At 38.2% G+C, this 576716-nt stretch overlaps 16 protein-coding genes and 1 pseudogene across 39 annotated transcripts; 11 read left to right on the forward strand and 6 right to left on the reverse strand.

Annotated features, from left to right (window-relative positions):
* Positions 1–69148: 69148 nt before the first annotated feature.
* tfap2a (transcription factor AP-2 alpha) lies at positions 69149–77393 on the reverse strand. 2 transcript variants are annotated; one of them, XM_020925659.2, is made up of 7 exons: positions 77247–77393; positions 75693–76112; positions 74770–74821; positions 73353–73575; positions 72507–72625; positions 70915–71056; positions 69149–70248 (listed from the first exon to the last, which is right to left on the reverse strand). In XM_020925659.2, the coding sequence occupies exons 1-7, from the start codon at positions 77361–77363 to the stop codon at positions 69960–69962; spliced, it is 1362 nt and encodes a 453-aa protein (XP_020781318.1). In that variant the 5' UTR covers positions 77364–77393; the 3' UTR covers positions 69149–69959. The 2 variants fall into 2 exon arrangements, with proteins under 2 accessions (XP_020781318.1, XP_020781321.1); XM_020925662.2 differs by lacking the exon at positions 77247–77393 and adding an exon at positions 76460–76646.
* Positions 77394–81609: 4216 nt separating this feature from the next.
* On the forward strand, positions 81610–83046 carry tmem14ca (transmembrane protein 14Ca). 2 transcript variants are annotated; one of them, XM_020925743.2, is made up of 5 exons: positions 81610–81729; positions 82160–82244; positions 82549–82650; positions 82727–82814; positions 82891–83046. In XM_020925743.2, the coding sequence occupies exons 2-5, from the start codon at positions 82169–82171 to the stop codon at positions 82949–82951; spliced, it is 327 nt and encodes a 108-aa protein (XP_020781402.1). In that variant the 5' UTR covers positions 81610–81729; positions 82160–82168; the 3' UTR covers positions 82952–83046. The 2 variants fall into 2 exon arrangements, with proteins under 2 accessions (XP_020781402.1, XP_020781401.1); XM_020925742.2 differs by lacking the exon at positions 81610–81729 and adding an exon at positions 81790–82091.
* mak (male germ cell-associated kinase) lies at positions 83040–95844 on the reverse strand. Of its 8 annotated transcripts, XM_055151068.1 has the most exons (16): positions 95645–95844; positions 93983–94259; positions 92142–92196; positions 91906–92027; positions 91652–91731; positions 90422–90554; positions 90009–90180; positions 89216–89383; positions 88361–88600; positions 88096–88289; positions 87540–87679; positions 87310–87450; positions 84279–84398; positions 84029–84121; positions 83506–83662; positions 83040–83389 (listed from the first exon to the last, which is right to left on the reverse strand). In XM_055151068.1, exons 2-16 carry the CDS (start codon positions 94084–94086, stop codon positions 83371–83373), a joined length of 1938 nt encoding a protein of 645 aa, XP_055007043.1. In that variant the 5' UTR covers positions 94087–94259; positions 95645–95844; the 3' UTR covers positions 83040–83370. The 8 variants fall into 8 exon arrangements, with proteins under 8 accessions (XP_055007043.1, XP_055007045.1, XP_055007044.1 ...); XM_055151070.1 differs by lacking the exon at positions 84029–84121; XM_055151069.1 differs by having other exon boundaries at positions 83040–83662.
* A 281-nt stretch (positions 95845–96125) lies between these two features.
* On the forward strand, positions 96126–102382 carry plcxd2 (phosphatidylinositol-specific phospholipase C, X domain containing 2). Its single transcript, XM_020925667.2, has 8 exons — positions 96126–96539; positions 96617–96753; positions 96819–96938; positions 97370–97423; positions 97842–97997; positions 99504–99614; positions 99702–99832; positions 100430–102382. The coding sequence occupies exons 1-8, from the start codon at positions 96437–96439 to the stop codon at positions 100587–100589; spliced, it is 972 nt and encodes a 323-aa protein (XP_020781326.1). The 5' UTR covers positions 96126–96436; the 3' UTR covers positions 100590–102382.
* Positions 102383–105932: 3550 nt separating this feature from the next.
* phldb2b (pleckstrin homology-like domain, family B, member 2b) lies at positions 105933–148954 on the forward strand. Of its 4 annotated transcripts, XM_020925609.2 has the most exons (24): positions 105933–106077; positions 113079–113135; positions 113217–113340; positions 114945–115043; positions 115288–115371; positions 124684–124803; positions 129303–129487; positions 130102–131289; positions 134405–134776; positions 135065–135223; positions 135312–135449; positions 136294–136422; positions 136960–137115; positions 137201–137311; positions 137952–138026; positions 138589–138732; positions 139561–139704; positions 139795–139894; positions 140561–140708; positions 143062–143152; positions 143691–143837; positions 144735–144954; positions 146396–146481; positions 147396–148954. In XM_020925609.2, the coding sequence occupies exons 1-24, from the start codon at positions 106045–106047 to the stop codon at positions 147534–147536; spliced, it is 4251 nt and encodes a 1416-aa protein (XP_020781268.1). In that variant the 5' UTR covers positions 105933–106044; the 3' UTR covers positions 147537–148954. The 4 variants fall into 4 exon arrangements, with proteins under 4 accessions (XP_020781268.1, XP_055007084.1, XP_055007083.1 ...); XM_055151109.1 differs by lacking the exon at positions 138589–138732; XM_055151108.1 differs by lacking the exon at positions 136294–136422.
* Positions 148955–149506: 552 nt separating this feature from the next.
* LOC110161000 (TLC domain-containing protein 4-B-like) lies at positions 149507–159378 on the forward strand. 2 transcript variants are annotated; one of them, XM_055151038.1, is made up of 7 exons: positions 149507–149728; positions 152268–152437; positions 153129–153218; positions 153318–153376; positions 153512–153606; positions 156857–156930; positions 157005–159378. In XM_055151038.1, the coding sequence occupies exons 2-7, from the start codon at positions 152283–152285 to the stop codon at positions 157321–157323; spliced, it is 792 nt and encodes a 263-aa protein (XP_055007013.1). In that variant the 5' UTR covers positions 149507–149728; positions 152268–152282; the 3' UTR covers positions 157324–159378. The 2 variants fall into 2 exon arrangements, with proteins under 2 accessions (XP_055007013.1, XP_020781366.1); XM_020925707.2 differs by having other exon boundaries at positions 149508–149914.
* Positions 159379–161046: 1668 nt separating this feature from the next.
* bco1 (beta-carotene oxygenase 1) lies at positions 161047–164872 on the forward strand. 3 transcript variants are annotated; one of them, XM_055151190.1, is made up of 11 exons: positions 161047–161140; positions 161221–161349; positions 161438–161567; positions 161656–161803; positions 161872–162022; positions 162962–163188; positions 163274–163531; positions 163603–163708; positions 163784–163878; positions 164311–164422; positions 164509–164872. In XM_055151190.1, the coding sequence occupies exons 1-11, from the start codon at positions 161077–161079 to the stop codon at positions 164661–164663; spliced, it is 1575 nt and encodes a 524-aa protein (XP_055007165.1). In that variant the 5' UTR covers positions 161047–161076; the 3' UTR covers positions 164664–164872. The 3 variants fall into 3 exon arrangements, 2 of the variants coding, with proteins under 2 accessions (XP_055007165.1, XP_020781388.2); XM_020925729.2 differs by having other exon boundaries at positions 162986–163188; XR_008631860.1 differs by lacking the exon at positions 163784–163878 and having other exon boundaries at positions 162986–163188; positions 164509–164649.
* A 3585-nt stretch (positions 164873–168457) lies between these two features.
* On the forward strand, positions 168458–174820 carry zc2hc1a (zinc finger, C2HC-type containing 1A). 2 transcript variants are annotated; one of them, XM_020925715.2, is made up of 10 exons: positions 168465–168667; positions 169234–169307; positions 169520–169636; positions 169927–169953; positions 170605–170746; positions 170833–170972; positions 172976–173078; positions 173169–173241; positions 173322–173423; positions 173632–174820. In XM_020925715.2, exons 1-10 carry the CDS (start codon positions 168652–168654, stop codon positions 173765–173767), a joined length of 930 nt encoding a protein of 309 aa, XP_020781374.1. In that variant the 5' UTR covers positions 168465–168651; the 3' UTR covers positions 173768–174820. The 2 variants fall into 2 exon arrangements, with proteins under 2 accessions (XP_055006711.1, XP_020781374.1); XM_055150736.1 differs by lacking the exon at positions 169927–169953 and having other exon boundaries at positions 168458–168667.
* A 2348-nt stretch (positions 174821–177168) lies between these two features.
* On the forward strand, positions 177169–438011 carry ctnnd2a (catenin (cadherin-associated protein), delta 2a). 3 transcript variants are annotated; one of them, XM_055150733.1, is made up of 26 exons: positions 177169–177230; positions 182779–182951; positions 218050–218180; positions 257669–257781; positions 290238–290272; positions 291154–291258; positions 293991–294166; positions 298768–298822; positions 299877–300081; positions 300391–300505; positions 301447–301579; positions 304478–304651; positions 319191–319488; positions 352512–352644; positions 364373–364586; positions 376827–377013; positions 387840–387957; positions 390517–390699; positions 397327–397500; positions 399651–399801; positions 414160–414406; positions 416485–416569; positions 430201–430327; positions 434485–434616; positions 434950–435026; positions 435592–438011. In XM_055150733.1, the coding sequence occupies exons 3-26, from the start codon at positions 218052–218054 to the stop codon at positions 436015–436017; spliced, it is 3792 nt and encodes a 1263-aa protein (XP_055006708.1). In that variant the 5' UTR covers positions 177169–177230; positions 182779–182951; positions 218050–218051; the 3' UTR covers positions 436018–438011. The 3 variants fall into 3 exon arrangements, with proteins under 3 accessions (XP_055006708.1, XP_055006709.1, XP_055006710.1); XM_055150735.1 differs by lacking the exon at positions 177169–177230 and adding an exon at positions 177558–178943 and having other exon boundaries at positions 430201–430326; positions 434448–434616; positions 435700–438011; XM_055150734.1 differs by lacking the exon at positions 182779–182951 and having other exon boundaries at positions 177203–177230.
* On the forward strand, positions 318030–318147 carry LOC129408197 (5S ribosomal RNA; annotated as a pseudogene).
* A 10601-nt stretch (positions 438012–448612) lies between the features above and the next one.
* Positions 448613–461296, forward strand: dap (death-associated protein). Its single transcript, XM_020925612.2, has 4 exons — positions 448613–448841; positions 449708–449807; positions 455839–455881; positions 459938–461296. Exons 1-4 carry the CDS (start codon positions 448787–448789, stop codon positions 460055–460057), a joined length of 318 nt encoding a protein of 105 aa, XP_020781271.1. The 5' UTR covers positions 448613–448786; the 3' UTR covers positions 460058–461296.
* Positions 461297–468916: 7620 nt separating this feature from the next.
* On the reverse strand, positions 468917–484520 carry ankrd33ba (ankyrin repeat domain 33ba). The gene is made up of 6 exons (XM_020925526.2): positions 484089–484520; positions 473507–473636; positions 473226–473366; positions 472993–473134; positions 472240–472438; positions 468917–470173 (listed from the first exon to the last, which is right to left on the reverse strand). Exons 1-6 carry the CDS (start codon positions 484518–484520, stop codon positions 469634–469636), a joined length of 1584 nt encoding a protein of 527 aa, XP_020781185.1. The 3' UTR covers positions 468917–469633.
* Positions 484521–485852: 1332 nt separating this feature from the next.
* On the reverse strand, positions 485853–492816 carry ropn1l (rhophilin associated tail protein 1-like). 2 transcript variants are annotated; one of them, XM_055150803.1, is made up of 6 exons: positions 492672–492816; positions 492448–492580; positions 492165–492288; positions 491894–492055; positions 491321–491496; positions 485853–487403 (listed from the first exon to the last, which is right to left on the reverse strand). In XM_055150803.1, exons 2-6 carry the CDS (start codon positions 492576–492578, stop codon positions 487289–487291), a joined length of 708 nt encoding a protein of 235 aa, XP_055006778.1. In that variant the 5' UTR covers positions 492579–492580; positions 492672–492816; the 3' UTR covers positions 485853–487288. The 2 variants fall into 2 exon arrangements, with proteins under 2 accessions (XP_055006778.1, XP_055006777.1); XM_055150802.1 differs by having other exon boundaries at positions 492448–492816.
* Positions 492817–492951: 135 nt separating this feature from the next.
* nup58 (nucleoporin 58) lies at positions 492952–500299 on the reverse strand. 5 transcript variants are annotated; one of them, XM_020925605.2, is made up of 13 exons: positions 499866–500299; positions 499514–499620; positions 499028–499294; positions 498777–498942; positions 498645–498710; positions 498382–498556; positions 498228–498307; positions 498006–498124; positions 497839–497921; positions 497570–497771; positions 494853–494936; positions 494338–494433; positions 492952–494141 (listed from the first exon to the last, which is right to left on the reverse strand). In XM_020925605.2, exons 1-13 carry the CDS (start codon positions 499946–499948, stop codon positions 493975–493977), a joined length of 1695 nt encoding a protein of 564 aa, XP_020781264.2. In that variant the 5' UTR covers positions 499949–500299; the 3' UTR covers positions 492952–493974. The 5 variants fall into 5 exon arrangements, with proteins under 5 accessions (XP_020781264.2, XP_020781263.2, XP_055006774.1 ...); XM_020925604.2 differs by having other exon boundaries at positions 499469–499620; positions 499866–500297; XM_055150799.1 differs by lacking the exon at positions 494853–494936 and having other exon boundaries at positions 499469–499620; positions 499866–500297.
* A 70-nt stretch (positions 500300–500369) lies between these two features.
* mtmr6 (myotubularin related protein 6) lies at positions 500370–505916 on the forward strand. Its single transcript, XM_020925638.2, has 15 exons — positions 500370–500767; positions 502097–502225; positions 502351–502513; positions 502600–502757; positions 503078–503206; positions 503289–503423; positions 503499–503631; positions 503777–503886; positions 503983–504108; positions 504181–504230; positions 504303–504396; positions 504486–504592; positions 504703–504837; positions 504911–505037; positions 505293–505916. Exons 1-15 carry the CDS (start codon positions 500744–500746, stop codon positions 505638–505640), a joined length of 1968 nt encoding a protein of 655 aa, XP_020781297.1. The 5' UTR covers positions 500370–500743; the 3' UTR covers positions 505641–505916.
* A 4243-nt stretch (positions 505917–510159) lies between these two features.
* amer2 (APC membrane recruitment protein 2) lies at positions 510160–512877 on the forward strand. Its single transcript, XM_020925727.2, has one exon. The coding sequence runs from the start codon at positions 510236–510238 to the stop codon at positions 512267–512269; it is 2034 nt and encodes a 677-aa protein (XP_020781386.1). The 5' UTR covers positions 510160–510235; the 3' UTR covers positions 512270–512877.
* Positions 512878–524715: 11838 nt separating this feature from the next.
* On the reverse strand, positions 524716–527493 carry LOC110161009 (beta-1,4-galactosyltransferase 1-like). The gene is made up of 2 exons (XM_020925716.2): positions 527095–527493; positions 524716–525412 (listed from the first exon to the last, which is right to left on the reverse strand). The coding sequence occupies exons 1-2, from the start codon at positions 527434–527436 to the stop codon at positions 524744–524746; spliced, it is 1011 nt and encodes a 336-aa protein (XP_020781375.2). The 5' UTR covers positions 527437–527493; the 3' UTR covers positions 524716–524743.
* Between the last annotated feature and the right edge of the window lie 49223 nt (positions 527494–576716).

Genomic DNA, 576716 nt, shown 5'->3' on the forward strand with positions numbered 1-576716 from the left:
CTTAGAGGGAAGCATGAGAGAGGTTGGGAGGATGAGGGATGGGGGGAGAATCAGAGGGTGGAGGATGGGAGAGGAGAGGAAGGGAGGAAGGAAGGGAGAGGGGAGGGTAGGAGCACTATCAAACGGGGAACATCTGTGGCCACTGGGCTGTGGAGACCGGGGACAATGGTGGCCCCGGGGCAGCCGCAGAGCCCTGGCCTGTGCCGCCAAGGCTAGACACAGGCTACAGAGTCAACCACACACACAAACATACACACATACATATACTGAGGAGGAAGGAGAACAAGAGGAGAGGAAATATAGTCTTATAGTATACAACACAACCAAATGGCAATGTAGCAACTTATATCTAATAAAGTTTCCAGTGAGTTTATGTAAATTGTATTGTATCATTTTTTCTTAAACCACGTACAAATAAGTATGTTGACATCATTGGGATTCAATCAAGCCCATTACTGAGATGGTTTTAATTCGCAATATTCTTATGGAGCTCAAAAAATGTAAATGTTTAGAGTTTAAAGGCACGACAGAGACTAATAAGCTTTGTGGTAACTAATGAACGTGATTATTTTTTGTGGAAGAAAAACAAATTCTAACTCTGAATTTTGCTACATTTTTGTGGTTTATAAAGTTTCTGAAAAACAGCGGAAATTACATTCCTGATTCCCACAGCAAGCTTTCATTTTCCCCAAAAACGTCAATTGAAAAAATGAACAAGAAGCCCAGAGATGGGGCGGGACTGTTTTTTTCAATGGTTGTCTCTCATCCACAACAAGACACTAAACCTAAAAGAAATGTAGCTGAAAAAGGATCATTTTTCTCCTTGTTTGTCATTATTATTTTAAACAGCTCAGTTAGCCCCTCTATGCTCCTCTCCTGTCCCGATAATGCGTATACACAGAATCAGTGAGTCACTCGTGGCTATGGTACAATGAGCGCAGAGAGGTAAGTGATTCTCGATAAACTCCCCACTGAGACACATCAATGGAGTTTATTCGTACAAGCCGCGATGATAACAGCACTGGTACATAATAACACGGGGACGCATACACTGCACTCACAAACAGTCACACACCATTTGCATTACATATTTCACAGCTGCTGCCGCTCTCAATGGCCTCCCGTGTGTTTTTTGTGTGTTGACATGTGTGAAAAGTGCACATACACCGCAGCCTATCCGCTCCTACACTCAACCAGCTCCACCTTGTCATGTGTGGGATCCTGTGTGGAATATTCCAGTGCCCGATCATGTGAAATCTGACATTACAGGCAGAGGAGTGGACCCAGGTGCAAAGGGAGCAGGGGTGTGTAGGCGGATGGAGCTTCGTATCTCTCTCTGTCTCTCTCTCTTTCTCTCTCTCTTTCTCTCTTTCTCTCTGGTAGGTCCCCAGTGTGCACATAAATACAAACACACACCTGCCCAGCACTAGCACAAGCTGGACCTGTGCCATCACTGGTCTGTGTGTCCATAACATGTAACTGGATATTTTTACACTGGTAATTTATTCAAGGGTCTTTTTGCTCAGTGTGTTTCTAGTCAGTTATTTTCTAACTATTGTAATCATTTTGTTGTGTATAACTGATAGAATTGTATTTATTTATTTATTTATTGATGTGTCAGATGCTTTTACTGTAAGACTCAAGCATCATCATTTGTGACCATAGACTGTATATATAATTGGACATAGTCTAACGTACTTGGCACCACATTCCAAACAGGAAGTGAGCACAGGCATGTTTCTGGCTCCAATTCACTTTCTGTTGAAAAACTGTGGTCCCTCTCTCTGTAACTGCTTCTGTCACGGAAGCGGGCCTATGTTCCCTCAGCCCTGTGTTCGCTAATCAAGTTTTTTGTTTTTTTTTTCAAAATTAGACCCTATGTTCCCACATTTCCTTTATCATCAATTTGTATCAGAATTTATCCCCATTTCTCCCAATTGGTAGTTAATTACACCCAACCTATAATCCAGCAGCAGTTGACAACAGATGTAATTTAGAGGATCCTAAATTGAAATTACTCTGAATCATCCCTTTAAATTCAGTGTTCCCTGACTTAGAGTTTAATTTTGAGAAAAATCTTAGACATAAATAAAATCTTAGAAATAAGTTAACATAGGGCTGAGGGAACATAGGGCTGACCCCGCTGTCAGACTCATCATTTTGTTTTTAAAATGGTCCTATTAACCTGCTATACATGACCCTGGTGTTTTTATTTTGCTATTTGGCCTTTTTTCCACCCAAATTCTCCGCATAACGGCTAGCCTCATTGAGTTTCATCTGACTGGAGCCAAACGGTATGAGTGATGTCACACTCACTTAGCCCACAACAGAAATTAAATACTAAATGTCCAAACACCTGCATATCCTGTGACATTTTACTTGGGGACATATAGGCACATTTTAAATTGGTTTTCTATCTCTTCTTCAGTTGTTTTCATTACTTTAGTTTATCTTACAAATCTACAAGGAAAAAAGCATTCCCCATTGTCCAAACAGATGCACACTTTTGACTTACTTTGATGGTAATTTGGCATTAAACTGACACAGTCTTCTGAATACACCACCTGTCATCCAATCAGAGACAAGTCATTATCCAGATCTTGTATAAAACGGGCCGCAGCAGTTTTATGGTTCATGAGCTTTCAACTGTTCTCACGCTTCAAAAAGACTTTATTATCCCTCTGACAGTGATTCATTTGACTTTGGAGACTGTGACTTCTTTGTTTGCTCGTCCCTTTTTAAGTTTTAAATTTCAACTCTCATATCTTTAATTACACGCGCACGCACACACACCTAATCAGAGATGCACAAATATATGGACGCACACACCCTGAACCGTCATTCACAGAGTTGTTTTGACAAGTAAATCCTTCCTGTACCAACTGGCCTCCGGTTAGGAATAATCACAGACACAATGTGGGAAGGTAAACCACAGTGGCAGATGTAAAGGCTGAAATTCATAGCTGGTCAGTAAAGAATAAAATGTGAAACTTGAGTCAAATTAATTATTTTCCAATCAATCATTTGAGATAAAAGAAGAAAGGGGAGGGTGGTAATTTTAGTGTACAAAGAAATGGAAAAAGAGAGTATGTATTATTAACCTGTATGTGGGAGGGAATAAATGAGAGCCCTTAGGTATAGTTTTGAGTGAGTAAATAACATTAGATTTCTAATGACTGTATTCTGCAAAACCTAATTAAAAACATGCCTGAAATAGTGTTGTGTTTTGTTTCAATCCACTCCAGCTCCTTTGTGTTTTTGAAGTTCATACACCTTTACTAGCCTTTCTATGACTTTCACTGTGCAAAACTGTTTTTAGCTTCTTACAAACAATTTCACATTTCAGCAACACATGCGATCCTGGCACTGGTACAGTGGTGGAGTTAGCAATTTGGGGGCCCTAGGCAAACTTCAGGTTGGAGTCCTCACTATAATGTACCATTTTTGTTTTTTTTTGTTTTTTTTTAATATATTTATTGTCTGTTTTTCCCCATTGTTCTTGAGGCAATCACATCTCTATTTATTTGAATTATGATAGACTGGAAACTTGTCTTACTACTTAGGTTGCCTACTAGATAACCAGAACTGAAAGCAGTTTTATTCTTTTGCTAGTACAATTACGTTTTGGTTTAGATCCAGTACATATGATTATTATTATTATTTATTTATTTATTTATTTTATGATGATTGTTTAAAAGTAAACTCAGTTAGTGTCATACTAAGAGAAAATCAAATTGCTCTGAGGCCTCGGCCATTAGTGGTCGGGGGCCCCTCCAGGTTTGGGGAACCTAGGCAGCCGTCTATTTTTGCCTAATGGTAGCGCTGCCTCTGCACTGGTAGCTGTATGTAGACTTTTAATATTGTAAAACCATTGTCCATGGGTTTCAGAAAGATGCATAGCAGGACTGTTGTCTTAGCAAATGTGAATTTAACACAGAATAGTATCTTTTGAATAATTAAAAGTCCTCAAAATGGCACCTATAACAGAAAGTTGAAAACTATAAATACTACAGGAAATACCAAGTACCAAAAACTCTAATATACAAAGGACCTATATACAGGCCCAGTTGATTGACATGTGCCCAGTTCCATGTTAGTTTTGACTTCTTTCAGCATTAATCCAGCTCCCCTTTGAAAAAAGAAATGCTGTGATCCGCTTTCCATATGCTGTCATTCACTCACATGCGATTTGAAAAATAACAACAACTAAATGTCACTTTGGCGCTCTTTTCCTTGACATCTCATAATACACACCTCACCTGAGACTGACAGCCCGTGATGGATCGACTTTGCACATGCGGACACAAATATTGCACAAGTTTAGTAAGAGCCACTTGAATGAAATATAAAAAAAAAAAAAGGAAGTAGAGAGAGAAAGATTTGAGTGAGAGCGGGTTTGATATTTCTGTGGCTGTACACTTGTAAGCTCAAGCAGTTTCCTACCTTCGAGGGACAAGGTCTGTTAAGTAGCTCTCCAGTGCCCACAGTTTAGAAAGGGACCCAGGCAATACCGGACTAATTTAATCAAAGGTTACAGGCCCGGCATAGAAACACAATATTATGGCGATTGTACAGAAAGGGGAGGTGGGGGGATGTGTCATTTCGCCAGGCAAGGCTTAGACCAGCTACTTTATCTCAACACAGTGAAGGCGAAAGTCCCCAGCAGTCTTTAACTGTTGGCACTACTACATGCATTACCATTTTCGCTAGCGGGCCAGGGAGATATCACAGGGCTGGCTCTGGAACAGGATGACTGACTCCCATGGCTAATGTAAAGGTTGTGGTTTTGGACTCAATTCAATCAAACTTATTATATATCAATGTTTAAAGGTGCACTAACTTTTGAGACGGAGGGCCCACCATCTGCTTGATGTTCTTTCTTTGCCTACAATATGCCATAAAATGTAGCTCTCTTGAAGGAAATAGGACCAAGTTACAGGTCAGATCTGTGGAGAGGAGACCATGCTCAGAGTGTATGTTTTACAAAGCATTTTTGAGCAATAAAAACACATGTAATTGAATAAACGCAACATAGAGAAGTTTATACGGTCAGACTAAGACAAGTGAAGCATCTCCATGGAGACAAACACCAGGCTCTCTACCAGAAAAGTTACATAATGCACCTTTACCTTTCACATCTCCTTACGCTAAGTGATCAAAAAGCTATGTAAGGACAAAAGTACATGTAAAAGTATTTGTATTGTATTTGTTATTGCACAGTGAGTAGCAGTGTGAAGACTAGCAGCGTTCAGACAGATAGTGATCTGTTTAGCCAGACTCAGTGGCCGTGTCACTGTATAATAAACTGTCATAAGTGTCAGAGCAGCTCAGCCCTGGGGATGGGAGCTGTGTGGGTTTCTATTCGAAGCCACTTTGCACTGAAAACATTTAGACGTCACAATCAAACACCAATACCCAAATACACGCAACTATGACTCAGTTAATATGGCTTCTTCTTACTCTGTGCTGCTGCATTAGTTCAATTCAATTTATTATTGAAGAGCTAGAAAACAAAATAGCAATTATTTCACAGGGCTTCACAATATTATTGATTTAACCAGCGAAAACATACAATGAAATCAGTAATATGGCCCTAACTCAGTGTACTCTTTGAGCGAGTCCTAAGCATGAATAAATTGAGTTAAGTTTGCGTTTGGAAGGGCATCTGGAGTAAACAAATGCAGAATCATTATAAAGATATATAGATTGTGATGTTGTTTGCACTGGTAACTAGTGTTGTTTATTGTTGTTTATTTGGCCTTTTTTTCCTCTACATTTTGATTTCCAAAAGGAGTAGGCTGAAGCAATTGCTTATTAGCACCTACTCCCATAATCGCAGTACATTTAGGATGTTTATCTACAGATTTCTGACAGTATAACTCAAATATTACACCAATAAATCTCCTATCAAATATAATAACTGACAGTATGTATGTACACACTTTCCGTGACTAAACTGGACTCAGGTGATCAGTATACCAAGTGTAGAATATCACAGTACAATTAGAGATTATACATTTTTGCAGACTGGTTTCAATTATTTTCAATTATTTCTCTATAAATTCCAAACTGCGTAACTCTATCCAATACCAATTACCGACACTTAATCTGAAGACCTACTTTTATTCTCTGGCCACCTCTTTACCACCGCATGAGCCGTTATGTGCGGAGTTATTTAATTTTAAAGCTGAAGTATGTAACTTTTCTGGTAGTTTTTTTTGATGGAGATCTTATTGCTTTGCCTGCAATGTATATGCAAAGTATAGCATTAAAATGATCAATCTTAGAGACAAGCAGGAGACATCACCTAGCCAATTTACAGGTCTGTGAAGAGGCAACCCCACTTACTGTAAGAATGTATATTTTTTAATGTATTTTTGAGCAATTAAAACATCTATAGTTGAATAAATGCATCTTATATAAGTTTAATACCATATCATGTAACATTACAGGCAAAGTTATAGCATCTCCATGGATGGGGGATACACAGTACACCTTTAATTAGATTTTAATCATGTTATAGTTTTAACAATTTTTGCAATGCATTTTAATAATGCTTTTACTTTATTGTTATTATGTCTGTTTTACTCTCTTTTATTGTCTTCATTTGTCTTTGCTGGAAACTGTTTATGATAGAAATTATGTTATATAAATAAAGTGGATTGTATTGATACATGAAGCACTCTCTCTATCAAACTGTTGTCAGATGAAAAGCATACCAAGAGTGATAGAAAGACCATGGCGAGCGTGTACACCTCTACACTGCATCATGGGCCCATCTGATGACAACAAGCTCACAAATACATGTCTATAATGCAGGAGGGGTGACATGGGGGCAGGGTTGAGGGGGTTTTGTGTCCGGGCCCATGCCTATCAAAAAGAAATCAGCTCCCCAGCTCTCCGGGTGCAGAAAGGCGCATCTCGTCAGTTTTCCACACACCAAGATTGCTTTCACCTGCATTCCCCGGGGCAAGGCGAGAATACAGGGCTCCGAAACATAGGCCTGCCACTCACTCACATACATACATACACTCATGCATGGACACACACACACAACAGGCCTACACACGCTAACTTATTCTCTCTATCTTTCATGCCTGACTACAATGGAATCGTATTAACCGCTCCATGCATTCTCAAACATCGCGCATTACGTGAGGGGGACAATAGCCGGTGCAGAAAATCACAATTATAAGCGCATATGTTTAAAAGGGCTTTGTTCCAGTGTAGACTTGCATTGTGTGCATAGGCTTTTAGGGCACTGTGTGTGGACTAAAATCTGTATGTATACACAGTTACTTCATGGGGACCTACCTCTTATGAAGATTAAAATCAGGTCCACATCACGTAGATCCTTTATTATAAGATCAACAACATGATGAAGGTTTAGATTAAGGTAGTGACTATGTTCGATATTACATAAAATTTAATTCTTATCAGCCTTAAGCCACGTTAGAATACTGTTACCTCCTCCAAAACATACCCAGAGTTGTGTTTTGTTTCAGTCACACATTTTTGAGTAACCCTTTATAAGTCTGTTTACATCTTAATTAATAGCAAAATATAAAAAATATCAAAATATCAATATATCGTTTAATGTGATGATAAAGTATAGATATCGTGGTCTGCTGTATCAATATATTGCCAAGAGTACTTTTTGGCATATTTTACTAAATTATTTTGTCACAGCGCTACAGTTTTGTTGCTTAGAGTAAGGAAACTCTTTTATGCTGCATGTTTCACATATTCACTTTTTTGATTATTAAAATTGGTGTTTTTCATATTAACTTTGCACAGGAAGTGGTTTAACATAGACTTTTAATCACAGCCAGAATTTAGCCTTTATTTTTTACTGAACTGTATCAAATCGATTTGAAATATATCATATTTAATCAAAAGTGCACTGTATCGAGTTATGTATTGTATCAGCAATTTCTTAATGATACCCAGCCCTAATCTTCATGTTTAACTTTTGTTCAGTAGAAATGGGCGGTTCCAGGGCTGAAATAATCCAAATGATTCTAATGAAGGTGTATGGAGTCACTTCCTGTATTACCACATGACATCACAAGGTGGAACCAAGTGTTTTCTGTTTGATAGAATAACCTAAATATATAGGATTTGAGTGCTAAACATGTGTGAATGAAACAAAGCACAGCTCCAGGTATGTTTTTTTGACGAGAAAACATTATTACATAGATCAGAAAACAATGTAATGGGCCCTTTAAGGTTAGAATTAGAGTCCAGGAAATGAATGCAAGTCAATGTAATGTCCCTAAAAGTCATGGAAAAACGTGTGTATTTGTACATAAGCACAAACTTGTATGGACATCCAAGCAGTGTCTGTCAGTGAGTGGGAGAGAAGTCACAAAGCTCGAATTCGGTTGATCATCCAGGAGGTTGGAAAAATGATGTCAAAAAGGCAAATCTGTATTTACCGCCAGACAGGTATCCTTGACTTGACAGCTATACAGTCATTATCTGCCTGTCACGTGTCGCCCGGGGCAACCACCTACCTACGAAAGCCCACCGTTCCCATGCATCAGACGCAGCCCTATTAGCTTACCTGTTCCCCATTCAAAAGGCCATCGTCGACCAAAAAGACGCCAGGAGGACAAAACAAGGTGTCATATTTATGGATGTGTCAGCGAGGGCCCACAGTGAAAACCAGTGCACCCCTTGACAACTCCAATGAAGCCTTTCCCAGTCAAGAGAAATGATACCTTCAAAAAACCACTGGCAGATGAAACTAAAATCTCAGGTATAGTGGGAATAAGTGTAAAATAGTGCTCGTAAATCGCGCTGGGTATTCTCAAGGACCAATTAGGGGTAACTCAACCTGTTATAAGCTAAAGAGACAGGCAATATCAAATTTGGGATAATGGAGGAGGGAGACAGGCTCATGTTGGAGGGGGTGTCTTGGAGATTAGCTCAGAACTAAGGTGTTTTGAGGTGTGTTTGAATACAGGGAGGCTGACATCTGCCAGTGTATCCAGGTGCACAGTTCCCACTTTTGCACTGTGAGTAGAAAAGGGTAATTGCAGCTAATTAACTTATCCAATTGCAACTAAAGACCCAAGGAGTTATAATTGGCAGAGGTAATAAAGGTTTTTTTTAACTGGTAAAAAGGTCAAATTACTAAACAATTGTGTGAAGTGTTTTGTTTTGTGTGTGTTTTGTAGCTGGGAATATCTGTTGATAATTATCTTATTGTTTTGATTGATAGAATAAAAGTGTATGGGATTTTAAATATTATTTTTCATGGTTAAAAAAATCAGAGATAGTTCATTTCAGTATATGTGGACAATTTAATATGCAATAGACCTCTTTCACAACAGCTGGAAGTGCCGCGATGGGGGTAAATGCCACTTCTAGTTAATGTTTTTCTATGGCAAAAAATCTGTGGAAATGTCTTGTGCATTTTCCACCAGCTTCATAAATCTGCCTACCCCATCACCAAATCTTCATCCAACAAGGTCATGAAGGACATATTCTGTTCACGAAGAATTTATCCACAACTGTAAAGGTAAGAAGGCCGAAAACTTAAAGTCTAACAATGACAAGTAACTCATTAACTCTGACTGATTGTACAATTAAAATAAAAAATCTATTTCATGATGTAGATATTGGCAGAGATAGAGAGATTTGTCCATCTTAAATGCTAGACATGTAATCTGTAAACATCTGTAGCGTTCAAATTGCACAAATCTCTCTATCTATGCCAATATCTACATCATGAAATCGATTTTTATTTAGAATCAGTCTGAGTTAACAAGTTACTTATGTTTTATTCATGACCATAATGTTAGTTTTGTTCAGGAGTAGTTCACTAAAGTTAGTCGTTGTTCGCCTTTAAGTTTTCATCTTTCTTACCTTGATAGTTGTGGATAAATACTTCGTGGACAGAATATGTCTTTTGTGGACCTTGTTGGTTGAAGATTTGATGGGGCAGATTTATGAAGCTGGTGGAAAATACGCGTGACATTTCCACAGATATTTTGCCATAGAAAAGCATTAACCGGAAGTAATGTTTACCCTACATTGCGGGACTTCCGGCTGTTGTGTAAAAGGTCTATCCCAACTATTTACAACCAAACTCAACCTCACCTTTTATAATCTCAAAGGTACAGTATGTAACTTTGTGGAGGTGGCACTTGCATGTTTCCATGGACATTAAAGTTAAAACCACACTCCTGAACATTCTCCATGGATATAGATACGTTTACCACGTTCCTAATAGGAAGTGAACATGGGGGCACTTTCTGCTTCCATCGACTTTGTTTCCAATTGATTTTACGTTGGAAAATTGTCACCCCTCTCTTTGTAACTTCCTATTTTTTATGGACCTGGCTCCAAATTAACACAACTACAACAGCAATGAAAAAAAACAAACAAACAAGATGCTTTTATTTTTGTACTTTTTTTTTTGGCTAAAATGTTACGTACAAGTGTGGCTTTAAAATTGTATTCGATTCTAACATGTGACTCACAAGAATTTCCTATACCTTTTTCCACACAAGCCAGACATCACGATTTTTCACAAAACCATTGGCTATTGTTTGAGGAATTGTCTGTCAAAATCACAGATAACAACAAAAATATTAATCGTGATTTCATTTTTTCATTTTGCCGTTGACGTAGTTTTGCAGCCCCATCCACCATCCCCACCGCCACAAGCATCAGAGCCGGATCAATACCAATGAGCAGAGCAGAATTTATATCACCAACAAAGCCATAGATCTTAATCAGGAGAGAAAAGTTAGCCTGGGAGTGTTATTTCTCATGGTTTCTTCATGCACATTTGTTTTAGTAGTCTGTATTCTTTTATAAGCTGTATTGGTATCATTAGATTATGTCATGTGATCTTATTTGTAGGCATCTCTTGTTATCTCTTTTTGAGCCTGGTTCGTGGGAGAATGACAGGTGTCTGGGTCCAGCTCTGTGGCTTCTCTGGAAGACAAAGCAGCTGGTGAGGACCTCAGGCACAGACATGGATGTGTGGGGCATTGTGTGTTAGAGACATGGTAGGGAAACAAGGGAGACAATTGTAAAAATACAGCAAAATCAAGTTATTTCAATTCAATTTCTACTCCTAAAAGGTACGACGAGATGCATTGTGCTTTTTATCTGGCTGTTTATATCACAGTAGACTTAGACAAACTTTATTGATCCACAAGGAAAATTATTTGGATACAATAGCTTTACTTTTGCATTAAGTAATGCTGATTTCATAAAGATGGTCACATACTACAGTGGTAATGTATTAGCATGAAAGAAACTGTGAGAATGTTTCTCTTCTGTTTTGTCAATAATTGTGAATAATTGTTAAAGTTTCCTCCCAATATGCACACAAAATTATAATGAAAAATAAATAAATACTGCAACATCCCTATCTCAGAGAAAACACATAGAAAACCCATGCTGTTTTGTGACTTTGGACTTTGATTCGAACATAATATTTTTTTGAAATGGTAATAAAAAAAAATAATTTAAAAAAGACAGATAAATAAAATAAAACATCAATACAAAAAGTAGTAGTAATAATAATAATAATAATAATAATAATATAAAAATAAATAAAATAATTAACGAAAAGAAAAAAAAGAAAAAATATATTAATAAAATATTAAATTAATACCAAAATAAAATTGCAAAGTCTAATACAAATAAATAAATAAATAAATAAATAAATAAAAGTTAGACAAGGGAAAAAAAACACGTATGGCGTTTTGTATAAGCCTGATGCAACACAAATGCTCTCTAATGATTTGCTGAGCAGAAGCCATGAGCTGGAAAAAGATTAGTAACCAGACTGGATAGTAAGCATATTGTCTCATTGATTGTGTAATAAAGCTCCATCCAAACTCATTATGACTGATTTGTACTACAGATGCTGACACTACCCACTGGCATGTATCCAGCCACTTTATGCCCATGTTTTGTATCTTGCGATGTCAAGAAAATTAAACGTGTGTCCCATGTATTGGCTTATGTTATAATCAATATTCATAATAGCATTAATCAGACAGGACCCAGCTGTAGAGATTTTCTGTAGCACGGGGCTAAGTGTAACTCTGCTAGCTGAGTAATGGAGGACGTAGCATTGGTTGATATATGATGACAAAAACAAAATGGTTCTAAAGTTCAGGGTTTGTGCCTCCTGGTTGGTTTACTTTAGCGAGTTATCTGTCAATGTGATGAAGTTGCTTTCCAGAGGCTAAAGTCCAAAATATATGTCACGACTGCTGAAATCAAATGGTTGTGGCTATGTATGTCTATGGCTTGTGTCCACATATACATATCAATGAGGTGATAGACAGAAGAGGACAGGCACACTGGCCCATCGCCCTGACAGCTCACATCCCACTCAAAGCACAGATGCAGTTTTTCCCAAGCCCCAAGTCAATATATGGACACACGCACACACACACACACGCGCACACACACACACACACACACACACACACACACACACACGCACACACACACACGCACACATACATATACTTTCTCCATGCACTTATCAATAACCCCATGATTTATCTATCAGCATTATTATAAAGAGCTGATGTATTATCCTAGCCAGGCGGTAGCCACCTAGTGCCTCCGCTCAATTTCATTTCTCCCCAGCGAGTAGGTCAAGAATTGGAATACACTAGACAGTTTGCAAGAGTCTCAGAAGTTGTAGGCCAATCAGTGAAGAGCTGTGAAGCCATGACGTCAAACTCAAGCTCCTGTCTGGGTCCCTTTTGTGGTACAGCACAATAGTAAACAAAGCAGTCGAGATGGATGCTGACGAAGCCATACATTCTGTGTTGGCAACTGAGATCGAGGATTTAAAGCTGGAACAAAGAGAATGTTTGGTGAATTTTATCAAGGGGAAAAACGTTATTTCCCTTCTTCCTAGGGGATTTGGTGCATTACATATGTCACAGTCAAATAGCAGCGATTGGTTAAATAAAAAAGTACCCGCCTACCATCGAGCGAACAAATTCTAATGCCTCGAGGTCAGACGGTTTCCACGAAGTGAAAGCAGCTGATGAATCAGGATATTATTATCCAGCATCTTAGCTGAATGTGAGGAAATTCACATTTGATAAAATTAAACACAACTGTTCATAGCATATAAATTGAAAATAAAAGCAAACTAAAGGTGCACTGTGTAATTTTTCTGTTCAGAGGTATGACTTTCAATGCATCTGTTTGTATTTCTAAAATATACATTGAAAAGCATGCATTCTTACTATGTGCATGGTTGCCTCTCCACAGATGTTACGTGTAATTTTACATGATGTCACTCCATGAATATAGATGTTTAGAGCCCTATGTGGAACATCAGACAAAGTAATATCGTCATGGAGACACACAGGTGGCATACCCCCACCAGTAAAGTGACATTGTGCTTTAAGATAAGAGAGACTATTTTTTGTTTGCATCATTGATTTTTCTTTTTCTCTTTTGTACAACAATATCTTAATGAGAACTGAATGTTAATAGTGTTTTCAAATAATTAAATGTGCGACTAATAGTACATCTATAGAATGTACTTGAAGAGGGCACCATATTTCAGTAGCTCATGTGGCTAGGATAACCTTTGCTAATGCGTGGCTGTGTTTGTGCGTTTGAGCGACTGTGTATGCTTGTGTTAGTGTTGCGTGAGCTTGGCACCTGTTAGCGTTGCCAAATAATGTGCTCTGCTGAAATTTTAATCACCTGCAAGTGCAAAACAACAGCAATGCAATCAGAAGCTAATTAGCAGAGCAATTAACACCTCTCTGCCTCTGCCTTTCCTGTGCCAGAGCCTGCGCCTTCTCCCGCCTGTGATCGCAGGTTCTCTTTTCATTAGCATTTATGCTTTGATTGAATATGTTTTATTTATCAGTAAACATTTGTTTGTTGTTGTTATGGTGCCACCGTTAGCTCCCTGGGCTCCTGCCGCCTGTTGGTTTCCACTGATCAGCCATTCATTTACCACATACAACTGAGTGAGGCTTCATGAACCTTTGACACGTATTTTTCAGGTTCCTTTTACCACAATGGCTGATGGAGGCTATTTAAGGAGCTTTTCTGTAGATGTGTAGATTTTATAGCTTTACCTGTTCTTCTCTCAAACAGAAAATACTCTGTTCTACCTTGTGATGTTAATGCTGCACTGATCCATACACCTTCACTAGAATCATTTGGATAATTTCAGCCCTGGAATTTCCAATAAACAAACTACCACTTCATGACATCACAAGGTGGAACAGAGCATTTTGAACGTTTGAAACATAGACAAATAACACAAGATTACTTAAACATGTGTGAATGAAACAAAACACAACTCTATATCGGTATCTTTTGATGAGATGACAACATTCTAACATGATTTAAAGTTCACAAGACTCTAATTTGCATAATATATGACCTTTAATAGAAAAAGTAATTGATTCAATACTTAATTTTAGCAAACACTCATGGCTTAATGTTCTGCTGGAAAAGGTTTGAAAGTGAAACTTGAATAAACTGATAAATGAACTGTGTTGTTTAATGAAAAACAAGAAACTGTTGTTGCCCATAAAATAAAAGGTCAATGAAAAAGAAGTTTGCTTTGTAAACAACAATCGGTTGAGTAAGCAGTTGTCACATAAAATATGAATAATTACACTTTGATTGGCATTTGTGACAATTGATCAGTGACCCAAGTCCAGCATTGATTACTGTATTTTGACACCCTGTTAGTTTTCCTGTAAAACTGCACATTGGGCAATACTGTGGCTAATATGAAAACACACACACACACATATACACACATTTTTCATTTAATGTCACAATGCTTACAAAAGAAATAACAATACTGAGGTGTTTATTTGGAAGGACACACACATAAACCTATCACCACTCCGACAGAATATGTGCATGTTAACAGAAAGACATTTGTATTGAAGCGTGTGGGTTTAAGTGATGGCCAAGTGGCTGGGGTCACTGATGACTATTGACCATGTGACTGCTCAGTGGGCTGTGGATGTCATGAGAGACATAAGGATAGATTAGTTTGTCAGTGTCTGTGTGATGGGGCCTCCTGGGGTCCACTGCTGTGTGAGGGGGCTCATTGAGTTAGCCATTACAATGTCTGTCCAGGAAACCAATAAACTTCAGCTTGACAAACATTAACTTTTAGCAGGACGTCAAGCTAATTAGGGTGTAGCGGCATGTGTTTGTATAAAGTTTTAGGGGCATACAAAAATACATCTATTAGTCTTGGTTTAGTCCTTGTACTTCCTGGTGATAACGTGATATTGAAGCCACATCTGCCCTGGGGTTAACTCACAAAAGTAAAGCTGCGCAATTGACCCTTCCAACCACCAAATCACTCTCTCACATACAAAGCAAGGTCACTTCAGTGTCTTGTCTTAGGACCTGTTTACACAAGAACACCTGCGGGTAAAAAACAACAAAATATTTTATCGGAAGTGCCTTTTTATTTAGACGGGGCATTTTTGGTGCTTAAAAACGCACAAATCTGAAACCACCCTCCGGAGTGTAAAAGGTGAAAACGCGCCGCCGTAGCGTTTCCATCTACACTGCCCAAGACGCAAAACTCTGGTCAGATCTTCTCAAGTCGTGTACACGTTTACGTCACATACATCACCACGTAGAGTCACCACCTAGCCGCCTGGCATGCATACCCAATCGAATTCCACACACTTTTGCGTCACCATATGCACAAAGATTTCCTCCCAAAAATGCTTGTCTAAACACGGAATAAAAAGTGAAAACGCGACACAACTTTTGCGTCTTCTGTTCAGACCGTCATCATATAAACGTAAAGGCACAACAACAGTTTGCCACTCCTGCCCCACTGTAGCACCTGGTACAAGAATGGGCATTGACAAGGTGGCACAAAACTCACCTGTAACTTTAATGCCATAGAGTGGAGCATTCCAGACTGTGTATTATCAAGCAAGTTCTGGTGAAAGATTTTGTCCTTATTGAACGTAATGAATGTGTAATAACTGTCTACAACTCTTTAGACCAAGACGTAGAGAGAGGTCAATGCGTGCAGACCAGATGAGAAGTCCCTGCTCCTTTGGCTTCATTGAGTGTGTGAGTGTTTGAGTCCAGACCATGTAGAGATCCATTTATCTTTGCACATGTCAAATCAGGGACGCGACTTCGGTGGCATTCCAGTTGGGGGTATTTTGGGCGACTGAATGTGCCAGGGCGCCAAGGATCTAATTCGATTTCTACAGTTTTTGGGAGATGCCCAGATGACATCACTTGCCTCGTACAATGCGCCCTTCAGTCTTATCGCCGTGGGTCTGTCTCTGGAGTCCAACAGATAACTGATTGTGTTCCAAGAAGAAGATACTCAAGATCAATCATAACTTCAGAGATGAACTACTTAGACAGAGCATGTGTGAATAAAACAGCTGTGCTTTATAAGTCACTTCTCACACATTAATCAGAGACTTTGCCATTTCACGCTGAAGGATTTCTACTTATGTAACCTATGTAACCTGGCCTGGATTTTCAAGAATCTAAGTAAAATTCTATGGAAAGATGTAGGTGTGGTGACTTAACTTGAGTAATACAAAGTGCCACTGGAAAAGAGGCTTACAAAGATGCATGTATTAAGTTGAGAATGCTGCTGTTGTGTCATTAGGCAAGACACTTAACCCAAACACTTTCACTTCTAATGTCTGCGTATCTTACTAATATCACAATGAGCTTTGAAACTTTGTAGTCAGTGTAGCGAGATCTGAAGGTTGGTGGTTCGAATTCCGTTCCCAGCATTGACGCAGTTGGTAGAGCAGCCAGACACACTGGCCCACAGGTTGGTTCTCTCGGGTACATACGCTGTTGTTGTGTCCTTGGGCAAGACACTTAACCCAAACACTTTCACTTCTAATATCTGCGTACACTGTGAATGAATGTGTGAAGGAATGTGTGTGGTTACTTGAGGTAAAGTGCCAATTGAAGTAGAAAAGTACTATATAAATACAACCTTGTAGTGGTGACAAACAATATTGATCCACAAGGGAAATTATTTGGATAAAGTAACTCACGTACCACAATAAATGTAATAACAATGAGCAAATATATAAATGTAATGATAAATGGTAATAAATAATCATGAATTTAAAAAAAAAAATGTAATGAATTCAAAATAATAATGAATTCAAAATAAGTTATAACAATAGCAAAATAAGTAGCAACAATAACAAGAGACTATTGTCAATAAGGTAAAATTATATAAATGCATTTGGACAAGTAAAACATATAACTATAGTACTTCAAATACATATCTAATTTCTTAAGATTACCCCACCTCCAGTACCTTTCTACTGATTGAGTAATTTGATGTGTAGTATTTTTGAGAGTATAAAAATACAAATTGATTGAGATTTTGGAGATTCTCTATGTAATAAAAATGAGATGAAAACAGAGTAGTATTGCTATTAGAAGAACATGGTTGAGTTTCTCCCTCACAGATGGCCCTGTGAAGAGTCAACTGCTCCACAGATGGAGGGAGCAGGACTGAAATAGTAACACGCCATACAGTCATTTTTAAAACATAAATGAGCAGTGGGCTTCGTGCATAGTCTGCGTTGTGTGTTTACTCCGTCTAAAAGAAAGTGGATCGTTATAAAAAGATATGCTATTAAGTGAAATATTACGGCTCATATTGCAATCAGTAAAGTTATAATCTGCTTAATGACAAATTCATCTGACTCGCTCTCTGACGGAAGACTCAACACTCCAGGGACCTCATTTTGGTTTTTAATTTGGAGCATATTTGCACTGGGGAAATCATACTTTCTTATTTTCACGCCTACTGTAGACTTCCAGTTTACTAACAGCACATAAAAAGACTGTATTTTATCAGGAAACACTACCAGCAATTTTCTCACATGATCCACTTTAAACCAATGAGGAGAGGCCTTTCTAGTAAATGTGGCCATATGGTCTTGGATACTGGTCAGTTTTGCACAAGACTAACCCAGAACCCCAAAGGCTAAATAATATACCAATTATATATGTGTTTCTTACCAAAATAGGTCAAAATACCCCCAAAATCAAAATGGGGAGGACACTAATAAACTGTTTATCCTGTATACATTGTGCCACAGTTTTCTATGTAATTGCTTTATGTTGTTTCAAAAAATATTGTAAGATGGTTAATTTAAAGGTCCTATATTACACAAACTTGATTCATGTGAGCGTTAAGCCATGTTAAAATGTTGATACCTCCTCAACAACATACCTGAAGTTGTGTTTTGTTTCATTCAAACATTTGAGTAATGCTTTATTATTAGGCTTTCTACATCTCCAAAGGTCAAAATGCTCTGTTCCACCTTGTTTTTGCTCAGTAGAGATTGTCAATTCCAGGGCTCAAATTATCTATATGATTCTAGTGAAGCGAGGTGAAGTTTAAAAATACAGTGGAGCACTTGCTTTATTACCACATGACGTCACAAGCTTGAGCAATTTCTGTTTGAGAGAAGAACTCATCCAAAATATGCAGGATTTATGTGTTACACGTGTGAATGAAACACAGCACAACTCTAGGTATGATTTTGATAAAGATAAAGATGTAAAAAAAAAAAAAAAAAAGTAATATTCAAACATAAAATTGGCCTATTTAAATGGAAAAGAGTGATAATATTTATTTTGGGTCAACATTTTTGTTTTTACAGTGCAGATTAGACCCAGTGAGACTAACCACTCTGCCACACTGCGTCCATTTTAATTTCTCATTATAGCTTTTCTATTGTATTAGCTGAGTTATGCAAGTTTCTAAATCAATAGCAGGTAGCATGTGTCAAGTTAATGCCATTGCTCCTACCATGCTCTCTCCATTGGAAGTTGTTAATTAGTGGGTGAGTGGGTGGGGGTCTGCAGAGGAGAAGGAGGTGGGGAGGGTCCTACAGTGTTTTGCTGAGGAGGCAGCTTGTCCTCTCTCCTGTTTATAACATCATCAAAGTTCAGCCTCTGGGGGCCCGGGCTTCGTTAATAATGTAGGTGTGGTGAGCCCTGGTCTGGCCTTCTGCACCAGGGAATCCGCCACTACTGTTACTGTATTAAAATCAAACTCGATTTCAGTTCTCGTGGATACAGATTTTTAGCCTGATCCATCAGCCGGTTTCACGCTGTGGAAGCTTGATCTTGCAGCATTAGGATTCTTCGCTTTTTTATTTAACCAATCGCTGCTATTTGATCATGACATATGTAATGCATCAAATCCTGTGGGAAGAAGGGCAATAACATATTTCCCCTTGATAAAATTCACCAAATATTCTCTTTGTTCCGGCTTTAAATCCTTGATCTCGGGAACGGTTGCCAACACAGAATTATGGCTTTGTCTACATCCATCTCGAAGGGACCCAGGCAGGTGCTTGAGTTTGATGTCATGGCTTCACAGCTCTTCGCTGGTTGGCCGGTGCATGATCTACAACTTCCGGGGTTCTTGCAAACCGTCTAGTGTATTCTGATTCCTGACCTAGTTGCTGGAGAGAAGTTAAATTGAGCGGAGACAGATTCTGGTACCACAATCAGATACTGTACTTCAATGTCATTTTTAACAGAAAATATTATCATTTCTGGAGGATGGAGATTTTATTGCTTTTCCTTGAATGTCCCACATGGCAATAAACATATCTATATCCATGGAGACAAGGATGCAACATCATCAAGTAAGATCTGTGGAGGAGTGACCCTGCTTACACTGAACATCCAAGTGTGTTGAGCAAGAAAAACAACTGCAATTGAATACATGCAAGATCATTTTAATTTCATGAAGAAATAACATGAAGCAATAACATGTCCAGACAGAGCCTCCACCAGAAAGGTTATACAGTACATCTTTCTATTTATCTAATTATCTAATTCTGTTACTTTTGTTTGCCTACGTGATCAAACATCACTTCGGTGTCCTTGTGCATTTTCCTTTACACCAAAACAGTATGTATTTGTATATTTTCTATCTACATTTGAAATCCCTGTGTTGGCTGAACCTCATAGTATCCGGGTTGAGAAGCATTATTAAAGTTCCACTGCTCCGACATGGTGTTCAGGTAACTGCTTCACGCTCACATGCACTAAAGGGGGCTCCTGACCTTCTTACAGCCCACTTTAGCTCTCACTGAATTGATTGTGATATGGCTTTGGCAGAGCTGAGGCCGAGGGAGGGCACACAGCGAGGGGCCGCTCACAAATGGAATATTTCCTCAAACGCTGGATTTACGGCCTTTAGAGAAGTTAGCGCTGCATGGGGAGAGTGGGATTGGACTGTGTCAGTGAGTGAGAGGGACAGCAGCGCAGGTGAAGGGCGACAAAATGATGGAGATTGGAAATTGTGAAGTGGAAAAAGATTATATAGGAAGAAATAATCCAATAAATCCAGCAATTTTCCACTTATTATAATAACTCATAATATATTTTAGTTTTATTTACATTGATGGTAAAGGAAAATAGTTGGCTCACCACACAAACTTCACAAATAGTGGTCGTACAGGCAGTGGTAGTTTAAACAGACTAGTTGAAGTTTCTCACCTATTGCAAAAAACAATCCTCGGCATCTTTAAAAGCCCATATTACACTGTTTTCTGATTTGTTTCTGCATCACAAACATACCTGGCAGAGATGGAACCAAGTCGTTGTTATTCAAGTCTCAAGTAAGTGTCAAGTTTTTTACCTCAAGTCCGAGTCAAGTCCCAAGTTAAAGACAGGCAAGTCCAAGTCGAGAACCAAATTTTAATCATGGTATATTTATATATGAGTATTTATATAAGAGCTGTAGAAATGCATTTTTTTTCCTTTTTAAATTTCTTGACAAGACCTTAGTGTGAATCATTACCGTCAGAATCAAAGATGTAAAAGAGCTTAATAACAGTTATTTTGTCATGTAGTCTGCACTGAAATGGAAGGATAATGTTCTGTGCAGTTCCTTCTCTTTTACCGTATTGTACTTTATTTTAATGTAGTACATTAGAGTATCATAGTACTTCAGTTACATCTAAAAAAAAACAGAAGTGGGAGGGACATGTTCCAGTTTGTGCATGTAAAATTCAGATCCGCATTTATCAACTGTAAAGAGAAAAGTATTTTCTAAAAACATGTATTTCTTAGGAGAAGCATCAAGTCTTCTCAAGTCACGGTCCGAATCAAGTCCCAAGTCACTGACCTTCAAGTCCAAGTCTTAGTCCATTTTATCAAGTCAAGTCTCAAGTCCTAAAAATAGTGACCCAAGTCACGAAGAGTCAACACATAATATTGCATAATTCTATTTTTATATGCGGTTATCAGTACTTCTGCTTGTTTTGTACAGAACTTCAAATGTGTATCTTTTTTGGAACACGACTAACATTTCAGTTTAGATCTGTGTGATAAGTTGAACGAAATATTTACTTAGGCTGGAAGTGTCTTGTAACTTTCCCCAAAGGCAAACTCTCCCAAGTGATTTGTTTATGTTAGTGGCTTGTCTGTTGTTTTAGCGTCAGTTATCCCAAATTAACACCACTATAGCCCTTCTTTAAACACACATTACAATACGGCCTGTTTGCACTCCCAGCCAGCAACCAACATATTATGCCTTATATATACCAGGAAATTGTCAAAGTAAACACGACATATTTGCTACCCTGGGTATGTTTAGATATCCAATAAGACTGTCAAAATATAGGGCCCCACTAAATTCACTTTTTACTCACTCGCTCTATTTTGAAGCTTTAGATGGTGTCCTTCTAATGGGTTTTACAGTTATTTGGGAGATTATAGTTTGGGATTACTACCTGAGCAGGAGAGGCTAGGAAAGCTCCAGCAATGCCTTTGAAGTAGCACAGTGTAAACACAACCCTAGGCTACCACGCAAAGGAGGAGCTCAGGGTTTTGTTATTCTGAGCTGGGGCCCTTAATTGTAGGTGCTCCGGACAAAAGGAAAAGAAGTAACATTTTTTCTATAAGAGTGACAGGGGAGGGCTGAAGGAAAGGCCTGCATAATTGTGTAAACAAGAGGAGATGCCATGCTGGGGTCATTCAGGCACATCACAGGTAGGGTTGTGTCTCACCGGACAATGGTTTCAGAAAAGTAGAAGATATTATTAACCTTAAAGGACTAAAATTGTGTTATATTCTGATCTGTGTTATAATGTTGTTTCCTCTTTTCCTCATAAACATACCTGGAGTTGTGTTTTGTTTCTTTCACACATGTTTAACACAAAAATCCATCTTATTTATGTTTTCTCACAAACAGAAAACACGCTGTTCCACATTGTGAGGTCTTGCGGTAATACAGGAAGTGCTCCACTGTGCTTTTAAACTCTATTCACTTTCACTAGAATAATTTGGATAATTTCAGCTCTGGAATTGCCTAACTCTGCTGAACAAAAGATAAAAAGTATCAGTTAACTTGAAAGCTACCATTACATGATCTCACAAGGTGGAGCAGAGCATTTTGAGCTTTGGTGATGTAGACAGACTAATAAAGGGTTACTCAAACATCTGTAAATGAAACAAAACACATTTTGCGTAATATAGGACAAGAAACATGTAATTTTAATGACGGTTTACAGACCCACTACTACTTTTTTGTATTGTACACTTGACCTAGATAGAACTGATTCAAATAAAAATCCCTAAACTAGATGTTAGATAAAAAAATCTCAAACCAGTTTTTCAATATATCAGTATTATTGTGACAGTAGATGAAATTCTACAGTGATAAATGTAATAAATATAAAGTTACAGGTAGACTTTATTGCATTATCAAGAGAAAAGAGTCTTGATTCAGGTCCATGGTGATAGCTGTATTTTAGGTTGATGGGAAACCTACCCAGACACAAGAAGAGCACGTAAACTCTGCACAGAAAGGCCACACCCAGCCCAGTGTAAGGTGTATGAAATTTCCTCCTAAAATATTTCTATTACAGATTATACAGACTACTGCTTACTTGGAACCCAATGGGGAAAATGCAACATTACACAACATGGCTACATAGTGCTGTACTTTGGCATGGCAGTACAGATTAAATCATCCGAAACTAGCTACTGTAGAGGGAGCCATTACTAATTGAGTAAAAGAGTGAAAGTGCGCTCTGCTCCATGGCAATATTTAAAGTTGCACATGCACAGCCTAAGTAAGAGATGAGAGAGTCCCAGTTCACATTACGGACATGCAAATGGGCCTTTAATGTGTCCACCAGGCCTACTAAAAGCAAATACCTCCACTGGAGCTGAAGATAGGCTTTCCTCCTTCACACGGGCTGTTTAGTGCAATGAGCCTGCTTCCGATAAGGATTGTGCTAAATTGTAAGGATTTAAAGGACCCATGTTACACTATTTTCTGATCTACAGTATGTTATAATATTGTTTCCTCATCATAAACATACCCAGAGTTTTGTTTTGTTTTGTTTCATTCACACATGTTCTTCTCTCTTCTAACTTGAAAACAATCAGATCATGGTATCATTAGGTGGAACAGCGCATTATGTGATTTGGAGATGTAGACAGACTTATAATGTAGAATTACTCAAATATATTATAACTCAAATAAAATATAATATAATTACTTATCTTAAAGCTCACAAGAGTCAGTTTTGTGTAATATAGGACCTTTCAATTGTCATTATCTAGAAACTCTGAAATATAAGGAATCATTTTAGATTAATAGACATTTATGTCAGTCCAAAGTCTAGATAAATGGGGAAAAAATGTGTTTTAAGAGGGCATAAAATTATTGCACACTCACTCGGAAATCTGTGATTTGCTATTATACATGGGCACAGACTGTATACGGAAAGGTTTAATATGCATTGTTCCTGTCAAAATAAATCAATGACAAAAAACAACCATGTGGAAAAGCTTAAAAGTTACAAGATATAAGAGCAGCAGGTTTTTTTCTTTTTGCCAAAAACCCATTCATAAATGACATTTCTTGGGCAATGTTTGAAAACGCTTGGAAAACTACAACAGCATAAAACAGGTCAATTTTATTTATAGTATAATATGCATAAAACATAGACACTTGAAACTTGGAGCAATAAAAACCATCAAAACAGACGTTTTTCTACTCCACCATGCGGAAAAAGCTGATAAAGGAAAACCGAAAAGACAGAGTGTGTGACTGTTGTTGTCCCCATTATCTTTGTTCCCCACTCGCTATCTCGTCCTGTCAAAACTGAAAAGGCAAATCAATATTGTCATTCACAACTTCAGATTAAACTCTGTGCTTTTACTGCCTCCATGTTCCTTTTTAGGCCGTTTAATCTGCCGTAACAGTGACAAACGCATCCCAATCGATTGTTGGTGAGATCAGCGAATTAACAAGTGGAGTACATCTCTTTTTTATTCCCTTCTCTTTGCTGTTTTTTCCTCCAAAATGGGCAGGCAGTGGAGAAATGGAGCAAAACACATAAAACGACGTCTGCCATCAACAAACACAATAAAAGCCTGCTCTAGAAAAGTACTTTCTGAGGCGAGGAGAGGATTGCCGCGCAAATGTTTTCGCAATTTAAACTCCGTCGCCACAAACCACTAAATGCCCTTAAATAGTACGCTGCAGTTAAGGTTTTCGGCAGAGGGGTAGTTCCAGTGCTTTATGTGGGGCCAGACGCAGGAATCGCTTACAACCGAAAACGGAAGGGGTAGAATGCAAAGTATCCTAGCAGACAATTGACAATGTGGTTTTAATAGATGCTCATTGTCCTTCATGGCATCTGCAAAGAGGTAAACAAAAGTCAGTGCTGTCTCTTCTCCGCATGTAAGATCCATATGTGTTTACAATGGCTATACCCAAAATCTATTGTAATAGTAATACAAAGACAAGCTTCAAAGCACGGAGCATGATTAAGGCCATGATTGGGAAGTGGAAATGTATTGAAATCACATATTGTACTGCAGTAATGTAGGGATTGCTTCGTGTTTTTTGTTTTTGATGACACAACTTCTCTTGGTTCTTCTGGTTTGGGGTAGTGAGCAGAAAGAGTTCACTGGTTGATTAGTAAGACATTTTAAGCCTGATGTCCTTCCTGGTATATCTTCTATCAATTAGGCTTAAGACCAGAACAAAGAGAATCACTCGTGTGTATGGGAAAAGTTGTTTTTCCAGATAATTCTTCAGAGAACCTTTTTACCAAATCTTTTTCTGGGTTCGCAGTAAGGTCAATGGGCTGACTTTTACTTTAACAACGACCCTGGCTTGGAAAATGGTCTAAATGTACAGTGGCTTGTCAATTAAGCATTATAAATAGAATCTCTAGCTATAACTGGAATCATTTGTGCATTGTTGTCAAATATATAACTTTATTTTACAAACTCAGGGTCCAAATTGTACATACAAGGACAAACACTTACACTTATACTAAACCCACCAGCACACACACACACACATACCCACACATCTAAAAACAAAAACCTACATGTAATGATGATGTAAGGTCTGGTAGAATTAAAATACATAATATCTACAAATCACTATAGATTAATACCATTAGTACCAGATAGACTAGTACCATCCATCTATGCATTTTCTTCTGCTTATCCGGGGCCAGGTTGCAGGGGCAGCAGTCTAAGCAGGGACCCCCAGACTTCCTACAGCTCCTCTGGGGGGATCTCCAGCCGTTCCCAGGCCAGTCGAGAGACATTGTCCCTTCAACATGTCCTGGGTCTTCCCCGGGGCCTCCTCCCGGTGGGACATGCCCGGAACACCTCCTGAGGGAGGCGCCCAGGAGGCATCCGGAACAGATGCCCGAGCCACGTCAACTGGCTCCCCTCGACGTGGAGGAGCAGCGGCTCTACTCCGAGCTCCTCCCGTGTGACTGAGCTCCTCACCCTATCTCTAAGGGAGCGCCCAGTCACCCTGTGGAGGATTTCGAGCGCTTGTATCCACGATCTCGTCCTTTCGGTCACTACCCAGAGCTCATGACCATAGGTGAGAGTAGGAGCGTAGACTGACCAGTAAATCTTTACCACAAGAGGGAGCTGAGCTGAACCAGCCCTGACTAGTACCAAACATCTTAAAATAACTTAACATAACTTTTATGGTGGACAGTTTTCCACTTGCTAATTATTGCTAATTAATGTTATATTTGAAATGTCCATCAGTATGACACTAAACACATATCTTCATGTAGACAAGACAGAGATGGACAGATACATAAGTAATGCCCCACTGTGGAACTTTCCAGGCAAACCAATAACATCTCCATATAGAAGGGTGGATGGCAAATACACCATAAAAGTAGTTACTTGATGTAGCTTCTATGATTTTAGAGAGCATTTGTGATTGCAAGTGAGTCAGGTTAAGAGCATGTTCTAACCCCAATGGCAGAATTAGATGAAGAAAGGTCACGAGGCGGTTAGTCATTGTGGTTGTCTCCTCAGTCAAAATCCTATGTCTAGGCCTAAGACAGAGCATAATAGTTTGGGGATTCCAGCTTGAGACCTCTGGAGAGTGGACTTAAGATCCATTTTGGTCCTGAGAAAGGTTCCTGGGTCACCCACTGGTCACTGTGGATTTGAAGGTACCTCTGATGTCTGAGGTAGATTATGTGCCGGCTTTGGAGTGTCAAAATAGGGATGCTGATTTCAGGTGTGTACGGGAAAGGTCAGAGGTCACAGGTCGGATCAGCCTCGTCGCACACTCGAGAGCCACAGTAATGCTCCGGCCCCATCTGCTTTGCTTAGTGATCGAAAGAAGAAGAATGCACACAAATCCTACACTTCAGCACCATCCCAGTGTCTCCAAAAGCGAGTCAACACAGACAAGCCACAGAGAGAAGAGGGTGCATTTGGTCACTATATCCTGAGCAATCAATAAAAGGTTCCAGGGTAAGGCATTTATATTAAGACTTATTTAGCGTGGAAGGGGCCAGAGAGCCAGTTAAGTAGTCATTGCGATATGAAAAAAATAAGTATTATTTAGCGTTTTAGTGTTTCGGCCTATTTTTGGTAAATTGTCTGACTAAAATGACTCTCAACAAACTGAATCTGTTTCTGAAGCCTTTGGAGCAGAGACAAATGGCTTTTTGTGAACCTGAGGCTCTGGAGTTGGCCTCTGCTGTCTGATCTAATTTTAAGTGGGAGCTCTACACAAAGGAAAGTCCGATTTCAAATTCCACCTTTTAACTTAAAATGAGCGTTCTATCTACTCTGACCCAGTTAATCATATGTTTTTGTTCCTGAATAACTTCTGTAGACTTCATACATCATCACATTTTGTAGGGTTTGGTGCATTTTCAAGAATTATTTGAGCAGAAAACAATGTCCCTGTTCTAGTGTGGTCAATGGTTAGAACTTTATTCTAAGGGGACAATATAGTTAATAGTAACATTTAGTTTTCGATCTCAAATCTGCTTGTTTTCAGGTAAGTTTTTTATATATATATGTCTTTCACTAGTCATGTGAATGTAATGTAATGAATATGAATTTACATTTACCTGCCTGATAATGGTTCTTCTTCTGGCCTCCTGATCAGAGGTCACACATCAAAGCAGCCGATGATGATTGAATGAGAAATCCTCCCTCTCAGGAGCCTGTCCCAGCATGCACCTGGATTTAAACACTTAACTGGGATAAACAAAAGACTCTGGATTTGTTCTTGGGCACAAAGTCTCACATCGACAGCTCATTTAAGCACTCATGACGATTAAGGATTAAGGGATGGTGTAAACTAAGACCCAAAACATAGAACAAAACATTAAAGGTCCTATATTAAAATGGATTCTTGTGAGCTTTAAGGCATGTTATAATGCTGTCATGTCCTCAAAAACTTACCTGGAGTTGTGTTTTGTTTGAGTAATCCTTTATTATTAGTCTGTCTACATCTGCAAAATTCAGAATACTCTGTTCACCTTTTGATGCCATGAAGCGGTAATTCAGGTTAACACCTACCTTTTACCTTTTGTTTAGTAGAGATCTGCAATTCCAGGGCGGAAATCATCCCAATGATTCTAGTGAAAGTGTATTGTGTTTAAAAAAACAGTGGAGCACTTTCTGTTTGAGAGAAGAAGTAAGTCTAAATTTGCAGGGCTTGTGTGTTAAACATGTGAATGAAACAAAACACAACTCTACTGTAGATATGTTTTGATGAGAAAACAGCATTATAACATAAATCAGAAAACACCGCAATATGGCCCCTTTAGAAAGTTCTGGCATTTAGTGAACAATGTAAGTGTATAGATACAGTAAACCATATAATATCTACTTTAATAGCCTGTGGACATCACCAGAACTGCCCATTTGAACCATGCCCCGTGTACCGAACTGATTTCTGCTGAAGGGGAAGAGTCTTCACAAAGTCCAAGAAAGTAAAAAAAAAAAATCTGGTTTATGGTCACCTACATTTAACATTGAGTACACTTGTTTTTAGAGTCTCTTATAAAGGGTTTATTTTTTTTAAGTATGGTTTTTACAGGCCACTGTTGAGCTCCAAAACGTCCATGAGCATTTCTGACCTGATGACTTCAGTGGTTTTGTCTTTATCTTTAAAAAATGAATATGTGTAAATACTGTACATACTGTCTTCTTACTAACATCTGATCCACTGTTTTTGTTCAATTTTAAGTAACAAAAAAAAAAAAAAATTCTCTTATAATGGGTCAAATTACACACAATTATGTCTAAGGCCAAAAGTTAGGACTGGCAGAGACCCAAGTCAGCAGGGCTATGTTTGTTGGTGGACAAGAGCGTTTTTAGAGTAACTACTGGACTGTTGATGTGTACTAGTCTTACTTTGATATTGTGGAAAAATCCTTGTACTCTTCCTCCTGCAGAAAGTGCTACATGCGAGAAGATGCATGGGGTATGGGGAAATGAAACAATGACTGAACAATGGGACAGTCTGTGTTGTTATGTTGTGTTTTTGTTATTTTAAATATTAAAGGTCTGAAATGACATAAATTAACTCTTGTGAGCTTTAAGTCATGTTCTGATGTTGTTATCTAATCAAAAACATAATTGGAGTTGTGTTTTATTTCATTCACATCACATTTCATGAGTAATCTTTTATTCATTAGCCTGTCCACATCTTGAAAGCTCAAAATGCTCGGTTCCACCTTGTGATGTCATGAAGCAGTAGTTTTCAAGTTAACATCTATACCGTTTTGTTTAGTAGAGATTGGATCCTTTCAGCCCTGGAATCTATAGTGAAGGAGTATGGAGTATAAAAACACAGTGGAGCACTTCCTGTATTACCACATGACATCATAAGGTGGAACAGAGTGTTTTCTGTTTGAGAGAGCTCAGCCTAAATATGCATTTTTGATCAGAAAACAGCGCCATAATTAGGCCCTTTAAATAATCCTGATTTCAAAGCAGTAGTTGCCGCTGACACACGCAGGTTTAGGTGTGTCCTCTGTGAGATGGTGAGCTGTTTACGCTCCTGCATGCAGCTTATCAGATTTCAGGAGCTGGCCTCAGGCTCTGTAACACAAAAAGATAGATAGGCGTTCAGGCATGACCTTAGACACACATCACAGTAGATGGATGGAAGTCAGCCATGACTTCAGTAGGTAGGCCTTCTTTACAACTTTGATCCTAGAAAGTAATGTTAGGTGCCAATTTCTCTAACTGTATCATTGTTTAATTAAATCAGTCAGCCATGAAAAGGAGGTGGAGAACAATCAAAATGTAACCAAAACATTTCAGATAGTTTATAAAATACTGTCACTGCCGCCCATGCTTGAAGGTAAAACAGAAATATCTAAAGGTCCTATATTTCGCAAAACTGACTCTCTTAAGATAATGAGTTTTAGGCCGTGTTAGAATGCTGTTACCTCATCAAAAACATGCCTAGAGTTGTGTTTTGTTTCATTCACGCATGTTTGAGCAATCTGTTTTCATCACCAATGCCCAAAATGCTCTGTTCCACCTTGTGATGTCATGAAGTAATAGTTTTTTACCATTAGTTCAGAAGAGATTGGCAATTCCAGGGCTGAAATTATCCAAATGATTCTAGTGAAGGTGTATGGAGTTTAAAAACACAGTGGAGCCTGTCTTAAATATACAAGATTTGTCTGTTAAACAAAACACAACTCCACCACATTATAATATACTGCAGATCAGAAAACAGTCCTTAAAAATGTTACTACAGTACATGAGAGGTCAAATATTCAGCTGTGTTTTCTTGCCTGTTTCCTGTCTTGCTTTTAAGACTAAATATATGTAAATCCAGATAATGTCGCGTGTTCATGGCAGTTATTCTCGTGTGTTTTGCAGCAGAGCCAGGTGAGCCTAAGCTTCACCTGCTGATAACATCTGATTCTGCATGGACTCTGCCTGCAGCCCCTCAGGCCCTACCAGCGCTTATTTAAGTCTAATCATTTTAAGGCATCTTCTCTTTACCACCAACAGTAGGAGATAGATGGAGCAGGGAGAAAGACTGAGAGAGACCAGAGAGGAGAGATAAACAAAAGACCCAAATACTAGCCACATCCAGGACTACTTTGCATCTTTGTTGGATACTTCCCCAAAATCAGCTTCCTCAGAAAATGGTTGTGAGTCAGACAACAATATGATGATGGGATTTTCAGGGTTCAAAGGTCAAATAATGTAGGTGACAGCTTGGACTTTGAAGTTTCGCAGCAGGTTGTCTTCCACTTCTCCTGGTTTCCCATCATGCCTCGGGCTCTTCCCCTGTCAGTCCTTCCTACACTATATTTTTACACAACAGCAGCAACCTTTTCTATTGGATTTCCCTTTTCTAAAATCACTGGCTGGGTTGTATTGATTTTGATTTATGTATGTAGAGGGGAAATTTATTTTATTTTCCTTTTTTTCAATTTTGAAATTATATATAATGAAAACAAAAATAGACAAAAATATATATATTTAAAAAAAAAACTCCCACAACCCACCGCTCTCTCCAAACTCATCACACATGCAAAACTACACAATAAACACTGGGCAAACAAACATTAAAAGTGCATTATATAACTTTTTAGTTTGGGGTCCGTCACTTGCTTGTTTCTATAGATATGCCATTGCTCTGCCTGAAATGTTCCACAGTGTAACATTAAACAGCTCTACCTCACATTTATTCAATTACAGGTGGTTTTATAGCTCAAAAATACGTAGAAAAACAAGCATTCTGACTGTGAGCGGGGTCGCCTCTCCACAGATCTGACCTGTAACTCGGTCTGGTTTGGGCTCCATGAAGATAGGAAGGTTTAATGACATACTGTGAAACATTCCAGACAAAGCAATAGCATATCCATAAAGAAAAATATTTGACGGACCCTGCACCAGAAAAGTTTCACGGTGCATTTTTTTCTCCGTGTTTTAATCTTTCTTGAGTTTGAGTTTGTAAAAATACACATTTGTAAACTCTCGTTTTACTCATGTCAAAGTAGAATGTGCAAAATGTTCTTCTAATGGTGAATAAAACAGAGACTGCACGTACTTGAATATTTCCCATAACTATCAGATTTTTTACAGATAATTTTGCAAAGTATGATGTGTTCTATTTTCATCTGTTCCTCTGCTCCGTCTCCCACTCTCTCTTTGGGTGCTGAGTCTAGTGCTTATACCATCACCTCTTTTCATTACCCTGATGGAATAGCTGTATCCATGTCTACTTCCTCTGTGGTTACGCTGAAACTCTGGGGAGCTCCAATCTGAACAGTCTATCATTTACAGATATGTTTTGTACAAATGGACCGGGCTCACTGTGTTAACTGTGTTGATGCATTCTTCAGAACATCGTGAACTGCTGTTGGGGGGCGTGCATGTGTCTCAGTTCTCCGCCGTAGGCAAAGAAGTTCTTCCAGATTGTTTTCACTAAACAATCTATTTCTTACTCAAGTTGTAACACTCCCCAAAAGTGTTGTCGTGATGGTAGAATGTGACAGGGGTCTGGTGCTTGTTTCAATCACAGAGCACAGTGTCAGGAAAGACAGAAGAGAGGAGGAAAAGGTCACAAATGTAATCAAATATTCTCACTGTTGGTGGGGTAGTCTTAACTGTATTGTAGTAATAGTATTTGTGCATTACTACGTAATTAGAAGGAAAAGTAACTATTTCACTTAAAGCAAAAAAATATTGGATCTCTTTGCTTTATTCAGACACATCAAAACACACATTTACAAATTTACCAAATAATAATGAACATCATATATTATAACATATTTCATAAAACTTACAAACTGTGGTTGACATTGTCTATAGGAGTGCTACATTTATCACTGTATTCTGTAAGAAGCACAATTTCAAAAGTAGTAACATGAAGAAAAAGAAGTAGCTATACTGCAAGAAATAATCTACTGGTGCTTATTTATTTAATTTATGCTTTATTTTATTTAATGTGTTAATGTATATCGTGCCTACTCTGTGCTAGCCTGATTTATCAGCCGGTTTCACTTCGTAGAAACCGTCTGACCTCGCAGCATTAGGTTTCGTTCTCTTGACGGTAGGGGGGTACTTTTTTATTTAACCAATTGCTGCTAAATGGCCGTGACATATGTAATGCGCCGGAATGTTCAGTGGTGTCCAAGTAATTGCCTGCACAACAGCAAACAAAACAGAGAGTGAACATGTCTGTCAACGATCATTGTGGTTTCTGTGAGATGAACTTGCGAATTAAAGGTGCAATAAAAAATGTGAAGTGTGGATTTGACAAAGGAAGTCCAAAGGAGGATAGCGTATGCAGTCTGCTATCACAACTTGGGTCGGTTCAGGTCTTCGCTGATTGGCCGGTGTGCAGTCTACAACTTCTGGGCTCTTGCAAACTGTCTAGTGTATTCCGGTTCCTGACCTAGTCGCTGGAGAGAAATGAAATTGAGCGGAGGCACTAGCTGGCGAGAGCCTGGCTAACTCTGTGCATCACTTTGGAGACTTTGAGTTGGTGAAATGTGCTATACAAATAAAGTTGGACTGGATTGGATTGGAAATACTATACTACAGAAAGTATTTGTTACACCTAAATACTAAATACGATTACATTATAAACTTTCATTACAAATTTACCCACTGTATTTTTAACCTGAATGGTGTGTTACTTTTTTGTATGACTTTGGTTATATTGCTTTGAATCAAATGTTCAGTAATATGGCATTAAATGTTTAAATCTTGTATTTTCTACATTACAGGGGATTTCACTGCTATAGCAAAATAACTAGAAAAGGCATTTGCAGCAAAGCTATGATGAAATTTGAATGCAAGATATTATTGTTGAGTAAATGTACTTATAAATATACATGCCATGATTGTACTTTTTATCTTATACCAGAAAAAATACTGTAACTGTTAATTATATTCACAATTACGTTTGGCAATACATCTTACAGTGAACAGTGCGTAACCCTATAGCTCTGTTCCTGGAAACGCTGCCTTCTCCCATGATGTAATTTACTGCACAAACCCTCAGTTAGCCAGTTTACATTACTCACCCCCACATCACAGGACACTTTGATGCTAACCCAGCAGACCAGCATGTCTTTATCTGCTAACCATGCTAATTCCTCCCATTAGGCTACTGCGAGATGTATTTAGCTGTACTGTTGTGATAAAAGGATCTTTGACTTCCGAGTTTGGATGTGTGAGATAATTGACCCTCGGGGGACGTGGCGCTGGCGGTGGTGTTTTCGGTTCAGCGCTGGAGGCTGACAAGTTTTACCCTGGGGCAGTTCTGTGTTCACCTCTTTAGCTCCTCCAGCCCCCATCGCCGGAACATTAGTAACCATTTTGTCAAGGCTCTCTAGCAATCTGGAGTTGCATAAACTTGCCTGACCCTGGCTCGTCTCAAAGAGTGCTTCTCTCGCTACAAGTTAAGTTCACGGTGGACCCACTAATGGCTCCTCTCCTCTTTCTCTCTCTCCTGTTCATGCTGTGCTCTCGCTAATGGACAGATGGCATCCCATTGTTTACTGAGCCAAGGTACAATGCCTTATTGGCCATAGCAGCGGAAACTGGGCTAGCGTTTCTGCTTGACCCAGCTTAAATCTGCCACCAAAAAGGAGGAGGGGAAAGAAGACATGAAGAAAAAAAAAGCAAGGAGATATAGCCGAGTGTCTGACCAATAGAGATTGCAGACAATATGATTTCTGGCACGGCGTGTTCACCTCTGTGACCCTGGATTCTGTGTGAATTTCTCCCCCCTCCCTGTCGCTCCCGTCCACACCTCCACATAATCGAGTGAGCAGTGACAGCCATCATAGACACACAAACATAAACAATGGCACACACGCGGCCAGCCGGCAGCCTCCAGGGCGGAGGTGGTCTCTATGACGACGGGATCCAATCAGCTCTCAGCCAATCTGTAATGAGGGTTAATCAGGTGATCGATCAGAGGAACACCCTGTGGTTTTTACAGTGCAGGGTGGGGGATCACCTTCTAATATTAATGCATTCTAATATAAATGCATTGTTCTGTTGCTAATCACAACACTCAAAAGGGCTGCACAGTGTTTCTGAATATAAACAGAAACTTCAAACCATAATGGCAATACATGTGTTTATGTTGCAAGGTCATTTCAGGACATCATAAAAATTGTCAACATGATGAGGGAAATCTCTTGCCCAATGTAGTGTCCTTGGGCAAAACATAGTGTCTTATCCACAGACCACATTGTACAGTGAAAGATTAGGTAAGTGATCTGCACTTTTACTCGAATACCTGCAGGCAGCTGACACGCAAAGGTAATATATCACAGGCGCTTTAAGGACACAATTTTACAAGTTATAGAATTGATTTCATCTGGAAAATGGCACTTGTAGTTAAGGATTCACTAACTTTTTTGATCTAAAACGACATTTAGGTTTGCCTGGTGGTGTCACCTGGTTGTCTCCATGGGGAAAGATAAGCTTATTGATGTACTGTGGAACATTCTCGGCAAAGCAATAACATTATGGAGGCAAGCAGGTTACATGTTGCATTCTTAATCAGTGAAGTGCAGCTGATCAGTGATTATAATGCTGATAATATCAATGAATAGGAATGGAAATCACATCAAAATGTATGAGATTTACCAGTCGTATGGTTAAAACAGACCTCAGACTTATAATAACAAATAATATAGCATCAGTATAAAAGGATCTTCATGTGTGATAACTCCTCTAAATGCGCCCTCTCTGTAGGCACTGATTTAAACGTATGGAGCTCGTACATCACTGTGACTGACTGCTTCTGTTTCAGCCCCCTAAATCCTAAAGCCCTCCCCTCCTTTTAATCCCTCAGGGCCTGGGATCCGGGGAACTTTTAATTACCCTGCCCTCCTCTCCTCTCGGCTGGCGTCTGAACGGTCAACATGCTTCTCTCTTCTTACTGCGGCATCAGCGTTAGGAGACAATGTGAGCATGGAAGAGGACTGTTCTTAGGGGGTCCGGGCTGAGAGGGGTATCATTAGATAAGCCTGTTGGTTAATTAGGCCCGGGGACCCCCTCCTGGAGACAAGAATGGACATTCGCCGTTAGCCGTGGTATTTTTTATGGTGCTTTGCAGAGTCTGTGACAAGGTTGTTAGGCAGCATGGAGAGCATATGGTGGAAGGATGGACAGAGAGGAGGAAAAGTTGAAGATCGTAATAGAGGAGGAGCAGGGATGTTTCGCTCCAGCTGCTTGTTCGCTGCACAGGCCATAAGACGAGCCCCCCGAAGTGACAGAGGTGTTGAAAGAACTGATGACACTGCAAGATTCAATACATTTTAAGCATTTTGGCACTTATTGATTGATTTTAGAGTGAAACATTTGCAGTGTTGTCATAGCAATTAACAATTAAAAATAAAATATATCTTTGAATGGTGAAAAGTCAACAAAGCGTTGCCTATTTCCACAGAGAATAGAACGTTTCACCAAAAAGCCATACATACAACACTGCCAACTTTATGATTTAAACTAATTATATAAAATTGTTGAGTACAATAACATATTCTACTAAATAACAGTAATAAAAGTTACTGCATATATATATTATGGGGGGGTTGACAAAAAATACATTGAAAAGGTTGAAATGTTTGTTGTTATAATATATTGCAATCGAAGTATCAATTATTAACTTAAAATACATACACTTTTAATTGTTGGGCATCGCTTTCTCATCTTTTATGCAACAAAACAATATCTAGGTAAGTTTAAAAGACTTAAATTAAGAACATTTTGCTTCATTTGAGTCGATTAAGCTTGACAAGTAAAATTATCTTCCAATGGAATAAGTGTGTTTTTCTTAATTCAAGCAACATTAGATTTTCTTTCTTATTTTAAGTGTAAAAAGTTGTTGTTTTTTGTTATTTTAAGTGTAGCAAGATGTATTTTCATATTTTAAGTACAAAAAGTTTTATGACACAGGTAGATAATTTTCAAGTGAAATTTACTTAAATCATGATAAAACATTTTTAGTTGAAGTTTGTTTTTTGCAGTGTGAAATCTAAGATATTTACTGGTATTTCTAAATTTAGTGAGGGTTGTCCAAATGTGACCTACAGTGTATCAGATGACAGGTGTGAAAGGAAGAGTCCACAAGATCATGAGACCTAAATAATGCATTGGCTGCACTCAACACCAGTGAAGTGCTTGGACTTCCTCTGTTTGCATTGTATTATGTGGCTCTCATTTAGTATTTATATCATTGTGTGCTCTGGCTTTGTGCAGCCACTTCATAATACTCCACTTCTTTCCAATTAATCACAAAAGATTTGAGTTTTGCCTGCAGCGTTTCAGGGCTTACAACAAGCTCTCATACATCAAACACAACTTCTCCTTTATTTCTGTCCTTCTTTTTTACATCCTCTGCCATCACGTTTTCTGCTTTATAAGCCTGTGAGCCCTTGATCTCTCTTTATCACTCTTTCTTTGTCCTGGAGTTAAAGTGTACCACTCCCAGTCCGCAGTTTTACAGATTTTGCCCCATGTTGTGGCCACCTTTCTCTATGCCTCCTAACCATCTCTCCAGTCTAACTTCCCTCCCCTCCCTCCCCTCCTCCCTTCCTCTCCGCCCCCTCTCCCTCTCCTCGTGGTGGGGACTGGGCAGGCCGGGCCCCGGGGCAAGAGAACCAGCTAGTGCCCAGTTCTGTGTCGTGTGACTCGATATTTATAACTCAGGCCTCTTTTGAAACCCACTTTGCTTTTTTCATTCATCCCTCCCCCCATCCATGTGTTGTATCACTTGAACAACACAGATTTGATAACTGTAATATTTAATCATTTTCATACTGATATATAGAAGTTTATTTGAAATCACAGAATTTATTTAAACTTAAACACTTTGCAAAGTCATTTAGTTACTGATTCAAATGTACGACACAATGCAAAAACTAAACTTCACTTGACAAGTACAATATCTACCAATTGAACAAGACTTTTTGTACTTAAATTATGACAATACATCTTGCACTTAATAAAAGAAACACAATGTAATCTTAATTTAAGCCATTTTAATTTACCTGGATATCATTTTTTTCATTGCAACAACTAGTTTACAAAACCTTGACATTAAGCACCAAAAATGAAAAACATTTCTGAAATCATTTTGAGCAGTAATTCCAATATATTTTTGGCAGAGCTCTGTTTTACTCATAGTACTATTGAGTGGGCAGTGTTTTGGTGCATACAAGTATACTGTGTGTATGTGTGGTAGGATGACTCAACTGTCATTGATGCAGACAAGCAAAAACACAAGCCTGCTTCCATTGAAAGGGTTCCTAAAAATCAAGAGATAAACATGAAGGTTATAATATTTTGACTCCCAAACACTTTGTAAAATCAATAAATACATTGCATCACCATTTAATATTCAATTAATAACCAAGTAACTTCTTAATTGACTTTCTTTGCTGCGTAAAGTTACATGTTGTTTACAATAGAGGGGTAGAGTAGTCAAATAAATGCAGCTCAAGTTTTTAAAAGACAATTTAATATTTATTGGAAAAGTTAGACACACAAATACTGTTAACAAACTGAATATAACTTACCTTAACCCATCGTTTTGGCAGTCACTGATTTCTACAGATTTGTTAGCACCAAAAAGTGCTGTTGCTGAGAATAACTTTTGCACAAACTTCTCTGGACAAATACCCCAGAGGATTCCTTTGTAGTTTGTGCTGTTTGGAGTAAAATGTGTTGATGGGGGAGAAGTTTAAATGCACATATGGTCTAGTGTTGAGGAGGAAGACCATTGAGCAGAGAGATCGATGGAGGGGTCAGGACGTGTCAGCAGAGGTAACGCACACACAAGAATTGGATTGTTTTCTCTGTCTCTATTCGGACGTCTGCAGCCAAGTGGTCTGTGTTATGGTCTGAGAGGGCGCGCTGTTAGAAAAGACTTACAATATAGTGGGGGAATTGTACTAGGAAATGATAAAGAGATGATTAAAAGACAAATATTGAATGATAAAACATAAATGTACAAATGTTTTGGCTTATTCAGTGATTCTACTCCGCACTGAACTCCCCACATTTTAGAAAAAAATTCAAGAACCATCTACTTTAATATTCTTTTTTTCTCTATATCCTCCTGGGACTTGGAGAAAAAAAATTATTGCAATATATATATATTTTTTGTGATTTTCTATCAGTTTGGAGGTAAAACCTTAACATTTAGATTTTGTTAATTTTATTTTTATTTATAATTTGTAACATGCCGACTGTAATGGACGCCAGGGACATTTAGGTGATAAATCGATGTGAAGTTAACAACCTAACAACTTTTTTGATGACCAACATCTCTGACAAGCTTCTACAGTCACCTCAAAAAGTTTTTAGATTACCTTTATTTTATATATTTTATTATCATTATTATTATTATTTTTATCATAGCGTAGCCACAAACTAACTACTATTGAGCAGGGTGACCAGACGTCCTTATTTATTGAGGACAGTCCCAGTTTTGAGCCCTGTGTCCCCTGTCCTAACAGATTTATCCAAATCCAGTATTTGTTCCAATTTTACACAAGAAATCTCCCAGATGTCCTTATTTTTGACCGATCTGATCCCTGCCAACATTAAAGAGAGGCATAAAGTGTAATATATTTTGGTAAAATACAGAAAAGCTGCTTAAAAATGACCAAAACACAAAGAAAATGTGACTATACTGACTCACATGTTAGTCTTTTCTCACTCTTTTCACAATTTCATTATTACCAACCTCTCCAAACCTGGGGGTGTCCCAGTTTTTTATTTTGAAAATCTGGTCACCCTACTACTGAGTTAATTTTTTTTTATCCTGGATATATAATCCCCAGCCCTAGAGGAACCTAGTCCCCCCATTAAGAATCTGTTTCAAAACATCTAAAAGATAGACTGGTTAACTCAAAGTCCACTATAATGGACACAAATGAATGGGCCGGGTCTCAGGAGGATATGATTCACTGTTTTTATTTTTTATCTACTGTATTATTTATCTATTGACTGTTTTATAAAGCATCTTTGAGTATCCTGAAAAGCTCTATAAAGTGTATTATTATTATTTTTAGTAGTAGTAGTAGTAGTAGTATGTCAAAATGCACTGCCAAACTTATTATAAAACACGTCAGCAAAAAGATAATTATAACCTTGAGGTGCTAATCAATATGTATTTCACATTTCGGCAATATGCGTATTGCTATAGCAACCCCTGACCTATGCCATACCAATCATTTGCTAAATCAATTTCAGCCTAATTGCTTGTTGTAAGTAAATTGCAGATTTTGTTTTGCTGACAGAAGTCTAAGTCTCTCTCTTTTTTTTTAGAATCAGCTTTATTTATTAGGTTAATTACTTTGGTTAATTACATTGCTATTTTGGTGTGTTTAATTTGAAAATGTAGTAGGCATAAAACTCCGAATATGACTGGAGTGAGCGCTGTTAAAGGACTCATACTACTTTCTGATCTGTGTTATAATGTTGTTTCCTCATCACAGTCATACCTGGAGTTGTGTTTTGTTTCATTCACACATTTTTAACACACAAACCCTGAATATTTAGGCTGAGTTCTTCTCTCAAACAGAAAACAGAAAAAAAAAAAGTGTGAATGAAACAAAACAAAACACTACTCCAGGTATGTTTTTGATGAGGTAACAGCATTTTAACATGGCGTAAAGCTCACACAATCAGTTTTGTGTAATATAAAACCTTTAAAATGATTTTCTGATTTAAAATGAAAGCTGTAACTTATTATTTTCATAGTGTGAACATTTTGCTTAATTTTATCACAACAGTTAATTCTTGCTGTGAGTTGCCATTAATAGTCCATTAGCTGTTATTTCGGGATATTGGCCCCAACTGATAACTGTGGGAACGAAGCATGTGGTTTTCTATATTGGACAATGAGTTGCTTTGTCCATCTCACCTCCTCCTTCAGTCCTGGTGCTACTACATAGGGTCACTATTGTATTTAATAAAGTTACAGTGGTCCTAAGACGGCTGACTTTCTAAAGCTTCAGTATCAGTGTCAGTACAAAAGGCCATGAATTCTAATTTGCCATAACCAAGAAGCAAAAAGTGGCTATGTTGAATTGAGGCCAAAAAAGTCCACCGTGGCTGTATCGGCGCTGAAACTGAATTAGCATTTGAAAAACCTAACTGCATGGTGAATTTCAGATGTATTTAAAAAGAAAATTCTGTCTTTAGGGCAAATCAGTGACATGGCTAATGGGTTATTGAAAGAGCTGGCTCCAAACCGAGGTAATAATTCACTGGGGTTTTTATGAGCCCAGTCCTCACATGGCCCGTGTCATGCTTTTTAGGGTCAGGGCAAGGGGCAGCATGGAGGGGAGTCTGGGCCCTGACACTTATACAGTTCGCTATTATAGAACTCAGTGTGGTATTATGGCTGGATGTTGAAACCGTCATTTGGATTAATTGATGCTTTACAGTGACATTACTTTGGGGTGTTCTACATGTATCTCTAATGGTGGAATGTTTAGGAGTTACCATGGTGATCCAATGCAGGCATTAGCAAACACTGTCAGAAAAGTTTTATGATTGTCTGACACCTCAATAAAAAACACAAAATTTTAAGGAGCCTGTGATTAATTAGCCGGATTCCTCAGTCGGTTTCACTTCGTGGAAACCGTCTGACCTCACAGCATTAGGATTAGTTCGCTCAACGGTAGGCGGGTACTTTTTTTATTTAACCAGTCACAGCTATTTAGTCATGACGTATGTAATGCACCAAATCCTGGAGGAAGAAGAGCAATAACGTCTTTCCCCTTGATAAAATTCACCAAACATTCTCTTTGTTCCAGCTTTAAATCCTCGATCTCTGGAATCATTGTCAACACAGAATGTATGGCTTCGTCTACATCCATCTCGACCGCTTTGTTTACTGTTGTGCTGTACCACAAAAGGGATCCAATCATGGCTTCACAGCTCTTTGCTGATTGGTCGTTGCGTGGTCTACAACTTCCGGGGTTCTTGCAAATTGTCTTGTGTATTCCGATTCCTGACCTAGTCACTGGAGAGAAATGAAATTGAGCGGAGACACTAGGTGGCACCAGCCTGGACAATGCAAGCTTACAAGTGTTTTCAACAAAAATGATGAGTGTGTAACAGAAATAATGTAACTTTGTAGTGTGAGAAACTTGTTTACGCACACAAATCATCTCTGTTTTTATTTCCATCGCATTTCCTTGTGATCAGATTGTGTTAAAACAAAGCTCAGATTAAAGTCTAACAAAGTTTCATACACAGCAGGGATGTTGATGATATAAGCTGCAAAGTATCAATATAAAAGTGGGAAATTAAATAAAACTAATCATAAAAAAGAACACAACACAATTTCAACGCTTGCTGCAGCCTGTTTAACACTGGCAAATAAAGAACTTTACCTAAAAAATAAACTTAGTGAAGCGACAAGGACTGGAAGTTAAGTAATGATGTAATGAAATATTTTTCTTGAATAATGACTACTTTATCATACATTTTCTTGTTTTGTTTTGAATGTTTATGACCCTAAGACAGTTTCTTTTCTAACCACACTGTTATCTCACCCATGTCAAAGCCAGCACTGGGCCAGCTCTGAACTGATGGCATTTAGAGTTTCCCCAGAGCAGGCTGTGGTCTCCTGGTACTCTCATTCCCCCACCACAGCTCTCCCCGAGGGTGTCACCAGCGGAGTGTGTGGTGGCTGTATCTCCCCGGTGCAGGTGCAGGACTGTGACAGCTCAGTCCACAGGTAATAGTCAGGTGGAGCACCCATGGGACGACCAGCATCCAGCAGCACCCAAGGGAGCACGCACCAGGAGCAAAGCGGGGCGGATAGGTCACTCCGCAAGGGGGTTTCAAGTTAAGGTGAGTGGTCCCCTGTGACATGCCCGCTGCCACCATTCACTTTGCCTTATACATAAATAAAGATTTGCTTATTTGAGTTGTCTGAGTCCTAAGTGGCTAAAGATGCGGAGCAACATCTGCCAACAAACGGTAAAAGAGGTCAGGATCTGAAGTGTGTGATGAATGACTCCAGCAGGCTCCAGGTCCCACAAGCACTGCAGCCATGGAGCAAAATGTTCATGAATATTTGTGTGTGACCTGCTCTGTTGCAGATTGGGTAAAAGTTATGTAATGTTTAAAAATAAAGCAAAGTTTGAATGAATGAATGAATTTATTTTAATGCGAACTATGAAACAGAAGTCATGTTCCAAATAATGACATCGCAAGAGCAGTCACGATCAAAAAAATAGATATTATTATAGAACACGTGGATCATTTGGTCATTTGTTTTTCAAAATAAAAACAAAAATAAAAAACAAAAAAACAACTATTTTCTTCATTATTTCTCTCTAAAAGCAAAAGGAAAAAATGGATAACGATTCTTTTTTTTTTTTTTGCAGTTTTCGATTTTGTGTTTATCCATTTTTTCAATTCATTTAATGTCCATTTCCCGTTTACGTGACTTAAACTGCGATGCCAGACTTTTGCGCCGCATACAGACTGAACCAGTACTGAACCAGGACTAAATCAGGACTAAACCAGGTCTTAACCAGGTCTAAATCAGAAATGAACCAGGACTGAACAAGGTCTAAACCAGGACTAATCCAGGACTGAACTCGGTCTCGGTCTGGTTCTGGTCTCAGTCCTGATCACCCGACAGTCTATCTGAGCCCATCCTGACACTCAGTACTGGTTCATTTCTGGTTTAGACCTGGTTTATTCCTGTTTTAGTCCTGGTTTAGTCCTGCAAATGTCCAGCATCGCAGTTTAAGACAAGGAAAAGGGAAACGGCATTTAAAAATACATTTTAATACATATTATACATTTAAACATAAAATCGAAAACTGAAAAACAATTAATCATGATCTGTTTTTTCATTTTGGGTTTGGAGACAAATAATGAAGAAAACTGAAATTTAAAAAGTTATTTTTTCGTTTTCTTATTTTTGGTTTTATTTTGAAAAATGAATGAACGACTGATACACAGATTATTATATTATTATTATAAAGCCAGAGCTCCTAGTTTACAGGTCCAAAAAGGAGTGAGAAGTAGTAGAATTTATTTAATCCCATCCGGTTTACATCCCACCCAATTTGCATTTTTCATAATTCATCAATGTCATTTCTTTATATTTCTTCTTAAATGTTATAACACTTGAGTTTCAAGTCCAGACACAAGTCATTCCACATGTTTAAAACCACTCTCTTTTAAATATAAGCAAAGCCCTGGATCATGCAGAGGCCTGTGTGAGTGTTATTTGCATGTTCTCCTTGTGTCTGTGTAGTTTCATCTGGGTGCTTTGGTTTTCTCGCTGTCAAAACATACTGGTCAGACTGGACCACAGTAGCGGCGCCTCAGAACTAACCATCCAGCTGATCTATGTAACTGTGTCGTACTCGGATGTATAATGACAAATGCACTTTACCACATTAATTTAAAGGTGCACTGTGTAACATTTGTAGTGTAGGGTTCGCCACCTGTTTCTCTCCATGGAAATGTTATTCCTTTGTTTAGAATGTTTCACAATATAGATTAAACCTATCTATCACAAGGGAGACAGGGAGGTTACAGCACTACGCATTACAATTCAGATCTGTGGAGAGTCGATCCTATTCACAGAAGGAATTAATGCATTTTTGAGTAATTGAAATAATAGAAATAGAAAGACCCCTAATGAATAAAATATTGATGGATATATTTAATGTCATGGAACAATTGCATGTATAATGACTAGGGATTTAACAATAGCCAAAATAACGTGATATCGTATCGTCAAATGTCTCACAATAATATCATGGGCTGTCACAATATATTGAATTACAAGTTCCTTTGCTTAAATGCATTGTTTTATAGTAACAACAGTTTATAAACATAGGGAACTACATATCCCATGATTCATTTCAGTGCAAACAACATGAAGAGATATGATTTTTACTTGAATTCTTGGGATTATGACAGAAATAATTCACACCAAAATCTTGTCAAGGTATTGTAAAAGCAGAAACGGGTCCTATCTACAATTATATCAGCCTCTCCAAAATATCACAATAAATATTGCACTGTGAGATGCATATCGTGATAATATCGTACCGAGAAATGTGGATATTGTTACATCCTTAATAATGAAAAATAAAGAACCTAACCACCTAAAATTGAGTGCAGATGACTAATTATGAAGTGTTTTTTTCATACTTTCACATTCCTGCGGCAAATCACTATTTTTGCGTTAAAAATGTTAAAAATTGCATCACCATTGTCAAACCTGCCCTTATAGTGATTATATGGTAGTTGTGTATATGGCTCATACAGGTGGTGATTTGATAGCCACAGTCATGCTTTATAGCAGGTGTTTGCAGGCTCCTCAAAGCTCTCATGTGCCCCAACACGCTTACACTAAACTGACAGTAAGTGTGCATTCAAAGCACGGATCAAAGTGGATTTGCACGCATGTTCTTGAAGACTTTTTTCTTGCTAGACAGGCATATTTGGTATGGATGTTGAAGGGAGAGGGAGGGGAAGGAGCTATTATGCTGTCTGTTCCTGTAGCCGACCACAAAATTTGAGTCAGACAGTTTACTTGGTCATGGAAACATTCCTTCTCATGTGTCACAAGATTTCTTAAGCTCCACAATCTCCAAACGGTATTAAGAAAACTCTCCAACAAGACAAGACTAACAAGCCTCCCCATGCACAGACTGTTGGCCTTTATCACCCTCTTTAGTTTTTATGAAGGGAGGCCTATCTTTGGACCATCATTTGACATCATGTACACATTCCTGCTACCAGATGCTCCCTTGTGATATGCTGTGTGTGTTCCCCCCCTCGCAATGTGTCTCAATGGGCTGCTTTCTTCTCTGGCACCGTCAACACACAAACATATAGGCCATGTCAGCCACAGAGACGATTCAGCTGATGGAGAGCGCTGGCTGAGGGGGAAACAGCCACCACATGATAGCGGGTCCAGCCTCTTGCAGAAAACCACCTTTTGGTCCTGGAGGGAGGAACAGACAATGCTTTGTGGGAGTCTACGCGTCTATTAAAGCCACTGACGCCCAGCTGCTTAAGCACGTCAGCTCTACCATTGACCATTGTTCTGTGCATGCCTGCTTTGGTCACATCTCTTCCACCATAGGAGCCTGGTGATGATCAATGGGTGAGGGTCTGGGGCACCCCACAGGTCTCCGTACTGGGCCCACTCATCTTGTGACTGATGGCCTGTCTCTCTCCTCCCTCTCCACGCCCCTGGTCTGAAGGAGACGCTCATCCTGTCCCCTCAATTAAAGCCACACAGCAGGACAGGGGCCACTGCTTGTACAGGTCAAAGATGTAACCTCTCTTCTTTATTGGTCTGTGGAGGGTAGAGCAGCCTGAAATGCTTCCAGATAATTACTGGAAAACAACATATTTTGAAATATTTAGGTTCTGAATAATACACAAAAACAAAAATCTATCCCAATAAATGCACAATAAAACATTTTAAAATATACCAAAACATAGATAACAGATACACCTATATACAACTCCTATTTTTTTTTTTTTTTTTTTTGGTAAAAAAACATGGAAAATATTATGGTAAAAACACTTCTGCTCTGAGAAAGCACTGCATAGATTGTGTCCATTGTGTCTCAAATAAAGGAAAAAAAAGAAGTATAATATTATTAAGGTAAGATATGAAGCAAAAGTAAGCTGTTGACATATACGCATATACTTCTTGAATCAGTCCCTGGATAAATGCTCAAAATTTCTTTTAGCGTTCACACAGCTGAATCACTACATACTCGGAGTTGAGTCGTGTTGACCTCAAAATAGAAAAGCCAAGAAGGAAGACGCAAATTGTCCCGTGTTACAAGAGAAACAAAACAATTTGTATATATTTTCTTCTCTGTCCACATTTTATGACTGCATTTAAAAAGCTAATGTTTGTCATCTCATCTGTTTGGTGCAATTAAATTCAGCTTTTAGTGGCAATGCAGGAAGGCCAAGGCTGAAATGTCCATCAGAAGTGCAGGTGCACATATAGGAGACATGCTCAGTTAGATAGTGTGGTCATAAAGGCTGTATTAATGGTTTATGTACCCCACTGCAGCATTGTTAATGGCAAATGGCATTTACTTGGTACTGGCGAGGAAGCCCATTCAATCCACTGTATGGTTTATCTCTCATGTCAAGCGCTCAATAAAAAGCCCTCAGTAATATCAAAGCAGACTCGGCACAAAGGCTCTGCCCCTGGGCTAGCTTTAAACCTTTTCTTGTGTTTTCTGTGAAACAAAATGAATAGTTTATATTTTCAAAATCCGTCTGAAATTAATCAAATTTAATTCCTCTTTGCGCCGTGCCTAAGTACATGCACATGGACACAGAGAGACAAGGAAACAAAGCCATGTGCACACGGTGAAGCAAACCCTATTAAAATCATTTAAGGGTTCATTTCAAATCTTCTGTTGTGTGAATTAGCTCACGTCTGGACCAATGAGTGATTAAAAATATTAACACATTTGCATCTGTAATTTGTCTACAGGCTTAGGATCACTAGAAAACATGACCACTTCTTTTACTGGCTTCCAGGTGTCTGATATGCACTGCAGATAACTACTGAAGAGTCAAGACAGGAATGTACTCTGTACCAAAGAAAAACTCTGGTGATTCTAGTCATAATTATAAACTGTTCAACGTTACCATGTGCCTCAGAAATATGATGAATTAGGGTTGCTGCCGTAGTGATTTATCATTTAAAACTAAATATTATTTCTTTGGAAGTTTTGAAAATGTTTCCCTTTTGACTATTTAAACTGCAATTTGGACTCACTGTCTCACACGCTCTCGTTGAATGTTTTTTTTTTTTCTTTCTTTTTAAAGTCTTTTTCTTTGCTACATAATTCCATATATGTTTCATTTACTTCATACTTCATATATTTGATGTCTTCTAGGGCTGGGTATCATTAAAAAGTGATACAATACAAATATGATACATACCTCGATACATAGGCCACGATAAGATACATATCTCGATACAGTGAGCTTTCGATTCAATACTATATATTTCAAATCGATTCGATACAGTTCAATACAATAAAGGCTAAATCATGTATGTGATATTAAAAGTCTTTGTTACACCACTTTTTGTGCCAAGTTCATATGAAACAGAAACATTTTAATCATCAAAACAGTGAAAATGTCTAATGTGTCGCATAAAAATGTTTCCCTCCTCTAAACAAGCACCAAAACTGTAGCTCTGTAACAAAATAATTGAGTAAAATATACCAAAAAGTACTCTTGGCGATATATCCATACAGCAGTCCACGATATCGATACTGTATCATCACATTAAGCAATACGGTATATCGATATTTCAATATTTTTGCACACCCCTAATGTCTTCTGTATGAAAAAATGTACAAAGTAGTAAATAGAAAAAAACACTGAGTGAGAGGTTGTGTGCAAACTTTTGACTGGTTATGTATATTGTCCTTATAACGGCAGCTTGTCTTTAAAACTGTGCGTTTATTACCTCTGATGTCATCAAAGTGAGCCAGTACGCAGCACCTCGCCAGCTTCACAAGAACACTTAAGTAGATGCGGGTGGGGATAATGATGATGAAGGTTATCATAGAGTAATTACTGTGCATGGCGGATTCCACAGCTAAGACAGAGAGATGGAGAGGGGAACGAGGAAGAAGCAGAGAAGAGAGGGGGGGGGTGGGCTATAGGGGTGGCGGGGGGACCCATCTCCAAATGTGTCGCTTGATTGAAGTGTGTAAGGTTCTGAGCTAATTACATCCAGAACCGCAGCTACGAACAGATGCCACACTTGTGCATCAATAAATGCTTATAAGTTACTTATTTAGGGCTGCCTGCCATGCAAGGAAATGGCATGACTTAAAGCACAAGCGCCTCAGGGCTATTCCCCAGCTCTTTGTCTTGTCATCCTGCATCTTTTAAATCTATTCACCGCTTCAAAACAACACAGGGAGACAGCAGGCCAAGCAAAAAGAAAAAAAGAAATAGAAAAGAAAAAAGATACAAATATTCACAGTTTGCAGACAGTATTGTATTTGCTGTACGGGTTGTCTGTCTTCAAAATGCAGGATTTTGTCGAGGTACAGAAGTGATGGGAGCTTTGTTTTTAAGGCTAGATGCATGTTTGATGGAAGGCAGCTAGACTCTGAGTTTTAAGATAAATATGAAACAGTGATACATTAGCCTGTCAAGTCTGTGCTGTATTTTATTGCTCTGTTTGTGCGATAAACAATGTCATTCCTGCGCGTCAGATGTTTCCAAATTTGTGTTTAGTATTTTATAGCGGGTTCTGGAGAATGACATCTTGACATGTTATTATCCTTTCTGATCAGGAGGAACGGATCACAGACAGACAGGCTGCTTTGAAAATAAAACACTGGATTCTGCTACGAACCAGAGATTAAACCATTACTATGACAACAGGCAAATTTCATATGTTATTAGAAGTTAAAGATTAAAGGGCGCATGTTAAGCTATTTTCTGATCTATGTTATAATGTTGTTTCCTCATCAAAAACATACCTGGAGTAGTTTAGTTTTATTCACGCATGTTTAATACACAAATCCTGCATATTTAGGCTACATTTATATCATGACGGTCTGAACAGAAGACACAAAAGTGGCATCGCATCTTCACTTTTTATTCTGCATTTAGATGAGCGCTTTTGGGAAGAAATCTGCGTGCATATGGTAATGCAAAAGTGTGTGAAATTCGATGGGTATGCATGCCAGGTTTCTGTGTACTGTATGTATGTGGCGTAAACACGTACGTGACGTGAGCAAATCTGACCAGAGTTTTGCGTCTTGGCCAGTGTAGACGGAAACGCTACAGTGGAGTGTTTTCAACTTTTCCACTCTGGAGGGTGGTTTCAGATTTTTGTGTTTTTAAGCTCCAAAAACATCATCACCACCTAAACAAAAGGCACTTCCAATAAAATATTTTGTCGTTTTTCCTCGTAAGCGTTCTCTTGTAAACAGGCCCTTAGGCTGAGTTCTTCTCTCAAAGCACTCTGTTCCACCTTGTGATGTCATGTGGTAATACAGGAAGTGCTCCACTGTGTTTTGAAACTCCATGCACCTTCACTAGAATCATTTGGATAATTTCAGCCCTGGAGTCGATAGTCTCTACTGAACTAATGGTAAAGGGTAGCCGTTAACTTGAAAACTACTGCTTCATGACATCACAAAGTGGAAGAGCATTTGAGCTTTGGAGATCTAGAAGGGTTAGTCAAACATGTACGACAACAACGCATCTCTAGATATGCTTTTGAGAAGGTAAAAACATTCTAACATAACTTAAATCTCATAAGAATCAATTTTGTGTAATATAGGATTTGTAAAGCTTCAATGGAAAAAAAAAATTTAAATTGTTAAAAATTGTCAGCAAAGCAAAAGATAAATAAATAATAATACATGGCCCATTGCAGTTACTAATGTTAATTGTTGCATGATGTTTCTAGAATTTAGTTTGGAAAAGGACTCTGAGTAGCGTTCAAAACCCTGCAGTTATTGCACTCTTCATGAAAATGCACAGAGCTCGTATTTCCCTCATGAATACTCCAAATGCAACGTAAGAGGCTGTTTTGCAATTGATGATTGTCCCAAAGAATAATTAGACACTTGTGCATTTTTCATGAGATTAATTCATGTCTTTCTAATGTTCATTTTGTATTCTCGCACTGCATATATTCACCGCCAGATTAACATATTTGAAATATGTATGATCTTTAAGGAATTGGCCATATGCTGGGAGAGGCATGTGTACACTGCGTTTAACCATGTGAAAATCCAATACAAATGGCCTTGTTTGTTTGGTAAAATTTACTGTTGTATGTTTAGAATTGCCTCTTCTCTCATATAGGCTTGTCTCTTCTTGTTAATCATCGGCTGTGCAAATTCATGGGAGCATCTTGTGCCAAACTCACAGATGAGCACACACATAATAAAGCAGGAATGTAATGTTGTGTGCGCTGTCAGCTCTCTGCAAACTGTGAAGTTCATTAACCTTTATACGCATGCACAATTATGGGGGCCCTCTGTCATCCCTGTATCTCTGTATGCATAAACGTCCACAGATTTGCTTATAAACACGCTCTTTACATGATTTTCTGAAAGTCCTGTGTGGGCATAGATCGGTGGAAGCTGGCTAACTTTTCCATGACATCAGCGAATTGGTATTAACAGTCTTCACACATCGGCCTTGCCCTCTCCCCTTGCCACCCAAACACAAGGCCCGGTGCGTATGTTGTCGTTTTTATAAGGAGTCCAGTGGGCGAGTTGCCAGATCCCCTGCTTTACATTTGGTCCCAGGGCTAATTTATCACATCCACCGCTTTCCGTTGCAATCTAGCCATCTTATAAACAAGAGCTGAATGAAATGTGTAGCGCTCATAGTTTAAACATCATCAATTGAGTTTTCGTAATCAGCGCAGGACATTTACACAGCTCGCTATTAGTAATGAATTCAGGATGTACAGTCAAAAGCAACAAGATTTGGATTTTAATTAACAGTCTATTAAGGGTATGAAATGAAAAGCCGTTATACATGAACCACGAAACTGTCATATAGGCTAATTATACTTGAAGCAGCTGGAGTAGACTTTCTCACAGTTTGGAGAGTCTTTAAAAGGCTCAGTGTGAGCTGAAAAAATGTGATCCAAGGTGTCTGCTTTCCCCTCCAGGGCAAGAGGTAGAGAGAGAGAAAGAGGGAGGGAGAAAGGTAGAGAGAGTGAGGGACAGAGGGGGAGAAGGAAGGAGTGAGAGAGGGAAGAGTGGGTAGACAGTGAGAGAGAGGGGGAAAGAGAGAGAGCCAGAGTGGGAGGAAGAAGAATGAGAGAAAGAGACTTGGATATAAGAGAGGGAGAGCAGGAGAGGGAGGGGAAGGAAGGAGAGAAAGAGACATATATGTATAGAGAGAGGGAGGGAGAAAAAGAGAGGGAGAAAAGTAGAGAGAGTATGGGACAGAGGGGAAGAGAGGGAGAGAAGGAGGGAGACAGAGAGAAGAAGTGAGAGAGGGAAGAGTAGGAAGACAGAGAGAGAGGGGGGGGGAGAGAGGGGGGAGAAAGGGAGAGAGACGGAGTGGCAGGGAGAGAGGAATGAGAGAAAGAGACTTAGATATAAGAGAGGGAGGGAGAGCTGGAGAGGGAGGGAGTGAGAGAGAAAGAGGGAGGAGGGAGGGAGAAAAGTAGAGAGAGTGAGGGACAAAGGGGGAGCGAGATAAAGAAAGATGGGGAAGAGAAAGGGAAAAGAGAGAGAGAGAAGTGGGAGAGAGAGATGAAAGAGAGAAAGAGACAGAGATATAAGAGAGATGGAGGGAGGGTGAGGAAGGAGAGAAAGACACAAATAGAGATATAAGTGAGGCAGTAGAACAGTGTGGAGGAAGAGGAGGGAGGAGAGAGAGAGGGAGCAGGAGGGAGAGAAAGAAAGATGTGCCATATTTTAATGTCTTAAAATTACAGTTCAGTTTATAACTTGTTTGAGCAGAGACCAACAACTGCTGGAATACAGTGTGTAATATTGTAGTGCTTCCCAGGCTGTGCACAGAAATGTCACATCTGAAAATGAATGACTTTCGATGAACCAGAACAGAAACTAAACAAAAATAAAACAGAATACAGCCAAGTATAAACAAAACTGAGTCAGGACTAAACATGGATTAAATCAGGATTAAATCAAGAATGAACCGGACTAAACAACATCTAAATGAAGACCAGAAATATCAGCAAAGAACACAAAGCTCAGTATTTCTAAAAGCCAAGTAGACATATGGCAGAAGAGCCAGATCAGACATAATAATAATAATAATAATAATAATAATAATAATAATAATAATAATAATAATAATAATAATAATAATAACCATCATAATCATACTTTATTTAAAATTTCTGTGAGCCAAAGTTGTGTATCAGGATTGATCTTTGATGGTCTAGTTCAAAATATCAAAGAATAATAATAACACAATAAAAAAGTTGTAAAAAGTAAACAGTAAAAAGTATCACATATATCACCTGTGTACCACCAGTGATACCAGCACCTCTGTTTGAGAACCCATGACACTATACTGTATATGACTTTAGCACTGAACACAAAATTTGAGTATTTCTAATGATTGATCTAATTATGAGCCAGATCAGACAGAACTAAATTATTGTGCCATATACTGTAGGTCTCTAAATACTTAATACTACATAAAAATAAATAAATAAATAAAAAATAAACTTAATTGCAAATTTCTGTGAACAAAATTAGCAAATCAGGATTGAGTTTTGATGGACTGGCTCAAAATGTCAAAGAGTAACAATAATTAAAGCACCATAACTAGAATGCACAGTGTTATATCACTATGTACCACCAGTGATACCTGCACCTCTGTTTGAGAACCCCTGCCATTAAAGCCTATATATTTCTTAATGAATATAAATAATAATTAGCAGTGAACACAAAATTGAGTATTTCTAATAAATGATCTAATTAAATCAGATCTAAACCATTAGGCCAGATAAGACAGAATTCAATTATTGTGCCATATACTGTAGGTCTCTACATACTACATACAAAAATATATATATATATTATTGCAAATTTCTGTGAACAAAATTTGCATATTAGGATTGAGTTTTGATGGATTGGCTCAAAATGGAAGATTTTGCACCATAACTAGAATGTACTGTAAAAAAGTACCACTTATATCACCTGTGTACCACCAGTGATACCTGCACCTCTGTTTGAGAACCCCTGTCATTAAAGCCTATATGTGTCCAGCTGCAGCACCTCCTCCCCTCTATCGCTCTGATCTAATTTCCGACTCCTTTCCCCTTCTTCCTTTACCTTTCCTGCTGAAATTGATTTGTGCCTGTTTGGTTTGGCAGTAATAAGATCAACAGTGGGATCATGTTTCAATGGCATACTACTTTGAACCCCAGGCAAATGATTTGTCCAAACTTAATAATGGAAATACTTAGGATGTATTGGGAGATGTAAACAGTAGTTGTAATAAAACAGCGCCGGAAGCAAAGGGGAGGGCTCCTTTAAGTTGCACAGCGGTTCCACTTAGGCCCGTGCACACCTCGGGCTTTCCCTCAACGCTGTGAATAAAATGTTATCCCTATTTAGCCTCGGCGAAAAAGTCACCCAATAAAAAGCACTTAGCGACGGAGTGTGGCTTTGTTGTTGCCATGACGAAGTTTGACCAGTAATGACGAAGCTGTGGACAGAGCAGGAAACAGAACAAGGTTCACTACACACAACATTAGATTAGAGGCCACCAGTGCACAGATACACACATTGTTTAACTCCAGCTTTGAACTCTGGGAGATGATGCAACAATGCAAATTCACAGAGCCACATCTGTTTACAATGGGGCTCTGCATTATGTTGGACAGAGTAGTTACTGAGTGCCTCTTCAGTCCATAAAGCTCAAACAAATGATGGCGATGAGGTCTTGTTCTTTACTTTGTACCGGTGATTTGAATATTTAATCTTCCGTCCCTAACTTCTCTTAAAACTGTCTGCACAAAAGGTAATAATCTGACATAATTCCCAGTCCAATTATTTCGTTTATATAAGTGTAAAATAACATCACTGCTCAGTATGTTTTATTGAAGTGGTGAAGTGGTAAGTATAAAGATTCTGATTGTCTAATACCAAGAGACATATACAAAAGATGAAAAAAGTTTATAGATATGAGCCTTAAAAAAAAGAAAGAATGAAAGAAAGAAAGATCATACTATAGTCCGTCAGTGATGCGACAGATGGTTCTCATTGGAAAAGATCATATGCATTCAGAAGGGCAAAAATAGGAACTATTTGAGGGTGTTTTCATTTTGTAAAGATGTTATAAAGTAAGGAAATGTGGTTTGTCTGTTTTTTTGAGTGGCTATTGTGTGTGTGAGTGAGGAATTAGCATTTACTGACCACTGTGGCACTACTAGGAAAAATGTTTATGTGTCAAACTGATTGCTGAAAAGTTTAAAAGTTTTATGACTGTAGCAGTAGTAGTAGTAGTAGTGGTGGTGGCAGTTGAGAGTAGTACTGCAGCTAAAATCTGGTCTTCCTGAAGATGTAACAGGCTTCTACTTTGATAGTGATCCAGGTTCAAAACTGTTCTGTTTGACTGTGCGTGTGATTGAAAGGTTTTTATGCCGCACTCTTGTCTTTTCATGTTAACTTTAGGAGGATTATTTGTGATTTATGATTTGATTTGTTTGGATTGTGATTTGAATGTTTTTCTTATTCTGAATTACTATTCTGAATAACTTTGTCTACGGATTGTACTATATAAACAAAACTTGCCCTGCCTGCTGGTAGTAGTAGTTGGAGTAGTAATACCAGTAGTTGTTGTTGTAGCAGTACTAGTAGTGCTAGTTGTCATACTGTAAAAGTAACTATCCCTGCACATTTTCATATGACTATTTATAGCTCTTAACTCTATCACAATTGTCTATCTCATGTTATCTTTTAAAACTGCATGTATGTTTGTCAATGAAGTCTGTAGTAGTAGTAGTAGTAGTAGTAGTAGTAGTAGTAGCAGCAGCAGTAGTAGTGCAGGTTGTCATACTGTAAAAGCAAACCACTCTTTCATCTCATATTTTGACATGATTATTACTCTATCACAAATGTCCATCTTAAGTTATCTTTTATAATGACGTGTATGTTTCTCATTGATGCCTAAAGTACTAGTAGCAGTAGGAGCAGTAGTAGTAGTATTAGTTGTCATCCTGTAGAAGTAACAGCTGAAGTAACATATGTTGACCTGACTATTTATAAGTCTATAACAAATGTCCATCTTAAGCGATATTTTAAAAATGCATGAACGTTTTTTATTGAAGCATGTTGTAGCAGCAGCAGAAGCAGCAGCAGTAGTATTAATAGTACAAGTAGTAATAGTAGTAGTACTAGAGGCCGTAGTGCTGATTGCATGTACTCTATCACAGATGTCCATCTTAAGTTATCTTTTAAAAGTGAAAGTATGATTCTCACTAAAGCATGTAGTAGTAGTAGTAGTAGTAGTAGTAGTAGAAGAAGAAGAAATAGTAGTAGTAGAAGTAGTACTTAGAGGCCGTAGTGCTGGTTGTCTGTACTCACAAATGTCCATCTTAAGTTATCTTTTAAAACTGAAAGATTGAAGCATCTTCTAGCAGCAGTAGCAGCAGCAGCAGCAGTAGTAGTAGAAGTAGTAGTAGTAGTAGTAGAAGTAGTAGTAGAAGTAGTAATAGTAGTAGTAGTAGTAGTAGTAGTAGTAGTAGAAGTAGTAGTAGAAGTAGTAGTAGAAGTATCTATCCATCTTAAGTTATCTTTTAAACTGCATGTATGTTTCTTATTTAATCATGTTGTAACAGCAGCAGAAGCAGCAGCAGTAGTAGTAGTAGTAGTAGTAGTAGTAGTAGTAGCAGTAGTAGAGGTTGTAGTGCTGGTTGTCTGTACTCTATCACAAATGTCCATCTTAAGTTATCTTTTAGAAGTGCGTGTATGTTTCTCATTGGAGCCTGCAGGACTGTTGTTTACTGGTCATGCTCTCACACCTTGTCTGCATTGGCCCTCTTACATTCCTCAAACTCAATTAGATTAGTTTCACTCCACGCAGGATGGCAGAGTCTGCAGCCCTAAACTGAAAAAGTATCCATACAGGAAACCCCTCACATCCTCTCCCCACTTTCCCAGGGATAATACCACCTTCACTAATCAAGTCATCTCAGGTGCCCATATGAGAAGTACATTTAAACAGGCCAACAGCGAGCTGAAGAAACCAGAGACTCCAATCATCTACTCAACCACGCCATGTATTACGTTGGTCTTTTTATGCAATGTCTAGTGTTGGCTAGCTTTTTACATAATTTTGTAATATTTAAAGGATTGACAATTTTTTTATGTATTATTTGCAGCAGTATCGGTGTTCTTAAAGGTCATACATTTTGCAAAATTGACTCTTGAATCTTTAAACCATGTTATAATGTTGTTTCCTCATCAAAAACATACTTGGAGTTGTGTTTGAAATCCTTTATTATGTGTCTTTCTACATCTCTAAAGCTCCAAATGCGCTATTCCACTTTGTGATGTCATGAAGTGGTAGTTTTCAAGTTAACAGTTACCTTTTACATGAAACTTTCAACAAGAAAAACACCATACAGCTTTACTAGAATCATTTGGGTAATTTCAGCCCTGGAACTGCCAATCTTTGCCAAACAAAAGGTAAATGGTAGCTGTTAAATTGTTAACTTAACTACCACTTAATAACATCAAAACGTAACAGAGCAGTTTGAGTTTTGGAAATGTAGATGGACTAATAATATGTGTGAATGAAACAAAACACAACTCCAGACATGTTTCTGATGAGGTAACAACATTCTAACATGACTTGTAGCTCACAAGAGTCAATTTTGCGTAATATAGGACCTTTAACTGTTTCAAAATGTTGAGTTGAAGTTTTCCACATGAAGTCCTTGTGACCAGGCCACAGTGAGAGAGACTAAATGTGCATAATAGAGTCGGAAGGATATGGTCAGAGTTTGTCATTTTGCAGAATTTTGGACCTGAACATAGAAACCCAGCCAAGAACATCTACAAAGTGTTTCCTCTTTTGTCAATACTCTGTTTCTCCTCACACAAAGAAATCATTCAATCTCTCGTCACACATCGAACTAATTTAATCTATTCCTGTCTAAATCTAATTTGTTATCAGCTTTAGCTCTGCCACTGGTAATGAGTCAACTTGAGGCAAGTGAAAACAGAAAACACAACAGCGTATACTAAGGCAGAACTAGAACTGGAAAGTAATGAAGTAAAATTAGCAAAATACTGTACTTAAGTAAAATTCTAAGTATCTGTACTTTACTTCAGTGCATTCTACATTTACTTCACTGTACTTTCTACTCCACTACATTTTTTAACAGGACTGAAAAGTAAAAGTATTTTTTAATATAGTCTTAGTTCTGCTGAAAAGGCTGAGGGGTTTGTTTTTAATAATTTATTTCATAGTTTGAGTAAACAATATACTAAGAAATACTAATAAAAACAGACAGGAAAAAAAATATACAGTTTTTTATGAGCAAAATTCTGCACAAATGTTTATCAAAATCTCTTGAAGCTTTAATAGATCTGAAAATCTGCGCAAAATACTTTCACTTTTTACTCTTTAAGCACATTTTTACACAAGTACTTTAATACTTTTACTTAGGTTTTTTTTTTTTTTTTTTTAGCTCTGGTATCTGTACTTTTTACTTAAGTAACAGAACTGAATACATCTTACACCCTTGGGCATAACTTGATATACTCTTGCATACTGATAAGGAGAATGAATCCTATATTTACTTTGGGTCATGTGATGTAATCCATGTATTTACCAGGAGAAGTGTGAATGGGGTTTGGAGCAGGACTTGAGCCGGTGTGAGGGCGGACTCGTAAAACACCTGTTTGAGAGTGGGGCCTGAAAGCACCCGTTGTTAATAGGGAGTCATAAATCGCTCACTTCATTGTTCTGTCACCAACTGCATTTCTATGGGGGAGGTACAGGGAAAACTTTGTTCACTAGTGTGTTTCTGTTACCATTATTATTACATACATACATACTTACTTACATACATACATACATGCAACTATGACACATGACTGACACTCCATTACTCTGATGTTTTTAATTTTGCAAGAAGAAAAAATATAATCTAATATAATCCAAATCTTTTTGTTAGCCTTGTAACATAATAGCCTGTGTCATTTTCCAAGGTTTTTCAAAAAGATAGAAAGATAAACTGCTATCTCGATAAGATGATTGTAGCATTTTCAGTAGTTTTTTCATTTAATATATATGAGCAAGCTTTTTTATTCAAATGATCTCATAAACTTTAAGGCAATTATTTTATTTCTATGTGTTATTGGCTGAAGTGACTCTCCGTATTCTTAACTTTCACATATTTAATCCTGAATCTGGGCAAACATAGTTGGATTTTGTGAATATAAATGTTAGAGACGGAACAAGACAAAGTTTCAAGAGGACACAAGACACACGATTGAGTCCACAAGACGAAATTTTGACTTAATTTTAAAAAATAATAATAAAAATGGCCTAAAAGTTTTTCATTTATTGTATTTATTATATGTTATATCGTTGTCATTGCAGTATTTCTTTTATTAACTCCCGGGAAACAAATTTCACAAGATCGTATTCCCCCAATGTGCCCGATCTTGTGGCAGTTTCATCTTGCGAGATCTTGGCACAAAATCTTGTCCCATCTCGAATATCTTTTCAATATCGTGAAACAAAGACTTGAAAATGTTATTGCTACTCTAATTGGTAAGATACTGTTACTTTTTAGATAGGTCAAATAAAAGTATCTGAATATTTCCATTACTGCACTAGGAGATGTAATGAAGGAAAACTAAATATGAAAAGCTTTTATTCTTTAGTCTGGGGACATCAAGACCAGGTAAAAGCTTTATTATAGAAGTCCTGGCTATCTCAATGACAACCCAAAATAGCGCTGAACAAAAGAGAGGAGTCTGGAGATAGTTTCCGAAGAACAAAAAGGGCAAAGGGTGCAGACAAGTCCAGACGAGACAGAGGCCAACCCTTAGCTCCCCCTAGCCTCCTCAGCCCCTCGCCCTCACCCCTCGGAGCCCTCCTCACATTAGGCTGAATACTGTAACAAAGTGCACAAAGGCGGCTCACATGGTCCCATCACTCACCTGCAGAGAGGAGACACTGTACTCTTAGTAACCTTTTGTGTGGTCATGTGATACTGTGGATCACAACATAAACAATGTGCTGTTTAGTTGATTTTCGTTCATAAATTTACATTATTCAAGAAATTTAAGATATAAATTTATTTGTATGGAAGATGAGAATGTGATCACCATGTAATTTTACTATTAATAATAAACTTTTTGCCATACAGAAGATCAAGATATTACGCAAAATTGACTCTTGCAAGCTTTAAGCCATGTTATAATGTTGTTACCTCATCAAAAACAGACCTGGAGTTGTGTTTTGTTTCATTTACACATGTTTGAGTGACACTTGTCTACATCTCCAAAGCTATAAATGCTCTGTTCCATCTTGTGATGTCATGAAGCGATAGTTTTCAAGTTAGCAGCTACTTTTTACCTTTTATTCAATAGAGTTTGGCGATTCCAAGGCTGAAATTATCCAGATGATTCTAATGAAGGTGCTTAGAATTTAAAAACACAGTGGAGCACTTCCTGTATCACCACTCAATAACATCACAAAGTGTTTGAGAGAAGAACTCAGGATATATATGCAGGGTTTGTGTGTTAAACATGTGTGAATGAAACAAAACACAACTCTAGATATGTCTGTGATGAGGAAACATTATAACATAGATCAGAAAACAATTCAATAAGCGCCCTTTTAAAAGTCTTACAGTTTTAGTAGATTTGAGAAAATTTCTAAGCAAGACAAGTACTTCACAAAGTAGCATTAATCAGTTCTCATGGTTTCAAAAGAAGAGCGTAAAACAAAACAAATCAGCCTCATACTACCAAGTCTGTAAACACAAACAGCTGATCATTTCATGTTCTTTTTATGACCGAAAAAAGGCTGCCACGAGGACCAAAGCTGAGGAGAGAGGGGCCACGGCAGCTTTTCGCACATTCTCCACAGTCTAGTTAATGTCGGTAGGCTCTAATAAAAAGCCACCATGTGCCAATTGAGCGCCTACAATTAACAGATTAGAGTGATAAAGAGGTTGCATTGCTCCGAGGCACTTCTGGGTCCCGCCTCCACCCTCCGGACCCCCAGGGCAAGGTGCTGGGCAAAAGCAGGAGCAGCAGTGTGGAGACAGGAGAGGGGTGGAGGGGTGGAGGGGCTGTAGAGCTGATGAAGGGCCCAGATAATCTCCTCTCCCAACTCCAACCCCACCCCATCCTCTCCCAATCCCTAACACTGCGTGCCCCGGAGCACCTTTCACAAATACCTGCTCAATATTCCAGTTGGGGGTGTAGCCGAGGCAGGAGTAGAAAGGAGAGGTGGTGAAGGGGTGGTGTCGGGGAGGGCCAGAGTGCTGTGTCTGCAGAGAGGAGATACAAGGCGCAACAAAAAACGGTTTGAAACAAAAAGCGTAACATCTGCTAAAGCGATTCCGGGGTAAATATGTTTGACAATTATTGTTTACAGTGACAGTGGTAACAGTCTTCCCAAGCCCCAGCCATTGCGCTATTTGCACTGAAACAGATGGGCCCACAGCGATCCATTAGCAAACTGTCAAAGGCGTCATCCACAAACTTACTTTTATGTCTTTGCTTTGCTGCGATGTGACTGAACGCAGGCGTGATGATAATTATCTATTTGCCCAAAGAATAAATCAGATACCTACCGCTCCTTTACTTTGTTTTAATGTTCCAATGAGAATGCACATTATTATTGTATTATTGATGCTGTTACGCTCAATGCCGCACTTGAAAGAAAAGAAGATAACGATTTTCCATTGCGTCTTGTCTCTGTTTGTTTTTATTTCGCAAAGGATCCATCGGGGGCAACTTTTTATTGTGTTCATAAAATTATTCAACAATAGGAATTATTAACAACCTACCTTTATTTTCCCACACAACCTCGATAACAGCTACGCTATAATCATCTGTGAAAAATAAAAGCCTTGAATGAGTATGGATTTTGAATGCAACTGCAAAACTAAATTAAAATTTCCATGGACCTCAGCCAAGGCACTGGCTCTATCATGCAACGATAATGATGTTATGTCAATTAAACCACAAAGTTTTAAGGGCCATATTATACTACTTTCTGATCTATGTTGCAATGTTGTTTTCTCATTCCTGAAGTTGTGTTTTGTTTCATTCACACATGTTTAATACAAAAAGCCTGCATGTTTAGGCTGACTTGTTTCAAACAGAAAACACTGTTCCACCTTGTGATGTCATGTGGTAATGCAGAAAGTGCTCCACTGTGTTTTTAAACTCCATACACCTTCACTAGATTCATTTGTGTAATTTCAGTCATGGAATCGCCAATCTGAACCAAAGATAAAAGGTAGCTCTCATGATGAAAACTACCACTTCATGACATCATAAGGTGGAACTACTTAAACATGTGTGAATGAAACAAAACACAACTCCAGACATGTTTTTGATGAGGTAACAATGTTATAACTTAAAGCTCACAAGAGTCAATTTTGCGTAATATAGGACCTTTAAAGTCAAGTTATTGTCAGAAAAAGTACACAGTTCTTTAAAACGGTGATCTGGATCCACCCCAAAATAAATAATTTCTCTTTGGCATTTCACTGTCCCTTTTTGAATTTTTCATGTCATGACATCAAATATCCTCCAGGGGATGAAAATTGTGCTAAAAGTGAGTGAGCGCTCATCATCTAAAGGTGTTATCTACTGTTAACCTTGTCACCATCTTTCCATAGCAGTGTATCACTCTAAATACAATCAAATAATGTGTGGGGAATAATTAACCTCGGCGCCCCCCATTGCGTTTAATTGAGACCTATTAGAAGACTGTATGATTCCTTGATAAACAGTGAGGAGCAGACAGGGGCGAGTGCTGGTGGTGGCAGTGGTGGTGGGTGGAGGTTTGATTGGTAAGCAAGGAGCGAGAGCTATGCATACCGGGGGTAACCAACATTTAATTATCAATGAGGTTTTCGCAACACTTTAGAGAGGCCCGGGGCGTCGTTTCCCTCAGTAGTAGTAATGGGCTCGTTTTAATGGAACTTGTGTTAAACACGGAGCTGCCACTGCAAAGCCCTGGCGTTCAGCCCCAGCCCTTAGTTGTGGCTGCTTTAATTTAGGTGACTACTGAAAGAAGACGGCGCTCATTTGGGCTCCACACTATGAACGCAGGGCCAAGGACAGAGATAAAGAGGGATTCACATAGGCGCCATTTACATTTTTTCTCATTTGCATCTGCTTTGCAACTTCTTCAGAACAAGGGTTAGGAAAATGATTCATTTATTCAAGTTGCATGGAGAGGTTTATAACTAACTTTTCTTTGTGTGGCTGGGGAGACAGTCGGGCTGATGGAAAAGTTGCTGTAATGGGATTCCACTGATTTTAATAGCTTGTGGTTTTCAAAAGCATAAAAATAATAGCAATATTGCAATATAATAAATACACTCAATTGTCTCATAGGGAAATTCCTCAACTCATTGGTTTGTGGTGCAAGGTCTAGAAATGCATAATCTTTCTACCTGAAATTACTAAGCACCTTATTATAAAATGAGAATGAAAAGACTTCAACTGCACCTATCTGAAGTTATCCTTACAAAAATACTTCAGTGGTTGTCTGTAGGGTCAAATCTCATAAGTACCTAGGAAATTAGAAAACAAAAAAGAGCATGTATCTATAATTTGAACTATGCATCCTTGCAGTGCTTCCTGACTCATTCTTTTTGCAGCATCCTTTCATTATTTTAATATATTTGCATATATTATTTGATTTGTTTTGCTTGATTATTGTTTATTATAAATTTCTTAGAAGGGAGTGATGGAGGGATGTTTTTTTTTCATTTTCTTTTTCATATCTTCAGAATCTTCTGTGTCTTGTTACGTTCTTAAAATAAAATTATATCTAATATCATTGTCATAAGAGAAGACATCTTTCCTCCTCTTGTTCTTTGGTATTTATCCAACAGCTAACATGGAAATGCATGTGTAACCCCAGATTTGAAATGTATGTGCAGGGTCTTATGTATTGTCTTGGGTGTTGGCCTTCATCCTAGAGGCCTCAGGCTGCAGGCTCCTCTCCCACCAGAAGTCCCCCCGTCCTGGGACCAGATCCTGGGCTGAGCTGCTCCAGGCACCACCAGGCCCTGTGTCTGACCCACTTTTGGAGGGGTTCCTCTGCAGTCCCAGGTTGGTCCTTCATCAAGACTAGCTCCAGTAATCCGCCGTAGCATGTGCCAATCAAGTCCAATGCAATGACATACAATGACACTCAGCCCTCGTCCTCTGTCCTGTCCACACCGCCTGGACATCTCAAAGTCAAGAAAACATCCCACTGATTATGGCATTTCAGTGTCAACGGGCATGTCCGCTTTGGATGGGCTCCTCAGACTGACAAAGAAGAGACAGCATGTTTACCAGGTTTACAAAGTTATTGATGAAGGCTGAGTTTTTTAGCGCAGCTTTCGTTGCTCTGTCTCCAAAAATGTGATCAGAAATAATCAGATCTGTCCTGTCTCAATCTATTAAGTGCCGCTCCTGAATATTATAACATGCACAAAATATACCAACTGACAAAACAGGTAATCCAAGTCCACAATTGGAAATGATGGACCTTTGCTATGGTGCACGTGCTATGAAGCAGCAGTAAAAATGTTGAACTCTAAACATTTTATAGCTCAAAGATAAGTTTTTTCTTAATATATAATGCTACAAATCTGTCAAAATGTGTATATATTTTTTGTGAAGTTGTAGTATTATGGCCAGGATTTGGACAGCAGCACAAATTCATCATTATTATTTTATTTTTCTGGGCCCACTGCTGACCTCTCCTCAAACTGACGAGGCGATTTAAGCACCTCACACAAATGCTGTACATGTGACCATACATTACAGTTCAAGTTCAACATGTTCCGGACACTCACAAACACAAAGCTGTGAGAGAGGATAGTGAGGGAGCAGAACATCTGACAATCCACTGGCATGAAAGTGAGGCCCTCAAGCGAACAAATTCTGAGAGAAAATTACAGTTTTGCACATTTGTGTCAATATGCATGTCAAAAGGTAATGGGGAAATTGTTCTGCAATGTCAAGTCCTGTTGGCAGTATTTAGCCTGTGGTGAGATCAAAACCAGCTCTTCACAGGGTCTGAAAGGCCAGAGCAGCTCCTGAACTCCTTCAAACAGCACACTCCCCTTTCACCTAATAATGTGCTTGTTTATTGTGCAAGTCATTGTCAAGTGTTCACGCCAACTAAAAGGATTTATATGCTACTTTAAAATACAGCCACTGCTAATTTAGTTGTTATTTAGCTTTTTTATATTAAATGCAAGAAGGCTATATGAAAAATTGCTTCAACTTATCAGTAAAAAATTGCACAGCTAATTTCTATTTATGGTGTATTTTTTCCATGAATTTACAAAATGCAAAGGGATCTAAATTTGAATTATTATTATTTGTTTTTGTTTTTTTGTTTTTTTTTTCAGTGAGTGTATCCATTGTAAACACAATTGAAGTTTCGTGGTAGTTTTTTACTTTGTTAAATGTGAAATGCCAGAACAAACACTTGATTAGAGTGTCACAGAGTAAGAACAAAATAAAGAGTGTTTGAAGAGTCACTGGTTATAAACTTATCACATGCTCTGCCTCAAGTGAAGTGTGGCTCCTGACCTCTGTCACGTGTCACACAGATGCACTCCCAACTATTGTGAAACAAGCAAATGTGTTATTATTATTATTATTATTATTATTATTATTATTATTGTTATTATTATTGTTATTATTATTATTATTATTATTATTATTATTATTATTATTATTATTATTGTTGTTGTTGTTGTTGTTGTTGTTTCATTTAACGTCAGAAAGTAAGGTTTGGAGAGGGGGAGAAGTGGTAAAATAAATGCGTAAGGGAGGGGCTGTGTACCAATCGTTAAAGGGCCAAGCCACTGAGTTGATTAGGTTCGGGAGAGAAGCTGCTGCGCTTTCTGTGCGCACAGACACAGTCTAAGTCCTTTATCATGGGGAGGCACCGGCGTGGCCCCGAGCTATTGCTGGCCTCGAGCGAAGTACCAGAGAGAAGGGAGAAAAAAGCCGGAGAAAAGAGAGAGAGGGGGGGTCTATCATCAAACTTCATAATAACGCTTGGGGTTTGCCACAGCTGCGCAGTGACCCTTTTATTTTGCTGTGATGGAACAGATAGCTCACTATGAAATAGTGTGAAATTATCATGTCTATTAATTCAGTCAGACATCCACGGTTCTGCTGCACCCCGCCCCCACGTACCCACACCCCACTCTGTTTCATTTCTTATCCGAACAGAAATATGTGATTTCCTACAAATGCTCCATTTTACTAGAATGATTTTTTATTTTTTTTTATCATCTATTCATAGAAAATATGCTGTAGTTCCACATACTGTCTGGTTGTTATACAGGCTGAAACAACACATGGCCAACCTGACAACGTATGAATTTATTATTTATGTAATCAATAAAATGTATTATTATTATTGTTATTATTATTATTATTATTATTATTATTATTATTATTATTATTATTATTATTATTAATTATAATAATTAATAATAATAATAATAATAATAATAATAATAATAATAATAATAATTAATATATATTATACAGGTGTAGATTACAAGATCCCAGCAAAAGTCAGTTCGTTTTAGTCAGTGCTCACGAGACCGCCCTGCCAATAAATCCCACCAAAGTCACATAGTGTCAATATTAATGAAGGGTCTGCGCAGATATGATGTGCAGATATGATGTGCAGATATGATGTGCAGATATGAGGGCCTGACAGCGGCAGGACAACAGCACCAGGGGAAATTCAAAAGAGAAAAGAAATTCTAAAGGATGTGGCTGTGTGCTTATGAAGCGTGAGGCTCTGGTTTGATAAAAGCTCTCAGTTTGATACAGAAAGAGACTTGATTGAAATGGCGTGTGCCTGGCTGACGGGAGGCAGTGAGGGACAAAGCCTGTGCGAAGCCACGGCCACTCGAGCAATTATTCCTCCACGCTGCATTTGGATTAGTGCAATGGAAAGAAGCATATGTTTGGCCCGGGGCGACACTCCCCCCGGCTCACTGCAGAGGATGCAGAGAGAGGCAGGGAGAGACGGGGAATGACTAAAACTCCAATACCAACTGAGTCAAACCAGTGCAAGAGCAGTAAGAATGTTCCTTTTTCAAAATAACACTTTGTCCCGTTGCAGGACAGGCCTAAGGCGATAGCTTCAATTTTGGTCTGCTTCAGGTTATTATGGGCCTACAGCTAAAATGTATGTTTATTAAAATAAGATCAGTTACACAAAAAAACTTTTATAATGTTTAATAATTTTGTTTTCACTTTATTTTTTGAGTAAAACTAATCAGATATTGAAAGTTTAATATCAACCAATGTCATGGTTCTTGTGGCGCTCTGTACCTGCAGAGGCCTATCAGTGGATACAATGTTTATGCAAAGTCACTTAATGTTTTCTAATCGATTACCTAATGTCTGAAGTAATCAGGGGCTATTTGGCGGAGTATTTGACCTCTGTTGGCTTCTTAGCTCCGGCTTGCAGAGTGGCCAAGGGGCCCGTACAGGGTCAGCACTGGGCGGGGGGCCAAGACACAGAAAGCCCCAGTTGACAGCTGATGTCAGAGTTGAGGACAATTAGCCATTTTGCGCTTCACTGAAAACTTTTAAGTCCCATAATTCGATTGCACCAACAACCGTATCAAATGTCATTTCAGGAAACCTTGCCTCATGTCCAAATCAGTAAATATAATATGATAAGCAGCTCTAGCAATTAACGTTCAAAGACAAAACAAAACATGGCATTAGCAGCCATGATTCCTTCGAGTGTTCGTTTTAAAGTGCGCTCATTGACTAAGCCTGAATCTGAATGTTTAAAAGCGAAGTGAACTCACTTCCACTCATGCCAACAAACCAGCATTAGTGGAAACGCAGTGAACAGATCTGGGCCTTGTAGACTGCTGCCCTATATCTCCCCTTTCAGACAACAGGGCTGTGCCCTGCGCCTCTCTGCACTGTTGTGTTGGTGCTACGGGCTAATTAGGCCACGCAGACTTTCACCAGGCTATGATCTGAGCAGCATCAACCAAACCGCGTGTGACCACAAACATGACGCACATGTGTTGCGTAAACGAGCGTGGATTACGCACTGATTAAAAATGAAATATATAATACCCAACATAAGATCAATAAATACAATCATCAACAGGCAATCATGAAATTTAAAAAGTTTCACATTTTCGTGTGAAGACTGTTTTAGCCCTAGACCTGTCCAAATGGTCCAATAATTTATTTCCATTATCACCACGGCGATATGTGAGAACCTCACACCTAATTAGTCTGCTGGACTTGAATCAGCGGTAGGTCTGAGAAAATTATTGAGTAAGCTTCAAACCTGCAAAAATTACACCCATTTATGTAACTGTTACATTTTTACAATAAAATTAGCCTATATTTTAGCTGTTGAAACACGTAAATAAACAGAAGACAACTGGATTTTTAGCAACTCCAATACCATTATGCACTGATTCCGCCCTCTATTTGACTTATTAATACGCACCAGATATTCAGTATTGTCACAGAACACAACTATTTCTAATGCGTTCGTTTCACTCCCAGAATGCAATTCAAGCAACTCTCTGATACATTTATTAAACGACATTAGCATTAATGACACACGTGAGGGGCTTCCCTTTTGAATCCAGTTTTAATACGATTGTTTTGACTATTTATGCCCTTTCCCCATCCAGCTCGCATACAAATACAGCCGGAGCAGCCGGGTAGTCTCTCCCTTTATAAGTGAGCTATTGTGCCCGAGGACAGGATCCCACACACAATCTGAGGACTAGAGCCAACAAAAACAGGGGCCTGACAGACAATGCCTCGCTTCACCTGCTCCGGCACTGTGCATCGCAATTATGCCAAGGACATGTACAGTTAGGCTTCATTCACCCAACCTCCTGCGGGAGAAAACACAACACACAAGTGGCTTAGAATTAAAGCCTGAAAAATGATAATAATAAATATGGCTGCTGAGATTGGACAGATAAAGAGGATATGATGCTGTGTGAACGCGACTTCACTGTGAAATGAGGCAAACAAGAAGAAACAATATAATACCATGCGCTATGCATCCAAACTGACTAATCTAGATTGATGTATAGACCACCAATAGCCTACATGTTAAAATATGACGCAAGCCTCCGCTTGGCTGCTCAACACTCCAGAATAGACCAAAGAAAAGGCCAGCTGTCATTTTTGCAAGGGCCAGACAAAGAGCACCATTTGGAGAATATTCGTTATAAAGTCTAATGATTACACTCGGAATATACATAAACATCCACCAGAGTGAGAGATGATCGCTCATTGATTACACAGCGAGGCAAACAACACCACAAATATTTGATGCGTGTCTTTGAATAAGGATCCAAATATAGTCTGTAACAAGCAAACATTGCACACCAGGCCCATATACATCTCAGAGGGTTTTAGCTGGAGGGTGGCGCTGCGCACTTCAAACATGCATCTAACCATTGTTGTGAGCCATTTGGCCTGCATTGGATCCTGCGCTCTGAACTACGAAGTTTAAAGTAAGATTTTTTTTATTATACTTGAGGGAAACAATGAGTTCAGCTGCTTATTGCAAGGGGCAATTGTCAAGGGAGACTTAAACTCAATTACTGTAGCAGCTGAAAACGGGCAAAAATACAAGCACGACTAAAAAAGTTCAAGAAAACAGCGGCCAGTGAATAAAACATTAAATGATATGAATAAAATCGAGATGAAGCGTATCAAATATTTATTTTTTTCTGGGCAACAAAGGACTATAATACATTGACAGGCATGGGAACTATTGCCAGCACATGTGTCTATACAATACAGCTAAAACCGCCTCCAATTTCTGGACATTTTCGGACAGGACAAGATATCAGGTGGTCCCATGAAAAACGTGTTTCTTTTGAATCGAACATTTAAAAAAGACAACCATTTATTGCTTTTATGGTGCTTTCGAGGAGAGAACAAGAGGTGAATTCTGATTGGCACAACACAGAAGCTTGTATAAAAATAGAAACAAATAAAACTCTCGCGGGTGTCACTGACGTTTCAAATAAACTGGATGATATTCAGAGAGAGAGAGATAAGAGTGAAATTGAAGTTTTATTTCTGGTCAATTTGTTCACTTTGCTTCAATGTCGCCTCAACATGCTACAAGAGGGCTGAATTGAAATATATCCCAGAGAAATAAAAAAATACCCCAAAAACTTCAGTTTTTCTAAGAACCATAAAATCACATGAAGAACTAACCAAATAGTCAAAACCCACTAAAACAAGGAGGCACCAGATAAATAAAAAAGAACAGACGCACCATATTTACAATTCCCATTAAATTACACATAAATAAATATATACATACATGAACACTGATTCCCTTATATAACCGCGAATCGTGTTGAAATTCAAAAAAAAAGTTCAAGTTGGTCACTTGGAGGAGTACAACTGATGGAGATCTGTTGGAGAGTTCATATTTATTCACAATACTGATAAGAATTCATCCGTGTTCAGCTTTTTTCTTGCGTTGAGAGTTCGTGTCACAATCAGCAAATTGAGAAGTAAATGGGCTTGCAGGATTTCAGTCTTTGTAGCTCATAAAAATAAAGAGGGGAGAGTACATAAAAAAGTTCTCTCTGTGTGAGGCAACAACAAAATGTTTTCCTTCCTGGAGCTGTTCCTTTGCAGCGTTCTTTTTATTTTTTAATAAGAAGACGAGGATGGCCTCTTATGATTCCAAAGAAGTGGTGCGTAAAAAGGAAAGACGCAAAACAGGTCTGGAAGTGGCACGGTCAACTTTATCAATAGTATTTATATGGTATTTATAATATTTATATTGAATGGACGTGGGTGGGAACGGGAAAATTGAGCAGGTGGAAATGTGGGCCCTGGAAGCAGATGGTAGCGTCACTTTCTGTGCTTCTCGTCTTTGTCTCCGCCTTTAGTGCCGTTATCTGAGTGACTGTTGGGGTTGTTGTTGAGGTACATTTTGTCCATGGCTTTGATTGCCTCGGTAAGATAGTTCTGCAGCGCCGTGACTGCCGCACACAAGGCCGGCGTGCCGAAACCGTGTGAGATGAGACTGAAGTGGGTCAAGCAGCTCTGGATTCCCGGTTCGAGGATCGGCTGCGGCCGTGAGTTACCCAATGGCGAGCGGTCCTGCGACAACAGGTCTGTGAACTCTTTGCACACTTGCCTGGAGGCAGAGAGAAGCGCGTGTTAACAAACCAAGCATCAACCTTTTAGCACACACAGGCCTACAGTCAAATATATTTTTGTTACAGTTCATCCGTTTGACATATCGAGTAGGCTTTCAAATAAATAAGCCCGGTGCAATAAAACGTTTTGTACGCTAAGCTATCAGCCCACATGTAAAGGAGTATCTTTGAGTGCAAAAAGCACAAAGGAAGCGTGAAATAAATTGCTCCAATAAATGCACGCCGATCCTTTCGTGATTACTTGTTAGTTGCCATAGCTACCAAGAGTTTGATAAAATGGCGCGCCATCAATACTGAAAACAGGCCTGCACTTGCGCCTGTGTTAGGAATTCCGTGTTTCAGTTTGACGCGCAGTAAAAATAACCAATGGTAGCGTTGGAAGGGAACCAGCTATATGTCAGTGGCACTGAAATCACAGTCTAAACTAATTGCTGCTGGAAGAAAAAAAAAAATCTGCCAAGTGAAGGCATAATATCTCCACACATCCACAGCAAATGTAAAATTACTGTTCCAGTCTTTTACGAACGATATGGGCTTTTAAAAAAACAACAACTAAAAACGGTTCACATGGATGGCACTAAAAGTATCAAAACAACACTTGATTAATGTTATGTGACAATGTGAAATTTAATGATAGCACTTACTTTGTGGCCAATAGCATGTTTTTTCTTTGGACTTGTTCATTTGGATCGGAATGCTGACGGTTTACATATTCAGCTACTGCCTTGGCTGGAAACTCAGTCTCACAGACATAACCAAAGTCTCTGGCAAGATGCACGGCTTCGCCTAGGAAATAGAGAGAGGAATTGGTGATTATTCACTGCGCTTCACTCACATATTATGGATTTGATCTGATCTGTACAGAGCAATCAAACTACAATAACGCGGCTCTGACTGCATTCACACCGCAAGAAGAGGCAGCATAAATACGGAGTTTAAAATAGGCAAATATGAATCATAGACTGGACGTCCTGTTAAACACCGTGCCATTGATTACAATGCGTGCGCATTACAGAGGGTCCCACAGATCAAACAGGCATGGGTTGCCTACTCACTTTGAAAGGATTACACAAGATGTCGCATTCTTGAGACATACTAAGAGAATTACGCGACATTCCGCGTCTCTTCTCATTCTTCGTTTTTGGTTTTAATTTCCTGAAGCAGTTGAGTTTTTACTGCGGGGCTTCCTGCCCCAAAGCCTGCGCTCCGGAAGAACGCATGCGCCAATTAGCATCAAAGCTCGAGTCCAGTAAACTCGTTTCCATAAAAAGGAACGGATCATAAACAATGACAGTACTTAAGAAAACGCACTGTCCCTTCACTAACCAGCTGTCCTGACACAAATACGCACGTGCGCACACCCGCCCCCACGTGCCACCACCTCCTTATTACCTACAATCATACATTTCTCGCGGCTCATTACAATACACCACCAAATTTCTACGAAGCTCAATGAATATTGCATTTGGTCCTCCTGCAATAATGATTAACAAGGACCAATGAACCAGCGCGTGCTTTCACCTTTGGAAACCCACAGCACACCAAATACCACTGCACTGAATAGGCTAATCAGTTCAACTGCGAGCGGAATGGATTTATCCAGTCACGAAAAGGCATCTTTTCAGTGCACCATAATTGACTAATTTATTCTTTAATAGACTCAAAACATATAGCTCCAAATAGGTCAGTGCCATGCCATTTGCATGCAACAGAAAATCTTCAGCAAAAACCTAAGCAAGAGAAGCTATTAACGAAAGAATTAAGCCAACATTAAACCCCAGCCCTGTGCCGCCATATCCAGACTGTATTAATGTTAGAAACAATGCAGGGTTAATAAATCAATCGACTTCTCTTGCAAGAGGTGAAGCGGCTCAGCGGTGCCTAATAAACAAGCAATAATTAACTGGACTTCAACACAAATTCATCCAGTGGGTAAACTAGGCCAGGCGTGGACCTGCGCTCCTCAAAGCTAAGGCCAAACGCTGCAAAGCCACTAGCACCATTCTCTCTCCCAGCCTCGCTCTGGCTCTATCTATGTGTGTGTGTGTCTCTCACACATCCTTCATGCTTTATTACTTGCGAGGCAAAGTCGGTCCACATTACACGGATGAGCGCATATGCTGATTTCCAACACAGAGAAAGCGAGTGAGGGAGAGACAAGAGGAGCAGAGAAAGGAGGGGGCCTCATCAGATATCGCGGGAATAAAGAGAGTGAAAACGAGATTTGAAAACTTACCTTCTACGAGTGACGTCAGCAAGGTGACGTTAGCTGCCTTGCGTCTGCCCGCAGGTAAATTCAAGCCGATTTTATCCAGCTTCTCCCTCAAGGATCTCCCACCGTTTTTAGACTTGGCCCTGCAGACGACGAGACAAAGCAGAAAGACATTGTAGAGGCGTGTGCGTGGAGGAATGTCTGGATGCTACACAATTGTGAACAAAGAAAGGGTAGGATATTAAAGAGTCTGCTGCAAATTCCATAATTATCAATATGACCACCCTGCGTTAAACAATTGTATTTTTCAAGCTTTTTTTTTCGGATGTATTATTACTATTTTTATAATTATTATTAGTTGGATAACAAAATTTGCTCAGATGTGTTTGTTTTATTGCGTGTGAATTCAGATATTCTAACACGGATTATCACAAAGAATTATGTCTCTTTCATTCCCATTTTAAATACAGCTAAAGGAGAGGGAGCGTATTTGCCAGACAACTACAGTAGAAAATGAATAAATAAAGCCCTACTTAATAGGCAGCACTATTACAGGCTGCGTGTGTGCAGCACTTCACAAGACTGTTCACTGGAGACCAATGTTTTCACGCGTAATGCCTTCACTGGGCCTATAGAGCTGGCTTTGAAACTGACTAGGCCTACATTCATTTGAGATAGGAGGGAGAGGGAAGTTAATATGGAATTTAACAGACCCCTTCTGCTTTAAATGCAGGAGCTGGGTGTCATGGTTGGTCGATTTTAATTATTCTTGGTACAGAGCAGAGAGAGGGGAGAGGGGGGAGAAGCAGGCTGAGTACAAGAATGGAGCGTTGTATAAAAACGCAGGTAGATTGTGACATGGACACTCACCTCCTCAGCACCCCGCCCAGCAGCGAGGCGTTCAGGCACTCAGGCGGTGAGAGGCGTCTCTGCACTTCGGCCACCGTGACCTTGTACTTTGATGTGGAGCTGAGCAGAGACAAACGACCCGGAACCGAGCAAAAGACCTCATTGGGGTTTACTACCCCACCGAAAAGACCATCCTTATTGACTGGGATGGACACGTTGTTGTTCTTGGATAAAGACACTGGACCTGTAGTAAAATGGGGAGGGAAAGGAGGTCAGGGGAAAGAGGGATGGAATTGGGAGTCAGAGGAGAGAGAGAGAGACCGTGCTCAGTGAATTTCATGCAATGCAGAGCCTTAACTAAATGAGAAAGGGGATTTAGTCCCCGGATTTAGGAGTTCAACGTTACTTTAATACGTTCAATAAAGAGAGTTTTCAATAATAATAATAATAATAATAATAATAATAATAATAATAATAATAATAATAATAATAATAATAATATGTTGACATTAGCCTGCAGTCATTAAAATTATTCTCAACATTGCGCATGACGCTCCCATGCAATCAAAGATGCTCTCTTAAGTATTTGGACATATCCTTTTGAGAACAAGCGAAACAGCGGGTGAAATTTCAAGCCGGGAGGGGGCTCTGGCACAACTGGGCTTTACACGTTTTTTGGTGTGAGTGCAGTAACCGGAGACAAAGGCGACCGCGCGCCTTTGGATAGATCACTTGTGACATTAATGGCTCAGGGGAGCCTAATAGAGACAATAGGAGTTAAACGAACTCTAGAGATTACTAATATAAGAAGCCAATTATCAAGCTGATTTGCAGATGCAATTATTCAAAAAGGAAAAATGTTAAAACGGCAATAAAAGGGGGAAAAATCTGTAATTGTGTTATATAGTAAACCGTGGAACGAATAAACTCAAATGTTAGCAATGCCTGCCATATTCTGCTCCAATAACCTATTACACTGCTGAAAGGACACGAGCATGAACTGGATCCCCTCCGTTAATGTCACTATCACCGGCAGCTCCGAACAGGCCTGAGCCACCAGCTTCCATTTTAGATCCGAGCACCAGCCCGACTCCAGCTTCACAGCCGAAGAGCCGGCACATTATGTCCCTATTTAGGCCTGTATCTTTAATCATCCACACCACGGGCCTATACTACAAAACCCACCGCCTCACTCATCTCCCTGCTGCTTTCAAACGCTCTCAGTAAATTCCATCATCGCGAGGAAAAAGGGTTGCAGCCCGTTTGATGCACTTGGAAAGCATGTAATGAAAAATAGGCTACTGCGTATTAGGATCAGTCAGGCATTACCGCATTGCATCGAGCTCTCTGGAGCAGAATGGCGCATGGTGTGTATGTGCGCGTGCGTGTGTAGCCTAGTGGTGGAAATATGCATGATATCTCAGAGGAAATTGCTTACCTTTTTTAATTACAGTCTGGTCGGGAATGTGGATTCCTTGATCCTCAACGGCCTGAGACACAAAATGGACAATTTTAGCACAAAGCGTCAAAATATGTTTCTCACTTGTGTGGAACTGAGCGCTCCACATGGTGCTATAACAAAGAATCACACAATTAGCGGCTACAAGCAGCCAAACACACGGTTCCCGAGGCCCATACCTGTTATTATTTGTATTATGTTTTAGCAGGTTACACGGACAGATTCCTCAGACTTAAATAACGCAGCTGTGTCGTCCCATAATCCTGACCTCATTTTGTGTTAGATTGTCTTGGAAACTTGTAATCTATTGGTTAGTAATTAAGGCAGCGTAACCCAATAAAGCCTTATAAACTAATTAGAGAATTATTGTTTTTTATTCCCAATTTAAAATCACAAAATACACTGGAAAAGAAAAATATGTAATTTATTCATTTAGTCTATTTATTTTCAGAGAGTCAGTGCTGCGTTTTATTGCTTGCCGGTACAGAGCCACAATTCATATTGTTTCATTATGAGTGATTTCATAAAGACGAGGAGTTAAAACAAGACCTCAGATAGTAAAATTATATTTGGCATGATTTTAATGTCTGAACTACTGCACTATTACACAATAAATACAAACACAAGGTTTATATTAAAACGTGCGTAAAAGTGGTAAATACGCGCTTGTTGTAAATATATTATAATAGGCCCACTGTTATTAAAAAAATAAAATCACATAGACATATCTAATGTAATTTATGCCCATATTTATTTGAAACGTTGTCTGTCAAACTTATATAAAGCTGAATTACATTTTAGCAGAATTGATTACAACATTTTTTTATTCCAAAAATGTAACAGGAATAGCTTAGATTTCTTCCAGTACAATAAATTGTAAATTAAATCTATAGATTTCTTACCTGAACGTCTTCTAATGAGTGAGGTATTCCATGGATAGGGATAGAGTCCGAGAGTCCCGTGTCGATGCCGTGTCCGGACGGCAGCAGCACCTCCCTGCGATACTCCCGGCACAGTTGATGGGGCAAGCTTCGGTGCTGGTGCAGCAGGCCGCTTTCCTGACTCTGCCTCTGACCCGGCCAGCCCGGGTGCTGCGGCTGTGGTTGTGCGTGTAGCGAGTTGAGTGAGTAGGGGTCGTTGACATGTGAGTAAGGGTCCTGAGACTGCGGGTAGATAGGCTGGTAGGGTGGAGGGAAGTACGGAGGCTGGAAGTCCGAGTTGGGTGTGTGGGAGAGCGGAGGCGCGCTCGTGTACGGGCTCTGGCCCACGCCGCCCAGCTGAGGTAGCCTGGCTGTCCCATTGCTGGTGCCGTCATGACGATCCTAAGACGCACAGAATGGTATATTAGAAATGATTACCAGAAATAATTACAGCTTGTATAAAAAAATCTAAAAAGCGCTGGACTGGATGATGACTACGAAGGACTATATTATTTTGCAGTTAGGATTTTCCATTGGCTAAATGAAAGGCTTTTCATTTTTACAAATACATTTTTTTCTTGTTTAAAAAAATAGGCCCACAATAAAATAAATGAGCATCTCACAGTTTTACAATTAAAACACACCGAAGCGTGTGTTTTTAAGGAAACACAAATATTGCAAGCAGAATTCGTTTGTAGTAAAAACAGAACTTGTTAAGTGAATGACACACCAAGGCTTCACAAACTTACCATCGCGGAAAAACTGTGCACTAACATTTTACAGATTTTTGGTGCGTCTAAAGTAGGAAAGTTCACAACACACTTCTGCGTGTTTTAGGGAGACGGTGCAAGCGATGGGTATGCCCAACAGCAACAACGACCGGAATCTCCCACAAAAACAAAATATGTTTTCTTCTGCAAGATCGCGATGGCCCAGCGATCAGATGCGTGCCACAGCAGGACGATAATCCATTAGAAATGATAGATAAAATCCCCACTGCCCTTCATTTGGCGCTGAACAACGCAGGTTTTTCGGATTTTTGCCTCAAAAAGTTTCTCTCGGTCCCTCTGGCTTCTATCACAATGCAGCCGTCCTCTTGCTTGAGCTCATTATAGCAACAGAGCCGCTTCTTCGTCTCCCTCTCAGACTCCTAATCGGACGCACTCATGACTATTAATATTAGAGCAATACTAAATAATAACAAGAGGGGAGGAAAAAGACTGGTTCGGAAATCAGGCGTGAAGCGGAGGACGCAACTCAAGGCAGGAGTCTGCGCTTAAATGACGTCCATTGAAAGGAGGAATCAGTATATCTAATCAGAGCAGCGGAGAGGGAGAGAGAGAGACAAAAAAGAGGGACATTCACTCCCTGTCTGACGAATCAGGAGTGAGGAGGGAGGGAGGAGGGAGTAGAGAGGGAGGGGGCAGTTTAAAAGGGTCCCAGGGCCAAAGCGCAAAAAGTGAAAGAAATATATAGGAATAAAGGGAGGTGGACCAGAGACAAAAAGAAGGAGCAATGGAAGGAAACAATGTGCACCTCTGAGCCGGGTGAGCGTCCAGCACACGCCGCGACAGACTTTTCCACCATCGGCACGTTTCTAGCGCTCGTCCCTTTGTTTTCCACGTCAGAGTCCGACTGCGAGCTGTCTTCCATTGGGTCAGCGAGTCCCACAGATCGCTGTCTGCCTCCAAAGCCCCGTGTCGCACCTGCTAACTTTTAACTTTAACCCGGAAAGACGAAGCGAATAAAATTACGCAAAAATTAAGTACCTTTACGCGCGTCCAAATATGAAGAACCGTAATATCTTTCAAGGAATTCGTTCAATCCTTTTTAACAATTGGGACTTTACTCATAAATCTTCAAAACACAGGGCAGCACTTATGGCATTCCCTGCCGCGTTTCCTCGTACGGTTTCAAAAAACACGTCCGACTGGCTTCTCCACTCCCTGACTTTCTGTCAAAGTTAGCCCGTAACAACACGCAGAGCAGAGCACACAGAGCAGGCAGCAGTGACCTCCCAATACACACACTTTACACGCTCCTTTTGCAAGCATCAGGTAAAAAGAAAGGCTTTTAACCAAATGAATAAAGCAATTCATAGGATTATATTAATATAAAAATATTTAGCAGGGGAGAAAAAAAACACAAATCATTTTAATAAAAGTATGACACCAGCAAGACATATTTTTTGTGATTAAACAATTAATATTTGCTTTTAAATGAAGACAATATTTTACGGACATTATATTATATATATATATATATATATTATTATTATTATTATTATTATTATTATTATTATTATTATTATTATTAATAATAATAATAATAATAATTATTATAATAATAATAATAATTGATTGAGAATGTAATAATAATCACATTATAAGAAAAAAATAAGCTATATGGAGGAAGGACATTTATGCTACAGTCTAGTCTTAAACGATGTAAAACAATGAAACGATATATTTTAAAAATAATAATATTTGAAGTTGAATGTAATGAGCAAAATCGAAAAATTCATAAAGCACCCTTACCTCGCAATCTTCATATTTAATGTTATCAGTTAATTTCCAGAGCATTTTCATGGGTTGCAGAGGTGGCTATTGAGTAGAATATAGGTATCGCCTTATGGTCTTGTTTTCACTCAGTGGATTGTGGCTCCCGCTCAGAAAAACTACTTTTTATTGCAGCTGTGCAGCTCTCTGTCTGTCTGGCGCTCTGAGGTCTCCCTCTAATGGTGGAAGTTGAAGCAGGGCTGTGCAGTGTATAATACACACAGTGCACTGGGCCTCATTAGCATATCAACAGCCGTTTTGATTCTCCCATCTGCCTCTCCTGCGCCCAATGGACAGCGCACAGGTAAAAAAAAAAAAAAAAAAAAAAGTTTACGACACGCGCGTATTATTTCTACTGTTCACTCAGGTGTTTGTGTAAGGGGAGGGGTGTAGACATGCATGGTCCGAGCGCTCACCTGGGACTGTTTGGCGTTACAATAAATCTATAGGACTTTTTTGCAGATAAAACACGCCATGGTAAATATATTTTGACATAAATAACTTTAGAAATGTTTTATATTGAGCTGTACTTATGGTGCCATTCATTGCAGGCTACACAAATGTGAGGTTTTTGCCATCAAATTTTGAATAAATGTGATTCTTTCTGTGTGTGCCTTTTATGCAACTATAAACTCCACGAGACATTAACAAAAATTTTATTTCGATTTTGTTATGTTTTTGTTGTGTTTTATGCATAGCAGTTCAGAGTCTGATTTTGGTCAATTGCAGAGACTTGTGAATCCGTATGCAAATAATGTGTGAGTCGTTTTTTTGTTGTCAGTGTCACCTTTGATTTTTTTTAAGATGTTATTTTAATCCCAGTGAGAAGATGCCCTTTCTCTGTAAACGTCATGTTAAAAGTCTGGGTCATTTGGATCTACAGGTCCACAGCCCATAGACGCGCTTGGCTTTGGAGCATGGAGGGGGCAGTGTAAATGATTAACACAACAACATGGGCCTGATTCATGTGAATGAGCGGCTCGGGGAGCTGGCTCTGCTCTGTCGCCGACCCAGCTTTCACCTCAGCGGGTCGTGGGTCAGCAGACAGGTTGCCAACTATTTAAGGCGTTGGCTTAATTTTCCCCTTAAAACCTGTATTACCATTTCTGGTGGAGAGCCCCTCATTTTCTAAATGAGCTGTTGTTATTAATGAGTAGTGAACGATGAAACCAGCGGACAGTGACAGAGGGACTGCTTGGTGTTTGCTCGTGTGTTTTGGTAGAGTGAGTTTCATAAAAGGTACAGGCTAAAACAGGCGCAGTGATTTTACGCGCAAGCATGCCTCCCATAAAAAGTTAAAAACATGCCTCTTCTCCAAGTCCTCCTCAACAAACATGGAAAATATTGTTTATACATTAGCCTCAGAGAACATTTTATGTAAGCGACAATATCACAGTTTAGGGAGCAATCAAAGCAGAGTGCCAGGTCTGCATACGCATGAAACTTTAACTCCCTAAACAAAGAAAAAAATAAATACTATTTAAAAGAAATCATGTAAAAGCAAAATACACCACAGAAACTGTAGCTGCATTTAATGGGTAATAGAACATATTTTTGTTTGCATGTATTTGAAACAGACCCGAATGTGTTATAGACCTACATTTAAAGCCAACATGATGACAGCTTTCAAAGATTTTCTCTTTGTCATAAAAAGCACATACCTGCCATTCTCCCATTTTGCCCATAATTGACATTCTCTGTCCGACGCTGCTTTTGGAATCGCTTGTTTTATTATCCTCTGTGTTGATGAATAAATCTCATGGAGGTCTTCGATAGAAAAGTAAAAGCTTGACTTTTTTGCCTGGAGTAGAATTGTCTCACCTGGCCATAAAAGCGGTGGCGGCCACCTGGTGACGCATGCGCAATTCTGCGGGCGTGGACTGGGAGGAATAACTTATTATTTCCACTGACTAAAAATAAAGAGCGCAATTACAGAAAACTAAAAAAAAAGATAAACAGAAAACGTAATGTAACTTGGCCTGAGTCATTTTTAAGACCAAGGCTTGTTGCGTTAAGTCAATTCAGCGCACAGAAATGCAGTGAATGTAGTAGTAAAGTTAAACCATATGTTATTTACCGTAGGTTGTGCTGAAGAAGCTGCGGTCTGAGGATTGTATAAGTGGCCTAATGTAAGCACACAACTAAAATAAAGTAAGTCTGTGTTCTTAAAAATATTTCCTATTTAACACAGCAGCCTTCATTTGATGTACTTGAAACCCGCCTATTGTTTAACTTAAAACACACAACAGCGCACATCATGTGCAGCATAGGCCTCTATATTTGATCGGCCACCCGAAGAGAGACAGTCCAGTATAAGAGGAATAGGGTCAAAAAGATTAGTGGTTGCGCGCAGAGATTCTGATGATAAACCATATTATTCCAGCTGACTCATGCAGTAGGAAAAGCTCACAGCCATATATGAAATACTAATAACATGATTACTCTAAATAATAATATTGGTATTTAAATACTAGTATAACTGATATTCACAATGTACTATTTAACAAAGTAAGTTTTGTGCGGATTCAGTGCCAGTCAGAAGTGCCACCAGCGCCCTCCAACTTGTTGCCTATTCCACTTGAACTGCGTGGTCAAATCCAAAAGATTGCTTGCAGGGTTTTGAGACTATTGCAAATTCATATTGGGAGGATACATGGGTTGTGTTAGAGCGCCACGTAGCGTTACTTAATAGAAACACATTGAAGAATTTCATGCAACGTTGTTCTTGGAAGCTTCCTTCAACAAAATATCCTATTACAAAATTAATATATAAACCTAACTTAATTTGTTATTTTATGGAAATAAAATAAATTACAGCAAGCAAAATGAAGAAATAAAATATGAATAGACACACAAATAAAATAAAATAAATGAGCTTAGGAATAGGGTATTCATGTAGGCCTACTGTAGGGAGGAGTTTCTTGCCTATAATAGAGTTAATTTAGGGAGCATTCTACTTGCAAATATTATAACCAAATGAAATAATCTCTAACTTTAACCATGTACAATCCTGTGGCGCCATCCTGTGGTCATACATGTAACGACTATCACTCGGTGATTATTTTAGTAGACTATGATTTGAGAGAGAGCCTAAATGTCGAATAAAACATGACTATTCTGGGACTAAAGGCTAAAGAATTGATTTTAATTTTGAAGAATTGTTAATAGGAAAATGGATTTGGGAAAGGAAAAAAAATCTGCTTGGCTGCTTAGGTTCATAAACCATGATTATTTTGTTGCGGTCTGGTTTCCTTGTCCAGTGCAGGCCACTTCACATCTAGGGTGGTGAACATATTCTATGAATTAGATTATGTCCTCGTGTTAGATAAAGTAAGTATTTTACTACATATCCCATCAGCCACCACGCAGTGTCATAACACGTGTGCACCCATATTTTTCACCCGGTGGAGAACACGCTTCTGGAGATCCCGAAGGTCGTCGGAATAGCCACAAGAAGCAAGGTGATGAATCTTTTTGTTGAAATTATGCACATTTGATAAAATAGGGAAGTGTTAGTAGAAAGTCTGTATAGCCTCTTTCACATTTATGCCTTAGTTTGTTTGGTCTAATCCACTATATACATGACCATAGCGCACTGCCTCTGTACGTAAAGCTCCTGCTAATGCGTCAGTTGCTCTTATCTACCAAACCAGACGCTCGGTTATAACGCTCAAAATTGCCAAACACCCAGTAGCTGTTTTGATCTGATGGCGGAAGATTTGGGGCGATTATAATGTTTCCTTATTTGCTGGTTGCTCATTTAGTGTTGTTCAGTAGCTCTGTACCACAGACTACTCTGAGTCCTTTTTATAATACTACAACTGTGAGTATTTGACAGTTCCATTTGTTGATGTATTTATTCGTCTTAAATTGTGGTTTTGTCTCTTGCAGGTGTCCGACATGTCTGTGGATTGGGTTGGATATGGATACGCAGCTCTGATTGCCACTGGGGGTGTCGTGGGCTATGTGAAAGCAGGTAAGTGGAGAAATAAAGTAGTAATAAAAAAAAAAAAATATTATATAATATATATATATATTATATATATATATGTATATATATATATATATATATATATATATATATATATATATATATATATATATATATATATATATATACATACACATTGAAATTAATTGCTTATACAAGTCAAAGTAGATGGTCATTCCCAGTTGTTTTAGCATTTCTAAACACACTGATTTGCCTGGCTGCATAAAGTGATCTCTACTGTTTGGTCTGAAGGTGTCAAGTACAGCTGTTCATTTTCTATATTCTACAGGTAGCGTCCCCTCTCTGGGTGCTGGACTGCTCTTCGGAGGACTTGCTGGTTTGGGTGCTTACCAGATCTCCAATGACCCGAATAATATTTGGGTGTCACTCGGTAAGAAAAAGCTGAACTCAAATCTTTCTACTCCAAAAGGACATGGAATAAGACGTGGTTTTATTTGAACTTTTAGCTACTGCTGGGACATTATCAGGAGTCATGGGAAAGAGGTTTTACGCATCTAGAAAGCTGTTCCCCGCTGGTATAATGGCTGGAGCAAGGTAACTGTTTCTACTATTACAACCACTACCCACATTATTGTTATTCCTTGTTACTAAAATGTTGTAATTCTTGTAGTCTTCTGATGGTTGGAAAACTTGGCCTAACACTGCTGCAGAAACCAAACAAGTCTGTATAACGTCACACAGTATTTGTCTTTGTTTAAAATAGTTTTGTAAAATGTAAACATTTTATGTAAATAAAAAATACAAAATACAACGTTTATAAAAAACAGAGCTGTCTCATTTATTGCTTTTGTAAACTGAAAAATGTCAATGTATAAAATGTAATAAAACATTAATTTACCAGTTTAATAATACAAAGAACACATCCCTTTTAAAAAGTATAAAAAGTCATTGTGCTTGTATTTGTTGCTAAGCTAAAGGGAAGTATTTCTATATTACCATTTCTTAGGTGAATCTCCTATTTGACATTCATCGCATTAAATCAAGTTAAGCAATGAAAAAATAAATAGTTCCAACGTTGGCTTGTCCTTAAACCGAACCATAGTACAAGCTTACAGTACAGATCCAGTGCATGGCAATGTTCGATAAATCTTCAAATCGATGGAGCAAACCTAGTGAGAGTACAACAACTATTGCAAGTAAATAAAAGTACTACAATGTCAAAGATATGAAGTGCATTATTTAAAGAGTCCAGCTACAAGTATACAGCATATGTTCCCAACACTACCGATTGCCTCCATATTTGGACGTCCAGTCTATCCTCCCGTGCACCGGCTGTACTGCAGGGGCCCTGGGCAGGAGGTTTCCAGAGGTCTTCCCCAAAGCAGAGTAACTGCTCCCCTTCAGCTGAGTGCGCTCACTTCTCCTTTTCCAGTCTTCATAATCTAAAATAAAATACCACTGAGTTGAGCTACAGCTTGTTGAATAAAACATACTCCATTACAGATGCACTACAAGTTTCCTGGTGCCAACCACTTGCCTGTCTCCATGGAGATGTTTTGCTTTGTCTGGGATGTTCCACTATACAGCATTAAACTTGTAGACATTAAAAACTCCACTGACTGAATAAATACCGTATAGACAAGTTTAATGTCACGCTGTGGAACATACCAGCAAAGCAGTAACATCTCCATGGAGACAAGCAAGTGGTATACTGTCCACCAGAAGGTTACATAGTGCACTTTTAACTAATGGATAACAGAAATTTTAAAATGAAGGCCCCAAAATGAAACAGTAGATAGTTTATTTACCTTCATTGTTTTCCCCCAAAGGTGAGTTAGACAGATGCTTAGGTTTTGCAGATTTAGAATTTTCTTTTTTAAGATCAGAACAGGATAGGCTAGCTAGAAAAGAACAGAAAGAAAATGTTGATTTAGTATATAGGTTTTAGACTTATAATCAGGAGAAGGAAAAGAGGGCACAGTCTGAAAAAAAGCTTTTAGTTGGAGAGTTTGAATTGTTGTGTATTGAGGCAAATCAGTTAATACAATAGTGACTTACTCGAGTGCTGCCCAGCCAAAGGAGCGAGCTGTATCCTCTGTCCCACTGAGCCCACCTCTTTCTTTTGGAACGAAGGCATGTATCCAGCAGAGAGGTTGTACTTGGTGCTCACAAAATTGCCTTAAAACAGGTCAAAGTAGTGTTAGTTCAATACAAGGAGAAGTTTTGTTAGCTAAAATTGTGTTAGTCTTTTTCACTCATTTAGTCTCGTGTGAAGTGGGTCGTGCATATTCAAAAGCCTGACTGATTGATGTCATTGAGTGGTTTGCTCCGGCAGCAGTCGCAGATCGTTATCAGTTATCAGTGAAATGCTGTATTGTTACTATTATGTCAGTTAAGGTTGTTGCTCAGTTAAGCTTCTACTGAGTGGAGACACCTCTTTAGTTCACAATGTAAACTGTGTATTTGTTAGTGGGGGTCCTGCTGGGATGTTAGCTGGTGCTGTCATTCACATGTTAAGCGTTTGAGTGAAAAGCTTGTCACATCACACTGGTTGTTAGTTTTTCCTCCAGTCACCCTCCAGCTATTTGATGTTGCTTCAATGTTTGTATATTAAGTTGAAATGTTAGATAAAAATGAAAAGAAAGAAACGTTATTCAAACAAACAAATAGACACAAGAAAAAGACCATTTCCAAACTTCACTCTTCTGACAGATCTGCAATGGTTAATGTCTTCTTTATAAATGGTTTATTGTACTGACTGGTCACATTTTTAAATTAAAAACAATTCTTAATCTTAATTTTATTAACATAAACAAATCAAACTCCTATTAATCCCACAGTCCTATTTAATCCTCCAAAGATTGAATTTGCTCCAGCATGTTCTTACAGGCCAAGGACTGGCATTTGAGACTATTTAAAAAGCCAAAAGCTGATCATTCACAGTTAAAAATGATGGTTTTCAATTAAAATATTAAATTAAATTTGAAAACATAAAATTTATAAAAATGTGAAAAACACACAGCCAAGTTAGTGTTTGTTTAGATTCAGTAAATATGTTGGTTGTATATGGGTGTGTATGCAGTATTCGGCTGATAATAACTAATGTGATAATCACTACTACTACATTCATATTGATACTTTGCAGCTGATCATCAACATTCCTTGGGGGTGAAATGATAATTGTACGCACCGCTCTGTCTGAGGCCTGTTAGACTTTAATCTGATCTTTATTTTAACACAATCTGACCTGAAATAACAGTTTAAACTACAACTGAGTTGATTTGAGCTCCTAAACATGTCCCTCTCAAATAACATTAAAGTCAAAAGGTTTCAAAATCAAACTCCTAAACGGGACCGTGAAACTTTGTATTGATCACAGCCTTCTGAAGATGTGTTGTTTAAACCCATTTTGTATTTTTTCTTGAGATTTCAGGTGGTCTTAAAACTTATTTGGCTGTGTTTCCTAATGTTTGCATCTCTATGGTAACTGGTGATCATTCTGCCAATAAACATACATGTGGAACCCCCCAGCATGATGCCCCTGCAAAGTATCAACAGACAACAAAAACATCTATCTTTTCAATACCTTTGGATAGATCAATTTTCTCAAGTGCCTTTTCTTTGACAATAGTTTTCTCTTGTGGGCTTTCCATAGACTTACTCTCTTCTAGCAAAGGCAGCATGCAAAGAGGGAAATGAAAAACAGAAGTGATAAGCAAAAGGAAGAGCAAAAAATAAATAAGATAATGTAATAATTGGGTAAAGATATAATATAATATATTCCCCAAATGTATTCTTGTTTTCCACATCTGAAGGTCTTTTGTAGTCTTAAAACAAACATTAGTGGTTGCTCGGGGGTGGGACCAGTGAGCAGGGGGTACATTTAAGAGCCATTTAAGGAGCACTTGATCTTTTGCTGAAAGTCTGAATCTCATGAATAAAAAATGAAGATGGAGAGACAAGGTGAAAGAAAGAGACAGAAGGCTGGGGAATGATGCGGGCACAGTAGGGAGCGATATTGTGTGACTGTCTACATAACAAATGAATTATACAGGTCTCAGCTGCGCTCCTAAGTCGCAGACACATAGACTGGGTCCTAACTCTGGCCCTATTAATACTGATCAGCGCATTAGCGGCGCCATTAGCATTTAGAGTCTTTGAATCAGAGAGTGCAAGAAGTGTCACATTATATAACGTCAGGTGTCACGAGTCATTCAGCTCAATTTAAACATGTATTATTAATAAAGAGTCATCCAAGTCATTGTTATGGGCTGATTGGACAACTGACTAATATATATATTTCTATAGGAATGCAATAAGAATCAAAAGGTACATATTACATTTCTCTATTAATGTTTATAAGAAATAGGTCTATATTTGGTTAATAAACGGGTTACAGGTTCATTAAGTTCTTAATAATTGCTTATCATTTTAATTTGTTTTGTTGATGTCTGTATAGTATGACTGTGGATTTGAATGATAATAATAATTTAAAAACTACTTAATTAATTTTGGGTTATTGTATTAAGTTGTTTACTAAACCTGGATAAGTCTTAATAAATTATGTTTTCATAATGAATTGAATGAACTCTTTCTCCATGTTTTACTATGGCTAATTAGTACTGTAGTAGTTATTACTAGTAAGTGTTTTGTGGTCTACTGCTACCTCACAGACATAAACACAAGCCTTCCTGAAGCTACCTGGTTGGTAATGAAATGTCAGCTTCAAAAGTTGTCCAGTCCAAGTCCAGTTGGTTTTGTTTTTGATAATATCTTATTCCTGACTGTCTCAATACTTGCATCAGTTAAAATAGAGATGCCAAAAAAGGGTACAGAGCTAAATATTTCAAGCTGTTGTTTTCATTTTAATTAGTGTGATGGTTTCAATATACTGTGAAGTGAAAGCCATACTATACTACTGAAATACTTTAATATATTAATTTAAATATATATTTTAGTTAGTTGTACAGTAGTAATAACATATCTTACACGAAACAATTCCAACCAACTTTCTCTTCTGTTACCTTGTGTCCAGTAGTGAATGTGGACACCTCAGCTTAGTACTGCATCACTGTACATGAGTCTTTACCTGCGTTGGCTCTGGTGACAGATAATCCCCCTCCAATGGGTGCCAGCGGTTTATTTACAGTGTTTGATGAGTTCTCCCACAAGTCTCGCAAGGTCATAGATCCCAGCTCCTTATCTCCACTCTGGTTTTTACCAATGAGTCCTTACAGCAAAACAAGCATGGAAGAAATACATTAGATAAATAGTATTCAAATGTGTGATATAACAACACAGTTTTTAATGCTTTGTTACCAGGGAGATATCGTGACTGGTTGAGATAGTGTTGGCGTGCAGCAGATCCAGGAAGGTTGGGGTCAGTTTGGCTAACCTTAACATTGCTAGGTAGCTTGGTAACAGAGCTGAAGGAATACAAAGGTTTTTGATCCTTCATCCTAAAAAGATAACAGTCATCTTATTAATGTTTCTATGACATTTCCTTCTCTCAAACAAATACAATGTTTATTTTTGTAAAACATAACATGGATTTCTTGCTGTATGCTACAAGTGTATTAGACTGCAGTTTAATAGTTTTGATTACATGAACTACATGCAGAACTAAGCTATTCAGAAGTGATAAAAAGTGAAATATCAATGAGACAACTGCAATATAATATAAAAAAACATGTACTGGTAATTGTAAGAATGGAATAATTAAGAAAAAAAAATGTTTCTGTCCTTGCTCATGTTTCGACAGTTAAAAAACACACAAAAACAATTGTATTGTAACTGAATTAACATCCTTCATTGCAATTTACTGTTAATAGTTAGTGTTATTTAGTTAGATCGTGTTAACAGTTGTGTATCTTACTGCGTTTGGTGCTTAGTCTTCTCCTCCTCTGACTGTATTAGGCTGGGCTTTTTGGAGATGGAAGCTGCAGTTTCAGATACGTCAGACTCCCAGCTGTCGGACGTCTTGGCCACGGTTTGACCCCAGCGGCGGCGACCGTTTTTCACCATCCCAATCCCTCCAACTCCATTCTCACTGCCCAGAGAGCCAGCCTTCTGCAGAGAGATTCAATCAATACACAAATCACATATATAATAGTAACAAATGTGATAATAGGAACACTTACTGCTTGGTTAAGGTGTGTTGTGTTGTCAGTTTGTTGTACAGAGATGGGCTGAAGAGGTTGCTGATTCTGCTGTTTGATGTTTGATGGTGACTCTTTAGACCCAGAGGAGGACTGTTGGAGTTTTGGTTTGGGTTTAGGCTCTTGTGGCTGATTTGGAGCCTGAGGTCTGGCCTGGATCTTCTTCACCTCCTGACTTGAACCTAAAATTTGACCCACTTGAAAGTATGGATACCGCAAAGCCTAAAAACACCAAACATAATTACTTTGTTACTCTTTTTTAATGTACTTTGTGCAACTATGGGCTTTAGATAGGATACACTCAGGACATTGACAAGTCTCAGCACTGATTCATACTGATCCATCCATACAAACTCTAAATAACCGGAGTTACATATTTATTTGAAGGTTATATTTATATTGTACATTTATAACATGCTGCAAAAATATTTTGAAGAAACTTGTATAAACTCCTCTTGTCAAGATGGGAACAGCTCTCTGCATGTTGCATAAACAACACTCAATTAATAATTTAATGTAAACAAGTTTTACACATTTTATAAAATGTTAAATTTAGACCTACTTCCTGTCAGCATGAACACACATGGGAGACGAGAAAGCACTCCCATTAGAAGGATGTTCCCTAGTTATTCACTCATCTCTACATGGCATAAATTATGTCTAACAAGTCAATTCCCATGAGTGTTACTAATCTTTATACACGTCATACAGTGGGCTCAGTGGAAAACATTACGCAGAACAGGTCAGGTGAGGCCTTCATTTTGATCCAGTTATACTAGATGCCTAAATATCTGTATACTTTGAATATCCCTGGTTTTCCTACACATGTAAAACTACCTGTACAGCTGTGGGTCTCTTCTTGGGGTCCCATTGGAGCAGGTCTCTCATTAAAGTGATAGCTTCATTGCTGGCATTGGGGATTAGGGTCTTCAGATGGGTCGGTACACACTGGGGAAAGCGGAAGTTCATAGCGGTAGCCAGCTGGTATCCCTCTGGCCAGTCCCCCTAAATACAAAAAACAATATTGTTTACAGTCAGCCTTTTAGTGTTAGTTTTCAGATTCTAGACTGTGAAGATGTCATACTCCCTATTGATTACATTGTGTTTTGCAATGAAATAACCACAAGGTAAATTCACAATCTGATCGTTTCTATCAGTGATCGTTTCTATTAGTGACTAGACCTAAGAATTCATTGTAATACAACAAAAACATTTAACAATATTCATTTTAGTTGTCCCCATCTGTATTAATAAAAGCCAGTAAAATGCTGTGATGTCATCTGAAGTCCAGCAAAATGAGGTGAATATGTCTTAGCAAAAGTCTACAGCCCAGTACAGATTTATCTAAACTTTTGAATTGTAAGATTGCTGTGCACCATTAGAATTATATGACCCCTTCAGCGCACTTTGAGAACCCCTGTACGTAATGAAGAAACACAACACCATCTGGTCAGCATCAACTCAACGTCAACAATGAATTTGATGGTTATCTTTAATGCTTTTGTACAATACCTCATAAAACATTCAGAACTATTTGTAAGAACTTGCCCCTGTGGTATAGTTGGGTCTGTGAATTATTAAATGGTTGAACTAAGGTCAAGCAGCCCTTCCACCTTAAGACTCCTCTAACCTTTTTCACAGTGCCCAGGACTTGGCAGATCTTAAAAATTTCATCAACTTCACTGTTCCCAGGGAAGAGAGGTCGGAGAGTGTAGAGTTCGGCCATGATGCAGCCCACTGCCCACAGGTCGATGGGGGAGCTGTACATGGATGACCGCAGTAAGACCTCTGGAGCCCGGTACCTAGAGATAAATTAGAACAGATATTTAATAATAAAGTGTTATGGATTAGACTGAAGAATTAATCAAGACTATAGACAATATAGCAGTACAGCATTTAGTAAAAGCTAGTCATGTAACATAGGTATAATAATCAGTATGTACTGCATTAATGGAAGTGATTTACAATACTAATACTATTAGTTAAAACTAATTCAACTGAAGTGCACAGACTAGAACATTTAAGTTAAGAATATGAGCTTACCATCTTGTTGACACATAATCAGTGTATGGTGGTTTGGAACGGATTTCTCTGGCCAGTCCAAAGTCCGCTATTTTCACCAGTTCTGGGCCCATACAAAGCAGGTTCTCTGGCTTCATATCACGATGGAAGAATCCTGAAAAAGATTTAGATATTGAACATTGAATTGCATACTGCATTTAAATTGAACCTAAATCTGTATCACATAAAAGTTTTAGATAGGAGGTGACACACTTTCATACTCAAGTACTGACAATATCCTTTTGAAACTACGTTTGTTGTGCTTTTATATATTTCAACAAAACAGTAGTAAAAATATTTATACAAAACTACTCCAATTCTATGAGATAAGATGAGACACAAGATGGAGTTTGAATGAAAAGTTTGAATGAAAATGAGAAACATTTAGATCGTGTATATTAATTGAATCAATATAGTTCATTCCTAATTTTTTTTTTATTGATCACTGTTATAACAAAACCTATTCTTTATTAATTCCTAAAAGCAGTGGCTGCATCAAAATATTATTTTCATTACCAAATTGAGGGCCAACTGGTGTCCATTAAAAAAAAAAAAAAGTTATATAATACATAATTACAGTATATTCCACTGGGACAAGACATGACTTGAACATGCTGGATTTTGTGGTACCAGGTCTAGTTTCTTTCCCGTTAGCCGTGTACTTAACATAGTAATCACAATAGATACATATCACGATGAGCAAATACACAGCACAACACAAACACAAACACAAAACTACAAAAGGTTTTCCCAATACACCACATTATGACATTGTGACAGTGAAGCCCTTACCATGCTTGTGAACAAAAGCCAAGCCAGAAAGCACTTGAAACATGATGTTCCTAATTTCATTCTCAGAGAACATCTTACTCTCCCTGACAGCGAAAAGAGGCCAAGAGACAGGCAAAAGAGAAGAAACAAGAGAGAATAGAGAAAGATGTTAAAAAGAGGAGATAGTAATGATGGGTGGATGCCTGCAACTGCACAGATGAAATACAAATGGATGCTTAGACTGCAACGAATACTGTTTTAGATGAATTTAAGAAACATCCACGCATCTAAAGGATAAAGCTGAAAGTTAATGACTACAAGATTCTCATGCATTTTACATTTTTGGCACACACTGACACACAACATAAAATGAGTAGACTCTTGCAGTGTGACCATTTCCCATGCAATGACTATGCACGAAGAAAACACAACACTACCTACCATTTTTATGAATATATGATAAGCCTTGTAAAATTTGAAAGCTTATATTTCGTATCACTGATTCTGGAAACAATTTTCTTCTGTAAAATAAAACCAGTGCAGTGTCATACAATTTTGAATGCACATCATATACAAATAAACATATTGTAGATTATTTGCGTTTGTGAGGAAAATACCATTAAATACAGTTGAATTCATTCAACTGTTGTAATTACAGCCTGAGAATGTGATGCTGTAGACACTGGAGGTCTTACCGGTCCTTCATTAGCTGATAGAGGTTTTCTTTCATGTACTCAAACACAAAATACAGCTGGTCATTCTCTCGGATAACTTCTTTTAATTTCACAACATTGGCATGGTTCAGCTTCTTTAGAGACTACAAGAAACACATAGAAATAGTAAGAACGTGACACAAAAATATTTTTCAAACTATTTATTTATATAAGGTAAGGCATTAGCAAATCACATGCATGTTAACATCAACACTTACCTTCACCTCTCGTAAATTCATACACTCATCCCAAGAATAAAACTTTCTTTTCATCCTAGGATGCAAAAACAAAGATTTAAATTAAATGTGAAAGCTTGAGCAATTTCAATTTATGTATCCAAACATGAGGTTGCATCTCCTTCCAGGTTTACAAATAGTATTGTATGCATTTTGCACATTGATTTATAGGTTTGTCTTAATGACTCGAAGCTATTTATTATATTTGAAATTCAAATTCAATTAAAAAAGTATTAAGTTTATTGTTAATAAAATAAATAGATAGTTGTGTTTAATCCCATACAGTGGAACAGTTAAGAAGCTCATCAAAAAAGTTACATATTGTACCTTTAAGTACCTGTGAAGTGATCTGACTGGGGAGGCCTAAACACCCAGGATTATGTAAGAGTTACAGCTGGTGCCGATGGCAATCCTCAGTTTGGGCAGAGGCCAGTTACTGTCAGTCCTTCCACAGTGTCAGGAACCTGACCCAGCCCTCTACTTTCACTGCCTTTCACCGTCCACACTTGTATTGTCTTGCATGGTAACCAAATGATCCACACATCCACCCACATCCCCATTCATAATTAAAGTACGCTGCTGCCGTGCTGCTGAGACAACAGCATGCTGCCTAGTTTGTTTGCTTTGCATGGTGACGGAGGCAAAGTAAATATAGACGATAAAGGATCATATTGAAACTGATTTATGCCACTGACACAATAAACCTAAAGCAGGATTATCCCCCAAAAACTATTCTAAATCTACAATATTGTAAAAAAAAAAAAGCATGGGCTGCAATAAATAAATAGCAGAATTTAACACTTAAGTAGTTACTTTGCATCTGTAATGAGTCATAGAAGTTATGAATTCAACCTTTTACAGGTCAAATCTTATATAGCCAAAAAATAACCACAAATTTCATAATAGTGCAAAGAAAAAGTACTAAATATTGTCCCAAAAAAAGATTATACCATTTATCATATATTAAACAATAAGTCGAAGTATTTACTGTGACAGGTCTATATATGACAACTTCTTCAGTATTTAGTCTCTCACCATGCTGGGTTAACACAGTAAATAGAATCTAATTTGCATCTCTTGATAAAGTCAAATCCCTTGAAATATTAAAGTAGAAAAAGTTTTTTCTCATACATTTTAAAATTCTTCATTTTTATCTAATCATAAAACATTTTATTTATTACATGAGCCATGTGAGTCACTATATGATGCTTTCCCTGCTTCACTTTTCTGTCTGAAAAAGCTGTTCTAAACTGTGCTAGAGGTCAGATCACTATTTCAAGTGAATAATAGTGATGGGCCAAGAGATTTGTGAGAGCTAGGGACAAGTTAGATTTAAAGGTCCTGTATTATGCAGAATTGACTCCTAGGAGCTTTAAGTCATGTTAGAATGTTGATACCTCCAAAAAAAACATACCCGGTGTTTTGTTTCATTCACACATCTGAGTGAAAAGTGCTCTGTTCCACCTTGTGATGTCATGTTGTGATAGTTTTCAAGTTACCAAATGATTCTAGTGAAGGTGTATGTAATTTAAAAACACAGTGGAGTGTGTCCTGCATTACGCCATGACATCACAAGGTGGAACAGAGTGATTTCCGTTTGAAAGAAGAAGGACCCTAAATACGCAGAGGTTGTGTGTAAAACATGTGTGAATGAAACAAAACACAAGCCCAGGTATGTTTTTGATGAGGAACCAACATTATAACATCAGAAATAATGTAATATGGGCACTTTAAATGCCTTATATCTCACATTATGGTATTTGGTATCTATGGTATTTAACCACATTGCAGTGAATTCTAAATACTTATAAATTAGTCCTCACCTCTTGATGGCTACCAGTTCTCCAGATTCATTGCTTTTCCCCATCAGCACACTCCCATAGGTGCCGTCACCCAGCTGCTTCAGGGTGGTGTAGCGGTTCATCATCTCAAATCGATGTCAATACTCATTCCTTATGGCAAAAACTGCTCCCTTTGAGGTAAGGATTCTACGTTACACAGCTCACACTCTCACGTCTTGGCATTCAAAACAAAAGCTCCACTCTTAAAAGGCTTAAATGGTCCAGAATCCAGTGCATTTTTTTGGCTGCTCTTCAACACCTGTAACAAAAATGATACCGGTAAAGATCTCCGGGATAATTGACAGTGACCTATAGAGACAGCTTAAGTCTGTTGTTGATCCTGCCTGACTGAGAGGCTTAGGTGTGTGTGGCGCAGTAGTGGGACGCTCCTATGACCACCTGAGGGAGATGACAGCGTAGCCCTGAGCAGATTAGCCCAAAGGAGATGTAAATAGGATGTTATATCACTTGTTGCTTATTGGTACTAACCCTGCGTTTAAACTAGATTGTAAAGAGGCAACATTAAAAACAGATTTATGTTTGTTTCACTGTTTTAAAAATGTTTCCTGTCACTAACTGGGGAGGGAAAAGTATACCTCACCATAAAGAGCTGTGGTTTCTATTTTTCTCACTAATTATGCGCACTTTGAAGCCTAAATTACATGATCAAATACTTTAATGTATTCCTAGTAGCTGAATTCTGAATACCACCAAATGAAATGGAAAAACTGCACCAGAATACAATTACTCAAAATTAATATTCTGAATTCGTATTCCTGGTACATGCATTCACTTACTGCAGGTGGGTCACAGTCAAAATAATAGACACTGTTTTATGTTTCAGGGGTTGTTATTAGGGATCAGACATTTCATTATTTTCATGAAACAATCTCAAAGCAAGGGTCATTTCTAATCTCAACTATATATTTGATCAGAAATAGACTTAGATGTAGACAAACTATTGATCCACAAGGGACATTATTTGGACACAGTAGCTCACACATCACATTATATTATAACAACAAAGAGAAAACATATAAATGGTTATTATAAATTCTAATATCAAGAGACTGGTGTCAAATAAGGCATAATTATATAAATGTATATGTTACAAGTAAAAATAAATAGCCTGTTTTTTCCTGTAGTGCTTAAACATCTTCATTTGCCCATGCTACAAGAAAATCAAATAATTACTGAAGCAAAAGAAGGAACAAAAGACTGACCAAGCAAAGGAGGACTTGTCTGCTCTTAGCTCTCACATATGGCAGTCTGCTGGAGGGGATTGGAAGGTATTAAGACACACATCCGGGCCAAATGCACTTATCAAGATAATCAAGGGCAACTCTATTGTAAACACACGTGGATATTCACTTGTCAGATTTAACTGATTTGCAAAGAAAGAAGTGTTACAAAGAAATAAAGAAATACTGAGGTGAAAAGTAGGCCAACTCAAATCTTTATACAGGTAACAACTTCTGCCACAGTGTTGTAATTAAAAGGTAAATCATACGCACAGTCTAGTTTTTCTTTTGATTGTTATCCAGGAGAGGTTATATAATGTTTGTTGATTATGCAGTCGCAAGTTTTCAGTTTACTTGCTAAAATCAGTCGTGCACAGACTTATATCTCTGGGCTTCTACTCACCATTTACTGCGGTGGCTCCTCTTCATTTCGTTGTCTGAATTAGCTGAAAACAACTCATCTTCATCTTAAAATAAGTTAGATGTAGACTGTCTTTTGCTCCCTAGCTCCTCCGATGGGGTGTGTGAGTGTACGACCTTTCCCATGGAAACGAACACACAAGCGTGACAGCTGCTGCGCGTGCTGCCGCAATGCCTGCTGGGGTTTGTTGTTCCATATGTAGCTGTACAGTGTTTGCACCAAAAGAGGGGGCTGTTGGGCAAGAATGAGGTAAAATAAAAAATAAAAATACAAAACAACAAAAATACCTTTGTTCCTTGTTTCCTTTATAATAATCTATGTATTGGATTACAGAAGAGCAAACTAAAGAATTTTACAAAGATAGGCAAATTTAGGCTGCAGCGGTTCATAATTACGCAAATTCTTCCCTTGCCCTATATTTTTGCTCTCCACATGCGGCTCTTGGACTTGGTCACGGCCAGAGGAGGCGCGAACCTGACGCACGGACGCAACATGTCCCGGAGATGACCAGCAGAGTTCCTCTTTAAGAAGATTACCTCTCCAGTTAGAGGTTTTATGAACGAATGCCGGTAGGTGCTTGGAGCGTTGCACATGAATTAGACCGGTCAGAAACACGTTGTAACAAACAGTGAAATATTTATTGGATACAATATGTAGAAATAATCTACAGACCACATACAAGATGCATATGTCTATTAGAAATTATCCACCTGGAGCGCACGGTAATCTACGAGGGAATAGACTTTATTTCTGGTTTTACGCACAATTTGTGAAATGAAGACGAGACCGGCTGGGATAGGAGATGCCAGCGCAGACTGGATGGGATCTCTCCCTCCCAAACTCAGTGCTATGCCTCTCAAACACCTCGCTGTGCCAGGTGAGTCTGTCTTTGGATGTTTGGTTCAACACAGCTACATTTCAAATATTTAGCAATATTTTCTTTCTTTTTAAAAGGTTCCCATGATTCATTCACCTACTGGGTGGATGTCTCCGCTCCTGTTGGCCCAGATCAGAAGGTTTATGTCAAGTACCTGGCCACTATGTTCAGTGTAGTGGCCAAGAAGGTGATGGTGAAGTGGTCAATGACACAGGTAAGTCTGTTATCATTACTGGATCCAGTATCTCTTTCATGGTCCTAAAGTGTAAAGTGTTTCAGAACCTGACTTTTAGGGAGCAGCTGGATGCAGGAATTCGATATTTTGACCTGAGAGTGTCAGCCAAACCAGGAGAGCCAGGAAATGAGATATACTTCATCCATGGACTGTTTGGGCACAAGGTAAAAAAAATAAAAAATATCCCGCCATATATTTACTTCAGTTTTCTGTCTATTTTTATCTCAGTTTTATGTTATTGATGTTATGGATGTAAAACAAATAGTTTTTGTCTGGAATCAGACAAAAACAACTGTGTCGGTCATGAGTGAATCAAAGGTCAGTTCAGATGTAAACATCTGAGTCATACGTTTCCTGTTTGGGCCATAATTTCTCACAAAACGTAAACTAAAATCTTCAGAATCAGAATTTATTTGTCATTTCAGTACAAAAGTCCCACATCAATTCTGATTGTGAATCTGTTGAAATAATGTTGCAATGCAGTGGTTGCTAAATTATAGCAAGGTTGGTACATGGGTTCTGTTTGTTCAGCCTTGAAACTAAAGGATTCATGGTTAAATCTGGTAAACTAAACTCACTGTTCTCCTCCACATAGGTTAGAGATGGGCTTTTAGAAATCAACTCTTTCTTATCAAAACATACAAAGGAGGTAAGAAACATTGTCTGCATATAATAACACAATGTGTTTTTCTGATCTTATAATGTTGTTTCCTCATCAAAAACATACCTGGAGTTTTGTTTTGTTTCATTCACCCATTTAACACACAAATCCTACATATTTCGACTAGAGAGTTTTTCTCTCGAACAGCACTCTGTTCCACCTTGTGGTAATAGAGGAAGTGCTCCACTGTGTTTTTAAACTCCATAGACCTTCAGTAGAATCACTACAATAATTTGGATCATTTCAGACCTAAACATAGCTGTTAACTTGAAAACAATCGCTTCATGACATCACAAGGTGGAACAGAGCATTTTGAGCTAATAATTAAGGGTTACTCAAACATGTGTGAATGAAACAAAACACCATTGACTGGCTCGTTAAATGAAGAGTGTGTACTGTGGTTTAGGTTGTGTTCCTTGACTTCAATCACTACTATGCCATGAACGCAGAGCACCACGTGTACCTCATCAACATGCTGCAGCAGGTCTTTGGATCCCGTCTGTGTATAGACTGTGCTGTGGAGAGTGTCACACTGGACTTCCTCTGGGACAAGAAATACCAGGTAACGGATATGAAACTAACTGCACTCTATAATGTCTTTTTATCACAATAAAAACTAGATGTTTTAGTTGTAAATGAAATCTGGCTGAAGTCCCATTGCTTGCTTTGCACACTTCACTTGCACAGTCCCTTCATCACATCACAAGGTGAAACAGACCATTATGAGTTCATATTTAAAGATGTATCAAAGGTTTTCTTCTACTATTATCAGCAGTAGTTTAAAGTAAGTTTGGTGCTCAAGCAGATGCAGTAATGGCTTAACCTCTGTGGTGAAGTAATCCTTGCGGGTGACCCTCGTCCTCGGGAATTAGTGTCATCTCATTAGTTTGTCAATCTCATTTGTTTAATTTGCTTTTTTAAAATCCTTTAAACAAACACAATGCCTTTAGATTATTATTGTGACCACTGTCTTTGCCATCCTAAACTGTGGTTGTAATTTTTTTTCAATCACTTTGGCACTAAAGCCAAAATCTTCAGCATGAATTTGAAACTTGCCACTTAAAGAGCAAATGTACCCTGTCATGTTGGCTCAACATTTTATCTATTTTCAAGCTTTAACTATCATATCAAAAGAACAAAACTCTTTGCAGAACCTAAAACAGAGCAATCAACTATTGAAATACAGATTGCAATAGTTACACTGCACGTGCTATAGTCTGTGTACCTAAATATTGCACACTCTTACATCACTCTAAAGTCCATAGACCAAAGACACAAAGGACAAAACTGAACATCAACAATAATGACAATCTGAAAGAGATTTCATAGACAGACACAGAACCATTAGAAACACAATGTAGGATTTTTTAGTGCAAACCTGGGTGAACCAGTTTTCATTCAGAGACTTTGATGTCTAAGTCTGAGACAGTTTAGACACCAACCTGCTAAAAAGCACAGATTTTAACATTTTGCTTTTTTGTTACCAAATTGATTCTGCAAGATCTGACACATGTTTACAGCATTTACCTCACTTTAAAACCAATAGAAACACTGTGACACTGGTCCTACAGGTCTCTGACTCTCTCAAGCTTCACATCTGAAAGTATGGGAGCATTCTCCAGCCGGTGTCTGGATGAGGGTTAGATAAGTTTATACATTTTGCCTGAGTTTGTATCTGGACCACAAAGTAGTGCTAAAGAAATTGGGAAAAAATGTAAGTGGCAAGAGAAAAGTAGAGGTGATTTTAATGCTCATAGACAGCAGAGGGCAGCGATAATCTTTTATCCTAATGTAAGTGATCTAATACAAGGGTTTTGTCCTATCCTTTAGGATTATTATTTTTTTTTTTAATATGTGAATTTGGAAATGTATTGAGTATAATGTATATGTCATACTTATACCTGGTTAGCTAATGTACATTCAGTACATTTTTGTGGTGTTACCATTATTTCTGTTATTGATATTTAATGTATTATGTTCAAGAATTTATGTTCAAGAATTTACAATTCCCTGTTCCCCTGTCATTTTTGGTACAATGTGGTGACAACAAGCCCAATCTATTTTGTAGGTCATAGTGTTTTACCATCATCCATCAGGGCAGAGTGTCCCTGTTTTGTGGCCTGGAAACAAGATCCCCGCTCCCTGGGCAAACACCACCGAGCCCAACAAACTCATGCAGGTTACAAGTCAAAACCTCATCTAGTAAAAACTTAACATGAAAAAGTGACTAGTTTTGAATGTTTTTTTTTTTTTTTTTTTTTTTTAGTTCCTTGACACCACATTGAAGGAAAGGAAGAAGCAAGGATCCTTCCACGTGTCCCAGGCCATCCTCACTCCTCGGGTCAACACAGTGGCTAAAGGTCTCGTGTGGGGACTGCGTAACTACCTGGTTGAAAAGTGAGTCTTTATTTATGTGGTCTGTGGATACAAGATTCAAATACACAATGGAATTTTACATAATAGTAATTTCTTAGATGACAAACCTGTAATGTTTTACTTGACCTCATTTAAACCCAAAGAAAGACTTTTTCACAATATGTGTATTTATTATTTGCAAAGATGTTCAATTTGTTACAGTGTGATTATGTCTTTAATACTGATCAGCTTTCCTTTCAGACCAATACTAAAGTTGTACAAATATACTACTTTGGTTAGATACACAAGCTAACGTGGCAGATTTATTTGAACAAAACTTGAGGGCCCCAAAAGGAAATCCTAGCTTAGAAAGTCCATACTTATGGTTCTTGAGTGAAATGATGGATATAAAACTCATGGAAGGACGCAGTGGCGAGACAGGATTTGCCCTGATTCTGCACTTCCGAGGAAATGGGGTGGTTTATCAGCGCGGGGAAAACAACAGACTTCCTGGTTTTGTTCTACTCTCAGTTGAAATTTATTGTAAAATTCCAAGAAAAAATATAAAATGTGATATTAGCTTATCTGCACCAAATTCTTGCTCTAAATCCTTTGTTTGTGTGTTATATTGTCAAAAAGGAATCTACCCACCATCATGTCCTGGGTGGAAGCTCAGAAACCAGGAGTGGGCGGAGTCAACATCATCACTTCAGACTTTGTGGATCTCACAGACTTTGCCAACATTGTCATCAAACTGAATAACCTATTGTTATCGGACAAGGATCACAAGGCCAGATGACCCGGGCTCCTGCTCCTGCCAATATCTGACAGGAATGCAACGTTTTTTCTTGGAACATGTGACAAATAAACAGAGTACCGGTAACTGCAGGCTTAGGGGGAAGGTGGATGAAACTTTGAAGGTGAATTGCCCTAAAGTGAGTATCCAAGATTTCCAATGATACTCTCACTGTCCACTATAAGGTCCTATATCACATTTTCATGTTATCAGCTACCCTTTGCCTTCTGTGTAGTAGAGATAGGAAATTTCAGGGCTGAAACTGATTCTAGTGAAGGTGTATGGAGTTTAAAAACACAGTGGAGCACTTCCTATTTTGCTGCATGACATCTCAAGGTGGAACTGAGCAGTTTCTTTTTAAGAAAAAAACTAAGCCTATCCTATCCTATTCAGGATTTGTTTGTTAAAATGCTTTTGATGAGGTAACAACATTATAACCTAGATCAGAAAACAATGTAATATGGGACCTTTAAGCTATATAGACCAAATTGTCAACACATTTCTTTCCATCTTGTATTTTAGGTATTAAATATCTGCTCAATTAAAAGCTATTAAAAGGCAATTATGTGTAAGTGAGGATAAACTATCCACAACAAAAAAATAATATGTTGTACTGTTTTTGTTTTAAATGATCATTTCTATTGTTTTAAACATGCATTTGTAATTATACATGACAAAATGCTTTAATTTGAGTTATTATGTATATTGTATAAAATTATAAAATTGATATTTAAATCACACACCAAAAATGTCATATACATAAAAAATATAAAAGTGGCACAGCTGTTGCCATGGGACCAGTCTCTGTGACCTGTAATAAGAGGAAGAGGAAGAATCAATGTTCTTATTAAGCTTGGATAATAAAAGACATAAAAAAAGGTACAAGAAAATACAGCTCTTGTACTCCAACCTGAGCTTTTTATGATGTTGTTTTCACTGGTCTTTGTGAAAACAGAACCCCAGACTGCTCCAGCCCAAAGTGTGACAGAATTTATGACCTGACTATAAAGTTTCACTAAAAATGCAGACAATGTCACTATAGGGGGGTCAAGAAGAAAAGGTGCAGACAAAATATGTGTTGTGCTTTTTCCACTAGTGCTGTAAACCTGACAGAGCTGTGCATAAAGGATATATATTTACCCACTTCCATAGCTTTACTAGATAGGCAGGGGTAGAATGTCTCCAGTTAAATGCAGCTTACATGGGAAACTGCATACAATAACAAGACTATATGTGGCACCACACCACTGTAGGAAGTAATATGGCATTCCAAGCAGGGGTGGGTAATATTGACAATAATTATATACTTTTTTTTTTTTTCCATGATAAGTTTAATCATATTTTGCAATCCATAAGAAATGTGTGAAAGGTGCATTGCGTAACTTCTCTGGCAGGGGGTTCGGCACAAACTTGTTTCCACAAAGTTTAACAGAATGGCAATAAACTCATCTGTGTTGCATTTATCCAGTTACAGGTGTTTTACTGCTCAAAAATACTATGGAAATTTCTACATTTCTGTAGTGAGTAAGCTTGCCTCTCCACAGATATTACCTGTAACTTGGCTTGGAGGCATTGTGGGTTTGTCTCCGTAGAAATAGATAGGTTTAATGCCACACAGTGGGACCTCCTAGACAAAGAAATAACATTTAGATGAAGACAAGCAGGTGGCAGACCCTCCACCAGAAAGTTACTAAGTGCACCTTTAAAATGTGCATGTAAAAGTTTGGTTGATGCTCAAATATAGATCGAAAAAAGTGCATTGGAAATATCACAATATACCTCATTGTTTTGGGAGATTACGCTGCTTTTAAAAAAAAAAAAAAAAATGTTTCTTTCTTACATTTCTTTTACATTTTTTTTTATTATTTTCAAATTTAGCAAATCTTACAAAAAATAAATAAACAATGTTGATAGTGCCACATGGATAATATATTGCCTATCTCTATTTAAAGTACATCAGAACTAATGTACAGTATATTCTCCATGGGTTTGTATGAATGCTCTGTCTGTCTGGCCCACTGATTACTATGTGTCACATGGACAGAAGATGCGCTGCATTCTTGTGGTCAGAGTCAGTGCAGGACAGTACAAAAATAATAATATTGTCTACTGAGTCAGTATGTTCCAGCTAGATTCATTTAATCAAATTCAAACACCACTGACATGTTAAAAATCTAAAAGTTCAAGTCCACTTCTACATCACCATACTGGGATCAAACCAGGACTAAGTGTGAACACCGCCTTACTATGCACAGAATGTAGATGCATTGTTCTCAAATTCTGAACCATACTTTGTGAAACATATTCATTTCAGTTAGACCTAGAAATGCCGGCTGTTTTTTTGTTTTGTTTTTTTTTAAACTAATTTTAAAGGTTGGTTGGGGATGTCATTGCTCTGCCTGGAATGATTTACAGTATGGCATTAAACAGCTCTACCTTACATTTATTCAATTACAGGTGGTTTCATAACTTAAAAATATCTAGAAAAAAGAGGCATTCTGACTGTGAGTGGGGTTGCCTCTCCACAGATTCGACCTGTAACTTGGTCTGATTTGGTCTCCATGAAGATAGAAATGTTTAAACAAAGCAATAACATTTCCATGAAGAAAACATCTGATGAACCTTCAACCAGAAAAGTTACAGAATGCACCATTGAGTCAATGCGATAAGAAATATAAAATTGAGACATGATTTATGACAAAATATAAAGGAAAAATCCAGTCAAAGCTGTTTATGCAGTGAGAAATAGGATGTATAGACTTATCTGGACAGCTGCTTTCTCCACTGCTTTATTGCACATAACAGGAAAGAATATGTTTTGTTTTCTTATCAACTCTGGGGCCTACACTTTCTTCACTTGTGTGAAATAGTTGTGTCTGAGCCACATTGTTGACACGACGGAGGGTGGTTACCAGACTCAGATGCACATCGCGCGCACACACAGTTAGCAGGAGCAGAGGAACTTTAATTGTCTAGTAATTACACATACCACTGAAGGCAAGTGTGAGAGGACAGAGGAGCTGATAGAAAGCATTCCTCTGCTGTTTGGATTGGTCCTAACTCTGTGCTAACTGCATGTATCCCAGCTGGCTTCCCTGGTTTCAAAGGAGAAGGCTTCAACTCAAGTGTATCTGCCAGATATACAGCCCTGTGTGAAGTAGCGAGCATCAAAGTCCAAGAAACCAACAGATTTGCCTCACTGATTTTCATGACAGTTTTACTGCATTATGTCATTTTCAGTCATAGTAAAGTATGGTTTCCTTAGTGGATTTGTTACAGCTCTTAAATGGTGGCAGTGTAATATGGTTTTCATTATTATTTTATTAATTTGCCATTTTTTATCTTTTTATTTATTGGTATTTTTGCTCTTTTGATTTCACAACTTTTATTGTCTTAATTATGCACTATGCAACTTTTCGATTGGGGGTCTGTCACCTGCTTGGTTTTATGGATATATCATTGCTCTGCCTGGAATGTTCCACAGTATGACATTAAACAGCTCTGCCTTACTTTTATTAAATTATAGGTGGTTTTATAGCTCAGAAATACCTAGAAAAACAACATTCTGATTGTGTTGCTCCATTGTATTTTTTATCTGTACTGTATTGTTCAACAGTTTGGAGGCTGTTTTGTTTTTAAAATGTGCTATATAAATAGAGTGGATTGGATTGGATGGTAACTTCTTCCCTTCTGGACATTGGTACTCTTTTAACGGGCTACTTTTTCAATCAGTATTATGTTTTTCTTTCAATAGTATTAGCAGCAGTCGGTTTCCAAAGTCACACACTAAAGTATCATTAAGATATAAAGCCAGATGCCCTTCCAAACACAGCTTTCTTTGTGGGTTCAGCACTGCCCCAAAAAATACACTCAGTAGTGACCCCCTGAGGTGATATAAAACCATCTGTGTAAACAAAACATTGAAAAACCTTTTACAAAATGCTTACAAAGTGTCATTTACCATTAAGAAAAGATTTAAAACTCGTTCATTTAAATCACTTTAGTAAGCCATGACTAAGTACTATCAACAACACTTATACTAACTTAAATTCCTTCAAGATTAAGTCGTACCACTGAGTGAAATCTCCAAGCATCTCCGGGACTGTATGGAAAGTGTGGAATTCGGCTGGGAATGCCGTCTGTCGCACATGATGTCACGTTAATGTAAGCAGGAAAACCTTATGGTCTTCTCATGATCCACTGTAGCTCAAGGCCTTTTCTTCTCAAGTGCTTAGATAAAGTTTAACCTGTGCTTTGGACTTTTTGGACATGCTTAAGGTGAGAACTCATATTTCCACAAAGAGCCGGTCACCAGTGTGTATGGAATAAAACCATCTTTACTGAGTTATAAGGCACCTGAGCATGTGGGCAGGTTCAGAACTGATATTTTCTGATGTCCATCTTATGTTGTCATTTGGGATTTTCTTATCATAAATTTACTCCACCATTGTTTTGATTTTAAAGACAATGCATGAATCAGTGATGAATAAACTTGATTTCTAAATGGGGCATCCCCACGTGTCTCGATGGTGTCTTCAAAGTTGTACAAGACTGCACTTGCAGCAGAGATGTTTCAGATTGCGCACATAACTTAAGGGTTTTACTAAATTTGAGTGTCTTTGTAAATCATAAATAATCTGTAGCCAATTAGATTTAGATTTTGTAACATTTTGGGGAGTCTGTCCTTGCAATATTTCCAGCCAACCTTCAAAACCTCTAATTTTCTATGTTGTATACAATTACAAACCATTTTTATTGTCACATACATCACGCCACACTTGGCTGCATGCTATCATTTAGGCTTAGAAGGCTGTATCAAAGATGGGTATTTAACTGCTGTGGATTCATGGACCAGACACACTCACTTTCATGGAATTAGGTTCATCTGCTTCTGTTACGGAAGTCTGCTACCAAATGCAATTTTCATCTTGTTAAACTGAAACGTTTTCTGAGTGTTCTTCCGTTGTAGCCCATTCTTTTTGTCAATTCAAATAAGGTCAGTATATTTATACATACCTCCTATTCCATCATGTCTATTCCTCATATTAACTTGTAACCAGCTCAAAGTCAAAGACAGGCTAAAGTGACTCAATGAGGGAGAGAGAATAGGTCAAGTGTAGTTCTCCGTTAACACCTGCCCATTACGCTGGGTTGATTGTGCGAGAGCGCGCAGAGGTGACACCGGAGCCACACAAGGCGAGAATCCCTCCCCTTGTTTCTTCTCTTCCAGCTGTTGGTACATACCTCTGCTGGAGTCTCTGCTTTAACTGTTCACGTCCCCTATGTGAGTGAGGGGGGGATTAAAGAGTTCCTAAACATCCACTGGCTGCGCGTCGTGCGCTCTGGACGCGCGCACTATGGCCAAAATGTGATATTACCAAGTTTGGACATACGTAACGAGGAATTTTGAACGATTTTGTAAGTCGTGGATTTTTCGGGACAGTCACATTTCTGCATCATGACAGAAGTGGCCAAACCTTCATCATTATTGGTGAGTTTGCTCGAATTCGTTGCGGGAAAACTCATTATTATCTCAGTTTACATGCATATGGCAGATATTGGTAGACTGTTGTTATAGTTTAATGACTGTGATATCCAAACGTTTCTGAACTCACGTGTGAGCAATGTCAAGAGTCGTAGGCTAAATGAAAGCTTGGATATACACTAACGCCGTCTCAATATCTTGTTACTTGTGGCTTTGAATCTTTCTCCTAATTATTACGTTGGGTTTTGCCACTGGAGCATCTAACCACACAGCACACATATCTGACCTCACCCTGGCCACTTCTGTCAGCGCTAACAACTATGTCAATGGCCAAACATGACCCATTATTAAGTCCCATTAATGACTGTGGCTTAAGAGCACCAATATTAAACATATGATATCTTGCATTAGCTGTCACAAGCTCTCAAATTGCTGTAGAGCAAAATGTGTAGCCTGTAGCCATGATTTGGAAAGCATGACTCATGACTGGGGTAGGACTCAACATGCCAATACTGTAATAAGCTGCAGGTCTAATAGCAGCCTACACTGTATGGAAATCTGTTATCCACCTTTCAGCTTTCCTGGTCCAATTCTATGGGAAGCTTTCTCTCTCTATCTCCGCCTGTGAATTCCTGTGTCTGGAAATGTTTTCTATAATGTATTCCCCTTACGACGGACAAGACAAGATGGGAATGGATAAACTATTTTATGTTCAACTATTGGCGTATATGTACATTGTCACACATAATCAGATTTTTACTTCATTGTTAACTTTTTGATAGAGATTGATAGTGATTTGACTGTCCTACTTCACAAACCCACTTATTTTATCCTCAGCAATGACAGAAAGAGCATACTGATCTTACAATTGGAAGTTTTCACCACTTTAAATCTTAGCTATAGGGCTTTGATCCTCTGGTTTACTATCTCAAAGTGCATCGTAATCCTTCTCCCCTTAATATTGAGCGCATATAGTGTCTTTTAATGTGGTCTACAGATCCTCATTTCCACATGTACCCTTGTCTCTTGGTCATATCCTGCCCCTCGCAAAACCAAACATGGGCTGATCCCCCTCATATGGTGAGAGAAGGTAATCTGGGCTTTTCCACAGTCACACACACATACACACACACACTGCAGACAGCTATCTTTGGTTTCCTTTTCCTTTCTTTTTTATTTTTTCATCTTGAGTCAGCTGTGACAACAATAACGAGTTTTCCTGTATGGGGATCACATTGTTCTAAGGGACAGAAAGAGAAGAAATCAAGAAGGAAGAGATTCTCAGCAATGAAATCTTCAATTTGGTTAATGTTATAAAACTATTGTTGGCTATTGTTATGACTACAACTTGCTGCTATTTTTACTTACAGTTTATATCACAATAGAAAAAAGAATATAAATCAGAAACAACTTACTAAATATACTTAAGCAATATGTTTTTTCCAATAGAACATTCCTGGTTTGTATGAATACTGTGGCATTAAAATTTATTCAGATCATTTACTGAAGAAAATGCATTTCCATGATTAAAAGTATTTAGTTTCTTGTCCCCACTCCAAACTGTGAGGCAAAGTTTACATGCATAGGTGAATTATGGCAGTCCACAGCTGAGCGTACCTTATAATTGTCCTGTCAAACCAAACAGTAGAGCAGAGTATAGAGCAGGGGGAGGGGCGCAGTGACCACAGAGGGAGAGGGACAGAGAGAGGGACTCCATATTAAACAGCATCTCCGATACAATGGGGGCTTTGTCAGGTGGGACCAGGAATGTAAGGGGTGGGGAGGAGAGAGAGAGAGATGGAGAGAACAGAGAACATGTACATGCACTACAAATCCAAAAAGTACAATGTTTATTTTACACTGGTTGAATCATCATAGACTAATAGACAAAGCATTTGAGCAAAATGCCATATCAGAGGTTTATCATTTTAGGTGTGGAAGAACAGCTGACGTAAAACATGTATCAGTCTGCGCATCTTTTTGCATGATTTGAAGTTTTTGGAGCATTTCTGTTGCTCCATACATTGTTGCATCTATGATATTCCTCATTGACAAGAGATTAAACTTGATGCTCTGTACATTTTGTTCAAAGTTGTGTCCACATTGCAACACTGCACAAAGTGACTTTAAGATCCATTTAAGTGGAATTCTTTTAAGTGGAATGCTTTTTTATTCTAGGCATGATGAATGAAGTATGCAAGTGGTACTTATTACAAGGACCACTCTGAATACTAATACTAAAATACCAAAGGGATAGAATACTTATACTAAAATCGCAATCTATCCCATAAATAAACATGAAAGTTGGAAGGACTGCCGCATAAAAGTAAAAAGTGCAGATAGTGTGATAACATTAGATAAAGAGCAATAGATATATTGACTCTTCTTCTAGTTTAAGTCAACATGCTCTTTGTATATTCTCATTTCTCAGTCCAGATGTGGGGCAGAGGAGACCTTTAGGGCCACTCAGCTGTTCTACACATGGGATCAAAGAGTGGATTTGCTTTCTTGTGATGGAAAAATATGGTTTCTTGTGAAAATCATTTTACAATAAAGTCTTGAAGGGTAAAGTTCTGATATAAAACACCAGGGCCAGTGTTATTAAAAGTAGGTCAAAAAGCTGTTTGAGGAGGATACCACTTATATCATTTTTCTTTCACAATGCACCTTTAAAGCCTCCACTGTGTGTTCATTTAAAAGTACATTATGCAACTTTTTAGTGGCATGTCACCTGCGACCTATATATATATGCTTTTAGTGTATTTTTCTGTCTACAAACTTACATACTGTGTCTTAAAAGTTGAAGAAGTAATATATGAGCTACAATTTCTATTTAAGGCAATTTAACCCTTCATAGTAACCCCGATATTATTCATCCATCAATCTTAAAAGTCTATATATTCATGAACCTGACTATTCACATGTATTGCTCCAGGTGCATTTTTGTTTTGCTTGCATTTTTTTTTTTTTTCAAACCGAGTGGGACTGACACTCTCAAATTTACAACAACCAATTAGGTTTAAATATTGACACAAATTCTTCAGTGAGTGGTTGCTTCTCCAGTCTCTTGGCAGCTTCTTCTTGTAATATCCCACAATGCCTGGAGCTCAGATATTTCGTCTCTAACCGTATGCCTCTGGTGGTGGGCAGGTGGAGCACAGCAGGCCTGTCATAACCTTTTTACTCAAACCAGCTGCAGTTCAAGGCGAGGCAGACGAGACAAGAGAGAGAGCAGTGAGACTTTATTGAGAAAGCTATTTACGTTACAGACAGTGAAATAATTTGGTTTTAATTTTCAGACTGTGAGATCGGGGCTGGAGCCAGTATCCCTGATTATACAGTTTGAATAAATGGACACCCGTTTGTCTTAACAATTCATATTACAAGGTACAAAGTAGTTATCCTGCCAAAAAATCTGTAATAGAAATAACTTCATCCATTTTAAAGGGCCCATATTTCGCTTTTTTCTGATCTATGTTAAGTTTCTTCATCAAAAACATACCCAGAGTTGTGTTTTGTTTCATTCCTTGTGATGTCATGTGGTAATACACTGCTCCACTGTAAACCCCAGACTCATTCATTAGAATAATTTGGATAATTCCAGCACTGGAATTGACCATTTCTACTGAACTCACACAAGGTGGAAGAGAGCATTTTGAGCTTTGAAGATGTAGACAGACTAATAATAAAGGGTTACTTAAACTTGAATCAAACAAAACACAACTTCAGGTATGTTTTTGATGAGGTAGCAACATTGTAACATGGCTAAAAGCTCAAGAGAGTCAATTTTGCATAATATAGGATTATTTAAACATAAGGGCTGTAGAATGCAGTGTCATTTGTAACCCAGGAGTAAGTCTGTAGAGTTGAAAGCTCAAGTACCGCCATATTGCTGCAGGAAGAATCAACAAGGAACCTGCAACTTGCTCAAATTATTATACAGGCTATGTGTGCATCTTAACAGAATGTGGATCAGATATGGTCCCAACTATCTGATTTGGCTGTTTACTGTAATCTCTAATCAGTATCCTACATCAGGACTGGGGCAGCTGACACACTTCACTGCTCCACGAAATATAGAGCACAAACAGACCTGTCCAGACCTGCCCATTCTGAAGAGACTGGGGGCAACAGGAGGGAGGTACAGGGCAGACAGGGCAACAAGGAGTAACATGAGACTAAAGAAAATATTTGATGACTACACAGGCAAACTAGACTCATAATACGCCTCACTGAACTTATGATACTCAAGTCATATTTTAAGTAATTCTATTACTTAAATGAATTACTGGAATTTTGAAAGACAAATATTCAAATGATTCATCTAACCCTGCACAACAGTATTCATAAAACTAGCAGTATCTTACATCTGCAGTAATATAGTGGTACTAATAGTTATGGTAATTTTACTCTAAGTAGGTAGTCAGCATTTATGGGTTTCAGTCCCAAAAAATGCCATTGTTTCCAAGCAAGTAAAGCAAAATATTGTATCTTTTGAACTGTTTTGAAAAGCTAAACCCAAGTAGCTCACAAAGGGATTTCTAAATTATGTGCTGAATAACTAACATTTGATTAATTACCACAGTAAATCTCTCTTGGCTCTTATATATTCAGATTTTATTGTAACTACTGAAATGCTTTCTGGGATTTTCATTTTGTAAAGGTAGCTTGCCAGAGGAAAATGTTTGGAGACTGCTGGTGTGACTATTTGTAAAAGTAAAAACAGTAATCTTGATGTTTGACAAGTAAAATAACAAATGACTTTAGCTCCCAAATCTTGAACTGGATTTGAATAGGCCTACATCTTCCTCCTCAGGTTTACCTCACTTTGCTGTGTCTACACTGGCAACACAAAAGTCAGTGGAATGTGAGGTTATATGTGATAAGAGCAGAGGCCATGTGAGACTGTTTTGTGTGTGTTTTGCCCCTCGATGCGGGTTATAAAGGTCGTCTATGGTGTGTTAGTGTGAGGGGTATTTAAAGATCGGTGTGGGTGTCAGAGTGCCATAGGAAATGACCTCAAAAAGGAAGCAGCAGTGAATTAAAGGAAACAAACTGGATCTGGCCTTGATTTGTGTTTCCTCTTTTAGTGACTGGAGCAAAAGAGACAGCAGATCTTGTGGAAAATGGGATCCGAACAAATGATAGCGACTGACAATACTAGAAAATGTACTTTGTCACTATAATTTTCATACTACTTCAGAACTGAAGAAGCAACTTGGATTACACAGTTTTGACAAAGATTAATCATTCTAAAACTATACAGGAAAGGTCCAATTTCATCCTCTTAATTTGTTTTGCATACTCGCTCAAATGATTTCTTTTATTATTACTCTGGGTTTTTGGGGATCTTCCTGTATTTTTTATACAGATTTATGTCAGTTTGGTCCCTACGCCCTCCGCTGCGTCTCAAGCCCGACCAAACGTAATTGTGCAGTCAGATGTGTTTTTCCAGGGATGCATGTGAAATGAAGGAGCTCACTGGTCATCTCTCAATTACAAATCAAATCTTATTTATCTCACCTCAGATTAACAGAGTGTAGAGCTTCACTCGTTGATTCTACAGAAATCTGCAATGTTTTTCAATTCCCTGTGATATATATTTTTATTTGTTTTATTTTTTTTCAATAGGGTGAACCAAGTGTGTCCCTGTTTGGCTAATTCACCTGTCAATCACGCCCATTGAAAATAGGGAAATTCACTGGTGACTAGACCCACATCTTCATAAAAACTGAAGATTGTGTATTCTGGATTCCAGGCAAGCTCTGGGTATCTTTTTTTTTGACAACCCTATCCTAAAGCAAGGCTTATAAGTTATGAACACTATGCTTATTTTTTAACTTAATATATTTTTAGACAGTCCCAATGCATTTTTTATGTTTTCTTGTAATTAAGAAAAAAGGAGGGTTTTTTGCACCTCTGACTGAATGCACATCAAATCACTGCTGTGTTTCCATAATACATGGGGAGATGCTGGAAAGAGAGTAGGTGTTTAGACTAAATATTGGCTGAAGGTGCAAGAAGAAGTGGTTGGAGTGGTTTCCAACGTGTTGTAATCATCTGTGCTTTGGCGAGAAGCATTTCCAGGCTGTTTTTGTTCAAATTGAAGGTTAGAGCGAGGCAGTCCCTGGCACCAGATCTGAGTGTTTACATGGGCCACACCACTGTATTTTCCATTTAATCACACAATGTTTTCATGTCTCTTTGTAGTTGATAATTTCTTTCCGGTTGTACTGTACTTGAGTTTGGTACTATGATTTCCAGTGTTGCTGAGTTAAAGGCTAGATTTTTTTTTACTGCTAGAACTAATACAACTGCTACTTTTACTTGTATACTACTACTTTGACTACTACCATTGTTTTATTAAAGTATGAATGTGTTGTGTGTGCACATTGGTCATGGTCAGAGGGGTTGATGGCTCACATTGGCTGCATTGCTTCTGCCTGTCAGTACCAGGACAGCTGTGGCTCCAATAGTACCATACCAACAAGTGTGAAATAAATGAATAATGTATTGTGAAGCATCTTTGAGTCCAAAAAGTGTTATATAAATCTAAGGCATTATTATTATTGCAATGAGCTACCATTTCTAATACTTATTACAGCTCCTCTTCCACCAATGTTATTACTGCTAACACTTCTATCTACTACTTACTTCTACTTACTACTGTATCTACTACTAAATATTTCTTTTTACACAATATTTGTCTAGGTCTATTTTTTCAAAGATAGTCAGTTTTACTATGTTGCTCAAAAGTTTCGCTCACATGACAACATGCTGAATGATTGTACCAATATGCTGTCAGTAAAACTCAATTATACGTAATTGCTTGTTTTGATATTTTCATTACTTGGCATCTGGTTTGGTGTGGTACTTTCCAGTTGGAGCCTGTTCGCACAGATTTACCCTCTAATGTGGCAGCTGGGCAAGCAAAACAGCTGTTTTTGATGCTGTTTGTGGAATAACAAAAAAACTTAACTAAAACTGCCTGTTTTTTTTTACCATAGAACTCTGAGATGATGTTCCAACCAGAGTCAGACCAGATACATCAAGATGAACCAAAGGTAGGTTTCAAAATGACTCAACGTACCTCTATTGTGTTTAGTTTAAGTATAGAGTTTCCTTTTCCATTGTGTGTTGTCTAGTCGCCGCCCTTGGACTTGATTGACACTGGGAAAGGGTTAAAGGTCCAGACTGCCTCTCCTCATCTGGTCAGCCTGGGCAGTGGGAGGCTCAGTATTGCGATCACTGTGTTACCACTGAAGGAAGGTAAGGACTGCAGAAACATGGTACATAACATAACATGGGCTAATTCACATTATGCGTGAAATTATAGTTTTCACAATGATTAATGCAACTATCAGCTTAGTTACCATGTCCACAGTGGAAATGCACTTGAATACTTTTTCATGAATACATTTAAGTTGAGTCATTGATAAGGCCAGTGTTTACTTGTAGTTTTAAAGGGCCCGTGTTATAATCAAAAACATCCATGGAGTTGTGTTTTGTTTCATGCACACATGTTTAACACACAGATCCTGCATATTTAGTTCTTTTCTCAAACAGAAAACACTCCTTCCACCTTGTGATGTCATGTGGTAACAGAGGAAGTGCTGCACTCTGTTTTTAAACTCCATATACCTTCACCAGAATCATTTGACTAGAATGAAAATCTGTACTGAACAAAAAATAAAAGGTCACTGTAACTTTAAATTAACTTAAATGAAATCACAAGGTGGACGAAAGGATTGTGAGCTTGGGAGATGTAGATAGACTAATAATAAAGGGTTACTCAAACATGTGTGAATGAAACAAACCACAACTCTGGGTATGTTTTTGATGAGGGAACAACATTCTAACATGGTTTAAAGCTCACAAGTCAATTTTGTGCAATATAAAACCTTTAATCACTGGCAACATGGACAACTTTCCTACAATCGAAAGTTCTAAACTACTTTGACTTCACTTTGACACTTTTAATACCTGTGGATGATGTAATGGTGATTATAACAGTATTCTGTCATCATAGGTCCACAGGTGTCTTATTTCCGTTTTGCATAAAAACACTGCAGACAGCCACAGGTGCTGAAGCTTCATTACAAATTCCAGTATCCAGCCAACATATTTTAGCCCTGATTTAACACCACTGTCTGAGATTTAGAACCTACTTGTAAAACATATTTTGGACAAATTAGAACTATACTATCTCATGTAGATAAACACTTGAAATCTATCCTAAGTCCTAAATAGAGGATAGCTATGTCTTGTCTCACAAAGCTCCCATTATATTTTCAATAGGAAACAGGGCCACTTTGTTAGCACAGTTATTCAGTTCAAGTTGTAAATGTCAAAAACTGGCTAATAAATCAACTATGGTATGCTTTGAATTGGGAAATAATTGTATTTTAATCAATTTTATGCCATTTATAGGACACACTATCTGCTTGTTTTTTCCTTACTTTTAAGTTAATCTGAAAGTGTACATTGGAGGATCCTGTCATTACACACTTCAATTATTCAAAACACAAGATGCCAGTCAAGTAATAAATTGCATACTTTCACATTATTGTTCCTTTATCAGAATTCCACATAGTTTCCCAAATACTTCCCCTTTCCTCCGGCTGCCATGTCTCTCCATCTCAGTGAGGAATGTCGACAATGTGAACAGCCCATATCTGGAGATCCTTAATGTGTCTTTGAAGCTGGACAAGAATTAGCATTGACCTGGACTACCTCTGCAGTTCAAAAGCCTTTCACACTGTATTAAATTGGAATTGGTTTAACAGCCCCACTGGCATGTAAAGGTCAGTGAGGTCAGAAAGAAGCCCTATAACTTTAATCTATAAATGTTTTGTTTTTGTTTTGTTTTTCAGGCGTGACCCGTATAGGGCGAGATGATGCCCCCATTCCACAAGATATCACAATTGAAGGACCTGGCATTGAGGCAGAACACTGTCTTATCTTTAATGAAGGTAAATATAAGAAGCAAATTGTCTACATAATATTGCCATGGACTAAGGCTTTGAGATTAATTACATTCTGATTTCTTGAAACAACATCTGGATCCTTTTAATTGAGCGGTTCACAGTAGGAGGAAGAAACTTGGCAATTATTAAAAGTCTGTTTTAATAAGACTAAACTGAAAATGAAAATTGTGATTGACCAATGATGAAATATATTGATGACAGTATGACAGTACTTCTTTTATTTTACCAGGCGGAGTTGTGACATTAGACCCATGTGGCCACCTCTGCAGCCTGGACGGGGTGCAAGTCACTGTGCCAACACCACTCACACAGGGTAAGAATGTTGAACTCTTTTTTCCCCTGGCAAATCTTTATAATATAATGTTGCCTGTTAGAGGATCAGTGAGTCAGAAAAAAGGCTGAACAGTTTTAAGAGAGTGTTTTACTGTTATGTAGTTTAAACAGATAATATGATGTCAACAGTGGCAGAGTTAGCAATTTGGGGGCCCTAGGCAAACTTGAGTTTGGGGCCCTCACTATAATGCAGATTTTTAAAATTTCTATATGTATTTATTGTCTGTTTTTCCCCATTGTTCTCTATTTATTTGAAACATGGTGGATTGGAAACTTGTATTATTAGTTAGGAAGCCTACTAGAACTGAGTTTTTTTTTTGGGGGGGGGGGGGGGGGGGGGGGGGGGGGGGGGGGGGGGTTTGCTAGTACAATTAAATTTTTGTTTACATGCATTACATATGATTATTATTTTTCTTATGATTATTGTTTAATCATAAACTACTCTCATTTAATGTCATATTGAGAGAAAATCAAGTTGCTCTGAGGCGTCGGCCATCAGCAGCAGTGAGGGCAATTGGTTGGGGGCCCCTACAAGTTTGGGGGCCCTAGGCAGCAGCCTGCTTTTTGCCTAATGGTAGCGCCGCCTCTGGATGCCAACGTTGTTTGGTCTTGTTTTGTTTCCCTTTTTTACATCCTTCATTCATGCTTGGCCAAGTTCAAGCAAAGGCCTATTAAACACAAAGAGAGAATACTGGCTGAGGTTTAGCACACAAATGCTGGTGTTGAAATAGCACCCTCTGCTGGTGGATTTGATAAACGTACGCTTACTGGAATCTTTCAACCCTTTTTGCAGTGAGAGTGCCAGAAAGTACTAAGCAATTAGTTTGAGGTTTGGTAAAAATTGCATTGCTAAGGGCACATGTAATACAGATGACATGAAATGGCTGACGTTGTGTGATGGGAGAATTATCCAAGCTTAGTAAATCTTCTTGCAGAGACCATGTGTTTGTCTTTTTTGCACAACATATCGAAACTGTGTGTGTGTGTGTGTGTATTTCTGTATTTAATTTGTGTGTACTTGTGGTTTGGAGAGAGAGAGAGCTGGCTTACTTGTGAGTCACAGCTTCCATAAAGTGCAGAGCCTGCATCTAACAGTGTGTTGTGAAACTGGGGAAAACATTTGAGATACTGTAGCAGGGAGAATGGAGTTTTATCTGTTATTTGTCAATGTATTCTTATCTATGTTGACCTAACCGTTCAGGGGTCTGCCTCTTGTCCGCCAGTATTTATCTGCTTATCTGTTCCTAGTAATCCTCTGCCCTCTCTCCTCACACAGTTTTACTTTTTGGTACTTTCTTGACTCTAAACAAATATGTACTTTTTCTTAGGCTAGATTTCCTATTGACAAATATATTTAAATAGATTATTCCTCTCCATGGAGCCTGCTTTCTGTTTACACTTTGCTTCTTTTCATTGTGTACTACGTCCCTGGGTCATTTTGTGTTAACTATTGACAGGTTTATTTATCTTCCCACTGTGAGAAGCTGATTCAAATATTTGACATCATCTTGGTACGTCTCCACAGTGCCAATGAACTGTGAAAAGAAAAGAACTTCATAGAAACGGCTAAAAAAGGAGGGCTTAAAGTCATCTTAAAGAGCATTGGTTGGAACAATGTTGAAAAAGGGAGAGTGGGGATCTTGGAGTAATATCCAAATGGGCTGAGTCAAAACCACAAGTCCTTCATACACACACACACGCCCACCGTCAGCTCAGAATCTGGAGATCATTAGCTATGTTTAGGAAGTGATCTGTTCTGTATTTGGGACTTCGGAGTTTGGCCTGAAATCACATAATTTGAAAGTTGGACATCTTCTTGACCTGCGCAATAGTAATCAAAATATCTGTCATCACATGAAAGACAAGGAACAAGACATTCACTGAAAATGAATAATTAGGATGCTATATCTACCACATTTATTCAGATTAAATTGATATCAGATGAGTACACCATTTAAGTGGTAGTTAACCTCTCAGATGCACTTGTTGTTGTGATTAGCACTGATGTATTACATCACATTTTAACTCATGAAGTGTGAACCAGAAGTCCCTTGATCATCTCTCTGTTCACAAGTAGGAATTCCCAGTTCAAGCATTGTTCAAAGATTAACTAAATATGTGCCACTGTAACTACTACTTCTACTACTATTACTCCTGCTATACTACACTACACATATTACTGTTGTTATTACAACTTTGAAAACAAGGCCTACTGATGCAAATGTGTTTTGAATATACATTTCAAAAGGATGTGCCACTATTACTACCCCTACTATGTTACTATTAGAGTAGTACTACAACTTTCAAACTAGGCCTACTGATGCAAATGTAGTAACATCTTTTGCATTATGGAAAAGTCCTATAATCTATTTACAAATTACTGGTAATATGTTCATTTACGTAACTTGATCAAGTTTAGCCTATTTGAAACTCTACACAAGAGGACTGGTCTAATTTGTTCTCTAGTCTGAATGAATCTTTTGTTTTGGTTTGAAGTTCACACTGATGTAAATTAGCCTGCAAACCTCAAACTCTGACTGGGCACATTGACCAAGGTATATGCAAATCCACCAGCCAAACAAAACAGAGCTGCTCCAAGTCACTTTCCCTTTTACTCACTCAGCAAAAAATCTGCATTAACAAAAGACCTACACCTGGATGAAAGACTGTGGGAGACAGTATAGGGTTAAAATTTAATGTATTATGTATAAGCCTGCTACCTCAATACTTTTGTTTATATAATTTCTACCTTTAGCTTGTATCTCACAGAAAGGAGCAGGGAAGGTAAAGCAGACAAAGGGAAGACGAGGGGGCGTCTACCAAATACCTCACTGTCTATTAGCTTTGGCCACTACCAAATATAGAAACGCCAATCTAAAGTATTTCATTTGGCAAATTTGGGTGTTTCAATCAGATTTATTAATATACTTCTTTTACTGTGAAATAATTGTCAATCTAATTTAAAACCTCTTTGTGAAATACCAACGAGTGCCACAAGAGACACACCCCTCTCCTTTGGGAAATGGTACAGCCCGGGCTCGGAGCTGGCCACGGTAAATCAGTGAACTTTCTTCCGAGGCGCAGGGTAAACGGGGCAAGCAGGCAGGGCGTCCCGTCTCCCATCACTGAGAGGAGGAGGACAAGAAGGGAACAACGCAAATCTACCGGGAAAAACGCTGTAGATGTTACGAGAAACACGGCAACTCTAAAGGCGATCCACCGTCCTGACGCTCACTGAATGGGACACGGAAAGGTAGCTCATGCAACAATTGAAAAGGTAATTTTGATGCTGCATTGTCTGTGCATTTCTACTTTATGACATGGTATTAAAATAGTATAAGTCTAATGTTTGTATATGTGTTTATTGCGACTACAGCCAGTTGGTAACATTTCGCAATTGTGTTATTGTTATTTTGTTTCGTGGGATTTCATGAGTCCCCAGTGCAGTTTATACGCTTTTTTTCCCCTATGGCTCCATCAATAATGAAGGACAGGCTGTAATTGCTTTTAACCACAATGTGAATATACTTATCCTACAAGCCTTATTATTCAGTTTGATGATCATTTGCACATCAGCTGGTATTTTGAACAAAGCCCATGGTTAAACATATGCCTCTGCACAGGTGTTATAAATAAAAAGTGGCATTTTACACTATTTCTCTGTTATTGTGATGCTTAGGGCTCATCGCCAGTCACTGTATTGCTTAATCTCACTGCCAAGGTTTTCTGAAGTTTGCTTAGTGGTGGAAGAGGTAATCAATTTTATTAGTTAAGAAAAAGTACAGATACTGGAGCAAAAAAAAAACAAAAAACAAGTAAAAGTATCACACACAAAAAATAAAAGTAGTAAGATACCCATTTAAAAGTGTACTTAAAGAGTAAAAAGTTAAAATATTTGATTATAGATTATAGATTGAAACGTAGTGATTTTGATAAAGAATTTTGTTCAACAGAAACAATTGCCTTTTTCCTATTTGTTTATTTTTGTTTGCTCAAACTATGAACATGTTAAAAATAAATACTGCGCCTTTTCAGCAGGTTTCAAACAATAATTGAAAACACTTTCACTTTTATATCCTGTTCAAAAATATAATGGAGTAGAAAGTACAGATATATGCTCTCAAATTTAGTAAAGTATAAAGTATCCACTGTAAAATGTCTTAAAATAAAGCACAAATACCTAAAATGGTGTATAGTACTTAAGTACAGTATTGTACTTCTTTTACTTTGTTACATTCCACTGGGTTTGCTCTATCACAGTTACACATTGAGAGTGTTTTATGTAGGCCTACTGCATTTGATTATCATTTAGTTTTCATGGACACATTTTCTTTCTTCAGATCTTTGTTGTAGAAAGTCTTTTGCACATTTGGATGAAAGTGACCTGGGTGCTCCTCGGGGCCATAAATAATCAGGCAAGTTCACAGGCAGCCATGAGTCCATGCGACAAAGGAGCAGTCGCCTGTGGCTATAAAGACAGACACTGCTCCGCCACCTGACACCTGAAAGAAAAACCTACTTTGTTCATAAATGCATTGTGTTTTTTCTCTGCCTTAAGCGCTAATGTTTTTTACACTTAAAACATGCCAATGTGATTTATACTTTTATTTTTATATTTCCCTACATATTCGCTATATTTGTAGTCATGTGAGGAGAAGGGAGTCTAAACTGAGCGAGTGCCTAAACTAATTGCCAGAGGTCCCTTGAGACAGACCAGTGTTGTTTTATGATTTTGCTCCTGGACCCTTGATCCCCTGACGAGGTTTACTTGTGGTTTTCCGGCCAATTGAGTCCCATAGGAATGCATTTCTGTCTTTCTATGAATGAGGAAAAGTAAATGGCCTGACGTTTGTCTGTGGCACAACTCTAAAAATAAACATCAACATTTTTAGCATTCCTGAACTTAATTATAATGGAAAAGACTGGCATGCTTTACTCAGAGTATCTTATCAATTAGCACTGTAACAAAGTTTTGTACAAGACTGAGTGTGTGTCATGGGTTGTTGGTTTATTATTCATTCAAAGTTAATAGGTCTAATTTGTCACTTCATCCACTTACGTTGAAGTAGTTTAAGTTTCCCATCCCATAACATTGTGGTAAGTGTTCCTAGGTTTACTCCAATCTTTTACTGGGGACTGAAATTGGCTCCAGACCCTACACAGCTCCTACATCTGTCTCCTCAAAGCTCTTGAGGTCTGACTTTGTAGATCGCAAACTTTAAATTATCCTATAAATGTATACAGACTAATTTCAACTTTTGTACATTTTGGCGTTTACTATAACATGTGGATGACAGGGACACACTTCCAACATGGGAGGCAAATTGGGTTTATGGGTAAATAAGCAAACACGTGAAGCAGATTAGATGCTTTTTGTTGTGGATGGATTGTCTATTTATGTGTGAAGAGAGCATGTGTTTCTGTAGTTATTTCTGACAAATGTCTTAAATGTTGGCAGTGTGGAGCCTGTTAAGATTACAGTTTTGATTGGATTGGGGTGTTCTGCTTTTACCAGATGTTATTGGACCAAGTTATATCAAGTTTTATAAAGGCTATATAATAGTTGTAGTTTTATATATATAGTTCAAAATATATTTCTTTTTAAGTGGCATTTATGCGTTTGGGTTAAGGCTGCACTGTATATCGCAATCTAACTGAAACTGCAATTTGACAGCATTTTTAATATAATACAATATCCACAGCAGAGAACTAAATACTACGAAACTAAATATCCTGCCTTTTTATTGAAAAAACTTGTACTACAAGTTCATATTTCAGTCTTTCCTCAAATGTTAATGCTATTGGAGTTGCGTATAATGTGCACTATGAAAAGAATTGTACTTTTTGAACATATTCTGCAAATATAATCTGAATCGCAATAGAAAAATCACAATTAGATATTTTTTCCAGAATTGTGCAGCCCTACATGGATACTTTGCTTTGTGGCACTGATGTTAGATATTATAGATATGTTAGACTTAAATTAAATTAAACACGTTGAAAATAATGTTTGCGCATCAAACACTAGTGCTAATTTAATTCACAAACACTTTTATGGCCCTTTCCTTTTATGCTGAGGTAGGAGGAGAAAGGATTAGCGGGTTGTTATTTGTTAGCAAAGGAGTTAGGGACATTAAAACAGGCATCTCAGCAGTCTGGCTAGTAAATCACTAAATCAGGGCACAACACAATTTAACTGCGCTTTAAAGGTGGCACATGGCAGGGCTGGAGAGACTCGGAAATGAGATTTTTACAAGATCTGGCAATGTGCCCGGTGTGCCTGTGTGCGCGTGTGTTTACTGTTAAAATATCCAGCCTTACTGTGACTCAGAGACATTGTTGGGACATGCCTGTTAAAATCACAAATACAGTATTACTAATGACTATTAATGACAACATATCATTATCAGGCTTGTTTTGTCACAGGTCCAGACACGCTCCTCTTTTCTTCAACTTCCTTTTGATCTTTCTGTGTCATGGTGCCACTTTTTCATCGCAGTTGGACAAGATAGTGTTTACAAAAGTATATATTTGAAGGCTTCACACTCCAGCTGTGTAGACTAAACATTCATACATCGTTTGAATGTGTGTGTCAGTGTGTTCGAGTGTGTGTGTCTGTGTGTGTGTGTGTGTGGTGTTGGTTGGCTCTACCTCACCCCAGGTCTCTTTTGTGTGTTTAGAAATTACTGCTTTGAAGGTAAAAATCTGCTTGGACTGCACACATGGTAATCTCCAGTGATGTCTAGACAGGTATGACCTCTTTAAGGTGAACTATAGCTTTGCATTTGGGTTTGTTCGTGTTAAACGGACGATTTGGTTTGAGAGAGAAAATAAGAGAGAACGATGAATAATTTGAACTTTTTTTTTTCATTCACTCCATTTTTGGCATCTGTTTTCTCCAGAGCTGCAGGATTTTGGGGAAAATAACAGTTCAAGGACTTTGGTTAGATTTGCAGTTCAGTTCATGTTCAGTGTACATTTTAAACACAACGTCAAATGCTTTTCTCCATGAAGATGTTATTGCTTTGTCTGGAATATTTCATAGTTGGTATTAAATCTTTCTGTCTTCATGGAGACCAATCCAGACCAAGTTACAGGTCAAATCTGTGGAGAGGCGAGTTTAGAGGTTTATACATAAAAATAAAATATATCTTGTCATCATCAACATAAGACATTCTATTGCCTAAATAATTACCTCACCCTACCTTTGTGTTTTGAGAATATGAGCTGGTCAGTTGAAAGGTCCTACATCTACAAAGCTCAAAATGCTCCGTTCCAACTTGTGATGTCAGGAAGCGGTATTTTTTTAAATTAGCCCTTTAATGTTGATCTGATTCTATGTTATTAGGTTCTTTTTTTAGACCAAGAGTTTGTTTTCATACCTGACAGTTTCGATTGCTCACTAGCGCTCTTCGTCCGAGTGGTCACCTGATGTTTGCTGTGACATGTCCGGTCAGTTGATTTATACAGGTGCATCATGTGACCACTCTGAGGAAGAGCGCTAGTGAGCTGTCGAAACGGTCAGGTATGAAAACAAACTCTTGGTCTGAAAAAAGAACCTAATAGCATAAATTATCAGAAGACCAAATGAACCTCATTGGACTATTGATCTGATTCTAATTTATGACCTACTCTCTTCCACTAAAACTGTTTTTATGTGTGACTTAGGTCTAAGGAATTTGGTATAACTTTAACAGGACTATTACAGACTTTTCACACTTGTATGTGAACTGGGGAGTATTGTCATGCTTATCTGAATGGGAGAAGAAACACGTGCATAACAGTGACAGAGACTCTGCTCCTCCTTAGAATATGCATCATTGTATCCGTATTTATTTTTGCTCCTCTCTGCATTATGTCGGCCCTCCTGTGTGCGTGTGTCTCTCTCTCGGTCTCTACAGAAGTATTTGGACAGCTGTGGTTGGCTGTGTGTATTGCAGAGGTTGTGACCCTGACATCTTGTTTAATACCTGGCTCTCTCTCCTTAAATGATGGCCAGAGTAAACACTGTGGTCCCGGCATGGCTTTGACAAAATCACCACAAGCAGGCGTTTATGTGTGTGGCTTTACGGGCTTACATTCAAAACTGGACTAACTGTTTCTCTATTACACTTAAACTGTATTGTAAAAGCTCTACTCACTGTCAACACTTTCAGTAGTTTGGGTTGAGAATAGACTGTGCACGAATGAGAAAAAATTATCTTGAGATCCATGTGTTTACATTTCCATTTGCAGTAAAGGGTTCGCTTTGCTGAGTTACGTACTTTGAGAAGCTGTAGTTCCAAAAAGCAATGGTGATAAGAATATAAAATCAAATAAATAAAAAATGATAAGGCCAAAATTGTGAACTGACCTGTACAATTAGTTTATTTTGTCTTTAGTCAAAATCTTACCTTGTCTTTTTCACATAGACTGCATCTCATGTCTCATCTGTTGGAAATTGTATCCCATCCATATTATTAAACAGTGTCATTCATAATATTTGACAATCACATTGCCATGACTTTTTGTGTGCAGCTGTTTGTATTTTGTATCGGTTTAATGCCAAATGTGCTTCCTGAAATAACTCTCGACTTAGAAAGAATAGATGTGGGATGAGACATAAATCACAGTAGACAATGCGATAGGGAGGGTTCGATATGGACTTTTTTGAGCAGATAATGATCGGCCTACATCAAATAAAATATTAGCTGTCATGACAGTACAAATGCCAAAGTAGATATAGACAATAAGCAATAATATTGTAATCAAAACATAAAGCGAAATTATCCCCCAAAAAGTATTCAAAATGTACAATATTGTAAAAAATATGAGCTGCCATAAATAAATGACAGAATGCAACACTTAAGTACTAAGTTTGTATCTATAATGAGTCATAAAAGTTCAGATTTCAACCTTCTGCAGTTCAAATCGTATCATAATACAGAATAATAACCAAAAATTTCCAATCAGTACAAAGAGAAAGTCCCCTAAATAAAAACTGACTCCCAAAAGTTATGAAGTTGATGTATTTATCATGACAGGCCTAATCATCGAAATGCACTGAAGACAAACTAGGACTGACACATAGGCACACCTAGACTGGAACAGAAGAAGAAAATTGTACCAAATGTCTTCTAAACTTTCAATACTGGACCTGCTGTCGCCTATCCCTACAATACAAAACACAGTAATATAAAGGTTTTGTATCTTGAGTTCTGGTCCCATTCAAAGGCCAAATATATAAAGAATACATGGCTTATAAATCTCAATGATGAAGAGGAAGTTAAGTTTGTGTGTTTCTTTTTTGCAGGTTACTCGCTGTGTCTGGGCAAATCCTATTTCTTCCGGTTCAATCATCCTGAAGAGGCAACACGAATGAAAAGCATGCTTCCACAAAAGAGCCCCGTGTCAGCTTTGGCTTATAACACAGGTACACAAACCTTTGTCCGACCTCAGTGTGTCTTAACTCAGGTTTCTTTTCTTGGCTTCTCACACCATGCTTTATTTGTGCATTCCTCGTTTCTGGTCCACTGCCCATCCAAACACAAAAGTCTATACATTGTGTTTTCATTGTGAGTCCAATTAGTTTGCTCCATTGGTGTTGTAACTTGTTTTGCTCAAGAAGAATAATTGTCCATTTAATTTTATTAGGGCCTGTTGTTGAGCTTGTTTTTCTTGCCTTGAGTAACACTTAAAGGTTCTGTATTACACAAAAGGGATTCTTGTGATTCTCTGTTACCTCCTGAAAAACATATCTGGAGTTACGTTTTCTTTTATTCACACTCATTCACAAAACAGAATTCCATATATGTTTTTGATGAGGAAACGACATTATAACTTAGATCAGAAAATATCATAATATAGGTTTAGTAATGTTTTAATGAAATGGTTGAAAATGTATAACTTATGGCACAACTTATACCTTCTTTTTAGATAACATTTTCATACACTTTTATATTTTCTTTTGTGATAAAGTCTTGCAGCTGTAAGCCTATATTTTGGACATCCAATATTGATCATTGCGCTTATAGCATACATATGTGCTACCTCAAAGACACATAATCCATCTAGCTTTATAGAAATCTGATAATAGTACATAAAAAATAACCTTGACCTGGGAATTGGACATTGGGAGAGTGGAAATATTTTTTTTTATCTCTCTCATATGTCTTTCCGATACACCTTTACTGCTGCACACATGTGGGAGCTTAACGTGGGAGCACAGTGGAATGTTTGGGTTCTTCGTCATGGAGATACAGCTGGATTTCTGTCTCCATGGTGATTTATCATTCTGTCCCATAATCAGTGGGATCTCTGGCCTTTTGACTTTAAACTACAAAAATTAAACACAGTCTTTTAACACTATCATGTTCTTATGGTAATGTCTGTATGAGTAAGCAAAACTCCATGCATAATATACAGGATTAGAATTAACTAAAATGAATTAGAAAAAAAACGAATCAGAATCATGTATTTCAAATTCTATTTTTCTGTACGTGAACGTGACCTATTCAGTTACAACACAATTTACAACTCATATTTTAGTGTAGCACAGAAAAAAAACAAAACCTTCCTCACCACTACAAAGCTAGATGTACCCACGATAAATATAACATATTGAACAAGTCAATATAGTAATTATCATGTCAGGCAGATGACATTTTTGGAAAGTAATATCCAAACAGAAGTTGCACATTTTTTGCAAACAGAGAAGACCTTGACCTTTTGTGCCAGTTTTCATGTAATTACAGAGGTACTCCATAAACCAAGTCAAAACATCTGCAATATGACAGTTTGAAGACAGATTCTACCATAAGAGTTTGACCCGCCCTCCACCACAGATGGTGTAACAGAAAGAAAACTTATTGCATTTAAAGGTGATCTATGAAAGTCACATTGGTATATTATTACTTTGCCTGGAATGTTGTATGGCATAAGCGCCACAATCTTGCATTTGTTCAGATTTGTTCAGTTCAGGCATTTAATTCCAAAAAAATTAAATAAATACTTGACCTTGGCTTCATTTACCCGTCTCAATGGAGATATATGGGTTTTAATGCTGCGTTCATGTGGTCTTCGGGAACTTAGGAAAATGTTTTTCCGAGTTGAAAAATGCACATGACTGGAGCTCAAGTTGGAAAAACAACTTGGGAACTTGGGCCAAATACGTCTGCCCGTGTTCTGCACTTGACGTCACTGCTTTGTGGAGATGAACGGAAATCACCGCTTAGTTAGTTTAGAAAGCTAGTAGATTTTAAACACTGTTAATGAGCGGCTCTGTGATTTTAGTGATGGTGACGTCAATATCCCGACTTTCCGAGATAAAAGCATGTGAATAAATGAAGATGAAAAGACTAAAATGATTCAAAGTGAAAAAAACAACCTCATGAACGCAAACAAGTCAGAACCCTGACATCTCCTCTCAGAATCCCGAGTTCCCAAGGACCACATGAATGCAGCATAAGGCATACTTTGGAACATTCCAGGCAAAACAGGAACATCTCCATGGAGAAGGTTTCTGCCCCTCTGCTGAATCTCAGATAGGCCTAGTGCACTTTTAAATCACTAGTCCAGGTTAAACTAGGTCAAAACAAATACATGGCTAAACCAAGACTCACATTTGGATCATAGTTACTAATATTCACAACCTATTAATAACAAAAAGCAAAACAAAATCACAATTAAACCAAAATTACCAAAGCTACAGCATAAGCAGTTTCTTGCCATACCACAGAAATGCACTGCCCTCCTGAGACCTCCTTCCTGCCTCTCTCACACATTTGGTCCAGAAATGTTAAACTAAACTGCCAATGCCAAAGTCTTACCCCGCTGACTATAAAGTACACACCTAATGGGAGAACAGCCATACAAAACAAACCCGTCCAGGAGTTACAATAGAAGAGAGCTGGACCATGAGCATCGGTCTGCCCATGTATGGACATAAGCTGTGCGTATGTCTCTGCAGTGCTAGATCTTATGATGCCTTTGACTTTCTGCTCCATTCATTTCCACCATGTTTGGACTGTCACATAGATGATAACAAATGGCGTTCACTTATGGTCGCATTACTCCTAATTTCACAAGATTTCTGTATGTTCTGTTAAATTCCTTGGCACACCTTTGGATACATATGGGACTATACATCTTTGTGCTACTCCTGTTGTTATGTTTTAAGGGTAAGGCTTTGCTGTGTGGGTGTGTGAAGCCATAAAACACTGGGTGGTCTCTGCTTGTACAATGTAATAACGTCTTTTCCACATAAATCCACAAATGATTAAAGAAAGCTGCCCAGGTTTCCCCTCTATTGCTATTACCTTGTCTTTCTATTCCATCACCTTTTGTTTTGATCATTTTGCCCCAAAGTAGAGCGAGGTAGAAATATATGTTGGCTGATAGTAGCTTTCTTAAAAATAAGTTGAATGGACCGAAATGGACGTGGACTTGGTGGTTTTGAAGGCACTTAAAAGGAAAGAGGAAAGGGCGGGTGCCTTCTCTGGGATTTCAGGAATATTCTGTAGTTATGCTGTGGTTATTTTTAAAAATCTAAACTTAAGAAACTCAAACCAGATTAGAGTCAACCTATTTCTGTTGCATTACATAGGCAGATATGAACAAGAGATTTCATAAGTAGCATTCATAAGTAGAAAAGTACATTGTTTTATTAAGAGCTTTACTGCTGACTGAATGCGTTATTATGCCTCTTTGAATTAATATATACTCAACTGGTTTATGACAATGTAACCTTCATTGGTTTTACTTTCTAAAATTATAATCTCAAATGGAGGGTATTACTGAAGATTACTCTATGTAGCAATTAACTATTATTGAAGGAAATCTCCTAACTGAAAATCCACAAACATTGGGCTTTAGAATTTTTGGATTGGGATTGGGACCATAATCGTTTTAATCGGATGGCTTAAAGTTCAATCTTTTACAACAAGCATTGGTGAATAATACTTCCTGAGACCTTTTAAAATACTTTTTGCTTCAAGTGGATAGGTTCAGTGATTACAGATAACACAGTAAAAAGGCGAATTCTACTATAGAATGATGACCTGTCTTTAAATGGCCCATATTATGCTATTCTCTGATCTATGTTTTAATGTTGTTTCCTCATCAAAAACATGCCTGGAGAAAAAACAGAAAACTCTGTTCCACCTTGTAATGTCATATAATACAGGAAGAGCCCTACTGTGTTTTAAACTCCATACATCTTCACCAGAATCATTTGGAGGGTTTCAGCTCTGGAATCTTTATTAAACAAATGTAAAAAAGCAGCTGTTAACCTGAAAACAACCACAGCATGACCTCGCAAGGTAGAACAGAGCATTTTGTGCTTTGGAGATGTAGATTAGCTAATAATAAAGCATTACTCAATCATTTGTGAATAAAACAAAACACAACTCCAGGTATGTTTTGAGGAGGTAACAACATTCAAGCTTTGGCTAAAACTCACTCAATTTTGCATAATATAAGACCTTTAAGTAAGTAAGTTAGTATGTTTTTTATTTATATAGTGCTTTTCACAGATATATGTAACAAAGATGCTTTACAGATCTTGATTCATTCACTCTGTACCTGGAAGTAGTAAGCTACTATTGTAGCCACAGCTGTCCTGGGGCAGACTGACAGAAGCGAGGCTGCCAATCTGCGCCGTCGGCCCCTCCGACCACGACCATCACTCACGCACACAGCACATTCATACTAGGCAATGTGGGTGAAGTGTCTTGCCTAAGGACACAACTACAGTTTTTTTGAGACTGACACCCCCCTGTGGCACCTTCATTTTCCCAGCGGTCTCCCATCCAAGTACTAACCAGGCCCGGCCTTGCTTTAACCTCAATTTCAAAACAGGATCTATTTAAGTCATTATGTCACATGAACTCAACCTATTAATGTGTTAATTATTTCCCTTCTTCTCACCTACAGACTACCTGAAGTTCAGCAGTGACTACAGCCATGGCGTGGTGGGAGGGACCAACAGCGCCCGGGGCATGCGCTCGGCATCTGAACTCCGTGATCTGATGGACACACTTCAACGCAAGAAGATCGCCCTTGAAAATAGTCTCAGAGCAAATGGAAGTGCTAACCCCTCCTATTTCAGCGTCACACAGGTAACTGACACAACAAACATAAAGTAACAGTACCAAAAATCACAATTATCGTTTATTTTTCCTTTTGCATTTTCAGTGTTTAATGTCGATACTAAGAAAAATTATTCATAATACTGATATAACTGGTATTTTTTACACTAAATAATAGCAGTTTCTAGACCATGAGGACCATTCAAAATGCTTTCAGGAAAGGTTAAAATTTGTAAATTTTTTGTGTTTTTTTTTGTTTTGTTGTGATATCAGTATTTGACAGATAGAACAACAATTTTTGGGGGTCAATATTTATCGTGTATACATTTTGTTTGTACTAGTGGTTGTATTAGTGTGTGTGTGTTTTTTTGGGTTTTTTTGTTGCAAATAATAAGAGTTGAGCTGTATAAAGTCTGTGGCTCATTATAGATACATACAAACTAAAATACATTCAGCTATTTATTTATTGCAACTCGTGTTTTTTAAAGAAATATTAATAATACTTTTTGGATCGAATTCTAATTTATCGTTTTGTTTCAGTTGTATGTTCTGAGTATAGGCCAATTTTTGCCTATCACAAGATGGATCAATTTCTTCCCATTTTATACTGGAATAACTTTTTTTTTTTTTTTCTTGCTTCCCAGTCTCCGCCCACAACACCTATAACCACGCCTCCCTCATCCTCATCAGCCTATCAGGAGCAGGCCAGGCGGATCTATGGCTCTGACCGTCCACCCATTTCAATTAAAACCGTTACTTCTCTCTCCTCCGGGCGCCGATCTGACCCATCTTCATCAAGACCATCCAGCCGTAACCAAGACAACATCCTCCTTGGCGTGAGTGATGGTCGCAGACATTACAACCAAAATTCCTCACTGCTGTCAACTTGGAATGGAGGCGGGTCTTCAAATTCTGTTGCTGGGGGTGACACTCTCCTCCTCACCCTCCCTCCATCTTCTTCTCGTACCCCGTCTTCAGGAGGAGCAGTGAGCATGCCCTCCAGCCCTCGACTTGGAAGGCGTAGTTTTGGGAGTCAAGAGCCAACCACTACCACTCGAACCAGGAAGTACTCCGCTGGCTCCCTTAACAGTATGATGGCAGGAGGGCACAGCCGATCTTTGCCACGCCTTTGTCCCTCCCCTTCACCACGAGATAACAGCAATGGGATGTTGACACTATCTACCCTGCCAACACGGCGATCTGATACAACTGGAAGTTATAAACATAGCAGAGATCATTATAATAATAACGTCAATTCAAATCTAGACTTGAACCATAACTCCAGTCAACTGTCGTCAAGCAGGAATCAAAATCAGAGCACAATTTTGGGTGAAGGTGTTGTCTCCATTTCTCTCTCTGCTCCCAAGACAAGCACAAGCACGCCCACTTCACCGACGAATGCTCCCCCAGATGTGACTATCCCCTCCCGGGCTGGGGGCTCCAATTCTCCTCGTGTGGCCAAAAAGCTAAGCCTGACTTCCACAAGCTCCATAGGATCAACAAACTCTAGTCCTTCAGATCAAGAAAGAGGCGTCAGTAATGGAAATGATTCTGGTCTAGGTGAGAGGGACAGGCGCGGGGTTGGAACAGACTATACAAGTCCTGGTTTTGGGATAGGTGAGCGGAGAGCATCTTTTGGGAAGGCTGGGATAGAGTCGGGAATAGGGTTTGGAGAGAGGAGGCAGTCATTTGGAAAAGCAGGAATTGTACCTCCAGGTGGATTCAGAGAAAGAAGAGGAAGCATCAGCTCATTGAGTGGTAAAGAGGAACTGACCGATTATCACCAACGCCAAAAAGAGGAGAGGCTTCGAGAACAAGAGGTGGAAAGACTGGTGAGTTTTATTACTTCATATTAATATTGTACATCTCCGATTTCTTTTAGGTAAGAATTGTGTTTATGCACAATGTTTCTCCCAGTGTGAATAAATTATAGAAAAAATGGTAAAAAAAAAAAAAAATCCTTAGTTTTTCTCAAAATAAAAACACCTTTGCAATACAAAGTAAACATTCAAAACCAAAATGCGAGTATGTATATGTAACTTTTCTGATGACATGTCCACAACCTACTTGTCTCCATGTAAATATTATTGCTTCACTTGGAATGTTCTACAGTATACTATTTAGCTAATCTATTTTACTTTTATTCAGTTGCAGGTGGTTTGTTGTTGGAAAAAATATACATAAAACATAAATTAACTGTGTACAATATTTTCCTTATCAGGCCTGTATACAGTCTATGGTCAATACCAGTGTGTCCCAAACTTTTTTTCTGGGGACCCATTTTTTAAAAGTCACACACCTTTGTGACCCAAGTCAGTAGACATTGCTTGTAAATCACAAAATAACAGTGGAGTTGACCATTTTTGAACATTAATGAGGATATTTTATTGTTGACTGAGTAACTCAAGTTGACTCAAGTTGTTTCAGTCATTGAACCAGTAATAAAAAGGATCCATAAGGTGCCTATATGGACATTAAATGTAGCCCATTTCTTTTTCTTTTCAGCATTCATTGAACCACCAGTATTAAAAAATATTAAATAATAAAATAATTACAAAAAGATTAGAAATTATACAGAACATGTCTTAACATTTCAACATGTGTCAGAACTGTATATTGCAGACCCACCTGAGGGTCATGACCCAGTCTTTGGAAAACACTAGTCTAGACCAAGTTAAAGAAGTGGACTAAGGAAGTGTGACGTTACTCGTAGCGTTCATCAGTTAGATAAGTTTAATGCCACATTGTTGAACATTCAGGGTAAGAAAAGTTATTAGGTTATATTAAGCTGAGGATTCCCTGTCTTGATTTTAGCCTGCTGTTATCCTGCCATGCATACTCTCCCAGGGAGCTCAACACACGCACACATATGCGCATACTGAGGTTGACCACTAGACAGATGCCTCTGGACCATTGCCCAAACTAACAGAACTATTCTTAACTCTTTTGCTGAGTGTTTGTGTATGTGTGGTGTATGTGTGGTGTATGTTTATGTCAGTCATCTGGAGGTCCCTGCGGTTTGGTTCAGGCCAGTGAGGACCCGCACAGCCCTGGAGTCAGATGTGGGCTTGTGAAATAAGAAGATTAGAGAGTGCAGTCATAGCATAGCAGGTGGATAAACACAAGCATGGAGCACATATAATGACAAGTGGGCTTAAGTCCCTCCAGTCTTCACTTGACATATCTCTATGGTTCACACGGCCGTATAATAAATGTGGTCTAAGACTTGTGAGAAATATTTTCTGGACAATTTACAAACCAAACTTTATTTTATGCATGCCACTTGATACGGTTTATGCAGCAAGCCATCTGAATGATAGACGAGTAGTGTTAAATTTCATGATATAGCCTATGTACTTCCACTCAACGTAATTTAATCGGGTCAGAAATCATATTTATTAAATTCAAAGGTTCTATATTGCGCAATACTGACTCTTGTTAACTTTAAGCAACATTATAATGGTGTTACCTCATCAAAACATACCCAGAGTTGTGTTTTGTTTTATTCACACATGTTTGAGTAATCCTTTATTATTCTGTCTACATCTCCAATGCTCAAAATTCTTTGCTCCAGCTGTCATGAAGCAGGAGTTAACAGCTATTGTTTTAGTATTTTTATTTTATTTATTTTATCTACATATTCATTTTTGTTGAGGAAACAACATTATAACATAGATCAGAAAATAGTGTAACATGAGCACTTCAACACATTTGTTTTGTAGTTCCAGTGCTCAATGTATCTATTCTGGTGGAGGTTGTGTCACCTGCTTTTTTGGCATGAAGACCTTTTTCCTGAAACGTTCCACAGTATGGCATTAAACTACTGTTACTAGGTTACAAGTGTGTGTATTTTTCACCTTATAAGAACATGGTTTATTAAATGAGTGGAGTCCCTTCTCCAAAGATCTGACCTGCATCATCTTTTCATCTTCATGTAGTAGATGGATAAATGAAAAGCTATACTGTAGAAAATTCCAGACAAAGCCGTAACATTTCAATGAAGTTACACAGTGCATCTTTAAATTAGCCTATTATCTTATCTTACTAATTGGATGTTCACAGTTTCTGACATAAAATTGCACATGCAGATCGAAGACCCACTGTCCAGCTAAAGCTTACTGGTCATATTTAAAACGACTCTGCCCTCTAGTGGTGGAACAGAATAAGTGCAAATAAACCTGTACGCCAAATATTTCTCTTGCTGTTGGCTGTGTAGTTGACAGTGGATTACTATAAAAGCTCCAAATGGCGTGTGTCCATTAGAATAGAACAAGGTGATAAACCAACGATGTCCCCTTATCACATGCTATTAATGAACACTGCTGCTTTGAAGTTCAATCCCATATCATTATTTCAAAGTATTTTTATTTCTGGATTACATTGTGTGAATTATATATGCTAAGAATGGCTGTCCTGGGCCCCACACAGGGTTTCCTAGAGGCACGTTCATGTGAATGGTGTCAGGCTTTCTTGTTGTACTGTGCATACTTGTGACCACAGTTGACAGCTGTCCACCTTGTTATTAGCTCGCTGCCCGTCTCTCCTCTCTCTCTCTCTCTCCTCTCTCTTTCTCCTCTCTTTCGCACATAAGTCTGTATGGAGATCTGTTTCCTCCAGGCTGTCCCTTTCTCTTTTTTCACTGACACATTTGCATTTTGCCCTCCCTGTTTCTGGAGTGATGTATTCCACCCCTCTTTGGCCACAGCAGTTTAGTGGTGTAGGCAAAACAGTAGCAGTATGTTAGGACACTTTGCTGCATGCTCTGAGTGATTTGAACAGTTAAATATATTGTACATATTATATAAACAGAGGATAGAAGGGATGCTGCCTCAGGTAATTTCAAATATTTGTGGATTAAAATTTATATTTTGACTATTTTCTGTAAATTTCATGCAACCTTTCATAGTTTTTATTCAGTACATGTTTGTGTTTTTGTGGTTATTTTAGGAGAGACAGCGTTTGGAGACTATTTTGTCTCTGTGTACAGAGCTGGGCCGCTCTGACCGAGAAGAAAATGGAACAAGTCCCACTTCTGCTGTGGCCGACCTGCAAAAGATCAACCAGGAACTCGAAAAACTCCAACTCAACGATGATGACGATGATGCACCTTCAGTCTTCTCCGACTCTTCAGCTGTTAATGGAATTATGGGAAATGGTCACCTGACCTCACCTGGCTCAGAGAACGGTTTCTATGACGATGATGTCCCGGTACGTCAGCGGCACAGCAGCGGTACTCGGGACAATAGGGCAGAGTCTCCGGCTGTGAGTCTGCGTAGCTTTGCTCCCTCTCCATCACCACGTGGACAGAGGACCAGTGAGGTACAAAAACACTTTTAAAAAATTTTTATGGCATCCTTATAAGATGAATGAGTTTGGACATGACACCTGTTCTGTGTTTTGCTGTAAAAAGAAATACAGCATGTTAAAGTGCCACTAATATACATTTAAGAGTGTGTAAACCATAGTTGTGGGGGAACATGTTACTATTTAGAAGGGCAGCTGGCTTTTATATTTTTATGTGAACATATTTGCAGGTATCTTTGGAGACAGATTAATCAAATATATTAAAATATAGAGGTATATCTTTAAATTTGTCTTTGTTATCAGGGTCTGGACACTTTTCACCGGAGAGGACAGAATCAGCTTTCATCTGATGGAGAAGTCCGGCGCGTGGAAGAAGAAAGGATCCAAGTCCTGAATAACATGGAGGAGCTGGAGCAAAAGATAAAAGAGCTGGACAACCAAATTGAGGAGTCTGCCAGAGAGGTAAAGACTAAACCATCACATTAACGACAGCCTTTAATGGAATATGTTTTAGTAAAAGACCCTTAAATATGATGTGTGTTTATGAAAGGTGGAGGTGGAGCGAGCTCTTGTTGAGGCTGAACAAGAGTCTGAGGTAGCTGCTCTGCAACAGGAGAAAGACGCTCTTGAGTCACTCCACAACAAGATGGCCGAACTAGAGAACAAATCAAAACAAGAAAAAGACAAGGTATTTTGCATGCCATAATTACTGTAAGGACTTTTTTTTTGTTGGTGTCAAGCGTAACAACAAATGTCCTTATAAAATATGGTAAGTGTGTATGAGAAGGCCTCTCCTACATTTGTGGGTCATGTGACTCGAGGGTAGGTGCTAATCCTTCTCATACTGCCTCTAGTCCAAATATATATCTGCTAACACTGCCGTGGGTGTAGTGGTCACACACTGATCACATCTAACAAACACTGCAGTTGGACACCTGTGGATGTGCTCCAAGGGTCTGTAACAGAACAACATACTAAACAAAAGTGCTACTGAATACAAATATAGGTTTTATTTGCATTCAGTAGCACTGAATACACTGTACTACATATATTGGATATACTGGGATGCTGACATCTGTGTGTCAGCTTTACATATATGTAGAGCTATGCAGTAATATGCCAACTATAGTGTCTTTTGCTCCGTGCTGAATTAAGTGACGTAATGTAGGGGAAGGAAGTGCTTGTACAGATTTTGGCTGTCTATTATTTTCAAAGAGAATCCCTAACGTTTGTGCTAGTTAACCCTTTCTTAGCAACTCCAAATCTGTCCCTGTTGCTCTTTCATCTCCAACCAGCCTCCCTGTCTTTTTCATCTGAGAAAGGCGTGAGACCGTTAATGCTTACTCACAACCAATCAAACTATCAATCACATGTTCCCATTTAATGATCTGATCATTGTAGTGACTAACGATGACACCCGCTCCCACTAACCTGCCATCCTCTCTGTCTCTCGTGTGTGTCTGTCCCGGATGTACACACGCTGTGTACATGGTGTGTGCTTGTGTGCTTGTGTGCACGCCTGTGTGTGTCAGGCCTGTGAGTTGCTGCAGGCAGAAAGGGGCAGAGTAGAGAGGTTGGCTCAGATTGTGTGTGAGCAGCGCTCCCAACTGGACAGCTGCCCTGAAGCCACCAAGGAGCCCCTGCAGGAGCAGCTAGCCAGGGTCAGTACACATCCACACTCACAGGTCACAGTAACACCATATTGGTTCATATACATAAACATGAGAGCTTTGAACTTGCTTTCTCCTTCCTGAGCTCTGAACTCTGCATTAATTTAGATAATGTTTAAAATGTATTATTTGGTTTACTAACAGTTTCAGTTTGTCCTCTATTTTAAATATGAGAAAGAAGTGCATAAATGCATGTAAATGGACTCTGGGTTCACATAGCCACCTGCTTGTTTCAGAACAGAAGTAATGATAAACTGCATGTGGAAAATATGTGGGCTTTGAGCTTTTGACAAAACAAAGAACACCATGCTGCTGAGCTTTGTTTAGTTTGTTTTTGTGCCTCTGCCTTAATGGACTTCGTAAAGGTGTAAACTAACAAGATAATTTGGTAGCCTAATGTGCACTATAATGCATCACATGTTTCTGTATTGGCAAAATGTCTGGTGTGTGTGGGTCACTTTGATTGAATTGATTGCATAGATCTCCCATAATGCAGTTGTTGTATCATAATATGTAACTTTCTTTTAGGACTGTGAGGTGCTGGAAGCGGAGACAAAGCGTTTTGAGGACCTGGAGTTCCAGCAGCTGGAGACAGAGAGCCGCCAGGATGAGGAAAAGGAGCTACAAACTCAGGAGCTGCTTCGGGAAATTGCAGACTACCAACGGAGCACTGTCACTCGAAAGGTTTGAGACTAGTTAAACTATTTATGTAAAGAAATCACAGATAGGCAACAGTTTATGTGTAATTCTGATTTATTGTCTTCGTAAGGAACGACTGTTGACTTTGAAGAAACAAGCAGCACAGATCACACAGCAGGCTCAGAGAGAGAAGGAAAGCTTCCTTAAAGAGCGCACCAACCTAGAGGCAATGCTCCAGAGGGTATGTACTCAAAGTAGTTTCATTATTATACTAAAAAAATTTACTAACGGATTTACTGCTACCACATAACATATTTAAATCATCTTGTTTCCTTTTATTGTTTTGAAATGCTATATTTTCTGAAAAAACGTATTTACATCGTTTAGAAGTTTCATTTTAATTTTTGAGGCTCTTGAGTCCTCCCTCCCTTTGCTCCTTGAGCAAAATCACTCCCCCTTCAGAGCACTATTGCAATCTTCGTGTGTTCTGCTAATGAAGCTACTGCACATCGCTTCAGTTTTGTCAAGTTGTTGTGTACAGTTTTGTTTTGTGCTTTTGTATATTTATATGGAAGCCTACGGGTTGAACATTTGACAGAATCAGGCTAGTTACAAGTAAAGTTTGAATGGGCCCGGAAGAGATTGCTTGATTACTGAAACATGCATGGATTACATCTAAAACCTCTTCAGGCATGTTTTTGATGAGGGAACAATGTTATAACATGATAAAAACACAAAAAATACATTTTGCATCATACCAATATAGTATATTGGTAAGCTAATGCCTAATATTACATCTTCACACAGACCAAAAAATAATAAATCACTTTTTGGGGTTAGAGTTTCTTGGAATTAAAATGGATGTCCTTTTCTGTTTATAGGAAAAGGAAAATCTTGCTGTACTGGAAAGAAAGTATGCTGAGCTGACCGGTGGCAGAAACTTCACTTTGAGAGAGGTAAGCCTGAGGGACAGCTGTCAAACCGGAGTGAGCCTCCTCAATTCCTCCTTAAAGAGACAGATCTACGAATAGCATCTAATGGTTGGGCTTGGGTCTCCTTTCCCTGTCAGGACACTGTCTCTCTGACTGATGTGTGTCAGTCATTTACTGAAAACTGCCTTGACCCCAACCCCACCTCACCCCTCCCACATCCAGACAAGCTGTACAGCCTCACTACTCTCCTTTCCTCTCTTTATATTAAAAATGCCAAGGTAATTTTGTCCCTTTGCTGTGTCTGTCTGTCATGAAAACTTTTTTGTTGCAAGAATTTGTGTATGACTGTTTTACTAAATGACTGCAAACCTCACAATAAGAATCATTTAACCAAAATGGTGTAATTTTTGTTTTTACTTGATTGTGTAATGAGTTGTTGCTAACTAAACCTGCAGCGTTGCAAGCTAACACTAAAATCACAGCATTTCCAGGCACTTCTGTTGCAATAATGTGTTAAATAGACCCACTTGCTTCTTGCTATGCCTCACCCTTTCTGTCTAACCCATGTCCCCACGGCACTTTCCAGGGATATGTCACAGTCAGTGAACTCAATGAGCTTTACTCACAACTGGGGGGAGACCCTAAAGCCCCCGCTCCCTCCACTGACTGTCCTGATACCAAGGCTAACTCCTCCAGTGACGAGGAACCAAGCAAACCCATGGAGGAACAGGTGTGTGGAGAGCGATTCAAAATGATTGTTTTTCAGATAAAAATAAAGATAGGATGTACATTTTTAAAAAATGAAATCTGTGATACTGAGGGATTTTACTCTTTTTATAATGCATTCACAGCTTGAAGTTGTAGGTAGTTGTAGGTAGCAACATTTATTTATACAATAATTATAAGAAAGTTGTTGAAACAGAAACCAGAGGAGCTTGTATGTAACAAGGCATATGAGAGGCCACGTCTAATATAATAAGGTTATACAAATAGGATCATCTATATTTAATTCTCTCTTTTTAGTACTTATTTTGGAGATGGTGAAAAATCTCAGCTTCAATATCAGTTTCTGTGTAGTTGTTTAAATTTCTGATTTTACTTTTACTTATTTATTTAAATATTCTCATACACACAAACTCACACACATTGATTTATGCTCTTTAAATGTATCTCCTTTACTTCTTTTTCAACTTAAACTCTTTTAATCTCTTTCTTCTTTTCAAAGCTTTGTATTTCTTCTTCACCTGCCTACTATTCTACTTCTGACCCTCCTCCTCGCCCCCTCCCCAAAACGGTGTACTCTGTGCACTGGCCTGAAGTCATGGTGACTTATCGGGACCCCTCCCCCCTCCCCGACTCTCCCCCTCCTCCCCTCCCTGCCAAACAACACCATCACCGCCACAGGCAGGTAATGTGTGTGTGAGCAGTTAGCTTAGTTTAGTTGTCTTTCTTTATACAACCACCAGATGGCAGCAATGCCCCCTGTTATATGGGTCATCATTTAACTCAACAAAACAATGATTTAAAAATAAATTTTAAAAAATGTGTTTTTGTGCAGCATTTCCGTTTGCTGGAGGAGAGGAAAAGGTTTGATAAGGACAGTGGATCTCACCTTAGTGACACTTTACCCAGAAAGAAAACAACACCAGCTGTTACTCCCCAATTTACATGTGCAACCCTGGGGAGAAGCTTTCCCACTAAGGTAGATATGGGCCGTTATTTTCTAGTGTAAATCATGATCATTATTATTTCTTTTATGAAATGTTATATGATAAACCTAAATATTTTTCAGTCTCATCAGCCTTTGGTGCAGAGTACAAGTTGCGGCAGCATCTTACCCAGAATGCTCTCCTTATCCAGCAAAGAAAGTGACTCTCGCCGTCTGCACAAAGGTATAATAGATTCTCTAACTCTATAACTAACTGACCAATGTTGCTATCAAAATGGGCAAAAGAAGAAACATCCTTGTTCCAAGAAAAGGCACGTCCCTACACTAATTATTGCACATTCCATCACTATCTTCTTTCTCTAATGACAGTCCGTGTTGAACATCACGCCCCACACAATCCTAAGTACTTATACTACTAAAGTAACTCTTCATATGTCTGGAGTCTGTTAGTGGATAATTATATGTCTGTAATGTTGTGGTAATTTTATTCATGATTTATAAACTGGTAAAATGTTTTATGCGCTTTGGTCTCTAACTTCTCTTGCTCATTAGATGGGTGGGCTTAGTACACTGGGCAGATGCTATCAAGCTGTTTGTATAAAAGTGGATTCTTCCTGTCCATACACTGTCTCTCCGAAAACAGTTTGTCATATTGTTCATGCATAGAGTTTTTGAGACCACTGGAAAATCCGAAAATCTTAAACTTTGTATTATAGTCTTTTTTTCTCCTAATTGAGCATATTGGATTGATTTTCACTCTGGCGGGGCATAGTGACTTAAAAATCCAACCAAATGGACAGGATGTGCCAGGAGGTATACAATCCAGAAAAGCTCTGTTTACAAAAGAACGTTGTACTGAAGTCACCTCTGTTTCTTTTCATGTTTCTAGGTCAACCTGGCTCAAGAGCTGCTTCTCAGACAAATGTCTACCTCGATGGCTTTGGATATCGAGACCAGGCCTTTGACACAATGAGCGTGGATAGTACAGACTCAATAGAAACCAGCATCTCTGCTTGTTCTCCTGACAATGTATCCAGGTCAGTATGTTTACAGTGCAGGTGCAATGTTCACTACTATGTCTTTTTACTTTAGATTTTTCACTACAATTTATCAGTCTGGTTTTAATGGTGCACTATGTAACTTTTCAGTTCGGGGTCTGTCACGTTCTTGTTTCTATGAAAATCCATGGTATGACATTAAACAGATCTAGAAACACGGGCATTCTGACTGTGAGTGGGGTCGCCACTCCACAGATCTGACCTGTAACTTGGCCTTGTTTGGTCTCCATGATGGTAGAAAAGTTTAATACCATACTGTGAAATATTCTAAACAAAGCAATCACATCTCCATGGACAAAAGCAGGTGGTGCACCCTTCACCAGAAAAGTTACACAATGCACCTTTAAAATCAAAAGGATGGAAAAGAACATAGTTGTTTTAGTGTTTTAGTGCATTAAAAACTAATTGATTGAAGTGAGATTACAGTAATAAAATCCCATATTCAGTATCAGTATTACTTTCTGTATACTGAATCTGATTATTTGTGAGACAAACTAAAGCATGATTACATTTTGAATCTTGTATTCAGAGTCTAATCATCACTGTGGCAGCTGCTTATTTCACTATAATCATTTAAAGATGATTTGTGTAACTTTTCAGATAGCGATTCTGCCACCTGCTTGTCTCCATGGGGATGGTATTACTGAATCTACCATTCATTTAATTATGGGTGTTTTATTTGCTCAATGAACATGCACACCTATAGTTAATGGGCCATCCTTTGCACAAATCTGACTGGTATCTTGGTCTGGTGGCATCTCCTGCTTGTTTCCATGGAGATAATTAAGTTTAATAACATATGGTGACACATTCTGTTATTTCTATTATTTCTGTATGTTGTGATGTGTGAGCTACTGTGTCCAAATAATTTCCGTTGTGTATCAATATAGTTTGTTAAAGTCTAAGTCTGTTCCAAGCAAAGCAATTACATTGTCATGGAGACTAAGTTGCATAGTGCACCTTTTAATATAAGACATGCACTGCGCAGAACATACATGAAGTTAATTGAAAAGGCCTGTGGATAGCAGAGGTGTCCTTCCTTTCTTCCTTCCCTCCTCGTAGAGAACAGGATTTGTACTCTGGCTCCAGGAGGCTCTTGATTAGTGCTTTCAGGGTCAGGTTACGGAAGACGGAAAACTTGAAATGCCGAGAGTGTAGCCTCATTTTCTCCTCCTGAGGATATAAATCAAAAGCAAAGACACTAAAAATGACATACGGAGATTATAGTTGCAAAAGTATGTTTCTTGGATAGTCCTCTGATTTACGAATTTGTTGTTTGTGTAGTCAACATGAAGTTAAGCTTGCTAATTTGATATATAGACGGAAACACAATGCACATGTGTGTGTACTGGCTCAGCCCCTGCAGGATCCAGAGAGATTTGAATTGTGGAGGTACATTTGGGGGTCCGGTGCATGTCCCGACTCAAAACATGTGTGCGTTCTTTCATTCTTTTCTTTTTACGACTGTTACATGTGTCTTTTCTTCTCCCCCTTTTGCTTCTCTGAATGGTATGGTCTGCAGATAGATTTTAAGCCCGGGTTTCAAACTAGTTGCAGACAGACCTCTCTGCTTTGGTACTTGTCCTGGTATTTCTCTGATCTCAGAATGGCTACATTTGGATTGTGTTGCACAGGTTTAGAAAGGAGTGGAGAACATAATTGCAGGAGTTTGCCTTAGTTTGTGTAGTTGTTTAGTTAATATTTGTAATTAAGCTACTCTACAATGACAATGAGTGCGGTAACATTTCGTCATATAAGGTAGGGATTTGATATTTTGGTTGTTTTTTCTGTGAGTTTTCTGTAGCAGCTAATTATTATTAGCTTATAAAGTTATTGATATAATTGGTTATTATTGCATTTGATGCAGTGTAGGAGCTGTATTTTTTGAATACTACAAAAACATGGGAGAGCAGGAAACACTGTCTTCTGATTGGCTGTGCTGTTAATGATCTTATCATTTGTTCTTGTTCATTTTTTATTTCTGTGTCCCATATTTCTGGTTTGTTTGGACTGAGTTTAATGTGTACCATTCGTCTCAAAAATGCAGTGACACTATTAAACCAATCTGGATTCCTTTTTTCCTTTTTGGCTCCAGATGAAAAGATCTTTGTGTACGTTTTGTGCTAGTGCGCCTACATCTTTGTGTTAGCTGAAAAATGAACTGAAAAGTCAAGCAGCTATTGAAGAAAAAAATAGGAGGGCTAATTGTGAGACAAAGCAACGTCTTTAGAAGCTGGAAATAGACTGACAGTTCATTCATTGCCTTTGACTTTGAAAATTATCCATCTTCATGAGTAAATATTAACATGCTCTTTTGGGGTTTTTGATTCAGTGCCAGTACGTCAAACATGGCTAAACTGGAGGAGATGGAGCGAATGCTGAGAGAGGCACAAGCTGAAAAGAACCGTCTCCTGGAACACAAGGTACATACAAGATTCAAAGCGCAAAAGTCAATGAACATAACCCAGTGAGACTGTGCTTGTGTAAATTTTCTGGTGCAGATTCTGACACGTGCTCCTTTCCACTGATGTTTTTGTTTTTCCTGTGATGTTTCATAGCTAGGCATTAAACATATCTATCTTGCACCAAGACAAAGTTTACATGCACCTTTATAGTTATAGTGTTTTTTCTGCTCCCTGGTCATTATATCAAGTAATTGTTTAAATGTTACTAGCAACCAGGTTTACTTCATAGTTTCACTTAAATAGTTTATGAGCATATGTTAGATATGGTTAGTGGTTCTCAAACTCAGCTTCTAATTGACAAGGTGCTTCAATAAGATCAACTGGAAACCACTGCAGTATAAAAAACACTATAAATCAAGTTGGCAATATGTTTAACTGTAATGGTTAGTTAAATTTAAACTCTAAAAACTCTTACTATGTTAAACGCTTTCACATAATCAAATGAAAATGTGTAGTAACAAAGTGCAGTACAGTAATTACCTAATTTATCTAAAAGGAACGAGAAATGGAAATTCGGAAGCAGGCTCTGGATGAGGAGCGGAGGAGGAGGGAGGAGCTGGAGAAACGGCTCCAGGAGGAGACCAGTCGGCGACAGAAACTCATTGACCGCGAAGTGAAGCTCCGGGAGAAGCAGAGAGCACAGGTGAGAATATATTATAATAGATTTTCCACTAGAACGCACAGCTGGAAAGTTTGGACCAGTGTTGTACATGTCATATTTATTCATCAGCTAACCTTAGATGGCCCACGTCAAAGAAACAGGTTTAGGTAGTTTACATATATTAAGTCTTTCTTGGAAGAAGATATTGTTTTCACATGTTGCACTGCAAAAACTCTAATCTAGCCAAGTTACGATTACTTGAATTAAAGTGTCATCATTATTTGAGTAAATTTCACTTGTAAAGTAAAATGATCTACCAATCTCATCTCTTTTTTGTACTTAAAAGTGCATTGTGTAACTTTTCTGGTGGTCCGTTATTTCCCTGTTTCTATGGATATGTCATTACTCCGCTTGGAACGGTCCACAATATGACTTTAAACAGCTGTACATTATGTTTATTAAATTACAGGTGGTTCTATAGCTTAAAATACCTAGAAAAACAGGCATTCTGACTAGGTTGCCTCAGATTTGAACTATAATTTAGTCCAGTTTGGCCTCCATGATGATAGAAAGGTTAGATACCAAGAACATCTCCATGGAGACAAGCATTTGATGGACCCACCACCAGAAAAGTTGCACAGTGCACCTTTAAAATATTATAATACATACAAAAGATAAGAAAAACAGTAACTTGAAATAAGAAACAAAATCTGGTGTTGCTTGAATTAAGAAAAACACACTTATTCCATTGATATTGCTTTTTTTGTTGTGTGGATCTGTTTGTCTTCTGTATGGTTTTAATCACACTCCCCTGACAGTTCATCACATTTTAGATTTTCAAACTTGGCCGTAGAAGAAAGAATGCTATTTTTATATTGAAATGTACTTGTTTGAATAAATCACTCAAACATATTTTAAAAACAACTTTTCTCGTTCCAGTCTCGGCCTCTTACTCGGTACCTACCTGTGCGAAAGGATGACTTTGACCTGCGTTCACACATTGAGTCTGCAGGACACAATGCTGACACCTGCTTCCACTTGTCCCTCTCGGAGAAGACCTGTCGAGGATACCTGATCAAGATGGGGGGCAAGATCAAAACCTGGAAGAAACGCTGGTTTGTCTTTGACCGCAATCGCCGCACACTATCCTACTATTCAGGTAACATAGGATTACATATTACCATTACTATCTATTGACATGACCAGTCAAATTTTTAAAGTGCGTGTGACAGATTTTTATGATTGTCTCATTTTGACTTAATTTGGTGGGATTCTAACTATTGTAAATATAAATGACAGTTTTACACCAATCAAGTAGCAATTTGTGAAGAAAAGATGAAAATTTTGTTGAAAATTATAGGACGTAGAGAGTTCTGTTACATATTGACATCACACTAGGAGGAATTCTGTCCAAAAGTGTGACAAAATTTACACAGAAGAAACTTCTTTTTTTTTTTTTTCTGATACTTTAAACATTATTTCAATCAAAAGCTTTTCTTATATTTGTATTGGTGAGATAATAATTTCTGTGTGCATTAGAGGTAGGGATGGGCATTCGATGAAATTTTCTTAATCGATCGTTGGAAGAATTAACGATCGATTAATCATTAACGTTTTTATATTAAAATGATCATCATTATTATTACTATCTGCACTACTAATCTGCATAAATAAATTCAACTTTACAACATATAAACCGTACCGACTCTAGAGCCACATCAATCCGTTTGACATTATAATGTGTTTAATTCATTTTTGCGCAACTCTCACAGAAACAAAACTTAAAACTGCATCGCTAATTTGCATAAACTCAGCGAAGATAAAACTACAGCTCTTGTGTCGCTGATGCGGTCAATTTCTGTCGGATTAAAAGACATGATTCAGTGGAATACAGGTTAGTGTGACCATATTTGCGTTTGTCAAAACCAGGACACTGTATGGGGGGTGGGAGGTTGGGACTCGTCATCGACATTGCGCGACTCTCACCTGGCAAAGCTTTTTCCCACTGGACACCGAAACATATGTGCTGCTTTGTACACTGTGCACATGGACGCACACTTGTCCCGAACGCAACAGAAAGCGTGGAATTTCTTGTACAAATCATCGTTAAATACACATTTGTGCTTCGGTACGCTGCAGGCTGACCTACTGTTTGTGTCTCGCTCCTTCTGAGTGCAGAGAGCTACATGTACGGACCCCTGTTTGGTCACGCTACGCACAGCAACCTACATTCGGTTTGTCGATTAAAATTAACGTAATCGATGAAATTCTTAATGATCAATTATCGATTAATCGATTAATCATGCCCATCCCTAATTAGAGGAGAATTGCTAAGTAATAGTTATGTAATTCCCTAGTGTGATGCTACGATTTCCAACCAGGAAGTCAAATTTTGAAGCTAAAAAATTGCCATATTAAGAAAATGTGTGCATATCTTTGCAAGAATCTTAAATATACTGGTCTCAACTGTGTTTTAAATGAGTACTCTAATCTGTCATGGGCACTTTAAATGCACATTCTTAGTCTAATGTTTTGAGAGGTAATGTATATCTACTATTTAATTGCATTTAAGTTGTAACATACTTTTGTTGTATTTGCAGATAAACATGAAGCTAAGCTAAAGGGTGTCATTTACTTTCAAGCTATTGAAGAAGTTTATTATGACCACTTAAAGAATGCACATAAGGTGAGTTTGAAGTTTTGGAGTTTGATGTACATTCCTTTTCACAGCCTTTCTTCAGTTATAGTGTTCCTGTTATGGTTTCTGTCGGTGCTCCTTTGTCCAGACATTTTTCTGAAAAGTGACCAAAATAACCCTAAAGGAGCAGTATGCTTTGTTTTCCTTGTCCCAATGTAGATGAGACATATTGCCTGCATCAGTATTTTTTTTTCAAAATTAAGTACGTTGATGATATTTTGATGCTCTTTTTTAGAGCTTTTTTAGACTTTCACTTTTAGCTTTTAGTTTACAATATTTTCACAGGTTGGAGGAAGGAATACAACTACGCCTCATGTATGCACACATGTTTATACATAGATTATTATTACACCTCCGTTTAAAGGGCCCATATTACACTGTTTTCTGATCTATGTTATTATGTGGTTACTTTATCAAAAACAGACCTGGAGTTGTGTTTTATTTTATTCACACATGTTTAACACACAGTTCCTGCATATTTAGTTCTTCTCCCAAACTGAAAACACTCAGGAAGTGCAATACAGGAAGTTCTCCACTGTGTTTTTAAACCACATGCACTTTCACTAGAACCTTTTGGATAATTTCGGCCCTGGAATTTTCAGTCTCTACTGAACAAAAGGTAAAAGGTAGCTGTTGACTTAAACTACCACTTTGTGACATTTTGAGCTGTGGAGCTGTAGATTGACTTATAAAGTAGGATTACTCAAACATGTGTGAAGGCAACAAAACACAACAGCTATGTATTTTTTGATGAGGTAACAACAACAACTCCTGTGGCTTAAAGCTCACAGGAGTCAATTTTGTGTAATACAGGACTTTTATACTTCTAGCACTGTCTGTATCCATATTCAGAGCTATGCAAATATTCTTCTCTGATCATTTCCATTTGTCTTTTTCCATAGAGCCCAAACCCGTCCCTTACCTTCAGTGTAAAGACTCACGACAGAGTTTACTATATGGTGGCTCCTTCTCCTGAGGCCATGAGGATCTGGATGGACGTGATTGTTACAGGAGCAGAAGGCTACACACAGTTCATGGTCTAGAGAAGCGCTACTGAAGTACTGCAGAAGAAATATATAATTACTACTATTTAAAACATGATGACCAATGTAATGATGACTGCATTTTCAATAATAAGGAACTAGTAACTCAGTTGTGAAACACTGACTACTTCATCCATCTTGTAGAAATTATGATTTCATAATTTCATTCGAGGTATAGGGTTAGATTAATTTAAACAACTTGTGCCTTAAGGGTGTACAGATCATTTAAAGCAAGTATTATCCATTACTGTAAAAATATATATTCGTTTATTTCAAATAGTAACCATTTTTACAAGTTGTCTGTTTGATTAATCCTGTTTTCTCTTTTGTCCATATATGTGTCTGTGTAGGGCATAATTATCTGAATGGACATATTTTGTTTATAGATTAATCTGCTGCTTTACGTTGTGGTATTATACAACTTTTTACTTCATTTTAAAGGGGCACTGTCTAACTTTCTTTTGGGGTTGCGTCACCTGCTTGTTTCTATGGATATGTCATTGCTCTGCTTAGCTCTGTACCACAATATGACATTAAACATTTGCACCTTACATTTATTTAATTGCAGGTAGTTTTATGGCTCAAAACACCTACAAAAACAGGCTTTCTGAATGTGAGTCTCTCCACAGATCTGACTTGTAGTTTGGTCTGGTTTGGTCTTCATGAAGATAGAAAGGTTTAATGCCATACTGTGAAATATTCCGCACAAAGCAATAACCTCTCCAGCAAGAAAAGTATTTGATGGACCCTCCACCAGAAAAGTTACACAATGCGCCTTTAACTTCATGGTGCTAGCCTATCCAAAAACGTATGCTTCAAAAACTCCCGAGCTGTAATTGCTGTCACACTCAGCAGTGATTATGATTATAGGGTTGGAAGCAACAATATAACACTGCATTTCAATGAGCTACTTTGTCACATGTACACATTTCTTTTTCAGCTGAACATAGCACTATTCTTCACAGACTCTTTTTAAGATATGCAACTATGTAAAATACATAGGCATTATTATTGGTGTTATTAGAGACTGGACAAATGGTACACATACTTGGTATTTTGAGGTGCTACATTTCAATGCATTGCCTTTGCCGACACTAAATACTGCAAGAGTGCCTTAAATCGACTTGCAATCATTTCTTTGAAGCACAGTTACTTGCAGTACACTAAACTGTTGACCAAAGTTTTATATTTTTATGTACATTTTGTTATTTTATATCTGAGTATTACATTTGTTATTTGTATACATTTGAGATGAGATTCTAATGGGATTTTTCAAAAAAGGATGATGCAGTGAAATTTGGCTTTATTTTGTTGTATAGGCTATTCACACTTTATGCTGTCCATTCTGTATTTATGACTTAAGTAATGCATGTTTTTTATTTTATATAAATAAAATGTAGCTTATACTTTTTAAATTATGTTTGTGTCATGCTTTTACATCGAGAAATGCAATATTGAAGAATACAATATAAGGCCACCAGCATGACCTTATATAGCCGTCTATGATGGTTAGAAGACCCGGGGCACCACCAAGCGGCACAAGTTGGTCATTGGAATCGTGATTTTACCACACTACATAATTAAATGAATCACGGCCATTCAATAAACGTGTATTCAATGCATTTAATATTGTAAACAATTATAGCCGAGTTTGTTTATCTATACATTTTATCAAATAAAGACTACTCTGAGCATCAGCTGCAGAAAATTAACATCAGCAGATAAACAGGTATTCTCTAAATCTGCAGCTAAACATGTAAACAAATAGATCATCCCATTTGTTCAAAATCCTTTGTAAACGCTTGGGTCATAATGGTAGGAGTTCGTTGTGGTTCGGCTATTTATAGAAAATGGCTATTTTGGGCTAAACCAGCGCTTATGTTTGTTTCTCATGCGCCTGTATCTTTAAGGTTTCAGCTGTAATTTGATCGCTATGGAGCAGGGAGATGAGATGAGGGAGACGGCACCCACCTCCTCAAAATCAACACCCTCAACCCCTTTCCTCTCTCTCTCTCTACCTCTCTCTCTCCCTCCTCCCACCACCAATCATTTCTGTAATCGAGCGTCGAGCTGCATGATTTGACTTCGCTGCGCCTCTGCAATTACGCACGTTTTGGATAGATGGGAATGTCAGTAAACAACGCAGCGAAGGCTGACTCGGGCTCGTCTCTCCCTCTCATCCGCTACAAGTTGTGAGCATTTGTGTGTTTGGATGCGCTTGAGAGCGGGGAGAGAAGGCGATCTGTCTGTGTGTTGTTTATCAAAAATGACTCGAAATGGCTGTAGCCTCGGATCGGCGTTCACGACTGCACGAGCGACAAACGAAACCAGCTGAGATAGTGAAAGTGAATGCCCAGTCTTCTTAATGCAAGTCTTAGGTAAGCGAGAGGGTTGCTTTTTGTGCTGGTGGCTGACTGAGCATTTGCGAACAGGCCAGTGTTATTTGGTTGGTTTTGTTTCACCCGTTTCCTCCAAACAGGCGATAGCAGCTGGTTACAGACAGTGCGTTGCATCGGAAACTGATGCTGCCCAACGCGTGTTCAAATCCAGTTCTATCTGTCTGCTTAGTTGCACGGGCTACCATGTAATACATTGATGCACATAGGCTACATATAAGTTTTGCCATACGGGTGTCATTTCCTGGTCGCTCATAAAAGGACCACCCGTTTCTTACGCAAGCGCATCACCCCAGTTAACAGTTGTTGTACGCATAGGCCTATCAGATGGCATCAGAGGAACAACCTGGTATAGCTTGCTTCTCAGAACATAAACCAGAGTCTTGGCATGGCTTTCACTTGAAAATATATAGGCCTTCTGGGGGGAGGCCATATGGGGTAAGCTGCTGTCTAGTAATATAGCTTTAAGTAAGCCACTGGTCTCCTTTCATGAAACATTTATGATATTTACATTGAGGCTTCCTTTCCATTCATGTCATTATATCACCACCGTCAACTGAGTGCAGACAAATTCGGGTTTTTTAAATGTTTAATTTTATTTTAAGCTCCCTTTAAAACGGCAATGTTTACGATTTCTTGACCTTTAAACTGCAACTACTTGTCCTTGAGCATACATAGATCTGCTTGAGTCACGTAGCATGCAGGCAGCTTTTAAAGTTCTTTCAAATGCACTCAAACCACATGCTTGGCTGTATGAAGAGTTGTATGAAGCTAGTCTACACAGAGTTACTATGGGTCAAATTTAAATAGCTCTGCAGCTTTCATGCAACAGTTCGCTGGTCTGGATTCCCACACTGGCCAAAGCTGACCTCTGGCACTGTTATAACTTGGCTGCAGGCCTGTTTGCATGTCATATTGCTATTACTGGTTCAGGGGCGAGCTCTGTAGGCCAATCACCCCTTTTGGTACCTTGGACACAATTATCAACCAACTCAGTCACACCACTAAACTAAATAATATGTAGGATGAGCTTAGTGATGGGGCTTGGTGCAATTCAAAATGGGTTCAGTTAACGTTGCTCAGTCAAAGGCCTGTCACAATAACACATTTTGAAGTCCGATAGATTACTGAAATAATTATAGACGGCAAACGATAATATAGAAACTAATTTATGCACACAAACACTCAAAAGCAAATTTATACAACAAAAGCTATTCTAAATCTACAATATTATTTTAAAAACATGAGCTGTTATGTTGAAATCATTAATTCAATCTTCTATGGCTCAAATCTTATCATATAGCCAAAAAATATCCTAAAATTTACCAGTAGTGCAAAGACATTGTACACACGATGAATATTGACCCTAAAAAATATTTTTCCATCTGTATAGTTGACACAGTAACTATCGTGATTATAGTAATTAACAGAGAGTGACATTTTAGATGCACAGTATGCACTTACTAAAGTACCATGAAATTCCAATACAGTAAATACTAAATATGTACAATATTATATATACATTTTCATCTCATTAAGTCTCACACTGTTAATACTGTGTAAATACATATTGTGGGTGTCTAAAAGGATGTTGAAGTTTTAAGCTCATTAGTGTAAGCTTATCGTACACATTTGCCTGGAGGCATGTCCTGCTTTTCTCATGCTGAGCTGACTCTTCATGATGATTCCAGTAGTAACTAACTGACAGCTCCTTGTCCTTGTGTGAGCTGTCAGGACAAGAGCATGCTGTGCCCTTCCATGTCCGCTCCACCAAATGTATATAGAAGAGAGTAGCCTGTGTGTTAGTGTGAAATATTAGGATTTTGTATTGTAGTGTTTACAATACCCTAAATCAGTATTCTCAAACTGCGGTATGTGGGTTGCCTTTGGTGGTACATGGGGCCCTCTGAGTATGTCTTCTTTTAGGTTAATCATTATCTGAAGCTACCTTAGGGCTAGGTCATTTTAGACTAGACCTACTTTAAGCTTTATATATTTGTTTTTCTTTCATGATATCCAGATATTCTGCAATAATTACCAACAAGCATAAACTCAGAAATATCAAGCCAATGTATTGCTGTATACTAAGTATACCCAAGATTGGTCCAGTTCATTGACTGTGTGGTCCAGTTATAATTCTGAAGGGAGGTTTAGTGTAATGTTTCTGCAGCATGTTTTCTGTGGTTGAACATTTACGGGGCACTTTAGCAGCTGTACTTCTTCTAAAAGGTCGCCCAACACAAACAGAGCTTATGTTGCAATTGTCCCAGAGCTACAGTGTAATAGTTGGTTTGTCAATAAATAAAGTGTGTTTAAAGTCGTGTCTGTTTTACAGTGACGTTGGGTGGCCATGGACCCATTCAGCCAGCTCATCCTCACCATCTCGGTGACAAGTTTCTTCAGTTTCCAGTGGCTTTTCCACAAAGTCAGCCCCTGGATGTCTCTGCGCATCAGCCCAGGATTCATCAACCTCACTGACAAGCAGAAGGTGGAATGGAACTCAAGGTACCCTCTTAAGCCAGGCCCACATGCTTTTACAGCCAAGTGGGTTACAGAGCATCTCCTCAGGCTACAAGAAAAGCAGGCTTTACCGGTTTATGATGTCCACGGCTAATATTTCCTGTCACCTTCTTTTCTTCGTCAAAGTTGTATTTATTGTATAGAAATAAGCTTAGACTAGACAAACGTTACTGAACCACATGGGGAATTACTTGGACAAAAGTTTATTTAATTTATGGTGTCTGGCTGTTCATTGGGGTTCACTGCATTAATCAATAATTTTAAGAATTCATTCATATTCTCTTTATTGTGCTTTAGTGCACTTGTGAAATTGAAAGTGTGATTTATGAGCCCATGTAAAGTCATATTTAGTTGTGCTCCCGGTGCAGGCTCTGGCTTTACTTACAGTTGGTAGTGCTGCCTGACTGATGGCTAAGCATTGCTCAGTTCGTCTCAGGGCTCGGATGGCTGGCAGCGTGTGACCCTGCAGCAGTGTTTAATCTCTCAGTCTAATTGGTTTCAGTCTTTGTGTAGCTCTCACAGGCAATCTGCTCATTCAGAGAGCTCTCCAAATGCATTATTATATTTAGCCAACTCAACTGTGTTGTCACTTCTAATAAGGCACACTATTTATTCTTTAGTACTTTAGCTCTGCTCAAATGGAAACCTGCTGAGCACTGTCACTTGTGTGTTTCAGGACAGTGTCGACGTTCCATGCGTTGTTAGTCGGACTGTTCTGTCTCTACATTTTATTCTTTGATGATGCTGTCAATGAAGACCCAGTCTGGTGAGATTTAGATAATGTCACACAAACAATAAAACAATCATGTATTCAAATCAAGAACCAAAATGTGTATCTATATCTATATATCTATACCTTTTACAGGGGAGATCCTACATTAGTGAAGACTAATGTTGCCATTACAACTGGCTACCTCATTTCTGGTAAGGCATGCAGAGTTTTCTACCCCAAATGTCACGTTTCCATAATTGTAAAATGTGTGAAATCTAATTAACACATTTCTTTTGTTTTTTTCTGTGTATGTTTTTTTCTTTCTTTCTTTCTTTCTTTCTTTTCAGATCTGCTGCTAATATTTTACTATTGGAAGGCGATAGGCGACAAGTTTTTTGTAGTTCACCATCTGGCAGCATTGTATGCTTACTACTATGTACTGGTGAGTGCCCTATTGTCCAATAGCAATATGTGCAGGCAAGATGGGAAGGAGACAACCTAAAGTGAACAGCTTTGTCCTTAATGACATGTTTACATAACAGTTAGATGAATATTTGACATAACTTTCTAAAGCTAATGTTACTTTACCTTAGATCACTTTATACAGGTCAGGGTTAGCTTAGGACACACTACACATTTCAGGACATGGACAGTAATATAAAGTTGTGATGTTGCTGGATAAGATAACAACTGTTGTATTTCCAATATCACAAAGCCACTCTTCTTAATATAAGGTTGACTTTCATATTTTGATTGGATGAAGTTAACATCATAAATCAATTACACCCACGCCTCGTTTTGATAAAAAAAAATAAAAAATTTAAAAAAAGGGCAACCCAGCCATTTAAATCCTTGTTATTCCACTTATCAGTTTGTTCCATGTTCCTCTTTCTCAAACAAAGTCTTGTTTATTTGAATCACGAAACCTTCACATCTGCTGACCTAACATTTTTTCTGCTTTCCATATGTTGGTATAGCTGATGGTAGAATTTAAAACTTTAGATGGTGGAGGAAAGACTCATGCATCTAGGGCAGTGCTGCTGTTCACTTTTGGGTTTATCTTAAACCCTTCAGGTCAATGAAAATATATGCATAAATGAAGACAATGAATGACTTTGGTATTTTTTGCATGGAATGCTCAATGATGGTACTGGCTGACCCTCCCCTCCTCACTTTGCCCTACGGTTTCTGTGCTTTTATTAATTTGATAGTGGGCCCCTTTTGTTGTTGCTAATATGAAGTGAGCTGAACTTGTCCAAGCTATGGCAGCTGTGTGCATGAAGCACTGTTTGCAGACAGGGTTTTGTTTTGTGCATGATAACAACTCGTATTTAACCTACTCACTGATTCTTCTGCCTATCTTCAGTACCTTCTGCATTTCTGCTTTGTGCCAAGGCCTAGCTGTGCTAACTTCTGCTCCTGTCACACTGTTGACCAATGAAACAAATAAGTCTTATTGGACAAATGGAAAATTCATTCAGCATTTTAAAAAAAAAAAGAAAAAGTACTATTTGTGGCATATTGTCCACTTTAGCATTTATGTAATATAAAGCTATACAGCGTGCATTGTTCTTTCTCTCATTCAAAAAAGTAATAAGGCTACAAGTGCAATTAATACAATAGTTTATGCACTACTACTATCTACTATTTGTAAAATATGTAAAACATTTTGACATAAGTTGCACTGGAAAAATAAAAATCTGTATTTGCCATACTACAACCTGTTGGATGGATAGAGCAAGCACCTGTATGTACAAGAATGGTAAATGATAATAGGTTGGCCATACTGTTACTGGACACTCATGACTGTTTCTAAAAAGTAGTTCTGACCAAACAAAAATACAGTGTCATTTTCATTTAGTTTTGTACACAGTCAAATGTGTCATTTGTTGTCATAGTTTTAGTTAATGTGTCAACTGTGTTTATGTGGAAATGTTTGTGTTAACGTATAACTCCTGACCTCTTAATAAAAATGAGGCACACTTAACAATCTGCTAAAAACTGACATTAAGTTGTACATTGACTAATACTTGTATGTTAATTCTTAATATACATTGCAGATATTTCAACCACTAATGTCCATTGAAATGTATGTCTTTCTCTCTATGTGATTCTCAGTAACAATGTTTTGGAAACATTAGTTATGGCTTAATAGGCCTTTAATGCATGCTTATCAATGTATTAAGTGTGTTGCATTTTATGTGGCGGCATCTTTCTGTTCTAATAGATGTATATGTGTCCGTCTCTGTGTTCTCTGCTGATTTTAACATCAAAAGCCCCTTTCAAACCCCACATGCAAAAACTACCAACTACATGTTGGGCTGTATCACCCTTGTTCATGCAAAAACTACCAGAAGAGTTCGAGTCATTAAACAGTGTACGCATTGATTTAGATGGGGAGCGCTCTATTCCTTTCTTGTCTGCTGTTATTGCTGTTGTGTGGCACTGAGCAGATATGATGCCCAGTCACAGTATGGACTTACCAGTTCCTAGAGGTATTAGCATGGTAATGCTAGCTGGAAATATATGAGGTTTAACTTTGTTTGTTTCACATAGTAAGTATATATAATACATGACTTTGTTTCAGATCTAAAGGTAAGTACTGCTAAAGTGTATCACAGAAACATATTTAAAATTACTATAAACATGTAGGACATGTGTGTTTTGTTTCATCTCTACTGCCACTACCACGAGAGGGCGGCACTGAAAGCACTGAATGATTCTCTTCATATGAACAGAATCATTCAGTGCCTTCAGGACCACTCTTGGTGGTCATCTGGAATTCATAGAACTGTAGTTACATTTGTAACTTTTGTTATTCATTTTCAGCCTATTTCATTCATTCACCATTTACGTACATTATAATGATGCATAAAACATGGATTTCAGACTGGTAGTCTGTCTGTATTACACCACAATTTGCCTGTCCCAGTAATTTGGTTTTACCATCTTAATTTCATTTAATAACATCACTGTATAGACAGCTATGTCCTTGGCACAGGTCAAAACACATTTACATATATACATTTCTGCAATGTGCTTTTTAATACCACGATAGACAAAGATTTTGTTTTGGTAATTTGGAAAGATGTTAACCAATGCATGTAATGCAATGTGGTTTAAAATGACTTAAGCTGTCTGTTTCAGAGCTGCAATCATTAGTGATAAATTATACTTTGATATGTCTCTCATGCTTTAGTGTTTAGTTGCAGACTTATTTATTCACCATAAAACACATTTTTTGGTTCATTAGAGAAGGACAGTACTAAATAAACATTCTTTTGCTATTTATTGGATAAATGCATATCAGATGTTTAGATGAATGGTTAGGTCAAATGTCTGCTCTGTTTGTTGTTTTTCAACCTCCTGTTTGTTTGAGGATCCAAATACCACAGACGTCCTGTATCTAAAGCTAGGGCTTAAATACACAAACTGTAGGTCCTACTGTAGACCCATAAAAACTATTCCAATAGATTGTTGCAACATAGCAAAAAATTGGCTACTACAGCCTCCTGTTTTTCCCATTCTGAAGATATAATATTTTGTTTTGAATTGTTAATTGTGGTGCTAGATTTCCATCACTTTGAAAACCATGGATTATGTGGCGACATACAACTGACTGCATCAGGAGTTTTTATTATATTTGTCACTTTCATGTGTGGTCCTCTCCTGTGCTTACGTCAATATTTCAGGGTCAAGGGATGTTGCCTTATTTTGCTAACTTCCGCCTGTTAGCAGAATTCTCCACCCCTTGTGTTAACCAGCGGTATGTATCTGCACCCAGGATCTATGATTTAAATCATAAATACTTTGATGCCTGTTGCTAACTTTGTGTTTCAGTTGGTTCTTTGAGGTCCTAGGATATCCCAAGTCCTCTCGACCAAATATGGCAAATGGCGTTGCTATGGCAGTGGTCTTTTTCATGGTCCGTATCGCTGTCATCCCGGTGTACTACAGTCGTATGTACGCTGTGTATGGCACACAGGCCTATTACTTGGTGCCGTGGGGTGGGCGTGTGGCCTGGATTGGCTCCAGTATCTGTTTGGACATTATGAACGTCATGTGGATGCACAAAATAGCACGGGGCTGCTACAAGGTTCTCCGGTCAGCACGGAAAAATAAAGTAGATACATTGCAGGAAAATGGAAAATCGGATTAATAGAATGAGTTGAACTTAAGAATGTAAAAGGAGGATGAGGGAAGTCTCATACATGTATGTCACAAAGGACACAGTTTGACATGTATGTGAATGGACCACCAACCCGGCCACCCATAAGCCATGAAACAACCTCTTAGCAATACTCTGCATGGCCAGCTTGTTTCATGAGAACACTTAGCAGGAGGTTGTACACAGACTATGGACTAATTTACCCAGAACACACAAATTGTCAAAAAGTTTACGGTTCTTATTAGTGTTCCTTTTAATATATTTAGAGAAACTTTTAATGTCTGCTTTTCTAATGTCATCATGACTTGTCCATGTCCACAGGTGTGTGGGGGGCTTCCCAACACTCAATGGAGAACTTAATGTTGATGCAGCAATCACAGTGATCCTTGAAAAAGACTGGTTAGTGCCATGAAATACTTTTATTTTGTGGGATAATTTTGCCTTTTTTTTTTCCCAATTCAATTTTAAGCTTTGCATTAATTTATTACATGGTCTAAGTAGTGTGTTCCAGATTAGTGAGCTCCGTGAATATCACATTCAGGACAATGATAACTATAATATTTTATCTGAATCTTTTGTATGATTTTTGTCTTGCTGGGATCAAGGCATTCATACATTTATTTAACATGGAGATTTTAGACATTGCAATAATGTATTTTCCTAAAATCCTCCTATTGTGGAACTGAATGAGTTGTTAGTGCTAAGTAAATGGACCTCAACAATTCAGCACTTCGAAAATCCAGATGCAAATTTCTATTATCATTATTATTATTGATATATGAGAAGGTTTATGACAAATATGAATGAGAATTTTGTTTCCAGAACCTCGTGGTGGGCGGTCACAGTTGAGCTCTATTGAACTATGCCCAGTGTAATACACAAGAGACTCTACTCGCATACTAGCATTTTCTAAATGCAGACATCTGTTTTCAAAAATAGTAGAAGCAAGGAGAAAAGAGGGTACAGATTATTCCCTTCTTAAATTAAATATATTTTGCCAAAGTTTGGTTTTCACATACATTACAATAGCCCTCGTTACAATGTTAAACACAGCTGATTTCCCTAATTCATGCTGTACATGAACTGCTTTTGTGAAATGTTCTCAAGAAAAAAAAGGATTGCACATTTTCTTGACATGGTTTTTGCATATTGATTAGTTGCCTTTTTGACAGTGAATATTTTTGTCACTCCTGTTTCTGTGCTTTATCCACGGGCCTTTGCCTGTCCAATGTGATTATCTGTCATAGCCTTTGTTACTGACAGTTTAAAATGTATTAAGTGGATATTTACTGTTATATGGTTTTGCAATTTTACATGTTTGACGTATTTGTGCCAGTTTTAGTTTTTTATTATTATTTTGACCATAATTTTATACATCAGTGCCAACCTACCAGAATCTTGACTTAGCAGTTGTGCATAGATTACTACAGTATGCACGGTGTGGCACATTGGAAAAGCAGCTTTACTGTTTTTAAAAGGAATTCAATTTACATCAATATTTTACTTTGAAAGAAAGATAGGGTTCAAGGACACTAGGTTGTGCATGGTCAGTAAGGTCTTCTTCATGCGCCCTCTAACTGCATGTTGTATTGCATGAGATTGCACTGTAAAACAAACTAGCATATTTTTATGTTTACTGATGACTATGTCAATAATATGATGTAACCCACAAATGCTAATAATGATAATCAAGCAGATCTTAGTAGAATATACAGTACACAAATAATCATTGAAGGGAATACTTGAATACTAATCAGCACAGTTTAAACACAGTGGGCCGTGCAAATAGACACTCCTCCTCTGGCATCTTGTGCTCAGTTTCTGTCTATAATTTACTTACCCATTCAAAGTCAAACTAGTGATGCCTATAACAGACGCACGGCACTGATTGTGTTGAGTTTTTGTTTTGAATGTTGTACTGATGAGAGATGAACTGATAGATGCTCAGTGACATTCTATGAATGTATGAAAACAAGAAAATATGTGTCATTTACATTCTCACTTGTTTTAACAATAAAGATTGAAATATTGATGTTTTTATGATGACCGGTTTGTTTGTTTGTGTTTTTGTTTTTCTTTAGTGACAGTTTTGTAAAAATGAAAAGTAGGCCTGTGGTTTTGAACATCATAGCTAAGAATTTAGCTCACAGAATTAAACCCTTTAATTTCCTTACGTAATTTCAGCCATATATTGGCCTTCATTTTGAGCGCTAACGTTTAGAACGTTGACATTCACTGTATTGCACGGTAATAGCCACCAGGAGGCACAATTTCAAGACAAAAATAGTTGCAAAACAACAAGCATAATCTTATCGGTTAAATCACACAATAAAATAACGTGTAAACAATGCATTAAAAGCATAGATGCTTTATTGGCTTAACACTTGCATTTGAAGAGAAAACCTAGAAATGATGATTTTATGCGCGTGTACAATTAGGGTGTAGGTTTCTCTCTCTCTCTCTCTTGGTTCTACTGCGCAGCCATTTAGGCCCCTGACCCTCGTCCCACTCATTTAGAGAATAATCCTACTTTTTCATCAATGACACGTGAATTAAAGAGTGAGCTTTAGAAATATTTTTAATTAATATTTGTATACATATTTTTTTATATTTTTCACAAGACTTTTTTGAGTGTATTGAAAAAATAAAAATGCTGTCCGTTTACAAATAAGCAAAATAAGGCATTTATTACGGTGTTATTAGTTAGCTTTAACAGCTATGAACTTATCTTCCATGTCCCACCACACTGAACAACGTACATCCCAAGAGGTTATGAAAACACATAAACGCGTCTTATATAAACATTTTACCGAGAAAGAATACTTTAGGCTATTCCCCGAGATGACCACATACCGTTTGACCTGAAAATATGAGCAAAGTGCAGCATCATTATCAGGTCTGCATGTGCCTTATCTAAATCTTCACGGTCGCCTCTTCACAAGGAATATGGCAGGAGCTAGTTTGAATGGATAATGACTATAATTAGAAGTAATAAAATTGTGATTTAGTATGAGATTGATACGTAACTGCATAGCTTTTTAAAAGGGCGATCTTATCGAGACTTTGTGGACGTTTTATTTATTTATTTATTTATTTTATTTTATTTAGGAGGTTATTTTTCTTTTTTTAAACTCTTTTTGCGTGATGCAATGAAATTTGGACTTTAAAATCTAAACCTTGCTGTTTTCTTGGAATATAGGCTCTCACGCATGTTACGCACATGTAATCACATGTACGCCCACACTTAAAATGACATAATGGACTAACTGGTCCTTCAAGGACTGTAGTGGCCCCATCCCCCAGGGGACACATCTCCCTTCCCCCATATATCAACAGGTGGAGAGTTTTGGGGTCTTACTCCTTGTGTTAGGCAAGTAGGCTAATGGGTGATAACAGGCGTATAAAACACTTAAAGGTTAGTGTGATGTAACGACCAACCAGAAAGTGGGCTTCCGCACTATCATAACCCTCACCCTAAAGAAAAGTCCGACACAGATGTGCTTTATAAACCATCATGTGCACATAGCCAGATTGCACAGACGTGATGCATAACTTTTCTATGAAATAAGCTGGAAAATATAATTAAGAGGTTCACAGAACACAGAACACCCCCCACACAGATAAGATAATACAGTAGACATCCAACCCCCAAAGTAAGCCGCGGCTTTAAAGGGAGTGGTTTCGCTCGTGGCGGTCATTCGCCTGTTTACCCACACTGCTGTGTCGTCCTGCACTGTCAGCATCATGAGTGTAGATTTCTCCAAAAACGCAACTGAGAGCCCCGAGGCCAGCAAAACAGAAGTCAAAGGTAAGAGGAACACATAACATTAATGAAGGAAGCCAAAACCACGGTCAAATTAAACCTCAAGTTGTCTTCTCTTGACTCAGGGACCATTCCCAACTGGCTCCAAGGAACGCTGTTGCGCAATGGCCCCGGGATTTTCTCTGTGGGGGAAACCAGCTACGAACACTGGTTTGATGGGATGGCCCTCATGACAAGCTTCACTTTTAAAGACGGTACGTATTTTAGAGTTCAAAGATGATCGCGACATGATTGGATCAATTTTGGTAATTGCATTTTATATATAAACATTGAAATTTCCAGGTGAAGTGACCCACAGAAGCAGATTTCTTAGAAGTGACACGTACAAATCAAACATGGCTGAAAACAGAATAGTTGTGTCTGAAATGGGCACAATGGCTTATCCAGACCCCAGCAAAAACTTCATCTTCAAGTGAGTATAATAAATGATTTGCAATGTGAATATAACAAACCTATATTTGTTTACTTGTATTCATTCATGCTATGGTGTTATTTTTCAGAGCAATTACCTTTCTCAACCACACAGTGCCTGATTTCACTGACAATGGTGCTAGCAATTTTATCAAGTATGGAAATGAATACTTTGCTACCTCTGAAACCAATTACATTCGAATGATTGACCCTGTGACCCTGGAAACACAGGACAAGGTAATGCATGTGTCTTGTTAAAATAAAATATTAATAAAATGTTTTAATCGCCTACATTTGGTCAACAGGTGGATTACTTGAAATTCCTCCCAGTCAATGTGGTTTCATCCCATCCACACTATGACAAGGAAGGCAACACTTACAACATGGGCACATGTATAGCGGAGAAGGGCAAGACCAAGTATGTGGTGTTCAAAGTTCCACCTCATCCTGATAAAGGTACCTTATCCAGGTTTACTTGCTTCGAGTGATCTGTTTTCTCTTGTCAATTACTTGCAGTGCACTGGTTACAGCAACTATAACTAGATTACGTAATCAGAAGCTATCTAGGTTTACATGAGGAGGAGGTGTGGCACTGTTTCACTGTTGATTTAGTCAAGCAGTTGCCCTACTTCACCTATTACAACTACTAATGTGACCATGGTAATTTCCCAAGATAATCCAATAAATTGAACTTTCATGCAGTGGTGGAAGAAGTACTCAAATTTGTTACTTAAGTAAAATGACAGATACTAGTGCAAAAATATACTCAAGAAAAAGTCCAAGTATCACATGAAAATATCTACTTAAATAAAAGTATTAAAGTACCATTTAAAAATATACTTAAAGAGTAAAATGTGTGAAAAATCCGTCAGTCGTCCAAGTAGAATCCATGGCAAAGGAGAAATTCAATTTGCCAACTGGACAAAGTTTATTTGGTCAAATACATTTCGCAGCTCATCCAAGCTGCTTCTTCAGTTCTGGGGAAGAAGCCCCTTTGCCTTAAAGAGTAAAAAGTAAAGGTAATTTGCACAGATTTTGAGATCAAATAGAGCTTTAAATGTAGTGATTTTAATACAATTTGTGCTGAATTTTGATCAACAGAAACAGTTGAATCAATAGTTTTTTATAGATGTTTTTAATTGCATATGTTTGTTTGCCCAAATTATGAATGGGTTAAAAATAAACACTCAGGCTTTTCTGCAAAAACAGATATCTTCTCTAAGATTTGTTGAAGTAAAAAGTATCCCCTTGAAAATCTGCTCAAGTAAACTACAGTACCTACAATTTGTACTTAAGTACTGTACTTTACTACTTTTACTTCATTTTATTCCACTGCTGCTTTCAACATATGTGTAATAAATGTCTGTGTTTTAAATATTGCCATTTACTTGAAAGTAGCATCAAGTAATTTAATTGTAGGTGCACTAAAGAAAGCTGAGGTGGTCTGCACAGTCCCCTGTCGATCTCTCCTCACTCCGAGCTACTACCACAGCTTCGGCATGACAGATAACTACTTCATCTTCATCGAACAGCCTTTCAAACTGGACATCCTTAAAATGGCCACTGCTTACATGAGGGGAGTCAACTGGGCAAGCTGTCTGAAGTTTTTCCCTGATGAGAATGTATGTTTTTTGATGTTGTGAGTTGTGTGATAGTCAAAGAAGGATCAACAGCTTAAATGTTTGTATTTGATTATTATTTCCACAGACCCTTATCCATATAATCGACAGAAAAACTGGAAAAGAGGTAGAAACCAAATATTACACTGGAGCAATGGTTGTCTATCATCACGTGAATGCTTTTGAGGAAGATGGACACGTCATATTTGATGTGATTGCATACAAAGATAACAGCCTTTACAACATGTTCTACATGAGCAAGCTCAAGGAAGCTTCTGGCTTCCATGATGACACCTATGTACAACCAAACTACAGGAGATTTGTACTTCCCATCAGATCAGACAAGGTCAGTATCAAATGAGATGATTTCTACAAAGGCTATTGGTTTTTTTTTTCTAACTTGGACTGTGGGTGTAGGGTGTTGCCATCGGCGAGGATATGGTGGCACTAAAACATACGACTGCCAGTGCTGTGAAAGAAAAAGAGGGTAAACTCATGTGCCAGGCAGAGGTGCTGTGTGAAGGTAAAGTACTGTCTAACTAATGAGGAGAGGTTTATCATGTCATTTTCTGATCCTGGAACTAAATGTTTCATACAGGCTTTGAACTGCCACGAATTAATTACAACCTTAATGGAAAGAAACACCGTTATGTCTATGGTAGCATTGTGGATGATTCTGCTGTGTCAAAGCAGGTAAAACTTTGATGAACAATGATCATAGATTAGATGGATAGATTAAGTATATTCAATATGTCCTGGTATAGGTTTATAGGTGAATGGACTGTAAAATTAACCACATATGTGCAGAAACATAAAATTATTCCTCTATTTGAAAAATTAACTTTCATATTTGTTTTTAATTTTAATTATCTATATACTTGGATGGAATAGTTGATATTCTAATTTAACATATCTCTAAAGCAATATTTGTGGTATTACACCTTTTTCAGGAAATGATTCTCACCTAACATTCACCTTTAATGTCCAAATTTCAGTGAAAAAGTATATCTTCTAAGAGTATACTTCATGGTAACTTGTAGTTGCCTGTCTTGGAGTTGTGATAATGCTCTGGAAAAAAAAAGCACTAAAAAACTAAAGTAGTAATTCCTGTGTTTGTATTTACAGATTGGGAAGTTTGACACAGAAACCAGAGAGATGATTTACTGGAAAGAAGAGAACTGTTTTCCTTCAGAGCCTGTTTTTATCCCCAGACCAAGCGGAGAATCGGAAGATGATGGTGAGGCAACAGGCACACATAATATACAAATATCCCTGATCCAACTTCTCTCATCTCTTCTCTCTCTTGTTTTGTGCCATTTACAGGTGTTGTTGTAGTAGCAATAACCAACTCAAACCCCAGCCAGCCTTGTTTCATTGCAATTCTTGATGGAAAAACATTTAAAGAAGTGGCACGTGCAAATGTGAAAGGACAGCTGTACAGAGACGTGCATGGGTTTTTTATCCCGAAAACCAACTAACCCTAAATGTTTGTTTAGAGATTTGACTGAAGGAGGTTAAAAGTGTGGTTTTGTATAAAGCTGTTTAGAAAGAATGACGCAATATTATTGATAGTTTTACTGATTTGGTGACTTAAACATGTACATACTCCTGTTATATATGTTGTTTTACTACTGGAATGACTTTAAATGTAATTTTTGCTGATGCTTTTCATAAATGTTTCAAGGTATGTGGCGTGTGTACTGTGCTTAGTTTGACCACTAGATGGCGACAAAAATCAAGTGAATCGGTTGATAAATTATTTGTCCAAAGAATATTTTTCTGTCATTTTCGACTCAAATTAGTTACATGTTTTCTTTGCAGTGATTTTATATAAAAACAAGCAAGACAAAACATATCACTAGTTCACCAGTTTTATCAAACATATAAAAACAAAGTGCAAAGACTGACCACCTACAAAATATTTGACTTTCACTATAAAACAAAAATATTTCAAAAATAGGAGTGCAAGCATGCAGGGATATGCAAACCAAACACATTACTTGCACTTTATATAAAAATACAAAGGTCAACATACATATGTGCAAAAAGATATTTGTTCTGCCGTAATTTCAGACATTTGTCAGACTCAATCTAGACTCCATCAAATCAAATGTGTAGTTAACAAGTCATAGAACAATGTATTGCAATCTATTAAGAAAATATATTTATTGGAAACATCAAGTAACATATTTTAATACAATTACTAAAATTGTTTAGTGATTTAAAAATAATGTATTTTTTTAAGGTCAGGTGTATTTTATTTTCTTTGTCCACATTTTAAAGTGTTGCCACTTGCCAGAGCAGAATATGTCCAATGTGGAATGTTATGTTAAAGTGCATAGGAATACTACGCTCAGTTAGAGCTGAATTACCCTTTGAGACCTTCAGGCATGTCCTCATTGGATAGACGGGGCTTGGCTTAGACAATGACATTGTCATTATCCTGGTTAAATAAAGAATAAATAAAATAATATACTGTACCCACCAACTATCCAACAGCTTAAAAATTTCTGAGGACACTGGAGCATGCCCAACTGAAGTTGGGATAGTACGTTGGTTGCCATAGTGACAAGTTGCTGATGACTGGCAGGAGGAGTGCAGGATTTTGTGTAGTGTCTTTTAAGTCATTTAATTCAGATGAAACCTTTGGACTATTTAGGTCAAGCAGATGTGAACATTTGTTTAGCTGTTTCTGTTAGCTGCCCTGTTCTTGAGTTTCCTCTTCTTTAGACAGACAATCCTGGGTGCTTTCTTCTTCTTCCTCATCAGCTGACACATAAAGGGAAAGAGGGACAGTCTGAAGTTAACAGTGTGTGGCTAACATGATGCAAAGTATTTTATACTAACACACATTTCTAATAACCAAACTTGCATTAACCTATAATATCAGTGTTTATATGAGACCAATCTTAGAAGAAAAGCCTGAAGAAGTGATACATATTTCAAAAGCGTCGTCAGTTATTTATAGTTGAGAGTATGACAGGAGCTCCCTCACTTGACTTGTTAATGTTGAGCTGTGCGAGACTTCGGGACAGGTCTGTGGCTCCTTCCCCTGGTGCTTCAATTCCATGGATGGCATTCCTACGGCCAGACCGCCGAGAGGCCAAGAAGCCCTCATAGGACGCCTCCACATCCGTCATTGCAAAGACATCTCACCAGAGAAAAGCCTGGCAAAAGTACACAAAAATATTATCAGTATACATATATTATTTGAACAGGAGACCGCTTTTGTTGTGTCTTTATGCAAGACATTTCACCCACATTGCCTAGTATGAATAGGATGTGGCCCACAGTGCAGATTGGCTGCCTTATTTCAGTCAGTTTGCCCCAGGGCAGTTATGGCTACAAAGTATTGACAGAATGTGACCTATAGGGCAAGTATAGCTATGCATGCAACCCTGCTAATATATCTCAAAACCTAATCCTGAATTAATCTTTTTAATCTCATACACCTGCAACAACAATGAGTAAAGGCACCACAGGGAAGGATAAATTATGGTTTTCACAAAATGTTGCATCACATAACGCAGAGCACAATGAAAAAGGCTACAATTAGAGAAGACAAGAGAAGAGCAGTGTTTAAATATGACCCATGGGGAGGAGGCACAAAGGGAGCTGGCAGAGAATTAGGTTAAAGTGTTGTGTTGACATTCTGCTGTTCTGTTCCGGCCTGCTGAAAAATTCTTCTTCTACTCTCCTCTTCACTGCTGCAGTTTAAGGATGCTCACACTGAAATCTTGCTTTTACTCCTAAATTCCAGACATTCACTTTACCCCCCCCCTGTGCATTTTGCCATTTCAAGAGCAGTGAAAGCTGTAGCGTAATCAGCCAGATCTATTTTTGGATATGGCTTCTGTTATGATCTGAGCATGTTCCCACTTAGCTGTCATTCAGAATGGTGTCAAAATGAGCATGAACTTACATATGTCATGTCTACGCTACATGACAATACAAGCTGGATGGGGAAGAATACATTATTTTTGTTCTCTTGGTCTGTGGTTCTTAGACCAATAAATATGTAGAGTAGGAAATTGCCAATATTGGACCTGTACTCAGATTTCCTATAAAAAAAATAATGTTACCAATTTATTTATTTTTTACTTATTACATCTGTTTAGCTTGAGTTAAGATTATTTTTGGTCCTGGTTTAGTCACAACTTGGCCAAATTAATTTGAGTTATTCATGATTATTATGATTTTGATCAGTATTAATATGTTAGTTGTACTAGTACTTGAACTAGCAGCAGTAGTAGTAGTAGTAGTAGTAGTAATAGTAGTAGTAGTAGTAGTAGTATGCTGAAAATGCTGACAGGCGACACACATTTCATCAATAGCAGCCATATTCCGTACATATGTCCCGGTGACCTACATAAATGATACATTAATGTATTACGCCCAAATAGATGAGACATTGAAATATTTGCTCAGTTTCTAAAATTAAATTAAGCGGTACCTTTTAGGGTAAACAAGATCCGAAATTGTCAATCACATCCGCTTTAATTCCGTCTGGTTTCATCCACAGCTGGCAGAACCAAAATGATGAGCCATGGATCAAGTGCACGATAATAAAATGTATTTCCGGAAAAAAGGTTCTTTCAAAACAAAATAAATTAGAATGGGGCAACCACGGGGGCAACTCAAACACATAGCTATCTTACTATTATGATAATGGGAAATCTGTAGATCTATGCATAAAATAATGCCATTGGAGGAGGGAGTGAGAGAGAGAGAGAGAGAGAGAGAGAGAGAGAGAGAGATGAAAACAGGCATCTTCTGTGAGACCACACCATGGGGAACACAGAGGTTATTATTTAGTCAAAGGTCTGTTGTTGAAATGCTTCATTCAAAAACACACTTGTTCAATATGGTCAGCATGGTGCGTGAACTTAAGTGGCCCTTTTGGGCCAGAATAAGCGTTACAAGAAGAAAACAGAAAGCAGCGGTGCTCAGAACACTAAGTTTAATTAGACAGTGGCTAAAATTTAAAATGACACCGACTGTCGGTGTGAATTAACATTATTGTAATGTTAATTGCAGGAGTCTGCAAAAATGAATTTGGTGCCTCCCATAAGCCTCCTTTTGTCAAAAGGACGCAACTACACCAACAACATAAATACTTTTTTGAGGAATAACCAATCAGGTAAGGGGATGTTCCCACGTGAAGAAGCGTCAGTTGCCATTAGTAGCCAAAGAACAATTACGTCAAGATGGTAGAATGCAACTTTTTTTTTTTTTTTTTTAACAAAGTATACACTCAGGAGGTATAGTACACTATGTATCGCACAAGGTTTGTAATGCATGTCCAAATAACCACTATAAAGTAGAACATATTTACAAAACTGGGTAGTGAAATGTAGTGTTCTAAGGTGTAATGTTAGTTTTACAAAACCGGAAGTAAGAAGACTTTACTATCCTACCTCGGCGTTAGCCGGCTGAAACCGTGCACCAGACAACGGAAAATCAAGGATGGAAGAATTTGAAGGTAAAGATGTATCTTACGTTTTTATTCTTGCTGTATGAATCCCATGATCTAAGTACAGTTTGCGTATGCTTCCATCGTGTTTTTGGCTTCCTGGCTCTCCTTTCCTTCTCATGTTTTTTCTGCGACCTCTTTTTGTTTGTGATTTAGCGCGCTAGGTAACAGGGCCAAAGATGAAGCTAACTGTTTCTCTCTGGATCTTGGATGGGTGTGATACAGTACTTTAGCAGGAGTCGCTTATATTTGCATTTGGTTTATTCTGTCTACATCAGTCAGCATCTAACTATATAATTAATGAATAAATGAATGAAGGTGACGTTGGTCAATTCAGCACAAACCACATTCGAAACATGTGATGTGTAGCCAATTTCAAGTTGCTTATGTTTGTGAAATGGCATCCAACTGCATAATCAGATCATTATAGAGACTATATCAGTGTAGGTATTTATATTTATTTTATTTATATTTTGCACATTAAGTTACACTGAAGTAGACAAAAAACATTTACCAGTATGTTTTCAATATTCAGTTGTTTTTGTTTGTTTTGTTTTGTTTTGTTTTTCTTGCAGATGGAGCAATTCTTCCTGCTCAGGACCTGGTTCAATGCCACATTTGTAATAGAAGCTTTTTCCCTAAAGTGCTGGTAAATAGACAAGTTATAACTGATTAACAGTGTTTTCCACCATAATAGATAATAGAATGGTGTTCATATTGTAAATAAGAAAGTTTGTCCATATTAATCAGCTATGTGTTTTTATTATTAGCTCATCATTAACTATTAACAACACAGTATAAATAGTTGAGTTGTTTTCTCCTGTCCCATTTTCCTGCTGTGAAATGTTGTATCTCTTATAGGAAAAGCATGTAAAAATCTGTCAAAAAGCGGCGGCCAAACGTAGGAAAGTGTTTGACTCTAGCCGACAGAGAGCTGAAGGCACAGACATTCCCACACTCAAACCCCTCAAACCAAAGGTGAGACCAAAGCTTTGTGACACATGATCAGCTAAGATGCTTTACTTTTTATTGTACTTTACACAGTGTTATCATACACAGAACAGAGTATAGATCTAATGACAGAAACCTTAGTATAAGAGCTACGTAAGAACCTAGTCGTCTGTCAGGTGATCGATCTGGTGCAACAAATTAACCCTTTGTTGTCAAGTTATGTTACGACTTTAAGAAGGCTTTTTCAGCTTCAGTTAATCCAGTATTTTATGTTTGCAAATAATTTTGAATATAAACAACTTTTAATTGTATTTCAGTCACAAAGTTCATCTTCATCTGTGAAAGTAAGTTATTTGTTAATTATGTTAATAATACATGCTTACTAATGGCTTCTTATATAGTGATCCACAGAAAATTAAATACTTGATTGAGTAGAATGCTATTCTTTCTTTTTCTTTGACTTTCAGACAGAAGTCAATACTTTTTGCTTTGACTAATACTTACTAAATCGCTGACCCAGTAGCATTTCTGCAGTTGTTGTAAAATGTTCTGTTATGTTTCTTCATTTTCACATTGTCTTTATTTCACATGTAAAATATAAGAAAAAAAATTATAATAATGTGGTATTACCCCTATGTGTCAAGGTAATTTCTTGACATAAAGCTACTACTTGTTTTTGATACTCCCCACATAGCTTGTGTGAAAAAAACAAAAACATCCAGATAGTTCTTTGTGAGGAGAAAATACAGAAGAGAAATATCTGCTACTCCTCAGCCGAGCCTGAAACCAGAGACAAAGAGGAAACCCAACTGAAGCAGCTCATGTTTCTGAAGACACCGCCCACAGATCAGTGATCCAATTCTGTCAGATGTCATTAATTTATAGGCTGGTCCCATAAGAGTAACACACAAGTAAAACAATAAATAAAAAAAAAACATGTAATAACACTTTTTTTTTTTGCTTTTTAATGGCTGATGTGTTATGTATTTTTACAGGCCGAGCCTCCTAAAAAGCCCAACAACTGGCGCAAGAAACATGAGGACTTCATTGCTGCAATCAGGGCTGCGCGGGCTGTTTCTCAGGGCATGAAAGATGGTGATCCTTTACCCCCTCCTCCTCCTCCAAGTTATGACCCAGGTAAAAATGCATACGATGTTATTAAAATAATAGCAATATATGGCAATAATGTAAAATAATACATATCTTAATAATTTTATTTGTAGACTACATCCAGTGTCCTTACTGTCAGCGGCGGTTTAATGAAAATGCAGCAGACAGACACATTAAGTTTTGTCAAGAGCAGGCTGCCCGGATGGGTAATAAGACCAAAGCAGAAGTGAAGAAACCCCCTGCTCGGACACAGGTAAAACAACAATAATACATATATATAGGTAAACAATTTATTGCAATGTGTTAAATGACACTGCTCCAAAACTCTAAACCAGGGGTATCAAACTCAAACTCACAGAGGGCCAAAATTAAAAACTGGGACTAAGGTCGTTTTCACACCGCTAGTTCGATTATTTGGTCCACACCAGGCAATAAAATTGTTACTATGTAGCAAATACACTCCAGAGTGGTCCGCTTTCACACCGACAAACAAACCAAAATTGGTCTGATTGACGTGCCTCTGTTTCCCGGGAAAACAGCGATACCTCCAATTACCAATACCGATATTCCTGTTAATACCACGGGCCGTCCTCATCTCAAATTATCATCATGAACTCATAAAACAGCAACATGTAGAACTTTGTACAAACTCACCGCACATCAGCCGAGAGTTACAGTAACAGCAGGAGCCGAAAGTCCTCACAGTAGCGCACAGCTCCTCAGGACGTGGCTCGAGTCTGGTCCTTGGTCTTCTGTCGTCATACAAGTGCGTTGGTCAGATGGTCCGGAGGCTCTGTCCTCCATGTGCTGGTTCCAGACGGTGGCAAGCAAGACCAATGTGCAGTGGACTGGGTCCGAGCAGGTACATTCCGCCGTCTGCGCGTTGGTGGTGCGGGGAAAGTGAGAATGCGCTGTGGACTACAGGTCCGGACGGGCTGCTCTGGTCCTCCGCGCTTAAGAATTGCGGCTGGTTCCGAGGTGGTGCAAAGCATCTGGACAGAAGCGTGAGTCCAGTTTGATTTGTTATATGTCGTTCTGAGCGTCCATGCCCCGCGCATTTGGTTCTTCCGGGGAAAGCGCTACTCAGGTTGAGGCTTCTAACATCTCTCCCCGCTCCACGTCATCTGAGCCCGGCCTGAACCGGAGCTGCTCCTACTGGGTCAGGACTCTGGTTTGGATCTTGGCTGACTGTATTTCTCACAATGGGCTAAAAACAGGACATTTTGATGTTGCATCAATTGAATAGGCTATTGCCTATTGTCATGAAATTATTTGGTTAATTAATAGTCTATAATAACAAATGCTGGTTGGTACATGATCACGGGGAACACCTTGACCTCTCTGTGCGTGCAGGTCCTGAACAGGGGTACGCATTCATAATTCTGACTCAATCTGGAGCCACACATTCGCACATTGGTTCTTGCTCTGATCTTCGTGTATTACATTCTCTGTATTGGCCATGGTTGGTAAAATAATTCGGAATGAATGCGTCTGGACAACAATCTGTTACTGCGCTGGAGTCGCCAAAGGCGTATATTGCGTCATTTCAGGGAGAGGAGACGCGCATCCCCTCCCATGATGCATTTCGAATAGTCTGTTTGGACCTACTGGTTCTGGTTTGGACCAGAGTTCGCGTTCACACCAGAGGAACAGGATTCAAGCGAACCGAGACCACCTCTTTTTTGAGGTCTCGGTCCGCTTGATTTGGTCCGGGTCCGAGTCTGATTGACGCTTTCACACCAACGCAAACAAACCGAACTAACCACTTTTGGTTCGAATGGACCGTTTTTTGCGCACCAAATACTGTCGGTGTGAAAACACCCTAAGTCGTGGGTCAAACTAAATATTTATTGAAAAATTTCAGCAACATCTGCATGTTTTCTCTTCTTTCGAGATATGTAATGTTAAACCTTTTCTTATTAAAATAAATGTTTAATAATAGTTTTGCCTCAACATTGAATCCAGAACAAGCATAATATAAAATAATAACTATATTTTAAATAAATAATGTCTCTATAGCGTATCTGTAGCCAGCTGGCCAGCTCTAATACATATTTGATATGATCTTCTGGGCCAAATATAGTTATATTGCAGGCCAAATTTGGCCCCCGGGCATGAGTTTGATATGTCTGCTCTAAACAAAATCATCATATCAGTGTATATAAGATATTCCAGTTTTTCAAAGAGTTTGTAATTGATTTGGTGTTGACATTTTTATTGAAGAGAAATAGATTTATGTTACCTCACTTTGTTTAGTATAAGCCACCTGCTCCTGTAAAAAAGGCCGCACCTCCTGTTTCTACCATCCCCTCTGCCTCCTCTCGTTTACCACAAAGAGCAGGTTCAGGGCAGTCCACAGGTGAGGCTTTATGAATATTATCTATACATTTCATTTCTATATGCTGTGATATTTGTTTAGAGATTGTCTTCATCTTCTTTTATTTTTCAGGGACTCCCGGTAAGACATCTTCAGCGGGTGTAGTGAGAAGTAGTCCATCTGGCCTAACAAGCCCACCCTCTGGGTCAGTGTAAAATTGTGTATGCATTCACTTCATGAAACAATGCCTCCTTTCTATGAAATTTGATGTCATTCTTATTACAGTGTGGGCATGAAGCCGAGAGTCACAAGCTCTGGTTATGGCTCTGTAAGAAATGCATCTGGGGCTGGGGTCAACAAGAAGAAAGTGGACTCCTATATATCTAGGCAAGAAGCTTATAAAAAGCATACTCTTTACAATATTTAGGCTGACCTCTAGTGGAATCTTTTAAAATTGCAATTTTAACCCTGATAGGCACTTTACGCAGTAGAATCAGTGTTCTGTCTTCCAGTCAAAACACACATGCAGTACATTTACATTTACATTTTTTATTTGCCTAACTTATCCCCTGTATTTTTTTTTTTTTAATACCAGGAATGAGATTGATGGTGGTAATGACATCAGAAATGGAGGAATAAAGAGCAAGTTCTGTCATGAATGTGGAGCTAAGTATCCAGTCGAATCTGCCAAATTTTGCTGTGAGTGCGGTGTCCGGAGGATGTGTATCTAATAAAATCATTTACATTTCCAGTAGTAGGGAGTGGGAATGCTTTGGCTCATTTAATGAACACAACATATCTATGGCAAAATATCTAAAAACACTAAAAGTTCAATCTGAGAATCTAGTTTCACAGCAGAAGCAAGGTATACTAACTTTTATTTTAAAGTGTAATGTTATTTTAAATGGAAGGAAATCTATTACCTATTAGACCTATTAGACCTATTTAGGTACCACAAAGGTTACAACAATTGGTGCATTCAAAAGGGAGTGTCTCACAAGATGCACGAGTAGATAAGAAAATATTTTTGCATTAAACTCTTTACAGGCTGTATGCCTGAAATTCTTTCTCCTTATTAGAAATCAGTATCCCTCATAAGTGCAATATCAATGACTACTGAAAATGTGGTTTTGTTCTGGGAAATCCTCCCTCAATGGTCACTTTAATGCTATGGTTCGCCCCTTCACTACCAACATGTTTTTCCTAATGTAGCATTTTTAGAATTATTTCCTATTGTTTTATAATTTGATATGTTATTTATTTTCTTATTGCATTTCAAACAGTGACTGCATCTGGTTAAGCACTGCAGATTAAATTGTAATTTTATCAGATTTTGTATAAAGCCCAAACATACTTTTTTTTCCCATTTATAAAACTATTTCTGTTGGCAGTGTCAGTACAATGTGTGTTGTGTATCAACATACACTAAATATTTCATTATGTCTAATTAACCCAAGGACCACATTTGCTTTGTTTGTCTCGTTATATTTTCTACAGTATATTTAAAATGAGCTAATAAGTATGCTGATACTGGCCTGTTACTTTCATAATATTTGATAAAATGTTGTTAACCCATATTTTTCATTCCAGCATTTCACCACAGTTATTTAAATTTTTTTTATTCTGGTTCGTATGTAGTTGACCAGTCAATCATAAATGCAGTCTATAACATGTAAAAATGTCCCTGACTCTGCATTTATTTGCAATGCTGTAATGCTGTGCACCATGCTGTATGTTCTGCCATATATACATTACCAATAAACCCTGGAGACAGCTGTATAAAAGACTTGAGTGTTTGCTGTATTAGCTTACTATAATAATATAATATATTGCTATATTATTTTACATGTAGTTTTGTTTTAATGCATTTTATACACATTTAGCCTGATTTGTGTTTGCACATGTACCACTGGGTATTCCTGTACCTGTTGCATTTAGCTGGTGCCAAAGCACCAACTGAATGTGACAGGAATGCACCTTGGAGATCGTCTGAAGTTGAGCAAAACTCAGCCAACTGTGACAAAGTACGCTTTTAAGATATCAGTCATCGCAAATGCAAATCACTGTTCAGTTAAAACGATGTCTCAGGCCAAAGCAAAACTAGTTTTGCAAATATTTGGCTACACATTTGGATTCAAAGTGAAAGCAAAAGTGTTTAAAGCACCTTAAGAATAATAGCACCATGATATTTACAGCTGTTAGAAAGTTAATGGTATATAAGTTGCCTTTGTCACACAAATTGTCTGGTTAGCTTTATGCCAGTTGGCATTCACATATTAGAGTGTGCAGTGCTTCATATTTTTAGTATATTTGCCACAAACCTGGAAGAGAAATAACTCCTTGACAAGCTATCTTAAATGTAAAAAATGTTTGAGAATAACTCCATTATAATACATTGTAGCCTCAGAAAGTGGTGGAATCTGCAAGTCCATTGCAAATATCCTGTCAGGTTTGAGATAGTACAGTATTCAGCAGCTGGTAACACTCAACCAAGGAGGACATAAACACCTTGGCACGACACAGTTTTTTGTGCTCGTTATTTTCCCTCTTCTTTGTCTAAAAAAGTCAGAACAGCATATTATTAGAAAACACATTAGTTAGTATTCTGCGATATTGTGATCAGTCTATGTTTACAGCTGCCTTAACTCCGATTAGATGACTCAAGCTAGAAATATGAACCTGACTCATCAAAATCAAGGCTGGTCCAAACATTTTAAAGTACATTAGTTACATACATGAGCAAATCTAATGATGTAAATGAGTTTACTGTATATATACATAGGTATTGTGTATAATACCATAGTCAGTGAGAATTATAATGCTAACGGCCGTGCATTATTTTTTAATAACCACACAGTTCAATAACAGCTAATCACTGTTCTGTAACAAAGTTAAGTTTGGTGGGACCATGGTATATGCAAATTAAACAACTCTGAGTTTTAAGGCATGCTGCGAAGTAACACCACTACACATAGTGCGTTAAAACAATGCAACGCACTGCTCCTCGTGGTTTAATGTCTACTGAACATTATCTTGAACCATGACTTACTGGTCTATCCATACAACGGCAACCCACTGAGTACAACACAGAGTCGGTCAGCCATGACCACTGTGTAATGGTGGTGATGTTGTGATCTGTGTTGTTCATTTTGCAAGCGATGCTGAACAAAGTTGACACAATCTCTCTGCTCTGTGAGATAAAAAAACAAAACAAATTATTATCAAATCTTGACCAGTCAGTAGTAGGCCTAGTTGTTTCTTTGTAACTGAACTCTTACTTACAGTGTTTTCCGGAGAGCAGCGTTGTTTAAGTTTAAATTTTATATTATTGCAAGTTTGCGATGAACTGTTCAGGGAATTGTCAATATTATTCTCCTGAAAAACATACAATACTTTTTGAGGAAAAAATGCACAACCATGGATAAGCGACTGTGTAAAGTTTAAATCCCTAATACACAAACTGTCAGTTCACTGTGGGAAACACTGTTAGTGTTGACAGTGCTCAATGAATAAGGCATATTATAAGGATAGTTTCTACACGGTAAATGTAGGCTATAGCTTACTGGGTGATACAGAGAAAAAAATTTAAGTCTTACCACAAAGTTAAGTGTTCTTTGTATGAAGGGCACGTATTCGCGTGCTATATTTTGGGGGGACTTGGAACTGATGCAGGCCAGAGCTGTAAGAGGTAGAAGAAGAAGAATGCATACTCTGGGACACAGAAGAGGCTGAGGAGAGACAAAGATTACACGAGGTCACAAGAAGGAGGTTCAGTTCTGTAGCATTTAACAACAATAAATTTCAAACACATTTTCTGCAAAGTGTCAAGTGCATTCTTAGAAAAAAGATAAGGGCTACATTCCCCAACTGTTCCCAACTGGAAGTGAAATTTTAACACAATAAAAACCTATAAAAGACGACAAATAAAATCGTTTATTGTTTTGTTTTGATTTGCCCGTCACTGTGTAAATTAACAATAGAGGGATTCCTGATTGGAGGACGAGTACAGCCGTTCTTGTAAGCTTATGTGGTTCCTGTAAAATTGTACATATAATTTCGGTTTCCTTCTGACTCGCACATGGACGTTATTGTTACGGAATTCCCCCGAGTAGTAAAGCTTTAAAGCCACCAGCCCAGCGAAAAAGCCTCCAGACGCAAGAGAAGAGAAGACGGATGCGCGTGCTGCTCTCTCCGGTGAGTTGTGGCTACTTTCACCTGCTCTATAGTTTAAACCACATATACGACAGAGTTTATATTTATGTTAGCTTTGGTCACGGATCATAGTTGGTTTGATCTCCCTTCATTTGTGCGTCACGGGTCTACTCTGTTGGAGATACGTCTGCGCGCAGTCTTTACGTACCATTGGTCATTCTTCATTCATATTCGCCACAGAGTTGTGAAAAGGGTTGTGCGAAATTCTTCATTGCTGTTAAAATATGCCTGATATTTCGCAGTAAAAGATATAGTATCCTCTTCTCAATAATCCTGCAGTTTGAGCGCACAGAATACAGCACTGTCCCATGACCTGTGTTACTTCCGTCCCTACGCAAAGGTTTCATTTTGCTGTGATGAATTACTTAAACGTAGGCAGCTGTCATACAGAAAAGGACCACGTATTAACTCTTAACAGGTATTTATCTATTGCGCCATAATAACTGAACCCACCACTATTTGTAAAGCAATTCTCTGGAATTACTGTACTGCTTGGCAATAGGAGCCAGTCAGAATCACAATGTCCCATTATAGTTAACCCATACATCAGTTTTCCAGACTGTTTTATCCACTGTTCACTTCTTCTTCCCCTTTGCACTTTCACTGTTGGGCTCATTTAGCCTTCAGTCCCCTTTACCCAATATAAAATATTGGATTTTCTCCTTCTGTGACCTATGGCCTAGACTAAAGATTATGACCTGCATATTTTCAGTGGCATTTGTCTGTAGTTTGCTTGGCCTCCTGTTTTCCCAGAGAACAAGGTCCCTTCTGAAACAAGTGATATTCCTGATTTAAAATTGTAACAATAGAGGCTATACTGAACAATGATGTCCTCCCAAATCATCCAAAGGTTTTAAGGTCAGAGTAAACATCTATAGTGCATTGTGTGAGCCAGTCTTTCTGCACACTGACAAGGAGATTTTCAAGGTGTTCCTCTCTACAATTTTGTGCTTGGAATAAAAGATCCAGTTGCTCATTAAGCATTAACAGGAAATTCTAAATCATCGAAATAATGTAATTGTTATATAAATATAAAACTAGTTACATAATTTAAAGCTTGATAAGACCTATTAAGACACCTATAACAGGGCATGTACAGAATGTAGATTAAACCAAAAGTATGACAAGTTTAAGTAAGGCCTGAGTGAATGGGATGAATTGTATAAATGGCTTGGCAAAGATAAGATCTTTAGGTCTGTGCAGGTGCATGGAGGTTGGATTTCTGGCTACATAAACAACAAATCATATTGGATAACAATCTTCTCTGACACTTTTAGCCTTCAGATGTGCTTAGAACAAAGTCCAAATCAAAAGTGCTCTATGTAACACCTGGAGATTACATCTCCATGGAGATGTTACTGCTCAGCCTAGAATGTTCCACAGTATGGAAATTAATTGATCACCCTTGTATTTATTCAATTGCAAGTTTAATTAGTGCAGAAAAACAATTAAGGCAAAGCAATAACATCATATAAAGCTACACAGTGCACAGTGCTTAATCTGAAGTCTTTGTGAATCCGCAATTATACACATTTTGTGCCTTATATGAATGTTGTTACAAGTGTGAAACTGAGCTTGTCTTTCTGTATGTGTCACAGTCATGGGACCAGCAGTAATTAAAGACATCCATCAGATTGTGACAAGTGCTGAGAAGCATTGCATCGTGGGACGCGGTTCATGGGCATGGTAGTCATGGTAACAGCTGACAAACATACACATAAAAAGCAGTTGTTTCCTGGTGCATTGTGAATCACTTTGAAACTATGTGTGATATGGGCACAGACACAAGTGTTTTTGTCTCTGCCCTCTGTTTAAACATTATATTATTTGAAGTATTAGCTAAGTTTTATTGTATGCATGCTTGCACACTTTAAAGATTCATGCACACTGATGATTATTGATGTTTAGCAAATAAATAAATTAAATAGTTATGTTTCAGTTGCCATATTTGTTTAACTACATGAATTCTTGTAACATTAATAAATGAGTAAAAAATTGCGATATACATGTATTTACTGTCATGTTCACACTGAAATAGAGAACGGGTGTGACTTCGAAACAAATCCCCAGATAAATCTTACATAATGGGGAAATATGAACTCTATATTACGGTAAATTGTTTCGCAACATGTTATTATGAATGGGAAACTTGACTTGGCAAATAGCTTCCATGTATAGCCAGATAACTGCTGGCTTCATTCTCTGTGTAAGAGTCTGAGTGAACTAAAACGAGTAAATCTGTGCACCAGACTTAACAGTGTTTGAGAGGACTTGACAGAAAAGTGGAGATTGTTATAGCTGCTTCTTTATCACTGTAGATTCACTGCACTTCGGTGATAAACACATTATCAGAGCACTCTCCCTGTATACTCACCTGTAATCTCTTAAGGCTCTGTTAGAGACTGACTGAATGCTCAGACTCTTGGCACATTTAGAAAAATTAAAATTAAATTACACATTTAATATAAAGTATAATTTTTATGCACCAATGTATATGATTGGTTTAAAAGCTTCAGCTGTCTATGAGTAATATATCAGTAGCTGCTTACAAAAATATACAAAAAATAATAATAATTTAATAAAAAATGATTTGTATATCATTTATTTGACTTATTTATCCAGTGTGAGAAATCTCAGAGAAACTCATAACTTCAATATAAAACAAGAACTTCCTGTTTCATGGAACATTCATACCACTGAAATGAGTAAATGTTGTGCTGGCCAAAAAAGACAACTTTATGTAATCTCTTATGTAACTATTCATTTGGTGTGAATAGTGAAATCTGTGACCATTTAAGAAACATAGAAAGTGTAAGTAGTTATTTGTAAATGCAGGTTCAGTTAATTAAAAAAAACGACCCACAAAGAAGCTTTTACAATGAAAGCGTTCTAAGGGGCTGTCCTTTACCTCAATGTGGGATCTTAAAAGTTTGTTGCGCCCTCTAGTGTTGATTTTGTGATATGCAGTTACAAATTACCCTCAGAATCAATGCATACAAGAATAAATGCCATGTTGTAGTCTTATGTGTTATGTAAACCTGTGATATAACCTATACTCAGATATATTTTAAATAAACATTTATAAATAAATATTTTTATTGCAGTGATTTTATTTTATGTGACGGTATCAGCCAATTTAGCTCTTAAACTGTTAGACTTAGAGTTTGACAAACTACCGCAAAGGAAATTACTTGGACACAGTAGCTGACACATCATAATATATTATAATAACAAAGACTAAAAAATATGAATGGTAATAATAAATTCTAAATAAGTAGCAAAAAAGATAGCAAGAGACAGGTGTCAATAAGACATAATTATATAAATGTATATGCACACGTCAAAAAAAAAAAAAAAAAAAAAAAACTGCAAAAATGATATGATGATTGACAGGACACAGGCTTATCTGTTACATAAGGGTGAGTTGTTGTATAGTTGTATCTCTCACTGTTTGAGCAGAGCTGCTGGAGAAAGAGCTCCTTTGTCCCTCAGTAGTCTGGTGCAGTGGGTGAGAATGAGTGTCCATGGTGGAGAGCAGTTTGTTTAGTTTCTTCCTGTCCCTCACTGTGACAAATGTCTCCAGCTCACAGCCGATCACGTGACCAGCTTTATAGATCAGTTTGTCAATCTGCCCAGTGTCCCTTTTACTGGTGCTGCTCTCCCAGCAGACCACAACAACACCCAGGGCACTGGCCACCACAGACTGTTAGAAGATCTCCAGTAACTTGCTGCACACACTGAAAGACCTGAGTTTTCTCAGGAAGTAGAATCCACTCATCTTTTGTACACATCATCACTGTTGAACCTCCAGTCCTGCCTGTTGTTCACACAGACACCAAGGTACTTGTAGAGGTCCACTATTTCCACCTCATAGCCCTGGGTAATGACAGGCTCCACTGCTGTACTCTTTCTCCTGAAGTCAATCACTTGGTCTTGTCAGCGTTCTGGAGCAAAGGGTTTACCTGGGAACACTGCACAAAATTTGCAGTGTCCTGTACTCCTGTCCATTTCTGATACAACCCACCACTGCAGTCATCAGAGAACTTCTGCAGGTGGCAGTACCCAGAGCTACTGGAATCAGAGGTGCACAGAGTGAACAGAAATGGAGACAGGACTGTACCATGGGGGCTCCTACATTACTGACAACAGTATCAGTCAGACTCTTTACATGCACATCCACGACTTTACTATTCAAGCCCTGTACTGTGCACTGATGTTATAGACTTTTTTCACAATGGCTGGAAGTTCCACTCGGTAGGGTTAGGGAACTTCCAGTTGATGGTTTTCTATGGGTGTGCAAAAAAAAAGTGAGGACCATAGGATCACCCCCAAGGCCTACACTACTGAGGTACTTATAGCATGTAACACAACAAAATTACATAAAGGCAGGGGTAGATACAGTACGGCAGATATGTCAGACTCTGCCTCTGTTATTGCTTACTCAGTGTACTTTGCTTTATCACATTGTCAACCTCTGCAATATTACATTCACTTCACAAAAATAAAAACAAAATAATGCTTTCTCTTTTAAATGCAAGCTTTCACTACTGTCATAAAGCATGTCATAGTAGTATTAGTGCGATTTTCCTCCCTTGCATACGTAGCTGGGGATGTGATGAAGGGTTAGGGTCAGGTGACCACATATCATCCAAACCCTCTAGGATTCTGCTGGATGCTGGTTGCCATGGAGAGAGGGTGTGTTGCGCGTGGGGGAAGGGCATCACCAACAAGGATGAGAGCAAAGAGTGAAGTGGCTTTAATGACATTATTGGGATAATATCAGTCCAGAGACAGTCCAGTCAGAGAACAGTTGTGCACTCCCCTAATTCAAAGTGTGTAATGAAAGGAGGTAAGCGGCAATGAAGGCATGCTGGCCTGTTTAACTTCACAACTTTACAGTCTGTCGGTCACATTCAATAAAGTTTAACTCGAAATTTTGGTTCCTACCTGTGTTGGCCGTCGGACATGATATGGTGATGCATTATGTTTAAGGCAAAGGGGCGAGGCGGACGGAAGGGACATGCTGGAATGGCGTGGTTGCGTGGGAAGTTAATGGATCTTGGTGAGTAATAACTGATAACAGAGCACAGATAATTACACTTATTGGCAATCATAATAACTACAGTTATATCGTAAAATGCGCCCTGTTGCAGCTTTATCTAAAAGCCTTCAACAACTTGGTACATAATATGACACTAAATTGGCCCACGGGGCACCTCCCTACCGTTTTTCTGCCGCCTCAAGATGGCGCTGCGTGTCCTCCTAAAATGCCCACACCTACAATGGCGTGCATGCGCCTGCTCGTGCGTGTCCAGGACCTAGACAGAGAGCTGCTGTCTGCCTCCTCCCCGGTGCTGTTGCCTCCTCGTCGCTGCAGTGCTTCTCTTTCTGCCTTTCTTTCTTTCTTTCTCGCTTTGTGCCCAGCGCCTCGCCGCTGACTCCCTCCTCTCTCCACCTTCACTTCCACCTCTGTCTCCTCCCGCTCTCCTCCCCGCGAATGCCTCAGCATCCTCGCACCTTTTTTCTTCAGAGCATCCCGGCAAATGGTCGCTCCATTCCCCCGGCAACTCCGGACGCAGGACGCAGCAAAAAGGCGCTGATCTGATCTGAGCACACTGCGGACTTGGAAAGAGGCTGATCGGGAGCGAGAGAACGAGAAACAAGGAGAAGCCGGTCGCTGATAGTGGCCAGGAGCTCTTTTGGGTAAGTCATCACGCTAATACTCTTTTAATGTGGACTTAATGTGATTGCATGGCGTGACAGGTCTCCAGATGAATGGGTAGGATCTGAAGATTGCTCCTATTGTTGTATGACTTTTGGAGGAGCTTCTGCAAGGTGGAAGAACTACAAAAATAATGTTGAAGAACAACTAAGAAATGTCAAAGGAAATATGCACAAGACATCTCAATAACCCAAGGGCCATTATATTATCCCTACTTTTATTCATACTTAGTTGCATTTTCAAAGACAAAAGAAGGTGTGCCTCTTGGATTTGAGTTATACCAACAAAGTTGCATCCAGTGCTTAAATGTGAACACCTTGCCATTGTTTAAGTGGGATCAAATCCCAAAGCTTTATGTAAGGTTAATCCTGTTATCGTCTGGCTTTAGTGAACCCCTGAAAGATGCTGAGTGGCTATTGATGGTTTGATGGTTGTAGAAATATTTTACCATATGTGAATAGACCACCATACCTCTCCCTACACCTACATGTGTTAGAATCAATATGAGCCTGCAGGAGAGCCAGTGTGTTGGCAGTCTGTCAAGGGCGTACAGTGTATCCAGCAGATGTTATGGAGGAGGGCTGGGCTGCATGCTGTGTGGGTACATGTCCAGTCCTCTGCACATCAGTCAGCACTCAGGTGCACGCTTGAGCCCCTTTAGCTGTGTGTTGCTTCTCTGTGCTTCAAACTTTGTGTAAGCACATGTTCGAGAAATGTTAAGTACATTGGTCGTGCAATCAACCCCTCTAAATTATTAACGCAGGTATAGTTTTTTCATCTTCACTTTGCCTTTTGTAAGTTATAAGTTCAGCTTCAGAACCACAATAGATGTTTAAGTTGCATTAAAATTATTTACACCGTGGGAACTTTGAACTCCAAACTATCCGTAGTGTAACCTTGTTCTGTCTATGAACCATCCGCTCACTATTTCCAAAACATGAACTCCTTTTATGTCTGATGAAAGTCTCCAGTGGGCATGAAAAGCCTTGTCCTTCATTGCGGACACAGATTAAGCTAATTCACACAGCAGCGCGGGCCTAATGCCTAATCACTATGCTGTGGCGGCAGAACAGAACACTTTTTATACAGCGGTGGTAGTGGTGAGAGAGGGAGTGAGACAGCCACAGACAGAGGGAGAGAGAGGGAGTGAAGGGGGAAAGCTAGCCGACGGTGCCTATTGATCGGACGGAGGGTCTACTGGCAGGCGTCCACCGGATGGAGTGCTGATGACAGTCCAAAGAGCTGCTGGGATGAACTGGAGCAGGGCCCATTGATGAGAGGAGAGGAGTATGAATTATCCATCCTTCTGGAGCAGCATGAGGAGGAAGTGTATACAAACATGGCTGTCATTTTTCTAATCAACAGGAGGGTTGAAAGCATGAATTAAAAAAAAAAAAGCTATAAAAGTTTTCTTTATAGTATTTACTTTGAACTTTAATAGTATTTAGTTTTAACTTTTAACTCACTGTAAGCAGGTTATATTGAAAAGATTCATAGTGTTACTACCGGGTTATGTGGGTGCCACTACTAAGTACTACACTACTGAGTATGATTAAAATCTGTAATAATTTGGTCTATGACTTACTACATACTTGCCATGGTTCTTGGTAAATACTTTAGGGGTAACATCAATACAATGTTTTGTCATTTTATTTTTCAGTGCTTCTTTATTTTAATATAGCTACTGTATGTTCATATTTGTTTTTTTGGCCTACAACCCAGCCCTACTGTAAAGCACAGAAATGTACAAAATAAATTGGCAGCACTAGGTCCCTCAGAGCTAAATGTCTATAGTGTAGCTCATATATTTCCATTTCAGTTTTAGATTCCCATTTTGAGGACTTTTGATAATTTGAAATGCTTGTTTTGAATTTCTATGGCAGGAGCAGTGCTAATTTGTATCACTCTGAAACCCATGACTCTACTGTTAAACATTTTGATTGTTTCTTTGTTTTAATGGTTACTATGATATTATTCATACTTTGCAGTGTCATCACGCTGGGGCTGTTCTACATGTATCTGTCTGATGGAATGTTCAGCAGTTACCATGGAAGTATAATGTGCACTTTGGCAAACACTGTCAAAAAAGGTTCAAGATAGTCTGAAAATTTGATTTAAACACATACACATTACACATTGTCAGAATACGAGCGTTCATGATCTTGTTTAAGGGTGTGATTTTCAAGAAAAAGATGAGAGTGAAAAACTGTTGGCTAATTCTAGTTAGGTTGTGACTGTAATTTTATGTGTGAGAGACTACTAAAAGCACAAACCATCTCACCTGTAGCAGCTCCAGCTAAGTCAGTTCTTTCTTGTCAGATTTGTTAAAATAAAGCTCAGTAACAGATCTTCAGACAGAGTAGTACCTTGAGTTAACTTCACAGCCTCAGAAAATGTTGATAATGTGAGCTGTAAATTGGCTGCCCTTTTTTACCCAATACAACAATTATACCATCTTCATTCTTCACTATGGTACAAACAGATATGTAGGCCTGTCCCGATAATTACTATATCAAGTTATTGCTTAATATATGATACCTGGAAGAATATATTTTGGCACTCGTTTTTTCTCGTGTGTACTATTTATTTATAGTAGTGTGGACATTGTAGTTATTTTTGTTGTAATACGATAAGATTTGAGCTGTAGAGGGTTGATTAAATAATTTTTATGGCTAATTATTAGTTCATTTAGCTATGTATTTCTTGTATTTCAGGCCTTTTGAGTGATGCTGTCTATTTAAAAATGGTTTACTGGGATTATCTTGCGTTATTGTTATTGTGTCAGTAGCAAAAAGTAGTTTCAATATTATCATTTATTGCAGTATATCTCGGTAGCAATATATCATGCTTCAAAATTTGTTATCGTGACAGGCCTACAGATACGAATGTGTACTGAGCTGGAGTCTGAGGTCGTCTAGTTTGGTTTTCTGTTCTCTTTGCCATGAGTAAAATGAATTGTGACTGGCCTTTGGGGGTCTGGATGACATTTGATCCATACTTGCCAGTTGCATTGATTGCATATCCATGGCAGCAGAGGAGGTGCTAATTGACAGGCACAGTGTGGTCGTCAATCAGTGGACTTGATGCTTATAGTGGGGACGGGGTGCTCATAAGACTGCTTAATGACATAAAAACACTTATGTGCCAGTGCTAATGGACAGTCGTATAACATTCTCATTACGGAGCAACTGTTGATAGATTACATACATGTTTTGCACCATTAAATCTCTAATGTTACTGTCTTTACACTAAGCACAGTGGATATTAGCAAAACACGCAGGTGAAATATACTGTAAATGTTTGAATTTGCTTAGCATGTGTGTTTTAATTAAAGGGCACATGGTAGGCTTTATTCTGATCTATGTTATAATGTTGTTTCCTCATCAAAAACATACCTGGAGTGGTGTTTCGTTTCAGTCACACATGTTTAACACACAAACCCTGCATATTTATTTCTCCTCTCTAACAGAAAACACTCACTTGTGATGTCCTATTGTAATACAAGAAGTGCTTCTCTGTGTTTTTAAACTCCACACACCTTCATAAGAATCATTTGGATACGTTGCTGTGGAATTGCCAATCTCTACTAAACAAAAGATCATTGTTAACTCGAAAACTACCGCTACATGGAACAGAGCATCATGAACTTTGGAGATGTAGATGGAATAATAATAAAGGATTACTCAAACATATGTGAATGAAACAACTCCAGGGATGTTTCTGATGACATAGCAATATGGTTAAAAGCTCAAGAATCAATAAGACCTTTACTTAACTATTAAATCAGATTCACTGAATTTGAGACATCCAAAAATAAGATATTATAAGCAAATTAAACAAAAACAACTGGACCTACTGAGCCCCGACGAAGCTGTCTGGTTGGTAGCAAAGCATTGACTTAAAAAAAAAGCCCAGTTGTTTTTGTTTAACTCACTTATTTATTTATTTATTTATTTATTGAATCAGATATTTGTTGGGATAAATTAATTGTCACTGGGTTACACATACATCCCATTAAATAATTAACCCCTCTAATTAACACCTCTGTAAACATTTTAATGAAGGAGTTTGCCCTTGAAATGAATAATGACGTATGATGGAACACACTAGAGCAATGCAGTTGATCCAGTGGCTGTATGCTGTTTATTTGTTTCATTGTTCATAATATCACACATTTCCGATAACTGCAGTGTACAACATGCCTATAGATGAGAGTGATGGACTTCTTAGGGGCAGTAGTTCACAGTGTGTGTAAATAAGTGTGGCTATCTTGAATGCAGAAGTTCAAGGCCCCAGATCCATCACTGCGGTGTCCTTGGATACTGTGGAGCTCTGTAGAAGAATAGCTTGTGTTCATGACCTGACAGACAAGACAGGGAAAGATGACTGTAATTTAAATGGACTGAAATAGGCCAGATACGTAATTGCACTTTTTCAGACACACAATAAGATTAGATATTTTAAAAGCTCAATTTAGTTTAAAGTGCACATTTGAAGCATAGGAGCAATCATATTGGAGAGAAGAGTGTCAAATAAACTGCTATATTAATAGAAGTATCATGCATTATACAAAGACTTTTTCTAATAGTTTGGAGTTAGTTGTATACATCAAAAGATGACATCGAGACAGGATATTTTGCATAAATAATTGTAGCGATTCACAATTTACTAATAGCGACCCATTTGTGATGTTGATTCAGTTGCAATTAATCTTTAAGCTCTATGCTGTAAAAATGTATATAATTGGCTACTGTTTATTTGGTGTATATTTACAGATGGCTCTAGATTAATTGCTTTAATCACTTTCACTTTCGCTTTTACTTAGTTCAAATGCCAAAGGAACAGGACCATAAAGGCCTCAAACCTCCTTCCTAACTTTGAATAGCCCAATCACAGATTTGTAACACGTGTCTAATTTGTAACACGTGTCTCTCAAATGTGGAAACCATCTCCTGAGACAGATAAGAGTTTAGTGCTTTACTTGTGGAGCTAAAATCCATGCTGTTTCCTAGTCCGCTGCGTTATTTTTCCCACCTTTTTTTTGTTAGCCGCCATGTTTGGTTTAACACTAATGGGCCATGCCTTTCTTTGATTGGTTAATTCACCTGTCAATCACATCCAATAGATATAAGAGACAGGATAAGGTTTCAGACCCACAAGTTTTTGTCAAGTTTTGTCTAAGCATGTGATTTCAGCTGGCCTGGGAACTAGACTAATACAATTTAACATACATCAAGTCAACTCACGACCTCACAGTTACATTTCTATGCTTAAAGGTAAAATGATTTTGCAGCTTCTCTGGAATATTATAATGCAGGAAATTTTCAGGACAGTTACATTGTGTCCTTGAACACTGCAGTTTATTCAATTTCAGACTGTACAAAGACTGCTAAAAAGAAAAGTTGTCGACTATTAGTGATTTTGGGTGGGATTTATAGCTTGATTCTCCCTTTTCCCCACATGCTGTAAAAATATACAGGCTCTTAGTTGGTGGAGGGTGGTAGAAGGACTAAAACCATTCGCCGATTGCTGAGTATTGTACATCACTGTGATTAATGAGAGCCAGACTTTAGGGAACGCAGTGTGAAAGAGACAGGGGGCCGTGGAGAAAGCGAAGATTTAGCAGTGTTGGAAAATGTCCAGTAACGTTCCTGAATTTGTGAAGAGGTGTTGGGATGCCTAGAGTGTGAATCTCCTCCTTTTTCCTAACGAGCATACTGCAGATGGGACTCCCTCCGCTCTTTCCCCATCGTTCAATTATGCACCTTTGTTTCCTTTAGGGCTGCACTGCACGATTAGGGGAAAATATCTCATTGTGATTTTACTGACTAGCATTGCAATTGCGATTAGATTTTGATGTATAAAGTACACATTTTAAACATACCAGGGGAATTGACCAAGAGACTTAAAGGGCCCATATTACACTATTTTCTGATCTATGTTATAATGTTGTTTCCTCATCACATATCTGGGCTTGTATTTTGTTTCATTCACACATATTTAACACACAAATGCTGTATATTTACTTATCAAAAACAAACACTCTGTTCGACTTTGTGATGCCATGTGGTAATACTGTACAGGAAGTGGTTGTGTGTTTTTAAACTATATACACCTTCACTAGAATCATTTGGATGATTTCAGTCCTGGAATTGCCAATCTCTACTAAACAAAAGGTAAAAGATGGCTGTTAACTCGACAACTACCACTTCATTCACGAGGCGGAACAAAGCATTTTATGTTTTGTAGATATAGACAGCCTAGTAATGCAGCGTGTATGAATGAACCAAACACAACTTCAGACTTTTAGATATGAATGCAGAAACTAATACAAGAACCACATATATTTCAAAACATGTATGTAGTTGTCTAAACTACAAGCTACAAGCAGACTAGAAGTTTTTTATGCAGAATAAAATATGATGATGATGATGATTTTGTTATTTGTAGCTTCAATTATAGTAGTTAAAAAATTGCAGCCTTTGCGATATGCTAAAAGCTTCCATTAAAACAGCATTTTGATTAAATTGCAATTAAACTTGCAGCTCTAGTTTCTATCAGTGTTTGGTACAAGGAAAGAGCAGAAGAAACACACATTTAGATAAGGTATATGCAGAAAAACAGGATGTCGTTTAAAGATGGTGTGTAGAAGAGTGCGGATTCACAGGTAGGGGTAAATGGTGAGGAAGATGGAGGAGAGATGGGCGGTAATAGGAGCTGGAAACACAAGTGGAAAATGGGCTGCTGAGGACTGAGTGTCTGGCTGAAAAGAGCATGAATATCAGACCAGAACAAGAACAGTGTTGGGAAATGCACTCAAATATTGGACCTTTTTAAGGAAAAACGTTGTACATTATGGATTTATCATTATCACAATATAAGCAAGTTCCATAGCCATTTTAGAAGTAGTCAACTTATACATTTCATCATAAAGATTTACAAATAAATCAGTTTCTATTAATAATATCAATGAACAACGTTAATCTAACCCTGGTGATAGAGTTTATTATCTGATCTCTGCTTAGTTATTATTTCTGCTTCATTATTTTCATCTGATAGTGTAAAGTCTAAAAATATTCTTTTTTACAATATCCATGGTTACCACATGGTTAGGTCTTTTCTCGTCTAAGTTCGTGTTTTGGTCCATGTCAGAGTTGCTATGACATTCTAGTATGGGGGGGGCTGTAGTTTTGTTGCTCTGACCTTCTTGTATGGGGGGGCTGTAGTTTTGTTGCAATGACATTCTCTTATGGGGGGACTGTAGTTTTGTTGCTATGACATTCTTGTATGGGGGGGCTGTACATTTGTTGCTATGACATTCTTGTATGGGGCACTGTAGTTTTGTTGCTATGACATTCTAGTATGGGGGACTGTAGTTTTGTTGCTATGACATTCTTGTATGGGGGGGCTGTACATTTGTTGCTATGACATTCTTGTATGGGGCACTGTAGTTTTGTTGCTATGACATTCTCTTATGGGGGGACTGTAGTTGCAAAGATGGATTGGTAATTGGCTTGGCTTGCCAGGTGTGCTGGAGTAAATCGAGCATCAAAGAGAAGCCATTGCTGGAGCACAGATCAACGAGATTTCCCGAGGCTAATGTGTAGTTCTGGGTGGACTTGTGCAGAGCGTATGCGTGAGTGTGTGGGACTGTATATGTTTGTTCACTTCTTCATTTCATGGTGTGTGTGACTGCGACCTTTATTACACGAGGAGGGATTTTAGAAGCGCTCAGGCTCCTGGCTTCATTATTGCTTCATTACCTGCATGATCTATTTTGTTAGACTGCAGCTCCCAAGTGAATGCCCACACTTTTGATAACTCTGTGAACGCAAAAAAAATCTACATTTTTCCATTCCACATAGACTTTATATTTTCAATTAAAGGTGCACTATGCAACTTTTTTGATGGACTGTCTGTGACCTGCTTGACTCCGTGGAGAGAAAACACATGTAATTGAATTAATGCAAGATAGAAGAATTTTCCAGGCAAAAATATGGAGCATGGAGACATGCTAGTTGTACATGCCCAGCTCATAAAGTTACATAGTGCACAAATCCAATCTAAACAACAAACCTATTGCCTTTTCTGGACATTTTCTAACATAACAAAGCCATGACATTAATGCACAATAACTATAACACAGAACTATAACTCTCTAGATTGCTCCAGAAATGTGATTTATAATGAAAACATAAACGTGGACTTAACCTGACCTCGCAATTTATACACTAATCCTAGGGAGGTTAAAGGTCACTAGGTCAATACTTTCTGTAATGTGAAATGTAGCTTGTGCGTAAATACCTGGAGTGTTCTTACTGTAATGGCTCACTATGTGCAGTAGAAAGGAAGCAGGTGCATTGAGGTTTATCTATAGGCTCCAACAGCATAGTATTATCTGTTTGGCTGGTCAAGTGGGAAATAATGTGTTTGATGGGAAATAACCCAGAGTATCCGTGGGCGAGTATTTCTTTGTTTCTTTTACCAGTGGTGCAGCTATCTGTGCTTTATCTACAAATATTGAAGGGAATTGTGTGTTTGTCGACCAATAACTGCCTCTACAATATCTACCCATCTACTGCCAAAAGGGCAAACGAAGCCTGGTTTACTGTGAATGAGTCAGGTGTACTGCTGTTGAGGTACATTTGTTTTAGTTTTTTAATTTTTCAGTATAAAATCGCTGCATGAGAGAGAAGTTATAGAAGGTTATACTTTTAATAGTGCACTAGCAGTTCAGTACTTTATACTTTATAATGTTGGAGCACTCTGTTCAAAAATTTTATAAAGAGACAGCTTTACATTTAAGAGATGAAAAGTTGTTACGCTTGAATTTTTATTTATTATGTATTCATCGAACAACTAAAAACTATAGAATAAAGGTGGGCAGTATTTTTAAATATAATAATGTTATTCATAGAATATTGCGATGTTGCAAAGATATTTCCAAATGTTAACAAATAAGGGTATAAAGTATATTATTAACATTTTATTTCTGCACTTTTTGTGTGTACTTCACAGTAATTTCATATATGATCATACTTAAAGGTGCATTCTGTAACTTTTTTGGTGGAGGGTTCATAAATTGTTTTCTCCATGGAAATGTTATTGCTTTATCTGGGATGTGTATCTTCAAAGAGACCAAACCACATCATGCTCCAGGTCAGATCTGTGTAGAAGGAGCCCCGCTCTTTGTCAGGTATATTGTCTAGGTATTTTTGAGCTATAAACTTGTAATGGAATAAATGTAAGGTAGAGCTGTATAATGCCATACTATGGAACATTCTAGGCAGAGCAATGACATATCCATAGAAACAAGCAGGTGACGAACCCCCAACCAAAAAGTTACACAGTGCATCTTTAAACCCCAGCTAATATATACAGCAATGCTCTTACAGGTTATGCCTTTTGGGGTAGGATTAAATTGCCTTGTGAGCTCCCTGTTGATGGATTTCTATAAATATTCTATAATAAAATAAGTTATATTATCAAAATCATCAAAATACAATCTGTAGAAAGGTGATATAAATTATATTATCCAGTTATTACTATTCCACACATGCACCATATGTCTAGCCCAGGGGCTTAGAGACTGCCTTTAGTATAAATGCCATTTCTGCAGCCTGTGGTTGGATAAGCAGAGGCCCATCAGCATCATACAGTGATCCTTATCTGTCTGCTGTAGCTACGGCGACATCCACCTGTCACTCAAACACTCCTCCACATGAATATAGAGGGATTTGATGGAAATGATGAAAGAAGCAGCGAGAAGAGGTGGTAAGGCCACATCTGACCACATCTGACCACACCTGACCACATCTGACCACACAAACATGGCCACTTTGGAGCAGGTCAACAGAACAGATCTCATAAAGATTAGGATCCCAAAATCAGCTTCATGCTTTCATCAGACTTTTTCTAAATCTGTTTTTATCATGCATGTTAGTGGAGATTTATGTTTGTGTTTAACATAATTCACTATATTATTAGAATTATTATCTTACCATATAGTAAAGACCAAATTAATTTAAAGGTGCACTATGTAACTTTTTGAAAGGCGGGTCTGCCACTTGTTTGTCTCTGTGGAAATGTTATGCTTTGATTACAATGTTCCACAGTATGGGATTGAATTAATCTATTTTGCATGTATTCAGTCACATGTTTATCAAACAAAAACAAAAAGAAAAAAAAGAAAAAAAAAGGGGCTTGTCTTTCCATAGATTTGACTTGACTAGAATTTGGTCTAATGGCATATCCAACTTGTCTCCATGGAAATAAATAATTTTATAGCCTTACTGTGGAGCATTCCAGGTTAAGCATTAACTCTGTGGGGACAAGCAGACCCTCCAACAGAAAAAAACATCATATGCCACAGTCAGGTGAGTTGAGTTGGAAAAAAAAAAAAGAATAAGGACTTAATAAAATTGAATGTTTTATTTGGTCAGTGTTAATGATGAGATATTGCCACAAGTTTTGATTTATGTGGCTAGACTGTTACATTAACTTTGCAAGATGAGAAAATAAACCAAGGAAAATGATATCTGATAAATTACCTTGACTCTGAACCACATGGAGATTGTAAATTACCGATGAAGACTTAGCTGACAGTACTTTTAGCATTTCTCAGAAACAAACAGCAGTTGAAGTAATGTTTTGACCACGGGGCGTTTTATTAGGTTGCTTATTGATGTGTGTTGACACAGGAGAGCTACATCCACTGTCAGACCTCGATTCCTGTAGTCGTCCAACATTATTCAATTTCATTTCACAGTCCCTAAACTAACAAAAGCAGGTTTTTCTGTTGAGATGCGCTTTGTGCTTGCTCCGACCACAGCTCATGTCAGTACAGGTTTTATACGCTCTTCTCTGATACTCAGCAATTTTATTTATGCTTCCAGTTCCTCCAGAGGCATCCTTTTGTTGCACCAGTCGTCTGACAACAAAATGGTTTCTTTTAACTATTGCTTTCCAGTTTGTGTTACTGGACTTCTGATTAAAGTCCAAACAGAGGCTGAGTAACCTCAAGTTCTCTGGGCTTAGACAGTGAGCAAGATGAAGGGACATGTTTTGTTGTGTTGTCTGTGGTGGTCCATTCATTATATATCACACAAGAAGGCAGAGTTAAATGATTTATGTTGGGATTCTTCGATATTAATGCAGTGGATAGTGGAGAAGCTAACAGTTATCGGAATTTGATAAACCAGACAATATAAGCTTTTGTTTTTGTTCTAGATTTATAGTCCCAAGTTATTGAGTTATATATAAGTTGTCCATCAAATCACATACATCCTTGATTCTTAAAGGTCCAATATTATACAAAATGGATTCTTGTGAGCTAAAAGCCATGTTAAAATGTTAGTCCCTCCTCAAAAAACATATCCGGAGTTGTGCTTTGTCTCATTCACACTTTCTTGTGTTATTATTTTTTATTAGTCTGTCTACATCTCCAAAGCTCAAAATGCTCTGTTCCACTGTAGAGATTGGCAATTCCAAGGCTGAAATCATCCAAATGGTTCAAGGGAATGTGTATTTAGTTTAAAAACACAGTGGAGAACGTATTGTATTACCACATAACATCACAAGGTCCAACAGAGTGTTTTCTATGTGAGAGAAAAACACTGCCCAAATAGGCAGGATTTGTGTGTGAATGAAACAAAACACAACTCTGGTATGTTTTTTGATGAGGAAACAACATTATAACAGAGATCAGACAATAGTGTGCATTTTTAACATTTTTAATAGAAATTTTAATGATATATGTGTTTGGTCTCGTACAACCTGTAACTATGTGTATTTCAAACACAACACTTTGAATTAATGCATGCTATTTCCTCTTTAGCTGCTCAATTTAAAGCTTGTATCTCAAAGTTTATTTTTTTCTCACCATTTCTGATGTTGTACTAGAACACCATACAAGTCATGATTCATTTATTGGCAAATGTAAAAGGGCGCAGTGACGGTTTCAGTTTATGACAAAAGGTTGCTATTCACCTTATTCTGCCCCACCCACTTTTACTTTTAACCTCTGCTGACCTTTACTTCTGTTGTGATTTGCTTTTCTGGTTAAGCTGGAATCTCATTAATTTCAGTGGAGAAATAGAGAAAAGTCTCCTTACTAAACAGAAGTAGATTGATTTGTGTAAACTGGTCAATGTTTGTTTTGTCTTAACAAGTCAACAAGTGGCTAGAATGAATAGTTTGTATGTAAATTGTACGCTGTTGATATTAGTAGCCCAATATGGTTTTAAAAATGGAGAAAAACAAAAATATATTAGCTCTAATTAAACACACATAAAAAATGAATATTTTAAATGTTTAAAGTTATGCATTATTGAGATGGTATATAGGGTTTAGATCATTTATTCAACAGCCCTTGAGGTCATGTGTGATCTTTCATCAATCCTTTCACCTAGCATCTTCAATCATTCTGTTTCTAACATTTTTCGCTGTCTAGATTTCCCCAAAATGTTAAACATGTAATAGGGATGTAAAGAATTTTGACAGTTTTGCTACTAACGGGAATGCCTGGTTACTCATTTGGCTTCATATTGCCTCATAAATTGCATCTTGGTGTCACTTGTTCATTCTGTGTGATAGCAGCTTCATGGGCACCCTGTACAGATCCCAGCTGAGGCCAGACTCCAAAACTGCATCTGCCATTAATTTCACTCATCTGTCTTCTGTGGCTCGCATTTGCTATGTATAATTCATCAAGCAACTCTCTGTTGGTATCCGCATATAAATTAACTTCGATATTGTGCGCCTCATGAATTTCTAACACTCATATGTACACAGTGGTGCCGCCGTTGTATATCAGCAGCTGAGTTCAAAACATTTGTGATCTTTCTATTGTGAGTCGTGGTTTTTGTGTGTTACCAAAACTAGCCTGGAGGTTTTTTGAAGAAAGGCGGCAGGATTCTGTAAAAAACAAAACAAAAAAATAAGTCACTATTTTTGGCTGTGTGTTGCAATTTTAGCTGTATGCTGCTGCATGTGTTGAAAATATGCTTTCTGTGTCCCAAATGTCTTAATAGTTTCATTTGAAGAATAGTAAAAGATGAGAGAAGCATTCATGGTTTAAACACTGCTTCAGGCTCGGAAGTGGATGATTAGGACAATTATCTTCAACTAATTGGTCTTTTTCATGTATCTGTGTTTGCCAAGCAGTTATATAAGGCTGGGGAAGGGCTTTAAACTAAACAAATGTATAACTCCCATTCTACAAAACACTACAATCATTTGCAAAAACAAAAAACCCCAACTGTTCCTTATTCCAATTAGTCTGGAAATCTGTCAGGTTTGGGTCAGTGCCAGAGGTTTCTGAGCCAGAGTCTTAACATGTTTGAAAGAGGGCTTTGAAACAGAAAAAAGGCTTGTAGATTTCAAAAAAATTTACCCACATGAGACGAGTCACATGCTTCTTCACTCATTTTGGGAGCCATAGTATAGTCTGGGGGGATTGGGTAAAAAAAAAAAAAAATCATATTACATGATCTTGTTCAATCTTTTTAAATTCCTAGAATAACCTTAAAAACCTGCATTTTGTTCCACTCTCTATTAGCCAGGCTGGCGCCACCTAGTGCCTCCACTAAATTTAATTTCTCTCCAGCGACGAGGTCAGGAATCAGAATACATTAGACGGTTCACAAAAACCCCGGAAGTGCGAGTTTGAGCACCAGCCAGTCACTGAAGAGCCATATATTCTGTGTTGGCAACGATTCCCGAGACCAAGGATTTAAAGCTGAAACAAAGAGAATGAATTTTATCAAGGGGAAAGATCTTCTTCCAGCGGGATTTGGGAAAAGCTTAATATACCACTTAGCCCTGTTAGCGGCACATTACATACGTCACGGCCAAATTGGTTAAATGAACAAAGTACCCACCTACTGTTGAGCGAACACATTCTAATGCTGCAAGGTTTCTATTAAGTGAAACCGGCTGATGAATCAGGCTGCCTCTCTATTGACCTAAGCTGGAACTTGGCCTGGTGGCGTTACCTGCTTGTCTCCATGGAGATTGAGTGTGTCATATTGAGTGTCATACTGTGGAACATTCTTACTTAGTGCACCTTTAATACTGCTTCTGGGAGCTAAGCCTTATGGAGGCTGACCATTAGGAGTAGTGGGTGGGGAAAAGTGTTTAGACTGAGCAACATTATTAACCGTGAAGAAATATCACCGAAATATTGTCACAAGGATAAGATCTTGCATGACGTGTGGTCCTGCTGCCATCTGTAATTAGATTCTCAGATTATTCTCACGTACCAACACTAGATGCTATCTGTTTTACTTCTGTCTGATACTGTGCCAGCTTTGGACTAAAGGAAGACCAGAGACCAAGACCAGGTGGGCAGACAGGTTTTACTGGTAGAAAAAAATCTAATAAACTTATGGATGGGAGCCAACTGCAAACTTATCTTCATAATGTAGTAAAGTAGATTATTAGGAAGTAACTCATACCTGAAAAAGACAGAGATTCAAGGGTAAAATTGCTTTTCACTGTATTGACCAAATCTTTGTGTAATGTTTACTAAACAAATTTGACCAGTAGACACCTGGCTCTAAAATATTGTTTGCTTTCACTGTAATAAGGTGCTTTTTGATAGGCCATGACTTTGTACTGTGGAATGTATTTCACGGTTTCTCCCACACATGAAATGGCTTATTGATTTAGAGTTTGTAATTACATGTATGGAAGGCAGCTCCGCTTAACTGGGTTTTTCTTCCTATTGACCAGCATGAAATAGTAGAGCCTTCAAGACAAAACCAGTTGCTTTTTTGTACCTTAAACACAGAGAGAAGGGGAAAAGCTGTTTACAAAATAACAAAGCTTTGAGTCAGTTTTGCTCTGCACAGCTCCTAAATATATACTTCACGATGTTGTCAAATGGTGCGTGACAAGTTTGTTGAAGCGGTGAATAATCTGGGATCACAAGGTCTAATGAAACCAAAGGCGCGGTGAGGTGTCTGACTTTGATCTTGAGGCTGGTTCTTAGGCCGCGAGCGAGCAAAGCCTTAAACTGTTCTGATGGGATAAGGAGGCGGAGCTCAGAGGGTTAGCCAGGAGCGCACACCATTTTAGATCCCATTTCTGAGTGTTACATCATTTTATTTCAACAGGAGAGTATCATAAAAAACCCTCTCTTAAATAAGCAGTCACTTCACCTTACCTTTCCCATTGTGTGATTTTGATACATCAGTGAAGTAATACAAACATTGGTGTGAGTCTGTAAGCGCACATGCATACATTCTCTAAATGCATTTTCTTGTTTAGTATAAGTGTGGGATGTACTGTAGTCGTGCTGTGAGACAAATTGAATTTCCATTCTCTCATGGTTAGTCAGGTCATGTTATGCTTTCACCATTATGCATTGCACAGACTGCAGGAGGCCAGACAGGAGCGGGGTCTCCATCACCTCTCATGGCCTGCTTCTCTTTCAGGTCCATGTTTGGTTTTATATGCATATGCAAGCCCATAACTTGTCCATAATTTTGTTCAACTTTTGCAAGCTTTTTCATTATGCATTATTTCCTATGAGAATAGAAAATGTCTTTTTTTTTGACAGAATCTTCCTTATTGAAAATGTGTTGTTTTTATGTAATAAAAATAGCTTATCAATGCTTTCACCAGGCGCTGGTTAGAATTGGGCAATTTAGACAAAAAATCTGTAATTTATATTGTCCCATTGGTGGTTTTCCAGCAGTATTATTGCAATCTATCAGAAATGTGCTAAAACGTGCCCATAAATGTCATGGTTCATGTAAAATTAACCATGTAAGCGTAGTACAATGTTACTTTATGCCATCATTTGAAAGATAATTTTGGTAATATTTTATGTATTACATTTTTTTTTTTAGCTCTTTTTGCAGCATTTGTGATTCTTGGTTTTAAATATACTATATATTTCCACATTTTTCCAAAACAATCATTGCTTTATTTTCACTGTTTTGTGCAGCTATAGCCGAGTTGTTGAAAATCATAGAAAATGTGAACCATAGTAACCTAACAGTAACAACTGATAATTGACTAGCTTCACTTTTATAGCATATAGTAATGTAGAAAACAGGTATATCAAGATATCATAGCATTGAATTTTTTCTTTTTATTATGCTGTCTGGCATTATTACTCTGCTCAGAATAGTCCTATTTTATTTTTTCCATTATGCCACATCATAGTAATAACATTTAGAAATAGACAGATAAAATCACATTAAGTCAGTTATGGTGAGAAGCAAAAATGATATCATTACAGTCAGAAGGAGAGGTAGTTTTAATTTGAAATTTCATTATTTATAGGTGCTGTGTGTCTTGGAAAGGGGAAAGAAAATGACAAGAGATGGAAAAATATATTTGTGAAACCTGTAATTGTGTAAATCTCAGAGGGAGAGCAATGATCAGCACAAAATCAGAAAATGTCATTTAGCATCAGGGTGACAGATTGCGTGCTATATAGAGTGGGTTTGTCCAGTCAGTCACATGAGAACACAGACCAAGACATCACAAGATATTAAAAAAAAAAAAAACGCCAGAAATTAGCCTGGAAAAGCCATAGTATGTGTGCATGTTTTGCAATTTGAAATGTCACGACAGTTATCAATTCACAAAATGTTCTGTCAGACAATGCTGAGTATACAACAGGGATGCAACAATAACTGAATTTATGTGAATATTGTGATACTGTATCATCAAAGTTCTCATAATAATATTGTGGGTTGTTACAGTATATCAAATTATACGATTCTTTGCTTAAATGCATTGTTTTATTGCAGCAACAGCTAAAAAATGGAGGAAACTATATAGACTGAGATATTTTGTTTCACTTCAATGCAGAAAACATGAAAAACTAACTGTTATAGAGAACGTTTCTTAATTCTTTGGACTATGATAGTATTATATAGTAGACTCAAAGACTTGTCAAGACTTTTTAAAAGGAAAATGTAGGATTTTTTTTTCAATTCTGTTAACATCTGCACAATATCTCAATCAATACTGTATTGTGAAATGAATTGTACCATGTGATTTACATATCGAATTTACATCCCCCTTATAAAACATAACCCGTACATTCAAATTCTTATGTTATTTTAGCTATTCAGATTTCAGTCTTCTCTCAAACATAAATGTCCCTGGTCTAATTGCAAATATAATTGCAATCACAATGTAACTGCAATCTGTCTGAAGCATTTAGACGTTTAAAAACAGTTCAGCCTGTGCCAGTACTGCGATTTTAAATGAATATTGTATTTAATTGTACTTATATTCAGGCTACGTGTTGGAGTCTTTTGACAGAGAAGGACAAATGGCAGAAAGAGAGTTTGGCACACAGGACCCTGCTGGTTGGATATGTCCCATTAATCAAAGAGCTTTGTGGTGGGAGCTCGCCAGTTCTCATCCTCACAGTCTCACAGCTTCAGTTCATATGACTGTCAGAGCGGCTGTTGCTTCTCTGCAGACTTGAAGCCTGAGTGTGGGGAACAGTTTTGTGCTGTAATATTATATTCACTTTTATGACTAATAAATCTATGCAAAATAACAATCTGATCAGTATAAAAACCTGGTAGCAACAAAAGTAAAGTGCTTTCCTCATTTCCACCTGTAGAAACGTAATGTAATGTTTATTTGTAAGAAACAACATTTTTATTATCACAGGTTTACAGATGCCATGGGTCTCTGGCAAATAGGGCTCAAACAATGAACAGAGTTAGAAGTGCATTATGTAATATTTTGTTTGGAGGTTTCTATGCATATATCATCATTCCATATCATGCCTGGAATGTTCCATAGTATGACATTAAACGGCTTTACCATTATGGGTGTTTTAAAAGCTCAAAATACCTAAAAAAAAACAGGTGCTGTGACTGTGAGCAGGGTTGCCTCCCCACAGATTTGACCTGTAACTTGTTCTGGTTTGGTCTTCATGAAGGTAGAAATGTTTAAAGCCATACTGTAAAACATTCAAGACCATGGAGAAAAAGCATTTCATGGACCCACCACTAGAAAAGTTACACAATACATCTTTAAGGGTCAACTCTAACTTATTTATGTATGCAAGCCAATAAGTCAGTTATAGGGTCAGGACAAAGTATGCAGACATGATTTAAATCATCTGGTTGAAGGATTTAAACTATAATAATTTATTTTTAAGCTGAAGTGCAAACCCTTATTTTCTGTGTAAATTGCATTATTCATTATAGTAATTAATTATATGTTGTTTAGCTGTGGTTTTGTGGACTTTTTTCCTACCTAAATTTAAGTTCATATTAAATCGACTTTCTTTTGCTTATTCAGAAGCATCTTAGATCGTGTTTCAGTAACCTTGGCAGCCTTCATTGCTTTTGTTTCTCATATTTATGCAAAAGACCTAGTTTAAGAATTGTTTCTAGGTAAACTTTACTGGCAAATGAACAAAACATAATGATGCACACTATCTTATATTACGACACCATAAAAACAACCAGGCGTACTGTAGTTTTCTCCTATTTTTCATACACACCTACTCACACATAGACTGAGAAGGGCTGCAGTCAAGCCAGGAGGTTAACAGCTCACTGAGGTCCCATATGTCCACAGCAACAGCCAATACTAAGAGCCCGATCACCGATTTGAGGAATATATGGGCAGAGGGAGAGGAAACCGATCCCCAGCGCTGCTTAATGAGTGACGATGTTATTGCAGAGACTTGACAGAGCATTCCTGAGAAGTCGCAATGCAAACAACAGCACTGATCATCTCCTTGGTTTCCATTTTGACACAATAAATTGGATTTTTAATGAATTGGATGTTTCGTTGCGTCTGCATTGGTGCGTCTGTGTTTTGTCAGAAAACCGTTCAGGAGAAATGTTTCCAGAACTAGATTAGACTCAACTTCATCTCAAGATGAGTCTCAGTCATCACATATAACTACACAATGAGTGTGTCATGCGGTATTAATATGTCATTCACTGTTTGATTCTACAAACATCTGTACGCTCACTCCAATTCAGTCACAGGAAGCTTGTTTAGGGTAGTGATCATTTTTCCCCACAAGGGGCCAGTAATGGGCCAATTGCATCAATCTCTATCTTTTCTTTTTTCTGTACTGTAAACGTGCTACTGGCATTATTAGACATATTGAATGTAGTTGAATGTTGGATGTAGTTGACCCAGATAGGTCAAATGCAGAGGACACATTTCCCTACAGGGGACAATAAAGTGTATCTTTTAAAAAGTACATCAGTTGAAAACACGGTGATCTCTGTTTTACATTATAAAAGGGCATGTTTGTACTGCTTGGTAAACAGGAAAAGCCAGTGCCTTTTGGTAGTGAAACTGTGAAGAAGGGCAGAGACAATGGTGTGCTGAGGACCAGTTAATGGAGAAGGGATGGAGGGTGTGACAGGAAGTGAGAATGACATCATGCTGATAGGAGTGAGGCGGAGGGGTCCCACTGGGAGCCTCTTCCTCTGACAGATGTACAACATCTCATCACCATCAAACACAAGCAGCAGGAAGAGCCTCAGCTGTGAGCAGCTAAAAGAGCATGAAAATAACATGTATGCCACGCATGCCTCCACCTCTGTGTGCCTGCGCTAACTGTTACATGCATGGATCACACATCCAATGGGCTTCTGCTGACACAACAAGCAATTTAAAGCTAGTGGCGCTTTTGATAAGAAACAGGTTTAAGCGAGGCTTGTCTTTCTTTTTGGCATGTCGCCAGTAAAGGCTGCTGTAGAGGCCCCAGAATAATAAGATAAAACCAATTTTATAATCTCTCAGGCAATAAAAACAGAGATGCTCCAATCCATCCTTTTCAACTCTGATACCAGTATCAATACATTTGGTAATTGCTACCAATACTTTGGTATCAGCTGCATTTTTTCCCCATTAAAACACAACTAATACAAACATATATCCTGCGAGTAACTACTGAACACCTCTGTATGAATATAAGTTTAAACTTTATGAGACCTTCTGGGCCAATATTACTCAGTAAAATTGTATTATTTTTGTTCATTGATTTTATCATCATTATTATTATTTTATTTATTGATTCTATTAGTTTCCTCATGGTTGAAACATAATTTAGCAAATTTATTTTAAAGTAAAATGTTTTACATTGCTATGTGAAGCACTTTGGAAACTGTCTTGTTTATAAAATGTGCTATACAAATAAAACTGGATTGGATTGGATAAATAGTGCTATTGCATCCAATACATGATCTGATACCTGATCAAACCTTTTTTTTTTTTCCGGGATAACCAATACATCCCTTACATAAAACATAATAATAAAACAATAATAAAATCATATCTTTTCTTTCAGGCAGTGCCAGTTTAAATACTCCAGAATAGAACATGTCAAATCAAAATGTAAATCAGTTTCTGCTATTGGATACATATGATTTTCTATAGTGACTCGAGGGAAAACCTGGAAAGCAAAGAAAGCCAAGACTGTGCAGAAATGTCATTATAAAATATGCCAAGCCCTCTGTTTTTTATCGTGTACTTTCATAACTCTAGCTGTATGTAAATGCAGTGAACAGCATGTTAACTACAACATATACAGGATGTTGTTTGTGCAGCGAGCGCCTCTCCTCATGTGCATTATAAATGTATTACATGTCAACACAGTGAAGGATAGGAGGATGTGTTGATAAAGCCATGCTCTCACCCTCTCTCTGTGGCTCTTACCCAGCACCCAAGGGACCCCTTCTCTCCGCCTTAGTGCCACTTTTATACTGTGGCTTTATGGCTTTTATTCTGTGACTGCAGTGAGCTCTTCAGCCAGCAAGCCTCCGCCACAGCTCAAACTACTTAATGCACTGGTAACAACTCAATGCCTGTATTCAACCACATGTATTAGACTGTCTCTTCAAAATGGTACCTTCCTTCTACTATATCCTTGTTGTAGAAGAGGTAGTAGGTCACCAATAGGCCTGTCACAATGAGCACTACATTGACTTAAAGTTCAATATATGATAAATAAAACAATACTTTTTGGGAGTCAGAATTTATCATGAGGACTTTTTCTTTGCATTAGTGGGAATCTTTTGGTTATTTCTTCTGCCATTTGATCAGATTTGAGTTGTAAAAGTTTAAATTATGAATTAAAATTATGCGTGTGTAAGTGTTGAATCCTGTTATTTATTTATTTATTTATATAGCTTAACCATATTTAACAATCATGTACATTTAGAATACGTTTTGGGGGAGATAATTCTGCTTTATCATTTGGTTCCAATACTGCAGCAATATATCACACTTCAAAATGTGTTGTAGGCTGAACAATGTTTTTTTTTATTTTTTTATTGCAAATCACTTTTATTATTTGAATAATGATCCATTCTTGTCAACAGTTTTGCGTATTTTGTAAGTTGAGTTTTATTTTGGGACACTAGTATTAATTTTTCTATATGACTTTGTGATTCGCCAATCGTAATATGTCTTATTTGAAAATTTACCATGTATTTCACCTGCTTTGTCTTTTTTGCTCTCAAAAGTTTTTTACAACAACATTAAACCCAGTGTGTATCAGTAGTGACTCACTATTCACTAACAAGAACTAAAACCTCAGAATATGATAGAAAAGCCACTAAGAAGAATACAAAAAGCATAAAACTAGCATACAGAAGCCATACAAAAAATAGAAAATGATGCAAACAATTCAGTTAATTATACTAAATAAAGAAAGAGAAATATAATAAAAGAAATAAGGAATAAAATCAGACTAAAACCAGTTAAAGGAAGCCCAACTGATAAAAATGGGTTTGAAAAAGTGATTCAAAAGATGACACTGATGGGATGACCGGACGGGCAGGAGAGATGACTGAGAAGAAGGCAGTGGGTGGTATGAATAGGGTAAGGACAGTCAGAGGTGCATGCAGCTCAAATTTTAGAGTGTTTGTCCACTGATCCGAAGGTTGGCGGTTCAAATCCTGCTCTCGACATAAAAACATCACTGGTAGAGCGGTCAAATCCACTGACCCACAGGTTGGCAAGACACTTAACCCACCATGCCCCAGACTACATAAACTTCAACCCATTTTGAGGTGTGCCCTGAAGTTAAGATAACCATAACCAATAATATATGGAGTTTGCAGCCTTATATTTGAGAAGTCTGTCTGCGTCTTTACCAGTGTCCTGTTTCTGTTCCTTTTGTTCATTCTGGTTGTTTTTTTACACCTCCTTCATTCTCTCTATCACTCTCTACAGCTTGTTTTAGAATAGTGACCTGTCAGTTTTGATCTCCCACTCTCCAAGTAGCTGGCCTACTTATTGAACAAAGCTGGAATGAAGGGGGTTGAGAGAGGGAGAGTCAAATGAAAACATGAAAAAAGAATAGCCATGAATTACAGATGACTGATTCCGTTTGAAGCACTGTTTGTATCATGTAAGCTTGTTTGAACCAGAACATACAGCAACCATGAAAACCTTTGTAACCTCATTGTCATAATAGTTGTCATATTAATTACTATAGCATGCCAATTACAGCTAGTATTTGTGGTATTTGTAGTCTCCACTGTATGTTAATTTATGTTACTTTTTCTTGGCATATTTTTATAGATACTGACTGAGAGTTTAAAAATGGAGCCTAGAGACTGAAAGATACTGAAATCATGATGAAACTCATTTGATTCAGTGTTGATAACTAAAGAAAAAAACATAAATTGGACAGAATTTGACCTTTGATGAAAAGTTTTAGAAAGGTCTTATGTCAGAACTAGTAAAAAACCACATGGTATTATTAAATACATTTTGTGTGTTCTAAACCAGTAAAACAAATGCATTATGGCTGCCTATTTTCCTCCTCTTTTGTATCTGTGCTGTCACTCCTTCATTAGATCTCAGTGAAACTTGGGCCTGCCTTCTTGGAGATAAGGTAAATCTGCCCAGTATTTGCTTTGAATGCCAATCATATCTTTCCATGTGAATCTGGAGGTGTAAGGTTATCAGCTAATGCCACCATCTCTCTCTCTTTGGCCCTTGTTCCCTGTCACATGCTTTTATCCTTCTTTATCTCCACTGAGAGCTGAGGAGGGGTGGGGTCTTGTATGTTAACAGCTTGGTGTGCTATAAGATTCAAGACAGATGTTTATAGTTCTTACAGACACTGGTAAAACATATGAAGTTAGCTGAACGTAAAAATACAGGAAGGGATTTCATTGAATTAGTTTCCATGTATTTATTGTTGGCCAATTTATTTGTCAACTCATTGCTGTACATACCTGGAATGGGATGTATATAAAATATAACATATTCAGTAAATGTATGAGTTTTGAAAAATCACATTTTTGTGAAATATTTCATAATTTTGCCATTATAATTGTTTTGTGGTTGGTTGGTAGAGCACTGAACTATACTTTGTTTTGGTTTGTTTCTGGGCACTCTCATATGAGATAACCCTAATGCTTTTGCATAGTTTTTTTTTTCTCTCTCTTTCTTTATGTGCCTCTAGGTATGTTTTTATTTACGTATACAATAAGTGATTTTTTTTCTCTTTGATTTTTAAAAATAGATTTTCAGTACATAGCTGTGGTCATTTTATTGCTTCTCTGTTCACATTCATTTATTTTCCAATTGCCTTTAGACATATAACGGAACATTGCGTATATAGGGATAATGCTAAGAATCACATTCAGTAGTGTAGTGTGTAGTGTATTTTAAACCACTGACAGTAATCCCACATCAACCATTCAAAGCTTGTATGAAGAAACAAGGTTAACATGGCAGTTTTGTCAATGCTTTTCAGCACCATGGACAGCACCAAAGTATTTCTAGTCTTCGAGTGCAGTGTTTGAATCTAACCCTGGCTGTCCCTTTGCTGAATCATTCATCAAGGTTTCCAACAATCAAAAATGTTCTAATTATTAAAGTCTTTTCAGTTTTATTCATAAAAACATTAGAACCACATTACTGGTTACACTGACAGAACACATTTGCTTTCAGACATGGGTTAACTCGTTTATACTTGCAACAGGTGGATCACTTTTGCACCATACATCTTACATCTGTGCCCATTTGAGGAAAAAATAACTAACAATTTGTTTCTTTTTTTCTTACACCCATTTTAAAAATTTCATTCATGCATGAGCCAAAGTCACTGAGCACAAAAGTAAATTATGCAGTGGTCAAACAGTGGAGAGCTGTACATATCTTACACAGTGAAATTATGCACTATTGATTGCCACTGGGAGTCAAAGAAACCTCTTCAAGTTTCTCCAAAAAAAAAAAAAAATGAAACAACAATGTAAGAGGAGAGTAGCCTTCCCTGAGGCAGTCCCCAGCTTGTAGCCCTTCCTCCTATCTCTCCTTACAAGATGCTCTATAATTGTATTGCTTTAAATAGATTTGGGAATATTGCAGGTCTCATTACATAGTTTTTTCATGCTTCAAGGCAGCGCATAATACAAAGGATTTCTTTACTCATGCGATATTCCATAAGATATGCAAGAGCCTCTGTGTCATCCTGGGGTTTAAATTATATATAAAACTAAGTGTCCTCACGGATGTTTTCACTACAATCACTTCAGAATGCAGGAAAAGAGAATTGAAGTTAAATTAATGAGAAAGTGCTATCCTGAGAAATAAACATAGTGAAGCATATGGATGAATGCTCTGTGTAAACGTAAAATACAAATTGTTCTATATTCATTTAAAGGTCCTGTATTATGCAGAATTGACTCTTGTTAGCTTTAAGCCACGTTCTGATGTTATTATCTCATCAAAAACTTATCTGGAGTTGTGTTTCGTTTGATTCACACATATTTGAGTAACCCTTTATTATTAGTCTGTCTACATCTCCATCCATCCATTTTCTTCCGCTTATCCAGAGCCGGGTCGCAGTAGCAGCAGTCTAAGCAGGGACTCCCAGACTTCCTTCACCTCAGACAGCTGTCTATATCTCCTATTTTCCAAAATGCTCTGTTCCACCTTGTGATGTCATGAAGCAGTAGTTTTCATGTTAACAGATACCTTTTACTTTCTGGTCAGTATAGCTTGAAAATTCCAGGGCTGAAATTATCCAAATGATTCTAGTGAAGGTGCATACTGTATTTGTACACCAGAAACAAATTTGGTCTGCAGTAGTTTGAAACATTAAACATTATGGTGATCGCTTGGGCGTCTCCAACTATTTGGGATTGACTGGCTTCTGCATGCCATTACCATACATTACAGGAAGGTTCCCGCACAACACTGAAATCTCAATATATGCGATGTTTTCGGAAAATAATAATTTGAGCTTTGAAGATGTAGACAGATTAATAATAAAGGGTTACTCAAATGTGTGAATGAAACAAAAGACAACTCCGGGTATGTCTTTGATAAGGTAGCAGGGTTATAACATGCCTTAAATCTAATACCTAAATATGTTTGAACATGTATTGGCTGGTTATTGGGATACTGGGATAGAATATGAATTTTTGTCATCTCTAGTTGTGTATATTTTCTACTTTTTGCTATACTTTTGTGACAGTGTGATTTCCATTTCATAATTGTTCACAGTATCCGTTACGTACCCTGCCATTCAAAGTGATGGAACATGCTTATGAGTTGTCATATAGTTTGACAGTCGGAAACACAGTGTTGCATTAGTAATTAACTGCATCTCTAGTGTTGTTCTGTCATTGTCATTGAGCTTTATGCATCTCAAAATACATCTGTCATATTAAGGCGACCATTTATCAAGGAAATTTTATACTTGCAATAACATGATTTTTTTATGGTGCTGTTAACATATAATACTTACTATAAAGGTGTTTTTTCTCATCCAAGTTTCTCTTATCTCTCTGGCAAAAGATATTTGACTTTGTATGCAGATGGCTTCTCCTGCACATCTTCAAACTCAATCTAGGTCAACCATCTCAGTGCTTCCCAGCTGCCTTACAGAGCTGTGCATCAGTGTGTGCGTGCATGCTGAATGACACCAACTAAAGTATATTTGCTGTTCAGAGTTATTCTCCAATAGTTTGCATTTTCCAAGTCATACAGTGAAGTGTATCATAGAAACACTACCATAGCAATAGCTAAGAATATTGATCGGAATAATCAATGCTTCAGTCTCTGTTGACTGCCTGAGCTGGGGCTTTGGAAAACAGGCAAAACAGCCCTAAGGCATCGTACTTGACTGTGACTCGACTCCTAAACCACTTTAAATGAGACATGCAGCTTACACAGCCTGCTCCAAGATCCCTCTATGGAATACTGCAGCTTGAAATCCCTGGGAAAACTTTGCTATCACTTGTTAATGTGTTTTTTATAAAGTTTTACACACCATTCCTGCAAGATCCTAAAGGACATATGTTACACAACATTAACTCCTGTGAGCTTTAAGACAGCCTCTTTAAAACATACCTGGAGTTGTGTTTTGTTTCATTCTCATACGTTTGAGTAACCCTGCATTATTAGTCCCGTCTCCATCCTCAGAACTCAAAATGCTCTGTCCCACCTTGTGATGTCATGAAGCAGTAGTTTTCTAGTTTTCTAGTTACCTTTTGTTCAGAAGAGATTAGCAGGGCTGAAATTGCGATTCATATGATTTTAGTGAAGGTGTATAGCATTTAAAAGCTTCACGACATCACAAGGAAAAACAGTACGTTTTCTGTTTGAGAGAAGAACACAGCATAAATATGCAGGGTTTGTGTGAATGTGTGTATGAAAACTCCAGGTATGTTTGGTGAGGAAATAATATTATAACACTTATCAGAAAATAGCATAATTTGGGCCCTTTAATCTCAAATGAATTGAAATAGAAATTTGAATGGGCACAATTACCTTTTCTTAAGTACAAAACGAAATTTGTCTTATTCTGCATAAAAACTGTTAACCTGTAGTTTAGACCTGTGCACACATGTTCTGAAATGAGATTTTGTATTAGTTTGTCAGCTCAGATTTCAGTCTTTTTGTCAATTCTTCTGGACACTTTTGAAATGTAAACAGAATATTATTAAAGGTGCATCATGTAACTTTTCTGATGGGGGGTTCATCAAATGCTTTTCTCCATGGAGTTGTTATTGCTTTGTTTGAAATGTTTCACAGTATTTCATTAAAACTTTGTATTTTCATGGAGACCAAAACAGATCAAGTTACAGGTCAGATCTATGGAGAGGCAACCCCCGCTCACAGTCAGAATGCCTGTTTGAGCTAAAAAATCACCTGTAATTGTATAACTGTAAAGTAAAGCTGTTTACTCTCATAATACAGAACATTCCAGGTAGAGCAATGACATATCCACAGAAACAAACAGGTGATGGAAGCACAACCAAAAAGTTATGCAGTGCACCTTTAAAACATAAATCACAAATCTAGTTGCAATGCTTGTTAGAAATATGGCAATTAGATATTTGTCCCTAATTGTGCAGGTATATTATACATTGTTCCATGTCCTTGTATTGAATCAGGGTTAGCGTACCCAAGCAGAACTTTCTATGCCAGGTTCCAGGATTATTTTATTAACTAAAAAGAGGCGTATGGGAGTCAAACTCTATTTTCACACCCTAAGTCACTCAGCAGCGCTTACTGAATTATAAATTATTTAGAGTTTAATATCAGACTTCAAGAAAAAACTAAATTAGAGCAATCAATCATTTAAGACGTTTATATGTGGCAGTCTTGGGGAGTATTTTTAAAACGGCAGAGCAGTCATTGGAAATCAAGATGGATTGGCTGGGGAAATTGGGTGTGGAAATTCTAATTATTATTTCTTCATTTACCAGGCTTTGCTTCGTTCTGATGACATTAGCGTTATTAGCCATATGTTACAAATGATTATTATTTGGGCTGCTGAGAATGCTTATGGAGCGGAATATGGTAATTTATAATTGCGCTGTATGTATGGAAAATGTAAAAAAGTTTGGATCATATGTGTGGTTTATAAATATTAATTCCAGGGACAAATTAAGACAAAGATTATTTGAAACTGTAATTAAAGAGCAGATTGGCACAAGTCAGTTTAAATTTAAAAAAATCACTCAGACATTGATTAGACTTCGAACGTGCCAACTGCAGCTGCCTCAACAGACTGCAGTATTTCTTTGTGAAATGGATGCCCTTGAATAGTTATGTCAAACTCAGCCATTTTCCATGCATTTGTCTTTGAAATGAGACACTGAGTACTAGCTCCTCAGAGGCGAAGTCAGGCGTGTCAAAAGAAATACTCCATTAAAGCATTATCTGGAATAAATTATTTGAGCAATTTCATATGAACATACTGTGACAATTTGCAAAATCCTATTACATTCACTTTTAAAGTTGTACCGTCTGCATGTCTCTTTAAACTGTCTCCATGGAGACACACAGGTGGCACAGCATGGTCAAATTAACAGATTAGTTCTGTGGAGACGCGAGCATACTTACTGTACGAATGTATGTTTTTCAAGTTGTTTTTAAATGAATGTAAAATAGGTCTAATGTCATACTGTGGAATGTTTTAGACAAAGAAATGCAATAACACTATGTCACCTTTTACTCTATAAAACTGAGTGCTCCTTACCTGTTTTTGTTAGTACTATAATATGCAGAGTACCCGATTCTTCTTTGTGATAATGCTTATTTTTCAGATATGGAAGCCCCTCTCTTTGTGTTGCTATCCCAGGTCTGTACTCTCAGCTCAAGTACATTTCAAAGCTTTGTAAATATTTTAGAAGTGTCATTTCATGCGAATGGAAGGAGCTTTTTGATTTTTTCCCTTTGAGGAGTTGCCCACATGCACACTCTGAAACAATAGCACAGAAATCACGCGAGGCTGGGGAAAACGTTTAAAAAAGGAAGATTGGACAGGGCACCAGACATAAAAATGCAAAGGGTAGAAAGACTTTGTAAAAACAGCTACACAGCGGAGAAAGGGTCAGGCAGGGGAGCAGAGGGGGGCAGAATCAGACAGGAGAAGAAGCAAAGGTAAAGAAAGAGATGTTTCCTTGAACATGAGCTTGAGGTGCGTGTGTGTGTGTTTGGAGTCTACAGGAGGTGTGGGTGTGGAGGGAGCAGGTGCATGGACCCGGAGGTGACAGTGTGAGAGTGGGTCAGAGGGTTCTCCCACTGCATCTATGACTCACTGCCGGAAAACTCACAGACTTTTTCTTTAGGCGCAGCTAGGCCTGTCACAGTATCTAATTTTAGTGTTACTATTATTGTGTAAATGAAAGAGGCATAGTGGCTAAGTGGTTAGCCACTTTACAGTAAGGTTCCAGGTTTGATTCCCGGCCTGGTCTTTCTGTGTGGAGTTTGCATTTTTCTCCTTGTGTGAGTGGATTTCCTCTGGCCGCTCAGGTTTATGTTACATCCACAATATGTAAAATAATAAGATGATTTAACCCTTACCAAGCGTAGCTCAAGATCTGATATACTGTAGGTCCCTGGGCTCTCACTGCTCCTGATAGGTTGCGCCAGTAGCATTGAAGGATGGGTCAAATGCAGAGGATACATGTCTGTACGGGAACAATAAAGTGTTAAAGGACCTATATTAGTCTGTCTACTTCCCCAAAGCTCAAAATTCTCTGTTCCATCTTGTGATGTCATCTAGTGGTACTTTTCATGTTAACAGCTTTCTTTTAACTTAAATTCAGAGAGACATTGGAAATTCCAGGGCTGAAATTGTCTAAATAATTCTAGTGAAGGTGTATGGAGTTTAAAAACACAGTGGAGCACTTCCTATATTACCACATGACATCAGAAGGTGGATCAGAGTGTTTGTGTGTTAAACATGCGTGAATGAAACACATCACAACTCTAGGTATGTTTGTGATGAGGAAACAACATTATTAGCCTGATTCATCAGCCGGTTTCACTTTGTACAAACCGTCTGACCTCGTAGCATTGGAATTTGTTTGCTCAACAGTAGGCGGGGGTAGTTTTTGTGATTTAACCGCTCTTTGGTTGTCACATATGTAATTTGCTGCTAACAGGACTAACTGGTATATTAAGCTTTTCCCAAATCCCGTAGGAAGAAGGACAATAACGTCTGTCCCCTTGATGAAATTCACCAAATATTCTCTTTATTCTGGCTTTAAATCCTTGATCTCGGGAATTGTTGACAGCATACATGGATTTTTTTGTTTTAGCGAACCGTCTAGTGTATTTTGATTCCTGACCTAGTTGCTTGAGAGAAATTAAATTGAGTGGAGGCACTAGGTGGTGCCAGCCTGGCTACAACATTATAACATAGATGAGAAAATTGCATGATGTGGGCCCTTTAACTTTACATTAAGGTTTTGCGATTAGTGTGCAATTGGTGTGATTTACTTTGTTTGCAATGACTAAAAGATCAGTATTCACCTAGAGGGCCAGCGTTATGATGCCAATGTTAAGTGAAAGAAAACAATGTGACATGCAGCTAGTTAAAAAAATGAAATGACTTATTTTGACTTCCCTATAGGTGCATCAGGATACTCTGTTATTCCCCACTTTATTGTGCAGCTTTACACATTAGCTGATGACTTCTGTACTTATGCTAGTCCTTCTGTCTGCTGTCAAAAACAGCCTGCTACGCCTGGGCTTTTGCTGTCTTATCTCCGCTAAGCTAAATGAAATGTCAGACTATCATTCGTTCTCAGTTCAATCTGAAGCTGCACAAAACTCCATCCAGAAAGAATGCGCTTCAATTATATTCATCCCCAGAGGTACAAAAGCCTTCTGTGAACATAGGTTCCTGCTACATTGTACCCTGCAGGACACAGCGCATCTATTAAATACCAGCTCTACTGTGTCTCCATACAATAGCACAGACAGAAACTAGTCTCGTAGTATTGTGAGATTTAATGGCATATACAGGTTGGGGCAAGCTTACACCAGCAAGAAAATACAGCAGAATCATAGCAGAAAATATCAATTATGACACAGGGAGAAAATTGTCCTGAGTTTGTTTTGCTGTGTCTTTCATTGGAACCAGCTGCACTTGATAAAATGTATTGTAAAAACATATTCTGGAAGGTTTTTAGACAATGTCCAAGTAGTCACAGATATCAGTGTATAATGTAGTTGGGTTTTGTGTAGCTGTATTGCAGAAAACTGGGCATTTGTACATTTACTTTCAAAGCGTCACAGTTTTTAGTTTCCTGCCTCAAACTTTCATGCTTTTTTCCTAAACACATTTACCATTTTGCAGAACTAAAACCAAAGCTATAATTCACCCAGTCAGTGCCAAGAGCAGAAACCATTGTCAAAGCAGTTTCACAGTCTTCATGCGTTTAATGGGTTCCAGTCTAACGGGACTAGGCACAACGTTATGACAAGCCAAATTTTGCTAACATAACACTGCATTGTGTATTACAATGAAATGCACTGTTAATATATGTGGTTTTACCTGCAGTAATATGCCACATTTACTCCTGGTCTGGTCCATCTGTTGCTAGTTCACCATAGCTCTTTTAATTGAACCAGTTGTGATGAACACAGACTCCTGCAGATGGGCACAAGATTTCTCAAGTTAGGCCTGTCGCAATAATTACTGTATGAACTTATCATTCAATATATGACAGGCGGAGCAGTATATTTTATGACTCAATATTTATTCTGTAAAAGTGTGGGGATTTAGGGTAATTTTGTTGGAATACAATACGATTTTAGCTGTAGTGCATTGAATAACTTTTATGGCTCTTGGTTCATTCTGCAGTTTATTTGCTACAGCTCAGGCCTTTTTATGATTTTGTCTATTTAAAAATGGTTTACTGGGATATTCTTGCATTATTATTGTGTCAGTGACATAAAGCAGTTTCAGTATTATCATTTATCACACTATTTCTCTCATACTTTGAAATATGTTATAGGAACTTTTTGTCTATTTAAGTTGTGTGACATATAGTGTACAATAAGCATTATGCAAGATCATTTTTAAAGAGCTGTTTTAAAGATATTGGATAAAGAGAAAAAAACTGATGTTTGTGCAATGTACTTGTTCCAATGTGGAATACTCAAATACTCTTACACAAATGGAAAATGTTTGGTTATTTTTTAGTTATATGACAAGAATAAGTTTTAATTAATAACTCAGTAACATTCTTTCTGTTTATTTCTTGAAGCTCAGACAATATTGTGCATTTAGAATAGTTTTTATGGTTTAAATCTGCTCTTGGGTTATTGTGTCAGTGGCATAAAATTCTTTCACTATTATCATTTATCGTCTATATTTACATCAGCAATATATCGCACTCCAAAGTGTGTTCTCATGACATGTGTAATTCTGTGTTGACGTTGCATGGTAGCCTATACACCACCCTCAGTAACAGGTGCTACAGAGACAAATCACATTCTCTTTGTTGACTGTCATAACGCTGATATGCTGACTCAAGATGTTTTCTAAGTGATGATGAGCAGCTTCCTCTTCCCTCATAGAAACAGATATGGCTCAGGTCCAGCCGGTCTAATAGAGCGTTTAAAGGGGGTTGTGGCTTGCTCACCAGACAAACTTGGGTGACTCATCTTCACTCAGGAGGGGTGATGCCAGACGCTGAATTGGTGTTTGTCAGTGCGAGTGAAAATATCCATCTGTGGGCTATCTCCCTAACATCTTTTATTTACAGACACCACCCTATTTGGCCTGCTGTCAGTTTGCTGGCTATAGCACGCTGCGTGATAGACTAGCGGGATGTTTGATTTGCAGCCTGTCTGGAGCCCTGCGCACTTGTTTACCATTTGTCGACACTAATGGCTCACTTATTCTCAAAGACCCATAATGTCGGAACTAGATAAATATTGGCTTTAAAACTCAACTGTTTAACGTCATAAAAGTTCATTCAGTTCGCGATATGAGTGTGTATATAATGCCATAAAGTTGTAAATGAAAACTAAAAACAAATTCTCTTCATTGTGGCATCTGTTTGTGGGATACACAGTGTTCTGGCTTGTTAAAAGCAGAAATGACTGGCTAGCATAGTAATACAAGTTTGGTGAGTATAAAACAGAATTGACTGTGCTCTTGGGGCTCTGCAGCCAGTGATGCTTAAGGACAGTGAAGTTTGGCCTGTGTGAGATTAGGTCTCCTACCACTACTCAGTATTTACTGTATGCAGTAATGGGGAGATTTCTGTTATTTTTGTAGTGATACGATAAGATTTGAGTTGTAGAGGGTTGAATAAGTAACTTTTATGGTAATTATCGCTTTTTTTTTTTTTTGCATGTTATTATTTATTTGTTACAGCTATGGCCCTTTAATGATACAGTTTATTTTAATAATAGTTTATTGGGATTATTGTTGTTGTTGTACTAAAGCAGTTTCAGTTTATTGTTATTTTTCTCTGTAGCAATATATTGTGCTTCAAATTTTGTTTATCGTGACAGGCTAATTGTACCATGCAACTGACTGAAAAAACAGATTAGTGTCATAGTGACATACTTTTTCAATTATGTCTTCAAGTAGGAATGGATTTTCTTGAAGCCAGATCATAATTTTAATTTGATCTTAATTCATGTCAAATCAGTATCTTTACATTGCCTTGATATGCTAACTTGATCCAAATACCATATTATAGTCTCACTAATGAGATCACAGTTCGATTTCTATCACCATATTGCAACCCCCAGCTCAGAATCCCACTATGGGAACCCCTATCTTGTAGATTAATATTGGAATATCTGAAATGAATATCAAAACAATGCAAAACAATATGACCAGTATCATTGCAGGCAGCCAGACATAATATTACGTCTAAAGAGTAAATCACATAGAGCACACAATCCTGTTTTCACATCAAATGTTGACTGTGTTTGAGAAGCAAATGAAATGGATTTAAATCCCCAATTCAATCAGCTCATTATTTAGTCTTCTGCCAAAGTCAGGGATGCACTATTGACAAATCCTGTCCCCATAGTCTGTTGTCTATTAAACCCGCACACCAATTTCCTGGTTTCTCACTCTCTTCCTTTCTCATTGTTCGTGCTTCCAGCTCACGAGCGGGAGAATAAGACGCCTTTTATCGATTATTTAAATGGGAACAATTAATGCAGGGAAAAAACAGAGCAAAGGTCCTGGCAAATTTGCTCGCTATAAGCCTTATTTACTACAGAGAAAATCCCTTTGTATTTTGTGTGCACATGCCAATCACTGGAAAGCAGTCAAGCACAAAGGAATGTGTGACTTGGATATGAAATTGCCCCTCTTCAAACAAAACTGCCACCCATCATTTCCCTGTAACCTGTATCAAGTAATTAAAACCATGATAAGTGAAGCATCACATTTTAATGAGTCTACACGGACCCCTATTTATTAAGGGACATACAGTCATAGACACAGGTGGGAAGAATAATGCAGTGAAGTGTGTACTGCACACTAATTGCCAAGACAAGGCTATGCTTTGCTGTGCCACAAGCTCTAACCACATGTTAGATATTTCAGCACTGGTGACCATTTACACACATGAGCTCTCAGTATTTGTGAGTCTAATTGGACAGCGCTGACAAAACATATGAACATAGCTTGTCAACAAGTAATCTAGCCGAAAAATATAATAATGCACTAGTTTTAGACATTACCTTGAAATGAAGGAATAGAAACTGTTGTGGTAAACATGTACCATTTGAGTAACTATAAAAGCTTTACTTGTTTACTTGTTTTACTTCCTTTTTGGTGTATTGTGTAACTTTCCTGATGGGGGTCCACCATCTACATGTCTCCATGGTGATGTTATTGCTTTGCCAAGGATGTTCCATATTACCCCATTAAACAAATATAACTTCTATTTATTCAATTACAGGTGCTTTTATTCCTAAAAACTACTCCAAATACATGCATTATTACTGTGAGCGGGTCCACTTCTCTACAACCTGACCTGACCTGTGACTTGGCCTGGTGATGTGGGCTGCTTGTCTCCATGAAAACACTTAAACATGCCACACATTAGAATATTTCAGGAAAAACAAATATAACAGAAATGTACACAGTGTACTTTTAATTTATAAGGACACTTGTTAAAATATGTTATTCTTTACAAATATTGTATTGGATCAGATGTGTCCAAATGTGGTCACATCACAACTTCACTGAATTTATTGTGAAACTGATCTTACAAAATGTACCAAGCCGGAATAAAGTTATGGTTCATTCAAATCAAAGTGTCTGACATCTTTGTACCAGGTAAAATTACTCATATTTATTTCTTATTGTGTGATCAGAAATGCCGGTACCAGACCAACCAGCCGAACAGGAGAAGGGGGCTATGGTGCCCCCAGTGATGCCCTCGTCCAACGGAGACAGATCTGAGTCCGAGACCACCTCCTCTATCCTGGCCTCCGTCAAAGAACAGGTAAGACATGGTTGTATGTATTAAACCTATGAGACTGTCTACACTGGTTATAACTGCTAATTAGAAAGTTTCTGGCGTAGCTCTTGAAGTCAGTGCTATTAAGGGGCAATGGCGTGCCACTGTGCTGAAGTGTTTAAAAGAAACTAGATTGATTGGTGTCAAGGGATTGTGAGTGTGTAATGGATGGAAATAATGGAGATTACGGTGCACTAGCTGTAGCCAAGTAGACATAATTGAAAAAGTCATTTAAATCAAGGCAATTACTCAATGTGGACTCTTGTAGCCCTTGCCTTTAGTAGGACAGACCAAGGTTTTAGAGAGACTAGGGGTGAGGTACAGAAGTAGAGGATATATTGAAAGATTGTGTTATGTTACAAATGTTGCAAAATGAGAATATCAACAAATATAAAATGACCTTAAAAGAGACATTAAAAGTCCTATATTATGCAAAATTGACTCTTGTGAGCTTTGAGCCATGTTATAATGTTGTTACCTACTCAAAAACATATGTAGAGTTGAGTTTTGTTTCATTCACACATGTTTATGTAATCCCACATTATTGCTTTGTCTGCTATCTACAGATTAAAATGCTCTTTTCCACTTTGTGATGTCATGTGGTTTTAGTTTTCAAGTTAACAGCTACCTTTTACATTTAGTTCAGTAGAGACTGGCAATTCCAGGGGTGAAATGATCCAAATAATTCTAGTGAAAGTGTATGGAGTTTAAAAACACTCTGGAGCACTTCCTGTATTACCACATGACTTCACAAAAAGTGGAGGTGGGTTTTTTTCAGTTTGAGAGAAGAACTCAGCCAAAATATAAAGGTTTGTCTGTTATATATATATGTGTGTATGTTATATAAATATGTGTGGATGAAACAAAACAGAACCCCAGGTATGTTTTTGATGAGGAAACAGCATCATTATATAATTCAGCAAGTAGTGTAATATAGGCCTTTTAACTTTACAAAACTTTAAACATTTATGGTTAATATTATGGTCCATTCATGTTTGTGCAATACTTGAACATCAACCAAGATATTTAAAGAGACATTTTAGCACATTACTGATGCATTGTTAAAATATTGTCTGAAAATTGTTATCTAATGCAAAACAGTCTTTTCTTTATATAACAAAAATACACATTTCTGTGAATTGCTTAGGGTGGTGGCTAAGTCAATACACAGCTCTGTTTATTTTTCCAATATAAAGTTATCATTTGCACTGTCCCAGATCCCTAATGAGTAAACCTCGAGTTCATGCTAATTGCGTTTGGTGATTTGTGTCTAGCCTTGTTCCTCTGTGTATTTCTGTTTATTTAATTTTGTATCATCAAGGAACAGAGTATTATTTTTATGTGTAATTTGGTAAATTACACAAACTTTCATTAAAAATACAGACATTTTTCATAGTTTTGTGCTTTAATGGCATTTTCAGTTTCATTTCATTTACATCATAGCATTTTTCCTGGTCTGAACCCACATAGGGACACATGACACAAATATAAATGTGCTTTTTTGTTTTTGAAATCTTCCCCTTGAGTTAAACGCTTGAAGAAAAACAAACACTGGCCAAATCTCTGAAGCGTATCACTCAATCACTTCTGATTTAGCCCGATCAGTTGAGGGTAATAGATGTGTGACCTTCTAAAATACGTTTACCAGGCTGAAAATGATTAATGAGGAATATTATAAACACAACTCAGGCTTGTGTTTATTTTTTGTGTTTATTTGAATTAAAATAGTACAGTCTAATTATAGTTTTCTTCACAGCCCCAGTCTTTGTGTCTGTTTGTGTATTGGCAGAACCAGTAACCAGGCAGACACACTCCCTCTGGGGCTCTTCATCTCCATATTATCCCACTTTGCCATTATGGTCACTGTCAATGTGCAAATGCAAGGCACATATGGCTTCCTTTAGTGTGTAGTCCCTTAAAGGTCCCTATTTGCCAAAAACATACCTGGAGTTATGTTTTGTTTCATTCACATAGTTCAAAATGCTTTGTTCCTATTTGTGTTTTTATTGTTGGTTTTGTCAGTGTATTTCTTATGATGTCACTTTGAGTTGAATGCTTACACCTGTCCATGTGCTCAGTGTGTTTTAATGATGACTGGCAGTTGTAGGGTCTAGGGGTTTGTCACTGGTCAAAAACGTAAGTGGGGAATTGTATGCTTGTGAAATAGTGTCCAGTAGCTACTCGCAGCTGGGGCTTAAAAAAAGAGAGACTATGTCCATGGAGGTGTGAAAGTAAAGGTCTGTAAATATGATTCTGTGGTACATGGTTGCATACTCTTCTGATTAAACAAGATTGCCATAGTGACCCTGTGTGTATTGTAGCAGAAAGTACATGGCGCACTATACAGGTCTGATTCTCCATGTTCTGCACTTACCATTATCTGCTGTCAGAGCATCTTACCAAGTGAAAAAGTGGCTTTCGAGTTCAGAGCATGTGTACATCCTGAGATCTGTCCTGGTTTTAGAGAATGTTGAGATGTTTCCCAGAAAAATATCACGGTGTTCCAGCAGGTTTAAAGGGCCCATATTTCTGTATTTTCTGATCTGTGTTATAATTAGAGCCCGACCGATATGGATTTTGCTGTGGCCGATATGAAACCGATATAATGGGAGTTGGAGCTGCTGATAGCCGATATAATCGCCGATATATTTAGTGATGTAAAAATTCACTGTAAATGTTGAATTGTTTAAAAAACTTAGGTTTGGCTCTGGTGGATTTTGAATTGGGTTTATTTAGGCAACATTTATTGTTTTCTGCCTCTTTACATCATATTTACTGACAGTAGATTGGCTTAATGGCATTTTTGCATCACATTCTAGACACTAGTGATGGGTATTCCAGTTCTTTTTAGAGAACCGGCTCTTTTGGCTCGGCTCACTAAAAGCTGCTGGTTCTTTTGGCTCCCAAGTGGCTCTTCAGATTATTTTGTTGCAAGTAGGACTAAAGCACGTCTAAAGCAGGACTGAATCAGGACTGAACCAGGTCTAAACCAGGACTGAAAAAGGACTAAACCGGGACTTATTTATTTTATGCTAAACTACAGTCAAATATGCTCTTTTTTTTTTTTTTTTTTTTTTTTTAATCCTACGTACACGCAAATTTCTCAAAGTTTCGTTTTTAGCCGCTGCCGCTGTCAAACCACGAATCTGCACGCGGCGTGAAGAGAAAAAAAGTGAGAGAAAGAGAAAACACGGCTCCCAATAAGGATCAGGCTCCCGTCGTTCCCTTCAAAGAGCCGGCTCTAAGAGCCATTTCGTTCGCGACGGACCCATAACTAGTAAAGAAAGTAGCGCTATTAGCCTTTAGCCATAAATACGTGTGCGCCGCGGTCATAATTCACACCTCTATTCACAGCTCATTTACATATCAGTGCAGGTCCAGTAGCAAATATACGGCCAATATAGTCACTTTAGAACAGACCAATAGAAAACAGTCTGTTTATGTGCGGGAGCTACAGCAGCTAACCCATAACAAATGACAAAAACTAGCTTCAGAGTCGACATATTTCCAACACTCACCGCTCATACAGGCTCCTCCTCACATCACAAATCTGCACTAATAAATGTCCTTTTAATCCAGACTCAATAAAAATAATCTCAGTGTTTGGATCTGTGTCTGCAGGTGTAAACAAACACACGTGAGTGACGCGACTCTGTGGTGTGTTCAGGGACAGTACTGACACACACAGACAAATGACTCCGTAGTAGAGATGCGCGGATGGGCTATTTTTTCATCCGCAACCGCGATACAAAACTCATCATCCGCCTGCTGTCCATTTTGCACCGAAGGTTTTCAAAACCGCACCCGCCCGCCATCCGCCGATTGATTTTAGATTTTAGAACAATCATACAGCAAACAAACTAAGGAGCCTCGATAAAAATGCAAACTCTATAGCTCATTCATTCCAATATTCGCTCAGCGTGTATGTTCGCATTCTTAATTGTCCGCAACAACCCCAAACTTACCTGGTTTTCTTGCGCAGCTAATTAATTGACAACGTTTTCCGACTAGGCTGTTTTTGAACCTTCTTGCCTGTGTTGGATGTTGTTACATTCTGAACATTCTGCCATTGCCCGATGTTATTTCAAAGTCATAGCCTCACTTCATCGGTCTTTCTTTAAGTTTTAAAAACCCCGAGTGGCAGTCTACGCTATAATGTCTGCGTGTTTTAAAATATATCTGATATCGAAACAAAATAGACAGATCATCTCATCCAGATGAACCTTTATTGAAATCAGGCAATGCCCTTTTTATATTCCAATTGAAATAGGCAAGAAAAAATATGCATAACTAAATAAATATGGCCCTATAGCCACTTATGTGTTGGCAAACAGCTGAAATAAATTAGAAATAATAAAATAAACTGCATATAATATGTGCCTCGTAAACCTTAGGCATCAATAACCCGACACAACCTTAACCTTCAGAACATAAAAACGAGGTCAAATGGGCTAATTAAGGATATGACGTACACTTCATACTACAAGCATAGACAGAGACTCGTCTTTTCAGATGTAGGGAACAATACTAACAATAACTTTTTTTTTTTTTTTTTTTTTTTAGTAGTTAAACCGCCACCCGCCCGAATTTAATTAAAATATAATTTTTCGTCACGTCATCCGCCCGACCTGCGGATTAACCGCGGATACCGCGGTTGTAACCGCAATCCGCGCATCTCTACTCCGTAGATAAATACTGATGTGGAGCCACATATTAGGACATTTATCTGTCTGTAAATTGGATTAAATGAACAGAATGTAGAGAGTCTAAGCTTTATAACGAGGTATAACATGCCCCCGTGAAATATCGGCCCCTATCAGCAAGCATATCGGCCGATAGCCGATATGCCTAAAGTTGCCCATATCAGCCGATAATATCGGCCAACCGATATATTGGTCAGGCTCTAGTTATAATGTTGTTTCCTCATCTAAAACCTACCTTGAGTTGTGTTTTGTTTCATTCACACATGTGAATGTGTATTTAGTTTATCTCTTAGACAGAAAACACTCACTAGAATCATTTGGATAATTTTGGCCCTGGAATTGCCAGTCTTTTTGAACTAAAGGTAAAAGGTAGTTGTTAACTTCAAAATGACCACTTCATGACATCACAAAGATGAAACAGAGCATTTTGAGTTTTGGAGATGCAGACATCCTAATAATCCTCAGGATTATTTTTCAACTTTTATTTTTCAACTTTCCTCCTGACATTACTTAATAAGTAATTATAAAACTATGAAGAATATTTGCCACAGCCACCACCGAACAAAGTAATAATTTGCACAAAAATTAAAATAAAATAAAAATAAATAAAAATACATTCATTTTAAAAGTAAAAAAAACAAACTTTCCATGCAGTTAAAACCATAAATCAAACTAAACTTGTAAGTCTCCCAGCTTTATTTCCTATATAGGTATAACTCTTTTCAGCTGTAGTGCTGCACCTACGCTTTTTATGTTGCAGACCAGGCTTTGCACTGCATTTCATCATGTTTCCTCTGCCAAGGGAGCGCTCCTCAGAGACCAATTGAACCGGTGCTGATTTGCTTTATATCTGACAATTTTCTGCATACATCAATTTAGCCGGCAGTCAAAATAGCCCTTGAAATTGATTCTAACATCTTTCGTGGATGAATGATCTTACTTATAATACTCCTAAATGACATTGTTGTGTTTGCTGCTCTCACAACACCTGCACTATTGTCTTCTTTAATGTAAGAATATTCAAGCCCTGAAAGATTGGAGTTGTATGTTTGATCCTTAGATTGCCGCTGGCTATACAACCGGGGCTTTTTATGTCTAGATGCCATCTTTCACATAAAATGAAATTAGATCTGTCCTTCAGGTCAGTTATGGGGAAGTCATTATCTTTTTATAAGCTTTAAATTCAATTCATCTGAAGCACTGACTGTTTTTATTACTGATTGCACTTTTAATGTCTCTTGTAATATATTTTTCCTTCACTTTTTTATACTTTGAAAATATCTACACAATACATACAGTTTATATCAATCTGTGGCTTTTATATTATTATTAGAACAAATATTGCAACTCATTGTCAGCAGGGTAACATCATCTTTGAAAGTGATTAAAATCAGGAGTTATCTAAAACTTTATAAAGTTTACAGTTATTACACCAGTGAAATTATCCCTTCATATCCAGTATTTTTCTGGTCACACAAAATAACCAAAAATAACTGGGTTTTAGGCTTGTTTATGAAGTTAGTCTGTGATTTTTGCAGCTTTTTATAATTGCATGTTAGAATATGCAAATTGAGTTTTCAGATGATTCCAATGGGGATGCCACAACTAGCCAACCACACACACAGATTAATAGCTTTTTAAAATTAATCAGATATATTTTAATTAGAGCTGTAGGCGATTAATCGATTAGTGCTATGTTAGTTGACTAAAATCATCATTGTATTTAGATTATAAGGATTTATATGGGACAACAGCAGAAAGGAGATTGTAATGAGAGAGTTAGAGTGTTGAAGTTTTTTTTTGGTATTTATATGTAAGGGCAGATTAAACTCATGATTGACTCTTTATATAAATGTGTTGTTTCCTAGTACTTTATAAATAGTTCTTTTGTATGAAGTCCTGTGCAGGTGTAATCTTGTGAGGCCAGTTTTGGGTCAGATACAAGAAATAGTTTTGAGAGCAAATCAGTTCACCCGTCAAATCCTCAACTTATACATTGCACAGTGGTGGTCTGCATTTTCTAGGGGCTTGTGCAGGAAATGGCTACTTACCATAGCCCAGATAAACATGGCGCCCCCTGCCGTTGACCTGCATAAGACATTTTGCACTGTGTCAGATGAACTTCGAAAGTGCACTGTCACATAACTTTAACTTGAAAGTTTGACAGTGTATTCACAGTGTGCACCACAGCTCGGACGTGTTATGTGCTTTGAACAGAGCCGCCAGCTGCTCTGCCTGTCGTTTGCTGCCTGAAAATTGGGTTCCTCTGTGTGTGTCCTTCATGTCCTTCAATATTTATCACATGCTAGTATAGGTGTGTATCACTTGGCCTGCAGGAATCCAGTACACTCCACTGCTGGTTTACACTGCTGACTTATTTCACATTTTCAGTAGGTGAATCTATAGGAAGTCCCTCTTTCTTTAAACAATGAAATTTGCCTGGAACACAGAGCCTAGTAGCTTTATTTTACCTTTTGATCTTACTTACATTAGCTGCGTGTTGGTACAATACTGACAATATATGGGGTTACAGAATGTAAGTTTTTAGGATATGTTATTTTGCCAAAGAACACATTTTTATGACTCAACTGGGCTAGATCATGTCCAAAAAGGTATATCTTGTAATTTTTGGATCTTACTATGCATATCTATATATCTGTTTTTCTCTGTATTATTATACTTGCATGTTATTTTTGACTTCTATGTGCACCTATTCTGACATAGCATTGCTTTTATAACCCACATATATTTGTCTGTCTATGTCCAGGACGGTCCTATCTCTCTTCATACAAAGTTAGCTCAGGGGGAAATGGCTCTTGTGCCAATAAACAGAGTCAGCAGGAAAAACCCTGGTGACACACACATGCATCTTCACACACAGAGATCTGATTACAGCGCATTGTCAAACCTGGCTGACTGCAGTGGAGCCCCCTCAGACAGGACACTTTCTCTCCACTCATTCATTAAAGAGAAGTGGAGTATGTGCGCTGCCTTCGGGACATGTGATTCACTCACAAATGTCAGCTGCTGTTCTTATGTAGTGCTCCTGTCCTTATGATGACTTAGGAGCTTTCATCTCGTCCTGTACGTGTGAGTGGGAGGCATATCTCTGCAGAGCTGGATCCCCTGTCAATTCAGCAGAGCATCTGTGGGCTCAAAAAGGTGGTGATCAGCAGCTGCGGCAGGTATGGGAGTGTGCGGCCAGGGAAGAGTCATTAGAGAAGCTACACACTATAGAGTTTGCACTATACTAACATCTCAAACTCCATTTTGATATCAAAGGCTTGTTACTCATTATCGATTCCATGAATAAAAAACACTTTTTATACTACAAAATATAACATTTGACATTTTCATATAATTACCGTACTAAAGTTTTGACATATGACTGATCAAGATTATCAGATAATTTTGTGACACTTTGTAGCATATAATGAATGCTTTTGTTTGATTTTATTACTACACATTTTAGATATGCACCAATCCTCACAGTAGTGTTGTTTTGCCTTTGTAAACTGGTACTCTTGCAATCACTTCTGGCAACTAGCAGCCAATGTTAGGTATGCATTTTAGGTTATTTAAAAATCATTACAATTGTTCAAATCTTACAAGGGTGTTTAAAAGTTAGTACTGCATTGTGATGGACACTCATATGAAGCAATAATAACATCGTATCTATTACATATTATAATTAGTTCAATTGATTTGAGTCCAGAGTCCTCTGAGTTGTGCCTGTCTGTTTCTGAATGATGCGTGGCTTTGCAGAACCAGGAAGAACAATGACATTGTTAGACAGGAAGTGTAATGAGGCATGAAATCAATATGTACAATCCTGCTTCACCTGGGGCATGCTGGGTAATGGAGTGTCAGGAGTGTTTTGAAGGTGTTTTAATCACAGGGACCTTGGAGTATCTTACTTGTAAACAGGTTGCTTCCACAGCATCAGTGAGAGCCGTGACTTTGTGAATATGGATCTGTGATCAGTTTTAAATGAGGCAAACAGCGGGAACAGGGGCAGCCCACAGTGAGTCCCACGATCATTCTCTCCCTGTTGGGATCACAGTCATTCCCTCTATGGCCCCTCTCCCCTCTACTCCCCCTTCTGCCCCTCCTCCCCCCTCTGACCCCCACGCCCACCCCCTGCCTTCCTCTCATTAGCCTTTAACGTGACGACAGAGACCAGAGCTGATCCTGCATGTGAAACAGGGGATCTTTTTGCTAATCACTTAGCCAAGACCCTCCTCATCTCCAACATGTCCCACCTCCATCTGCATGCTAATGCTACCTGAGCCTCAATCTAAGGCTGCCTGCATGCTGATCATCTTGTTAGCCATATCTGAATGCTAATATTCCAATAGCCTCAAGCCTCAAATGGAACCTGAATGCTAATAATATATTACCATCTACAGGTTGTGTACTGTATACTGTTATCTACATTTAACAGAAAGCTTATATTTCTGTTTCTGCAATGAAAATAATGGTCCATGTGTCATTTCAAAACATGGCTAAATGGAGGTGGTCAGGACAAGCAATCTCAATTTAAAAACAATAATGCATTTTTGGTTCATTTAATAATCATATTAAATAAAATAATACAAAAATACCTTGCATTACATTGGTATACATTTGTGTGCTGTATGAATATACCTACTGTGCCGTTCAAATTCTTTCACTTGATTCACATGGAGTCTCATAATCTTTTCAAACACAATGATGTACATAGCCTTCGGTCAAAGTCTCTGTCTCTATGTCAATATTCATTTGTCCGGTTATTGCAGTCTGTACAGTGTGGTGTCCCTGATGTGTAATGTGTCTGGGAGCCTGCATCTTCAGCCCATGAAAAATAAGCCAAATAAGGTTGTTTCATAAGAGAAAGAAAAACACTGATTAATTGCTTGGATTGCATTCAGTTGGTGGACAGAATTTTCTCATTTTCCTACATCTAATTTTGATTCATTGCATAGTTATGTTTACTCAAGTTAAGGACCACTTATGTCTAGTATTTGACACAGAAGGGGGAACTCTGGAAAGTGTTCATGACATTTATTAGGCTCACACAGAGACAGCCATCTACTATCACACTCATTCACTCTGACTAAATATTTAAACCAGTAGTATTTTTGTATCTCTTTTATCAATAACACTTTTCTTTTTAGCTCATAATTCAAACTTTAGCCTATGTAAGCCAACTCAAAGCTGAACTAGTTTTTACACCGTTTCATCTGGAGCAGTAGTCTAGCTGACATGATTAAAAAACATGAGGCAGTCCTGTGTGGTTAAGTTTTATCCCTATTTGAGAGGAAATAGGCCCTTCATTCTCCCAGAGTTCCTATCGATCTGAAAATGAGAAAATAGAAAGATTACTCAGTGATGGAAAGTGCCATTAAAGAGCTGGAGTGGCAAAGAGCTCTGAAAATGCCCAAGTATTTTCCTCTCCACTGGTACTCCTTTATTTACCCAGATAATGCAAGCTGATAGCAACCGCGATTTAGACTCTTGCTACTTCAAAGTTGCAAACGCTGCATGCCGTTCTAAAAAGATCTTATTTATCAGTAAAATTCCTCTCCATTTGTACATAGAGTTATTATGTGTTGGTGGGGATGGTAAAAGTAGTGGTTTTCAGGTATCTTTGTGGCTGTTTACAGATGTAGTCTCTTGGAGCTGCTTATGCTGGTCACATATTTTCACAGTCACACAGCTCCACCGGGAGAAGCTTAAGGGGTCAAGTGCACTGAATCACTTCTGGGAAATTTCATAAGCAGCATAATGTTGTTTATATGGTTGTTTAGAGACTCTTTTTGTCATATTTTGGAGGCTCTAGATGTATAGTTGAAGGGCTTACCAGGAAACAAAAATATATTTGCTTTCATTAAAGGTCCTATATTACACAATATTGACTCTTGTGAGCTTTAAACCATGTTAGAGTTTTGTTAGGGCATCAAAACATACCTGGGACTGTCTTTTGTTTCATTCACACATCTCCAAACTGCTCTGTTCCACCTTATGATATTCTGTAGCTACCTTTTACCGTTTGTTCAGTAGAGATTGCCAATTCCAGGGATGAAGGATTCTAGTGAAGGTGTATGGAGCTAAAAACACAGTGGAGCACTGCCTGTATTACCACATGACATCACAAGAAGGAACAGAGTTTTTCATCTGAGAGAAGAACTCAGCCTAAATATACAGGGGTCTGTGTGTTAAACATGAGTGAATGAAACAAAACACAAATCCCTGAATGCTTTTGATGTGAATACAATGTTATAACATAGATCAGACCCTTTAAGTTTGTAGTTAATTGAAAGATTGTGTATTGTCTGGTTGACATGGGACAGCTTTTAATGTGTCAAATTATGGCACATAAATAAAGATAAAAATGCTTTTTTAAAAGAATAAACTGTTGCTTCGGCCCAAACGAGGAGTAAGCTAGCCCCACATCACTCTTAATAAATATTCCAAAACAGATTAATGGAATTCATCATCATTTCCCTATGTGGCTAGCAGGGCTAAAGAGCAGGAGGCATCCCACTGATGGACTACATTTAAAAAAAAATCTAACAGTATCTCTTATGATGTTGAAATTCATATAATTTTTCCACATAATGGTTTTAAATTTTAAAGGTGCACTGTGTAACTATCATGGTGGAGGGTCCATCACCTGCTTCTCTCCATGATGATATTGCCTGGAATGTTCCACAGTATGACATTACACTTATTTAGCTCTGCGGAGACAGCATTTGACCCTACAGGGCCAAGTTACATGTCAGATCTGTGGAGAGGCGAGCCCATTAACTGTAAGAATTCAAGATTTTAGGTCAATAAAATCTCATGTTTTTGGGTAAACGCAAGATGGATACTTTTAATGCCCTTTGCATTATCTTGTCTTTTAATATGCATTGCTATTTTCTGATCTATGTTATGTTTCCTCATCAAAAACATATCAGGAATTGTGTTTTGTTTTACTGACACACATTTAACACACCCTGCATACTTAGACTGTATTCTTCTCTTCAAACAGAAAACACTCTGTTCCACCTTGTGATGTCATGTGGTAATACAGGAAGTGCTCCACTGTGTTTTTTAAACTCCATGTGCCTTCACTAGAATCATTTGGAAAATTTCAGCTCTGGAATTTCCAATCTCCTGATAAATGGTAACTGTTAACATGAAAACCACAGCTTTGTGACATCACAAGGTTGAACTGAGAATTTCGAGATATAGACAGACTAATAAACCAGGATTCCTTAAACATGTCTGAATGAAACAAAACACACCTCCAGGTATTTTTTTGAGGTAACAACTTTCTAACATGGCCAAAAGATCACAAGAATCTATTTTATGTAATGTAAGGACCTTTAATCAATAAATACAAATACCGTAATGGTCCTCTTGCCATACTCCACATCTCCATATCCATTCCTGAAAACTTTCTTTCTAACTTCTCACATCAGCACCGAGACAATCACTGTTATCTGTGGGTGCTCTCCCGTCTTGTGCCGCCCAGTAGGGAGCTCCACTAAAAGCTGGAGCCTTCCCCCTCTGCATCCCAAACAGATAAATTATCATTGAGCTCCTCCGCACTTGTCTGGCCGCCAGGGTTGACATATACACTCTAAAGACTTGGGCTAATGAAGAATTGCGCTGTCATTGGAGTTGTCTTGAAAATAAGGCAGATCGCTCAATCTCTCTTTCTCTTCACTTTCCTGTTGTTTTCCACGCTCTTTCTTCTTCCTTTAGTCCCTTATTGCTCCAGCACCCCTCTGCCCATCACTCATCGGTGTATTCGCTCTCACGTTGCCTTCTGCCTGTTCAAAATAAATGAGGTTTTAGTGTTGCAAATGTATCATATTCGCCCCCCACCTCAGCCCCTTTTTTCCCTTTTACCCACAATGCTTTGCAGGGACTAGAGATGTGCATCTAACCATCTCTAATGAGGCAGCTTGTGTTCCTTGGTGCCACTGTTGTTGATGCGGGAGTCATTTGCGGTTCCCATAGAAATAGCCTTTCTAAATGCGCGCATCATTACACTGTGTTTTAATAAATCATCGTCATACACTCTCGGATGGACAGACAAATGAAACTTGATTAAAATGAGCTGATACAAATTTTCTATTCTACATGCATCTTCACTGTTTGGATTATAAAATACCATCAAATCCACCTGTATTCTTATTTCCCCACTCTTTTAAGTACCAGATCTACTGGTTTCTGACAAGCCATGTTGGAGGTCCCTTTGAACCTGCAACTCTGGACTGCTTTTTGAATATTTTAGCGACAGTATGAGTTGAAACCTCATTTTCTATTTTTGCCTCTTCTTTTTGAGCACTTTTGGTGGAAAATGTCATATTGTCAGTGGGATATGCCCTGGGTAGCTGGTCTACTCCAGACTGGCCTAAATTTAAATGTCAGTAATGATGTTATGAAAAAAAAAAAAAACTCACCCAGTCCGCCTTACTTAAAATTCTCCACCTTCTTCTTCTCTCCTGTTGGGTTCTTCCTTTTCCCCCGTGACTTTTCTCTGCCCAATTTGTTTGACCTCTTTCAAACCTGGCAAATTTCCACTGTTCTTTGAGCTGCAGTGTCTCATTCTATTATCTACTTTTCCTTATGCTTAAATTAGATGTACTGTTTTCTTTTCCCCTTTGCTTAATGTTTTGATGTTTATTGCTTTGTCTGTTACTTTGATGACTGGTGTGTTATTAGTGAGATGGTAGCGTTTAGATGTATTCCATTTTCACGATATCTCTTTCTTTCTCTTATCTTTCTTTTTTCTCTGTCTCTTTTATCAAGTCTTTTTTCTCTGTTTTGTTTCATAAGTGAGCAAGATAATAGTTTTTTTCACAGTCTCCATTACAAGTGCAAGTGTATTACAAGTACTGAAAATTTAGTTGATTCTGTGTGTGAGAAACTTGAGAGACCCTGACAGAGACTGTAACTGAACAATATATTATACAATTTTGCGCGAATACTTCTGGTATTAAGATTGCATTACCAACAAAACTGCAAAGCAAATGTCATTTTTCTCCTCTTTGACTTAACCAGTACTTACAATATTCTTCGATGTTTTTATATGCCTGTCACGAGTACAGTGAGATGTTTTGAAAATATTGTATTGATAGTTTTGGATATTGTTACATCCGGAGTAATTATCGTGTCAGGCTGTGTTTTTATCACGCTTCTCTCCTTTCTCACCAAATTCCGTATGTCTGCAGGTGGCCTGGTTTAGCCCCAGCTTCGCCCTGCTGTCTCCATTGGTATATAAGGAGCAAAAGGCTAACTCAACCTTCCTGTCAGAAGAGATTTATTCCCTCACCTCTCACAAGTCTTGATGGGGGTCTCAGTGCGGCTGTAATCTGCCCTGAATAAAGCCCACTCTCCTCCCTGGCTCTCCCGGTTGGCTGTATGACTTGGGACCTGGTCTGTCAACGATACATTAAACATTAAAAAGTCAGTGTGCAGATCACTTAAAGCATAGCAATGGAGCTGGAGTCTCGTGATTCAGGCGGAGCTCTGAGAGAACAAGAGACAGAGAGGCCCAGACTGTCAGGGGGATGCTGATAAAGAAAGACAAAGAGGGAGATCCTTTTGTGTCATTTCCTGCTCATTGCTATAAGAAACACGGTACTTTCAATGGTGCTGAAGGAGGCTGAACAGGCTTATAATGTGAGCACAATATAGTCATCAAGCAGTCTCGAGAGAGGTAGGTGTGTAGAATGGCAATACATCATAACTTGTGTAATGACTATAGCATTTTTACATAGTTTTACAGCAACATCAAACTCAGAGTCTACATCATTTAGAGCAGGGGGTCCCCTAATTTTCAGGCCGGGACCCCCAAAATCACCGAGCAACTGACCCAGGACGCCTACTACAAAACCAAACACTTGTACACATTTGAAGTTGCAAAACATTTAAAAATAAGACTTAAATGTATTTGTTTGAGTTGTTGTGCTATCTGACATAATTTCACAAACATAAATAACCACAAAATTGTACAAATGAAATATTTTGCAGTCAAGTTTGAGAACCATTGACACTGCAGAAGCATCTACATAAAATATTTTATGCTGCTAACCATATACAATTATATATTTTTATCAATATATAGTAACTACTCATTCTTTGTTTACTCATTAATGTCTTCTTTTTCCCCTCTTGAAATAGAAATGTTGACGTTTATACTTTTTGAGGTGGTGGGTTAAGTAGCGTTTTGTAAGCATTCCAGAGGAAAAAAATGGAAAGACAAGGCCAGACACAAAATCACTTTTCCTTTTAGTTTTAATCATTGAATGACAAAGATTTTAATTACACTATGCTCCACATTCTATCCTATGATTTAGAAAATTTGTGTATTTTGTTCCTTTTGTATTTGGAGTGGATCGATCCTAAACAAGTGCACTCCAGAGCAGAGCTAGCTGTAGCACTTGTCTTGGGTCGGACTTGCTTTGTCTCAGTATGTTAATTAGCTGTCAGTGTAGGCCACAGCTGATTCTCTCAAGCTGTTTACACTGTGGAAGTCTCACCGTACAGATAGATGCTTCCCAGGTCAGACATCTGATGCTATCAGGTGGCTAGACTTGTCACAATAACAAATTTTGAAGTGTAGTATATTGCTGAAGTAAATATAGATGATAATACACAATAATACTGAAATTAATTTGTACCACCTACACAAAAACCCAGGAGTGGATTTAAAGGTGCATGGTGTAACTTTTTGTTTGGGGGTCTGTCACCTGCTTGTTTCTATGGATATGTAACTGCTCTGCCTAGAATGTTCCACAGTATGGCATTAAGCAGCTCTGCCTTACATTCAATTACAGGTGGTTTTGTAGCTCAAAAATACCTAGAAAAACAGGCATTCTCCACAGATCTGACCTGTAACTTGGTCTGGTTTGTTCTCCATGTAGATAGGAAGGTTTAATACTACACCTTGAAACATTCCAGACAAAGCAATAACATCTCTATGAAGAAAAGCATTCGACAAACCCAAATCCACCAGAAAAGTTACACAATGCACCTTTAAATCACAAACACTATTCTAAATAAATATTGTTTGTATCTGTAATGAGTCATAGAACTTATTAATTCAGCTTTTTCATATATCCAGAAAAATAACCAAATATTTCTCAAGTCTTAAAAATAAATATTTTTCCAGCTTTCATATATTGAACGATAAATTAATGTAGTAATTATCATGATAGGTACAGGTAGCTCCACAGTTCTCAACATGCCAGTGCTTTATACTGATGTAATAATTTGCTGATGAACATCTATAGTGGTAATTCGAGACTTGTCACTGATCAGTCAATGGTAATTAATGGCAACCTAGAATTACTACTGACAATTATTGAAGCAGCCAATTATGGTGCATTGAAGGCTGAGGAATCATTTGTTTGCATACAGTATTTGACCTCATATATGCACACATGTCCAATGAGAAAGTTCAGTAGTAGTTGACAAATAGTTTTCTTGATCCTAAGCCAGACCAATGTGTTTTACAGTGTGGAGGAAATATCTGTGTAACACTGTGTAAGGGCTGCCTAACAAACTCACTTTTTTTTTGCATGTTACCCCCAGATTCTGTTCTATTCAGCCTTTATTTCACCATTGTATATGTCTCGTATTGTTTCGTAATGTGCATTGTATAACTTTTCTGGTGGATTGTGCAGCACCTGCTTTTCTCTGTGGAGACATTATTGCTTTGACTGAAATGTTGGCATTAAAACTTTCTATCATCATGGGAAAAAAAAATAAAACAACGTAATCATGATTCCTTGGGTCATAATTGAAATCACTGATGAGAATAGAATTACTGTTAATTGTTAATCTTTTGTGGTTCATGTTTTAAATGCCACTGTTGACTTGATTAATCAGAACTCAAAGTAATTTATTAAAATTCAATCAGACCATTTAGGCAAATTTTTATCAAAACCAGTTTTGACTACTGACTCAGTCTAGCCATCACTGCAAATCCCTGTTTAGTTAAAAGGACATGGTTTGCATAATAATAAAATGCTAGAACTCTTTATTGAAACTGTTTGTGTATATTGACCCTGACAGACTATGCAATATTCAGTCTACCCACAGAGAGTGTACAAGTCAGGGATCAGTGGTAGCCTGCAGTAGTGCAGTGGTGGAGCAGACTGTGGAGCCACAGACAGAGATGGAGTGGCGGGCAGAGGTGCAGACTCAGTGTGTGCCCTTTGGGTGCAGCCTCTGCAGACAGCACCATGTGTCATTCTGCATCCTGTCACCAGAGGGAGGGCCTCTGTATATCAGCAGAGGGAGGGTCTCTGTATATCAGCAGGGGGAGGGGCTCAGTATGTTGGCAGAGGGAGGGGCTCTGTAAGTCGAGACGGAGGGTCTCTGCATGTCAAAAGAGGCAAGGCAAGGCAAGGCAAGTTTATTTGTATAGCACAATTCGTACACAAAGTAATTCAAAGTGCTTTACAGAATAAGAAATACATTAAAATCATAATAAAAACAAATCAAAACATAAATAATCATGAAGATTAAAATTAAAAAAGAGAGACATAAATTGGAGAGAAGAGTGCAGAATGAAAACCTTTCAGTTATATGCACAGTTAAACAGAAATGTTTTGAGCCTGGATTTAAACAGCGTCACAGAAGAGTCTGTCTCACATGTTCAGGAAGACTGTTCCAGGTTTTAGCTGCATGAACCTGAAACGCTGACTCCCCTTGTTTAGTCCTGACTCTGGGCACCAGCAGGAGGCCGGTCCCTGAGCTCCTCAGAGTGCGAGATGGTTCATATGACACTAACATGTCACAGATGTACTTTGGTGCTCGGCCATGGAGAGACTTGTACACAAGCAGAGCTGCTTTAAAGTCTATTCTCTGAGGCACAGGAAGCCAGTGCAGAGACCTGAGCACAGGACTTATGTGCTCGTACTTCCTAGTTCGAGTAAGGACCCGAGCTGCAGCGTTCTGGATGTTCTGCAGCTGTCTCACAGCTCGTTTGGAGAGACCAGTGAGCAGACCATTACAGTAGTCTAACCTACTGGAGACAAATGCATGGATAAGTTTCTCCAAGTCTGATTTAGACAGTAAACCTTTGATTTTTGCTATGTTTTTTAGATGGTAAAAGGCTGCAGATGTTATTGATTTTATGTGACTGTTAAAGTTCAAGTCTGAGTCCATTATTACCCCTAGATTTCTTGCCTGATTTGAAGGTTTTAGAGAGAGAGACTGGAGGTGACTGCTGACACTGTCCCTTTGTTTCTGTGGACCAAACACTATGACTTCAGTCTTGTCAGAGTTTAGCTGGAGAAAGTTGTTTTGCATCCACACACTGATCTGTTGGATGCAGTGACCAAGTGACTCCACTGGTCCATAGTCTCCTGCTGCCAGAGAGACGTAGATCTGAGTGTCATCTGCATAATTGTGGTACGACACACGTTATTGCTGCTTATTAACTGGCCTAATGGCAGCATGTAGAGATTGAACAACAGGGGGCCCAGGATTGACCCCTGAGGCACCCCACAGGTCAGGGCCATGTGATCTGAGACACAGTTTCCAATTTCAACAAAATACTTCCTGTCTTCTAGATAGGACTTGAACCAGTTTAGTACAGTACCAGAGATGCCCACCCAGTCCTCTAGTCTCTGTAAGAGGATCCCATGATCGACAGTGTCAAAAGCAGCACTCAGATCTAACAGGATCAAGACTGAGACTTTGCCTGCATCAGTGTTCAGGCGGATGTCATTTGTCACCTTGATAAGAGCAGTCTCAGTGCTGTGGTGGGCTCTAAAACCTGACTGGAAAACATCAAAGGAGTTGTTCATTTGGAGAAAGTTCGTAAGCTGTTGGTAAACAGCTTTTTCAAGGGAGAGGGAGGGTCTCTGTATGTCGGGAGAGAGGGGGTCTCTGTATGTCAGGAGCACAGATCACAAACATTAACTGGACACAACCTTGACCGCCATTAACAATTACAATAGAATAGTGGTGTCCTGTGTTTTAAAGCATTACAATAATGCTTTAGAATGAGCGGGAAGCAGCTGGACTTGGAAAAGATATGGGTATACTGTTTATGAACATTTTACCGAGATTAGAAATTGGTGTGTAGAGAGAGAGGTGGGCTGGGAGAGTTTTACTTTTTGTATAAAATCAATTTAAAAAAATAACTATTATTACATTATCTTTATAATAAGGGTGCCCAAAGTGGGGTTTGTGGGCCAACCCTCCATATGGTGTAATTTGTTCTGTTTAATATTAAGTATTTTACCATGTGAACATGAATAAGTCTGTTCCTCAGTCTGCTGATATGTAGTCATTTTGGTTCTCAAAGGGAAAAAAAAGTCCGTTAGTTAATAACATAAGGGGAACTGGCACAATGAAGAAAACTTTGCCTGATTTGACATCTTGTAAAGAAAATGTGGTCATCTATTAAATGTCTATAATGAACTGTTACAACTGTGGAATCCAGCCAAAGACACTCATGTACCAATAAAAGAAAAGAAACACAACTGTAGACAAACAGTTTGACATTTGAACTACTACTTGTCCTTGATTTGAATGAAAAGTGTGGTAGAGCAAAACCCTGTGTTAACCTGAATGCCCCTACTCTCTTATGCAGCACACAGCCACATGCGGACAGCAAGGCCCAATACACACTGGCATTAGAGCACACCGTGATGCATACAAATACAGTCTCCCTCTGTTTACAAGCTTAGCCACATTGTTTATTGACAGATAATCCCCAGCAGAAACCACAAGCAAACACTGGAGATACTGTACTGCAACATTGTAAGTTTTTTTTTTTTTTTTTTTTATGAAACTAAAAATGCTGTTAAAACTAATGGAGGCATGGGCTAAAGTATGCCTGTCACGATTTTGAAGCATGATATATTGGTACAGGGGAGTTGATAAGGGAAGATAAATATTGAGCCCCAAAATATATTGTTCCAGCTTTCATATAGTGAACAAAAGTCAATCTAGTAATTATCATGCCAGGTGTAGAATAAAGTGTTATAAATGAACTATTAAACCATGTGAATTTGCTAAAAGGTGGTTGTAAAGGTTAAGACGACACACCCATAGTTCAGTATCAAATCAAGTCTCTGTATTGAAGCGTGATACAAACAAGCCTGATTATATTTTGTCTGGCCAATTCAGTTTGGATTCGGGCATTCTCACAATCACCTTCCATTGTGCTTGGGTCTATTTTGGCGTCAATGCTAAAAGCTAAAATGAGACCCTAAATGCCTCACATCCAATTTACCTAGATTTACCAAGCATTAGCAGAAACAATACAAATGTAGCAATAACAGCAATACTGGAAATACTGGATTTTATGTAAAAAAAAATATGCAAAGCCAGCTAGAGAATACCGAATTTTCTTTATTACAACTAAGATAAACTAGAAGCTGCTATTCACATTGTAACCACACATATAAAGTAACAGCACTTACTGGTATATATAGACCAAATTCTGAAGTATGATTTATTGCTGAAGTAAATATAGATGATAAGCAATAATATTGAAACCAAACCATAAATCAGAATTATCCCAAAAACAATTCTAAATGTACAATATTGTTAAATTGTGAACTACAATAAATAACAGAATGAAACAGTTTAGTAGTTAGTTTGTAGCTATATCTATCTATAATATGTATGTATATGTATCTATAATTCACCGTTCTACAGCCCATGTCTTATCATAGTCACATCCATCTATTATTTATTTATTTATACATTAGGGGTGTTTATTGCTCAAAAATGCAATGATTCCTGCAGTGAATAGGCATGACTCTCCACAGATCTGAACTGTAATGTAGCGTACTGCTTGTCTCCCTTGTGATAGGTAGGTTTAATCTATACTGCGGAACATTCTAGACCAACGGTTTTCAATTGGTGAGGCCCGCCTCCCCTGGGGGGCGCTAAAGAGCCGCTGGGGAAGCGCGACACATGTAGCCTAAACCACGACTGATCATAGGACTGAAACCAAGACTAAACAGGACTGATCCCAGGACTGAACCAGGAGGACAAAACCAGGATTGAACTAGGACTAAAACAGGACTAAACCAGGACTAAATCACAACTGAACCAGAACTGAACCAGAACTGAACCAGGACTGAGTGTCGGGACAAGTCTGAAGTTGCACCCGCATAGACCGTTGGGTAACCGCGGACGAAAGGACCTCTCCTGGTTTAGACCTGGTTTAGACCTGATTTAGACCTGGTTTAGTTTTGGTTTATTTCTGGTTTAGTTCTGGTTTAGTCCTAGTGACCTACTGATGTTCAGTGATGTTTAAAGTCGCCTCAGTTATGCCTGCATGCAAAAATTTTTATGAATGCACTTCTTAAAAAAAATATGAAAATCCAAGGGTGGGTCACATTTACCCAATTTGAAAACCCCTTTTCTGGACAAAGCAATAGCATTTCCATGGAGACAAACAGGTGTCAGACCCTCCACCAGTAATGTTACGCTGTGCACCTTTAACTACAACTTAATCAGTTATCAGCCACAGCAGCAAGAAAAATATGTGATATAGAAAAAATATAAATCCATATCCGACCATATATTTTTTATATACATATCAACATATAGGCCTGTAATTTGCATTGACTTCATTTCCAAGTATCACTCCTGTCCATATATCTCCTATGCTAAGCAGTAACCCCAGTCTGCACCATCGTACGTACTTAGAATAAAACAGGTTTATTGCGTTGCCCTTTGTTTTCTTAACATTTCCTCGTGGGGCCCGCTGAATGGCTAAAGGTCATTTATTGGCTTGTGAATGTTATACCACGTTTAGATGGCTCAGAGAATGGCATTTTAGAATTACAAGTACTGCAGTGAAAATACGAGGACCTGCTTCGTCTTACATGCACCTATTGTACTAGTCATTTGACCGTGCTTAATGTCTCCACCTTTCTCTGTATTTCCAAAATCCTTCCACTCTCCCTATCCACAGTCGGATTACCTCAACTCACTGTTTAATTTGGAGAGGATTTATGAATGTGATGGCTGACTTGTTGGAACAAACTACTTTCTTAAGAAGTGTATGAAGTGGTATTTCAGGCTTACCTCGCAGTACATCAAGCTTGGCGCATAAGGAGGGGTTGCAACTGTACTATAATCTTCCTGTAGGCTTTTGGCAGCTTTGATCGATAACTCCATAATCACCAACCGCTACTTGTGAGACATATGAGAAGTGATAAAACACGGTAATTAGACAAGGAGTTTTTCTAAGTGTTGGTGTAGTGTTTCTGTTTGCTGAGTGCTGGTTTTAAGGAGAAGAATTATAACACAAAAGGATCATTTATGTTTTTTGGTTTGTTTTGTATGTTTTTCTGTATTTATATGTCCATTCCTGGGTATTGTTTTGAGTTTTGCTTAAAGGGCCCATATTACTCTATTTTCTGATCTATGGTATAATGTTGTTTCCTCATCAAAACATACCCAGTATCGATGTAATGATATCCAAATCGTTCTGTACAATATTTTCACGATATGTCTCTCATGGAACGATATTTATTGCGATACTTTGTGGAGGCGAACAAAACTTTTAATACGCCAGTTTTTTTCTCTTAAAATTCCTAGACATGACTTAATCCAAAGACTAAAACAGCTTAGAACTGTTATTTCTTCATGGAATCTGCACTGAAATGGAGCAAAGGATCATGGTCTATGTAGTTCCATATGTTTTTTAAGATATTGCTACACCATAACTATTCATTTAATCGAAAAGACTTACAATTTGATATACTGTGATGGCCCATGATATTATGGTGAGACTTTTGACGATACGATTTCACAATATTTTGATTATCATTACATCCCTAATACCCAGGGCTGTGTTTTGTTTTATTCACACATGTTTAACACATAAACCCGGCATAATTAGTCCTTCTCTCAAATAGAAAACACTCTGTTCCACCTTCTGATGTCATGTCATAATACAGGAAGTGCTCCACTGTGTTTTTAAACTTCATACAGCTTCACTACAATCATTTGGATCATTTCAACGGTGGAACTGCCCATCTCTACTAAACAAAAGATACAAAGTAGCTGTTAACTTAAAAACTACCACTTCATGACGTCACAAGGTGAAACAGAGCATTTTGAGCTTTGGAGAAGCAGACAGACTAATTATAAAGTATTACTCAAACATGTGTGAATGAAACAAAACACATCTAGTTATGTTTTTGATGAGGTAACAACATTATAACATGTCTTAAAGCTCACAAGAGTCAATTTTGTGTAATGTAGGTCCTTTATCATAATGGAACTACTAATTATACAGTTATATTCCTATGAAAATGTGTTGCTTTTAGGAGACAAACTATAGGGAAGTCTGCTAGGGCCTAGGATAATTGTCAGGGATGACATGTTTTTCTTTTTACAAACTTCAGTAATTACCTCAATTAGCTAATTAGCATGCATGTTTATTCACAACAACACCGCCTTACTCTTAAAAGCAGCATTGCATACAAGCAAACTGTGTGCACAATAATTATTACATCAAAATTTGAATCTGGGCTATTTTCTTGCCTATTTTTTCCCTTTTATCACTCAACCCCAAAGCATAATATAGTATTGTATCTTTCAATTTGAACAAAGCTGTGTCAAGACTGTGACTTAAAATTGCTCAGTATTTGACCTCTTTACAGTTTCTTCCAAAATAATCTGGGTAATGGGCTGTGATTCAGAGCTATTATGTATTTTGTAGTGAACAATTGAAAACTACAGTAAAATGATGATGCCAGCCTTGTATGAGTCTATCTGTATGTGTGTGTATGTGGTCTGCAGTTCTCTTGGGAGAGCTTTCCTCGTCCCACTCCAGTGAAAGTGCTGAGAGAGAGGGAAGTGTCCGATGACAAATCTATGGGACAAACTGCATCTGAAGCATGCTTTCTTTATAGTCTATGTCCTTCACCCACCCATGTCTCTACCCCCACATAGCACCGTTTACTGTATACTTTTTATCTGCTCCGCTCAAAAGCCCCTCATCTCAGCATAATTACTGATGCATAACTACTACGTTTTATTACACTTACTTTGGGAGCGCTTACAGCATTTTAATCTGTGTACTGGTAGCTTTGAATTTTGTGTTTTCCTTTGTTACGTTGTTTCTTTTGTTTTTGATGCACACACAAAGGAAGCCCTGCTGAACATTGAAGATGGCACTGAGCAATCAACCCCCTGTGATTCCTGGAGCATTGCATCCTGGGTAACTTCCACATATAGCAGCCAGTTACTTTGACTTGAATGGTTGCACAAATGGAGGCAATTCTCACAAAGCTTTCCTTCAGTATATTTGCAAAATGTGTGCATTTTTGACACATTAATTTATTACATTTTCAGAGATAATGAGAAATGAGTTTCTATAGCAACACAGTATAAAAGTGTGACCATTGGAAAACTATAGAATCACACACCAACACAGACCTTTCTACTGTAGCCAATGCTTTTTTAGATGATCTTTGTCATTTTCTTGCATTATAATGGCCTTTACAGTTTTGCATTGCACTAACAATAATTTTTTTTTATCCTACAATACTATAACTACTATAATACTAAATACTTAAATACTATAACACGTCGAACCATTAAAGATAAACAATACTAAGCATAAAATGGATGACATCGATCACGCCCCTTTTTTTCTCCTCTCTGAGTCCAATTCCCTTCGCAGTACTCCCTAACTCTGCCTATAACAGTCTTCTGTATGTCTTCCTTTCCTCACTTCTCATCTGTGCCTATAAGCCCCTGCTGTCAGGAGCCTACTCTTTCCCCCCTCTGCTCTCTCCTCCTTTTTATCATTCGTTCTCTGTCCCTCCTTCCCGTTCACCATCCGTCCCCGGTAGCCTTCATCTCACTCTGAGGGGGGCCCGCAGCCGCATTTCTACCTAATGATGCATTGCCGAAGGGAGAGAAAATATGACAGTTAACAACCTCCTCTTGCTATTTCTCAGACCACGCATGCACAAGCACACAGATGTGTCAGGAGATGGCAAAGAAGAACCCAAGTCATGCTCAGACTGGTAAAGTGACGAATGGAGCTCCGTCACGTCATTTGTTATGTATGATAAGGTATGGGCACAGTGGCACGCATATGTTAGATACACGCATATCAATCACGTGCTTGCATTCAAAGTGTTTGTGCTTTCTTCAGTGTGTTACAAGGCTCACGTAGAGACACTAACAGACTACTACTCACTGTCACATTCACTCATGCGGGTGTGGAAGTACTCTGTTATGAGAGGGGGCCATACTGACAAAAAATCATATTTTTTGCGATCCTGAAATGATATTCAGACTAGGACTGAGAGTTGATATATCATGATACCCTGTGATATATTGCTGTTTTTTAAGAACAACATTTCTTTGTTAAACCACTACTTGTGCAAAGTTTATATGAAATACATTTACTTTACTCATCAAAACAGTGGCTATGTTAAGTGTATTGCATTAACAAGTTTCCTTCCACTAAAAAAGCAACAAAATTATCATGCGGACACAAAAAATTGCTAAAAGATACCAAAACAATCATTTTGCCGATATATTGATACAGCAGCCCACCATAACAGTTTTATATAATCAAATTTAGTATCATGATATATATCAATATTTCAAGATTTTTCACACCCCTAATTCAGACGAATTAGAAATTTGTTAAAACATTTTTAATTACCAGTATGAATAAAACTACCATGAAACTATATTTGTTTATGTTTATAACACACTTTTTATTTTTAATTGGCTTTTGTAGCATTTTTAATATACACAATATACTTGTTGTTCACAATTGAACAATATTATAAATATTTTTTTTATCGGACCACCTTTAACAGAACTGTGGCAAAAGTGCTTTAGTTTCTCTATACCTAAAACAAAAACATAAAGATCAATGTTCTCTCCATCAGCACAAATGTTTTACTATTTTAACATCACTTTTTCTCTATTTAAGCAGAAATAAAAAGCAATAGCTATAATTAACCACAAATGGCAAATGTGCCATTGTTGTTAGTTGAAAGTACTTTTAGTGATAAAATTAATTATAAGATTTCTGTTTGGTTATTTCAAAAACCTTGCCTCTGCCGAAGTCCTTAACATTTTGAGCAAAAGAGCAAATCAATCTCATGACACTGAGGCCTAGTATTAAACACCCTGGGCTATCCTGCTGCATCTCATCAATATTTGTACACAGTAATGAACAGCCCTCCCTGTAGTACCTCTTTCCTTTTCTCTCATCATCTCACTGCTTTGGCACCAGTACTTTTGACTTAAATAGTTTATCTCAGTTAAGATATATATTTTTCTGCCTTTTGCTACTTACGTTTTGTATCTTGTTTATTTTAGAGTGGCAGTATGTCGTCTGTAATGATTGTAAGCACTTTGAGCTTTTTGCACATGTTTTTCCAACGTGTTTTTTAAATACAAATGACAAATAAACTAACCTAACCTACTTCTGACTTAAATAATTACATGTCAGTTAATATATTTTGCCTTTGTAATATTGTCTTTGTTTATAAATTGTGATAATTGGACAATATGACAGTTGTGTGTTTGGTCAAACTGAACTCATTTGGATTAAACATTGTACATAACAAGGAAAACATGTGCTTCACATGTACTCACATGGAAGTGTAACCATTGATTTATTGGGTATTATATATTTATTATATATGGAGAATATCTGTGAAGTATGGCTTGTCTATTTATTTGCTGGGAGTTGTTTGTGTGCCTTTAATTTGCATTGCAGATTTCCCCAGCTTTCATTTGAGCTTAGCCCTCCCTCTTCCTTATCCTCAATCACAGCTTCGTTACCTCTTCTCTCACTCTCTCTTTCTCACTCTCTCTCTTCTCCCCTCTCTCTCCCCCCACTCTCTCTCTCTCTCTCTCTCTCTCTCACTCACTCACTCACTCCCTCTCACCTTCCTTTTTTTCCTCTCTGTCTACCCCTCCTCACTCTCACTCTCACTCATACCCTCTCTCTCAACCCTATCGCCACCATGTACTCTCTCCACCCCTCTCTGTCTACCCTCCTCTCTTTCCCTCTCTCTCTCCCTCCCTTCCACCCACTCTCTCTCTCTCTCTCTCTCTTTCCTCTTTCTAATGAGATGACATGGCTTCAGTGTTATTCCTCCACTCTGTGACAGCATCTCTCTGTTGCCAATTAGCGCAGTAGTCGCCAGGCCTGTGTTTGCCTTCAGAGATTACATCTTTGTTTGTGTACTCAGCCCACAAATGAGACCATCCACTCAAAGGCCGGAAATCTAGTCAACAAATAGGAGTATATGGTGAGGAAGTGAATGACTGTGCAATAAATACAGTGTGCTCATTCTGTGTGGGTGTACCATATCACATTGTTATTGTAGAGAGAGGCTTTTCCATTGTCTGTGCCTGTTCATTTTTATTTATTCTCATGCGGCTGTGAATAAAACCTCAGATGTCACTGGAGTGTAGCAGACTCTATTCTACCTTGATCACTGTGTTTAGAAAGAGTAAAAAAGGCTAAAAATAGGAATTAGTACCTAACTCTCCATAGTCCACCTGGAGAGAGATAACAGAGTCAGCAGCATTTCAGCAGCACTTGATAATACTTTTGAGGGGTTCGTTTGTAGGCCTGTCACAAAATGTACTATGTGCTTATTTTTCTATATACAGAAAGAACAATATATTTGGACTTTAGTGTTTGTTCACCGATATGAAGATTGAAAGTTTAAATTCTGCTCTTAACATAAACATCATTAGTGGAGCGGTCAGATCTACTGGCATCATCCACAGATTGGCATTCATCCCACAGATGAATGCTGCTGTTGTGTCCTTGGGCAAGACATTTAACCCCCCCTTGCCCCCAGTGCCTGCATACACTGGTGTATGAGTGTATGTGTGAATGGGTGAGTGGTTCCTTGATGTAAAGTGCTTTGAGTGCCTTGGAGTGGAAAGGTGTTATATAAAAATGGGACCATTGCCATTTCATTTAAGGCTCTTTTTTTTCTTTTTTACTAGAATAAGATTTGAGTTTAGGAAAGAGTGAAAAAAGCAACTCCTAAGACTCATGATTGACCTTAGCTAACTACAAAAGGGTTTCATTGCACTACTTATTTATTTATTATCCTGTTTTTGAGTTATTGTCTGTGACATAAAGTAGCTGCAATATTCTCATTTATTGTAATATTTTCTGTAGCAATAAATCGCCCTTCAAATTTTGTTACAGGCCAGGTGCTGCGTATGCTAAACCTGTGCAATCATTCAAAGGTAGGATATGAGCTGTTCTTTGGGACTTTCTCCCCAGTGACACCCCGGGAACGTGTAGTGCCAGATTCAGCACCATGGACAGCTCCGTGACTCACACTGGCGGAGCTGAGCGGGGGAAAGCACACAGCCAAGTCTGACAGAAAGCAGCCGCAAAGGGGACTATATCTGCTGTTAAAATAGTGTTTGAATAATAAATAAATAATAGTTAGAATAATGAAGGTGAAACTTTTGACTTTCAATACAAATGTTGTTTTTGTTGTTTTAAATAGGTCAGTTCATCCAGAGTAACTAAATGCTTTATAAAAATGAATAAGTTAAGGGAGTTATTACATTGAAAACATTATTTTACTGTTAAAGGTGCACTGTGTAACATTTCTGGTAGAGGATTTGCTACCTGCGTCTCCATGTTTAATGTCATACTATGTTCCATGGTATGACATTAAACATATCCAACTAGCATTTCTATTGCTCTGTTGCCTCTATTGCTCAAAAACACAATTCTTAGGGGTGATTCGCCATAGATCTGAATTGTAATGTAGCGCAGAGCTTTAACCTGCTTGTCTCCGTCTTGATAAATAGTTTAATAGTTTACTGTACTGTGGAACATTCTAGACAAAGCAATACCATTTCCACAGACACAAACAGGTAGCGCACACACCAGAAATACTATGCAGTGCATCACTGAATGCAAACAAACAGTAAAATATGATTATAATGAATACAATTTAATTTAGTGCCAAGGGTGCAGTCAAATACTGTGTTCACAGTTTCAGATGGATGTAGAACAAAACAAAAAGGTACATCAAATTTCACCTCTTACAAATGATTGATAGTTTGATGAATATTCAGTGCTAAATTATTCGTGAATCAGACACCTGGAACTTAACCTACTGCTTCAAATATTATAGTACCCAGCAGTGTGTTTAGCCAAACTCCTTGCACTGAGCTTCTAGAGTTTCTTTAAACAGCAATAAATCTTTAAAAGTACTTAATGCATTTGATTTAGAGATGTGTAAGGGCAGCAGCAGCCACTTACTGATTTATGAAGGCCTGTTTACTCTGAGCCAAATGACAATCTGCTCAGTGCTGTGGTGTCCTGGCCTGGAAGTAACACCTCACACTGCGCTGAATCATCAAACCTCATCATTCATAAGCAATAATTCAGGAGTTACAACTTCATCTCCTAAACAATGGCAGTAAATACAAGATAAATGTAGAGCCATGGGGGCGAAGGGTCCATAGCATCGTAAATGCAGGCAGGTCAGCGACAGCCTGGGACCACTGACATGGCGATGTGTGACATTTTAGTGACAATGATCCTCAATCTGACATTACCTCCAAATGAAAACAGACACTTGACATTTGTCATGGTATCACTCCTCAGATACACATGAGCTGCTAAGAAGCCACAAGGAACGCCTAATTTCCCAAAGCAGACACAGGGTATTGGAGAGGGAGCATTGTTTTGTTATAAACAATTGGCCTAATGTTCCCTTTTTACATCACATTGAGTCTCAGTTTTTGTTCCGCTTTGTTTTACACTGATTCACACTGTATTAAACAGGCCACACAATCCCACATTGTTGAATTTGTAAATGCTTTCTTTTAGCGGTGTGAGTGAACTCCAATGAAAGGAGCTGGCACAGAGGCTTGTTAAACCCTTTACCGCCAGAGAAAACTGTGCCGAAGGGCCCGTCTGCGATTTTATCACTGTCACGCTTGTCGCTCTGGTTTAGGCTTAGGGACTTGCATACTGTATCCGTCAGACTGCATAGTCACATCAGCTGTACCTGAGCTCCTCCAGATTAACACAGGCTACAAACTCTTCTATGCTTTGCCTTTTTATCTGTTTAAATGGATCTCACAGCATAAGAGAAGTACTGTCTTTCACACAAGAAGGGCATGTAACAACCCAGATTATAATCCACACTGTAAAGGGATTTCTGGCAGTGCATTCAAGTTTTTTTATTTCTTAATTTATTTTTTTATTTTTATGTATTTGGTGTATTAAAGGCAGGTTCCCTTTACATAGGCTGCACAGGTCTGAGAAGTGGAGTGCATGTGCTTACACAGGGTAATCTATCAAAACAAGTGCTTGTGATTTCCAGAGGATGGATGACCTTTGGGCCTCTGGAGTCCCCTGTCACATCATGTGGGGGAGATGGAGGGCAGCGGTGAGGCAGAGCGGACAGAGGTGGAAGAGAAGACACTCCCTGGTTAAATAAGTGTGCTTTTATGTGCCGCTTATATTAATGCCCTCGTCATAGCCTTACCTGGCACCTGCTCAGTACAGAACACTGTACTTTAATGTATCACCAAGTTACTCCACAGAAGCAGTCTGAAGGATGCTCTGCTCAAGGGCACAGTGCCAGTACATGCTGTTAAAGGGCAGTGCATTACACATTCACTTTCCTTGGCCAGGATTTCCCAGTTGGTTCTAAATTCAATGTTTTAGGTTGCTGCCAGCACTAGCTTGGAAATGTGTCACCTCAATATAAAATATCCTTTAGACGTTTTAATAAATAATGTGGTTTTATATGGCAACACTACAGGGAATATGTGCCTTTCACACCAATGCCACGAGTTTTCATTTGGCCCAGTGCTACAAACACCCTTTGAGAGGAACTGTGAATTTTCTGGTCTCACCATTGCATTGAATACAGTCTAACTGTTTTTAATAGCCTTATTTTGGAACAAATTGGTCTTCATGGGACAAAACGAATAGTGCATGACCTTAATAAGATGCCAATCGTAGACAGATGCCACGTTTCTTTTGCCAATGCACAGCACTGAGATTCATCAGTGAATCTGGAAAACACTTCACTATTAGCTCCTCATCTTTGTGCCAGACCGAGTGCTTCTGCCAGAAGAGTTTGAGGGTCCAGTTTGCAGGGTCCAGTGTGAGTTTGGATGGTTCTGTGCTGTGGTCACATTGGTGTGTTCACAGTGTTCACATACGCTGTACTGCTGAATGGCATTTAGGCAGTGACATTTAAAAGTGACATTTTGTCTGTGGCCAGATCCTCCGTGAATAAGTGTGAACTAAATCATGTTGTCTTCTCCCTGTCATGGAGAGAGCAGCCCAGACTGGGACCAGGGCACATGCACTTGCACTTTGTTGATAACACAAGCCAAAGGTTAATCTCATTAGTATAGTTTTGGTAGTAACTGCTTTGGTAGAGTGCATGAACTAATGAAACAATGTTTAAAAACTCTGGCAATAATCAGAATCATTTTGATTTAGTTTCTTAATTTCCACTTTTTGTATGTGTGTTGAAAAAGTGAGAATAAATATTGACAATGTTCCTAATAGTTTGTTGAGCAAAAGATCAGTCAAAGGATGTGTGCTGCATAATTCTTCCACTTCTTCATATAAAACTGTAACGGGTGGCTGCTGGTTGGAGTCTTGTTGTAGTATTTATGATAGTTGTATCCATCTGTGCCCTTTGGTAGTTACTTGCACTGATAGCATGCCCTGGATTTTGAGGTTGAGCCTTTAATGCAAGTATTCTGTGTATTTTTGCAGTGACATTCCATTACCCAGAGCCCGCCTGCACCAGCCGCTTATTTTTGAACTGTTTAGTGGTGTGTCTCTTTGATTCTGCTGTCTTTGAAGCCCAGACTAGAGATATTTAAATTCTGTATTCATATTTATCAGCTCGGCATCACTCCTAGGACCTGCGCTGAAAGTTTGTCTAAAAATACTCTTACAACATGTGAAATCATTAGGAAGTTTTGAGCAAAGGTTAGTAAGTTTCCACTGGGAGGGAATCACATCAAACTAATAAACAAGTTCAAAATGAAATGCTAAAATTATTCTCTCAACTGTACACAGTTACATAAGTCACTCTGGAGGAATACATGAAACAGACGCGAGGTGCTACAGAAATTATGACTGCTCATTATGCAATAGGCAGGCTTTCTCATATTTTTTATTGAAAGATTTGAAGAATTTTCCTTAGTATTTATATTTTCGTTTATGGGGTTGTAGCTAGTACAGGTTTTTGAGTTTTGAGGGTACTCTTTAGTGAATTAAACCCCAGATAGCTCTCAAAAAATGCAGCTACTCTGAGTGCCATCATATCTCATTTACAGCTGAGGAGGAGCTATTGTCTGGCAGCACAATGAAATCATCTTTATGAAATGAGGTTGAACTCAGTCTGCGTTTAGTGATTATCTATACAATAACTATAATTACATAACAGTCCACAGGTTAGCGCTGCCATTCATGAATCAGACAGATATAGGAAAAAGGCCATCATTAGACATCTAAAATCACTGGTGTTCACAGTAATGAGCCATGCGCTCACTGTAAAGATAGGTGTTAGTGTGGAGTGTGTTGTGCAGTATTTCTTAGCCTACAATAATCATTGTTGTCCAGATGGCAGTGGCACCTGCGCTCAAGCCTCCTCCCACAGATGAGCAGTGTCTATGTCTGCAAACATGGAGCTCTTGATTATCCACTCACATGAGGCAGAGCCATGCTCTCACTGTGCACGGCTAATTGATAGACTTTCAAACAAGCACAGCTTATTCAGGGATTTAGAAGAAGAAAGTGTTCATTGCTTTGTGTGGGAAACACATAAATTATGCCTTCCTGAGGTTTTTGAGTCTGGTATACCTGTACAAAAACACACTTTGGATTTGGAAGTGATCTACAAAGGATCCAGAGGTGCATAGTAATGAGTTACATTTGTGTTAATGTATTTTGTATTTAAATCATCTCATCAGCAACTTTTACTCTTTGAAGTTTTCCCCACATTTTCCCGGAGGTAAATCAAGAGAACAGGAGATATTGGGATGTACGGATTTTATAGATGTTGAATGATTACAGTTAAAGGCAGCTTGTTGAATGTAGTTTTTTTCCCCCCAGATCCACTAGGTTTTTACCAAACACATGAACTATAGGAAAAACTTGAAAAAAACTCCCTCACTGAGCTGTCATTGTGAGCAGATGAAGTTGTGTCTATATTTTTGTGTCAGTTTTGGATAACACTCCTCCCACTTTTTTATTTATTTATTTATTTTTTAAAGAAGATGGAGTAGACAAACCCAGAATAAGGGAAATCCTATCTTAGTTTGAATAAAACCTATAGCTTTAGTTGAGAATAGAGCCAAGGACAGCATATACATTTGAGTTGGTACTTAATATGCAACGCAGTGACAGCGAAGAGGAGACTGACCTTTATACTGTCTCTTATGCGCTTGGCCCTTCCCCACTGCTTCAAACCTCTCATCCCACTTTTACTGACTGAAGAAAGAGTGAAAATGTGAGAGCTGGAGTTTGTTCTCAACTCGAAGGTCATTGCTCTGTTTGATAGCCTTTTGTCTGTCATCCAAAAACAGCCGAGTTAATAGCTGCCCCTAGGCCACTTTATAATGATTGGGCCTTATCTGTAGGCCCACACTGGCAATCCCACACATACACACACACAAGCACATCACACTAAAAAACAGCAAATTTACTTAAACAACTTGTGCACTAGTACAGCCAGTGTGATGACTCAAATGTTATGGTATGTAAGATAAAGGATAAGTGTTTTATTTGTCATTGTACTTGGGACTTGTGGAACCAAACTGCTTAAATTAAAGGTGCTGTACCTAATTCATACTGTTTTAAAAACATGAAAATCAAATCAAGTTCATTTTTAAACAGTTTGCAGTGGTCCAAAGTTATTCTTCACTTACATTATACATTCTTAATTAGTCCTAATTAGTTGTGATGAGTTTACAAGCATTTTCACAGCTCTGAGACCAGCATGGAGTTATGCCATGGTGGTAAAGCTAACAACACATGCAACACTTTCTGATTATCCGATAATAAAACGCTTTCTAATTAGATACAGTCAGTACACAGTGGACATATTTTGATCTTTAAACTACTACAATATATCTATCTGTACTGAAGAAAGATGTATTTTACTTAAATACATGGGGAAAAAACAGGTAAAGGGCCTTCAAAGAGAAGGGTCTTGTGGTGAGTGTAGTGCTGACACACTATGGGACAAACAGACCTGAATTTTGTCCTGGGCAATGTCCATTTCAAATATGATATTGTACAAAAAGTACAGATTGTACATGGTTTGAGCCAACTACTCACAATCACATTTTAAAAAAAAAAATCAGTAAGTGAATTTTAATGAATGAATGACTGAAGTATTTAATTGCCAAATTGCCAATATATATTATGCAATGTATAAATAAAATCTAAGGCAGATAGATACAAAACCTAACTCGGATGAAGTGAAGAAAGTTAGTCCTCCAGTTCACTCTATTATAAAACTATTTGTAACTTCAGTATGTCTCAGTAGGCTGACAGGCTGACTGCTCCGCCCTGCTCCTGCTCCAGACCAGTGTCATGTTGTGGGCGGATGCTCAGTGCTGGCTGCAGGTACAGTGTGTGAAAGAGCAGCGACAGCATGTGGGAGGAGTCAGGACCTCATTTATATTGCTGGAGGTGGTGTGCTCTGCAGTTGCCAGAGACCTTTCTGACGGGGATGGCTTCCATTTCCTTCTGCTATTCACTCCTGGTACAAAGGACCACACAGAGGATTTTGGCTTATTTTGTTAGGGATATAGAAGGATTTATTATTTACTAGATTTTCATTTTCTCCAATGTGTGATAGCAAAATAATATTTAACACTATTAATCACAATACAAACTGTGATTACTGACGTTAACGGTTAGTTTTTTGTTTTTTTTTACCATGCGAAGACATTTGCTTGCTTGTAAGCAACAAGTAACATGAAATACTGAAATGCGGCCTGCCAGTCTGCTTTATTGTTATACTTTTATCCTATGGCATATTTATTTATCTTTCCCCATCACAGACAAAAAGCTACAATAAGAATACAAGATGAGGGGTGTATAATGGTTTGGTCCCTCTGTAGGCGTTGGCTTTCAGAAGTATTTACAAACAAAATAAAGCTTGAGTCTATGTAGCAGCCCGCCATGACCTTGTTAATCCCAGTGCACAAATATGCAGTTAAAGAAGTCAGCAGATTTAACAGTCACTCATCATAGTGTATTTACAAGTTGTTCTAGCTCATTCTCATGGGCATCACTGATCATAACATACAAACAGCAATACAGTTCCTTTGTCTGGGTGTTTTAAATGAGAGAGAGAGACAAAGGGTTATGCATAATTTAACAAAAACACCATTGGAGACAACAGGTTTCCCATCTGTTTTGAGATTTAAGCATTGCCAAGCTACCTTAGAACACATTTAAAATGCTTTAGCAGTGAGGTATTATATATCATCAATTAGCATAATGCTACTTGAGGTGCAAGGATTTGCATTTTTACACCCCAAGGGTTTAAAATAGTTGCAGCTGTGGCAAACAAGGTGACAAAGCAGTCTGCGGCGAGGAGCACAGCATCGCTTTGAAGCATGCCACCTCACTGTTAAACAAAGCTATAATTTAGAAATACGAGTCTGGAGGCTTTAATAGACCATACTCAAATTCCCAACGTCACTACGCTTTGCAAATCATCAGGATGGCTGAACCTGCTCTTCTGCTGTTCATGGGTCCTGCATTTATCTCATTGTGAAACGGAGTGCAAAAATACTGGTTCTGCTGACGAGGAGAGGGGGAATCTATAGCTCAAAATGTGAAGACAATGCATTATAGGAGCTAGTTTTAAATGTCATGTGGGCGTGTTATATGAAATGACAGAATTATTACCAAATTGAAATTTCTATAAATGTCAGTAAATTGCAATTGGAAAATACGCTAAAAGAACCAGACCTAAAATATAAAATCCAAATGAGAACCACACTATAGGTGTAAATGCTTGTTGACTGGGTGAGAGGTGCGGCAGATCCAGCTGCATTGCTATGTGCTTTGCAGCATTGAAAAGATGGTGGGATTAAGGTTGGAGACTTGAGATAGCAACTGGGGATCAACTCATTCAGAGCTTCAAATGGCTCAGAGAAAACCAATCAAACTAGCATACACTCTGCACTGCTCTCTTTCTTTCCCTATCTGGGCCTCACACACATGCACAGGCACATACATTCAGACAGTAGAGAGGGCAGAGGGAGGGTCAGGGGCCTATTGATCGGCTTACACGTGGCTGTGATTAAGTGAAAGGCTACACACATGCATAAACACATACAAGCAGTGTCTGAATGGCCTGTATAGAGCTTAGGAGGCCGTGTTTGAAAGGAATTACTGACACATCAAGCTTTGAATAATGATTGAATATAAAGTTAGAGGCAAGCGTCATCTCCATGCTGCCTATGCGGAATGTTTAGGAGTTACACATTAGCAAACACTGCCAAAATATTTGAAGATACTTTGAAAACTCAAGAAAAATACAAAATAGATTTCAAGAACCTGTGATCAATACAAGCGTTCATGGTCTTGAATCTGTAATTATATGTGTGAGCACAAATCAGCTCACATGTTGTAGTTCCAACTAAGTTCTTTAGTAAGAAAAAAAAAAAAGCACAGATTAAAGTCTAATAAAGTCTTAGACAGAGCAGAGCCTACAGGTAGCATCACAACCCCAGCTCATATTGATGACATCAGCTGCAATTGTGGAATATACATATACAAGAAAATTACTCAGCTTTATTTTATGGGTATATTGCTCGGTTTCAGATAACATCACAACATTCTATAGGACAATATTATTTAATACATATAAGGGGAAGTTAAAATTGATTATGTTAAAATGCAAATTTTTGTTGCAGCACAGAAATGTCTTGGATTTAGTCACTAAAAGAAATGTTCAGGTTCAACGTATCTTCTCTAAGTTTAAAATATCTACTGTAAGTAATAAACAGGGAAATCTGGCTCTTGCGCCCTATTGGGGCATGATCACCTTCTGGAAAACACTGTAAGTTTAATTCTGTAGCAACAAACTTCTAATAACGATGAACATTGCAAAGAAGTCTTGGAAAAACATTGCGCCAACAGTCATCTATTTCTGTAAGCTTTTTCTCACAAAGTAAAGGCACAAGACAACGTTCCTAAATATTTAAACGGGTAGACAAAACATTGTTTGGGGAGCTTTAAAACACATAGAGAAAATAATAGCTTACAAGCTGAAACTAGAACACTGCATTCCCCTAAATTGAGAAAAATACTCTTGTTAATGCTGGTTTTAGCTTAGATGAACTGTACATCTATCAGATCTATAACTGTACCCAGAAATATATGCAGCAGATGGTTTATGAAGATGGCAACATTAATGCAAATTTGTCTGGTCTCACATGCCAGTGCTATTTTTGTATTTCTGATGGGTCTAAATCTCAGTGTGAAAAGATGTCTTGTCACCTCAGTAAAAGTAATGATTCATGATAATGTTCTTGTGATACAATGATGCGATAAATGACTAGGCTGAGTGATAGAAACAAGTTAATATGTATAGTAGTAATAATATCCTAAAGATCTTAAATTGGCACAAAATTGACTCTTGTGTCCATTAAGCCAAATTAGAATATTGTTATCTTTTAAAAACATAACTTGAACGGTGTTTTTGTTTCATTCACACATGTTTGAGTAATCTTTTATTATTAGTCAATTTACCTTTTGTTGAGCAGACACTGGCAATTCCATGGCTTAAAATTAACGAAATGATTCCAGTGAAGGTGTATGGAGTTTAAAAAACACAGTGGAGCATTCCCTGCATTACCATATGATGAGTGTTTTCTGTTTGAGAAAAGAACTCGGCCTTAATATGCAGGATTTGTGTGTTAAACGTGTGTGAATGAAACTAAACACAACTCCAGGTATGTTTGTGATGAAGAAACATTATAACAAAGATCAGAAAACAGCGTAATATGGGCCCTTTAGTAGCTGACACACATTTAAAGCAATTTAGTATCTCTTTACACTTGCATGTCTCTGAACTCCTTACAACCTTCTTGCGTGTCCCCACTTGCACTATGTAGAGAGGAATCTTAAAATTGTATGCAAATCGTCATAATAGCATCATTTAACACATTTTGTCATATTCGCCTTCTGCTGGATGTTTTTGCCTGTCCTTTCAGCCCCATTCTTCGTTCACTGTCTTGTTGTGAATGAAGCATTAGAGAGTTTATGACCCTCTGCAGAGTGCACTCAGAGTAGCCTGGCCCCACTTTGGTGAAACATTCGTGTCATACATCTTTCATACTGAGGCTGCTATACGCTGCTTTTGTCAGGGCTGCGGTGTCACCACGCTCGCTGCGACTCCACAGGGGGCTATTCAATAAATGAGGAGAATGCATATTTGTTTTTAATGATACTGCGCGATTGTGATTCTGTTCGCAGTCCCGCTCGCCTGAATGATTTAAAGAGATGAAACTGAAGCATTATGATTCATCTCGTGTTTGTTTTCCCCCCGCACATCTGGGTCTGGTATTGCTAATACATTTATAAAGGAATCACATTAACTTGGTGAATTGGTGATAAATGTGCAGCTACATCAATACACAATTGTTCATTTGTTGTTTTAGGCGCTGCCTTTTTCAAGCCCAAGTTTACACCAATGATTTCATGTTGTAAATTTCCTATATTAAACCAGACTTACTGTAGTATTTAGTCTACTGTGTTCGTTACAGACTACTATGCAAGCCTGCCACGATGAACAGTATATTGACTTACTGTTCAATATATGTTAAGTTGGAACAGTCATTTCTGGAGGTCAGTGTTAATCATGGGTACTTTTTCTTATTTTTTATTTTTCTGTACTACGATTTGATTTGAGCTGTAGAGGGTTGAATAAATACTTCTATGACTCATCATACATACAAACTACTTGTAACTTTTTCATTCTGCTATTTATTTTTTGTAGTGTGCATTTTTTTTAACCATATTTAATATTTCGGATTGTTTTTGGAGGATAATTCTGCTGCAGGTTTATTGTGTTAGTGACGTAAAATTTTGAAAGTGTTGTTGTTTATTGTTTATATTTTCTCCAGCAATATGTGCACTTTAAAATGTGTTAGTGTGACAGGGTTACTATGGTGCACTATCTAACTTTTCTGGTGGGGAGTTTGCTACTGGCTTGTCTTGACATTTTAGAGTGTTGTATAGCATATTTATTTCATTACAGGTTAGAGTGAGGGTTCTTATGTGAGCGGCATTGCCTCTCCACAATTCTGACATGCATTAAATATTTTTTATGACATGCTGTGGGACATTCTATGTAAAGCAATAACATCTACAATGCATTTTTATAAAAAGGCTATCTGCATAAGCCTCATATAGTGTGGGTGTGGCTTGGTGTGACCCATGTGTCTCTAGCGTATCATTTAATGGCTGATATTTGCTTGAATTGATTTTACATTTGACCAGTTTAAACCATCAGTTAGAGCCAGAATATCTCACATTCAAGCATATGCATGGAGCATTTTCAGATTCTGTGCACCCTTTTAATCTGTCTTTAAATCATTATTTTTATCTAAAGAACTCAGATGAAACTGGTAATTTGAAATGCCCTCCTACAAATTATTCATCAGTGAAGATAAAAGGCTATTTCATATCTCTGTAAAAGATATGTATACCTCTTTTATGCATTTGAGCAGAAATTTCTCTTTGTGCTTCTCCAGGAGCTGCAGTTTGAGCGCCTCACCAGGGAGCTGGAGGCGGAGCGTCAGATTGTGGCCACACAGCTGGAGCGATGCAAGCTGGGCTCTGAGGCCGGCAGCATGAGCAGCATCAGGTAACAGGCAAACTTCTGTGTGTGCGTATGTGTGTGTGCATGTGTGTGTGCGTCTGTGTGTGTCTGTGTGTGTGCATGGGAGAGCTTTTATAATTACTTACTCATTAAGAAGACAGTGTTATTGATCACATGACCTCACTTAACCTGTACAATTGACTTTATAAACATATCTTTTACTAATTCATACCTCTTTATATTCCTATTTTATCTACTTAACTAATTTGACATCTATTTAGTCAGTTTATTTACAAGACAATATGTAACTAATAACAAATTTATAGTAGGAGTAATGTGTCCTCTGTCCTCTTTCTCCCATCAACCCAAAGCCCACATTGTTTTAGCACATTTTTTGAAACTTGGTTTAGTTTGATCATTTGGTTCACACATGTATCTGAACAGAAGTACAGACACTCAAATCATTTGGAATTTTTTTTTAATGAGCTTACACAGTTCTCAGGCTCTTTCTCAGAACACTTGACACAGCTCTCAGAAACACACATGATCATTGAATACACCTTGTTTTTTCAGTGCTACAGGTCTGTAAAGGACAGTGGTTCTAACATTGCCTCTTTCAATATAGGAATTCAAACATAACAGCAAAAACTACACATTAATCTAACAACAAAGGATTTCACATGAATCAAACAGGGACAAGGGCTTTATTAGAGAATACAGGCTGTAGAGCCTTAGATCCTACATGCAGTATATATCTAATAAGATATCTGATTTTCAAGAACACTTATGTAAAGGTAGTGTTCCAATGTCCTTCAGTTCTCTTTCTCATAAATATTTTTGATGATCAAATACTGCAAAATGTAGTAGGAATTGGTAGTGTGTACATGTGTACATTTATTTTATATATATACAGTCCCTGACAAAAGTCTTGTCGCTTATCCATTTTGTAGAAACAAAAGCTTATAACTTGACTTTAAATTAATCGATTGGTTTTAGAAATGTCTCATATGAAAGCTAAAACCCTCCCAAATTATGCTCAATAAACTAAAATAAATTTGCTTCACTGAAAAAAGATTGATCATTTAATAAACACAGAAAGGTCAGATTTTGGCAAGACAAAAGTTTTGTCGCCTACAGAAAATTGAACAAATAATGTACTTCAAATACAAAAATATGTTGCATAACGTCAGTGAATTAAGTAGTGGTGCTGTGAGATCCATATTTAATATCTTGTATGACTTCCATGAGCTTCAAGGACTACATCCATGCGGTTCCACAATGATTCATACAATTTGTTGATGAAGTCATCAGGAATAGCAAAGAAAGCGTCTTACATGCCTCCCAGAGTTCATCAAGATTCTTTGGTTTTGTCTTCCATGCTTCCTCTTTCATTCTACCCCAGACATGCTCAATGATGTTCATGTCTGGTGACTGGGCTGGCCAGTCCTGGAGCACCTTGATCTTCTTCGCCTTGAGAAACTTTGATGTCGAGATAGAATTATGCGATGGAGCACCATCCTGCTGCAAAATTTGACCCCTTTTATGGTTGGGAATGTAAGAGGTAGCTAATATGTCTTGATATTTTAGGTTATTGATATTGCCTTCCACCCTGCAAATGTCTCGCACACTCCCATAATGGATGGAACCCCAGGCCATGATTTTTCCGCCACCAAACTTAACTGTTTTCTGGGTGAATCTTGGATCCATGTGGGCTCCAGTAGGTCTCCTGCAATATTTGTGGCAGCTGTAATTCAACTGAGGATTCATCTGAGAAATCCACCTTCTGCCACTTTTCCAGTGTCCATCCTTTTAGCAGGCTGTGGGCCTTGGCAAATGCCACACGTTTTTTTAATTGCCTTTTGTTTAGTGCTGGTTTCTGTGCACTGATTCGACCATGGAGGCCATTTCGAGACAGGATTCTACAAACTGTTCAGGTTGACACAGGGACTTGAGGTGACCAGGCCTGGTGGAGCTCTGCTGCAGTGGAAAAGGGGTTGGCCGTGGATTTTCAAATCAACAAACGGTCCTCCCGAGCAGTTGTCTTGCGGGGTCTGCTGGACCTGGGTTTGTCAAAAACATCTCCACTCATTTCAGATCTTTTTCTTATTCTTTGTACTTGACACTGAGACACATTGAAGGTGTCAGCCACCTCAGCAGTGGATCTGGTCTTCAGCCTCTTGATAATTAATGCTTTGGTCTCAGGGTGGATCTTAGGCATGTTGTCAGAGGTCAAGTTGCAGTTGATGTGAAGGTCTGGTGTGCTGGGGTTCTTTTTATACACACCCACTAACTGACTGATCAGTAACTGACCACAGGTGAGGCTGTAATCTAGGATTGGGTGCATCATATGACAAGGCGACAAAACTTTTGTCTTGCCAAAATCTGACCTTTCTGTGTTCATTAAATGATCAATCTTTTTTTCAGTGAAGCTAAATTTTTTTAGTATATTGAGCATAATTTGGGAGGGTTTTAGCTTTCATATGAGACATTTCTAAAACCAATCGATTAATTTAAAGTCAAGTTATAAGCTTTTGTTTCTACAAAATGGATAAGCGACAAGACTTTTGTCATATATAATTTTGTGTGTATATATATATATTACACATATATTATATATATATATATATATATATAATATATATATATATATATATATATATATATATATATATATATATATATATATATATATACACACACACACACACAATACAAACTTTTTCACAATACAGACTTCTCCAGTAGCAAATGTGTTTGTGAACCCCAATCACAGACTGCACTAAACCAGTGATTCTCTGTGGTCCCTGAGAGACAGACTAGGGCTTCTGAGCAGCACTGTCAACACTGTCAAATGAATGAAAGAGGCACAGAAAAACACATGACCAAAGTTTCAGAGTTTTGATGGTAAAACTTGTTTTTGGAGGATGACTGATCAACAAAAATAATTTTATGATTTTGTGTGTGTGTGTGTGAGCGAGAGAGAGAGTCAGAGAGAGAGAGACAGAGACAGAGACAGACAGAAAGAGAGAGAGAAAATCCTCCAGGTAGTTTGACCAAGTCTATCTCAAGATCTGTAGCTGGTCCTGACATGCGGCAAGTGATTTCACATCATAGTAAGAACAGATTATTCAAAGATTTGACATATAGCTAATCCTGAATGTATAGATGGATGCATGGATACATCTGTATTACTCACTGTATAGAGATACACTATAGATTCAGAAAAGTTGAGTTAGAAAGTTGCGTTTCAGAAGTGAAGAGGCACGTCTTTGCCCATTTTCAAATTTGTAGACAAGCTAATTCCCATGTTGCAGCTGACTGTTAACACAAAGTTTTTGACATGTCAGAGTACACAAACAGACAAACCTGCAGTGTATTCTCAAACATTTTTGGGTTGATAACTGCTACTGGTGCTCCATGCTGTGAGCTGCCTGGACAGATCTGAGCCCACACTTTCAGCACTGTTTCAGGGCTAAAACAACAGAGTGCATTGTGGGAAGTGAGAAAAACACACTGTTCACAAATATGCACACTCTGACACAGGCAGATAAACAGCATGACACTTGCCAAAGGCTTGATATTACAGGCACATCAGCAGAACTCTGGGCCAAATTCACACGTGAGGAGAAATCCCTCAAAGCATTTTTCAAACGTGTATAGTTTGATCATTGTCATAATAATCTTCCAACAATTCTGCATCACGCACAGTTAAATATTAAAGGGCCCATATTACGCCATTTTCTGATCAATGTTATAATGGTGTTTCTGCTTCAAAAACATACCTGGAGTTGTGTTTTGTTTCATTCACACATGTTTAACACACAAACCCTGCATATTTTGGCAGAGTTTTTCTCTCAAACAGAAAGCATGTAGTGAAACAGGAAGTGTTTTTAAACTCCATATACCTTCATTAGAATCATTTCCATAATTTCAGACCTGGAATTACCCATTTCTAATGAGGAAAAGGTAAAAGGTAGCTTTCAAATTAAAAACGCCCATTTCATGACATCACAAGGTGGAACAGAGTATTTTGATCTGTGGAGATGTAGATGTAGTAAAGGATTAATCAAACGTGAAAAAAAACAAACAAAAAACAAAAAAACACACATCTTCAGGCATGTTTTTGAGGAGGTTACAGAATTATAACATGGCTTAGAGATCACAAGAGTCAATTCTGCAAGATGTAGGACCTTAGTATTTTTTCTTTGTGGATTTGAGTAAACTTATAATAAGAAAATTTAGAAATATTTAGTCTATTGGCTTTTTGCTTGTTTCAACAGTTATTGTGCTGAAAACATGTCTGATTAGACCACGGGCACTGTGTATCTTTTCTGTTAGTTCTGTTAGTGCACCTTTAACTGTTTACGATTTGCTCTCAAATAAACCACATTAAAATTCTTCTTCCACAATGTTTCAGACAGCCTCTTAGTAATGCTACAACTCTCACAGAAAGTTTGGCCAAAAAAGTTAAGAATAAATTATTTACATTTTATAGATTTTTGTTTTGTGAGTGAGCGTGCATCTGTAAACTGGAGTATTGGCGTCAATGTTTTGCTGCCATGTCAAAGATCCAAATTCAGTATTCCTGTGAATCCCTCAGGCAACTTATTGCATAAGTACACAAGCCTGAGGGGGCAGGCTAACAGAAGAGAAGACGTGTCTGAACTTTTTCTGTTTTATACTCCCTGCTCCAGCCGAGTTTCAAATGCTTCTCCAGGTTACTGTGAAGAGGGATCCTTCAGAATTGTTCAAGACGCATCATTACTTTTCAAACTGCAAGTGGTTTCAAGAAATTCCCAAGCTCCAGTTTTGAGCATGTTAAAATGAGTCATGATGGGAATAATAAATCTATGGCTCACTATTTCCTTATAACAACTCGTGTTGAAGTTATTTTAAATTTTACAGTATAGTGAAATAATGTTGGCAGTAATAGTAGTAGTAGTCTCCTAGTATTAGTGTATTACTCTTGTTATAGAAAAAAAAAATATTGACAAAGATGAACTGAATGAGTAAGCTTGTATATTATAACGTTCACAATTTCTCTTAACTCTAAATTCTCTCCTCTGCTAAATCATTACTTAGTAGTAGTTGTTGTAGTTGTAGCTGTAGCTGTAGTAGTTGTTGTAGTATTAGTAGTACTGGTACTAGTACTAGTAGTATAATAGAACCTCTAGCATTAGTGTAGTACTTCAATCAAAATACTAACAGAGATGACTGGCATAATAATTTGGGAGTACTTCAACTTTGGTATTACAATTTTCACAGTTCTCTTAATTTGACTTTTAATTTTTGCATGCATACATTTTGTGCTAAATCAGTACCACTCATCTTTCAAAGCTGTCTTCTCCTCTTGACATCATGATTGGTTTAGCTTATTAGCTCCTTGTCAGAGCACTGAACACTTTTCCAGCCCAAACATAATTCACATCTTTTATTCCTGAGTTTGGACACATAGTCGATACTTGCAAATGAAACAGCTCGGAAATCAAAGCACTCAGACACATCTTGATACAGTCATGCTCATAATGATTTTAGAATATATTTTATTCCAAGTAATGCGTTCTCAAATAATGGGCGGGCAGGCTGGATTGATTGTGAAGTTTTTGTTTAATGGTCGGTTTAATGGTTGCAGTACACAATTTAGCGCATCATATCATCTCCAAAATCAGATGTCCAGCTGGGTGGCGTATACACAGGCTTACGTAATAGGTGAAAGCAATAACAGAGAATTACACTGTATATTTCACCATTAAGTTTGGTGTAAATTCGGTGCATTATCCTGTCAGTGCCAAATGGTGTTAAGATTAAAAAGACTGTAACAAAAAAGTAGTTTGCCCATTCACTGTCACTAACTTCCATAACCATGACTATAACCAACTCTTTATTGGTGCCATTTCTCTTCGCAGAGTAGTTTTTGTTTAATGGTCGGTTTAATTGCAATACACAATTTAGCGCATCACATCCTCTCCAATATCAAATGTCCAGCTGGGTGGTGTGTACACAGGCTGAAGTAATTTTATTTATTTATTTTTAATATCTTAGTGCTTAGCTTGCTTTGCCTGGAATGTTTCACAATGTGGTATTAAACCTTTCTATCTTCATGAAGAACAAAACAGACCAAGTTACTGGTCAGAGTCGGTGTCTGTGGAGAAGCAACCCTGTTTACAGTCAGCCCGTTTTTCTTGGTATTTCTGAGCTTTAAAACTACCTGTAAGTGAATAAATGTAAGGTAGATCTTTTTAATGTATTATTGTGGAACATTCCAAGCAGAACAGTGACATATCCATAGGAACAAGCAGGTGATGGACCCCCAACCAAAAAGTTACACAGTTAACATTTAACAAATAAATGTATACTTAACTAGTTTAATTGTAAACATCGACTAGTTAAAGGGACAGTCCAGAATTTTGGACACAGGACTTCATTTCCTAGTTAGCAAGAGTGTTGGAGACATGTGGTGACACTTAAATATTCCATCCAGTCCTTGTATTTGCAGAGACAGATGGTGTTAGGCTAGCGCATGTCAATGGTCATAGTTAGTCTGCTTACTAAAAACAATCTTACCCACTCCACAAAATACCCGAGGCAAAACAATTATAACGCCAGACTGTCGATGCGAATGTCTGTGTCGACAGAATAATGTTTGAGACAAAACCAACCTTGCATCACATGAATCATCGCATGCTGAGGGACTATTTTCTCAGCAGCTGCAGAATTTAACTTTTTCGGTAAGGTAGGTGCTAGGTGATATCCTTCCGCCGCCTCCAAACTTTCCATCAGGAAGTACAACTCGCTGCTGCTGCTCAGACATAAATCCTTCAAATGCTGTTTTTAGTGGCAGGCCAACTATGGCCATTGACATGCACTAGCCTAGCACCAGCGACCTCTGCAAATACAAAATCTGGATTGAATATTTTAAAAAGTGTCTCCACACATCTCCAACACTCTGGATAACTAGGAAATTAGGTCCTATGTCCAAACTTTCTGGACTGTCTCTTTAAATGTATACTTAACTAGTTTTATTCCACGGTGTATGTGGGGTTTAGTTTTGTTTATTTTTTGTCACATACACAAACGCATGCAGTACAGTGTGTAATGAAGTTCAAGCAACATATACACATGCAGTTAATACATTAAATACATACAGTTGGAGAGAATTATAAGTGGCTTTCTCCTGGTTAGCGTGCATCCCACTCCTGCTGTCAGCTCCTTGTAGTTTTCACTTGACCAGGTGTTACTTTCTTTAGGAGAACAAATGCACTGTTCTCCTATATTCAGCAGTGTCTGTCAATCATATGTGATCAGACACTGTGCAGGGCTGCCAAACTTACCAGCACCAAGTAAGCAGTACACTATGCTATCATTGTAAAACCATTCTTATTTTACTCATTATATACTAAAGTTAAAAATTATGAATTGGACTAATTATTTGGAAAGCCTATGATTTCCTAACCCTTGGCAGTTCGAATCCCGCTCTCGACATAACATCATTGGTAGAGCGGTCAGATCAATTGACCCACAGGATGGCGGTGTGATTCCAGATTCGACAGATAAATCCTGTCATTGTGTAGCCAGGCTGGCGCCACCTAGTGCCTCCACTCAATTTCATTTCTCTCCAGTGACTAGGTCAGGAATCAGAATATACTAGATGGTTTGCGAGAACCCTGAAAGTGCGAGTCTGGGCACCAGCCAATCAGAGAAGAGCCATACATTCTGTGTTGTCAACGATTCCCAAGATCGAGGATTTAAAGCCGGAGCAAAGAGAATGTTTGGTGAATTTTATCAAGGGGAAAAATGTTATTGCCCTTCTTCCTATGGGATTTGGGAAACGCTTAATATACCAGTTAGCCCTGTTAGCGGCATATTACATAAGTCACAACCAAATAGCAGTGATTGTTTAAAAAAAAAAAAAAAAAGTACCCACCTACCATCAAGTGAACGATTTCTAATGCTGCGAGGTCAGACGGTTTGCACGAAGTGAAACTGGCTGATGAATCAGGCTAGTCGTTGTGTCCTTGGGCAAGACACTTAATCCCCCTCGTCCCCAGTGTGTGTGTACACTGGTGTTGAATGTGTTTGTGAATGGGTGAGTGGTTTGTTGATGTAAAGTGCTCTGAAGGCTTTAAAGGTGGAAAATATATATAAATATGTGACCATTTACCAAATATTGTTTCTGTTGCCACAAATAAACACTTACAGTTCTCAATATACGGTTGTCTTGCCTGTAGATGTTGTGTTTGACATCTTCAGCGCACATGTTATGATACTAAGCCTCCTGTGTTCCTCTGTGCTGTATGGATTTGAATGTGTGATGTGACTGTGAGTGATCAGATCAGTTTGAGGATATTCAGAGAGACAGTGTTAACCTTTCCCATGGTCTCAAACATCAGCGCTCATTTCCCTCTCCTTCATCAGCTCCTGACAGGTAGCAGCTAAATATAGAGGAGTGGTGTCTGTGACTGCAAATGTGTTGTCATAATACAAGGCGAATTGAAGGAAGGGACACTGTAGTAATGAGAAAAACTGAGGAAGTAACAGGGTGAATAGTGTTTGCGAGTACAAATACAACAATTATAAAATTTAAATGAACAAGCAACCCAAAACAAGTTAAGAAGGGAATTACTTTGAAGTGGTTATCACTAATGTCACTAAAACTGCTGTTCCGGTCTTGTACTACTAGATTAACACCAACACCCTACAGTTATGGGGTGACAGTGCAGATACAAATACCTAAATCCTTTACTTCAAAAAATGAACTTCAAAAAGATCTTCTACTTCAGCTAGATGCAACTAGAAGTAACAGTCTCTTTAACTCAGATAATTATACTGTATATTTCATTATTAAAGGTGCATTGCGCAACTTTTCTGGTGGAGGGTACGCCATCTGCTTGTCTGGTTCCACAATATGACTTTAAACATTTCCATCATTATGGGTGTGTAGCATGCTCAAAAGTGTAATAATTTATTCTGTGAATCGGGGCAACTTTCCACAGATCTGAACTGTAATATAGCCTAGTGCTGTAACCTACTTGTCTCTGTACTGTGGAACATTCTAGACAAAGCAATAACATTTCCATGGAGACATACCTTAAAGGTTGTTATAAAATTTGTACATTATCTTGACAATACCAAATGGTTTTACAATCATAAAGACTGTAAGAAAAAAGTTTGCCCATTCACTGTCACTAACCTCCCATCTTTAGTGTTTAGATAACAGTTCTGTGTTTCTATTGCACTTGTCTTTCTATAGACACAGTGCAAAACTAAATCTGCCTGCTCACTTACAGTCACTGGCGGGATCGTCCCACCTACAAGTCTTTATTGGTCCTATTTCTCCTCACAGACTGTGGTATTCCCTCCGCAGTGGGTTAGTATTACACATAGCTGGAGCCAGTGCTGTTTTTCTCTGTGTATTCTGGGTAGCCATTGCATGTCTTCCGGTGTGTTCCGCTCGATAAAGCAATTCTGGCGTCTCCCTGGACTCCTCCTTAGAGCCGAGGACCCTAAAAATGGCCGACCGTGGCGCCGAAACTAGGGCCTAACTGCCTAACATCTGTTCACACTGAGAGCCGCTGGCATGAGACACAACTGTTTGCAGGAGGGAAATGCGCACACCCACTTGTGTTCCCCCTGACTGGTGTGCTGAGCCTAATTTATCATCTTTCTAACATTAGTGGTAAGTGGCAGTCTGTTGGAGATGTTGTGCTCCTGCTGTCTTCTCTGCCTGACTGGAGGTGTGGCTCAAATCTGGTGCAGTTTACAGTCAACAGTACAACACTACATTTAGGATCAATACTATTATGTTTATATTATCTTGTATTGTTTGAATCGTTGTGAATCATTGCAAATTTGCTTGTTTTTTCACCACTTCTGTGTAGTTAATGACTATTTGTGCCTTTATTTTAAACTCATCTGTCTCGGAGTTACATCATTATCACATCAAATATTGTTCCCGTCATACTATTGATAGATCCCACAAATATAGTCAGAAAATGTGCAATTATTAAAGCACCTAAATTATGCTCTTTTCTGATGTTATAATGTTCTGATGTTGCTTCCTCTTCACAAACATACTGCTGACTTGCTCAAATATTATATTTATATTGTGTAATATCATCCAATATAGTTTTGTCAAGATATTCTTGACTCTTGAGGAGTCTTGTGAACGTCTTATAATGTTTAATCACATCTGACTGTTTCGCATAGTGATTAATGGCAGATGCCACACTTCCCCTGGATGAGGAGTTTAAGCCCCTCCCCACATGCAGGAGATACTCAGGGCCCAGACAAGTAGATTTAAAATGATTTTGTTCCTACTGTCATTGGCTTTTTAAATAAACTCTAAAGGAAATGACATTGTTTTTCAGCAAGGCTTCTGTACCATATTTTCCCGTTGCACTTATTTAACTTAAATGATCTTTTTTACCATGTTGTGTTTATTCTTATGTCCTCATCTATTATTCTGACTGTGAGGTTGTATGAATTGAAATGAATGTATGAATTAAATGAATTGTATGAATTCAGTTTGAGACAATTGCCCCTTAGGGTCCTAATGAAATATTTAAGTTGAAGTTTGACTGTCAAGTTTTATGTCATATGCCCTTTTTGTTTCCTGGATTAGACAATAGGGACAGGTGCAAAGACCACTTTTGACAGGTCCGTGACATATATTTAATTAAGTACTTTATTGTGTATTAAGAGATGCCCTGGGAGTATCCACTGTGCAGTCAATAATGTTTTATCTCATATTGGCTACTAGACTTTCAGTACAGTCAGTGGTTGTTTTTATGGCTTTGTGTTTTCAGTGAATCTAATAAGGAGATTTGGTTGTGAATTGTTAACAGACCTCATGTCAAAGTGTCACTGTAGACTAGATAAAGAAATGTGTTATTCCTTGACTGATTCTGACCGTTAAAAGTCTCATGGACGCCATCTGCCTCGCAGTGTCCTTGCTATGCATTCTGGGAGACATTATGGGAGCATTAAAGCATGGCCCATGAACGTTGGAGGAAATAATGTGAAGTTGGCTATTGAGCTAATCGTGTCTTGCAGCAATAGATTACAGAAGTGCCACATGGTTTTATGGATGCACCAGCTCAATGTAATTATAATGTTGCTGTATTCCACTGGCTACAAGTAAACATATGGTTAGCTGAGGGCTTTTAATATGTGTTAATATACGGCGTTTGAAAGGAGCAAGGCTTAAAATGTTGAGTCTCTTTAAGATGACAGGAATGGATAGGATAAGGAGCACAGGAGGACATCAGGTGCAGGTCATGTTAGATGTTTTGAAGATAGTTAGAGACATTGGGTCTGCTGGACATCAGAGATATAGAATATTAAGAAGAAAAGTGTTCAAGAGAGAAAATTGCAGATATACTGACATTTTAGCTACATTAGCTTTATAATGTTGTACCAGACTTGTTCTGCTCATGCCAAGTTTTATAATACCTCCATATGTTAGCTACCATTGTGTTTTGCTTTAAATTACTTCACTTTTCAATGAACCAATAGGTGCAGTAAGTGTCCTATGTTGACACTGGGAACTGTAAGACATAGTAATATTTCAAGTTATAGAGTACTATAGGAAATTGAAAGCCTAAGTTCTCCAAAACAGGTTCAAAAACACTTGGATTGGACTCCATTGGATTTTTACACAAGTTTGTGAGAAAATAGATTGCTTTTAAGGAGGCAAGCCAGGCATCTCCCATGTTGGTATGCAGATGACACAGGAGGCAGAGCAAATGTGACCTCTAAATGAGTGTTTTTGTGCTTAATGGAAGTCTTAGTGTTTAGTATGAGGAGATAAGCATATCAATGCTGGAGGCGCCTCTAACTCAGGAGAGGGTGAAGGAGCGAAAGAACAAGGAGAGAGGGAGAGAAAAGTCTAATAAATAGCTTTCATTACCCAGTGGCAGCAGCAGAATAGAGTCATTGATTTATTATTTTTCAGTTTTTAGTCTTCTCTATCTGTATGATATTTTCTTCACAGTATGTTCACATTTTCCCACAATTGTGGTCTCTTACCTATTATTCTGACTTCATGCTTCTGTTTTTTTTAAATAAATATATATTTCTCATTTTTAAAAGTAATTGCTAATCTGCTTTATTTTGTCTCAAACACCTGCAGGTTAGGGTTTTGTTGAATGGATACACTTTTTTGGTAGTGTTTCAAGTGTCCAAGTGCGTCGCAATCTTTACTTAAGACAAAGTATGTCAACTTAAAATGTTACGGTTGTTGTAAGATGTCTCATTCCCATCCTGTTAAGCCAAATAACTCCTTATATCTTTCACATGTCATTAGTGATGTTTTTTGTAAGTAATATCGTATTTAGGTTGTGAGGGTAACTTTACAGTGCCTTTCCCTGTCTTATCAAACTTTCTAAATCCCAGTCTAATTTGACACATTCCAAAGCAGTGTACTAGAAGAGACACAAAGTGGCAGTGGCAGCGGCGACGAGGGAGGAGTGAGGATAGAGGTGTAAAGTTCATGTCCTGAGGCACTAACAGCTTTCTGATTGTGTTGTTCAGACTTCACATCTGCCCTGAGACCCATCGGCCAGGTCAGGGAAAGGTAAAGCTCCTATGTCCTAAACTCTAACTATCTGTGTGTGTGTGTGCACTTGTAAAAGAAATAGGATTGAACAAAAGCTATGAGTCTACACACATACACGACCCTAATGGGCGCTGGTGTCTGGTCCCAGAGCCATATAGCGCTATTTATTCTAATCAAGCCGTGACATTTAGTTTCGCAGCAGCAGGCGCCCAGCTCACTCACAGTGTAACATTCACAGTCATAGCCACACACTTGCTAACCCTGGGCCTGTACTGCTCTCTGGGGCAAACGCACTTACCAGACTATAAAGTTGTCTTACCCCGAGGAGCAGCCATTCGCACACACCACTCATATAGCCCTATTTTTCACACCCTGGAATTGATCACAGAAAAAATCAAGCTTATAAAAGAAAAATGTTTGCAATTTTGCTGGAATTACTTATTGTTACACTGTGCAGATAGATTGTGTGCAGTGTTTATCTGTATGTAAATGTAATTGGTAAAGCTAAAATGGGCCTTAATATAGTATTCATGTACAGAAGTTGCTTGTATAATAGTAGTAATTTTTCTGGTGCAGTGTCTCTCTCTATGGGGATGTTATTGCTTTGCCTAAAATGTTCCTCAGCATGGTATTAAATTATATCTCCATGACAACAATCAAGTAATGCCTCCAGGCCAAGGTACAGGTTAGGCCTGTGAAGAGATGTTTGCATTTTCAAGGTATTGTTAACAAGAAAAATACCTGAACAAATGCCAGATATATATTATATTATGTTATTATAATGCTATACTGTGGAACATTCTAGGAAAAGTAACATCTCAGTGTAGACATGCAGGTAGCCAATTCCATACCTTAAAAGGGCAAAATCTAATCTTGATAATGAACATGATAGAATAGTCACCTTCTTTACTGCAATTAATCAAAGTTGTACTACCAAGCTGTATGTAAGGATACCTTACCCTACATAGAATGTTCTTGCCCATTCAGATCATTCTGATGTAAATGTGTGATTATGTACAGGCTTTTTTAGAGTGTAACATACGACTTAACATATGAGAACATCTTCTCATTCAAGATTTTTCCATCTCTTCCTGTCTACGAGTGCCCACTGCTAAAATACTATCCAATTACCTTCCTTTATCTCACTGCACCCCACCCTCTTCTGCTGCATCGGGTGATAATAGAGGGATCCATCACGCCATTAGCTGCCGGCGTTTTTATAAGCTCAGCAAAACGCGGCATAGAGGGGGAAATTATAGGGCGCTGCATTAAAGCTTAAAATACGTCCTGTGTGTTTGGGCTTGTGTGTGTGTGTACTGCATATGCCCCGGTGTGAATGATGATGGTACCCCGAGTCATGCTCCGCTCTAATGACTGATGATGCATCTCTAAAAGGAAAGGAGAAAAATAGTGGCAGGTTTAGACATCTCTCACGCTGCTGTTGGACCCACTGTCTATCTTTCTGTCTGCTCCTCTGTGTGTTGTTTCATCGCCCCTACCATCCATCTGCCCTCGCTGCCAAATTATGCCCTGGCTTTTCCATTTTTTTCAATTTGAAATATATATTTGTGTGACAATCAGATGGTGCCATTTTTCCAAAATGTTTGTGTGGGAATCCCGCCTGTTTCATAACTTTTAATAGGTTTTCAGGGGCATGGGGTGAGTTCAAGCTTGCTGTTGTGTCACATGTGGTACATTGAGCTCAATAATCAGTTAAATGAGATTAAAACTTTATTTCAGCTAGAGCAATGCAGTATCCATAAATCATTCAAAACATTTAATCGTTTCATGAGCCTATGAGTCTGAATAATTTAGTCATGACCAGTCATTGAGATGGTAAAGTAAATTACAGAAGTATTTTGTATTTAATTCCAAAAGATTACAGATTTACATTAATTTGGGGAAACACCCTAAAATAGGTCATTGTTTAGATGGTGTCCCTCTCTCCTGTAGTGCAGGAAGCCCTTGTTTGTTCCTGTAGGAGTCAGCAGCTGCTAACTCTGAAGGAGAGCTGGGCCTGCAGGGCTCTCATCACTGTCTTTGTGTGTGTGTGTGTGTGTGTGTGTGTGTGCATGTGCACGCACTGCAGCGCCACGTGAATGGGTGTGTATGTACATGCACCAGCACTGTGTGACTGTGTGTGTTTGTACGTGCACTAGCACCACGATACTGTGTGCATTTGTATGTGCACCAGCACTGTGTGAATGTGTGTGTCCCGTAGCTGAGGGGAATCTAGGGTGTTTGGTTCATTAAACATGCAAATGCATGCTTATCTTCCCCCAGCACCAGATAGTGGTGAGAACAGATAAGAACCAACCAAACCCTGGCAGAGGAGAAGAGGGGAAATGGACAGAGCATTAAAGAGAGCAGGAGGAAAACAGCCTAAACAGACTCAAATGTATAGGAGCAGAGGAGGTGGAAGGAGACAGGTGAAGAATTGGCCCATTCAAATGCAGCACAAGTTAATGTGTCTCTGGAGGTTATATAATAGGCCACCTGATGGCCGTTTAAACAGACTCTTATCTGTTCTGTGTTTTTGACATCAGTAGCCATAATCGTCCCTCATAGTAATATTTAGTGCTTTTAGTGTTTATTTTTGGTGCTCATGTATCACAGAGTAGAGAGGCATTAAATACAGGTGCATGTATTTACTTGTTTAGGGGAAACTGTGGTAAACAGCAAAAAGCTTACTTACTTGTTGTAACTGCGCTTTGATGCTTCGGCACCTTGTTTAACTTTGTTGTGGCTCATGTCAGTTTTGGATTTGGCATTAGCAATTATTCTAGTCAGTTGTTCACTATGCCATACTCTGTTGACTATTCAGAAACTTTTACAGAATATTGCTGTGATTGTCAATGTGTTTGTTTATATTCCATTATCATTCTGTATCTGTCTGTTTTGTAAGTATTTATTTTATTTTGTGTTGACATTGTAATCAACGTTTGAGGGGAAAACAGAAAGGTTTTCATTAATAGGATTAAATTAATCTGGTTTTAAAAGACAGTTTCAAAGGTACAATTTCTACCTCTTTTATGAAAATTATTTAACTACTGCGATACTTTTAACACAAAGCTATCATAGGAACACAATTATTCACATTCATACATGAACAAAATGTGCTCCCAATGAGGGCTGGAGTCAATGAGACATGGCAGGTCTAATGCCCCATTTACATTGTCACCCTTTTGTTCTGTTAAACTTAACTAAGCGTTTCTCTTTCCAATCACTGAATACATTTAAATCCATTACACCTGTTCACACACGTCCAGACACTTTCAAGGGGTGAGCGCAGGAATGAGTGAGGGATCAGGGGAGAAAAAAGGAGATGAGGGAATATCACTGAAGAATGAACAAAGAAAGAAAGATGGAAGACAAGAAAAAGATATCCTGAGATGAATAACCCATGTTAACTTATGCCTCTGAGACCTGCTTAAAGAATGTATAAGGGTCAGACCGAGGCGGAAAGAGAGATTTGTTCTACCAAAAGTGCAATACTTCAAAGTTTGTATTCTGGGCTAATGTGGTACTTATCACTGACAGGAGTATATGTGTGTCTGCATACATTTGTCATTGTATAAGTAATAAAAGCTACAGAAAGATTTGTGAGAATCTAGGTCCTCTTGAGACACCGTACCCTGCAGCGAGAAGAATCAGTGCCTGCAGCAGTTTGTGGAGAAGTTTTTATACCTGTGAATACAAGCCAACGTGGGTGACAGATTTTAACTGTGCAGAGGTCTGTGTTCTGGCTTTTAACCAACTTTCTATTTAGATGCTAAGCAAAAAAGCATCAATTGTTATTCATATTAAGCAGTTGGCCTTTATTATAATTATTTTGCAACTTAATTAAAATAAAGTACTCTAATGTGGAGTTGATGCACAGAAGTAATTACAAAAACTTTAAGCTTTTGTTAACACATGGGAGAAGTGGGCATGCCTAGATAGTCCTGTTCCAAGTATTTAAATTCTTGCAAATGGATGAAAAGACATAACAAAATTAAAGTGTATTAATATATATATATATATTATTTTTTTAAATCCAGTATATTAAATTGTATCCAAAACACAGCTGAACTTTAGAGGATAACTGTATTTTGCTTAGAGGCGTATGATAAATTTGGCTTGTTGTTTCCTGGTATAATTGACAGTAGCCTGTAGTGACTCAGTGTGACTCCTGCTTTGAGGGCTGCACGGTTGGTAGTCCTCCACATGGGAACACACCTCTGGAGATGGGAAGCAATAGATTATGTTTTCTGTATTTTTTTGAATACATGTTTTACTTTGGGAACACAGTTCTTCATCTTGTGATTGAAATCAGGATAATCTAAGATAAAATATATGTGTTTATTGTTAAAAACTGCAGTTTGGACTTCAATATAGCAAGTACAGTTTGTTTTTTTTTTCCTTATAAAGTCACTGTAGACTAGACAGTGGCTCGGCTTCAAGTTTTTATGGGGCAGAACAAACTCCCATATCATTCAGGACAGAATTTTATTTTATATTTATTTGATCACATATTGTGTCACATATTATTTTCTAATTAAAATCATCCAGTAATTTTGTATCATTTGATTCATTTGATTCGTTTGATAAATTGTCACAGCCCCTATGTATAATTGGGTCAAGCTGCGTTATATGTTAAAGAGTACATATTACACTATTTTCTGATGTTATAATGTTGTTTCCTTCATCATAAACATACTTAGAGTTGTGTTTTGTTTCTTTCAAACATGTTTAACACACATATTTAGGCTGAGTTCTTCTCTCAAACAGAAAACTCTCTCTTCCACCTTATGATGGCATGTGGTAATGCAGTAAGTGCTCGAATTTGTTTTTAAACTCCATATACTGTTAGGATAAATAACTAGGCTTAGCTATTTTGTATAATCAATAAGGGGTCTGATCACAGCTGAGACTCATAGGCACATATATGTCAAGACAAATGCATGATATTCCAATATATCTAATAGCAAACTAGGGCAAGAACTACTGATAGGGATGATGTCATGAATTGTTAGCCAGATAACACCCTGGATGGAGTCTGATTGGACTGTGCAACGTGCCAAGAGGCCTGGCTGGCCTGTGCACCAATGAAGAGGTGCTAAGTCTAAACCATGGTAGCCTCCCACTATAGTTTGCATATAAAAGTCATTGTACAAAACATTGAGTCTCTGCTTGGGAATGTCGGTTTCAAGTGTATTTTTTATCGAAGCAAAAACTAACAAACACGAGAGGAAAAATTGTTTTCCTCAAAAATGCCTTCACTAGAATCATGAGATCATAAGGTGCAATAGAGCAAGGGTTACTCAAACATGTGTGAATGAAACAACACAAACTACACAATTCCAGGTATGTTTTTAATGAGGTAACAACATTCTAACATGGCTTAAAGCTCACAAGAGTCAATTTGGCATAAAATAGGATTTTTAAAGACTGCCCTGGTCTGACTATTGTTACATTACATTATGATAACTACAAGTACATCAGTAACAGCATCTTTTTTTTTTTCAGTTCAAGTGAAGCCATAGTCTCAATCAAATGTGTAGGTGTAGATATCTTTCTTCAAAGCACTGTAGCAAAAAACAGAAAAAAAAATGACTTTGCTAATATGAGTGGGATTTAGTTTTACTACAGAAAAACAACACCCTCTATTCATTAATTGTAATGTACACAAATGATTAAAAAACCTTATGCTCACTGACAGATGAAAGGGATACGATTTTCTCCTTCTCATTTCTCAAAGGGGAAAATATACAAGTTGGCCAGCCAGTGAACATGAATAAAAAATAAAACTTATGCATGCCATATTTAATTTTGCTGGGTAACTGCATGCAGGAATGATGCATGTATGTTTAGATATGATAGTCATCCAATCTCCATGGTAATTAATGATATGACCAAGAAGCTCCCATACCATACCATACCATACCGCTTAATTAAAATATGCTATGATTCATATGTTACACCACCTATCAATCACCCTCACTGTACAAGCATCCATACAGCCACATGTTTTATGCATAGGCTTCGTGATTCACCCTGTAACCTTGCGTGCCTACCCATACACCTACACTGTAACAGAACATGCATTTGCACTCCAAAGAGTCACCCACCCTCATGGAAAACATTATAATATTAATTACATGACGTGTGTGTAAGCGGTGGGCATTAGTATACATTACATGGATTTATTTGCATTTTGAGACCAAAGTTGGCACGAACGCGGCTGCTAAGTGTATGGTAATTTTCAATTGTTTGTTATTGGATGTGTTTATTTAGAGGAGGATGTTTTCTCCAGAGGGTACTTTTTTATTAAAAGACCAAAGGCATACATATCAGCTTAAGGCAGTCTGTTTTTATGTGCAAATGACTCTATGGCTGAAAAGTAAACAAAGCTGTATTGTACCTGGTGCACTAACTGTTTCTATAATCTCTTTGGCCTTTGGAGGGGGGCTGCTCATTAGATTTTTTCCATTGAATTAAGTTTGGTGCCAGTTTGAAAATATATATCACTTTGTTTTACATTTTTAATTGCTTCAGCAACACCAGTTGTTAGGGATGTAACAATAACCGAAATATTGTGATATCGTATCGTCAAAATACACACAATAATATCATGGACACAATATATCGAATTACAAGTCTCTTCACTTAAATTAAGAGTTATGGTGCAGCAATAGCTAAAAAAAGACAGAGGGAACAACATAGACCATGATCCTTTGCTCCATTTCAGTGTAGCCTACATGAACACATAACAGTTCTAAGCACTTTTAAGTCTTAGTTCTTTGGATTAAGTCTTGCCAAGGCATTTTAATAGGAAAAAGTAGCGTATTAACAGTTTTGTTTGCCTCCACAAAATATTGCAGTAACTTTCGTACCGTGAGATGTACAACATGAAAATATCATACAGAGAAATTTGGATATTGTTACATCCCTAATCATGAGCCTCCCCACCATATCGTGAGCTTTCCCACAATATCGCAATAAATATCATACCGTGAGGTTTATACCATGATGATATCGTATCGTGAGATGTGGATATTGCTACACCCCTACCAATTGTTCATCATTCTGAAACCCATGGATCTGTTCACTCAAACAATACACACTTGTTTTTGAATGCTGAATTTTGAATGTTTGAAGAGTGTTTTATTTTTAGTTTTGGTTTATTTTGTTTTTTTTGGTGTTCTTCATTGCATTTTTCTCAGTATTCAAATGAACTTCTGTAATTTGGAAATGTTGTATCCTGACCTGCCCACTTCACTGACTGTACGAGCACCTTCATCTTTACCCTACTTTATATTCTATATTCTGTCCTACTGAATTAGGAAAACAACTTTCTAATTAATTAGTAAGCTACCTGACCTCCCAGCAACTTGCAACTTTGCATTTTTGTCTGCTGTGAAAACAATAATCACACTGACTTTTTGTAGCTGGGCAGTGAAACATTTTCCTCGCTAACATGAGGTCATCCTTCTTGGAGCAGACATACTGACCACTGAGCTTAATTGTATCATAATTTGTGTCTCTGCGTAATACCCCGTGGCGCGCCCTTTGAGTGGTCTCTCCTGAATCATAGATATTGACAGCATGGGGCTCATGTTGGGCCATTACCCTGATCACACATCGGAGCAGTGACAGTTCTTGTATGGTGTTAAATTACAGATGTGGATGCATGGAGCCAGTGAGTCTTCGTAATTAGTCTCGCGGGGGCTTCTAATAGAGACGGTGGCTCACCTCTCCCCCTGCACCTCCATATACTATGTACATGCACGCTAATACTTCCCTCCATTGGGCTGGAAGCAGTGGCTCGGTGACTCCCTTTAAATCACTGCGAGATTATCCTCTGGGGATGACTGATTTACGCTGTCAGCGGCGCCTGCCCCCCAGAGCCCCGAGCTGTCCCATCCACCATGACATCACACCATTGGCCTTGAGTCTGTCCATGTGCTGGGGGTTTCCTCTGCCCCTCAGCCTGTCAGCTTGTCATTTTCAGTGTAGATTTAAATGTCACCTATAGTTACCAGGTGGGGGGCCTTCATCCCTTCTGCCAATCATGGGAGACAAACTGACTAAACAGCAAAGGAGGGTAGATCTCAGTTACTTTTACTTGAGTAACTTTTTAATAGACTTGTCCAACAAACTACTCTTGAGTTTTAAGACACTTACACAGACTAGAATAATGTAGTTCAGTATAGTATAACAATATTTGAGTATAGTTTTGCTTACATGCAACTGAGTACATGTACAAATGATAAAGCTTTGTGTTAATATTGAAAATCAGAACCTACGTCCCAACAGTTACTCTTATATTTACGTGTACTTCAGTAGTAGCTTTCCCAAACACTTTTTTTTACTTTAGTGATTTCTTGGATCACTAATTACTTCTATAGAGTAATATTATTTTAAGTAATGGCACTCAAGTGCATTTTTAACCACTCTATCCACCTCAGAAAGAACACCATTTTTTCAATCCAATTCTTATTTAGCAGTGTAAAATAGCATATAACAATAACAATATCTCTTTTCTAAAACAGCAAAATAAAGCAAATTTTTTGATTTTTCCACAAAGTCAGATTGGATATAGCTGAGGGATATTCTGTAGGAAGTTATCAGCAAACCCTCTTTGTGGACATTCTTTCAGAGTCAGACTTTATTTTAAACACTCTCTAATGCTGGCAGCAGACCTTTTTATATTTAGTTCAGTAATGTGCAGCAGTTGGTCTGAGCAGAGCCTTGTACGATGAGGATAAATATTAGACAGCCCTGACTGTGAGAACACAATAAAATAGGGCACGCAAAGTCAGGCCACTCGTCCCTGGTGAATTATGCATGGAGGTATTCTGTCATTATCTGTGCAGTGCAAAACGCCATAGCCCACCTATCATAATAACTCTAATAGCCCAGTGATTTAGACACACACAGCAGATGTTCAGGGGGTGAAATAGAGCAAAGCAGGTGCTGGTCCCTGGATGTCCACATTGAAATGCACACAACTGCAGAGGAAATTAACTCAACCATATTATATTACCTTAATGTTATAGATAATCTCTGCCAATATATAAATCAGTCCATGAGAAGCTGAAAGTACTGGGTATTGATACTTTGCAGCTGATATTATCAACGTTATCTGGGGGCTAACCCTAACTGTGAGCACTGCTCTGTTTGAAACTCTGTTAACCAAAGTAGACTTAATCCGATCTTTGTTTTAACACAATCGGAATGTAAAGAACTGATTTAGCTGAGCAGATTTTTTCTGTTAAACAAGTCTCTAAAATTGCAGTCAGAAGATAGCTAGAAGTAGCAAATAGTTTTTCAGCATCTAAACAGGACCATGGACGCTCGTATTGATCATAGGCTCTTGAAAATGTGTTGTTTGTATTTTTTCTTGGTTTTCAGACGAACTTGTTGACTGTGTCTGCTAATATGTGCGTTGTGTCTCTATGGTAACTGCTGAACATTCTGCCAATAGAGACACATGTAATGTCACTGCAAAGTATCAATATATGCTTCAGAGTTCTCCTACAGACTAATGTTTTCAAACTAGCTGTATGCAGAGAAGGAGAATTATGACTAAATCACATTTTTTATCACAGAAGAAAGTTGTAATATTTAAAGTAATTGTCAGCTCATCAGGTAACAGCGCCTTGAGTATGGAAAAAAACCTCAAAAAGTATGGGACCCAACTAGACAAGTTAGAATGTCGTATATATAGAGTTCAACATTTCTTCATTTCATAAAGCAAAACTAAAAACGAAATCTGCATCTGAACATGTCCCGCGTGACTTTAGGGTAGCTGTGGAACTCTGCACAGCTCTGTTTGGGTTGTCAAACTAAGACGCATTGTTTTCTGCGTTTTTATAGGCGTAGAGGTTTTGTTGCCGCCGTCAGAAGTCAGGCATTAGAAGACATTTTTGTGAATTCTTGACTAGACAATTCTCTTCCATCCACAGTGTTGAAATGTCACTCAAGCTGTCAGAACCACAAAAGTTTGCACTGAGCCGCAGCCTGTGAACAATAGATTTGCTTGTGAATAGATTAATGTGCATGGCTACCCCCACACACTCTCACAATACTAGCATATAGAAGTCTATGGAGTGACAGACCATACAGAAATCAGCATAAGCAAAACACAATTTAGCTTTTCGCTTTCAATGTTTTGACTTTGCGTATTGTTTAAAGACGTTTTTGTTGGTTAATTCTTTTTCTTATACACATTGTCATTTTGCCCTGTTCATACAATAGTTTTTCCTCACACACACACGCACAATGGCACCAGGCTTTCTTCTCTGTTTTGATTGACAGATCATTTGATTATCACTACAGTGTTGCACTTTGAAGATGACAATGATGAAGTCTGGGTGTAAAGACAGCAAACAGCGGGTAGACATGTATCCGAGGAACAGTTTAATTTGCTGTAGCCCCAAATCACACTACATCCGTAATAGGGCTGGAAAAAAAATTTAATAAAACTGAATCTCATTCCTGTTATGATATGCTTTTTTAGTGAAATTGACATGTCAAGATTCAGAAATTTTCTCTATAATGCGGCTCTGTGCTCAAGCATACTCACACCCACTTCTCCTATTGGTCAGCCTCAGCAATAGTCTGAGTCAGTGCCAGGTTGATTTAACCATTTGCAATGAAGTGTGCACTAGTTCTTTAGACCTTTAAAATTGGCATTAAATCTATACAACACAATATAAAGATGCATGAATCATTTAATGAAAAAATGCAGAATCAATGAATGCTGTTGGCTTTTGTCATTTTGTAGAACACTGTCATAATTTAGAGGAACAATATCTTCAATGTGAAAAAAAAAAAAAAAAAAAAAAAACATCACCAAAAAAGATGGGCAAGAATGCTCCAGTTCATAGCAGAAAGGAAGATTTCTGAAGAATACTGACAGGTATGCTACCATAATATTAGTTTGGTGTGAATGTAAATGTTTGCCAGCACTGTAATATTGTTAGTTTGTATTTTTCCAATGTAATAGTGTGATCAATTACAGTATATTGATGCCCCGATATTGATTTCAGGTTGGAATTGAATTTAGGATGTAGGATTGTAATCTGGCTCCAGGAAAACTATGATATAAATTTTTTACCTAGCCCACCCCAATTTGTAAGCAATTTTGGACCCATTCATTTTATGTTAAATCAGCACTTTTATTTACTTTACAGTATATTTTATTTGTGGTTTAAATTTTTCATTTCAATCTTACCTCTTTTAACCCTTCGGCCTACATTTAGCCAGTATAACTTGAAAAGCAAAATCTCTTATTTTATGGACAATTATATAAGGTCTAGTTCAGGTTATAGGCTTCAGTTTCCTTTTATGTCCACCTTTGGCGATTTGGCAGGTAATTTAAGCATTGCACTTGACCGTAACAGGATGAAGAACAATGATATCTGTGCTGCACTTAAAATTTGGCAGTGAATAAAACTTATAATAATTAGTTTTAACAAGCCTCACTCTGGCCTCTCGCTCACGCTGGCCTAATGGCTGCAGGCTTATTTATATTTTAAGGGGAAACTGAAATGTTATGACCCATTCAAAGCTAATTACTCACATTATAGCTCAGTAAAATAAAGGCAGAAATGCAGACTGGACATGATTTTTGGTACATTTTTGGTTTAGCTGGTGCAGTGTGTTTTTGCTCTGAGCTGTAGCTTGGCCTGTCATCAATCAATCAATCAATCAGGCTTTATTTATAGAGCCCTTTATAACGCTCAGGGTGACCAAAGTGCTTTCCAATAAAACCAACACACTATAAAAACATTCAAAACATGAAATAACACAAATTGTGCAAAGTGTCACTGCATTACTGAGTGTCTTGATAATTACTATATCGACTTATACTTTTTGGGGTCAATATTCTTTGCACTACTGGGAAATGAGTTTCTATTTTTTGGCTGTATGATAAGATTTAATTAGTAGTAGCTGTAAAAGGTTGAATGAATCACTTCTATGACTCACTGCAGACGCAAACTAAATACTAATATGTTTCATTCTGCTATTTATTTATTGCAGATTGTGTGTTGGTTTGTTTGTTTGTTTTTACAATATTGTAGATTTAGAATAGTTTTAGTTTTTAGTTTAAAACGTGCACTGTGCAACTTTTCTGGAAGCCGTTGTCTGTGTGTCTACATGGAGATATCAGTGCTTTGGTTTAAATTGTCCACAGTATGGTATTAAACTAATCTGTCTTGCATTCGTTCAACTATAGATGTTATTTATTGCTCAAAAACATCCATTCTTACTGTGAGTGGGATTGCCTTGCCTCAAATCTGTAGTTTGGCTTGCAAGACTCCATGGACATTCCTACATTTATGGCTATAGTGTGGAACAATTTAGCACATCTCTATGGAGAGCTGCAGGTGATGGACCCTCTAGCAGACAAATTACACAGTGCATCTTTAAATCTGCTCTTGGGTTTTGTATGTTGAGTGGTATAAATTAGTTTCGGTATTTTCATTTATTGTCTATATTTACATCAGCAATATATCACACTTCAAAATTTGTTATTGTGACAGGCCTAGCTGTGGGATAAGCTGTCCATGAGTCTTGTAGATGACAGTGGTTCAAAATAGGAAGTTGTGATTGTGCGTGCGTTTCGTAGATCCTGCTGCTGTGTCCGTGGGCGTTCACTCATTTCATCCATTTGTCCTTGAGCGTGACACGGGATTGCTCTTAGCCCACAGCCCATGTCAGCTGACCTTGACATGTGTCCTCTCAGGGGCCACGATGAATGAGATCAATAAGCAGTGCTGCACCACCGTCATTTGTTACAGCTTCAATTGTGGATAATCATGCAATAAAACATAACCTAATCTAACAATATTGCCATTCCAAATATGTTTAATAGTGGCTTCTGGCTATGCATGTAAACCAGTATAGCCAAAAAACACAACAATTTCAAACCAGTGCTAAACTAGATCTACGTTAGAGCACAATAATATTTAAAGATCCTGTACTATACAAAATTGACTCTTGTGAGCTTTTAGTTATGTTGGAAAAGAATGTTGTTTCCTCATCAAAAACATACTTGAAGTAGCTCAAAATGCTCTGTTCCACCTTGTTATGTCATGTAGTGATAGTTTTCAAGTTAACAACTACCTTTTACCTTTTATGTAGTAGAGATGCTGGGCAATTCCAGGGCTGAAATGATCTAAAACAAGGGTGTCAAACTCAAATTCACAGAGGGCCAAAATTAAAACCTGGGACTATGTCGTGGGCCAAATTAAATATTTATTGAGAAATTTCAGCAACATCTGCATGTTTTCTCTTCTTTTGAGATATGTAATGTTAAACCTTTTCTTATTAAAATAAATGTTTAATAAAAGTTTTGCTTAAACATTGAATCCAGAACAAGCATAATATGAAATAATAACTACATTTTAAATAAATAATGTCTCTATTGCCTATCTGTAGCTGGGCCGGCGGGCCAGCTCTAATACATATTTAATTTGATCTCACAGGCCAAATATAATTATATCGTGGGCGAAATTTGGCCCGTGGGCCTGAGTTTGACTAGCCTGATTCATCAGCTGGTTTCACATCAGAATTTGTTCAATGGTAGCTGGGTACTGTTTTAATTTAACAAATTGCTGCTATTTGGTCGTGACGTATGTAATGCGTCGCTAACGGGGCTAACTGGTATATTAACCTTTTCCCAAATCCTGTAGGAAGAAGGGCCTTGATAAAACTCACCAAACATTCTCTTTGTTCCGACTTTAAATCCTCGATCTCGGGAATCATTGCCTACACAGAACGTATGGCTCTTTACCATTGACTGGTGCCCGAATTCACACTTCCGGGGTTTTTGCAACCCATTTAGTGTATTCTGATTCCTGACCTAGACGCTACAGAGAAATTAAATTGAGCGGAAGCACTAGGTGGCTCCAGCCTGGTTAGAGTTTGACAAATCTGAAATAAAAGATTCTACTGAATGTGTATGGAGTTTAAAACACAGTGGAGCACTTCCTGTATTACCACATAACATGAAAAGGTTGAATAGTGTTATTTCTGTTGGAGACAAGAACTCAGCCAGACATGTTTTTGAGATGTGGAAACATTATAACAGACAAAAAAATAGCATAACATGGGCCCTTTAACTATGATTTTTTAAAGCATTATTAGATTTGTGATTTATGGTTATAGTTATAAGTTATAACAATACAATTTAGTTGAAATTTCATATGTAAAAACAAATCAGTGAAGATTAGAAAAGACCAAATCTTGGTTAAAATGGCATTATTTGCAGAGCCCTATCTGTGAAATATAACATCACTGTCTGCTACCTGAAACAGGGTGTGTTAGGTGCTACAAATGTCATGGGCAGACTTTAACACCTCTTTTTTTTTTTTACTCCACAAAGAGTTACAGTTGTCCACTATATTTGACATTTATAGTGTTCGGTTGAGTTTGAAAGAAACCACATGCTTTGTATTTTCTCCCTCAGTTTCACTTTGACTTGTGCTGCGAGAGAGAGTCTTTGTTGTTTATAGCAGGTGTCTGTGTCCAAAAAGCTTAAATGGGAGGCAGACAGGAGCTTGCATGCGTGTTTGCTTGTGTAGCATCTGAACATCCGCGCTGACAGCCTTATCAAGTCGAAGCAAAGTGTTTCTAAAGTGCTACTATCTGTGCAGGGAGACAGCTGGAGGATTGGAGCTGAACCGTGCGTGGCAGTGGGTAACTCTGTCAGGCTAATGCTCTTAACACAGCCGACTAATGATTCATGAAGTATGCTACTGCAGGAATTTCTCCCTTTATAGCTTCACTGCAGTCCATATTTATGTTCTAAACTTATTAACAACACAAGCACAAGCAGTAAAATCTCTGTATTATTGCGCTCGGGGATGTTGGAGCCGTTGTTCCATGTATAGAAGGCAGTTAGCAACTTTTTCTATCGGAAACTGTCTATGTCTAGAGATGCAGGAAGCCTTCCTATACTTACAGTAGACAGTGTGGGAGGTTTGTGCAATAGGCCTCCAGTAATCTATCTTATTGCAAGATATTCAAAGAGGACTTTCTCAATACTTGATTAGTCATAGTACCACGGGTAATAGGAATGATTTTGCTGTTTTGTTGCTGGTAATTGCTGGTTGCAGTGGTAGGTGTAGTAGTTATAGTAGATTATATTATACTCAAGAGCAGTTAGTACCAATACCTCAACTTGAGTGATCATACTTTGAAGAACCTGTATCTATTATATATCTATTAAAAATACACAATATATTAACAATAATATGGGGATAACTTAGACTTAGACAAACCTTATTGATTCAAAAGGGAAACTATTTGAACACAGTAGCTCATACATCACATTATATTATGATAACAAAAAGCAAAAATATAAATGGTAATAATAAAATAAATAAGAAAAATAGCAATAGACTCGTGTCAAATAAGGCATCCTGACAATATATACAAAGATTTTCTATTACATAAGGGTGAGTTGTTGTACTTTAAATATAACCATGTTCACATTATTATTTTTTTTATTTTGGCTTGAAGGCCTTCCCTACATATAGACAACACACTATAATTAAATTTTGCATACCTCCAAAACAAGAAACACTATATTAAACTTTTTTTTTATATAGATATATCTTACTTCTACTTCTACTACTCATACTAGATTTTCGGATCCCATGTAGACTCTTACTCTCTACACTCCTATCTGCTGACATTTGCCCAGTTATTGTAGACAGCAGGGAGTAGTTTTAAAATGTCTCTTTAAGCACCCTTAGTGTGACTATACGGGCTGTGCGGAGTAGTGGCACTGCATGCAAGAGGGTGCAATGCTGTGGAATAATGCAGTACTTTTCCCAGTCCCTCATCCGTGACAATGTGGGTCTTTTCGTCACTTCTTCTCCAAGTCCACTCCACTGGATACCTCTGACTCCGTTTGCATCATCAGACAGATTTTCAACTGTTTTAAGTTTTACCACAAAAGGATAGAGCAGTCAGTCTAGAGAGTGGTTGCCAAATGGTGGTGCAAGGCCTGAAGAAGATTGGTGTTTGACAGAGTGCGTTGTTAAAAGTATTGAAAATCATAAACTAAAACTAGTATAGAAACCAGATACTCATTTAAGCAAGTATTGACAAAAACTATAATAACAGGACAAAATTTCATGTTTCTTTTGACCTTGAGCTTTATCAGAACTATAAAAATGCTAAATCGAAATTGAGTTTGAACACTAGAAGGCTAATAATGACATTCAGTAACAAGTGTTTGACAATAACATGATTTAGAAAGGTCATACAAACAGACTGGTGATTCACAAAATGCAAAATGTTAATTGTGTATGCCACACAGTTCTCCAAATTATGATTATTATTCAGATCTAAATCATTTGGTCAAAAGCTAAGTTTGTAGCTGTATTTGTCATATTTGTCCTGATAATAGCACAGTTTCTTTCTTAGCAAGCCTCCTTTTTGTCTGACTTTGGCCTACATGAATCAAGGTCACTCCTACATGGGGAGTTTAGTTAAAATGGCCTCTGAGTCAGAACTTCAACTGGTTCAAACATCCTGTGTGCAAATGACATTTCATTAAATTACAGATACGATTTTCTCTTAAAGGATTATTATGTAAGAGTCCCTGCTAAATTACATCTATTGTCAAACTGTCTTCTTTTTTGTACTAAAATCATGACCTCTTTTACATCATTCAATTTTCCATTTATTAAAGCCTGCTGTGTACCAAATCTAATCTCAGTATCTTTCTAAGTAGTTTATAATTTTAATCACTATTTGGGTACATGCATTAATCATCTATCTATCTGTGCTATACAGTAAATGGAAAAGCTTGTCTTATTTCATACTGCACACAATTTCCACTGACTAATGGATGCCAATGTATTTTGTGACTATAAAACATCTTTTCCGGAAAGGTTTGAAATGTGATTATAATGCATTCGTTTTATATAGTTCTCTTCCAGACACTCAAAGCTGCTATACAGTTTTGTGCATTATTCATTCATTTCACACTTGATGGTGGTAAGCAGCTCCTCTAACCACAGCTGCCCTGGGGTGGACTGACGTAAATAGAGCTGTCAATTTACGCCATCAGCCTTCACAACATCGACACTCACCACATTCATGTATGAATGTGGTTGAAGTGTATTACTTAAAGTTCCTATATTACACAAAACTGACTCTTGTGAGCTTTAAGCCATGTTAAAATGTTGTTACCTCATCAAAAACATACCTAGAGTTGTGTTTTGTTTCATTCACACATGTTTGAGTAATCCTTTATTATTAGTCTGACATATCCAACGCTCAAAATGCTTTGTTCTACCTTGTGATGTCATGAAGCGGTAGTTTTCAAGTTAACAGCTACCTTTAGTTAAGTACAGACAATTCCAAGGCTGAAGTGATCCAAATGGTTCTAGTGAAGGTGTATGGATTTTCAAAACACAGTAGCGCACTTCCTGCGTTACCACATGACATCACAAGGTGGACCAATGTGTTTTCTGTTTGTGTTAAACATGTGTGAATGAAACAAAACACAACTTTATGTATGTTTGTGAGGAGGAAACAACATTATAACATGGATCAGAATTTTGCGTACTATGAGACTTTTAAGGACACGGCGACATAAAATTTGACCTCAGCACTGGATGATTGAATTTCTTCTCAGATAAAGAATGTTTTTTGCATGCAAACTTGTGTCCTTGTTAGTCACTGCGCTGTTGCATGACTGTGATATTGTGCTGCATAATAAAGGCCTTTAAATAAAACAGAATCAGAGGAAGCAGCATCTGGAGAGAAAGATAAACACAAGTCATGCCTAAATGTCAAGCATATCCAAGTTTATTCTGCAGATGAGCCTGTTTGATTTGTAAGGAAGTAGCATCTGCTCTCCTGTTTTCTTTGGATTTCTTATGACTCTGGATAATTTTCACTCACTATAAATTGGGCTGGCAATGACAGTAGCACACCTGTAATGTGGCTTTCCATAAATATGCAGTATGAATTCACTTTGCAATTGGCTGTTTTTCTAAAGTTTGTATTGTTTTGGTTTTGTAACAGATACTAGTTTAAGTTTAGTTGGCTCAAACTTGGATTTCTGTTTTGATAGCTCTGATTTGTATTCATGCCTTCTCATGGGTCAGGACTTTGAGACTGAACTTGAAATAGTAAAGAGCTTGACTAAAATACCTGCTTGTGAATTTTTGTCTCTTGATTTTGATGCATTTTAATATGAAAGCAAAATTGGAGTTCCTTACAGTTCAGGGTTTCAAGTTTCCTTTTGTCATCACGATTTATTATATGTCCAGATCTGCTCATTTGGTCCAACCTTCTAAAAATTGCACGATGTCTCAACATGACCTTGGTCTTGACCTGTTTTGTGAGGTTGTGGGTTTGACTCCCTTTCTGTGTGGAGTTTGAATGCTTCTCCCAACCCAAAACATGCACAACAGATAAAATCCTGGTGCACTGGCCAACTTTTGTGGTTGAGTGTTTGCTACCTAGTTGTATCCATGGAGATGTTATTACTTTGCCTGGAATGTCCCATGGTATGGCATTAAATATTTACATCTAGCATCTATTCATTAAGAATTTTTATTGCTCAAAAATACAATAATTCCTTCTGTGAATAGGGACGACTCTCCACAGATCTCAATTGTAAAGTAGCGTAGTACTGTAACCTGCTTGTCTCCCTTGTAATAGATACTGTAGGTTTAATCTATACTGTGGGACATTCTAGATAAAGCATTAATATTTCCATGGAGACAAGCAGCTGGTGCACCCTCCACTAGAAATGTTGCTTCGTGCACCTTAGGGTAGTCCTGACTAAGCCTAGCTCAAGATTTGGAGACTGGTCCCTGGGCACCATTGCTCATGACAATTTGCTCCAGTGGCGTTGAAGGGTGAGTCAAACGCAGGGGACAATTTTCAATAAAGGACAGCAAATGTACCTTAAAACTCTGCCCTAAACTCAACCTAAAACAGCAACCTTTGGTCTGATTTCTAGTTCCAATTTCTATTTGATTGTGAATACTTTTTGGTGATTCACACTTGGATTTGAAAGCAAAGTTCTTTATCGTGACTGGAGAATTAACTACAGAGCTGTCTATTATGTGTTATAAAATGTCGAGTCTATTCAAACACCACTCATAGTCACATAAAAAAAATTCTGTGACACTGATTCTTTTGAAACCAGCCTCTTTAGAGCAAAATAGATTTATTCACTCTGTTACATTATGGCTATTTAGAACCACGGGCTCATCTCTGGTTGTCCATTACACGCAACCAAGCATACAAAAGCTCAGATAAACATATGTAAATGTATTCTCCAATTCACATATACTTCAGCTACAGTGTACATTAAATAACCCTTGGAGGCATTTTAGACACTAATGGTTCAATAGTAACAAGATGCACATGCACAGCATCTGACAGACATTCAATTACAAAGTTTGTGAAATAACAAGCAGCCTAAATAGGATAACCCCAGACAGACTGTTAATGGTTTAAATCAAGTCTTATCAGTCCAAATATAAATATATATATATATATATAAACAGCGAGTGTGCCTGTGTCTACATTTACATTGATCTCTTAGCTCAATACTCGCTATGCATTTCTCAGTTGCTTGTCTTTGTTTTTCCTTTATTTTCAACCACCTGTCAATACTGTGTCAATTGGAAGTCAGCAAGGCACCTGTGGGTATAAATTAACAATTCTTTGGGGTAACAATTGTCGATTTTAAAATATAGTAGTTTCATTTTTAAATGCACTCTTTGTTGAAATACTTGGAACATATCATTAACTTTTGAAAGGTTCATCTTTGCCCTTATGGGTGAGTGTGGATGAGTGGCTGTCTGTGTGTGTCAATTTTCTTAAAGTAACAATAAAGGAACATGGATCAATGATGAAAAAGCATGGTTATGACACATGTTCTAACAATGTTCCTATTGACTTTCTTTTGCAGCTCCTCAGATGAGCAGTATCGCTGGAATGCACAAGGTATTTTATACTTTTTAATACTATTTGGAATCATTACTTATGATTAATAATTAATAAAGGGCCAATATTACTCTGTTTTCTGATCTTTGTTGTAATGTTGTTTCCTCATCACAAATATACCTAGAGTTTTGTTTTATTCTATTGGCACTTGTTTAACATACAAACTCTTGCGTATTTAGGCTGAATTATTCTCTCAAACAGACAACACCCTCTTCCACCTTGTGATGTCATGTGGTAATGCAGGAAGTGCTCTACTGTGTTTTTAAACTGCATACACTTTCAGTAGGATCATTTGGGTGATTTCTGCCCTGGAATTGCCAATCTCTACTGAACACAAGGTAAAAGGTTAACTGGAAAACTATGACATCACAAGGTGGAACAGAGCATTTTGAGCTTTAGAGAGATAGACAGACTAATGATACAATGATTTTTATATACAGGTGGTTTTATAGCTCAAAAATAGTTATAAAAACAGACATTCTGACTGTGAGCGGGGTTGCCTCTTCACAAATCTGACCCTTAACTTGGTCTGGTTTCGTCACCATGAAGATAGAAAGTTTTAATATCATACTGTGAAACATTTCAGGCATTTGAGCGTTTGACAGACCTCCCACCAGGAAAGTTACATGAAGCACCTTTACATTAGTCTTTAACAACAGAATATAATGAGTTTGTGCTGGGATAGACAAGCTGCAATATTGCGTCCAAATACATTTTGGTGATGTGTCTAGTCTACACTTGGATCTGTAGTGTTTGATCCATGTGTATTTGTTTGACAAATTGAGAAAAAAAATCTGAGAAACAGCACAAATATTAGTTTTGATTCGCATGTTGTCATTGTGTAATCCATCTTTCTGACCATCTTCTCCTTTGCTCCACAGCAGATGGACAGAAGGACATTGAGGATGAGCTGACCACAGGCCTTGAGCTGGTAGATTCTTGCATTCGTTCCCTACAAGAATCTGGCATACTGGACAGTGCCGACAGTAAGTACAATGCAGCCATCTTCTTGTTCATTTGCACAAAACTGAGACAGATTCTAACTGTGTTGTTTATTTGCAGTTAGAGATGTCGTGCTAAGAAATCTAATTGGTACAGCAGATGTGAAGATGTGAATGAGACTATGTTGTAATAGCTGTAATTATTATAATATTGTTTTTTTTTATTTTTCCTTTTATTTTTGTTAGTTAGTACCATGTAAGTAAGCTTGTCATTGTTGAAGAAAATATAGAAGATAAACGATAATACTGAAACAAATTTATGCCACTGCAATAAATAAAAAGCAGGATTATCCCCCAAAAATATTCTAAATGCATAATATAGTTAAAAAAACAAATTGCAGTGAATAAATATCAGAATTAATCACTTTAGTAGTTAGTTTGTATCTATGAGTCATAGAAATGATTTATTCAACCAAAAAGTTGCTCGCTAGTATAAAGAAAAAAAATTGACCCAAAATATGTTGTTCTATCTAATATATACTGAATGATAAGTCAATATAGTAATTATTATGACAGACGTCCATGTAAAAAATACAACTGTAAAACCACTCTTTTGTTAATCAGCCAAAATCAGAAGGAGAGTGAGCAGAATAAGCAAAACACCTCACTTTGCATCAAATCCCACGTGGATCGTGGACAGTTTACGTCAAGACAAGCTGCCAATATTATGATTAGTTGTACAATAAAGTGCCCATGCTTTATTCCTAGAGTCCATTTAAAGTGATTTGCGGCTCTTCATGGCTGAGTGTTGCGATACTCTGAGGAAATCAAAGGCGTGAGTGGCATACAGGCTGTTGTATGGGCACTTGCTAAATGCGCGGGCTGGCATTTTCATTGCAGGTCACTGGTTTGGAAGACTGCATTCCCATTTTCACTTATTGTCTGCTGACCTTTTTGATAGTTGATATTGCTTTAATGGATGGCATTTCAGAAGGGGCCATGCACATATCGCTCACCACAATGTGACACAAGTTTTGTTTTTTATTCATGATAAAATACAATGAAGTTTAGCTTCTGTATATTTTATTCTTATTAGTTAGAACAGAGACAAATAATCCAAATACAGTACTATAAGTTTTGCAGTTTTACCAATAGTGAAACAGGTATGTGCACACATTTTATTGATCTGGCCAAATCACAAAATATAAAAAGCTTCCATTACAGCAGTGATTTTTTCATATTGCACTGTTACAACAAAGGAACAAACCAACTTAGACACAACCTTTACTAAAATGTTTAGCCAATGCAAGGCTTTGTACAACTCAATTCAAAACTTTTTAATTGTGTATTCAATTTAAATTAGAATAAAATTCTCCCTTCATTATAATGAAATGGATTGAGTCAGTATGAGTATTGTCTAACTCAATTTCAAACAAACATTTAGTTACCGGTAAACTAATTATGAAGGTGATATTGCATTCCTTTAGTGTCATCATAATGTGGTGTCTGGCACTAGCTGGTCTCATATGCAGGCACATTTCTACATACTTGATGACTTTCCTGTCAGAGACAGACTCTGCACTTACATCATATGGTGTGACTGATACAGTTTAGCCAGGACTGCAACAAACACCACAACTGACGATAAAATTGGGAGCCCACTGAGTGTGTGTAACTGAAAGTGCTGATTAATAATTCATAAAAAGCAAGCAAGGAAGAGAAAGATGAGTCTTTTGTGAGGGCGAGAAGCAGAGGAGTTGATCCTGGTTCACAGCGCTAAGACTCATAGTTTGAAAAGGATTCTGGCAGAGTGTAGGGGATATAGAGATATGGAGATGAATAATAAGGAGCATTTGTTATATAGGGTTTGTGAAGAAGCTACGCATTTTCTATATATTTAAAGACAAGGATTTTAAAGTTCGACAAAGTGATGGTGGTTTGCTGCTCCTCGTTTGCCATCTGTAAAAACAGGGATGCTCTGTAATGTATTCAGTGAGGGAAAGAGAGTAAAAGTGGCAACTTGATCAAATATTTATGCACCGCCGAGAGCACAGGTCATAGACCTAACTGCCCTTCAATAAAAGCAAACCGTACAAACACCCACACACACACATCTGACCAATAGAACTGTTCACTCACTCAACTGCCTGCTGCATATAGTGAGATGTATTACCTCAGTGATATATTCCAGAGTTTTCTAAAAGTTTGAACTCTGTGTGTGTGTGTACTAAATCATTTCAGATATACTGTTATTCCTTCATTATCGTGCTAAATCAATTGCTAGGTTAGTTAAAACTATAATTCAGTGCTGTTACTTACTAATTGGTCAAACCAAGCACAACAAAGACAGAATTACAACCACAACAATGAACCTTTTCAGAGACAGTACTTTATTTGTCAGTTGTTTAGTCCATTACAACTTTTATCTGCCCAAGCCCTGCCATCCAATCCATCCTCTGTCTCTCTCTCTCTCTCCTCCTATACTCTCCATATTCCTCTGCTCCTCTTTCGTTCTGCTAATAAATTATGTATGCCATCTCCAACTCACAGAGTGCTGCACTGCTGCACTATCTGCTCTAAATTGCCGCTCTCTCTCTCCCATTTTCCTCTCAATCGCTCCCTCGTCTTCTCTCACTGTTAATCTGTCCTCCTCTCTGCTCGCACCAACTTACTCTTTTGTATCTTTTTTGCGTACTCTTTCAAATATTGACAAACTAAACTCATCGCTCGTCTCTCCCCTTCTATTGCCTGTCCGCCCCCAACTCTTTCCCTTATAGGACCAGCTCTTCTTTCCCAGAGTTCCTTGCAGCTCAACTCCACCCCGGAGGCTTCGCTCCAGTACTCTGCCAGCTACCATAGCAACCAGACCCTCGCCCTCAGTGACAACATCTCCTCCGCAGCAACCCCTCAGCGCAGCGGGCAGGTCGGGGGAGCCGTGCACAGCTACAACCAGGTAGGACCCCATCGATACATATGGGAGAGACTAAGAGTGTGCTGGTAAAATAAAATTGAGAGAAGATGGGTAGCATCAATAATACTTGTGTACTCTGAATGGCTATCAATCTTTGAAGTGCTTGAGTAGACTGTTTTTGAAGTACTTGTTTCTTTTGCCTCAGGCTTGGGCAATTAGGCACTTTTATATAGTTTCCATTGGATTTTTTGAAAACTCTATTAACAACATTAACAGATTTATTCATGAATGAACTTTGGCACTCTGGTCTATAAAGTTTAACACATAATGGCGTACTATGGCATTTGCGAATTCCCCAGCTAATACCAAAACTTTTAAAGAAGAAAGAAGTGTTTTAAATAACAGCTTGATGCTACATTATTGCTTCTTTTACAGTGATAAACATTTTGCATATTACATAGGCATACAATTTAACTAGGTGAATATCTGTGTTTACCTTATTACATTGTCCTTGGTTTCAATTAGACTCTACTGTCTGCATTTAATAGCCATTTGCATTTACGACCAGACAAATGCTAGCATGTTTGCCTGCCCTATAGCTTGTGGCTTGTCAAGCAGTAAAAATAAACAAGCTGTCTTTCAAAACACATTTTACCTGCAGCTGCCTTCCCCTATAGTCCATTCTCTGACACTTACTTAGCATAATTGAAATGCAAACGATACAGAGACTAGCACGCAGGAAATCCTATTGTATGAAAGTCATTTGTAGTTTCGTATTTCTGCTGTGTATGTCCTGCCCTTTACACCTCCTCCCTTCCTCCTCTGCCCCATCCGCTCTCCTCATCATCTCTGTCTGTGTGTGTGTGCGCGTGTGTGTGTGTGTGCATGAGTGCGTGTGTGTGCATGTGTGTATTTCTGGCGCTGATGTTTTTGGCTTGTCACTGTAATGGGGGCAGCCTTGTCAGCAGCGGGGCTCGTTGTTCATGAAAAGCCCTCTACACAGGCCGCTGGTGCTGACAGCCAGGTGCAAAACACATATATGGACAATACATGTTATTTTGGGCATTCATTATAAGGGCTTTGAATGTCAGGGATTGCAGTTGGGGTTGTCACTGGCATGATAAAACATGCAATCATTTAAATCAATATGTCTCTGTGTTCACTGTGTATTATTGCTTCAGTATGTTTACAACTTACGCCTGCAAAACATCTGTTTCATCACAACTTATCTCAAAACAAATATGAGCCATTTATATTAGTATGTCAGTAGGGTTGGCAAAATGTTTCTCCCACATACTAATCAATATTAAAACTATTGTCAAAACTAAATACTAATTTGCTAATTTGACCAAAGATATAGATATAAATACAGATATAGATAGATAGATAGATAGATAGATAGATAGATAGATTATACTATAGCTTTAGGCTATAGTGGAACTAATGCACCATAAGTGACTCATGATAAATTAAACTGATTGATTGGGGATTTCCTATATACACAATTAGAAATGAACTACTCTGAAGATACTTGAGAAAGTTGAGTCAGCATGAGTACATTTGTCAGTGTTTCCATTTCGCTGGGGGGTACTATTTATAACCCTGAGAGGACCTGCTTTAAAGGTGCACTGCGTAGCATTTCTAGTGGAGGGTCCATCACTTACTTATCTCCATGGAAATGTTATTGCTTTGTCTAGAATGTTCCACAGTACAGATTAGATAAAAATGTGGATATAGATTAAATCTATGACAAGGGAGACAAGCAGGTTACAGCACTATGCTACATTACAATTCAGATCTGTGGATAGTTGTCCTCATTCACAGGGGGAATTATTGTGTTTTTGACCAATAGAAACTCCTGTAATGAATAAATGCTAGCTGGATATGTTTAATTAGCCTGATTCATTTGCTCAGGCGGTAGGCAGATACTTTTTTATTTAACCAGTCATTGCTATTTTGTCGTGATGTATGTTATGCCCCAAATCCCGTAGGAAGAAGGGCAATAACGTCTTTCCACTTGATAAAATTCACCAAATATTCTCTTTGTTCCGGCTTTAAATCCTTGATCTGGGGAATCGTTGCCAACACAGAATGTATGTCTTAGTCTACATCCATCTCAACTGCTTTGTTTACTGTTGTACTGTACCACAAAAGGGACCCAGACAGGTGCTTGAGTTTGACGTCATGGCTTCACAGTTCTTTGCTGATTGGCTGGTGCGCCATCTACAACTTCCGAGGTTCTTGCAAACCATCTAGTTTATTACGATTCCTGACCTAGTCGCTGGAGAGAAATAAAATCGAGCGGCGGCACTAGGTGGCGCCAGCCTGGCTAATGTTTAATGTCATACCATGCAATATTCCAAACAAAGCAATAACATCTCCAATGGCAATACGGTAGTGGACCCACCAGAAAAGTTGCACAATGCACTTTTAATAATGCATGAATACACGGCACCTCAAACATCTTATTGTTTTACTGAGGAACACCCAGCTCCATTCAGTGACAAAGAAACAGCTCTCAGCCTCTTACAGTGTCAGGGGCTCTGTGTATTAGTTAAGCCAGCCAACAATTCATCTGCGTTCATCATTTATTTAGCTGCTGAATGGTGTACCCATCTATCCATCCTTCTTCACTACTTCCCTCCACGACTCTTAAGTCCATTTATGTTTCACTTTGCATCTTGATGGCTCTAGCACAGCTGCAGTGTTCAACGCATAAAGCATTAATCGGTTTCCTAGACTTTTTGTGCCTTGAGTCTCATCTCCTGGCTTCATAACCTACTAAACCAACACAGGGGGCCTCTTTAAGCACGTTTATAGTGTAGAGACTATTAAGAAAAGAGCCTTGACTGTTTTAATATTACACTTTCTAATAACCCTTGTCCCTATGCGCTAAAACAAGATGATTGTACTGTATGATGTTCAAAATGTGCATTTACTGTGGGCATAATTAAACTTTTAGGATACAATTAGGGAATCTTTTAAACATAACTGCATTCACTTATTTCAATATTTACATTTATGTAAGGTCAAACTATGCCACAGTACAACACTATTACTTTTGCAAAGGAATATGAAGTAAAGATGGATCTGAATGAATAAAGGATTTCACTATGTTCAGGGTTCGACAACTAATTATTTTCTTCTGAATAGTATTACAGTTCTTTTCAAACAGCCACAGTGGTGAAACATACAGCATGTAATCATATTTATTTTAAATTAGTATTGTAGCATTATAATTAAATCTTACCTTAAAACATTATGCAAACCAATATAACTTCACTAATCACCAATATAAGTAAGGTAATCAGGTTTTTTAATAGACTGGAATGGAAAGGTACATTAAAGGTTCTAAATTAAGCAGAATTGACCCTCATGAGCCTTACCTCAAAAACATATATATGTAAAACATATTTGGAGTTGTGTTTTGTTTCATTCACACATGTTTGAGTAACCCTAGTCTGTAGGCATCTCCAAAGCTCAAAATGCTCTGTTCTACCTTCTGATGTCATGAGGTGGTAGTTTTAAAGTTAACAGCTACCTTTTACCAGTTTGTTTAATAGAAAGAAGAAATTCCAGGACTGTAATTATCCAAATGAGTCTAATGAAGGTGTATGAAGTTTAAAAACACAGTGGAGCACTTCTTGCATTACCATATGACATCGTGAGGTTGAGAAATCATCTTAAATATGCAGGATTTGTGTGTTAAAAATGTGTGCATGAAACAAAACAAAACTCCAGCTATGTTTTTGATGAGGAAACAACATTACAACGTAGATCAGAAAATAACGTAACTTGGGCCCTTGAAATTGGAAAGCAGTGACTCCAAATTGACTATATCTGTGTGAACTGTGCAAGTCAATCACCTTTCCTTTCAGCTTCAGCATAAGGCTAAATATGTCTTGATGATCCTCGGGCATATGCTTCCCTCCCTATCTCCGGAGACTGGAGTATATTAGGATAGAGCTGTGTGTGATGCTTTGAAGGCACAGTTTGTAACACAGTTATTTTGCCTCACAAACCGGCACATTACTTTTCCCTCTGTAAGAACTCACTGCATATTTCAGAATAACTGATGAGCAGAGATTTGCATTTCTTTCTACTTATCTATTTTTAATCTTGCCTCAAATTAAAACAACTCAAGACGGATGGTTTATACTCATGACACACATAGAAAAGATAATTTTAAAAACCTTAAATCAATATGAGCGATCAATGTGGAAATGGTATCTTTTGGAATTTTGGAATGATTTTATTTTCAAATTCACATAATGGTGTTTTAACTGTGATGGGTGAAGTAGTTTTCAGACATTACAGGCAGAGTAGGTGGTGAACAAAGCTTAAAAGATTTGAATTCAACCAGCAGTGCTCCAGGTCTCTCTGGTCTATCTCTGCAAGTCTCTTTGAATCAGTCTTTGGTTTTCTGTTGGGATTTCATTACTAGTTTGCCTGGGTTCATCCATGACTCCTCCAAGTCCTGGCTCAAGTCATTGTGTGTAACGTTTTTGATGTCCCTTACTTTATATTCTCTTTTATCATATTTCTTGCCTCTAATACCGTCTCTCTCTCCTTCTTTCTTTCTTTCTTTCTTTCTCTTACTCATCTGTCCATCCCTCTCTCTCTTTCTCTCTGAATGCCTCCAGGTGACCTCGAGTCGTGCAGCCCAACAGCAACAATCACAATCTGGGGCAGGGTCAGGTAAGAACTCCACCATTTTTTTTTTTTTTTTTTCCAGGTTTATTTTAAATTCTTCTGGCATTTTGCTCATGCACAGACACTGACAGACATGCATTTGAATTTTATTAAGAGTGAAAGCGTACTACTCTGCTTACTACTACTACGACTACTACTACTTACTGCTTTTGTGTTTTGAATTATTTCCAAGTTTCTGTATGTTGCTAAAACCATTTAAAAGTGCAAATATGCTAAGAGCTATCTGCGTCTGCATCTTTGGCCTCTATTAATTGTAATAGTTTATGACAGCCTTTTTTATTGCATTGTATGTCATAACAAAAGGCTAATTAGCACTTCAGTGTGAGTCTTGTTTTGTTGTTTTGCTCTTCATATATTAACCAGTTTCCAATACAAAAAAGAACATCAAGGCTTGTGAATCAATTAATATTGTTAATTAACTTAGTCAGTAACTATTGTTAACATAACTTTGAACTGTAGGTTATTATGCCTTACTATTACAGGGTACCGTAATAACTAAATTATAATGTTGCGGTAAATTCAAATAATCTCTATTTGGCACTAAATCACTTTACAGGCAAGAACCATTCACCTACCCACATATAAATTCATACACCTGTGTAGGCAGACACTGCAGTGAAGGTGTTTCGCTCAAGGACACAGTGTCAGTATGCCCTGGAGGCAGTTGGAATTGAACCACTAACAAATGGGTCCATGTGTGAACAAAGAAAAAGATATATTGTATTATATTATGACAGTGCTGCACAATATATCAAATTAAAATGATCAAATCACAAAGGCTGTAATTATTTGGATAAACAAATGTACTCTGCAAAGAACAATATATTTTTTGTAGGTCTTATTTTATAGAAAAATCTAGTTCTACCTGTAGTTTAGACCTATTTAGACATATTTTCAGTCTTCTTTCAAATTCTCTCAGTGTTGTTTATAATATGCACTTTGAACAGTATCCTTTGTAACTATATATTACAAATCTGATCACAATCACAACCCGTCAGAAAGTCCTATAACAAGCAAATAATGATGTTTCTGTTTTCAGGTATCTACTACTCCAGCTCGACTCTGCCTGCCCAGCGTGTCAGCTCTCCTCTCACAGGGGGAGGGTCAGGGTCTGGTTCCCCGAGTAAGCTCCAGCGCCTGGGATCATCTTCAGACACGCAAGGCTACTCGACCACTCAGCGCCTGCCCTCCTCCTCCTCCCCCAACAAGCAGTCTCCCGCTAACCGTCTGGCCAAGTCTTACAGGTACCAGCATTGTATTTTTAAAAGCCATATTGATTTCATATTCTGCCCCTGCTATGAGGAGCTATAGTCTGATCCATCTGAATTACATTTATAGGATTAGGAACAATACACTATCCAATACTGTAATCCAGTGTGGTCACCTTAAAACAGTATAAAGGGCACCTGAAATAATATAAATTGGCAATTAACAAATGATTCACTGTGTCAATGCTAAAAAGGAGCAAAAACACAATTCATTTTATCACTTAAGTACATTTCATACTATATGACCAGTATTATATAGTATTTCTAAACCCTCTTATTTTCCAGCACCTCAGTGGACGTGACATCAGGGGGTGGGTCTCCCCTGAGGGTGGCATCCCCTCCCTCCAACTCGCCTGCAGCAGGGGGAGGGGCCAGTGCTTCATCGTCCCCTCTTCACCAGGTAAGGTTTGATTTTTTGTGATGTCTTTTCAGAATTTCCTATTTGCAGAATTCAATTCAATTCAATTCAATCTTTATTAAGAACACATGATATCTGGTTCATAGTATAAAAAAAAACAAAAACAAAACTTGCAGACTTGTATTAGGCACATTTTTATAATATTCTGTTTATAAAGTAGTCAGTTTTTTCTACAGTCTTCTCACATAACCAGGGTCACATCAATAAAAACAACCTAATTGTATAGCTATGTAGTGCTTTAGAATAAATTTGGTTAAATTGTAAGAGCATGCATTGACTGGAGTTTGTTCATAGAGCATATATTATTGATTAGAGAGCTGATATTTGGACTTTAAGCAGCTGAAATCTCCAACATAGGTCGATATTTTGTTTTGGTCAATCTCCTGCCTAAAAAAAATGCACATAAAGCTTTATATAAACTCTTTAATATGAAGAGATAGCTGCATAAAACATGACTACACCTCTCTCTTAAAGGTGTTTTGTTTAAAAAAAAAAGGGCTGTAAGTGAGTTTGTAGTAAGTTTAAATAACATCATTTGGGGAAAATTATCAAAAGTGGCTCTACATATCAGCCAAAAAATATCGGTCATTGGTTGCTTTGGATTCCAAACAATTTTTAATCGGCATCTGCCATGAAAAAGCCCATATCAGTCGATCTCTATAATTGATTTTAAATATGGAAATTTTCGGGGTAAGTTAATTATCCTATTTGATAGATTCATGTTGTGTGTCCCCAATCAGCAGTAGTACTGTACAACTGGGGCTAATTTACTAAGCTGCTTCTCAAATGCTTCTCAAATGATATAATACTAATCGTTTGGGAGTATCACGAGTCTAGTTTGTATTTTAAATCATCAAAATCACGCTGTGTATATGAAGCTATGTTGTATTGTAGTCCCTCAGTCTTAAAACTTGCCTTTCCAGATGAGTTCGGGCATAGGGAGCTATGCCACTTTGTCTCCTAAACGGCTGGCAGCTCACCACGCCTCTGACCAGTACAAGATTTCCCACGAGCTCTACGCTACGGCCACACTACAGCGGCCTGGGAGCCTGGCAGGTGGGACCACACATACACACACACACACACACACACATACACACACACACACACACACACACACACACACACACACACACACACACACACACACACACACACACACACACACACACACACATGGATGCACACACACACGCGCGCGCACGCACACGCTTGCACACACACATACATGAACACACAGCTTATCCTGCCTTCCCCTCTGCTGTGTCTCTTAGCTGTACAATAAGAAGGAATTATTCTTTATACTATTAAGTGCTCTGTGGGTTACCTTGAAAAATATGCATTGTTTCTCTCTATGCAAATTACATCTTTGTCACTTGGCTTTGTTATGTCCTTTATTACCCTTACATATTTATTTCTGTTTGTATTATAGCTATTATCAAGTGGTGAAGTAACAGTGGGTTAGAAATGTGTTTTTCACCTCCTCATGTCAACAAAACATTTGAGTAGATACAAGCAATTTAACTGAAAGAAAAACAATGATACAAGGTTATAGTATAAAATCCCTGCAAATGAAAACACAAATCACTACATGCTCAAAATGAAAAAAATGAAAAAATGGGTTATTAGATGCTGTAGTATGAATGGATTAAAAATATGAACTAAATAATAATAGAAAGCCCTGCATATTGCATATTTAGGCTGAGTTCTTCTCTCAAAAAGAAAACACTCCACCTTGTGATGTCATGTGGTAATCCACGAAGTGCTCCACTGTGTTTTTAAACTTCATTCACCTTCACTAGAATCATTTGGATATTTTCAATTCTGGAATTGACAATCTCTACTGAACTAAAAGTAAAAATTGCTATTGACTTAAAAACTATCACTACATGAAACCACAAGAAGGAACAGAGCATTTTGAGCTTTAGAGATGTAGACAAGCTAATAATAAACTAAAAATATGTGCTAAATAAAAATTTTAAAAATGTTTTTCTTGTACATTGTAAACTAAGATGAAATATTTAGTGCGGTTAGCATTGATCAAAGTCGGTGGAAGTCTTTTGTAGCTTGTAGTAACCCATTGATTAGCCCTTTAAACTTGCAGCTGTATTGATGCAGAACATGACCTTCACGCTGCACCCCCAGAGGCTTAGCTGTGATCTTAAAGCTTTGCCGGGGGTTTCACTGCAGTGTGTGAATGAGGAGAGAAACGCTATGACAGAACCGGATGTCCCAAAGGAAAATATCTCTAAGAACGCTACTGTAATTAGCAGGCCTAGCTCACATGTACAGTGTATGCTTTGGCTTTTCAGAGCTTGCAAGTTCTCAAACCCTGCCAAAAACCACTATTATTCAGGGATATAATTAGTCAATTGTTTCATTATAGGCATGAGGCCATACTCACTCAGGAATGAGGATGGTTGCAGCTCTAGTAGACCATTTTGATACCAGATAAGGGCTCTGAAGTATCCTCTTCACAAGCTGGGTAAAATAAAAATAGCCATGATGAAACAGAAGTTTGTTAGTTGCGTAATGGCTGAGTGAATGTTGCCTAGTTTGAAGTTATTTTTAATCAAATGTCTGAAGTACAAAATAGGGATGTGGGCTAAATACACAGTACTTAAAAGCACTGATTAATTATTAAATTAGGAGATGTGATGTTTTACACACGATGATGAGGAGTGGAAGCAGTGATTGTTTATACTTTTTTTTTTTCAAACTTAACCATCATGGGAACACTCTCTTTTGCTGTCTAGTTTTCGGTTATCATTTTCTTACCTCATCATATAAACTTTTCTCCTCTTTGAAAGAAAGAGGTCAGTGCGTCCACCACTGGGCCCTTGTGTGCTTTGAAATAAAAAGAAGTAAAACATGAGGCAAAAAGATATCTAAAGCTAAACTATTGAAAGAAAGAAGTGTGAATGAGTCATACAAATAACAGTGTGAATCTGGTCAGAATATGCGGATTATGGCCATGTCAAAATATCTACTGAGGCTTGATGTCTAACGCTATTTTTCATAACAGGAGAATTGAAATAAAACACCTTTAAGCATACAATAAACCAACAATGTAGAAATATGTCAAGGAGCAGCTGAAGCAAGAGATTTACATATAACACAATGAAATAACTGATCAGCAAACCAAAGTGAATGATGCCTATCCCTGAGGATCATCTGCAATAATGAGGCAAGTCAGTGATTTGTAATATCTAACTGCACTTGGAGACATGTTGCATTTTAAAACTTCTTTTAAAAACTTGTTTTAACCCTGTGTTCCCCTCACAGTGGTGTAGCTTTGACGTGTATGTGTGGACTTGGCCTTTACAGAAAGCCTGACCGCCTCCCATGCATTGATTTCTGATTGGATCTGAAGGGCTGAAGGGTTTTAGAGCGTGTTAAGTTGATGGTGGATAAACGCCAAGCTTTGAATGACTCTTGAAGCTCTGCACTTTTTACCCCTCTGTCTGAACATAGAGAAACTGAAGCACGCGACCATCACTACTGGACAAGCTCTAATGTCATATGATACCATGGTTTTCAGTGTTTGTGTCTCCTAAATGGTTTTATTGTTTCGATTTAATTTGGATTCTTCTCTGAGGTCCATATATCATACATCTGTGCTGCACTATACTCCTGTAATGTCATTGCATTCTCGCCCTGGGATCTGGGACTGCTGCCAGCACAGACCAAAGGGGATAGACGACATCTCATTATTTTAGAGCTGACGACCGGCATTGTTTTCCTCTGAGATTTTACAAAGAGACATTGTGGCATCCCTCTCTTTTGCTTTCATGCTGTCCACTGTGCATCTACATTTTAGTTTGTTTTCTGTCATGGTATTTTGATGCTGATATTTTCCAGGAAAATAATTGGGTTGCACCATACGTCACTTCTAAACCTGTCTGACATCCCTCTTCCAGTCGTTGATCAGATTTACCCCATTGTTTCCTCCAGGTTCTCGCGGCTCTTACAGCAGTCAGCATAGTCAGGAGCCCCTTCGGCCTTTAGGCTCTCCAGAACACCACATAGACCCCATCTATGAAGAGCGTGTGTACCACAACAAAGGCCCTATGAGGAGTCTGAGCCAGAGCCAGGGGCCTGACTCTGGCCCCTATCGCAACAATACAGGTGAGGCTACATATGCGCTTGACCTTTATATTATGCACTAGTTTGTTGTTTATCTGTTAGCAATATGCAGTTTACCAACGTTCATTATGGTTAGCAAAAAAGTTCAAGAATAGGGTTTTCTCATTTGTTCAATTAAGTTTTTAATAGCCAAATAATATTTTCCATTTGAAACCAATCTGAAGTTTGTGTGTATTCTATTATGGAATTCCTAACAGTGTTTCTAGTAACATTGTTGTCATCAATGTATTTTTAATTGTGCCTCATTGGGCTGATCTGAATGTGGGTTTAGGTACACCGTGTAAATCCCATTACTGTATCACAGACACATGCAAACACCAAGTCGGTCACGGAGCATTCACCGCTCCCTGGATGTCATTTACCAGCCAAGCCTTAATAGCTATCATTAGCATTTGGGTCAGAATCACACTAGAAAATATGCCACTGTAGACACGCATTTGACTGGATCTCTGTGATTCACTTGATATGCGGATTGCCTGGGAGCGTTAAGAAGCAAAAGCCATTGAAATACATTTGTGAGTTTGGGGTCATTGCCTTCACCCTTTCTTACTTGTATGATTTTGCTTTGATTATGACCTGTGAAATTATGGCGATGCATACCGTGATAAGATTGTCTTTGCTGGCAGGAATAAATCCAATATAATACGCCTCACCAGTATACAGCAAGAATCCAATGTTATCTATAATTTACTCTCCCTTGTGCTTGCTGTTTCAAGGCGCGTAGTGAAAGGGGAATTTGCTACGCAGTTACAGAAGAATGAAGAATGAATAAATAGACTTTGCATTATATTGAATACAATTACTGCAATACCTCCACTTTTTTACCTCTATCATTTAGGTAATTGATTGTACCACATTGTTGGGTAAATGTGCTCTCAAAATACTAAAATGCTTCTTTCTCAGTCTCACATTACCAAACAAAAAACTGTAATAAATCTCTTTGCTATGACTTTGAATGTAAAGGTATTGCTTTAGGCTATTTTAAGCTTGTGAATAGCATGTGTCTTGAAGGGGGGTCGTCTAATAAGGGGTAATAATACACAAAGTGAAAGCACATAATGAACTGATAAGGACTGCTGACATGGAGAGAGTAAGTCATTAATTATGTCATAGTGGCTTTTCTTGGCAATGGCAAGCCTGCATTATTGGTTAATTAAGTTGGCATGGATCAATATAATTAAAGCAATAAGTCATTCCTTTGATGAACACTGAAAAGAGATGTTTATGTAACTATTTCACTTTATAATCTGAAAGGTTGCCATATGACGCGCTTTATATGATGCACTGCTAATATAAAGCCAATTTAAGACAAGCACTCTGTGTAAAATGAGCTTGCTGCTAGACCATGTAACATCACATTACTTAACTGGGCACTTAACTATGAAAAGGCCTGTGTGTTGCAACAAAAGCAATTTAAGTGGCCGCTATAATTGTACATGCACTGGTTTAATAAATGCTGTAATCGTGACCTAGTTTATGGAGGACCAGGTGATACAACTGCTGGACAAACTAAATATTATGAACACAATATTCCAGTCATGTTTAGTGTCTTGAGGGAAAAATCAAATTATGCAGTACAGCCTCTTGTCACAACATGTTGTCATTCATGCATGCTTTTTATTTGCTTGTGGTTTTGTTGTGCAAACTCCCAAATCTAATCTTAATTTATAATTTTTGGGGAAGTGAAAGCCCTTTTTAGTTTTGACCAATATGACACGGTCTGATCCTTTTCAAACAGTGCAACTGGCTTAAAGGTGCCCAAACTTTTCTGGTGGGGTTTGCTGCCTGCTTGTCTCCAGAGAGATGTAATTGCTCTGGCTGTAATGTTCCACAGTATGAAACTCAAGTAGTTTGTCTTATATTTATTAAATTACAGGGCTTTATAGCTCAAAAATACCTTGAAAATACTTACTGTAAGCGGGTTTGCCTCTCCACAGATTAACTGACTTGTAACTTGGCCTGGTGACCTCATTTGCTTATTCGCATGGAGATATGTTTAACACTCCAGGCAAAGCATTAATATCTCCATGGAGGAAAGCTGGTGGCAAGCCTCCACCAGAAAAGTTACATTTTGCACCTTTTAAATGACCCATATTACTCTATTTTCACATCTATCTCATAATATTGATTCCTCATCACAAACATACCTGCAGTTGGCATTTTGTTTTATTCACACATGTTCAACACACAAATTGTGCATATTTATGAGTTCTTCTCTCAGTCAGAAACTTGTGGTGTCTTGTGGTAATACAGAAAGTGCTCCACAGTATTTTTAAACTCCATACACCTTCACTAGAATCATTTTGATAATTTCATCTCTGGAATTGCCAAACTTTACTGAACTAAAGATAAAAAGTAGCTATTGACTATCACTACATGGCATCACAAAGAGGAACAGAGCATTTTGAGCTTTAGAGATATAGACAGACTATTAGTAAAGGATTACTCAAACATGTATGAATGAAATAAAACACAAAACAGCATTTTTGACACAACATGGTTTAAAGCTCTTGCAAATCAATTTTGTGTAATATAGGACCTTTAATAATCGTGATCTTTTAAGTTCTAAATGTTATGTTTTCAATAGCCATCAACCCATCAACATAAACTGTTCCATAGAATGTAAACCATCCGTATATAAACCTTTTTTATTTTTTTACTTGTATGATCTTTTTCCCCACAGTGTTTTTCAAATACTGTGCTTCTTTGAATCCTAAGAACCATGCAATTCACAATAGCTTGCCACTATTTGTACAGCAGCTCTTGGTTACACTTATAAGTAAAAGTTTATGGAGCTGATCACTGAACACAGCATTTCTTTCTACAATGTCTCTCATCAGCCCAGTCCGCGCTGCGTGGCCCAGTAGCATTTAGCTTGAACTCCTGTGTGTCTTCAGCCTCAGTTTCCAGGCTGATGTGCAGTGGTGGATTAAACCAGGCCAGCGCCCCAGAGGACTGCAGGTTAATGTGGCCTATTTTAAGCGATTATTCCAGCATGGTCACAGCGTCTTTCCAAACACAACCAGGCAATGAAGAATCACATGGAGAAAAAGCCCAAGGAGGGTGTTAATGCTAGTACTACAAATCTATGTTTATGTGAAATGATGGCATAGTGGTGGGATTGTGGGTTCAATTCCTGTGCTAGACATGTTTCTGTCCCATGTTTGGGTGGATCTCCTCTGGGCACTTCTGTTTTCCTCATCAACCCAGCATATGTCTTGCTCAAGATCTGGAGATGGGTCTCACTAATCCTTACTATTCCTATTATTAACAATACTCTTTCAATTACTACTACTACTACTGGCAGCGACTGTATTATTACTGCTCTTACTTTCTACTTTACAACTGAGGTAAGAACATAAAAAAGAATCTCTGTTTCCAAAAAAATCCTCATGGAACAGTAAAATTTCTACTTAAATGAAAGGTAAATTACTAGTAGTAATATGAGCAGTCCACTTACAAGTGGAATTCATTTTGGGAGACAGCCTGTTGTGACAGTCTTTTTGAACTTTCTTTTTAACCCCTAGCCTCATTTCTAAGTTAATAAAATTCCTCAGCTAATGCCCTTCTCTCCGTGTTCCTCCTTGACCTACTCCAGTGTGGCTTCCTTGTGCCTGCTCCAGCTTCTCCTCCACCATTCCTCTCCCACGTCCTGCTCCTAATGTCACCAAAGCCTGGCTAAATTAATGGCACAAGGCAGTAGGAATTACAGCAGCTCTGAAAGATGTGGCACTTTTTCTTTTTAATAGCGTAACATCAGGCCGTGCATGTGGCTCTGGGGGTGACAGGGCCAATGGTGAGATTCACTGCGATGGCGATTCGTCAGAGGCTCTGTGTAGCCAGTCTGAGCTATCGCTGTTGATAAGAACTGTTATTTAGACTAACACCTCTGTATCTCTTAGGCAGTCACAAAATCATCCCTTGTAAACATAGCAAGGTTGAAACACTGTCCAATTCCAAAACTTTTTTTTTTATTATTATAAATAATAAGCACTACGGTAAATAGCATTGGGCATGTGATAGATAGTGCTAGTGCTGCATATTTAGTAGGCAAGATGAGTAGTTCCAAGGCTCTCTTGATTTGGAATAACCATATCCGCAATTACTTAAAGGTGTACTCTGTAACTTTTAGTTGTTGGAGAGTCTGTCACCTGTTTGTTTTCTATGGATAAGTCCCTGCTCTGCCTAGAATGTTTCATAGTATGACATTACACCTCTTCTTTACATTTATTGAATTAGGGTGATTTTATAGCTCAAAGTATATAATAATAATATAAATATAATACCTAGAAAAACAATTATTCTGACTGTGAGCAGGGGGTTGTCTCCACAGATCTGACCAGAACTTGGTCTGGTTTGGTCTCCATGAAGATAGAAAAGTTTAATACCATACTGTGAAACCTTCCAGACAAAGCAATAACATCTCCACCGAGAAAAACATTTGACACCCTCCACCAGAAAAGTTACGCAATGCACCTTGTATTGCACAAAAGGCAAATGGAGCTAGACAGTGGAATTGACTTTTTTGTGCCATGCTATAATGTTTCACGATATCTATCTATTGTTTTATAGTAAATAGACATGAGGATGAGTCCTTCAGTGATGAATCTCATTGTTTAGTTGAGCGTAATACACAACACACACATTTTTCTACATATTAAGTTCAACACTGAAAGTACTAGTATATATTCACTGTAAATGTACAATTACTTGTACATCTGTGTAGCCAATGTTTGACAAAGCAAAACTTTCTTTTAGAAGTTTTCTTTTAAATCAGCAGTGGAGGTTTGGTAATAAAACCTAATGAGAAAAGGAATTAAAACAGGGAAAGAGAAAAATGCGAGGAGACTGGCTCTGATGGTGTGATTCTGGAGTTTCCGAAGGCAAGTAAGGTTCAAGTAACTACAAAACACTTTTATTTCATCTATAATTGTCCTTCAACCTCTCACAGTGTGCTTTTTAAACTTAACACAACCCACAATACTACCTGAAAGGCACTAAGTGAGTAAGTGTAAAATGCTACGCCTTATTGAAATACGGTCTTAAATTCTACCCAGCATTGAGAGGAGCTGGAAGGTTGGCTTGTATTCAACAGGCAGTCTATTGGTATTACAGTAGCCCCATTTAAGTGATTTCTATAGCCATTATGTTGCAGCTGCTTGAACAGTTACTTTGCTATAATGCAGTGCTGCAATTCAGGGTCATATCTTTAAAATCCAAAATCAACATGACCTCACTTAATATAGTTAAATTGACTCTTTATTTTATGATTTCAGTCGCAATTGGAGATATTCTATAACTTTAGACTCTTTCCATGCCACTACTTACAAAGTGAATTTTCTGGGCATTGGCAATTATTTATTAAATATCATTCAAACTATTAAAGCATATACAAACCTGAAACATATTTTAGTGCAAACATAGTGTATAATTATTGGATCTTTTTGCTGTTCCATCTCTCTTGGCGCTTGACTGTGCTCCACCCAGAGTCACAAGGTTAGAGTAGTTTTGTTTGCTCAGATCAATTTCAGCTTGGCCTCTGGTCCTGCTTCTCCATTAATGACCCTGATATTTTAACCACCACACTGTTTTAATTTGAATAGTTTATTAACAACACTTAACAGTTGGGCACTGGCTGTCATAAAGCCAACAATTTGCTTAAAAGGGCTGTACCTGTTTTTAATGTAAAAACAGCCCTTAAAGCCAAAATAAGACTGCTATGTGCTGTCTAATTATAAAGCGTTTCATCCTCTGCAAGTCAGGAAGTGTGCTGTTAGCATGACCTCCACTCTGTTCTCTGAAAGTTGTAAAATGTGCTTATAAACTCATTGTCGTGAATAATTACTCTAGAAAAGTGATAAGAAAGTGAGGAATAACTTTGCACCATTGTAATCTGTTTAAAATTAAGTTCTGTTTTTTGCTTTTTTTAAGGCAGTAAAAATGAAGTATCGTGCCTTTAAGAAACCGAACATTAAATCTTCCCATTGCTGCAGTTTGGCTTCAAGTATAACTCAGCTCTCTGTAAAAATCTTAGTGACCCACTCGTGTATTTTGGCTTAAACACGCTCTGTATTTAATGCTGCTTTTGCTGAAACCCAGAAAAACTTTAATTACCAGTTCAAAACGACTTACTCTAGATGTCAGCACAACTGCCCTCCCCTGTGAAAACATATGGCAGTTCCAAATTGTAGGTTTACGTTAGCATAGTGCCAGTGAGACCCCAGCCCCTATTCACACAATAAGCATTAAATACATGAAAACACAGAGATATGCGCATACATGCTTTCCTATGCTGTCTCAGTTGATATCATTTGCATATGCCTTGTTTTATCAACCATAATGAATTCATAACAAAAGGAACGTTCATTTGTTGAGTCCTTTGAGATCACACTGATACATCTGAAACCAGTGGCTCACTATTGACTGTGTTTATCCAATGTAAAAAGCAAACGCTCATATCTTTTGTTTAAGGCATGTATTATTCATTAGTCGATCTACAGATTATCTTTGTATGTTTAGTCGCTATACTCTGTAATTATATTACTTTTCCCAGTACAAAAGAAACCCGTGGTCTTGAACAGTTATTAGGGATTAGATGATACCATGATTCAGCCAATTTGTCGTTAATTGAAGATGAAGGCAGCCAGCAAAGACTTTGTTATTTCTCTGTCCTGCATTTTTTATTGTATTGTGTTGTATTTTTCTTAATCTGGATACAGGATATTGGATGCTGAATATTTGAAAGTAAGCCTTAGCCTACACTTAATTTAATTTTTATCAGGATTCAATCATTTCTAATGATCAACCTTACATTTATTCAATTACAGGTGGTTTAATAGCTCAGAAATACTTTCATGAACATTCTGACTGTGAGCAGGGTTGCCACACCACAGATCTGATCTGCAACTTGGCCTGAAATGGTCTCTCTGATGATCAAAGCTTTAATGCCACACTGGTAAGATAAGATTCCAGACAAAGCAATAACATCTCCATGGAGAAAAGCAGGTGGCAGACCCTTCATCAGAAAAGTTACACAATGCACCTGTAAATGGCAATGATTAAAAGTCTGCATTGTTTATGTTGAAAAGATTCATATTGAAAGCATTGTGTTTGTTTTTGATGACACAAAATGAATTGGAATTGAGAATTGCAATTGATCAATGTCAGAGGAAAATTATAATAGTGTTGTTGTTGTTGTCACTAATGTATGCAAAGAGTCAATCCTAGATCTTATCATTACTACACGTTCTAAATTCATCTCATATGTGCTTCAGCAGGTTCTTGCCATATATATTAATAGAATTTGTGAATTTCTGTAATATGAAAAGCAATTAAATTTGTATTGACGTTCAGTATTGTTCCTCTCAGTATGAACACTTATTCCAGACCTCCCGCTGTGGCTTAAGTGGCAGAGAGACATAGCACCTTGGGTAGGAGAGACCTGAGTCCAACAGCTCCCAGAATGCACCACTCCATGTGTTTGATCCTAGAAATGTGGACTGGTATTTATTATATTGTGAGGACTAAAATTTGTATACTCAGTTCTTGGGGACCTGCCTCCCTTTTTTGAGGACAAAAAGCAGATCCCCATTATGCAAATTCTTTATTATTAGATCAAAGATATTGTTTAAAGTTAATACTATATATGGGTTAAAATAGGTTAAGGATACATCTTAGGGTTAGTTTAGGCAAGTAGTGACTATGGTTAAGGTTAGGATCAATCTCCAGGAAATTAATGCAAGCCAATGTAATGTCCCCAAGAAGTATGGGAGCCCAAGATCTGTATATTGTGTGTATGGGTGTGTGTGTGTGTGTTTGTGTGTATTTTATTGCTTGCTATCCACTGCTCCCAGCTCAGGAACATCAAGAGCTGCGTGTGTTGGCCAGGAGGCTCTCTCAGGGATAAACAGAATCTAATCCTTCTTCTCCTCCACATCCAACAAACCACCATGTTACGTGTCTAGGCTTCATCCATGGCCGCTCTGGGCAAGGTTGTATGATTTGGTATGACCTTAAAAGAGAAACGATGTCTCACAGCTAAGCATGTTTCTTCTGTGTCAATCACTGTTGAAGAAATCATGGTTTGTGCATAGTGTGTGTTTGTGTTTGCAAGTGAGTGTACTAAAGGGGTTTTGTGTAATCGTGCTGAGCACTCAAGCGTGGCGAGAGAAAGGACATGTCCTCAACTGTGATCACATAGTCGACTGCAGCCACAATAGAGGGAGAGAGGAGGAGACAGACAGATACAGGCAGAAAAAGTTGAAGCAAAAACATGAAATGAATAGATGATGGGGCAAAAAGATAGCTGAAACTATTGAAAGAGGGTGGATTTCAAAGAAGGAGGTGGGCAAAAAAGATGGATGCGTTAAGAGACGCAGAGAGACACATCTGGAGGGAGGTGTAATGAAGTCTTGGAGGAAAGGAAAAGGCCAAAGCCGTGATAAAGGGAGCACGACTGACAGAGACAGAGGAGAAGTGATTGGAAGAGAGGCAGAGATAAAACAATGCGGGGAAGATGGCTGTGGTAAACTTCAGAGGCCAAAGCAGGGCACAGAGCACAAGATGAGAGCGATTATTCCAGATTTCACAAAATGACTGGGCAGTGCTGGTTATCTGAGTTGCACAAATCATCTCATCAAATTTAATACGGCATAAAGTGGTCTACTCTGATCCAGAAGAACAATTTGGCTTCACTGCTGCACTTCGGTCATTACAAAATTCAATCCTTTTCTTCCAGTAAGTCCAATGCAGGGGATCTGGGGGCTTGAGCCTGCCCTGTACTATGGACTGGGGAACCTCTAGAAGAAAATATGATTTCTTACAGCTGCAACACTACTTGTCTCCATGGATATTTTATTGCTTTGCCTAGTATGCCCCACACAATGGCATTAAACTTTTCTGTCTCCATGGAGAAAAGCAAGTGACATCATATAATCAAAGTCAAGGTCAGATTTGTGAAGAATTCATGTTTTTCAAGGTAACAGAAGCAACTTCATTTAAATAAATGCAAAGTAAATCCGTTAAATAATGTTTAAGGTCCTATATTATGTATAATTGACTTGTGAGCTTTTCGCCATACTGTTGCCTCCTCAAAAACATACCCGGGTTTGTGTTTTGTTTCATTCACACATGGTTGAGTAACCCATTATTATTAGTCTGTCTACATCTCCAAAGCTCAAATCTCTCTATTCCACTTCATGATGTCATGAAGTGTTAGTTCTTAGTTTTCATCAGCTACATTTTACCTTTTGTTCAGTAGAGATTGTCAGTTCCAGGTCTGAAATTATGAAATTATTATTACATGATTCTAGTGAAGGTGTATGGAGTTTCAAAACACAATGGAGCACTTCCTGTATTGCCGCATGACATCATATGGTGAAACTGAGTGTTTTCATTTTGAGAGAAGAACTCAGCCTAAATATGCAGGATTTGCATCTTAAACATGTGTGAATGAAACAACTCCAAACATATTGTGATGTGGAAACAACATTATAGCATAGATCAGACAATAGAGTAATATGAGCCCTTTAAACTTGCCAGCCTAATCAGTCACATTTTCATGGGAAAAAGCAGGTGGCCGCTAGAAAAGTTACACAGTGCACTTTTAAGAATGAATTGTAGTCAATGAATGTGCCTATTAACCCTTACATGCCATTTCACTACAATTTTCCAAACTTAAATATATTACCATTGTTATTTTCACTCATTCTACCATATAGAAAGTATACCTTCTTAATCTGTGAGCTAGCTGAGCCCTCAGTTAGTTGCCTAATTGCAGAGGTATCACTGTGTCAAATGACTAATAGACTTTTCCTTCCCACCGCTAATCTGCCAGCAGGAGCGCAGCCGTGATTTGTTTACTGTGCGCCAAAGCCCGGGACCACAAAGACATACCCGTCTGTTTACTTCCCCTCAAACACAATTTCACGCCACCGTCACCAGAGCGATCCTGACACAAGTGCTCCATGCATGACTTTGTTGGCGCATTTGAAGATTTGTTTAAAATTTCATGAAATTGTTGCACAGGAAAATATATCACGAAATATCACCAAATCACACTTTTGTTTCACTAAAGTGATTTTCTAGAACATCTATTATGATTTGTTAGCTGCGGTGCTCAATCTTGATTAGGTTAGGTCAGATTGATAAAACTTGGGTGCCACAGCAAATACACAAACTGAAGCACACACAGGTCAACACACACACATACGCGCACACACATAACACAAGCAGGCCCATTCACAGTGATTTTTCCAAGCAATATTGGCCCTAAAGGTCAAGTCATCACTCAGAGCACACCATTAGCAAATGATATTTCAGCAGTGCACCATTTGGTTAAGGTAGGAACAAAATACAAGAGGCGAAGATGAGGAAAGAATGAATGGCGAAGAAAATCGAACATTTCAAGGGTCTGAATACAAAGCAACACAATGGAAATAAATAGGGAATTGCAATGTTGGAGGTAGGGCTTGATACAATGATAAACATTGAATTGTGGTCACATTCCTGTGACAATCTGCTATTTTTCCTTGTTTAATACTACTTTATGCTCAAATACAGACATTTAACCAACTAGCCCTCCTATTGGTCAGTCTCATGATCTTAGTGAGTGACAGGTGGCAAAGGTGGGACCAAGTCGTTGTTTTGTATGTCTCAAGTAAGTCTCAAGTGTTTGAACTCGGGTCCGAGTCAAGTCCCAAGTCAAAGACAGGCAAGTCCAAGTCAAGTCTCGAGTCACTGTCCCATAAGTCCAAGTCAAGTCCAAGTCGTCTGCTTTGAGCTTCCAGTCATTTCAAGTCTTTAAACCAAAGTACCAAATATAGCTTAAATTTTTGCCATTTATATTGTTTTTAAACTAAATGGTAAAAAGTCATGGTATATACATATATGAATATTTATATAAGAGTAGAAATGCACATTTTTCCTTTTTAAATGTCTTGACTAGATCTTGCTGTGATGCATTACAGTCAGAACAGAAAGAATTAAGATTTAAAAGTGCTAAATAACAGTTGTTTTGTCATGTAGTCTGCACTGAAATGGAAGGATCATGTTCTATGTAGGTCCCTCTGTTTTACTACATTGTAGTGTATATTACTGTAGTACATTTGAGGATACCATCACAGCACTTCATTTACATCCAAAGTAATAAACAGAAATGGGAGAAACATGTTCCAGTTTGTTCCTATAAAAGTAAGCACCATATGTATGAACTGTAAAGAGACAAGTATTTTCTAAAACCATATTTTTTTAGGAAAAGCATCAAGTCTTTTCAAGTCACAGGGCTCAGGTCAGAGTCAAGTCTAAGTAGAGTCCCAAGTCTTAGTCCATTTTATCAAGTCAAGTTCTAAAAATAGTGACTCAAGTCTGACTCGAGTCCAAGTGACAGGCGGGTTTAACCAACAGTGAAGCATGAACTCTGAGAAGAAATAGAGCTTTTATTACCTCCTGAAGGCATTACGAATATATTTTAAAATCATGATCTAAGCTCTGAAGTAGTGATTGTGTGTTTGTGCAACTCATCGACTAATAATTGGAGGAACTTTTACAGACATAATGATCTAGTATTGTGTAACCCCAGTATTTGCAATCCTCACAGGCTATAGATAGATAATTGGCAGTGCATTTTTTGATCTGCTCTCTTAATTCGTTGCTTTTAAACGTTTGCCCTATTTGGTGCCAAACCTCTTGGCACGTGTTCAGTGGTGTCTGCAATGTTAGCCTCAAACCTTTTTTTGCTAATGAGACGTTCACAAAGACAAACACGCTGCAGATCGCATTTGACATGAAATCTCTTTGCGACTCTTGCTATACCCATATTTCTAAGACTGTCCTAGTATTGTGGCTTTCTTGTTTTCTAAGCGCCTCATTCACTCAATTTCTAGGCCCGTCTAACTCTTTGCATCTGTGTCAAATTTGGGGCATTGATACAAGAGCTAGCACACAGTCTTTCAGCCTCGTGGGTATTGCAAGGCAGAGAAGTTGAGTGTTTTTCTGTCTGGCTGGCAAGTGCGTTTTTATTAACCTGATTTGCGTGTTCAGAAATAAAAATATGCTAATGCCTGTTACATCATCTAAAGAGGTTCCTTGTGCCTCTGGTGGCCTGACTAATGAAGTTTACGGCGCTGGGCTGACTAATGAAGTTTATCTGAGTTGGTGAGAAGAATTTAAATAGCTGCATTAAAATCAGTTGTTAGTAATTGGTTCAATCTGCGATGCAGTGTGAAAAAGGTGCGCAGGTTTAGGCTGTGCACTTGGAGGACGAGGATTAAATACAAGGTTGTGAAGGTCAAGTAAATGCCACCACTCAAGACAACACTAAATAGCACGTTTGTTGATCACATAACAACGAGACACTCCACACCTACTGTTTTTCCTTTGCTAATTTAGGATTTATCTGTGTGGGGGCTTGTAAAATGTGCAAATGTGTTCCTTTGCAAGCTAGTGTTATAAAGCGCAACACTGGTGTTGTTGGTGTCTTCTCCTGTTTAAAGGCCCTTTGTGAACTAAGGATTTCATTGGCCAGTGTGAAAGCCGTGGTCAATCCTTTAATATTGATTTTAAGGCAGTGATGTATCGGCTTGTCCTGCTAAGTGCATATTTATGTTGTTTTTGCATGTGTGTACTTGTGTTTTCTAGGCCGATAATGACAGATGAGATACGCCCGCCTTTCTTTCACACACACGCGCGCATGCACACACACAGACTGTCTCAGTGTTTTTACAGCCACAGCAACGGGCGCCCCGGACTCACATTAACACCTTGATATATGGCCGATCTACAGCTAAGACACAATGGGGAGGATGGTGACAGCTACAGTGCCCCTGCAGCCAGCTGATACCCTCTAACAAATCCCAAATCAATTCACAAATAAAAAGAGTAAGCATGTTTTTGTTTAGCTGTCAATACTGTGCTGCAGTATTGAAATTGTTAGTAATAAATTTAATATAGAAAAACAAAATGAGGTGAGGTGCTACAATCAGTGAAAACAGGTGGAGGGTACTCTTGGGAAAAACGAGGATCAAACTTGCTGTAAAAGTTGCACAAGGAAAATTATAGTAAAAAGAAGCATTTTAAAAGACAACATGTTTCAACAATACACAGTCTTTTTCAGGGCTTCGTTAGAATCATTACAATTGTAGCATGAGTGTGGCCTTTAAAAATGGTAAGAACAGATGTTAATAGCAGAAAGACAGGTGCAGACAGGAGACAGGTGTGATACTACATGGCATAGGGAAAAAATAATAATAATCAGAATCCGAAAGAGAATTTATTTGTCATTTCATTATAAATAGTACACAGAAACGTAACAGTATACTCAAGTCCAGGTTATTAGCAGCAAAAAAAACAATATATAGTTTAAAACTGTGACCATATCAGCTTGTTAAAACGTGATCCTGTCAGATCTCATAAGCTAAGCAAGGCTGGGCCTGGTTAGTACTTGGATGGAATACTACTGGGAATTCCAGGTGCCACAGTGGGGCGCTAGTCGCAAAAACGCTGTGTTGTGTCGTTGTGTCCTTAGGCAATGCACTTCACCCACATTGCCTAGAATGAAAGTGGTGTGTGCATGAGTGATGGTTTTGGTTGGAGGGTCAATGGCGCAGATTGTTAGCCTCGCTTCCATCAGTCTGCCCCAGAGCAGCTGTAGCTACAATAGTAGCTTACCACCACCGAGTGTGGAGTGAATGAACAATGCTGTGTAATGTTTTGAGTGTCCAGAAAAGTGCTATATAAAACCGATGCATTATGATTATTATTATTAAAATATTGTATTTCAAGTGCAATCTTTAAAACAACCCCCACCCACCCCTATTTCCTAAAGTACCACGACCATTTTCTAAAGTGGTTGAAACTTTGGCCATTAAAATGAAGTCATTATAAATTTAAAACATTTCATAACTTGATAACTGATACAACATGAAACACATAGGTTTGCACTTTTGCCAAACTCAATCTTTCTTCCATCAGTAAAAAAGAAATTTGTGTTTTTCAGCTCTGTTTCACACATTTGGAAGTACAAGAAATCTGTATTATGAGAACTGACACACTTTTGGATTTCCCTAAAACAAAAAAGTTGTTGAGCCTGAAAAACAAACTGCTATATCCAGTACAGTAATATCCTTTGAATCTTATAGTGGTAAACATTCTACTTACTAATTGCTTTTTTACTTAAGCTATAGTTTTACTCAGTTTCATTTCTGCAACTGCAATCTTTACTTTTTTGAACTTTCTCCTTTCTTGACTTTATGCAATGACTAAACCAAACACATTAGATGTATTTGAGTCTTTTATTGCAGCAATCCTTCTTTAATGTTACTGTTACTGTTTATTCTGGGCATTCTGCCAGTAACTCTCTGTATAAATGGAAACACTCAGCTTTGCCAAATAATCTGTTTACACTCTCACATCCTCTCTTGCTCCTTTCTTATCCTTTTTTAACTCTCTCCATCCTTAGACCAAACCCAGCGTGTTCATGACCAATCCTTACGTTATGTCCTCTGTCCTTACTTGCCCCCGCTAGCTCCCTCCTCCCCCGGTGTGGACTCCGCCCCCTTGCAGCGCACAGGGAGTCACGGCAATGCCACCGGAAACTACAGTCGCGGGACCAACAACTACGCCACAGTCGGACCCGGGTACACCTCAAGCGCGAGCAGTGGTGATGTCTACGGTTCAGATCCCTATGTGGCGGACCCCTATCGAACCCTCCAGTACTGCCCCTCTGTGGTGGAATCGCCCTATAGCAAGTCAGGACCTGCTCTCCCGCCTGAGGGAAGCCTGCAGCGCTCACCCTCTATCGACTCCATCCAGAAAGACCCCAGGTAAGATCAAAGCCTATGGATGCTAGAGCTGGAATGTATGCGAGGTGTAGTCTGTACATTGATGTGTCGCTATGGTTACAGGTGTCATGTGTACACCATATGATCAAAAGATTCAAGGTGTGCGTATGTTGGTGCCTGGTAGACTGTGCTTTTTGATTTTGGTTGTTTGCATATTGAAGAAAGAAATGTTGAACAGCAAGTATATTGAATTTTTTGCATTGAAATTGAATTACATAGAGTTTTCAGGCTTTTTTAATGTTTTTCTATGGCTTGAATCACATTTGCTAGCAATAATAAAGATGCAGTATGCTTTTGAAATCCTCTAATCATAAAGTATTCACTGAATTCAACTATTTGTTAGTCTTATAGCCCTTTGTGACTTGGCCGAAACAGAATCCTTAAAAATACCTCCGGCAATGTACTGGAACAACATAAAAATATTATTAGGTGCATTCTTTTCTGGAACTGTCAAAGTCCAACAAGTATATTTTGAAATTTTGAATTAAAGGTGCACTAGATTTTGATGGAGGTTCTTGGTCTGTCACCTTTTGTCTCTGTTGAAGATATTTTTGCTTTGCTCTATGTTCCACAATATGACATTACATTGATCAAGTTGCAGTGTTTTTAGTGTTCAAAACTACTTAAATAGGATCGCCTTTCCACAAATCTGACCTGTAGCTGGTGGTGTCATAGCAATAGTAAAGTGCACCTTTATGATAATTAGTCATTCTCGTAAACATTGTGTGGGTAAATACATTTGTGTTACGTTTATCTGTGTATTTTTCATAACCAGCAGGGGACTATAAGTAACAGTTAGTTTACTCTCAACCGAAAACAAAGTACAGATTGAGTTTGTCTAGTTCTCCCACTGTGTTCTAAAGAAAAGTGGAGAGGAGCTCACTACCACCCTCATAATGTCACACTGTGCGTTTAAAGAAGTGTCCTACTGGGCTGTGATCACTTCTGTCCTCCTTTCTCTGTAATTAACCAAAGCACAGACTTGACTCATTATTTATATATATTTCTTATGACTCTTGATGTATTATTCCTTTAATTACATGCAGAAACGAGCTGCTTGGATCAAGTCTCAGTAGCATCTGTCAGTCACCAGAAAGAACAATGGCTAAAAGAAATTCTAAAACATCTAAAGAGGAAAGTTTGAATGTTGTTGTATAAGAACAAAAATGCCATGTTTCAAAATAAGTTTTAGTTTTGGAGTTCTTTGAGGTCAATACTAAAAATGTCCTGGTAAGTCTGATGGCCAAGAACAGTGCTGTGGAGTATTTCCTTGAGGTAGAAAAATAACTAAATGTTTAAATATATGGAGCAAGTATGCAGGTGATATCTTGAGCTTTATAATAATAATAATAATAATAATAATAATAATAATAATAATAATAATAACACAATAAATCTTTATTTATAAAGCACTTTTAAAAATAAGGTTTACAAAGTGCTGTACAAGCAGCAATGAACAATACAAAAAGCATAAAAATAGCAAACAGAAAGGATACAAAAACAGACAAAGGTGCAAACAATCCAATGAATTATAATAAATAAAAAGAAATAGAATAAAAAGAAATAAGGAATAAAATCAAGCTAAAACCAGTTAAAGAAAGGCCAACTGATGAAAACAGGCTTTAAGAAGTGATTTAAAAGATGATACCGATGGTGTGAAAATAGACAATGGGAGAATTCACTTGTGTGAAGGGACCACTTTATACATAATATAGTACATGTAGATATAAAGGTATAAGTAACACATTTTGAAACATGCTACTTAAAAACTTGTAAATTAAATGTTGCCTATCACAATACAATGTAAAACATACACCTTTGTTATGTATAGGAATGCTTAGATCACCTGAGGTGGTTCATATAGCATTATAGGTTGTAGCCTCCTGCCTAATATTGCTCATTACTGCATTACCAACTGCAGACAGAGAACACCCCTCAAAAGATGGAGATTACCCTAGTGGTCCAGTCACATTTTGGCCTGGCTCAGATCTGTTAAATTTAACCTTTTTTCACAAAAGCAATGATGACAAAATGTTCAATGACTGTTCGATACACCTCTGAGGATCTGATCATCTGAGTTATTTGTACCTGTGTCTGTGGTTTTATACCTGATCAGTGCAACTGGTTCTTACAAAATAACAAACACATACTGTGTTTAACTAATTTTATATCAGCAAATCCATCATTCTGCAGAAAACATGCATCAAGTGCAATTTACATGTGGCTCATTTTGAGGGCTTTTATTTTAATAAGAACGTATTTAATTAAAAGCCTTGGAGTTATTCATGAGAAATTGGAATTTCGGAGTCGGGGTCTGATGGAGGAAGCATGCATTACTATATGTGTATTTACATTATATTTTAATGGATGATATTATGCTCTTGACATACACGCCTACATACAAGTACACTTTGGTCAGCACACAGTTAATAACACATAACTCCATGTCTTCATGGGAAAACAACAGACAATGATGTTGAATGTTTGAACAAAAGAGAAGTTGTGTAAAACCCTTTTAATAATCTACTGATTACATATATTTTATTCTAGTCTACAACAATATTGTATTGTATGTTTTATATGTATATATTATTAATATAGGCTGCAGCTTCCAGGATTCACTCTGTCTGATGCTGTCACAGATTTAGTGCTACTGTATGTTACCATTCCCTTTGCCACAAGGTTAAATGCTCCCCCTACTCAAACTACACGCTTTCTCTTCTATAGTGTAATTGGATCTAGCTGAGCTAACATGAAGTGCTAAATGAGTTACCAGCTATTAGACGCAAGGAATCCTTGAATGAGGGTGGAGAGGGCTGGGTGGGTGCGTATAGCTGGAACTGTCAGCAAGCTGTTCAATACATCCACATTGTGTCTCTGATTGTGTAGTTGTTTTGTTAAAACGAGTGTGCCGTTAGATATTTAGTAGATGCAGTAAAGCTAACGTGAGCATGCTGATACAAAGAAGAAAACTCAATAATGGCTAATGGATGGGAGTAAAGAAGTATTGAGGGGAGATTAGGTGGAGGAGACGGGGGAGGGGTGGTGCACTTGGAAATGGAGGCAAATGAGCAGAGTGGAAAATCAGGCAGGATGAGGAGAGGGATGGAAGATTAAAGGAGTCAACCATGGGAATAATGTAGTGTCTGGGACAGAGGTCAAGATAAGAAGATGTGAAAGGATGGAGCGAAACGTGAGCAAAAGCCTATAGAAATATCACCCTTTAATATTACTCAAGCAAAAGAATCACTCACTGCTTTGGACTACAGAGCTTCATTTGTGGTTTCTACATGTTCAGAATTTTTACATATTGTTTTATCATTAAATAAAAAGGTTGAATTTTTGTATTGAAATAAACACATCTATCTAGCATTTAATCATTAGAGGTGTTTTTACTGCTCAAAAATGCAGTAATTCTCTTGGTGAATGGGGTTGCATCTCCACAGATCTGACCTATAATGTAGGCTACAGTTGTCTCCCTTAAGATCGATAGGTTTAATCTTTACTGTGGAACATTCTAAACAAAGCAATAACATCTCCATGAAGACAAGCAGGTAATGGACCTCCATTGGAAAAGTTGTGCAATGCACCTTTAAGGAGAAAAAAACTCATTCATTCTTTTTGTTGATTCAGCGCAAAAATCAAGATAGTCCACCTTATGCTCCATATTAAACCACGATACGTATAGAGCTAGTAAAATTGGACCTGATAAGGATGGGCCCATGGCGGCAAAAGCAAATAAAACAAGATTGGAGGAAGCAAACACTGAAAGACATTTGTTTGGGGAATAGGATACATTCATTACAAAGCAAGACCACAGAAGACACAAGCCAGTGAGCTATGCAAAACATATGGAGCTTTGTGAGGCAGGACAGTAATAAAACAAGGATATTGTAAGAAAAAAACAAAAACAAAAACAAAGACGAAGAAGAAGAAAAAAAAGAAGATTAAAAAGGAGAGAGGGAGTTTGGGACCAAGGGATGCGGGAGCAGTGGTGGAAGGTAACAAAGAACAAAAGTACAATACTTAAGTACAATTTTTAGGTATCTGTACTTTACTTAAGTATATTTTACAATGGATACTTTTTACTTTTACTTTGCTACAACTGAGAGCAGGAATCTGTAATTTCTACTCCTCTGTATGTATATGGACTGAAAAGTAAAAAGTTATTTTCTTTATGGTGTGAGACCTGCTGAAATGGCTGAGACTTCATTTTAGCACATTTAATTAGAGTTAATGACCCAACTTTGAGCAAACTAAATACACAAATACACAAAAACAGCTAGAAAAATTAAGAAATCAATTGAATCACTTAAAATAAACACAATTATTTATCAAAATAACATTTGATAGACTTAAATTTAGACTTAGACAAACTTTATTGATCCACAAGGGAAATTATTTGGGCACAGTAGCTCACAGATGCTTTAATTGTTTTAAAACCTCTGCAAAATACTTTTACTCTTAAGGTATATTCTTAAACAGGTACTTCATTAGTTTTACTTAAGTAGACTTTTTCATGTATTACTTTTACTTGAGTAACCGTTTGCCCCTGTATCTGTATCTTTACTTAAGTCACACAATTGAGTATTTCATCCACCACTGTGAGGGAGCGAATATTATTATTTCAAAGCATGAAAACCGAGCATTCAAAATATGCTGGGAGAGAAACGACATGCGAGATGGGGAGCTAGCAACAGTTCACACAAATGAGGATTGGCAGCTTCTGAAAAGTTGTGATCGCAAAACAAGGCTGCAGGATCTGTGGGGGTGTCTCATCAAACAATCAGCACAAAATATGGACTCAGCGTATTATAAGAATACTAATCATATTCTCTGGCTTTGAATCAAACTTTGCTGTATCTGATGTTATCGCTCAGACATCTTTTCATAAAAAAAATCTGATTAATTACTTAACTATTCATCAGAAGCTTTTAGATATGTCATCTTTTTGTATCTGGGGTCGCCATAAAAATCCTCTGTCCCTTTCTCTGCAGTATCATCCATTTTGATATGACAAAGTTAAAGCTGCTAAAAATCAAACTAAATCAACTAAGGATGTATTAATGCAAAAAGTTTTCATTTGGAACTCAAAATAATTGTAGTTTCTTATTCGGTCCTACACTTGCCATATCTATCAAGAACTAAACAATGTCCAAAAAATTTCCATTCTCATTGGATATTTTTTTCTGTTTTACCTTGAGTTTCAAATAAATATCTAGTTTTAGTTTAGAGTAGTGTCTGAGTAAAATATTCTTTGGTAACTTTATTATAAGCTGAGTATAGCCATCTATTTCCATTTCTCAGAATATTAAATTGGCACAGAGCTGTATTTGTAATAACCCATTGATCCTTAGGCAACTTATTTATTCATCGAGGACTTATTTATACCACTGTTGGATGATGTCCACTGTCTTGCCCAAGGACACAATCACAGTATTCAATATGTATATAAGGATTTTATGTGCAAATTATAATCACTGAGAAAGAATAATGGTCTTCCTCATTGCCCTGGTCTATGTACTCATAATACCTATTATCTTTTTTTTTAAGGGCTCATATTACATTGTTTTTTATGTTATAATGTTGTTTCTTCATCAAAAACAGACCTGGAGTTGTGTTTTGTTTCGTTCACACATGTTTAACACTCAAACCCCAGCATATATCCAGTAGGTTGAGTTCTTCTCTCTTTCTGTTCTATCTTGTGATGTTATGTGGTAATAAAGGAAGTTCCCCACTATATTTTTATACTCCATACACCTTCACTAGAATCCTTTGGATAATTTCAGCCCTGGAATTGCCCATTTCTACTCAAGAAAAGGTAAAAGATAGCTGTTATCTCGAAAACTACCACTTTGTGACATCACAAGATGAACAACCTCATAGACAGTCTAATAAATGGTTACTCAAACATGTGTGAATGAAACAAAACACACAACTCAAGGCATATTTTTGACAGTAGCATTATAAGGTGGCCTAACGTTCACTAATATAGGACCTTTGAGTGTGGAAGTTAATATGTTTGACAAATGCAAATAAAAAACCCTTTATTACAGTATTTGCTCTTGTCAAATAAGCACGGACCCTTATCTGGAGATGATTTGATCAAAGATGGCAGGTCACTGTCAGTGTGTGTGGACTCTATTTATAGAAAATTGCAGTGGTCAGGGGTGACTCTAGTGTGCTTAGCTATGTGTATGTTTAAAGCTATGAGGCGAGTGTGCGCGTGGACAGCATTGATATGAGATAAGAGGGGCTTTGTCACATAGAGGACAATAGCATGGCGTTGTGCTAACGTTAAATAAACAAGACGCGTGAATCTGATTATGTGCTGATTACTGCTGTCAGAAGTACAAGATCGTCTGTAGATCTGTGCGTGTATGTGTGACAGGGAAATGTAAGGCTTATGTTTGTGGAGGGGCAGTGCTCAACACATGGTTTATGTATGATGCCTTCTAGACATGGAAATAAAGTGTTATAGACCCATGATACAGACTCATATTCACTGAGGAGGTTATGCGCTCCCTCAGACTGAGGTTAGACAAATTCTCACCGGTTGTATTTGTTTCACTCTACCGAGCCCAGGGAGTTTTATGCATTAAACTGAAAACACATTATATTTCCTCAGTGCTTAGTCTTAGTGTCTCTCAGCTCACTTCAGCTCTGGCCACTGAATAGGTCCCGTATCTTGAATTTAATGCTGGTGAGTTTATTTCTCTGGGCTATTGCTGGATCCTTTACTGCATCTTTCACTCTAAGACAGAATTTCTTACAAATGTCAAGCCAAAGTGGTCACAGTGGTAAACAGTGTGTTTGCTATACTGTATACAACTTAAATGTGTAAGGAGGAAGATGTTTACCAGTAACATCATGAAGAAAAAGTGCAGTAAGGGGATTTCAGCACCAAGGACAGCGACATATAGTTTGGGTACAGTAGTTCAAATCAAAACATTAGGGATGTAACGATATCCAAATCTCACGGTACGATATTATCATGATATGCACACAGTACGATATTTACTGCAATATTTTGAAGAAGTTAATATAATTGTCTGCCCTGAAATGAATCATGGGATATGTAGTTCCCTATGTTTATAAGCTGTTGGTCCTATAAAACAGTGCATTTAAACAAAAGAACTTGTGATTCAAGATATTGAGACTTCTGACAATACAATATCATGATATTTCGGTTATCGTTAAATCCTTACATCCTTCAGAGAGATAGATAGCAATTTCACCTCATCAAATCCCTGGGTGAGTGATGCTTACTGTAGGTTTTGGTCTGTCTGTAGCTCTGTTAATCAAGTTGGACTTAACTCTGAACTTTGTTTAACACAATCTGACCACAGAACTGACTTATCTTAACAGGTGAGATGATTTTTAAAGTTGATGATGATGATTTTTATTGCTCGTATTCACCACAGGCTGGTGTGGTGAACAATCGTAAAACTTTTTTGGCAGTGTTTGCTAGTGTGTGCATTGTGTCACCTAAACATTCCACCATTAGAGATACATGTAGAACACCCCCACTCCCCCAGCATGTAACTGCAAAATATCAATAGACAACAGCTTAACCACCCCAATCAGATAATTTTATCTCCCTGAGTTCAGCTGGGAGTGATGATTTAGCCAATAATTTAGGGACATGCATGGACTGTCCATATTGAACAAAGAAAAACATTCATTTTAATTTTAAATGGATGATGAGCTCTTCTGTTTTCCCTGTCAGTGAAATAAACTAACCAGACTGCATCAATTTGGGTTTGGCCTGAGACACAGCAGAGGAGGTAGTGACCAGACTGAGAGATATTCTGCATAGATTATACAGAGACAGAGCCCATTTTGTGCCAGTGCAATGGAAAACAATAGAGTTATGTGACGTCAATGCCAAGACAGCAACAAAGTCCTTAAATATTGGCTTCAATGAAAATGTCAGAGTTGAGAATAGGTAGCAACTTAACCATCAAAATCTGGTATTTTACTAGGAAATATTAGGTAGATATGTTGTAACAGTGCAGTAGCAAGCAATTGAAAATGAGACTTTTCAACTCAATAGAGAGCACTACTGGACAATATACATTACAACATAATGTATACAGAGAACAGTTGTCAACTTTACCACCACAATCAGACATTTTACTATAATTTTAATCTGTAATTACAAAAGAAAGCTGATGTCTTTTAATATGTCAGATCGGACCTTAACTTGTAAAAAAAATGGGAAGCCTTCTTGGACTATGGTAACTATGACAGAGGTGGAGAAAATGGAATTGTATTTAAGTGTGGAATAATTTTAAGGTAAAATGTAAAGGATTTCAGGGGTTTTCTGTAAAAAACAAACAAACAAGCCAAAGCCTATGCACCTATATATTGTGGTTCATGTGAAAAAAAGCATGGCAAGTAAAAAATCAGTAATCAGTAATAAATATATGTTCTAGCTTATTTTACTTTTACATTGCATTAGTTGTTTTCAGCTGTAAGTGTAGGTGCACAAGTGTTTTTATAGAAACAGTAGGACGCAGAAAAGGTTAAGCCCAGGTGACCCACCGGAGAGCTGTGGAGTGACACTTGGCAGAGCTCCTCACTGGAGTGGTACAGAGAGTGACAGGTTTAACGCAAAAGAAAGGAAGGAAAAGTAAGATACAGATAGAGCAGAGGACACACTCTATTGGCTCTCAGCACGGCCCAGGGGTAATTTCCTCTCCACATGAGAAATGCATGCTGGGATATGGAATCACCTCCAAGGGTGGGTAATGATGCATCGCCAGAACCTTGGCCCTGAGGCACAGTGTGTATGTGCTGGTGTGTGTGCGCTCAGTGCCCCGGCCATCATCTCTGCCTGTTCTAGCTAAATTGTCCATTGTAGTTATTTTCTTTTTTAAGGTGGCCTGCCTATCTGTGTGTGTGTCTGTGTGTGACCTTGGATGGTAACAGCAGCGTGTCTTCTTTGTTTTCTGCTACGTGATCCGCACTCTGTCTCTGAATTTTATAGACACAAAGGGAAAGACGAATGAGGCTAAGACAGCAGTTATCCTCTGACACAATATTTACCCTAACCGCTCACACAGGAGATGGCTGCTACCTGCTACACCACAACAGTGAAGAAGGCCTGCTTTTGTTGTTGTGTTGTTTATGTATACAGTATGGGCCTCATTGTACAGTAATGATTCTGTCATATTCGCTTAAATCCAATTATTGTTTTTTATGGTAATTACAGGCACAGAAATTACTTTGATCATCATCTGTCAACCAGTAACTCACACAGTTCCATCTAGGCCTGTCACAGTAATTACAATATTGACTTATCAGCCAATATATGAAAGCTATATGAAACACTATTTTTATTGTGTACAATTTCTTAGTAAAAGTGGGGAGATTTGGGGTATTTTTGTTTTAATACAAAAAAAAGGGCTGTACAAGGTTAAATAAGTGACTTTTATGGCGTTTATTATTGGCTCATTCTGCTATTTATCCTTTGTAGCCCAGACTTTTTAATGAGACTGTCAATTTAAAAATGTGTTTATGGGGATAATCTTGCTTTCTTGTTGTCAGTGGCATAAAATTGTTTCAGTATTATTGTTTATTGTAGTATATCTCAGTAGCAGTATAACGTGCTTCAATATTTGTTATTTTGACAGGCGTATTTTCATCTACTTTGTCCATACTCAATAAAAGTGTAGCCATAGATAGTTTCCATCTTTCCTCTTCCTTCCAACCAGCTCTGCCCTTTAGTCTTCTGACACCAGCTGCATTTGGGAGGGATTATGGGAAAATGTCACAGCAGCAGAATTACTGTATAACTCCTCTGCTTCCTACGCGTCACTTCACCGCAGTTCTTCAGCATTCTGCTAACTCAGACTTGAGACAATAGCCTATAGCCTTAGTTAAGAAGATACAGGGTCTACCTACTTGGGTATAAAAACAGCAGACTATTAGTACTTTTTAACCAAACCTAGACTAGTTCAAATCATTTTTTTTTTTTTTTGTTTTGGTTCTACTATTTGAAATACTCTATTAATAAACTAGTGCTGTTAAACAACTCCCTCTCAAATGACATTACAGTCACAATCTATCATTAGTCAAAAGTTTTTTCAGTTAATCACTCCAACCTTTTTGTTGAAAATCAAACCCTTAAACAGGACCACGCTCTTATTGATCCCAGACTCCTGAAAATGTGTTGTATAAATAAATTTTTTTAATTTATTATTGAGTTTTCAGGCAATAAAACATGTCTTGTGTCTCCATGGAAACTACATGTACAGCACTCCCAGTGTGATGTCCCTACAAAGTATCAATAGACAAAAAATATAGGATTTTTGTGGGAATAATTCAACTTGCCCAAGAGTTGTAAAGAGAAAGGATGTCAAATGCAAGAAAAAATTTATCTCATAAGTACGGGACCTGGAGACATGAAAGCTTGTAGTAGTATTCAGGATCCATTTTAGTACTTTGAGTAAGTGGTAAAAATATAGACATCATACACAATAGTTTTTAACAAATAACCCAGTCCATGGTAGTTATAGCTCAAATTGTTGTTTGCAAACTCACATCAGCAAAAAGTTTCAGTTTTTTTCTCAGACGAGGTTAAGTGTGAAGAGAACCAGAACTAATTCCTGAATATTTGCTTTGCCAATTTCCCAGATTGAGACCTTGTAATATTCCAGTTAATTTGCGAAGGAGGCTGTGTTTGGAATGAAAGCTCGAAGATTACCTCTGTGTACACTGAAGGAATATCCATTTGCTCTGCCCTCTCATTCAGGAGTCAACCTTGCCAGTTTAGACAATTATATTCTTATTACTGCCCCTAGCAACCCATCAGCCTCAAGTGCTTCCAGCATTGTGGGGTCAAGTGTGAACAGGGGTGAATGTTCTGTGAATGTGCACAGCTTGTGTCAACAAAAATTAGTTATGGAAATGTTCATTCATATTATTTTGCTTGTTCCCATTAACAGTCACACATGGAGTGACTGCATTCCAGTAATGATACGCCTTTGATTGGGTGCACACCGAACAATGGACACTTAGTCACAGTCCCTGATGCTGGGAGAGATACTGGCAGTTGTTGCACATACTTACATTACAGAACATTTAGATTACCTATTCATCTAGTATTTTCAAGTATTTGGCGATCCTACACAGTCTACAATGTCTTTGTTGTGTCATAAGGTCCTAATATGAGCCCAGTTCAGTCCTGAATGTTAATTTGGTCCTTGTTTAGTCCGGGTCTAGTATAAGTTTCGTTTCAGGTTTAGTCCCAGTTTAGTCCCATTCTTATTATAATGTGTATGCAAGTATCAGTGTACCATTATAGATATATTTCATTCCAAGGCATTTTTATTTACTACATGTGATTTATAGGACCTAATTACTTAACTATGGCTGAATCTTATTATACCCCTTGGCCATACCACTTTCCATTTTACATGTTCACATGTAGGTGTAGGGGTGTCCCAGTTTCCTTTATGGCAGTGGGGTAGGGGAAAGTGGTAGGGCTATATACTCCTCCAAATGATGATTTTTCAGAGGCACACTCCAAGCGGAGAGGTATGAGCAATTTCCCAGAATGCCTTGCGAATCACCGGCAGGATGGCAAAAGCTCGTCACATCCGCTTACGTAAAAGCTGGCGGAGACTGCTGATGACGTACTTGATTGTTGAGGGGGTGTCCCAATTCGTAGGGGTTGACTTTAGGGGTACAAATTTGAAATGGGATTGGCCCTAAATGTTATACTTAGTTGTGCAGTGAGGTCAACCACTAACCCCTGTGCCTTTTTTCCTGCATATTTGTATTTACAGCTCATTGCCATCTGAGTGCATCTTATTTCTTCTCTTACAATTCAGTTACATACATAGTACTACACGATCTGTTTAACCGCCCTCCTGGGACAATGGCACTAAGATCCCATTCTCCTTTGGACTTTAGTGCAGTCTTGCATGAACTCAGCACTATTGACTTTACCTTTAATTAACACCCTCCAAAGACATTAGCCTCTCAGAGTTGTACATCTTGCAGCCCGACCTATCTTTGCACAGGGCTCAGTCTTCCAGGAGGCTGCAGATGCTAGCGCTGGTGAATTGTATATCCTGTTTGCCCGAAAAGGGATCCTGACCTTTAAGCCTAGTTGGTTGCTGGAAATGAGGCAATGAATACTTGTTATAGGACCCAGCGGGACTTAGGTTCTTTTGGTAATGGGCACAAAGTACAAAACAATGCTTGGCTAGAGATTTATAACAACAATGAAAAAAACATTAACAACAATCTAGAGAAAAGGGGAGGCTGTTGATTAACAAATTGAGTTTGGGTTAAATGCATCTGTTCCTAACAAATAATTGCATTTAGCTGCATCGCCATGTCCATATAGACCAGCTGTAGAAACACCTGCATATTACAGTCATCTGAAAATACATCCCAGCGGAAGTACTACTGCTAAAATAAAACTCCGAGAGTGCTGGCCCACACGTACTTAAACCACAATAGCTCTCACAATCTCACCACTGTTCTAAATGCCTTGTTGCCATGCTTAGGAAATTACAGATGATTCACAGGTGGATTGCCAAATATAGTCACATCACCATGAGGCTGCAGCTGGGTTCAACTTGAAATGCACTTTATTAATCAGAAGGAAGAGTTCTCCCACCACACTCACAGATGGTAAGACATCAGTAGCCAGACTTGCCTCAGATGTAACCAATCAGCACCTTTGACCTCTTTTGCCTTAACCAAAAACAACCTTTGCCTACTGCTCAATAGATACTTTACAGTGACATTGCACTGGGGGTGTTCTAAATGTATGTGTATTGGCAGAATGTTCACCAGTTACCATGGAGACACAATGCACACAATAGCAAACACTGCATAAAAGTTTTAAGAAAAAACTCAAGAAAAAAATATAAAATGGATTTAACAAACACATTTTCTGGAACCTATGATCGATAGGAGCTCTAGTCCTGTTTAGGTGTTTGATTTTCAACAAAAAAGATGAGAAACTAAGAAAAATGGCTAGTGCTACTGATGTTCAAATAAAGATCAGATTCAGTTCTAACAAGCCTCAGATAGAGCAGTGCTTACAGTTAGCATCACAACCTCAGGAAATGTTGACATGACATCAGTTGCAAAGTATCACTAGCCTAGAGGGTTAAACAGCACTCTACTTGTATCAGCATTAGACTGATTCCTGGCTCTGACCATTTGATGAATCTCTGACTATTTGCTGAACGTCTCTCCCTACTCTTTACCTCTTTTATACTTTGAAGCTGAAGGGTCAGTACATAAAAACAAAGGTTTTCAAACCTTTTCTTTTTCAGACAGTTTATGTTAGAGCTTTTGGGTGACTAACTGATCCCAGCAACTACGAATCTGTGAATAATATTCTACAGTATGGCCAATAGAACTTACGGTGTACTGTATAACTTGCCTGCTGGAGGGTCCGTCACCTGCTTGTCTCCATGGAGATGTGCCTAGAATGTTCCACAGTATGACCACAAACTTATGAATCTTCATGGAGACTTGCAAGCCACATTATACATGTTAGATTTGTGGAGAGGCAACCCCACTCACAGTAAGAATGGATGTTTTTTAAGATGTTTTTGAGCAATAAATATAAAACACCTGTAGTTTAATAAATACTAAACGGTGGACAATTTAAACCAAAGCATTGACATCCCCATGGCGTTAAAAGTTACACGGTGCACCTCTTTAATATTTCTTATACATTTACTTTCATTGGAATAGACTCACTGTATAAATAAACCTCCTGTGTATTTCCACATTAACCTTCTTTCCTGATAAACATGGGGATCTAATTCAAGTCTACGACTGTCTGCGCTGCTCTTTCCTGCCCACTGCATTGACCTTTCACAGTTATTCAATGGCTACACTGCTCGTATGGCTGCTAAGTGCACTATATAGGACCCAGGGTCTGTGGTACTTGCTTTCTGAAGGTTTTAAGTCTGAGCCGAGTTAACGCAGCATTTCTAACTCATTCATTGATGTCATGACTCTGGTGGCAGTAGTTATTTGCTGCTTTGAAAATCACAGCGATCCAAAATGTCAAAATTGGTGCTTTTACATCTTATTTATTTCTGTTAGAGGAAATGCTTACTTTTTATCATAGATGCACTGCTGTGATCTGTAAAGTCAATCCATTTTTCATACACGTCATGATAAAATAGCTTGTAGATACATTCTAGGGTTGCTGAATTTAAATCCTTTCCTTCACTTATTTCCCCTCCAATCCTCGGACTTGCAGCTATAGCAGGTAGCCTTGTCATGATAACACATTTTGAAGTGTAATATATTGCTTTAAGGTGCACTATGTAACTTTTTGGTTGGCGGTCTGTCACCTGCGTGTTTCTACGAAGATGTTTGTGGATGATTATAGGTGGTTTTATAGCTCAGAAATTCTTAGAAAATCCGGCATTGTAACTGTGAGAGGGCTTGCCTCTCCACAGATTTGACCTGTAACATGAGCATAGAAATGTTTACTGCCACACTGTGAAATGTTACAGACAAAGCAAGAACATCTCCATGGAGACCAACATGTGACAGACCCTCCACCAGAAAAGTTACACAATTAAGAAAAAATAGATGATAAGTGATAATATTGAAGCAAATTTATACCACTGACAAGATAACCCTAAAGCAGAATTAGAAAAAATAGAAAAAACTATTCCAAATATGGCTTAAAAACAATGAATAAATAGCAGAATGCAGCACGTTTGTAGTTAGTTTGTATCTATAATGACTCATACAAGTTCAGAATTTGACCTTCTACAATCAAATCAAACCAAAAAATAACAAAAAGACCCCCACTACAAAGAAAATGTATCCACGCTAAATATTAACTCTCAAAAATTATCATTTTATCTAAAATGCATTAAATGTTAAGTTGATATTATGACAGGCCTAATAGCAGACTCAGGAGTCACAATAAGTGAGACACTGTTTGCATTAAATCATGTTTTAAAGTGCCTAGTCTCTTTGTAGCATTTTCAACATCACAGAAGCCCCACTGCTTGTTATCCATAGCATCTATTAAAGCCCCTGCCTTCACTATTTAATCCAGTCCTGCATCTCCCTTGTTATTGCTCCCTCAATCTTACTGTCGCTATCCATATATCTGTCTCTTTCCAATTTGCGGTGGCGGACTACAAAGTGGATCTAAAGGCTAGGCTCATTATGTGGTGGATTGTCTGGTCTTTGCATGTTAGTTTTTACGAGTCTCTGTCTGGTTTTGCTTCATATTACCACTAAAAGCTGTGCCAGGTACTGTGAAGGGAGTAAATTGCGATGACAGTGGAAGGTAGAAAACTCAAAAGCAGGGCGTGTAAAGTGCAGGCTACTCGGACAAGGTTAACAGTGTTATCTTACCCTTCGCAAGTCAAGGTGTGTGTACATTAAGTCAGTGGCTTTGGGCATTGGCATATGCTGCAGCAGACAGCAAGTGCAGTGGGTCATGATCCAGTTTGTTTTCCCTCGTGTACGTATGAATCACTTCACTGATTCATAAGTGTCTGTTTTTTACTCGTCAGTGCCAAAGCTAGCATTGGCATAATGGGGTGTGGCTTCCTGCATGCGTCTGTTCAGTTTTAAAAGCATTGTATATTTTGATTATGTGTCAGTGTTTATTTATTTATGTGTACAAAATATTTACCTATTACAAATCCAATTAAAATAGCCATACTGTTAAATAGGGTTCAACTTGCTGAAGGAGAAACCTATGCATTAACAGCTAACAGCTATTTTTATTGACCACATTCAAGGCGTTGTCATGGATTCCAGAGGTGGGGACTTGCAAGTCGTGACTTGGACTCAAGTCAGACTTGAGTCACTATTTGTAGGACTTGAGACGCGACTTGATAAAATGGACTAAGACTTAGGACTCGACTTAGACTTGAAGGTCAATGACTTGGGACTTGACTTGACTGAGAAGACTTGAGAAGCACTTTTAAATCTTAATTCTTTCTATTCTGAACGTAATGATTCACACTAAGATCTTGTCACAGCATTTAAAAGGCAAAAATTAACTAAATTAATTTCTACAGCTCTTTCATACTCTAAATACTCATATAAATATACTATCTTTTTTTTTTTAAAGTACAGTTTATCTAAAAAGTCAAATAAATTGCAAAAATCTAAGCTATATTTGCTACTTTGGTTTACAGACTTGAAATGACTTGAAGCTCAAAGCAGAAGACTTGGACTTGACTTGGATTTATGGGCCATTGACTCGAGACTCGACTTGGACTTGAGGTCAGACTTGAGACTGATTTGAGACTTGTAAAACAACTACTTGCTGCCACTTCTGATGGATTCTGCAACTCTGGTTCAATGATTTTGCACAGCATTGTTGTTTGTGCCCATTATACACAATCAACCTACTTTATTTTAGTGGCAAGACCTCTCTTTTCTCTCCATTGAAATGAACGGAGTGAAAATGCAAATCAGAACAAACATGTGGATTAGAAGCAGTCAGGAGTAAAAGTGCATAGGCAGAACAGGGTGAATAGAGTCTTAATAATAAGGAACTCATTATTGATGACTGATGATTTCATATACTTGTTGGGCTGTCATGATAAATAGTTTTGACGCATGACCACTGTCACAAAGTAAGATAATCCTAGTAGAGTCGACCTGTTTTTAAATATACTGCATCATTAAAAAGCCTGAGCTGCAAAAAAGGAATAGCAGAATAAACCGATAATTAGCCATAGAAGTTATTTATTTGTTATTACATAAATATCTCTCCCTTATTGCAAATAAACTGAACATTTGATAAATACTGAGCTCCAAAATATATTCTTCCAGCTTTCATATATTGAATGGTATTGTAATTATCGTGACTTGTTATGTGAAATGTGCAATCTTTATGTAAGGTTTGTATTCAGTATCAATTCTTAGACAATAAACATGCAATGATTATGTTTTGGGATGCTTTTTTTCTGATTTATTGGGGCTTTAGGCAGGCCCAGTGCTTTTCCCTACCTGTTACTCAATGCATCTATTGTTTAGCATTATAATACAATACCACTGCTCAAAATGATATATATTCAGTACACATTTGTATTACTATTTTGTTTCAAGAGTCTCTGTCCTGAATGCTTGTTTTTCCAACAGCGTAGCCTTCTGTCAGGTTTATTGTTCTGTAGATGCCACAGAGCTGTCAAAGCCGCATTGCCCAAGAGAAAGGTAATCATTTCTCTGCTATTCCATCAAGGGCTTTACTTTAGTACTAACAATTATTTTTTCAAGGATGGCTGAACATGCGGAAAATGAAAGTTCTCTCGCAGAATTAAACCTTCTCAAGAGTTAAGTCATCTGTGTCATTGAAATGCTGCACACTGAATATTATGGAGTAAATACACCTTAACCCAAAATAGAGAGGAAAGAGAGAGATCGTAGCTGTTACTATGGTCCCTGAAGAGCTGTAGTCTCAAATGGGGGTTGTGAAATGTTATAGCATAAGAAGAGGCATAGTCCAAGTCCTATAGGGGATCTGTGGTCAGGGCAGCAAGCCATATCTGTTTTGCACAGCTTCTCTTTTGTCCCTATTGTCTCATTTCATTTTCTTTCTCACATTCCCACAATACACAGTGTTATTTAAACAGACCTATATCACTACTTTGTGTTACCCTGTCACTGGTAAACTAATTGCTGGTGCTGATGATTTGCCTCAAACACAAGCTGTATGTCGCTGATTTAAGAGCCTGTATGCCTGACTTTTATTTTCTTCTAGTTGAAAAATGTCCTTTATTCCATATAGTTTAGTGTAAGAAATAAATCAATAAAACATGAAGACGCTGAATTATATTGCATATCCATTTCCAAATGCAACTTGTTAAATAAAGATGACAAGGAAGTGACTATCAGAAAATTAAATTATCTAATGAGATGTAGCTGAATATGCTGTGCGGAAACAACTGCCTGTGACTAGATGATACAGTTGTTTCTCTGTCATGGTTCAACATGAGAGAAAGAGGGCGGGGCTAAAAGTCGATTCATGTTTTTCCATTCTGGTTCAAAAATCATGTACAGGCTTCTATATGATGTGCACACTGATTGATGTGGTTAAGCTCACCAAAATCGGATTTCTCGGCCAATAAAATTTGATGTAACCAGAGTGAACATGATCAAAAAGAATTGGAGTGTGCATGTAATCGCAGCCATGTTGTACAAAGTTATTAGGTGTGATCCCTTTGAGGCCTTTAGCTACCAATGATAGATAGAGAGGTTTTAGCCACCTGTAGCTTTAAAGTAAAAAAAATATATATATATATATATATATATATATATATAAAAGCCTAATGTCTTAGTATGGAGCTTTCGTCTTCCTTGCTGATTCAGCAAAGATGTCCAGTTTGTAGTCTACTGTCAATCAAATTCAAACCCTACCCCTTTCTCTCCCCTGTCTTATTTTTTTCCTCTCTGCCAGGTCTCTGCAGAGTAGTCCCTGTGGTAGAAGATGAGAGCGTCTTTAAACTTTGCATACTTTTTACCTTACCCATTTATCTATGCCACCATCACATCTCGTTCTCATCAGCTTAATAAAACTTTCAATGTTCCTCCGCCACTGCCTTCTTCTTACTGACGGTGTCATCATCTTTATATTAACATCATTATCAGCATGTTCCTTGCACACTTTCTGTACCACCCTGCCCCTCGCTTGTAGTGCCAGTCCAATATGAACTAATGAGAATAGCAGGTGCAGGAGCTAATCACTGTTTTATTAGTTTTTCCTCCCTCTTGCGTCACCTCGCTGATTGCACTCTCACTCACAAACATGGAGCTGAAATATTAACATCCACACACTCAGAGGAGGCAGTGCCCGCGGAGAGTTTAGTCACATCAAGGTGAGCTGTATAAACCTACTGCAAAATGATAAAGAATGGATGCAGTTAGCCAGGAGCTACACATTATACAATATGAACATGGAAAGTACCGTAAAACAGGCAAGTGTGGCTCAAAGAGAGATGACACTACAAGATACAGCCTATATTCACAAGTAGACATCATTTAATTATTTAGTAATAGCATAATCATGTCTCATTTTTGTGTTGTTCAGTAGGCAGCATATAATTCTTTAACATGTATTAATAATTTTATGGAAATTACTGAGGGGATACACTAATGCAATTATGGAATTATCCCAGTGTCATTATTGATACTTTGCAGCTGATTCATTCCCCAGGGGTGTGATACAAACTGAAAGCACTGCTCTCTTAGAAGGTCCGTTACTCAAGATAGACTTAATCTGAGCTTTATTTTGCCACAGTTTGAGCAGAAAGAGCTGACTTGGTTGGAACTATAAAAGGTGAGATGATTTGTGCTGTTAGACAAGTCTCTGACACGTAAAATTACTGTCAGTAGTAGGGGTAATGATATCCAAGTCTCACAATACAATATTTATTGCGATAGTATAGTCTACATTGAAATGGAGTAAAGGATCATGGTCTGTGTAATTCCCTCTGTCTTTTTTTTAGCTATTGCTGCACCATAACTCTTAATTTAATCAAAGAGACTTCTAATTTGATATATTGTGATGGTCCACAATATTACTGTGAGAACTTTGACGGTTATTGTTACATCCCTAGTCAGCAGTCAGTAGTTTGCAGTCACTCTCACCTTTTCTGTTGAAAATCACACTCCTAAACAGGACCATGTATTGATCACAGACTAATGAAAATTTGTTGTTTAAATCCATTTTGTATTTATTCTTCAATCTTAAAACTTTTACTTAAATATAAAAAAAAAACTTGTGTGCATTGTGTTACTGTGGTAACTGTTGAACATTCTGCCAATAGAGATACATGTAGAACACCCCCAGTGTGATGTCACTGCAAAGTATCAATTGTGACAGTGACAGTTTACTTTTTGTCTACCAATTAACATATCCTTATTTGTACTTGTAGCCAGGTAGACCATCAACCAGTGGCACTTTCTGACTCAAATGTCTGTAATTTTGTAGATGTGAAAATCATTTATTGGTTGAATAAATCTGCAATTCTTACTGATTTAATGGGTTGCGTGGTGATGAGATGACTGGATGGTTGTTAGATGAGTAAGCAGTTTTCCCAAATGATGTAAAATTAGCAGTGTGGTAATAGTGAATTAATGTGCTTCATTCACACGTTGACTATATTCAGGGCCTCACATGCACCAAGTGTTTGGTTTGATCACTGTTCACATGGCAGGACTATTCTGGGTAATCTGGGCAGGGTCCTTGCATACACTTCACAATATGACAGTATATGAGGGCTGAGTCACACACACTCACGCTAGCTGTATTCCCATTAAGATCATCAGAAATAGCTCACCTTTCTGGTTTGTCGATTGGAGGCCACAGTGTCTCTACGGTGATTACATCTTAGCATGAAAATCAGAAGACAATGGGGCAGTAATTTCTTCGCGAGCTCTTGTTCATCTCCAAGTCTAATCCTGGGCTGAGCATTGATTGGCTAAGTGTAGTGGATGGGCTTTTGATTGGTCCATTTGTTCACTTGTATCATGGCTGAAGTTTAAGCAGCTCTTCGTCTTATAAGATCTTTCACATGATGGCGTTCGTCTTGTCCTTGGGATTCTGGAAAAACGACCATGGTAACTAAAATGCTTGTTGCATTGTACATCGTAATTCTGGAGTATGTTTAAAGAATTGGACAAAGCAAGTGTGACATCACCCATAGAGTTGGTTCCAGTCAAATGAAGCTCCCTGAAGCTTGCAGTTATAAGGGAGAATATTAATAGGAATGGATTTATGGACAATATAGTGAAATAAAAACACCAGGATTGTAGAGTGGGTTAATACAAACGTTTTAAGACCAAAATGAGGAGCCTGACAGCAGCAGTTAAAGAGAGGAGAGTAACGTTTTTTCAATACAAAGTGCATTGGAGCTAGAGTCGATGGAGCCGTAAGCGTGCCCATGCTCGCTTCCTATTTGTAATGTGGCAGCTAGCAGGTTAGCTATGTCCATTTAGGCTACATTCAGAATACAGGGCTTAATGCTCAATTCAGATTTTTTTGTGAAATCTGACTTTTTTTTTTTTTGGTTGTTCACATTTCCAATTAAATTTGACTTGTATGTGATCTCCAGTGTAAATTTTAAACACTTCAAAAGTGTTGACACAATGACGTCACATGCAGCGAGTGTGCTCAGTGTTTATGGAAGTAGCCTAAACGCTGGGCTTGTCTCCCAGGTTACAGGTTACAGGTTACACGTCCACTGCCGCTTCATTTGTTTGAGTCTTCAGCCTCCTTGTATTTGGCTAGCAGGCTCTTTATTTTTTGTTGACATTGGAGCCAGGACCGCCTGTAGCCGTACTCGGTCATTTCTTTGGTTCCGATAAGACCCCCTCCAATTTGGCCTGAATACAGCAATGCCTCCCAAATATTCCCTCCATTGACTAGATTCTGAGTCTAATGTGTAGGTGGGATAATGCGATCTGGCCGTTCAGACTGAAGTTGCATGTCAAAAGATCAGATATGTATCGTTTTAGGACCACATATCCAAGTGGGTTGGGTCACATCTGAAAAAATCTGAACGGTGTCTTTCAGCGTGCCATCAGATACAGGTCGCAAGGGATTTGGGTCACTTCAGGCTGCAGTCTCACTGTAGCCTTACATATACAGCTTATGGCTTATGGAGGGTAGTAGTGGGTTTAAAGCCTTGCAGACATTGCTGATGTCCGACCAAATGCACAAAGTTGATACATTTTGTTTGTTTGCCTGAGCTCCCATAGAGTTTTGTATGTGGCCTGGACAGCTCAGTCTTAATAAGCCTGGTATTCAGTGTATTCTAATGTTGTAGGTCACCTCAGCTTCTATTGGCCTTTCTAATGAGTGCTTGACTGAGAGTATGTTTCACTGGCCTATTGTTCGGCTGTGTAAACATCCCATAATTGCGCTGCGTAACAGGGGAATAGTGCCACCGGGTTGAAAATTACCGATCAGCAAATGTGGGGTAATAGCTGTGAGAATGAGTGTTTTGCGCACCTTGTTTTGGCAGTGATATTAGGAGTGTTTCTTTGTAGATTGAATTATAGAGGAATGTATACTCAGATATGTACATAATATATAAGGGACTGAATCTATACATAGGCATGTCCTTGTATGTGCGTAAAGTCAACACCTGTATGTCAGCTTAATGCCCTATTCGATTAGGTCCAATTCTGTGTGTTCAGCCAATAGCAGGTACTAGAGCAGGCATTTGTGTTTTCCTTACTGTGGCAATTCTGCACATGGCCCTGCACATTAATGTTCCCCTTCACCAGACCAGCTTATGTCAGCCCCATACCCATCTGTGTACTCCTATACAGTGGACCACTACATTGCAGACTCTGGTGTAGATGCAACTTGGGCTTCAAACTTCTTCTCTTGGTACACAAGTGATATGTTTTGATTTATTTTATTGCTTTCTTATTAATGTCCTGTTGTGGTTGGTTGGAAATTAGAGAACCCTTAAGCAATGTTTACACTATTATTTCATTTGATGATTAATTAAGAAACCTGTTGTGGTCAAAGACTTAACATTTCTGTTTGCTTCACAACAGTACACTTTATAATTAAGTTGTCAGTTACAATAATGTGGGTGTATGAGGTTAAAACAACTTGGCCTGTACATTTCTTCTTCCAGTACGTGCTTATTATTATTATATCTTAGAATCGTCAGTTGAGCTCCCATTGTCTCTCACTGTCTCTCCCTGGGATCAATTAATCTGACAGAATTACCAGAGGTTTTTATTTAACTAATATTGGAATTGCGGTGCTGCCCAAATGTCTAAAGATATGAGAGTCTCCACTGGATCGGACATATTTTGCATAATTATTCCTCCAACAGCCTCAAGGTCTGCAGGCATAGTAGATGAAGCTGATTTGAAAAACACATTAGTTTGATTTGAAGACTTTTAATTTCCTTCTTCAACAGACAGTCTAAAACAATATTTGTGTTTCAAATCCATTTGTCTAGTTGAAAATGTTGAAAAGTACATTACTACCGCTACTTTCCCAGACTTTCTATCTTCTTAATCAGTGTTTTGTCCACATTTATTCAACCTTGTGAGCCTCCTATTCAGAACTGGAAGCCTTCTCTGAGAAATAGTATCGATTTGTCTTTTGTCTGCGCACTTAGGCCATGGGCTGCAGATCGGAGAGAGAGAATAAAACCAGAGTGATATGTGTAGACAAAAGCAGGTAGGTGACACTATAAGAAACTTGTGGCCTCTCTGGGTGCTAGCAGTGGAGTGATGAGGTGCAGGGGAGAGGTGATCTAGTCTTCCTCCAGCTCTATTCATCATAGGCCCACTGTCTGCACCAAGCAACCCTCTTCTGCCAAGCACCACCCATCTGTCTCTCTGTAAGCTCTACCTTTAGTGTGGAAGAAACTGCGTCTATGGATCGGCTTCTGTAAAACGTACAGTATGTCAAAACGTCAACAGTGTACTAAATAAGGCAGTGCAATTGAATATTAATAGATTGATAGTTTTTTTGTTTGTTTTTTTTAATTGCCAATAATCATCTTGGGTCATTTTGATAATCTGTAGGTCTATAGACAGTCCTTTGTCACTAAAAGCACTTGTTTAGGAGGAAATAATTTACATTTGTTGGTGTGAATTGGTACTGATTAAAAGACTGTAAAATTCTATGTTTTAAAATTTTGCATAAATAAAATAGAATTATGATGTTTTTTTGTCTCATATCATACTGCCTTAGTATTACAATGCTATTACACATACTGCTGTGTGTCATAGTTCTTCTATTATTACTAGTACTGCTATAGTAGTGCTTACTAATACTACTTCACTTCACTATAACTCAGAAGGAGGGGACTGGCCCACTTAAGATGCATAACATTAAGAATCCTTTATTGTCACTAAATGAAAAAAAATAAACAATGAAATTCAATTTAGCAACTTTTTCTGCTGTACAAGACAACTTATTCTACTATTAGTGCACCAACTGTTATTATTCGTCATACAATTTTAACTGTTCAATAAATGTTTGTTTTTCTTAGTGAGTATCAAGTTATTTCTAATAACCTTGGTGAATTTCTCTCCCACACATTTTTTTTTGTTTTTGTTTTTCATTTTATTTAGATTTGTACTTGCTTTACTGACAAATATATGTTGTTGCAGTCTTAGTACTGTATAAATAAGGCTTTGCAATGGACATGGTTGTTATCTATTTCACAGTCTTCATATATGCTAACTCTTAAAGTGAATCTTTTTCTTTGAGAAGGGTATATCAACAGTCTCAACAATTTCCTCGATAAGATCTAAATGAAGTTCTGCTTTTAATTAAAGAGACCAGGGTATGGCTCTAATAGCCAGTGTTTGTTCATCTTCACCTGAAACTGCTGCTATCTGTGGAATTGCTGAAGTCTTTTCTTTGTATTGACTTTACCTTGACTAATTGACTTCACCTTGAGGCACAATGAGCATTAGCACACATGCAAATAAGCAAGTAAAGGAAGCTGACGGCTACCAAGATAATTGTGAACCTGCTCACAGATTTTTATTTTTTTATTCATACATCATTTTTTGTCTGCCTGTGGGTGTCTTAAAGGTGCATATGTCAGGTTAGACTCATTTCAGTAAGATGTAGTTTTTGAAGACTTATTTCAGTGAGATATAGTTTTATGTATCTATTTTCTCTAGCAAAACTATGATAAACATTTACCACAGGTACTATCCACCAATCACAGAGATGATTAGAAAACTATGAAGACTTATTCACTTTAAAGGTGCAATACATAGCTTTTGTGTTGGAGGGTCCCTCACCTGCCTGCTTGTTCTCCATGGAGATGTTTTGCTTTGCCTACAATGTTCCACAGAAAGGCTACCGATGTCTATGAAGACAAGCAGAAGACAGCACCAAGCCAAATTACATGTCAAATCTGTGAAGAGCCAGTATGATTTTTTTTCAAGGTATTTCTGGACAGTAGAAGTACGGGTATGAAATAAATGCAAGGTAGATGAGTTTAATGTCATAACATTCCAGGCAAAGCAATAACATTTCCACGAGACAAGCAGGTACTAAAAAAGTTACTTATACACTGAAACAGACCAGAGCATGTCTGCACTTAATCTAATAATAGAATAAAGTGAATCCACAGAAGTAGTGAATATGAGCTAAGTTTGGTCTGTGGAAATTGTTAATATTCTGAGAGCATGCTCCATGTTCATCACTCAAAGTCAAACTCATATTTGGAGCCTCTTACAGGTTACAAGTTACAGGAGAAATTCAATCATCGAGGTTGTAAATTACCTAAATTGTAAATCACATTATCTCCTTTTGCTCCTCCGTCTTTCCTCTCCTCTTCCTCTCTTTTACCTCTCCTTCTCTCCATCGCTCCTCCCTGCCATGCCCTCGCAGTGATGAAGATTGATGTTCAGGTCCTAATTAGCATCTGCTTTGGTATGCACACTAGCCTTCTGTCCGGCTCTGACCCTCCAATCAGTTAAAAGACATGACAGGCCTTGTCCAATCAGATTAAGGCCAGCGGGACACGCATCCTGTGTGGAGCTGTCAGTCCAAATGCATTGTGGGTACTACTGATGAAAGGTGATTTGGCCTAAGAGACCCAAATTATGCCACTCTAATCGCCAATAAGGGAACAGGCGGTGTTAATGTTTTGGTATTTTTCAGAATTTGATGTTTTGTGTGTAATCAATTTACATTTGAGCTGTAGGGATACAAATAGCTCTTATGACAGTGAATGATGGTTGAACTGAAAACAAATAGTTGTACACCTCTACTCCAACCTCCCCCTGTCTATCAAAAAAAAACAAATGTGGAGCTAAATGATGAAATATGTTGCCTATCATATGTGGGATATTTCTGAGTTTGATCCTCTTCTCTGCTTAAGTTTGCAAGTCCTTATTGTGTTGCTATGGAGACCCCATCTTCCTTCACCTACTATCGACTTGCATCATTGGATAACATGATAAATTATTTCTAGAGGAAAGATTGAGTGATTGCGTATGTACATGTATATGACTCTAGAACTCTGCTTGTAACTTCTTCTTCTGTTCCACTTGAGGGCACACAGGTCAAATGAACCTCCCACAACCCCTGACAGAACTTGAAGTGATTAGAGGTTCAATCAGGCACACACCTGCAGGGGCGGAGTTTGAAATGTTAATATCTGTTAGTCCATTCACGCTGTTCCTCACGTGTTCTAACCCCCCCCCCTTCTCCCTGCTTCTGTCCTCCAGGCACTGCCCAGTTTAACAGCTTGTTTGGATCGTGGCTGTTGGCGAGTTTATTGGTTTATGATTCGTTCCAGGTAACTAGTAACTGGGACTATTCCCACTTTCCATGAGGAAAAGTGCCCTGGAACGCCACTCCAGCTCGAACTCGGGGTGGATTGAAAGAGCCCCACTTTACATAAAAGTTAAACTGTGAGCTAAAACAAAGGATATCGCCACAAAACTTGATCAGAGTGGTTAAAGGTGCATTGTAGGGATGTAACAAAAAACGAAATATTGTGATATTGTATCGTCAAAGTTCTCACAATAATATTGTGGACCATCACAATATATCAGTCTCTTTGCTTAAATTAAGAGTTATGGTGCCGTAATTGCTAAAATAAAGACAGAGAACTACATAGACCATGATCCTTTGCTCCATTTCAGTGTAGACTACATGAAGAAATAACAGTTCTAAGCACTTTTAAGTCTTAGTTATTTGGATTAAGTCTTGTCAGGGCATTTTAAGAGGAAAAAGTCGCATATTCAATTTTGTTAATCTCCACAAAATATCACAATAAATATCATACCATGAGATGTATATCTTAAAATATCATACTGAGAGATTTGGATATTGTTACATCCACAATCGTGAACCTCCCCACCATATCATGAGCTTTCCCACAACATCGCAATAAATATCGTACCGTGAGGTTCATACCATGATGATATCCTATTGTGAGACTTGGATAGCGTTACACGCCTAATGCATTGTGTAACTTTTTTGGTGGATGATCCATCACCTGCTTGTCTCTATGGAGGTGCCACCTCTGTCTAAAATGTTCCACAATATGACTTTAAACAGCTGATATTTATTCAATTACATTGGTTTTACTGTTCAAAAATACAAAGAAAAACTGGCATTCCAACTGTGAGCGGGTCGCCTCTCCACAGATCTGACCTGTAACTTGGTCTGGTTTGGTCTCCATGAAGATAAAAAGGTTTAATACCATACTGTGAAACATTCCAGACAAAGTAATAACACCTCCATGTAGAAAAGTACCCTCCATCCAGACCCTCCATCAGAAAAGTTACACAATGCACCTTTAACTACATACATGAATATTCTGTTATTTAATACGCCTAAGGTTTCGCATTAGCCATATTTTTTACATACAAGTCAATTTAGCAGAAACGCTCTATATGCTGGAACTTGTTATATTCAAGTGGGAAATTAAACAAGCTTGCAGTTGCCTGGAACGCAGCATTAGTCCCACAAAAAATCTATTAATTAATTTGGATACATGTTAAATCATTTTCTGCAGTGCTCTAATCAGAATATAAAACGGCTAAGAAATCAGTTCATCAAAAATCCTTCATTATAGCTACATTAGCAAATAGCGACAAATGTAGTGTTTTTCGAGTACACATTTTACAATCTAATAAACCCCTGGGACCAAGGCTTGAAATGAAAGGAGTTACAGTTTGGCAGTCTATTTGTCATATGTCATAGTTCTTCTATTCAAAAGCCCCACCACCACACACAGCAGTTTCATCTGTCCTTGTTCTTTCACACTGCCCACACCTTCCTTCCCCAACAACTCCCTTTATTTATTCTCAGTATGTCACACTGCTTCCTATTGTGATTCCCATGAAACTTTTTAGCTGCATCACGCCTCCACATGCCACGTTGAGAAACGACAGTGCCTCAGACTAAACAGGAACCACAAAATCTGTGCTGCAGAGGTGCCATATAATTGTGACAGGTTTTGAAAATGTCTACATATTATTCAGGTTTATGAGCATATTTAGTTTTTATATATCACTCCACTGCAAATGCAAACATGAAACATATAATGAAACACGTGGCATGAAAAACAGTGTGTATTGTGGCTTTCTGTGGTCAAAGCAAAGCCCTGTTTGAAATAATGCTTTCTTCTTCCATTGTTTTGTACCATGCCAACCTCAGATGTAACCGCAGGGAAAATTCTACACAAAGTATTCACCATTTCTCCACTGGCTACTATGAAAACAAGCTAGCCAATGAAGTCAAGCATTAATAAACAGTGTTGAAAATGTATTTACTTATAGAATACTGAATACCTGCAATAACATGTATTTTGTAATGTATTCTGATACATGGGCCAATCAGGGTACTTTTATACTGAGTTGCATTTAATTATGGTGTAAATCGGTGCTAGGGGTGTGCAAAAATATCAAACTATCGATATATCGTGTTGTTTAATGTGATGATACAGTATCGATATCGCGGGCTGCTTTATCGATATTCTATATTTTTTGGTATCTTTTACTAAATTATTTTGTTACAGCGCTACAGTTTTGTTGCATGTTTTGTGGAAGGAAACTCATTTATGCAACACATTTGACATTTTCATTGTTTTGATGATTAAAATGGGTGTGTTTCATATTCACTTTGTGCAACAAGTGGTTTAACAAAGTAGTTTTAATGTCACAGCCATGATTTAGCCATTATTTTTTATTGAACCGTATTGAATCGATTTGAAATATATCATACATCGTACTGAACCGAAAGTGCACTATATTGAGATACGTATCGTGGCTTATGTATCGAGGTATGTATCACATTAACTTGTTAATGATACCCAGCCCTAGTATTAACATAGTATTGGTAACAGCTTTATATTTGTTTCACTGTTTTAAAGCATTTCCTATCACTAACTGAAGAAGGGAAAATCACACATGCACAAGAAAAATCACACATCCACAAGAGCAGATTTTTATGTATTTTTCTCACTGATTATGTGCAGTTTGAAGCCTAAATTATATTATTAAATACATTAACATATTTCTTTGATTTTGGAAGAGTAACTGTATTCTGAATATCACCTAATGAAAAAGTAACTATACTGGATTACAGTTCATTTGTATTCAGAATATGTATTTTCTGTACATGTATTCAGGTCACTTCCCAACACTGACACTACATTAGCATACTGTAGCGTATTGGTAGGCAAACCTTGTGTTTCTGTGCTCTTGGGTAAAAATGCATGTTTTCTGTTATGAGAAAAAAAAATAGTTTGTTGACAGTTTTCACTACATACCTAAAGTTTGGTCCAACTTTTGTTTATTTGATACTTGAACTGACTATCTGAGCGTAAACAAAAAGAATAAAGCTTAGTGCAGTGTGGATGTCTCACAATGTAGTGTTTTAATACACATTATACTTTTGAGCTGGCGTCGCTTCTTTTATTAGTTCTGGCTTTTTCGGTTGCGTTTTGCATCCTGCTGTTCCTACGATTGCGTTGTCACCTGGCAGTGTCTCTACCCTGCCTCAGCTCTCATTAGCACTAGTGTGGACAGGCTGGCATCGCATATGAAGCATTTTTCTGGTGTTTTTGTATCTTTTTTTTTTAAACTTTTCATGTCCAGGGTCTGCCTCAGATGCACTGCTCTTGCTCTTGTTTTTGTACCTCATTCTTTTTTTCCTCCAATGTATCTCTGCCTACCAGGGCTTTTTAATTAATGGCGAGTAGTGATTCTTATCTTATCATCCAATCTTTGTGCTTTCTATTAACTACACTGATGGAGCAGGGGAGGCTGGAGGGGATAGATGACACGCACCCACCCACCTCCAATACACACTGTCACCGGCGTTTACAAATTGCTGCGTACATAGACAGAGACTTCATGTGCACACACGACTCGAAACAAACAGGCAGGAGGCAGTTGTGTCCACATACACACTCACCATAATCCTATCTTAATCTCGCCACACACACATAAACAAACCAACTGCTCCGATGCTATCTGACGCTGTGATTTAAGAAGCGTTGTTTGAGGGTCTCTCCTCCTAAATCCCCTAAATGCCCTGGGAATCCCGCCCTGGTCCAGCCCCGTGCCTATCTCTCCTCTTCCTCCCCCTCTTCACTCCTGCTTTCAGGCTGAATGAACACTTATGATTGGGACAGATAAAGAGGGGACCACGCTGAGGCTGGTTTTATCTTTGAGAGGCATGTTTACTCCCCTTGAACGCAGTACATTTCACAGACATTTCATACGTCAGCTCACTTGATCCGGCACAAATGACAGTGCCAGTTTTTTTTTTTTTTTTCTCTCTTCTAAAAAACTGAAATGCACAAACACACTTCTTGTATGTGTCAATTTGAACTAGGTAGGTCAAATTGAACAACAACGCCAGGTATTACAAAGGCAGGTGGGACCAAATGTGATGTATTTGAATAACATTAGGAATAAATTGTTGTATCTATATGTCTATCTGTATATCTATCTATTTATAGTAGGAGTTTAGAATAACTAGAACCTTACTTACCCTTAATAAAGCATGAATAAAGGTCATAATGTATATCAAGCAGTTTTTTAAAAAGGATTTAGGAAGTAACAACATAATTACCGTATTTTTCGCACTATAGCGCGGTCTGGATTATAAGGCACATTGTCATTGAATGGTCTTTTGTCACATATAAACCGTACCGGACTATAAGGCGCATTAAACAAAACACAACAGTTAGATGGGTCAGTCGGACTTTGCTTGGCGCATTCACAGTGACTCTCAGCTTTGTTCAGTTGTGGTGCGTAGGGAGGGTGCTGTCTGGGACCGCTGGATTGTTGGCATGTTCGCAGTGACTCAGTTGTTCAGTTGTAGCTAGAAGTGGTACAATGCACTCGCTTTTTCGGTTCGTACCTCCTATCCATTCCTCGTCCGCGAAGTGATGAGTGTGGCTGCGGGTGTTTTTCGCTGTGCAGTCGCTGGTGGTGCGGCTTTGTAGTTTACTGAAGTCGTGCTGGGACACCCGAGTTGATGCGTCTATAGGGCGCTCTGGATTGTGGGGCGTGCAGTCGTTTTTTGATGGGGTTGGAGGCTTATGAGTGCGCCCTATAGTGCAGAAAATACGGTAAATGGTTAAGGTCAGGAGTTAAGGTATTAATTAAGTAGTTAGTTTCAATTTATGGCATGGAAACCAAACCAGACCAAGTTAGAGGTCAGATCTGTGGAGAGGCAGCCCCACTCACATTCAGTTTTTTAGGTATTTTGAGCTATAAAACCACCTGTAATTAAGTAAATGTAATGTAGAGGTGTTTATTCTCTGTAGAACAATCCAGGCAGAGCAATAACGTATCCATAGAAACAAGCAGGTGACAGACCCGCAACCAAAAAGTTACCCAGAGCACCTTTAATATGTGTTTTTGTTTTTGTTTTGTTTTTTCATTTTAGTTTTTCATGCTTTATTAAGGCCATTATAAATATCCCCGATCTGTCTTTTTAACTCTGCGATATTTTGAATGTGTGCTTCTTTTTCCTCAATAAATGTTCATTGCTTTTTTCTTCATTCTACCTACTATCTCTGATTACATTGTCCAACATCATCATATTTGCACCACTGCTGAGCTTGGAGGCAAAATAAATTAAATTCCTGATGATAGCTTGTTGGGATTTTTGCACACAACAGTGAGCATGGATTCAGCAACAACAAAATCAATCCTCAAATGCCGCGATCAATGAAAGATGCAAAATTTCAGCATAGATTTCTGTCAGTTCACATTGAGAGCTGAGTTGCTGTTGCCTGAGAGAAAAGAGAAAGAAACTGAGAGGCAAGTTTTATGGCTGTTATTGGAGAAAGTATTACAGACAGTCACCCACGCTTCCTCACAAGCTGTAATTTCCTCATTTGGGGGACCATAGCAAAACAATTATCAGCAGGGCATAATACAATAAAGCAGGCCGTTTCCTTGGTATTACAGAGGGACATCACATTTATTTCACTTTGTCCAGTGCACTCTTAGGAGTCTAAATTCCTGCTGGTGCAAAGTAGGAACCATAACTCACACCACTCTCTCAGACAGAAGGCAGACTGCATAGTTGTGTGGGCAAGTCTTTTCAACAGCTATCAGGCAGCACATCTATTTACAGACTTATTTGGTTAAAAAAAGAAAATTGTGTTTTTGTAGTGGTTTAGTTTGGCCAATTCCACTGTGTTTATCTGTGATCATAAAACAACAATTACAACACTTTATGAAGTAAACTAAACTAAAAAATAAAGCAGGATTGATTAGATTCTAAACACAAAAGAATCCAAGTACAATTTAGTTTAATGAAAAAACAAAAGCAAAAACAGGATTAATCCAGGTCCAAACCAGAATGCAGATATAGCTGGTAGCCCATAGAGTGTCTAACTGCACTAAAATGTGAATCAGGTCTCTTCTTTACCTAAATATATAAAGTGTAAATGAGCTCAGACTAGCAGGTCTTTTTTTGGTCTATCTCATACATTTGACAATTTTCTAACCTACCTACATACTTTACAGCTGAGGTCATGAACAATCCCTGGGGTTGTGAAACTAACTGAAAGCACTACTCTGTCTGAAGCCATGCTACTCAAATTAGACTTAATTTTAGCTTTATTTTAACGTAATCTGACCAGAAAGAGCTGATTTGGTTGGAACTACAACAGATGAGATGATGCGTGCGCTTAAACAAGCTTCTCACAAATAAAATTACTGTCACAAGGACCAAGACTGCCCATACTGATCACAGGCTGAGTTTTCAGACGATCTTAAAACTTTTTTGTCTGTGTTTGCCAGCGTGTGCATTGTGTTTCCATGGAAACTGATGAACCTTCCGACAATAGAAATGCGTCGTAGTGTTGTATCACTGCAAAGTATCAATTGCTTTGAAGGGAAATTGGCTTTCTGCAGCAATGTAAACCTATATCCTAATTTGGTTGAAGATGATACTTTTCCATGCAAATGTTGGATCTTACTGTAATGTGTTTGCACTCACATATTGATACAAAACTTACATAAATACCACTGTGTTTCTTGTACAGAGAGTTTGGCTGGAGAGACCCAGAGCTGCCAGAGGTGATCCAGATGTTACAACACCAGTTCCCCTCGGTGCAATCCAACGCTGCTGCTTACCTACAGCACCTCTGCTTCGGGGACAACAAGATCAAAGCTGAGGTTAGTCTACTCACACATGTTTTAATACTGGTCTTATAAAATACCACATAAACATTAAAAGGTTGCAGTCAGGACAGCTTGTTGCTTAAAAAAATGCATATTCATGTTGTGTGAAAATGCAAGCTAGAGTCTCTAAGCTGTCCCTGCTATTAAGTTGCATCTATGCTCGCAATAAACTTGTAATAGTCCCTTAGTCACAGATTTGTTTATCCAAAGCAATTTTGAGAAGTCCCCCTGGAACTTTATAATAACACTTTAAATATTTCTTGCAGGTTTACTACAACAATGGCAAAGGTTTGTGTGCTCACTTTCACACATTTTTTCTTTGGAATTACATGTCCCTTTACTCGCCATATTACCCTTGGAATCAATTTACAGGTCCAAGCAGGCGAGGGCATTGATGAATTTGTTTGATGAAATTAATTTCTACCAGCCAGTCAATAGCCGCTTTTGCAAACCACGCTAATATTATTCGGGTGTGCTCATTCACGCACAAATGAAAGGAAGCAGGGCAAACACAAATGAACAGCCCCAAAGCATAATGTCGAAATGTTAATAACTGCAAATGCTTAATAAACAGAAAATGACAACAAAAAAAAAACACAAGCTTTTTTTGAAGGCTTGTGAACGTTTCATTCACAGATACCTAATAACATACGGTAAGCATTTAGACTAACCTGGTTGATGGTGCATGAAGGTTTTTTCTCTTTTGTTGTGGGAAGTAATTATCCCAATAACTAGACCAATGGAGAGGAAAAAAGCACATAAACAAGTGTGTGTTGTTGGCAGCTAAAATATATGCTACTCATTACTACATAAAATTCCCATTATCCACACAGATCCTCTATGCAAAACAACATCTGACTTCTTGTGGTCAGTGTATCCAGCACCGCAGCCAATTAGTAGCAGCACTTTTTGGTATAATGTTATTACTGCATTGAAGATACTGTTTCAAAGTTTGCAGGCAGTACAGTCGGCAAGGGTTGAAAGCAAAGTGTGCTTTTGAGACAGTTGTTAATCCCAACACCAAACAATATACTTTGACTGACATGTTCTATTCCCTCTCAATTGTTTTATTAATTCACATGTTTTTTTACATTATGGTTATTAAGGAAGTACTTTTGTATTTACTTGAAAGGGCTGATTATCACTGTCTTAAAGGTCCTATATGCACAAAATTGAGAATGTTGTTACCTCAGTTGTGTTGTTTTTTGTCTCATTCACACGTTTGAGTAACCATTTATTACAGTATTAGTCTAAATGTTCCACCTTGTGATGCCATGTAGTGGTAGATTTCAAGTTAACAGCTACCTTATTCTAGCCAGGCTGATGCCACCTAGTGCCTCTGCTCAATTTCATTTCTCTCCAGCAACTAGATCAGAAATCAAAATACAATAGACGGTTCGCAAAACCCCGAGAAATGCAAGTTCGGGCACCAGCCATTCATCGAAGAGTCATATATTCAGTGCTGTCAACGATGCCTGAGATCGAGGATTTAAAGCCGGAATAAAGAGAATGTTTGGTGAATTTCATCTAGGGGAAAGACATTATTGTCCTTCTTCCTACGGGATTTGGGAAAAGCTTGATATACCAATTAGCCCCGTTAACGGCACATTACATACATCATGACCAAACAGCAACGATTGGTTAAATGATAAAAAGTACCCGCTTACCGTTGAGCGAACGAAGTCTAAGGCTGTGAGTCAGATGGTTTGTACGAAGGGAAGTGAAGTAAAACCGGCTGATGAATCAGGCTAACCTTATACCTTCTGTTCAGTAGAGATTGGCAATTCCAGGGCTCAAATTATGCAAATGTTTCTAGTAGAGATGTGTGGAGTTTAAAAACACAATGAAGCACTTCCTGTATTACCACATGACATCACAAGATGAAATGATTTGAGACAAGAACTCACCCTAAATATGCAAGATTTGTGTCTTAAGCATGCATGAATGAAACAAAACACAAGTCTAGGTATGGTTTTGATGTGTAAACATACACATATAACAGATCCTAAAATAGTGTGACATGGACCCTTTAAAAATGTAATTATTTTAAACAGTATGTAGCAGTCCTTATTACTCACTTAATTAACACACTCCTGGGATCCTAAATATTCAGTGCAGTGAGTTTACTACTTTCAGAGACCAAAGTGGGTATCACGCCACTTCTAACAACACCTAACTGTGCACCAGTGCTACTTTGTGATTCATAATTGACAACTAACTAGATAAAGATAGAATAGTGGCAGCAGTCATTTTTTTGACTCTAACCACTGCTGTCTCAACATATCTGTACTGAGGTAAGATCATTTCTACTTGAATAAAAAATGGATACAGCCACTTCAAATTGCTTTTTGAAACCAACACTCATTCATGGTGAGGTCTGAACCACCTACTTTTTAGTAAGTTGCCAAATACTTCACCAGTTGTGCTTCTGTTGCCTCATAACTTCAACAATCAAAAACATTCTTTTCTTTGACTGAAACCTTCTACAATGTCTGCCTCTAAATCCAGTTGTATTTAATAGTTTTAAGACGTTACCTGCTGCTAACTGTCACAATGACACCCCAATTAATCCTTAAACAGATTTTAATTTGCTCTAAATCCCTTTAAATGAAGACAGTGAATATGTGTGGAGTAGATGTAATTAATCTGCAGAATTACTTGTCTTCTCTATTTGTTCTCAGTTTTAAGGAAAGGTTATTTGATTTAAACTGAATAAGAAAGTTATGCTCAGAAAAACTAAATATTTGTTCCAGGAAGTATATTTGGTTTACTGATTGATGTGTACTTGCTGTATGTACAAGTGCGTGTTTTAATGCTGATTAAACCTCTCGAGATTCTCCGCTATTCTTCAAGGTTTTGGCAAAGCTTTCAACATGTTTCAGAGTGGGTGAATGAATGTTTGTGTGGTACCTTTTGTTCTAATACAAAGATTGTCTTTAATGTCATCATTTCAAATAAACTGCAATATACTGTAGACAACTGAAGTGATTAAAAAGATCTGCAAAGTTTGACTCTTTATCGCAAGGCAACTTTTCTTCTTTATTTCCACGATTATTTCCATTGTAAATTCTCAATGAAGACATCAAAACTAAGAATGACACATTTAATGGAGTAAACAAAAGATAAAATCAAAATGACTCAAATCTTGATTTTCGATTTTTTAAAATAGACATCCTTCACTTTGACCACTGCTTTGCCCACTTTTGTTATTTCTTGAGCCTGACAAGGCACAACTGTGAAGTGAAAACTATTTCAGGTGAATTCATCAAGAACATCATTGGGAGATGACCAAGAGTTTGTAACTCTGTCAACAAAGCAAAGGGTGATAGTTTGAGAAAAAAAAAACATTTTGTTGAGTTATTTAACTTACATCATATATTTGATGTCTTCTGTGTGTATATGAAAATTGAGAAAGTGGTAAACTTAAACAAAAAATACATTGAAAAAGAAGGCGTGTCCAAACTTTTGACTGGTAGTGTACATTCTTATAGTAATTAAACATATGTGAAAAGTAAACCCCTAATTTAAAATAAAAAGGAATTCATGATTGGGATGGTGTTGTATTTTACTTCAGTCTGTACTGCAGTTTTTGTCCATTCTATAACCTTTCTATTGTATAGTGTGACAACAATAATATACGGCAAATATTACTGCAAAATGAAGCTGAAATCTTTCATTGTTGGAGGTCACATAGTTTAGTCAGTCTCAAAGTTGTTCAATATAAACACTGGTATGTTGGTATTAATGTTATTTCCTTTTACGTGCGACATTGTTGGCACGGCAACAGCAAATACAAAGAACCACGCAACCACAACCATACAAATGAATCCACTAATATCACACAGTATGTTTGTATAGTATATTGTAAACATGTGGATATAAGCTATTCATTGTTCAGCTTTTATTATGTGTACTCCTTTAAAGTGCACATTAAGCTATTTTCTGGTCTTTGTTATAATGTTGTTTCCTCATCAGAAACAAACCTGGAGTTGTGTATTGTTTCATTCGCACCTGTTTAACACACAAACCCTGTATATTTAGACTATTTAGTGTTCTTTTTTCAGACTGTAAATACTATGATGATGTCATGTGGTAATACAGGAAGTGTACCACTGTATTTTTAAACTCAAACACGTTCACTTGAATTATTTGGATCATCAGCCCTGGAATTTTCAATCTCTACTGATCTAAAGGTAAAAGGTAGCTGTTAACTTGAAAACTACCACTACATGATATTACAAGGAGGAACAGAGGCTTTTGAGCTTTGGAGATGTAGACAGGCTGATTGTAAAGGATTATTCAAATATGTGTGAATGCACAAAACACAACTCCAGGTATCTTTCTGAGGAGGTAACAACATTCTGACATGGCTAAAAGTCAATTTTGCGTAATATAAGACCTTTAACAGTAAGTGTTGTGTAGGAAGGCAAAAGGAGAAATTCAGTTTGTCAACTGGACAAACCTTTATTTGTTTTACAGCTCATCCAAGCTGTTTCTTCAGTTGTGGTCAGAATGCTGGTGGACACTTTATTATATCTACTTGAAGGGAGGAGCTAACTACAGTGAAACTGCTCTGAAACTAACACATCTAGTTGTTTACAGTTTCTTTTAGTTAGTTAAGGCTATTGAACTTGCACTGAGTGTGGGGTCTTATTAGCATAATCATTTAGGATCATAAGGGGTGCTTTCACACCTATGGGCTGGCCTGGCTGCCCCTATTGTTTTCTTTTCTTTGTTTTGATTTAAGTTTAAGGATGGAGTTGTAGATAGGTGATAGTTGGTGTCTGAGTCTCCCGTTTCTGTTCAAAGATGGATTGTCTTTCCTAACAAAAATAGCCTCTTTAACTCCTCTCTCAAACCAGTTCTTTTCTCTGGCTAAGATCTGGTCATTATCCTCCAAGGAGTGACCTGAGGCTTTTAGATGGAGTTGTACGGCAGACTGAGGTCCACTATTGCTCTTTCTTCTGTGTCAGTACATCGACTTGTGAAGTGGCTGTTTCTTTTTTTCCAGTGTAGCACTCACTGCAGTCTTCACTACACTGAATGGAGTAGACCACATTGCTTTGTTTGTGGCTAGGTGGTTTGTCCTTCGGGTGTTGTGTAAGAAGATTTTTTTGTGACAGTTTAAGTTCTTGGTTATGGGTTGGACTATATAAGAAATAGGCTGAAAATATAATACAGCAATAACTGTATGAGTTAAAAGGCAATGGCAAACCTCAGAAAAAGAGGTAATCAAGGTATACCGGCTATCTTCAGAATGTGCATCTATCCACCTCACCCCTCCTAGTGCCACAGCCTGTTTCTGAATGCTTGATCACACACATGCACACACACACCCCTACACACGCAAACACACAAACACACACACAAGCACGAAAGCACTCACTAAACTTCAGTCATCAGTGATTCATTTTGGGCAGAAGCCTTGTCGATATCCATTTATCCACTATTCTGCTTGAGTGGAGAGAAGTGCGCCCCTCCTCCTCCTGCCACCTGCCCCCTCGTCCCATTGCCATCCAGACACTCTTTAACTATACACATTCATCCTCTAATACTTTCAATTAGTGTCCCACAGTATCAGCAAAACATTGTAACAAATATATTGAATACCATTAGAATGCAATCACTGGCAATTCTGAATGACCCGATTATCATAATATAAATATACTATAGAGTCAATTGGGGCCATTTAGTATTGAAGGCATATGATGATTGCAGAAATTTGTGCGAAATGGTATATTCAACTTTGCATATTTAACTGTACTTATTTCTCTCACTACGGTATTTACTTTTACTATTACATAGAAGTAACTTGTGAACATTTGAAAGCACTTCTGTAATGTGTTGATTTATTTCTGTTAATTACACGTATTGCTTTTGATTAGATATGTCACAATACATCTTTAAACAAAAACAAAAATGGCAAAAAAAAAAAAGCATCCAATACCAAAAGTCCAGTGTTGTGATTATTGTGAGAAGAAAACATCATATTTTAACAAATATGTATGGTTATTGACATGTAACAAAACAAAAATCAAATCCTTAATTTTCTTTGATTCTAATCCTTTTTTCCTTCCTCTCATATGTGGCCAGTGTTATTAAATCAAACATTCTTAATGCAAAAGTAAAGTTATAGTAATATTAACAAGCACATAAAATGCACTGTACATATATGTTTATATTTATGGAGTCAAGATTGAATTGAAATGACTTTAATGTTGCTTCTAAAATGGTTATATTGTGACCTGAATCATCACAATTATTATCTTGACATCACTGCTCTACTTTAAAAATATTATATTTGATAGACTCTGCACTTTTCTGATTTAGTGTTAAGTTAATTTCAGATTCTGTTAGATGGACACTTATTGAAGCCAAAGTTAACAGATCAAAGGCAGTTTTAAAACTCATAATAAATATATATGCTTTCCCAGGTGCTGAAGTCACATTGCAAAAATGTATTTTTTTTATTTTTTATTTTTTTCATTCCAAAAAATAATCTCAAACTGCCAGCTTTTCAGATTGTTATCACCCAGCAAAGCATTAATTGCATTTTTGTATTGTTTGAACTGTAGCGGTTATAATTATATTTTGTCTTTAATGCATAGCTGTCTAGACTCCCTGTCCTCGTGCTTTTCTCTCCTGGGTAACCTTTGGAGAATAGACCTGGTTTAATGCGTGCATTGGCTCACTGGTTCAGAGCAGAGGAATTTATGGCTGCCCTCTTAACAAGTTATTTATCCATCCATTGCTTTCCTCCCATCTTTTCTGTCACTGTGTCATAAAGGGATGTCAAAAAGTGTGGCGTAACCTTTGAAACATCTCTGTCATTGTTCATGTGTCAGGGCTGAACAGTTATGGGGACGAAAATCTTCACATTAGCTCTCACTGGGTTTTCAAGGGCCCATCATCTGTGCTATTAGGGGCTGCTATTGGGGTCTGATAGTCACTTGTTAAAGGGCCTATCATGCTATTTTCTGATCTATGTTATAATGTTGTTTCCTCATCAAAAACATACGTGGAGTTGTGTTTTGTTTCATTAACACATGTTTAACACACAAATCCTGCATATTTAGATAGATTTCTTCTCTCAAACATAAAACACTCTGTCCCACTTTGGTAAAACAGGAAGTGCTCCACTGTGTTTCCGTACACCTTCACTAGAATAATTTGAATGATGTCAAGCCCTGCTTTTGCCAATCTCTAGTGAACTAAAGTTAAAGGAAGCTATTAACTTGAAAACTACTGCTTCATAACATCACAAGTTGAAACTGAGTATTTTTAGTTTTGGAGATGCAGACAGCTGTATAATAAAGGATTACTCAAACATGTGTGAATGAAACCAAACTTTTGCACCAATATATGACCTTTAAGCTATATTTATCTTTAGCAAGTTTCATGGATTATGATATGAATATAAAGATGAACTAGTGGCCAAAACAGCTCTGCAAATGTCATCAGGATGTTGAAATATTTTTTTCTGAGTACATCAAATGACCCTTTTGCTTGTAAATTTAGCAGAATACCACCTGTGCTCTTTATATTTTAACCTCTATAAACTAAGCAATATTTTACAAACCTGCCTTTTTACGCATATGTGATGGTTGCTCTTTTATGACTTTTATCTCCTTTTAAATGCTGTTGCAGAATTAGCTCAACAATATTAGGTAACCATAGGTTAATGTCCTGACTGACCTAGTTTAAAATACTCCAGAGAAAAATGTTAGCATAGGCCAGGAACTCAATTAACCCAAGTTTGAGAGGTTTTAAAATGCAGTTAGCCTTCACTGAGCTAAGTGCTGCGTACAAATGGGTGCATGATGGCCTGTACAACAATGCTATAAACATATGTAACATTACTAATTAAACTGAGTCAATCACTCACTTTTATTTTGATGTGAGTACATATGTTGTAAAGTGCAATTATGGAAACTATTCATTCTGACCTGAGTACAGTGACAGCAGGTCACTGTAGCTCCTTCTTTATTTGAGACAGATTTGTATTATTTTTCTCTATTTTATTTTTACTTGTACATATACATTTATGTAATTATGTCTTATTTGACAACAGTCTCTTGCTATTTCTCCACTTATTTACAATATATTATTACCATTTATATCTTTGCTCTTTGTTATTTATTTAATTACAGGTGGTTTTGTAGCTCAAAAATACCTAGAAAAACATGTATTCTGACTGTGAGCAGGGTTGCCTCTCCGTAGGTCTGACCTGTAACTTGGTCTGGTTTGGTTTCCATGGTTTAATACCATACAGGTTTAATGCCATACTGTGAAACATTCCACACAAAGCAATAACATCATGGAGAAAAGCATCTGATGGACCCACCCACCAGAAAAGTTACACAATGTACCTTTAAAAGGTAATAGTGCCACCCACATGTGATAATAAAGCTTTTACTATGAGACACTGCCTCCTGCTGCTGATCACTGCTGGCATCCCATATGTCTTGAATCATTAGGCTGCAGGTATGTGTTACCATGTCCCATCACTAGCTCTTTTTTTTCCTTTTCCTTTTCTTTTCCTTTTTTTTTTTTTTTTTTTTTTTTTTTTTTACACCTGCAACACCTCCTTTTCCCACAATCCCAGCTGTCACCACTGCTAACTGTTACCACAGCAATGCTCCTGTCGCCATGGGTTACCGAAAGTCAGGGCCAGTGGAGAACAGCGGGAGACAAAGACAAATCAATCTGCACTTCTAATCTTCTTTTACATGCAATACAGGGGTAGAGGTTGTGGCGAGATGCGCAGGTAGCTCACAGTGCAAAGTAATAGCACCATGGTTTTTATGGAGGGATAGATTAAGTGTGACACAAGCATAAAGAGGCAGAGAAAGGAGGAGGCGGAGGAGTGGGAGGAGAGGGGCGAGGGGTGAAGACAGCGGGGCACCACAAATCAGGTTGGTTGGAAAATGTGCGGCCATTGGTGCAAGGTTAGTTTGCTGTTCGCTGCATCCTTTAATCCGTTTTAATTGAATAGATAAGCAAAGTCATTTTGCTCGATAAACTCCTGCTGCGTCATCAAAAACCTGCGTCCGCTCTCTGCCCTCCAACACTTATGTTTTTTTAAATATATTTTTTTTCTTAATCCTGGTTTTATCGGGTGCAAAAACTATAAGTGGTTTTACCTCAAAATTTAAAGTATCCTATTGCAACTTTATCTAATTAGAATGAACATTTCAAAATATACCATCCCTTTGGCAGTGTCAATACAAGAACTGCCTGACTTCAACATAAAGGTGCACTATTTGTGATCCAGTGTCCACCACATGTTTGTCACCTTGGAGATGTTAATTCTTTGCCGTAATGTTACACAGTATGACATTAAATTTTACATGCAGCATGGAGACAAACAAGTGGTGCAGCCAGGCCAAGTTACAGGCCATATCTGTGGAAAGGTGATCCCACTCACAGTGAGAATGCATGATTTTTTGTGTATTTTAGCCATAAAGCACCTGCAGTTGAAATAAAAAAGATAAGTTTAACACCACTATGAAACATTTGCAATAACATCTACACGGAGAAGAGCAGACAACAAACCCCTCTATCAGAAAAGTTACTTGTTCTCACATTTTAAACATCTGACACTATGCATATGATTTATTTATATCGTCCCACAACACAATACAGCCACTTTAAAGAACCAAGTGAATCTCTTTGTTTGCTTTATGCACTTAGTTGTGGCAGATGTGTTGGCTTTCCACCGGAGACCGCACAATGAGTTTTGGATAAGTCATATTTTTTGTTCCTGTGAGAACTTCTCTGTCCATCTGGTGCTGCCGAGTTTAGCAAACACTGAAGATATTTGCTCGTCCTTGATTTCCCAGGTCTGTAGGAGGACGTACAGGAAGAGAGAAAAGGCCTGGCTTTCAAGGTCTCTGATTACGCACTTCAGACTTTGATTAAATAAGAGTTCTTTTTTTCACTTTATCACCCATCAACTTGCTCAAACACACTAGTTACTGCTAGAGGTAGTCAGTATTGACATGAATGAATACCTTATTTTTTTGCATTATCCTGATATCAGCCATATTCAGCCAGTATTTTAACAATGCATCAAGAATGTGATTAAAAAAATGCCTGAAAATGTCTTGGTGGAGGTCCAAGTCTAGTACAAAACTGGATAATGGACCATATGGACCATAAAATTAACCATATACATACAGAAATATCACTTCATTCTGTTTGGGAGATTACACTAAATGTTTTTTTTATTAATAAGGTCATGTTTAGTTGTTTTACTGATAGACGATATACTCGATATTCAAATTTGCACATCTTCAAAACAACAATTGCGACATGCATTTTTCAACATCTTCCTCCTGTAGCTGCCGCCATATGAATAGACCCCCACAGCGATTAGCCCATTTTAGCATTTAGCTGTACACCCCGTGGATTGGCCTGCACACATGCTGCTGTAAGTTGCCTGTCGCCCTGAGAACAATGCAGATCCCTGTGGTGTAACAGTGGAGAGACACAACCCAACGTGTAGGGCACTAGAAGGGAAGTATTTACATGTGACACCAACAGGAGAAGATTTTATATGTTGCACGACTGGTCTTTCATTGCGATGCCAGACTAATCATCATGTCTTGTACTGTTATGAACTGGCTTCTATCTTTGGTCTCACTATTTGTAATGACAGCTATTACAATCTGGTGATATGAAACTAATGGGAAAAATAAATATGTATAAGTCTTTAACTTATAATTAAATATATTGTTTGAACTTTTGTATAAAAACTGATCCAGCTTTTTCAGTTCCGTTACGCATTCCAATAAAACAGCTTTAAGTGTCTGCCAATTCCCAATATTGACCGAGGCTGAATGCAGCATTTATTTCCTTTAAACAAAAAGAAAATAAGATGAAACTGACCCAAATGTGTTATGTAGCTGTTATTTAACCACAGAACTGCTTTGTATAAATACAAGTTCAAATATTATGAACATTTCTGAGCCGACTACCACCAGTAAATTGTGTTATTACATGGCAAGGCAAGTTTATTTGTACAGCACAATTCATACACAAAGTAATTCAAAGTGCTTTACAGAGAAAGAAAGATAAAATAACATCATTTCAATGTATATGTTCAACCAGGATATTGACTGAACCTGAAGCTGATATCCTATCCAGCACATTTTTTTTCAGTACCATTGCCGATATCAGTGTAGGACTGGTGCATCCCTAATAAAAACACCTATTTTTTACTGGTCTTTCTATGGGTATAAACAAAAAACTAGCAAATCTCTTTTGAATTGTATATTTATTTTCCAAATAATGAAAAGCCCTCATAGATCAAATTAAATAGGCCATCTGAAATGTATGTTATTATTTCAATATAACTAACAGAAATGACTCATAATCACGCAATTTAAAATAAAGGAATTTGATTTGTGTTCTGCTGGAGTGGACTGGTGTCTCGTGCTGTCCTGAGAGGCAGTTTGTTAGGATGTCATTCACTATGAGAAGAGCAATGGGGCGCACTGATTTTGCTGTAATTAAGTGTCATTTTATTTTATGAAGCACAGTCATTAGCTGTGTCATAGTGGTTTTAATTAGTGCACGCCTAGTTGTTGAATAGATTTGAACTAAAATGACAGGTAATGAGGATAAAAGACAGCAATCTTAGTTTACAACACAAGGGCTATCAACCAAACAAGATATTTAAGTTACTAATGAATAATAATGGGACAAATTTTGTTTCTAGATTCGGAGACAAGGAGGTATTCAGCTTCTTGTGGACCTGCTAGACCACCGAATGAGTGAAGTGCACCGCAGCGCTTGTGGGGCGTTGAGAAATCTGGTTTATGGCAAAGCGAATGATGAGAACAAAGTGGCTCTGAAGAATTGTGGAGGGATCCCGGCTTTGGTCCGTCTTCTGAGAAAGACTGGAGATGTGGAAATCAGAGAACTCGTAACAGGTAAGATCTTTGTGGCAAGTGAAGTGGAGCACCTGCTGTTCAAATATTAAATTGGTTAGGTCTAGTTTTGTTCTGTTTAGTCCTGGGTTCAGTGTTTATAAATGAACATAGTTTAGTTTTGGTTTAGCAGATTAACTAACTAGTTTACTCAGTGGTTATACATGTAAAATGTTGCTACTTTTCTACCTTTAATATAGCATTTGGGTAAAGACAGCTTGTCATAACATGCAATTACTATATGTATACAATAATAATATATATTAAAGAGCCCATATTACACTATATTCTAATCTGTTATAATGTTTCCTCATCAAAAACATACCCGGAGTTGTGTTTTGTTTCCTTCACACATGTTGAACACACAAACAAGCATATTTAAGTTGAGTTCTTCTTTTAGACACCACCTCATGATGTCATGTGGTAATTCAGGAAATGCTTCACTGTGTTTTTTATTGTCTACACCTTCACTAGTGTCATTTGGATCATTTCAGCCCCAGAATTGCCAATCTTTCCTGAACAAAAGATAAAAGGTAGCTGTTAACTTGAAAACTACGCATTCAGGACAGTACAAGGTGGAACAGAGCATTCTGAGCTTCAGAGATGCAGACAAACTAATAAAAAAAATTACTCAAACATGTGTGAATGAAAAAAAAAACACAACTCCAAGTATGTTTTTCATATTATCAGTTTTGCATAATATAAGACCTTTAAACTACAGGTAGGGTCCAAAATCCTATTGCTAAAACCACGAAATACAATATTATAATGAATTTCACAGACATAGTATTTATCACATTTTGACCTTTGCAGTATGAGTGTGTATATCGGAACTAAGTTTGTCCAATACACCCCCCTTGAGACCCCCAGGTATGACCCCACTATAAAATGTCAGAGTGTATTTTGGACTGCATACCTATGGGAGCAAATGAAAAGGGCTTTACAGTTGGAAAATCAAGGTCAGTCACGCTTCCATGCGCCCACCTACGCACTGCTTGACTCATTGTATATAGTGTACATTTGGAGAGTTATGCAACACTCAAGCAACAATCTCTCTGAAAATAATGCCATTCTTAAATAGGATTGACAGACTCTTCTGGTAAAACAATTGCTATGGTTGCTGAATGAATACACTCTTTTGTATGCACACATTCAATTAAATTAGCTTTTAAGCTTCTATATTACACAAAATTGCCTCTTCATGCTGTGTTAGAATGCTGTTACCTCCTCAAAAACATACCTGGAGTTGTGTTTTGTTTCATTCACAAAGTTCAGTAGAGATCAGCTATTCCAGGGCTGAAATTACCCAGATGAATCTAGTGAAGGTGTATGGAGTTTAAAAACACAGTGTAGCGCTTCTTGTATTACAGAAGGTGGTTTCTGTCTGAGAGAAGAACGCAGCTTAAATATGCAGGATTTATGTGTTAAACATGTGTGAATGAAACAAAACAAAAATCCAGGTATGTTTGTGATGAGGAAACAACATTATAACATAGATCATATCATAAAAAATGTAGCGTGTCTATATGGTATCTTTTTTAACTATTTCTTTGTCTGTGGTATTCTCCTGTGAAACCTGCTGGTCTTGAACTGCAAAGCACTGGATGATTTAATGAAACAGAATACTACTGGGTCAGAGGCTATCTTTCCTGTAACCAATTAATGGAGCTTGAGAAATGTAGAAGATGCATAGTTTCATATAGACTTATTTTAATCTAGCTCATTCTCAAATAGGAAAGTCTTTTGCATACTTTGAGAGCATTTGAGTTCAACTATGAAACCATGCAGTGTATTAACACATGCAAATATGGGTTCTGAGGTGTATATGAAATTTTAACTCACCTTGCCACACGCATACATTAATTTGCTCTCCTGAAATATTTCTTAGGTTGAATAATTAATTTGATTTCCCTTTAAGCAAACACTAACTGCATGCAGATAGTGAACTCTTGGGCACTACACCACTGGCTCAACTACACCATTTCACTGTGGGTACAGTGATTCTCCAGCATGACATTGGTTCTTGTGCCCTAGGATAGGTATTAATGATGCCCTGCTGTGGGGGCATCTGGGCATGTGGACAGGATTCAACCTATGAAGATGTAAATGGGCTACTAACAGTACCGTTTATGTTTGGCTCCGAGTGAGAAGTGACCTAGGATTGGTTGGAAGCCGAGTACTTGCAGGTGCTAGACTGTGAGGATTGCTGTTGAAAAAATTTACATTTATTTGACATTTTTAAAAGGTGTTTGGAATAAAATGCTATGTATGGTTTTAATTTTTATTTTTTTTATTTTTTTTAATCTTGAGGTGATGTTAAAAGATTTAACTTTAGGCTTTTTTCCACAAGACAGGGCCAGACACGAGACTGGGTTCACGAGAACCAGATGAAAAAGATTTTTACATAATAATACAGAATTTGTATTTACTTAATTTAATATTTTTATTGTTACTCTAACAGTGCTTTTTGACACTGCGGCTTCTCAAAAGATGCAACTCACCAGCACTTAACCTTTTTAGCCCAACCCAAATGGGGAAACAATCTTGCAAGATTATTCTTCTCATTTGTGCACAATTTTGTGGCAATTTTGTCTTGCAAGATCTTGTGACACGAGATTTTGTACTATCCCTATTAAGGCTATTAGGCAATATGATGTGCAATAAAGACCATACAGACTATTATTTTAGTAGTCGTTTAGTTGATTACTAGACTAGACAAACAAATATATCTGTTATTTAATTAATCAATATATTATTTATCACATCAACATTTTGGAATACAATGTACAATTAAAATGTATGTGTTTAAAAAAGAAAACAAAAAACACACACAAAAAAACATGTTGACTGAATGTTTATAGAGAATATTTACAAATAAAGAAAAGCCTCTGTAGTCCCGATCATAATTAATGATAACTTAAATCAACAATTATTTTAGTAGTCGACTGGTTACAAATATTCTGATTAATGGCTGCGGGCCAGTTTTGTGTCATTTTAAACTTCCCTTGATCTGGTGAATGCCCTCAGTGAATGCATTTGGGAGTTAGTTTGTGTCTGTAACTTTATGACAAAGTTGTCCATGGTTGAGATCAGCTTCAGGCAGATAAATATACAGGATAAGCTGCTTAGAATCATGGAAGTCAGTTGGATTTTGTCCAATTTGTCTGACTTACGGTCACAGCAAAGTCAAGTATCTCTTCATATACGCTCATCTCCAATTGCCTTCGTATCTCGATTGTAAAGCCTCACATCTCATGTTCTTGAGTTTTTTCTTTGTTCGTTTTACTATTGGACTTGGTCTTGTATCAGAAACTGCCCCTTGAGTATATACAGTATCTTCAACTTATCATCATTGTTCCTCAGACAAAAGCCTCCTTGTAGCACCAGGTTAGTGTTGAGATAAGAGAAACATGTGGGAGCTCATACAGGCGGATCAGACATACACCAAGATAATGTGCACTCCATACAGACAGAGATGGAAACACATACAAGATGAACATACACAAGCTGCAAGATTAATTTAAATCATATAGAAGTAACAGCTGTTCAGGTATTCTATGTCACTTTTCTGGTGGATTTGGATCTCCATGGTGATGTTATTATCTTGTCTTCACTATTTCACGTTGTAGCATTAAATAACCTGCATGTCTTTATGAGTTAAAAATGCTGTAAAATTCATTCTTGCTGGGATTCACCTCTCCATAGATCTGACCTCTAACTTGGCCTGGTGTTGTCGTACATTATAACTTTAATGCTATAGTGTGGAACATTCTAGGCAAAGGAGCAACATCTGCCTGGAGACAAGCAGATGGTGGCTTCTCTTCTGGAAAAGTTACTTTGTGCATCTTAAATGGTCATAACAAGAAATCTCAGTTATTTAGATAATATAACAATATAAAGATTTATGTGATTGCGGTTATCTCCATGCATCTTTATTTTTTGTACAACCTGCACACATATTTTAGCACCTATTTTAGTATTTTAGCCTTCTCCTCCCAAAAATGAATGTTCCTTTGAATGTGCACTGCGTTATGAATCTTGATTTCGAATAACAGATTGCAAATCCAACTGCAAAATAATTTAGGCTTATTACGTAGCTGCTTGGATGCAAACTTTACGATCAAGTCTGTTCAGTTTGACTTTTAACCTGGCCCACCTTTTTACACTCACTTTCTGGCCAGGGAATAGGCCCATCAAGGGATCATTACAATGACAGCCAGAGCGCACAGGGAGGATTTTTCCCCAACCTTTCAAGACCACTCCTGCTGATAACAGTCCAGTGGAGATGGGGAGCACTGAGAGCCAGCCAGAGAAAGGACATCTTGTATTTTGTATTGGCGTTTGACTGACACCTCCTTACTGTTGACATGGCTATCACCGATGAGACAGCGAGGGAGATGGCAGATATGGAGGACATAAAGAAAGCCAAAAGTAAAAATGTCCAAACTCCAAAGATATGTCCCTCCATCCATCACTGTGAATTGGGTAGAGCGAAATGTCATGGGTGAAGGGAAGACTAAAAATCCCTCCCTTTGCTCCCATAATAATGTTACTGTAAAAGTACAGTTTATTAACAATAGCATTACTTGAGTATGTTAAGAATTACTGTACAAGTTATTACTTCTATTTTTATTGAAACTGTATTACTACTACTATTACTACTAGTAGTACTACTAATACATTGTAACCATGTTTTAGAATGAAATGCGGTATAGCTTTAAATCAAGTTTCCTTAGTAAAGGCTTTAATAAGCACTGGTTATTGTTTTAAAGCATGTATAAACTGGTAAACTGCTATCAGAAAATGCCCTCTAAAAGTTTTCTAAAAGTTTTATTTTGAAAACAAAACTAAATCTGTTTGTCATGACAAATTACAGAGAGCTTATTTGTGATGGGAACAATCTGACAAAGTCTCATCTTTCTAGATTGGGCATTTAAGGAAGTCGAATGAAGTAAGTATTAGTATGCACTCTTCTACCTCAAATTTGAGGTATTAACACATTTTTCAAATACTTAATTAGTTCATGCTTTGTTTTTGGCACTCGCTGTTCTGTCAGGGGAGGGCAGAACAGGGAGGGGGCTATGTGGTGGCAGTATGAGGAGTGCTGCAGAGAACTTCCTGGTTATGTAGGCTTGTGGGTGGAGCTTGTGATCTCTAATAACTAAAAGGAGAGTTCAAATAGAGTCAGTGAGAGATCACAAGATCAATCAAACATGATTGTTGATAATAGTGTAATAAGCAGCTTATTAATGCTTACACTCAAGTTTTGTTGTTAATGACTTATTTACAGTATTAAGCACCTATAGATGATAGTTAATGCTTTATAAGTGCTTATTATAGACTTATAAATTCTTTACTAAGGAAACATAGAACCCCAACTCTCTCTCTCAGACAGTAAGTAGCAGTTGTTTCCTATAACTTCTTTAATTGGATAAATGTTTTTCTTTCCTAAACTAAAAGAAGTAAAAGTCAGTTAGTCCATTTAACATTGTCTCTCACATTGACACTCAACTCATTGAAATTCACACATTCAAACTATTTGATTTTGTTTGAGTCTTTGCCCTTTAGTGTTTCACTTAGTGAAACTGTCATGTATGACTCTTGTTTGCTCATGTACTTGTTACAATTCACAAGTCTCGGTGTCGGTTAAACAACACCTGCTTTGACTTTTAACTATTTTCACATTACAATTAGTTCTTCTCAGGTACTAAGGCTTCTTTTCATTCTGAAGAACATGAAGAATGTGTGCCCTTAGTGAATGCATATGAGAATCTTTGTGTTATCTCTGCAAACAGCTTGCCACTTTCTGGAAATGGACAAAAGTATGTGTGTCCATAATAGCAACTATGGTTATGGGGCTGCTGTGATGATTTCAGCCTCATTCAATATAATGGTATTTTGGTAAATTTAACTAGCTCCAGGGCAGGTTGTTTAAAAATGCATAACTGCACAAAAAGTGAACTCTTCCTCTAGAGAAGAAATATTATTTCAAAATATGTAAAAATCAAGGTAGAAATAAATCTACAAAACAAATGGTTTAGTCACCTCATATATCTGCTAAACTCAAAACACAAATAGTGTTCCACATTTAAAGATGGTATCTTATGCAAACAAGAGCTTGAATAATTTTAATAATGATTCAAAATGTAGAAAAATAAAATGTGATTCACGGGTGCCATAGATTTTAACTATACAGCAGTCATACTCATATGTCATATATGGAGGGCAAGAAATATTAATTGTAGGGCCGGGCACGTTAACGTTTTTGCGTTAACTAATCAAGTCATTAACGCTGACAATTATTTTAATGCCGTTAACGCAGTTTTTATTATTTATTTATTTATTTTATTGTAAACGTCTGTTTCTCACTGGGTTTTATTTTGAAAAAGTCCACCGCAAGCGTTTCTTTAAGTTTGATGTCTTTTCTTTACACTTTTTTCTGACCACATGAGATGCAACGTGCCCGAGCCTCCGCGAGCCGCGGGCCCGGCCGCGGGTTGTGACTCTGGCCGGACCAGCCGTGCTCTCTGAGCTGAGCTTGTTTCTTTAGTGCTGCAGGGGAGTCACTGATTTACCCAGATACCATTGGAAGAGAAAATGTGATTGGTCCATTTCCATGCCATTATATTAACCCTTTGTTTCCCAAGAAATATCAGTCCAAGTTTATAACAATGATCTAGAAATTATTACTAATGTAGTGTTTATTACTCACTGCATAAAAAATATTCAAAAAATATATTAGTCCATTCAGTATTTTTATATTTATATTTCTTGAGCCTTCACTGAATACCTTGAAGGCTCTGAGGGTTCACCTGTGAAAGAAATGCTGTTTACACAACAAATGTATGGCTCTTTCATTTACATTGCCAATAAAAGTGCACTATACTCTACTTTTTAAATGGTTTTGCGTATAACATGCGATTAATCGCGATTAATCGAAAATAATTTTTTTCATTTTTGCCCAGCCCTAATTAATTGTTAATATTATTGTCCAGTACAATGATGTGATTTCATCTAAAACTCAGCAATATGTTTAGACTGCAGTTGCAGTAGTAGTTGTTGTAGGGGTAGTAGTGGTAATATTATTCATGGTCAAATACTAGTGTAGGAAAAATCATAACCAGAGGACATGTGTGAGAACTGACACGTTTTCAGTGTCGTCAGTCTTGAGCTGCTTTCTCCTCTAATGCATGGCCCTGCCTGAGTCACAGCACATCAGCCTCCTCATTACTCCCTCTTTGTTGTCAGCCTTCATCAAATCCACTTTTCTCTTCTTTTTGATTAAAGAATCTGTTTAGGCCTTTGGATATGAGACTGGGCACGCAGCATTTTGGGTGACCGGAAAAACCTTACCCTCAACCATTTACCCTATCTCTGTGTCACTTGTGAAGTTTAAATTTAGCCTGGCTGCATTGGCTTCCTAAGGTCTCAGCGTGAGGTAGATAGGGAGAAGTCAAGGCTTCCGGGGCTGTCAGTCAAAGGCGGGTCGATGCAGAGGCTTTGTGTGTCAATAGGAGATGCTATCCTCACATGTAGCTCACCTTGAGGCAGTGGACCGTGCTGTAACTCAGCTGCATTCAATACAAGTACTGAGAATGAGTTTCGTCGCACAAACTCAATGCAGGCACATTTTAGTCTTTTAGTCTGTCACAACAAATCAGCATTGCAAATTATAGTCATCATCCCAAAAACGCGCTTTGTTTGGTAGCATCCTGTCACCCTCAAATTACCTCTCTGTGTAAGTCTCCAAATACTAAAGGTGTTTTGTTAAAGTCCTACCCTGCTATTAGAAAGAGCTTGAAGACATTTAAATGAGTATTTGGATTCTCACACAATATCTTCACAAGAATGTTTTCCTCAGCTGCCACTGTTATAAAATGGATAGTGTCCTGGAGAAATTGCAGTGCAGCATTTTCACTGTGGGAGGTCCCATTTCAAATGAAACCTCCACCGCACATACTGACAATTTCCTTCGCAGGGCATGGTGGTATTTTTAACTGACAAGTCTTTTTCAATCAAAACTTACACGGAGAGTTTATGTGACCTCAGAGTCAAATCGCCAACTAGAAGGTCGCTTCCAGACACTTTTTCACATAAAAAGATCACTATTTAATTGTGTGTTTTTGGAGGATGCATTACTTGTGTCATTTGTCGTCTTTGACTCTTCCGCAGGTTTTGACCCCTCCGCTAACTAATTCAAATAGAGAAGCGCAGATGAAGGCTGTTTAATAAAACATTGCCACTTGGGGCCTAACAGTCCTCACTCTCCCTTTACAAGTCATACTCTCATTAATTCATGAATTCATGCAATCATCTCCCTATTTCCCCAAACCGCCGTGCTCTTTGGAAACTGTCTGTCAGGAGTCTGGAGGGAGAGACCTGAGAGGGGACACAGGACAGGGATAAAAGAGGAAAGAATAAAAGAGGGAATATGAAAGACGAGAAGTATGATGTCACTGCCTCCTGGATATATGATGTCATTTATTAAGACTTTTCTCATATTTCTAATCCAACCTCACACCAGTCCAAGTTTGATCATTTCATTCATTCTACTTTGATGTCTGACAGTGAGTTTCTAAGGTTCTGTATAACTCTAAATGGACTCTTGTGAGCATTAAGCCATGTTATAAAGTTTACCTCCACAAAATATTCCTGGATTTGTGTTTTGTTTCTTTCACACATGTTTGAGTAATCCTTTATTATTAGTTTGTCTACTTCTCCAAAGCTCAAAATGCTCCATTCCACATCATGATGTCATGTAGTTAATGTTTTTAAGTTAACAGTGCCCGTTACCTTTAGTTCTGGAGAGATGGACAATTCCAGGGCTGAGATTATCCAAATTATTCTAGTGAAGGTTTATGGAGTTTAAAAACAGTGGATCCCTTCCTGTATTACTACATGACATCATGAAGTGGATTAAAGTGTTTTCTGTTTGAGGGCCAGTTTACACAAGAACGCTTGCGGGTAAAAACAACAAAATATTTTATCGGAAGTGCCTTTTGTTTAGACTGTGATGGCGCATTTGGAGCTTAAATACGCAAAAATCTGAAACCACCCTCCAGAGTGGAAAAATTAATTACACCCCACCATAGCGTTTCTGTTTGCACTGCCCAAGACGCAGAACTCTGATCAGATCTGCTCACGTCGCGTACGCGTTTACGTCACGTACATCACCACCATCGAATTCCACACACTTTTGCGTCACCGTATGCACGCAGATTTTCTCCCGAAAACACTCGTCTAAACGCGGAATAAAAAGTGAAGACGCGATGCCACTTTTGCGTCTTGCGCCTGGTTTGTGCGTTTATCATGTGTGTAAAGTATCAAAGTTTCTCGATATTATCTATATATTATCTTTCTGCGGTTAGTCAAGGAACCTTGCAGAGAGAGCTTTGTGAGAGGCTGATTAGTGAAAGTGAATGTTCCGACACACACGCATACACACACACATATACACACACACTGAGGCTGAGTGCTGACACTTCACTGGTGCCAAACACAATACAAGGTCATCGGCTTATTATCACCCACCTCGTCTTGTCCCCTCCTGCGCCTCTCTCACTCACACATTAGCACCCACTGACTCCGTCTATGTCGGCAATTTTACATAAATTTCAAACCATCGTCTCACCCCACTTTTTTTTCCTATAGCAACTTTATTCCTTCCCATTTTATTATTGTATGCTATTTTTTGGCAGGGTGCATTTAAATTCTTCATCATAATACTGCTCTCATATTCCTCCCACTCATGTCTGTCATTTGCACAGTGTCATTATGAGTGGCAGTGCAGAACATTTCGAGACAACACTAACTTTGCTGCTAGCAAAACTGGCTGCTACTCAAGATGTAGCCTCTGTTGCAGCTGTATGCAGTGAGAAAAGAGAAGGTGATAATAAAGTGGAGTGTTGTTTGGGATGTTGGAGCGAAGTAGAGTTGCATTTTGTATTTGATACTACTAGAACCAAACTTGTTATAAATATAGAGCATGCATAGTGTCATATCATTAAAAGCATAATTCTGAAAAGTTGGAGCTAAAATAAAGTAGAGTAGAATAAATTAATACTTTGCAGCTAAAGTCATCAACATTCCCAAGGGGTGTGCAGCTAACTAAAAGCACTACTCTGTTTGAAGCTCCGTTACTCAAGTTAGATTTAATCTGAGCTTTATTTTAACACAGTCTGACAAGAAAGAACTGACTTTGTTGGAACTACAACAGGTGAGAGGATGTGTGCTCTTAAACAAGTCTGTCACACATGAAATACAGTCACGAGCTACCGGCATTAACCAGTTTTCAGTGAGTCACTCTGACCTTTTCTGTTGAAAATCAAAAACTTAAACAAAACCATGAATGCTTGTTTTCTCAAGGTCCTGAAAATGTGTTGTTTAAATCCATTTGTACTTTTTCTTGAGTTTTCAGGCTATCTTAAAACTTTTTTTTTTTTTGTCTGCATTTGCTTAAGTTTGCATTGCGTCACCATGGTAACCATTGAACATTCCACCAATAGAGATATGTAGAACATCACCAGCATGATGCCACTGCAAAGTATCAATTAGACAAGCAAATGACACCACCAGACTGCAGTTTAAATGTGTGGAACGGAGAATCCACTCACAGCAAGATGCTTCTTTAGCCATAAAATGAATAAATGCAAGATAGATAAGTTTAATGCCATGTTGTGGAACATTCAAGGTAAATTAGTTACAATGGAGACAAGCAGGTGTGTTACTCCCCCACAGTGTGTAGAGGTGGAGTGGAGTGACAGTGCGTGATTTGCTTTGTGTGATTGTGTCTATTGTTTGTCAAAATGAGAAGGTCATCTTAAGTCAGTGTGCCTCCTCTGTGGACATGTCTATATATATGACCCCTCTATATTTCATTTCTATTTTATCTGTGCACATGAAAGACATATGTCATGTTGGACACACTGCATCTGGGACCTGACTCCGCACTGACCTTCAGCACTGTGGCTTTTTATAGTTGTAACAAATGTATGTCTCCTCTGCTATCTCAATCTGTTTTGGCCTGTCCTCTAGATTCACCACATCCCCTTTCATTAGTTTTCTATTTCTGTGTCTCTTACGGTTGTCACTGTCTATAACATATGTTTTGCATTGTCCGACTATAGCAAGTTGCAGCAGAAGGCGGATTAACATTTCAGATGCAAAGATGCTGATTAGGCCTGACTGTGTGCGATTGTGGTTCGCAAGTGTAGTTGTAAATGTGTCATAGCTGACCAACAAGGCCAGCCCTGTCACTCATCTTTATAGAAGCATCTGTTTTTCCATCTGATCAGTGAAAAACACTGTTTATGCTCTTGTCCAATTGACTATAATTATGAATTATACTGTATGGTTGTACCCGCAAAGTATTCACACAATGTTTCCGTACAAGTCTAGCTTGTGAAAAACTTACAGAAGGATTTTCTGCAATCCAAACCCAAGTCTAATTTATAAAAAAAAAAATTAACAAAAAAAAAACAAACAAAAAAACATAGAAATTATAAAAAATGAAATTATGATTTTTAGGCACATTTTCAGTGACATCTAGTTTACATAATATTAAATAAGATATCCAAAATCCCTTCTGTATATGTATTTTATTTTATATATCTAACATGTCAACAAAGATTTAAGTCTGGCTCTTTTCATGTTTCTGTTTTGAATGTCCCAAAAATGCTCAGTTTTGGACGTTTTAACACATAAAATGCCTTATTTCTGTATGACAATATTACAGGATGAAATACTTTTTTTTCTTACATTTCCGTGGCTACAGGAGAAGTTTCAAAATGATATCTCCTATTCATCTGCTATGTCTCACCTTAAAGTTAACTAAATTATAAAGCATGTCCAAACGTTTTTTCCTTGAACTTAAAACCAAATTATGCTTTACATTTGGAAAACAGAGAATAAAAAGCAGAATCAATGTGAAATGTGAATAGAAATTGGCAATGCAAGAAGTGATATTTAAAGAGGTGGAGCTGGTTTGCATCATACAAAAGCAAATTGATCCAGATTTTGAATGCATTTCATTGGTAAAACATCAGCAAGTCAAGGTACAAGAATAGAGGGCATTCAGACGTTTAAAGATGATGAATTGTTTCTTTTTTCTTCAAAAAAACTTTCCTATAAGCCAAAACTACACAAAACTACACACAAAAGCTATCAAGCGTATACTGAGTGTTTTTGTTTACAAAACTGATTTATTGCCTTTTCTATTTTAGTAATGAATGTTTTTATTTTCAGGCGTACTGTGGAACTTGTCGTCATGTGACGCCCTGAAGATGCCAATCATTCAAGACGCCCTGGCCGTATTGACCAACAGTGTTATCATCCCCCACTCCAACTGGGACTCCTCCCCCAATCACCACGAGGACCGCAAGCTCCACCTTCACACGTCCCAGGTCCTCCGCAATGCAACAGGCTGCCTCAGGTATGTGTGCAAAGTCATTCATAACTTATCTGCTGATGCTAACCAAGACATATTTATCCATAGGGATCAAATCATTACTCAGTGCTTGGCAAGTGTGTTTGTTATCCCTTAGCGATACAATATACAGTGTTATTGATCATGTCACGCTGTTGATTTTCTGCTGGGAAACATTAGCGTAGCAATATGCATAACTTTGCATGCTCTATTGAATTGCGAAAATTTGTGTATCTTGCAGGTTTGTGTGCAAGGTAGGTGAAGCCAGAGGTGAAAAGAATACAAATTTTACCCCTAAGAGAAATTATAGAGGGGGTTTTATGCATTTTTTTTTTAGCATTCAGCCATGGTATAACGTTGTTCCTTCATCAACACCATGCATGAAGAGGTTTTAGATGTAATCCATGCATGTTTGAGTATTTTAGTGATCTCTCCCAGGCCTTATTTGAACCGTCCTTGTGGTTAGCAGTGAGCTTCTGTGCAGTGTTCAGACCGTCAGCCTACGTCTTTCATGCTCCCACAGGACAATTCTCCATAAATATATAAAAGCGTAATACAAAGCTATACACAGCAACTTAACTTTTCTGATGTGATGTGCAGTAGTTTCATTAGCGGGATGGACACCAATTGTAATGTGATAGTGCTCTGAAGGGGGAGTGACTTAGTGCAGGGAACAAATATGGCATTTTCTAAACAATAAAAGGTAACATAGTGATCTAAATATGTCATGTGTTAGCAATTAATACCTCATAAAAGTAAAATACCCCTATTTAAAGTAATACATACTACTCACTGGTAATTGTTTTGTTTTAGTTTTTTCTCTAGGTAATCATGCCCAATTGGGAAAATCATTACATATTAATATACCCAGTTTTCATTTTTTTTAATTTTGTGAACGCCATTCTCAACAGAAATTAGAAGTGTTTTTTTTTTTTTTTTTTTACAGAACACATGACATACAGTAATTCATGTTCAATTAAAAGTAGTAATAATTAAAGATAATGACAATATGGTTAAAATGACACAATACAAAAACATTAACATAATTACACTGATTTCAATATTTTAATTTCTTACTTCCACTTCTTTTAATTCCCTCAGAGCATCACACTATGCCGAGGGATCCTGCCTAATTATATATGCACATTTTCACTATGAACAATATAGCGCCTTGTTGTTTCTCCGTCTCTCCCTTTTCTCAACTCCGGGTGGTATCCATAGCAACAACTCCTCCACTCGTGCAGGTCCTTTGGGCGTCGAGACTTTCTAGTTGGTGCATCGCTGGTGCATAAGATGTGTTCACAGTTGTTAAAGCCAGACTTGATGAAGTAACAGCTGTGTAGACTGTGTTAGCGGTGTGATCCATTGCTAAGGAAGTCATTGTTAATTAAAAGATGATAAGAATACATTTTGCCTTGTAGGGAACTGGGTAAAAAACAATACTTCTATAATAATGTAAATGAGTGAAACTTATATATATTCATTTATTCAGTAGCCTTAAGCCACAGCTGCCCTGGGATAGACTGACCGTACTGAGACTGGTCATCTATGCCCATCCTCAATTTATTTATTTTTTTTCTGTAGGCCAATCTGTCAGGGATTTGTCCATTTTTTGGTCCAAGTCTGCCCCTGTATGCCATTAGACTCTCCAGTCATTCAATCACCAATGCCAGTGACAGTATGCAGTGGACGAACAAAATTTGATTAATTTTTCCCCCATTGGGCATAGTTCAGGTTACATACTAAACTAAATATTGGACAGTAAGTTTGATTTTTGGTTCCATATACTTTCACTGTGTAACGTTTTTGGAGGCAGCTATGCCAACTGCTCATCTCTGTGGACTTGTTATTGCTTTGCCAGAAACATTCAAATGTATGGCAGCTTATTTTATTCAATTATTGACCTTTATTTAATCAGGATAGTCCCATGGAGATTAAGAATCTCTTTTTCAGGAGAGTCCTGTCCCAAGAGCAGATCCTATTGCACATGTTTTAGTGGCAGTGGTTGTAGGTATTTACTTCTCCTCCACTTATCTGACCTGTAATTTAGCCTGGCCATGTCACCTGCTTCTATCTCCATGGTGATAGACACATTAAGGCCATACGGTGGAACATTAAACACAAAGCTGTAACATGCAGGTGGCAGACCATCTAAAGATCATGTTTATGCTTAATTGACTCTTGGCAGTTGTACAGTAGACCATAATAACACAAAAACATACTGTAGCACACCAGCACACATTCATACTCTGACATTACAGAGTGTAGATGGTCAGGGGGGCCCTTGTGCACATGGTCATCTCTCTTTCAATCAACCACCAACAGTCTCTTGATTAAAACTCCCTTCTCCCTCCTTCTTCAATTACTGCCCTGTGTCATTTAATGTTTTTCACTGCCTGTCTGAAGATGCTACTTAGGCATTGGGGTTCAATCATGTAATTCTGCCATGTGGTTTCTCGTGTGCAGAGTCAATACTTAAAGGCTCTGAGACTCCATCCAAATGGGACAAATAGTCAAGGAACCTCCAGGCTACATACGCAAAGGCTTAACGTCTCACTGTTTAATAGATGACTGCTACAATATTTATCTTTTTAAAGATTAGTCAACATTAAAAAAAGAAGAAAAAAAAAGTTAATAGCGAAGTTATAAATCAGATCAGTAGAGAGGTGAGCACACTCAGAGAAAGAATGCATGTTTTTCAAGGTATTCGTCGCAATAAAAACATATCTAAAATGTAGTCAACGCAAGATCAGTTTAATGCCATACAGTAGAACATTCCAGGCAAATCAATGAAATTCACCACGGAGACAACCAACTGGCAATTCGATAATATATCTGCGCTGTCAACAGACTTTGTAGGGCCAGGGCTCTTGAGAGAAGCATTTAATAGCATTTAAAGTAACCAAGTGCTATTCTGTTCCTTTCTGTGTACTTGTGTGTTTTGAACTAGTCGGAGTTGTGTTTTTATGATGTTACCTCTCTGGTGTTTCAACGTTTTTGTGGAGCTTTTGTGATTCACTGAGTGGTTTATAGGACTTTAGTGAGAGAGTGTGTGTCTACCTCCAGTATGTGTGGCAAGACAAATGATGCTGTCAGTGCAGTGCTCCACGCAGCAAAGCTAAAGATCCTACTGCAGAAGTGAGGGTGGGAGAGCCAAAAAGTTAGAAAAAGATTAGAGGAGTTGGAGATGGTGAACAATGGGCCTCTGTGACTAACGAGATCTCTGCGCTGAGTCAAAGAGTAATGAAGGTGTCTGGGCTTCTCTATAGTCTGATTTTTCTGTCTTATTTTTGTGTTGGGGGGCATACAGGGACACTGCTAAAAGTATTAGACGAGGTTAGAAAAATGACACATGCAGTCACTATTAAAATCAGGGACATCTAGGTGGAATTTTAAGAAGAAATTGTTTTGTAGTTTAAAATTTACAACCAAACCAGGACTACACCAAGACTGTGAGCACTAAAATTAATGAATTATTTCATATGTAAATGCCAGATGAATTAAGACTAAAAATTAAACTATGACCACTGATCTTAACTTGATTTGTATAAGACCTCATCAAATAAAAGGTTATACCTGGACAAAGATTGAATTGAAATGGGCTCCTTCTATTGGCATTGTCAATACTGCAAAAACTGTATTTATTTAAAGGTCCTATATTACACAAAATTGACTCTTGTGAGCTTTAAAGGTGCACTGAGTATCTTTCCTAGTGAGTGGTCTGTTACCTGCTTGTCTCAGTGGAAATGTTACTGATTTGCTTACAATGTCCCACAGTATGCCATTAAACTTATAATATTTCCATAGCATCAAACAGGCCAAGTTAAAGGTCAGATCAGTGGAATGGCAGCCCTGCTTACATAAGAATGCATGTATTTAACTGGATTTTTAAACACACCTTTTTGAAACAGATGTTAGAGGAAAAAAAGCTTTTAATGCAATACTGTGGAAATTTCCCAGCAAAGCAATAATATCTCCATGGAGACAAGCCGGTAGCATAGCCTCCACCAGTAAAATGCTCCTTTAAGCCATGTTAGAATGTTGTTATCTTCTCAAAAACATACCCCAAGTTATTTAGTTTCATTCACAAATGTCTGAGTAGTCCTGGATTATTAGGCTCCCCAAAGATCAAAATGCTCTGTTCCACCTTGTGATGTCATGTAGTGGTAGTTATCAGCTACCTTTTGCCTTTTTCTCAGTAGAGATTGGCAATTCCAGGCTGAAATGATCCAAATAATTCTAGTGAAGGTGTATGGAGTTTAAAAACACAGTGGAGCACTTCTTGTATTACCACATGACATCACAAGGTCGAACAGTGTTTTCTGTTTGAGAGAAGAACTCAGACTAGGCAGGGTTTGTGTGTTAAATGTGTGTGAATGAAGCAAAACAAAACTCCATGGGAAACAACATTATAACAGAAAAATAGTGTATTGTGGGCCTTTAAATTTTATAGTAATGTTTCCATGAATTATCTTTACTCTTCATCATAAGTGAAGTGGTTCTGAATCATTATGTGAAAGCTGGAACTAGAATTTACACATGATAATAGGAATGAACTGGTGTCGGGGCATCAGGTGTTTTCATTCTGGCCTTGTAAATGTGCGGCTCTCGCTTTGTGATTGAGTGTCTATGTGTGGCCCTATATAAAATGTGGGCCAAGCAGCTAATGATGCTGAAGGACCCATATGTTGTCCAATGGGAATGCAGGCAATAAAGGCACCTTCTCCTCCACACAAGCACATTCACACACATATACCAGCTGCTGTAGAGTCACGTTGTGGCCATTTGTTCCTTATAAGGCATCAGAGACCCAGCTGTCTGAAATCTAGTCATGTTGAGACCAGCTCCCCACGTGTAGCATGGACAAGATGATAAGTGATAATGTAGAACTGTCAGATCCAAATTCTCATAGTTTTTCAAAATGATTAGGTACCTTTTAGAAAAAAATTGTGATATGAGTTTTGTTTTTTGGCCGTGTGCTGAGAGGTGAAACCCAAACTTGGTCCGTCACCTGCTTGTCTCCATGGAGATGTTTAATCTATGCCTGGAATATCCCACAGTATGACATCAAATGGATCTATCTTGCATTTATTAAAATACTGTTGTTTTTTATTGCACAGAAATAACATGAATATTGTGAGTGGGGTTGCCTCTCCACGGATCTGACCTGTAACTTTGTCAAGTGCATAGCCCACTTGTCTCTGTGGAGACTGATGAGTTAAATGCCATACTGTGGAACATTCCAGGCGAAACAGTAAGTCTCTTTAGACATGCAGGTGACTGAAGCTCCACCAATAGGTTTTTTTTTGTTGTTTTTTTTCTACCTCAAATCTTGATACTTCCAACCACTAATTAACCAAAAAAAATAAATAAAAAATAAAAAATTGTTTTGAGTCCATAATTAAGCCATGCCTATAAATAAAAGAAAGTTCTGGTTTTGTGTATCCCACTTTGAAGATAATTTACAGAAGATTTTGACATTTGTGAATAATTGCTTCACTTTTATTCTTCCAATTATCAAAGAACAAGTTAGTTGCACTATACCAAAGCTTGTAAACGTTTTCTGAAAGCAAATAAAAACTAAAAAACTGTTTTTCAGCTGTAATGGTGTGTGCCTTTTCCACAAAGGAACTTTCCAGTTACTACCTCCAGCAACAATAACTACTGCTACTTTCTTAAAGGGATGCTTAATCAAGTTTGTGCCTTTGTCTCACTGGCTAATTATTTAATGATGCGGGCTAATGAGTTAGACCGAATTAGTGAAGAATGGCATCAGAATGGGAATTAAGTGTCTGAGCTTGTAATGGACCTGTTAAATAGTAAGAGTGAATTTAAGGTCACATTCTGTTAAATGGCATGTACAATGCACATGGGTAATGGCATGCAGCCTGGAAAAGTAATAGTCTATGTGCTGGCTTAAAGGCACTTCATACACACTTAAGAGAAGGACAATTCAAGTTTTCAATGTAGAAAGTGAAATGGACTTGGTACATTAAGTGTGTGTTCACATTCGTTTTGTGTTGTTTCCTCTTAAAAATCATATCTGGAGTTGTGTTTTGTTTAATTCATACATGTTTAACATAGGCATGCATGTATTTAGACACATTTTAAACTCTATACACCTTCACTAGAATAATTTGGATAATTTCAGCCCTGGATTTGCCCATTTCTACAAAACAAAGGGTAGACGGTAGCTGTCAACTTGAAAAGTACGTGGAACAGCAATTTCAGCTTTGGAGATGTAGACAGACTAATAATCAAGGATTAATCAGCCATGTGTGAATGCAACAAAACACAACTTCAGGCATGTTTTTGATGAGGTAACAGCATTCTAACATGACAAGAGTCAATTTTGCATTATATTGGACCTTTAAAAACATCAAGTTTTTTGGAGGGCATCAAACCTGCGACTAAACTAAGACTGAACCTGAACTAGACCAACTTAAGCAGGACTAAAATCAAACCAAACCAAGTCTATATTATGTTAGTGAGCAGAAATCAGGGCCAAAGCACGCTTAAATATTTAAACTGTAATAATGCAGCCACAGTTGGTCACCGGCCCTCTATTAACCTTATGAAAATAGAAACATGTCATGTCTCAAATTTGAGCAAAATACTATTTCCCCCCCATGGTCTCTGGACATGTTGATGCTATTTGTGGGAAGGTGGTTAGCAAGAGACCTCTGAACACAACAATAATGAAATACCCTTATTGTAAAAAGTTGGCCAGTCATGATAACAGAGTTTGAAGTGCGATATATTGTAGAAGTAAATATAAACAATACAATATTGAAACCTAACTTATAAATAGAGTACAAAGTATATCCCCCAAAAGCATTCTGAATCTACAATATTGTTTAAAAAAAAAAAAAAGCGAGCCACAACAAATAAAGAAGAGAAATAAGCCAAGCAATTTATTTTCTACATTATATTTTTAATATTAGACCTTTGTCCAAAACTGTTGCAACAGTGATGTCAGGAGACCAAGAGGCACACTAGCACCTGATAATACATAGTTAGAGTTTATTCTACTCTATTGGCTGCACAGTGGGATTTGGTGAGGGCCACATAAGCCATGGCATGTTTCTCAAAGGATACAATCTCTCCTGCTTCATTAAAGAAAGCAGAAGTTCATGTGCAGAGACTGCTCAGTGCGGACAGAATCACACGTGTGAATGTACCTCCTCAGTGCACCAGGGAACCTCCAGATAGATACGGGCACTGCGCTCGAAATACCATTGCAACAAAAACTTTATATTTTAATTGTATAGCAAAATGTGAAAATATATTGAAATAAATAAAATAATGCATCAAGCTGTTCAGAAGCGCATAAACTTGAGTGATTTGTAAGTGCTATTTTACACCTCCTACACATATAGCATAGTTTTCAATACTTCTTTCATAACAAGCAGAGAATGGGCATTGAGTACCTTAAGTATATACTACATAATGGTGAAATTTTATTTCCTCCAATCATGTGTATTTTGCAGCTCTTTGTGGGTTTGTTTGTCTGCTGGTAGAATAACTCAAAAGCAATTGTAGATTTTGAAAGGGTCAGGAAAGAAAATTGTAAGTTCTACTGGAGATATTGGTAATACTGATTTCTATCCACCCACATGGAACATTGAATATGCCAGTACAAAGCCCTGATATATGTTAGTTTATATTTGAGTTAATACTTTTTAAACAGGACAGCAGGCAGGGTGAAATGGGGGGTGAAGAGTGGGGAGAGACATTCAGCAAATTATCCAAGCCAGGGACTGATCTCACAACACTGAGGATGCCAAGAGTTTTTATCTGGCTCTTTATGTCACATTCATTTGCCTTAAAGGTGCGCTGGGTAATTTTTTGCTTGGTGGTCCATCCATTTCTATGGATATGTCCTTGCTTTGCCTGGAATGTTCCATAGTATAGCATTAAACAGCTTTATGGTCACGTTTTTAATACAGCGCTTTACAATAAGCAACCACACACCCATTCCCACACACACATACATACGAGCGAGGTGGGTTAAGTATCTTGCCCAAGTACACAATGACAGCATTCATCTGTGGGAGCTGGACTCACACCACCAACCTGTGGGTCATTGGATCTGGCCGCTCAACCAATGATGTTTATTTCAAGAGTGGGATTCGCACCAACAACCTTCGGATCAGTGAACAAACACTTTACCAACTGAGCTACTTTACAGGTTCGATAGCTCAAAAATACTTAGAAAAACAGACATTCTGCCTGTGAGTGGGGTTGCCTTGCCACAGATCTGACCTGTAACTTGGTTTGGTTTGGTCTCTATGATGATAAAAAGGTTTAATGTTATACTTACTGTGAAACATTCCAGACAAAGCAGTAACATCTCCATAGAGAAACGCATTTTGACGAAACCTCCACCAGAAAAGTTACACAATGCACCTTTAATCTTTCAGAAGTTTTTATTCCATGAATTTGGTCTCTGGAATTTGAGCAGTTGTGATGTATTAGACAATGGGAATGAAAGGAAATTTAGGATTTACCTGTTGTTTCTGGTTACAAAATGTAATAAATTACAATCTTTCTTCTCACAATAATCATAACTCTCAAATGTGATATTGGAACGTCCATGCACAGAGATCACAAGTATTAGTTGTTTTCAGCAAAACATCTTCTCTTTTTCATTAGTATTATTCATATGTGTGTGCTCATCGTCAAGTTCCTTCACACATGATCACACTGCAGATATAAAACATTACTGGTCTGAATGTCAGAATATTCAAGGCTACATTTTTAAAGCAATAAATTATCTCCATTCAGTGTTCTCATGCGTGCGGCTTCCTGTCTACGGTGGTTAAACATTTGTCAAGGTGAAGTATTTTCGTAGCCATGTTGTTTTGTATGGGCCTGACGGAGGATGGAGCCTGCTGTACTTATAAGCCAGTCCTCCTCGTAGCTTGTTTGCCCATTAGCATTCAAAGTGGGTGAAAATGACTTGACCTTCTCTTGGAAGCGCAGAGCCGTGAACGCAAAGTTTTAATTGAGTTCTTGTGTCTTCCTTTCACTCGCCTTTTCCCTTTTTCTCATCAGTACAATAAATGATTGACCTCAACGCATAGACTGGGGAACAGCTGCCATCTCTTTATTATTCTAGCCTGATAGATGAACTTTTTTCATTTAAGACCACTCGCACCTCTATTGTCTTCCTCATCTGTTTTTATTTGACATTTCACCCATTAGGAAAGCTGTTTAATCCTATCTTCACTTTGGCAATTAGACCTATCAGTCTGTGGTGTGACCGAAGCTCGCCGATGTGTGAGACTTAATTATCTTTAAAGTTTCGGACACCAATTTTGAAACAAATCAGAAGTAAAAAATAGTGCACCTAATACGATCACTTCTTAGTAATGCGTCGAACTTCAGTGTCTGCTACTGCTATGATCATTTTGAAGTTACTTTTAGAGATACATATGACACAGTGAATGCTTTTTACACATTTATAATTTCAGCCTTATGGGAAAGATTAGGCTAGGCTGCTAATTTTGTAATATGCATTATTTTGTCTGTAACTATTATGAATGTTATTATCAGTCAAATCTAATTTACAAGTTAAAGGTCCCAAATTACGCTGTTTTCTCATCTATGTTATGTTTTTTCCTCATCAAAAATATACCTTTCTTTTGTTTCATTCACACATGTTTAACTCTCTGGTCCATCTTGTGATATCATGTGGTAATGCAGGAAGTACTCCACTGTGTTCATTACAATTATTTGGGTAATTGCAGCCCTGGAATTTCCAGTTTCTCCTGAACAAAAGGTAAAAGGCAGCTCTTAATTTGAAAACTACCGCTTCACGACATCTCAAGGTGCAGAGCATTTTGACCTTTGGAGATGGCGACAGACTAATAAACCAACTACTCGAACATGTGCTAAAGTTCACAAGAGTCAATTTTACTTAATATAGAACCTTTAAAAACTACAACAAGAAGTGCCTTGCCCAAGGTACAGCAATGGAATGTACTGGTCATGGCTGCCTTTGGGTTTGTGGGCAAATGCTGTAAACACAGAGCCACAGCCCTAACTAACATAATTTATGTCCTAAAGTCTTTATTACCAACTCAATTTACCCTTTTACAATTTCATTTTCAATTTAATTTAGCAATTTGGCTGATGTTGTTGAGATGATTGGTCATTTACAGTGACCTTAAATCATGCTTCATAAATTTAAATACACACTGCTGTGATTCTGTTAGTGCTGTTTCTATGTGGCCTAATTAAGCTGTAATCATCGTACTATATCATTTGTGGGGGCAGACAACGCCATTGATGTGGACAAATTGTTTAAACTGGCTTTTGATTCAATGTCTGGTACAGTGACAGAATCGTGATTTAGCCCTAAAACAAAATCCCACCCAACACCACCCACCTGTACCTCCAGTTTAATTAAAATCCTATTCATTCTTTCAGAGCCGCACACTGGCAAATCCTCCCTATAATAAATGGAACAATATTGTCAAATTATCAAAGCAGCTTCTCTGGGCGCATTGGCTGTGAAGTTCGGGCACCAACTGTCTCACTAAAGAGGGCTTTTTTTTTTCCCTCTTGGACTTAAGTCAAGTGCCTTAAATTGAAGTGAGCCTTTAGGGCATAGATTGAGATGTATCCAGAATTTTAATGCTCCCTTTTCAATTGTTTAATGTAGGAGCGCTGCCAGGTTTTCCCCGGTCTCTCACTCTCCCACTCCTCCCCGCTGTGTTATCCTGCCTCCCTCCATTTGTTTTTCTATCCTTTCTACTGGCAAATACAACCAACGCTTGCGAGTAACCAGTGTTTTTTATATATATATATGGTCTTGTTTTTTGCAGGAATGTAAGCTCGGCTGGCGAAGAGGCACGACGGAGGATGAGGGAGTGCGATGGGCTGACAGATGCTCTGCTATACGTCATACAGACCTCTCTGGGCAGCAGTGAGATCGACAGCAAGGTCTGTGCAACACTGTGAATAACATAGGAGCCATGACTAAGCCCAAAGCTCCAAGCCATTACTCATGCATTTAGAACAGTAGGATTGAAATTTCCAAAAATGCTAATTATCACAAATGAATTAGAGAGTGAAAGAAGAAAAAGCGTGTTACTCCTAAATGTCAGAAAAAATGAGTTTTTAAATGTTCCAACAGTTAATTAGCAATTTAGTTTTAGTTGCTGTACCTTCCACAAATTGAAATGTTCTTCTAAAACTTTCTGGATTTAAAACTCGACTGGGCCTATTTTCGCATTTCCACATATAGATCTAAACCTGAATGAGACCAGGACTAAAACAGGACTAGAGCAAGACCCAGTCAAATCAAGACAGGATCAAATCAGGACAATGTAACAAAAGAAAAAAAAAGTCATCCCAATAAACTTTCATTAAGTTTAGTGTTGAAGTAGTAAGAGCTCCAAGGTTTGAAAACTTATCTGAAATCTATAGTTTTTTTTTTCTTTTTTTTTTTTTTCTTGTCTTTAAAGTGCCTATATTGCATACTTTTTTTGTCTGTGTTTTATTTTTTTTTATCAAAATATTGTGTTGTTTCATTCACACATGTTTAACCCTACTTATATAGAGTACTCTGCTTTACTTTCAAGAACCCTTCTTATCTCGAGTTCTTCTCAGAAAAACGTTTCCACCTTGTGATCACTGCTCCAAGTGCTCAACTGTGTTTTTAAACTCCATACCTCTTCACTAGAATCATTTGGATAATTTCAGCTCTGGAATTGCTAAACTCTGCTGAACTATAGGTAAAATGTAGCTGTTAACATTAGAGTACCACTACATGACATCACAAGGTGGAACAGAGCATTCTGAGCTTTGGAGATGTAAACAGACTAATAATAAAGGATTAGTCAAACATGTGTGAATGAAAACATAAACTCAAAAACATAACTCCAGGTATGTTTTTGATGAAGTAACAACTTTATAACATAGTTTAAAGTGTCAATTTTGCATAATATAGGGCCTTCAGAGAAAATTCTATGTAAAACTGAATCGACTTGCAAATCAGCGCAGTGTAGAGCACAGATCATTTGCTGTGGGAAGCAGATTTCCGACATGTCCAAGTCCATAGGCGGTGGAGTGTATATGTCACAACACAGTCAATACTACATAAACAGCGTTGTGGATGGCTGACTTCTCAAGGTCTCAGCGTCTCGGAGCCTTTCTAAATGGACATCCGTAATCACTGTTTAAGCGGCTGGCTCACTCTGCTGGCTGACCACACTCACCAGAGCAGTACGCCAGTCACAGACGCAGTAACAAAGACAGATCGCCAGCTCTACCAGCAAGTGGTCATTCTAGCACCAACAGTTCACATTAGCCGCATGCTCAAGCTAGTTACAAAGCAGTTTCAATGCAAATCCAATCCAATGACTTCGTAATATCCCTCGAAACTTTTTCTGATAAATTGGAGGAGGCACAATTAGGAAACTCATCATCAACACCTAAAATCTGTCCTCAATGAACAGTGTGGTCGTGTTTCATTCTCAAGCATGATTACATGTTTTAAAGGTGCACTTAGTAACTTTTCTGGTGGAGGTTGGGTCACCTGCTTATCACCATGGAGATGTTATTGTTTTACCTAATCGTCCACATTAATATGAATAAAATAATAATGCATTAGTCTTATATAGTGCTTCTTCAAATGCTCAAAGTGCTTTATCTGTCTTGCACTTGTTGGGTAACACGTGTTTTTATAGCTCAAATATACCTTGAAAAACATACATTTTTCGTTGATGAGCTCTCCATAGATGTGACCTGTAACTCGGTCTGGTGGTCAAGTGCTGTGATACAGTTTAACTCCTCCATGAAAATTACTATCTTGCAGATACTTCACCAGAAAAGTTACAGTGCTCCTTCAAAAAAATGCATTATACATTAAAAAAAAAAAAATCTAAAACAATTATCCTGTTACTACTAAGTCATTTTGATGTTTAACTCCAGTCTATTGGGTTTGACTATAGGTAGACCGACAAACCAATTCAAGAGTGTAATTTCAAAGTGCCACTGAATATTGTAAATAATGCATAACAATTTCTAGTTTATCCATAATGAGATTTGAGTGTATTTCTGACTGCAGTTCACTGGAGTGGCACATTGCTTTGTTTGCTGCCTCTCCCAGGACCCTCCAATTACACTGCTTAGTTATTTTTGAGTAAACTATCGGTCAGACGGGGAGAAGATGGATGATTTGTCTTTGTTAATTTCCACTTGACGACTCCCCACATTGTACAGAAACACGCACCTAGCATAGACGCCATTGATTGTTGTAATCTGTCTAGCACGTTTCACTGCCGCCGGGTGTGCCCATAAACTGGTTGTTTAATGGACTGTGATACAATATATTGGGCTCTGTCATTTTTCCTCATTTACCGGAGTTTCTTGTAATCTCATTTCAAAGTCATAGCTAACTAAAAACCAAAGTTTATTACCACCAGGAGTACATTTCCTACTTTTTTATTTTGTTATTGGATATTGTGACTGTGTGCTCTTTTATTATTTTGTTTGTAGACTGTAGAGAACTGCGTCTGCATCCTAAGAAACCTATCATATCGGCTGGCGGCGGAAACCTCCCACGGACAACAGGGAGGGTTAGAGGACCTGGACGGGTTGCTCTGCGATGCCAATGGAAGAGACGCAGAGAGTTCTGGTTGCTGGGGAAAGAAAAAGAAGAAAAAGAAGGGAGCAGAACAGGTGAGAATACAGTAATTGATCTGGGAAGCTTAGTGGGGCTGGGCTTGGTTTGTACCTCAATAGGAGACCACTGGGAATACCCCCCGCTTCCTGGAGTAACACCCCCCCCACCCACACACACACACTCACATTAAATATTTGCAAGCTTGCTCAAGGCTAATCAGCCATGTGGTAACTAATGACCACAAGACCTATAATTTCATTTAAACCCTGAAATCTGATTAAAGCATTTTGCAGAATCTTGCATCCTCATGAACAACCGCGTTATGGATAATAGTTACCGCATAGCTGGCTAACCTCTGTGATGTCACTTTCGAAAAATCTAAAGGAAAAATTTAGTGGAAAATTTACTTTTGGAATCGCAGCGGGGGATTATTGTTGAGCTCCACTCTATACTGTTGTTGTGATCTTAGGCAAGACACTGCACTCACCTTGCCTAGAATGAATGAAATGTATGCATGAGTGACTGATAATCAGAGCGGCCAATGGCACAGATCAGCAGCCTCGCTTCAGTCTACCCCAGGGCAGTTGTAGCTATAGTGTTTTAACATCTGAGAGTAGGGAGAGCATGGATTAAATGGTGTTACAGAAATCCATTGCATAAGTATAATAAGTATCATTATTATTCAAGTGGCTTTTTAAACTTACAGGTTTTATTTGCCGCCTACCATGTAACATGTGCTATAAGTACCTCTTGAAGAACATGTTTAAGAGGTATGAATGCCTCCACAGATCAGTCTGGTCAAGAATAGAACAGATGGATATAGAATTAGCTTCATGCGTAAGAGCTGAAAGTGTCAAATTCTTATATTCTGTATTTTTTTACTTAATAATTTAAATATATGTCTAAAAGTTATTCTTCTAGTACTCAAACTTACTTTCTCACTTAAAAAAAATCTATATATTACCACTTTGCTTTCCTATAATACATACTTTCAAGGCCGCATTGCATTTGCAGTAACAGCATTTGCAATCATTTGTTCAGCCCTAGTAAATTGCTTCAGGCTCAATGTTTTTTCCTTAAAAAATAATAAAACCATGCATCACTTTCAAACTGTGCTTTTAGAACACTCAAAGTCACTTTTCACTGCATTATCCATTCACTCTCTTAGCTTTTAGGGGTATAAGCAACCTCTAGTAATTCTTTAAAGACCACATATTATGCTATTTTCTGATCTATGTTATAAAGTTGTTTCCTCATCAAAAACATACCTAGAGTTGTGTTTTGTTCACACATGTTTAACACTCAAATCCTGCATATTTAGGCTTTATAAGAATAGTTTGGATAATTTCACCTCTGGACTAGCTCATCTCTACAAACAAAAGGTTAACTTGAAAACTACCACCACATGACATCACAAGGTGGAAGAGAACATTTTGATCTTTGGAGATGTAGACAGACTAATAATGCAGGATTACTCAAACATGTGTGAATGAAACAAAACACAACTCCAAGAATGTTTTTGATGAAGATGAGTCCATTTTGCATAATATAGGACCACATCAGCCAAACTAAGTGGATGTTGACATTGCTTGGACCACAGAAAGTGAAGATGGTGATGATGATTTCTTTTATTTTTAGCAGCTGACAAGGGATCGTTTGTGATACATTTCTTTACAATACAAAAATCACATGTTACAATATGTTAGTTGATTGTCTGTTTGGTCTGAAGTTATTGTAGTCAGCTATTTATTTATTAAGGGTCAGACAGCAAGGCCCGGTCTGGACCTAAATGAATGAAACCGACACAGTGCACTGGTGCCAGTCTTTTATGCTATTACTCAGTGTTCTGTCTGTAACTACAGCCATGATGCCAGCCCCATTTGTGATTTGACCCATTAGCAAGCTTGTAGAAGGGTTATTGTCCATTTGATATGTGACTAGGTGCACTTATGAGAATGTATTATATTTCATTGTTGGTGTTGAGTGCTAGAAATTGCAAGCCTAACTCTCCACTGAGCTTATTTCCACTTTTACAGAGAGCTTTTCTTATAATCACCAGAATGTATTGGCTGGAGCTGGGTACATGGTCACATTATCGATGGTGTAAATTGCAAAAATTCTATGTGATTTATTAGTCTGAAGAGAGTTTTGATTATGCTCATATTGCTTTGTGGTAATATTCGTTGCTCCTCTGTAGTAGTGGGAACTGTAATTGTTGACATTATTAGCAGTGGTGTACTCGGGAAAGTGGCCAGCTATTTGCAAGGCTTTCTATTTTATATACGCAGCCAAGGAACCTCTATGGATGATCAGAGGAAGCAGGAGTAAACCCATGGACGCAAACAGACCAGATCCAGACATGATCCTTCTTCACTCTTCATCTTCAGTTTAGTTTGAGCTGTAGAAAGAGACAAACGATTCTAAAATTGACAATACCATACAATGCTCTAAAGGAGTAAAAAGTGAAATATGTTATACACTTATTAAAGGGACAGTTTGGAATTTTGGACATAGGGCCTCATTTCCTTGTGAGCCAGAGTGTTGGAGACGTGTGGCAGACACTTTTTAAAAAATTATATCCAGTCCTTGTTTTTGCAGAGGTCGCTGGTGCTAGGCTAGTACATGTCAATTGCAATAGTTAGCCTACCACTAAAAACACTTACCCACTCCACAGAGCACCCGAGGCAAAACAATTATAACACCAGACTATCGATGTAAATGTCTGTGTTGATAGAAAAATGTTTGAAATAAAACTAACTTTGCCCTGCATGAATCATTGCATGTTGAGGGCCTATTTTGTCATATATCAATCCACCGCTGCCAAGCTTTCTATGAGGAAGTACAACGTGCTGCTACTGCTTAGACATAAATCCTTCAAATGCAAAGTTGGTTTTACTTCTAAAATGATTTTATCGACACAGACATTCACATCAACAGTCTGGCGTAATAATAGATTTGCTTCGGGTGCTTTGTGGAGTGGATAAGACTGTTTTTAGTGGCAGGCTAACTATGGCCATTGACATGCACTAGCCTAGCACCAGTCCATCCATCCATCCATTTTCGTCCGCTTATCCGGGGCCGGGTCGCGGGGGGAGCAGCCTAAGCAGGGACTCCCAGACTTCCTTCACCCCAGACACGTTCTCCAGCTCCTCCGGGGGGACCCCAAGGCGTTCCCAGGCCAGCCGAGAGACATAGTCCCTCCAGCGTGTCCTGGGTCTTCCCCGGGGCCTCCTCCCGGTGGGACATGCCCAGAACACCTCCCGAGGGAGGCGTCCAGGAGGCATCCGGAACAGATGCCTGAGCCACCTCAACTGGCTCCTCTCGACGTGGAGGAGCAGCGGCTCTACTCCGAGCTCCTCCCGTGTGACTGAGCTCCTCACCCTATCTCTAAGGGAGCGCCCAGTCACCCTGCGGAGGAAACCCATTTCCCAAATAGCAGGGTGGGTTTCCTAGCACCAGTAACCTCTGCAAATACAAGGACTGAATGAAATATTTAAAAAGTACCTCCACATGTCTCCAACACTCTGGCTCACTAGGAAATGAGGTCCTATGTCCAAAATTCCAGGCTGTCCCTTTAAAACTTGAACCCCAATCTGGTATTTTCTTGAAATACAGTCCATACAAGGCTTGGGTTGTATTAAATGTCCATCCCTGAAATGAGGCTCTATGTCCAAAATTCTGAACTGTCCCTTTAACTACCGTCATTTACCTAATCTTTCCTGTTTGTAGGGGCAATTTTGAGTAGTATTTACCATTCAAAAGATATATTTTTGTACATAGTTTTCAATTGTTAATAGGTTTGGCAACAGAGCTAATCTTAATCACTCTGAAACCCATGGATAGACAGATCACCTTAAACTATATTTTTCAAGTTTAGTTTCAGTACACATCTCATTTGTACATATTTTGTCAATTTACTGAAAAAATTGTATCTTTCTGCCATGTTATTATTCATGTATGTGGGAATACCGTCTCATATTACCATACTTGAATAAGCAGCTTTGAGTTCATGATTAAAGGTTCTATGTATAGATAAAAAGATGCATGCATAGACTCTTTACAGGGCCTCTCCAAAGACACAAGCTAGTTTAGTTTACCTTGAGACCAGCAGAAAGGGGAAGAGCAGCCGAGCAAAACTGAGGAGGTCAACAGGGACTGGGGATGTGTGGAGAAAGGAGGAAATAGACAGGACGAGGTAAACAGGGATTGAGCAAGAAAAGGGAGGAATCGAGGGGCGATCAACAGCGCCGGAAAGTGGGACAAGATATAAATGACAAAAGGAGGGGAGAGAGAGAGAGGGCACGGCAGCAGGTTGCACAAAAAGGTGTGGGCACATCAGTCTACAAAGAGGTCTTAAAGGAAATTTATATTGCACTTGGATGAGCTTTTAACTGTGGTCTTTCCTTATCATTATCTTAGTTGGATTTTGATTTATGCATTTTTGAGTAATCCTGCATCGTCCTACATTTTGAGGCTTGAGTGAAGAGAAGATTTTTGTTTTAACCTATCACATATCTCTGTCCAAGTTTAAAAATGTGTCATATGGCCATTTATAAATACAAATAAATAAATACATAAAAATCATAATAATAAAGTGAAATGCCACTTTGAAGATGCCAGGCAAGTCAGTGGGCCTCTTTCTGTTATTAAGGTTTAGATCAAATATGTTTTAATGAATCAAATGTAAAGTTATGCATTGAAGTGTTTACATAGTTCATGTGATATTTCATCTATTATCACATGCCTTTATTTTTGCAGAGGATGTCGTGAGGTCAGAGAGACAGATGCAGGGAGGGGCAAAGTTTTAGGTGCTAAGCTCAAAACTACATGAAAAGTTCCCTGTTTGAAGATGTTTTTGTTAGATTTCTCTTCATCTCCTCTCCCCTCCTCTGCCATTCCCTGACTTTAATACTGAGGGTACAGCTGGTGATTTACCTGCTAATTCTCTCAGTTCTTTTGACTTTTTAATAGGTCAGGGTGTTCTATTTGGTAACACAGGCTTCATTCACATGTGCTCAGTCTTTCTGGGATAATTATAAAGCACACCATCCATGAATGATGTTGTAATTTCTAGAATTGATAGGCTAACTTTAACCTTTAAAAGAGCAAGCACTGTAAATAAAGGGCATGTTAGAAATTGTAAAAAAGAAACTTTAATTGCTGTTATTATTCCGAATATCGAACTAAAATCTACTATATCAGTATGAGGTTTAAGCTGTGCTATCTTAAAAATATTTCAGGTTCACCTTGAGGATTTGTTGTTGAGTCACAGTCTGTCTTTATTAACGACAGACACAGCCCATATGGTCCATAGCAATCATCCTTTTCCTACATTACTTCATAACAAGATCACCTTAAAACAAAACAAAATATTTGTTATAATATACATTTACCATAATTATCATAAGGATGGAGCCATGACTACAATTCCTATGATTTATGATTTATGATTACTATGATTTATTTTTTTACTGAAGATCTGGTAACGCTTTCAATGAAGGTTCCTTAGTAAAGCACTAGTTATTGTTTTTAAGCTTGTATAAACTTTTGATTGGAATGAACAGAATAAATCATGTGTGCAGATTTGCGAGCTGGAATGATATGCAAATCAAGCAGCTATCTAAAAAAAGACTCTCTAGTGCCCTCAAAAAGTTTTATTTTGAAAATGTCATAAAAGGAACTCTGTCCTGGACAAATTACCAAGATCTTATTTATGATGGGGAACAATCTGACGTCTTTCTACATTTGTCTTTTAAGAAAGATGAATGAAGGGAGGAAAATGTGTTTCCATAAGTATTAGTATGTCACATGGCCATATGGAGGGCTGTTTGGTTCATTTGTTAATGTCAGAAATATTATTAATCCATGTATTTTGTTTAGTAAAACCTTAAAACTCTGATGTAATCATTGGGAGGGACAAAAGAGGTATTTAAGCACATTCTGTCTTGTTGAGTTCATGGATAACCTTCAGTTCCACAAAGCTGGAGGACTTGAGCATGCACTGGGCATGAAGAGGTCGTTAAAATATTTTATAACATTTTTATGCCCATTTTCTTTACAGACGTGTGGGTAGTGGTGGTAACAATTTAAAATAAGGTTCCCATTTATTTATTGTTATTTAATTTTTTTGAGGTGGCACTACTGAGACATCTTTCAATATTTTTTCTTGGGTGCATTTTTAATTTGCCTACATTCCATGTTGTTACAAATGTACACTGTGACTTATTGATTGTTGAACTTTGCTTAAAATAAAAAAAATTACATTTCATAGTATTATTCATGATTACAAAAGTAGCTCATGCTTGAGATTGGGGAACTGGAACACCACTTAATGTTTAAAGCCTTCGTAAATGTATTTATTAACCCACCTTCTGTTATAATCATTTAAGCATTTTTATTAAAGATTTTAATTGAACCCATGTATTGCTATATGAGTTTTAATTGATGTAGGAATGTTGTTACCTCATCAAAAACAAACCTGGAGTGTTTTGTTTCATTCACACATGTACAGTGGAGCACTTTCTATATTACTGCATGGCCTTACAAGGTGGAACAACTTAAGGTGTGTTTTGATGAGGAAACAACATTATAACAGATGAGAAAATAGCGTAATATGAGCCCTTTAAGTGATGGATTTGTGAAAAATAATAACAGAAATCTCTGCTCTGTCTCTCTCCTCACAGTGGGATGGAGTGGGCCCATTTCCAGACACTCCTGAGCCCCCCAAAGGAGTCCAGATGCTTTGGCACCCCACCATCGTCAAGCCCTACCTCACCTTACTGTCTGAGTGCTCTAATCCTGACACGCTGGAGGGAGCGGCCGGGGCTCTGCAAAACCTGGCCGCAGGCAGCTGGAAGGTACAGTTCAGCAGCCCACTCAGCCCTCTTCACTTCTCATTTCACCTTCTGAAACTTTCGGAGGAGAAATATTGCAGTATTTAGTGATGTTAAATCATTGTTCTACCTTTAAAGGGCATTTAGAGTTTCAGTTTAGTTTAAATTAGGATAAGATACATTTTGCCAGTCCTCTTATTATATTTAATATGACTTCTTGTCTGACCTTCTGCTCTTGCAATTCATTGGGCACATTTCCTATTTAAAAGCATAAGAGGTTAGGGATTTGCTTTACAAAAGTGGTGATGGAAATTAATTAGCTGAAATAGAACTTAAATTATAGAGTTATGGTTCTAATATATGTTTAAAAATTATTCCTTTTACAGAAACCAAGAAAAATATGGTCTATGTTTAATAATTGAAGTATACTAGGTCTACTTCAGGACTGGAAACTGAACCAGGACTGAATCTGGGCTAAACCAGATATAAAGTGGAAGTGGTAGATGCATTGTTTTGAAACTTACAAAAAAAAAAAAAAAAACAACTTCAAACTAAGATGTGTTTAAAAAATCACGACAGCTTAGAAAAGTTCTGAAAAGGCAATTCTCGGCTCAGTGTTTCTGTGGAAGCTAATATTGTTCAGTAGGAATACAATTACTGTAATAATGTTCAGGCCCAAAGCTCTGGCACCCCGGGGAGTATAGCCAGCGTTCGACAGCAGCTGACGAATGGAAGCAGCTCGATAGCAATAATGTATGAGTCATAGAGTCATATTGGAAGGAATTATAGAAAGCAGTGTTAGCCTTAAGGTTGGTGCATATAGAGGTGAGCATTGGAAGTGAGGATTTAGACTTGCAATGACCTTCAAATAATACAACTGCACCAGGAAGCGGGCACCGAAACTAAGGCACTTTTCCTCTAGAGTTGCAGGAGGACTGTATCATGGCTGGGTACATTTGTAGACAGAGATGGAGGAGGAGGCTACAGAAAAACAATGAGAAAGGAGATAATATGTAGGGCAGGTGGTCTTCAGGAAATCACTTTTCTATTTTTGGGCTTGCTCCACTTGTGTGTGTGTGTGTTTTGTTGTGTCTGGCTTGGACAGGCTCTCCCTCCCTCCTGGCTCTCAGTGCAGGCTGCTGCTGCTAACAGTCTCTGTAGAGGAGGATGTGTTGGCGTATAGTTGGCACCGTCCCCTCTCTGCCTGTGAAGCATTTGGCCAGAAAACATGATCTTTTCACTTTGGGGATAAATTATTTGTTGAAATGAATTTATGGTCTATTTTGGAGTTTGGTGAATTCGGTTAAACTATTTCATATTTGTATTAACCCTCCACACATATAAGCCTATAAAGCATGAAGAAAAACAATTGTAATGAAGAAGTAGTTTATAAAAAATGATTCAGGCTTAGTAATAAATACACCCCACTCCTATCCACCAGTGCCCTGCGGTAGTCTGACTGAAGTGACACTGCCAATCTGCTCCATCGGCCTTTTCTACCACCACCAACACTCATGCATACATGACAATGACAAAGTTTAAGCTACTGGCGCTCCACTCTGGCACCTGCTATTCCCAACCCTAACCCCTTAATCAGTAGTTACTAAACTTGAATCATTCTTAATAAACTATTTATTCATAATGCATCATATCTTTCTTCAGGCTTTATTAAGGCTTTAAATAATGTTGTTATTATAAAAAGGTACCAAATCTTCTTCAGTTTGTTTGTTTGTTTAAACCCAATTCGTTCTCAAATTCACTCTCAAGAAGCATCACCAGCAAACGCAAAGTGTGTACCAGATGAAATCCTCGGGCTGAGTTAGTTCTGACCAAGCTTGGACATGGGTCCCGCAGATAATACAGTGTGCCTTAACCTTAACCTTTTTACCAGTTGCTGAACAGACTCCCCATTGTAGATCAGGAATGCCTTGTAGAGAGGCTTTGGCTGACTCATTTTGCCATGACTATTTGGCAAAAATCTTCAAATTCCTTCTAACAAATCTGCTTTGAGAACAAAATATTCCGTTGTTGCAGAATACATTCCACCCACTAACAGGTGCCGTGATGAAGAATTATCTTTAATTATCAGTAGGCCTGTCAATGATTGTAATGTTATGTGAGATCTGTAAAATCTTTTCATATCAACTATACTGATCAATGTTTTCTCCCCCTAGTGGTCAGTGTATATCAGAGCGGCTGTTCGTAAAGAAAAAGGCCTGCCCATCCTGGTGGAGTTACTGAGGATAGACAACGATAAAGTGGTTTGTGCTGTGGCCACGGCTCTCCGAAACATGGCCCTGGACATCAGGAACAAGGAGCTCATTGGTAAGTACTATTTTTAAATATTACATGAGGTCACACATACAAGTAACACGTGGGTGGTATTTGCCACACCGTGGGACTAAAATCAGTACACACACTCACACCTGCCTCCCTTATTTGGGGCAGAAATCAGGTCCCCATGACATAAATCCAGATCAACTACATAAAATAGGCTACAGTTTTGGTTTAGGTTAAGGCTGGGCAAGTAGTGACTGAGATTAAGATTAGGATCAGTCTCCAGGAAATGAATGTAAATCAATGAAATGTCTCCAAGAAGTACGAAAACCCAACATGTGTACTTCTTCCCAAACTCATTAACAAACTGATACCTTATTTTACAAGCAACTTTCTTATTTAATTTATGTAACAGATTTTATCATTTTAAATGGTAATTGAGAGGTCATCCGATAGTAGCCTGATAGATGCAGAGAATATAATTACCATTATATTTCTGTGTATGTGTCTGATGTATTTAAAGGTGTCATTTACAGAAGTCATTGGCATCTGAATGAAGGAAATGAGTAGGCGTAGGAACAGGCGATAAATGTGTTGAACATAATAGTGAAGAGGTTACAAGTGAAGACATAAAAGGATTGCTTTGAGCTTTGAGAGCCACTGCTGGTCATTCTGAAGCGCAGCATAATGACAAATAAGCCTTATTGACACTAACGCACTGTCCTTGGTTTATTACATAGCTTTCTTTGTCTACTTATATTGACTTCCTGGGAGCTTTCTATTGGGCGCTGTATTGATATTGATTAGTTGCTGTTATTAGCTTTCAGTATCTCGTATGTGATTAGGTTGTCACAGCCTTAGTGGGATTGTACTATTCTGTGTTACGTGAGGTAAATTTTCCATTCATTGTTCTTATAGACCTAAATATTAAGAGTTTAAAAGCATGACACAGGCTAACCAGCTGTGTCACAACTTATGTTCACAATGTATAGTATTTAAAGGACATTTTTTATTATCTGTTTTATAATGTTGATTCCTCATTTAAAAAGAAAACATACCTGGATTTGCATTTCGTTTAATTCACACATTCACTCATAAACGCTGCATATTTGAGAGTTCTTTCAAGCAGAAAACACCTTGTGATATCATGTTGTTATACAGGGAGTGCTCCTCTGCCTGATCCATTTGCCTTCACCACAAGCTCTACTGAAATAAATGTAAAAGTTTGCTGTTAACTTGAAAATTACCACATGGAACAGTGCATTTTGAGCTTTGGAGATGACGACAGACTAATAATGAAGGGTTACTCAAACATGTATTATTGAAACAAAACGCAACCTCCAGGTATGTTTTTGATGAGGTAACATTATAACATGGCTTAAAGCTCACAGAAGTCAATTTTGTGTAATAAAGGACCTTTAATATTGATATTTCTGCCACAGTTATTGCAGATGCAGGTTTTGTCATGTTCTTTTTCTTAAGATTTTGCCCGCTGTAGTCATAATTTAATCAGCCCCACTCTCTGACCTTTCCAGTGAGAAATCATGTTTTCCACTGCAAATCATTAAAATTGGCTCTAATTTATTTTCTATTCGAGACCAAAGCTTGAATGTTACATCTGGTCATCTAAAATCATTTGCAGAAATATGAATATGAGTTGACTATAATCTGTGACTGTTAAAAAGAAGCTGTTAAAATATTTTGACATTTTAATACATGGTGGGTGAGATAGTTTTGTTTATACTTTAGTCACACACTGTCAGTACTACTCTGACAATATAAAAGTGGATTTCTTCAGAGACTCTTCGACCAAAATGGGAATTTGTAGTGCGCCCCTAGCATGTCAAATTTTATCTCCATGTGTACTGAGAAAAAATAGTTTATCCTTTTCAACTTGTATTAGTGAATAGGCAGGTTTTCACACTTTCAATGAATAATTAGAAAGGTAAAACTTTTGAAATAGAACAGGAAACATCTTTTTCATTGACAGCTGACACAGAGGAGTGTAATAATATCAAATAAGTGAGAAAGACTGAAGCGATAGAGACACGCTAATAGAAATTGTGACAAGTCAGTACTGAATACGTTTAGCTCTTTCAATTCTCTTTTTCAAGTCTTTTTTTTTTTCATTTATGGAGTTATAACAAAAATACACCTGAAATTGTATTAAGATGCTCCTGTCTTGGTTTTGCTCTGAGAATTGTGCGACAAATCGAAAGAAAACACCTTTTTCCATGACATAAAAAATAATCCAAGTGCTTTGAAAGTGGTGAGAGTGTGTCATAGGCTATTAGTGCCGGGAAGAATCGCACCATCACCGCAGGGGAATGGAGAGATTGGAGATGAGGAACATGTTTTGCACACAGTAACACAATCTATGTGACAGAAATGCACAATTATAAAGTCTCGGAACAAGCAAAAGAACAGAAATGCTGCAGTGTTACTTACTCCCATTGGACCTGGGTCTGTCCTTAGACCTGGTTTAGACCTGATTTAGACCTAGTTTTAGGGTGATCAGATGAGATTGGCTAAAATTCAGGACAGTGTTTTTTTTGTTTTTGTTTAGACATAATATAATTTTCTATAATAACATCTACCTCCCCCCATGAGAAACACCAAACTCTTTTCTGCACAATTTACAGTAGGGGTCTCCAGCTGTAGTTCGGGAGCTCGCAGTAGCTCTCTACCGCCTTCAGAGTAGCTCGCCAAGCAATTTCTGAATTAGATGTATTGTGCTGAATAAGTAAAATTTGATTAATCACCATTGTAAATATATCATTTTCATGCCTAACTTTGTGCACTGATAAATGGATAATGGTTTGTTTTATAGGCATCTAACTGTTCCGCATCTAAAGCTTGCCGAGGCTCTTATATATACTCGGTGTCTTTGCGACTGCTAAAATAGGTAGCTCTGCGTCATTTTCATTTTATCAAAGTAGCTCACTGGAAGTAAAACGTTGGAGACCCCTGCTTTACAGAATGCTTTCATTTCATCGCTTAGGGCTTTGGCAATCCACGGGTACTTCCCCACCCACTCCTCCCTGTACCTGCAATGACGCTTTTGCTTTTTGAGCGGCGTGTTGGGGTTCTGGTACATCAGTCATGTCGAATGAATGAAAATTAGGTTATCGTCATTGCTTATTTGAGCCTAATTGCAGAACATCAAAAAATAACAAAATAGATAGATTGTAGCCAGGGTTGCACGCAGCCTCTTAAAAGCCTTCAGGGGCTGAGTGCAGTCGACGCAATCTCTCCACAAAGAGTTTTTAATGTTTCTCAGAAAGTAACTACTCAGTATTCTGTTTAATCGTAATATTTGGGACATTTAGGGATGGATTCGGGATTTGGTACAACATCTTAGAATTTTTTGGGACATCTAGTCACACTACCGGGTTGTGACTTGGTTTAGACCGGATTGGACTTTTATATTTAAGTGTCTTGCCAAGCTTATCATAGCCTTAGTCCTTGTTTAGTCTGCCCGACATCATTTCACTAAAGAGTATATGATTGTCAGATACATAATTTACATAAGAAAAATATACAATATGTCAGAGGTGGGGACTGCAATTTGGGACTTGGACTCGAGTCAGACTTGAGTCACTATTTTTAGGACTTGAGACTTGACTTGATGTCAAGTCAAAGTCAAGACTTGGGACTCGATTTGGACTTGAAGATCAATGACTTGGGACTTGACTCGGACTTGAGGCCTGTGACTTACTTGAGAAGACTTGAGAAGCACTAAATCTGAATTCTTTCTATTTTTATCATAGTGATTCATTCTAAGATCTTCTCAACACATTTAAACAGGAAAAAATAACTAAATTAATTTCTACAACTCTAATATACTCTATAAATACTCATATCTAAATATTCTATGATTTTTTAAGTAAAATTTTTCTTAAAAGTCATATAAATTGCAAAAATCTAAACTATATTTGATAGTTTGATTTAAAGATTTGAAATGACTTGAAGCTTAAAGCAGACAACTTGGACTTGACCTGCACTTATGGGCCAGTGACTTGAGACTTGAGTTGGACTTGTCTGTATTTGACTTGGGACTTGACACAGACTTGAGGTCAAAGACTTGAGAGTTGAGACTTGCCAAACAAAGACTTGGTCCCACCTAAGCAATATCTATACTGTACTTCTTTTGAGTTCTGGTCCCTAGTATTGATACATCACGCTGGGGGTGTTCTACATGTTTCTCTCATGGTGGAATGTGTAGGAGTTACCATGGCAACACAGTGCACACATTAGCAAATGCTATCAAAGTTTTGAGATTGTCTGAAAACTTGTGGAAAAAACTTGTGAAAAAAAAAAACACAAAATTGATTTAAACAACACATTTTCAGGGTCCTGTGATCAATACAAGTGTTCATGGTCCTGTTTAGATGTTTGTTTTAACAAAAAGATGAGAATAACTGAAAAACTGCTGACTAATGCTAGTAGTTTGTGACTGTCATGTATTGTGTGAGAGATTTCTTTAACAGCACAAATCTGCTCATCTGTTGCACTTCCAGCTAAGTCAGTTCTTTATGGACAGATTGTGTTATAATAAAGCACAAATTAAAGTCGAATAAAGCCTCAGACAGTGCAGACAGCTGAAATTAAGATAGTTATAAGATTTTTGTTGTAAAATTGTGAGTTTTATTGTGTCGTCACTGATATTTTTCCACTGTTACCAAATGAGAAAACTGGCAGCTGTGAGTATAACATCATTACGTTCTCGTTTCTGAAAAATGATTTGCCACTGCGAGATAGAGCCAGAACATATGCACATGTTTCGGCTGCCATTGTGCTTCATGTATTTTTCGTTCAATCTTTGTAAAAATTTTCTGCTTTGCTTTGTTCATTCTTTCCCTCTGAATAAAAGCTGTACTGCAGTGTGTGCTTATACCCCAATCTGTCTGTTTAATGTGATTATGTGGCATGTTGATGTGACGGAGAAAGCTCATCTGTCAATGTTTTTTGTCTCGTCCCTGATTTCACCTCCTTTATAGGTTTTCATTTACATAATGCACTGTACGCCTGTGTAGAAAGAAATGAGTCTTATTCACGGCCTCACACAGTCTGTCAGAGAGATTCCTCCCCATTTACTTAAAACTGGCAATTTGACACACATGAATTAGGAGATATACACTTGAATACCAAATAGACTGCGCTTTTTGTTTTGTCCTATTTTATTTATTTATTTATTTATGTATTCTTTTTCAATTTTGAAGCCATTTAGCACATTCTCCATAAACATGCCTTGCTTGAAGCCAAATTGAAACTAAAGAAAGTGCCTAATGGGAAAATAAATTAATGCACAAAAATCTGCATAAGATGGAGAGAATCTATTCAATGTTTTGCTGAATGAGGCTTGTTCCAGCTGCTTAATCTAATTGACTGTCAGAACTATCAAATGCATTTTTATTCAAATAGCAAATACATTTTTAAAGTGAAATACTGTATGAGTGGTTTCACTAAGTGTGCAATGTACTGTAGCATCACTGTATTACGACAATTATCTCTCCTTTAGATGGTAAAAAGGCAAGACGCATCATAAATGAACCCAGACTTGCCATGCTTTTTGCACTATCAAGCATTTAATCTGCATTACTGACATCAAGGAGGAATGTACATATTTCATTTCAACATTTCACAGCTTTTCTTTATTCCCTTTGTCTCCTTCAGATACAGTTTCAGACATGAGCTCACCTCCGTCTCTCACATGACTCCCCTCTCTCTCTCTTTTTTTTTTTTTGTGTCTCGTACTGATGACATCACCGTTGGGGGAGCGTTACTTTGGAAACGGCAGTAGTGCGCCATAGGGATGTCACTAATTGCAGCTCTTCTGAATGTGTGGGAACCTGCATTAGTAAAAAAAAGTAAAAAAGTGTGGGGATGTGGATGTGTATTATTTTCTTACATGAGCAGTCCTCTTACGATAAATACTATATAGACTTATCATTCAATACGTGTTAGATGGAACAATCATTTTTTTCTTTGATTGAGTGTGGAGTTTTTCTGTTCTACGATGAGATTAAAGCTGTAGGAAGTTGAATTATTATATCTTCTGTGACTCATTATAGACACAAACTGACTAAAGTGTTGCATTCTGCTATTTATTTATTTATTTATTGCAGTTCATTATTTTTAACAATATTGTATATTTAGAATACTTTTTTGGGGATACTTCTGCTTCATAGCTTGGTTTCAGTGTTATCGATTATGTCTAAATTTACTTCAGCAATAAAACACTCTTCAAAACAGGCCTATACATTAGTAGATTTATTGCATTTTGTATTAGAATAAATAATAAATCTGGATTTAAATCTGCAGTACCCATGTGTTTACAATAGTTTGACACACATCCACACAAAACATTGTCATTTTTGTGGCAGTATTTTGTGAAATGTTGGTGTAGCTTTTGGGGAGAAGTCTCTTGTGTGAAAGGCCAGGCTATGTATTTTGTCACTGCACTGGTTTTGTCCCTCACATCCTCCATTCTCAGCTCCAGTGCCAGACAGGGAGCATGACAGGCAGAATAACAGGGAGAGAAAGCAATAAAGAAAAATACACGGGGACTACAATTCCATCAGAATGTTTTACTGTCTTCCTAAGCTTGTTTGTTGTGGTGCTTCTGTAACATTTTTCTCTATGGTCCACAGTGATCAAGCATAACATTATAACCACCTGAAACCCATACAGTATAGCCTTATAATCCGGTGCACTTTATGTATTAAATCTGGTTGTGCTGACTGACCTCGAACTGATTTTATGTGGTACACGGCGCTCAAAAATCTGTCAAAATGTTTGAGTACGACTTTGGTAAGCTGTGAAGCCACACCGGTTGATGGATTGTCGGAGCATTATGGCTACTGTCGTCAGGAGCTTCACAAAGTATACACATTCACCAAGACAGAGAGGCAATGCCGGGCGAGTTATGCCACTATCTGCCAATGGATCATGGATGCCCCTGGCCTGAGTTATTGTGAATGAGTTGATTAAAGTTTGACTTACCTGACTGTTTTGTTTCGCCTTATAATGCCTTACAATCTGGTGTGCCTTATGTATGAAAATAGATGAGGGAATTCAACATTACTGATATTGCGCCTTATAATCCGGTGCACTTTATAGTCTGGAAAATACAGTATAATCACAGTTAGAGGAAGTACAGTTATCAAATTTGAGACAAAGATTTAACAACAGAATTCTCCTTTTTTTACATAAATTGCAAGTGTAAACAAAGCAAAAAAAAAAATCAAAACCTTTGCAGATGAAATCTTCTTTTTTGTGTGTTTATTGTACCACCTTTCCTTCATAACCAGCATTAACTACTCCAATTTGAATTCCCCACTGTTACGTGGATTATTCTCTTTCCCCATAAGAGCAGTTATTTTCAAGATGTTCTAATACTTTTATCACATTTGTTCAAAAGCTTGAGGATTTGTCCATTATCTCCTTCAAACACAATAACATTTTATTTTCTAAACTTTATTTTAGCATGTGAAAAGATCATTTGCAAAAACAGATAAGTGTGATATTAAAAAGTGATGTATGTTTACAATTTACTCTTTGTATTGAAATGTGCTCATGTCTAAATGGATTTTATTCCCTCCTTGATAAAATCCACATACATTAGAGATATCTGTTTTTGCAATTGAACTCTTCACACACAGCTTAAAGTTTTATATTTGCATGTTTTCCATACTAGCATTATTTGTTCTTCCAGAGACTACACAGTGTATTTTCTCCTTGCTGTAGTTTTATGCGCTCAAAACCTGTCGCCCTCCAACTTCAAAGGCAGATAGATAGGGCCATACACAAGATGACAGTTTGACACTCCAATTTACCACAATGTATAAAGTCTTTAACCTATCCTTTTTTATCTGCCTACTGCCATGCCTCTGTTTAGTTGTATTTTCGACTGAGCTCTGGGAGTTGTTTGTGTCCATTGGGGCTGATAAATGGTCTCATAATTGGAGCAGAAATCTGAATATTACCCTTCCCTTTAAACAGACATAATCCCCTGCTCATTAGTATTCTGCACATTTTTATTGTTTCAATTATAGCTCAAGAAAAATAAGTCAATTTGTTGTCTTTAAAAATGTTTTTTCCTCTTAAGTGACTGACTTCACTGGAGCGGAAAAATATTTGGAGGAATTACTTTTTGTTATTTGGTGCATGGTTGATTTTTCACAACAAAGAAGTGTTCCCATTAGGAGATACATTTAAAGAAAACATTTTTATATTACTATTTTCTGATCAAAAACATATCTGGAGTTTTGTTTTATTCACACATGTTTAACTCACAAATCCTGTATATTTAAGAAACACTCTGTTCCAACGTGTGATGTCATGTGGTAATACAGCAAGTGCTCCACTGTGTTTTTAAACTCCATACACCTTCTCTACAATCACTTGGATCATTTCAGTCCAGGAATTTCCAATCTCAGCTGAACAAAAAGTAAAAGGTAGTTGTTAACTTGAAAACTAATGCTTCAAGACATCACACGGTGGAAAAGCTTTGCAGATGTAATAAACCAGGATTACTCAAACGTGTGAATGAAACAAAACAACTCCAAGTATGTTTTTGATCAGGCATTATAACATGGCTTAAAGCTCACGAGAGTAAATTTTGCATAATACAGGGCCTTTAAACCTTTTGTCAGGCTTATAACGTGTTTTGACATGAGCGCCCCCTAGCAATGTTACTGCGTATTACAAAAATAAAATAAAAAATAAACGCAAGAAGGAGCCAATGTTATTTCAGTCGGAGCATTTAAATTTTATGCATTAATGTACATGTATTGTTTATGCATCCAGATCACATGACCAGAGAACACTGATAGCCTCTTCTTAAGTTTGTGGGTCATGTAATAAAAATAAAGAATTTCTTTTGGATTAGTAAGTAAGTATTAAAGGCCATAGGTACACAGATATAGAAATAAATCTTATTTATGTAGGCTGTTTTAGGCTGTCTTGGATAGTTTTTCTAATCTAGATATAAACATATCAAGATAAATACCTTTACTGAGCACTAGAACTACTGTATTTAAATGTCATAGTATCCATGACGAATTACATAAACAGAACATGTTGACAGCACCTTGTGACCACAGGGACACACTGTTAACCGTGTAATGACTATCTTTTGTATCACATAATAACACACCTCAACCTACCACGTCACCTGGTCTTCCCTCACATCTCACCGTGAGACAATTACCTCCCATTTGAGTTCACTAACACTCCTTTCTCCGTCAGTAAACAATCAAATCACTCCATTGTTGAAGGTAATTGGATCTCTTTAAATCAAATCAGCCATTATGGTCCTGATGAAGCACGGCCTTTCCATGGGATGAAGGCATGAGGGAATGCAGCTCAAGAATGCATTACTGTGGTGCCTCCCAGCTGGAGAGCCCTATATTGGAGATGCGCTGTAATAGGTGTTTATGAGACTATCAGGCAACCAAAGGGCTTGTTTATCTGCTCTAAGACATGCCCAGGCGAAATCCACACTTTAATATAAGAGGAGAGGAGATGTCCATATATGCCTGGAACAATAAACACTGGATCGTCTTAACATTCTGTTTTTGATAGATGGAGCAAAAGTCTGGGCGTCAATATTTATGATGGGTACTTTTCCTTGGTACTTTTCTGTTATTTTTGTGTACTACAATAAGATTTGAGCTGCACAGAGTTATACGGTCACATTTTTATATAGCGCTTTTCCACCTTCAAGGCACTCAAAGCATTTTATGTCAAGGAAGCACTCACGCATTCACACACAAACACACACACTCATATCCCAATGTACACAAACACTGGAGACGAGGTGGGTTAAGTTTTTTGCCCAAGGACACAACAAAAGCATTCTGTGGAAGCTGGGATCACGCCGGCAACCATGTGGGTTTGTGGATCTGACCGCTCTACCAATGATGTTTATGTTGAGAGCGGGATTCGAAACATAAACGATTTTTTGTTTATATTTTCTATTCTACAGGTCTATACCCATATTCTAGGATTGGAGATGGCTGTTTTTGAAGTAGGTTTCATGACCCACTTTTGACAAAATTTATCCAAATTTTCTACCAATTCTACCTTCTATCAGTGGTTTGGTGAAAGGCTTACTGCACTGCCAGCTTTAATGTCTTATTTTAGCAGCCTTTACTACCATGTGGAGGGTGTTTGCTCAGCTGTTCAAATTATAGTGTGTCTTTATACATTTATACAGGATTTAAAAGACAAACAGTGCAGGCGACTGCGGGACATAATATTAGCAGAAAACAGATAGAAATATCTTCTGTATGTCTTGACTTACTCACTGACATTTGCGCTTTTCAATCCTATATAACTGCTAGAAAACCTTTTCATTTAAGTCATGCTTTTATTATTCATGAAGTGTTTTACATTGTGCTGCTAGAGAATAACTATAATATTCTTCAGGTATTTGATCTGAATATACATGCATTTCCGTAGGCACAATCAAGGGAAATTAGCATCCATTATCCAAAGGTAGTGTATTCTTAACCTCAACTTTTATATACCTGTACAGTATTAAGTAACAGCATCATGCTACATAAGATATCCTTAAAGCGAACATATTAAGGGACCATACTGTTTTCTGATCTATGTTATAATAGGGTTTCTTCATCAAAAACAATCCTGGAGTTGTGTTTTGTTTCATTCACATACTGTATGTTTAACTCCTTAACACCAACTGTCACAAATATGCAAGAGTCGGATCGAGGTATAAGCCGACATAGCAGCTTCATACCCCCAGTGCAGGTTAGTGCATATGCAGAACCTTTCAGCATTTGTTTCTAATTGTCGCAAATTTGCAACATACCCAAATTTCTATTTATTTAGTCAAAGTAATAATCTCAACTTAATTTACCATCTACTTAAATGCAAAAACACACACAAAACATTTTTAATATACATCTATATAAATTCAGGAGTTAAGGGGTTAACAAACAAATCCTGTATATTTAGGCGGAGTTCTTCTCTCAAACACAAAACAATCGTGATGGCATGTTTTAATACAGGAAGTGCTCTACTGTGCTCTTAAACTCCATACACCTTCATTAGAATCATTTACATTTACAATTTCAGCTCTTAAACTGCCAATCTCTACAGAACTAAAGGTAAAAATTTACTTGAAAACTACGGCCTCATGACATCACAAGGTAGAATAGAGCATTTTGAGCTTTGGAGATGCAGACATCTTAATAATGCAGGATTACTCAAACATATAGTGTTTGAATGAAACAAAACATGATTCCAGGTTTGTTTTTGAGGAAGTATCAGCATTATAACGCACCTTAGAATAGGTGGAAGAGAATTGGGCTAAATAGTGGTACATGATCCACTGAGGCAACCCCTGACCAGATAAGGAGGATGCTGCTGTTATTGATATGCATGGGCAGGCCTGCATGTATAATTTAGAGATATACTGACAGCAGTTTATCAATGCATCTGTCTATAAGGAGGAAATGTTAATAGGATTACACACAGGTGGTGATGGCTTTATGGTTCCTCTCAGTGATCTTTGGCGTCCCCGGATTCCCCCCAAGCCCAGTCCCTCAATCACACTTGCAGTCAATCAATAACGTGTCAGTCATTGGTGCACTAAATTATCCAGCAGTCGCTCGCTAAATGAGCCTGTGCTTAATCCGTAAACAGTCACTCGTTCAGAAATTAGTCAGATCATTACGTGGACCAAGCTGCAAGGTTGTATTATCAAGCGGCAAATCAGTCAGGAAATTAGCCAGTCAGATTGAAGTCCTTCTGTCAAGTCAGAGCCATTTTTTAGGGTTTTAAGTGACTGATTTTCATGTTTTTCTCATTAATACATGATTTGGTGTGATAGTAGTACATGTGGTAAATGTCGATCATATTGTTTTACATCAGTCAAGTGACTATTTGTGGAAATATATAGACAAGAAGAGTACAAAAATATAGAAAATAGCTGTGAATTAAATATTGGACCATCTCTTGTGACAAAGGTTGTCACAGAAAATTCCATCCATAATGCACGGACAATTTACACATAAAGAACATAACGCACACTGTCATCTGCTTTTATTAGTGTAATCATAACTATTGTGCGGTTTAGACAAGTTTTGTTAACATTGTTCGTGATAGATAATAACATATAATTATAAACTTTAAAAACAAGAAAAACTACTCAAGATTTTTATTAAAATCATAAAAATAACTATGTTAACTATGTTTTAGTGAAATTAGTAGTCTAACTTGTCATATGCACTTTAAAGTTCTCCTCAAAACTTTAAGACAAAGCAAGCTTAAAAGTCCTATATTACACAAAATTGACTCTTGTTAGCATTAACCCATGTTAGAATACATATCCGGAGCTGTGTTTTGTTTTATTTACACATGGTTGAGTAAGCTTTTGTTAGTCTGTCTGCATCTCCAAAGCTCAAAATACTCTGTTCCATCTTGTCATGTTACGAAGCAGTTGTTTGCAAATTAAATTAACAGCTCCTTTTATCTTTTATTTCTGTAGAGATTGGCTATCATCCAAATAATAGTAGTGTAGGTACATGGAGTTTAAAAACACAATGGAGCACTGTTTTACCACAGGACATCATGAGGTGGAACAGAGTGGTTTCAATTTGAAAGTAACTCAGTCTAAATATGCAGGTATGAAACTAAACACAACTCCAGGTATGTTTGTGATGAGGAAAACAACACTATAATATAGATCAGAATACAGTGTAATATGGGCCCTTTAACCTCACTAGCCTGCAACCTCAAGATAACATTGGTCCAATTAACTCAGCACTGCCTCCCTGTTGTAGCGAATGTGTGTCAGATCTGCGGCACCACGACTGTAATGTGTATTTGAGGGTTTAAATGACCATGTTTGCATAAGGCTATCTAATAATCAGGTTGTCCCAGTGCTTATGCTTTATGGAGAGGATAACTGCCCTCTGATTGACCTGCCTCTGTGTATCATTTGGCCATTCCCAGTCACTCCCTGATCACTTAGACTTATTAGAGGTAATATGAGCAGGGATTTACTGCCCATCTATAAGGACTTGAGGTATTACAGTGATGAATTGCCTAGGAATGAGTACACAGAATTGGGACATCACATTTATGAGAAAGGTTACTCTAACAGAGAGCACTGAAAAAGCAGGTGAGTTAAAGTGCATGCTGTACCTAGAGAGTCTTTATGTGTCAGCCAAAAATGTAATTTCACCTCATTTTAAGCAAAGGTCCACTTGAACGGTGATGATATTGGACTCTATGGTTAATCCAATAATGTAGCCGACAACCAAAAGGAGACATTTTTTTAAAGCCAGAGAGCTCTGACTGTCACTCCAAGCCTAGGCACATATTTTTGGTATTAATGGGTTGACTATGGTGTTTGTAGATTATAAGACATAACTGGATCATGTTCGCTAACAAGGAAGGCAGTGTGATTAATCAAATTTTAATCCAAATCTAGATTCGCTCATGTGTAATTGTCATTTATATTCTTGGTGCTTTTTAATCGGCAGGTCTACAGACAATCGCTAAAAGCTTGTGGTTTGGAGCAGAGTTCAGACTTTTTTGGGTGTTGAATGGCAATTATAGTCTTGTCATTGTACAGGAAATTCATCCTGAAATGCATACATTTGTTTTAATAAAACAACCAAACTGATCAAAATAACAGAAAAACATGATACAAAGAAAATCACATTATTTTCATTTTTAGCATATGGCTGAGTCTAACAAGTCTAATTTATACTTGTTCTAAGTGTGTTTAAATAAAAGAGGAATCTAGATTGTTGTCTGTGTGTGTTGTAATTATTATGTAGATAAATTATTCACTTTTCTTTTCTAAAATGTTTTCATTTTGACTTCTTGTACCCCAGCCCATCTTAAAGCCCATGCACCACTGTGTCTATAAGGACAGATGCTGTGGCTCAGGCCTGGGCACTCACAGACCTCATATCTGACAGCTTCTCCCACCACTCTTAATTACTGCGTCTCTGTCGCTTCGATTTCTCCAACCACTCATTCTGTGAATGTCAATTCTTTTTCATTTTCCACATATGCCAGCCTTTTCACTAAAATACCACAAGTCACTCTTTATTGGATTCCCAGCATGTATGCATTAGTGCGTGTCTATAGTTGAGTCCTCTTCAAGAAAACCTTATAGCAGAACTTTAAGTTGTTGTTCTGTTCTACCCTCTGTATTTCAAATCGTCTATTTGACTTTATTATAATATCAGAGATCTTTTTGTGGGGCAGAGTGTTTACTGTACCTGAGAATCACTTTATTTTTTTCAAAGCTTTACGGCCATAACCCCCATTGAGCACACAATTCATCTAACAGCAATTTGAAACAGCATTTCCAAAACAGAATGATGTGGTGATTCATTTCTTTCCTCATGCTCTCTTCAGGTAAATATGCCATGAGAGACCTGATCCATCGGTTGCCGGGCAGCAGCAGCAGTAACAACAACACCACCAGCAGTGCCACATCGGTGAACGCCAGCTCTGCCAGTAAGGCCATGTCCGATGATACGGTGACCGCCATTTGCTGCGCCCTGCACGAAGTCATCACCAAAAACATGGAGAACGCCAAAGCACTACGGGACGCCGGGGGGATTGAGAAACTGATCGGTATCGCACGCAGCAAAGGGGACAAGTAAGTCAACAAGTTTTCAAAATCACTAATGGTGTCCTTGCTGAGTATTCAAAAAGCATTGACAAATATAAATGGGCTAAAGCCACGGTTACTTTTTACACAAAAAATAAACAAAAATAAAAGCACACAAATAACTCTTATTTTGCCTTGCCCTGGATGTTTGTGAAGTATGGGTTTAACTTTCTGTTTCTATTGAATCAAGCAGGTGACGTGCCACCTCCAGAAAATTGCGTTCTTTACCTTTAAGTGACCACATCCAATAAGCTTTTGATTGATTTTACTCCTACATTAATTATTCAAATTGGCTTGCCCTGACAACATTATAAATAAATGACTGGTATGAGATTATGTGCTGTAATTGTTATCTTATTAAACTATTGTTTTGATAATGTGATAAAAAATAACCATTGTTATTTTTGCAATCCCAAGATGCAATATTCTAATATACTCTTATGGTAGCATTAGACGAAACAGGGCCCTATTTATAAATCAGGGCAGGTTTCGGGGTGCCCCATTTACAAAATGTATTTGATAAATTATGCTTAATATATTTACAAAATATTTTTGTCATTTTGTAATAAATAAATAAGCAATTGTCTATGAAAAAAGGCTCTACTGCAAATGCCAATTATATACACTAACCAGAAAAAAAAACAACACATTATCTTAGACTATCTTCAATCAGAATAAATGAATAGATTAAAGAATAGATTGACATGATACGAAAATAATAATAATATTTTGTATTCCACTGTGTATAGAATGACTCAAATCAGTAAGAGGGAGTGCAGTATTGAGCAGTGGCTAAAAGCTGCCATACATCCATCATTCATAAACAGTGTCCACTCCGTGTGACCATTCATCCACAAAGGGCCAGAGGCAAACAAAGAGGATGCAGTGAAAATAAAGAGGCGCTGTTGCCGTTGGAGACCGAGCTGGGTGTTCTGCTTAGCTGCTATAGCCAGCGGTTACTATGACGCCGGGTGTTATCAGACAAAGGAGGTCAAAGTTGAGAGGTCAAATGTTGATTTATTGTTACGGATGGAGTGTGTTTGGGGATGTGCGCTCAAGGGCGGCATTACAAAGAGATGAGGTGCAGGGAGGAAACAGGAGTACAAAATTCACTGCCACTGGAGCTGGCCGCTAATAGGCTACACATCTTCATTTGGTCTGAATAGGTGCACTGAGAATACTGTGTACTGTGTGGCTTGTTACCAGAGACGCTTTATGCATCTCACATTTGGCGGCTTTAGTGGTGATAGATAGTGAGTGCAAGCCAGGTGAATGTAAGCTTTCTAAATATGATGTGAAGGCAGAGATTTTAATGATTTGATTAGAAGCTCAACTACTGCAATTACCAGTCAGGTTTAAAATTATGGCTTTGGACATTTGAGTATCACATTTTATCTGTTCATTTGATACCAGTTAGTTGGTTGAATAAGGATTAGGCTACAAATGTCTGTTTTGTTTTTTTTAACTGGTGCTGACTCAGATAAAATGTGTAATGCCAGATTTATTGCATATGGGACTGCATGTTAATAAAGATGTCACTAGCAATTATGGGCAGGTACAGACATTTTTATGATCGGCTGGAGTATATGAATTTTAATTGCGTCTCTGTTTGGTCAACGGTTCGACAAATAACTCAATAACAAATAATTTTAATACCAGTGCCCGCAGTTAGGTACTTTGCTCTTTTTTAACTCACAGGGGTTTTGAAAATATATGTGGCAATTTAAATAAAATGTAAATCCTCTTTAGCCCCCTCTCCAGATTTGAAAAGGGCAAGGCTCCTCAACTGACTCCTACTAGCTTCATTTTTCATCAAGTGTCTGGCACAAGGCTATTAGCATGGCAGAGAGGGTCATTTCGCACTCATCTGGCAACTCCCTGTTTTAAGGACATTTTGAGCTATAAAAGGAGCAACAGAGCACTTACTTGTTTAAAAGCCCAAGCACCCAGGGCCTCTAGTCTTACGGAGGAGTGGAGGAGAGATAGGAGGTGTAATAACACTGGAATATTATTTGAAGCAATGCGATCCAAGAGAAATGACTATTATTGTCTTTATCTCACTCCAGACACTCAGCTAAAGTGGTGAAGGCAGCCTCTCAGGTGCTCAGCAGTATGTGGCAGTACAGAGACCTGCGCTCCCTCTACAAGAAGGTAAGAACACCGCTACACACATTTCATTTGAGGCTTTCCTGTGGAGAGACTGAAATGAGAGGAAATCTCTGAAGCAGCTCATCTTCAAAATAATACAATTGTGAGATAGTGGGTAGAATAGCCAAAAATGTATACTTACAGAGCAACGTCATATAAAATATTAACACTCAAGTAGAAGTAAAAAAGTAGTGACCCATATAATTAATCAAGTAGGACTAAAAAAGTAAATATACATGTTTTGTATGTGAAATGTAATACATGTAATGTATGATTTTATATGATGTGTAGCGCACATTTTTAAATCATATGATATGAATATAGTTACTTCAAACTAAATATTATTCAGGTAGAAGTAAAAGTATGGGGGCCCAAAATTGAATATGACTGAATATTTAAGTCACATTTGATATGCTTGCCACTCTTTTTTTCAGAATCAGAATTACTTTTGTCCATGGGGAAATTATTTTTGCTACAGACATGTAGCTGCCCAGCAGAAGAGTAAATAAAAAATCAAGTTAAACCCCCAACGAAAATAAAATAAAATTCTTCCATTCCATCCTTCACGTTATCCCATTACTCTTGTACTCTATCCTGTTTTTAAAACCTTTTTATGAAGGTTAAATCAAATCACATCTCAGCACAGAAATCTCAAGCAAGAATGTCTTCCGCTACTTACTCAAAGAACCAATCAGACCTGCATTGTGAACATTTTAGTGAATGAACTCAGTCAAAAATAATACTGCAAACCATATAAATAATGCAGCCCAACTAGGGATTCATTTCAACTGAAGTGTATTTTTTGTGTAGCCCAAAAGCAGAGCAGCAGTCACCTTAACAAAATTGTTAATTCAACCAACAGTAAATGAGAAAATCAATCAGTGAAACAGTACTTACTGACTTAAAGGTTCCATATTACACAAAATGGATTCTCGTGAGTTTTAAGCAATGTTATAATGTTATTACCTTATCAAAAACATACCTTGAGTTGTGTTTTGTTTCTTTCACACATGTTTGAGTAACACATGATTAGTCCATCTAAATCTTATAGCTCAAAATGCTTGGTTCCTTGTGATTGTAGTTTTCAAGTTAATAGCCTTTTACCTTTTGTTGAGTAGAGATTAGCAATTCCATGGCTAAAATTATTTTAATGATTCTAGTGAAGGTGTATGGAGTTTTAAAACACACTGAAGCACTTCCCGTATTACCACATGACATCATAAGGTGGAACAGATTGTTTTCTGTGTAAGAGAAGAAGTCATCTTAAATATGCAGGGTTTGTGTATTAAACATGTGTGAATGAAACAAAACACAACTCCGGGTATGTTTTTATGAAGAAATAACATAAATCAGAAAACAGTGTAATATGGGCCCTTTAAGACAAACTGTTCACTATCCTTTCAACTGATAATGACTTGCATTGTTGTAAGCCACATGTCTTCACCTTCTGTATATTAACTATGTGTGTGTGAGTTTGAGGTCGGCCATAACTAGCCTCAAACCCAAGAATAATGGGCTTCTACTGGGCCCATCACTGCTGTGTTTACAGATGCAGCCAGATCGATACGTTTATATACGTCTCCAGCCTGTGTGCTTTCTCCTTTTATTATTTCTAGCAAACACAAATACACACACACAACTTTACACTAACACACCCAGCACCCAACAAGGCCATAATTCAGTCCATCTGGAATAACTGCAGCCCATTATATCAGCTGCTAACTTCTATCTTGTAAGGAAGACAAGGATAAGGAGGACAATAAAAGTTCCCAATGTTCAAGTACAAACACACTCTATAGTTAAAAATAAAACTTTGCTGTCACTTCTTTTGTTTCTCCAGAGGAACATATCCTGTGCCGCCAAGTTGATTAAAAATAATGGCAGATGTTTTTGACTTACTTTCACTTACCGATAATGAGGGTTTTTGAGTGTTTTTGCTGCCACGGTTGTGTGCTGTTTATTTCTGTGTAAAGTTCCAGAGAAGAATCATCTTTAGCAACAGAGTACATGTGGCAGTCTAACTCAAAATATGTTGTTTGCTTTTAATTTGTGTGAATTTGTGTATTTGCTCATTTTACATTGTGGGTATAACAATTTTGGACTTTATTGGAAGACAAAAATAGATATTAACTTTTGTGCACATTTAGTTACAAGGGATCAGAGTGCAGTGCTCATCCCCAACTCAAGATACACTGCAAAAAGCAATATCTATAATTAGGGATGTAGCAATAATCGAAATATTGTGATATCGTATTGTCAAAAGTCTCATAATAATGCCTGTGGGCTGTCACAATATATCAAATTACAAGTTCCTTTGCTTAAATGCGTGATTTTATAGTAGCAACAGCTTGTAAACATCGGAAACTACATATCCCATGATACATTTCAGTGTAAACAACATGAAGAAATATGTTTCATTCTTGGGATAATGATGGAAATAATTCACACCAATATCTTCTCAAGGTATTTTAAAAGCAAAAAAGTGTATTATCTACAATTATATTAACCCATCCAAAATATTGCAATAAATATCGTATCGTGAGATGCATATAGTGATAATATCGTACCAAGAGATTTGGCTATCATTACATCCCTATCTATAAATTTAAATAAATAACATTTTTGTATTTAAGTAGATTCAACTTGACAAGTAAAATTATCTGCATATGTAGTATGTGTGTGCCACATTAGATCTTGTTTCGTATTTTAAGTGCAAAGAGTTTTCTTATCTCAAGTGCAAGATGTATTTTCATATTTTACATACAAAAAGTTTTTGGCAATTTAATTTTTTCAAATTAAATTTACTCAAATTATGACACTTTCTTAATTCAAGTAATCTTAACTTGGAAGATTTTAGTTTTTGCAGTGTATACTATATATTCCCCAAGATTAGTGACATGGTTGGATATTATCAGGAGAGGCAAATTTGTAGGTGTGTGTAGGCAAAAGTTCTTTTTTCAGGATTGTGCTCTTTTATAAAGGTTTAGTTTGAAGTTTTGAAGTTTGAATTTGCTTCCTTGGTACAAAGTAGGCGCCTCCACACATGCTCGTGACACTTTTTGCTGTACAGACTTGCCAAAGAATACTGTAGTGTGAATGGTGTTCTATTCAGATGTCAACCATTGCTATTTTCATCCAGGAACGAGCAAAGTAATTTATGGCAGCTGAATAATCTTGACAGTATTCTCAGTATTTTCACATAAGGAGCATTCAAATAGCTGTTCAACCCATAGCTGTTATAAATACTGCGTAGTGAATAGTGATAGTACCATAGTCATGTGAGAACAGATTGGCCTTTAGCATTAAGGCCTAGTGCAGACTAGCCCTCGCTTCATGCATGTTTTCCCAGTGATCACTCAAAGCCCAATTCCCATGTGGCCCCTGGGAGCCTCATCTGCTTCACACGTCTCTAATCATCGCCACTGGATAACATTACACTTGAGTAGATGGCATAACACTCCAGCAATCAGACACAGAGGACATTGGCCCGGGCCTGTTAAGAGCTGTCCGGGAATATTTAGCACCCATGTTTGGCTCGAGATAGGACTGCATATAGGTGGGATATTAAATTAAGTCTTTCTACAGATTGATGGTAGTGTTTTTGAAACAGCCGAATGATTTTGCCTCGTCTCATTTGATCCGATATGATGTAAACATTATTAGAAAAACAAAAGTAAAAGACAAGATGTTTTCCCCTATACCACAACATCATTAAATGTTATCCATCATTCTTATATTAAAACCAGATACCATCTGTGGGCTGTTTTTGAATATTTCAAAATTCAACCATTTCATCCACTTTATTGTAATCTTGGACTGATCTCATTTTATGGAAGAGGAAATGCATTTTAAATTATTAATTAAATGTGCACTATCACATTATCACTATAACATTTATGGTGGAGTGTCCATCACCAGGTCGTTTCCATGGAGATGTTATTGTTTTGCCTGGAATGTTTCACAGTAAAGCATTTAACTTATTTACCCTATTTTTCGAACTATAAGTCACTCTGAAGTATAAGTCACACCAGCCAAAAAATGCATAATGAAGAAGAAAAAACATATATAAACAACATCACATAACAAGCTTACCAAACTCTCGATCTCACTCCAAATCACTAAATCCATTGAATTCTTTATCCTCGGTGTCACTTCTGAGCAACTCTGCGACCTCCGGAGGTAAACAGAGCGCCACTTCCTCTTCTGCATAGCTGTCATCAGACTCAGCATCAGTTCCAGTTAGAATTATTCTGGCCTTTCTGAATCCCAACAGGATGGTTTCGGTTGTCATTGAAGTCCAGGTTTTGTCGATCCATCCAGTGACTTTTCAGGAAAGTTGCATGGCGCACCGTGAAGTTGTGTTCTCCATCCCCCGCTTTCCACCAGTCCCTCACAAGTTCTCGCGCATTCCAAACTTTCTTTCTGCTGCTCGATTACCATTTCTGGCTGCATATTTCACTACTTGCAGCAGGACAGCGGCTCTTTCTGCAGGAGACATGCACAGAAGGATACCAAGTGACAGTGGTACAGAAGTAATAGAAGTAGCAGATACTGACACACAAGCCTAGAGCGCCCTCTCGCGGCTGTCAGTGTGAAAATTTTAATGTATAAGTCGCAGGACCACCCAAACCATGAAAAAAGTGTGGCTAATAGCTTTTTTTTTTTTTTTTACAATATTTGTCTTAGAAGATAACAGAAAGTTTGCCTCTACTTTCCTACAGATAAACTTGCTCAAATGTACTATGCCTCATTGCCCATTATGTCTGTATGCATAATGTGCTATGGGACCCTCCCATGCCATCACCCAGTGCACAACAGGAGACTGTCTAATTTTATACCTGTGGAAATGATTGTGTTTGAGCATCCACGCATCTGACATTATCACACAAGTCCAGAGCTCTTAGTAAGTAGTAACTTCACTGCTGGTATCCCTGCAATGACGTATCAGGTCATGCCTGTTAGCTTCAGCAAAAATCCAGTTAGCATGGTTTAGCATTAGCCATTTAAATGAAAGAGGACCTGGATTTGGTGCTGAGAAGGGGAGGAAAAGTAATGGTAGTTTTGAAAAATGTGCATTATTTATCTTGAAAATTAGCGTCAGTATTGAGTCAGAATCGTTTGAAGTATGAGCAAATCAAATGTGTGTTTTCGTACACTTGGAGTTAATCACCTCCCACAGCACTGCCATTGGAGTCTAGGCCTATGTAAAAATAAAAACACGTTATGCAAGTGTATTGATGCAAAACTTTGGCTGTCACCAGATGAGTAACAGAAAAAAAAAAAAATTATAAAAAGCTGCAACTTGGTCAGAAATATCGTCAGAGAATATTTGAAAAGCCAGAGCAGCAGCTGTTGAAATGTGCTTTTGCCACAGTAGACCAGACCTCAGGATGAATCATTCAAGTCTGCCTAATGGATCTAGCTCGTCTTTAAATAATGTGGATATGCAACATTATAAGTGAACAAGTCTACTCTATTCATCTGTAGTGAACACTTTCATTGCTAAACAAATGTTCCTTCACCATGACCAGTGTGTCAACATAGAGTACTAGGCCTGCATGGTTTCAGAAAAATATCAAATTGCAATGAACACATTTCACTTGTAATAACATTTACAAATTACGTTTAATTGTTGGATTGAGTTCAAACTTCACATGGTAAACATTGCCAGGAGCGTTAACATATGAAAGAAGCCTGTAAGAATCACATGCATTTTAGAACATGTTGGTCTGAACTACAGTTTGCCAAATGTAAATGTAAAAAGAAAAAAAAAAAAAGTTGTTTCCTAAGAAAATTATGTTGCATAGATGTCAGTGCCTGAGATTTAATATACAACCCTACATTAGTTTAAAGATACACTGTGTCACTTTTTGGTTTGGGGTTCGTCACCTCCTCGTTTCTATGGATATGTCATTGCTCTGCCTGGAATATTTCACAGTATGACATTAAATATCTATATCTTACATTTATTAAATTTCAGATCAAAAACACATAGAAAAAACATGCATTCTGGTTTGGGCTCCATGAAAATAGAAAGTTTAATATCATATTGTGAAACAGCAATAACATATCCATGGAGAAAAGTATTTGACGGGCCCTCCAAAAATGCATATGAACATAGGAACATGTGTTTGGTTATTGTGACTATACTAACCAATAACGCCAAGCCACATGTTAGACTGGCACCATATACTGTTTGCACAATCTATATGAGGCTATACACAAAGTGAGGAGTATATTGAACACTGTATTCTCACACGATTACACTTTGTCATGTCACCTCTCTGAGCATAATTTCTGCTGGCCTGCTTTGGATCATTTCTTGATAAATGATACAACGCCCGATACTTAATCACATGCTCTTCTCATAAATACAGGCCCACAGTCAGCAAATAGGCACAAATCACATCATATCTGATACACATGTAGATGACGTATGGGCTGGGTCAGGCTCAGGCTCTGTTTGTCACACATTTGACAGCTTTACAATATGTTCGTGAATGTGTTATTCAGACATTGTGTGCATTTGTGACCTAGCACTGCCAGCTGTATATGTACATATTTACTATGCTGTGTAATAGGAAAAGTACTACCAAGGGCATATGTGGTTCAAGCTTTCTGATTGGATTTGGATTTCAATACCACAATTATAATGTAACAATCTTTCATTTAGATTATATTAATGTTCAGCACAGTACAATAGTTTGTTAACAGCAATATTACCATGTGCTCATATATCCTTTAGTATCATAGGGATGATACAAGGTTTCTGTGAGACGAGAAATGAGATTTGGTTTACAAGAACTTCGAGACGAGACAAGATTTTAAGAGGAGTTACTAAACAAAATTAACTCAACAAAGTTATTCGCTCCTTCCCTTCCCTGCATGGGGGAAATAAATCTCACAAGTGAATTTTCCTCATGTGCGTACAATATTGTGGCAATTTTATCCCATCTAGGTCTATGAATGTATATTGTTGTGACAAACCTAGGCTCTACCATGAACTAAAACCAAGCTGCCCTTATTGATGTGTGTTTATATGCAAACTCTTGCTAGTATGTGAGGTTGGTGAAGTAGATTTTTTCCCACACTTTCAATCTTAAAGGGGCTCTGTGTAACTTTTTTGATGGAAGGGTTGCCATCTCCTTGTCTCCCTGTGATGATGTTATTGCTTTGCCTGAGATTTTCTGCAATATGATTTTTATTTCTCAAAACTACCACAAAAACATACATTGTTACTGTAAGCGGCCCACTTCTCCACAGATCTGACCTGTAACTTGGCCTGGTGATGTGCCCTACTTGTCTCCATAGAGATAGTTAAATTAAATGTCATAAAGTATAACATTTCAGGATAAACAACATGGAATCAAACAGGTGATGAACCTTTTACTAGAAAAGTTACACAGTGTACCTTTAATATAAACAATATTTTTTATTATTTGTGTCTATGCAATATGATGAGAGTCGGTCAGTCACTTTTTCATAGTTTGTATTAGTGGTAGAGTAGTAATATGTATTATTATTATAATTATAGGAGTATAATGGCACATAGTGGTGCGTAGTCAGGTAGTGTACTGTATTCACCATCCTTCTATTTTAAGTTAATATGCATTCGCTCCAACTTGTTAATATTGCCTCATTACACAGCCACAGTCATAATGAAGAAGTAAGCTGCTAAATTTACCCTCCGCCACACTATAAAGGTGATGAAAAACATTACAACGAGAGGGAGATGAGTGTTTGAAAACTTCACACAACATCAAACCAGTAGCTGGGCGTTAGAAGGTGCCTGTGTTCTGCGCTGTCTCTCTGATGTTCACCTGTTATAGACTGGAACACAAGAAGAGCAGAGGTGGAGGTCTGTGTGTGGGTAAAATAACTTCTAACTTGTCTGTGTGCGTCTAGAGTCCAAACCAAATACTAAGCTAAAGCCAGGGACCAGTTCTTGAAGCATTGTGGAGCCTTCACAATAGATGTAGCAGCACGATAAAGGTCATTCCCTAAATCAGCACAACCAGCAGTGACCAAAATGAAGAGTGAAAAGGGCATAGGCACATTATTTTCACTGTTCAACCATGGATCTAGCTTAGAGTTAAAGGATTGTATTTTTATATTTTGAAATATAGGTGTGATGTGATGGATAATGGGAAAATATTGGGTACGTGGCTAAAAAGCTACATGAACCAGTTAAGTAGTTACAAATGGACTCAGTCAATTTATATAGACAAGCTTAATTGCCATTGGATATACTGTATTAGAAACTTTTTTGTAGTAGTAGTAGTAGGAGTAGTAGTTGCAGTAGTTGCTGGTGTAAAGTAGTTGTATCCTGTTGACAGTTGTTGATTTGTTGAGTTGTTTTTGTGAATGAATTGAAAGAGTGCTGGCGCTACCTAGTGCCTCAATTTCATTTCTCTTCAGCGACTAGATCAGGAATCGGAATACCCTAGACCAGGGGTGTCAAACTCATTTTGGTCCAGGGGCCGTATCCAACGTACTTTGATCTCAAAGGGACCGGATCAGAAAACTCATGTCATATAAACCCCAAAGATAACAATAAGTTCAAATATTTGTGCAGAAAAACGCAAATCTATTACAGAAATCTTTTTAAATTGATGAACTCTTTCTTTTACAAAATATTATAATATTATGAACAACCTGAAATGCAAGAAAAACGCAATTTCAACACAATGTTTTAACATGAACTTGTGTGCAAAAAGGAATAAATCTATTTTTCTTGGAAAATCCTGCACTCGGCTCCACTTTTCTCACTTTTGACATTTTGTTAATGAGGGTGTCACGATCAACAGTCAAAGTTTTTTAAGAGCGTTTGGAAAGAGACAAGTCTTCATTTGTGCTGCTCTGGTGGGAGGGGTCACACACAGAGGCGCTGGAGACGCTGCTGTGCTAAGCACCACAGAAAATTACCAATATTTTAATAGAAAATATAATTAAAATATTTTTGTAAAAAATCAGCCGAGGGCCAGATTAAAGGTCTTGGAGGGCCTTATGTTAGACACCTGTGCCCTAGACGGTTTGCAAGAACCCCAGAAGTGCAAATTCGGGCACCAGCCAATCAGAGAAGAGCTTTCTGTGTTGGCAACGATTCCCGAGATCCAGCCAGAATAAAGAGAATGTTTGGTGAATTTTATCAAGGGGAAAGACGTTATTGCCCTTCTTCCGATGGGATTTGGGAAAAGCTTTATATACCAGTTAGCCCCATTACAGGCGCATTACAAACGTCACCACCAATTAGCGATTGGTTAAATTAAAAAAAGTCCCCACCTACCATCTAGTGAACGAATTCTAATGCTCCGAGGTCAGACGATTTCCACGAAGTGAAACCAGTTGATGAATCAGGCTACCATATCATAGTATTTTCTGATCAGTGTTATAATGCTGTTTCCTCATCAAAAACATAACAGGAGTTGTGTTTTGTTTCATTCACACTTGTTTTAACACACAAACCCTGCATATTTTGGCTCAGTTCTTCTCTCAAACCGACATCACTCTGTTCCACCTTGTGTTGTCATGTGGTAATACAGGAAGTGCTCCACTCTGTTTTTAAACTCCATACACCTTCACTAGAATAATTTTTCCAATCTTTATTTAACAAAAGGTAAAATGTAGCTCTTAACTTGAAAACTACTACTACTATATGATATTACAAGGTGGAACCGAGCATTTTGAAGTTTGGTGATTAGGATTAGTCAAATTAATGAAACAAAACACAACTCCTAGTGTGTTTTTGAGGAAGTAACAAAATTCCAACATGACTTAAAGCTCACAAGAGTTAATTTTGTGCAATATCGGACCTTGATGTTAGACGTTAAGTCCAGGTGCTGAGATCTTTTTAATTTCAAATGAGAATGAGCCTTAATTGTTTACTTTAGTGTATATTTAGCAAAATATGTACATTAGCATAGTATATTTGAGAGTACATTGGTGGCACAGGCCCAGAGGGGACACTCTACCCATCATGTGTAACCTTTTACATTGCTGTGTGCTATAATTGGTGTCTGGCATCAGCGCTCCCAATCCACACACACATGCACACACACGCACACACACACACACACACACTTACATAGACACACATACACTCCCATACTGTGCAGATCATTTGTAGCAGCTCTAATCAAGTTTTTAGCTCCTAGTGTCTTGACCTTCAACAACAGCGTGGAGTCATGGTAAAAGCAACAGGCAAAATGGTCGCCTGGCAACTCGGTCTTTATTTCCTCTCATTTGTACAATGTGGGGAGTGAGCTGGAGAGCGCAGGTGGGTGGACAGGGAAGGGAAGTCCACTGTTTTAAAAGGGAAAGAGCTGGAACTATGAAAGATCTATTATAAAAAATATCTAAGTATTGTTTTTCCCTTTTTCTGTGCGTCATTAGTATTCACAATAGGAATGACGGAGGTGGGAGAGGTTGCATGATCTCAAAGCCGACTAAGATGAACACTGACAGACTTGGTGAAGCACTCAACCCACATCAGAGCATGTGTGGGAGTTTAAATCGACGAAAATAGCAACTTGTTTACTTTTCTGAACACTTTGACGGGGCTTTTTCCAATTGGGGGTTGTACAAGGCAATGTTTAAAATGGGTGATAAAGTTTAAAATGGCAGAAATACTAATACAAATAGATTATTGATTGAGCATTGATAAGTTCTTTGCATAATCACAGATTTTTAGAGGATATAAGGTTGCTTTGTCTTTCACTTCTGAGCAACGTGGGTGTCAATTTGCCTTCTTGTGTCAATTTCACTTCATAAATACTGAAATAAGGATGAACTTGGAAAAACTGCAAGTCACACAAACCTATTAAAGGTCCTATATTACACTAAAGTGACTCTTGTGAGGTTTTAGCCTTGTTATAATATTGTTTCGTTCATGCATGTTTGAATAATCTTTTATTATTGGTCTGTCTGTACCTCCAAAGCTCAAAATGCTCTGCTCCACCTTCTGCTCTCATGTAGTGGTAGTTTTCAAGTTAATAGCTACATTTTACTTTTTGTTCAGAGGAGATTGGCAATTCCAGGGCTAAAATTATCCAAATGATTCTAGTGAAGTTGTATGGAGTTTAAAAACACAATGGGGCCCCTTCATTATTACCACATGATGTCACAAGGTGGAACAGAGCCTCAGCCTAAATATGCAGGTATGTTTCTGATGAAAAAACGACATTATAACATAAATCAGAAAGCGCAATACTTTAATAATACAATCATTTTATTTCAGCAAAAATTTTTACTCCTGTACAACACATAACTGGTTCCACTATGAAATTATTGTTAAGGTTAAAATGTTTTTTGCCCTGGGGTGTCCTGCAGACTCCCTTTGGCCATCACTTCACCCCAGCCTTATTAATAGACATATACTGTGTAGAATATATACGTGTACATACATCATTCAATATTCAATAGAGAGTGAAGCTTCAGGAGGTTATGCAGGAGATAATGAGCTGGGTGATGGGAGGCAATGTCAAACAAGGAGAGTGAGATACGGAGGAGATGAGAAAACCACGGAAGTCTGCAAGCAAGTTACCTTTGAACCTCAGCGTGTCAGAAGATCCCATTTTCTATTAGTCCAAAGTCCAGACCTGGGACAGTATAGTAACCCAACATCTCCCTCCTCATTGCTAAGTCTCCTGTCGATATATACCTCTATAACACCCTGGATTACCTCAACGCATTATTCATCTCTGTTTGCAAGTGAAAGTGCTAAATAAATAATTAAAAAGTAATAGTAGCATAAAGATATAACTTGAATGTAAAATTTGCTTATGTGCAAAAACAAAAATCTTCATCATAATTTTACTCCTACTAGTATCACTCCCACTAATCTATGTTCCAAATTAAAAGTAGGTAGTCAATGTATATGTAACACAGTATAAAATATATATGAAATGTATGGGCTGTATTAATATTGATAGGTGATTTCCATGGCAGACTTTGCTACTTGTTCATCGTTTCACTGTCCTTCCTCTTTCAAAGTACATTTATAACAGTCCAGTCACATTAGCATAGACCTTTTCACTGTAAAGGATGTGATGGAATAAGCTAGCATTATCTTTTATCACCAGCTTGGGCCTAGCTTTCCGAGGTAGCTAATTATCTTAATGCTAAATTGAATTGGTTCCAGCTCTGTGATTGTTGACTCTCTCAATCCGTTCTTGTGAAAAGGGTTTTTCTTCAATCACGTTTAGACTAATATAGATACAAAGTCATTGGCATGGCAGTAATTGCGTTCACCAAATCATTACTTGTTTTATTTTTTATTATTCAGATTTAACAGTGGCAATATCTTACTCCCCCTGGCTCAATACAGGCGTGTTAATTGGTATTGTGTGAGTGGTTGTAAGTGTCTTGTAATGTCTGCATTAACTACATAACTCACCTACAGTATGTTAATGAACTCAATACACTTCACACCTCCTTTCTGTTTTAATTGTTTCAAGTATGTACAAGGGTTAGCTGTCTACTTTAAATTATTAGCAAGCACAGTAATTTTTTTTCTATCTTGTGACATTTCTTATTTATTGCCAATTCTGTTTATGTGGCTTCCAATAAGGCTCATTGATGTCTATAACAAAGCATGGCTATGTTATGCACTGTGTTTGTTATTCTCTCAGAAACAGCATCAAACATTTCAGAATTTTCAGTTGCAGTAATCTCACTTTTGGATAAGACAACATAAGTCAACCCCCCTCCTCCATGTACATTGTTTTGCTGGTTCACCCTAGTGTCTCTTTGCATTACCTTCGAAATGTCTCTCTGTAACTTGGACTGTTATTGCAATAGGAAGGCAATGTGACAAGAACTGTGAAATAGTCATATTGCAAAACTGACTTACTGAGAAATGGTCATACTGCTGTATCAAAGGCACTGTATTTCAAATAGCAAATTCATTTTAATTAATCTTTGCATTTATATAAAGTCGTTCAAGACACACAAAACGCTTTACAGTGCATCATTCATACTCCACACTCACTATCGGTAAGCTGCTATTTTAGTCAGAGCTGCCCTGGAGTAGACTGCCAGTCTGCGCCGCCACCAGCACTAGCACACACACCACATACTTATTTGGCAGTGTGGGTGAAGTGTCTTGACTAAGGACACAACGACCACTAGCACTCCACTGTGGAACCTGATTGTACTGAACTAACCAGGCCCAGCCCTGCTTAGCTTCTGAGATCACCAGAGACGAGACCAGACTTTGACCAGCCGGTATGGCCAGTATTTGCCTAAAATACATTGTTTTGTTGTAGCAGCACCCAAATCATAACAATACCACAATGACCATGGACCTCTGTTCTACTTCTCCAACATGAATGCTATTAATTTTCTTTTAGAATATTTATTTCAATAAAAAGACTGCCAGGGCTTTGTATTGTGAGTACTATGAGGCCTCTACATCTCTATTTATTACTGTCTTGGTAATGTTTTTGTTTTTGTTTTGGGGTTTTTTGTTTTGTTTTTTTTAACAGTAGCCTTCTGCTTCTTGCAATTTCATTTTGGGTTTAAACTCTAAAAACAGCATGATCGCCCAACAAGCAGATACCAGATAAAGTCACCACAGTGTTGTACATGATTGATGCTAATATGTCCATCTTCCCTTTGCTTGTGTGTGCTTGCAGGACGGCTACTCTCAGTATCACTTTGTGGGCTCTGCATCAACGATAGAGAGGGACAGACAGAGGCCTTACTCCTCGTCGCGGACCCCCTCTGTCTCTCCTGTCAGGACGTCTCCAAATAACCGCTCTGGTGAGCATCACACAAGCATCCAGCCCATGCAGTGTGTGTCAGGGTCCTCTGCTCTATCCATCTGTGAGACACTAAACAAGGAAAAGAATTCACTGCTGACAGAAAGGTGTTTGACCATGGACCACAGCTGTTTAAGAATGAGCAGAGCCAATTAATAATCCAATTAGAACCTTTACTTTAACAGGATGAAAGATGCGAAAGAAGCACCCAAATATTCCTCCGCTTTCATCTTTCATGTTTTTTGGGTTTTGTCCAGACCAACTGAGAAACAAAGTTTGCAGACTCTTTCGCTTGAAGCAAAATCACTAAGAACTAAACATGTTTGTTGCAACGATCAAAGACTGAAGTCAGTGTAAATTTGCAGGTGCAGTTATGATCCAGAGTTGTCCTCATATCAGGCTCTTGTGTACTAAACAAAGACGGAGCTACTAGAGAGGATAAGCAGAGAAAGATTACTGAATGTCCCAGTATAGTAAATAAAAATAAATAAAACCTAAGTGTATATACATTATAAAATAGAAATGACTCTATTTCAGAGCCAGTGGCATCAACACTTACCAGTCCATCAGTCTTAAGCTAACAACTGTTAGCATCAGTGCCAGCCACAAGCGTTCATCCAGTGAAGTATGATTATAGCTAGCCTTTAGCCCGGGCCCACTGGCTTTCATGCTCTGCATAGGGCGCACTAGCATTAGCTGTTAGCATCAGTGGCAGAAAGGCCTTTAGCTCTGCTTTCTCCACACTGGGCTTAGCAAGCTGATGAGGCAGAAAAATACTTTTCCTTCCTCCCGGCTTAGAGAGGTCTTCAAGGACCCAGAGAAGAGAGGAAAGGAAGGACAGAGGAAGAGGGAGGACAGATAAACAGAGGGAGAGAACGCAAGTAGGCACGAAGAATTATGGATAGGAGCACGGTTAATGCAGGGAGGACACTCAGGATGAGGATTTGACTTTGGCCAATGACATTGGAAATACACAGTTTTCAGATTATAGAAGAAGAGAGAGCAATTTGTGGACATTTGTAATAGAAGAGTTGGTGATGGAACAGCCTCCTCACCTCTTACTTATCTGCACCTCCCTTTTGTCTCTCCACTCATCCGCACGGAGCCATTGGAGCGTCTCATTCCCTCCTTTTGGTAATCATGCTTTCTTCTCACCTCTTGCTCTCATTTCTCACTCTTCACTGGCTGCCTCAGCGCTCTCTCACATTCTTACAGTATGCACTGGGCCATATGCATCTCTATCTCCTCTCTGCATACGCTCCAGTCTGCCATTCAGCCCCTTAGAGATGGATCAAAGCAGGAGGAGTAATGATGTACGTGCAGGCAAACTGAGAGAGGAGGAGTCAGAGAGCTACAGAAATGCACCATGGGAGGGAAATTTGCAAGGAGGGCAAAGGAGGAGACATAAAGAGAGACTTTTGCATTCATTATAGTAGTGGACTAGTTCCCAATATTTTATAGACACTGAGAACTTACTACCAAGAGCACCCACTCATTCTTTCATTTAAACATCTGCAGTGCATTTGATAAGTTAAATTATGTTTTAATATTATATTAATTATTATATTAGTTAATAAATGCTAGTTGTTAACTTGAAAACTATATCACTATATGACATCACAAGCTGGAACAGAACATTTTGGACTTTAGAAATAGACAGACTAATGATATGTGATGATGTGTGAATGAAAACACAACTTTTTTTTTTTTGCTTTATTTTGAGTATTCATTACAAATAATTACAATGTATAACAAAAAAATAACTCTATAATTTATTAATAATTAGTTAGTCATTGGACACTAGAGTATTTAGATAACAATAACAATGCATTAGTCTTGCATTTATTGTAGATATGTGCCATTGTTGCTTAAAATTTTTCATTGTTCTTTCAACCCTCAACACGACTCTCACACTTAAAGGAGCCTGCAGCCTCTTTGACCATTAGCATTAAATACATTATCATACATTATATATCATATTATGAACACACAGTCAGGCCAGTCACCTGTACATGGCAGGTGGGTGAAGCGTCTTTCCCAAGGACACAACAGCAGTATGCAAATAGCAAATGAGTCAGTACCTTACCAAACTTTTCAATTACACCTCTGTTTCATCAGTCATTCACTCACTTAAATTTCATTGATTTGTTCAATTTGAAATAAAAGCAAACCTTTTAGTCATCATGCAGTCTGTAATTCTACTTGTGTTGATGCTCTGAGGGAGTATGACAAAGATCTTGCAGTTTATCGGAATAAATATCTACTTTTTCTGAGAAGACATCTGGGATTCTTCTCACTTAAAAGAAAATGTTGTAATTTAATTAATTTATGATAGAATAATGGCGTGTTAGTGTTGTGGAAAATGCCTCTTTCTAAAGCAATTTTCATGTTTGTGCATTGCAGTACTGCTCTTAGAAGCATAAGTCAGAGAAGTCTGATTTCCAATGACAGGAAGTTTCTCAGAATTTGTCATAATTGTAGGTAAATTGCAGTAAATTGAAAAAGAAAAATCTGGTCTCAGCTAAATGATTTAGTCTTTTTTCTTTGTACAAGGCTAACCACCATTCATCTTGTTTCTGTGGTGCTCTATGTGAATACAGCTCACCCATAGAGCGCCTTTGACTTTGATAAGCAATAGGTTTGATATGACTCTTAAATATTATGCATACGCTGAATCAAGTAAAGGAATGTTTAGGCAAGCAGACTGAAGAGGCTGATACACAGGTAGGCAGGATAGTGGCAATTCACTGTGTCTAGATAAGAGGCCCTGAGTAAGCACTTTAAGTATGCAATAAGGGATTACAATATGGAAGGCTGAGTTTATGTTTGAGGTAGAGGGAGTGGGAGAATAACAACAAAAAAAAAGACATGGATGGAACCAGGGGCAGCAAACCAATAAACTGAAGGTGTTTGCATGTTCTCCCTGTGTTACTAAAGGTCTGTCCAACTAATATTTATTTCCATTTATAGACGCTTTAGTGAATTGGTGATTCATGCTGAAAGAGTGAACAGTCAATGCATGTGTCTAAGTTTCAACCCTGTGATTATACATAGTGTACCCCCTCATTTATGAATAAAGCATGCATTTGAACATCACTTTGCACATGAAAGCTATACAAGACTAAAAAAGTATTATTATAACCTCTTTTCGAAATATTAAAATCAAAAAGTACTGTGATTCATACATGCAAAAGTGACTTGGTGAAAATGTGTACTGACATCTTGACCTTATCCTTATCTGTCAGTGAGTTAATAAAATCATAGATTGTATAAAGAAATGGCCTAAGGGAGTGTGACGTCACCCATAGCGTTCAGCTCCAGTCAAATGAAACTCATGAGGCTAGCAGTTATAGCGGCGAAATTGGAGCAGAGTTCAGTGTTTTTAGGAAAAGGAATTTATTTATGGACAAAATAGCGAAATAAAAACTCAAGGATCATGGGTAGCTGGTTAACACGAACATTTTAAGTCCAAAAAACAAGGCTCACTGCAATAGTTTATGTTAAGTTTATGGTTAAAATTCTGGAAATCTGTGTTTTTAAACTGTGAAGAAACATTTTAAGAGTTAAAGATAAATGAATGGTGAGTTCAGCCGTTCCTAAAGTTGCCAAATGAAAAATAACTAATGAAATTAAGGTTTTATGCTTTTTGAATAGGGCTACAATTAGTATGTAACTAATTGGGATTCCTTCTTTCGTAATTAATAAATTAAAAGCCTTACAAACTTTTAACCAAGGTTCAACTATTCCCAAAGACATGCATATTACAGATGAAACCATGGATAAAACACATGCATGCAAGTCACACATTTTCCATTTTCTCCTTTTTGAATGTTTTTGTTCCTTGTAGTTTCAAAGCTCTAAATATAGTAAAAGTGATGGTATATACGTGCATTATTTGATATTCAGCTCATGTGTCTGGAGCTGGTGGTCCTGAATGTATGAGTGAATTCCCAGGCGTTTTTAAACATGTTGTAGGTGACCCTTTCCTCTGACAAGCTAAATGATGAATAATGACTGGGCACCTTGAGGACCCGGACACACAAAAGCCCATTATTGTGTGAACGCTCCCGCTGTCTGCTCCGTGCCTGATTATTGCTCACTGTGTTGCTTTTGTGCGTGCGGGTGTGTGTGTGCGTGTCTGCCTGGGCATGGGTGTAGCGAGCGCCCCAGCCTCCCCCCGAGAGATGATGAGTCTGAAGGAACGCAAGATGGACTACGACTCCACTGCAACCAACGCCGGTTTCCATAGCAGCAAGGGAGAGCACACGTCCCGCAAAGACGGCATGGCAGGTGCGTTTTGTGATGGCAGAAATTAAATAGTGTAGTTTTATCCCTGCTCTTAATCTTTCTTTTGCCTCTGTTTTCCTCTGAGATTTCTCATCTCACTCTCTGCCCTTTACTGTCTCATTCTGCACCTCGCTCCATTTTTCTTTCGCTCACTGATATGCCTTGATTTTCTTTATCTCCCCCGCTCTTTCTTATTCCAATATGAGTTTTGGGGGTTTCCAGCTGTCTCCTTATACCTTCCATTTTTTAACTTGAAATGAATTTTATACTTTCATTTCGATCTAACAGAAAGCAGATCCAGTAGCAGATGTTGCATATTTATATTTCTCATTTCAGTTCAAATATCCTGTGGGACATCTACGTTATTCAGAAACTCCTACCTGACGACCAGTGATGACATCAAGCAGAACCAGGTGAGTCCTTAATACTTCCTTTTACATAGTTACACATAGGTTAAAGCCAGTGCACATAGCCATTACACTTCATTTTACGGTTATCGTTTATTAGGGCTTGAGTATAGCCTCAAAAAGGATCTTCAATATCCTTAATCTGAAATTTTATCTGAAATATAGCTTATTTGAATGCAAATTTTGCTCAGTGCTATATATAACATTTTTCATAGAAGTAGATCTGTTTTGTGCCATATGCCAGTGCCTTCCGGGCAACCATGTCTCCTGTCTTTGAGAGTTATAGTGCAGCAGATGAGCCCTTCCCTTCAATACCTGCATGAAATGGAGAATTCACAGCATGAGCCCCATCCTATTTGATTCCTATCGAAGCCTTTTTTACCCTCTGTACTTGCTTTTCAAACCTGGGATTTTCCTGCTTGCTGTGTATCTGACACTGGCCTCTCCACTTCTGTCTATCTCATCATCCGCATTTCTCTCTCTTTTTCTCTCTGCCTTTCCATTCTTTCCTCCTCCTCTTTCTTCACCACTGCTCCTCTCTTGCAATTTACTCCCCACAACCTTTTACCAGGCTCCTGTTCAGCCTTGTGTCGTGCCCCCCCAACCCCAGCAGGACAGCCCATCTGCGGCCGTGCTAAAAGACTACGACCCCTATCCTCCCCCACCCTCCTTTCCACAGCCTCAGCCCCCACAGCCGCCTCCGCACAGCCAGAGTCGCAGCTTTGACGAGGCCTTCTATGACGACCAGGGACCCCCTCCGCCCCCAGCGCCGTCCCAACCGCAGCCCCAGGTTCCGGCACAAGCTCAGCCCCAAGCCCAACCACAGCAGCCCCCCAACTCCACTGGACCCCCGCGGGACCCAAGAGAGGATCTGCGAATGCACCTAGGTCTCAAATCCACCGGGAACTACGTAGACTTCTACTCAGCTTCTAGGCCATACAGCGAACTGAACTACGAGACCAGCCACTACCCGGCCTCTCCTGACTCTTGGGTGTAATCTACTTTAAAACTTAAAAAAACAAAACAAAAAAAACAAGTGCGGGGCGAGAGACTGTGTGTATGTATGTGTGTCAGAAAGGGATTATTTTTGCAGCAAACTCAAGGTTAAAGAGTAGGTTCAGTGGCATTTTAAAAAGGAAACTCAAAAGACAGTGGAAGGGTATGGAGCAAATTACAAAGTCAAAAAGTTCAGGTGAGAAAGCGTGTGATAGAGAGAGAGAGAGAGACAGTGCATGTGCATGCCGGCATTTTACTTTTTACCCTAAAATTGCTTTATTTCCTCATAGTCAGCTTTTTTGCACCATAAGAGGATAAGGGATGGGTTCAAATGGGTGCTACTGTATATGAAGAGTAGTGGAAGAGAAGTGGAAGGGGCAAAGTTGCAATGATGAAAACAGCCAAACAGGAAAGAGTAGAGAGAGGGATGCAGGAATGTAGGAATGTTTTATTGATGCTTTGAATGGTAGAAAGTCACAGGACCTTTAGCATAGACAGACGTGGATAAAGGACCAAACACAGATGTATGAGGGTTTATGAGGAGGGATATAAAGCACAGGGAAGATGAAAGCACACTGGACAAAGTCGTGGATGTCTATTATTTCACTCAAGTGAGAAACGTAGCACTGCTTTTATCCCCTCTTATTTGTCGCAATGGCCTTGCCGCCTACACAGTCTTTTCAATTTGTTTTGAAGGAATGTCATCTACGAGAGACTTCTTTTTGTCACTGTTTTTTTGCTTCTTTTCATTTGTACTTTTCTAAAATGTAACAGCAAACAAAGAGGAATCTTTTTAAACCATTTTCTTTGTACAGTTCAAAGGTAATATAGTGTGTATATTACACATTTTTGATGGGGTCGTTTATGAAACCATTTTTCCCAACAAGCAGCAAACACAATCCTTCAAATGACAACCAAGAAGCAGTATACAGACAAAACCTGTGTTATTTGTCCAGCTAAAGAGGATGTCCAGCAGTATTTTTGTTTTTTACTACATTCGTGAATAAGCTAAAATGTCCTCCTCTGCATAAGAGCATCAGATTGAGTAACGCCGCTCCAGAGCCCAGTCAACAGAAGTGCATTTTCACTGCCTCAACAATGTGTTTAAAGCACACAGTGTCTTTTACTTTGGGGATACAGTCTTATTGGCCATGTTAACTTTTTAGTGATTTGTCATTGTGTGAAACCAACTTGCCCTCTGTAAGAGCCACATGAATATTGTACAACTGCAGAGAAAGACAGAGAATCAACATTGTGCCAAACTTTGACATCTCACGGACCAGTCCTTATCATGGACTTTAAAGAGACATTAAGGGACATTCGTAACAGGATATACTGTCGAAGTTTACAAACAGACAAAACATCCTCTGCTCTTTCAAACTTTGATTTCCGTGTGTTTTGATCAGGAGGAGACATGCTATCACATAAATGTACAGATCTGCCTCTCTGTGTGGGCTGGGTGTGAATGGCTGGTGAGTGGTGCGTGCCTGTGTGTCCATGTAAACTGGGGTGCGAGTATCTATGCATGCATGTGACTACTGTTGAGTGTACAGTGTGCGTGTGTGTGCAATCCTGTATAAATCAATGTCTATCAAAGGCATTCTTACTGACTGGCTGTCCAGTTTTACAACGAGAAAATCCTAAGGTTAAAATCACTAGAATGAATTGCTGATATAGAATGACAAATCTATAAATATATGAACATAAATATAAATATATATATATGATTTTTATGTGCAGATGTCCGTGTCTCGAAATGCAACAAATGTTCGCAGAGAAAACGTGGTGTACAACAGGACTTGTTCTATTGACCTAAATGTGGAAACTGCAGATTGGAGCCCCCCCTTTATGCCTAATCAAAAGAGATATCCCACCTGAACATGCTCAGGCTCTGGTGCGAGTTGTGTGTTATTGTGTTTCAATGCTTCTTAGATGACCCTGCTGAGAGAGGACCGTACTTGAACACAAAGAAAATAAAAGACTCTTTGCAATCAACATGTGGTCTTCATATACTTTATCACTGGTCTGCTTACACTGCCAGTAACACTAAGCTTGCTACAGAAAATCTAACCTTGTTTTTTTGGGCAGGGTAGTACACAAATGAAGGCAGGGAAAATATTGGATAAACTTTTGAAGCTTGGAGCCAACCTCATAACTCATAACTAAGGCTGGCACAAAACTTAGCATCTGTGATCAAAGTCTTCTGTTCATTCTGCTGTACTTGAAATTAATGTTAATTTTTGTCAGTGAACAGAAGCGGTGGTGTTGTCAGTGTCACAAACATATAGAAGAAACTCTGATTGGCGTTGTCAATGTGAATGAACTCAGGTGGTATTTTATGGTGCTAGATTCTAAAAAAATATCTAGATTTTCTGTTTCTGTTTGTTTTCAATGATTTGTTTTCTAACCCTTCTCGGTTGCCCATTTCACATTCAAATTGAAAAATATTTTGTAGCCTTGGTGTTTATCTGTTTTGCAGGATCCTTGGTATCCAGTCTCAAAATGTCAAAACAAAACATCAGAGGACCATGGTGTTCCTTTAGAGTCAGTTCTTTGATTGTCTTTTTATTGTTGTTCTCTGGAAACTGCATATAGTAGTGTATAGGAGGTAAGTAGTAGACTTGACAGTGTTTTTTGTGTGTTTTATGATATTTGGTATTTAGGCTTAGACAAATTTTACTGATCCACAAGGGAAATTATTTGGCCACAGTAGCTCAAACATCACAATATATTAAAATAACAAAGAGCAGAAATATAAATGTTAATAATAAATTCAGAATAAGTAGCAAAGATAGCAAGAGACTGATGGCAATAAGGCACAATTATATGAATGTATATTTACAAGTAAAAAATAAAATATAAAACTATAGAAATTGGTACCACTATTAAAAGTGCATAGTGTAACTTTTCTGGTGGAGGGTCTGTGAAATGCTTTTCTCCATGGAAATATTATTGCTTTGTCTGGAATACTTCACAGTATGGCGGTAAACATTTCAATCTTCATGGAGACCAAAACCAGACCAAGTTACAGCTCAGATCTGTGGAGAGGCAACCTCGCTCACAGCCAGAATGCCTTTTGAGTATTTTTGAGCTATAAAATCATATACTGTAATGCAATAAATGCAAGTTAGAGCTGTTTAATGTCATAATGTGGAACATTCCAGGAAGAGCAATGACGTATCCATAGAAACAAGCAGGTAACCGCCAACCATAATGTTACTTAGTGCACCTTTAACTCTATTGTTCTTTTAATACAAATATACAAATATATATATATATATATATATATATATATATATATATATATATATATATATATATATATATATATATTTACACACATAATCAGCCTTAAACATAATAAGCAATAACAGCTGCATAGAATAAGATTCAGTGGCTGTATTTCTAAACAAGATCGCCTAAGGACATACTAGACGTTATGTGACAATTTATTAGTATCTTTGAAGTGGAGCATGACAATGTGTCAATAATTCCCTTGTGTTGTTACACATTTACTGCTATTGTCTTGAGAGGTTGACAAGCATCACTGTTAACATCTTGATAGCTTTCTCAGAAATATTCCCACATGGGACTCCACAGTATGCGTGCAAGAGCAAGAAAGATATCACACATGCACAGATAAGGTCCTTTCTCTGATGGTAATGTACAGACGCCATGGTAACGGGGGCAGTTATTTACAATCATGACAAGTACTTTGCCCCTATAGGGGCAATGAAGAAACTTTTTAGCATAGATATGGAACAGACATAAAAAGGTGATGTGTATATGGCCAGTCCGACCATTCATATAAGAAAAACTAATAGTTAACACCGTTATACATAAGATTATTTTTTAAAAGTTTTTCATTTTTTGTTATAATTTGGTTTCCTGTTTGGACATGGGCAGCAGATATGATATACACAGAAATAATACCTAGAAATAATTTCGTAACTGATACCTAGAAACCATAATGTTAACAAAGGCCAAAACTTGCTTAAAATACTAAATAATTAGACTAATAAAAATAAATGACAACACCTTTATTTTGTTAAATGATGGTTGAAACTGTCAGAAAAATGCTCTCCTTGTGCATAAATTATCCTGTATGTTGGATGGAGTTTTCCCCATTAGTGACATATGTGGAGGTACTTTATTTTAGATCAGAGTCCTACTTCCTGTGCTTTTGCACTTTTCTTCTCAATATTTAAATTATTTAAAACTATTATTAAATATTTACCGCTAGTACTGTCCCACCAAACTAGGTAGTAATTAGAAAAAAATGAAAAACTGTCACTGCACTTTAAAGGTGCAATGTGTAACTTTCTGGCAGGGGATTCGCCACCTGCTTGTCTTCATGCAAATGTTATTGCTTTGTCTTAAATGTCCAACAGTATGGCATTAAACTTTTCTATTTCCATGCCCGCAATGCCTGTAGGCCAGGTTACAGGTCAGATAGTATTTTTGAGCAGTAAACACTGTAATTGAATAGCTGCAACATAGATGAGTTTAATGTCAAAGCAATAATATCTCCAAGGAAACAAGCTTGTGGCGGGCACCCCTACTAGAAAAGTTACACAGTGTACCTTTAAGATCTACTTTTCCTGCAAACTTTGAAATCATCCATTCATCCACAAGCACCTTGCAATTTAATCAAATGTGAAGTGCATTAAATTAACTAGTAGCAGCATTTGATACAATCCATCAGCGTCCATTTCCCCATCGCCTTTGCCTAGTCTTTGATGCTGTCTTAGGTCTGCCCTCTAACTCCAGTGCGTTGATTATTAGCCTTCACAATAGCGTCAGGGCGTCTTTGTCAGAGTCCTGCAGTTGAAGGCTGCTGTAAGTTAATGTGGCATGAAAATGGCTCCTCAATTTTCCCATGCATTGCTTTCCTAGAAACTGCCCCCTTTCTATCCTCTAACACGCCCCCGGCCTTCACTATCTCACTGCTTTGCACTCGCCCTCTCATTGTGACTGTGTATATGTATCTAGACTTGTGTGTGCAAAACAGCAAAGTAACAAAGGACAAAGTAAAAGATTAAAGGAAGTGAAGACAGATATGGGCTGTGAGTTACTGGGAGAACTTGAGCATAAAATCCGTTATTATAATAAAAAGAGTTCCACAGAAGTACATTGTGTATATGTGTGTGTGAAAGAGCTGAAAATTTATATGGCAACTGCACTGTGAAGGAGACAGAAGGTGAGATGAATTGTAGTAATTAATGAAGAGGTGGTAAAGTCTAGGCAGCAGCAGAGCAACCTCATCTTTGAAATCTAACTTTCAAAAGTGTAATTCTCAAGGTAGACAACTACAAACTCAGTGGCGAAGTCGGCTGTCTGTGTTATTTTTGGATATTTTTGTATTTTAGATTTTAGAACGACTCACACTACTGCTGACCACCTGTCCCTGTTTTGTCATTTAGGCCCCTGCCCCTCGCCCCACTTATTTAGAGAATGTCCCACTTTTTATTGGTGCCATATGAATTCTATAAAAAGTGTAAAAAGTTCCAAAAACATGATAATACAATCCAGTTTTTCGAGTATACTTTCTGGATCCTAACTTTGGCTATTTCAGTTTCTCTTTGTTGAGATGGTTGAAAAGAAAATATTGTTTTTGTCTCTTTGTACCACCATTGCACAATTTGTGCCACTGTCTATTCCTCCAATTTTAAAAGAGTAACTGTATTTCTGCCACCAGATGAAAGAGTAACTGTACCAGAATACAGGCACTCAAAATTAGCACCCAGAGTATGTATTTTCTGTACATATATTCTGTTAATTCTCAACATTGATGCTCAATATTGCCACTTTTAATTATTAGGTCTGCCTTAGTCTCACCTAAAGACCATAGTGGCTGACAAAAATAACATGATCAATAAAAGCCCAGGCATAGACACATTTGAATTGAACTTTCTTTAATATGCTTCCCTTCCCTCAGTCTCTCTGCTCCTCCTTTGTCAGTCTTCATAAAGCTCTGTAAACCTCACAGCTTTGAAGAATCTGCATTTGACATTTAGCACAGTCATCCTGCACTGTTAGTCCTGAAATCATTCCATTGAGTGGTGACTTGACTTCATAACTAGTCTATGCATGTGCTCCCATAGACAATGAATTATACGACTATGTCCTCAGGTGCTTTTAAACCAGTGATTCTCAAAACTTTAGGACCCCCTGAATTTTTACTAACACCCCAAGTACCCCCTTTATAGTATAGTAGTGTAGTATAAATCTGTTAAAACGCCTTCTTATTTTCGAGCTTACTATTGCATTTTCTTGTTTTAATGCAATTTATGTCCTATTAAAGCATACTCAAAGATCTAAATTGTATCATAAATAATATTTTTTTAATACTTCAATTGCACATTCAGAAACACTGCTGTAAACAGTAACCAAATTGTAACTTGTGTTGTTTATGTAACCTAAACCTACTAACAACTGTTGTGGATTTTCTACTGATATTATTAATGGCTTAGTTCCACCAAAAGCCATGCTGCAAAATAACGTTCCAATATACCCAAGATATACCAGAACCAAAAGTAACAGGCCAGTTATAGTGCCAGTAGTAGTAATAGTAGTGGTAGTATCAAATATTCTATTCAAAGATCACATCTACATAAAAAATACAGCAGTTACTTCTGGGGGTAAATAATCATGGCTTTGGAAGTTCCCATCAAAAGCCATGCTGCAAAATAGCTTTCAAATATATCCAAAATACACCAGAACTAAAATAACAGGCCAAAAGTAGTAGTAGTAGTATTAGTAGTAGTAGTAGTAGTAGTAGTAGTAGTAGTAGTAGTAGTAGTAGTAGTAGTAGTAGTAGTAGTAGTAGTAGTAGTAGTAGTAGTAGTAGTAGTAGTAGTAGTAGTAGTAGTAGTAGTAGTAGTAGTAGTAGTAGTAGTAGTAGTAGTAGTAGTAAATATTCTTTTAAAGATCACGATTCTTAAAAATACAGCAGTTACCTTTGGGGCCTAATAGAGATCTCGTGCAAAAGCGTCAGTGTCATTTTGTCATGTTTAATTCCCATTGTTGTTGTCACAATCACCAGTGCACAAAACACTCACCCAGGTTTTCTCACCATGTCACTGCTTTCAAAACCAGGGCCGACTGTGACACGCATCCTGGTGTTTGACAGTGTTAGCATGGTTCATTTTCACTTCCCAAAGTGACAGGATGTTTCAGTTTGATTCTTGCAAGTCCTCCTCCTTTTATAGACCCTGTTTGATGTTGAAAGTTGCACTCTGAAAGTTAATGATTGGTTGTCTTTGAAATTCTCTGTAAAAATATCCTCCTAGAATTGAGTTTAATATTGCTTTTAAAAAACAAGATTAATTTTGTACACTTTATTACGTGCCGAACATAGATTGCATGTGATTTCTCCCAAGGTCGTATCTATCATAGTTTCCATGCTTGCCTGGCTGCTGCTGATTTAAAGGTGTTGAAGGCAATATGCTCACTGGATTGCATGATCAGTATACCCTAACCTGTTAATATTTTACAAGAGAAGCCTTGGATAGTGGGTTATACAAAGTTTTCACAACTTCAGCAAGCTTCAAGAAAATAAGTTCAATTTAATGCCTAAAGTTGTTAAAACTCAGAACAAAATGTGTGTTTCTCTGCCCAGAGTCCTGACAAAGATAAAGATCGACAATTTGTGGTCAACAAAAGCCTCACAGACCCTGACTGTTTTTCTAGGTTTGAGATCCGAACAAAATGTTTTGACACATCAACAAAAGATATCTCTACAGACACGAGTTACCTTGATACGTTAGTTACAATTTTTAAAGGTGCACTGCGTAACTTTTCTGGTGAAGGATTCATCACCTGCTTGTCTCCATGGAGAGGTTATTGCTTTGCGTGAAATGTTCCACAGTTTGGTATTAAAAATAAACATATCTATCTTGCATTTATGTTATTACAGGTGTTTTTATTGCTCAGACTAACTAACATGTATTCCTGTGAGAAGGCTCATCGCTCCATAGATCTGGCTAACTTGACCTTGTCTTCATAGAGATATGTAAGTTTAATGCTATACTAAACATAGCAATATGTTCTGTTGATACAAACAAATCTTCCACTGAAATGTTACGTAGTGCACCTTTATTAGTTTCCATGAGTTGAAACATGTCATAGTACAATATGTCTAAAAACAGTATGACCTTATTAATATGAAAAACTTGACTATATTCAACATTAACAGTCTTCTTTTCAGTGATTTAAAATTTTACTACTAAATTGCACTGTGAATATTAAACAATGCAACAGATTCCAAGCTTAAGAAGTAAGATGAAATGAATACTTGGAGAGTGAAGAAGAAATATGGATATAATGTAGTGGAAATGGAGCCTAACTTCAAACTTCAAAGTCAAGTCAACCTCACACACCCTCGGAGTATATTGGAGTTTCCAGGATGGTGGTCTTTTCTATGCACTCCTAACACACTTCTCCTTACATGCGAGCCATAAGGCCCAGTGTCAGGTACTGAATAGTCAATGCAGTACAGCCTTGGTTATTCATGCGTTATGGTTGTAGCTGTAGAGCAGAGGCCCCAGCTGGCTCGTGCTCCCAACATCACAGGGGAGAGAGAAATATCGAGTATGTATCTGTCAGTGGCATCATCATGTCTGTGTGTTTGTGTCCGAGTGCATGTTTACCAAGACTTATGGGGACACGAAACTGAAAAAATGTGATTATGGTGACCAGTTTTTCCCATCCAACCCCAGGAAGTTGGTCAGGTTAGGATATTAAGAGGTCTGTTTAAAGATATGGTATGATATTAAAATAATAAAAAATGCGCTACATTCCTAGTTAAAAATAAAAGAAAAAAGAACATGTGTTTATATTGCTCAAAATTATATTATACCTTGAAAAACATGTATTCTTAGTGTGAATGGGGCCTTTGACCAGTTCCCCAGCCCCTCTGGCCCCCACCACTTGAACTGGCCCTATGAGGCAATCTTCAAAAGTTGTCATGACCTATTTTTTTTTAAATTACTTTTTTGGTAAATAATAACATGTCTGTATTTTGTTGATTTTTTCAATTAAGAAAGTATATTTAAATGAAGTATTAAGTATTAAATAATTATATGACGTATTTACATTTGCCGCCAAATTTTCGGCACCTAACAAGCTCGAGATCAAACAATGATGGTCAATGCACGTGCAGAGTACTGTAGTGCAGTTAAAGACAGCAAAATGGGCAGTGTTAAAGTACAAAAGTTGACAGAGAGTGCTGAGTTTTTAAAGAACAGTGGATGACCGATTATTTTCTGTTCAGTGGAAGGACCGTGCAGTTTGTCTGATCTGTAAAGAAAGTGTGGTGGTTTTCAAAGAATATAATCTGCATTGTCAGGGTCATACAATTCTGATATACGGCCTACCTGACCTGGCCCCCCATCACAGTCAGGAGTGATAATGTGGCCCCAAGAGAAAAATAGTTTGATGACCCCTGCCAAAGTGGTACATTCTAGACAAAGCAATAACATCTTTATGGAAACAAGCAGGTGACTGATGTTATTTGGTTCTTTTTTCAGACCAAGACTTTGTTTTCATACCTGATAGTTTCAACTGCTCACTAGCGGTCGGACCTGTATAAACCTGAATAATCAGCTGACCGGTCACGTCACCACTCTGAGGAAGACAGATAGTGAGCAGCCAAACCTGTCAGGTGTGAAAACAAACTCTTGGTCTGAAAAAAGAACCTAATAACATAAATTATCAGAAGACCAAATGAACCTCATTGGACTAAGCAGATGACTGTCTGAAATGTTACAAACTGAATCTTTAACATTTAGCTTTGAACGACTTTGAACATATTGTACTTCAAATATAGGAGGCATAGGTATGGCGTTGGAAAGGAAATTACAGTTACAGCTTTATACATGAGCTTGAAATGTAGGTTAAGGCTATAGCAAATTAATGGAAGTCCCCACAAGCCACATAAACCCTGTCAGGTGCATGTGCGTGTGCTCCTGTCAGTCTGGGTAAATTCACTCACCTGTGACGTCCTCATTCTGTCTGTCTGTTAGGCGTCACCACTTCTCTAAAGGATACGCACACACACACACACAGACACCACACACATTCACGCACCTACGCTCATATCAGACCAGGGCAGATGTGGGGATCACTGACTTTTCAAGAGGATTCCACTCAGAGTCCTTTGAATTCATGCCATGACTTCTCTCTCTTTGTAATGACTAATACTTTCTCATAACAAAAACTGGTGCAGGTTTATTCACACAATGAAATAAATTTTGTGCAAATAGTGTCCTTGCCTTTTGTTTTTAGCTCAAAAGTGGTACTACAGGTTTTTGGGGAGCAGGGTGGTTTGAATATAGCACTGCTGAGGAATCCTGCACTCCCACGTACACAATAGGAGGCACTTGACCATAGAGCCAAAGCTGTATTCTTCCATCTAGTGGCCGCATATATACGCACACCCATGATAGGCTACGGTGAGGCTGGTCTGAGGACACATGCTGAATGCTTGTCACATATATGTTGTTAAATTGCTGACAAATCTTCACCAGTTTTTAGCATAAACAAGCACTAAACAAGCCAATCGTACATGCATATACATTGTTGTTGATTCATTTTGAGTTAAAACAACAAAAATAATGGTCCTATATTAGACAAAATGGATTCTTGTGAGCTTTAAAACATGTTATGATGTTGTTACCTCATGAAAAACATTTGATGAACCCTCTATTATTAGTCTGTCTACATCTTGAAAGCTCAAAATGGTCTGAAATCATCCAAATTATTCCAGTAAAGGTGTATGGAGTTTAAAAACACAGTAGAGCACTTTCTGTACTACTACATGACATGACAAGGTGGTACAGTGTTTCTGTTTAAGAAAGGAACAAAGACTAAATATGCAGGATTTGTGTGTTAAACGTGTAAATGAAAAAAAAAAACAACTTCTGGAATGTTTGTGATGAGGAAAAAACATTATAGTATTCACCAGAAATTAGCGTAATATGGGCCTTTTAATAAGAAACTGTTTGAAAACACCAAAATAGGTCTAAACATTAGGCTACAATTTCCAGTTAGTCACTCCTAGGAGACCGGCTGCAATCACTTGGTGTACATTTTCACCAAATTATCGAGCTCAAAAATACTGTTTTGAAATAAACCCCTTGAAATAACTGTTTGAGCAAGTGACCAGTGAAATCTTTTGACATTTTGCTTGTCTCCTTGAAACACAAACTTTTCTGTAATGATTTGTTGCCAATAACATAGGGATTCATTGATTTGGTCCACCACATGAAATATAAATAATTGTCATGGCATCCAATAATATTTAGATTTTCCAGCAAGCCATACATCTGTTCTGCGATGAATGATTTTGCCTTATGCTCCAACACCTATCATAACATCTTGAAAATGCCCAATTCATTTGAAAATAGTATCCATGTGGTTTCATTATATTTTCCTCACAGCTTCCTCTGTCCTGTCTTGGTTTTGCCTGAAATTCTGCCTAAGGACAGATTCATGTCGGCCAATTAATACAAAAGTGTGAAAACAGAGGTGTCCACTGAGGTCACACCATTGAGGCAGTTGCTTTTTGCTCTAGAATTTTCCCTCTGCCTTTAATTATACATCTCTTCTCTATTTGGCACTGCAGACTTTTATTAATGTTATATTCATATGTCATATTCATTTTAATTTCTTACAGCTAGCAGATGAAGGTCAGTTGCGTTCATATTTTATAGAAACATAGCATATTTATCCTTGTTAACACAGGCTACTTAACGTATGGCCCTAATTAAAACTCCCATTCAGGCAGACTTGTAATGTCAACACTACAGTAACAAAGATAGGCTCTTGTTAATGTGCTCCCAATGCCAGTCTGGGTCTTTATAGTTGGCCTAGTTGTAGTCCACCCATGGGTTTCAGAGTGATGAAACATTATCACCAATACCATATAGCTATAAGCAAATCAGAACATGATATTCTTTGAATGAAGAGTCTAATCTAGGGTGACCAGACATCCTTATTTACCAGGGACAGTCCCAGTTTTGAGCCCTGTGTCCCGTGTCCCAGCAGATTTCTACTAAACCACTGATTTGTCCCAGTTTAATACAAGAAATTTTCCAGTTGTCCATGTTTTTGACCAAATTGTTACCCATCTACAGTAAATAGGCCAACATATTGTCTTTTTCTTTTAGCTAAACTACAGAAAAATGCTTGAAAATGAGCATAAGGCAAAAAAAAATTATAAAAATAAATAAATAAAAAGCCCCCCAGAATAAATACTGACACGTGTGGATGTGTGGAAAGAATGTAAACGATCATTTCACTTTTTTTTTTTTCTTTTTTTTTTTAAATTACCGACCATCACAACCCGAGTGTGTCCCCGTTTTTAATTTTGAATATCTGATCACCCTAGCCTTATCTAATTTTGCTCATCGAATGCTGTTTAATTTGGAAGGTTGATAAAATATTGCTTTTCATACTTGTTTACTTTGTGGGAGCTTTCAGTATGTAGATCGTCAATATACAACATAGTATTTAATAATTTAAGTCTTAGCCTTTATGGATTCCCATTTTTTTCCGTCTTGAACACTCTACGTCATCACGCTACTTACGCTCACACGCTCCGCACAGTTCACAGCGCGTCATTACGCACGGTTCCCAAACAATACTCAGGAAAAAAGCCACGTTGACGATTCAGATTGTGTAGTCCACAATTTGAGGCTGAAACCCGCCTTAGTTCACCCGGGGACGCTCGTTACTATATTGTCAGCGAGCTTTAGATTGCATTAGACATGGCCTCACCACCGAAGGAGAAAGTGGAAATGAAAGGAGGACATCTTCCTGCAGGTAAGCATGTTGTGTTGTTTTCTTCCTTTTCCCTTTCCTTCGTAATGAACCAAACCCAGGCTCCATTGTAAATAAGCATAATATAATCTTTAAAATGATTTGACATGATAGATAGCATGCTGTTTAAGGTGGTATATAACCTGACAGCGCTTTTAAGACAGCTCGTAAATGGCTTTATTTTCTTACTTCCTTATTGTAGCAGCCTCGTTAAATCTTTGTAGCCTACTAGCTCCCACTAGGCACTATCACAATGTTAGGTTTAATATTGGCTGCACATGGTTTACGTAGAGGGTCAGGACTGTGCGGATGTAGGCAAAAGGAAACGTGTACGTGGACTTGGGAGAGAGGAGGGGTGATGTTGCTGACAGGGCACTGGGCCTATGCAGCAGTGGTCAATGGGAGATACCGCACTAGGATAGGAGCTGCTGTCCTGATTGCACAGAAAGATAACATGCTCAAGCTGTCATTAGGGGGAGGACTTTCACAAGCTATGTTTCAAAGGGAAAAAGTCCGGTCAAGGTTACCACGTTTACTCTCTTGCTCAATGGCAAAGGGGACGTAACACCTGTTTACACTGCAGCCTGTAATCAACTACTTTGACCTTTTTAGCACACATTTCAAGTTTGGCAGTTTGTGTTAGAGACATCTGGCACAGCTGCACAAACTAGCAATCGGAAATATGTTACAAACCCAACACATTATGTAGAGTTAATGTTTAAATAGCCTACATCAGTGAGGTTAATTATATCATGATCACACAGTATTGGGTACAAACCTGGTGTTCTTCTGAGTGTTTTATGTTCAGACAGTGATTGATTAGAGTGTTTTGTTCTTTAAATAATCATTGCCTTTATGTTGTGTGTCAGTGAAAGCTGGAGGTATGAGGATAGTGCAGAAGCACCAGCCAACTCCAGCTCCAGAACCTCCCCAGAAGGATGAGGACGAGGAGGAGTATGAGAGCAGCAGGTAAAAGACTGTTAGTGTTAGTGAACATCACATCTGTTTACAGTGGAAACACCTCTTATGTACCGTAAACATGTTGCTCTTACCATAGAAGGAAAAACATATGTTTTTAATCAAAAGTAGAGTAAGATTAAAAAGTCAGAAACAAATGCATTAAAGTTGCTGTGGAAGTGAACAAAAATTAAGAAACATTGTCCACATAACAAATGCTCGTAACTGTTCGAAAATTCTCATTAAACTTATGCATGACATGAGACTTTAGTATACATAACATGCAATATAACCTTGCAAATTAACCTATTTTTATTATACATTTTGCCTGTATAGTCATAAGGAGTCTTGCTCTCATCTGCTCCTGTAAATGACCTGATTTTTTACTAATTACAGCATAAACACATGCTGATGATCTCTTCTGTATAGTGTGCATGACTTGAGCATTTTCACTTTATTTTTCTAAACAGTGTTTTTTCCTTCTGAACCACCCACTAACAATTCCATTTTCCCACTGTAAGGTCATTCCACTTGAGATGAAGCTGGTTGTTGCATGTTGTGTTCATTACAGTGTCTGCTCCTCATACCTGCCCTGCATTTGTCTGCTCAATATTCATGAGAGCTGTGTGTATATTGGTACAGGTGTTGTATTCACACAGCCTATCAGCTTGTGTGAGTGTGTGTGTGTGTGTTAATGAAAGGTGATAAATGGGAGCTGACAGCAATGCACAGCAGCGAGCAAGGTTCAAGAACACTGCCAACTGTCAAGAAATCTTCTGCATGTGCATGTTCTTTTCTCAAACTGACACACACAGACACGCTTTAATTATATCCTGGATCACGCTCTTAACATGCAGGTTTCTTATGCAGTGTGGCAATTGGAGCAGAAACTATATCAAATGTGTCACTGACAAGAACTTATTTATAAGTTTGTGACCAAATATGTGTGTTTTAAGCAATTTAAGACTATTTATCCCTTCTCTGTATTCAAATATAATATCAGTGTACCAGATTATGCTTTACACACTGAATGAAATTGTCAGTTTGTTTGTTCTCCTTGAACCTCTCAAAATTTTGAGCTAGTGTGCATGAACTGAACAGCTCACTTAGTGACAAAAGGACTGCTGAAAAAAATCAAGTACCAATTATTTAACTTGAATGACCTGTTATTTCTTTATTCTGGAAATACTTTTACACAGATCTATATTATAAATTTGTCTAATGGTTAAAAAATATGTAAGAGAATTTTGTCGGCATTTAGGGCTGTAGTCCTTTGATCGTTTAATTGTCAATTTGTCTTTATCAACCTTTTTTAATTTTTTTTATTAGTACACTTATTTATTTGCTTTACGGTGATTTATATAGGCCATAGCTGAATGGAGAGTGCATGAGTGACTGCAGTTTAATCTGCCTTTCATGTCATTTACCAGTACCTTTCTGTACACAGTAGTTTTCTGTGAGAGTTTTCTGTGTGAGTTTTGTCTAATCTCTTATTAGTCTTAAATTCTTCTCATTGCATTATCTTTTTTTTTGTGTGCACCAGAGACAAATTTCTGTTGCTGAGTAATGACAATCCATCAGTAATTTCTCTGACTCACACAAAGTCCGTCTGTCCTGCCTGTGTCCCGCTGATGGACGCTGAGCAGGTGGCCGCTGGCTAAATTTCACATTAGTAGCAGCCACTGAAGCGTTCTAGTCAGGAGCGCACCTGCCGCACCCAATCTACCAGAGATAGACAGGCAGGGCGCGGGCCGTGAGCGGCGGAGATGGGTTACCAGGATAGAGAGGATTAGGAACGTATGGAAACCTTGGGAGGCTGTTGTGATACAAAGATAAGAAAGCAGCGGGGAGACAGAAGAGCAAGGACTAGTGACCCAGGAAGCATGCATGACCACTGGCTGTCAGGAGAATGTCTTAGGATGCATTAGGAATACGATCAACAGTGGCACAAAGCAGTGTTTCTATCCAAAGGGTTTTAGGGAGCTGTACAATATTGTGCAGAGTCTTTTAAGAGAGGTAGGTGAAGAGAGAGTGGGCTGTTTCAAAATAGCACATGCTGGTTATAATAAAATATAGTGCCAAAAATTTCAGCAAATGATTCTTTAGCACAAGCATAAATGCAGTTTTCTAAGTGGTTTGTATGAAACAAGTCTGTGTTGTAAAATGTATTGTTTTATGAATGAAGCCTTATCCAAACCTGTTTATCTCTATGGTTGGGAAATGTCTGGAGGTTTACTAGTTAGCTTCACTCTTGTCTAACTCTTATAAAGTTTAAATTCATGTTCCAAAGTCCTTTAAAAGTCTTTCACAATAGCAATGTCACTCTTAAGTTTACTTCTGGGTTCTGTGCGTGCTTTGTCACAGTTCTCCCTCAGATGCAGCTAACACATGGATGCCTTCCAAAAAGCTGCTGCTGCTGCTGCTGTGTCCACTTGAGCAAACCCTGGACACAGTGAGTGCATGGACCTGTGCTGAAGTGAGCACTGGGCACAGTTAGTGAAAATGTCAAGGGGAGAGGGGGAAAGGGGAGAAGAGGGGAGGAGGGCAGAAAGCCGGTGCAATATAGATTTTTATATTTTTTTAGGGTTAAGGTGCATTTTATTGTCCCTGTATGTTTTTGGTCATCTGCATTTGACCCATCCTTCTAAACTTGAACTACCTTAGTTGCAGGATTTTACCTATTGAGCATGTATGGGTTGATGTTTGTCCAAATCAAACCCAGAACCCTCTTGATGTGAGGCGAGAGTGCTAGTGGCCACTTAGCCAGCGTGCCACTCTTACACTCTTCTATATTACTCTATAAATACCTGATTTAGTTTCTAATTAGTTTCGAATATTCATTTATTTAGTTTTTGGTTAATTATACTTACTATTTAAAATGTGGTTTGTTAGAATACTTACAAATATTAATTATTGCAGTAACATAATTATTTCATATTGCAGGTTTTCTAATATCGTGCAGGCAACAGGCATCAGTTTCTATAGCAACCAGCACCTCGCCCACGGCACAAACTTCCTGCTCTGGTGAAGCACAGAGAGAGAGAGTGAGGGAGATATGGGTGGGGTGGCAGCAGTAGTTTAGATGAGTTGTGACTGGAAGCCTAAATACAGTGAATTATACATTATAAAGTAACACACACGTCAGCATTTGAGTTATTTTGGTAATTTAGCTGATTTGCCATATGCGCCTCGGAACCACTTTTCTTCCACCTTTTCTTTTTGTTTCTTCTAACTATTCTTTCATTGAACAAAGGCTGGAAAAAAGGCTGGGAATTCCTTGAAGCTCTCTACTGCCCCCCGCAGGTTAACACGGTCAATGAAACCATCCTCTGCATGGCATTGAACCAAATCGTATCAGAAAGCTTTGTCTGATTTGCTTTGGTTGGTTGTGTTGTCTACATCTCTATTGACTCTCCCTCTATACACCACACACATATTTCACCAGTGTAGATTATAGGAGATCACTGGGCCCATATAAAAGAAATCAGGCTTATCCCTCAATAGAAATCATTATCTTATTATGTGGCATGACTAAAACCCATAATTTAGTCTTTATTTCTATAGTAAAAGATGCACTATTTAACTTCTGAGGAGGATGGTACACCACAGTCTTAGTCTTGTCTTGTCATGGCGATGATATTGCTTTGCTTCTCTGGCATTAAACGTATCAGATTTGATTAAATTACTGGTGTTTTTATTGCTCAAAAAGTCATGGTAGAAATGTTTGATTTAATGCCAAACTGTGGAACATTTCAGGCAAAGCAATAACATCTCCATGGAAGCAAGCAGGTGGCGTACCCTCCTATAGAAAAGTTACATAGTGCATCTTTTAAACAGCATAGTGTCTAATTTGTATTGGAAATGCAAGTTGTTGATTTAGATCTTTCTACTACATTTTCCCACACATATTTTATAGTTGTATCAGTTTATTTTGGGTTGTATCCTTAGACAGTGTGGTGGAGGTAATACAGTATAATACAACAGAGACTTGTGATAACACAGCATGGGTTGGAAAGCAGCCCACGCTGCCTCACAAGTGAATCCATCTCCAGCTGTGAGTCTGTTCACCTCTCCCCCACCTCTGGGCACCTGCAGCTCACTTTGACAACTACTGTTCATAAAACTAGTGTGACTTTAGTATTAGACATGGAATTAACACACGGGATTGTTTTTTTGTTTTTTTTAAGTGTTAATACCTGAAATATTTGGATTCTTTTACTTTTCAACATTTATTATTAAAACATTATTTGTAATTTGCATGCCTATTTTGAGATTAGTTACCCTAACCTTTCTGGTGGAAAGTTTGCCACCTTCTTGTTATTGTTTTGCCTGGAATGTTCTACAATTTGGTATTAAGTCAAACATTTCTACCATGACTGAGCAATAAAACACCAGTAATTTAATAAAATCTGATATAGATATGTTTAATGCTGTACTATGCAAAGCAAAATCAGCGAAGTTATTGCTTGGCCTGAAATGCTCCACAGTACTGCATTTAACTTGTTTGCGTTTGTTCAATTTTGTTGCTCAAATACCTTCAAAGACATGTTAAAGGAGGTATTTTTATTGACCTGCAACTTGGCCTGGTGGTGTCACATGCTTGTCTCTATGGAGAAACATTTAATGCCATAATGTGGAACATTCCAGGCAAAGTAATAACATCCGTCTAGAGACAAGCAGATCACCAGAAAAAATGCGTAGTTTAGCTAAGCAACTCTGTCCAGCCCAAAAGTTAAACAAAATATAAAAATCTACATGAACATTTAATACCAACATTTTGAGATTAGTTTCTGACTAGTGGACTATTGATTGCCTGGACGCCCAGATGTCTTTATATCCACAACATGATTAAATTAACCATGATTAAAAAGTTTTCCCTGCCCCATAAACTGTTGAAAATCAGTAGCAGATGTTTTGTATCACTTATAATCCACTTCAATAATTTAATTTGGGCTGTTTCCATTTCACAGCACCCGTCCCACGTCTTCACTACATTTGCACACACCGTTAATGGTTTGTGTTATAAGTTGGACATGCTCACTGCTATTGCTAATGACTTTGAGTGGAGTTTTAAAGGTGGCTACAACAACTGTACGCTGGTTGCCGGGGGTGACGCTGCCATGAAATTAGATGCTGCTCGTTTGTCATGTCAAGGTCGATACTTACCTCGGGTCGTGCGTTCCTCCTCCTCATCTCTTTTCTTGGTCCTATGCCTCTTTGCTCTACTATGTATGAGTGAGCGTTGGGACAGCTACAGTACGCAGTATTGACACAAATTAATATCTCATATTTTTGGACAATTCCATCAACGATAACCAGATTATAGTTTTGTAATCTATCAGAAATGTGCTAAAAACTGTTTGTAAATGTAGTTAAGGCTGAAGAATCACAAAAACTCTGATATTTATTTTATATTTATTTTATTTTGTTAATTTTTTGCAACTTTTGCTCAGCTTTCCCAGTATAGATGATATATGATTACATTAATTAAGAATAATTTAATTTTACCTTCACATCAACAATGTCGGTATGATTTTTTAAATCTCTCTTTTAATGCATTTCAGCTTCTTTGTATAAGCACCATTTTGAGCATCTGTTTGTTGTTAATTGCCATGGCAACGCTGCATCAAGTCTTGAAATATCGCCCACCTATACTCTCCACTTCCATGTATTATAATGAAGGGATTTCAGCAACCTTTCGTGGCTGCCCTCTCTGCTCCCATAAGTCTTCAGCCTTCATCTTAGTTCATTTTTCCTTTCCTTCATTGACTCCTTTATACCTTTTTTCACTCCCTCTCCCTCTCTTCTTACCGTACACTTGCCATGTATTTGGTGAGGATGAATGGGGCCTATTTAATCTGCCTGCAGGTCCATCCGGTTTGTATGAGCGTGTGTCTCCGGAGAGTTTACGGCTATGTGGATTTTGTGTTAGGACAACTTTTGGATGCATTTTGCTGGTGTACAAGCAACAATTTATACACACTATGCTGCAAGGTTAGCTTATTTCGATGACTAACGCTATGTCCCTCCTCTCTTCTTTCAGCCCACCAAAGCCTCCAGTCATCGTGTCTGGAGTGGTTACAAAGGTATGCACACACTCACAATAAAGACACCACTGCAAAATAAATATGAAAGAACTAGAAGCTGTTAAAAACACATAGGACACCCAAGCAGTTTGCCTTGTCATAGATTGGTAAAAAATTTAGTTGCTATTTCTACAGCACTAAAGCAGTTGGTTAATTGGTTAATTGGAGCATAGTGTTGTCATGATAGTAAAGTTTCAAACTCTATATTTCCAAACTAAGGAATAGGCTCTATACTCAATACATTTCTGTTCATGAGGGAAATTAAAAAAAACAGTAGAAAGTCATTTTCAATATTAAATTGTAGTAGGCCATTTCCATGTGACCTTATATCTGTGTAATCTCTCATACAGGTAGGTTCCATAGTGGTCCATGGTGCATACTACTCTGTGTGCTTTTATACTTGCTCTAATATAGCGTAAGATCATACTAAAGCTATTCAGGAAAGGTTCATTTCTATCCTGTGAATGTGACTTTTTTAGTATCGATACAATGAGTATCTTTTCAAATTAATATCTAGTTTCAATACTAGTTTTAACATTGATTAGTACCAGATTTTCGATGCTTTGACAAGCCTAGAGCATGCATTGAAAATAGTTTGAAATTTGCGCATAGCTTTTGAAACATGGGCTCTGCTTAAAGAATTTATTAGCGGGTTAGTACATCAACAAAAAGGGTGACAGAACTTAAAAAATAGTATGTTTTTGAGACTTCTATGACACTGAATCCAATCACTATTTTAAGAAATTAACAAAGATTTCATTAATTCTATATCCTGATTCATTAACAACATGCTCTTGATAATTATTCACTGTTCTCAAAACTGTTAGATTAGTTTAGTGCACAGAAACACAGGAGAGAAATATCTGGAAAGGGTCGCTGTCAATCTTACCAGCCGCTTCGACAACAGCAGAGGACAGGTTGTATTTTACTGTGATAAAAAGAAAAAGGTGCAATTTTTCAGGCTGTTTGGGTTTTGTTTGTGGTGTTTTTAAGGCGGTAAAGTAAAAGGTTTAAACAACCTTGACCCGGCTCTGTAGAAAGTGGGTCAACATCTGTGAATAGTGGTGTTTGTAGACTGCGTCCTCTCAAATGCAGTGTGAACATACAGCACACACGTAAGGGGGAAAAAAGTGTCCTTGATTTCCTGGATGCTCAAAAGATAGAATAGGCTGAATGAGTTGAGGAAAAAATTGTAATTGCGATTTTTCTGACAAGATGCAATTAGATGCATGTTTTAATAATAAGATTCTGTTCAAAGGTCATATTTTAAACTATTTCTGATCTATGTCCTCATCACAAACATACCTGAGGACGTAACAACATTCTAACATGAAGCTCACAAGAGTCAGTTTTGCGTAGCATATGACCTTTGAACACGTCCAGAAGAATTGACAAAACGACTGAAATCTGAGCTGACAATCTAATATAAAAATCTCATTTCAGAACGCGTGTACAGATCTAAACTTCAGGTTAGCAGTTTTTATGCAGAATAGGACAGTTTATTTAGTTGTTGTGGAGGAAATGCTGGCACTGCAAAAGTTGCTGTCTTTGCGATTTTCTAATTGCATCCATTTTAAAATTTCGATTGGATTTGCAGTTAATCTTGCGGCCCTACTCAAAGCTTTATTTTGGTGACTGGGGGCATGTGGATTGTTTGCGTAAGATTAGTCCAATATCAACGAGGTGGCAGGCATCCCGTCTCTCCCCGATCCTCACATTCCCCTCTGCTGCCTGCTATCAGTGCCATCAGACTGAGGCGAGCACTACGTAAAGCTCTGAACAGGCTTTTAGGAGCTGAGTGAAACACTTCTCCTCTGTGAGCACTTACACTCAACCTGCGCTTTTATATTGGACGCACTGTTAAGGTTTTGTATGGGAAAATCTCAGGCAACGCAGATTTATCACTTTCGATGAACTTGATGACATTTACTTTTTGTGTTCACAAAATTTTAACTGCTGTTTCCTAGTACTTTCTATAACCTCTAAGACTAAGGTGTAACAAGGCTAAGGCTAAAATATTTTGTAGTAGTTTCCATCAATGTCTTGTTTTTGTTGACTAAAAGAAAATTAAACAGTAACTATGAGTAAAAAGTAAAAGTACTGACATTTTTGTTGACTAATAAATACTAAACATAAATGAATAAACGGGCATGTGGAGCACCTGGCTTTACTTTTCAACCCCAGAGCCCCAAACCCCATTCACTTTATATTAATAATACAGTATATTAATACAATATCATAGGTAGAATAAAAATATATGTTTTCTGATTATCTAAAACTACTGTTTGGTCGACCTAAATTAGCATTTTAACATTTTTGTCAACTAAAACTAAAAATATTAAATCATAAAACTAAATCAAAGTTCTTGAGAAATACCACTGACTAAATTATAATAAATTATTAAGTGTCTGTTAACCAGAGTTGCTTAGTTTTATATGTACAGGTTACTTTATGCATTCTTCCTTCTTGGATTTGTTTTTCATTAGTTTACTTCTAAATCCTTAGTAATTTCTAGCAGATAAAAGTCAGCACTTTCAGCTCACATCAAAGTTAAGGCTATACTGATGTTTTCCACAGTGGGAGGAAGCAAAAGCCACCATATGCATAGGCTGAGGATTACATTAAATCAACAAGGAGGAGGGGTTTATGCACAGATTAAGTCGGTTATATAACTTTATCTATGTGAATCGTCTGGAAGTAGAAATATTAAGGCATACTGCACAGTAAGTAAAGACAGGAGGAGCTATATATGGGCACGACTTCAGAATGAGAGATTTAGGGACTCTGGTAGAAGACTATGTTCATAATTGAGTAACCTTTAATATATGAAAAAGGAATCACTGCTGATTAACTTGGGAAACATAGGCAAATGTGGTGCCATAAGCCAGTAATTAAAATCCTCAAATACTTGTTATTGGTTTGCGCTTTGATCCGATTTGGTCCAAGGTTGTTTATAAACACAGTATTTCTTGGAAAGACAGATTGCAGAACAGATGAGCTGGGCACGATTACTGTACTCTTCATGCACTTTAGGGATTTTCATATTGTTGTAGCAGTCATCTGAGGCTGGGGTTTTAAAATAGGTCACAAGATACACACAAAGCTTGTTTTTCTGCACTATTGTTGATTTTGCACATACTGTGGGAAACGACGTAGATTAATTAATAATCTTGTAAACACTTCAGGGAAGCACTGGTTATATCGTGAATATGCTGTATCAAAATTTTTTGATACAGTATCGTTGTGGACTGCTATATTGATATATCGGCAAGAATATTTTGGGGTTATTTTAGCCATTTTTTGGGGATTACACTGTAATTTTGTTGCTTATTTAGTGAAAAGAAACTTGTTGAGGCAATACACTTGACATATTCACAGTTTTGATGACTTAAGTGGATGTATTTTATATAAACTTTGCAATTGTAATGGTTTAATAGAGAGAGCTTCTTTAAAAACAGCAGTATATCAGAGTATCATGTTTAATGTATCAACTGATGCATGTGTCTGCATATCATGATAATATCGCATCGTGGGCCGTGTATCATATCGAATAGAGAGGGACCCTGTGATTCCCAGCCCTAATTATAGCATATCAAATACAGTAGATGTAATATTATAACTTTGATTAACTGTTCCAAATGTATCCTAAGCACAGTTTGCAAGAAGGTACATTTGAAACCCAAAATACTTGCATAAACGACAATAATATAAAACTATAATATAACAAGTAGTTACAAATATGATTGTGAAATGACACTAGCCTTGTGGGTATGTCAGGAAGCCAACTTATTTTGAAATCGCTGAGCTCTGGATGGCAGATGATTTGACTCAGAAACAGAAATTGTTGCGAAATAATTATAAAAAAAAATAAAAAATAGAAGAAATCAGTAGAATGCTAATTGTAGAAGTCTGTCCAGATAATCAGAAGCACTGTACAGAAAATTAAATACTATATCTCGCTGCAAGAATATAAACTCATGCACCCAAACCTGCATTAACTTTGTGTAGCCTTTAGCACCAATCCCTTCCTCGCTAATGTGGCTTCTCTCTGTTCAGGGAGATAAGGACTTCACACCTGCTGCTGCCCAGGTGGCCCACCAGAAGCCCCATCCGGGAGTCCCCAAGCTGCCCCCCGCACAGCACATTAACCAGCACATCCACCAGCCCCGCAAGTGAACCTTACCCCCCGGGACGAGCTACCGTGCCGACGCTAACTACCCCACCGACCGGCCTTTCGCAACCAAACACACAAGCGATGAAGACTTTCCCCCCACCAGCTTCAAATCTTAGCCCTTTTATCAGAGTAATTATTGCTTGACTGCGTAATCAAAGTACCTTATGCCAGTATATGGTCACTATGTAGAAATCAGTTTACAACAGTGCTGCTAGGTGTCGCACTATTCACACTCTGCACTTTTGTGTCCTTAACAGTTGTCTATATGTCTTACTGTGGTTTACATAGGCGATGGAGTGTAATTGTATTAATATAAAGTGAGCGGGATTTGAATCTGATGGGGAGCTTCCATTGCACGCATATATACCGATACCACAACACAACAACCAGCCAATCGCAAAATCCATGTTATCAAACCCCTCGCAACCTATGACCTCAAAGCATGAGCCCAAATGATGTTAAATAACCAATCGAAATGCTTCATACAAAAAAAATAGTTGCCATATTGCACAGTTACAGCATGGAGCATAGTAATGTAATACGACCAAATAAAAACTCATTTTATAATCAGTAGAGTGGTGACAAATCTTTTACCTTCCCAAATAGTACAAATTGGCAGCTAACTCTCCCTATAAAACGAATAGCTGATCTAGGCTTTTGGCATGTGTTTGGGCTTCTTTGCTGTCTATCTCTATTGCCTCAAATATCACAGTGCTTGCCTCTTTATCCGATCATAGAAGGATTTGCTGTTTTTTTTTTTTCTTTATAGGCAATATCAACCATTTTGTAGTATAATTTGTTCAAGCATACATTCCATAAAAAGTATTACAAGTCAAAGAAGTGGCAGCTTAACACTGAAGTAAAAACTTGTTATTCCAGCTAGCCATTATTGACATTTCTAAACACATATCACATTTATCTAATTTGGGATTTTTTAATTTTTTTTTTTGCAATCGTACACATTTGCATACAGACACCATGTTATATTTCTCACCTGAATCCTGTACTGTTAAGTGTCACATGTTTCAACACTAATGATCAGGTTCTAAAAAAGAGAATATATATATAGTAATGCCAAGAAAGAATAATTTCGTATGTTAATTTAAGTTTAAAAAAAGCTTTATTTTTGTTTTTGCTTGGTTCTTTTGCTTGAGAAAAATGTTCAAATTGTATAAATCTTTAGTTTGTGAGTGGTATTAGGTGTGGTTGTCATAGTTAAATAAAGATATTGACTACCATGAGTGCATTGCATTGATTTTTATTTTTTTTGTTTTGTAATTTTACTTGGGGGTTTTAGGGAAGCTTAGAGAACTGTGAACTCTAACACATTTCAAATCTGCTACTTTCACTACCGTTACTGTAAATGCCAACTTGTTATTCCTGATTCAAAGCTCCAGTAAGAATATAAGTACTTTCTTTTGTCTTTTCCACATTATTTTACCCTTTTTCACACAACTTTCCTTGCCAAAACTTGTGTGAACAATTAGAAAGAAATCTGATTACTCACATCAGATGTAACTGTACATGTCATCTGAGTAATCTGACAACTCCAGAAATAAGACAATGATCGGATGGTGTGTAAGTAAACGTACAGATGTGGACAAAATTGTTTGTACCCCTCTGGTATGGAAAGAAAAATCAACAATGGTCACTGAAATAATTGAAACTAATGAAAAAAAATAATGAATAAATTCCTGAAAAATAACCAATGAAAATCAGACACAGTTTTTGATGTGTTGTTCAACAGAATTATAAAAAAAAAAAAAAAACTAATGAAACTGGCCTGGACAAATATGATGGTACCCATAGAAAAGATTGTAAGTAATTGGACAATAGGGACATGTTAAACTTAGGTGTGTCTCTCTGCCTTCAAACTTGTCCTCAGTCAGTCTGCTTGTTTAAATGGGGACATGTGTTATTGTGCCGTTGGGAACATGATGGATACAACACTGAACATGGACCAGAGAAAGAGAAGAAGAGAACTGTGTCAGGAGACTAGAAAGACAATAATAGACAAGCAGGTTAAAGATAAAAACAATAAGACCGTCTCCAAGCAGTTTGATGTTCCTATGATTACAGTTGCACATGTTACTCGGAAGTTTAAGGTCCACAGGACTGAAGCCAACCTCCATGGATGTGGACGCAAGAGGAAAACTGATGACAAATTCAAGAGATGGATCATACGAATGGTAACCAAAAAGCCCAGAACAACCTCCAAAGAAATTGAATGTGAACTCAAAGGACAAGGTACATCAGTGTCAGATCGCACCATCCATCACTGTTTGAGCCAAAGTGGACTTCATGTGAGGACACCACTGCTGAGAGCAAATCATAAAAAAGTGAGACTGGAATTTGCCACAATGAATATTGACAAGCCACAAAGCTTCTGGGAGAATGTCCTTTGGACAGATGAGACAAAACTGGAGCTCTTTGGCAAGACACATCAGCTCTATGTTCACAGACGCAAAAATGAAGCACACCAAGAAAAGAACACTGTCCCTACTGTGAAGCATGAAGGAGGCTTGGTTCTGGGGCTGTTTTGTATGGCATCTGGCACAGGGTGTCTTGAATCTGTGCAAAATTCAATGGAATCTCAAAACTGTCAAGATATTTTGGAACGAAATGTGTGGCCTAGTGTCAGAAAGCTTGGTCTCAGTCGCAGGCCACGGGTCTTCCAATATGATAATGACCCAAAACACACAGCTAAAAACACACAAGAATGGCTAAGAACAAAACATTGGACTGTTCTGGTGTGTTCTTCTGTGAGCCCAGATCTAAATTCTGTTGAACATCTGTAAAATGAGCTGAAACATGCTGTGTGGAGAAGGCACCTTTCAAACCTGAGACAAGGTTGTGAAACAAAATATTAAGGGTACCATCATTTTTGTCCAGGCCACTTTCATTATTTTGTTTTTTCTAATGATTCTGTTTAACCACAGATGAAAACCAACATTTGATTTTTGTTGGACAATTTTCAGTAAATTTGTATTTATATTGCTTTTGTCAGTTTCAGAGTTATTTCAGTGACCATTGTTGATTTTTCTTTCATTGCTAGAGGGATACCAACAATTTTATCCATGTCTGTAGATCCCACCCACTAAGGACAGGTGACTGTAGAAGGTCGTTTCCTGTTGGCTCGCTCATCTCTTTGAGCATCGACCACTGAGGAATAAAAGAAATAGATTTGAGACACAGCCCAAAAAGTATATTCAGTGTTTGTACTCATATTAGTAGCCTACTGTTTACTTTAAAACTGAAAATACGGCAAATGGGAATGGGGTGCAAAGTTGGTACATGCCCTTGATAGGTCACGCCTTGTAACTCTTGAACACTATATTTGAGGGTCCCGTGGAGAATTAGCCGTGCTCGGAGGGATTTGGGCTCAGGTGGTGTTTTCAAATGAAACACACTCATCTTTTCTTGTGCGCTGTTTTCCTGCCTTCACAAACACACGCACGCAACCGTGAGCCAGGTGCTAGTGCATGTAATCCATCTTTTCACAGGCGTCTGCGGCCAGGTGTTCTGTCAGCTCCTGTTAGACCAATAAAACCCGTCAAACCACAGCCAAAGTCACTGCTGGAGATGTGTACAGTGGGAGAGACATCACTTTACAGTCTTTATGTTAAAGGTGCATTATGGAACTTTACGCTGGAGCTTCCTTAACGTACTTGTCTCCATGGAGATGTTATTGCTCTGCCTGAAGTGTTTCTCAGTATGACATTTAGCAGGTGGCGGCGATCAGATCTCTGGAGAGGTGACCCTGAGAATACATGTTTTTTTAAGGTACTATATCAGGGCAATAAAAATTGGAACTGGAAATGCCATATTGTAATGATACATTTCTATATTTTAGTTTTGCTTGTACAAATACATTTTATGATTTTATTGACACCTGTCTCTTGCTATTATTGCTGCTTATTTTGATTTTGTTATCACCATTTATTGGAGATGTAACAATAACTGAAATATCTTGATATCGTATAGTCAAAGTTTGTCACAATATATATCGAATTACAAGTCTCTTTGCTTAAATTAAGAGTTATGGTGCAGCAATAGCTAAAAAAAAAAAGACAGAGGGAACAACATAGACCATGATCCTTTGCTCCATTTCAACGTAGACTACAAGAAGAAATAACAATTCTAAGCACTTTTAAGTCTTAGTTCTTTGGATTGAGTCTTGTCAAGGCATTTTAAGAGGAAAAAGTAACATATTTTTTACACAGTTTTGTAAGCCTCCACAAAATATCACAATAAATATTGTACCCTGAGATGTATATTGTGAAAATATCATACAGAGAGATTTGGATATCGTTACATCCCTAATCGTGAGCCTCCCCGTCATATCGTGAGCTTTCCCACGATATCGCAATAAATATTGTACCGTGAGGTTCATACCTTGATGATATCGTATCGTGAGACTTGGATATCGTTACACTCCTACCATTTATATATTTTGCTCTTTGTTATTATATTTTACTATGATGTCTGAGCTTCTGTATCTGAGTAATTTCCCTTGTGGATCAATCAAGTTTGCCTAAGTCTAACTCGATGTCTATGCAACATCTTAGACAAAGCAATAACATCTCTATGGACAGAAAAAAACAGTCAGACTTCCCATCTGAAAAATTGCATAGTGCACCTTTAAATTCACTAACTGGCTTTTGAAATTGTTGTAAAAATACTTGTAGACCTTACTGGCCTTTTGTATTGGATGTATCTGAAGCTTAACAGGCTGTATCCATGGAAACTATCAACATTAGTGCAAAGAGCTGCCCAGTGAGAGACTATTTATAGATATGCAAAAATGTTCAAAAATCTCCCTGCCAATTTCCAAAAAATACATTAATTTCAGTCATGTTCATAGTACGTCTTTGCAATCCTTGTCAAATATAATAAATGTCCATTTTATAGTTGAGAGCACTTTACCTGGATGTCATTCACATTTTAGGCACTTAATTATATTAGCCCTGAGTATACATGGCCAGCTGCTTGCCATGTGGTGTGCAGAAAATTACAACTGGTTTCAACTGGTTTGTGCAAAGGAGCAACTACTGTATACTATAGAGAGCACAAGTATTCAGTCAACAGACAAACTGGATAGGATCTAGATTTTAAGATCCAGGACTTCTGTTTGTGCTGTTTGATAAAATGACAAAGTTACTGTGACATATTGGCTGCAATGACTCACTAAGGTTTAATATTCAATCCAGAGCTTCAGTTTTCTGGAGTGCTGATTGGCTGGAATCCAGTCTATTTTGGTAGTCTCCCTGGAAAGCAGAAAAGTGTGAAGACATATATCCATATTGTCATTTACAGAATCAGAACATACATACTCCAGTGGCTGTGGAATTTTACAGACTTTTTATTCAGATAACATTATTTTAACTTCTGGTTTATGATGAATGTATTTTGCAGGATCAGTGCACATGCTTTTAACACTTTTATATCTTTAGTCTGCAAATGTTTCACTGTTTCAAGTTTCGATTTATCGTTTTCATGTTATGATTGATGTTTTATACTGCCTCTTGGCCATGTCTTCATTGTAAATAAGAAGGTGTTCTCAATTGACTTCCCTGGTAAAACATTGAATAAATAAATAAATAAAATGTCAAATGCATTTTCAAATGCTGAGGGCACCGTTTGTTCTACAACCAAAAATGAAATGTTGATCTCATTTAAATATATTATGTTGCAATTGAAATATTTTATAATCAGTGTCTTATATTATTTTTAATAGATCATCTTCAGCTGTGAACAATTTGCTTTGAATGAACATAATATTAACTGTTAAAGGTGACGTCAGCATAGACTGAGTTAAGGTGATTTTGGTTGTCTAATATAACATATAGACTATTAAGCAATACTGCTGAAGATCTTAATAGAATACTTAAAACACAGCATTTTTTCCATAGTAAGCACAGACCAATAAAGAAAATAGTGTAACTATTATACTAAAACCCACCAGCAGAGGGCCTCAGGTGTGGATTCCCCCATCAACCGCTGCACTGGCGACATAAAGAGGTCAGTGTAAATCCCAAATAATTCCCAACCGAGCTGGCATAATAGCTCGTGTACTATCAGTAAATAGTGTCCCATATGAGTAGATACTTTGAGTCTATCTGGGGATTTGGATTTGGGGAAAGGGAGAAGAGGAGGAAGAGAGAGGAGGAGGAGAGAGAGAGTGTGAGAGGGAGAAATAGCTGAGCAAGCCTGAAGGGGCGCATAATCTCAGGTTACAATCTGAACCAACAGATGTTTCAACTACAACCATGACCTAAATATGAACCGATCCATCCAGGCCCCACTGACCACTCGAATGGTGGCATCCTGCAGAGGTGACAGAGGTATTTACTGTGTTTTCTGTATTATTATAATGCAGCTATGGCCCACTTAAGATATAGTAAAAGTAGGCTATCACACTAAAATGATTGCATGAGTGGGAATGTGAAATTGATTGAAAAGACAATATTGAAAATTTTCATTTTGCAAAATTGAATTACAATTTTGTAAAATCAGGTTTTCTACCAAAATTTGAGCTGAACCTGTCCATGTATATGGGTCTGCCTTAAAGATGCACTATGTAACTTTCTGGTTGGGGGTCCGTCACCTGTTTTTTTCAATGGATATGTCATTCCTTTGCCTGGAATGGTCCACAGTATGGCATTAAACAGCTCTACTTCACATTTATTCAATTACAGGTGGTTTCATAGCTTAAAAATACCTACAAAAACAGGCGTTCTGACTGTGAGCGGGGTTGCCTCTCCACAGATCCGACATGTAACTGGTCTAATATCAAGGTTTAATATCATGCTGTGAAACTTTCCGGACAAATTTGACAGACCCTACACCAGAAAAGTTACACAATGCACCTTTAAAGCAACTAGTAACTGCAAGGAAGAGTTGCAGTAACGCTTTAACATAACATCACTTAGAATAGTTTACTTAACTACTACTAAGTTACTAAGCCTGAATCATTCTTAATAAACCATTTCTTCATTATCAAATAAGATGATAAGATGATTATAAAGTGGTACCAGAGTTTCTTTTCAAATAATTATGTACCTTTTCAAAACTAATAGACAAGTTAAACTATATCAGTTTCAACCTACTTTTCTTATGTCAAGTTCATACAGTTCTTTGCAGACATTTTTAGACCAACCATTTGTAAATGTCAAACATGATAATCCTGCATCTTCTCAGAGCCTGGTTCAGTCGTCTTTTGTTGCTTTGAAATAGCTTCCTCTCAGCAGTATCTATGGAAACTGCCACTCTGAAGTCAATGAAGTTAATTTAAAGAAACGATTTGGTGCGACTCTGTGCCTCTAACCCCTTTACCAACCCATCACCATGTATATTAGACACACACTCGCCGATAGTGACCGAGCTGCTATGGCCAAGAGGACTTTAGGAGCGTGAAATTGTGATGATGTTATAGGGCTGGCTTTTCCCATGATAGACTGTATTCAATGTCCCAGCTCTGAAACACCATTACTTCTCCTGTTCTAATGTTTAATCAGGAGAATGACCTCTTGCTCTATCAGTGGACTGTCATTGACCAAGTCTCAATGGGCCCTCTCCAAATGTATATTAAACCCATTTAAGTTGTCATTATTAGTAAGATGAATACTCCAAAACACTTTCAGAGGAGGAAGAGAAGACTGCATGTCCTCTGTGTGAATAGGGTTGACTCCCAAGTGGTGTTAGATCTTTTTGCATGTTTCTCTTCTTGTCTGGGTTTCCTGCTGTTTGGGTTCCTTTTTATAAAGATTCTTTTTTATGCACAATTGACCCTAGTGAGCTTTAAGCCATGTTTTAATGCCTGAATATGAAAAACATGTGTGGAGTTGTGTTTTGTTTCATTCATGCATGTTTGAGTAGCCCTGTGTTGTTAGTCTGTCTACCAGAGGTGGGGACTTGTCATAGTCATGACTTGGACTTGAGTCAGACTTGAGTCAATATTTTTAGGACTTGAGACTTGACTTGATAAAATGGACTAAGACTTGAGACTGGACGTGGACTTTAGGCCTATGACTTGAGAAGAATTGATGCTTCTCCTAAAAAAAAATGTTTTTAGAAAATACTTTTCTCTTCACAGTTGATAAATGCGGTGATTAATTTTACAGGAACAAACTGGAACATGTCCCTCTCAATTCTCTGTTTGTTACTTTGGATGTAAATGAAGTACTGTGATGGTATCCTTAAATGTACTACAGTAATATACGGTACAATACAGTAAAACAGAGGGACTTACAGAGAACATGATCTTTCATGAAAAAATACCTGTTGTGAAGCACTTTTAAATCTTAATTCTTTCTATTCTGACTGTAATGATTCACAATAAGATCTTGTCAAGACATTTAAAAACAACAAAAATAGCATTTCTAGCAATAAAAACTCATATATAAATATACCATGACCAAGTACAGTTTAGTTTTAAATTCATATGAATTGCATAAATGGAAGCTATATTTGGTGCTCTGGTTTAAATACTTGAAATGACTTGAAGTTCAGAGCAGACGAATTGGACTTGCCTGTCTTTGACTTGGGACTTGACTTGGACTTGAGGTCAAAGACTTAAGACTTACTTGAGACTCTCAAAGCAACGACTTGGTCCCACCTCTGCTGTCTACATCGCCCAAGCTCAAAATGTTTATTCCAGTTTATGATGTCATGAGATGGTACTTCAAGTTATGTGATTTTAGTCATGAGCTAATCCACGACACCCTCATTAATACACAAGCATGGACACTTGAGGCAAGGTGAGTGAAGTGCCTTGATCAGACCTTCTCAAGGTGTTATGACCTTACTCTTAAAATATGTATTCTTAAAAACGAATTAAGAATTAAAGCATTTGACCAGTGTTTATTTGCATTTGTTAAAAAGTTCAGACAAAGCAGTGTCAGTGTTACAGCAAAATAGATCTAAGTGCTGAGTTATGTTTGTTTTATGGCTAGAATCCTGTTCATATTGTGTAACAAAAGTCATTTAGTGTTAGATCTCTATAGAAAATTAAAAAAAAATGTTAATTACATTCCTGCGCTGTGTCTAAAATATTGCTCCCTGTTTCATTTGAGTTAAAACCCTTGGATTGTACTTGCACACATTAGTAGTTTCTAGTTAACTATTAAATTATTGCTTTGTAAAAAACAGATTGTGAGCCTGTTTGGTTCACTACAAAAACATTTCTACATGGTGTACCCAAAGCATAAAAAAGACTTGGCCATCTTCACTCCATTAAAAAGCAATAAATACGAAAAATAAGTTATCTAAACATTTCAAGTATGAACCCTTGGGTATAAACATTACTGGGAGCAACCATCGTGCACTTCTAATGCTGTTGACAGTTATTAAACCGCATCCTTTTACCTCAAGGATACAAAGATGAGCCCAAAAAGCCAGACAATTTTCACTGCACTCTGGAACACTGCTGGTTCTCCAATCGTCACCCTGAGCATGTAACAGCATCAACAAACAACAAAAAGTGAATTTGAAAATGCATGGCTATTTCTCTAGGGTAAAAAAATAAAACGCGTACTGTGCTTTTTGGTCATTTTATCATGTCTTTTAAAGCAGTCATATCAGTTCCTTTTCCCAGAGGCGAGATGTCGTTTAGTAATAGCTTCCAGTCTACGTCTCTCTGCCTCCTCTGCTTTCTTCCTCTCTTCTTTCAACTCTTTGTAGCGCCACTTTGGTATTTGCAAAAAATGTCCTCCTCCATCTTTAGCACTGCTTTTCCGGCGAATCTTTTCAGGTTCATATGTAGTCGGAGGAGCTTTGGAAACTCGTACTTTTGGGATACTAAACCCAGGTCTGACGCTGCTTCTCCTCAGTATCATATGCATAGGCAGTAGGCTGGTTCTTCTAATATCAAGAGGGTTGCTGAAGGTGACCAGGCTGGAGCTGCGTGGTCTCGGGGCCAGAGCTTGGACTTGGAGACTGGCGCGGCGGTCACTGGAGTTTTTGGCGACCAAGGTGACGCAAGAGTTTTCGAAGAGTTTGAGGTGCGTGTCTGTGCGGTCAGGGTTTATAGTCAGGAGCTCTTTGACACGCTGCTGACGGAGGATCTCAGGAACAGCATAGCGACGCTTGCCTACTGCGGGTGGACTGTCCGGACACACCTAGAACATCAAGAGAAAAAAGGTATGCATAAAAAGTCATGTAATACTTAAAAGGCCCATGTTACGCTATTTTCTGATCGATGTTATAATGTTGTTTCACACGTGTTTAATACACAAACTCTGCATCCACTGTGTTTTTAAACTCCATGCACCTTCATTTGGATCAGTTCAGCCCTGGAATTGCCAATGGGGTACGCTGTCCACCCACTTCTCCCGTTGTGAGATATAAAAAAATAACAAATATAAAATAACCTACAACTTAAATATCAAACTAGAGCTATAGGCAATGGTGAAAACAACCTGCACATCTCCAGCACTGTCCTATAGTGACCTGCAACATGAGGGGACCAGGACTGAACCAGGACTAAAATGGGATTAAAACAGGACTAAACCAGGTCTAAACCAGGTCTAAACCAGAACTGAACCACGTCTGAGTGTCAAGATGGGCCTGGAGGTGCAGAGCTTCGCATTCCACGGGCAACCATCGCCCGATCATACTTTGCACACACCCTGCTTCATGGGCTCGGGGTTCTCTCTCTCACTCTCAAGTCCAAGATTAGTCCTGGTTTAGAGCTTGTTTAGTCCTAGTTTAGAGCTAGTTTAGTCCTGGTTTAGTCCTGTTGTAGTCCTGCTTTAGTCCTGGTTTAGTGCTGGATCAATCCTGGTTTAGTCCTCCCGGTTCAGTCCTGGTTAAGTCCTAGTTCATGTGTTGTAGCCTATGATTTATGTTCTGTAGGTGATTATAAATGGTGTTAATGTTAATAGCATTGATGACGTCGCGACTTGCATACCCCCACTTAAAAAAATCCCCACTACACCACTGGTTTTGAGCTTTTGAGATGTAGACAAACTAATAATAAAGGATTACTCAAACGTGTGAATGAAACAAAGCACAACCTTCAGGTGTGTTTATGCTGAAGCACCAACATTAGAATATATCTCAAATCTCACAACAGTAAATAGTTTGAGTGATATAATACCTTTATATACATTTACTTTTTAAAAGCACTTGTGGCATTCAAGAACTCATCTTTCTTCAAGTCTTAAAAGGGCTTGTCTCCATGGAGATGTTAATACTTTTCTGGGAATGTAGCAGTATGGCATTTAACTTATCTATCTCCATGGAGACAAGCAGGTGATATCTCCGGGCTGTTACAGGTCAAATGTGAAGAGGAGATACAACTCACTGAAAGAATGCATGTTTTTCAAGGTCATTTTTATCACTAATAAAAGAATAAATGCATGATAGTTAAGTTTAGTGCTATACTGTGGAATATGCCAGGCAAAACTATAGCATCCTCAGGCAACAAACCTACATAGTGCACCTTTACTTTGCAACCAAAGTCTTACTTTTAATCACAACTGCAACCAAATGTGAAATTACTACTGTGGCTAAACACTCTACTTACTATACTCCTATAATGTTTTGTTTTATTTTAATTTTATTTCCAGTAAGCACAAACCCAATCTTCTGACTCCAATAGTAAAATAATGTACACCAACTAGAGGTAATGCCAGATGTCTTTTCCATAGCAATTATTTCGATTTATTGCCTAACCATTAAGGATTTCTTTATTGTTAAATGGTTGCTTTTGTTTGCATCATCACTGTCCTTTTTTGCTGCTCTAACAAATTATCTTTGTGGGAGCAATGCAATTTTCTGAATCTTAAATCCTGGGGTTTTGAAATCATAGAATTATTCATATCTTTATATTTCATCATAATAGCAGCAATAACACTGTTTTTGAGAGTAAAGGAGGATGGCACAGATTTGCTTTTGTTTGCAATTTGCAGCGTTGGTAATCTAGTGTGACAAACCTGCTTAACAGATAATACCGGTATTAATGATATCTTTTAATTACTGACAGTCAACGAATTTGCTGATTAAACATAGAAGATAGGGTAAATCTAAAATGATCCTAATAATGTTATAATCCCAGAACACATTCTCAATTTACTGCAATCAAATGTAAGCAACAAAAGCCCATAATTACCGGTGAGATCATAAAGATAAACAAAAAGTGATAACATAAACAAACAATCTTGTATTTGGTGTATGTACGTACAGAACGGCAGGCCACGGCGATGAAGGGGCTCCTCATAGCAGTGGTCACAGACACCATGTGATCGATGACGCCCTCGTCGTCAGGGTTGGTGACGTTGGCGATGTTGAACACGTTTCTCACTGTGTCTGAGATCCTCTTCAGACAGCCGCGCGGCTCAAGAGCTTTGGCCACTAGGGGCGCCAGAGGGGGCCACTCCAGACTGGACAACAAGGTACAGTATAATGGTGATACGATTGACACGTGTTTGAATCAAGAAGCTACTTGTTCAACCTTGACGCATGAATTAAGGCAACGGTGACTCAAATGATTGGTCGGTATTTGATCCTGACTCTGACAAATGCATATTGTTGTTGTATCTTTGGGCAAGACACTACACCTACTTTGTTTGTATCTGTTCTCCAGGCCCAGGGCAAAGGTGTCTACAGTAGTGTTAAGAGACTTTGAGAGTCCAAAAGCAATATATTAATAGTATTACTGATATCTAAGGAAGCTATTCTTTACTGGCAGTAAGATTAGCCTGCTATCTTGTCTAAAAGCCTGTTAGCCAAACAGTCACAATCTATTTTAAGCTGTAATATAGAAACTGCCCCAGGAGAAAATCCATCAATACACAGGGACAACAACAGAAGTATATATTTTTTAAGTTGAGGTATAAACTTACTTCTAAAACTCTTTCTATCACAGCCGTACCAGACCTAACTGCAATAATCTGGTGTATCAGAGAGTTTGCTAAGAAAAAAGTTCAAAGTTCACCTGTACGTGTCTTTGAACTGCAGTGGACAGGATCTCTCCATCAGCCGTGTCATCACCCAGGCCGTCTCATATCGACCAGTGAATAGAGCCCACTCCCGCGCAGTCAGGTTTCGCCCAAAGTCTTTAGCATCCACTGAAGCTCCTGTGCGGTAAGAATTGGTAAGAACTGACCAAAATACACAATCAGAGTTTTCTTTTTTTCTTTTAGTTTTGTTTCTATAGTGTCTGTTTACCTGCCAACATGAGAGCGCGCACACAGTCCACCCTGCCCTGCATAGCTGCTTTCATGAGCGCAGTGAAGCCATGGCAGTTCCTCCTCTCGATGTCCAGACCACAGTAGTAATTCAGTAGGTAATTTGTGATAGTTATGTGACCTGAAACACACAGAAATTTACTGGTTTACTAACATAAATTTGCATGTTACCTTATTCATTTGATGTTATATTTTCTATTGTAAAAAATATATGTTTCTATTAAGGTCTCCTGTGTTTGGGAGTGAGTGAGTGTATCTTACCTGCCTGAGCTGCAGTGATGAGAGCAGTGTTGCCTTCACTGTCCTGCCAGTTTGGGTCGAGATATGGACACTGGGACAAAGCAATCACCACGTCCACAAAGCCCTGATAACAGGCCACCAGCAGCCCGATCTGTGCGCCGACAGAGTGAAGAAAAGAAAGAAAATACAATTACTCAAATGCACTGAAAAAAATAAGTTGAAAGATTTACTAGAAAAAAATCCTCATAACAATTTGCACTAATACTTTTCAAGTAAATTTTTCTGCTGTAATATCAGGTATCAACTGTTACATTTTTTTTTTAGTTAGAAGTCATATTCATCTAAATTAATTAAGTAAATTATATAAAATATTGTCATAATTAATTGCATCGCTGTGATGAAATAATTAAGTAAATATTGTTTGTCTAATATTTACTGATGTATAATAAACAGTACATTTTTATACAGTGCTTTTCCATCAAGGCACACAAATCGATTTACAACAAGGAACCACTCACCCATTCACTCACACACTCACACACCAGTGTACAGAGACACTGGGGGCGAGGTGGGTTAAGTGTCTTGCCCAAGGACACAACAACTGCATTCATCTGTGTGAGCTGGAATTACGCCAACCAACATGTGGGTCAATGGATTTGACCGCTCTCCCAATTATGTTTTTTCTTTTTTAATGTCGAGAGCCAACCGCCAACCTTCAGTGGACAAACTCTATTACCGGAGCCGGCGAGTGCTGGCACTTATCTAGAAGGACTCTGGTATTACTTAGTATTTCTGGGTTTGCGTAGTGACTGTAAATTAAAATACATTTTGTCCATTGCTATTAAATAAGTTGTAGTTCTCACAGAATTATGTTATTTTAATGTAAAAGTTACCCCAGTTGATTTAATAAATTTTACTACCACCAGATTTTTTTTTTCAGTGTGGCTCTATTATTCACAACTAAAATATTATATAAAATATTATAGGCAACCTGCACTGAGACATAGAGACTTGTTTAAAGGAGCACTAGCTTTTTCTGTTGGGGCTATGCCTTAATAGAAATGTTACTGCTTCAACTGGAATGTCCCACAGTATGGCATTAAACATATCTAGCTTGCATTTTTTCAATTACTTGCATTTTAAAATACCTTGAAGAACATGCCTTTTTTTAGTGTGAGCAATCTTGCCTCTCCATTGATCCGACCTGTAACTTGTGTGTTGGCAGTGCTTGTTTACATGGAGATGCACAAGTTTACTGCCATGCACTGAAACATTCCAGAGCAGGAAATTAGATTTGCATGGAGACAAGCTGGCAGACGCCTCCCCAGAAAATTTACATAGCACATTTAAGGTTGTAATTCACTAGTGAGTACTTTACAAAAAAAGCCCATGAGAAATAAACTGGAAGGCTCATATATACTTCTACTGTAAACACTGATTGAGACAAAACAATAAATACCTGAAAATGTTGTACCAAAAATATTAAATGGGCACTATGTAACTTTTTGGTAGAGAGACCATCACCTGCTTGTTTCTATGGATATGACATTGCTCTGCTTGGAATGTTCCACAGTATAACTTTAAGCAATACTTTATGTTTATTCAATCACAGGTGGTTTTATAGTTCAAAAATACTTAGAAAAACTGGAGACCTTAAATTACAGGTGATGTTACAACTCAAAAATGCCTTGAAAAACAGTGAGCGGGGCTGCCTCTCCACAGATCCGACCTGTAACTTGGTCTGGTTTGATCTCCGTGAAGATAGAAAGGTTTAATACCATATTGTGAAAGAAAGCAATAACATCTTGGAGAAAATTACTTGATGAACCCTTCACCAGAAAAGCACAACTCGATTTTTCACAGCTTTCGCACAGTTTTCACTTTTGCGTATTACTTTTAAAAATTAATACAGAATAAATATTTGCAGTAGAGCTACCCTTTGGTCCCATGGGAGAGGACAACTAAGTAACTAAATAAGAATGTCCCTGAATAAATATGTTTTTTGCTGTTCTCAGACAAAACAAATCTTCTACACGTACATCCCCCTGTCTGCTGCATGTGTCTGTCCTGTGGGACACTGTGTCCTCAGATGGGACAGGTACTCTTTCATGTCTGAGGGAACGCTGGGTAAATGCTCTGGAAAACTGCTGTAAAAGTCAAGCATTTTCCGGAAGGTGAGATCCGTGGTGGCCAAGACAAACACTCTCACCACGGGGAAGAAGCAAAAGTTCCAACACAGAAACTAAATACACTCCTAAAATATAAAATATGCTACATAAATATTGTCGTTAGCAGTTGATACAGAGTTTGTTAGTGCAGCATGGGGATAAGGATGCAGTGTTTTTACAAGCTCTAAATAATTAAATGGCAGCCTTGTTGTAGCTCCTGCTGCGATTTCTTAATTAAAGCCAAGTGCTGGAAAAGTCAAGTGAGTCAATATACGAGTAGACAGCTCAGTACAAGCGTCAATACAGAATAATATTATGGAACAATTTAAGTTTAGCAGCCCAAGGATTCAGTTATGCTATAAATATGTTGTATTTTATGGCATAATATAATTTTTTTATATTGATTTATTGATTTGTTGTTATTGCTTTTAATTTGACAAACTGAACGACATAGAAATCTCCACAGTATTGACAATTACCAGAGTAAATGTTGCATATTTCTACAGTACACGCACCATTTGTACCATAAATATTGTCAGTGTATTGTATGACATGACTTCCTTTTGCAATATGAATTTTAGTGACAATTTTCTCCAACTTCTTGCAAAATTGAATATATGGAATTCATATCAGCCCACACAAAGCCAAAGTTACACCATTCCCAGAAGCCCTTGCAGCTCGGCAGACCAGTGCTGCCTGCCTGTGAGATGAATGGAGCAGAACAAGTCCGTCAGACCAAACATGGAGGATAGTTCCTATATAACTCCAAGTGTATAGACCAGTACAGACAAAGACAGCACAAATTGACTGTCTGTCCGACCCACATTCACATACACAGTGTACATTCTCATATATTGTACATTCCAAGCATGGCTCAGACGAGTTATGATTGCCTGGAGCTTGTCTGGTGCAATTTTAGAAAATGTTAGTCTATATTTTGACTTCTTGTTTTATGCTTTGTTTATAGTAAATAATAGGGATGCAACAATAATCGAAACATCATGATATTGTATTACCAAAAGCTACCTCAATAATATTATAGACCATCACAATATACTGAATCTCAAGTTTCTTTGTAACAGCTAAAAGAAACAGAGGGAACTACATATACATTTAATTATTAAGCACCTTTAAATGTTAACTTTTTGGTTTATAATTGAATCAAAGGCTTGTCAAGGCATTTTTAAAGGAAAAAGTAGAATATTCACAGTTTTGTTAGCCTCCCTCTACAAAATATTGCAATAAATATCATACCTTGAAATTTTATCGAGAAATTTGGATATCATTAGCCAGGTTGGCACCACCTAGTCCCTCCGCTTAATTTCATGTCTCTCCAGCGACTAGGTCAGGAATACACAACAATACAGAACACACTAGACAATTTGCAAAAACCCTGGAAATGCGAGTTCGGGCAGCGGCCAATCAGTGAAGAGCCATACATTCTGTGTTGGCAACTATTCTCAAGATTGAGGATTTAAAGCCGGAACAAAGAGAATGTTTGGTGAAAGACGTTATTGCCCTTCTTCCTACGGGATCTGGGAAAAGCTTAGTATAGCATTACATACATCACATAGTAGCAACTGGTTAAAAAAAAAAGTACCCGCCTACCATTGAGCGAACAAATTCGAATGCTTCGAGGTCAGACGGTTTCTGCGAAGTGAAACTGGCTAATGAATCAGGCTAGGATATCGTTACATCCCTAGTAAATAAAGGAGCAAAAATTATTAAAAAAAAAAAAAAAAAAGATAGTACTGAATTAAAACTATCCTGAGATGTTATTACAGCTTCTGTAACTAATAACATGGTGACATAGTACTATAACGTAACATACAGGGACTTGAAGATGAAGAGTCACAAATCTCCCCAAATCACAGGCTACTTGGAGCAGAAGATTTGACCCTCTCCACGAGCTCCTCTGTGGGCAAAAGAATCAAAATAACCACAGCTCAACAAGTCCACCGTAATCAGGGGCCTCTTCAGAACCACAAGTGTTTGTGTGGTAACGACTGGGACCAACCTTTGAGGAGAAGCAAAAGCACCAGCACAAATCCAACTCCAATTTTAGATCACAAATATAAGTCAAGTTTTTTGTTTGTTTTTCCCGTGTTCCAACTTGATTGAGATGTGCTGTTTCTTTTTCTTTTTTTAATCATTATTATTATTATTAAGGGCGCACTATTGATACTGAGTAGCTGATGTCATGAATGTTCCCTGGAGGTGTGATGTTAACTGTAGGCTCTGCTCTGTCTGAGGCTTTATTAGACTTTAATCTGTGCTTTATTTGAACACAATCTGACCATAAAGAACTGACTTAGCTGGAACTACATTAGGTAAGCTGATTTGTGCTGTTAAACAAGTCCCTCGCACATAAAATTACAGTCACAGGCTAGCTAGCATTCGCCAACAGTTTTTCAGTTCATCACTTTCACCTTTTTAAATTGAAAAACACCTAAATAGGATCATGAACACTCGTAGTGACCACAGGCTCCTGAAAATGTGTTGTTAAATCCATTTTGTGATCTTAAATTTGGTAACACTTCAGTTTAGGGGCCGCATATTAATAGCTAACTAAGTGGTAACTGGTTTGCTAATTAGCTGTTACTTAGCCTTTATTTGGTATTAATCAAAAACGTATTAATTAAAATTTCAGTGTACGCACAAACATCTATTGTAATCCCCACTACTTTAATGGGAAGAAAATATTTAAAGAGTTAGTACTCACAAAATGCGGCCTTAAACAAAAATGCATTGAAAGTACTTTATAAATACTAACTAAGATATAATTAAGCACGTATTATGCATTTTACTATTAACTAACTATTAATATGTGGTCCCTAATCTGAAGTGTTACCTTAAACTTTTTTGAGAGTTTGCTAATGTGTGCATTGTGTCACCATGTTAACTGCTGAACATTCCACCATAGTCATACAGGTAAAACACCCCCAGTACGTTGTCACAGCAAGGTATCAATAGAACATTTCTGGTGGATGGTTCTCCATAGTTTTCCTCCATGGTGATGTTATTGCTTTACCGGAAATGTTCCGAAGTATAGGATTAAACAAACTATCTTGCATCTAAAAAAGAAAACAAACAAACAAACAAAAAACTGTGTGAATGGGTCACTAAATAGGTGGTATTTGGATCATTATTCACAATAAGCATCTTTTAGACAGAATAATATTCACTGTATTATATTAATGTCTAACCCTCTGGCAATGGCAACATGGCTTTATTATGACTCTGAAGATTAACTTGGATTTATGCATGAACTCATCTTGAACTCTTCAAGTGACAAGTGCAATTTGACAGTAATGTAGTTTTACCAAAATATTTCTTATATATAAATGCATTTCTTTATGAAAATGTGCATGTGTGTCTTGCCATCTTCTCACTTCACATTACCTCTATATATGGCTTTGATTTATGAATGAACTTTTAAAAGTCCTATATTATGCAAAATTGGCTCTTGTGATGATATTGTTACCTCATCAAAATCATGAGTTGTCTTGCATTTGCACATGTTTGAGTAATTTTTTATTATTAATCTGTTAACATCTCCACAGCTCAAAATGTTCTGTTCCACCTTGTGATCTCATGAAGCGGTAGTTTTCAAGTTAACAGCTCCTTTTACCTTTTGTTCAGCAGATATTACCAACACCAGAGCTGAAATTATTCAAATGATTCTAGTGAAGGTGCATAAAGTTTAAAAACACTGCAGAGCTTTTCTTGTATTACCACATGACATCACAAGGTTTTTAGTTAGACAGAATCCTGCTCAAATATGCAGGACTGTGTGTTTTAAACATGTGTAAATGAAACAAAACACAACTTTCGGTATGTTTCTGAGGAGAAATCAACTCTATAACAGATCACAAAATAGAGTAATATGGGCTCTTTAAACTTGATCTACTGCACATGAAAGACATTTAGTGTTTATTATGTTGGGAGTAATATTGACTGACAATTGTTGTATATTATAATCTCATAATAGTTTGACAATATTGCTGTTACAGAAGGTTTACAGGCCTTTCCTATTGATTTTATATTGCACTGCCAGTATATTCACATGACATAATAAACAGACATCCACTCACTCGCACACATTACATGTAATCTGGAGTCCATCCACACCCAAGAATAGAAAGGCTTATGGTCACAGATTAGTAACTGTGTAGCTTTAGTTAATGTGGGAGAGCTACATATAATTAGGCCCATGCCTTTGGTCTATGAAGTTCTTTAAGAAGCACAATAGACTACATTGATTAACCTAAATGCATTGTGTAAGTTTGTTTCTTGAAGCACAGACAGAAAACAGATTTAAAGGTATTGTCTTGTCAGCAGGCCTTTATCGTCAGGGGGTTCTGAGACAATGCTATTAGCCGACAGGGCCATAAGGCTTTGTGTAAGTTGGTTTAAGAGGTTGGTATTAACAAACTTAACCCAGAGAACAAAGACCTCTGGGAGACTATTGTTGCAGTTGTATGTGGACTAAAGTACTGTAAAGGTATAGTATAAGTAATGTATAGTAAAAGTATATAACCTTTTAATGGTGGGGAGCACTTTCCCCTTTTTCAGATAATTTTAAACTAAATAATGGACATTTCTGTTGATTTTAAAGGACAGAACAAATTATTTAACTATTATTATTTAGAATACTTTTGTCAGCAAGCAAACTCTATGTGCCTTACAATATTATATATCAATGTCTAACCCTGGTCTGTGTTTGCAACATTTTTATTTACACATTTATTTACACATACAACATATTTAACCTTTTCAATACTTTTTTCTTTGTTAACTTCACATTTATTGCTTCTATACTTTTCCTTTTGTTGTATAACATTACTGCAATTATACTTCAATCAGGGGAGGTTACATGGCTATTTAAATTATATGTCAACTGGAAAAAATGCTATGAAAATAAAGCAACCACAATACATAAGCATAACAAACGCTGTCATCACCTCTGATAATGTTTGTACTACATTATCTACAGCAGTTCAAATCTCTCACACTTTCTCTCACTTTCTCTCTCTATCTCTCGTTCATGGTCTGCCTAGGCCCATGTTGCTGTCAATAGCCTCCCTGTTTAGTCTCCACAGTCACATGGCTGTATCAAATCAGATGTGTATGACTGTCGCTTTGATTTTTCCACTCGTGTGTGTGTTGGCTGCAGCGTCATCTCCACCGTCCTCTCTGCATTCTGTTAGGCCAAATGTAAAGCATGAAGCTCCAGCTTTGCCCAAGGCCTGTTATCGCTATTGGACTGTTTGACTGTGTGACACTGGTATAGGGATAATGTTGTGTGTGTGATTTTTTTTTTTTTTTTGGCAGCCATGATTTACTGCACTAGAGATGTCCTGCTGTGTCACCCAAACTAACCTCCAGTTCATAAAATGCACAGTGAAGAGCGAGAGAGAGAGGGGGCAGTGGGGTAGTAACAGTACAGTGCCCTAATTGGAGTTGATTGGATTTTGTTGTTGTGTTTGCTCAAGCCAGAGCACATCACCTGAGTGTCACAGCTAACTTATGTTAATGTATTTACAAAGTCATGCTTTTATGTTTTGTAATATGTAAGACGCTGTCCTTTACCAAGTCAGTCTTTAATAAATCTAATCTAAAATCATATGACTCAATACAATTTTTTCTGGCAAAAACAATAGTAGTCTACATTCTAAAAATACTGTTTTATAGTTATTCATTGTGTAGGATAAAGCATTAGCCCATACAATGAAGAGATGAATTTGTAACAATCTGGTTGACTGTATTAGTAATAGTATTACTATCAGCGTCACTATTTTTGAACTTAACTCAACGTAACTTAACCTTTAAAGGGATAGTCTGGAATTTAGGACATGGAACCTTCATTTCCTAGTTTGCCAGAGTGTTTTTAAATATTCCATCCGGTCCTTGTATTTGCAGAGGTCACTAGCATTAGGCTAGTGCATGTCAATGGCCATAGTTAGCCTGCCACTAAAACCGATCTTACTCACTCCACAAAGCACCAGACTGTCAATGTGAATGTCTATGTCAACAGAATAATTTAAAAGGTAAACCAACCAGCGAGTTGCACTTCCTGATACAAAGCTTGGCAGCAGTGGACTGATATCACCTAGCACCTATTTTACCGGCAAAGTAAAATTCTGCTGCTGCTGAGAAAATAGTCCCTCAACATGCGATGCAAGGTTAGTTTTATTTCAAACAATATTCTATCAACACAGACATTCACATTGATAGTCTGGCATTATAATAGATTTGCTTCGGGTGTTTTGTGGAGTGGGTAAGACTGTTCTAGGAGCAGGCAAACTGTGGCCATTGGCATGCACTAGCCTAGCAGCAGTGACCTCTGCAAATAAAGTGTCTCCACACATCTTCAACACTCTGGCTAGCTAGGAAATGAAGCCCTATGTCCAAAATTCTGGGCTGTCCCTTTAAAACTTGAACCCCAATCTGGTATTTTCTTGAAATACAGTCCATAAGAGGCTTGGGTTGTTTGAAATGTCCACCCCTGTATGTGGAGCTTGAGGTTGACTTAAACCATTGCACATGTAGATTCGTATGAGCATGTGTTCCCACTAAATGACCCATGTTCTCTGTGATGTTCCCTTGTTATGTTCAACCCTGGGGTCACACAGCACAATGAAACCACATGAAGACTTCCTTGTTGCACAGTTAATGGACTACATGCATGTGGCAAATGATGACCTTTGACCTGTCCCTGGCATGCGACTCTATGGGGTGTGTGTGTGTGTTTCTGTCCCCAAATTGAATAATGAACAAATCTCTGCCATGTCAATGATGTCACTGCACTGTTACTTCCTATGACCTCATCACCGATTACACACTGTACATCAGAGAGAGGGAGTGGTGAGAGGCAGGCCACTGTGGTGTGCAAGTTTAAAAATGAACCTCGGCTGTACTCTGAAGAAAAAAATAATAAATGTAGTCCAAAAAAATGATAAGACATCACTTTATGAATTGAAACCTGCTGTGCTTATAATAACAATTTACTTTTCAGTTGCCATTGCCCCATTGCCAAGGATATACGCATTGGGCTAAGCAGGGTTGGTTCTGGTTAGTACTTGGTGGTGGTCGAAGAGGCCAGTGGGGAAGACTGGAAGCCTTTTCTTACATCAGTCTATCACCAGTCTACCTGAGTATGGAGTGAATAAATAATGTACCAAATTATTATGTGACAGACAAGTGCTAACATCTTATAATAAAAGCAAGAACTGACATGGCTGCACTATTTTGGCAGGGAAGAACTGGTAAAGGTATGTAATTACAGAGTTGTAAATCTGCCTGTAACTTTATCAGCATTAAATCTCTGCAAATCAAGTGATGAGAACAAAAAGTTAGCAATATTTCATGTTTCTTCTTGACGCGTGGACAGGATAATCTCATTAGTATTGTCTGCCTGTGCAAACACAAGACCATCCACGTAAAAGAAGTAACAAAATGCACGCTTTTTTTTTTATAGTCACATAAATGCACCTTTATGAGCCCCACGCCCTACCACACAGGAATGTCCCACTCTGACAGGGTTCACTGTTCAGTGTTTGGTGCTCAAGGCTGTTCACTCTTTGAGGCCAATCTTGAGTAAAACGTTGGTCTAAGGTAAGGCTAGATTAAAGGGCGCCTGTTACGCTCTTTTCTGATCTGTTACAATGTTGTTTCCTCAGCAAAAAACATACCTGGGGTTGTGTTTTGTTTCATTCACACATGTTTAAGACAGAAATCCTGCCTATTTAATCTTCTCTCAAATGGAAAACACTCTGTTCCACCGTGTGATGTCATGTGGTAATACAGGAAATGCTCCACTGTGTTTTTAAACTCCATACACCTTCACTAGAATCATTTGGACCAATTCAGCCTATCTCTACTGAACTAAAAGTAAAAGGTAGCCTGAAAAGCACCATTACATGACATCACAAGGAAATCTGGAGATGCAGACAGACTAATAATGCTGGATTAATTAAATTTGTGAATGAAACAAAACACAACTCCACCTATGTTTTTGACGAGGAAACAGCTTCATAACACACGCACAAGAGGTATTTTGTGTGGTATGAGACCCTTAAAAATGGTGTGCCAGTGTTTTTTCAATGAAGCATATCCAGCAACAGACCAGATAGCTTTCTTGCTTATACTAGGCCTCAGAATAGGAAGTAAGCCCCTGCAGTTAGAGCACGTGCCTAATTATCTCTATACCAGACGCACAGAAGCTCCTTAGGTGAATTGCATTAAGTGACAGAGAGCTTGAACCACTGTCTGGGTGTGCTGACTGGAACTGCTCTGAACGAATAAGAAATAATACATGAAACATCTTGTGAACAACTTTATCCGCTGTTGGTTATGTTTGTAATAAGAATGGCTTGTCCAAACTCTCATGTAATCCTATCCACGTGCGCTTACTTGTGATTTACTGTTCTTACCCTATTGTTCCTGTCAGTGGCCTTGACCTCCTCCTCTTTGACCCCGTGCCGTATCATTATGCGCACGATGGCCGCGTTGTTGGTGCAGCACGCCTGGAAGAACGACAGCGGCTCGGGGCTCTCCGGTGACGGCGTGCGCTCCGAGTCCGCGAACAGGTCATCTGGCGGGTAAAAGGAGTCATCCGAGGCGATGCTCCTACAGTCATCCAAGTCCTCAAAGTCCACCTCCTCAAAGTCTTCATCGTCGTCATCCTCCTCCTCGCAAGAGCCCAGATAGTCCTCATCGTTGGATAATGACTCCTCTGTGATTGTTGGGTGAATCTGAGTGACTTTACCCGGCACTTTTAGAAGATGGGGCTGATGCTGTGACTGATGCTTGAGCCGGACCGAGGGGATGCCTCCTCCATCCCTGTCGTCCGTGATCAGCACCATCTAACCCCCCAGACTTGGGCACTGTCCCCGGGGTACAGTGCAGCCGGGCGCGCAGCTCGTGGGCATGGGAAAGCAGAGCTGGCAAATGTCCGTTGGAAAGTGCGTAATTTCACATGGAAAGTCCAAAATAAGTCTGCTGGTCACTGCTTTTTAGTTTGTGGATGGTCTCTTATCGCGTCCTGTTGCTTACGCGTATCCATCTGTCATTTACGCACTTGAGTTGACGTTAACTTGTCCAACAGAGCGACGAACACAAATTGTAGGCTATATTCCACTCCTTCGTAATAAACACGACTCTGCAGAGATCCGAAAGCCAAAGCATATGCATCAAATTTAAAAACTGCACGCGCCTGAAGTGGAGTTATACCATTAAGCCGAGTAAAAGTGCTGCGTACACAAGCGTCCCATGTAGGGCGGAGAGACAGCACTGTGTTAACCTGTAGTCTCCTAATCCGATTAGGTCGGACTGGGACCTCTCTCTCTCCCTCTCTCTCCCTCTCTGTCCATAGGCTACTGATGTCAGATTAACTCCCCCCTGACTATGCTCTCACTGGATATAACCCTTCAATCTTTATAGGAGATTTATTTATTTAGATATATACAATATATGATATAACTGTAATATATTGCAGTTTTGCTCTAGTCCTGATATAACCCACAATGTTTTCCTAGACCATAATGACTAAATAGCCTGCATTAAAAATAGTGTCAAATGCAATCACATCCCATTTTACTGATCCATTTGTTTTACTAACTATATTTACATAGATAACATCAGTCATGACACTTTTCCTCAATTATTAATATCTCCACTTGCTGGCACTGGCTGTGGTGGAAAACGAGCTCAGGCAGTCCCAGTGTGTACCCATTATTATTATGGCTCCATCTACCCCCAGCTGAGAGCACTGACAGGACTCACTCCCCCTGGGGTCCTGTCTCTATGGTGCCAGGCTGCTGCTGTGTGGGGTCACTATGAGTTTGTATTTACACCTATAGTATACCACGGTTGAGAAAATGTTATTTGAAGGCAACTTCCCCAGATTCAGAACCACACTGAAAGTAAAAGCTTTAATCCAGATGTGAGCTGTTTCGCCTCCTGCTATCACAAATTAAATGAAATTACTCCAGCTTGGGTTGAGCACAAAAGTGGACTGTGCATGGTAATAGTAGACAGATACAGCCAACAAAATGCACAATGAATTGTTTGTCTTTATTTAAACATGTTTTGATATTAAAGACAAATCCTATACCATATGGAGTCACAAGCCAGTGTATAGCACGTGTCTTCTTGTGTAACTTCTATGTATGCCAAGACAAATTGGGATGGTTGGGTAACAGGTCCTTTTTTTTAAATTCAAGTTTTTATTTTATCTTGCAATTTTTAGAATAAGATAACAGACAGGAGCGCATTGCTTTGACATGACCATATATGGGCCAAAGGAATAACTTCACTAAAACTAAAGAATATCTTCTGAGAAACAACTCATACATATAGTGCATAACATACATATAATGAAGCACACACAATCAATAGCAAGAAACACAGTTTAGTCAAAATTAAGTCCCCAATATTTTTACTAAAATGTCTGCATTATCATTTATATCATTTACCACTAATGTCTCACATGAAACTGTTTTCAGCATATTGTCCATCCATCTGAGAAAGTCTGGAGGAGAAAGATCTTTCCACACTGTAAAATTACCAGTACTGCAGTTATCACCCCCACCTTTAAACCCACATACTCACATTTTTCTACACCTGGCATTACTGATTTATCCCTGAGTAAACAATCTTGGCAACCTGGGTTTTATTTTGCCAGTCCACATATCTATACACTCTAGTACCTTCTCCCAAAAGATATATACTTCAAAAGAGCATTCATAAAGGTTCCAGGAGCCAAGCGACATTTCCAGCAATTGTTATTCACCATGATCAGATAACAGGAATTTGAGAAAAAACACTTAAGACATAAGAAGGTTTATCCACACCTGGATATCTATGCACGTCCCTGCACGATAGGAGGCAAATTACGTGCTGGCAACCTCTCAAAAGAAAAAAAGAAATCATTACCGAGCACAATTTCCCCATTAAATTGTACTGAAAAAGTGGGTCACACCAAAATGTTCAAAATAACCTTACATATAAAAGCAACAGTAGCATTTCAAATAGGGCTTTACACTTGGAAAGTTATGTCCTCATCGTATAGCTACACTATGTTTCAGATGCCGTAAACTAGCCACAGAAAGAGTAGTTATATGCAGTAGTGGCCTAAACTTGTGCATACCTGCTGCAGTAGAGACACACAAAGGCCTCTTCTGAGTGCGCTCCTAGAAGTGCCGATGTGTTCAAACAAGTCAATGTTTATCTTTCAGTTTTCTCAAGGTTATCCCCGAAATGTTTACCCTAAAAGAGCTAACCCAAGCTGATTAAAAATAGCTTGATTAGACCTTATTAATCAGTGAATTATACCACCAAAGACATGACATAGGACAACAACAGCCGACAAGGAGCTCAAATTCAACAGGGCACAAGTGGTGATTTTAATCAGCCCGAAACAACTTTAATCAAGTTGTTTTTCTAATATGTACTGGTCTATGGGTCGTTTGACATGTTTGCAAATCACAAGGACACTGGATAAATACAGGGCTTTTAAAACAATACTGTTGAAGGACTTAGAAATTAAAACACACCCAAATATAAAAAGGCATACACAGTGCAGACATGATGCTGTACAAAATCATTAAGTTTCATTCATTGTAAAGGTTCATTAAGGTACACTAGTAGATGACCTTTTGAGAATATCTGATGTACTACTTGATGGAGAGTTCATGTCTTCTCGGTATATAAAATCCAAAGGCTTGATCATTCCATTCTGCAGATCTCTGAAAGAAATAAACACTTGGAATAATAATAATGATGGGAAAACATGGACGTCAATTGTTATCCTGTCTGACTTGCTCTAATTTGTTAAACTTTCATATTTAATAAAACAATCCACATAGTAGACATCTTGTTTATTTTATTCCCCCATGAGTGATTTCCCTGAATGTTTCGCAATTTTTGGCACCCTGAATGCTTGGGTTACTAAAATTTATACTTCTACTTTCACTTGTACACGTAAGTCGTGAACGAGACATACCAATATTATCAATTTATTAACACTTTTAAAGATAGTATATTACTTTACATTGCAAACAATTTCTCGTGGTTACATACTATATGCTTTCTGTATGTCTGTTTTCTGCTCCATGGTAATACCCAGAGTGTACCCTGCTCTGTGCCTCCCATCCATAGATTGTATATAAATGGGCACAGCTAACCTGCTAGCAGCCGCAATCCAAATAGGAAGTGACCATGGGGGCACTCCGGCTCCATCAACTCCAATTGTCACTCCTCTCTCTGTAATTGCTGCAGTGAGTCTCTTCATTTGGGTCTTAAAATGTTTGTATTAATCCACTCTACATGATCCTCACGTTTTTATTTAGCTGTTTTGACCATAATTAAATTCTTCTTCCTAAAATGGAACTCGGCTCCAAATTCACCCCTATAACTGATAGCCTTGTGAGCTTCATTTGACATTTGAACGCCCTGGGTGACGTCACACTCCCTTAGTCCACTTCTTTACACAGTCTATGCTCCCATCCTTACCCTGGCATGAGTTCACAGTGGACGCACAGATGAAGAGCCTAAGCTGGGGCCTGTCTGTCTGCTCCTGTCTCCTTCACACTGCGCTGCCACATTTGTCATTGCCCTGGAGATCTGACTGGAGATCTGAGGTTATGGACAGTTTGGAGAAACAGCAGAGGTTGCGCAACAAGGTCAAGACCAGCGCGAGGCCTTTGCGATGACATCACTTTTCAAAATAAATCAAAGAGACAACAAGCAGAAAGTTATCCAAACATGTGTTCAGCTGAAGCCCTCAGACCAAATAAATATGTGTAAATGCTTCATAAGGACTGGGAGCTGTATACAGTTAAAGGATGCCTGACACTTGATTAAATGTAGAGCGCAGAAGAATATAGTCTAGACTTCAGCTTATTAAAGATAACATTTATATTTATGTATGCAGTGAGAGACTTTCCATAGCTGCAAGAAAACTGTCAACGTATTTTTCTCATTAGATGCAATGTAAACACAGTTGATGAATTTTTTATCTTGCTTGTATTTTGATGACTGAAATTTCCCAATCAACTGCCTAAAGTAACCTAGTGTGCAGTGTTTTGTGTCTCTTATTAACTTTATTACATATTAAGTATAAAACCATGACCTAAGACTCATCGGGTATCTGGGCATAGACGTGACCCTAACAAAACTGCTACTAATTTGTGACTGGATAATTCGATTCCTACATATTGCCTAAAGGTATCCCTACATCATTTAGAGACTGAAATTTCAGAAAGACAATTATTATTAAAGGGCCTTATTATTGTTTGTTCTCTGTGATAATGTTTCCTCATCACAAACATACCTGGAGTTGTGTTGTGTTTCATTCATTCATTAATGTTTAGCACAAAAACCCTGCATATTTAGGCTGAGTTCTTCTCTCAAACAGAAAACACTCTGTTCCACCTTTGATGTCATGTGGTAATACTGTGCTCCATATACCTTGGCAAGGCAAGGCAAGTTTATTTGTATAGTACAATTCGTACACAAGGTAATTCAAAGTGCTTCTTGTACCTTCACCAGAATCATTCAGAAGGAACTTAACTTGAAAGCTACCACTGGTGGAACAGAGCATTCTGAGATTTGGAAATATAAACAGATAATAAAGGGTCACTCGTGTGAATGAAACAAAACACAACTGCAGGTAGGTTTTGAGGAGGTAACAACATTAAACATGGCTAAAAGCTCATGAGAGTCAGTTTTGTGTAATATAGGACCTTTAATATTAATTATCATGTGAACAAGCCTATATTATCACCCATGCTTGAAATTATTGTATTGTGATCAAAATGTATCCTTATTGTTCTGCAAAGCACTTTGAGTTACTTTGCTTATGAACTTCACAGGAAAGCTGGAATAAAGTAAAAAAAAAAAAAAAAAAAAAAGTCCCATATATCCTAAAAGAAGCTGATGTGGACTGTGAGTTAACTGTAACAGAGTTTATAACATGTTGAACTGTTTAAGTTGTTTTGCAGTGCACGAGGGACTCGCTCCAGGTTTAAGGCCTTACAGAATTCCTCCTCCTCTGTGTCATTTGGGTGGAGAGCCCAAAGTTATCACACTATCTGGAACTGTATCTGTACTGTCCCCTGGACTTTACCACTGCTGTGATTCTGAAGCAAAATTTGTGTGAGTGAATCCTCCCACCCCATTCAATCTGTCAAAAATCTGAATTGTTGCCATAATGTTATATTCATTTTGCTAAAACAATTGTCTTGTTTAGAGAGTTTTTATTTAAAATGCCAAAATTCATTGTAGTTTTAATACTGTTGGTCAATTCTCTCTCTTACTTTATATCACTATCTATGGATTCAGTTTATTCATCCTAATTAAATATGTATTAAATATGTATTAAATATCAGTACCAGTATTAGACTGCATGATAAGTACTATTATTTTTGTTGAAAATGAATATGTCTGTTGTTTAAAAAGAGCTTTTTTCATTCCTTAGTCAATTCCTTAGTCTTGAAATCAAATTTGAAAATGTAGTATTGCGACAAGACTACAAATAGTGAAAAACATATTATTCTCTGTCAGTGATTGTCACTTATTAAGCCCTGCAACCAACAGTGTGCTGCAGGATGCACTATGTCCTTAATAAGTGAAATAGTGTAATAGGCATCTTGGAGCAGTGCTGTTAAACTAACGAGCAAACCAAAACACTCACACACAGAACATTGTGCAGCATGAACAAAACACAAGAGGTTTAACTATTCACCAAGACCAAAATAAAGAAATAAAAAAATGCTGTCCTTACACACCAAGACACTTCTACCTCCCTCCTCTTTTTGCGTTTCTGTGTGCCAGGCTGAATAAATACAGGAGTAGAGAAGCCAAACACAGAGGCTGCTAGCTGATAGGCTGTGTGTATGATAAATGAACTTTAGCTAACCCGGGCAGAAAGGAGCAGGCAATAAAAGCCATTCTCCTGCTCCTGCCTGACAGTCTGTGCAAAACCTGCTTTGTGCTTCTCTTGCTGCTCATTAAAGATTGCAACCTGCCTCAAAACAGCGAGTCCGTCAAACTAACAAACACGAACACCAACTGTGATGTCCTAAGCAATTAAGGACTTCAACTATATTGGGGAAAATAAGTTATATTTAAACACTATTGTAAACCATTTATTTATAGGCTTTTTTTCCACACAGTTCTTCTTTCCTATCCTCACTTCCTGTAAGGTAGAAATTGGAGACCTGAATCATGTCATCTTGCTTGTTGCTGTCAAATAGAGAAATTAATTTATCAGTTCATAATACTATAAAGTGGGACCCAATATACCACACCATTGCTGGCCATAAGGTCTTGAAAACTATTGAAAAGCCTCAGAATGGTAGGTCTATTTGTTTGTTTTGCTGTAATAATAACAGTGCTTTTCCACAATGCTATTATTTTCTGTACATAAATACATATAAAAGCATGTGACATATTGCTGTGTTTCCATTGTGGCTATACATTGTAATAGAGACGACGGGCATATATATATGTATATACCGTGTTAATATGCAGCTTTATGAACTATAGTAAGCTCAAAGACCTTGTCAAGTTAACAACAGTGAAGTCTTTTCCTCTTTGTGTCAGATGTTTTTGCCAGGTCATATTTAGTGTAGTGCTTAATTGAGAATGAAATGGCACTTACATAACAGGTTGTAGACTGTTAACGAAGCTGTCTATTTGCTCTTTTGTTAAATCTCCGTCCACATTAGCCAGGTAGGTGTAGAGTCGCAGAAAGACACTGAAGGGGATCCGAGCAGGGCCTCCTTCTTCATCCTCAGTCAAGATTTCACAAGCAATTTTCAGGGAAGACATCAGTGTCTGTGCACCCCAAGACAATAAAATAAAGCTTCCTTAATTTATGTATATTGTCTATAAAATACATTAAATTAAATAATGAAAATGTATCCTTGTCCTAATCCTAATTTGATCTGAGGCTTGTCATTAAATGTGATTTGAAAATTGAACACATTTCACAACTGATTTGAATGTCAGTAAAAATTCTATGAGAACTAACAGGAAGGTGAAAAAATAATAGCCCAGACTAAGAACATGACTGCCCTCATGTGGCCATGTGCAACACTAAACAGCTGTATGCAGCCGCTAACATGCCACCACCTCTTGTAGATGAATAAGTAGGCTTTGCACAGCACAGCATTGCTTAGACGGAAATTGTGACATTAGAATACAAAAAACAAAAACGAAAAGGAAAACATACCATGCCCAGAGCACTACAACCCAGTGCAAAAAACTCCATCCAGACAATATCTGAGTTGAAGTTGCCCAGGGTCAGTAGGGTCTGCAGCTGCTCCATGGGCAGACACAGACCCTTCCATTTGTCTTGGAGATCCTTCAGTGAACACGTTTCACTGGATCCTAGCTGAGAAGTATGTGCAATAGAGAGACAAATGCAGAGACAAATAAATCTAATCATTTGTAAAAACACAGGGGACAACACAAGTTCACAAAGATACAGCTATATTTTTTACCTGTCTGTGTAGAGTCTTGAGTAAACCCTGTGTAAGTCCAGTGTCAGTCTTCTGAGTGGCGACATTCAATTCCAGTCTTTCCTTCACGGGCAAGGCCTCTCCTTTCGACAGGGCAGCAAAGTATCTGTTAAAAACAACGAGGTACTCAGATGCCGTTTTCTGACCTTACTCGATTACTTAGCTAATTCATGATCAAATTAATTTGATTAATGTTACTGCAAATAAATGAATAAATGAGTAATAAATAAATAAATAAAAACTAGTTCTCTAAGGGGCTACTCACGCTGCAGACCAAACAAGAATATCTTTTGGCTGAGTCCTGATGGCTGCCTTGGAGAAGTCTTTTAGGATATCTGCAAGCTCTGGAGGGACGTTGATTTGCTGAGAGCAATACATTGTGTCTGGAAGAGGCATAGCTAAAACATAGTGAAGAGAAACTCAATAACACAAACACCTCCACAAATACATTTAAATGCAAGAAATAGTAAGTGTAAACAGTTGCTTTACCATAGGAATCCGGTGTAAAAATTATTCGTCAATAAACTCAAAAGCAGCAGCAACATAAGGATAATATTTAGCGTTACGTTAGACTTTTGTTTATGACCACCCGCTCCGTCGCCTGGCAACAAGTCCTTCTTCACAACCTCCAAATATCTAACTCACCAGCGCCCCCTATGTACGACCATTACCTGTAAGCAAATTGATTGGAATATGGCTACATCGCGTCTGAGAACACAAGATAGTCCATGTTTATGAAATGTATAATCAAACTCCTAAATACTACTAATTTAAGAGGCAAAACCACAGACTTTATTAACACACATACATGTTTGCTGCAGTTACAAAATAGGATGACAACTGAAAAATACATTTTAAGAAAAATGTGATCTTTGACCACAGCAAATGGCCAAAGAAACCAGACAGACACATCGTAGACCTATTGGTGCAGTGCACACAAGCAATCTCATTTACATACACTGGTAAGTGCAATGTTGATTTGACATATGTAAAATTAGAGCAGAGCAAGTTGAATCTTGAGGAAATCCCTTTGAGATTTTACTGAACATCTAGTTAGACCTGTGAGACATTTACCCAAGTATACATGGACAACATTAAGTGACAAAAAAATCTTAAACAATTCAGTTATGAAGAACATACTTACATAGAATATTTGGACTACTTTGTTTTTTTAACCACCCCTGGTCGCTTCTACTTTAGTAACAAAAATAAAAATGTTTCCTTGCCCTAAAACCACCATCAACATGTTTGAAAGAAAACCTGGGGTGAGAAATGCTCCTCAGAGCCACATAGACGATTTCATCAGTGTTATTTCCCTTGAACAGAACCTTTCCCTGGACTAAACAAGTTTAGGATTCAAGTACACTTTGGGGAATTGTTACAAAATAGAATAATCTGCACTATTGCACTTCCCACTTCACACGAGTATAGCATTTTTACCATATCAGTTACGTAATGTAATCAAGTATCTAATGCTTGGACCAAATGGCATTTTATTATGCAAACAGTCAAAAATATCAAAAATATTACTTCCAGTTAATTGAATAGATTTTTTAAGAAATGACAAATATGAAGGGGTAGCACATTAGTATGAAATTTGTTTTTTTGTGGACTGAATATTATTGAACGACAATTTCTATAATGTCTATATGTCAAACACTTCCAATGAGATGGCATGATGTCTTTAAAACATTTGCCATGTTATAAAGGTATTAAATGCTTTGGCAAGCCAAGCTTTATCCACAATAATCCAAGGCGTAGCTGGTTACTCAAAGGATTAAATTTGTGGTTTCTATCTCTTGCCCCTTTTATTTCCAGGAGGAGGTTTCTTGAGCTGGAGCATAGGGCCGCCTGTGCCAAAGGCAGTGGTAGGTTGGTTGGACACACCAAATGTCAGGCCCGCGGAGGGATTGAGACCAGGATTACTGAAGTTAAAGCCTGTGCTGCTGCTGCCAAAACCTACAGAGGGAAGAATGGTACACAAATTAACACCAGAAAATACAACATTCTGTAAATAAAGAGAAACGTCAATGTCTGCTCTACAGCTGTACTAACTTAGTTCTAATCTTAAAGTTAGCAATTCAAAACTTGCAAAGGAGCATAATTAAGGAGGAGTCTAATATGAGGTGAATGCAAGAGACACATTATTGTGTACCTGCACTCAGACTGCCTCCTGTGGGTTTACTGGCCGAGAAGGAAAAAGAAGAGCCCCCAGACCCCACCCCACCAAATCCTGGCCCACCACCAAAACCTGTGAATGAGAGCGAGACAGTGTTTAGACTGTTTGTGCTTGATGAAAGGAAAATGAGCCTAATATTTAATCTGCATCAACCAATACCACACCACCACAAAAGCACCAAAAACAAAGGGTCACAAAACAAAGCATTACAGGGCACAGAGAGGCAAAGCTGAAGGAATCACAGACCAACCACATCAACACTAAACACTCACTGACCCTGAACTCTAAGGTGCAACTATTACACTATTTAAGTGCATACTAAGTAGGGACACGGTGTGAACAGTGACTGGAAAGCAGCAAGGTTGTAGACGTCACGTACCGTCTTTAACACCCACCTTACTATTTCTAGCAAGAGAAAATAAAAACCTCCCAAAAAAGAAAAACCACAGAATGAGGGAAAGGGCTTAAGTCACAGAAAAGTGTAGTTATACCTCCCAGGGTGGAGGAGCCCAAGCTAGTGCCCACTGCTGAGGCAAACGGGTTTCCAAACCCTGCCCCCAACGTGGCCTGGGTTCCTAAGGCACAAAAGAGTTTGCTTTACTCCTCTCAATGGAAAAACTGAAAAAATTATCTTGAAATGGGCCTGGTATACTATATGTATGTGTATATATATATTTCTGGAGAAATTTACAATTTAAAAGCAGTGCTAGTTCACCCACTCAGAAACTTGTCTTCAATTGAGTTAAACTAAACTTTCTTCTTGCTGTCATTATTAAATTTCAATGACACAAGGACAAAGTATATTTGTTCAAAATTAATTTATTGTCAATTGAATAGGCAATATCACTTACATAAAACATATACAAACACACAAAGGAAAGCTACTTTGTTTGACAAGTTTCTCATGTCTTTGAGTGAATGAACTAGCATACGCCAAAGAATGCATCACACAATTACTGAATATTGCTTAAAAGGCACACCATATTAAATATGAAATACTTGGTTAACAGGCATTGGTTATATAAGTTCAAACACACTCACTACAATAAAAGCACTCTGGTTTAAGTTAGAAGTGAGCAGGTTGCTCACAATCATGTACAATCATTAACAAAAGGTGATAACATTTCTTGGCACTTATAGCACTTCCGTTGTGTGGCCCATTGTAAACTTATTAGTGATAGCACTCTTCCAGTGTGTAGTGGAAAGATTCTAAAACATACATTATTAGAAAGCCCTACAGAAGGTGAAATAATACTCTGTACCCTTTGAGCTTCTAAAACATTAGAAACATTAAAACAGCCAAGCATTCCAGAAGAGTAACTGCACAAACACTGTATTGTACATTTTTTTTTCCAGGTTCAAAAGCTGTGCTTGTCAGTTTATTTGTTTTGTTTTTTTTTTGTTTCTGTTTTATTACCCCTGACAAATTGTGAAATATTTTTCCCAATTTTACAATAATTTTGGGCTTGACTGAATACAAAAAAAAACACTCCAAGGAAAATACAGTTATCACGTATGGTCTAGAAACTCTTTCAGTACGTTAAAACACTGAATATCTGATTAAGAGTATAAAGTAATACTGCATTTTTAACCTTCAGTTTTTACAGTAAGATAAATAAAGAATTTTGTTCAAAAACAAATTCATAAAATATATCAATAAATAATGGCAAAGCAGGTGGCTTGCCCTTTTGGCACCATGTTTCAGATTGTAGGTCTGGTCGTAGCAGCGACATTAACACTGGACTCAACGGCCATAGAGCCAATCAATAGTATTTGTTTTATTTGACACTTGTTCGTACAGTGGACACTGTCCACTATAATATGATATAATAGGTTTCAACAGCATTTAAGCCTTTCATAGTCAAAAGGTCTTTGTCCAGCCCTGTTACTGACAGTAGCCCTGAAGAAAAAGGCCAAACCCCTTCTGTGATGGGGCCTCAACTACAGTGATGATTTGAGGTGGGACGATATTAATTATCAGCAGCTTTGCTTTACAAAAAAAAAATGAAATAATTTGTTTCCACTTTAATAAAACAGCCTTTTGATGCCTTAGTTAGGCACATGAATAAATGCATAAATTACGCTTTTCGTAACAGCATGCTACACCATGAAATTAGCAACCATCAACTCACACATGGTGTAACAGTGTTCAACCCCATTGAGACAAAGGGCCATTTCTCTTGAAAACATCCAATTGATATGAGACATTTGAACTACTGGCACAAACAAATCAAGTATTTTACGATTTTGCCATGGCAACATAACTTTCCTGAACTTAAGAGTGAATGTAAATGTGGTGTTAATGCTACAATAATATACCCTTTCATATTACAAAGCTTTAAAAATATTGCTAGAAATACTAATTTTGTATCCAAAACTTACTTGAAGTTAGTACCTTAATTTGTCAATAATACATTAAAACTAGCATGGCAAAACTGTATGATATTGCCATTTTTCACTAAAGCTGGAATAAAATACAATTATAACCTATTCTGGCCATAGCAGCTGTAAATGGTTTCAGTTGAAGTGTAGAATGCATTTTAACATGTCTCATGGAGATAGATATATTTTTTTTTGTAGAGCATTTTGATTATTGTATGTGTGTAGCTATAAAGAAAAGATGCATTCTGCTTAAACTGACTGTAGTGGATGTGAAAAAATACAAATGGTTTGTACAACAAAATACAGTTTGATATGGCATTAATTACTAGTCATTTCCAAAATTCAATGAAATGACACTAAACAGAATTGCATTAAAATATTTATCTTCATATCCCAGAACACAATGACTTGTAGCTTAAAACTGGTGAAATGTAGAATCAAATGTTCTGTAGACATTCATTAAGGCCAGAAACATGATGATAGTTTAGGAAGTCTATGTTTTGAGTGTATAGTATTTGTATAGAGTAAGTATAGAAAGTATAGATTTGTGGTTTACCAAGACACCTTTCCCCTTCTAAAGCACTCTGCACGTTTTGATTGAAAGGCTGTGATTGGCTCTGTAATGAGAACTGTAAAAGAACCACAAAACCCCCAACTGTAATTGAAATGCAAATTTGTCTTTTAATTTGAGATGCTTTTTGTATTTTTCCACTCTAAAAAAGTAAACCTCACTATTGCTTAGTTAAGAAATAACTTCTACCGGTAATTAGTTTCACTTTTAATTGTTTTAGAGTTATAAACTTCTAAAACTTGTAGGCAGTCAGACCTGGAGTTGGCTGCTGTTGCTGGGTCAGTGTGGCAGCCATGGCGACCGCTGCGGCGTTGGGGACACTGGAGAAAGGGGTAGGGCCTGTTGTCACTCGTGGAGTGTTTTGCCACTTCCTGTTGGATGCACGTTTGGACTCAAAAACGTCAGTCGAGTCTTCCAGGAAAGCCCGTCGGTAGGAAAGATACTGATGCTTTAAGACCTATGACAAAAATCACTTTAAGAAACCCTATGGTATAACATGTAATGGGTGGAAGGGAGAAACTGACCTTCACATTTTCATGGACACTTTGGAGTTGGGCAGCCTGTGCAACAAAAGTCTGATATAATTTTTGCATAGCCAGGGTTAAGTCTGCAAAAACAATATATACAAACAAGGTGACCATTAGTGACATAAAAACACACTTTTTGAGCTGTTCATTTCACATCTCTATACCCTGGGGTGTAATGTGAGAACCACTGCCTTGTGTTGTCAAATGATTTTCCAACTCTTCAATTTGTTGTCGATACTGCTGCAACTGTACCTCAAACTGTTCAACAAGGCTATGGAAATAACTGAAAAAGAATTGTTTAAAAACATAAAACAAATTGTATTTAGCAGCAGTGTACTATTGTGCAAGTAATCAAACTAAACTATAATTTGTGGTAGGTCACTTACTCAGATGGAGCAGTGTTTTCATGTTGAAGTCCAGGTGGAGTTTTTTGTGTGCGCAACGCTATGTCAGCATTCTTCAACTCCTTCAAAAAAAAGGACAAAATAAAGCATTGGTAAACAGTAACTTAAATACTGCATGTGTGACATTGACATTTACCTGTGCAGTTTCTAATTTTAACTTGTCGATTGCCAAAGCCTGGCGTTGAAGACCACTGGAGCTGACTGACAGGAGCTGTTTAAGGCTCTTTATATCATCCTGGACTTTAGTAATGGCTTTTGAGGACATTCGACTAATGTCCTCCTGAACTTGTTTCTGTTCTTTTACGAATTTCCTACAGAAGTAAATGCACAAAATACAAACATTTTAGTTTCTGGGGCTTGTGGTAAATCTAATAAATACAAATTACTCCCAATACTTACTGAAAATTCTCAACATCCTGACAGATAAGTGGGGGAAGATTCTCATCTTTTAAAGCTTTGCTGTCCCTAAGAAACAGATATTATGAGATTTAAAATTTTTAGAATAAACAAATGTTTTTCCTTAAGACATACTGTGCATTGACTCCAGAAGATGTGTCATTCTTATTTTCAGATGAAGTGCTGAAGTCAACCCCACCAAGACCTATACTTGGAGCAGGTGCTGCTGGAGCTGTTGTGGAGGTACTTAAAATCGAACCTAAGGTTAGTCCTGCCCCTCCGAGTGTGGTTTGTCCCAATCCTATAACATAGAAAAAGAAGATAGTTTAATTAATAATGATCATCTTAAAAATTTAACATCTTTGTGATTCCAATTGTAACTTCACCTGTTGAGGCTGGATTTGAAAATAAACTGCCCCCAAGTGACGGGACAGTTGCAGCTGCAGTGGCGGTAGTTGTGCCAAAGCTGAAGCCTGTGGCAGGCTGTTGTGGAGCAGTGGAGGTCAGTATGGAGCCAAAGGACAAACCTGCTCCTGCTGGGGCTGCTGTAGAAGTGGTGGCAGGGGTGCTGAGAGAGAAAGGAGTCGCTGAGGCAGTCGGCTTGTTGAAGGCAAGGCTAAATCCAGTACCAATAGATGTCGTGGCCGTGGTACCTGAAGACAAAAATGTGTGTCAGTGATGCAAACAATGAATTCTTTCAATTTGTCTGCTTTTGTTTTTGTCCATTTGTATTTCAAACTTTAAATATTTTAATTGCTTTAATTGCAATTTACAACAAATGCCAAGCAAAACAAAGGAAATAAATATAATTGTCCGGTTAATGTTACTTGTTGCAGGTGAATTAAAAGACAATCCTCCAGAAGGTTTCTGACCGAAGAGACTGCCTCCAAGGCCTAAAGAAGGGGTGCTGGTTGTGGGAGCCGGAGCTGCTGCTGCTGTACCCAAAGCAGTCCCAAAGGTAGTACCAGCAGCAGGTGCACTGAAAGGGAAAAAAGACGAATCTTAAATGTTACCCATACCATTTATGCACTCATTTACCCCGTACCCACTACACAATGTGACATGCAGCTACTCAATCAAGTCAAATATACATGCATAAATATAACATGTGCATAAGTGGCATTTACGTATTCCCCGCAATATAAAGAGTAAAGAAATGTTTATGTTCCTCCAAACACCTACTAACATCTATGTTATGTGCTTGTAGCGTTAATATTAGTTTACCTGGTAACAGGGGCACCAAAAGAGAATCCTCCGCCTGTGGTCGTGGATCCGAAATTTGCCGATCCAAAGTTAAAGCCAGACATTTCGAAGATAGTTTAACATTCAATAACTGGTAGTGAAGAACTTTAAGCCAAACGTAAGGACGCTAGAAGAGAAACGGCATCTTGGCTAACAAGCTAGTTACTAGTTAGCATGGAGAGATCGGCGCATGTGGGCCATTGCTGCGCTTTCGCGCAAACGTTATCTTAAAACAGATCAGACCTAAGTCTTTTAAAATATGTCAAATCTACACTTGTATACTCATAGAATCGATGTATCTAAACAGCACAAATCAGTAAAATGTGTAAAACAATCCGACGTCAAGGCACTAGCTTTCGCATGGTTTACTTTTCCTATTCCCCGCCTGGTTTTCCCCAAGCGCATTTTGGGTAATCTACTTACAACTCCAATTCCCGACATGCACCAGTGTGTCGCATGACATCACATGCAGTTTCCGTAGATTGGATGGATGTGATTATCTAAATACGTTTATCAGATTTACTTTTTCTTCTCTAATCTGATGTAAATGTGCGTGAAAGTATGAGTGGTGTTCAGAGCTCATATGGTGCCAGTTCAGAGCAGAGAAAGAAAAACATCAAATTAAACCTATAGTTATGGCGTAACTTTATTTTGAAATCGAGGAACCGCATGTGTTACGTTTTTGCCACGGGCTTAACGCGGATGGAGAATGAAAAAATAATTTGACAATAAACACATATCAGCGGCCTTCGTCAAAGTTCAGGGGGTTCTTGCAGAGGCTCTTTTATCAATGATACACGTTTATCTGGACAGCGCCGCTTGAAGTTTTATCACCGGTGACAGCTGTTTTGACTGGGAAAATGGAGCATATCCGAACGCCAAAGGTAGCTAACATTTGCAGCTAATTTAAGTAGGCTGGATAGGCTGGGTACAGACATTAGCATGGTACAAACCGGTTTTTTTAACCTCTGCAATCTGCCTTTCATTCCAATTGTCAGTACTTTGTTTATAATCAATCTTTAAATAGATGTCATCGTGGTGACTAGCAGGTGTAGAAAACAAACTTGAGCGTGATGAGCAGCATCATCATGGGGCTGCTTGTTTCCTTCTGCCAAGGAAGCTTAGATTTCGATTTTCTAATGTTACAGTCTCATGCCCTGTTGCCTGTCAACAACATAGCATTTGATTCATGTCATTTCTCTCACAGCATCTATGTTGACACAATTCTGACAACAAATGTGTGGTCATTATTTATTCAAATAGATTTTATTGCACTGTTATAAAAGGAATATAAAAATGAGGACATACTGTTTATACACACATACTGTTTCTGATGCTGTATGATATTAATCATAACATTCCGTAAAGAGCTTTATATAGCATTATGGCTCATTTACATTACAAGTAGACCATAATTGGTAGATGTTAGTCAATACAGACGCACACACCTACAGATTACATTGAATGTACTTGCTTGCTTCATAATCATGACTTTGGTCATCTGGCTTTTCTTGTTTGTACTTTGTCTGCTGGAAAAGCAGATAAATCAGAAAAACAATATATGAAAAATGGCATTGCCAAAATAGTAACACTGTCAAGCACCGTAACCCTCCACAAATATAGGTATAGAATGTGTCTTAAGTCAAAATTCTACTATCATAAAAGCTTTATTGGCTGTATCGTATTACAGAGCTACGTTTTGCAAATACATGTATTTGCATAGTTGTAGACAGAGAGGTTTCTGTTTTTCATCATATCCGTAACAGGCCAAACGGAAGAAGTCCTCAGAAGGAAGGGGATGTCTGACTCAACAAGAAAACCACTGTTGTGGCAAATCATAGATTTGGTACTTTGCTCTAATTACATGTATATCCTTCATGACCCCAGACTTCTGAAGTTAATGTTTTTTAAAAACATGTTTTTTCCTTCATTTAATATTAGCTGCCCAACAATAAGCCTGCAAGTCGCTGCTGACTTCAACTTTCCATTTTCTGGCTCTAACTTGTGACTTTGATAAATGTTTAACTAAACCTTTATAACCAATTTTACAAGTGTGAAAGCCAAACAAAAGTGACGTGTGGCCAAATAAAAATATGACCGCGCTGTAGCTTATAGTATTTAAATGTAAAAGTAATAGCACATTTAAAATCCCAATATATCTTAAGACAAGAGTAATAAATACTGTCATGTTTGTTGTGTGTGCATTTGTGCAGGTGGAGCAGGTGCGACTGATGGATCGCTACAGCAACAAGTCCACAAATGGCACACTTTACCTGACTGCAACACACCTGATTTTTGTCGAGAGCTCCAACAACTCCTCCACAGCTGCACAAGAGATCTGGGTGAGAAGCATTTCTAAAAATACATTTCATTGTTTTCTGGTCTTATGTACACGTTGTATGTTACATTTATTTTCTTTTTCATTGTCAGTAAATATAATGTATCTAATTGTGCTCCTCTATTTTAGATTTTGCATCACCACATAGCCTCAGTGGAGAAGTTATCCCTGACCACCACAGGCTGCCCCCTGGTCCTCCAGTGCCGGAACTTCAGAGTTGTTCATTTTGTTTTGCCAAGAGAACGAGACTGCCATGACATTTATAGCTCCCTGCTGCGTCTATTACGACCTGGTCTCTATATTTCTTCATAAAAGCATATTTGTTTTACTGTTGATCTTGTAAATAACGATGATAATAATTACCTTCTGTTTTTATAGTGTCTTATGAGGAGCTCTATGCGTTCTCCTACAACCCCAAACAGAATGACCAACAGAGGGAGGAGGGCTGGCAGCTGATTGATCTGAGGGCAGAGTATGAGAGGATGGGCGTCCCTTGTGACCAGTGGCAGCTCACTGATGTCAACAGAGATTTTAAGGTCAACATTTCTAAACTAGCAGTATCAGGACTTTACCAAATTGTGATCTATAATTTAAAATGCACAAAGATTTAGCATGTAGTGACTGTCTGAACTCATAACTTCTTATCTTATCTCCTTTTAGGCTTTATGGGCTTATGATCAGTGTTACTAGGTTATATATAATAATTTTGTCTTGGCTCTCTTGCAGAAATGTATGAGGGCACTAGAGGGCAATATTTAACATGTATAAAATCACTACGTGCTTCTCAGTGATTACATTGTAGTAACATCCAAAGTTATATGTATATTAATATCCTTTTTTATGTTTTATTTTGCAGGTGTGTGAAACATATCCACGGGACTTGTATGTTCCCATTACAGCCAGTAAGCCTATCATTGTCGGGAGTTCCAAGTTTAGGAGTAAAGGACGCTTTCCTGTTCTCACGTACTTTTACCAAGAAAGGAAGGTAAATCCATCAACATTGGTAATATTGGTAATATTTAAATGGTGTAGCTGTATTCATCACTTGCCTTTGTTCTACTTGTCAGGCTGCAGTGTGCCGGTGCAGCCAGCCTCTCTCAGGATTCAGTGCTCGTTGTTTGGAAGACGAGAGCATGTTGCAGGCCATCAGTAAAGCCAATCATAACAGCAGATTTGTCTATGTCATGGATACCAGACCAAAGGTTAGATACTCCAGACTGATTACGCCTTTGGTATTTCAAGTGCATAAAATATTTTCTACATGATGTTTTTTGCAGTTAAATGCATTAGCAAACCGAGCAGCTGGTAAAGGCTATGAAAATGAGGACAACTACTCCAACATACGCTTCCAATTTGTAGGCATTGAAAACATCCATGTAATGAGAAGTAGCCTGCAGAAATTACTAGAAGGTAATATTATTAAGCATTATAATAAAAAAATATATACATTTGTTATTGCATGTATATTCTATGAAGCCATGCAATGTTATTTGTCTCCTAATTTTTATGTATATTCTATGAAGCCATGCAGTGTTATTTGTCTCCTAATTTTTAGTGATAGGTACACGGTCTCTTACTATGAGTGATTACCTTGTGGGTTTGGAGGGCTGTGCGTGGCTACGACATATTAAAGCCATTGTTGATGCAGCTGTATTTTTAGCCCAGGTATAATTTATATTCAATTTTACAATCTACAGTTGGAAATATTATAGTTGATATCATTGTGGATTATTACATTATTTCTTCTCTCTTACTGTGCAGGCAGTGACAGTGGAAGGAGCCAGTGTGTTGGTTCACTGTTCAGATGGCTGGGACAGAACAGCCCAAGTCTGTGCTCTTGGGTCTTTGCTCATGGACCCCTACTATCGAACCATTAAAGGCTTTATGGTAACTAACACAACATGTTTAGACTGTGTTAAAATCAACTGTATGCTACACATCTACTGTTGTCTACATTAGGTACTGATTGAGAAGGACTGGATCTCCTTTGGTCACAAGTTCGCTGATAGGTAAATACTACAATTATAAATAAGTTAAGGTTTATTTTGTGTGTATTTTTACATCAGTCTTTGCCTCTCTAGGTGTGATCAGTTGGATGGTGATCCAAAGGAAGTGTCACCTATCTTCACACAGTTTCTTGAATGTGTCTGGCAGCTTACAGAACAGTTCCCACAGGTATACAATTATATAACAATAAAACACATCTCAAGCATGATATTATTTATATAACATATTATATTTGCAATTTACATATGTATTTGCAGGCATTTGAGTTCAGTGAATGGTTCCTGCTGCAGATTCATGAACATGTCCATTCCTGCCAGTACGGCAACTTCCTCGGGAACAATGAGAGGCAACGAGAGGAACTGCAGTGAGTAGTGAAATATTCCTTACAACACATTATGTTATGTTGTGTTCAAAATTGCTATAATTATGGTAACAGTGAAGTGAAATAATAAATCATCATACATTTTTAACTAGGTTGAAAGAACGGACTCATTCATTGTGGGCGTTCCTCCTTGGGGAAAAGCAGAATTACTTAAATCCTTTCTACAACCCTGTTTACAATGATGAACACCCTGTCCTGGAGCCCTCCACACTGCCCTACCATTTTAAGTATGTCAAGTGTATGCTAGTGTTGATCCTTCTACTATTGTTGGTCATTAACCAACTTACTGTGTTCACAAAGGTTCTGGAGAAACATGTACCACCAGTTTGACCGATCCATGCATCCACGACAGTCCATTTTAAAGACTATTTTGACTCTTAAGGAGAAAAGTGCTAAGGCAGAGAGCACACTACAAGCTCTGGAGAATGTAAGTGTGCAATTGACATTTTCTTTGACCACTAATAATTAATTTACTCATAAAAAATACAAAAACATTATAAAAACAAATAAAACCGACATGTAAAATGTTAACTTTGGTACTATTTAATTTCCTCCCTGCTTTTACAACTTCACTAAATTACACATTGTACTTTACATGTTTGTTGTGGACTAATCATTTAAATTATTTTTTATTTAGAGACTGTAAAACTTGAGAATATCCTTTTGTTTTTCCCCATTGTAGAGGCTCCATCAGCTCGGCGTGACCCCTGTTGTGACCTCTGACCCTCCTGCACTTCCTCCTACGAGAGACCAGCGCTCTAACCCCAACGCCCTCCCCCCTCGCCCCGACTCTCTCATCCTGGGGGCGCCCGTCAACCACAAAGAAGAGCAGCGGCGGGTTGAGGAGCAGGACGAGTTGGGCGAGGAGGCGCTGGAGAGCACTGACACAGAGAGGACAGTAGAGGGCAGCAGTGGGACAGAGAGCAGGAAACAGAGCTACGGTGAGTTAGAAGGGACATACAACGAGCTGGCTAAAGAAGAGCCAGGTGTTGTGAGTCTGGAGTTTGGGGTGGCACGCATGACCTGCTGAGATGAAGTCCAGTGGGTTTTGAAAGGACTTTAGAGACCAAGTTAAATGCTTACTAAATGTGTGTATAGATGATTATGTCCTGATTACGCTGTGGTCCTCGATGGGCTGATTGAGTGAGCTGCATTGTTTGTCTGTATAGTCTAAATCTATATGGAAAAGCATCATTATGTCATATACTGCACCCTTAGGAAAAAGCTTGTTTTTTATGAATGTTTAAGAAGCACTATTGAAAATTAAGGAATATCAGACAAGAATAAATCCCTCTTGAAAATCGAATTTGTTTGTGTTTTATTTACAAGCCTATTTGCGTCATGTTTCATGTTCTGAGAATTCTATACTTTGTTCTTAATGTATTTGACATTAAAATTAGTACTTGGTATCTTGTGCAATAAATACAATGTGTTCTTTATGATAATCTGATTTCCCATTTTCCATTGATCTAATAATCTGACAAACTAATGCTTTGAGCTCCAAATCAGATTTTCACGTAATTGAACCACCAGCCAATTATTTATGACAGCTGACCCTCTTTTGGAGACAACACTGTCAGTGAGAGCATTGAAACAACATTTAATTTACAGTATAAATAAAGTATTATTGTTCTGAAAAGATGGTGGATCATAATGGGATTTTGTTTGGTACAGGCATGTATTTTGCATCACATTTGAAAGGTGTTTACACTCGCTGTTGGGATGTGGGTGTGACAGAGGTAGTTTGTTTATTCTGCAAAGGATCCACATTTGCTATGTCTTAAGCCAGTGAAAGATTTAGCAAAAAGCTTTCAGATTTACATCTTGAGCTAGAGCAAACTCAATTATCAGAACTCTGTGTGGCGTGTGTGTGCGTGTGCATGCATGCGTGCAAACTCAACAACAATAACTGCTATTCATTTGCTGCATGTGTATTTTTAATAGGGCTGTTTGTACTGTGGAATTGACATTGAACGATTTTGCTCACACGCCATTCTTGTAAGAATAAATGGTTTTCTTTCATAGTTTCCAGATGCACAACTCTCATCTATTTGTGAATAAACAAGGTATTATATAGCTGCTACAAGTTTGAATTGAAAAGATCTCATAAGTCTTGGAGCGGACTTGGTTTTGCTTGGTTATGCAGGTTCACTGAGGCTCATTTGTCACAGCACAGCCCCGAGTGTACGAATGAACAAGTAGTGAAAAAACAAAGTATGTAGCCACAAGAAAAAGCAAATATTTTATCCACTTCTTTGTCTGGTGATTTGGCAAGTAGCTTACTATTCTCTTTTACTGTAATGCTACCCTTATGTTCTGTTTTGAATGCACCAGTAGCTTTTAGTTATTCTCGAGTTGTATCTTACCTCTTATAAAAGATGCAGAACACTCCTCTCGAGACAAGTAGGTCAGATAAAACAACACATGGTATGCTTTCCTTTAGTAGCTTACATCTGAATACACATGCACACATACTCCCAGTACTTTGAAATACATGATCCTTTGCATACATCTGATAGAGGCAATGCGAATGAGAAGAAATTGGCAGCTTTAATTTTTATGTTTGCTGATTTGTTTATTTTGTCCGATTCTGTCAAAAATGTGGACAAAATATTAATCTACAAATTTTCATTTTCATTCCGTTTTTTGATAGAACACAATGTTAATAAGATATTTTGAAAATGTTTCAGAGATTGATTACACATGAGGAAATTGTACAAATACAGCCATATAATTTCTTGTTTGATCAGCACATACATGAGAATACTTAACTTACTCCCAGGAAACCTGTGTCACAAGCCTGGGCATACCCTGGTCTAACCTCCCCACCCGATTAACAAACAGTACACACAAGGTTGGGAATGTACTGCTTAAAAGGGCATAAACTGCTGGGCATTGCATTGTGTACAGAATTTGTTCAAGGAGTTTTCAATGTCAATGTTGACTGAACTGATTGAACCTTTGTAGAGCTTTGTCCAATAACTACCCTGTATACAGTAGCACAAATAATGTTTAATTTGTATAATTAGTTTATAAATTTTGCTATTGTACAGTTTGATTTTTACTACCTTGTCAGAATTGGCAGTCTTATGTACTATGAGGAGCATGGGAATTACAACAGAACATTCCTTGTGTCTTCTTGTTAGTATTTTTTTATATGATTTTATCTTTTGGTTTGAGCTACATTATTTCAAGGTTTCACAAAATACACTTACATTAAAGATAAGTAAAAAACACACAAGACACTTGCATTAAAGATAAATCAAATGCCACATTACATTTACTAAAGGAGCCAAATGTTTAAAATAAATTGTACTTCTTGATTTCTACTTTTAAGTCCTATAATATTTTATTTAAAGTAGCTCTGCTCCTACTTGAATGCAAGCCCTGACAGTTATTCTAACAATTACTCTTAAATTACCCACCACCTCTTGTGAAAACAAATAGTTCGTGCTTTGCATTAATGGAGTTTGAATTCAGGCAAATCTGTATACAAATGTGACTTTCAAACACCAGTAGAACACACGTGCTCCTAGGTATATCTTTATTACTTGACCACTATAAGGCACTCATCAATATGTGCATCTTGAGGCTAATGTGAAAGAGCTAAAAGCACGATCAGCATACACACATGAACAAAGTACAGGACTGACTCCAATGTTAGGAGAGAGAAGACGTCCTCTAACTGTCCCACTTAGAGCTCCACTCAGGGGGGCGTAATGGAAACCCCATTTAGACAGATGGAGAGTGGCTTCGATTGTAACAGGGTGTGTGTAAGTGTGTCAAATGCACTGTTGAAAAGTAACTAGATATTTTTATTTTGTTGGCGTACATTTTCGTTGAGTATATTTTATAAGTACAAAGTAAATAATTGAAATGTTTACTATGTAGGTTTGCCATTCGTTTTATGTTATTAATAATGAATTATATTGATCATTACCATTATATCCGCAGCAGTCATATTGTATACAGAGCATCTTTTACAACATATAAATGCAATAAGGTCTACTGAGATAAAACAACACTATCTGAAAATGACCTTTGAACTATTGTGAATTATATATTCAGTCACTAACATTGTGAGTAAACAAAGTAACTGGATGCTGGACCTCTTAGTCACAGGCACAGGTGGCTCTGGCCATGTTAAACAGTAGACCCCCACAAGCAGTTGGGCATCCATTGTCTCATTATGTAGAAACTGAAGCCACTCATGAGTAACCTCTGCCCAGTGGCCATCTGCTCCACTGTCATCCTCAAGTTCACCCAGTCAAACAGCCTACATCCAGGGTCCCTTTGCTTTTGCACATATTACTGTGGAAAGAAAAACAAATTTTTAATATTTATACCCTTTTTTTTAACTGCAAAAACACCACCTAATGACTAAATGTCTGGGAGGTAAACATTGACATATGCATTGTATAGAGTATATGTGTGTGTGCTTGTCTTGGACTGGTGTTGTGGGGTGCCTGGGTGGATGAATACAGACATTGTTTGCTGAAGTTGGGCTGGAGCAATTGGAAGAGAGAAAGGAGTTAGTGAAGGAAGGATGGAAGTAGGGGAGAGGAGGAAGAAAGTGGGTCGGGGTACCAGGGAGACTAAGGGGGGATGGGAGGTAGAGAAAGCTGTAAAAAGAGCACCCAGTCTGGATGAAATACTTCTTGGTTGGCTATGGGCAATCTCATTGTTTAATAAAATCAATGGCATATTGATTTAATTAATATAATGGTTACCAGCATTGACATTTGCAGAATTAATTGTGTGAAGAACTCTAACAAATGGCACTACCTCTGATGACTCACTATTTATGTCTATTCTTAATTAACATATGTGATTTAAACAGAAAATAAAGTGTAAACTTGAGTGGAGCCCATATGGGGAGCTCAAAGCCATATGGCAGCTTGTACTGTATTGGAGGCTGTTTGGAGGTTGTCTGAGTTTGTGCCAGTGCTGAAGCACTTATAAATCCATAATCCTCTGATACTGCTGATCAACAGTCTTTCATTGACTCATCTAATCCACACAAACAAATGTATGTCTAGGCAATACTGGGTCAGGGTACTGCACATGATTGTGAATTTACAAGGTGAAATTTGTAAGTTCTACTGTTTTAACATAATCTGTTACTGAACTAGAAATTAAGTCTTTGTCTGTATAATGCTGTATATAATGAGACAGACTATATATTATTATTATTGGATATATTATTAGTTATTAAGTTAAGGTTAGTGTGTACAAGCCAAAATAATATTAATTAAAAAAAAAAACACTAAGAGGTGGGAAGGAGGTGCACAAGTTAGATATTGACGAACAGTTGACTACAACAGAACAAGTGACAGGGAAGGTGGGGGGAAAGGGTGGGGGAGGGAGTGGAGGACAGGCCTGGAGCCCCGCCAACACTGACGAAAGCTGCTTAGCCCACCCAGTTGCTATGGATACAGTGAGGAGCAGCACCCATGTGAGTGTTGGTGCTCTAGGAGAGGGAGGGAGAAGCAGAGATAGAAAAGCAGTGGGCAGGCGTAGGACCAGTCAGAGTGGGAGTGAGAGTTAGAGACACAAGAGGAGAGAGGGAGCGTGTCTGGAGCGGCTGCAGAGAGAGGGAGAGAGAGGGAGTGAAAGAGCTGAATAATGGAGGTGCAGGCGGACTGTCTGGAGCCCCCCACGGCCCCACAAACAGACCCACAGCCAACGGGAAGAATCAACAAAGCTGCCTTCAAACTCTTCGGACGGAGGTCTACCGGCTCTGGAATGGCAAGCTTTTTTTCTTTCCGAAACAAAGGAGCTACAAATATGGGAAACAATGGAAATTCAGACAATGGGAGTTCATTGAACGGGAATGGATCAGCTGCATCAGTGGAACTCATCAGGAGCAAAACACACGATGGGCTAACAGACACTAACAACGACATGGAGGCACGGCCAGGGGAGGGACATGGCGGCATGGAGGCGGTACCCGTGAGGTCTCTGAGCAAATCATTCAGTTTCTTCTCTTTTCTCAGACGTGGGAGTTTTAGATCAAGTGACAATGGAGGGGCGGGGTTTGTGCGAAGAGGGAGGGGCCTCAAGGGGTTCTTCAGCAGCATGCGATGGAAGCGTAAGGAAAAAACAATCGAGGGAGATGTGGAGGAGAAAGATGGAGGTACAGAGAAAGCTCAGGAGATTGCTGAATGTGAAAAGGATATCACTCTTACTCTTGAGCCCCCTCCTCCACATCACGCCCAAGAGGACTGTGGGAATACAACAGAGGAACCTGATCATCATGCATCAGGAACCACCACCACAAGCGTTACCATGACACCCCAACACTGTGTTGCATTGCCAGGCCCATCTGGTGTGCCAGACAGCAGCTTCCCTTTCACGCCCACTGATTCGCCTCTTCACCCAGCCATACCCAAAACCAAAGCCTCCATTTCCAGCCTGAGCCCATCCCTCGCGACACCCCCACTGGACCGCTGCAGCACAGGCGACCCCCCTTCAGAGCCCTCTGTCGATCGTCTCTGCTCCTTGCTCTTTACCGATGTCACGTCCCTCAAAAGCTTTGATTCACTCACAGGCTGTGGTGACATTATTGCTGATGCAGAGGAGGAAGGCCCAACTGGCAATGGAGGCAGCGGTACCAGCAGCAGCAGCAGTGGGGGCGGAGGGGGCAGTAGTAGTGTGAGTGTGAGTGTGAGCGCAAGTGCAGTTACAGCTCCTAGTATCACCTGCAGTGCCATGACTCGAATGTCCCCATGTAAACCTCCTGTACTTCCTCAAGTGACCCAAGTCTATTCCACAAGCTCCATGCCATCTTCGCTTACAGCTCGTGTCAGAGCCCCAGATTCACCTCAGCACCAAAATGGAAGTGGGATAGTGGCGTATATGGGTGGCGGAGAAGAAATGGCAAGTCCAGAAGGAGTGGATGATGCCGACATGCAGGGGCTCTGGCACATGCTTCCTTCAACAAGAGAGAACTCCCCAGCATTACCCCGCTCATATCTACCGACTTCTACAACCCCAACATCCACATATCCACCTCGCTCTGCGTCCAACCCACCCAGCGGTCACCTATCATCAGCTGGGAGAAGCACGGAACGAAAGGTACCCCAGGTCAAAGCACTAGGTCTTAGTAAGATCCCTGTTGTTGGCGGGGCAGGTGCTGCCAAACCACCTCTACCACCTTCACACAATCGCCATCCAACATCACCAGGTGAAAAAGAGTTGCTAAGCGATGAGGGTTACTGGGATACCCCTTCAGCCACCCCCATGGCAACACCGGACGAAAGCAGAGAACAAGCTAACCAGAAAATCACCCTATCTCGTGACAGTTGTTCAGGGGACCATCTGTACGACCTCTACAATGACCCAGAGGAGGAAGACGATCAGGAACTCAACAGTACCCCCTCTCCATCATCTGAATACAAACTCAGCCCCACTTCTCAAACTACTCCACCATCCTCTTCCTCATCTTCCTCTTTTCGCTCAGTCAAAGGCAACACCAGCCTTTCCCGGGAGTCCAAGATACCAGTTAGTTCGAGACCATTGTCCCCACCACATTCAACAAGCCAAGAAACAGAACTGTCTCCGCCAAAGACCCAAGCACCTCCTCCGGCCCGAACACGAATCCCTGTTTCCAAGTTACCTGTCCGTCGTTCTGGAAACACACCAGGCAACCAGAAGTAGCACCCACCAATGAAGTCTGTCTTTCTCCTTTAATTTATGATCATACATGTACTGGGCCAAAAGTTTCCCTGGACCTTGAGAAATACTGAGTTGTGGAGTTAACAGGCAGGAAATTCTTCTCAGATATTTAAAAAGTTGTTCAATGTATTTGGGCTTTCTGAAAAGAATAAGAGGTTTTGTTCAATGAGAAAGTCACGAGAAGGTTCCAAAAGCTGGGTTAAATCTTCAAAGCTCGCCCTGGAATTCTGTAGGCAAAGATATAAACATGCAATAGACAAACACTGACCTTCTAACTTGCAACTGGAAACTTCTGTCCTGCTAAGAGCTTGACAGCCATTTTGTAATCTTCAGATTAACAATGCACACTGCAACAAAGCAGAGCACCTTTCAATACTTAACAAGGTTATAATTTGCCCACAAGGACCTAACCTAATCAAATATTTACTTTTTCTATTTCTGCGTTCCTTGTGTAATTTTTTCAAACTCTAACATATAACAAATTACCTCCTAATTCTCTATTATAGCCAAAGTTGAGAAATTGTCAGCTTTTACTAACTACTAGCACTACAACGACAGCTTTGGACATTCTATATTCTTGGTCCTAGAAGACCGCACTGGTTAAATTTGCGTGTCCCTGAGATATGGGAGGAAGCTTGTTTAAACTTGTTGGAAATGTCTCTTTCACTGTAAAATGTGGCATGCTGCCTTTGAGGAATGCCACACAAACTCTCTCTATGGGGAGGTGAGGCCTTTGGTTAATCTTTTTACTTTAGTTACAATTGGTTACAGGCTGGATCACAAAATACTACTCTGGGATTAAAGGATTATCACTGGAAACTGTTGCAATATGGTATTTTGCACTGAAGTTTCATAAAACAAATATGAGTTTTGTACATTCACTCAACTTTTCCCTCCTGCATGAAAGTTACAGAGGTTGAAGGTCAACTTCTCAGACATATGCTGTTTTGACACTGTCTATGTAGCTACACTGGACTTTTTATGGACACAAGCAACTTGATTCATGATCTGATAATATTTTATGGCTTCACCAACTGAGACTATATCAACTTCTTCAAAGTCAAACATTTTCTGGCTATTTTTGTTTGTTTTGCTTTTTGTTCTGAGTTGCAATCAGTGGACAGGGAGACATAATCTGTAAAGCCCAAACATATTGTGAGGAATGTAAATCAAAAAGCTGTTTTGATAAGTGAGCCATTATTTAAAGGCCTACAGGATATGCAAACAAAACATCTTTAGCAAGACTCCATTGCGGAGGTGAATGTATTTTAGACAAACCACTACCAGCTTAGGAGCTAGATGAAGTTTGGGATCTGTTTTAAATACAAACATTTTCCTAAATATCCTGATAGAATGCCTTTAAAATCAATAATATAATGCCATTGTGCTGTAATGCCCCAGGTAGTTTATAATATAACAGTCCTGGAAGCTACTTTAGGGATCTGAATGTAGCTTGACAAAGGTCTTTGTAGGTTTTAGATATGTTTGTTTTTCTTCTTCCATTAGTCCATTTTGCCAAAGTGAAGTCATCCAAGTCACCATAATCAAAACATTATTATAAAGCAGTTATTCTCTATACATTCACTCTCTCAGTTATAAAATTCAGTGCATGGTAAATATGATCACTTAAACAAACACAGGTAACTTCTTTCTAATTTTGTTTATTGTTTTCTTGACCTATCATCAATACAAAATGACAAAGAGTTTAAAGTATCTTTGTAAAGATATGAATGGTGTACAATGACACTTGATGGACACTTGTTGTTGTAAAGGCTTTCTGTCTCATTTTAAAATGTGTTGATTGATCCATGGCAGGGTTCAGATGTCTCTTTAGCCTCCTTGTGGTGATGTATGGGGTAGACAAGTGAAACCTGATCCTGAATGGACTCAGACAAAGAGGGTTCAGTGAAGCTAAATAATTGTGCTTTTCCATTCACAGACATATAGTGTTTGAATAACTGTGATCCTTTGAATGGGTACAGGTGTAACTACAGGGTGCAAAACAACAATCAAATATTTACATAATCATACTTTAAGTTCCCATTTTCTCATTCATAGAAATGCAGAAATATTCTCAGTACATTAAAAACTGGACAAACTGTGATCATATGCACTAAACTTCAGGTCTTAAAAGGGGAGCTCCTGGATTGACACCATTGATACGCCAAAGTAAAATAGCACTTATTCTTATTGCTTTAGTTCAATTTCAAGATTCATCTCATCTGTTGCTTTCAATGGCATCAATCACAGAGCTACCCCATTACTACCAATAGGCTGGAACTTCATTTATGTTATCTGTCCAATGTGTCCATAAAAGCACAATTTGTTTCTTCTAATTTGTTGCGTTATTGTTTGCATTTCCTCTTCTACATATTTAATGAATAAAAATGTATTTGAGCTAAAAGTCTATACGTTATTGCCATGAGCCCAAGCATTGTTTAATTTTGGCTTTTAACAAACCATGTGGCTACTATTGTGTAACTGTTTAAGCCAGATGCCCCTCCTGATTTAAACTCTCAATTTAGTCTCAGTCACAAATGGTCAAAAATAATACAGCTAGAATAATACCAAAGTAAATACTTTTGTCACCTGATTTGCTTTTTAAAATTTGAATGATTCAGAAGTAAACAGGAAGAAACTGATACAAGACATATGGCGCTTGTGGCCTCAATGTGGTTGTTGTTATGCACTTGGAGTGAGATCGACTAGGCTTAAAAGAAATGGCTTTTCAATACAATGTATTGATCTTTGCATGTAAGAAAGCAGATGTGTCCTTGTCAGCTTCTTTCACATGGAGGAGAGCAGGTTGAGTGTAAAGATTGTAGCCTGATGCACTGCTAAACATACAGTACATGTGTTTGATACATTTATTACATTTACATGTAACTAAAGATAGAACAATGTGTTTAGGGATAGGATTTGGTGCAGTGCGAATCCCCCCTTGTAATGGTGCAGCAATCCCCCTCTCCCCTCCTTCCCCCCTTTGCTCCTCCTCTGTTTCTGCACGCCGAGGTTTATGTAAAATCCTTACGTAAGAGAATAACGCCGTGCGGAACTAGCCCACTAGATCAAAGCTGGCGATGCTCTGTGTGACTACATCCAGCCATTAATCTGCTGATGCTACAGGCTGCTTATGAACAGTCCGTGTCATTGTCTGAGGTCATGTGCAAGTGCCTGTTTTGGAGGGCTGAATTTGTTTTTGATCATTTTCATTTTAAACAAATAGCTGCTAAGGCCAAGGGAGATTTACACAGGGAAATGAGGAGAAGTAGTGCACCACTTCACAAACCTCAAGTGCTGCCATATGACTTCACTTCAAATGACAGATGCCTTTGAAGACAATGTTATCAGTATACATGTCTGTACATAATGACGGTACTTAAGGATCATGGGTGTCTTAATTAATTCACTATAAAAACTTAATTGAGATGATATTTTAGGTTTGTAGCATGCTCTTAAAGGAAGCTACGCTATAAAATGTCTATTATAATGGTTTCTGTGGCAATTTCTGCATTTCAAATGACTTCACATTATTTTAGAAAACAGAGCATAGTTCACAGGAAGAGAAAGGAAAAGTGTTTGGATACTAATACTATACACAGTGATCAACTAAGACTTGTTACATTCTTTCTATATATTATATATATATATATATATATATATATATATATATATATATATATATATATATATATATATATATATATATATATATATATATATATATATATATATATATATATATATATATATACTGTATATAGTTCTTTGAAAATGCCAAATACAATATGTCAATTTGGTACCTGCACTCAATGTGAGAGTGACAGATTTGATTGTAGAATCTGATAACAAATATTATTATATTATATTATATTATAGTATATTTTACAATTCATTAAAACATAAAACTGAAAAGCCATGTTGCACTCCTCTGTCTTCTATAGTGCATAAAGCTATTAGGATTAGTCTAAGTACTGCCTGAGAAAACATTAAATGAGTCACTTTTCTGGTAATGTCCGCTGACAACATTTACTGTATTTTCTAACTGTACATGACTACATAAACAAAAAACAACTACAATGTATGGATGAAATTAAACTGGTGTTTCATATTTTTATCATATCTCCACGATGGCGGCCGTGCATAAGATGGCAGGAGTTTGTCAGCTTACAGCAATTTAATATTTCATAAGCGTGAACTGCCTAGTAACTGGCATCTTATCTGACACCACTGCATCACATCAGGCACTGAGACACGTCAGATTTTTAAATGTGAATGTGTGAGAGAAAGAGTTTCAAGCACCATTCAAAAGCCTGTACCCCACATTTGTGCATGGCAGCCTCACTGCTCTGGTTTCCATAGGAACCTCAATAGGTCACCCAATCAGAAGAGGGGGGTGGGCCAGAAAGGAGGATGGGTGCTGATGTTTGGGGGTGGTGGATGAAGACACTATAAATGTGACTTTCATGTAGAAATGTGGAAAAATCAACAATTTGGAGATTTCTTTCCAAAATTCCAAAAGACTGTTGGAGAAGGTACCAAAGTACTATTAAAGGTGCACTGTGGAACTTTCTGGGGGAGGGTCTGCCGTCAGCTTCTCTCTGTGATGATGTTATTGCCTTGTCTGGAATATTCCACAGTATGGCATTAAATGTTTCATTCTTGCATTCATTCAATTAAAGTTGTTTTTATTGTTCAAAAATACCTTGAAATACATGCGTTCTTACTGTGAGTGGGGTCACCTCTCCATAGATTTAGTCTGTAACTTTGGCTGGTGATGTTAGATGCTGGCTTTTATGAAAATGGCCTAGTCTAATACCGTATTGTGGCACATTCCAGGCAAAACAATATCATCTCCATGGAGACAAGTGGTGAGCAGATCCTCCACCAGAAAAGTTACACAGTGCAGTGTACTTTAAGTATTTCTCTGATTTGATTTTAAGAAAATATCAACAAACCCTGCATTCTTTTTTAAAACCATTGGTTCTGTTGTGACCATTGTCCATCCACTTCACTGGCTATGAGGTCATACTGTTTGGACCTAGTAGCTCCCTCATTTGTCTTCATTTGTTTTGTGCATTGCATTGGATATAAGTACTTAGAATTAGTGGTTCAAATAATACTACTTTCATAAAGATGGGCTTTACTTGCACTTTTCTTGAAACGCAGATAACTACAATATACTTAACAAACCTCCTTTTGTGGCCAAACAAAGCCCAATCTTGTCAGATCTCAGAAAATGGGCAGGGACGGGCCGGGTTAGTACATGGATGGAAGAAGAAAATCAGGTGCCACTGTCAAGTGCCAGTGGTCATTGTGTCCTTAGACAAGACACTTTATCCACATTCTAGTATGAAAGTGGTGTGAGTCTGAGTGTTGGTAGTGGTCAGAGGATCCAGTGAAGCAGGTTAGCAGCTTCTCTTTCGTCAGTCTACCCCAGGGCAGCTGTGGATACAATACCTTAATACCACCAGGTATGGTATGAATGAATAGATGGTTTCTGGGCGACATCACAGACAAGCTGCGCGCACAGCCATTTAGCAAAAGATACACAGACAGCAGCATTCCTCACTTTACAATGAGAAGTTGTTGTGTTATTAATTGCACAAGCAGAAGTGAGAATGGTATATGGACCAGGCAACTGGTGCTCATTGCTACGGACCATCTTACTTAGGTGTGATGTTAGCCATCCTAAACTAGCAAACCTAATCTCTGTGTACAGTACAAGTACAGTACAGTGCAGTAGCCAATTATGACAGGTCATAAATTAAGTTGTCATAAATATATTAGTTAGTTCACCTTAAGTTTATGTTCATGTTAATAAGATGACAAAGAAGCTCAACAAAAACTTACTACTACATTGCATTTTTCATATATTTGTTGGACATGATGTCAGTATCCCACAAAGAGTTAACCCTTCAGATATTTCATTCGTTTTAAACTTTTCTGTACATACATTTGATAATTCTGTTGATGAACTGACTGACCGCTAGATAGCATAGGCTCATTAGGTCAAGTCGCTATAATGAGGCAAATGAAAAGCAGACAACATTTTTTTTGTAAATTCTGATATCAGTAGATAATGTTGACATCATATCTTGGGATGGGCATTCGATAAAATGTTCTTAATCGATTGTTGGGAGAATTAACAATTGATTTTCGATTAAACATTAATGTTTTATATTAAAATTATCATAATTATTATTACTATTACTAATCTGCATAAATAAACTCAACTTTACAACATATAAACCATAACCACTATAGAGTCACATCAGCACGTTTGAGATTATAATGTGTTTAATGCAGCTTTGCGCACACGTGTCTTACAGAAACAAAACTTAAAGCATGGCTTTAAGCATGATTTTTTGCATAAACTATAAGCGGTGATAAAAACAGCTCTCTCCTTGTGCCCTGATGCGATCAGCTTCTATCGGACTAAAGGACATGACTCAGTGGAATATATGTGTTCTTTCTGTGACAGAGGGATGTTGATGATGCTGATGGTGAGTCTCTTCTGTGCATATATTGTGTTGGAGATAGTTCATGTTTTCAGAGATCATACATGTGCAGGTTTAGCACAGTTCTTTATTTAACAGTTACTTCACTCGATGTATTCATGTTGGTCACTTTTTTTTATTTTGGCTACTGTTGTGATGAGAAGACTGAAAAGTGTTTGTCTTTTGGACGCATACACACTCAACTTTATGTTGGGATATTGTGTATACAAAACCGGGATACTCAAAAAATCTGATCATACCCAGGACACTGATGTGCATGTAAATGCGCTCATTGAATGGTGCATCTCTAAGGAGGTGTGCCATAGCAGCAACTCCAGTGTTTGCGCTGTCAGGCGCAGCCTCGTCTCCTTACACTATGCTACGCACAGCGACCTACATTCAGTTTGTTGATTAAAAATGAACATGATTGACTAAATTCTTAATAATCGATTAGTTGACTAATCATGCCCATCCCTAATCATAACATTCAGACATAACAAAGCATTCCAGGTGAAACAACAGTGGCAGTAAAACAAGTCATGTAATTGTTTAGCCTACCTGTGGCTATAATAATATAATGTTATTATGAGAGCAAATTAAACAATTAAGAAACCTCGCAAAAGTCTATAATAGCCAGCCAACTAGAAAATGGGCTTTAATCATACAATTGTACAGAGCTCCAATTGACCTTTTTCACAACATTCCAGAGGCTGCCAACTGTTGTCTGAAAACACCAAACACCAGGTTTTCCACAGGGTTCCATTCTGGGTCCATTACTCTTTTCTCTCTACATCTCTCTCTACTGACCTCCCTTCAGTTTGTCTCGAAGTCCATATTCAAATGTTTGCGGATGTCATTTATACACATGGTAATAACCTGACACAAGTGGCAAAAAACTAACCTGGTCCATGATTAAAATTTCAGAATGGTTAAATCAGTCCTGCCTTAAACTCAGCATCAGCAAAACAGTGTCAGTGTTCTTCTCCAAATCCACTTACAAACATACAAAAACTTCAAACTGTGTCAGAAATCAAATACCTTGGTATAACAATAGACTCAAAACTAACATTTAAGTCCCAAATTTAAAAAAAGTCGTCACTCGATTTAATATGTCAAACTTCCGGTACATCAGATCCCTCCTCTCTCTGCAGGCGGCAAAAATGTTCATGCATTCAATGGTCCTATCACACATCACTTACTGTTTAACTACTTGGTCTGAGGCAAACAAAATCACCCTAAAACCCACAGAATCACTATACAAACAGACAATAAAAATACTGGACAAAAAGCTAGATATCACTACTGCAATATTTTACAAAAGCACAACCTGTTAAGCTGGGAAAACCTCATCAAGTATTCAAACCTCTGTCTCATTTACAAAATCATCCACAGCCAGGCATCTCCTCCACTGTTTCAGTTTATCAGAATCAGAACCACCACACAGTGAATCACTTGAGGAGACTGCATCGTTCCCCTGAGGAAAAGTGCATTCTTTTTCATCACAGCTTCTCATGAGTGGAACTCAGTCCCTGGCAGCATAAGAGACCTAACATCATATAATCTATTCAAAAAGCATGTTATGAACTGAATAATAACTCATCAAACCTGTGATCATTAGTAAGTAAGTAAGTAAGTCTTTATTTATATAGCGCTTTTCACAGACATTTTTTGTCCCCAATGACACTTTACAGAGCATTATTCAGCATTATTCATTCACTCTATACCTGGTGATGGTAAGCTACTATTGTAGCCACAGCTGCCCTGGGGTACGCTGACAGAAGCGCGGCTGCCACACCACTCAGCGCCATCGGTCCCTCCGACCACCACCATCCCTCACACACACACACACACACACACACACACACACACACACACACACACACACACACACACACACACACACACACACACACACACACACACACACACACACACACACACACACACACACACACCACTTTCATACTAGGCAATGTGGGTGAAGTGTCTTTAACTTACCTTGACTATCAGCTGTTTATGGAGACCTGTGGCATGTTTTTTGGGTTGATGGGGGAAACCCATCCAGACACTGGCAGAAACATGCAAACTCCACACTGAAAGGCCCAGGCAACCCAGGGATCGAACACAGAACCTTCTTGCTGTGAGGCATGAGTGCATGAGAGATAGTAGTCCTCCTATTCAAAAATGTAACATCTCCCACACCATTATATGCAACTTGTTTTCTGCTGCCAATCTCTGCAGCAAATAAGTTATATACAAATTATAAAGCTGTTTTCAAGCCATTCAGAGAGAGGGTGCATTGCTGATTTGTTGATGCTCATGGACACAAATAAACTTACTAATATTTTAGCAGATTTTTCTCTTACTGAAATTGACGGAATTTCTGCCTAAATAGAAATCAGAATCACAACATAAGTGCAGGTCATGTAAAAGATCAAAGTAAAAATGGGTGAGGTGCAATGAGGAAGATAGATTAACCTAGCCTAGTCTAAACTAACCCACATACATACTCTGGTGAGAAAGGTACATTGTTATGACACACATAGTAAATGCACCGACCACTGAATTTGAAATTAATTTGAAACTCTACAAGTTTATTTGGAAAATTTCAACTGAGGATCACATCATCAAAAAAAAAAAAAAATAAAAAAATAATTAAAATGGTCCAACTGGTCTAACGAACTCAATGAACATTAAACATCATCAGACTTAACAAAAATACTGTAAATATACATATGAGATAATAAATATTTTTGGTGTAAACATTACAGATTTTTGTAACAATTTAGTATTTGGTTTTATAACATTGTATATGGCACTTCTCAACTTAAAAACATAAGACATAATGTTATGACAAACATTGATGGTGTTTTTTTTTGACTCATATCTTATACAACCCACAGATGAAAAAATACAAAGTTATTATTTTGTTTTAATGTGAAAACCTAATCCTTATATTCTTCATCGTAGTAATAGCAATGGAATCTGGTGTATAGAGGAGCCAAGAAGGTTGCTCAAATATCAGAAGCATTCATTCAAAATAATATTAAAGTAGAACTCCTAACAAGTATATGGGAAAATCACTACTTAGAGTAAACTGAAAACTACTGCTACTCCATTTTCTTCAAAAAGTTACTGAAGTCAGTGTACCTTAGTGCTACATACCTCTGGCCTCTTCACATATAAGCTCCTCCCAAATATCAGTTTCTCAGAATAATTATTCTTCTGAACTAATAGAAGGTATAAAGACAGTTTGCCAACACTTTGGCCATTATCTTTACATCCACATTGAGAAGGGAAATAAGCCTATTTGAGCCACAAGAAGTGGGGTCCTTGTCTTTCTTCAAAAAACAGAAAGCCTTCTGCCTTGCTTAAAAGATTCATCATACACTATAGTTCAGCTATTTTATCAATAAATTAAAAAAAACACCAGTGAAAACCCATCTTTCCAAAAAAAATAGACAATTCTGAGGAACTCACTGTGGATAAAGAAAAACAATACTCTTTTTAAAACATCAGTGCTTTTAAATCAGAAACCATATTGGGTGTTGTGTCTTTAATTTGAGACATTAGTCTTGAAGCTGTCCGACACTTTAACTGACAGGCTACTTGATTTATCACCATGTTCATAATAAGTCATACATGAACAAAGTAAAAATGGCTCAGCATCAGAGGTAGAAACAAACTCAAATTAAGTTTGTAAATTGCTGTTTATGCAGATCAGGAAAGGGCTTGTCACATTTGTTTGTGTTAATAATCCATGCAGTTTATCCCTGTAATCTTATTAATTAAATAAATTATTTGGTACGGAGTAGGTGCAGGCTTTTCTCGTTGATACGATGGACAGTGTGTGACATTGTGCCCATGCCTCAACCTCAAAGAAGGCATGCAAGATGTCAGACTGGTTCTTCTTCTTTATTTGTGTCACTACTTGAACAGCGTCCAGACCTGAACTAAACTCTCCACCAGTCAGATGGTGATTCTCAGTTGCTTAGTTTACAAACTGGTTTACTTAGGCAAATCCAAACTTACATGTAATCATACAAGTACAATCACTTATGCTTATGTTTATATGGTAAACTAATTTCTTTTTAGGCCTATTATACACCAGCTTTTGCAATATTGCATAGTTATATTGAAGACAATAGTAGCCTATGCCTAGCTTGCCTTATTTCCTGAGTCTTAGGGTGGAACTACAAAACATATTTAGTATTTCCTTTTTGGTAAAGGTGTTGAACATTAGTTCTTGCGCTATAACTATTGAGTTTTACAATGGTTTTAGCACATTTTTGCAACTTGTTTAGTTTGATTCTCAGGCTCTTTCTCACACATTCAGAAACATACATGACCTTGATTTTATGTTTTTGTTTTTTTTCAATCGTTTTGGCACATTTATCTATTGAAAACTGATATTTGCAAAACAGCTCACTCAAAATCCAAAATTTTTCCTTAAAAACATTTTATCTCAACAACAGGCAGTTTCACATTCAAAACTGACCAGTTATTCTCGAAAAGCAAATTTTACCATCAAAACTCTTTCTCTCATGTGTTTTTATGTGCTCTGTCATTCATTTGACTGCAGCTTCTCTTCTCTCTCTTCTTCTCTCAGTGACCACAGAGAATCACTGGTTTAGTAGTGTCTGAAAATGGAGTTCACACTTCACAAATTTTGGACTGGAAAAACTTTGGCATTCTAGTCTGTATTGTATTATGTAAAATATAAATGTAGACATTACAAATTGTGAAGTAGATTTTGCAGTATTTGATCAATAACATTTATGCTGAAGAAACTGAAATATCTTTGATTTGCTATTCTAACATTTCCGTTTTCTTGTGCATAAGTATTTGGATAAAATATCATAAAATCCAGTGTGCAACTCTGTAACATGTACATTTATGTCAATTATATTTTTTACTTAAACATTTTTAATGTATTGACAGAAAACAGCTCCAGTGTGCAGTGTTTGGTGTGAACACCAAAGGAAGACTGCACTGAACCAATGATTCTTTGTAGTCCCTGAGATCAGGACTTCTAAGCTGCACAGAAAAACACATGACCAAAGTTTGTGAGTTTGGATTGTAAAACTTTTGGAAGATGATTTATCAGTTTTGAATGTAAAACTGCCTTTTGCTTATTTTGTTTAGGGAATAATATCTGCAACAGATCTAATCCACTGTTATTGCTGTATCCATACAAAAAATTAAATACAAAAATGGGGCGGGATCTTCTTATCACCATGCTCTCCCATTCTGTTACTGTTTTCACTGTTCTTCAGGTACAGCACATCCTTTTACTTATGCCCTTTCCATATATGAGTAAAGTAAATTTGTAATCAAGTAAGAGGAATGTTACTTTTAAATGTAAAAGTAGAAGTAAAAAGTAGTGACACAAATAATGACTCAAGTAAGTACATACTCGAAATATATGGAAAAACAACGATACTAAAACTGATTACCAGTATGGACTTAAGATGTATTACAATCAATATGTATATAAGGCTGGCAACATATATATGTTTCTCATTCTTTTGCAAAGTTTTAAGCGGTGTGCATTCCAGCTGTCATAAGAACTAGCAATCCAAACTGACTCATTAGGCTTCTGTTTGGATAAATGACTGGAAAGCCAAAGCACCAAATGAGAACATGAACTTGGCCAATGTCAAATGTTTTGTTGTTAAAAATAGGTCAGCATTACACTTGTTATCAATAAAAGCAATATTTGAGTTTAATGTGTTTACCTCATGTGTAGGGACACAGATAGGTTATGTAAGAAATGAAATACCCTCCCTTAATGTAAAAGCAATGTTATTGCAAACAAATGATTATGCTTACCAGTTCTTACTACAAGTATGATCTGTGAAAACTGCTCTGAAAAGTTTAGTTTATTCATTAAGTTACTGAAGTCAATGCAAAGTAACTGTCCTACTCACATCCGCCCTCTTCACATATCAGCTCCTTACTTTATTGGTGCCTGAATGTCCACTGTAATAAATGTGTACAAGACATCCTTCACTATCTTCTTGACTGTATATTTGAGTGAGTTCAGTCCATCACTGTCCATTGTTCTTCTCGTCTTCCAAAGTTTGCTAGGATTCTGCGGGTTTGGTTCATTGTGCAAGTCCCTGTTGTGCTTGATCATTTTGTATTTTCCAGTCACCATATCCGGTCTTGAGATAGACATACCTCGAAATACAATCCGATTGTAGATATCGTCATCCTCACCACCCCAGCCCCAGAATGTGTTAGAAAACCCGTTGATCTTTAAGTACTGATCTTTGGACAGTGATGAAACCCCACCGTAATAATTGTTATATGGCAAACCAAAATTAAATTTATCCATTGCTACAGCTAAATGCCTTGGATTGTCAAAGCATTTGTAGAGGTTACGGTCATCAAGTGGCACCAAATCAATGTCCGAGAAAACAAAGCATTCGTAATCGTAGACCTTCACAGCTTCTGCATAGCCAACATTCATTAGTTTAGCTCGGTTAAAAACTCCTTCTCCATCCTGGTTGATTACGAAGACACGATAGTCTAACTGTTGTCTCATCAATATGGGATGCAAGTAGTAAAGCCAGTATCCCAGGTGCTCGTAGCGGTTTCGGAAAGGTATGATCACTGCCACCTGAAGAAAACAGGACAAAAGTTGATAGTATAGTGTCAATTTACAACACTTGAGAGTGCATATAATAAATATAATGTGTAATAATTTCCCTTGTGGATCAGTAAAGTCTGTCTAGGAAATGTTTCATCCCTGTTGACAAATTAATATGCTCTTAAATCATTTGCAGGATAACATAGGGTCTAGAAGACTTGTTACGTGCCACAGGTGTCTAGGGGGTGGCACGGTAACTGAAAAAGATGTTAAAACTAGGAACTTCGAACTAGGAAGTACGAGCACATAAGTCCTGTGCTCAGGTCTCTGCACTGGCTTCCTGTGGCTCAGAGAATAGACTTTAATGCAGCTCTGCTTGTGTACAAGTCTCTCCATGGCCGAGCATCAAAGTCCATCTGTGACATGTTAGTGTCATATGACCTCAGGGACCGGCCTCCTGCTGGTGCCCAGAGTCAGGACTAAACAAGGGGAGTCAGCGTTTCAGGTTCATGCAGCTAAAACCTGGAACAGTCTTCCTGAACATGTGAGACAGACTCTTCTGTGATGCTGTTTAAATCCAGGCTCAAAACATTTCTGTTTAACTGTGCATATAACTGAAAGGTTTTCATTCAGCACTCTTCTCTCCAATTTATGTCTCTCTTTTTTAATTTTAATCTTCATGATTATTTATGTTTTGATTTGTTTTTATTATGATTTTAATGTATTTCTTATTCTGTAAAGCAGTTTAATTACTTTGTGTACGAATTGTGCTATACAAATAAACTTGCCTTGCCTTGCCTTGCCTTAAAATAAACCGGGTATGGAACAAAAACTGGAAGCGTGGTGAGGTGAAAAAAAGGAAGGATATTTATTACAAACAGGTGCTAAAAAAGGTGTACAAAAAGTAGATAACAATAACACAGAAATAAACAACAAAAGTAGCTGCAGCGGTGGACCCACTGGTCACTCTTCTTGCTCCGGGCCTTTATACCCCTTAGGTGTCATATTGTTTAGACTTGGTTTAGTCCTGGTTTTAGTCCTGGCTTAGTCCTGGTTTTAGACCTGGTTTAGCCCTGGTTTTAGTCCTGGTTTAGCCCAAAATGTGGAAACAGGAAAATACCGCCATGTAATCCATGTATTTCAACAAAGTAACTGTAATCCAGTTACCACTCATGGAAACAGTAACTGTAACTGAATACGGTTACTCATAATTTGTACTCTGATTACGTAACGCCGGTACATGTAATCTGTTACTCCCGAACACTGGCTATAAGACGTACTTCAGCCTGCTCACCTCGTACTGACAGAGCGAGCTGTGCATAAAGCCAGGGACAGCACCCTGACTTCGACATGAATAGCTGCAGGTACTGTATATAATAGAACTATTAGCAGCAACAGCAGTACTTTTAGGGCCCCTAAAGGCATAACAAAATTCCTCCTTCTCATTCTCTACAACATACCATAAAGGACATTCCATTTGAAATTAGATGGGTATTAAGACAAAAGGTAAAATGTAATCTTAAAGGTACTCTAGGGGAGATGTTATTGATTTGAATGGAATGTTCCATGGTATGGCATTCAATTGGAGAAACTTAAAATATGAATACATAGAATATGAAGGATGGTTACCAGAAACCTGAGGGTTTGGTGATAACCTCCATATAAAATGCACAAGGCTCTAATAAAACAGGGCAAAATTAATACTGTCTTACCTTACGCTTAGACATGCAGTTTGGTGGCTTGTATTGTCCCCCTTCTTGAAGAGTCCCACTATATTTATTTCTCAAATCATCCAACTTCACCTTAAAGTTAAATTCCACTCGCAGAGGTCCTTTCAGGTCTGGCGGTGTCTCAGGACAATCTGGCAAAGTTGTGACCGCCGTTGACTCTGTCTCATTTGTCTTGCCGGTGTAGTTTTTCCAAAATTCATGCTGGGTTGTAATGATCATATGTAAGGGTAAAAGTTTGGCATCTCTACCATAGAGGAACACCACATAAGCAGTCATGGTAATAAATCCAAAAAGGGTGAGGAAAACAAATATCTTTTTAGCCATGTTTTTGCTGTGCCAGCCTTCCTGCTTTGGTTGGAGCTGTTCATATGAATGGACACCACCTGCATATACCTTTGCAAGTCAAAGGTGTTTGAGAGTGGCCAGACTGGTTTATGTTTCCACTTCCTTGTTCCAGTGTATCAGAGAATCAGGTAAACCAATACAAGTGAAGTTAATAATTTATTGAGGGCACTTTATTTTTGAATCGATAATTAAAGTCTATTACAGCTGTAAAATCAAAGTACATTAACTTTAAAATGACATCATTTAAAAGGGCACACTTCTTAATTCAGGCCTGGCACTGCCACACTCAGGTGCGCTTCATGAGGTTAAAATGTGAACTGCTTTGTTAAAAGAGTACAACTTGAGCAACAACTTGATGATTTGTTATGATGAATTGACTTGACTTGCCTTACATTCATCTGATTATTTTTGTTGCCTAAAATTAAAATGTACCTAATTACATGAAGCTACCTCTGTTTGCCCTGTCTAAAATAATACAATTAAACAGTTTTTAATTATTAAAAAAAATAAAATAAAATAAAATAAAATACTTAAACAAAAATAATTAAGATAAAACACAATATAGCACGCCACAATGCAACTTTTACACTGTTCTTTTACAATAGTATATTGTGCACTCTAGTGGCCTTTAGATGGTATTACAGTACCAGACTTGAAAATATGTCCCCTTCTCAGAAAATCAAGATTGTCAGAATTAAATAGTAATTCACATAATGTAAAAATGTAATAAATCACAACAAATTTGTCATGACCCATTCAGGATGATTAAAACTGAAACCATAGAATAGAAGTGATTTAGTATTAAGTTTTAAAGGTGCACTATGCAACTTTGGAGTCTGATGTCTCCAACTGCTTGTCTCCATGAAGATGTAATTGCTTTGCTGTGGAATGTTATACAGTGTGACATTAAACTTATCATCATGTGTTAATTCAATTAGGTGTGTTTAAATTGCTATATGAACACTGCATTCTTCTAACTATGAGCAAGGTAACCACTCCCCAGGTCTATAACATGACCTGGTGGCATCAACTTGTTTCTGGGTAGTTAGATAGGTTTCATTTTAGGTTGATATTGTAGATCATTTGAGGCAAAACAACAACATCTCCATGGTGGCAAGCAGATAACAGACCCTTCTCCAGAAGATTTACACAGTGCATCTTTAAGCAAAATTTACAGAGGCAAAATTTGAGATTGGGGCAATTTTAGTCTTCAAGCAAATTAGAAAAAAAAAAAAAAAAAAAAGTTTTAAAACATTACTTTACAGTAAGATCATGGGCAAAAGTGATGAGCCCAAATTAATTACCAAATATAGATTTAGATGTTTATCTTTGTTTTGGCATGTCTCAATCATAACTACTCTGCTGTTTGTCTTGATCTTTCTAGTGTGACCAGTATAATCCCTCTGTAGGTTCAGTCATAGGTGGACATGGGTGGATTGTTTTAATCACACAAAGCACATGCTTCTCGTGTATGTGAGCCTTATTCATAATCTGTGGTTTTACTCTGTTCCTTTTTATTTTCAGTTTTATCACTTATTGTAGTTTTTGGATTCTGTATATATTATGTTCATGGTTTGAATTACTATATGTATAAGCATGTCTTGAAATAATCATCAGAGGTAAAATACAATGAAACACACAGGTCAATGTTATTTTAAAAATGCTACTTAGGTAAATAAATACAAATGTAAAAGACATTACATGTGAAGATGACTTGGGTGGATAATGTCCAAATATGTGAATTATTGTTATAAATTAACTTGCTCTCACCTTATAGATGTAATATAATCTGTTATTATCATTATACCATTGCCACTGCTATAACTACTATAACTTACTCTGGCTACTTCTTCTGTCACAACATCAATGCAGAGTAATAAACTGACTTCACAAGGTCAAAAGAATTAAAAGTGTCACCAAAAGTTGGAATTCATTAAACTGACCTGGTAAAGCTAATGCATTGGAGCCTGGGAACAAAGATTTTACATTATCGTCCATACTAATGCCTGCACTGTCAAATTATTTATTTTTACATGCGGTTCAGTATTTTACCACTAGATGGCACTCACGTTTCACTGATGAGAGTAAGGCGGTAGAGGTAATGTCCAAGGGAAATACCATTTATCCAACACTCACACACTGTACATGAACATATCGCTAATGCACAAAATGTGTGTCCTGGCCCAAATGTTCAGAGCTGAATAAATGGGCTGCTGTTTGCAATGAAACTCGATCTGTGCGGCCTCTAAAGATGGAATCTACTTTTGGTCTGAAAACTTTAATAGAATTCAGACTTTTTTACACCACCTCCCGCTTTCTCGTTTGCTTATTTTTGCAGTTCCCATCATCTTGGATTAGAGAACAGGGGTCATGCTCACTGCAACACATTTGTAACTGGAGATGTGAGTTTGTTGGACACAGATCCAAGCCAAACTGCTGGTAAAGCCCTGCTGATGCAGCCACACGAGGCTCTGCTGGCACCAGTGCATCTCTCTGAACATGGGTGGGACTGCTGTTTTTGGACTGGCCAATCTCTCAGCTTGCATGTTTGTGGTATAAAAGTGATATTTATGCAAAACCTGTGTAATTTCCCAATTAGAAATATAACTATAGAGGAAAATAAGCTTTCTTTGGTTGTTGTTGGCACACAACTATTTTGTTAGTTCACTCTAGCTAGAAAAATGCTATGATAGTACACTTATAGAATACATTTAGATACAAACCAATACTATGGAAGGACTATATAGACTTTCTTACTATACCAGTTTTTCACTCATATGGAGATATATTCAAATGTGTCTCCCTGTATAGTAAAATATCTGACTGTGTCTTACTGTTCGTTGTCCAGATCCATAGTAGCTCCAAGTGTGAGCAGACTACAATCATGCATGACCCTGAAAAATGGAAAACAGGAAAACAAAAACATGGAAGGGTAGTTCAGTAAAAAAAAAAAGATTGTGAGTAAATGATAAAAAAAAAAAAAATATATATATATATATATATATATATATATATATATATATATATATATATATATATATATATATATATATATATATATATATATATATATTCTGTGTAAAGTCATTTGAAAGCAATCTACAGGGACAGCATGGTTATGTACTTTTAAGAACTGTACTATCACACACTTTGAAATCTTTGCCACATTCACCGCTGTTATACACGTATACAGATGTGAACATACACACATGCACAGCTATGCTAAACCGCAGCTCTTAAAACAGCCCTAGTTACAGACTGGGAAGCTTGGCAGTTTACTGAAACATGACGCCCTGGCCATATGAAACTGTACGAGTGTGAGTGGAGTATGAGTGGTCTCAGCTGTGTGGGACACCCTACAATGACAGCCAATCACTGCTAATTCAGAATCAGAGTGGATTTGACGGCTCCGTGGTCCGCCCCAGGGAACAAAGTGCTGCGTAGATAGTAATTGTGTGTGGGTGTGTGTCAGTGCACACACACGTACCTTTTACCCAGCACTACACCTGCTTCTCATTGCCCAAATGTTCTGACAAAGTGTGATTTTTGATATATTCACCACTAGTATTATAAATCTTCCAAAGTTTTGACTTTCAAATTTCATGCATTAATCCTATCTATTTTCTTTTTTACCAAGCCTCCAGCGCCCATTAAACTCCTCGACCTGTTTAAATTACAGAAAGAGAAAAGAGCTACACTTACTTTTTCCGGCTGAAATATTTGCCTAAGTATGGAACAGTTGATGTATTTAGTTTTGAGGTACATGGTGGTAGTTCCCACTCCTACTTGTTGGTAATGGTCAGAGTAATTGAAATGATTGTGTTTTGTTGTTGATCTGGAAAACCATATGAATCTAGGCATTTCTGAAAACACTTTTTAACATTATAAGAATGGGGGTGAAATAATTCTCACCATCAGGGGTTGATAAGTGGCTTTAATAGATATTTAATAATTATGGATGGAATCTTCAAAATCAGCTACAAGTTTCTTCCTGGTACAAGTGTTTTATCATTAGGCTGGTGTAATGAGATAGACTAAATAGTTTTAGAAAGGTCTGGATCTATATCAGAACTACTAAGATAATGTGGTAAAACTATTAATTAAATTGTATTATATGTTTTTTCAAGTATAAATTGAGTGTCAAGTATTGAGAATGAATAGAAAATGTTTGTTTACTGAAATGCAAACAAAAATATTGCATATATTTAGACACTGGTAATGACTTGTTTATCACTATTTTATTTATTTATTTTAGTCATAACTGAACTACTTGATATTTGATGGACAACTACTCGGGGGTCAAAAGTCTGTCACTTCAGCCTTGAGGCCACCTCCATTTGCGCTGTTTAAGAGGAAGACTGCTGCTTGAGTTCTTTAAAAGTTATGGGGAAAATCAGCCCGAGGAAATAAAAAAGCATAAACTTCTGCTCCCCTTATCATCCATAGCTCTCATTTTCTTTGTGACATGAAGTTGGCGTTCTCACAATAGGCCCTGGGGCGCTGTGTCAGGAGCAAGTGTAGAACGAACGTGAAACTCTCAATTAGGCCCTGTTGACGTATGGACCACCTCACACCTATCTCTGTAACAGTGACTGGTACATTGAGTCACATACGGCTCCAGCTCAAACGCCCACACACAATACTGATGCTGGCTTGGACTCATTTTTGTCTTCATTAACAATATATAGTCATTCCATCCATCTCAGCCACTGTGGAAGGACCTACAGCACTCATCCTGCCTGCCACCTTTTTACTGCAGACTTAAGTTGCTTATGCCTGTCTATTGTGTCACGGTATTTGGGTTTGACGAGAATGTCACTGGCATGTTGAAAACTAATTTGTACCTGAGCGGTGCATCTGTGTGTGTGTTTTTGTTTAATTACTAACCTTAATTTGGCAGTGACATTATTGTAATTGAAAGTAATGAACTATTAGTTTTCATTTAATTTCTCTTAAGCAATGGCAGCTATCTGCTACTTTGTTTTTCAAGGCACATGCACCCAGAATATGACCAGTTTGCAGCCCGTCAAATTATTGGGATAGAAACCTAGGCTATTGGAATTGCTTATTTGGGTACAGAAGACATGTTTACCTGTATAACTTTCTATGGACGGTGGGAAGAAGCCATGTGATGGCATGCAGACTTCATCCTGTAAAAACAACTGGACTTTAAATGAACAGTCATAATCTCATTAAAACTTTTTATACCATTGATGAATAATGTAACATACATCTATGACAATGTAATGATCTCTGATGCTAGGGTAAGAAATTAGGCATGGCAAGGCAAGTGTACATGTATAGCACAATTCATAAACAAAGTAATTCAAAGTGATTTACAGAATAATAAATACATTAAATACTAAAAAAAAAGTTTAGCTGAGGAGCTAAGGAGTTCAGGGCAGGCTATAGTACCCACAATTGACCAGTTCACCCACCAGATAATCAGCTTTACTTGCAAATTGTTAGAGGAACAATCGAAGATTGGAGAGTAAATGAATGCTTCATCAGACGTTAAAATTTAGCAGAACACAAGCTTTTTTTTTTGGTCATGTACATGTGGACCTACTATAGACTGTATGTATACTATCTAATCTATGGGACCTAAGTCCTAATAGCCTCCATGCCCCCCTTTCTTGGGCTAAATATGGTAAACAAGCTAAAATAGTACCCTGACCAAGAGCTACAGGCAGCATATACTACCCAATCATACATAATCAACAATTTCAATTAACCACATATTTTTACCATACTTTATTCATCATAGCATACCATAGGAAAACTCTACCAAGTGGTTTAAAGAGGCTACAGTATGTACAGGCATGTGTACAGGTGTGGCATAGGTGTGCGTACAGGCGTTACAGGTGTGCTACAGGCGTTACAGGTGTGCGTACAGGCGTTACAGGGGTGCGTACAGGCGTTACAGGGGTGCGTACAGGCGTTACAGGGGTGCGTACAGGCGTTACAGGGGTGTGTACAGGCACGCGCACAGGTGCAGGCATGCGCGCAGGCTTGTGTACTGTGTTAGTTTAGCGGGGAAAAGGCCTCTAATCTTAGCACCTCCATGTCACTCTGCTTTGTATGTTTAGAAGTAGCCTACAACATAGCATTTTTGACATTAATTCGAACAGAAAACAACTTTGTCTCACAAGAAAGAAGACTAAACGTGGACATGAGTTTACTTAAGGAAAACACGAAGAGGAATGACCTTAAAGCACTGGTTTACGGAGGAAGAGGGCAGCAGAATTTTGGCAGAATCAACAAAAGCTGCACCATTTTCTTCAAATCACAACTGCAACATGTCTTCGAAAGGTAAGATCATTTTGTTGCTTTTAATCTGTCCCACACATAGACTGTATAAAGAGTCTTTGGTCCTACTTTAGCATGGCGTGTATGCATTCATAGTTTGCCACCTTTCGAAAACTTTTAGCTAGCCATTTCCATTCAGTAGCCAACTAGCCTAGCTTAGAATGGCCATAAATAACTGCGGGGGTCTTACTCTTACCTGCACATCACCTGCATTTAAAACTCGTGGAATAATATTTAGCTTGCAGCAAATATCTCGCGTCTTATCGTTGCTCTTGTTTTCTTGCTCTTTCTCTTTCCTACATCCTCTTCTCGACACGTGTCACATTTTGGGCTTCTGCTCTCCAGGGATAAATGCCAGATTACACGGTGTAGTATTTTTATCCGTAGTACATTAACCGGCAGAGCTTACAGCATCAAAGCCCGGTGCAGATCATGAGTAGAGGCACAGACACAGGCGCACAGCACAAGTGTAACATCTTTGATCTCTCCCTCTCCCGTGCTAATTACCCCACTGACACTGACGCACACTTCTCCAAACACGCGGGGAGAGCAGCGCACAGACACGCGCACACACTGGAGCACATAAATACCGGGGACCCATGAAATTGAAATTTATGAAAATATGGTGAAATAGATATCATCGCTGTCAAAATGTGGAATAAAGGCGTCTAGGAAGGCTTCCAATTGCCCATGACCAATGCATGTAGATTTAGTTAACCTGGTTTAGGGTTTTTGCTGAAGGTGAGACATATTTTTCAGTGATGAATTGGCTATGATAGGTTTACAAAGTGATTTTTTTGTTCTTTGTTCGCAAAAAAACTGTTACACGGCTGCCAATACTGTTGTAGCCTATTGACATGTTGTTATTGATGCACAACCATGGATTTTAGACTGTTTTGTTAAAAAGATTGCTATGGCAGTCTTTAGGTCTATTAGTCAATCATTTCTTTTGCAGGGATTATAAGGATTGGAAGTCAAGTCTGAGTATATTCTAAGATAATAGTTTAGCCATACTGTACTTTTCTATAGTTATTTTTTTGCATGAAATCTGAGCTTGTGAGTGCAGTTTGGGTCTGATGTTAGAGATAGGTTACTTAATAATTAATATTATTCTTAATAGTAAGAGATGCGCAGGCAGGGCATGTCCTTAGGCCACCAAGAATTTCTTCTACAACACTAATTGCTCCACTGTTGGTGTTAAATGAATAATTGAACAGTAATAGTAATTGCATGCTTATAGGCTACAATACACAGTTTAGATGTAAGACCTAGATCTTGTCATGCTGTTTGGTTTTATTATTCATCTTCTTGAAGGTGACTTGCTACAGATTGAGATTGTGACACATGTCCCTGTTGTTTGTGTATAAAATGTCTCCTCTCTTGTCCAGCTTGTTGGTGAAACTTGCTCCTGCCTTGTTGACCTGTGGTGCTATCATTGAGAGGATGTTTTACCCCACTGTCAGCAGCTGCAGTGAAGAGCCTCTCTTCTTCATGGGGTCATTTCCGAGAGCTTGGAGTGGTTGTGGGGCATATTCTCTTTGTGTAAATGTACAAAATGTGTGCGTGTGTGTGTTTATGTGTGGTGTTGTGCGTGTGTATGGCTGAGCGGTGAAGCACACATGAGTTGTTGAGAGGTTGCACTGGTCTGACAGCACATGCAGTTTAGTTGAAATCAATAAAGATCTATTCATTGAGAGCCTCACACCGTGCGCCTGTGCCTCGTCCAATAACCAGTGCTGAAAGATATTGTAGTGCTGTGTGTGGATGTGTACAGGAAATGTGCCTGCTCAGCAATGCTAGCTAAAGATGGTGACCTTTGACCTTTGAAAGTTCTGCTTTCATTGTAGTTTGGATCATAAAGCCTTTTCCCAACTCGAGTATGTTTATTTTACTGTTTCAGAAGAGGTCAATTCCACTATGTGTACTATGTCACTTTTCTAGGTGATGCCCACAACTGTTTGTCTCCACTGATGTAATTGCTTTGCGTGTTGTTCCACAATATGGCACTAAACATATATTTTAGATTTTAGATTAATGTCATATTGTAGAAAGTAGGCAGACCCATAACATCTCCATGGAGACAAGTTGGAAATGTTACATAGAGCACCTTTAAAAGTTTTGAGCAACACTAAGTGACATTTATATTTAATATTTCAACTAAGAAATATTTTGATGGTTGTGTATATTGACAAATCTAAACTCTTCTGGCACGTTTGATGTTGAATTACCAACCTACTCACCCACTAAGAATAACTTGTGTAAGATGTCCCGCTATAGTGTCATGTAGTGATTGGTCTTGTGTAATGAGGAGTTGATTGTGCAGAGTCTGTGCCTAAATGTAAATGCGTGCTGTTGTGTGTCTTAGTGCAGTGTTAATGTCTGTCTGGTTGCTCGGTGGGGCGTACACACCCACCAGGGGGGGCTGACAACAGATGACTGGAGCTTACCACACACTGAGAGACTTGCTCCTCTTTAATCTCCCTTTCCCTCTCTGTGTGTGTGTCTCCATCATCAGCTCTCTCCTGTGTGACACCTAAAAGCCCCACTCTCCATCTCATCCACTGCACTAATCCTCTGCGCAGGTTAGGGGAGGCTTCGTGCTGTTTTTGGGTCTCTCTTCCTGACACTCTGCTTTGGGATCATAATAGTTTGCAAACACCTGTCCAATTAGACTGATTGTGATGCACCTCAAACCAGCAGATGGATCCTGTGGCGTGGCACTCAGATTTAGCAAAGCACACTAAATAGTACTTCTCCAGAGACGGGCTTGCATTTGTGACAAACGTCTCTCTGTAAATCCAGGTTTACTGAGGGTAATGGAGGAACTTGTCAGCAGAGGACAAAGCACTTTCTGCACTGCTAAACTCTGTCATTTTACTGTGGCTCTCGTCTATCGCAATTACAGGCTGTCTCAGGTTTATAAACGTCATCAAATACAGCAGTTAGTCCGGAGTAAAATGCAATTGTTTCTGAGTGCTCACATTTTCAGATTTGAAATCAGTGACACTTTGAATGTGGAGTCTTTCAGGCTCCACTAAAATGACTAAGGCATCAGCTTCCAGCAGGCGCATGTTCCACTATTCAATTGAAATGAAACAAGTCAAGAAACAAACTTGTTCCATTCAAATGAAGAATAGTGGTTATTATCGTCTAATTAACCCAATGCACAGTTGTTCTGCTCATACATACATACTGTGTATTTTTATGCCACATATATTTTTAGTTTTTAGTGCATGCCTGAATTTTTATTTGTTCGTAGTTTATTATTTATTATTGATTATATCAATTTAGCTGACAGTTACAATAAACTTTATTCTGATGATTCTGAAATTATTCATTCAGGATGGTTCTGAACTGAATGTTACAGTGGTTGATATTTACCAGTACCTCTATCAAGATTTTAAAATTAGGTTTGAAACTATTTAATCGATTTAGCAATGAATGAATGGTTATCTGGACTGTAAACAGACTCCATATCATTGTTTTATCCGAGTAACAGTTGGATACCTGATGGTGAACAGTTGCAGTAATACCAAATGTATAAAGTAAAAAGGCAGTTATCAATTGATGTGTGTTTGAATCCAAATAATGAGTGGTGTTAGGAGACATTGAGCACCCCAAGTGTTCTGGTGGATCATGATGGTGTATTTCCTGCTGTAATTGGAGGCTCATTTTGGCTGTGTGCTCAGTGTAAGTCTATGTAAGTCTATGTAAGTCTGTGTGTGCGGCTACAGTCGGAGCAGCCCATGGCTCTGCAGCTGCTTTAGGAAGACATTACTCTCCAGGCCAGGCACATAATGAAGCTCAGTGTACAGACAGACTGATAAGATGACAGGCCTATGAACAACTCTGTCTCGGCCTGATTTGGTCACAGTCTCCAACTCACTTCCCCTCTTTCTCTCTCCCTTTCTCTCTTTCTGTCGTTCTTTCTCTCTCCCTCTCTCATACATTCAGTGGGCACAGGCTTCCTTCCTCCCTCTTCCTTCCTCTTCCTTCGAGCCAAACACACTCTCATTTTCCTCCTGAGCATGATTAGAAGAAAATAGTTGTCAGGGAGTGAGATGGAGAAGTGGATAGGGGAAGGGAGAGATAAATGGAGACATGAAGGGACATGTCATACCATTCACAGACACTGGCTCTGACAGGAACCCTCAGGACATGGCACTCGTTTCAAGTGGGGACCAAATGGAGGTGGCACCAGGCTGTCAGGGCTCTCTAGTTAATTAGAAGACATTGCCGTTGTGGCTCAGAGAGGGCAGTTGGAAATCACAGTCAATTACATTCAGGTTATAACATGAGTTTGGCACCGTGAGTCAACCTGTCACAGCGTATCTGATGCTGACCATAATAGCTTCATACCATACATTCACAGTCGATATCGGCATGTCCGCCCACACCTGGTAATGCGACTTTTGTTCTCTTTTTGGATAAAATCCACATGAATGTACTTTCATAATTTGAGACTAAGAACAAAAATATTTTTGCAGCTATCCTAATGTTGCCATTTTTAACAAATTCTCTTAGGAAGACAAATATTTTCCAAATGCCATCTGTAGCTCCTTGTTATGGCAGCAGCAGCACCAAAGCTCTGAAGCTGTGCACCAAGTGAACAGAAGACGCAGAGCTTTTAAGAGGTGCTCTTAAACCCCTTGTGTCGCCCGACGTGGAAATGTGCATAAAGTCTCACATTTAGCCCTCTCAGAAAAGTTCAGCAAAACGTTTCTACTCTGTATGCAGAATCTTTCAACCAAACCATCAGCAGCAAACCACTCAGAGCCTGATCCCCATCTCAAACACAAAGGGAAATGCCTGTCAAGTCTGGATACAAATTGTGTACCTGCATTTGAAAATCCATTAGGGCAGGTGTGGAGACTGGAGCGAGTGAGGAGAGGCAGTCGGATCAAAGGGGCCACTCATTTCGGTGCTATTGTTCTGTTTGGAAGAAGGAAGATGCTCTGGAAGTGGGCTGCACAGGTGAAAATACATGTTCACAGACACGGGTGGTCACACCGGGCCAAGGCAAGCACCGCAACTGCACTGAAACGCAATCAGAGGAGCAGAAGGCAAAGGGGGTAATCAAACGCAAACGCACAAAAATAACTGATGTCCCCCATTCTTGTCCTCTGTCTGCCCGCCTGCATTCTTTAATCTCTCCATCTTTTAGGCAAAACCAATTACCTGAAAAGTGCTGCAACACTCAGCTCCCAATGAAAGCATGTACTTAATGTTTTCATGCACTGCTCCATGTGCCTGTGTCTTTTTCCTCTGTAGAAAAACAGAAATGTAGTGCAGCTTCTTATCATGGCTAAGAGCTGTGCTACACTTAATATGTAGAGAAGTAGAGATTGTGAGGTACAGGTTTTACCATGGGCTCATCTGGTGTTATGCTCTTGTCCAAAGCTCTTCAGACCAAATGAAATCACTCAGGAACATAAGTGATAGTGAGAGAGGAGAGATCACAGACCTGTATGCACTGCCTCCAGCTCAATGGAACAGGACTCAATTATTTCATTCCCCTTATTCTGTTCAAATCTGTTTTATCCCTTTTTCTCATTTAGTCACCACAAAGACCACAGTCACTGCAGGGGCTGCTTTGGAGCTCACTATAAAATATCATGCTTTTGATAACTATCATACACTTCTGTGTATTTATGGATATTTGTACTTTTGCTTAGAACTTTATGCTTTTGAACTGTGCTATATTTTGGACTGATTTAAGGTAACTGTAACTGACACTGGCCCTTACGGTGTCTGCTGTACATTTGGATGCACTGGTTACATGACTCATTTCTTCTCTTGTGTGATATCTGACCCTTACAGTGGAATACTACAATATAATTTATATATAATTTATTTAAATGCAGATGTGTGATAGTGCCTAAAATAACACTTTTAAATGATGTTTATGGACATATTTAGGCCACATTAACTGCAAATGCAGCACTTTACAATGTAAATTTATATTAGCATATATTATGAGTTGGTGAGCTATGCAAATGTGCCACTTTAATTAGGGATAAAAGTAATCTTTCCTCTGGAGGAAGTTTTCTTGAAGCCAGTGGAGCACTGGGCTGTCAACAGGGACTTAGCTAAACAAAGGCTGAGAGAGGGCCACAAATGTAAGTCGTCAGACTGTGCCCAGTGTCTTGTGCCTTAATGGGGTCATGATTAAACTAAAGCTGCTCCGCTCTGAGCTCTTCACACAAACAGCAGACACTTCTGGGTTAGAGGCTCGATGCCACACTGGATTATTGCTCTGTTAATTACACTGAGACAATGGTCCGTTCAGGACTGAAGCTGCACTTTGATTTGGGCTCATGTTTGACAGACTGAGGTTTGTTGGGCCATGAGAGGCCACTTTTCCAGATATGTTTTCCTCAAAGGCAGTTACAGAATCAAACATGATACAGTCCAGATCTCTAGAAGTCATTGATGTCTTCTGATCTTGATGATCTGAAGTTCAAGCTAAATGAGCTCTACTAAACCTTCTTTGATCAGTTGTTCATAGATTGCTTATATTTCTGATCTGCTGCTCTGTGTTAGAATGATCTCTTCAGATGACACTAGTTTCACTGTTGGACACTGGGTTGCAGCACTTTGGTTTGGTCAGGTGACCATATTGATTGTTTTATTCCTCTGGCCTGTGCGTCATGGGGGAATGAGGACTTGTGTGTTGGTTTCACAGTTGTTATGGGGACACACTGTGTTGAGTATACGCACATGCACGCACATACACAAGCACACACACAGCTCAGTCGGGGCCGATTGTTTCAGATGATGGATGTGACACTCTCACGCGTCCACACTGTGTCCCGCTGCTTTTAATTGCCCAATCAGAAATGTGGAACATTTGTTATTGTGGGGCAGTTAGGGCCAGATGGCAAAGCACAGCTCCATATACAAAGCTTGTACTGTAGTGGTGTATGTGATGGTAGGACTGGTCCTTCTGTGGAGCTCACAGCGCAGTACTGATGACAGCCACACTTGTCACAACACATTACTGCACAGTGACACCTGTAAGTACATGCTCTCTTGAAAGAGACGTCCACTTTAATCTGAACAACAACGCCATGGAAACACAATCAAACACTACACAGAGGTGCTGCTGTGACACACATCTTTGACAAGAGGCGACTTTTCAGACGCTTTCACAAGACACAGGTACATACAAGATAATCTCATCAACTTTGATCTATATTCATACCATTTCTTTTCTCTGTGATGACTCAGTTTTACTGAGCCCACTGCCAACATCTGTCCCTGGAGAACCCAGTAACCGACTTATTGTGGCTAAACTGTCAGTTGTAAAAGTAAAACACACTTGTGTGCATTAGATCCACAGTGTGAACCTGCGTTTTGTGACTGGAGTGTCTTGAAAACATAACACTGAATGTCTATGGTTTGAGCCTTCAGCAAGAAGCTGCAGTTCTGAGCTTGAACAAAAGGGGGCAGTGTAACACCGGAGAAAGGAGGTCTAATTGAATCCAGTGCCTCCTCTTCTCTCCCTCTCCCCCTCAGCTTTGTCTGGAGCTGGTGCCCGGGCTGTGCCTTTGCTGAACCCCAGTACAGAGCAGCACACATGTCACCACACACAAACACACACACACACAGACACAGACACACAAACACTCATACGCACATGCGCACACACACACACACACACACACACACAAGAGGGTGAAGTAATCTCCACTCTGATACACCCCGCTCAATTATGAGCTACAATGCGTGTAATTAGAAAAGAATAAAATGCATTTCAGTTTTCATTAATGAATTTCATTGATTGGCTCTGTCTCTTTGTTCGTTGTTTTGATGAAGTTAACTTTGAGAGGAATAAACACAACACTTCCAGTGCAATAAGCCGCCTGTGTGCACTGGCGTGTGTGCCATCGCCGCTTGTCTCTGGTCAATTTGTTTGTTTAATCTGTCCAACTGGAGAAATAGAAATGGCTCCTATAGCACAGAGCATACAGTCGTAGCCTAGAGAAGAGAATTACAATCAGAGGAAAGAGTCATAAATCACTGGACACTGACTTTAAACTGGCCTGAGCTCTGAAGAGCTGCTCAGAATATAGTGAGGAGGTGAAGAATGGACCTGCAGGTGCAAAATGTGACCTGGAACAACATTAGAATATGCTAAGATCTGGGGCTGTGAACACAGTGTGCATTTGACTTGTGTTTGATGGGTGGTGGAAAGTTGGTTTTGATAGTCCCTTGTTATAAGACAGGACGGCTGCTATACATTTTTGTTCTGAAGTCCTGCTCTCACAATATGAAAAGGATGCTTACGTTTTACAATCTACTGTCTGTGATGCCTCTCATAAATGGCTTCATCTGGACTAAAACAAGGAAACTGAATAATAAATAATCAGAATCTTTTATTACGATATAAGACAGTGGCTTTCCAGTAACCTGGCAGAACTGAACAAGCCTCTTGGATGAGTGGTGAAATGTATCCACTACAGAAACTTTTGTCCAAGAATTTGACAGAATTTTCTTTTCTTTTTTTTGAACAGACGTCCCAACACAAACGGGGTCTGAATCATGTTTGGTGTATGGCTGCTTGATTATGGAAAAAATACTTGACAGTTATTCAGAGAGAGAGAGAGAGCACAAAAGATGAATGTTATGAATGTATTTTGCAAGTAAAAAACACTGGCAACTTTTTCCACCCATCACGTGAACGCACATAGAAAGCATTCCAGAGTTAGAAATCAGTTTTTCTCAGTTATGTATTTTCTCATTCATTGGATGTAATAATTATGATTTATTGCAAAAGCACAGCACAGCTCTAGTTTGGAAATACTGATCTGGTTCAATTGCAGTGTGTTGGTTATGCAGTAAGTTTGTAATCCATCAGCGCACCTAGTCAGAAGTGATTGTGACAAATGTAACAAATGTGTGTGACAAACCAAGGTGTGAACAGTGAGCTTCGCAGAGTCTCATGAGTTGTAGATGTTGTGTAGTTTAGCCTAAGACAAAGTTGAGTGCGCTCTGCCTGGGAGTGCCTGGGAACACTGTGTCAGCAGTGTGGTGCCCTCCATGTGCCTGTCTCTAATTACAGTGTAGAGTTTCACAATCTCAAGCCGTCCATCTCCCTGTTTAAACCCTGCTCAGGCTCAGGCCCCACTGAGCCAAGGTAAACCATACAGATAATTAGACAGAGCAGCTCCTATCTCCAGCTCTGGGACACTGTGGAGAGTGTGGGGAGAGAAAGTACTGCTGAAAGATGCAAACACAATGGGATAAAGGAATGCATGAGATTTTATTTTTTTTATTTTTTTTTTTAAGTTTTGGTTAAACTGCATTACAGAAACATGGGGGAATTCCTACTGATATTAATAAGCTCTTGTTGCACAAAACACCCCAACACTTCATCAAGCACCTCATCCATTGCCCCCCCTCTGACTGGAACATTTCATACATGTGTGTGTGGAGCTAGGGCCGGTTTTAGGGCAATGGTGCCATTACGTTCTCAGTCTGAAGCTGTTTAGACACCTTGCAGCACGTTCTGGACCCACAGCTCATTTGCATACTGTAAACAAATGTAAACTGGGGGAAGAAGGTCATTGGTCAACCTGGGTCAGCCTCATTTGCATAATTGGTGCCGGTGGTCCAAATTATAGCCTGCCGCCGCTCTGCTGAGAGGGGGGCCGGGGGAGGGAGAGAGTGAGCGCAATTACGGTCATGTATCCAATGAAAAAAGTGTACTTCTTTTTCCTCCCGCCCATGCCTCCCTGTCTCCTCCTGACCAATGGGAGCGCTCGTGCTGCCTGACAGCAATCACAAATTCATCTTGCTCCTCGACAGCCAGACCCCACCCCCTCAGCGGCAAGAGACAGAAGACAGTAAGGCAGCGAGACAGGAAATGAATGAATGAGAGGAGCGAGGGAGCAGGGGAGCAGAGGAGAAGCCATCCACAGTCGTGCTGGCGACGCAGGAGAAAAGGAGCAGAGGAGGCCCGCGAGGAGAAGCGGAGGGGAAAATAAGATGCTACTGCAGCGGGAGATAGTCTGACAAATAGCGCTCCCCTCCCTGTCCCTGTCCCCTCCAACCCAAAAGCACCATTTGCACATCCGCGGGCCTTATCAGTGAAGCGCTGAAATCATGTGTCTGCGTGTGTTCCTATGTGCAGAGGTGGGATAAGGTCCACGCTAAATAAATCATACAGGGGGGCGGGGGGGGTTTGTCGGGAGGAGAAGAAGGTCACGGCTGGACCCTACCCGCTCGCTCGCCCACCACCCGCCCGCCACCGCCGCACACTCCCTCACACACTCCCTCACACACATCCACGCGTGCTGACAGGCCCCTGCCCCTCATTTCGGGGTGCTCTGGGTGATTCTCCCAGCGTAATGGCTTCTACCCCATTTCCACTCTCCTGTCTGAAAGAAATCACAGTGGACCCAGTCTGACACACACACACACCTGGCCAGTCGAGCCAAAGGGAAGGGGAACCACACCAGACAGGCGGTAAATACGTGCTTTTGTCCAGCTTTTGTCTTACGCATGCTATCTTTTCCTATATTTCTTCTTGTGAACTGTCCATATTTGTATTAGCGGTGCAGATTCAGTCTCTTAAAGATGGTGGCCTGCATTTGTTGTGATTACGGCTGCTGCGGCGTTGTGTGGATGAGGCCTCGCTCGGACACACTGCTGCAGAACGGAGCTTAATGCACAAAATGCTTGTTGGCTTGTGTTGTCGATTGAGATGTTCGAGCAGCCGTTAGATGGGCTCGCGCTCTTCCTTGTCACACGTTACAGCTTGATGTGGAGGAAAGTTGACAAGTTGAGGGAGTTCCAGCGACTCTTTCCAAACTCACGCTCCATTGAGTTGGTTTATTAATGTTCGCTGGTAAAGTCCTCCGCAGAGTTCAACTTCTCTGGAGGCGTGCTGTCAAAATGTCTTTATTCTGTTAGCTGTTAGACGCCCTGTAAATTATTAACAGGAAAAAGAACCTAATATTGTTGTAAATATGTTTTCACTTGTACACTGACATTTTATTGCACTAATAATTTTTGTGTACAGGTCTGAAATTGCAGAGTGCAGAGTGAAGGCTAGTATTAACGCTTGCTAACTTGTAGATTAGCATTTTGTGTGGATTATAGAGTGAATGACAGACAGAGAAATGCATGGGAGAACCAGGAGAGATGCCAGTGCCTGTCTGAATCTGGATCTGTCTGCGGAGCCAGGGCGGCGAGTGGGAGGGTCTATCAATCATCCCCAATCATTTATATTCAGCGCCTCATATCACATCATTGGCAGTGGAGAGACTGGCCTCATTTGCATAGGCAAGAGAACTGTTGAGAAGCTGTCAGAGCAAACCAAATATATGGCTCCACTGATGTATACATTTGGCATTTTGTTCAATGCGCGCAGCTCAGGATAATGTGCGTTTGGCTTTTGTCTGTGTGTGTGTGTGTGTGTGCCTGTGTGTGCGCGCTGACAGGGTGGTGGGGCTGCACTGACGAGGAATAAAGCGTCTTTTGGGAAACTTGAGCTCTGCTTTTGAGGCATTTTTGTTGCTGATTTATTTTTTTTTCCTTGGGTTTTCTGTTTTTGATTTTTTATCGTCACCTCTTAAGCCTTGCCTACTGCTGCTGAACTATTGTATATTTAACGTTCATTAAAAAAGTGGAGGCAGGATTTTAAGAGGTATCAGAAATCTTGACGTTTGTAAATAACATTTTAGTTATGCAAATTCTTTCAACAAGTGACATGAACAATATCTACTCTACTGTACTTTTTTTTTTTTTTTTTTTACTTTTTTTCTATTCAAGGATGATGACAGCCTCATGACTGGGGCAATCCATGTTTGTATTATTTTATTTTATTTAATTACACTTGTTTTACATTTTACATTTTATTTGCAAAAATGTTTTACTACCGCTGCTGATCAAAAACGCAAATTGCAGATTAAATATACTTTAATACATAAACATGATGTATAATTTTGTATGGGCTTTTTAGGCCTTTTAAAATAGACTTATTGAGAGGCTACCACAGCTTTTGGAGGGAATATGTTACTTTTAGTTAAAAAATGTGTTACAGAAACAGGTATTGCTGACACTGATGACTTTATTTATATGAAACTATGATGTAATTAGCAAACCAAGTCTCCACCTAATAACTGTTAATGAACAATAATAAATATAAGTCTGTATTTCCCGTGCCCTGTTCTGGTGTGTGCCTGTCACTGACCTTGGTCCTGCTGCTGTGGAAATGAGACACACCTAAACTGCAGGGCTTAAGTGCAATCATGTCTTTAGACACACGGCTCTGCCCGGAAAAGAACTGCCTCCAACATTCATACAGGGATATTACTGCTCAGATCAATTTCCCTGTTTCTGGTGGAGAGATTAATTCTGTCAAACCTGAACAAATATTTATGTCTGTGTGAAAAAGGCTAAAAGTCAGTTAGGAAAATGATGGGATCAAGTCTTGGAAGTAAAAAAAAACCCAAAAAAACTGCAGCCACGTTTCAGAGTAACTCATCCAAGTGCATTTGATCTGCATAACTCCTTGTGCATGCAGCGCTCTCATTTTGTCCAAGTGGTGGGACGACCAATAGGGGCCAGTGTGTAACCAACTATGGGGTTTAACTGAGGCGCGCTCTGATTGGTGGAGAGCAGAGAAAGGCTGGGAGCAGGTGGGGCGCCCAGAGAGAGAGAGAGAGAGAGAGGGAGAAAGAGGGGGAAGAGAGAGAGAGAGAAAGAGGGAGAAAGAGAGAGGGGAGGGGGTATTGTTGGGGTGCTTATTGTGAGAGAGGAAACGGCAAACAAGGCGCTCTTTAACTCTGCTTCTTGAATGGGTTAAAGTCGTGTGTGTGATGTGCGCGCTGAATGATTCGCCTTATCATAAAGTGCATTTGCGACGCTCAGTCATAAATATGCATCAGTCGCATCTTTTCAAATTGGAACTCCCCTCCCTTCCTCTCTCCTCCTCCCGCCCACTTTTTTGCTCTATACTAACTACACTGAAACAAGGGCTTTAATATGCAAGCTGCAGTGGACATTTTGAAAACATTTGTGTCTTTCTTCTTACTCATCAGCTGTTGAGTCATGGCGGTTTGGGAGGATGGAAAAGACTTCAAGATGCGCTGTGTTCTGCTTGTCTCCATGTTATTGCTTTACCTGGGGATGAGCTGTGACAGCACCAGGCCAAGTTACAGGGCAGATCTGTGAAGCGGTGACTCACAGTGAGAATGCATGTTTTTCTATTTTTCTGTAACAACAACACAGATAACTGACGATATTTTAACATAAAAGCCATACACGTGGTTCATTCAAGGCAAAGCAATAGTATGTCCATGCTGGCTGTCTGATCCTCCACCAGAAATGTTCCATAGTGAGCCTTTAATATCACAAAGCCATTAGACATTTCCTTAGTTCTGTCTTTAACAGAACATAAGCCTGTATAAGCACTGTTCCTCTGGCCTGCTCCTGCCTCGCCTTCATGTAAATTCCCTTTTCTTTTCAGTGGATTTCCTGACCCTCAAACTGGAAACGTCATGTTCTTAATATCCAGATTACTATTTTCTTAAGCTCTTCCTCACACCGTGTCAAATTATTTTTGCAATCAAGCTCAGAGCCCAGACACTCACAGCTCATCTCTTTGATTGTACTTTCTCCGCTCTCCTCTCCCTGATCTGGTCTCAGTGCAATTTCAAAGTGTAAAGAAGGTGGCGCTATACAAAGAGGGCAGGTAATGAAAGAAGGGATTATGGACACAGCGGCATCAGAGGGATTAAAACTCACTGAGACAAAAGATCATAGAATAACTAATATCTAGAACTGCTTATAATTTGATCTGTAATTAAATGAAATGAAACGGTGTGCATTGATAATACAGATCAATAAATCAGCAGTAACACACTAATAAAACAGATCTTGATGATAAAAGATTTCACTCTTTTTGAATAAAGAGTTGAACTGTTTTTACTGCCACACGTTTGTTTATTGTTCCTGTCCAGAGCGGAGTCCCTGTGCAGTCCGGGAGCATGTTAAAAGCCGGTCCTCTGGTGGTCGGCCATGACACCAGCACATAGTCTCTTTAAGTAGAGTGATAAGCACTACGGCCTCAATGCTGAACACGAGGCAAATTGAAAGTGAAGATTGCCTTCCCATAGACTTTATCTTTTCCCACTAAAACAGGGAGCGGGTGGCTACGACTACACCTATTGATTTTGCAATTTCAGCAAATTAAGAAGGAGACAGCTGGGCCTATTAGAGAGCTGTCTGTGGCTAGCACTAGCATGGTCGCTAAGGGCTCAAATGGAGAGGCTGGAAAAAGCAACCAAAGAACATGCGAAAGGACAATGTTTATTCTGTTTGGACCTATAATGTCAGTGACTTTATTTTCATTTCAGGATGTAAAGTAGAACATTCAAATTCAAATATATACGTCTGCAGCTGTGGCGAAGAAAAGTGTTTCCAGCCTTTATGATATGAATACAGCACAAAGCAATCAGGTGAATGAATTAGCTGTGAGTTTGGGGCTGCCTGAGGATTCCAGTAATAAAAGAAGTTAAAGGCCAATCTGTCCTGCTCTAACATCCACTGTAATATCCACAGCCATATGAAGAGCAATGAGAGAATCAAATATTCTATAAGAGCAAGTCAACGCGTCCTGATTCAATTATATACATCAAATACCTGCTGCTCAATATACGCTCAGGCGATTGTGGTATACATGTACTTTGTGTGGGGGTGGGGGGCTGTATTCCAGTGTAGTATTTGATATTTGTTACTGCTTAACTCAAATGCAACAAGAAGCGGGAGGTTTGTTCACCTTCCAAGAGGTCAGCCCATCCATTCTCCGCGAGGCAGCCGTCCACGTGCACTAATCCGTGATATACATTTATCGGCAGGAGGTGAATTTTTCTCAATTTTCAATCTGATTGTGTTATCAGCCTATATGACTTCCATATTGGAGTTTTAATATGGGAAATTCAATAGGAGCCGTGATGGATGATTTCTCTGGTAAAGGGTGCACATTTTTCATACTGATAGCTTTTTGGGGCCTCTAAAAATTATGAAATATGAGATTTTTTTATTGATCATTAGTCTCGGGACTGCACCTGCTTCACCAATTTGTTTTCAATCAAAATTGGCATTAGGATTCATATTTGGCATCGATATAAAAAAATGTGCCCGTTATTCATTTGATAATGAGTGGGAATTACAAAGACAAAGAACACGATGAGCAATTTGTTACTTTTCTCTTCTTATTGTTCAGGGCTGATTTTACATTGAACTGAACCCAGATGTCCAGAAATAAACCGGATTAATCAGTCACAGTGGGATGTAAAAACTTAAGTCTTAATTACCTTTTTACAATAATGTGTTTTTTTTCCTGTATAACCTGTGCGCTTTGAGAGTGTCAAAACTAAGTGGCCACGTTGAAGTGTGTGGATTGCTGTATGAATGGAGTGCTCCCTGGCAGCTCGACAGCACAACCTAATTCATTGATTGGCCCTTGAAAAAGATGGCTGCTAATTGTTAGGTAATTAACATGGCAAGCTGTAATTATGTGGGCCTAAGGAGCCGATTAGAGCAGTGCATGTGCTGAGGGGCTGAGGGGCTGTGTGCCTGTGTCTAAGCCCTGTATCTGCTGGCTCCAGGACAGATGGCACATTGTCAAAAGCTGACATGTTTTGTTTTCCCTGATGTGTGGAGAGAGGGAGAGAGATGGAGAGAGAGGTGGAGAGAGAGGAGGAGGAGGAGGAGTATCTGCGCCCCGGGACTTGTCCTTTTGTTTCAGCGTTGTTAATTAAGTGCTAATTGAGTGTAATTATTTACATCATCACAGAGAGCCAATGGAGATGTCAAGTGGCTGAGGCACAGAGGCAGTTGGTGGTTGGTGGGAGCAGCTCAGAGTCACAATCTGTTGAAGGCTGCGCTGAGCCACTGGCAACCGGTAAAGGCACAAAGCTCTACAGTAACACAGAGGTGAGACACACTGTATTTGTACTAATGACGCAGGTCAGCGCTTTACATGTGATTACACCCTTATACCTAATAATAGATATATTTCATTTCTTAGTTTTTTCATTTTGCATTTTTTAAGCTGCTTTCTATATCATGCAGCTCTGTGCTCAAATACAAATCCATGCCATCTATTTCCCCTGCCTAGTCCTCCTATTGGTCAGTTTTCTCCATTCTTTGAATGACAGATGGGTTTCACCAATTGCAGTGAAGTGCAAACTCTCAGAAGCAGCCGATATCTTTACTTTCGTCTTAAAGACAATATAATTTTAAACAGTGTAGGGCTGCAAGCTTAATCACAATCTAATCTTTATCAAAATTTAAATGGATGCAACTGGCAAATGGCAAAGGCTGTCTTATTCTGGGTAAAACTGCTACCCCTGTCCAAACCTGTTTTGAAATGTGATTCTTGTTTTAGTTCTTGTCAGCTTTGAACAGAACACTATTATTAAAACAAAAATCACGAAGCATTTAGATATTTAACCCCGGATTGTTCAGCCCTAGTCTGTGTGCTTCAATGATACAAAAAAGAAGTCATTTTATATTATATTATATTGGATACAAGTATCTGTATATTTGTTCCATTCCCTTTCTCAGTAACGCGGCCGTGTGGATAATTGTCCACACTTGCTGCTGTCACAGAAATAAGGGCCAGCTCGAGGAGAGAGAAGTGACATTGATCAGTGGGGAGGCCAATGGGACCAGGCAGAATCTAGTGCGTTAACACCTTCAGCTAATCAACATGACAGAGTTTAGAGTTGCCCTAGAAACACCCCCCCCTCCTCCTCCTCTCTCCCCCTTTCTCTCTCGCATACATGCATCTGTACATGTTGTGTATCTTCATCACACGGTCACTGGAGCCTGCGTCACACTAATACCACACAGGTTTGTCACGCGCAGAGCAAAATCATAAATCCTCATCATTTGATCCTGTCCACTCTATAAACTCTAAACTTTGCACGCAGCGCTACAACTTTCCTTTGATTATTTTGTCAAGTATGAGGAGCATATAAATATAACAAAGATAAATTGGGCCTGCAAATGTCACTTAAATTCAAGTTAAGAAAAGGTCGCCTCCAACACAAAGACAAAATCTAAGTGAATGTGAGATCGCAGCCGTGTGTATTATAGATGATTTTAAAATGGTATTTGTTTTAAAGATTCACACTCAAGTAGCTGTGACATGTTGCTGTTTTTAGAGTTTAAATATATTAAAAGACAGAGGCGCCTGTATCGATGTGCCCAATCAATAAGGCTGTAGTGGGAGCTAATGCAGCGCAGCATCAAGTCTTACCTTTAAAAGTGTATGTTTATGTGCAGAGCTGTCTAAAGCTAATATTAGTGTGCCTCTGTACACCTCTCACCAGACTAAGAACATGATATGTCAGCATTTTTAGTATCAAGTCCTTTACAAACTTTTGCTGTAATCGATGCTACATTTAAAGCTATGTAAATGTTATTCATTTAAGAATCTGTTTGGTGCCCATGTTTGAATCCTTGATAATATTGCTTTACAGGGTGACATTTATTTTTCAACTATTGCAATTTGATTTTTAAATAAGATTCATAGGGCACACTTTTTATAAACATCCTGAAACATTATGATTTAACAACGGAATATACTGCAAACCATGTTATGCACCATGTCATAATGTTGTTCCCTCATCAAAAACATGCATCAAGAGGTATTAAATGCATGTTTTAGTAATTTAGTGATCTCTCCAAGTCCTACTCAAATCCTCCTTACGGTCAGCTGTAAGATTCTGCACAATGCTCCCCCACAAGCCTATGTCATCCACGGTGACCTAATGTGTGTCCCATTAATATCCCATAGAAGTCAAATATGTTTATTTGAAAACATGAACACATCCAGTTTTGGTTTATAAATAATCTCTAAATAATCATTTTCATGCTTTTATTTGATTGTGATTCATTTCATATCCCTAAGAACACACAAGTGGATTTAGTGTTTATCATACTTTTAGTCTGAACCAGTGCTGATTGATGAAAATATAAGTCAATATAAGTCAATAACTATATAACATTCCCTTGTATGTGTTATGAGAGCATGTTTAATGTCCCTGTACATCTGCTCCATAGTGAGACTGTGTGGAGCTTAGCTGTGTTACTGAGGGTTAAGCTCTATGTGTTCTTGCCTCTGGTCAGAGGTGGAATTAATTTTAGCTGGCAGTCAGCGCTGCGGTCATTTCATTTAAAGGGAGGTGTTATTATCCTGATTTGGCCATAACTGCTAGGGATTGGAGGCAGGCAGACACTCGCCTTTAAAGAAAAAGAGCGAAAAGAGAATGTGGTAAATGGAGAATCTATCATTATGTGGGGTATATTTAAATCCAGTGCTACCATTTTATATTAGTTTAGTTAAATGTGTTATTTTCTCTCGTAACTATTCAATTGGACTTCTCCTTTTATAAGAAATAGTTTAAATGACAACATTGGCCACATAAAATAGACTAAAATAACAGTAATGACATTGTTCCTGTGTATTAAAGTAAGTACCTCGTGTTAAGCCTAAGACAAAGACGTATCTGATGACAAAAATCCTCAAATGACCATGGACCATTTCAGACCTGAGCCATCTGCCAAGGAGGGCTTTTTAGTGCTCCAATCATTTACATAACCCAAAGATGATTATTTTTCCCTTCAAAGTTGAAATGACTGAATAATTATAATGTAGTGGATTAGAATGAGGAAACAACATGCCTTGATGTCAGAGAAGATTGCTGAGTAGTCACTATAATCGCTGCTTAGCTTTTTAATCAGAGTGAAATATGGGCCATAAATTATTGCCTTTCATGCAAACTTGTCTTTATGCACCAGCGCATCACAAATCTAATTTTTCAGCATTTTAAGAGGCTTAAAAGATAGTTATTTTTGTTCAGGAACTCAGGAATTAAAATCATTCAAGTATATTTCACTCAAAAGGATTAGGTTTGATACTGTAAGGTTCTCTGAATTACACGATAAACTCAAAATAACCTGCCCTCTGGGACTCACAGATGTGCGTTTGAACATACAATGTGAAAGATGCACTAACAAGTATATATGTGTGTTTGTGTTGCATAATATGTGTAACTTTTCTTTATGCAACCACATTCTATTGGCCAGTAATATTTAATACAGATAAGAGAGCAGCTATAAGTAATATTGTCACTAATAGAAATGATCAGGTTCAACATGTGTATTAACTTTTGGATATTTTATGGCAAATTACAATGTTATTAATATTGAAATATTGAGCATCATCACATCCTTGATTCCTAAGAAATACTGAGTTTTGGGGTTTCAGGGTTTAGTTAGACAGAATGAGCACTAGACTATAAAGCATTTTTTAAAGAGACATGAGTAGGCGTAAAGTAATAAATACCATTTCTCCTGCAGTCTAGTTTAGCCTCATCATGCTAACAGTTTGAGTCCAGCAGAGACATGGACCTCACTTTATGTGGTTTCAGCGCCGGTATTACGAATCAGAACTTCCTTTCGTCCTTACGGCTGCAAATTGCTTTACCACCTCTTCCCTCAGCCCTGTGTCCTGCCAAATCCGCCCATGATGTATCATTATCACAACTTTGGGTGGAAATCCATACAATCAATAGGTTTGTCAGGGAAACTCACGCCTGGGATTACGCACACGCTGTGAGGTTTGTTCATTCAGCTCAGCCTACTCTGTCTCAGGCTTGGGCTATAAAAAGTCTTATACAAATAGAATGTGTGCTGTATTTGTAGTGCCATACCTTCTGTCCAATGCCTCTCTGTGTACGTGTGTTTTGCATACCTTGTCTATCATGTAGTTCATTAGTTGATCTGGTCAGCAGGAGCCTGTATAATTACTGTCCGGTAAACAGGTCAGAGGGGTAGAGTCCAGTCACACTGCGTAAACACACGCACACACACACACACACACACACACACACACACACACACACACACACACACACACTGTGGTCCTGGGCTGTTCAGAGTGGTATTGATTGGTTGGGCTGTGACATCTCCTAAGCCATGTCACCCCTGTGAAAGAAGCCTCCAAATTGACCAATAATAAAGTGGTGGAAGTTGTAGTGGCACTCTCCTGGGAGCTGTCTGTGCACTGTGTCAGTGTGTGTTAGTGTGCGTGTATGGGTGTTTGTGTGTGTATATGTGTATGTATGGCATGTGCACATGTATATTACTCTGTGAAAGTGCATTTCTCATGTATTCCTCAGCTCTTTGTTCCTCTGTCTGTACATAGGCTATGGTCACATTGTTTAGGCCTGTAGCTGCACAGCTCTTTTACTTTGTGGACCTGATAATCTGGAGTGCACATTTGTGTTGACCTTGTCTTATGGAAGTGGCCCTTCTCATCTTAAAGAATGTGTTTAGACAAAAACTGCCTCCTGACGTGCAGCTCGTGTGCATGTGGCGCTCGGTGCCAGCTCATTACAAAGCATATTATGCACTGTGCCTGTGAGGTCACATTGATTTGACTCCCTGGAGCATTAGCCTGGGATTACACCAGTCAACAGGCCGCACTGATGCTGTGCTGTTTGTATGTGTGAGATGAGAGAGATGAACCGGGGTAATTAGTCCAAGCACAGACTACATGCTGCTCCCGTCATGTGCTGTGATCCTATGTGTTTGGAGTCACTATGAATGTGCTGTTTTGTGCTCTCATTAAGTCTTTGTGCTAAAACAAGTGTGTTTTTTCTGAGAGATTCTCATATGTTTGACTTAACACTCTGATCTCAGTCTGAGGATGTGTCCTCTGTGTCCTATAATGAAGTACTGTTTAACTCTGTTTCATCTTGTGTACTAGTTTTTAAACATACGCTGTATGTATCTAAAGTGAGGATATATGAATATAATGTCTCAATCAGCGTGTCTACCACACAAGTGTATCTTCAATGACAGCCATTCAAACACTTGGTGGATTGCTCATCAGCATCATTTGCATAACTTTGAAGTATTCATAGCATTAGAGAGGCAATTACAATAATTAACATGGGAATCCATGTCAATGGGCCACAGCCACGAGGCAAGTGCAATTACAGCTATGCTAATTAGAGTTTGATTAAGCTTTTAAAGAACAATCGGCTTATTTAACTGAACACATTCAAGAGGCTGTAGAGACATTAAACACTCCCACACAGACTCCCACACGGCGCGCCTGCAGTGCTCTCCTGTTACACTCGTGTGTGTGTGTGTGTGTGTGTGTGTGTGTGTCTGTGTGTGTGTGTGCGCAAGCGCAAGTGCTTTATGTTTATTTACACCTGTGAAACACAACACACACACACACACATATATATATATATATATATATATATATATATATATATATATGGACACGCATGTACTTGTGTGCTTTATAAAACACAACACACACACAGGTACTCACGTGTGTGCATGCGCTTTACTATGTTTATTTACATCTGTGAAACACAACACACACATATATATGTGAACGCAAATGTACATGTACATGTGCATGCATGTGTATACAGGGCCCTGAAGTCACTTTCTCTCCTCCCCCACTCCTCCTTTTGTTTTGTGCGCTCGCCGTCGTGTCAGGACGAGAAGACAGGATGTTTTTTTTTTCATTGAACAAGAACAATTTGCTGTCTGATGTTGGAAGCCTCATTGTAGTGACGGGGCCTAAATTAAAGTGTGGCTTATTAAAGGCTGTGTGCGTGTGTGCGTGTGTGGGTGTGTATGTGTGTGTGCATGTCTGTGTGTGCGTGTGTGGACATGGGCACTTGACACTGATCCGCCCAATAAACTCACTGTCCGTGACTAAGAGTGCGCTGCTGCAGACGGACACAATTGCCTGTTAAGTCAGAGCTGCTTTTATTGGGCCTCCTCTGTGTGATGTGTCACTGCTCTCACCGACGAGACGAGCCCCCATTATTTTAATGAGTAAAGGTGAGCTCACGATCACTTTTCTATGGCTGCTGTACAACTAAATACTGCATCATGCTTTTGTAAACACTGTTGTGGACTCAAAAGAATCCACATAAAACTGTTTATTCTGGTCTAGTTGGACGATATGACCAAAAATATATCATCATATTTTTTTCTCATACCAGTCAATGCTGGTTTTTGAGGAAATTTGATTATTTCATGTATAAAACAAATAAAACATTGTATATTCATTTCTTGAACACAAACAATAGTGACTTTCAATAATTGTCCAATAAACGTTACATTTCTTCCTCCAAACAAAGTGCCCGAACCACGTTTGTACTGACACAGGATTGGCTGTAGACTTCTGTGGACCCACGCATATCTCTGACGATTAAAGATCACTTAAATTTGAGATATTGCACAGCCCTAGATGCAGCATTTACATATATTTACTGCTTTGTTTTATTGTTCACATTAGTTACAAAAAAACACAATGACCATTTGAAGCGTATGTGAGAAAATGCATTTAAGGTGCTAGGATAAAATGCTGTTGTTTTCTGCGGGTCATCTGAGGTCACTCTGTGGACGACCGTCTCTGCGTCTGTGTCAGGGTCACTATGGAGCACATGCACACTGTCTTCAAACCTCTATAATAACCACTGACATTAGAAGTGTTTATTTGCTGTCATACTAGGATTGTCAACAGTATCAAAAATCAAACTGATACTAAAACTAGTATCGCAACTACTTTAGTTTATTTATTTAATTCTCATTAAATAAATAATCTAAACTAAACTAAGACAGGGACAGTGCACAATATGCAAATAAAAAAGTCACATTTACAGGACAAAACTGATCCTTTTCTTGAACTTTTAAATGATCTTGAGCTGTATCAGAATAAGTGTAATAGCACATAGACTAGTGTACACCCATGGACCAATATGGAACCTCCATCTGTACGACTGAGGGATTAGAAAAGAGGCCAGATGGTAATAGAAAAGAAAGTATTATTATTTAATGTTGAAAATGCCATTCTTTCATCTAGAGTGTTTTTTATTATCATTGTGGCATCTGAATCGGTATTGACTCTATTCCTTAGTATCAAAATGTGAGTATTGTAACAACACTATGTCCTACACTTTCTGACCACAAAATAAAATAGACCAAACTTTTATAAACTGAATGAAAAGTTCCCTAGTGAGAGCTGTGCATCACTTTGTGTTCACCTGCTCACACATATGGAGATTTGTGTTGTGTTTTTTCTCAACTGGTGTGCAACTCTCATCATTATCCCAGTCAATAGCTTCATGTCCACACATTGATCGGAGTATTGATGAGGGCTGAGGATCTGATGCAGCGAAGGGCCAAGTGGAGACCACACACAGGGCCCCGGTTCAGCTACACATCACCTCCAGGGCAAGATTATTGGCTTTAGCGGAGCACCAATGTACAGCTAATCCAGCACATTATAGTTTATTCAATCATATGGGTTATTCTCCGGCTATTCTCATCTATTTGTCTCTTCTTCTGTTTGCTGTCAAACATATCACGAGGTATTTGTTAACAGTGTTTGGATTTGTGATTTAAAAATGTGTATGATTTTGGTTAGGGCGTGAGATTGACAATATTTTTTGGACTATCCCACTGATGATATTTAGACAATATTATGGAATTCATTATAAATCTGCATGTTTCTGTTGGTATATATATATATATATATATATATATATATATATATATATATATATATATATATATATATATATATATATTTATGCTAAACATGTTATACTCTGTTATACTATACTATTTTGTATACGTATCTCTGAAACAATGGTAGAATTACATATGTTTGATACTTCTTTTTTTTTGCAATTTCAGTTTAATTTGAAGCACCTTTCTGGCATTTATAGAGTATAGATGCCGCCAACCAGAAGAGATTTACAGCAAATATTTAGGTAAACATTTGGTAAACATAATTTTTTTGCATTATTTTGTCTTTTATTAATAGGGCCACACTTTTAAATAGTGAATCTTGTGACTGAGTTCTGGTGGTGGTGTTTTACATAAAAATTCTCTAGTTCTTTTTTTTTTTTTTTTTTTTTTTTTTGCATTTTCCTGTCTAGTTTTAATTTCTTCCCCTCAGTCCTGTTACTCTCATTTGGCCTTGTGCCTTGATCCGTCTTCAGACCCCTCCCTCTCGTCCCTCGGGGGTGTCCTAAGACCCTTCATTACGTTTCCATGGCAACACTCTAAGCGTTTGACAGTGGCCCGGACACTTGTCCCCGCCCCTCCCTCTCACACCCTCCACCCTCTCCCCTCAAAAATAGAGTAAAAAAGCCAAAGCAAACAGGGCTTCCGGACACGAGCGGTGAAATCACAGCTGAGGCGAGGGGCACATGATGATGGTTGGACCCCTGAGGTTCTGCTCCTTGTGGCTACAGTCATCACAGTCTCACACTTTGAAGTCAGAGCTTCTTCCTCTGCTTTTACCCTCCACCTGTCTACGGCTCTGGGGCTCTGAGTCTGAATCTCAGTCTAAGTCTAGGTCTGGTTCTTTTTCACGTGGTGAAACTCTATTGGCCTGTTTGTATTTACTGTGATATTATGCATGTTCTAAACTTAATGTTATGTAAGAGAAATAATTGTTAAAATAACTTTTCAGTGGCATAATTTTGAGAAAGTGTGTCCAGAAATGCTGTTGTCATTTTGTAAAAGTATTCTGACAATACCTTTTAAAAAAATCATGCATTTAAATCGTTTGTACTATGAAATTAACTAATTAATTAATTTGTCATAGTAAAGTATCACATTCAACATTTACATTTTTTACGTTTACAATTTCTACGTAGAAATCCTCTTCTGAGGCTTATTTGAATGAAAAAATGTTGTGCTTTTGCTTTAGCCCCTGCAGTGGACTTGTAATTAAACCTGTGAATATTGATCTAGTGGTTCATTTGTGAGGATCAGTCTTCTCTCTCACACATCATGGACCTGCTGAGACACGCCTGTCGCTGTTGTCCTCATGCTCCTGCTGAGGCTGTACCTTCACCTGACTTATCTTGATATTTTTTTGGATTCTCCCCTTTATACTAACCAGATCATAAATTTCCTAAAATGTGCTTTTAAATGTTGTAGTTGAGTAAAATTTTGCCAAAAAAAGTGGACTGTGAAGGTAAACACAAGTGCAGAAATATCACCTCACACCACTGTTTTGAAAGAAGCCATACTTTTTATTTGTTTTTTGCTTTATAAAAGATTTACTATGGGCAAGAAAGTAATATGTAATTTTCCATCATTTCAAAACACCTATTTCAATATTATGATATGGTACAGCACCCCCTCTCCGGCCTGCCCACTGCTCTGGTCTACGTCTGGACTAGCTATGTTTTAATCATGATGGGGTTTGTTTGTAATTATAAAGACTCTGAGACGCCCATATCAAAGAGCTTCACAGACTTGAGGCCTATGGGTATCCTTGGTTGCTTTTGAAAAATGCATGCTGCCCCGTTCTCTTAAACAGACTAACAAACAAACACACACGCACGCACACACGCGCACACTTCAAACGTGGCTCCTCTCTCTTCGCTGTTGGCTTTTTGCATACACACCTGAAGGCCTCTGCCCTCAGCTCCAAGGTCAAGAGCACATGTTTGTGTCGTGTCCAAGTGTCCCCTGGGCTCAGCTGCCTCACTCTCGTCTATTCTATGTAACAAACTCCTGTCCTTCAAAGACTAGACGTAATATCAGACTGGAGCTGCATGGGACACATATCGTGAGGCTCTAGTTAATCATTATCTTGCTAATCGATTAGTCTGACTATTATCGAATTATCCATTAGTCATGAGATTGTGAAAGGTCCAAAAATAAAATAAAAATAAATCAGTGAGCTGTGATTTATTTGAATAGTTGTTTGAGCCCTACATCTACAAGATCTTACCCAGATATTGTCTTTGTTTTGAACATATAAAAAATACATATTGACTGGGGCTACGGTTATATGATGACGGTCTGAACAGAAGATGCAAAAGTGGCATTGTGTCTTCACTTTTTATTCTGCGTTTAGACGAGTGTTTTTGGGAGGAAATCTGCGTGCACACGGCAAAAGTGTGTGGAATTCAATTGGGTATCCATACCTGGCGGCTAGGTGGTGAAACTAGGTGGTGATGTATGTGACCTAAACACGTACGTGCCATGAGCAGATCTGACCAGAGTTTTGCATCATGGGCAGTGGAGATGGAAACGCTAAGGCGGAGCGTGTTAAATTTTTCCACTCTGGAGGGTGGTTTCAGATTTTTGCATTTTTAAGCCCCAAAAACACTGTCATCCTCATAACAAAAATCACTTCCGATAAAATATTTTGTCGTTTTTACCCACAAGCGTTCTTGTGTAAACAGACCTTGATATGGGTCTTTTCTACCGATAATTTTTAGCTGATATGTAGGGCCGATTTGGATTATTTTGCCCCAGTTGTATTATCTGAATTTAGTGCAAACTCATCCACTCACCTGTTTTAGTCCAAACTGTATCAGAGAGCTGTCACATTTTGTACAGTGTCCTCTTTATGCATACTCTTTAAAAGTGCAAATATCGGCCTGATATATCGACCAACTGATATCACTAATACAAAATCATAACTTAAGAAAACTTTCAAAGAGCTGAACGAGCTGATCAAAATAAGAAAGCTGTATTTTCTGCTCTAATTTTCATTGATGAACTAAACTCATTCAAAACTTTACAGCCAAAAAACAAGTCATCTGATTCTCTCTATCAGGAGCATCCAAACATACATTAAGATATTATTTTGTGTCAATATCCCAGCTCTATAGATCTGTTGGCACCATGACTTTTCTTTGCAGTAATGTAAGGCCTCACCTATAGGAAGGATTAATCACTCAGTTTGAACTGCAGCCACTGTCCTCATTTCCCGGCTGCATAATATTTTTATAGATGTGCTGCACAGACAAATCTTATCTTTTAATCTGGCTCTTTATAGGTTTAACTCAGAGTGAAAGAAATAGAAGGCTGCAATAATCATCTAGAAAGGGATTAAAATACTAATTCCAAACCCATCATCCAAATGTTTATGCCAAGTTGCAAAAAATAGATACAATAAAAATAATTTATCTTCCAGCAGAGGGGACAAAAAAATTACAAGAAGTAATATATAGTTTTCATTAGGGCTGGACGATATGGCAGTAAAAATAGAATTGAGGTCTGATTCCTGTGATCATTTACTTTTTAGTGGTGGTGTCATTGTGATTCACTGATTTTCCTTTTTTTTTATTTTATTTTTTTTATGTAGCTTTATGGTCAAACACCGACCCTTTTTTCTCACCTACGCACTCCTATTGGTCAAAGTCTGTCATGCTCTGAGTGAGTGACAGGTGGGTTTAACCAATCACAGTGAAGTGTCAACTTCCAAAAGAAACAAATTACATTATTTATCTCTGAAAGGTGATGTAAAGTGTCAAATGGCTATGAAAGGAAATCGTGCTACATATTTATGTTTGCATCTCACACACCCTCATGTTATATTTTCATTCATATATTTAGTGGAGATGTGGTGTGTGTGGATGTGAAATTCCAGGATTATTCCTAATGTGAGTACAGAGCAGAGGGTGCCCCTGGAAATCAAGTGTTTGACCAAAGAATGTAAATAAAACATTTAGGGAGGCCTCCGGTTCAAGTTGCAGACCTGCATCCAACTTTGGCATGAATTATAAACGTCGTGCCTTTGAAAACGACCTTGTACGGCTACTTTGGACTTTTCGGGCTCTCTCTGTAAAGACCATGAAATGAAAGAAAGATGTGTTGTTGTGGGGGCAAAGGCGCACGCCGCGTCTCAGGAGTCATTCTCATTCACAGATAAACACGCGGCTGCATTGGTAAACACGCTTCACGGGAAAGAGACAGACACATTTGATAGTCATAAAGGAGTTTTTCCCCCTCAACCAGTCAACATCAAATACAGGCGGTGTGTCTGAGGTGCTGCGTAGCCCCAAGCTCTCAGGCATAAATTTAGAACAAATCTTGTTTCTCTTACAAGGGTATTACTTTAATTTCTCTGCTTGACTAAAAGGAAAGTGTAGCAGATCTAAAAAGACCTATATGTAACAGGACCTATCCAGGAGTGACGCTGTTCTCACCTCACATACCACCTGACCCAGCCGCTCTCCTCAAATCAGTTTTGTTTCAATATGAAAAAGCAATTTTCCTTGGCTTCATAATCCGCAGTAATAGTCAACCATCATTTTTAATCTTTAGATGCATTTTAAATCCAAGCCGGAATGTCTTAACTCTCGGCCAAGGTCAAATATCTTAGCAAATAAGGCTTAAGCTTTGTTTTATATGAAAGAATTACATGATTAATACCCAAGAATTAATCACGTACTCTTCAGATCTCCCAGATTGGGATTGTGCTAAAGGATTATGCTGTCCTACTTTCTCACATGGCAGGAACTGACTGGAGTTTGTTTAGTAAAGTACTGCTAAATACATAATTCTCTACCTCTTGTTTTGGGTCTCAGGGTCCAGGTGTTCACTTATGAGAGTCGGATAGCGCCTTGGTAGAGGTATATGCTCTAATGCACTGGTTCATAATCTGTGGTACATGTGTCCTTGGTGGTACACGTGATCATCTGTAGTTCAAATATTTCCTGAGTTTAAAGTCTTTTTAATGCACATTTTTTGCCATTGTTTCCGTTAGTACTTATTTAGAACTATATAGCAATTGTGTAGTCCTTTTTTGTGATCTGGTTTAGCCTTCATTTAGTTTAGTCCAGTTATAGACCTGGTGTAGATCTGGTGGTCCCCTGAAGACCACATATTTTTCGTAAGTGGTACTTGGTGTAAAACATTTGAGAACCACTGCTCTAATGTGAATCCACTACAGTCTAATATTGGACTTGAGTTTGTAGTGTTGAACTTTCTGCAGACTCCTGATGCTCAGATGCCACCTCATGTTTGTGTATTTACGGCCAACAGAAGGACATTTGTTATGAATGCAGACTTTTATAAACTGGACAGCACTTGAAAAGCTCAGCCCCCTCCTGCACGTCCAAACAAACCATGATTTATCCTTGGTCTGATTTATGACCTTTCAAAGTGCCCTCTCCTCACCACACATTACACATGCAGCCTGCACAGATAAAGTCAAACTAGATGTAGATGCATGGGAGGATTTCATTCAAAACCTGCTCATGTGTTTATTATGCACAATAAATCTAAAACCACTCGCAGTGTCAGGGCAATCTGTAGCCTCTGCCGCACTCTTATTGCCATGCCAAGTGATAAGTTACTTTGTAAATTGCTGGAATAGCGACACATGCATAATAATGGCACATTTGTGGTGGTGCGTTTTGACCAGAGCGAAGTGTAAAGCCAGTCAATGGTTTGTGGTCAAATATGCATCGTGTTTAAGCTTAAGTCGACATAGCTATAGATTTTATCTTCTCCCTAGTTTGAAACGTGCCTTATTTGTTGAAAAACTTTAGAATACATTACATATAAAGTTCTTCTGGTTCTTTAAATGAGACTTATTATGCAGAATAGAGTTTTCAGACATGTTATACTTGTTTTTCCTTCTCATTTACCCAGTGTGTGATCCATGCATGTTTGAGTCATTTTGAGACACCATAGATTTCCCCTAGCCCCTTATACACCCTGCTCTGTACCAGCTTTCTAGTTAGTTTTCAATCTGAAGTCAGCAGATTTGTCTCTTTCATTTAGTCATTTTAGAGCAATATTGTGTCCAGAATATAACATAATAATCCACAGGTGTCATAGAGGCTTACTATAAAACAGACAGAAGCCAAATATGTCTCGTTTAAGCTCTGAATGTCTTAAGAGAAAGAAGTTAGCTTTAGTTCAGACTCTTGGAGCCTCACTCGGAGCATTACTCTAAATGCAAGTGATAATGATTTGAAAGAACATTTGACCTTCCAGAATCCGCAGCGTTTAGCTTTAGCACTTTCACCTGCTCTCTCCCTTTGTCCACCATTACCTCAGTTATCACCTGGCCACGACTGTGAGTCTAATGAGCGCTGATGTCTCTATACGTGACAGGTATTACACAATAAAAATGTTTCTCTAAAACTCACTATGTGGGGTAATTGGTGCTGTTTAAAAATGCATCGGGTTTCACACACAAGTCCATACGCACACACACGCACAGCAGCTCGACGGGCGCTTTCTGATCTGACCCGTCAAAACTCATTAGGCCTTAAAACATATTTCCAACTGACACCCAAAGTCTCCATTAGAAAACCGCCAATTACCGCTGAAAGATATGCCCCCACCTGCCGCCGCATTTGCATATGATTGGAGCGATCAGTTAAAATGAGAGCATTTTAGGCGCTGCTCAAAAATTCACAGAGCGCTGCAGGATCAAGGAGGAGGGGGGCGTAATATGTGGAGTCAGCGCTTAACGGCAGGTTTAAAAGTTACATCGAGATCCAGGGCGAGGGGCTGGGTGTGTGTGTGAGAGAGAGAGAGAAGTGGTGCGTTCAGTGGTACAAATAAAAGTTGGACAACAGCAGCCCCGTCTTTTCACAGTTTTCATCGCTCTAATGTTTTTCTCTCCAGTGAAGAGCCGATCTAAACATCTCTCATTTAAATACATTTGAATCCAGGCCTGAGAAATAATGGGCTCTGAACGTGTGGCTGTGTTATGGTGGGAGGGAGGAGTGCAAACTGGGCACTTTTACACAATTATCAGTGTTTTAATGGAAAAGTTGTGCTCGGAGAAATGTGAGTCGCTTCTGTCTGTTCCCTGTGTGTTTAAGTGGAATACTGAGTGGATTTAAGGTCGTAGGATTGAGGATAAACAGCACTTAGAGCCATTACAATCAGGATCATTCATGCTTGGCCCATCCTTTTCTCTGCCGCTGTCCCCATGGCTTCCTGTATTCTTTTGTCTCTGTGTCTGTCTGATTGTCTGACCATTACTGCCTTGATAAAGTTGTCTGGAGATGAGAAGTCAAGTCCTCAATCAGTGCACAAGTAGGCCAATAGATGGGAATCCAAGCATATGTCAATCAGCGCCATAATGACCCGCCCCCTGGCCGAGGTGGGAAATGTACAGGATGCTCAGCGGGACCCACGCACATCAATCTCACTGTTTACACTTTACAAATACAGCCAAGTGGAGCTGTGCCACAAAATCATTTTACACTTCTATTGTATAGGAAAATGTCTTGTCTTGCTATGTTTTTTAACAAAAGATGTTTACTTTTCCTATTGATTGATAGTTTTGTAGTCTCCTGGCCACTGTCAGCAAAGACTTTTTTTTTACAATGACAAAATAAATGTAAACATATACAGTGTACTTTTGACTCAACTTCACTTTGTGGTCTGTTTATTCTATACAAAACTGACTAACTGTTGTTGTGAGGTTTAAGCTTAATACAGCATATATATGATCAGCCCTGGTGTTAAATATTGGAAGCTGCTCCTGCTTATGAAAGATTGGTCTAATGAGAGGTGGGCTCGGAGCCCCCTGTTGGGCTGCAGTGGCGCTGACATTGATTGTAAGGTGTGGCATATGCTGTGTGTATATTCAACAGACAGTAATGAGCGGGCTGATGGCAGGCTGATTATTATTGCCATAATCATCATTGGTGTAATCAGAGTGTTTTCAGAGGAGGCTGCTGGGAGGATGTAGTGGTCGTTCACACAGAGATGAGGAGATAAAGGAGCTGTGAAACCCCAGGCTCCAAAGCAGCCTTTTCATTGTTTCCCATGTGATTAAAACCCAGTCTCTTATATTGTCATCAGCCTCTGCGTTGTGTGTATGTGTGTGTGCGTGTGTGTGCTGTCCCCGCTGTGGCCCTGCTCTAAATGAATGTCAGCTTGCCTTAGTCCAAGCATGGGCCCCAATGTGGCCGATCGATACTTCATTAGGACTGGATTGTCTTGTGTCCATGCAACCTTGAAGCTGTTCCTTAATTACCCCAGCATTAAGAGCTGGGGCCGGACGAGCAGCAACAGCCCACGCCACACGGGGGACCACCCAGACCCCCCTGCCCCCCTCATGTGAGCAGACCCCTCCTCTCTCCCCCCTCACTGTGAATATATGCAGAGGGGCAGATATGCAGTTATGCCTGTCTGTCCTTATTGCTCTGAGATACAGCAGGGATGCTCACAAGGGCTCAAACAATTTAAGCAAAACAGATGAATGATGACAATTTAGAATAACAATGTTCTGAAGGCCTCTCCAAAGGTTCTCAAGAAATCCAACTCATATGTGCTCATTAAAATGTAATCTTATTCAAAACAACGTGGGCTTTATTTCTGCTTCTCCTCGGAGCTTGTATATTGATTAGACTTCAGGTAGCCTCTCTAATCCCTTTCATTTACGCTGGCTTGGAACTAGCACAAAGCACACGTGGCCTCATTCAAAACTGCTCAATTAATAGAAGAACTTATTGTATAGGGATTGCGTTTACATTCAATTTGTTGCCTTTGAGTCTAGTAAATGATATGCATGTTGTGTATCTGTTTGATGGCTTTATTATGATCCTGTGTTCCCAGATGTGCAGGAGGCAGTGCATGAGATAAAATGCTTAAATGTCAGTGGGCTCGACATTTGACCGTGTCTTATGTTGGTAGGTATATGAAGTGTTGGGCTCAGCCTCCAGTCCCCTGTGCATCCAAGCATGTGTGTGTTTGTGTGCATGTGTGCGGGTGTGTGCGCCAATCTAATCCTTTCTATTCACTGAGGAGGAGATTTCTGCGGAAGGGAGGAGGGCCGGATGAGGGGAGAGGATAAGGAGGAGAAAACAAAACATAAATAAATGTCATTACCCCCATCGGTCGGAGTTAAAATGGAGGATCGCGGAAGAAGTTGAGGAGTCTTCACCGCACTGCAGAAACCTGGAGAAGAATTGGGCAGACCAAGGCAGCATGAAGAAGGATAAGAGATGTACAATGTGTTCAAATACATCATTACAATGAAAAGAGGGGAGCGCACAGACAGACAGACAATGAGGGAGAAAGAGGAGCGAGAGAAAGAGGGGGAGATGTGGAAGAGGAGGCAGCTGGAGGAGGGGTGAGGAAGGGGCGGTGCAGGGGGGTGAGGGAGGTGCAGTCAAATGGCACTCATGACAAATGACATCCCCTGTCTCCCAGTCCCCTCTCCTCAGCACCATGATTTGTCATCTCCACTTCTGACATTTTTCATCGCACTATCAAATCACCCTGACAGAATGATATTTTCTAATTCTCCCAGCCTCGGAGCACACCAAAAATAATGGCCTCCGCACGGTATGCACACTCCTTTCTCTGTTTCCACGCGCCTTTTCGCTGTATATCTCACGTAAACATCCCGCCATCCGCTGGTAATGAAAATGCAGTGCAGGAAATGGCATTGTATTCAGGAGTGGCAAGAACCGGCTTCTCAGAGTCATTTAAGCTGTCGTGCTAAAAGAAGCACATGTGATTTTAGAAAGGTGTGCCCAAAAGATTTGTCACTTTGAGATGAATGCTCCACATGGACTTTTTACACCGCCAAAAGAAAGAGGAAAGGGAAGTTGCTTTTATTTAGAAACTTTTTCTCAGGATCTATTCTTGACACATTAAGAAGCTCACAAACCTCAAAATGAAACAGATTTACTCTACAGTTGGAATTGATGTGTTGAAAGAGATATGTTCATATTTTTATGATATTTTTAACTTTTATTAAGTTTTCGGTGTTATAAAGAAAATGGCAGAATTCATTTGACATCATTAGGACATTATTTGATGCATGCATTTACAAAGTGCGAAGTCTACTTTGTAAAAGAAGGACCATAAGTTAGGGCTGCCTAATATGACAAAAAGCTATAGCTATTTTCCACATATTTAGTTTGATTAAATTTATTTTGTCTATTAAAAATAAATAAAAATGCTTTCAATAATAAATTCCTGAACAAAAACGACTTTTCATCAGTGCCATCTAACACAAAAAATACTCAAATTTCAACCTCCGAAGTCTGAATTCTCCTCCAAATGGCATGCTGTCACTGACAAAGGATCGGCTGTAGACCTCTCGACCCAAGAATCGTTGATAATTAGAAATAACTAAATCTTGATTAAAATTCAATTAATTGCACAGTCCAAAGTTAAAGTTTATAGCTTCATCTCATGTTAAGGTGGTGGACACAGGGCTAATCATCACCATGCTAATCCTGTCTGGTGGTCAAAGCTAACAGGACTTAGAGCAGTGTCCACCTGCTGAGGCTTTGATTTGCAGCATTTCATCTCCATTGTTTTATTGAATATTAATAAGGACAGTGTCATATCTGGCGTGACCCACCTTTCCTATAATCCGGGTCACGGCTCTGCAAATGAGTTTATGGCTAATTCCATCTCAGCAAGAGATCACTATCACTGTGGCCTAAAGGCATCTATCTCTTATATCTACACCTCTCGCACTGTATGTGCTTTCACAACCAAAGACTCTACTGCTACTTTCAATTGTTTCTAAGTAAGAATGAATCAAGGAGAATAATTATGAAAAGCATTCAGTGGAAAAACAATCAAATCACCTATCTGTGAATCTGCATGTACAATGTAATATTTGGTGATAAAAGATTTAAAACTCCAGTCAAATTCTCGGTCATGCATCTGTAATTGTGTTAAGGCCCATAAATACAAGGTGTATGCTCCCAGTGCCAATTTGAGCACGTCTGCAGTAATTATGCATTATCCTAGCAGGGATCAGTGTCTGGCTCCGAGCAGCAGCCGCTGTTGTTGTTTCATGTAATAAATGTCATGTATGCATGGCTTCACATGTGCTTCGTTAGCAGTTTAATGCTAACCGTTAAGCATCAGCAGTGCCTCCCAGCGATGAGCAAACATCTGTTAATGACACCAGCGTTTAGCTCAGATTTGCTCCCGGACTACCAGCCTCCATCAGCACAAACTGTGGAAGAAATAGACTTGGCTTAAGTTTTAGTGAGCTGTGACAAAGTACTGTTAACTGTCAGTAGTTTAATAAAATAGGACTTTCTTTTTTTAAATGTTGGTATTATTAGCATCTCTTCTACTTTCAGAGTTGTATCCAAATTCCATTTACTAACACAAACACTTTTTAAGCCTTTTTTCTTTTATTGTATATTTTGTAATTGTTAATTGGTTTATTAGTTTAATATCTGTACGGTAATTCTGATGTACTGTGAGGGTAAATATCATGAAAGGCAATCTAAATAAAATGTAGTATTGTTATTGTAAATTGAGAAATTACTGTAAATGGTCAAAAATAATCAATCATTCAGCCCATACAAATCCAAAAAAAATCTACCACATATGTATTTGTGAGAATTACATTATGACATGACATAACATAACTTGCGATTCCTTTGAGTTACTTTACTAGTGTTAAAATGTAGCTGAGTTTTTTGTGGTTGAATTGAAAGAGCATTTACCCATGAACCCAAATCATTTGATTCCAGCTCTGAAGTACAGTTATGTACATTTCTGTACATAATTTAAGCCTATAGCCTTTGTACAAAATGTAAGACCATTATTGTAAAGTTATAGAATAAGTTCAGTGCAGTTTAAAGAGTACATTTAAAGGCGTTGGCACACTATGTAATGTACTTTTTGGTGCTATTATGGGATGTTGCAGATTTGGGTTCCTGAAAATGTGAAGTTAACTTATATTTTTCTCACATTAGTGCCTCTAATGCACAGCACTGTGGCAGAAACACGCTGAAACTCACAGAATATAATATAGCAATTTTAGCGGTGGCTGCTGTGAGATTGGACCACAGTCAAAAGTAATACCAAAGCACAAGAGATCAGTTCTCCATCATGGGAGACTTGTGCGCAGATGAGATGGGCCTCATAAATGAATATCAATGATAACTGATGTAAGGTGGGGACAGATAATATGGGAAATTGGGTGAATAGTGTCTGGAGACCAAATCAATTCATTCTGAGGGAGATCTAATGTGGGCCTCTGTATCTTTAAAGTACAGGGGGTGCCTCTATACTGGCTTCATAGTAATTCTCCTCCACTAATTTACCTAAAGCCTATATGCTCATAACTCTACTGTACTCTACTGGCATTTGAAAAGAAATGTATTTCTGTGGATCTCATAACCAGGAGAAGTGAGTTTAAGAGGAGCTTCACTTCAACAGTTTGATGGTAGTAAAAATAGAGTGTTTATACCCTTTTGTCAACAATAAATAAAAAAAAGAATGATATCAAGTTTCAAGAAACCAATATCTTAAATGTAATTTTCATAATGCTAAATATTGAGTGGACTTAATATTTACTCTTATATGGATAGATGTGACTAAATGACTGCATGCAGGGCTGGTTGCCATGCGACCTGCCCAAGTTGCCCAGGCTGTGCCTACTTGGGGACAGGGTCAAGAATGCCATTTCTATAAAAGCTGCTTTTTGAATGCTTAGTACTGTACTGGTGACCTGTACGAGGCTGATTTTGGCAATGTGGAAAGAATGAAAAAATCAAAGACTATGGAAAAGAGAGAATGGTGGAGAATGTTGTGTGTGAGGGGTTGCTGGGAAGGCTGAGTGGAGGGGAGGAGGCTGTGGTTGAACAGTGGGATAGTTTTGGTTTGTATTTGTCTGGAACAGTTCGAGTTTTGTGTTTAAGTCGTTGTTTTTGAGTTGTTTGTCTTTTGAGTCCACACTGTTTCTGTTTTTATTTTGTATTTTATTGATTTATGTATTTATTGATTTTTATAAAAATGAACAAACATTTCAATTCAAAAACATTTAGGCTGTACATGACAGAGAGGAACAGAGTGATCAGATCATCGTGTTCTTCTTGTACCTCTGTTTTTGGATGGCTTCTTGAGCCACATGCTAATGTTAGCAACTTAACACTCCTGTCTTTGCACCTGATGTGAGCTTGTGCGATGTGTGAAGTGCACAACCAGAGCAGATGAGGATGAGGTAGAGGGAGAGAGGAAGAGCAGACATAATTTTTGGAGAGGATCTTGATGAAGGCCTCTTAAAGACACAGGTGCAGGTCCTGCTCCTTTAAACCCTCAGACAAAACACCTCACTTTTACCTCTGATTGCTTCTAAAGGGTCTCCTAGCGCACCCTTTTCCTGCTGATTTCTCGGTATTCACTCTCTCCTTTCTTTCTTTCTACCTCGCTCTTCTTTCTTTCTTTCTTTCTTTCTTTCTTTCTCTCTCTCTCTCCGCTCTCCCTCACTCTCTCCTCCGGGCGGTGAATGAGGAGTGACACAGAGCCACAGGGATGCTCTGCTTGTGTCCCTCTGTCTGTGCGGTGTGAGACCCCCTCATAAAACCAGTCCAGCTTTGTCATTAAAATGCATTATCATCCCACTGTGTCAAGAAGAGACCAAACACATTGACTTCGTCTTTGCTAGTTCTCCCCCTCCTCCTCCTCTTTCTGTCTCTCATGCTCTCTCTATCTCTCCTTCTCTCTCTCTCTCACTCCCTCCTCTCCCTCTCATTCTGACTCTGTGTTTCATAGACTCCAAACCACCTCAGGGACAAGGGATAGTTTTTTTTTGTTTTTTTTTTCAAAATGTTCCTGATTTCTTAACTTTTTTTTTTGCCAGCTTTAAAAGGCATTACACCTGATTTTTTCTATTGTTGAAATGTGAAAAACAGAACTAGTTATTAATTTTAAACTATTTCATGCGGTTCAGATTATAAGCATTTTTCAACTTGGGAACACACCAGCTCATTTACTTACATTTGTACTGGGGCAAAACAAATTTTACTTTTTTACATGAAGAAAAAAAACCCAAAAAAACATTGTTAATTGCTCTATTTCAATTTCTTATCTCTGTTCCTCTAAGTGAAAAGTGCCACAAATGCAAAGCAGAATTATTCCGAATCGAGATTGTATGGCCCTCGTTTGACAGGGCGATAACAGAGCTCTAGTCCAACGCACTTTGATTTGTTTGCCACTCATTTATCATGTGACCTTTCCCTGCTATTATTAATAAAAAGCGAGATTGGTGGAGGAGGAGGACGAGGAGGAGGAAGACGAGATGGACAGACGGACGGACAGACCGAAGCATGACGTAAAGAAGCGTGCATTTAGAGATGCACAAGGAAAGGTCAAGCAAGAAGACAAAAAGGTATGGGGGACAATTCAGAGAAAATAAAGGGAGGGAGAGAGAGAAAGAGAGAGAAAAGGATGGGAGAGGGAGAGAGAGAGAGGAGGGGGGGAGAGAGATAGCAGAGAAAGAGCAGAGAAGATTGCGTTTGAGAATTACTGGCCAACACCTAACAATTTATGCCCTCATGTGGTGCTTGGTAGCATCTGAAGCCTGCAGAGCTGTGTGTGAGAGGGGGAGAGAGAGAAGGAGGGAGAGAGTGTGTGTGTGTGAGAGAGAGAGAGACGGAGAAGGAGGGGAAGTATAAGCCACATAACTCTATAGCAGCAAAGTGACATTATCAGGAGCCATTAAAAGAAAGGGGTTGGCTATCAGATGTGTTGTTTTTATTTGGATGGGAAAAAGCAAGATGACAACACATAAAAACACAAGCAGAAATGTATCTGATAAAACGCCCCACCTCCACCTTTTCACATTTTCTATGAGCGACCGCATCATAAAAAGAAATAACATCTGGAGGTTTACCAAAAGATCCCAAGTAAAGGTTAGAAGCAGTTAGATATTAATGATTTGTACAATATAAAGTCTGTCTTAATGCTATATGTCACATAGAAAATAATATATATTTTATTTCCTCTAGAGTTGACATTTAGCGTTAGCACTGCCCCATAACCCTCATTATTCTGATTTCTCGTTTTTTGTCTATTTTACAAGTGAGGTCAATGCTAGACTCCATGATCAACTCCACAAGGCCTGGCAGACAAAAACCAGGGTTCAGCCAAGACTCGAGAGGCCCGCAAGTCCGAACGCTAACGTGAACCATTTGTGTTGCTGTTTTTTATGAACAGTTAATCCATTACAACATGAGCGCGTACTTAAGGAAAACTTTGATCCCATGAGGGGCAAATGAGGATACTGGTCCCTTTTTAAGTTTGTTGATCGTCCAGAGGATTACAACAAAGTGCAGTTCTTGTTTTTAAACTACTGCCACATTAAAGGGATTTGGAGAATGGACTATTTTGACCATAACAATGTGATATTATACAAAGGCGTGTATGGGGGAAGACTGGAGGTAGATCTGTGGGCGACCAAGGCCAAAAAATGAAAGCATCATCTATAGGGAGCACAGTGGCAGAATATGGACAGAAAAATGAAGGTGACATTTGAGAGTGAAGGGGGCGCCGGTGAGGAGGGAGGGGGATTTAATAGGTCCCTGAGACACGAAGGGTGTGAGATGAGATGATGAAACCAGAGGATAGACCGGGGGACGGAGAGAGAGAAGAGAGAGAGAGGGAGAGAGGGACAGATAGGGGAAGAGAGAGAGAGGGTGAGAGAGAGGGAGGCAGCAGATTGTGTGTCAAAATGTGGATGTTTGGAGATTGGGCTCCCAACCCTGTGCCAAATGATTAAAATGTTCCCTGTGACATTCATATTGCTCTATCTGGATCTGTGCAATACGACTCCAGAGACGGGCCTATAGCATCTGATCTGAGCTGTGCTTATGAAGGAGACGCAATTTAGACGTGCTGCGTTTAGTGACAGGGCTGATGTGGGGGTGGCACAGCAATCATGTCATATGTGGGATTAGAAGGCAAATTCAAAGTGAAATTTCTGATGAAAATATATTTTATGTAAATACAAAACACCATGCAAGTATTTCATTTTTTCTTTGAAACTATTTAATTAAAATCGATAATTAGATTTACTTTTAAAATGGTGATGCAAAATATTAGTCAAATGAAACATGAAAGCAAATGTTGTGAACTCTTATCTGAAATAGTCTTTTGCTAAATTGTTTCATACTCCTGTCTTTAATTAGGCCCATGCACTTGGAGCACTGAGGAAAGCCTCAATCAGTCCAAATTATGCTTTTCTGAATTATTCTTTGTAGTCAGAAAAATGAAATATCTCAAGAACACACCCACTGCTAAATAATTGCTATACACTTTTTTTTTTTTTTTCATTTTAACAGCAACAGAAAAATAAAAAGAGTCAGCAAAAAGAGATATTTGCTAAATACAAACAGACAAACTTAAATCCATTTTTTCTCTTTTTTCCCTTAAAAATAAAGCTCTAAATGTTCATTTAGAGAGTGCTTGCCCCTTTGCGTTCTGACCAGTGAACGAAAAGACACCTTTTACTTTTACAGTGACTGGTGCGTGAAACAAAAATACAAGGTCATGTGTTATCGTTGTAAATCTGTAATTTTAGGAGCTGTTGCTGTTTAAAAACACTCAGACACATTGATTACCCAGGCCTCAGACATTATAGGACACCCTTCAGTGCAGAAATGTATTGATCTACTGTTTAAAAATACACAAAAAGTAGCACATCTGTCAAGCAAATAATCTCTGTGAATTGTGAATTAAGATGCAGATTTTTAGTATATAAAGTAGCTTTTATTCAGATCTTACTGTCTAAATCTGTGTTTTAAGTGTGGCGGCTTTGAACGTGGCCACTCGCAGACACACACACAGATAAATGCACAACAAAAGAAACGTTTGGGGCCTCAGACATCAGGATCTCCCTCGGTGCGAGTCGCCATCTCCTTCCTGCACTCTGGAGATGAGGGTTGTCATGGTTACGGGGGCAGAAAAATCACCCTATGGCCCACCCCACACCCAAAGCGTTTTTTTCACCTCCTCTTCTTTTTCTGTTGATTTTGCCCAGTTGAGTGCTGATGTCAGTGGTGAAAGTATGAATTTAACATCCAGCAGGTAGTGGAGATGCTTAGAAACACAGGGACACTCAGACCAAACGCCCTCGAACAAATTATAATGAGGCCTATGATATAATATGTCTACAGGTATAACTCTTTCCCCTCAAAAGTATGCAAAAATATACAAAAGAGAAGATTTAGAGAAAGAATTGATAGTAAAGTGAGATATTTTCCTTAAAAATCACTCACAAAATATCTTCATTTCAGTGTGATTTTCAAGCCATAACCATAATTATTGTTCTGATTTTTCCTGCTACCGTCCAACTTGTTTTTAATGAAGACCTGATTGAATAAACAAATGGATATACGCATTAAGAGGAATGATGGGGCTTTCAAGTCTATAGCTCTCATGTCATTACACAAGTATCTGCTACTCCATATGCTTCTTTAGAGAATGAAAAAATCATCATAATTTTTGCTTTTTTTTTGGTATTCATAATTGTTTAAATATAAAACAAAAAGCTACATTCTTTGCAAATTATTAGTTATACCTTTATTTTTATTTCTGATTTGTAATTATGGAAGAAATTAGAATATTTAAAATGACAAAAAATATTAAAAATGACATTACATTTATTTTTATATTGAGTAATATTGTAGGCCTGCTCTGTTGACATGTAGCACATTCTCCACGCCTGACCGTCCCAAAAGCTTGCTCCCTTTTCATAATTGCTGTTTGATAAGTCTGATTGACTATTGATCTGTCCGAGGTTTTGACCCCAGCAGTAAATCTGGAGCTGGACCCTGCAACGGGCACGGGTGAATCTGAAATATTTTATGTGCGCTTTAAGAGGAATGGCCACTTCCTCTCCTCTTCCCCGCGTTTTTCTTTTTTTTTATGACAGCCGCACTCTCATCTTTCCTCTTAAGTTTTACCCTTTTGTGACCTTTGGAGGAGCCCAAACGTGTCTGTGTTATATATGGGCTGTCGTGCGCTGACGGGCCAGGCTGCAGGGTTATGGGGGGGTTACATTAGCTTGGACCCCGCCCCCCTCCGACCCCACAGCCCTTCCACTCTGCTCCAGTTCATTCATTTTGTTCATCCCCTCCGGTGGAGCCGCCGAGGCCCCTAAATCCCCCCTTTATTGTACACGGCGCATACAAAGGCCCGGGCCGCACTCTCATTTCCTTGATGTGCCTTCGGACAGCGGCGCGCGGCTTTGGAGGAATCGACGCAAACATTAGCATAACGCTGCTCCTGGGGGCTAGTGAACAATCAACTCAACTGTTTCTAGTCAATCTGCCAGACTTACTCCTAATGTGTGACCATGTGCATTAAATACCTGCATCATCGCACTTTCTCCCATTCCTTCCCATTGGACCGGAGCAAAGGCAGTGTGCAAAAGCTCAGATATATGATTAGACAAGGCTGGAGAGATGACCCTCTTGATCTGTCCCCCAGCCTCCTCCACTCCCCGACTATAGTTCCTCACCTTCGTCTTCACAGCCAACAAAAGTGGGATTACCACGAGAGAGAAAGAGAGTGTTTATGGCAGAGTTAAGCTTTTTGAACTGGTGCTTTTCTCTCTCTGAAAATAGACTCACTTCAGACAGCAAGGAGGTAATTATTGACCAGCAAAGGGCACAAACAACACAGTCATTACACATGGAGATTGAAGAGCAGGAGGGGACATGCAAATCCAAGGCTGCCCCTGTTTTGTGTGGTCAGACATCTAGAGGCCCATTAGATTTGGCTGCACACGTTTCATGTTGAGGAGGTGCTTTGAGGAGGAGCAGAGGAGGGAGGGAGTCCATGGCCCTGTGGATGCTTCAAAGGTGTCCCCCAGCTTTCATGTCCTGCTCCTGCCATACAAATATACAGGACAATTACTCACAAATGTACTATACACAAATCTACAAGAGACTAACACAAAGAAAAGCATAAATAATAGCAGGTTTTTATCAAAAACTATATTTCAAGGTTATATGATTTCTACACAATATTAGAAAGCATTATTTGAACACTTCTACTATAACCATTCATATGTGTTTATTAATAGACACAGCAGACTGAAATTAACCAAAACATTAAATATTACACATATATAACAGGATTATAAAATTAATTTGTACAGTTACACGATCACTAAGCACCATTCAGAAGCATGACTTCAATATCAAAAAGATAAACATTATCATTAATGGTAATATTCATGACATTTATGGGAAATTATTGTTAATTGTAAAGTTATGTAAATTCAGTTGTTATGAATGAATAACATTTCAAAGCACAACAATTTTGCTGAATAATTAACAATGATTTTTTTAAATTATTATTATTATTATTTAATTACAAGT

Source organism: Boleophthalmus pectinirostris, unplaced genomic scaffold, assembly GCF_026225935.1.
Source record: "Boleophthalmus pectinirostris isolate CB_2022bp ecotype Guang Dong unplaced genomic scaffold, ASM2622593v1 HiC_scaffold_15, whole genome shotgun sequence".
Lineage (NCBI taxonomy): Eukaryota > Metazoa > Chordata > Actinopteri > Gobiiformes > Gobiidae > Boleophthalmus > Boleophthalmus pectinirostris.

Coding starts and splice junctions, on each gene's coding strand:
- bco1 (XM_055151190.1), top strand. CDS start 161,077: ATGAGTGTAGATTTCTCCAAAAACGCAACTGAGAGCCCCGAGGCCAGC. Junction 162,023..162,961: donor TCCACCTCATCCTGATAAAG/GTACCTTATCCA, acceptor TTTACTTGAAAG/TAGCATCAAGTAATTTAATT. Junction 163,189..163,273: donor AGTTTTTCCCTGATGAGAAT/GTATGTTTTTTG, acceptor TTATTTCCACAG/ACCCTTATCCATATAATCGA.
- zc2hc1a (XM_020925715.2), top strand. Junction 169,954..170,604: donor GTTCATCTTCATCTGTGAAA/GTAAGTTATTTG, acceptor GTATTTTTACAG/GCCGAGCCTCCTAAAAAGCC. Junction 173,424..173,631: donor GTGGACTCCTATATATCTAG/GCAAGAAGCTTA, acceptor TTTTAATACCAG/GAATGAGATTGATGGTGGTA.
- tfap2a (XM_020925659.2), bottom strand. CDS start 77,363: ATGGAAGACAGCTCGCAGTCGGACTCTGACGTGGAAAACAAAGGGACG. Junction 76,113..77,246: donor GACGCTCACCCGGCTCAGAG/GTGCACATTGTT, acceptor TGTGCGTCTTAG/GATCGTCATGACGGCACCAG. Junction 73,576..74,769: donor CCAGACTGTAATTAAAAAAG/GTAAGCAATTTC, acceptor ATTTTACTACAG/GTCCAGTGTCTTTATCCAAG.
- amer2 (XM_020925727.2), top strand. CDS start 510,236: ATGGAGGTGCAGGCGGACTGTCTGGAGCCCCCCACGGCCCCACAAACA.
- LOC110161000 (XM_055151038.1), top strand. CDS start 152,283: ATGGACCCATTCAGCCAGCTCATCCTCACCATCTCGGTGACAAGTTTC. Junction 153,219..153,317: donor GTCAATGAAGACCCAGTCTG/GTGAGATTTAGA, acceptor TACCTTTTACAG/GGGAGATCCTACATTAGTGA. Junction 153,607..156,856: donor ATGCTTACTACTATGTACTG/GTGAGTGCCCTA, acceptor TCAATATTTCAG/GGTCAAGGGATGTTGCCTTA.
- plcxd2 (XM_020925667.2), top strand. CDS start 96,437: ATGAAGACGAGACCGGCTGGGATAGGAGATGCCAGCGCAGACTGGATG. Junction 96,754..96,818: donor TGAAGTGGTCAATGACACAG/GTAAGTCTGTTA, acceptor AAAGTGTTTCAG/AACCTGACTTTTAGGGAGCA. Junction 99,833..100,429: donor CGTAACTACCTGGTTGAAAA/GTGAGTCTTTAT, acceptor ATTGTCAAAAAG/GAATCTACCCACCATCATGT.
- tmem14ca (XM_020925742.2), top strand. CDS start 82,002: ATGTTTCCTTATTTGCTGGTTGCTCATTTAGTGTTGTTCAGTAGCTCT. Junction 82,092..82,159: donor CTTTTTATAATACTACAACT/GTGAGTATTTGA, acceptor TGTCTCTTGCAG/GTGTCCGACATGTCTGTGGA. Junction 82,815..82,890: donor GGTATAATGGCTGGAGCAAG/GTAACTGTTTCT, acceptor TAATTCTTGTAG/TCTTCTGATGGTTGGAAAAC.
- dap (XM_020925612.2), top strand. CDS start 448,787: ATGGCCTCACCACCGAAGGAGAAAGTGGAAATGAAAGGAGGACATCTT. Junction 449,808..455,838: donor GAGGAGTATGAGAGCAGCAG/GTAAAAGACTGT, acceptor CTCTTCTTTCAG/CCCACCAAAGCCTCCAGTCA. Junction 455,882..459,937: donor TGTCTGGAGTGGTTACAAAG/GTATGCACACAC, acceptor CTCTCTGTTCAG/GGAGATAAGGACTTCACACC.
- nup58 (XM_020925604.2), bottom strand. CDS start 499,948: ATGTCTGGCTTTAACTTTGGATCGGCAAATTTCGGATCCACGACCACA. Junction 499,621..499,865: donor TTTGGTGCCCCTGTTACCAG/GTAAACTAATAT, acceptor TTTCCCTTTCAG/TGCACCTGCTGCTGGTACTA. Junction 498,943..499,027: donor TTCAAATCCAGCCTCAACAG/GTGAAGTTACAA, acceptor TCTATGTTATAG/GATTGGGACAAACCACACTC.
- ctnnd2a (XM_055150733.1), top strand. CDS start 218,052: ATGCCGGTACCAGACCAACCAGCCGAACAGGAGAAGGGGGCTATGGTG. Junction 298,823..299,876: donor ACAATCTGGGGCAGGGTCAG/GTAAGAACTCCA, acceptor TTCTGTTTTCAG/GTATCTACTACTCCAGCTCG. Junction 301,580..304,477: donor GCGGCCTGGGAGCCTGGCAG/GTGGGACCACAC, acceptor TGTTTCCTCCAG/GTTCTCGCGGCTCTTACAGC.
- mtmr6 (XM_020925638.2), top strand. CDS start 500,744: ATGGAGCATATCCGAACGCCAAAG. Junction 500,768..502,096: donor AGCATATCCGAACGCCAAAG/GTAGCTAACATT, acceptor GCATTTGTGCAG/GTGGAGCAGGTGCGACTGAT. Junction 504,593..504,702: donor AGGCAACGAGAGGAACTGCA/GTGAGTAGTGAA, acceptor ATTTTTAACTAG/GTTGAAAGAACGGACTCATT.
- ropn1l (XM_055150803.1), bottom strand. CDS start 492,578: ATGCCTCTTCCAGACACAATGTATTGCTCTCAGCAAATCAACGTCCCT. Junction 492,289..492,447: donor ATTCTTGTTTGGTCTGCAGC/GTGAGTAGCCCC, acceptor TGTTTTTAACAG/ATACTTTGCTGCCCTGTCGA. Junction 487,404..491,320: donor AACAGTCTACAACCTGTTAT/GTAAGTGCCATT, acceptor TATTTCTTTCAG/AGATCTGCAGAATGGAATGA.
- phldb2b (XM_020925609.2), top strand. CDS start 106,045: ATGACAGAAGTGGCCAAACCTTCATCATTATTG. Junction 129,488..130,101: donor CCTATTTCAGCGTCACACAG/GTAACTGACACA, acceptor CTTGCTTCCCAG/TCTCCGCCCACAACACCTAT. Junction 139,895..140,560: donor CTCTCGCCGTCTGCACAAAG/GTATAATAGATT, acceptor TCATGTTTCTAG/GTCAACCTGGCTCAAGAGCT.
- LOC110161009 (XM_020925716.2), bottom strand. CDS start 527,436: ATGGCTAAAAAGATATTTGTTTTCCTCACCCTTTTTGGATTTATTACC. Junction 525,413..527,094: donor ACTGCATGTCTAAGCGTAAG/GTAAGACAGTAT, acceptor TGTTTTCTTCAG/GTGGCAGTGATCATACCTTT.
- mak (XM_055151068.1), bottom strand. CDS start 94,086: ATGATGAACCGCTACACCACCCTGAAGCAGCTGGGTGACGGCACCTAT. Junction 91,732..91,905: donor TATCAGCTAATGAAGGACCG/GTAAGACCTCCA, acceptor TTTATTTTACAG/AAGAAAATTGTTTCCAGAAT. Junction 88,290..88,360: donor CAACACACCTTAACCAAGCA/GTAAGTGTTCCT, acceptor ATCTCTCTGCAG/AAGGCTGGCTCTCTGGGCAG.
- ankrd33ba (XM_020925526.2), bottom strand. CDS start 484,520: ATGGTGCTGATCACGGACGACAGGGATGGAGGAGGCATCCCCTCGGTC. Junction 473,637..484,088: donor CCACTGACAGGAACAATAGG/GTAAGAACAGTA, acceptor GTCGGCGCACAG/ATCGGGCTGCTGGTGGCCTG. Junction 473,135..473,225: donor GCGCGCTCTCATGTTGGCAG/GTAAACAGACAC, acceptor CTTACCGCACAG/GAGCTTCAGTGGATGCTAAA.